General features: G+C 41.8%; 4 protein-coding genes across 9 annotated transcripts in view; all 4 read left to right on the top strand.

The window, feature by feature from the left end:
• The first annotated feature begins 49,977 nt into the window (after nt 1-49,977).
• On the top strand, nt 49,978-295,067 carry KCNIP1 (potassium voltage-gated channel interacting protein 1). 6 transcript variants are annotated; one of them, XM_054389416.1, is made up of 11 exons: nt 49,978-50,038; nt 67,610-67,617; nt 213,478-213,483; nt 270,406-270,424; nt 278,685-278,809; nt 287,191-287,260; nt 290,390-290,460; nt 292,675-292,782; nt 293,784-293,888; nt 294,462-294,524; nt 295,020-295,067. In XM_054389416.1, the coding sequence occupies exons 1-11, from the start codon at nt 49,978-49,980 to the stop codon at nt 295,065-295,067; spliced, it is 684 nt and encodes a 227-aa protein (XP_054245391.1). The 6 variants fall into 6 exon arrangements, with proteins under 6 accessions (XP_054245391.1, XP_054245387.1, XP_054245388.1 ...); XM_054389412.1 differs by lacking the exons at nt 67,610-67,617; nt 213,478-213,483; nt 270,406-270,424 and adding exons at nt 289,472-289,481; nt 289,661-289,675 and having other exon boundaries at nt 287,191-287,264; nt 290,344-290,460; XM_054389413.1 differs by lacking the exons at nt 67,610-67,617; nt 213,478-213,483; nt 270,406-270,424 and adding exons at nt 128,253-128,262; nt 216,558-216,592.
• Nucleotides 295,068-315,901: 20,834 nt separating this feature from the next.
• GABRP (gamma-aminobutyric acid type A receptor subunit pi) lies at nt 315,902-329,503 on the top strand. Its single transcript, XM_054389114.1, has 9 exons — nt 315,902-315,957; nt 316,966-317,078; nt 319,175-319,242; nt 320,706-320,923; nt 322,993-323,075; nt 326,229-326,366; nt 327,546-327,698; nt 328,173-328,366; nt 329,189-329,503. Exons 1-9 carry the CDS (start codon nt 315,902-315,904, stop codon nt 329,501-329,503), a joined length of 1,338 nt encoding a protein of 445 aa, XP_054245089.1.
• A 13,473-nt stretch (nt 329,504-342,976) lies between these two features.
• On the top strand, nt 342,977-351,355 carry LOC128973097 (kazal-type serine protease inhibitor domain-containing protein 1-like). Its single transcript, XM_054389293.1, has 4 exons — nt 342,977-343,433; nt 347,797-347,957; nt 349,605-349,749; nt 351,225-351,355. The coding sequence occupies exons 1-4, from the start codon at nt 342,977-342,979 to the stop codon at nt 351,353-351,355; spliced, it is 894 nt and encodes a 297-aa protein (XP_054245268.1).
• Nucleotides 351,356-359,381: 8,026 nt separating this feature from the next.
• The window catches only part of RANBP17 (RAN binding protein 17), a 149,492-nt gene continuing 56,534 nt past the window's right edge, over nt 359,382-452,339 (top strand). Inside the window, exons 1-18 of the mRNA XM_054389044.1 lie at nt 359,382-359,534; nt 360,220-360,310; nt 361,540-361,706; nt 365,853-365,918; nt 366,881-366,985; nt 369,189-369,354; nt 370,854-370,927; nt 371,388-371,507; nt 372,087-372,233; nt 373,595-373,767; nt 376,332-376,525; nt 380,183-380,288; nt 382,606-382,741; nt 434,258-434,331; nt 442,727-442,807; nt 448,531-448,594; nt 448,681-448,789; nt 451,677-451,780. Coding sequence (XP_054245019.1) covers nt 359,451-359,534; nt 360,220-360,310; nt 361,540-361,706; nt 365,853-365,918; nt 366,881-366,985; nt 369,189-369,354; nt 370,854-370,927; nt 371,388-371,507; nt 372,087-372,233; nt 373,595-373,767; nt 376,332-376,525; nt 380,183-380,288; nt 382,606-382,741; nt 434,258-434,331; nt 442,727-442,807; nt 448,531-448,594; nt 448,681-448,789; nt 451,677-451,780 — 2,061 coding nt within the window. The 5' untranslated portion in view covers nt 359,382-359,450. The remainder of the gene's footprint in view (nt 359,535-360,219; nt 360,311-361,539; nt 361,707-365,852; nt 365,919-366,880; nt 366,986-369,188; nt 369,355-370,853; nt 370,928-371,387; nt 371,508-372,086; nt 372,234-373,594; nt 373,768-376,331; nt 376,526-380,182; nt 380,289-382,605; nt 382,742-434,257; nt 434,332-442,726; nt 442,808-448,530; nt 448,595-448,680; nt 448,790-451,676; nt 451,781-452,339) is intronic.

The raw sequence follows: 452,339 nt of genomic DNA, 5'->3' as shown, positions 1-452,339 counted from the left end.
AAAGCAGCAACGTGCCTAACTGGATTCAGATTTCTGTTGATTTGTGTGTGTACTTTGTTTCTGGGATGATTTCCTCATGACTTTCCACATTTATTTTATTTTTCACTCTCTTCTGCACATGAGTACACGTTTTCTTCTATTTAGCCCCAGTAATTATCCTCCACTGTTAGGCTGCAATGAAGAAGGATGCCAAGTACTACACTTGGTACTCCTTTAATTGAGAAGTCATAAACAAGTGAAATCAAGGATTGTATGGAAGGTAGTCAGAGTCCTCCTTCATGTAATGAGGAGGCACAGTTATGCCATCATTTACACATCATTTCCACAGCCTCCTCCAGTCTTGTACTCCCTAAATTTCAGGATACTTCACTGTGAAAAATTCTGCTTGTGCTTCTGTTTGACCATGATACTCATAACCTGTTATAATAATTGGGGTCACTGAAATTCATTAACTTTTCAACTGAACTTCAGAGTAATTTCCAACGATTTTTGCTGACCTTTTATATCAGCTGAGCAGTGGTGTGTTTTTTTTGTTTTGGTTTGTTTTATTTTTTTACATGCAGAACTCATTAATTTCAGTGAAATTTTGTTTTGAAGTTTGGGGTTCATTTACTCTCATAATGGAAAACAAAGTACAAAGCCAACACCAATTAAACCCACAAAAAGCTTCTTTTTGAATGACTGTGTATGGTCACATCCTTCTGCAGCCCATGTTCTCATAGCTATAGAGATGTCATTTTGTGCTGTAACAACACAGCCATGTTTGAAAGGATTGCATCAGATGTCCTGTTTGTGTAAATTCAATTTCTCCCATAAAATCAATGGTTTATGTTCATTTGAACCTACAGATCTCTGGCCTGAGTTTTCCAAAGCTTATATGTATCAGCACAATTGTCAAATTGCAAACAGGATGACCTGATGTGCTGCTCCTTGGGCCTTGGAGAACTGTACAGAGCATGAGTTGCTCTGTGGTTGGTAAATTTGAAACGTGTGTACTTAGGGTGACGAAATCATGTCCTGCATGTTCAGAACTGCTTGCAGGACTTTGAGGCCATATTCCTTTTTAAACAAATAACATAAACTCTCTTAGCATAGACAGTAATTCCAGCACCAGCAGCAGCACTCTGTGACCATGTGTGTAGCTCCAGATGGAATTAGAGTGGGCTGGCTTTGTCTTGCTTTGCCAACCTTCATGGAGTTCTGTGGTGTTATTTATTTTCCTGTGACTTTGTAAATGTATTCCATGTTGTTTGGAGGACTGGATAATTGTTTTGTCTCATAGTGTCTATTCACTGAATCAAACCCAAAACTATTCCCAGTAATTATAACAAACCTCTCTATACATCTACGTTCCATTGTAGCTCATATTCAATCCAGTCTTTCAGTAGTAACTGTCTTTTTGTTCAATTTTTAGTTTATAAGGTTTTTCATTCAGATTTCCACAGCATTTTTAAGATGAACCATGAGCACTGATATGTAATTTAAAGAGTTATATTCTTGAATGTATCAGTATGTTCTGAGAGTTCTGAGGCATTGTTTTGCATCTGGTTTTCAGCTCCTGTTGAAGGCAGTCTTTCTGGCTGCTTTTTTACATCTTCTACTAAGTGGGCTCCATGCTTTTTCTTATTTCCGTAGCTTTGGCACAACGCTGGAATTTATTTCCAGCTGTACTTTTGGTATATCCTTTGCAAAGCTTTCTTTTGCACTTCTCTTGAGTTTTGCCCTGTGAAAACTCTTCTAAATTCTTACCTTTATGATCTTTTGATGTTTAGTTTTCTCCCTAAATGGTGAGTCTCTAGTCTAGTTTCACCATGTTTTCACTGCAACATTTTCATTCAACACAATACAGGTTTCTGAAGGCAGAATCAGCCTTGCCATTAGATCTGTATTTGTCAGCAGTCTTCTCTGTGAGTACAATCTCTGTCTTAAAAATTACCAAAGTATCACAGTATTGTTTTGGCTCATTCAGAGCAGTAAAAAAGCTTCAGCAGGCTCTTCTTCCTTTCACAGGCATCTTTAATATTCATATCTCCCAACAGGTTTATTTTGTATTGTGATATTCTTCAGACTCACAAACTTGAGGTTAATAGCTTGCTCTCTCATCCTGCTTTATTTGACTGATACTGAGGAGATCAATATTTTCAGGGCTTCAGGGCACATTTCAGAAAAATTGCTGTTTTCTGTGTCTCCTTCCTTGGGGATGCCAGAGCTCTGTTTAAATGTTCCAGGATTTTTAAATTTCAGCAGTGGTTGTTACCTATTTAGAAGCTTTAATTCTTCCATGTCTTGTGTTTTTCCTTTCAGGCTCAAGTGTTTGTCTTTTTGTTTTTTCCTCTCTCTGCTTTTTACTTTTCCAAATTCTGCTTTGAGGCTTCAATTTCTCAAAAGCAACAAGTCTATTCCAGTTTCAGGCAGTAACAGAGGAGCAAGGTGATGCTGTGGAGATTTTTGTGCTCCCAGCATCTCATATTCTTTTAAGTGAATCCAGTAATCAAACATCATAATTATGCATGATTTAGTTATTCATGTGTCAAGAGATATGTGTATGATGTGCATGTTCTAAGAAGTGAACCAAAGGACCCGTTTCAGTGCATTCTGTACCCGCTACAGAAGGGTATGTGACTCCTTTTAAAAGAAGGGAGTTTTTGTCTGCCACAAAGCTCATCTATTATTTTTGAGGGGAAGCTGGAAGAATAAAAATTGTAATGTAGGGCTATAGTCTTCACAGATTTCATCAGGGGAGAGTTCCTTGAGACTGGAGTTGCTGACTGACACTGTCTGCCAGGGACATGGTATTTCCTTCAGAGTTCAGCTTAGGGAATAAAATCACGTTTCCATTTTCTGTGAAGGTGAAATGGTTTGCTGGCTGTGTATGGTATGTATGCTTTAGGGAAATCGATTTCTGCTAGTGCAAACCTGCTTTTGTCCTAGAGAACCAGTTAGTTCTGCTTCTCCAACATCTGATACTCTGTTGGATGTCTGTCCTTATCCTTCTCTGTCCTTCATTAGGACCACTGGTCTGGGACATCCTTGTCTCACCACAGATAGGTCTGGTGGGGCTCACTGATGATTTTACAGATTAAAGAAAATCAGAGCCTTCACCTTTCCCACAAGGAGGAGTGTGGTCCAGATGATCCTCATGGAGGGACTGCCTTCTTAACAGTCCAGCAGGGTTTCAGCATTGCAGCAGGAGCTGCCTTTTCTAGGCTGAATATTGCAGCATCCAGCTAGCCAAGGTTGTCATTCTTCTTCCTAGTGGATGGTTAGCTGGGAGCACAGCATGGTTATGGTTGAAGTCTTTTTCATTTGGAGATAATAGACATCCTGAAAACAGTTAATGTGGAATACTGGCAGCAGGAAGGCTTAAACTATTCTGTAATTGGTTGTTCCTGCTTTATCTCCTGCTGCTTCTTGAATATGTTGTAAGATATCAAAAAACTGCTTTAGGAAAAGGCAATCTCTTAATGCTTAAGAGATGAGGTTATGGCCACAAGAACATGGTTGTGACTGATGTTGATTCTGCAGTAGCATCCATGCATTCTCTGTATGGGATAGTTTGGGAGCTGTGCTCAGTCCATCTCACAGACAGTGACAAAATCAGAGGTACCTCTTGGGAGTCCCTACAATTAACCTGTATAAAACTGGTCTAAACACAGACAGTGACTCTGAATGTGGGGTTTTTCAGCTTGTTGAAATGCCACATGCATACATACATGAAGACAATAAGCTATAAATGTATTTGTGATAATTATGCTCTTTTAGTGGGTAGAGTTAAAATTGCCAGGCAATAAATATTTAGCCAACTCTGGCTGTAAGAATGCAGAGTTTTCCACTGCACTGCTCTGAGGTTCTTCTTAACAAGGTCAGCCTGTTAGGTCTGCTGCAGGGGGCTGTTGTTCAAGGTGCTTTTATTTGAAGGTACAGTTTCAGCATGGAAACCCCTTTCACATGTGTTTGGAAACCACCTGGGGCAGACTTTTGCTTGTGTTCAAAAGAGGCTGGATCTATCTTTACTTAAACTTAATGGAGAAGGTCACTCTAACTTCAAAGGAAGTTCCATGAAGCTCTAGGTTCCGAATACTGAAAAAATATTTTTTTGGTGAGTATTCTTCTTTCTACTCACAAAATGTAACAAAATCCAGGAATATAATTTACCATCTCCCCTGTGGCCTCTGAATGTAAAGCAGTGTATAGAATTGTGTGGCAGAGGACTGGAAATAAGTAGATGTTTTCAGTTTAAAGATAAAAAGAAAAACATCTGAGAAGAGACTGCAAGTAGAGGAATGCAAGAAACCTGCAGAATGCATGGCTTCATTGAACTGAATTTCTTTTTAATAATTGCCCTTCTTTTTAAAAATTCCTGAGTATTTTCAATGGTTATTTGCATAAATGGTCCTTTCCCCCCCTTGACTTAGATTGGACTTCTCTGCAGAAAAATTGCAGAACACTGACTTTTTGACAGTAGAATCTTCTGACCCATTTTACCTTTACGTGCTCTCTAAGTTTAGCTGTTAGTCACCTTTGCCAAGAGCATTTTATAAAGGTTTAGTATAAATCTGGTGTCTGCCATTTCGTCTGCAAAATGGATGCCTCATTTTCCTGTGGAATCTACAGAAGTCACACACACCAAAGTGATTTCTCACTTTGAATTGTAGTTAGGTCTAAACCCAAAGCATTCATTTGTAATGGTGTCTTGCTGGAATTTCCATGGCAATGGCTTCTTTTGGATTAGGTCTGCATGTTCTGAGGTGTGGGTAAATGTCCAGTCTAACCCTATTTGGAGCTGCATTTTTATTGTGCTCACTAAGCTGGTTTATCAAGGCAGAAGCACATTTCCTGGAGCAGAGGAACAGCTGAGCCTTTCAGCGTTATTTATTCATTGTTCACAGCGGTACAAAGACGTTGCCAAACTGCCAGTGGTGTCCAGTCTCCATAAGGAACTTGCCAAAAAATGCCCTATTTGGGAGTGTTTGAGTAGCTCCCCAAGCCATCTGGTGTGGAAGAACACATAAACACAGACATTAATTAGATGTAACTAGTCTCTACTGAGCATGTACAAGATGACATTTTTGAACATTTATAACTTGGATGGAAACTACCTGGTTGCAGATTTGTAATTCCCTTTAACAAAGTACAGAGCTGCAATGATGCCTCATCTGAACAGATGTCAAGAATTGCTCAGTGGTGGTGGTGATGCAGTTTTCCTGCCCTGTACTGCAGTGCAGCCTGAATGGCCTTTCTTAGTGGTTGCCAAGAAAATGTTCTGTATGAGGGCAGGTGTCTCTCATCCTGCTCATTTACACCTCAAATGTCAGCATTTTCAGAGGTTTTAAAGTAAGCATTAAAAATCCTTCTTTATTTGCCTGTTACTGTGTATTAGGAATGCTGGAAACAGCAAAGCCTTGATTATTGAGATTCATCATATGCATGATGTTCTCTGATACACAGACATTGACTGACATAAAAGGCAAATGCCTCAATGTGTGGCAGTGTCTGAATCTTTCCTTCCAATACTGAAGCTTATCTACATCTTACAGGAGTTTAACAGCACAGCAGCTACCTACAGGAACATTACAGCATATAACATGATGCCTCAGTGTAGCATAGCTATGTTCTGGTAAAACCAGGAAGGGTTTCTTCAGAGGAGGACATAACAGTGCTAAAATACAACTACTGTAAATTATTATCTCCTTATGAACTCTCTCTTTTCTTTTAGATGTGTCAGGAAGGAAGCTAGATATTTTAAATCTCAGCAAATTTCTGGGCAAAATATGAAGAAAAAATTATTTTTTGTCTCTGAAACCTTCGGTAATTATGAGCAAAAGAAATGTAACAATCTTCCTCCTCCTGTAAATTGCTTGTTTAGCCTTGCTTTTCTTCCGGCTTTGACTTTGGAAATAAACTCTCACCTTTTGGTTAGAGAACAAATAGGGTGTTGCAAGCACTCACAGGAAAATATTTTCTGAAGGTGATTTCAGCTTTCACAAAACTGTCATCAAGAAAGTACTTTGGGTATTCACATAGCTTGTCTCTAATGACAATCCAAGGTTTGTTCTCTTTCATGCCTAAAGTTGTGTTAGAGTTTGTGTTCATACCTGTGTAGCTATGGAGTAGCTCTTCCACCTCAGGGAGATGGTGTTATGCATACTGCTGCTGCTGTCCACTCTCATGTGCTGGGCTCTTTCTGGGCTATAGTGAATGTGAACACTCATTGTGTAGTGGAGTGGAAAAAGTTGACAAGCTCAACCATGAGCAGGTTGGGGGTGAGTTCTTCCCTCCAGAGCATAGGTTGTGAGTTTAGTTAGTGATCAGCTCATATCCGCTAGTGTATTTGTTTCACCTTTTCTAGAAAGTAACAGAATTATTTGTTTGAACTTAAGAGTGGGACAGATGGGAAGGGCAATATACTGCTGGTGTCTTTTCAGACCTTAAGAGACTTGCATTTGGAGAGAGATTGTAGATACACAACAACCCAACCTGGCTGAATGTGTGTCTGGTTACAGCTTAACTCATCCCAAATGAAAGCAGTGATGAGCCAGATTATTTTTCAGTTACTAAACTATTAGTTGTGAATTTTTATTGTATTGTGGAAGTTTGTTGGTGACTAATGGCAAATTGCATTCTGTCCTCTTGAAAGAAAGGTGAAACTTTTCTCTCTGGGATGATTTCTGGTTGGAACAATCAGTCACTAGTGTAGTTCTGTAATTTGTAATTATCTTCCACCTTCCATGGAATGCAGTGTAAGCTTCCATCATGGCAAGAGAGATGTCTGTGTTTGAGACAATATAGTGCAAGCCATTCTTGGCACATGGCAAATAGTAAGAAGATTTACTGAGGTAAATAGTAGGAGTTTTGTGTGTTGTAAAGAATATCAACCTTTGTTGGGTAGTTTCTGCAACTTTTATTCTTCCTAATGTCATGACATTCCTTTCATATTCAGATAATTGCTTTCGAAACTCCTGTGTTTCCTCATGCTAACGCAGAGTTCATCACTGCAGAGAAGAAAGAAAAAAGGCTCCACTCAACAGTGCAGACAATTCTGTAACTATTTCTAGCTCATGTCTTTTTTCCTTTTGTAGCCCAGGATGTGCTATTGATAGCCCATGACACTAAATTGTAAAGCAAATGTATTTTTTTCTACTGGCATATTATATATGAGCAAACCTCAAATCCAAGGCTTCCAAAATTCATAGGTTGAGATTAGTTCTGAACCATTTTTGCCTTCAGGTTTTATTTCATGCATCTTTTTTTTTTAAAGTAGTCTCTCTAAAGCTTCAAATTAAAATGTGAATTCATATGTAAGATGGTAAAAACTGATTTTTTTTTTTTTTTTTTTTTTTTTTAATGGCTCAGAAACACTTCCTTAGAACTGTTTGGGTCAGATTGTCAGAATGTTCCTGCCTCAGGTGACGGGTAATGCTTTAAAGTCTTTCTTGTAAATGATATTCAAATATTTATCTGGATCTCTACTCGTCCTGGCTGAAGTGCTATACCAGTGTACACTGGAGCAGATGAATTTTACTTTGAAGTACAGGATGTCTGAGAATTGCCACCTAATGTGCAAAGTGTAGGGCTCCCGGAGAGGAGTTAAGCCTTCTCCATCAGCAGAAGCTGTCAGAGCTGCCCTGAGTGGCAATGCCTGTGCCATAGAAGTGACGCTGGAGTTTGGACAATGAATTGACAGATTGGTAGGGCTTTAGAGCAAGAAGCAGGGCGGGGGGGGAGGGTGGGACGACGACAGTGGTGAAGGCAAGGATAGCAAAGAACTCATGAGTGAGGAAAAAAATATTCCCTGTATAAACAGTAGAAGAACAACATTTCTGAAAAGTGTCATTTTTACTGCTGAGGAGTCTGCATGCAGCAAGTAAAATGAGATTTGAGAATTAGAGAATGTCCTAGCAGGGTTTGCAGTGTGCATTTGTATTAGCACCATGCCAGGCAGGTGCCCACAGAGCGAGTGCAATGATATTTAGGCTGCAATAATTTATTTTAGCCTCCTGAGTCAAACACACCAAACCTGGGGACTCTTTGGGATTTCTGAAAGAATAGAGTGTGCTGTGAAGGGAAGGAGCTTACATAAACCTGGGGGATAAGCCGCCTTGGAGGGGTTGAACTGAATCAGGCCATGTATTATTGAGAATTGCCTGCATGGAAACAGTCCAGTGAGCACTCAGGGGAGGCATGGTAACACAGGATGATTACGCTTTGCAAATGTTTTTAGTAAACAGTTGCTGTTCCTCTCTTACCTATGGGGAAATGGATATGCCAAAATGTTTTATTTCAGTTTTTCTCTTGTCTAGTTATTATCTAGTAATTACTTCAATATAACCTTAAGTTATGGCAGTTGTGGTGGATGAAATGAAGGGATGTAGTGTCTCAGGTGCCAGCATAGATAACTGTAGGTTTCAGGAGCAGATATTCATTTTCCCATATTGTACAGCATACAGGAAATATTGATAATTTTGCTGCTATTTTCATGGTATTTTTAGAAATGGTATTTTCCTGAGGTTAAAAAAAAAAAATGATAGAAATAACTCTCGAGGGGTGATTTCATGTGGACAAGAACAACTTAAGTAAACTTGTCAAAGGTCACTTTTGGAAAAATATATTTCTATGCTAAGTTTTTATGAAGAGTCATACAAAAGTATAGTCCTCATTTGGTAAAAAAGCATAGAGGAAAGGGAATCAAAGCAGAAAGCAGTAAGAGACAGAGGTGACTGGGGAAATGTATGTGCCTATTTACATGTATGGAAGGCATGGTAGCAAAAAGAGGGGAAGTAAACAGTGTTAATGATTTGACTTTGATGTAAAAGCAACATTGAAGATTAAAACCTTCAGAAATGGCCCAGAAGCAGCACAATAGAGAAGTCCCAGGACAGTTTGGATGGGCTAGCTGTCAGCTTGTTTGGGCTTTTTTTTTTTTGTGTGTGCCGCTTATCCTGCTGCCCTGAATTTCCATGGTGCCAGAGAATAGTCAGCTAAGAAGAAAACAGTCTGCTCACGACAAAGTAGAAATTGAAGTGCACAGGTTATTCCCCTACCTCTTTCCAGTAGACTACTCCTTAAGTAGACTTTTTGTTTGTGCAAAAGCTGGGTTGTTCTCTTTCTTTGTGTAGTTTCACAATCTAAACTCTACTACCTGAGAACCAAATCCCCCCAGGGCTCCTGTTCTGTGTTGCAATGTTCATTGTGTGTGAGTCAGACCTGCTAGAGCAATTTTAAGTCTAATCTGCTATTAAGCAGTATTTGGGGCTTAAGTGACAAATGGGCAACTTTAAATAATAACACTTTGAAATCTAAGTGGAATGATGGAAATAACAACAAAATGGCTTGACTGCTGTTATATTGTGTTTAAGTCTTTAAAAGCAGATGTACTGGACCAGGGATTCAGGGGTTTTAAACCTCTTTGGTGGTTTACAGGCTTTCTGCTTGTCTGTACATGTGCTTTTTGTGCACAAGAAAGAACAAAATCTTGCACATGAGAAGCTGCTGCTGCAAATATTCACACTATTTCAGATCATTAGTGTGAATGTGTAGTCTTCCAGTCAAACACCTTAAACTGACACAGCTGAGCCAAAAGAGGCACAAAAAGTAATCCTACACAGAAGAGGTCTTCTCTTTTGCAGGTTTTTGCAAAAATCACACATTTGTGTGTATTAAATATTTTTGCTGATGTTTCAGACCCAGAAGCCTGTGAATTTTTATAGTTTTATACTTTTATCTTGTTACAAGATACAAAGACCTAACTTTTCTTATTTAAGTGCACTTTAGGATAAATCTACCTGACTGGATACTCCTGCATGTAAAAAGAGCTACTTCTGTGTTTGATTCCCTTTTTTGCATCTTAGTGTCAGAATTGGTATTGTGTTTGAAATCAGTTTCATCTAATAAGACTCTCAAAATGGGTTTTTCTGTATCTGGAAGTCTGCTGGTCACCTAAGTGAGCAGGTTACATGCAAATTGTTGCTGACATCTGAGCTATTCTGAATCCTTGTCTGACATCTGGGAATTGAATACACTCTGAAGATGAAGGTGCTCAGTATATTCTGCAGTAGATGAAGGCAGAAGGATAAAGTTCCCTGAGAAGTAAGGAAAAGATGGGCAGTTACCATCTGCTTCCAGGACCCTTTTTTTTTTTTTTTTTTTTTTTTTTTTTTTAACTTGACAGAAAATTTCTTAGTCAAGCTGGTCTGAGCACCAGAATGGAGCCAGGATATCGCCAGCATTGTGACAGGGGAAAGGAAAGGGAAAGGGTTGATGAAATCTGATTTCCGTCATGCAAGTTAATCTTGGACAAAACACTGTTTTGTAACCCCTGTATATATGACAAGGTGTCACGGTGTTTCTCACCCACTCATCCACATCTATTGCCTTCTGGTTTTGGGGTACCCTTCTCCATCTCCACCCTGTTATCCTCTCAGTAAATTGTGGGTATAGAATCAGAGTTCCTTATTTCTTGACCTTTGTGAACCTGCTCACAGCAGGAGCTGGTGGTCCTCAGGAGTAGGACAGAGGTAGACATGGGCTACTACCACTGACATTAAGGACCATGGAGATCCAGCCCATTGAGAAACAGCTACATTCTTAGAAAGCTGAAAATAAGAGCAAAGTTACTTGCATGTGTTTGAATGAGCCATTGAGGTTTTCTCCAAGATGCAATGTCAAATCATTTTGCTTTATCCACAATGGTTTAAATAAGTAGAATTGAAGAATTTGTTATCCTACTGGGCTGGCAGTCCTTGTGCATGTTTTGAAGCGAGGTAATCATCACTGAGCCTGAGGTAACTGCTGCTACGCAGGCCTGGGACTGGCTTCTACTTTTGCCATCAGTTTGAAGCTTCTTGGGCAGGAAGTCTGGCTCTTCCAGATCCTTCCTTGACTAAATTCTGCCAGCTTGTCATTTTCTTGATAGCTTGTATATCATCATACCTTTTCTTGTCATGAATTCGAATATTAAAAAGGCTTAGTTATAAATCTGGGAATTTTGTGCACCAGTCTTCCAGGATTTAATTTGTGCCTTTGAATTTTGGTTCTATATGAAGCTGCTGGAGATGGATGTATTGATGGTTTGTAGAATGAGAAACTGGACAGTGTTCAGAGTCAGAGCATAGCTTCTGTGGCTTTGCCTCTGGCCTCAGGACTGCAGTCAGTCCCCATGGGATTAAAAGCCAAAGCCACAGGAAAGATGAGAGCAAACTGCAGATTATTATTCATTAGTTACCGTTATTCTAGTGCACATACAACATCTAAATGCCTATGCATATATTTAAAGGAGCGTTACTGTCTCTTAGGAGAAGAATTAAATTCTCTTGCTCTCCAGTTTAAAACTAATTCCCTCTGCAAAAAATAAATCTGGGCTGGTTGCTTTGTTAGCACAACATTTTCTCACCTTCCATAAATAAAAGCTTTGGATTTGCATAGAAGTTATGGGAAATCATTATGTCAATATGTATCAATTCTTCTCCTCTCCTAAGAGGAAGAGAATATCTTGCAATTCAGACTGGTAGGATTTGACACTATTTCCTCTTCCTCCCCCTCCACCCCCCCCCAAAAAAAAAAAGCATCAAGTCGTCATGTCTTCCAAGAAAACTCACACAATTATGGGTCAAAACTACTACTGATTGGATGAAAATCTAGAGTAACTTCTCTGGTGTCAGTGGATTTAAGAAAATATCAATAAGATTACATTTGGCACCTTGGCCAAATTTTCATGTGGCCTCAGTGTAAGAGTTGAATACTAGCATCCAATTTAAGTGCAGTGGTCCTAATTCAGCTAAAGATTCTTTTTGAAGTGATAAACTTTGTAAAATCCCCTTGTTTTTAGTTTCATGATTAAATATTTATTCTTTGTCTCTCAACTTGCCCTGAGATAAATAATTTTCCTTTTAGCATGCCAATTTTCTGGGGATAGAAAAATGTAATTTATATGCACAAACAGCATTTGTATGCTCTGATCACATGTAATGACAGCTGTTTGCCCAGTTTTTATGTGCAAATTACTTTTGGGAATGTGGACTGGAAACTCAAAATATGAAAATGGACTGGTTGAAATTGAAGATGATTGTTTCAAATGAAGAACAGGTATGTAGCAGTTTATCTCATTTTACCTTTTGAGCTGATTGAGGTAGTTTGCTATATGGCATTTGCTTGTGCTCTAGAACCAAGGTCTTACCTCTCAAACCTTTGAGAGGCTTTCTGGGTTATGCTGAGCCTGTTCAGCTTCTCTCTTGAGTGATTTGCTTTGGGATGGGCCAGAGGGCTGGATCTCTGCTCACACCTGAAAGTCCGTGGGATAGTAGATCCATTAAAAATGCTAAGAAACTGTCTTGTGAAGCTTGCAGAAAGTCTTTTGCAGGGTATGACAGAAGTTGGCCTTTTATCTAGGGATCTCATGAGAATATTGAGGTAAACAAAGCATGGGACATGTTCTAAAGCAAAAACATTCACAAGGAAGATCAAAGGTATAAGGCATAAGTGTGTCCTTCAAGAGAAAAAGCAGTTTCTGAGGTACAGCACAGGGGAATTTCATTAGTGTTCTCATCACCGCAACAAGAGAAAATAAGAAAGCAAGCAGACAAACAAGTCACCTGTACAAGTGTTTCCCTTCATGCAAATACTAAGAAATTGCTTTCAAGATGATTCTTCAGCCAGTAACGAGGCCCTGCAGCCACATAAGTCTGGCTGCTTGTGCAGCAATTCTACAGCCTGGGTGTTGATTCCTTTGGCTACAGATGATGCTGTTAGCTCCTGTGATGTCTTAACTGGGAATAAAAAAAGCCTGCTGTAATTCCAGTCTCATCTCATGATTCTTTTCTAATGGCGCCTTTGGTCTTCCTCCAGTGGGGGAGGTTGGTTTTGTGCACCATATACATTGTGTGGCAGATAAAAAAAGTTGTCATGCTTCAGTGCCATTTCTTCTCCTTCTGATGATACAGAAAACTTTGATGTCGGAAAACTTACTCTCTGTTTTTGCAGTAACTGAAGATTATATTTATTTTGCTTTATTTTTCAGAAGTGTAGGGACCATTATCTTTTCAATCCTTTTATCTGCGTAATTTTTGTGTAGAAATTGCAAATACAATTTTATTTTTTTTTTTTTTTTACAAATCCATGAATTCAAATGAAACAACAATAAAGGGAACAGGATGATTAAGGAATTGTGATTCATTTGTTGTACATCATTACAGCAATAGCTTTGTAGCTGGATTCCTTGCAGACAAAGTTACTGAACTATGATTATATTTCAGAAAGTGAAAAGGGACAAAAATAAAAAGGCAATAAAACAAATTAGTAGATGTCTTGAGGGACTCGATTATTACTGACTGACTATGTTTTGTATTATAAATGTTCCAGAAGTCTGGCAATTTAAATTATAAATCCGTGAAGGCAAAACTCTTACTGGTATCAAAATCTTTTTTTCTCTGCTGCTGTTATATTCTCTTTGAAGTTCCAAGTAGGCAAGAAAGGAGTGAAATTGTCTTTCAGGATGGTTCTGAAAGATTGTATAAAACCATTGAAAGACCATCTCGGTGGAGAAGGAGGAAGGCGGGGGAAGTCACGTGGGCATTTAAATCTTTTCTTTACCTTAATGTTACTGTTATTTATACAGTGACTGACATACTCTATACCCATCATGATATTGCATTCCATTTGGTACTCAGAATTGAAGCAGAATGGATGAATAGATTAAATTAGTACAGAGTACTCAACAAAGAAGTTAGTAAAATAGATTCCTAACTAGTGTATTCCATGTGGATAAGGGACAGCACTGCTGCACTTCGGTTGTACACGGTGAACTACCCAGTAAGTGTGAGGGATCCTCCCACAGTGACAGGGACTAGAGGTATTTGGTCTGCAGTAGTTGGGATGGGGCTGTGAAGCCAGCTGATGTCTAATGTGACTTACCTGTTGTCAGGGCTGGAACTGTGTGTTCTTTTTCCTTCTGCTCAGTAAGTGTTTAAAAACTCATGTTTCTGTTACTGAAATAGATTACCATCAAATATCCCTGCCTGCCAGAAGGATGTGAAGTGCTTGCCTTGCTTGAGATGAGATACGGAAAGCCCACAATCCACATGCCAACACCCAGCCATGTTCTCTGAAGCAGAGTAATGAGTGCTGCTGCTACATATGCCCAACAAAGGCAGCATAGCCTGGAGTATAAATGCCTGCAGGTGCCCAAGAGGGCTGACCAAACTGAAAACGATAGCTTTGTAATGGTGGGGCTAGAGAGTCTGCTAGGAGAATACAAATAAGATCAGCTGGGATGAGGTTAATCTCTCTCATAGCTGAGTGACACGAAGCAGAGTTTATTGCAGTGGTGGGCAGTGCTGGCCCCTTATGCTGCCTGACACAGGGAAGCAGCATGACCGCTGGGTGGTGTGTGCCAGGGGAGCATGGATGCAAGTTTCCATTCAAGACCAAGGTTAAGCCTTGTACCTGTACTGCATAGCTGTACACAAGGGTTTACTCCTACACACGAAGGTTGTGCTGAGGAAGGGCTCTAGTTTAGCAAATCGTGCCATAGGGGGGGTCTTGTCCAGAGGAGAAGCAGCACTGAGCTGAAGGGGCTTTTCTCTGTGCAGAGTAGTTTCTTTTTTATTGAGCAGATCAGAAAATGCTGCTGCTTCTTCTCTCTTCTTTCTCTCTCCTCTAAAATATATTTTTCAAAGCTAGGAGAATCTTTCACTAGGAAGGTCTGTGGCCAAACATATGCATCTGAATTTTGACCTTTTTTATTTGGTGTGTACTACTTGTTTTCCCCTTGTTTTGCATCCTTGCATTTTGCTCAGTGGAAGAAAGAGACAAATAATTTTGTTCTACAAAAGATGCAAAGTTGTTAGTCAATTTTGCTTTTGAAGATAAAGGCTGCTTTAATAGCCTTCTATGGAAAGCCTTTATCATTTGTAAATCTGTTCTAGCACAGCAGGACAGAGCAGCTGCAGAGCTGCTGTGATTATTCCAGAAAGTTTAGGTAGCACTTGAAAGAACCGGAGCTGACTTACTACCCCCAAGTAGACTAGCAGAGCGAGTGAATCTGCAGATAAACACATGGCTTGGCTCACTGTCATTTATTGTCTGTGTTTAAATAAATCCTTATGTAGCCGTTTGCTCTAAGAAAGACATCTTTGACAAGTTATGAAGTCTGTTTGAAGCCTTATAAATATTTCTTAGAAAATCACATTGTGACCAAAACATTCTCAGTTAAGGATTGTGTAAGGTCAGTTACAGCTGAGGACAAAGAAAAGGTAAATTACATGGAAGCCTGTGTATATTACACAGGTATATGTATTATATGAAGGTATATGTATACATAAAAAAATCTTGCTGTCCCTGGATGTGGAGCAGGTGTCCCCCACATAAGAAGCAGCACAGTGGGACACTTCTCCAGTGCTGTACCCAGCCCTGTGGTAGCTGTGTGGGGCAAAGGCACATGGTTTGTACTCATCATTTTAACATTCCCAAGCACAAAAATATCAGCACAATCACAGCCACTAACACAACACTACAAGGAGCAGGAAAGGTCCATGGAATGGACTTTAAGAAGTTTTCTTTAAACTTTAGATGATATCTAGCAATCCTTGGTGGGATGTCTTACAGCAGAAAAAAAAAAATAGAACTATATTGAAGTGGTCTTAAATATATTTCTGTAATTCAGCTTCTCCTTAACAAAGGACCTCACCAGCTGGAGATCTCTTCTTCTTCCTTGTGTTGCTTCCTAAACCTAATGGGATTTAGTGGTTAGTTGACTCTCAAAAGAATAATGTGTAGGAACGTCAAACTCTAGTGTTTTCTCCTACAGAAGGCAGTATCTTCTGTCTCACAGGAAAACAATGGTAGCCAGGTTTGCAAAGCCATACAGAGTGTAATTCCTTCCTGACCCCTCTAACATATGCCTTCAAGCACGAGACTTTGACCTCATTACTTCAACTTGCATAACTAGTCATACCCACAGTTACTCAGTGCTTTTGAAATTCTGCATCTACAGGATTGGTTTCAATAGGCATGATAATGAATTTTTTAATCCTTTGGAGAACAGCAAGATTAGGAGATGAATGCAGAATTTGAGGGTGATCTATTTTAAATAACTGAGTAAATTATCTTGACAAGGACATAGAACAGAAATAAAACTCCACTCAGATGTCTTGATTTTTTTTTTTTAATGTTGATTATTTCTTGAGATCTAGTTCAGTTCTATCCTTCTTACTCTAACCTTTCTGCAGCAAGATGATGATGACATGACTTCTCTCCAAATCTCCTGAAATAGAGGACCTAATGTTTGCATGGAGTTGTGGCTGAGGTTGAGATATGAAGTCCAGTACTCCTCCAACAGTCTAAGTGTCCCTCTGCAAAGTGCACACTATGCAGCTCAGGTAGTGCATAGGGCAGGCTTTGACCAAAAGGCCATGAAAAGCAGAATATTGCTCTTAAACAAAATGTCATGGGCATGTGAGAGAACAAGTTTGTGGTGTAAGATGTTGAAGTCTCAAGTAAAAATTTGTTACTATCTGATTTTAAAGGGAAAGATATTGATGGCAGTGATGAATGCATGAGCTGTGGGGATGGATCTTCTCATCAAAAATGTTGCCACCTTCCTGACTGTCTTGGTCTGGCAATTGTGACATGAGTAGTCCCTGAGCCTCGGTGCGTATTCAAGCCCCCCAAGTTCTGTTGAGAAATAGATTCTGAGGCTATTTGGGACAGTCATCAGTGCTGAACATATGAAGAAAAGAGGGAAGTGGCACTGAACAACAGTGCTAGTTAAGCACAGGTCAGTAGGTGACACAGAAGGAAGCCTGGTGTGGCAGGAACCTGTTAGTCTGGCAGTGGGAAACAGAAGTGGCTATACTTGTTTCTGAGTTCTTGACATGCTATATGGGCAAATACCTGTCCATTTTCAGTATCCTACCAAAAGGAAAATACTGCTATTGCCACTGTATTTATAGGTAGAAATATAAAGCTTTAGCAGATGGTGGGAAGTCAACATTGTCAGATCATATGGTTGTATTCTTAACTAGAGAAGATGGGCTCTAAAACCGGTGGTGTTACAACAATGCATAACAGCCAAGAGAACTGACTGATAAAGGGCACAAGCTGGAAACAATTTTGTGATTGGGTGTGTGTTTTCCTTTCCTTAAGGATAAATCCCTAACCTCATGCAGCTTTTCCTCGTGCTAAGACACAAAACATTGGGGCAGTCACTTGTAGGCAGCTTACCTTTTCAGTCAAGCCAGCTGTGGTGATGAGTTCCCAGATGCCCCTGTTGTGTGCAACTTTTGATTCTCTGAGGGTTCTTTTGAGAGCTGAGAACAAGGGGTGCACTGGATGCCTCACCCAAAGCAGCTGTCCCTGGGTCAAGGATAGGGAATAATGGATTTTCTGATGGAGTGGCCCTTGGAAAGTATGTGGGGGAAAGTTGGAAGTGATGATTGGATGATGGCCTGGGTTTGTGCTGCTCTCTTTGTTGTTTTAGTGTTTTAAATCTTTTTCTTCTCTTTTTTTTTTTTTGTTTTGTTTTATTTTTTTTTTCATCTTTTTCCTTTTTTTTTTTTTTCCTTACACATTGGTTAAAATACCAGGAAATATGGAAACACTAGTTGCAGGGAGAAAAGTGTGGATATTTCCCTAGAACGGTGAGAAGCAATCTTTCTATCTTAGAATTGTTTTTCATTCAGAATACCAAAACAACTTAGAATTCATAAAATGTCTTAGTTTTTCTAATTTTTCTTTTTTTCCTCGCCAAACGTGCTTTTTGATTGTGTTTTGTGCTGCAGCTCCTTCAGACCAGAAGTGTGCTCTTTCTGCAGATGTGTAAGCAGTGTTGTCTCATCTCTCCTCCTGCCAAGGCAGGCATTACCAGGCTGTGTGCTGCTTGCTTGTGCAGCTGTGGTGAGCTCATTTCTGAGCTTCAATCCAATACATGGTTAGATCTTGCAGAGGAAACCTGCCCTATTTCATATCTGTGGAACCACAGGGGCAATCTTATGTGTTGTATTTTAAGTTTTTTTTGGTTCCTGACTCATCTCAGAGAGATTTACTTGGCTGTGTGTTCCTAAAATAAATAAATAAAAGGAAGGTATCTGTGCAGATGTGCAAATAACAGCGGGCTGCCAGCCCAGCCTGGTTAGGGCTGGATGAACAGTGAAGCTGGCACCTGGCTGGCATGCAGCAAGGCAGCCTCACGGCAGGGCCAGATGGGTTGTGGGTCCACATGGGCTGGTGTGGCTGCCCAGCATGCTTGTGCTGACACAGAAAGCTGTCAGCAAGCTCCCAGAGTTTTGGCTGAGAATGGCATCGATAAAAGGCTGTAACAAGCCGTCATTGCTCTTCATTGCTCCTTGCATCAGCAAGTGGAGGGGTGTGAAGGTAGGTGTGAGAAAGGTGGTGATAGTAACCTGTTGCAAGGAAATAAGGGGGAAATGAAGCTTGAGGGCAAGGTGTAAGGAATGAAAAGTAGGGAATGAAATGCAGGCTTTGTCCGCAGCTGCTGCCAAAAAGTCTGAACCACTTTGTGAATTGGATGGTCTGTAAAAGGCCACAGGGTCAGAAAGTCAGCTGATAGACCATACCTGCTGGTGTAATGAATAGCAGGAGAAGGGACAGAGGGTGGCAGCTGAGCCACTTTTCATATACCATAGATCTATGGAGTAGATAAATAAATGGAAAAAAAAGATATATATATATATTGTTAGCCTTAAAGTTGTTGGATCCTGCCTGTCTTGCTGCAGTGTGCTATGGACTTGTCAAACTATCTGCTCTGGTTGGTACATGCTGGGAGGAGAGCTGTGAAACCCTAAAGCCCTGATTTATCAGTAGAAATTGCATTTTGTTTTGTAGTTGCTGCTGTGCCCAGTTCAATTCTGCATGGCTGGAAATGCCAAATTTCAGAAGCCACCTCTACAACAGATGCAGAGCTGCTGGCGTGGACACAGGAGCTGCAGCAGCGTTTAAACCTTTACATGAACATTCTGGTACCTTCGAAGTAGTTTTCCTGACTTGTTAAGGTCACTTTGGCTGTGCAGAGGATTATATAAATCTGAACATTTATTATTACAACCCTTTGTTCACAGGTCCATCAGAACTCTGGAATAGTTTCTCAGAAGTAACTTGAAAGAGGGTGTTAGTAATTGAGGTCAGAGGAGTCATAGGTTTGAACAGCATGCTAGGAGCTGTGCTAAGTGGTCAGCATCCATCTGGAGATGAGGTTTTATCACAAGCCTTTGTTGCTGAATAATTAAGTGTGCACTCGCCTCTGATGGTCACTGTTTCAGAGAAGTACTTTCTGAGTGGACTTCAGCAGTTTTTCCTTCTAAAAGAAAGATTCTGATGAGCTGCTTTTATGCTTCACAAAGAATTCTTCCCCTCCCCCCACTCTTTGGCAGCGATCTGGCTTGGGGGGAGGGATAAGTTGTGATTAAAAACTCTGTGAATGCATTGCACCGCAGAAGGAACTTTGGCTTCCCGGGACATGGTGCTGCTACAGAGCAAATTGGTGTAGCTGAGAGGATAAACTACCTGATTTTTCATAATCATCTTGTTCTTCTATAAAGGAAACAGGTTGATGGTTTATAGGTAAGGAAAGATCCATTTCTTCCTTTCCATGAAGCCAGGCCATCCTGAGGCCAAGAGGAGATCCCCACCTGCCTGTGTTGCTGGGTTGCCTGAATACAGGGGGGACCCTTCACGCAACTAAAGCTCGTTTTTACTTTTTAGCTGTCTTACCATTCTTTATGCAGTGTGGCCAGGTCTCTCGAGCAAAATCCATTGCTCATTTTCTTCTGGAAATGCTGGCAATGGTGAGGGTATGGAAATACGTGCAGGCATGCAGAGTCAATGTGTCAGTTTTTGCTGCTTCATTGTTGCTGGGGGAAGTGCAACAAGAGAAAATATGATGCACCTGCAGACTGTCATGCTAGAAATCTTTTGTTTGCCAGTAATTGTGGGGTTATTTAATGAGCCTGGTAAGAGGATAGTTGTATGTTGTACGGTTTTGTATCCTGTTAGTTGGTGTTCATTTCTTGTTTTCTTCTCAGTGTTGTTTCTAGATTTGCTTAGATTTTGGCAGTAGTAAGATGCCAAGCTTTCAGGTTATGTGATGTTCTTCATGTTTCAACATTCATTTTTGCTGAGTTGGTTTACAGTGGGTGAACAAACAATGTGACAGTTTTACCCATGAAGAATTCTTGATATTAGAAATTACCTTGTGAATGAATGAGCTGGTCAACTGTTAATGTGCAATTAAGGCAAGTAAAAGAGCCAGTTAAGGATAAACAGTAGTAAGTGGGATAAGTTATATCATGAGATGACATGCCACTGAACAGTGTTTCCTCCTAGCAGTCATGGAATATCAGTAAAGAGAGAGCTTCAGAAAAGATCTGTGTAGTTTCTTAGAGCGACAGACTAAATTGTGCTAGAAAATCCCTAAAGGTAATTGTTATATCTGTTATTTATTCATGTAGTAATGGTGGCAGGTGAATTTCAAAGAGGAAAAGCAAATTCTTTCCTTTCCCAGTCTAGCCTACCTTCCCTTGTGCTTGTTCATGCATTTCTAGTAACTGAACGTCTGTGAAGGGCTATGAACAATAGGCTCTGGGAGTATCTGGGGATGCCATCTTTGCAAATAATTTTGGAGACAAATCATACTTTAAGTGATAGAGAAAAATCAATACTGTCATAATTTGTGTTGATGGTTGTGGCTGGGGCACACAGTGGCAGCCAAACCACAGCCATACCTGTGAGAAGGGCTGTTTACTGCTGTCATGCCATGATCGTATTGGCATGGCAGCAGGGAAGGTACTTTTCAGAGTTACAGATCTAGTCTGGTGTAAGGCTCCTTGTCAGCTTCCCTTGTCAAAAACTGCTAGAAGCTGGAACCTGCAGCAAGCAGTTGGGTGAAGGTTGTGTTTGATTATTTAATAGCACAGCTAAGTTAAACAACCTTCCAGCTGTTTGTTCAGTAGTAATGAATCAATTCATCTACACAGGCATAGCACTGCTTCAGAGTGATTTCATGGTTTTCATTTAAAGAATGCTTTCTCTTTTCTTAAAAATCCAGGGTATGTTTGGTTTGTTCTACTAGTCTCATCTTAGGCAGCCAACATATGCCTCTCTGTGTGGGGAAATCTTAGCTGAGTGATAAAGCATTGCCCACCAGAAATTCTGTAGCTCTCTGTGCTAGACAGACATCTGCTGACAGAAACGTGGCGGTTTCCTGTGGCATCTGTGAAAGCAGAGCATCAACTTAAACTCATGAACCCCCAAACCTCAGGCAGTCATGTCCAGTGCTGGCCTTTAAAAGACAGACTGTGGACCCTCTCATGGAGCTTAGTTTTTCCTTTGCTATAGCTGCTGCTGCTGAGCCAGGAGGAAAGAAACTGTTACTTTTTCTTCTTTGAAACTCCATTGCACGTTGGTTTTGCTGCATAATAAAACATGTTGCCTTTCCTATGAGCAATGCAGGACTAGAATATTTGTGTTTGAAATACATATTCTGCTGTCTGTAGTGTGGTACCTCTGAATTTTTAGAAGTTGAGAGAGGAGCATAGGATTTTTGATAGTTTCCACTGTTTACAGCAAAAATATTTTGATTTCTCAGACTTGTTTGGGGCTATACAAATGAGTTATTGCCTGTGAACTCTCATTAACTTTCCTAACAGAACTGCATTTTATACCTTTCACTGCCAAATGAAATGTTTTGGCTCTTATGAAGGGAGCAGCTTAAACCAGCTGAGCATCTTTTGGAACCAAGCTCTGTTTCCTCATGTGAGAGTATCAAATAGTTACAGTAAGACTGCAGTTTCTTTTGTCTTTTTTTAACCTGAGTCTAGTAGTGATGTAACTATTGTTTTCCTGACTAAGCTGGAGGGCTGAGGGGTAGAAGTACAACAAAGGTGGAGGGTGGGTGGAACCAACCTGCTGGTCAAATTTAAATGAAGATTGTAACAAACCCATGAATACGAATCTTATGAGGTGAATGGCACATTAGACTGCCCTGAATCACTGAGTAGACCCAGCCTCGAGCAAACAGTGTCCATGCACATTGGCTTGTGTTCTTTTTCATTACTCACTGTAGGGCACTGGACCAGAGAGGGGATTCTATCCCTTGCATGGTCTTTAAGGCAGAAATAACTAAAATCTCCGTTTCTGATCTCTGGAGGCCTTTAAACTAAGAATGTAGCAAGCTCAAAACTAGAGGCTGATATGAGCATTGTCATGTCTAGGAAGACAGTTTTCATTGTCCAAAGTGGGTAGAGAGAACCAGAAATACTTTGGTCAACAAGAGACTGGCCTACTTAATGTGCCACATGCTGGAACCAGGTAAGACCAGGAGCTGCCTGTGTTTGGGGATCCTGACATAGCAAAGAACAGATGAGATATGACTGTTTCCACTAGTTGAGGAAAGCAATAAATCCATGCTCCCTGCCAGCATCATACAATGAAAACAATCGCTGCTGGCAACAGATTTGGTGCTGGGTATGACTGCTGCTTAGATACAGAAAGGTATTTCAGCCTAGTGGGGCTCAGCTCTCCAGGGGCCTTTGTAAAGGGCCTAAGGCACAAACATTTCCACTGGGGAGGGACTGAAAGCCAGTTTAGCTAGTGTGAATCACCCTCCAACCGTTCACTATGGAGATGAGTCTGGATAGAGCCTCCTTGTTAGGCTAAAGATAATCTCTGTCAATACCATCTTTCTCTTAGAAAAAAAAAAATCCCCTGTGCCTGAATCCATATCTGTTGTGTATGGAAGATGGAACTATTCAAACACATTTAACCTGCTATTATATCATCTTCAGACCAGCCAGTCCACAGAGGCATAACTGCCTGCCTCTCAAGCCTGCTTCTGTAGTCTGACCTTCAGCCCAAGTGATAGAGATGTGTGCTGTGGTGTGCCAATCCTCCCCTCCTCAGGGCACAGAGAATGGCATTTTTTCTCTTTTGGGGAAAGAGGAAATTTTATGCAATACACTGTGAGCAGTCACTTGTGTTTTTTTTTTTTTTCTAACTGTCAAGCACTCTGAAGTAAAAGGACAGAATTAATGGTGTTTGTGCAATGCTGCTTCCCTCCCTTGTGAGCCTGCATTATGACACAGCCTTCAGTTACATGATTACACAGGATTTTTTCCACAGGCCACTGCTGAGTGAATGGCAGCTCGAGCTTGTTGAATATTTCTCTTTGTGTTTGGCTCTTACCATGTGTTCCCTTCATCTGATTCCTGCATATCCTCTGCTCTGAGCTGTGAGCTGCTGTCACCTCCTCCTCCTCAGCTTCCCAGAAAGTGTATACAGGAGGCTCCCACTGCAGGCAACACAGACAGGGAGCTGTGTGAGAAAAGTAATAAGGGGTGTCTCATAAATCTTTCAACATGTTTGGTATGTGATATCATCAATATCACCACATAATTTTTTTGTGAGTAGAGGTCTGGTGACAGTTACATATGTTTTTTTTTGCAACAACTTCATTGTAAAATCCACTCTATATTTAGATGTTAAATGAAAATGTTATTTAAAGTCTTATATTAAGTATGTCATTAGAATTTGGGATATGATTAATTCAGCTATTACTCTGGCCTTTTGTTGCCCACCCATGAAGAACACCATACCTGTTAGTCCTGTGCAAAGTCAACGATTGACTCTGCCACATGCCTTTGTTTAGGACAAACCACTTTCTGTGGTTCCTAATGAGAAGGAGGTGCAGACAGCCATCTGACATCACCCTCTGTTAGCTCACCCCACCACGTGTAATGTCAGTACAGTCCTAGATCTATTTTAATTCCCGAAGTCCAGCCAAGAATGCATCTCAGCTGTTTCAGATTCTAGCATCAATTATAGGTTTGACAGCATGAAATTATGACCCTTTTAGAGTATCAAATGGAATGTTTGTGGATTGATTTTCTTTCATTGTTGTTGGGTTATTGTTTGTTTTAATTAAAATTGTGCTCCTTTCACCCAACACAACAGCCAAAAAGAAAGTTGAAGTAAGAGTCCCATCACTTGTAACCCCCAGAGAGGATGCCTGTTGCTCCTATCTATCCAGGCTCCTGTCTCTCACAGAGGTGTTAACAAAGACTCCTACCTCTGTACTTCAGTGTAGTCCTGTCAGCCCTGCTTCTTTCTTCAAAGCCTTTCAAAATAGGAAAGAGTTTTGCAAACATGCACTGTGTTGGTTTGCAGGTACTGTGTGTGTTTGTATGTGTCACTTGGCAAGCCAGTTGCCTAGCCTTGCTGACTTGGACCATTTTTTCCCCCCAAATGCTCTCAAACCTGCACTCTCACAATTTGCTTATCAGTAAGGCAGGAGTTTTCTCTCTTTCAGTTTTAGAAAAGTTTTAACTGAGTATTGTCAAGCAATTCAGAAAGGAATGGAGGGCAGTTAAGTTCATTTGTCTGTAGCCTGGTGGGTCATCAGTAAAATAACAGAGGTTTTTTCCTTTAAATATTAAATGTCTTATTTAAATGCAACTAATAATTTAGGGTCATCTCAACCCTATAACAGGGTTAATCAAGAAACCTGTTTTCATGAGTAACCTTACCAAAAAAATGTTACTTATAAAATAATCTTATACAGTTGGATCATGGAGATTTAAGAAAAAGGTTTCTTCTACCTCCAGAAGAAAAACATTTCCAGGCTGAAACAGAGCAAAAAAAGTACTTCGGAGGAAAGTATTTCTTCCTGAGATTGTTAGAAAGGCAGAATGGGGACCCTGTGTCCTTTCTTTCAAATGCTCAGTCTAGTGCAGTGTTTATTTATATGTCATGATTGTGACAAATGCTGTGATGTTAATCAGAATTAAGAAATACTCCTTTGTTTGGTGGAGATTTTTTTTTTTAATTGCCTGTAAAATTAATATATTAAAACAAACCCAAGCCATAGTCCTCTGCTACAGTTGGGGGGAAAAAAAAAGTCAGTGTGGCTCCCAAGGGTGCCGTCTTTCCCTCTATTTTACTTCTGCTGTGCTTGAGCTGCTGTGGTTTAGACTCAGAAGTGGCCAAGTATTTTTCAGAGCTGCTGTTTGCAGCTTGGAGATCCCACAGAATATGATCAAGCTGTTTCTGCAAACCCCTCAGGTAGTGAACATATGGCAGGTTGAGATGTGAATTTTCACATGGAGTTACCTGAGAAGTGTGTGGATTCAGAATGGCTGCCTGGCCTCTGTCCCAGAGTGCCTCAATTCTGGGGACGTGCTGTCAAGACACCCATGTTAGGAGGAAGATGGAAGGGCTTTGGGTTATTTTTCCCTCCCTAATTAAATGTGTTCATTTTAGAAACAAAACCTAAAATTGCAGATAAAAGAAGCAGTTTAGCTGCAACAAGTTTGAATTTGTGCTGCCAGCTGGGCTCTTGCTCAAAAAGAGAGGATGAAGTCGGGACTGTGAGAGCAGCTGCATGTCCTTGCACAAACAGGGTCTTCTAGATTGAGGTTGAAGCCATTCTGTTGCTCTTTTCTCATCTTTCCCTCATGCTCCCTGTCTGCTCTCTTGCTTGCTCTTCTTACCCTTTTTAAGATCTGCTGGACCTGAACAGCAGCAGAAAAGAGTAGGGTTGCACTGGTGATGAGTGCTTTTTCATTCTGACTCAGGCTGCAGCCAGCCAGGATAAAATGCAGGCAGAGGGAGATTTGCCTGGTCACAGCACACACCTGTGATTGCACAGCTTTAGAGTAAAAGGAGAGGAGCAAATTTGCCCAAGGAAACAGGCCCAGTAAAACTCAACTACGATCTTAAAAACAACGTTGAGAAAATGGTTATAAGAGGTGTCTGAGCTTTTTGGTGTAGTACTGGTTGTTTTAAACAAAATGTCTATGGAAGGCTGAAATATAAGCTGACCCAATTGTGTAATTAGTCCAAATCCATTAGAAGCTTAAATGATAGCAAGGAGAAAAGAGCCCTTAATGACCAAGCCAATGATTCTGTTCTGCAGAGCAGGACTACAGCAGCCAAGTGTCTTATATATCAGCACGGAAGCCAAGTCACGTGCATCTCAGGGGGGTGTGTTTCCATGGAAATTTTTCATTTCTGGGGACACTGAAAAATCTTTATAAGAAACAGAAAAAGTCACTTGAAAACTAGGATTTGAGGATAATATCAATACCCCAGAGCCAGACAGAGCCTGCTTTAGCGTGGGAGCCAAGCGACATCTCTCTGCACATCTGAAGGGTTTAATTAAAGAAAAGTAAAACCAGACAGAAGAGAAACATGCTGAGCTACCCCTCCACTGCCTGCGTAACTCATGAAGCTCTTTGTAGTTGGTTCACGTGCCTTGAGCTTCGCTTAGGGAAAAGAAATTTCCCATGTTAATATTTTGATTTTCAACTATGTAATGGCTTGGAAAGAAACATTGGTAATTTTCCAAGCCTCTGCCTCATAGATCTGATTTCAGCAGTGAGGTGTGTGTGCTGTTGAAAAGCATCTGTGCTGCACACTTCTCACTACTTTCTGAAGCTTTTCTGGTATACTTTTTCAATGACTGTTGGATTTTATGTGTGCTTTGGGTTCAATGCTCTTATCCTTGGAGCAGTGTAAAAAGCATGATGTCTTGTAAACAACTTCAGTGCCAGCCTCTTTCTGCTGTAGGTTGAAAACTGTTACAAGACACAGAGGATGTGTCCACCTGTGCAACTGCAGATCAGCATTTTAATTAACATTTTAGAAACCCTTGACTGGGGTAGCAGAGCAGGGAAGGTATGGGAAAGGTGTGCTGAATTGTTTTAGAAGCTGGTCTCCAGTAACCAATAAACATCTTGGCACTTTGAGGCGGATGAAATCCCTGTGTTTTGGATGTGTTGAGGCTATGAGAACTGCATCAGAGTTAAGCTCACCTGCTGTGCTCGGGGAGCACATGTAATGCTCTGTAGGCACACTGAGCAATAGGAATAGTTTTTATGCTAAGCAATCTTTAATGTTATTAATAAATACAATCCATCCTTGGGTTAATAAACAGCAAGAGGCTGAATTATTAAACAACTTAATTGGGTTTGATACTGATTAGTTCCATTAAGGGACTGCAGCAGCTCTACTGCAGAAAGAAGTGTGATAAATAAGAAAGTGCATCTCCTGAACTGCACAGAGTTCCAGTAGGGTCGGTAGTGTGCCTGCGGAGGTCCCTGGTGCCAGTTAGAGGAAGGTGCACCCGCTGAGGTGGGAGACTAGTGGGGTGGGGTATGTGCAGGACCACCCTACCAAACGTGTTAAGAAATCTGTGTGTGCTGATGGCTGGAGGAGACACCCAGCAGCAGATGATGCTGTAAAGACTGCAGTTTCCAGTGCCTGTTCTGCCTTCTCCCAGACACCCCTGTGGATCCCTGGGTGTGGGAGGGACTGTGTGATGAAGATGTGTATATTCAAACCAGTGAGATTTGCTGCAGGGGGCAGAAAATATTGGTCAAAGAGAATAGGAATGTGATGTTTAGAACCTAGGAACAGAGGTCAATGTTCAAAGTGCAGTAATAGATCTTCAATATATCTTACTGGGCAAAATGTTTAACATTAAGCAGGTTTAGAAAAAGACCCGTGAACCATTTGTATTTTGTATCCAGTCTAAACAAGACGTGGAACCTCAGTGGATCTTCACTGCTGAAGATGGTTTCAGAAAAAATTGCCAGCTGGCCCAGAGGGCATTTTTCATTCTTGATTTAAAATGTCATAAAGTTTTCAACAGGATTTAAAATCATCCTAATGGAAATAATTTACTTCTGTTCTTGCATTTGTATAGATGCGAAGTCTCTGAGCTTCTTCATGGGCAGTGATGAATCTACTGCCAGTACTTGAGCCAGTGGAAATGAAGAGCTTCCACCTCTTCTATCCAGCACAGTGTTGCTGGACTGGTAGCACAATGGCAATGCTGTCATTTTTCAGACACTTGAACTCATGGTACATTAGACACTTGAGCCTTTGTGTCTTTAACATGCCCCCCTGAGCCAGTGGGATGTGAAGCTTGCCTAACAGGCATGACTCGAGCTGTCTCTATCCCAATACTGTACTTCAAAGAGAAGCCTTTTTACACACAGTCATTTCCCATAATCTTCTCAGTGCTGCAAGGCAATGTATGTCAAGAGATTTCCTTGTATTAATCCAGATAGAATTCTTAATAATTAAGACAACCTAGTCAAGTCAAAATAAATTTAATGGCTCATATTTAATATTCTTGATGGACTCCTTATGAATCAGGAAGAAATGTTAGAAGAAATTCAGCTAAGTATATGTCAGTAGTAAATAATAAAAGCCTGGACTGCACCCACTTCAGGTCTGAAAGTGATTAATACAAGCAACTGGCTGTAAGTCTTCCCTGAAGCTTGATGATTTCACAACTCTGCTAATACCAGTGTAGTATGCATAGTGACACAATTCAAAAGCTAAGTCCAACTTCTGAGGAAGCTGATGCAAAATCAGTACTTGTTTGCATATCTTGACAGCCTGGGTACTATTTATTGTTAGGTATTGTTTGATGATCAGTATTCAGTGCTTGCTCTGAGTGAAAGCACACTCCAGTAAAGCAGAACATGCTTTAAGTGCTGGAAACAAGCAGGGAGTTGCTAAAACAGTGTAATTTATCAAGTACTTGTTGCAGAGGGGACAATGCAGAACTCGAGGAATTTCAAAGTTAGTGCCCCAAGTAAGGGACTCTATGTGGCACAATCATGTTTCCATTTGCAGTCTTTCATTTGTGAGCCTGACTGCTGGTTTGGTGTTCTGACTTCATGTTCTGGGAATTCCCATGTTCTGGAAAAGTTTTGTTAACTATTTTAGGATGTTTATTAAATGTGGCTACTCAAGGGCCTTATCATGGCTCTTTGTGATTAAGAGTTGTGGTCACACAGCACTTCCCAGAAATCAGTTGCAGCATCCTGAGGTCCTGAGGCTAGGTAAAGGCTGTCAAACCAGAGCTCTGGAGCCAACAGGCTGTCCAGAGCCACACTACCTCTGCTCTCACCTCTTTGCTGTGCTCTCCCAGAAGGGCAGCCTAGGTAAGCAGAACTAGCAGAAATGATGCCTTTGTGCTTGGTATGTGAATGCTGATGAATTTTCAGGCTTCAGTTTGATGCATTTGTGTTGGACTGTGTCAAAGTTGGTTCTTCTCGTGGCTTGTGACCCTGCCTAGTGAGCTCATAGCCTGCATGAACATGCAAATACAAAGGGTAAACATCCAACTGGGATGTAAACAAGCCCTAAAGAATTTAAATGAGGAGCTAAGGGTCATACTAAAATTTTCTAGACAATGAGAAATGGCTCTAGATCTTGGTGTTATGTACAAGCCATGTCTGAGGAGGCTACATAATCTGGGTTTTCCACCAACAAAGACCATCCTGTAATCACCTCTACCTGGTCTGCCACAGTCACTGCTTGAAGCAGAGGATCAGCCTTCCCAGATCCACCTTGAGTCTTTACATAGTTGTCTAGTTAATAATATTTGTGTCTCTCTTAGTTCTTTATTTTAAAAGATAATTAGTCTAGCACAGCTGAGTGATTGCTGCTGAAGCAGTTTAACTGGTTTGTACTGCATTTGAAAAATATTTCCTCCCCTCAGATACTCACTTTAAGGGTCCCCAGTGCTTTGTCTCAAAGTTTTAACTGTAAATTTACTTTCACTTAATTATTGTCATAACTGCTTCAGTGGATTAGGAGAATGCACCTAATGTGATACATTTGGATTTTAATAACTCAGTTGATACAACTTCATACAAATTTCTGTTTAAACCCCAAAAGTCCCTTCTGGTTTAAATAGGGCCATGGCCATGTGGATTGGCAGCTGACTGAAACATTTTGCATAAAGCCAGTACATTGACATGGGGAAGGCTTCTGGTGGAGAGCTGCCAGAATCAATTGCAGGACTTTATACAAGTTCATTGCTGATTGGGAAGATAAACAGAACGTTAATGAAATTTGCAGCTGATACTAAATTGGAAGGCATCGGAACACCAATGAAGAGAGAGAAATGTAGAAGGCATCAATGGCCATTAGAAAAAATGAGTGGAATATCTGCTAAGAATTGATTTGTTTTAGGAAAGACAAGAGCAAGTTAGTATTTCTAAAGGAAAATTAGCCCATGAAACACTGAAAAGGGAAAAGAAATCTTGGAAATACTGCCACTGGATGTCTCACTGCACATCAAATACTCTATTTCTGTGGATTTCAGCCATCAAAAAGCTGTAATTCTTGGGGCTGTGTCTGAAAACTCTTGTCTGAGCAGGGGATTAACTCCTTTTAAACAGTAGCTAGGACAGTCCCAGTGCCAGGAGCACACCAAGAGCAGGTGCTTGATTTGTTCCTCTCTGTTTGGCATCTTTGCCAAGATTCCCATCTATTGAAAGGCAATGACATGCAAATTGGTTACAAATTGTACAGGCTTTAAGGCAAGGCTGTATATGAAGTTTGTGACAATCAGACTGTCAAAAAGTGACACTAATTAAATAGTTGATTGCAAAGAATGCTATCAGTTATTGATGTCTCTGATTAGGAAGTTACGTTTTAATCAATAGTTCTCTTTCCTGCTGCTCTGCAGAAAAGATCAAGCCTTGCTCTGTGCCTAGGGAAAATTCAGGTTTAGTTCTGTTAGTTCTCTGCTTGTATAGAATGGAGCAACATGGAACTAAGTCTGCAGACTTGCAGCACACATTCTCCCATAAGTAATGCTTTCTGTCACCCATAAGTGACAAGTGTTACATATAGGGTGGGCCTGGCTTTTTTTTCACTGAAAACCATAAAGTGTATTGGTCTTATTTCATATATTTTCTTCTCTCTGTCTTCAAGACAAACTTTCTTCTGCTTCATCTGGAACCAATGTCAGAGCAAGGAACGTTTCTTGCTGTCAGGAACCAGTGTGTGGCAGTTGTGCTTATTGAAACACTGATAGACATGGAGCTAACTCTGCTTTAGAATTCTTTTTTGTTTTGTCAGTCTTTCTTGGTCATTCAGAGCATAACTCAACCAAGAACCTGTGTTATCTTTAGTGACTTCCAAATATTTTAAGGCAGTGCTCACATTCTGCAAGCTTACACAAAAATCAGGAGGGGGAGAATTCGTAGAATCATAGAATGGTTTTGATTGGAAAGGACTTCCAAAAGTCGTCTAGTCCAACCCCGCTGCAGTGGGCAGGGACATCACTAGATCAGATTGCGTGGAGCCTGACCTTGAAACGAAACATGTATTTGTGAAGTGGTTGGATTATACACTCTGACATGATTTTGATCTCCCTCTGCTTCCTTCATGTACTGCATGTGGAACTTGAGTTTTTGTTTACTGAAGCTTGAGTAGTTCAGTGACTGTATTATTTATTTTTTAAGAATGGGAAAACCACAACAATTTTTTTATTTCTGGCTTCTTCAAGCTACTTAGTGGCTAGAAATGTTCCTACATAACTTGAAAACAGTACTGCTCCTGAGGTCCTCAATCACCTCTCAATCTTTCTAATGCAAGAGTGACTAGAGATGTACATAATGCTAAGGTAATACAAATGTCTGTCTCTGGCTGGTTGTAAACTCTTATCTTGATCAGCATCAGCTATGGTGTAAGTTTCTATATGAGTTGAAAACTTCGGAGCACCAACACCTCATGAGGAATTCAGTGGAAACACAAAAAAATATTTGAAGTTAGGCATGTCCTGTTTCTTGTGCTTTATGATGTACTTATGGGCAGGTGGTGGAATCTCTGTGCTTGTAGCAATATTAAATAACCAGTACAAATGCAACCATTATCAAATCAGGAGCTGGATGGCTGTGCCCTGGGAGCAGCCAAGGTGTTTTTCTGATGGCAGTGGAGGTGGTATTTTCAGTTTCCTTCACTGGCTGCTGGTAATTAAACTTCTAATCAACCACAATGTTCCTGGAAGATTTTAATTACATTTGCTTTTCCTAGGCTGTTTTGATATCAAGTGAACTTTTTAAAAGCCACAATCATCTTCCACAGAACTAAAAAAGAATTGAAATTCTGCCATGTGGTTTTGAGCTGACATTTTGATAATTACAGAGAAGCAGCTACATAAAAATAATGCTCATGCTGAGTGCCAGAGCCCGAGGCTGTCCCTGTGCAGTGCCCTCACATTAGACCTCCGGAGATGGACACTGCTCTGTAGAGCCTTGCTGCAGAGATGCCCACAGCCAGAAAGGAGAGGAGGGTTTGGGGAAAAAGGGCTGAGGGGCAGAAATGTCTTCAGCAGAGCTGCAACTGCTGCCTGCAGCCAGGCTGTGTGTATGCCATGGCAATGCTGCCCCTCTCACAGCTGTGCTTCTGAATTCAGCACAATAAAATATTTGGTCATCTCTCATGGAAATAACTGCATAAGGGCAGGGAAAGTTAAGTGGAGAAATGGGGTGAATAGTGAGATGTTTTGGTGGAGTTTTCACACTCAGCTACCATATCAAATACTGATGGTGTAGTTGAAGGCATTGTGGTTCTGATATGCTTTTCTCTCTTTTCTCATTGTCCTCTGAAGATGCAGAACACAGGTTAAAAGTAAATGATGTTCTGAGTCTCAAGTGCTCCACGTTAATAGTTTTTAAGAAACACTACCACAGGACTGATTTTGAAGCAGAACCTACAGTTCTGATACAGGTGGCTCCCCAAGATGTTGTCTTGAACAGCTGAGCTTTTCTACATCCATTCCTATGTAATAAGCCAAAAAATTTTTAACTGCCTAAAAGCTGATGCCATAAAGACAAAAGGATAGCAAAGTGACCACCTGAGGTTTTGGGTGGTAAGACACAGTGGCTTTTACTTTGTGACAAATTATCACAGAGGTAAAGGTGGGGTTAGTTTCGGTAAACATGACAGGCTTTGTTGTTGTCATTTGTGAACAGAAAAAAGCAAAGCCATGTCTGTTATTTTACTTGTTCGTGCTTTCAGTTTGGTCTGGTAAGTGATCTAAGTAACAAACCAATATAAAACTACTACACTGAAAGTCAAGGTGGAGAAAAAGCAAGGAGCAACATGAAAAACATATAAACAAAGTTAACAACCCTGTGCAGCAGCAGTCGTGCTATATCACATGTACTGATCCCAGCATTCCTGGGTCTGTAATGCTTTCTACCTCATAATCAACAAGTCCAGATATTTTGCAATTAAATCATCAATAAGCTCTAATAGTACAGAAAAGATAAGTGATGTTGGTCTGGTTTTTGTTCATGAGCTCATCAGCAATGTGATAAATTCAGGCTTACAGCACTTAACTAAGCTGTAGGAAAATTATATTAATGACAAAAAATTAAAGGGAAGTATTAATTGCAATGAATATTTGTGGTACATCTGAAGTTGCATATTTTTGACCTCAAAATAGCAATGAAGCTGTGATACAACATCTAACTAAAGTCTTTTGACCTCCCAAGGGGAACAATTAGAAAATTATAACAACCAAAACAGCTCTCTGAGTTCTTTGGAGTCACCATCATTAAACTGAAAGTGAAAGTGAATGAAATTGGAGGGAAAATAGCATTACTGTTGCTCAGGATTCTGTTCACAGGCAAGTGAAATGCTTCTGCCTGGTAATGCTTCAAAATCAACCTCCCAAAACAGCTTCAAAAAGGTTTGAACGAGTGGAGGCATCAGATATAATTACGAAGGAAGGACAACACTGAGCACAATGCAGGAGAAGACTGCAAAGCAAAGCTGAAAGGAAAAAAAGACAACTGCAGAAAAAGTTAAACTCAAAATTTTTGAGTTACAAAAGGAACAAGAGGTCACTGAAAAACTCTGCAGGACTTCAAGCAATTTATTGAGAAAAGCAACAGGCATTTCTCAGAGGGGTTTGATGAATTTTCAGCCTAGTATTCCCCTGGCAAGGTGGAGGTCAGGCACCAGGAAGATGGAAACCTGCCATAAGGGGAGTAAATGCTGGAGGAAATCGTGCCCACCTAGGGTTAGCCAAAATGTGATGGCCCTGTGAAGCCTCCTGACGCTCCAGGAAGGCAGCTTTCATGAAGTCATTGCCTAATGAATTTCAAATGGGCCAAGAGTTACATAATTTCAGAAAAAGAAAGATTTTATTACTCTCCTCTCCTGTTTTTTTTTTTTTTTTTTTTTTTTGGGGGGGGGTGGTTTGTTTGTTTTCTCTCTTTCTCTGAGTGCACTCACTCTTCCTGCCCCAATTCAATATTTAATGTGCTGTTACCCTTTGTGGGCAAGTCTGATTGGAAGAGGCTGCCATGTTGGCTTTGGCCAACATGTTGGATGTTTTGTGACACTAGTCCTTCCACCTGATGCCCTACAGGCCAGGCCCATGCTTCTCCTTCCATCTGCCTTCGGTGTTGAATTCCACTTTTCTTCCAGTGTGACCCTGGACACAAAGTGTAACCAAGGCATAATAAACACCAGGAATACAGAGAGTAGGTAACTCAGACCTTGTCCTCTAGACTGAGCCCAAGACAAAAAGTGAGTGTCAGATATCTGGATGCTGATTAGAAAAGGAAGAAAGATTTGCTATTGGTGCATGTGAAATGTGGAGGCATTTATTCATGAGTAGAATTTATCAAAAATGGTTTCAAGTTTGTTGACTGTAGTGGTTCATTCACTTACGAGGTTTGCTTTCTAGAGCCAGACCTCTTCCTTTCCCTGCTCCTGAGCTCAAGTCAGCATCTTGTAGGGACAGGGCACATGAGCTCTTTGTGAAAAACAGCTTTTCTCAGCAATAGTTAGAATTCATTCTCACTGCCTATGAACTCCTGTCACTTTACCCAAAGGAGAGACTCCTTGCTCATGAGCTCTTTTTCAAGTCTGAGACAAGGCAGAGGATATTTTTGTATATGACATCCCTTTTTAAATTTTATTCTTGTTGGACTGGGTGTAATGATGGAACCATTTGAAATGTATGTGTTGCTGCTGCTCTTGCTACTCCTGTCTGGATCAGCCATTTTCATGTGTGAATGCTTACACGATGCTAATCCATGCCTTGCTAATATAGTTAGTATCAATTAGCATAAGCAAGTTTGCTGAATACTGTAATGTAAATGCTAGGCACAGCTATTTTGCCCATGACAGGAAGGTATGAAAAATAATGTTAACAAATATTTGCAATCAAGAAACAAGGGAGAAATTGCTCTCGAATGGCTGTGAAACAAACAGAATACGATTCCAAATGCTTCAGTTCTCTGACCTGCATGGATTTGCAACTTGAAAGGTTTTCCTATTTGCCAAAATGAAAAGAAATTAAATGATGAGGAATGCTTTTCATAACTCGTTTTTATTGTTGCTTTTTTTCCTGTCCTGAAAAAGTATCGTGGTGCAGCTTTACAACATCTTTCCCTTTAAGCCAATATGCAAAACAGAGACGAGTGGAAAAGCCCTTGGCACTTGGCTCTTCTTTCAAACACAGTTCAGCTGTAAGATCAAGCTTAGCCCTGACACAAGCACTTTTCCAGCACTCAGTGCTGAAAGAACCATTCTTGGGATCTATACAGCATTCAGATCCCAGGCTAGTTAAACTTTAAATTCAATACAAAATTGCAGACAGCTGTTTCAGATACTTTGGATTAGGAACTAACTCCATGTATGCACCTCATGCAGTGTTGTGGATATGTAAGCACTAAGCAGAGCTGTATGTCCACTGTCTGGTCCTATGAGCATCTGGGCTGTACTGGGTTTGGCTCTTCTGTGTCCTGTTTCTAAAACAATGACTATGCATGTGTTTAGGTATAGCTTAAGCTTTTGGCAAAGCATAATCTAAATTTGGATTAAATTTAATTTTAAGTCTTTATCTTCACAGAAAAGGCAGCAAGGAGAAAGCTAGCTGAGAGATATAGGACATCCTTTTGTTAAGTGCAAATGTGTATCTAGAGTGAATGTTGAAGACTCGTGCTCAACTTCTGTGTGACACTTGCCCAAATTTCAGCTTTTTTTGGAAATTAGCACTTTTAGTATCCCCAGAATGTGTATGGTAGAGTTGGGCCAATGCTGGTGCAATAGTGATCTCTTTTCTCCTTCATTTGTTCTTTTTCTTCTCTTGTCATTGGAAATTATTCATAGTTATTACAGAACATGTTTTGGTTATGTTTCCAGGCCCTTATTAGAAGGCTAGGAAAGGTCAGAGCTTCCCAGTAGGTGTTTTATTGTAAATTGTTAGGTAAACCTTGGATTTATGTTCTTGGAGTGTTTGGATATTGGGAACAAATAATTACTTTATTTGTGTATTTTTAACTGGTATATCTTAAAGCAATGAAGCCAGTGACATTCACTAAGATCAGAAGCAGTGAACCTTTATTCCCTTTTTCTGGTGCTGCTTGGTGAATCTGGAATCTTTTTTAATCTTTTCCTGTTGAGGGACCAGAAAATACTAGACTTTCTCATTTAGATGCATTAAGGAGAGAAGATGATGTGCGTTTACATTTTTAAAGGGTTCTGTAGCCTGAGTGTCACAGGGATAAGGATAACCACATGCATAACATTTTCTGTATTTGCCCATTTAGGGTTTGTAGCTTTAACTTGGGGCTGATTCCTCCCTGTGTCTTTCTGCCCCCATGCACATACATATGACCTGCAGTTTGTATTAAGTGGCTGTGCAGGGGGGGCAGTTGATCACCAGAGGCTTTTGTAAGCCTGGAGAGTTGGAGGCACAGACAGAAGTAAGGGCCTGGACCTCCTGCCCCTGGGGTCCTGCAGAACCTGTTTCCCAGGGATGGGCATGCAGCAGACACAATTGTGGACCGACCTGCACCTTTCAGCTTCCCAACAGCTGGTTTATGCCAGGGCTCTTCTCACTAGATTAATGAAATCTTGATGACAGTCTTCAGAGCTCACAGAATAGGATTGCTGAAGATTTGTTTTGTATAAGTTTGCTATTAATCTTGTTGCTGTCATTCCTTTGGCAAGAATTAAATCTAAATCAAGGAACGAGTTTTCTGCAGAAGCCAAATGGTGGGGACCTGGAAAAAAAACAAAGTGCTGACTGGAATTTACAGATTTGTGCCTTATGAGAAGTTATTCATCAACTTTATGAGGAAATTGCCAATGCTGTAGTTGTCCAGCTATTTAATGTATGCTCCATGCTATGACAGAGGTCTGGGTTTATTCCACTGAGAGGCATTCCCAGTTACATCCTGACCACCTGCAGAGATGTAACAGTTATGGATTTGCAGCAGAACTTTGCTGAGGAGGGGAAGAATAATTGCTCACCCACTGTCCAGCTATGAGTAAAAGGCTGTCCACCTTGCAGGAGCACCACACAGCCAGTCAGCAGCTAGCTAACTGTATATGCTGTGGTAGCTATTTGGTTTCCCTGTTCCTGCTGTATGTGCAGTCTCTGAAATGAGTCTCCCTTAACAAACACTGGAGGTTTACATACTACTTGCACTAATGTAGTATGGGTCAGCTTCTTAGGCTACAGGAAGGTATGCTATTGGTGCTGCTCTGGAGGTTGGGGGGAAGGCAAAAACAACAGTACCATTTTAATTGTGCAAAAAGCACCTCATGGACAAGAGACAATTTCTATTTAAAATGAGCATTTTATTCAGAAAAATAAAAATAAAAAATTCTTTAGGCAATATATATCTGTTTGGGAGGATATGCATGACCTGTGAAAGAATTTGATGACTCCTCTCCCTCTGCATGTGTGAAATCAGCCTGGCTTCCTGAAGCAGCAGTGTCCTTCTTCCAGCTGAGAGTTCAGCCTTGGTAGCACAGCAGGGACATTGCTGTCTTCTCAGCCTTTCTGTGCAAAGAGAAATTGTAGTGCACCAGCATGCCTTCTGATCATGTCTTCTTCAGATCATGTCTTAATGGCAATGTGTTCCAAAATGTCTTCTGAAAACACCTTTGACTGGGTAAATTAAAAATAACATAACTATTCTGACCTGAATATCTGCATTGGTGTTTTGAGTCTATTTGTTTTACTTTGGATTATTGCACACATCAGTGAGCTGCCAGCACTGGAAGTAGTGTCACAGTTTGTCTCAGAGCTGTCTACACCCTGTCATTGGTACATTTTGAAATGGAATATTTTTAATTAGTTAATAACTCCAGAGATTATCTGGATTGGTGTATTGGACAGAATTTGGAAATAACTGTCAGGGATGGTGTGATTTGGGGAGCACTTCAGCATCAGATGAAAGTTATTATATAATTGTAATAATAATAATTCAGCCCAACAGCTAGCACTACAGGAATGGCATCTATCCCGTTTATTGGAAACATCCCTCATCTGCTGAGACCTTAATGGGAATTGTCTCACATAAATGAAGTTAAGATGGAGTTACAGATGAAAATACTCACTGGTTCTGTTGAGAGAAACACACTACAGGGACACACTGCAAAGCGTAGGGACTTCCAAATCTGTCAAGATTTTTGATTGTCTTAGTGAATTTTTTTATATCCTATCTTGGTAGTTCTGCTGTTTAATAATGCAACTGAATCTAGATAGATGCTATCTGTTTAAGATGCAGATGTTCCAACCCTTGTTTTCCTGGCAGAAAAATCCTTATCCAACCCTTTTTTCTTGGCCAAAGAAAGGTAGGATTTGGTCCTCATTATGATTTCAGGTTTTCAGCAATCTTGAAAACATTTCTTGAAAATGTTACTGATTTTAACTACTTCTGAATTACCTGAACTGATTTTTTATTACCTTTTTAAAATTATTTTTTCCCTTTTTTAGGTTTGTTTTTTCCCTGTTAAAACAATCATAGAACAAGCTTTATTTTGTCCCACGGATTCCCATGGTAAGGGGGCTTCAGTTTAAAGCTCACACTGTTACACTGCTTTTCCAGCCATCCCAAATCCCACTTACTTTGTGTTTACTTGTCTATATAAGGTGGAGTATGCTCATACTGCTGCAGTTTAGTCTTTGTTTTTATTTGGTGAATGACTTCAGAACACTAACTGCTGGCAGCAATCATTGAACAGGGTCATACCTTGAAATTTCCATAGGGAGAATGGGATTCCCACGACTGTTTCATAGGTGCTGCCAAACACCTCTCCTGAGCCCATTGAACACTTGTTGTTCCTAAGCTTGCTTTTGTCTGGGGTTGCTGTAGTTATAATGAGGTTTAGCTGGATATTTAGGACAGGTGACACATCTTAACTTCAAAGCCTCTTCCTCTCCAGTCCACAGCAGGAAGCCTGCTCCACCTTGAACACCAGTAGCACAGGTCAGTGAACATTAACAGCCAGTTGAAGTTTTCCCAGGCAGTATGCTGGGCTGATGCTAATATACCTCTGTGTGAAACTCAAGACTCTTAATTCACTGTAGGCAGGTTGTGCAGGCACCAGATGATGTGCATTTGTAGCACAGAAAATGCAGAAAGACCTGGCTGTTTGGTGAGCAGGATGTTATGAGCTTGGGAGGTGATGATGCTTATATTATCTGAATTAAACCTGCCAAGCTAATCTCTGGTTTAGTTGCTTCATCCAGTTTCAAACAGCAAACATTTTAGTGGAATAATTCTTTTTTGTTTGTTTGTTTTTCCTCACAGGAAATATTACATAGAATATAAACATGTAATTATGAATCTTCCTTGAGAAAGTCATGCTTGTTTTGGAAGTTATGAAATGATGCAATGAATGTTGCATGTTGTTTCAGTTAAGGCATGGTGCCATTAATGACAAGGAAACTGAAAACTCTGACTTTTCTGGAACAGTTTTTAGCAGAAGCTAACCAGGAGAGCATCATCCCTGCCTGGCACATGTTCCTAGCACATTCAGAACAAACCAGTACCAAAGTACTTGCCCAGATGGCCAAGGCGGCCAGCAGCATCCTGGCTTGTATCAGCAATAGTGGGGAGGTGATTGTCTTTCTGTGATTAGAACTGATGAGGTGCACCTCGAATACCGGCTTCAGTTTTGGGCCCATTGTTATGAGAGGGACATTGAGGTGCTGGAACAGATCCAGAGAGGGGTAAAGAAGCTGGTGAAGAGTCTAGAGCATGAGTCTTCTGTGGACCAGCTGAGGGAACTTCTGAGCCTGCAGAAAAGGAGGCTGAGGGGAGACCTCTTCGCTCTTTACAACTACCTGAAGGGAGATTGTAGATTGTAGAGAGGTGGAGATTGGTCTGTTCTTCCAAGGAACAAGTACAGAACAAGAGAAAATGGTCTCAACTTGTGTCAGGGGAAGTTTGGATTGAGTAATAGGAAAAAATTCTTTCGTGAAAGGATGCTAAGCCCTGGAACAGGCTGCCTAGGGAAGTGGTGAAGTTACCATCCCTGGGGGAATTTAGATGTGGTGCTGAGTGACATGGTTTAGTGGTAGACTTAGCTTTGTGAAGTTGATAGTTGGACTCCATGTTCTTAGAAGTCTTTCCCAACCTTGATGATCCTATGATTCTATGTACAAATCGAATATTCTCTTATTTATCATGTTTTTCACCTGATGTGATTTAACCTGACACCAACTGAATTTACCTAGAGGTGTCTAATGGCTGCTCTTGTTCTTTTTCACAAGACCCTATAGTAAGAAGTGAAATGTGAAACAAAAATAGCTGGTTAACTCTCCACATTAGTTACCCAGTGGTGTGTGCATCTGTTCAATGACCTGAATTAAATGTGGTTAGTCTGGCACATTTCTTTGAAGTGCAGTAAAGCAAAAGGAAAGGAGAGATCCAAGATCATCTGAATGTCTTCTGCTCTTTTCTCCCTGAAACAAAGTTACTGACTGTAGAATCTTTTGGAGTCAATTTATCAGTCATCCATGGAAATATTTAATGATGAAAAAATTGCTTTTTCTTTCCTGATGAGGCCTCTTTGACCACTATCAGAAGACAGAAATGAAACTGGCTTTTTAGCCTGGATTGACATATATTGTTCACGTTCCTTATATAGTTTTGACATATTCTCTTTAGTGCTTCTGGGAACAAAACCCGATTGAATTCCTGTCTGTCGCTCAGCGTGCTAGGTTTGCAAGTTCAGACAGTGCTGCGCTGCTGTTGGGGGTGTGAGCCAGGGAGCAAGTACATGCCATACTCTGGCACAACCTCTCTCAGCTGTTGGGAGAGATGTCCTTGTCATCATGCACAATACCAGGACACGTTTCCCTAAGATCTTTTTCTATGCTTGTTTGCAATATATGTCATGCTGAGCCTGCTAACGTAGCAGGGCTCTTTCTCTGTTCAGAGAGGCTGGGGGTGCAACAGAAATGCTTATGTATTAAGACAAAAAGGTGTCTTACTGAGATTTGGGTGAGTGGTACGTACCTAATACTTGGTGTTGGCTGCTTGATGTCCCCTGTGGTGTTTTTAGCAACTAAATGCCTGTTTTGTGCGTATTTCCATCATTCCTGACATTGCTATCATGGGGACAAGGACTAAATGCTTGCCTGGCAGCCAAGGTATCATATTCCCCTTATGCAGTCTAGTCTTAGTCGGGCTTTGTGGGACATGGTGTCATGCTGCATCTCTGCCCCAGACCTCTCTTCCTGCAAAGAGTGAAGGCTTTGGACATCTTCTGTTACCACTGGCTGCCAAACTTCCCTTAAAACCTCTCCTGATTCTGTATGTAAGAGATGCCTTAATACTGCTCTTTTTGGTATGGTTGCCACATGTAGCAATGGGGTCTGGCTTCTCAGCCTTCTGTGTGGCCTGATGGTTCTAGCTTATACTCCTTAGGGTTTCTTGCTTCAAACCACCTTGAATTTTCCCATGTAAAAATTTGATGATTTTGAAAGGTCAGATTTCACTTGACACAATCTTCAAGCATATTTCATGGGGTAATAGATGGTTTTCATTACTGTAATGTGAGTGTTTTCATCCTCAGGCATTACTGTAATGGTATCTTGAGAACATGAGGTTCCAACTCTTGATTGCTGTGCCACCTCCTCCCAGGCATCCTTGCCTCTGCCAGGCACTCTCTTCTTTGGAGCCCTCTGGCTCTGAAGCCTGGTTTTAGGGCTGACCACCCTGTCCTTTTTCCCCTCTCCAGTTGAAGTTTTTATGAAATTATTCCAGGTTTTCTGTTTCCTTGTCACTAAATCCCACTTCTAAATAAGTTTCCTTGTCCAAGTCTTGTGTTCTGGGGAGCTGTGCACCCCTTTACTATTCCTGCTTTCTGGCCCCTCTCTGCTCCTTCCCTTTACCAGACAGGTTCACATCACTGTTTTTTGCCACCTTACTTTTTGTTCTGACACACAAATACTGTCAGTCTGCTCTGATCGCTCCTGGCTCTCTTGCTTTATGCCTAGCTGAAATTTCTTGTCAACTTTACAGGGCTCAGCACTATGTCCCGCTGCCCCTCTCTCAGCCTTTGCTCTCTCCCATTGTCAGTGGTGTGCCAGAATCAAGACCTCCCAGCATCCCTTTTCTCCTGCCCTCAGGTGTTTTTCCATGCAACCCTTTGGGCAAGTGCTCTGCCTGGGCTTTGTGTCTCTCTTTTCAATTTTACATGTGGAAATAGTCTGCCCCTATTTACAGAAAAAAATACTCCAACCAAAGATATAAACCAATATCTACCTTGTGTTTTGTTGAAGTTGTCACTAGAGATGTGAAGTATTCCCTTCATGAGCTCTCAGCTACCTATTTTGGAGTGTGGCACCCTTAGGGCAAATATTAAGTCCGCTCTGCGGAGTTCTGCCTAGTTTGTTACTGTGACAAAGAAGAACCAGTAGACAATAAAGTAGTTTTGTTTTCAGCTCTCACTGTCTTAACTCACATAGGATGAACAAGGACTTATTCTTTTTCTTGTTCCCTTTAAGTACACAAATGTGTATGCCCATGTTTACCTGTGTGCAGCTGCAGCAGTGATCTGTTCTGGTATTCTCAAGAAAAAAGACCAGAGCAGGGACATTTGATCTTGGTTTCAGGACACCAGTGTTTGTCTGCTTGATCTGAGCAGTAGTATGCAAAATGCCAGATCCATTCTCTGCTTTCCTTCTCAGGGTTTTAAGTAGAGGAGCACCCCTTCTCTCTCAGACCTCAATGCCTAGATTTTTCTTCCTTGTTTGGTGACAATAAGTGACCATTGCCTTTATTTTGTTAGTATTTGCATAGCTGTATTTGCTACAGACTGGAATGCAAGTGGCTTATCATGAACATTCAGATGATCCCAAAGCTTTGAGCCTCATCTGATTTCTCAGCATTATTATTCACTGGCTTTAATATAATGATAAATATATTTCCATCAAAATGGAAGGGAGGACCTCTAGCTTTTAAGCTCTCACAAAGCCAGATAGCATGAGAATTTGCTTTGGGCCTGGAGAGGTGCAGTAATGAATCTTTTAATAGCTCCTGTTCTGTTCCCTTGTCCTCACAGAGTGCAAAAGATGTCTTTGAAAACTTCCCTGTTTATTGTAATGGCTCATGAGTGGAGAGAAAAAAAGAGGATGAAATCAGGCTCTTGTCTGTTGTTGCTTTGGTGAAAGAAAGCCTTGCAAAAAAAATTGGTGCTGGGGAAAAAAAATAGTATTGTGTGACTTCTGACCTTGCAAAAACCTAGAGTAGGAAGACCTACTATGTCCTTACATTGATAAAAAGGTAAATGGTGGCCTACAAAGGACCCCAAGCAATTTTTACAGATACTGAGCAACAAAAAGCTGCCTTATCTTGATCAAGCTGGTTTCCAGTACCAGAGTAGATTGTTCCAAGGCTGCTTCAGTCTATCCCTGTAGGTCATTGCAGTGGCTGTGCATACTGCTGTCGGCGGACTTAGCACTCTGCTTCCTGCTTGGAACTGGGATGATTTTAGTAAGTTAATGATACAGATTTGTAGTAAAGAAACATACCTTGAGTGTATTGGTTAGTGTACATGAAACCTTAGCAGTCTAATCAAAGAATTATTTTTAGTTTTAATAATAGCAGATAAGAAAAGGAAAATGTTGACTACTACTGCAAGAGAAATGGTGCTCTCACCCTTCTCATGCTTCTCAGGGTCCTGTATATTCAGTCTTTTGGGAGTTGCACTACAGAGGATACTCAGCATCCCAAGCTCTATGAATGTGGTCACAATGGTGGCAACTTCTTCCTCCTCTTCTCAGGAAGAACTAGCTCCAGACGGAGCTAGTTTTATTCATTTCCTATCATGCTTTTTCACCTTGGTCTTCCTTAGCTGGTCTGTGATTGTGGAGTGCTACTGCCTGAAGCCTCAGCACCCATCTGACCTGAAGGTCCTTTAGTGGTGCTGGGGGGGAACGTCTGATACTCCAATATAGCAGGGTAAATTTGATCCCTGTAACTTCTCATCCATGCAGGCAGTGGCTCCTGCAGTCAGGCAGATCATGGCTCAAAAAGGCTTCTGATGGGTCATTTGCAAAGCCTTGGGCTTAGGGTCATGCAAAGTGCTTGTCAGAGACTGTTCTGACACAGTGTAAGGCTACAACTGGTTAAAAATTTGCTAAGCAACAGAAACTCTCATTTCATTCTCTTAGAAAATGAACATTTTCCTTTTTCATTTTGATTTTTTTTTTTTTTTCCAGATAGCCAAGTCTCAGTGTCTCATAAACTGCTTTAAAAGTCTGAGCACTGGAAGAGAGGGCAGGATCCTGTGGACAGATTTTGTGGTGTACAGGCAGCACCTGCAAAGGGGCTGTTGTATCGTTGCTTGTGTATTTGATTTCTGTCTCCTGCTCCCCCCTGCCTGCCTTCTCTCATGGCCGAATCCATGCCCAGAGTATTGCAGGAGCAACTGTATTCCTGCTGATGAGAGGACCTAGCTTGTAGCCATGGCTGGAGGTGGTTTTGTGCCAGACCACTGGGCTGGTGTCAGTGGGTCCCAATCAAAAATTAAAAAGCTACATTTGAGTGGACGCAGCTGAAAGTGAAGTCCTGGCATTTCTATGCCACTGCTCACACGACATCATCCTAGTTCTGTTTCTGGTATGCTCTCAGTTGCTTGTCATAAGGACTGAGTTTACAGTCAGACTCAGAAAAACAGTAGCTGCTCAGGTGAGCAGAAGATCACCTCTGCCTTAAACTGAAGCATTCCTTGTTGGGTGACAGTAAAATGTTTGCCTGAAAAAAAGTTACTGTAATATGAAAAAATTAAATTCCTTTAGTTTTAAGCACATAGAACGAAGCTCTGGCAAATGCTGCCTCTATCTTATTCCTAAAATAGCCATAAGGGAAACGGAATCAGTCACTTCCAGCTCTATTTAGGCTTCTTAAAGCAGAACTTTCCTGGAGCTGCTATGTGATAGGGTGATTGACAAGGGCTTGCTATAAACAGGCAGTGTTCAGGTTTTATTTGTGTTCCTGTTATTCAGATGCTCATTGCTGTACTTGGGGAGACAAAAATAACATATCACATGGAATTTCACCAATGCCCTAAGCTTTGAAATCCGGGTATGCCTGAGGCATCCCCTTGTTAGTCCTACAGATGGACAACCAGCTTTACCTTGTAGGAGGGAATGCTGATCAACAAGAGATTACGTCCTTAGATACTGTGCTTAGGGAGGGTGGCTTCTTTGGCAGTGGTCCACATTTCTACATGATGAAAAAGCCATCCTCCCCCTCTACTTCCCTGTATAGGCTGACAAAAACACCACAAATGCGTAGTTCAGGACAGACATAATACAAGTGTGGTCTGGATCCATTTCACACCAGTTGTTGTCTCCACTGGGAAGAGGACCTGATCTGACCCCAGGGAGCAGAGCTGTGCCAGTCCTGTGACCCTGCTCCCAGGAGATTTTCATCTCAAACCAATATCTGTTAGCTGTGATATGATCCCTAATTGAAGATGTTGTATTTGCATTTATTAAAAGTAATGAACTACTTATTCTGTCCAAACCTTCTGGCGCAACCAATAAATAATTACTTCCATCGCTACCAGTGTCTGTCTGCTTTGCTCTGATGTTTCAAAGTCTCACAGATACTTATTTAAAGCAAAAGCGTAGAGTTAGGAAGTGGAAAGAAATCAGGAAGGTTTTGTTGGTAGACAGAATTTATTGCAATATGGTATGTGGTGGTGGTGAAAGGATGGAATGGGGTTTAATTGCTGGCAGGCAATAATGATGGATTTGTGGTGGCCTGTGGGGTCACATCTGCCTGCTGATCTAGCTCAGGATATCAGCCCTCAGTTGAGTGCTTGGCTGAGTTATGTGTACAGGCTTTTCTTGGGGCAGATGCATGCCCTGAGGGACACTTTTCAGCTGTTGCTGTATCCATTTGTGCCCAGCATGTGCCCGCCCACCATCTGGATGAAGCAATCATGACCCTTTCCTACAGAAGCCTCTCTCCTCCTTGGCAGTAACTGTTGGGATGTTCTGGGACTGTAACCTAAGTCATTGGCTGGGTGAAATTTCTGCAAGGAAGTGACTGCGTTTAGGCATGGTGCAGGTATCATGAAGCAGTACAGACCTTCAGTTCTGCAAGCAAAGGCTTGAGAGCTGTCTAAGTGCTGTGCTGAGACAGCCCCAAGGCATGCAGGTGAGATTTCTCACTGCACTGGAAAGTGAGCAGAGACCAGGCTCTGGAGCACTGCATATCACACCACAGCTGCAGTCAGGTTTGACACAACACAGTATCTCATTTTGCCAAGGTACTTTTGATCCTCTGATAGCAGCTTCACCCAGGATGCTGGCTTAGGTACTCGCACAGTTAAGAACTGTTCGCTGCACCGTCAGTCAGGGCTCAGTCTTCATCTTGTCTCTAAAAATATTCAGCTCCTCAGATAGAGGGTGGCCATCAGTGCTTGTTATGTCTTGAGAGTTGTCTCCTACATTGGTAAAGTTGGGTGATCGTCTTCGGAAGAAGACAATTCCTGCCTGCTATGGCAAATACTCTAATTCAATAGTGTTTATGGTGCTTCTGTTCCTTTGAGGTCTTGATTTTGGGCTGTCAGAGAAAGCAGCTGCTTTTGAGCTGGTGAGCTAGGATTCTGTGCTTGTCTGCCCAGGCACAAACATGGTCCCTTCTCTTGTCCCTGTTTCTCTATCTGAGCTACACAAGCAAATCTATGTAACCATTTATTCTCATGATTTCATAGAGATCTGTCAATACAGCTTTCCAGCCAAGATAAATCTTTTTTGCTTTCAAGTTTCAAAGAAAACTGAGTATTCACATTTGCCCTCCGCCTTCATGCACCATGCTATTTCAAGTAAACCAGAATGCAGCATTGGGTGCAATTTTATCTTCCTCAATTACTTTTTTCTAGGGTGTCTTACCATATGGGCAGCCTAATCTGCTGCTCCCAGGCTGAGCTCTTTCTGTGCAGCTGGGATGAAGCCTATGTCAGGAAGAACCCTGAATCCAGGTGATTTCTAGGTGCTTTTCGCTGAAAAAAAGGTTGTAGCAAGGTGTATATCAATCTCTTCTCACAAGTAACAGGCAACAGAAGAAAAGGAAATGGCCTCAAGCTGTTCCAGGGTAAGTTGGATATTAGGAAAAATTTCTTCCCCAAAAGGGTTTTCAAGCCCTGGAACAGGCTACCCTGAGGAAATGATGCAGTCACCATCCCTGGAGGGATTTAAAAGACCTGTAGATGTGGTGCTGAGGGTTATGGTTAAGTGGTGGACCTAAGAGTGCTGGATTAATGGTTGGACTTGATGGTGTTAAAGGTCCTTTCCTACCTAAATGCTTCTACGATAAGCCATGTAGTTCTTTGCAGCCATTTCCTTTGGAGCTCCTAGGTTCATAACATTGCTTTTCTCAGTACATGAGTCAAATGATGTGTGTTTTTACAAGTGAACAACATTCAAGAGCTGCAGCTCCTTGACTTCTGTCAGGGACAGCTTTGCCTAGATTTGAGGTTCCCAATTTTAACATCTTGGAAACATCAATCCTGGGGGCAGAGGACAGGGGAGCAGAGCGTCCCCTGGCAGCCCTTGCTTGTCATGGTAGGATATTTTTAGCTGTCTAGATGTTAACAGAGGAGTCCAGGGATGGCAGTGAGACCTCTTGTTGCAGGGAGGCAGGAACCATCAGGTGAAGATGTGATCCAGAGGTGGCCACTCAGTTGAAGAAGCACAGCTCCTGCCACAAGACCCATAGAGACTCTGTCATGGCACCTGTGTACAGTAAAGGGTAGTGACATATCACTAAGGTGGTAAGGGAGGGTAAACTCAGCCTGCCAGACAGGAGCCCCACCATCTCTCTTTGATCCCTGTTTCCATGATAAATGACACAACAAGGTATGTTCTTATCTCCCAGGTTCCCATCTTGGCAAACATGGCATGAAGCAGCCACCACTGCATGAGGTCACATCTGCCGTGGCCTTTGGTCACCTTTGTTGTGTGCCCAAATACCAAGAGCAGTGTTTTTCCACATTCATACTGCAGCCTATATCATATTTTAATGTGTAAATGTAAATAAAATATTCATAAAACATAAATATTTAAAAATAAAAGAGCTTAAGAATCTCACACTGCTTTTCAGTGCCTTGTGGAGTTCTACATTAGTCTGAAGGACCCACATCTGGATCTGGGTGGCTGGAGAAACCTGTTTAGTCCAAGGGTTGTGGGACCACAGGTATGGCTATCCTGTGGGAGAAAGTGTTGGGAGACAGAAAGTGTGGAACAAGCCAGGCCAGGCTCCCCCAAAGGTACCTCCAAGTCCCAGGCACATTGCATCCACCTACAAATGGATGTGTTTCAGTTCAGGACGTTGGTATCTGCACAGGACCTTACTTCAGACATTCTTTGAAAAAAAGTTCAATTGCTGTGCTTTTAAACAAGGCAAAAAATCCAAACACTAGTTATTTTGTGTAACTAACCTGTAACTGGAAGGCTCTTTGCTGGTGTGCTCTGGGGATGCAAGCACACCTGTGTATGAGGAGATGGCACTGCTAGCAGCATGTGAGCAGAGGCACAGGTCTTTACCTGCAGGGACAGTGCTACTGTGCAGCTTCTCATTCTGGGGACCCTGGCATCTGTGTTTGACAAAATCTTTACTGCAAAGTTACAGGGAAGCTGAGGAAACCTGTTGAGAGAAGGTGCTTTGGCCTCTGGTGGAGGAATGAACTGCTTCAGAGAAGTGCAGTATTTGCACAGATACTGCCTTCCTCTCAGTCAGTGTACAAACAGCAAAATAATTCTGGTTCTGATGACCTCTCCGTGTATTTAACTCTCTCTGTACCTGAGCATTTGCCATTTCACGTTTTGAGAAAACAAGATGTGTAGCTGATTTTTTTTTTTTTTTTTTTTTTTTTAATATGACAGAACTGAATAAGATGTTGGGAATTGTCCTAGCTCCTCCTCCGAGCACCAAAAGTTTGCAAGATTTGGTTTCAACAGTTTGTTGTTTCAATCTCTTTACAAAGCAGGTGCATATGCTTTGCAGAAAAATAAGTTATTAACAGCAGTCTTCCACAAGCTTCTGGTGTCTGAGAAAGGATGAGAAGGAAAAGGATTGAGGTGAAATTTTCTATCCCCCCTGTCGCACTTATTTTCCCTTGACTTCTCTGTTTAGGAAGACTATTAGGGATTGCTGCTTCCTACCTTTCTGTCAGACTCTTAATTAGCAGGAGCATGCAGTCTGCACAGCTGGGGCTCTGCTGCCTCCCTCACTATCCTTTCCCACACAGAAGCTTTTCATTCATTCCGAATTGGTGGCCAGTCCAAAGCCCTGGCTTCCCCCCGACACCCTCAGCATGTCTACAGGACTCCAGTTTAGCATGCACTGGGAGAGATGCGCTACTGCTCCCTCGCTAGACCTCCAGGCTGCTGGTTGGAGCCATAAGGGAGCGGGAGGAAGAATTAGCCTGTGTGTTTATGTGGCTGTGCTCCAGTAAATATTTTGATGCATCTGCTGCCAGCTCTGGTCTGAGGGAATCTACCTAGCATTTAAATTTTGATGGGGAGCTGTTTTGAATAATAACAGTGCAGCCGGCTGTGAGTCAGTGCATGTGTGTTGACTTAAAAAAAACCAACCCTCAAAGCTTAACGCTTGCTGAACGCTGAGCTGCAGTGCTTTGCTTCTTCCCTCCTCCTTCTTTTCTTTCTTCTCTTGACTTCCTCTGATTTTATTTTGTTCCTGGGGGCATTCCACAGAGATTTTGTTCACTGGCTGGGGGTGGGGTGGGTGGGGTGCAATGCGAATAATAATTTAAAAGAACACCAACCAAACAAAAAAAAAACCAACAACAACCACGAAACCACCACCAACAAAAAAACAGCTAAAAGAAATCCTCCCCAGAAACTCACAAGTAGCTTTTGCAATGGGTGCTGTAATGGGTACGTTCTCTTCTCTACAAACGAAACAAAGAAGACCATCAAAAGGTAAGACCTCCTGTTTTGCTTTTCCTGTCCCTCCTGTGTGTTTGCTAGGAGAGAAATTTGTATTAGAAAGGGAGGGGAAAATGAACATGTGCCACTTGTGAGTAACCCAGCAATGTTTATCTGAGGTGTAATTTGCAAAGGAGAGTGGGATGCGCGGTGATGGAGGAAACGTGTGGGCATGAGGAAATTGATGTGGAGGGGCTTGGGGGGGTGAAAAACATCTGAAATACTGTAACCCTTCATACAGTCGTGTACCAGGAGGAGAAACTCAGTAGCTCCATATGCAGAGCACTTGCAGAAGAGACCTGTTTATTTCCAAATCTCGTGCTTTATAAACCCTTTGAGGAGGGGATAGAATGTAGCTACATGGAAAATTCTTCCCAGTATCTTGTGGCTTCTTTCTGGGAAAGTATGGTTAGAGTCAGTGTTGCATATTCAGTATTCCAAGAGCAAGTGTGCAGTACTATGTGCTTTAAAAAGATGGTCAAGTGGAGGAAAAAAAATCAGGATGTTTCCATAAAGAAGGAGAGGAGGAGAAGCTTATGAAAAATGAGAAAGTCAGCAGTAATCCTGGGGAGTTTAATCTTTAAATCCATAAATATTGGCTGTGAAACGCTGATTTTTCAGGGAGTCTGATTCGTGTAGTGTTTGCTTAAGCTTTGCTCAATTTCCTTCAGGGTTAATTAAAAAATTCCAGGGTGCTGCTGAGCAGAAAGTTGAAATCACTGTCAGGGGCACATCCATACCACACAGAATAAGTATTGTTTAAGAAACAAAAAGAGAGACTCTGTAACTTGGACAAGTCTTTTTGCTGCTTAGAAATACTCCCTACCAGAACCTCTGCATTTAAGACTTTCTATTTCTAGAGTAGGTCTCTTTCTCCACTGGATCTTTTGCTTGGTTCATATATTTCTAAAAATTTCAATTAAAAATTGACTTGGGAGATATCAAACAACAAGTAATCGTTCTGCAGAGAAATGGGGATGGGCTGCACAAGGGATTTGATTGTGGCAAGTTGGTGAGCAAGTGCAGAAGTCTGTGTTCCTGGTACCAGAAAGGTAGAGCAGGGCAAAATTTTATACTGGAGTGTGTGTAGGGGTGTAGAGTTCAACTATTTGTGTTACAACACAGCCATAACCGTACATCCATCTGGCTGTATCTGATATTATTTATAATGCAAGCACCACTGTAATTGTCTGAGCACTGAGTCACACCTGAAGCTTCAAGAGTCGTTCTTCAGCACTGTGAAGTATATGAGAGCTGAACATGGAGTGCTGGATGTGGTGGCTGCTGTGACATGAAGGGGTGACTTATCTACCAGCCAGAAATCTGGAAGCTGTTTCTAATTGCCATTAAATGTAGATAACTTTTGGCTGAAATATATCTGTTCTCACTGTTTTGTTGGCTCAGCCCTCTTGTGGATAGAAGAAATTGTTTTTAGTTGAAGTTCATGAGCAGTAAAAATCCAGCATCTGCTTACACATTGCAACATTTACAGTGGGATTCAGTCTTGTTGATGCCTGCTGACAGTGGCCGTTGAGATATATTTGTCGAAATTAGTGTTCCCAGAGTTATGACCTCTTGGCTCTGGGGTGGTATCCATGTCGTCTTGCGAGTTAGTATGGACCCAGTTGGAAAGAGCAAGTTGGAAGAAATTCCTTGGATTTTCTTGGTTATTTTCAAAGCCAGTACAGAGTTTCAGACGTTTTAGTCACTATTTACCTGATAGGAAATGGCATTACCGAACAATGCTGCTGGTTTCAGCTGACTTCAGCCAGTTGAAGATGTTCCTCTAGACTGATGCCCAGTTCTCCAAACAAGAGTGGCAGAATGTTTGCTACATGTGCTTCTGGGCTGCTTGGTGTTCACTTCACCTTCTCATCAATAAACCACTCAAAAGTCTGAAATTGTTCTTTGTGAGCTAAACAGTAGAAATCAGTCAGTGCTACATGGTGGATTCCTTGCCCTCCTGTTCCCCCAGCATCTGCTGCAGCTCCTGACCATCCTGCTAGTCTCTGCTGGCCCATGCCCTAGTGTATCCATGTATGGCAGAGCCCAGAACTGGTGACAATGTTCTTGTGTGCTCACACAAGTGCTGAGCAGAGGAGAAGGATTGCTCGTGGTTGCATGGTGGTTGTGGCAGCCTGCTGTGGGGGTGGCTTTCTCTGCCCAAGGGCAGCTTGCTAATTATGCCCAGGTGGAATTGCTCCATTTGATATAACTGTCTGTCTTCTGTTGGGCAAAGCGTTTATTACCTATTTTATTATTAGATTATAATCTACTATTTTTTATTAGATTTATCTGTGTGTTTATCTGAGTATTTCAGGATTTATGCAGGGGTTAAATACTGCTGCTATGAGATCTGGAAGAAAGAGTTCAAAACATGGCTAGATCCACATGTCTGCAGTACACCTTGGCCAATGTACTAATCCAAGCAGTCTGAAGACAACTTTTGTAGCCCTTAGCTAGGCAACTTACACTGCTGTGTATATATGTGTATATCTGAAGCTGAGTATCCTTGTGTAATAAATTAAAAGCAAATGCCATGCAAGTATTTGTTTTAAGAGGTAAAAGCAACAGGTCATGTCTGAAGTGAGGAGTTTCCAGAGATGGGTTAAAATCAGTAACCACATAGCTGATCCTGGCAGAGTGGCTGGGTCTGGGGCACTGGCAATGGGACTGGTGACTGGCTCCATTGTTCCAGCTATGGGCACCAATGTTGACAGATGTGTTGTGGCACTGTTCAAGAGTACAAGATTTAATTCCTTGTTCTAATGAAAAAGGAGAGCCTAAATCAATAAAGACAAGAGTAACGCAGAAATTGCCTTCAAGTTGAGAGCAGTGGTCCATCAAGTGCCAAGACCTTGTCTCTGGAAAGGGACAGTGTTGTGGATTTGTAGAGGAGGAGATAATTTATTTGGCTTGAATGTGAAAAGTTAATTCAAAATAACTGGGCGTTTTGTCTGGGCATGTTACAAGCCACATCCCCTGTTCTGTGGGATAAAGGCTTCACAGATTTGCAGTCCTAGCCAAACAGCTACAGAAGCTTTCCTGGTTCACTGGGGTATCCCTGGATAGTTGATGAAATTTGTGCCATTTGCTTTGGTACTGGCTGGGGGAAGTTCCAAAGGTGATCTGTGAGCTTAGTTAGAAATTATTTCCTTTGATCCAACTGATGTCATTTTAACTCCAATCACTGTTGGGATTCTTCTTGTCTGCCTTCTCTATCATCCTGAGTTGGCCTAGTAAAAGACAATCTGTCCTTCTACCGTGTTTGATTTGCCTCTACCTCAAACCAGCAAAGATGAGCAGTATTATTGGGCTCTTGGTGGAGTGTGGCTGAGGTCCTGGGGGACAAGCTGACCATAAGCCATCAATGTCCCCTGCAGCAAAGATAGACATTATCCTCCTGGGCTGCCCTAGACAGAGCATCTCTAGCAGACTGAGGGAGGTGATGCTTCTCCTCTGCCCAGCACTGGTGAGGCATCCACAGTGCTGTAAATGGAGCTGGGCTTCCCAGTACAGATGGAGACTTACTGGGCTGAGGGCCAATGAGCAATATAGAGCAACTGGATCATCAGATGGTGAGAGGCTGAGAGTTGGGACTGTCCAGCCCACAACAGAGAAGGCTCAGGGCATCTTAGAGCATGTAAATACCTGATGGGGGGAATAGGGGCGATGGAGCCAGGCTTTTCTCAGTGATGTCCAATGACAGACAAGGACCAATGAGCATAAATTGAAATACAAGGAATTCCACTTAAAGAGAATAAAAAAATAATATTACTGTGATGGTGACTGAACATTAAGAGCAGGCTGCCCAGAAGGAATGTGAAGTCTCCATTCTTGGAGATGCTCAAAACCAAGCCAAACAGTATACAGTCCTGAGCAACCTGCTGTAGTTAACTCTGCTTTGAGGAAGGAATTGGATGAGATTGTCTTCCAAGGTACCATCCAGCCTTATCTACCCTCTGGCTCTGGGTTTACTGTCACTGTAAAAACCCTAAAGATGTAATGACTGGAGGGGGGTGCTGGCAACAGTAGGAAACATTGAAAGCTCATAGGGACCAAGTGGCAGCTAAACCAAGAGGAACACTTGGTCTTCTCTTAGTAGGTTGGCAGTTACTGCTTAGATACAAGATTAGAATGGACTTGAGAATTTCAAGTTGCTTCTTGTATATTCTCCAGGAAATGTCAGCAATAAAACAATAAATGAACTAGGGATAAAATAAAAACAATTAAACCCACAACAACATGAACAGGCAGAAGGCCAGCGCTGCAGATAATGCACACACAAATGCATCTTTGTCTTCAACCAGCTGCAGAAATAGAAATTTTTAAATGTTTTTTTTTTTCAGTCTGCAACAAATCATGACCAAATTTGTGGATAGAATCAGCCATTTCCATATTTGTCACAGAAATCTTACGATTAGCAGCTTGCAAAAACAGGGGAATTTCTAGTTTTAACTGGTTGCTGTACCTCTGTGCTGGTGTGCAGTGGCTGGCTGTGCTGCCAGCTGTGGGCAAACTCAATCACAGTAGAAAAGGCTAATTGAAGAATAAGGGATTAGCTGCATTTGCTCTGTCTTTTCTCTAACCTTCTCCCCCCACCAATGAAAGTGTCAAATATTTCTCAATACCTGAATCTTCTTGACCTTAGAGCTACAGGTCCCAACTCTTGCCCTGAATGCACCAACAGAAAGCAGAACCACTTTGTCAGCAATCTGAGTTTCCTGAACATAATTGTATTTTGGTCTGAGACCACCCAGATCTAAGCTATCCAGAGGAGCCTGGCACAGCTGTGAAGGAGTTAACATCAGGAGTTCACTCTGCCTAAAACCTTAGTTGTGCCATTTTTATGGTGACCAAGATTGTCAAGACTTTGTTCTGAAGGAAAGTTTGCTTTGAAATGGCTTATTGCACAAAGGCATCAGATTTTGTGTCTGACCAGCCTGATTTTCAAATCAATGTTGCTTGACTGGTAAGTCTTCATACAAGCTCATGTCAGTCTGATGTTCAAGACTGCTGGTCATGGCTGTGTCCTTTCAGTTCCCTGCACTAGAACAATCTGCTTCTTTGTTTAAAAGGAGAAAAACTGGTTCAGTAGTGTTTCAAGGAATTGATCCTGCTCAGCCCTAAACCTGTTGCTGCAGAGTGGAGGGGTTAGATACGAGCAGGGGAGATATCTGGGTGCTTACTTTGCCCAGTCTTCACTGTTATAAAATAGCTTTCTGTAAACTGCTTAGGGCAGATTTATTCTCAAGAGGCCTTTAAAATGCATCTAGGAAGAGCAGCAGACTTGTCTTTATCCCTCAAAAATTTGGTCAGGTTTGGTGTAAAGAAAAACTTTGAAAATTGCCCTTCTTTTTTGCTTCTGCTTCTCAGAGAGACTTGACAGTCTGCCACTGTTGAGAATGAATGTGTGTCCTCAGGACTTACACTGTACAGCCCCATGTACTGAGTGTTTTGTGAATAGAGAAAGGATCCCTGGTCTCTGCTTGTTTTCCCTCTGGAACAAAGAGATCATCCTTCCCCTCGCTCTGAGACCTGAGCCTGAAGGTATGTGAGGGAGTGGAAGAAACATCTGATCTAGTTTCTTCTGGCTGTGCCAAGAGCCAATGCACAGCACTGACATTTCGTTTTCTATCCTTAGTCTTTTCTGATTGTCACTTGGCACAGTCTGGAAGGGCAGGTACATGGTCAGCTGCCCGCACTAGAAGCGGAGGGTTTGACAGGCAGATTTTGCCAGAGAAGTGTCTTTGTAACAGGTGTGCAGAGTAGTACTCAGCAGCAAACCCTTGGATGTAAGCAGTCAGTCAGAAGAAATTTGGCAAAATTACAATGGCCAAAAAGTGTTTGTCAGAATATGCCAAACACTTGGGTTTCTCTAAAGTGCCAAGTGGCATGAGGGAGGATACTCAGTGCCACAGTAGCCAGGTATCCCAGCCCCATGGCTGGGACATGCCTGCTATGGGTAGTACACGAGTGCAGGAGCTGTTTGCATCTTGCTTTCTTGTGTCCTCAGCAACCCTGTGCCAGAGCTTGCATTGGTGTGGTGGTTGCTTAGGGGTGGGTGGGACTTAGGGGCCTGTGATTGTTTCCGTTCTCCACTCCCATCTCTCAGGCAAAAATTCCTTAGCCTCTGTGCAGTTGCTAACTCTAAATTTCATCCCGTGCCTCTTGCTTCACTTCCTGCTTGCTTCCCTGTAAATACATCTCCTGGCAGTAAGGCAGAAGGATCTCAAATACCTAGTCTTAAGAGTGGATGGCACTGATTAAATTAGAATAAGCTACGTGTGTCCCTGATTACTTCCCACAGGCACGCAGTCTGCCTCAGGTGCTGTTGTCAAGCCTGGCTTGGAGGTTTGGAATAAAGAAAAATCAATGGAGGAAAGTAAATTATATAGTGTGTTATAAGTTATGTTGTGTTAGCATATGTATGTGCTTATTTCCTGCCCCTGGGAACAAGTACTGTGTGCCATTCTGAGTGCAGCACGTTCACACGGAGCCATGAATTCCCACCACAGAGGAGGAGATTAGAGACTTCAGCTTTGTGTTACACTAGGCTGCAGCACTTTGAAGTTTCTTTTTGTTCTGCAAAAGGGTAAAACAGAAAATATTTTCCCAACTTTTAACTTCCAACCCTGGTAAACTTCCAGCCTTAATCAGCAGCAGCTCTTCCAGTGTGAGTTGCTGGTTATTTGATGTTTGGAATGGGCCCTAGGAAGCAGTTGGATTTTTGGAGCTGAAAATATTTAACACTGTAGAAGTGAAAAGCTTGGACCTTAGTACTCAGAGTGTTGGCTCTGGTCAGTTCCCAGCTATACAGTGGTTAATGTCATCCAGTACGTGAACAAGAGTCAGTTAGGGCTATATGTGTCTTTTGAAGAAAAACTTATCTACAAAAAGCAGCCAGAGATCAAATAAAGCAAGTTCTAAACTCATGTTGATTTTGGCCAAATGTGAAGGGAAAAGTAAAATTATTTAATTTTGTCACTTATAAACCCACAGCCAAATTGTTAATTTTGGTACTTATTTATGCTTTATTAAACCCCTGAGGATGTAACTTGTGCTGGCATGCTCAGGATAGGAAAGGTGTGGTGGGGTGAGTCTGAAGAGTTCAAGCAAACCATGGCTGAAACGAAGCAAATTTCTCAGGGACTCGGTGTAGCTGGCAGGAAGGCAGGGAAAGACTGAGTGCCAGGGGACAGACAGACAGAGGACAGCAGAGATGCCTGGGATGCTGACAGTATCTGTGGCGTGTGCTGAGGGAGGCAGCCCAGGCAGAGGGAGCTGGCCCAGCCCCTGGTGTGGGGAAGGTTTAAGGAAGACATGAACTGGCTAACAGAGCCATCCTTTCCTTGCAGAGCTCTGCTACATCTGTTTGTCTTTCCTCAATGCAAACATTACTGTCTTGACACATTCAACAGCTGCAGCCCTTCACACACACCAGTGTTTGCTTTTCTCTTGATCCACACAAGCCTTCCTTCTCCAGGCTCATCCTGTGGGTGGCAAGTTGGGAAGTGCCCAGAATTTCCCTAGATGGCCACAGCTATGGTCTCCAAAAGCCAATGTACAGGCTCAGGACATTTCATATTGTGGCTGAGGACAGCTAGTGGAGCACATGATTGTGAGGATACAAGTTGTGCTGCTGCAGACAGGTTTCCAGGAAACCTGAGATACTCCTGCATCCTGCTGAAGGGCTGAAGGGAGAGTGTCACCTCGAGAAGGGGGAGTGAATTACAGCGTGCCAGAGATCAGTGCTGAACATCAGGGGATTTCAGTGCTCTGACAAAACAAGTGTTTCTGCCTGTCAAATTTAAATGCAGGAAAATACAGATGAAACAAGCCGTGTTCAGAAGACTTAGCCAGTTAGAGCATGGCTTCAGATTCAGAGCTTAAATGTTTTGACAATTGTAACTTTGCCTGTCTGCAGCTCAGGGCTGAGCTCCCAGTATTCCTTCCTAGGTTGATGGTGTTTCTTCTACTGAGTGATGCTTCACATCAGCCCCATGGATTTTTTGATTATCAGCTGAAACCTCAGGCAAGACCCCTGATCTAGCACATCAAGCTGCATGAGCCAAGACTTGCCTACAGCCCTGTGAAGGATAACGCTGTTAGTTCCCTGGCTGCAGAACGTCAGAAGCCAGCCTAGCATCCTCAGGGAGGGATGATTTTCCTTAGGGAAGGATGGTTTCCATTAGGGGAAGCTGTTTCACTCCATGCAGGTGAAGACCTTGATGCAGTGGGGAAGCCTCAGCACCCCTTTATGCTCCTAAGTTGCACAGGTCAAAGGATGTTCATGTTGCTGTCTGAACTAGGATTAGTGCATGAAAAGAAGAAATGGGAAACAGGAAACTTTTGTGTCAGTGCAGAGAAGATTGCTGCTAGTCCTAATCAGCCAGTGTAATTGAATTGCACACCAGTTTATATGCTTTGCTGGGAGAGCCAGGCATGACTCCCAGTTGTGACAGCAGCACCCCAGGAATTGAAAGCATGTCCTTGTGTGGATGGGAGTCTCTGTAACCTGGTGTTTGTTTCTATCCTTTTTTTAACTTGTGAGTTGACAGAAGGTTAGTTTGCAGTCTTTTGCATACAGAATTAGCCAGGCTGCATGCAGCTGCACAAAGAGCTGCATGGGGAAAATCCTTCCTGGGTGGACATTTGTATGTATTGAATTGATGGGCAAAGGCAAGTGTGTGCAGTACTGCAAGGGAACTCTGGTCCCAGGAGGTCCTTTCTTGTTTGTGTAGGAAGCAACTGGACCTGCACACGGAGCAGGAAAGCCAAGGAGAGACTGATCTGTCAGGAATGTGCTTTTCATTTCCAGGACTTTAGGGCATCAAAAGGAGCTATTTACAGTAACAGTTTGGAATCCTCTTATTGCCAGGAGTTGAGGACTTTACAGCTGAGCCTCCTACCCTAGCATTTCTAATCACCTGTGTGGTGGAGCACTGGGCTGCACGGAGCTCCCTGCAGTCCTCCAGGAACGTATGCTGTCAAACAAAGGGAATTTTCGGATCAGACGTTTTCTGGCCATCAGCTGTAACTCTTTACATGGTTACATTTGCATTTATTTTAGCTGATGTTGCCTTTTCTCTTTCTTCCGTCTTGACTATTGGTGGAGGCAAAGTACTTGCAGTTCAGAAAATCAGAGTGCTACATGCTCTCCGTGCATTGCTGGGGAGTAGCAGCAGAGAACATGCAAGTGTCCAATTCTGAATGTCCTCCACAGCCCAGCTCAGGTCCTGGTGAGCAGTGTGTAAGGTTGGAGCAAGTGCACTGTCATTTTGTGCTTACTACTGGCTTGTAAAACCTACAAAACACATTCGTTCTTACACTAAAAGTTTGGTTCAGACCAGAACTTCCCTTTACTGTGAGGAGTTTGTGAGATGTTGTGAAACTGGAAATATGAAATGAATTTTGTCACATCTTTGCATTGTTTGTTTTTAACAAATCTATGTGTCTTTATAGCTGTGGCCTGGAAATTGAGAGTGGGAATTAGCTGGTGAAGGTTCTTAACTTTCATCCAGATCAAAACCAGACAGACAGGTGTTAGAAGCTGCTGGGGTGTGAACCCAACCCCATGATCCCCACTCTAACACTGACATCTTGGGCTCTGATCACTCAGAAAACACAGAGCCTCACTTCTACCTTGGCTGCTTTTGCCACTTCTCCCACTGGGGCTCCAGCAGTGCCTGAGCAGAGGCCAGGCTAATGGCTCTGGCAGAGCTGGGAAGCACATGTGCAGCTTTGCTTCTCTGCTGTAGTGTTGAATCTGGCATTTCTGAGGGACATGCTTCTGCTTGGACACCAGTGCTCTAAGATGCTTGTTGCAGCTTGTGGTCAAGCCCTGGGCTATACATGGAAAAAGAGATAAGCAGATACTAGAGGCTTGTGAGTACCTGATAATGTTTTCTGCCAGCAAGAATGTTTCAAATTATTGATTTCCTGAAAGAGCAAAAAGCAAGACTTTGATCATTTCCCTGTGTTTTTGTGAAGAGATGCTACCCTGCAGAAGCCCACAAAACCCATGCTTAGTTACTTCATGGGTGCATTTCTCTCTTGTTAGCCATGAGCACAAACCAATCCATTTAAAGAGTTTCACTTCACTATAAATTAAACTTCTGGGGCAGGATGACATGGGGACAATGCTGCAGGAGATCTGATCGCTCTGTGCATTCCTGGGCACGTGGTGCAAGGTGCCTGCTCTGCGTCTCCACAGCACCCACTGCTTTGAGTTTGCTGGTCTGCAGTTTGGGAATGTGATGCTGCCAAGCTGCAGAGCATTCGTGCCCTTGGTCATCCTCCCCAGCCTGTGTTCCTTTCCTGTGCCAGAACTATTTCTGCTGTGGAGTTTTGCCTAAGTTAATTGCTTGTCACTTGCCTGCTTGCTCTGATTTAGTTTTATTGTATTTTGTTAAGCATTATACCTCCCACCATGTGGGATTTAGGAGAGTGGGAGGTCAAAGCTAAGGCATCATTACTCACACTGTGAGTGCTGTTCTCCAGTCAGACAGCACACAGACCACCGTGCCAAGTACCATGAGAGGTAGACTTTGGGGATCAGGTATTTAGCTCAGGAGCTCACTGTGACCATTGCCAGCAGCAAATGGCCAGGATGACACTAAGCAGCTAATCTGACACAGCATTCACCTGCAGAAGCTTTTCTCTAGTAGTTGCTGATACTGTGTGGCCGGGACAGGATGGCTGGAATAACAAATGCCACATTTGAAGACCATGTCACTGTCTTTTGTAGTGTCACCACTGCTTCACTCTGTGCAGGCGACTACTAGATTTGATGGTGCTGGTAGTTTCAGGGCTACACCCCAGCGTAAGCAGGGAAATGTTTGTTCTTCAGGCCATGATGGGAAATATGATGCTTTCCAACAGTTCAGGGAGTATTTCCTCTGCACCCCTGCTGTTATCTTTACTGGATATGTGGACAGAAGAGAACAAACTATTTTTATCCTTTGGGGCTGAAGGAGCTCAGGACTGTGGGTCGTTCGTGTAATACTGGTGGATTAAGCACTATTGCAGTGCAGCAGATTGGTCACCTCCCATTGCTACATCTCAGGTGTGGTAAAGGTCTATGCTCTCCTGTATCATATCTGGAAGGGCAAGTGACATGTCCTCAAGGGTTGGGTAAGAGAGGCTTCCACAGCATGTTGAGTAGCTGGAGGAAGAGATTTTTTTGCAGTGATATTTTGAGATGAGGAGTAGTTTTGGACTGTGGATGCAGAGCACCGCTGAGAATATTTGTGGTCTTCAACAAGTGGGAATGATTGAGTGTGTCCTTAGTTTCCCAGACAGGGAAATTTGGGAACCCACAGAGGCAGGGTGGCCTGTGTGTGCATGAAATCAGTATCACCTTCGTGTGATCTCTGTGTTGTTTGCCATAAAACACTGTGCAGAGGGAACAGGACTCAGCAGCAACTGCTCAGGTCCCTGTGTTTTAAACTCTTCATGCATTTTGAAACATGGCCTTATTCCAATTCAGGGCAATGTACCCTTTGTCAAGTTACCTTAAGCTAAGTGACAGGGCAGACTGCATTTTCTATTTTTCTCATTTCCTAGATTTTTCTGTGTCTAATCTTTCAGTGAATAGCATTTTGGATTTTAACTTCTTTGCTGCTGGGAAAAGTGGTGTGAAGGAACCCGGAGTGTGGAGAGAGCAGCTCAAGGAGAGCTGGAGATGTGAGGGTGTGTGCTGGAAAAGACAACAGAGTACAACTTAGATTCTAACAGAGTTCATATTAAGGTGGTTTCTTGGTGCGGTTCCCAGAGAACACATTTGTTAATCGAATATTTATTGTACTAGTAAGAAAGCCTCAAATTGATTTGCATTTTCTGGTCCACATGAATGTGAAGACACTGCCAAAACCATCTCTTTCCCTCCTCTGTCTTCTTTGAGAGCATTCCAGAAAATGGAGCAAAACATTTTTCACTGCTGTTTGGCTCTTGGTTTCATACATATGTATTTCTGGGACACATGCTCCTGGAGCATGCAGCTAAGTTCACGTGCCTGGAGTCTCTGCTGGCTTGTGCATCTTTGAAGCAGAGAACCTAAAGCATAAGTAAGATATCTGCAGAATTAGAGACAATTTAGAGAAACTACAGGAGAGATTTAAAATTCCTGTAAATAAGTTCCATCTCAAAACCAGAGATGAGTTTTCAGCTGCCTTCTGCTTTCATCTTAGAGATGTTTATTGACCTGGAATAGGAAAGCAGATATTTACAGAATGAAACTGTTCAGAAATGTGAGGAAAATCACATGTTGTTGTTTTCAGTTGACGTACACTGTAATGCAATTTGCTGTTGACATCACATTTTAGAAAGGATATATTTGTGAATAGTCCTGGGTGCTAAACCTGTTGACACATGGCAGTGTAGGGGAACACTGTCAGTTGGATAGCATTCTTTTTGCAGCATTAGTCACCCTTAACACCTTCATCAAATAGACAAGGAGATTTGTAAAACCCAGCCCCCAAAATCTCCTTGTTTCCCAGCTGGAGCATATGCAGGATTCTCAGTTTGAACATCTCAAGCTGGTACATATCTAGCTTTCCCTGAGCCTGTTTTTAGATTTCAGTAAGTATAGCAAAATATTAGCCTTCCTTTTACAGCATCCTCTGAGCCTAGGAAAAAAGTTTGAAGGCATGAACTAATTGCCTTGGAACATGTGAAGTCTTGCTGAGCTTGATTCATCCTGGAAGTTTGGGGCTGGATCTGCTGCTGATGCAGCTCTATTCAGTGAGTCCCTTTGCTTTCACTCTGGAGCTGCGCTTTGGTACTGCGGGTGGGCAGGAAGGATGTGGAAGTACAGGTTTGTTTACAGGCTCTTGGTCCCTTGGTGGCAATAACCTACTTAAAGGAGTTGAAGCAAAGTCTGTGTGCAGGTTCCTCTAAGTGTTTATGGAGGGCTGGGAAGGGATGTTCTTTTGCTTCTCACTGGAAGGGGGCCTGCAGTGCAGAAGGATGGTTGCAGTTCCTGCCCATGGAAGCTGTCCTGCTGCTGCTGCTCTCCCAGACCCCACCACACAGGGGGCTCTTCTGCTGCTGCTCCCCCAGACCCCACTGCACAGCTGTGCAGCACCCACCAAGGGCTGCCCCAGGCTCTGGGTACCTGCCCTGGCAAGCAGTGCCCTGTTCTCCATTGGCTGGCCTGACTATAGAGATTTGTGTGACCCTACTGTCACTTAGGGGTATATAGGAAATGTGGAATTTTTGCTCAAGGGGGATGAGTGGGGCCCCACGCATCTATCTTTCAGGGATGTACAATAACAGTAGTTGGAAAACAAGGAAAAGGCTTGTCTAACAGTAAATGATGTGGTCCTTGCTCTCTGAGCAGAAACATATTTTAAGAGCTTCCCTTCTAGCTGCCTCCACAAGTTTCTTTTAAAGCCAAATAGGACATGTCCTTCTGTGAGGGGTGGCAGGGAGAAGTAGGACAGGGTTTTGTCCATTTGAACTGTTAATACAGATCACAGAAATGTACCAAAGGATACGAAAACTTCTAAAATTCAATGAAAATTTGAAGATAATTTATTTTTATTTGAACTAATATTGTGTTTGGTGTAGAACACAAAGCATGTTTTGATACTTTTCCTTTACCTGATAGAAAAGAAGGCAAAGAGAATCCAAACTCACTCTACATTAAAACCTCTTGAACCCTAGATCCATTTTTTTCCTGAAGAGTACTGTTCAAAAAGACATTTTTCATTTCTGAAGCCCAAAGGAAAAAGGAAAGTGTGGCCAGCCCAACGGAGCACACGCTGATACTGTCCTTTGAAGGAGTTTTAGCAAGTGTGTGGGATGATAAATCATCCAACATTAGCCTTGGGGCCTGGGCAGGGTTGAAGTGGAATACAGCTCCACTCTGTATCTGCTTTCTCATTTATGAGGCAGAAATCAACCCAACATCTATTTTAAAAGAGCTTCTGCATATACAATGTCTATGTCATTTACAGAATGATTTCAATATCTGTAGATGCCATGTCTCCAAGGAATTTTGTGTATTGTGACTCATTTCTTATATTGATAATTTGTCTGTCATTGTCATCTTTCACTGAAGGATCCACAACATTTTAAATATTTACAGTAAATAATTGTCAATATTATCTTTATTGTCAGCAGCAACAGTTTGGATTGTTTTATTGTAGCAGAGTGGGAGGGAGCCACTGTTTTGGCAAGTGACAAACAAACAACTGGATATCTTTAAAAGCCAAGTGTTGGACAGGAGTCATTAAACCCAGTAGCAGCAGATACTTGGAGTCGAGTTCAATAGTGAGTTTCTAGCTGGTGAAGGCAGCTGTGCTGCATGCATGTGTGAAATACAGATGGATGTTTCTCAGAGAAAGCTTTGAACAGAACCTTGCAGGCTCACCAAGACCCACAGGAACCAGAGGGGTGGTGCTGCCCACTGCTCCAGACCTTCTGCCAAGTTTGTAGAGGGAAGGTTTTCCAATTTCCTGCAGTAGCCTGTAGAGATTCAGCCTCTGTTCAGGCAAATTGCATTAAAGACAAAAGTCATCAAACCACTAAACAAAATCTGTCTTGAACTTGTCCAGTATCTAGCCATCTTCTTCAAGAGGGCTCCTGCCCTGCCTCTCTGTGCACACCCATGTCTCCCCTCACAGCTTGTTTGTTCACTTGCCCTCTGCAGGATCCATGCCACTTCATTATGGGCTCTGCTCTTCTGTGCTGTTATTGCAGGCTTTGTCTGCACTTTGCTGTTCTGGTAAACATGCTGAAAGCTCTCTGCTGTCCCCATTGACCTTTGGGGATGTGTGGGGATTTGGTACCTCCAGCTGCTTTGTTGTTTTCATGTACAGGTTGTACCAAATGTAATCATTGCCTACGCTTAATAAATAATTGTGGTATAAATTGTAGGCTGCCTCCCTAAACAGATTACAACTCAGCAGCAGAGCTGTGAGCAGCATGCTGTAGATAAAGCCTCCCAAATGGCAGGATGTATGGGTACAGGTTTCCCCTTGTTAGCAAAACTGAGATGCAGCCCAAGTTTCACCTTTAGCCAAGCAACTGTGTTGCCTGAGGCTGGAAATACCATCTCCTCTCTTAGCGGCCTTAGGATACAGGCACGGTGTGAGTTTCCTGCTACCACTGCCAGGTTGGTGATATCCCTGAGCATACAGCTCAGAAAGCTGTGTATGTGCTACTCAGAAACTACATCTTTGTTACAGAGAAAGATTATTGAATTAAGGTCAGAAAGTTATGAAGTCAAAAGCAGGGGTTTTGTTTGTTTTAAAATCCCACCCTATTGCCTTCATCCAAAGATCCTGTCTAGCTGCAATACAGCCTTTGTGGCGGCAGATTTCTGTAATTTTTGTCCTAGTTTGAGGCTTTTTCTTTTATTCTGATCAAGCGTGGCAGGAATAGGAGTGATTGATACAGAGAAAAATTTGCAGCCACCCAACTTCAGAATTACACATCCTATCTCTGAGTATTCTTTTTCTCTTTTCATCCTTTCAAATAAGCAGATTAGATTTTGGCTGAACTCGAGCCATTAAGCCTTCAAAAGTTGAAGGTTTGCTTTATTAAGCTCTTAAAAAGAAGTCCAAGGTCTAGTCCTAACTCCTACTTTGTATGATGGGCTGTTTTCTCTTTCAATACTTCCTGAGCTTCAGGGACAAGCTAGGAAAGGTATAGAAGGGAATGAGGCTTTTGTCCTTCAGAAAAGGCATTTTTACATTGCCTCACTGCCATGCCTGGAGCTAACCTGCCTCAGGAGCTGGGACTGAAATGATTGAGAAGAAAATCAAGAAGTAACAGCCTGAGTTCCAGCCTCTGTATCCTTGGGGTGTTGGTGTTGTCTTAAGGAATATGCTGAGAGGTTAGGGCCAGAATAAAGAAAGGTTCATGAAAACTGTGAAGGGCCTGCGTTTCTGTGAGCAGGAGTGTACAGGAGCCCACACATTTATTTTTTCAGGTAGGACCTTAACCCCTTGCTAGGACAGTCCAGATTCCCTCACCAGAGCTCATAAATGTTTGCGAACCTAAATACAGTATAACAAACAAGTGTTATACAAAGCCAGCTTAGTAGCTTTATATGAATACATGCAAAATTGTTCCAAGGATGAAGGCTTTTTTCTTTGAGAATGATGTGAATTTCTAGTGTCAACATCATTTCTGTATGTTCCATAGTCTCAGTCAAGAGACGACTTTTTTGTGTAACAGGAAAATGCATAAAGGAAAAAAGGAGGAAAGTAGGTAACATCCAAGTGGCAAAGGGAATTCAAAGGTTCATCTAGCTCAGCCAAGAAAAAGCAAGGAAACATTTTGTTTCTGTTTATCAAGGTATGCAGGCAGGTAGGACACATCCCAGAGCAGTCAGAGAGAGCCTTTGGATAGGGCCCTAACAAACCACCTGCTCTAAAGCTGCTTTGAGATCTTGGTTTCAGCTGGAGGAGGAAGTGACCTTCTGACTGGAATTTTGCTTATTGTTACTATCTACTCTGTGTTATTCTTAGAGCTGTGTCTCATGCACCAGAAATGAGGAACTCTCTGGAAAGGCAGTGACTGCTGCAGCCTGGGCTATTGTATTACACCTACATCAAGGGAGAGTTTGGATCTCGGAAACCTTGAGGTCTATTATTGTCACAAGCCACGTGAGATGGGACAGGTGAGGACAAAGACTGATGGCAGCAGAAGCTTTGCAGCATCATCAGCTGCCTGGGCACAGGAATGACCTGTGCTCCTTCTAGACGCTAATCCCTTTTCCATGGCTTGCTGATTAAGTCTGTTTATAATATATAGGAAAACTTAGCTCATGTTATACAGCCCATCCTTGGGCTAGTGGGAAAAAAAAAAAACCAACCTGTAATCTAAACCCCTCAGTTTTGGATCACTGGCAGGCTGTGGAGCATGGCTTCTGCATCTCGTTTTCAGCAGTTAAATCACATCACCGAGCTGCTGAGTTATAGCTATTGCTACAGCTGGCACCTGAGGAGGTGAGGAGATGGTCTCTAAAGTGTAGGAACGGGATCAAAAGCTGTTCACAGGCTGGGCTCTGTGCCTGAGCTGTTACTGAAGGCAGTCAGGCTGAAATAGCTCAAGAAACAGCAGGCATTGGAGTTTCCGCCACATATTCAGGCTGGAATGGGAAACTCTGAAGTCTGGTGTCCTATCTCATTCCTGTGTAAGTGTATGCTGAAGAAAAGAATCTTAGGTGCTGAGTGACTGGCAACACAAACCTGAACTTTGTTGCTCAACTCAGCCTCCGCTGTGTGTCCTTCAGATACATCTCTTTTAATCTCACTTGCTTCTTGTCCAAAGTCTCAAAGGTAGGATGAGTCAGTTAGGACTTCCTGGAGTAGTTGTGCAGAGCTCCCAGCTCTCCTCTGCTGCTGCTTTATTCCCTTCCTGTGCACCAAGTTCAGGATACAGAACAGGTACCTTAAACAGTGATGCTTCAGAGATGTACACCTTCAGTGCTCAACTTGGTGTGCAATGTGTGCAGCACCATCTCCCTCCTCTCGCTGTCTCTCACCCAAAGAGAGGAGTAGCCAAGTCCTGGGAACTGGAGGATGTCCTCAGCAGCTCAGAGTGAGAGAGATATTGCAGTCATCAGAGCTCACAGTTTTTCTCACTAAGCTAAAAATAACTGAAGGAAACTTCTGTTTGGGTGTTGTGGAGGATGACAGTGTTATGCCATTGTCCATGTGGACACAGGGAATGTTTCAGGTGATGGAATGTTTCCTTGGTGTGGCAAATGCTCAGTGTCACCTTTCAGGTGGGCCTTTGTAGTTTTTCCAAAGGATCAGAGAGCTTGAATCTACACTGATCATCTCTAGAGGCCTTTAACAAAACACTTAAGTACCTTCTACTCTTCCAGCTTCAAGATTGCTGTATTTTGAATAATAAAAGGGCCCTGGAAAAGCAGTTATTCCTGATGTAGATTCTGCCATTGTGCTGTCTTGCTGCCAGAGCTTCTGGCCTGGTCTCCAGGCATTTTGGCCCTGATTATTTTGTTTCTTAAATTGAACATCCTACTCTTTTCTAAACCTTTTTGAATTTCTGCTTTTTCCTGCCAGTGATTTTCCTCCTTCCCTTTTGTATTCTTGACCTTGTCTTCTTTCTCTGGATATTTTTCTGCCTCCTTTGCCTCTTTCCACCTCCCTGTTCCTGCAGTGGTGAGGTCATTTCTGACTCCTTCTCATAGCTCTGGTGCTGTGCAGCTGCTCAGGAGAGCAGGGATTTCCTTCAGAGGTGAGTGATTTGGAAGAAACAGGGTGGGTCACCCTGGGATCCCACTTCTCAGCTCCCAGTCCCTCTTGGCTTTGACATTTCTGTTTTCCTCAAAGCACAGCAATTGCCAAAACTGTTGCAGAGTCTTTCTGACCCTGGCTGCCCTTGCAGTTCTCTCCACGGGCCATAACTGAGCGGCTTGTGGGTTCGAGGCACTGTCAACCCCTCAACAGACATCTGCAGTAACTCCTGTGCTTCCCTTCAACACCAAGATTCTCCTCCTTGCTCACACTCTTATTCTCGCTTCCTTCCACATTTTCCCTTTGTGCACTATTCAGATGACTTCTAAGTTCACCTTTGTGCAGATTTGGTTTCTTCCTCACTGCAGGAACTCTACTTCTTAAATGGGATTTTAAGTATTTAGCAAAACTTGGCAATGAACTAGAGACTAATTCCTCCTACAAAACCTCTTTCTGTCACAACCTATTGAAAAGAATTTTCTGTGCTGCTTGAGTTTAAAGCACTGGGCCATCCTGAAGGGAGTCAGTTGGGTGCCAGTGTAAAGACTTTGGATCACCTAAACCTGGCAAAGGGACTTAAGCAGTTTGTGCTTGGTATAAAAACCTCATACTCTGGCTGTTAGGGGTGCTGGATTTTATCCCTTATGAGTGTTTTGCAAATGTGCCTTTGAGACTTGGTCTGAAACTGCAGTAGAGGAACATGCTGTTCCTGCTTTGTCCAGGATTGGACAACTTCACTCTCCATAGATACATTGACATTGCCCATACTAATGATTGATTCCTTAATTTAACAGTTTCTTACGTGCTTAATTTAGCATTCTGAGCATGAGAGAGACTTTTCCTTTTGCCTTGTCTTACCAAACTGGCTTGTGATGTCCAGAGATGATGTCTAGCCTGAAAAAATTTCAGTGCTGAGTGTCTAGTTCATGTAACGTGGGGGATACTGTGTGAGAGTAAAGGAGAGCTTCAAGGAGACTGCATGACACTTCATGTCTTCCTGCTCTCCATAAAACCCCAGCTGCTGCTTTAGGTGATCATTTTCCACAGTAGACTGAAACTCCAAGTGCACTAGCTGTTTGAATAAGCTTTCTTAAATACAAAGACAGTAATTCCTAGGTCAGGAAGTCCCTGGATCACAGGGACATATTTCTGTATTTCCTTTGTTCTTAGACTATTCCCAAAGCATTTCCCAACCCCACTGTTGTCTGATCTAGTAAATGTGTTCCTATGTAATTTATCTTCTCTTGAACTGGGTTTAAGTGTTTCCTCCAAAAGCAGTGCAAATATTGTGGTGTTCTCCAAACATCGGAGGGGCAAAAAATTCAGGTGGTATCAGGGGAAGTTTGGATAACACATCTTGCTCTGTAAATAATAGAATACCAAGCAGACTTGGAATTTGTTGGCTAGGATTTTAGGTGCAACTGGGAGAAGTCTAGGAACATGATGGTGTGTCTAGTCATCCAGAAAGTGCAGCCTTTGAAACAGGTTTGTGGTGCTTTTAGATGGGTTGGAAGTGCACAAACCTTCTGCATTTGGGACCCTGTGGCAAGTACTAAGGAAAATCTTAAGCCTGAAACATGACAGTAGGTGGGTGTAAGGAGAACGCTGCAGTGTTTGAGTTCTGCCAAGAAACGAAGTCCTTCAGAGACTTTGGTGCTGATAAATTTGCTGCCAGTAGTACCGGTGGACTTGGAATTGTTGAAAGTTTCAGAGATATGTACTAAATTTTTTTTTTTTTTTCTCTTTCTGTGCAATTTGTGTGGTACCGTGACAGTTATATCTCTTCCTGTCTCTAATAGCATATTTATTTATTTATTTCAGAAAATGTTTGTAGTTGTACATCTCTGTATGAGAATCAGAAGTTGCTTGTATCAGGGGAACCCAGGGAAATGCCAGTGGTGCAGCTGCCTGTGTAGCTGCTGGGGCTCGTCTCCTGTAACCTGCACTGTGTCTAAAAAGCTGCTTGCTTCTTAGTTCTGATGTATTTCACCAGTAGCTCTGCAATAGTCCTGAAGCTGTGCTGCTGGTACCAGCCTGCTGGGCAGGAGCCAGGCTCAGGCTGGTGAGCCTGCTGGGCTGCCTCCAGTTGCACTAGAGAGGAGCAGGTTATATCAACACGATTATTTTGCCTTACTGATACAAGTTTGTTAGCTTGCCACTGGGAAAGTGTGAAATCCACTTTCTCAAGCATGTGGACATGCTCTTCAGTACCAGGTTTCAGTCCCACAGCTTGAGAGTGTCTGAGTTTCTGCTGGGAGCTCTGGAAGAGGAGGCAGAGGATGCAGCAGGCGATGAGTACTTCTTTCTTTGGTGGAGCTTATGGCATTGGCTGGTGGGCATGGCTATGCCCTGCCTGTTGGGCTCTTCTGAAGGCTCTACTTGCCATCATGTAGTGGCTTCCTGACTTCTGTAAATCTCCATATAAAAACCATCTCATCTCAAAAGACCTGTAAAGCAGAGACAGTTGGTGGGAAACTTCTTCAGCCATAGAGCAGGAATTGAGAGTATTTCAGCATTTTCTTTTAATTCACACAAGGATGAAACTGAGACAAACCAGGTTTTTTTTAAAGGAGAAAGAGGAGTGTGTGATGCAATGAGAGAAATGGCCTGGCAATGTCTGGGCCTGAATTTTCTCTTGCCCAAGTGACAAAATCAGTTTTCACCTATTGCCTTCTCTGCCAATAGGTTAGGCTTGTTCTGCTATATTTCAGCCTGAAACTGTATGTTGCATCTCAATCTAGGCTTCATACACTATGGGGCAGAGATGCTTTAAGACATTTTCATCTGTTAAACATGAGTTCTCTTTGCTCAGCAGGAGCATCCCTGCCCTTACTGTGTCAAGTCCCTGAGGTGCCATGACAACAGGGCTCTCTCCCAGGTACTCACCGTAACTTTGATAACATTTTGTTATTTATTGTGGCTATATTTTAAATAAAGGAACAAAGCAAAGAGCTGAGAAATATGGTGGATATTTTTGGAGACTGGGAAGAACATTACTGCTGGCTGAGGTTGGAAAGAGCTGTGTTTACTGTTCCTGTCTGAAAAATGTGCCTGAAGGATAGAAGCATATTCCAAAAATCCTGAGATGCATCTATATGGCAACAAAAATAGATATGTTGGTAGTGGGTGGGGAAAGAAGTCTGCAAAATTTAGTAAAAATCTTGGTGAGATTGCTGTGCTGCTGAGCAGAAAGTGACAGAGAAGGGTGTTTCTTCCCATCTGCAGCATCTACCAGCCAAGGGTTAACCTGGAGCAGGTTCCAGACAGGGATTAATGCTGATTTCTGTAGACCATTAGAACTCCTATAAGAGGCTTGTTACCCTCACAGGATGCTGGAGATACTCTCTTTGGGGATAAAAATCTTTGATATGGTTAATGTGTATGTCTGTGTAGCACATCCTCCAAGGTGGATGATCGGTTTCAAGTCTCACAAATGCCATAGAAAACCGTTTTCCAGAAGTGTATGTGGACAATTGATGGATCCTCTGTCCTTAGCTGTCCATCAGCCATGCAGACCCAAATGCCTCCATGCTGGCAGCCCTCCAGCTCAGGAGGTTGTGTTCATGAGGACCATCAGCACATTTGGCTCAGCTATGCTGGGTAATACCTGTGGCCTCACTTTGCAAGGTATTCCCTGATTTATGGTGCTTTAGAGGATCAAAGCAAAGCTCACTTCGATTTCAGTTGAAACTCTTGAGTGCTCAGCACTTCACAAATCAAGAGCTAGCCAAGCCCCAGCCTCTTGTTCTGAGCACAAAATGATGAGTGTGTAATTAGTGATTAAAAAAAAAAAAAATCCATAGCAGAGGTGTACCCCCTTCTCCAGAAGAACGTTACCCAGTTTTGACATAGAATCATAGAACCATAGAATGGTCTGGGTTGCAAGGGATCTCCAAAGGTCATCTAGTCCAGTCCCCTCTGCAGTAAGCAGAGGCATCCTCAACTAGATCAGGTTGTGTAGAGCCATGTCAAGCCTCACCTTGAATATCTCCAGGGATTGGGCCCCAACCATTTCCCTAGGCAACCTGTTACAGTGTTCCACCACCCTCATGGTATAGAACTTGTTCCTACCATCATCCATTCCTCTTCCTGCAGGTCCCTCCTTCCCTCTCTACCTTTCACTCCTGAACAGAAGAACCCAACATTCCTGCAGATAGTAATCTCACTGGTTACAGCCCAGGGGGCTATTCCCAAAGTTCTTCCATCCTCTTGGTATGGATAGAACCAAGGCCTTGCTTAAGAATAACCCTGTTTACTCCATGAGGCATGTGCACATTCCAAATAGTATTGCCACAGACACTTTTCCCCTGGTATTTCTGGAACTGCTGATCAAATGGCTGTGTAGCAATTGTTTTCTTATCATACCTAAGTTATCCTAAACTACTAACTTCAAGCAGAAAAGACAAAGTCTGTTATGTGGCAATGCATTGTCATTCATAAGATGGAGAATCAACCTTTCTTCAATATCACAACCCTGGATTCTGTCCAAAGAGCAAACAAGATAGCTGCTAGAAAGAATGAGGTTTTCCCCTCCAGGACAGCCTCATTTTCAGGTTCTTCACTAGTGAAGCCACAAATAAAAGTAGAGACAGACTATTCAGACTATTATATAGCTTCAAGCTTATCTTTCTCACTCGTGCTCAAATATAGCAGGGTTTGCCATGGTGCATTGTGTCACCAGCCTCCTACAAAAGTTCATGACTCTCTATTAACATTCATGTCTGGTGCAGTAATTCAGATTCCTCTGAACTTTATATAAGCAAATGGAAACACTTTTGAATTTTCTTTGCTCCACAAATGACAGTTTGGCTTGCCAGAATCATAAAGATGTAATTGAGAGCAATACACCGACTGTAATCGTGCCTCTGTCCTGGGCTGGGGAACATTTTGCAGACTGATTAGACTGTAGAAACCCTTTGAAATTGAATAGGAGGTGGCTGCTAATGGAAACTCCACTGTTACACAGAGCAAACACATGAGCAAAGTAATCCTTGCACATACAAAAAAACGGGCACTCAGTCCTCCCTCCCTTCTATAAGAAGTTATCTGGTTGCTTTAACTGCTGAATTGAAATTATTTTAATTATATTCCAGGCAGTCTGCTCCCCACTCCTGGGTGGTGTTTTCGACTCCATCACAATTAACGGTGCTACTGCTTATTTATATAAAGGACTGGAACCAGCCCACTGAAGCCAAAGGGACTCTTTCTGTCAGCTGATGTGGACTGTGCCTTCCCATCCCACTGGGCTAGCCAGCTTACTAAGGCAGTCCCAGAGCCCTTCAACAGTTTTGAAAGAGTTTACATTTGTTATTTTGAAATAAAGAAACAGGACATTAGGGCCGTTTTTTATTGCTGGAATTGTGTGTTTTGCTCTCTGGAACGTTTTAGAGGCTGCAAAGGGGTCAAAACAAAATGCTGTCTGTGTCCTCAGCAGTGCTCCCCTGAGTGCCATGCTGCTCGGCAGCTGTGCAGGGCTCTACAGGAGCTACATTTCTGTGACTCTCTGTCCTCTTGCACTCCTGGCCAGGCCTGACTTTGTGTAGTGTCATGGGAAATGGCAGTGGTATTTGAGATGTACCACCTCACACAGCTCACATCTCGTTTTTCCTTCTTGTTTCACCTGATCCATAGTGTCATGTCTGAGGTCCAGGATCTGCTCAGGAGAGTGTCTGTGAATGCCTTCACTTGCATCCAACATCCTGAGTTTATCTCCACCACAGGTGTACTGAGACGAAGCTGAATTTTCATCCAAACTATTAAAAAACTTTCAAAAGTTTACAGAATATCAGAAGAGATCTGAACTATCTTCACTATGTGTTTCCTTTGATCTTAAATTCTGGATGAAAGACCAGGGAAATCCCAGGTTGTTTTCATTCTGCTGGTAGTGGGAAGGTGGTGGTGATACTGAGCAGCCCATCCCTCACAGTTATTACCCAGACCTGCATTTTCCACTGTACTCACCTGCCAGTGTACTGAGGCATGGGGGGTACCAGGCCATGGGGATACAGTGGCACCTCACTGGTGCTCTTGGCAAACCCCCACAGGAGCTGTGCAGCAGGGGCCTGCCCAAGCTGTGGTGGGAAAAGCCCAAGCTCATGTGGTCCTGGCAGGGACCCACATCTGTCACCACTAGCATCTCTGCTCCAGCTTGCTGCTTTCTGAAGGACATCTTTCCAGTCATGTTTCAGTTTGCTTGAGACCTTTCTACCTCTCCAGTTCTATTTTTTCTGTATAATGTTCCAGCAATGTGAGGAATCCAGACCTGTGGTTTGAAACCATGTCTTGTCTGATAGACTCTCAATCTGCTTCTCCCTTTTCTCTTTTGCCTTTTTTTTCTTTCTTTTTAACAGTACTCAAGTTTTCTCATGCTGCTTCTTAAATAGTATTACTTTCCACAGAGATGATACAATGAGTTCACACTAGCTGCATCTTTAGGAAGCATTCTAATTACATTTAAATACCCAAAGCTAGTAAATTGCTCAATTAGCATTGACAAAGACCACTTGTAGTTGATAGTTTGCTCCTGAGGTTATAAATATACCTGTCAGAGCGCCAACGTGTGCCAGGCAGGTATTTGATCTTGAACATTGACTGAGCTTGCGAACCTAGGAAAAGAGTGATTTATATCTAGAAAAGACTGCAGAGTTCAGAATAATGCTGTAGCCAGAAACAACAGTGGTCTTCAATGCCTCACAGTGGTTAGATCTTGTCTTGTTTCACAACAGACATGGAAGTGTGTGAGGAGTGAACAGAGGAGAGCATAGTGAGGGCAAGGAGCAGCATGAGATGGTTCCCTTTGGTGTTCTTGAACTCAGGGCACGAGGCATACATTTGCTAGGAAATCCTTATGCAGTGATTATGTACTGCCTGTTTGCTGTAGCATTTTATAGTTTACAAATAACACCTTCAGCAAGGTAGCTTTATATTTTGTCCTAAAACGGGGAAACATTACTACATCCACAATTAGTCAAACCAGAAAAATACTTTCATTCTATTCTCTTCTTACCAGTCACTCATATATCCTGAAAATATTGAAAGTATTTCTGAATGATTTCCTCCCCTGGCAGATTATGCTCTGAGTGTTTAGTGCCTGAGTTGTCTCTTCTGACTGTGGAGCTCTTCTCCCCTTTCCCAGGGGCTTACAGACCTGTAGGCAGAGCTACCTGGATGACTGAGATGTTCCAGAGCATCTATTTAAAAACAAATCTTCTACACTCCAAGAATGTTTAGAATTAAAAATCTGCTGCAGCTAGTGCAATATAATAATAATGGTATATTAGCAATTTTTCATAAAGCTGATGTTTTGAAGAGCTGCTAATTAACTGTGGGATGTCTTTGCTGGCACTACAGGGAGATACTTCATAAGGAAAAATGTAACTGGAGCCAAAAATGGCTGTCTCAGAAATTCTGTCTGCCTGTCACAGTTATGGAGAATACTAAGCTTGTTTTCTGCTGCATGCTAAAGAAGAGTGTTTGGAGATGTGTGCTGATTGTAGCATCAGTGCTGGAGAACAAGGGGAAGCCTCCATCTTAGTTAACGCTGGGGCTGTCTGGGAGCCCTCCCAGGCTGGAACTGAGTTTTAATCAACTGAAAGATCATTTTCTGTTTTGTATGTATTCATCAGAAGACTACAAGGGATTTCCTGCATGGTGTATGAGGCAGAACCTGTGTTCAGCCCCTCTGTCAGAGGATTAGGTACTCAATAGTGAGCTTTGTGTTCACCTTCTACACCATTCTGAAACCATGTGGTATATGTTTTAAATCTAGGAGAGGTTAGAATATACTGAGAATTGTTTATTTTACCTGTAGAATAAAACAGATGTTTGCAAAAGGGTGGTTTCTTGAGCATTCTTTTTTGTAGAGATTTCAGGCTGACAGGTAAATAGAGTTTAGTATCCTCAATTCTTTTGGCATCAAATTGCAATTTTATACTTGGATGATAAAATAAAAAGGAGTGATAGGACAGCCACAATAAAAGATACTCTAGAGAAAGATATTCTAAATGACGCTACAGTGCCCAGGATTTGAACAGTGTTTTTGAACAACAAAGCCAAAATTTTTAACTTCCTGATACAAAAATGTGGCTGTCATCGAAGCATCCACCATTATGTCCAAGCTACTACTCCTAATTATCTTGCAATATGGGTTATTTTTAACAAATCTTCAGTTTCTATTTCTACTGTCCCAGGAATGGCTGCCTTTTAAACTTTCTTACTTTTCATACTTCCAGCCCCTACCATTCTGTGATTCTGGGATTTATTTTCAAATTCTCTATAGCCAGCTGAAACATTTAAGAGTGGAGGGAACTGATCAGAACACTTTTTTCCCCCCTGAACTCTATTAGTTTTGACTGAAGGATTCTTGAAGTGAGAGCAGAACCAGGGCTGCAACACGTATGTAGACATGGACAGAAAGTGGTCCAGTTACAATCTGGAATGTTTTCTCAGGCTCTGTTTTTAATTTGGGGGTTGGGGATAAACAAAACTTGAAAGCTTAGATATCATGATCATACAAACTGATGCAATTTTATTGTTTGTATTCTGTAGTTGTTAGTGGTAAAAACTGGAAGAGCTTACCAAGAATAATGTGAAATCAAACAGATTTCAATCAATTAATAGTGTGGATTTTTGTAATACATCTAATGTGGCCAGTCAGCACTAATGACATCTGCATTGTCAGTTGTGTGACTCTTTATTCACATTGTTCCTTTCTTTGAGATATTCCCTGCAGAGCTTGTTTCACCTACTGGTCTGGCACCTGTGTATCTTGTTAGGCCACCTCAATGTTGCAGTGCTTGAGTGATTCCCACAACACCTTGATGCTGCCAGCCTCAGCTTTTTCCCTCCAGTCTGATTTATCCTGTTGGTTCTTCAATATGATACTCACCATCATTCTTGTTCATGTTTATCACAGTATTTTGCCTCCACAAATAGAGTTCAGGGTGCTGTGGGGAGGAGTTTGCCCTGCTAGCTTTTTTACTGTGCTGATGCTGGGTCACCCTCTAGCACATCAGTTGAGTGGCCCTGGAGGGAGAAGAAGGAAGGGTACACCTGTGGTGGGCACATGTTGTGAACTAATGTGGAAAAAACCTGTGCTTCCAATTTGATTCATTGTAGGGTTTCTCACCTGCTGTACTAAAGTGACTGGTTGGTTTGTGGTTGGTTGATAAATACAGGAGCTCTTTGCAGAGCTCTCTTCCAATGCTTCCTCTTAGGAGGTGATTGACTCCCAACAGCCTGGTCATTTGGTGTTAGAATTTGAAATTCAACTGAATACATGGCAGGCCAACTACATTTCTTGCTGTGTGCACTAATGATGGAAAAAAGTATCTGAATACATGGAGAAGAATGCCTTCAGGTTCCCAGCACAGCAGAGGGTGAGGCAGTGCTCACCCTGGAGCCTCCTGCATTCCTCCTGGAGCAAAAGAGGATGCAGGTGAGACCTTGACTCCTGGAAGCTTGGCAGCTCACAGCCACTGCTTTTAAAATGTCTGCATCGTTTTTCCCTATCCCCCCTAGTAAATTATTATCTCTCTTCTAACTTCCCAGCTTGCCTCAGCCCTTCACAGAAAAGAGCTGGGCTGCAAATCAAAGCTTTCAGCAGCTGGAATTCATTAAATTATTTGGTATACTTTTGCAGAACCTCATCTCCAGAAAAAGAGATGTTTCAAATATGATATCTTAATAAAATAAAATAGTGCAGCTAGTCTGTGGTCAGTTGCTCAATTTATAGCAAATTATTCTCTGACAGCTGTGACTGATGGCAGCTCCAGCCCAGTGCATCTCAATGTTTTGAGCCAGCAACTTTATCAGGGGTCTCCGGCAGAAGCTCCTATTTGTCTTTGGGGCTGGGGTTTGAAAGAGGTAGGTAACATCCCATGCCTGAGCTAATTAATCTTCTGTGCAAGGATTCCCACTGGTGCTACTCCTAAAGTCCTGCTGTGTCTAGGTGTTGCCATGGCAATGACAGAAGGCTCCGGCTGCCTTTCTTCTCTTTCTATTTTTCAAGAGAGAAAAAAAAAAAAAAAAGAAAAAGCTGAGACATAGTTTAGAGCAAATTTGCTGCCTGTGGAAACTCTGATCTTAGTTTAAATGTCCCCTGAAGGAAACATCCTTTTCATCTGTCCCCAGCTACCTCTGCTCCCTGATGGATCACCCCAGTTTGAGACAGCCTTCCTTGGCTGGGGCTGCCTCAGAAGAGCCATGGGGTTACAGCAGTGAGGTGTGACCCACAGCTGTGAATGGATGGTCTTGGAGAGCAGGGGTTGGGACTTTGACCTCCAAGGAGCTACTGACCTGCCTTGAGAGTATGGACAAGTCCTTTGAGGTCTTCATGATCAAAGAGATTTAGATGCAAAAAAAGGTTTTATAAGATAGACAGGCTCTGGACAAGAAGGTGGTGTTTTGGGGTTTTTTTTTCCCCTGAAAGGATTCAAGCAGTTGCCTTTTATCTCATTTGAATACCTAACAGCTCTGCCACATCTTAAAACCCAAGCAGGTGCCTATCTGCCTTTTCAGACACTTACATACCTTTAAAAGATTGGCTTACAGGACACTCTGTGTTCCTCTTGAAACGTATGGTTCAGAAAGGATGAGGTTAATTTCTGACAGCAAGGAGAGGTATAAGGGCTCTTTGGGAGCAAAGAAGGACCATGCATATGAGACTGCTCTGAAGCCTTTTACCCAGGTAAGGTGCTCAGTGACTGCTACAGGCATCTTTCTTCTGCCTGCAACTCTGTTGCTGCCATATGCTGTGACTCCTGGTTATGTAAAGGTAACTGCTGCTGAAGGATAGCTTGATAGCAGGTGAGTTCAGCAGCAGCACAAAGATGGCAACTAATCTATGGATTTAGGAAAGAAGCCAGCCCATAGTAACACTCAGAATCAAATCCTAGAGATTGGTATAATCTCACCTCTAGTATGACTTCTGTGGCAACATCAAAACTTAATGTTTGGAACAATAACCTCCCAATACTCCCCTGAAGCCATTCAGATGCTCCTTCACTCTTCATCTACTCAAGAGAACAGAGTTTTGGTCCACTGATGCAAACTATTCAGTAGGCTCCTTACTGAACATCTTTCCTGCCACTTTTGCCCTGGTGAAAATGGAAAGCTTTGATGGAATTTTTCAAGTTCTGGTGGCCACAAGCCTTTTAGACAAATATCTCAAACTGTCAGTCTACAGAGCTGGTGCCCACTAAAATCAGCAAACCAGGTCTTTCCCTGTGGCTGTGTTACCCTTGTGGCTCCCTAGGGCTTTCTCATTTCAGAATGCATCTATCAAAAGTCACCATATGCTCTTTTGCTCTTGGAACTATAAATAAAGCTGTTGATACCAGAAAACCTTTTCCAAAGACTTCACTTAACAAAAGCCCAACCAAACAACCCGCACACACACACAAACAAACAAAACAACACAACAACAAAACATCCCCAAAACAATAGGCAAATAAGCAAACAGGAAAAAAACCTACCCTAAAAGCAACAATAAAAAGTAGGAACATTTATGACTTTGATATTTGTATGTTGTAGGTTCACATAAACCTGTAGAATTTTATCATGTGTTTGGGTTAAGCCTGAAATGATGACAAAAAACTATGCCCTCTATACCTTGAGGGTATATAACCTTCCAGGTTTTTTTATTTGCAGGAAGATAGCCTTTCCACTCTCAGGTCTTCAAACACTTTCTTTGTAGCTGTCTTTAATTTCAGAGCCTACAGTGTTATTAAGAACTCTTTTGTTGCCCTATCTATGATAACATTTCTGTGGTTGTACAGGTATTTAGATAGATCTCATTTTTTAAGTTTCTTCTATCTAAACTGTTACTGTAGGGCTGTTCAAGCATCCTGGTATCACTGGCTGTGTGGGAAAGAAACCCAGCTATGGCAAGTTGCTGGCTCTACTCACGTCCCCACGTCACCTATGCTCTGTGAGCTGAGGGTCAGAAGCATTCCTGTTCAAGCACTGTCCCACATAAACAGGCAGCTCCCAAGCCCTGTAGATGACACATCATTCCACCTGCAGGCTGCAGCTTTGAAAAATCTCAGCTGGAGAGCAGCCTAAACTTTGTCTGCCTGTGTGGCTGTGCCTTAGCCCAAGGTGAGGGACAGCCTTGTGCTTGGGGACATTCAGAAAAACTCAAGTCATTCACATCAGGAGTAAAGTTGATGTGCAAGAGTTACACTTCTGTGTAACTCTTAGGGCAGGTGGTCACGAGTGAACAGCTACACTGAGCACTTCAGTGTTCATGTCCCTGGAGGAGATAGAGCTCAGGGGGCCAGGCTGCACCAAGAGATGGCACAATATTATCTTTTTTCTTCTTCTTTTTTTCCCCTCATACAAATGAAGAAACATAGGCAGATAAGGACTTCAGGTGAATTGCATTTGAACACGACCATGTAAGTGATGCACCCAGTAGACTGAAGAAAACTTAAGTATATTCAAGAAGAACGTTTTTAATCCATAAAACCCCTTGGTTACAAAACTGAACAGAGAAACAAATGTTTCAGGCATCCTTTGATGGTAATCAAAAGAGCTAATGTTTTTATGTCACATACTAAAGCACCCAAGGGCGAATGGCAATTTAAACATAAATGTGTTCAGTTCATGGAGAGTTTCTGAACACAAAATACACCACCAAAGACTTTGCAGGTTCTTACCCTGTTCATGACTGGTTAATAAGTGTTACAGACAATCACCTGGAATGCCAGAGACCACCCTATTTAGCAGTGACTGGGAAAGCTCTAAACTGGTGGGATTAGCTTCATCTCTGGCCCAATTTGTGATTGGCAGGGCTTGGGCACAGGGGTGCACAGCCTGCCTGCTTTCTCCTGGTTCAGATAAGATGTGTCATTTCCCTGCTCTGGAGTTGGTTTGTGGTTGCTGGTAAAGGTGATGTGATTTGGTTATGGCTTAAATTGTTGTTTCCTGTAAATAATTGGGGATTATATTTTAGAAGTGAGATAGAGGTGGAATCCTGCCATACTTTGCTTCTTACTTAAACTCTTCTGAACTGCATTGATCTCTCATTACTGTGTCCAAGAGAAGAAAGCAAAGGTTGGGTTGGTAACGAAGAAATGTCATAACAGGTACGTCAACAAAGACAATCAAGTCAGTCCTGAATATCCCTCATTTTGTGAGCTGCCAATCAAAATGCCCTGGGATTGATGGAGTGAGCTGGTAATCAGTGCAGAACAGACATGTGAGTCTTGTTTAATCCTATTTGACTCATCATTTTAATGACTTGCATTTGGGGGTGAGCTGTTGCATAGGGCTCCAGGAGATGCTGCTGCTTTTAAATTCCTGTAGTTTCATGTGTTGTTTAATTGCTAGACAAGCTGTAATCTGCAGAACTGACTGCTGTGAATTCTTTAGTTATTTCTCCTGTGCTTTAGTTATTGCTTATATCAATGCAGAGCTCAAAAGCCACATCAGGATCTAAATTATGAGTTGAAAATATCTTATCAGAAACAAATTTTGATCTAAAATCAAGAATTATACTCACTGAAATGTGCTTTGCATCTGCATTTCTTTAAAGCCAAATGATCTGGCAGCTAGGAAGCCTTTCTTGCTGAATTGCTTGGTACTTAGATGCTGTTTGAACCTGTATGTAATAGATCATTTGAACTCCATGGATTGACAGCAGTAAGACAGCTTTTCTTCTGTTCTTGGCACCAGTCAGCAGCTACCTCTTGCCTGTCTGCTTCAGCTGCCATTCCCATTATGAAGAAAGGTTTGATTCTGTAGTTGATTTTTTGGATGGCCAAGAACAATACTTGTTCTTCTGCTTTTGATGATCTGGGAGGGTAGCAGTTGAGGAGATGAGTAAACTAGAGACTTTATTTCTCTCAAAGCTCCTGCGGTGAAAGATCATCAGTAACAAGTAAAGACTGTGGCGTAGCTCAGCTGCAACAGCTCTTGCTCTGTACTTTGATTTGTTCCCTGGTGACAAAAAAAAATAAAAAGGTCTCACTTTCTCATCAGCCCTTTGAAGCACAGAAATCTCCTGAGATAGACCTCATATAGAAGAAAGAGAACAGAGAGAAGAGAAGGGAGAGCTACTTTCTGCTTTTGGTTATGCTTCAGTGGCCAAAACTGGGAAACTTAACAAAGAGGAACAGAGCCCATGTGGTAGAACAGGAGTTATTGACCTTTTGGGGGGGTATTTGGAGTTCTCTCGTGGTACATTAGTGCTGAGAATCCCAGTGGATCTAAAAGACCTTTTTTCTTTGTTTTGACTGCTAGTTGGGCCTAATTTGCACTGCCCAAGTAGTTTGATTCAGTATTAGTATAGATTCTACTTTCTCTTCTCTGTACTTATTGTGTTTACCTCCCTTTCATATCTTGTTTTATTAGCTTGTCATTGCACATCAGAATGGTGAAGTGTGCAGAGCCGACCCTTTCCAGGTGCCCTCTGTATAGCCCATTACCAGTGAGTGGAAGTTGGGGTACACTGCCCAGTCCCTCCTTTCTTCAGGACAGGGTTTACTCTCCATGTGTGCTGCCCAGGGCTGCTTGTTTGGTCACTTATGCACCAGCAAACCTGGGGGGCAATCCCCCTTAGAAAATGCAAAATGCAGTTGACTGCATCCATGCCATTCCTGTCTTTTAGAGTAAGTGTCATTTAAACGTGAGCCTTAGGGCCTTTTGATCTCTAGGGTTTAGATAAGAATTACCCTTCCTGTCCAAACTCATAGAGTCTGTAGCATCTGGGAAGTATTATCCATTCAGGATTATATTTGAATGTTAGGTACTAATTTCAGACAAGTGTCTATCACTTGAACATAGAGTGTGCAGCTGCAGCAGCCCCCAGTGATTATTACCTCTAAGTGGCAGCCATTCGGTCCTTTTTCCCTTTTTATCTCTGTAGTATTTGTATGAGTACCTACGGTAGGATTCATTTTTCCTACCTCCAGCTGGCTGAAAGGTAGATGTTGAGATCAGCTTTTTCTCTGGGGCCCAGTTACAGTCAATGGGGAGTGATCTACCTCTCCAAAGGACAATTTGTCCATCAAAAGGAAAACAGAATAAATTGCTTATTGCTCTTCACTGACTGTTCTTTACACTCAATGTCTAAAATTTTGATGGGCAAAATAGCAAAGATGAGTCCCAAACAAAATGGGATGTTTGTGGCCCCACTCTGTGACCAGTGGTTAGCAAGTATGGAAATGTATCTCCCTGTCTCTAAAGCTGTTCTGCGTGCTGCTAAATGCGGCCATTGCTTTTACTTCCCTTTTTTAAAGCAGTGTCTAACATTAGGCTTCAGGAGTCGTCTTTTGTGGCCAGTACAGAGTTTTAGAGTTCCTGATGAATTAGAGATTCAAATTGAAACCAATTCTCTTTGTCACTGTCCCTGTGAGGTGGAATGTCTTGCCTAGGACCTTGTTTAGTAATTGCAGCAGCTACTAATTGCACTGCAGGACCATGTGCTGGAGTGGCAGGCAGCTCCTTTACCCATGTGTAGGGAAATCAAATCAGCTCTCTGGAGGCAGCTAAGTCTCAATTATTTGTTCAACTGGTGATTGCTTGCTGACTCATTCCAAATCCAACGTAATTCAGCTGGGTTGGGTGTTCAGGTTGTAACTCACATCACAGACTTCATTTGCAAAGCAAAGTGAGCTACAGACCAGTCTGGAGGCGTTAACCTTTGAGAGGCTTTGGGGGAAAAAAAAAAAATCAGAACAACTTGACCTGGAGCATCTTTAAAAGCAAAGAAAAAAAAATCCCAAACCAAAACTAAAAAACCTGGGTCAAGCTAATGGTTTGATGTAGTTTTTGCTCAGTACTGTGCTTATTACTGAGTTCTATGTCATTCTGCATCTGTTTAAACCACTGGTTCTCTTGCATGTGATTCCTTACTTAGCAACTGCTTTACCAAAGTGGGAACTGATTCACAGTTAAGACATGGAGTATGAAGGTGCCTCTCAAGTATGGATTTCTATCCAGAAACACCTTTTACATGTGAAATGCTAGCCTCAGAGAATGGATATTTTCTTGCAGTCTGGTGTGAAGGCTCAAGCTGATCTCAGTTCTGAAAACATGAAAAAAAAAAAGAAAGAAGCATGTTTTTAAGAATTAAGAATTTTAATAATTTTAAGATTTAAGAATTTTAAGAAGCATCTGCTCTTCGTGAAAAGGATGCAGTAGTCCCAAAGACTCCGTAACTCCTGGTTTAGGGATGTTCCCTAGGAGCAGTGTGTTTTACCATTGCAATTAGTGCATTCTTGTGAACAGGAGACAAGAAAATCCCATGGAAATGCCATGACCTGTATGCCCTGGCAATGACCCTATAGTCAGCTGACCAAGCTGTAGTGTTAAATGTCTTTAAAAATGGCAGCCAAGCCAGTCCCATTTATTACTGCAGCTGGCTGTCCTCTGATCCTTGCATGCACCTCAGTCTTACGAAGGATCATGTTAAAAGCCATGGCATACATGGTGAGAAGGGAGCTCTTATATATATTTGTGTGTGTCAGTAAAGGCAATGTTCAGATCTCAGTTTCTAACTTTGTATTAAACGGAGGTTTTGGGGTTTTTTTAATGAGTTGCCTTGCCTCCAACTGCATACATTATGATCAGTCCCTCCTGTTGACTTGTGTTGTGACTTGCACTAGGATGCTGTTAGGAAATCATCATGGCACATCTGTGATCTGAGCTGGCTTTTTAGGCCACACATCACCACCAAACAAAGAAATAAATCTCCTGTGCATGAGTAGTAACTCTCCAGCACATCCTTCTGCTCCTCACTTTTGCCTTCAGCTCAGCTCTCCCACTTGTCTTCAGTATCTGCAATTGTATTATCTGGTGATGATGATCTTCAACTCCACTGTAAAATGTGCTCCAGCCATCTTAACATCCTTATCAGCTGCCTTGACTGCAGTCACTTCTTTTCTGGACTCCAGATCTCAGTTTGTAGGATTTCTGCACGTGGACAATACTGCTGTTGCTTCTCTCAGTTTAATAGCTCATGGACTAGCAAAATGGATGTGGTTACAGCCTGGCAATGGACAAAGCTCTGGACCTGATGAGCCCACTGCTTTGGAAAACATTTTTCTAACCTTACAACTTGTTTTTGGTAAATCATTTTAGATTTCTTGCAAAGGGTCCATATTGCAGTAAGCCCTACACACCACTGCAGGAGGAGTGGTTTCAGGCAGCCTTTTTTTACTGCATGCAACATGCCAAATGCTTCTGTTTGGATGAGCCTTTTCCTCCAGTAACATTGCTTTTCTAGAGAGACTGTGGGGATTATTCATCAAGGGGTAATTCTCATAAGACACAGCAAAATATGCTAATGACTAATTTGCCCTGTGAGGATTTGGAAATACCTGTCAGGGAAATATATTTAGCACTGGACTTTTTCTGATGTATGAAAGCACCAGAAAGATGAGGCTGTTGCAGGGAGATAATATGCTGTATCGTCTGCTTGCACTTACACTGAAAAAAATCAACAGAAATCTTGTTCTTCTGAGCAGTATCTTACATTGTATTCTCCTCAATCAATGATGGTTACATTATGCCTTCATACCATCTGTGAGAGCAGACCACAACATTTTTTCCTACAGGCACTGGATTGATTTTTGGTTTTGTTTCTGCTTTTAAACTACATCATAATGTAGGTTTATCAGAGAAGGAGCCCTGGGGTAAGAGACCTCCTTCTACTGGCACATACAGAGCCTGGGAGATATGAGTATTTTTATTCACTGAGTGATAATTACTAAGTATAATGAATATAAATGCAAAAATACTGTTCCTGTAGGTGTGTATCTTCAGGGACAAGGCTGTAGCATGGAGATGATCTGAGCAGCATCTCAGAGAGAAAAAGGCAAAAAGAGGTCCTAGTATTAGTGGGAGCATCTCATGTTTCTTGAGGGTTTTGGCTGGGCAAAGCCCAAGCCCAGTTTTCATGCTCCTGGCATACAGCATCTGGGTTGTCTTCTCCAGGAGACCCACAAAGCAGTGATACATCTTGCTGGCCGAATTGGCTACACTTTGCAGGAGGAAGCCTAGGTGGGGCTGCTGAGTGAGCCTGGCCACTTCAGTTGCTCTAGGCATACCTAGGGAAAACATGGGGCAGTGCAGCCCCTAGGTCAGGCTAACACATTGCTAAAATGAATTTAGACATGTAGGAGAACTCCTGGTTTCACAACGTTGTTTGCTGCTGTTAGAACGAGAGGTCAGCTCTGTGCTACAGGCATGCTCCTCATGTTGGGCAGCATTTCCTTGAGGAAAAAAAAAATAATACTGTGTCTAGGTGAAGCATTTCCAATGTAACCGCTATCAAAATATGTCTTTTCCTAATTAAGTATCATCCCCAAATTTTCTATTTCTCCTTCCCACTTAAACCCTTCATTTTCTGTGCTTGCTCTCTGAAAGCATGTGGCACTGCAGCTCTGCTCTGACAGCACACTGTGTTCAGAGATGGGGGAGATAAAATGTCAAAGATTTCAAAACATTCACAATCCACTGCTGGGATTCCCAGACTTCACAAGAATTTTTGGCATAATTTCATCAAGCCTGCTGCTTTTTCTCCTGGGGATTATCTCAGAGTGTTACAAGATCCGTGCAGTACAGATTCAGGGCTTTCAGGACAATGTCTTGAGATCCATTCCCTACACACAGTGCCAAATTTTGGCAATTGCCCCCTAAATAACTAGAATATTATTAGGAAGCATTTTCACTAAAAAGCATTTACAAATTTAGGAGAAACAACCCATGCAGGAAACTTTTGCAAAAGTCTGCCTGCCTCCAGACTGGAATCATCTCCCCCAGAGCCCTGGAGGAACTGAGACCATCCAGACTTGGGGGCAAGCTGAATGTATGACACATGCAATCAAATGCTCCCTCCCTCTCCCTTTGTCCAGGTTCTTCCAGTAGCTGCCAGCTTTACCAAGAAGTTATCTATGTGAGTTCTTTTGAAGATTTTTTGCCACTTACATATGGCCTAGAGCTTAGATGAAGGACTAGGTTGTACAAATCTCTATTACAGACTGAAACCCAATTAACCATTTTGTTTAAAAGAATTACTGTAATGTTCCAGAGTGGTGATTATTTGAATCACTGTACATCCTTCAATTCCTTCTTTACCTTCACATCTGTATTGTGAAGTCCTGTTCAGCTCACCTTCCTTTGTCCTCCCACCCCAACAGGTTTTTATTAATTCTCTGGTTGTCTTGCAGAAGCCAAGAATTCTGCCATTGCTTTTGACTAAGAATCACATTTTCCAAGTTATTTCCATACACTCCTTCTAAAGAGATTTTTTGCCGTAGTCATTAACTCTTCTTAGCCCATCATCCATGTTTTACAGAGTGATTTTGGAGAGATGAATGTGCTTCAGTTTAGTGTTAATGCAACCTCTTACTGTTTTCAGTGCTGAAATATGGGCTAATGTATCAGATAATGCTACCCAGTGCCAGCAGTTTTACTCCTGTAGGCAGAGGCTTGCTCTACAAACCCAAATTGCATATGCTTTTTTTTAAGACAAGGAAGTATGTTCTATTAATCACTTTTTGCAAATAGTTGCAAAGTTATAAAGCAGTGATCAATAAAGGGGAAAGAAAAGACTGGGGCCTTCGGGGTGCAAGTAATGCATTCATTACTTTGAACAAATTCAATACTAGGAATGAATCAATATCATAACTTGCTAGCAATGTATTATATATTGCCCCATGTAATCTAGTGCAGACCAGGCTGGTATTTCTTTCATGTGGTATCAGAAAAATGATTGTCCTCTCTCTGGTGAATTGCTGTTTCTGTGGGAGAGAATATGAAACAATAATGAGGGGGTCAAACACTGCCCTTCCCTGGCACGTGGCTGGCTTGCTCAAGCCCACAGCTTACCTGTTGGCATCTGTGTACCTAAATCCTGCAGTGCTGAGAGCCCTACAGAATGTAATGTATGAGCCAGTAACACCACCAGCAAATCAAGTGTATTGCATATCACAGAAAGGACTGAATGAAAAACATATTGAAATCTCTGGCAGTTCTGTAGAAAGGGAAAAGGCTGTACTGTGGGAGACGCCTTCCTGGATACACACAAACCACTTACTGTGCAGTGCTATAGTCTCTCAAATGTTTCTGAATGCAGCTCACAGTTAATATCAGTTATCTCCTTCCAGATTGTTTGTTCCATGCTGGTTTCCCCCCAGTTGCTTTCCTTGCCAGAAGAGCTGAGCAGCCCATGCAGGCAGCTGGCAGGAGTGTCTTTGGTCCAGCCTGACCAGGAGAAGGGAGCTGGGCAGGTGCTCAATCCACCATGTCTCTCCTTCATCTCAGCAAGTCTGCCATCAGTGAGTATGTAATATCCATTTCTCAGGTGTGAATATTTTTGAGGAGATCTTTTCTTCATATTTTCCCTTCTTACAACTAATATGTTCTGTCTTGGAAACATTGGAAAAAGAGGTACTTTGGTCTACACTGTCCTAGTGGAGAGCAAGCAGCAAAAATACCTCCAAGTAGTTAATCAGTGCCAGGTTTGACAGATTGATGATCAGCTTGCTGTATGCCCCATAAGAGGGTTCAGCCTTTCCTTTACACAATACTTTTAAGATCTTCCTGGACTAGTGATCAGACTCTGTATTGGTTCTAGCAGGGCCCAAGCCTGCCAATAAAACACAAGATCTGGGGTTGGTGGTGAAAGTTAAGTTGTCATGGGCATCAGAAGGGTTAATGGATGCCCAGGCACTGCTGGGGCTCTCTCCATATTCCAACAACTCTTCTGTCAGCAGATCCATGTTTTGCCACTCTGCCACGTAACTCTGATCTCCTACACTTGAGTGGTTTCCAGTTCTGGCTGAAGGAATAAAATATTTTATACAATTTATTAGCCTGAGTAACAGCAACAAATCAGTGACCATAGCTAATAACACAAGGTACTAATGAGGGGACAGTGAGCATCAAGTACAATTTGCAGAGGCCTTTATATGTCAATTAATTGTAGCTGGGATTCTGCTGGGGATTTTCTTGCCTCATGAAATTGGTGAGATGAAGATAGGGTTACTGCACAGTGGTGCTGTTTCACCATGAGATAAGCATGGGGTTATTTCTCTTGGTTTCTATCCAAAGGTAGCAGAGTAATGCTGAACTGGATTTCCCATCCCTTGTTCTAAACCTACATCAGCTATGTTAGCACTGAAGAGCATCATGTACCATCTGTCAGCACTATTGCCCAAGTTGGCAGGGGATGCTTCTGATTGCAACTGGTCTAGGAAAAAGTCCTCCCTCAGTCACCCCAGCAAGGGGTATCCTGTCTGAGACAGGTGACATGCAACATGTGACTCTGCTGCAGAGACAGATTTAGACACATTCTACTTATGTCATGCAAGTGTTTTCTCTGTGTTTCAGTTCTCCTTGATGTAACAAAAATATTATTTAGCTGTTTGCTGTTTTCAGCTTTCTAAGGTTCTGCTATTTTATTAGGGCAGGAAATTCAATAAGGAATAGAAATATTAAATTAGATCAAATGAAAAATTTACTTTGTAGGAAGGAAGGCCTAACTGGGAGGAGATGTCAGGACATACAGAGCAGTTTAATACATGGAAAGGTGTGGGGTAAGACAGAAGTGTCTGGTTTGAAACACTGTCAGTGTGTCAGTAGAGCAAACAGAGGTTGTTGTGGTGTGTGCAGGTGCAGCTTCGTTAGCATGACTCCAGCAACAGCAGAGAAATGGTGAAGGGGAGTCAGGGAGAGCCTCTGGAAAGCTCTTGCAGCATGTGCTGGCATCTGGGTTGCTACCATTTCTGTTATTCCCATCTGTGCTGCCAGAGTAAAGGCAGGGTAGGTGGCTTTCCTGGCACAACATACACCTTCACATGATATGCAGATATACCTGTGATGCCCTCCAGCCATCTCCTACCTGAACATGAACCTTCACTCTTCGTACAGGTGAAGGGAGATTCTGTCAGCTGAGCTGGTGTGACATCTGGATTTGGTCTCATCAGATTATAGCTAGTCAGACCTTCTCTAAGATAGCTGGTTTTGTGCCACCAAATCTTTCCTGACCTGGGTCTTCTCTCTTCCTTGCTCTTCCCCAGTTGTGTGATCTTTGTGACTCTAGTGGAGAATACACCCCCAGGGAAGCAGCAATTCACCACATTGTGTGAGTTTAGCAACCCCTCAGTCTCTTCATCTTTTAATTGTTTTTATTACTAGAAACTAAAAAGGCAATTTATGCATCAGATAAGGAACAATGGGTGGTCTTTCCCTGTCCTTTGTGTCTGTACTGAGAACCACTGACATTTCATATCCCACATTTGATAATGGGTAGCTGCTCCTGGAAGGCCTTACATGCTCATATATTCCTTGAGCTCTGTTGCGTATTGATCACCAGCCTCTGATGGCCATGCATCTTGCACAGCCTTTGGGGTGGTTATTCTTGTGTTGGTTGATGCAATACAGTTGAGGGTTCAATATTCAGACCGGAGGCTTAGAAGACAGGAGGAGCAATCACTTCTGCTGGCACACATTCCCTGAGTGACCATGGTGAGGTGATGAATTCAAGCTTTTGACATGTTCTTCACAGTAACATTAATCGTGGAGATTACTGCAGATGACAGAAAATTAGATAAGGTCCCCCAATGCTTACTGCCTGTCACTGAATTACCTTCGGCTTTAATATTTCATTTGATTGAAGAGTGGTGCTTAAAATCTTTATAGTGCCCCATATTTTTAATTTCTGCCAAGAAACAAAACACAAGGCTTGGGCTACAAATGGGACACAGTGATGTCTGTGTCATGATTGCCCTGGGAAGGACTGATGGAGTGCACCAGTTAGAAGTTACCACCTTAGCAAATTGTGTGGAAGGCAGAGGCAGGGGGAAGTCACAACTTTATTTTTGGTGGAGAGACCAAAGCCTGATTTGTATCCCAACAGTGTTCAGTGAAGGGAGGTCAGTGGAAAAGAGAGTTCATCAAATCCCTTAGCATAAAACGTCAGTTATGGTACTTTATGGTCATGGTGGTAGGATTGAATCCATCTGAAGTGGATTCAGTGCAATTTTTTGTTGGCACAAAAGCCGAAGTAGGAAGAAACTTTCATCTTCCAAAGCTAAATTGATGAAAGACTTAGAATGAGCACTTCAAAATGTTTAATGAGAATGAGCAACCAAAAAGGGAACTTGAGGAGTTCTCCTTTGTATTGGGTCAGCTGGTGGGTGACATAGGTGCCATGCTACACTGGAATGCAAGGACTGGGCTGTATGGGTCAGAATATACCCCCTCAGAACTGCTGTCTCCAGGTAAACCATTTCCCCTGAACTATAGGAAACTAGAGTACTTCACATGTGTCTGTGAGGGTATCCAAAGTGGCTTTAAGAGGACGGGGGAAGCAGGCATTAGCCCTGTAGTTGGGCAAAGGACCATTGGTTTTTTTCATGTGGTTAACTGCTCTGGCAGCAGTTTCCATGCTCATGTAACTGTTTGGATTCAGGATCCAGAGGTCTTCTAGTCACATCTGCATTTGTCTCACAGTTTGCAGATGGTGTTATTCTGCAGGTTATACCTTGATGTCCAGGTATAAGTGTAACATGAATTAAGTCATCATTTATAGGGTCCAAGGATGGAATTAATATTACCACTGCTGGAAAAATCTCAGCTGTCTTTTCTTGACTGCTGTTGATTAGACCCAGGCTGGTGTATTCCCTCACCCTAGTTGGTTTTATGCTGATGTGTTGGTTTTGGCAAAGGATTTAAACATTGTATCATTTGACTATGGAGGAGTCAGCATTATTTACCAGGAAATCCATCACACTTTCCCAGGCCAAATCTGGGAGTATCAATCTATGCATAATTTATCCATTATTTCTGGGGGCATTACCCCACACGGATGATGGCCATTCTTGAGACACACAAGGGCTCAGGTAATAGACTGGCTTTCCTTGTGTTTTCCTGTTAAAAATCTGCTCCCACTAAAGCTTGAAAAAGCACTGGAAGTACAGATGTTAGTAAGCAACTCTCCTTGAAATATTACTGGGGTTTGGAATAATTGTATCATTGCCCTCCGCCAATGTCTGGCTGTTAAAAATGGCTGCGGTTCAGCGTGAGCTCCCCTAGCATCAGAGAAACAATCTCCAAGAGTCACGGGTGCCCAGGGTTTACCACAGCATATGAAAGAACTGCTGCCTCTCATGGCAAACTCAGCAACAGGATGATTTCTGCAAGTGTTTCATAGTTCTTATTGGACTGTAATATATTAGTGAAGCTGATAGGTTTGGAAAAATAGGTATCAATCCCCTTGTTTTGCTGAGACTTAAAAGAAAGATAATAGAGATTTCAGTGGGTTGAGAGCAAGGAAGTTTATATTCATGACCTACATTTTTTTGGGGTTTGTTGTGGTTGTTGGTTGGTTTTGTTGTTGTTGTTAATTCATTTAGATGTAATTTATCTGCATGTACATTTTCCCTGCATGCTCTTTGCTATAAATACCAGAGGAATTCCAAAGGTTTTTCTGGATTTACAAAGGACTGATAGAGCATCTTTCTCTGCCATGAAGCACTCCATTTTTCAGACAACTAGCACAACTCTCTTAGCCAAATGGGTGATTTGCTTCTCTCTGAAGTCCTGGCAGGCATCTGTGAACAGTGTGGTTCTTCTTACAGAGATTAAAGCAGAGTGGTAGGGTGTGCAGTCTCAATCAACCAAGGTAACACCCAGTATAGATGCAATTATTTGTTGCACACCCCATAGGTTGGTTCCATACTGACTCAAGCACATCCATTTATTAATCAGTTTTATCTACTGTCTGAGGAGTTGAAGTGGTCTGCATTGAATGCAGTCACCAATGCCTTTCGGATTGCAAGCCAGCATCTTGGACTTACTTAGGAGAAATCGTGTAAAAGTTGAGGTCTGGATTAAAAGAAATGCACGTAAATGCCATTAGAATATATTTCCCCTTGACTTTTTTTTTTTTTTTTTGGTACTCATATTTGTTGTGTTTTAGGCTATGCTTGCTGCTTGACGTGGTTACAGAAAAACACGTGAACTTGATTGCAGACAACCTTTGGCTTCATGGTATTTTAATGCTTTTTCAGAATCTTTGCAATCCATAAACTTACACTGGGATCTATAAGTTCAAGTCTCATTGATTTCAGTGGCAGATGCATGAGTGCACCTGTGAACTGAATCAGAAATAAGGGGCTTAAGCTATTGGCAGAGGGGAGATGTTCTCATTTCCCTGACAGCTTGATTTGTTTCTGCAATTCATTCTTCCAGATGAGTGAACAAAGATCCTGCCTATTACATGAGTGTTTGCCACATTATAACTGAACATCCTATTCCAGATAAACCATCACAGCTATGGCTTAGCCCTGGAAATTTGGTATTCTGACAGAAGGAGCACCTGCCTTTGCCACACTCCATAAAGCACTCAGTGTGGAGGATGCTCTGGAATAGCTGGGAGTAAAGGGAATTCTCAGCCTCATTTGTTTCCCTGTCTCCAGGTGCATGAAAAGCTGCATTACCAAACACCAGGACAATATGGTTTCTGAAATCAGCCTGCGTGGGGAGAATTCCATCTCACGGCTGGGAGCTGGGTTTCCTAAATGGAGGACAAGTGTTAATCTCACTCCATCTATCTCAGGGCCTGAAAACTAACAGTAACACATTCAGTGCCATGAATGTGCCTCCTTTCAAGGAGCTCAGATCAGTATGCTCATGCTGTACGTCCTTTCCATTCAAAAGTAAGTTTTATTGCAATGGGGGAATCGCCTTCCAAACACAGGGAGTTCCTGTGACACTGCTATTTGTTCAAATCCTTACTGTAGTAATAACCAGATCAGCTTGCATGCTTTTAAATAATTCATGGCTTTGCACTGGGTTCTATTCTTCACCAGAAAACAGGATTTTCCTGTAACAATTCTGATTGATGATACGTCTTAATTATGGTAGCTATCCCTTATCATCAGTGGTTGTGTTATTTGATCCTTAAAATCTTTTATCTCTGTTTTCTTTCTGGGAATTTTGAATTCAATAATAATACCAGGAATGCCTGTGGAGAAAAGCTCCCTAGAACCATGTTCATATCTTGCTTTGGGAGGGTAAGCAGGTCTGGCTCCTAACATCCGTGCTCAGCTGGACATCAAGGGTGACCCCTGAACCTGTGTGCACCCCTAGGTATTGCAAAGAATGCTTGGCAGCAGCTTCCCTGGTAAAATTCCTGCTGTCAAAAGAGTTATGAAGCTCTTCTGATGTACTAGGCAGAGAGGTGCACTCCTCAGGTAAACAGATAATAACAATTCAGTCATGATGGAAGATCCCCAAGGACATTTTGGTGACACTGAGGTTGAAGGTAACAGGATGGGCTCTTTGTGAGACTGAGATGGAGGTGGGAGATGGACTGAAGAAAGGAGGTGATGGGGATGCTACAGAGCCAGAGTTTAATGAACATTAGTTTGCTTTACATGAAATTATTCACAGTCCCTGCCATATTGTGTGAAGGATGGAAGATGCATTTACAGATTAGGTGAATGTTACCATTTAGAAATATCTGTCCAGACAAGGAGGGGAAAGGAGATGCCTGGAGCTGAGCCCACCAAACTTTGCAAACAGCTGAGAAAAGAAACTCAAAGCTGGAGTAAATAATCAAGCTGAACTGGGATTTTGTGTTTTATTTGTGCTCACTCATTCCTTCTCTTAATAGAATCACTAAAACAACCTTTACCTGAAATATTAAGCCCCAAAGATTTGCTGCCACAGTAAATATTACACTTGAATTGATTAGGTGCACTTCAGAAATCAAGCCACGGTCTTAATAGCGGAGCAGTGCATATTTTCGATGTTTATCATACTGTATTAGGTGTTTAATTAAAAAGAGGTTCCCAGAGGATTAGCCAGCTTCATGTTGATGGCAGAAGCAGATCTGTTAGTGATTTTGGCAGGTAATTATAATGTAGAACTGGATGGCTTGAGCTGAATATTTTATGATATCAGGTCTAGTTGTAATGAAGAGAAATGTAATCACTCTCTTTGCTAGGGAAAAAAAATCAGACAAGTACACACACCTGTTTGCTTCTGCAGTTTTGCTAGCTTGCTAAATTAGGAAGGAATTAGTGTTGATATTATCAGTATTACTGGGCTGAGCTCCACAGCAGGGAGCAGGGGATTGGGCTGATGGCTCTCACTGCTTCCACTTCTGCAGACACCTGCTCTTTTGTGCTCCATGGGGAGCCAGGGGGATTTCATTTCTATTGTCTGCTCTTAGGTTAGATTAAATGGGATCAGCAGGACAAGATGTAGAGCTGGAAAAGAAAAGTGCCTTCTACATCTCAGGCAACACAATACTTGTTTGGACATGATATTCAAGAATTTTCTTCATATCAGAAGAGGTTTTACCCAGTGTAGCTGCTATCTACTGATCCATGAGCCATCCCCATACCTGAGAAAACTTGGCTCTTATCAATGTTTGTTGGTCTTAATACCACGTGTGTCAGAAGGAAGGTGGTATGAGAGAAGACAAACACCAATTTGGAGAGCAGAGTAGACAGAGAGCAGGCTACCAAGCTGCTCCTGCACAAGCAGATCCATAGCAGGATCTCCATCCAGGAGATCTCCCATGGCAGACCTTTTGGATGGCTTGGGACACGGCATGCATCCATTTGCTGCTGCTCATGTTGCTCAAAAAGCTGTACGTGTATAAGTCTTATTGGATCAGGTCATGAATCCTTCAAGTCCAGCTGCAATCCTCTCTTTGTCTCACAGGAGAGCAGAAGGACCTGTTCTGACTGTGCTGCTGAGAATCTTCTGTGTGTTACCACTCTGCAAAACAAAGTATTTAGTCCAATGTCTCTCCCAGGAGAGGCATTTGTGAATGCAGCATTTGCTTAGCAGAGTTCCATCTAATCACTCACTGACTCCATGGAAATGAGGGAGCTTAAGTGAAAGGTGGGAAAACTAAATGCACTGTTGACAGATTTGTTAGCATTAGGATCTCAGTTAACAGAAATATGTATATGTGTATGCGTGTGTTTAAAATAGGTGTTAGCTGGTGTTGACTGCAGTGCTGTCTGTCCCTGCTCTCAACACACCCCTGCCCGATGAAGTGTGTTTGCACAAGAGCACATATCCTGGCCATGCCCAGACTGTGTGCAGTGGTGGGAGCTGCCAAATCGAGGACACAGTTTCTGAAGCCACCCATGAGCACTGACAGGACAGTTTAGAGAAGCCCTGAAATATTGGGCTCAGCATTTTATAGGCATTAGGCTGAATCAGCTGATATAAGGAGAAGGAGAAAACAGATGGGAGAAAGCATTTATGAAGCAGCTGCCTGTTAACCAATAATTTGGTACATTTCCTTCAGTTCTTTTCATTAAGCCACAATATGTGGATGTCTCATTTTCTGTGAGATGCATTGAATGTTCAAAAGACTTGGCTATAATTACATGAATACTGAAAGAGCAGAGGCATGTGCTGTGTCAGGAATAGTTGTCTCTCTGTTTTGGAGTGCAGCAGCCCGATACTACCTTTCACAGAATCGTAGAATTGCTTATGTTTGAAAAGACCTCTGAGTTCATCAAGTCCAGCCATCAACCCAACACCACCATGCCTACTAAACTATGTCCTGAAGCGCCATGTCTAAACCTTCAGGGATGGTGACCCCACCCCACCCCCCCCCCACCTCCTTGGTGCAATTTCGGGCCATTTCTTCTTGTTTTGATAGTCGGGCAAAGAGACCAACCCCTACCTCACTCCAACCTCCTTTCAGGGAGTTGTAGAGAGCAATGAGGTCTCCCCTCAGCCTCTAGACTAAACAATCCCAGCTTCCTAATCTGCTCCTCATAAAACCTGTTCTGCAGACCCTTCACCAGCTTCATTGTCATTCTCTGGACAGGTTTCAGCAACTCCAATTTCGAGAGTAATTTACTCTCTCTCTCTTGTTTTAGATTTTAGAGTCAAGAGGAGAAATATCCAGCTGCTGTCAACAGTTAGGTCTTCATTGAGTACAGCCCCAAGGAGCTGTGACTGCTTTTACCAATCAAGAAGTATGTGGAAGGTCTCTTTAACTTCTAGCAGAGTGAGCCTGAGATTGATTTGAATTGTTTCTGAAAGCTTTAAAGATATTAATGTCAGAAAATAGTGACCTTCTTGTGAGCTTCAAATGGTGCTGTGTGGTAGTGTAGGGGTGTGCAGAAAGGTGATTTACTGGTGTCCATCTCACTCACCAGACAGGCTGCTTGACTTTCTAACGACAAGCTCCTTGCCTTTTTGATGACTCAGATTAATCATTAGCTCCTTAGATTTGGTCATTAACCTTATTAGTTTTAGGAGGGAGCTCGGGAGAAAGCCTTACTCAGTGGTGAACAATACAGGAGAGTGGCTTTCACCGCTCAGGTTGTCTTTGATCCCCAGACACACTCCATTTCAGCAGCTCTGTAAGGGCTGGCAGCCCTCCCATCTCCACTGCCTCGCTGTGCCACTCTCTCCTGAGCTGGCACCTGGGGCCTGCAGCCTCATTGCAGGCGCCTTTGCTGCACTAGGAGCAGTGGGAGGTTAGTGTGTGTGAAGGACTCTCACTTCCATTCATCAGGCTGAGGAGGAGAGGTGTACTTGGAGTTTGGCTTTTCGTGCTGACATTGTTATCTGCCAAATTCATTAACTCTGCAGTGCAGCTCAGGGTGCCTTAAAAATTTGAATGGAATTGACTGAAAACTAAACCTGAAGTACAGATGAGTGTTATTTACCTCCAGTGCTCCCTATAATTCTTAGTTTGGAGCTAAAGCCGCAGCAGTAATTTTCTCTTCTATATTAAACTTTAGCTTGGGTGTGTATCTGCATTTCCCTGAAGAAAAGCAGGATCCACCTGCAGAAGGGCTTTTGCCAGCCCAGAGGAGCAGCTGGTGACAAAGCAGGAACTGGTGCTCAGGACATGTGAGATTGCTGTTTGTTTGAGGGCCATGCCAGCCTGTGGCAGGTTAAAAAGCTGCTCAGGCTGTGACCTGCAAGCACTGGTAGGAGCAGAGCTTTGCTTTTCGACACAGCATTTTTACCATACGTTTCTCACAGTCTCTAATGGATTCTGATGATGGAGCTTTTCTTTCTGTGGAGATACTTGTAGGAAGCTTCTCCTCTGTGTACTGCTCATAAATAACCTGTTTTAGGAGTTTAACTGCCCTGGAGGCTCTGTTCCTCTTTTCCTCACGAGCAGATAAAGTTAGTTGGACCGAACTGGAATGTGCAGAAGTTAAAGAGGGGTGACAAGGAGGTACACAGAAAGGTATCTCCTGGAAGGTTTGTTTCCAGAGGAAATCAGTCCCCCCTTTTTTTTTTTTTTTTCCTGGTCATTTGCAATGTCTGAAGACTGAAAAGATGAATATTTCCAAGGTGGGAAGATGCAGTCAAAAATAAGGGTTGAGCCTTGATGGAGCAGTTCCCTCTATCCCACCTATCATGCTGTAGGGAAACCTAGCAGCTGAACAGCTCTACCTGGGAGCTGGTGTGATTGCTGATGGAGGAACTCTACACTGTACTAATACAAAAGTAGTGTTGCACATCAGTTCTTCCCCTTTTCAATAGTATAATCCATGCATCTAATGGTTTTGTCCACCACTGGCAGACTGTTTTTTTTTCCCAGTGCCTTTAGCAATGTCTCAGTAAGTGACCTGGTGCCCACACAGCAAACAACTTCTCTGTTCCCTTCTACACACTGCGCTCTGGTCTCATGCTGCTAAAAAACTACTGAACGTGCAGAAACTGGAACAACAGATAAATTACTGGATTAACAGAGACAGCACAGCCTGTGATCAGTGCTTTTTCCTCCCATTCCTGGAGAGAGAAATAAGCAGAATTAAACCAGGGACAAGTTACTGTGGGTACAAAACTGATCTTAGACTTAAAGACTCTGATTTTTTGCTCTGATTATAAGTGTGATGCAAGCACTGATTACTTCTCAGAGCTTCCATCAGGTGTCTTCACTGTATACTCTGGACAGATATTTTCAATTTGTTTCAATCACTATATCGTGTAAGATTAGAAGGAAAGGACAATATAATTCAAAGTTTTGGTCAAACTCTTAATGGCTCTAAATTCTGCTGACAGGACACAAATTTGAACATAGAAGATTTTACCTCAACATGAGAAGAAACTTCTTTACAGTGAGGGTGATGGAGCACTGGAACAGGCTGCCCAGGGGGTTGTGGAATCTCTTTCTCTGGAGACTTTCAAAACCCACCTGGATGCATTCCTGTGTGGACTACCCTAAGTGATCCTGCTCTGGCAGGGGGGTTGGACCTGATGATCTGTTGAGGTCCCTTCCAACCTCTGATATACTGTGACTCAAACAGTGTTGTCTTCAGCAGAAGCTAAGTGCTCCCTGTATGTGAAGCTTAAATGTTTACAGTGCTGGAGTTAATTTTTAACCATTAATTAAAATGCTCTGTTAAAATACTACAATCATTATAGATATTCTGTTGTTGATAGAATTAATTATCACGTTTACCTAGCTGAAATTGTGGCTTCATGAGAATACCAAAATTTTTTTGCATGCTGGATGTTGTGCCTCTTCATCACAGCCTTATTGCCTGGATACAGAAGGTTTTAATCAAATCTAGTTATATATAAACTTGTTATATGCCTGAAATATTTCTGCCTGCATTTCTATACTCAAAGGTATATAGTTCTCAGAAACCAAGAAAGATGTATGCAGTCAGCATTGGGACTGGTTCGTATCATTTCTAGGTTTCATTATATATGCTAATGTTAAGCAAACTATGTTCCTTTTCATTTTTCAGATCCTTTTTATTCTCTCAAACCATGTTAATCCTGAATAAATTAGTTCTGAGGTAGTCTTGTATAGACAAACAAAGGGAAAATGTCAGTTGTCTTTTCTTAAAAGAGCTAGGCTTCTTTTTCTTGTTTTGAACAGGACTTTCCAATGCTATTCAAAGGCTTTCCTTCTAAAATGAGGCATTTCCAAAAGCCAGTGGGTATTCAGCACCAGAGAATCATCATAAACCATATAATGGCTTAGGATGGAAGGTACCTTAGAGATCATCTACTCTTGCCATGAGCAGGGACCGCTCTCAACTACACTCAGCTACTCAAGGGATGAACACCCCCAGAGAGGAGACATCCACAACCTCCTGGGGCAACCTATTCTAGAGTCACACCACCTTTGTACTGAAGAAATTCTTCCCAAGATCCAGTTTAAAACTACTCTCCCTCAATTTCAAACCTTTTGCCCTTGTCCTGTTGCTAGACACCCTTATGAAAATTCCCTCTCCAGCTTTCCTGTAGGATCTCTTCAGGTATTGGAAGGCATCTCAAAGGTCCCCTGGGAGTCTTTTCTTCTCTAGGCTGAACAACAGTGGCTCCTTCAGCCTATCCTCATAGCAGAGACGTTCCAGCCTTTGGATCATCTTTGTGGATTTCCTCTGGACTCGGTCCAACAGCTCTGTGTCCTCCTTGTGATGTTGTATGGCCAGCACCATAGCATCTCTGTAGTATCATTTTACTGCTGTGAAATAAAATAGAGAAAGGTTGTCCATATGCCAGGCATCCACATAGCCATGGTAAAAGGTAATTTGGGAAAATTACAGTCTCAAACTGCCATTTAAGAGCAAGCCTCTTCCCGTGAAAAGAAATAAGAGTGCTAATAAGCATTAAGAAAATTAGTGTGATGAAAATTAAGCTGACCAAGAGAAAAAGAAACAGGAATATCTCTGAGTTTTACTGAATTTATTTATTAAGTCTGGCAAATGGCCGCTTCCTACCCGGTTTGGCTGGTCAGGAAGGTGGCTGGAGGAGAGATGTTGCATGCTCCTGCTCCAACCAGATCCCAACTCACTTCAGAGGGGCCATGCACAAGTCACAGGTCTTGCAGGCAGTGTCAGGAGAAGGGTTCTCTGTCATCTCCTTTCACATACTTTCACCACTAAGGTTTTAGAGAGAGGAGCATGAATTACTGCACAAAGCATAGAAAGGCATCCTGCAGGCAGGGAAGTCTTTAGCTCCCACTGTGTTAGGTGTTTCTGTGCTCCACTGGCACAGGTTTGAAATGTATTGTGGTGATTTTAATGGAAAGCCAGCTAAGAATGAGAAGGTAGCAGTCGCAGCATCAAGAGCTTAAATGCACACTGGCCCTAATCTGGACAAAAATGAATCCCCAAAAGCTTGATTGACACACAGGTCCTGCTTCTCTTACTCTAGCTGCTAGGGATGAGAGCAATATTGTTCTTCAGAGTCTATTTCTTTCTCAAAGTTTGAAATACATAAAGCAGCAAATGCATACCTGGGCAGCTATTCTGCAGTGCATGCAGAAAGCTCCTGTACTTCCTCACTTCCTATTTCTTGCAAGGGAGAAAAGCCTGTCCTCTACCAGCTCTTCACAGGAGCCACCCTGGCCCAAAGCTGGCAAGGGCTTGAAGGCTTTGTGCATTGCCCTGTCCTTTCACTTTCTGTGTATGAGGAAGCACCCCATCAACTTCCTTGGGCCTGACAATCGGCGGTAGAACGAGACAGGGCCACTTTATTTGGCTGCCCAGGATATAAGAAGGAGGGCACCAGCTAGGTCTAAAGGCAAGTCTGGAGGAGTGCTACAAGTGTTTATGCAGGGACTTTGTAGGCAGATTCATAGAGGAGACAGATATGACTACATATAGATTTCCATATTTCCATACCCTCTACCCAGTATAGGATATTTCCATAAGAAAGCCAGAACGTAGAAAGCTAGTGGTGTGCATGCATGGATTGAATAAATCTCCTGGGCATTTCTGCCTCATGAAAATTACAGCTTAATTATCCACTTGGGCACAGGTACAAAATAATAATACTGCCTCACTTGTCAAAGCGGAGATGATGGCTGATGGCAGCCATGTGATTCTCTCTGTCCCAGCCATGAATTCATCATCTCTGCCAGTGTGACAACTGCCAAGTCCTGCTATTGACAGAAACTCTGTGGGAAATTTGCTAGATTCCTTGGCTCATGCTGTTACTCAGGTGTGTTATAATGCAAGGATATTTTAAGGTTATTTTAATGACTCCCAGGAGCCTAGTGATCTCTACCATAAAGACTATTCCATAACTTTTCAATGCTATACAATATATAGAAATAAGTCATTTGGTTATCACAAGGAGCAGAGAATCCTGCAGTTCACACCCCCAGTGATGTATGGTTCTGCGCTCGTTGTGCTATGACCACCTATCAGTGACAATACTGGGGCAGGTTTTAAATCCAGCATCTCTAGGGCTGAGCATCAGGGGTTGCTGGGAGAACTGTCAACTTATTGGTACCAAGCCATTAGTTACATTCTTTCATAACTCTTAATATCAGTTCAGCCTGTTTTTAAACAAGTCCAACTAAGTTATTTAATTATTATGTAATCTTCACCCAGACCCTTACCCAATAACACATGCATAGATGGCTCCCGTTTGTTTGAAAGGAGAGACATTTGCATAGCAGTGAAGCTTAGAAGATTAGATGTCCTAATTATAGTCCATATTTTCATTATTTTTTGTACTTTAGGGGCTGGGAGGATAAAAACAGCTTATTTTCTCAGGTAACATCCAAACTTCGGTATTTTTTAATATGTTTTTAATGAACCTGCAGACATTGTTGAGGTGGGGAGCATCAGAATGGAGGGAAGAAACCAAGATATTTGTGTCACACAGCCACTGCCTTAGAGACTCAAAGGTCTGGGCTGGATGCAGATCATGGTGTGTTTTCATGTCCTCTAGCCATCAAGCTGAAGAGGCATGGGCAAAGGTTATTTCTTGGGTATAACCTCTTTCAACAGCAGGTGTCAGAAGGTAATCAGAGAAGTGCAAACTGGCTGGTGGTCGTTTCTCTGTGATGTCCCCTGACACTGGTAGCCCATCTGCGAGGCGGGAGACTGCAGAACACTGTGCTGCACAGCCTGGCCTTTCTTGAGCTCGCTCTCTATCTCCCACGCCAGTGGCTGTATTTTGAACCTCTGCTGTAGCCAAGGGAGTGCCCTTGAGTTCCAGTGGGCTCAAGAAATAGATAATATTTGGGCAGTGGTTGTGGTAATGCCATTCTGAATAAGGAAAATTCAAATGTGACACATCGCATACACTGCTGGAAGTGACTGCAGTATTAACAAATGTTAGCAAACACCACGTGTATGACTTCTAGTGATCCACTAGCCGTGGTAGGCTCTCTGGAGATGACTTTGTGAATATCAAATATGGAACTAAATCTTTCACTATTCCCTTGGTGGCTTTGGCACTTTATGCCTGTTATCTAAACTTTATTTATCCTATTTTTGCAACTTTGAAAGACCCATTGTTGGGTTTGCTATATGCAATCAATTCCTCTTCTGCCTTTTAAAGGATTGATTGGACTGCAATGTAATGCTTCAATTTAGAGTGATTATTGCTAATATCCTTTTTTTAATTGCATGTGCAAGGCTAATGGATCATTCCAGATCAATGTAGATTGTAAATGAAACAACACTGCTGACAGGCACCGAGTCAAGCGCATAGCTGTGGACAGTGAGTTACTACGCTCTCTTAGGATGAACAGAGTGCTTGGGTTTAGCCTTTAAGGCTTCCAGTAGGATACCAGTAGGACAAAGGCAGGCTCATAGTAAGTAAAGCAGAAAAAAATCAGTGTGACTCTAAGAGTAAGACTTTGTCAGAAAGAATGAATGTATTGTCCTTGAAATTATTGTTTTGTTAGAGTCCCTGTGGTCTAATGAAGAGGTCTTTGTGTTTTCATTCATGTAGCTGAATCAGGTAGATATTCATCAGCCCCAGTTAAACGTATCATCAGTAGTTGTCTTTCCAGGTGCCAAAGCCCATCACTTTTTAATGTGGTTGATTGTTAAGGAGCTTTTGATGTGTTCATGCTTTTCCTGGGCTGAGCAATGAAATGCCCATAATATTTAATATAGTAGCTTGACATTTAAATGTCAGTTAAAAGCCTTTTCTTGAGCTGGTACCACTTCCAGAGGGACATGTGTTTCATTATTGGGATGGCCTTGCAAATAGCTGGATAATGTGATTGCGATTTCAGGTCCTTGCCACAGTTTTGTTCTACAAAAAGAGTATTTAAAATTAATTATTCCCAGGACGACATAACTTCTGGAGCTGGTAATGACTGGTACAGCAGCTGCTGTGTGCACAGCCAGGCACTGGGAAGGTTTGACTGACTGTGTTGGAGAACGCTCTTACGAAATACTGTCAGGAGTAATTTTGTAAATTACATTTATTTTCCAAACACCTGAAATGCTACTGAACAAAAATCTGCTTGAAGGTAATAAAGGACCACAGCAGTTTATGCCCTGACTGCAGAATGAACCTCCTTAGTGACCACAGGCTATATTTGTCCTGTGCATTGGCAGCTGTTTTACCTTCATCCTTGTTCTGAGGCAAAAGGAGGGCAGAAAGGATGGCTGAGGAAACCCAGAAACCAACATGGCTCATAGAGAGTCTGTAGGGCTTTGCACTTGAGCACAAGAGGCTGTGTTTCAGTGGTTCTTCAGCTGGGCTTGACACCTCTTTTGCCTCTGTGGTTTCTCTGGGCTGAACCACCTGAGCAGCTCTGAGCAGTCATCTGCCATGCAGACAGGCAATGTTCCTTATTTCTACTTCTCTTGTGTAATAAAATGGTTCCAGCTTAACTGCAGGGGAATGGCAATAGAGCCAAGGGCAAAATTTGTCCTTCTTGTTTTCCATTCAGCAGCATTCTTTTTAATTTTTAATGATTACAAATTACCTTATTCATGAGGCTTTGGAATAACCAATAATGTATGCACATTTTGTAGGGAACAAGTGATGTCATCTGTCTTTTTAAACTCTGGGATTATAACATTAGGTGTGATACTGACAGTTTGAAATCCTTTCAAAATGAATTAAATTGCTTTGTAACATGTAGAAAGAATTGGCTGTACTTGATCAAGCTGTTCCTTTATGAGGTAATAAGTCAGATAATAATACAGTTGTTAATTTCATTATTTGAGGTCTGGAATCAAATTTGGGAACTAAAAAAATGAGCATAGGTGGGAACTCCTGTTTCTGACAGCTTTTTTCATCTCAGGAGGATCTTGGGTTCCCTTTCCATAGGAGGGCAGCTGGGTAGTGTTGAGAAGCCACCTGACATAAAATGAAAGCAGACAAAGCAAGGAAATTTACCAAGAACTTCCAAAACCGACTTTGATTGAAGTTCACTTCAAGTGAATTGCTATGACCACATCAGCTAGTACAATCACTAATTGTACACTTAGTGGGAGACTCTGCTTCTGTGCTTCTGCTGGGGTAACTTTGCTGCTGGGTTAAATCTGCTGTTATGCTGAGAGTTCCAGTCAGTTGATCAGGGATCACTTCCTGCTGGGGTACTGCACCAAGCCAAATTCACTGTGAATTAATTAATGTTAAAAGTACAATTCTGAAGATTGCTTTCTGCTTGCTGAAAAGGGTTCTCAAAAAATTGAATAGATGGTTTCTTAGTTTCAGTCTGTCTGTCCTTGAATGCCTGCTACCACATGACTAAGAATTCTTTTCACCCTGATTCAAATATACCTCTAAAAAGCCCAATTTACATGTGCCTTCCAGGGGCAACTTTCACCTGTTCTTGTTTAAAAATGTTTCTGTAAGGAATTCTGCACCGAGTCATTGGCACACTCTGGCAAGTTAGAGGTGTAGGTGTTCTGAGGAGACACTCCCTGCATTTTTTTTTTTTTTTTCAGCACACTGTGCTGCACTCCCTGCTCTTGGAGGATCAAGGTAATTAGGAAATAAGAATTATCTGTCTGAGACCACGGTGGTTTGACATCTCAAAGTAAATACCTTACCTTACTCATACTGTTATTCCCCTTTTTTTTTAATCTCCTCTACATGATGGCAAAGTATAAAACAGTTGGGTTCTTTCCAACCTATGCCAGTTATTACCTTTCCTCAGTTTATCAAGTAAATAAATTCTCTGGTTTATTTGAGGGCAGGGGACAGGGAGGGAATGTTTGCTTTCAATTCATTAAGCTTTTTGGATGTTACGTTCATATAGAACTTGCTTGATATTAGATCCTAAGGTATGGCTGGATCCTAAGAATGATTGCAGGAGGTAAAAGGGGTCTCTCATTTGCAAATCTTCCCCTGTAAAGGACAGTATTAATATCAAACCAAGAGCTACTGAACAAAATCACCCTAAGAGATAAGCTGTTATCACAGGGACAAGGGGAAAGGAAAGGAAGGCAGGCAATGATCAGAATATTTGAGGAAAGTAAGACAAGAGTTTTAATTTCTGTTGTTTATTTATTCATTGTTCATTCCACTTGGGCAGTCATTCTAAGCAGTGTCATAGATGTTGTATGTGATATACTCACTCTCTTCTCAGTCACAATGCAAGTGACTAGGTCTTCTGCAACTTTCTTTGTCCATATTCTGTTTTGCATAAGCACCATTAAAACACAGCTATTCACTCTGGTGCCAGCTACACTAAATAGAAATGCAAATCACTATCCTAAAGGCAATCCAGAGGAACACCGAGTGCTGTATATGTTTTAATCATCTTCTTGTTTCTTTTACTGTCAGCAGTAATAATCAGTACCATTAGCAACAACACTGTGTGGTTTTAATTTGGCAATATCCACTGCTGGGAGGGAAAGGGTTGGGGTGCAGGATTTAGAAACATAGGAGTGACTGTGTGAAAAGAGCAATGAGGTTTCAGCATTTTAATTAATTTTGTGGTGGGATGGGATTGAGATATTCTTATGAAAGGCAGAGTGAGCAGCATGGAAGATTGTTCATTGGAAGAATGTAATGGGCATGAATCTGGTTCTGCTTGATTTGCCCCAGGATTTGATTTGTGGCTGGAGTGTAGGATCCTGCACCTAAGAAAGAATAACAGTTGAGGGACTGGCCTGCTGGAAGGCAGGTATGTGGAAAAAGACCTAGGAGTGCTGGTGGACAACAGGGTGACCATGCGCCAGCAATGTGCCCTTGTGGCCAAGAAGACAAATGATGTTCTGGGGTGTGTCAAGAAGAATGTGACTAGCAGGTCATGGGAGATTCATCTGTAGTACTGGGTCCAATTCTAGGCTCCCCAGTTCAAGAGGGGAACTGCTTGAGAGGGTACAGCAAAAGGCTACAAAGATCGTTAGGGTACTACAACATCTGTCTTATGAAGAAGGGCTGAGGGACTTGGGGCTTTTTAGCCTGGAGAAGACTGAGGGGGGATCTTATCAATACTTAAAGGGTAGGTGTCAGGAAGGTGCAGCCAGTCTTTTTTCAATGGTGCCCAGTGACAGGACAAGAGGAAAGGGAAGTTGAACACTTGAACACAGGAAGTTCCATTTAAACATGAGGAAGAACTTGACTTTGAGAGTAGTAGAGCACTGGAACAGGCTGCCCAGAGATGTTGTGGAGTCTCCATCTCTGGACTCATTCAAAACCCACCTGGATGCTGTCCTATGCAACCTGCTCTAGGTGAACCTGCTCTGGTGGAAGGGTTGGACAAGATGATCTCCTGAGATCCCATTCAGCCCCCATGATTCTGTGATTCTGTCAGCCATCAAACCAGTACCTTAAATATTTAGCTCTGGAGAAGACGTGGTAATGCTAATCCAGGAGTTAATCCATCATGGAAGCAAGACAAGGACCAAGAAAGCATTTTGCTGTAACCATCCAGCAGTGTTAATGGAGTTCAGAGATATGCACAAAATTTGCACCTCTGGACTATGACTAAATTAACTTTGGTTCTGAGTCTGTCCCTCCCCATCCCATTGCTTCTCTTTCATAGCTTTCTACTGAAACTTGAGGTTTGAGCTCTTCTACCAAATTTAGCTCAAAAAGCAGCCAGAATACCAGGTGCTTCAGAAACAGATGCTATCAATAACAAGACTTCTGACACTTCTAGAGCCAGAAGGCAGTGTCAAAAGTCTTGGGAGATTTTCAGAAACAGAGGAAGGTCTGATAAACTTTCCCCCTTTCCCCTCTAAATCACAGGCAGATTTTTAATTGCTTTGTTCTTTGGTCATTTCACTCCTGGTTCCCCATGCTGTTCAATAACTTGTGAAGGCTCAAGTTAGCAGTACTAATTCATTCTGTATAAATAATCCTATATAAATTGGGCATGTAGAAGTTCTGAGCTGTGACTGGGCTGATGAGACAGGTGCTCTTGGTGCTCCCTGGAAGAGAGGCAGCTCCACGCAAATCACCATCCCACCTCCCGTGGGCACTTATTTCAGCGAGAAATTAAACACTTGCTTTGAGCAGAAAGAACCTAGATGAGTCACAGACACTAGCAATAGATTAAGTGTTACATTTCCTGGTTAAGCTCATCCCTGAAAGCTCCTTCAGAAACAATTTTCAGCTGGGGTGGAGTATTCTGGAGGAGAACCCAGGGGAAGTGTTGCCTCTGGCAGGTGTCAGTGTCAGGGCAACATTGGACCATACTCTGGCCTTTGGCTGTATGTAGCAGGAGGTTGTGGTTGTGAACCAGAGCACAAGCTGTGAGCCCTAGGCTACAGTGGCCTCATACCTGAGTCTGGTACAGCTCTAGTTAAGCACAACCTCAAGCCCTAAGGAAGGCTTGTGAGTGGCTGCTGGGTTGCACAAGATGGTGATACTGCATAATGGGATTATGGTTTTCTTTCTCTTCAGCCCCATCTTGTAAAACCCTCTTCAGGGAGGAGCATAAACTGTTTGCTTCATTTATTGCCTACCAAATGATTTTATCAATATAAAGGATGTTTGAGGCTGTGTTTTCCACATAGGTACCATGAAGTCCCACTTCAGCAATGCTTTTGAACATGTTTCAATCTCACTGATGCTATGACTCCACAGCACATTTCAGAGTGCTTTACCAAGCAGGGGCACCGGGGAATGGTGGATCCCACTGTGAGGCTGGTGCAGCATGGCAGTGGGGTAGGTTGTGTTGGCACCCCTCTGGAGGCCTTGTTGTTCTTATAGAGTTAGCTAGCAGCATAAGGATGTTTCCAATCCCAGGTTGTGTTTTCATCATAGAATTTGTTCTGTATGTCATAAATTTGCTGGAACCCCAAAATTCTCCTCTATGCATCTGTTCCTATTCTTATGGCCTCATGGGTTGTAAGTATATTCTGCTGAAACTGCCTGCTCTTTGGATGATTTCTATTCCAGTGCTTCTCATTACAATAAATTCCTTTCTCTTACAAATATAGTCAAGATAATTGCTCCTTTTACAGCCCACACTTGCTTTTAAAAAATTTAAGAGCTCAGAAGAAGTATCTGAGCATTGAAAGAAATAAGAGCATTCAATAGTGCTGCTGCTGACAGATGCCCAACCTCCCCTGGGTAAGACCTGTTGCATTCTTCTCAGCTTACTGAGGACTCCAAGCCAAGCTCTTCAGCTTCTTCCCAGGCCTGAAATATATCTTCATCAGCTGGGTGGCTGGATAAATAAATTGATATTTGCCATGGAGGGTTACATGCTTTGTGCTTGTCTACTTTATGCCCTTCATTACTTTTCCTCCATTTGCCTTTGGAATAACCATCATTCTGCATGAGTAGCTCTCAGCAGATGGAAAAGGCAGGAAACAGCTTCTAATGCAAACACAATAGTCTGTGTCTTCAAGGGAGCAATTGAAAATGAATTTAAAATATAACAAATTAATTTAGGAAATGGAAGACATTATTTACATGTCATTGTAAAGATGGTGCCCTTACAGCTTGTGAAGAGCCTCACCAAGGTGCTATTTAATAAGGATACTTTGGGAGAGCTTGCTGAGAATTCCCCCTTCGAGCAATTTTCTTCAGAGAAGATGCAGTTCCCAGAAAATAATTTCCCAGAAGTTCCTTTTTATCATGAAAAATAAAAATTACATATTTTAGAGTAATTTTGACCCGAATGTTAACACTTTTGCCAGCCTGAGGCATTTAATATTGCTTTGGTATTAGCTGGAAGTCCCAATGCCGTGCATTGGCTCGCTGAACTCAGGACTCCCCGTGTTTGGCAGCTGGAAGGTTGATACATTCCGCAGTCATACATTGCTTTCTGGCCAGCATCTGTCATTTGTTCTAGAGAAGGGCCTGGGACAAGTCCATGACCCACAGCAGGGCAGGAGCAGTGGAGTCTTCAAGGGTTTGATGCTATCTCCTATGTGCTGAGCAAGCATGTTGCACTCTCAGTAAGGTAGAAAACCATCAGGATCAGGCTCAAAGCTAGAGCGGTCAGATATTGAAACTTTTCCAATGGGTCAGGTTTCTCATACCTTCGGAGGATGTACTCACAATAGCACAAAATCTGTTGCACCAGATTAGCAGCATCATTTCCAGGCTTGGGAAGGGATATCTTCTGGTTGGGGAGAGGGGAGAGAAGGGGGTACAAAAGCTGCACAATAGTAATCCGCAGTCCCTCAGGATGACAAAGTTAATTAATTTCAGTGTGTTAAAAAAACAAATAAACAAAAAAAAAACAACCCAAAACAAAACAAAATATTGAATTTCAATTCCCAAGATGTTTTGCTTATTTTACCTTGGCCACTATACTCTGATCACCTATGCACTGCAACTCAGGATTTGCTGTCTGTAAGTTCTCTGTCAAACTGCTTGCATTGATTTACACCTCTGCTGCTCCCATCTAGTTTATCTCCCCTGTGACCAGGGAGGCAGTTCTCTTCTGATGTTGTTACTTTTTTATTATTGGAATTTATCTGGGGACTGTGACTGTGCTACCAAGAGTGCTTGTTGCCTCTCGGGAGGAAAAGAGTGGTTAGCCTGCAGCTACCCCTTGCTCCAGGAAGAGGAGTGCACTCCTCTGCCTGCCCTGGGAAGCTGGGCAGCCTGCAAAGCACAAGCACTGACTTCATGATGCCTGTGTAACTCTTTTCCCAATAATTTACTAGAGGTTAGGAAGGCAAACGTGAAGAATGCATTTTTCTTATCATGGCAGATAAGCCAAGATGTTGTTTCCAACTCTAGATGTTATTTTTGACCAAAATGTTTTAATCTATGTGGTAGGCTAAATGGCCCTTATAGACCAGACCTGCTGTTTCCAGCTCAGGCAGATAAAAGAGTGTTAGTGCTTCCATTACTAATTCCCTCTCTTCCCACTGAAAGCATTTCAGCATTACTCATGGGAATGGAGACACGGACCCAGACACGGCAGATGTTGCTGTCAGTGGGATCTGATGTTGCGTGTCACAGCCAGGCTCCCACTCTGGCTCCCTGGGGGACAGCTTTCAGTGGCAAGAGCCACTTCTGAGTTATGCTATCTGGAGGAGGTAGGTTGCACATGCTGGAGGGAGTGCTGAAGCAGGGTTTATCTTCTACCACTCCCAGATCTACAGAAATCAGTCCACACAGCTGAGCTGGCAGCAGAGATGGAGAAGGTCCAGCTCAGGGAAAATGATCCTAGTAATGCACAGAAAGGCTTTTGACACTTCAGAATCCTTCCACTTGATGCAGGCAGGACTATCCTTTTGGTTACTTTCCCATCTGAAAAGCACAGAACCATTGGTGATGTTTCTAAGTTAAAAGGATCCTGCTTCTTGCATTTCCCTATGAAGATGGGGAGATTTTGTCAAGTCTGAAAGTGTGCTTGTAAAATGATGGACAAACACAGCTGGAAGGTGAGAGCCCTACCTGCAAGGCATAAGCATGGGCCTGTGTCAGGGGCTATGAGGTTACCTGGCTGCAGCTTTAAGTAGGTAAATCCTTTCACAAAGCTGCAATCAAGTCTCTTTTCAGAGGGGTTTGAGTCCCCCTGACAAGTTTTGGGACATGGAACATTTGGAACCTAGAAAATGCCCTGTCTTTGCTTCAGCTTCTTGGTGTTGAGGAGAGCACCCAGTGCAAAGCATATGCTGGGGTTCTGGAGGGACTTGGGGTTTCCTTTACCTGGGAGGTTCAGCAATGGTGTGGTTGCCACTGTCCCCAGAGCATCAAGTGCTCCAGGGCTTCTCCACTGTCCCAGGCAGCTCCTGCAGAGCCCAGGGCAGCAGTGGGATGCACAGCATTTCTTCTTTCAGTTGCTTAGTGACAAAATCAGCATGCATAGCCCTGCAGAAGGTAGAGTTTTATTTTAAAAGAGAAATTAAGAAGGTTAAGGAGAACAAACCAGCAGGCTCAAAGCATCACAAAGACTTGGGTAAAGAAGCAATATACCCACCTCTGCAGTGGTTCCTTGTGCAAGTTGCTGTGCCAGATATGTCATGATGTAGACCATGAGTGGTAACTGAACATTGCCCTGACCATGCTCTCTCCCAGCTTTGTGTGTACCTGAAAAATGTGGGAAGTTGGAAAGTCCTTAATTTCATGGCAACTACTAAAAACATTAGTGTATTATCAGCATTCTTCTCATACCAGTTCCCAAACTGAAGCCAAAACACAGTACTGTTCTAGCTGCTAAGAAAAAGTAGCTCTATCCCAGCCAAAACCAGGACATTTATCCAGAGCACAGGTATCCTGTCCTGTGTGCTACAGCCTTACAGACAGGGCACCTGAGACACTCTTGGAGATAAAGCATGATGCTTTTTTCTTGCCTTTTGGAAAACACTTGTTCAGACTTTTCCTCCCTTTCTTTTTCTTTTAAAATTTATTTTATCTGTCAGAACACATCCCTATGTGAGTCCTTGTGCTTAAATGGAAAGAGCAGCAAATCATGCCTCAGGCTCCTCTGCTTCCTAAAGCAATTACAAAAGATAAAACAGTCCAAAAAAGGGAAGACCAAAATGAAAAACATGAAATAAGTGAGAATGGGAGAAAGTGGATAAAAAGAGAAACATATTCTAATTCTTGGAAAGCCTCTGATTTTGCAAAAGACTGTCTTTGACAGAATTAAAAAAAAAAAAAACAAACAACTATTGTTTGCTGGTACTTGATTCCCTTTGATACCAAACAGCTACTTAGCGTGCAGCCAGAGCATGGTGCTCCTGTACCATGCCAACACCTTTTTGCTTCCTCCCTCCCCTCTCAGGCTGCTCTGTCTAAATGAGTCCGCAGTTCAAGAGCTGTGTACCTCCTCATTATGTCTGCAGTACCTTATTAGACCTTCTTCCCATAATGAGCACTTCAGAACCAATAATTTCGTGTAGTTTTAGACTTGTTGCTGCCCTGATTTGAGGCAATGATCATTTTCTGTGCATAAGGAAATTTGCTATCCATTTTAGTGATGCTGGATCATTTCTTTCTACGGGTAATAAGAGATTTAGCATGGCCCATTTCTTTCCCAACAGCTTGACTTATCACAGAAACAGTGCAGAAGCCATGAACTCTGTTGTCAATAGGAAGTGAAATGGGAGCATATAGGATATCAACTTCCTCAGGAGCTCAAGCGCTGCATAGTTTTCATCTGTGGGTACACACTCCCCAGCCTTGCTGCTTGCAGCTAGGCAGGCTGGTTTCACTGAGGTGCTCCCAAGACAAGCCCTTGCTTTGGAGGGATCAACACCACACTGCTAATTGTTTCTGCAGAAGGAATAGTTCCACTATTGTGTGCTTCTAGCTCCTGTCATTGAACTGCTGCTAGTGCAGATCCCTCATGGATGGAGGCCAGTGTGAGGTGGTGTGCAGGTATCTGTGCTCCCTGAAACCCCCACAGTGTGGACGTTTTGATTGTCCAGGGGATGTTGGTTGGATGAGGAAAACCAGATTCAAATACCTGGAGAAGCCAAGGTTTTGCTGAGCATGCCTGGAGGATGATGCTGGTAGGCTCAGCAGGTGGTTATTGCAGTGTGAGGTAGTGTTCTTCTGAGGGAGAGGTCATCACAGAACAGGGTTTTCACAATGAATGAAACTAAATATGTGAAACCCTTGTGGTTATTGCTGTGATGAGAAATGTTTGCATCTTGATCCTCCAACCAGTGACAGGACTCTGCCCTGTGCAGGGCTGGGCTGCTCTCAGAGCTGGGGCCCAAGGCTGGTGTCTCAGCTCTGTGCTCTGGTCATTCTGGCAGTGAAGTTAATTCAGTGTTCACCCTGTGCCAAAATCCAGTTATCATAAAAATCCAATCTACTTTATAGATCTTTGCAATAATTTTTTTGGTACGTTGCTATTTCAGTCTACATATGTCTTCCTTCAGGAACACCATAAGTAAGTGTAATAATAATTAGAGATATCCCAAGGGGAAAGCCAAGGACAAGAGCTCTGCAGCATGTGCCAAGGACATCAGTAAGATTAAAACAGTCTGGAGAAAGCTCACCAACCAGAATTGTGGCAGTTGCCAACTATTTTAGCTGAGGATGACTTCTCCATAGCCAATATAGACAAGTATTAAAAGCAGTTCATCACTGCCATTCTTTCTTGCTTAATGATGCTCTGCCCTAATAGATTGTAGCCCACAGGAAATGCTTTGCATAACAAAACCACAAAGTCCCCTGGGCAGAGGGCAGGGCAGTAGGCACGGTAGTGGCAGCAGCCAGTGCATGGGGAGCTCATCACCCTGATGTCACAGTGCCATCACCTGGCAACGGCAGGTTGCCCAGGGACAGTATAAAAGGGAGCATCCTCTAGTGTCTGCTGCCAGACCCGACCTGGGAGCATCCCAGGGGAAGTCACTGAGGAGCCAGTAGAATTGCCTGGTGAGGGCTGAGAGAGGAAGACCAGAGGCAAGACCAGGCTGGTGGAGATTATAACAGTAATTCCTGGAGCTGCCTGAGGCTTCTTCAGTTGGATAACAATGGCAAGACCTGGGGAATGTGTTCTTGAGAAAGCCCTGCAGGAGTCACCATCTTCATTCCCTGCAGAGGCAGTGGCAGCAAGGTCAGCAGTCATAAAAAATGGGATGCAGAAATATTGCAAGGAGGTACCAGTACTTTGGAGCACCCATTGGTATGCTGCCAGGCACAGCAAGGGTTCTTGCTCCCAAGGTTGGCATTTTGCCAATCTGGGAAGCCCCTGAGATGGCTTCAGGCTGAGGATGAATAGGGCTTGGGAATCTCCTGGGAGGCATGAGCAGGCTGTGGGAGGAGGAAGCAGGTCTTGCTCACATGCTCAGGGAATAGCCAATTGCCAATGCCTTGGGGTCAGGAAGGAATTTTTCCCCTGGGACAGATTGGCACTGGTCCGCAGGGATTTTTTTGCCTTCTCTGCAGCACTGAGCATGACCATTTGCCAGGGCTCCTCTGGTTCATTTTGGCCTGACACTCATGAACCAGGAAGGTGTCGTCTCATGCCCTGCAGCTAGGGGAGGAGGCTTTTTTTTGACCATGATGGGCTAGTCAGTGTCCCCGGGGGATTTTTGCCTTCCTCTGCAGCACTGAGCATAGGCCTTTGCCCAGGCCTCCTTTGGGACATTCTGGCCAGGTGCTTGCTTCTTGTGCTGTACAAAAAGGTGGCCCTTGGGCTGCATATCTAGGGACAGTAAAGTGTTCTAGACTCCCAGGATGGGGAAGCTTTCTTGGTTTCCCCAGGAGTTGCTTCTTTTCCTCTGTAGCATTGAGCACAGCCCCTGAGACGGCTCCAGTTTCCCAGAGGAGGCAGAGATGAGGCAGTGGTGACACCTGTCATCATTTCTTAGGAACATAAATGAAATGCCTGCATGTGTCAGTGGGGGTAGGGTGTGTGCACAGAACCCTTGCTGCTCCCAGAGCCTGCCCTGGTTTCCAGAGAGCCCCTGAGCACACTGTGGGCATGCTCAGAACCCTGCTGCGCTTCAACTCCTCCCTGTGTTTCTAACTCCTCTAGGTATCAGCAATCATATGCCTGGCTCATGGCTGCCCCCTGACAGTGCCCAGTAAATAGGTGGCCCTGGCTGTGGTAGGGGACCCTGCTGCTACTGCTGCTTGCAGAGCACATTGTCAAAGTTTGCAATATGCTGCACAGGACCTGGCTAGCAAAGGTGCACCTTGAGATGAGCTCTTGTAAATACAAGCATTGCTTCTGAGACTGTTTATCTTGCTGCTTGGCTGTTTCCTCTGCTTGAACAGGGCAAAGGAATTGACCCTGGCCTTCCACCAGGCTCCAATATGGCGGTCAGCTTGGTTCTGGCTAGTAGCCTGGTGAGGGAGTGGAGTCAGGTAAAGCTCCTGAAAGCAAGGAGGGGAAGGGGTTCGCAGCTCCTGTGTAGGCTTGGTGAGAGTAGCTGATCTGAAAATAGTGACTACCCAGTAATCAGAGGGAGGCTCAGACATGGGGTGACCTCACCAGGGCCACAGAGTCCAAAAGGGCAGAAGCAGTTTTGTGTGAATGCTGGTAGGTAATGGGGAGCATGGCTTGTGGAGTGTTGCCTGTATCAGCAGATTGTGTATCCAGGCTCTGCTCTCTGGCAGCATGATGGCTCTGCCAACGGTGCTACCAGAGAGCAGAGAGACCCCGGAGTGGCAAGGCTGGAACATTTGAGCAAACACAGTGGCAGTTGTAGCAGAACAGGCCAATGTACCAGACAGCAATCCTGGCTGAAGGAAGCGAGAGGCTCTGGAGGAGGGGTGAGCCATGCTTCTCATCTTGTCTACTCCATCATCTTCCCTTGGGGAAAAGGGCAAGAGAAATTGCTCTGTCTTCTCTGGAAGCTAGTGTAGATAATAAACCATGCTTTTCAGCTTACAACTGCACTAGTTCTGGTAGTCTAAATACTAAGAGTGAAAACCACTTTTTATAAAAATGCACAGACAATTATTTTATCTTTTAGCATAATATTTATAGCACCCTTCTAGTGTTTAAAGGTGGCCTACAGGAAAGATGGGAATCCTTCTCAGGGAGTATAATGATTACAGAATGTTAGGATTTCGAAATGAGCTTGAAAGGTCATCAATTCCAACCCACCTGCTAAAGCAGGACCACCCTAGAGCAGGTCACACAGGAATGCATCCTGGTGGGGTTTGAATGTCTCCAGTGAAGGAGACTCTGCAGCCTCCTTGGGCAGCCTGTTGAAGTGCTCCATCACCTTCACAGTGAGAAAGTTTAGAAGGTAGATTAGATTAAATATAAAGAAAAAATCCTTCACTGTGATGGTGGTGAAGCACTGGGACAGGTTGCCCAGAGAACTTGTAGATGCCTCATTCCTGGGAGTGTTCAGGGCCAAGTTAGACAGGTTTCTGAGCAACCCGGTGTACTGGGAGGTGTCCCTGCTCATAGCATGAGGTTGGAACTAGATGATCTTTGAGATCCCTTCCAACCCAAACCATTCCATGAATCTATGCTAATTTTACTTTTAAATCACACAACGCTTAAAACAAAGGTAAGATAAAAGAGAAGATATTGCACTGTGACAAGCCACCTTGTTTTTGAAAGATGATCTTTCAAATTTAGCTGTGTAGTAGCCCAAGGACTCAGGGTTACACATAACAAAATTAGTTTCTCGTTTCCAGAGACAAATGAGACATTTGTGAGCAAATGCAGAAAAGCTGCTTGCTCCTGCCTCTTCCTTGAGAAGCAGAACCTGCGTGCCAGAGCTGCCTGATTGACTGTATTAGACAGCAGTGCAATTCAGATAAAAGATTATCTGACATTTTAAATATCTGTAAGTTTAATGTAACAGGTAAAGACTGTCTCGCAGGGATATTACATCTATGGAGTCACAGTTTTACGAGGTGATTATAACGCAAGCAATTGACTGCCATGTGGAGTGTGCTAAATGATGTCTTGAATGATAATGATGGTTCACTTGGCAGCCTGTCAGGTCTCTGATCCATTTATAACTGCATGGAAACTGGAGCACAGGAGCTGCTGCCAGATGGCACTGGCACTACACAAGGGATAAAGTGGCAAAACTCAGCAGCACCATGCAGCGAACCACCCAGTGCTGGGTGGCCAGCAGGTGTAGGGGCTGTGAGCTATCCAGTGAGCTGTGAGCTGTCCAGTTCTGGAGCCCCTATTACAAGAGGGATATGGACATGCTGGAATGTGTCCAGAGAAGGGCCACCAGGATGAGCAGAGGGCTGGAGCACCTCTCCTATGAGGACAGACTGAGAGAGTTAGGGCTGTTCAGTCTGGAGAAGAGAAGGCTCTGAGGTAACCTTATTGTGGCCTTTCAGTATCTGAAAGGGGCCTACAAGAAAGCTGGGGAGGGACTTTTTAGGCTATCAGGTAGTGATAGGACTAGGGGGAATGGAATGAAGCTGGAAGTGGGGAGATTCAGGCTGGAAGTGAGGAAGAAGTTGTTCAGCATGAGAGTGGTGAGAGCCTGGAATGGGTTGTCCAGGGAGGTGGTTGGGGCCCCATCCCTGGAGGTATTTAAGGCCAGGCTGGATGAGGCTCTGGCCAGCCTGATCTAGTGTGAGGTGTCCCTGCCCATGGCAGGGGGGTTGGAACTAGATGATCCTTGTGGTCCCTTCCAACCCTGACTGATTCTATGATTCTATGATCATCAGGGACCCAAATTCCCTGCTGGTGGTTTGTGGGCTGAGGCTGAAGATGGGCCACCCTGGCTTTGTGAGGCTGGCTGTGCTGTCCGCACAGAAGCCAACCAACATGGTTTGGACACTGAAAAAGAAAATACCTGCTAAGTCCTCTTTTGATTGTTGTCACCTTGTCACCACTCCCAACCAAAAATCAACTTAGATTTGAGAACGTTTGAGATAATGAACTCCGCAAAGCTTTTCTTCTTTAACAAATATCCACTTATTACAAGTTTTGTTACTTTCTTTTGTCACAAGCTATTCATTTGGCCAATTTTTTTCAATAAACAGGAAAACGAAAACTTTGCAGCAATCTTGTTATCCTGAACAAGTGTAGCTGGAGCAGATGATGTTGTGCCTGTATCTGTTTGTTGAGGCAGCAGCTGGGTTTCACAGGGTGTATTTAGCAAGCAGTGCTCAGCATTGCCTTGGAGATTATAATTAGGCCTGTTCCCTTTGTGTGATGTGAAGCCTGCTGTCATGGCTGTTCCTATCTCTAATTATTTTCATGCTTGTCTATGGATGGTAAGGCCTTGTTTTCTTAATTCCTTTCTACCAGTCAAAATGGACCTGGAGCTGTTTCAGCACAACATTGTGGTTTTGGAAGGTGTCCCCAGTAGCAGTGGGTGAACAGGGAGCAGACAGCTGTATCTGTAAGCAGTTGCAGCTCAGAGTGGCCTTGGGGATATAGGGAGGATTTGTCACACGGTATTAAGTAAGTTGATTTGGGCTCCAGTGCCATTAGGAATACTTCTTTACTGAAAGCATTCTTAAATACTGGAACAGGTTCCTCAGAGAGATGGTTCAATCCCCATCCTTAGAGGTGTTTAAAAGACACAAAGATGTAATACTGAGGGACATGGTGTAGCACCACACTTGTAAGCGTTAGAAAACGGTTGGACTTGATGCTCTTAAAGGTCTTTTCCATCCAAAATGATTCTACAATTTTATGCCATGGCATGACTTTTCCTGATGAATTAAAATTAAAATGAATCCACAAATTAAAAACCTTGAGTGCTGCCCAGATGAGATGATGAGGGGTATCACTAGCACCCAGATACACTCTACTGTCTCTTACAAACCCCTCTTCTCGCAGGAGATTCATGACCTGTGCTCTGCCACTGACAGGTCAGTCCTCCAGCCTGGCAAACTTGGCCTTGCCACCTCTCCCATAATCAGTGGTTCTGCTGAAAACAATGCCCCAATGCAGATAAAAGCGTGGTAAATTACAGCTCCTCAAGTCTTGAGTACAATGAAACGTTATGCAAAGAAAAACAGCAAGAGACCATTTCAGAGCCTTTTATGGTGATTCATCTGGGAAATTATCTGAGAGCAGATAATTTAATGCTAATGGCTTTTTTTTCCATCCAGTGTCATTGTGAGATGATACTCTAGCACCCTCTCCCCATACATAATGGGCTGGGTTTGGCTTTGAAATTCATCAACTAGGCAGCCAGGGAGAGGAGTGAGCAATAAGCAACCAAGAGCAGGAAATATTTTAGAGGAGATTCTGGTACCTCCCAGAGACTGGAGTTTTTACTAACTCCGGTAAAGGACAAAATCCTGGTCCAGAGACTAAATTCCTGGCTGGTTCCAGGTGGCTGAACTACAGTGAATTCAAGGAATTGCACTTCATGGGAACTCTAGATGTAAGAAAGTGGGCAGAGAAGGGCAGAAGTGCTTGAAAGTAGGGAGACAAAGATGGGCAGAGCACAGGAGTGGTTGTTGTCAGGCTTTTTTACTGAAAATGCTGGAATTATTCATTGCTCATGTAAACAAAGTTTAATTTTCAAGCTCTTAGAATAAACCCAGCTTAGTAGGGAGGCAGTGTTAGCATGTGGTGGCAGTAACCTCTGCCCTATGAATGTCCATTAGCCAAATGATCAGAGCACTTAGCAGGTGTGGGAAAGCCTTATTCAGATCTCTTCCCTGTAATACCATTCTCCAGAAGCATGCCCTCACTTCTGGCTCTCTGCATTTTATTTCTTCCTCTTGACACGTCCAGTTTCCAAGAACAGCTTGTGAGACCAGACAGCCCAGCTGACCCAGCCTGCTCCTGGAGATGCAGGAGAGCTTCTTGTACTTACTCACTCCAAACTGGGCTGTCAATGAACAGTTTCTCCTCTAGGTGTAGGATGTACTTGTATGTCCCCTCAAAGCTTCTAAAATGGTTCTGGAATTTGTCTCACAATCTGAGACTGCTCTTTCATAGAATGGCTTAGGTTGGAAGGGGTCATCTACTCCAACCCCTTTCAACTGGACTCAGCTGCACAAGGCCTCATCCAACCTGGCCTTCAATGCCTCCAGGGAGAAGGCATCCACAGCCTCCATGGGCAGCCTACTTCAGAGTCCCACCATCCTGAGAACCTGCTTTCCTTTGCTTAAAACCATTCCCCCTTGTCTATTGCTAGACACCCTTATGAAAATCCCTCTTCATCCTTCCTGTAGGATCCCTTCAGGCATTGGAAGGCAGCTATAAAGTCCCCTAGGAGTCTTCTCCAAGCAGAACAACCCCAGCTCCCTCAGCCTATCCTCATAGCTGAGGTACTCCAGCCCTTGGATCATCTTTGTGACCCTCCTCTGGACTCTCTCCAACATCTCTGTGTTGTCCTTTGTTTTACTATTCCCCACCATTGCTGAAGAGCTTATAGTTTCTGATATTCAGGCTTAAAAAAAGAAATGTCTTTTGATCTGGGGAGTTAAACCAAACATTTTCCATACTCTTTCATAGACCCTAAAATGCATTCCTGCCACCTCCAGCTCTTTTTTGGACAATAATTGAACCCAATGGTATTCTGTGACTTGGCAAAATGGTCTGAAACAAATTGGAAGAAAGTTACTCCCAGGCATAATGTGTGCTCTTTGCCATATCTCACAGTGAATGGTGACACAGGCTCACAGCTGAGATGTTGAAACCACACTGGTGAAGTGTTTTCTTTGTGTATAAAGGCAATACTGAACCATGGCTGTTATTTTCAATCCACAAAGCCCCTACTGCACAGACTATATCTGTAGAGCACAGGAAACTTTACATCCAGCTAAATACACATTCTGCAAGATCACAATTTCTTCCTGCATGCAGGAGATGAAGCAAAATGGTTTTTACTAATTTATTTTCAATTTTACATACCTCTTAAGATACCTACAGATCTTTTACTGCTTGCTTCGTGATTTCTCAGGTGTGAAAGCCTCTTGATGGAGAGGTTTGTAATTTTGTATTTCCATGCACAGATTTGATATAATAATATTTTGTGTTCTGAAAAAAAAACCTCTTTGAAACTCTTTTCCCTCAATACTTATTCTCTCATGGTACAAAGGAAAAGTCAACACGATCACTTCGTAGAAGAAAAGTAAATTATTTGATAATGAAATTCAGGGCAATACCTCTTATGCTGCTTTCTTGTATACTTTTTTTTTTTGGGGGGGGTATTTTGTTGGTTTTTTTTAAGAATAATGTTTAAATATTAGCTAGGTAACAAGAGGGAAATGGGAAAACACAGAAGAGCTGTTGTCTAATGAAGTCTCTACTACCTGACCAGTCTTTAAACATCAGGAATCAGTTTCATGATAAAGCTTTCCTGTTTCTTTTATGGTTCTGGCAATCTTAACTGTGAAGAAAATGTAAAATGACAGATGTGAAAGCTTGCAGAATAATTGCTCTCAGGGTAAAAAGCTGGTAATGGATTTGATGCTGATCCTGGGATTTTTCTTGGGACAGGTTTCTGTGCTTCACTTGATACCTTATATCCAGGTTTCTCGTATTTTGGACAGACTCATAGACATTGACCTGGAATGTGCTTTAAAAAGATCATCATCCTATGAATGCTTAGGCAAGGATGTAGAATTTAATGCCGCTGTAAGAGCATCTTGGGTCTCCCATACGGTGCTGATGTCCAGCAGTGGCTGCAAGAAACATCCTTGGTAGTGGGGATACTGCAGACTCACTCATCAGGGTGCTAGAAGCCACTGAGAGTAAATAGGACAAAGGTGCAGATTTCCTGGTCTTCAGTTATTATATCAGACATCCTCAGGGCAGCTCTTGATGGGCTTCTTGTTGGTTTCATGCTCTGGGGACAGATTTTCAGCCTTCTCCACATGTGAGTTATGTGGGAAAGACTCCCACCATCCATCCCACTCTCTGAGCAGATGCTCTGCCAGCAGGTTTGGTTGATTCTCTGAAATTTAAAAAGTCATAAAGCTGAACATGTAGAGACATCAGGAGTAAGAACAAAAAAACACACATGTTACAGATATGAGCATTAGGCAGAATGGCACTGCAAAGCCACATACAGCTTCTGGACAGTCTCAAAAGTAAAAAAAAAAAAGAAAAAGAGACCCATGGCTGATCCTGGTTGCTGTCAAGTGTTTCCCCATCCAGTTTCTCTGTGTCTCATCTCAGTATGAAGGGGATGAGAGCCATGATTCAGGTTCACGATGGTGTGTGCAGTGTGCCCTAAGCCACACAGAAGCTGTCTAAAGCACTATAGGCAGCCAACATATTTGCTCTGGTATTTTCTCGATGTGGGAGTTGGATAAGCAACTACTATCTGCATGACCTTACTGGTCCTTTGGGGGCTTTCTCCAGCTTGGGTTTTAAGCAGTAGCATGTTTATCTAATTTGGCAAAATTAAGAAGCTGAGCAGTATGTTCCAGCATAGTTTATGCAAAATTCTGTGACAGTTCTCCTTTTGCTTGCTTTCATTTTGCATTAGTCTCTGTTACACTCATTTGGTTCAAGCCCATAGCAAGCAATAAGGATTAGCTGTGGTTTATGTTAGCTTCTCTAAGAAGATCTGAGACAACTAAAGCAGCTGTCAGTGAGTCACTTGTGTACCAGTGGTGTGGTACATGTGAGTAGGGGCTTATCTGGGGCTGCCCTAGAGCCAGGTGTTTTCTGGAGGCAGCTGATGCCCACTAGCAACACCATGTCCCAAGGAGGCTGTGCCCTGGGCCAGCTGCACTGTTCATCTCTGCCCTATCTCCAACCACTGCCTGGTGTCCTGTTCCTCTGCTGAGGAACACCAGGAGCTGGGACAATGGCTATGGCTGGCTGTGCCCTGCAGCAGCCTTGAGAAGGGCAGCAGCTTCCCTCAGTGGGTGTGAAGCCTTCCAGTAGGAATCCTGACTGGAATGTGCTTTACCCATGTTTAGATGGGAAAATCAGTCAGGGAAAGAAACAGTGAAAGATTTATTTTTTTCTTAAATCTTATTAGTGAGGTACTGGGGTTCCCAGCCCAGCAGATTTGTGTTTGACTCTAACACACTACAAATTGCTCAGGCAGCTCATATGCAAAGCCAGATTCTGCAGCCCACTCAATCAGCATTTAAGATACTTCATGAGTTTTGCAAAGTCATAGACTGTGGATGGGTCAAGCAGAAAATCTTGTCCCTGGTTTCAGCACAGGTTTCAGATGTGCCTTGTGGGAACTTGTCAGGGATTTTGTAGAGCCCTCATTTCTCAGCACAGGACAGGAGAAGCTGGGAGCTCTGCAGAGTGTGTGGCCACATGCCTGCTCTGAGAAAAAACGGCATCTGGGATTTAAATGTTAAAAGGTAGCTCTTTTGCCCATTTTTTCTGAGAGGAGTTAAAAATGTGGAGGCTACACCCTGTGTCTTTTAAACTACATTTCTTGGCTTGAGATTCTAAGATTTAAAATCTGTTTTAACAAGCAGTTTGGCTTCCTCAAACAATAAATAATTCAGCATCCCCCCAAATGGCTTTTTGCAATGAATAAAATTGTGTTTATGCCGTTGAATTAAAATATTGAAGGCAAAGTAAGATGACTGTGAGCAACACAGCCATGAATCTCATTCACAGTTCTGCAATCTGCTGCTCAGCAATGCTTCTTCCACACCTCCTTATTGTTTGTTTGTGAACAGGGAAAAAGCATGAAACAGTTTCTCTGGGCCAGGATAGTGGGATGACTCTGCTGCAGCCCCTACCAGGGCTGGGCTATTGATGGCCTTAGCAGGGCCACTAGGCAAACTCTGTCTCCTGAGAATGAAGAACAGCACCTAGAAGAAAAGGAGATATTCGTGCCTAGCAATCCTCTATCTTCCTCAGATATTATCTCTGCCAGGAACTTGCATGCTAATGGATGGATCACATTTGGGTGGTAGTGTGGAAAAGAAGGATGTTTTGAAAGTTTATGGTGGTTTGCTTTGCCATATGAGAAGTAATTAGGTTGTGATTGCTAGTAAACACGGACCTTGAAGATGGTTATTTATGTAGCTTACCTTGTTGCTTTGGTTACACTTTGCTTCAGAGTGGTTCCTAGGGTGATGTTTACTGTGTTCAACCTGTACCTTCTCCTGGCCCTGGGCAGTGGGGAGGGGATCAGCCACAGAAGGCACGTATCTGTCTGCAGCTGTGGGCATAGAAGTTCAAAAGACCTCTTACATTGCTGTGTGTGTATCTCAGTACAGATGAACAGATATATATTTATATATTCCCCTTGCTATGAAGGTTCCTTCTGTTAAGGAAAGGGTACCCAGAGAGAGCACAGCACAGAGGTTGCCAATGTGACAGATATGAATACAAAGGGAAGCACTCACACCAGTTTTCCTAACCAGTCCTCTTTTGAGGCCAACAGTGTCTATAAAGAGATTCCTGTGGTACTTCCACTGAGCTGCTCTGCAGCTTGGTCTTGCTGGGCTGGATGCGGTTCATCTGAAGGAAAGGACAGTCTGTGTTTGTGTTGACTCAGCAGTCTCTCAGCCCTTGCCTATCCTCACTTATCCTTGGTTTTTCTGGGAAAGTGCTCTCCCTTTTTTATTGTGAGCTGCACTTTAGCTGTAATAGCTGAATAAAAAGTGTGAGTGATGTTCCCTTTTACATGGTGGTTCTACTAACAGGGACACTGGCTTCACATTGATCCTCCATTGTATGCAGGCAGGTACTTCCCATCAGCAGAACACAAACAGTGCCAAGTTTATCACCCACAATGTAGCAATGCCAGAATGAAAGTCTTTTGTACAAAATTAACCTGCAGTCCTAGCAATTAAGTCCTGGAAATACAGGTCCAGTGGGGAGAAACACATCAGGATCCAAGGGGAAGGAAAATCCCAGGCTGAGAGACCAGAGTGAATGGCCAATTCCTTTAATAAATAAAAAGCAGGTGATTTTCATTAGCTTCACCTACAAAACCAGCTGAGCTTCTATGACTGAATTTCCAAAACAACACCAAAAACACCCCAAACCAATCAAACTTATTAGGCTGATGTGTTTTTCAAATTCTGTACATTTTTAACTAAAAGCAGTGAGCAGAGGACCTTGTAGTGAGCAGTGGTAGCAGCAGCACTGACTGCTCCATGCCTTCCACAAAGATTTAAGCCATGAGTAGTGGCATGTTGGTGTGGTTTATATTTGCACAACATACGTCTTGTATCTAGTGGTTTTATAGTTGCTAATTCTGTAGTTAATCCTGTGGACATCACTTTGAGTTTAGTTTGGCAAGCAGATGAGCTATAGCCGGGTAGTGCTCAGCACAGAGACTTGTCAGAATTGCTTTGCTGGTAGCAAAACATTAACAAAATGGCAGTGCACAGACTGCTTTGAAGAAAGGTCTGCCTTGTTTCCTCTGCCATAGTAGGTTCCATTGATTGATTTCACAAAACTGATCATGTTTTAAAGGACAGGCCCATCAATCATGTACCTCAGGCTGTCTCAGAGGCAGAATGCTGTTGTGACGATCTGAATGAATACAAATGCGTTGCCAAAACATCCACCCCACTGTGTAGTGTGGCAAGAGCAGAGAGGAAGAGCATTACTCATTCTGAGCAGGAGGGGGTTCAGATCTCAGAAGGCCTGTTGTCTAGAAGAAAACAACAGAGAAATTAAGGCACATCCATCAATGTAGCCTCAAAGTGTTAATTGCTAGTTGCTAGGCATCAGATAAATCTAAGAATTTATCAGTCAACAAAAAAAAACAAAGGATTGGCAAACTGGTACCAAATGTTGTCTGAAGTTCACTAGAGGATTAGGTATGAGAGGAATGCAAGTGCAAAGCCTCCTTTCTCCTCGTTTTCTTTCCTTCTCTATGCAAAAGCTCTGTTTATTTGCCTGTTCAGAGGGAACGGGTGTTAGCTGCGTTCTCTGCAGCACTGTAACTTGTTACCTTCCATTCAGAAACATTCACAGCAGAGGGAAAAGCAGAAAAGAATGAGAATGGAAACTTGAAGAAAGCCTTGTTTTCATTTCACAGCTATGCCAAACAGAAAAGGTGGTATGTCAGGTATCTGCATTCAGAAGACTGTGAAAGGAACCTCAGAGGAGCAAATCTGATTTTTGTCTGTTGTCTCTGTTTTGTGCACATCTGTTCAACATCAGAAATAGTAAGACGAATATTCCCCTTGATCCCATAGAGCACTTACAGCACAGGTTCTCTGCGTCCTATCACCCCATTCCTTTCTGCTCACTCACACACCAGCACAGACAGCTTTATTTGCAGAGCTATTGTTTATTGCCTTGATTTCATCTTAGCTGCTGCTAAATGTTCCACTAACATTGCAGGGATCAGCCACCTGCTTGAGTCCATGCTCAATCTAGCAGAGGCTGGGGAAGCACCTGTGCTCCACAGCTCTGTCTCCTCCACAGTGTCTGAGCTCTCTAAGGCATGACCTTGGCCAACCTGAGGAAAAAGAAACAAATAGCACTTTACTACTTGTTATTCCTTTTTCCTGCCCTTTATGGTGAAAAGACATTCTGCCTCGATGTCCATCTCTCCTTGTAAGTCTTCCAGCCATTCTGCATGAAATGATTCCATTAAAGAGAAAGAAAAGGAAAAGGCCACATTTTGAGAGGTGGAGCTGTAGCAAAATCCTATCCCCACAGTACTAAAACATCCTCAGCATTGGCTTTCTCACCCTGTATCCTCTGACAGACTGACCTGCTGTTGTGCTGGTGCTCACCCAAGCTCTGATGGTTTGCGTGTGAGCTGTTTGCCAGGCCAGGGCTGGCACATTGGCAGAAGCTCCATGGCACCGGGGAGTAGGAATTGGACTTGATGGCTTCTTGTTGTGTGCTGAGCTCAGTGGTTAAAGGTGCTGAGCCCTCTGATGCAGCTTTCCCTCTGGTGGGATTCTCAATGCTTTTCCTCACCCTGCAAAGCAGAGGGATGAGCTAATGGCTGGCACACGGTGCAGTGACTTATCATCATGTAGTGATTAGCTGGCAAATCAACAGGCAACAATTAAATTACAGCTATACCTCCCTTCAGCTGCCTCCCTCCTCCCCCAAGTGCAGCTTTCTGCTTACCCTAGGTGAAGTTTGTACCATGGAGCTGTGTCCTGACAGCTTTATAAAAGCCCAGGAATAGGAATGAGGGACTGGAGGAGCTGAGCCACCAGCCACAGCAGCTACCTCTGCTGCCAGCCTCCAAATGGGGGTCAGCATGGTCAGGCAGGGACACCCCAAACCCAAAAACGCTTTTTATACAGCTGTGCAGGGATCTGTGCTAGGGCAGGTTTTCCCTCTTCTATTTTTTTCTTGATTTAGTCAGTCACTTTGAAATTAGCATAATTGGAAAATCTCTTTAGCTCAGGATTATGTTTACTAGTCAAAGGTGGAGAAAGTATTGGACCCCCCCCTCCCCCCCCCAGAGTTGTGGTACAGTGTGCTAGCAAAAACTGATTTGTTTTTCTTGAACAGGGAAAACAGAAAAGTTGTCCTATTTTAGTCACAGTTCTTAGAAAAAGGCAGCTAAATGATGCTCCATCAGATTGTCTTCACCTACTTTGTTGTGTGTCAAAAGCCACACACAGCAGTAAAGCATGTGGGGAGCAGCATGTGTGAGCAGGGCAGCTTCTGTCCCTTCTGCCCATGCAGAGGTGCCCTGTGCTGCACACCAGGACATGATGTACCTCCCTGTTTGCACTGAGGTTCTCAGTTCTTGCTGATAGCTACCACAATTAGTGTTGTGTGTAGCATTACAAACTGATGGTCGGTTAGAATGTTGTGGTGGCCATGGTACAGAATGCTACAGATGCCCTGCATTTGTTATCCAAACACAGAACCATAGAATCAGAGCATTGTCTCAGGTAGAAAAGACCTTTAAGATCATGGAATCCAACCATTACTTAATTCTACCACATCTGGTTCTAAACCATGTCCCTCATCACCACATCTCTGTATCTTTTAAATGCCTTCAGGGATGGGGATTCAACCACCTACCTGAGGAGCCTGTTCCAGTGTTTGAGAACCATTTCAGTCAAGAACCTTTTCTAATATCGAACCTAAACCTCCCGTGGTGCAATTTGAGGCTGTTTTCTTTTGTCTTACTACTAGGGAAAAGAGACTGATCCCCACCTCACTACAGCCTCCTTTCAGGAGTTGTAGAGAACAATGAGATCTCCCCTTAGCCTGCTCTTCTCCAGACTAAACAAACTCACTTCCCTCAGCTGCTCCTCACCAGACCAGTTCTCCAGACTCTTCACCAGCTTCACTGTCCTTCTCTGGATATACTCAAGCACAAAAATGTCCTTCATGCAGTGAGAGATGACAAAATTAATTTCCTTCTGATCCATTGGCACAGCCAGCACCTTTCCTCTCTTCCAGTTGTTTGCAGCCATTGCTTTTACACCTTCCATTTCCATCCTGGCAGTATAGATGCGTTGGAGCAGAATTTTATGTGAAGCACAAAGGCAAGCATTTACATAGAAATTTGCCTAACCTTCTAAATTGTCTTATTTGGGATGCAAAGATTTTATCCAAATCTGACTTTCCAATGTAAAGAAAATAAGGGCAAACATTTAGCACTAAATTAATGAGATGCACAATGAACTAAGTGACTTTTGTCTGCCAGAATTACTCAGCAGTAACATTTCATTACCATTAAATGCTCATCAATAGGTTTACAAATTAAAGTGGTCTAACAACCTTCCAATGACTTCAGGCAGCTGCCAAAAGACAAGGAGAGAGTCAGTCAGCCTCTGGAGTGTCAGAACATGGCAGTTTACAGTGGCAGGGACTGCACCAGGCTTTTTGCTGACTCAGTACACTTGTCCAGCAGCAACCCCAGGGGGTACTGGAATTGTTCTTGCTTTAAAATTAATCCGTTCATGCACATTTATTACCTACATTTTTGAAACCAAAACCTAAACAAAGCTGTAAACCAGTATTTAACTGATAAAATGCTTTTCCTCATCCCTGCAAGAATAGATGGAATCAGGAAGAAAGCTCCTTGGTGGCTGTGTGTTGCTGCTGGTAACTTGGTGCTAAAATCTGGGAGGATGCTGTTTTTCCATCTCTCCTTGGCTGTAGGGCTTTTCCAGTGTGGAGCACCAGGAAAGATCAGAGCTGCACTCATGAAAGTAATCCTAATTAGTCCTTAAGTAATCATTTCATGTGATTTCATAAAAGGAAGTCACAGTCAGGACTGGATTTGTCCAAAGCAACCTTTTTCTCACTGCCCCTGGAAGTAATGGAGAGATCCTTTCCCACCTATCTCACCACCCCACAGTCTAATTTCTGTCTGTGGTGTTTTCCCTTTTGAGCATAGAGCCAGCAAGCACACTACTTGCCTGATGTCACCTAATAAGATGGCAATAAAGACAAAAGCCAAAGTAAGCACTCATTAATGGTTAGCCCTCCTTTCTGGCAAACCAGCTTTGCAGGCTGCTGCGGTCTGGAGAACACATACATGTCTACAAGCATGTACACAACACAAATGTATTAAAAGAATCCATAGGTGTTTAGTCTGAAGAACCCTTTTGATGACCTTGAGTGGTGGTCAAGTCCTGTTCCACAAATAGCTTCCCCTAGCATTTGGCCCAGCCTCTGGGGCTCTTGTTTCCATACCAAGGATGAAATCGTACCCCCAGATACTTCAGTCCCAGCATAACTCTTAAAATGTCTTTACATCAGCAGGATATTTAGGTGGTAAAACAGGATGTGAACTACAAAGGGTTCTCCAAGTGGAATGCTATGCCCACCAACAGGCACTCAGGAAGAGCCCATTTATGCAAGATTTCATCAATGTTTGTGCCAGGAGCTCCACCAGCTCAAAAGGCTTCTGGAGCAAACTCAGTGGTTTTAAATGCCAAGCTACAAATACATTCCAAAAGACGTAAGATCTGATGCATCCTCAGGTATAGAACATTTTAAAAACTTCCCTGGAAAACATCCAGGCAGCAGATTTTTGCAATTTTAATGCTATTTATATATTAATGTTCCCTAGCACTAATATAATAGGCTAAGTATAGAAGATAGCTGGGGATTTTTAGGGTACATCGAGACGAATACAGCTTCACAAAAACAACATTTGGAGCTAATTACAAGACCAGTGGATTAGAACAACACTAAGCTGCCAAAAATCCCTGGATAGTTACTTATTCATAGTGAAATGAAACCCAGCGAGCAAGCAGGGAAACGTGGCTGTAATGGAAATCATGCCTAGAATATTCATAGAGAAGTTTATCAAGCCCAGTCCTTGGAAAATACAGTATTAACATTTACAGGCCTTGAACACATCCTTCAGGACACTCTTCTAATTTCACTTTGAGCTACAGGATGCAGCCATAAGTTTACTTCAGCACACTATATTCATGAAAAACCACCCCTGCTAAAGGGAAACATGTTTAATGATATTCCAGGCTAGGGAAGGCCAGAGACCTGCAGCACGATTAACCTTGTGTAGAAAGGATGGGTTGTGTTAGGGTTGTTCACAGTGAGCTGATGGCTTGTGTTAGGGTTGTTCACACTGAGCTGATGGCTTGTGTTAGGATTGTTCACAGTGAGCTGATGGCTTGTGTTAGGGTTGTTCACACTGAGCTGATGGCTTGTGTTAGGATTGTTCACAGTGAGCTGATGGCTTGTGTTAGGGTTGTTCACAGTGAGCTGATGGCTTGTGTTAGGGTTGTTCACAGTGAGCTGATGGATTGTGTTAGGGTTGTTCACAGTGAGCTGATGGATTGTGTTAGGATTGTTCACACTGAGCTGATGGCTTGTGTTAGGGTTGTTCACAGTGAGCTGATGGCTTGTGTTAGGGTTGTTCACAGTGAGCTGATGGCTTGTGTTAGGGTTGTTCACAGTGAGCTGATGGCTTGTGTTAGGGTTGTTCACAGTGAGCTGATGGCTTGTGTTAGGATTGTTCACACTGAGCTGATGGATTGTGTTAGGGTTGTTCACACTGAGCTGATGGATTGTGTTAGGGTTGTTCACAGTGAGCTGATGGCTTGTGTTAGGATTGTTCACAGTGAGCTGATGGCTTGTGTTAGGGTTGTTCACAGTGAGCTGATGGATTGTGTTAGGGTTGTTCACAGTGAGCTGATGGATTGTGTTAGGGTTGTTCACAGTGAGCTGATGGATTGTGTTAGGGTTGTTCACAGTGAGCTGATGGATTGTGTTAGGGTTGTTCACAGTGAGCTGATGGCTTGTGTTAGGGTTGTTCACAGTGAGCTGATGGATTGTGTTAGGGTTGTTCACAGTGAGCTGATGGATTGTGTTAGGGTTGTTCACAGTGAGCTGATGGATTGTGTTAGGGTTGTTCACAGTGAGCTGATGGATTGTGTTAGGGTTGTTCACAGTGAGCTGATGGATTGTGTTAGGGTTGTTCACACTGAGCTGATGGCTTGTGTTAGGGTTGTTCACACTGAGCTGATGGCTTGTGTTAGGGTTGTTCACAGTGAGCTGATGGCTTGTGTTAGGGTTGTTCACAGTGAGCTGATGGATTGTGTTAGGGTTGTTCACAGTGAGCTGATGGCTTGTGTTAGGGTTGTTCACAGTGAGCTGATGGCTTGTGTTAGGGTTGTTCACAGTGAGCTGATGGCTTGTGTTAGGGTTGTTCACAGTGAGCTGATGGCTTGTGTTAGGGTTGTTCACAGTGAGCTGATGGCTTGTGTTAGGGTTGTTCACAGTGAGCTGATGGCTTGTGTTAGGGTTGTTCACAGTGAGCTGATGGCTTGTGTTAGGGTTGTTCACAGTGAGCTGATGGCTTGTGTTAGGGTTGTTCACAGTGAGCTGATGGCTTGTGTTAGGGTTGTTCACAGTGAGCTGATGGCTTGTGTTAGGGTTGTTCACAGTGAGCTGATGGCTTGTGTTAGGGTTGTTCACAGTGAGCTGATGGCTTGTGTTAGGGTTGTTCACAGTGAGCTGATGGCTTGTGTTAGGGTTGTTCACAGTGAGCTGATGGCTTGTGTTAGGGTTGTTCACAGTGAGCTGATGGCTTGTGTTAGGGTTGTTCACAGTGAGCTGATGGCTTGTGTTAGGGTTGTTCACAGTGAGCTGATGGCTTGTGTTAGGGTTGTTCACAGTGAGCTGATGGCTTGTGTTAGGGTTGTTCACAGTGAGCTGATGGCTTGTGTTAGGGTTGTTCACAGTGAGCTGATGGCTTGTGTTAGGGTTGTTCACAGTGAGCTGATGGCTTGTGTTAGGGTTGTTCACACTGAGCTGATGGCTTGTGTTAGGGTTGTTCACACTGAGCTGATGGCTTGTGTTAGGGTTGTTCACAGTGAGCTGCATGCAGTCAGGGTTAATATTTGCTATTCCTGCTGTCATACCATAAAAATGATATTTTTTTTCCCCTTTAGTGACAAAAGAGAGGAGAGCTTTGCTGCTGTGCAAAGGTTTAAGCATCACCCCACCTCACATAGCAATGTGTTGGGTTACCATATGACTTGTGTAAACGTGATCTGCGAAGGTGACTTGGGAACTAGAACATCCATCTTGTGAAGAAAGGCTGAGCAACTTGGGGCTTTTTAGCCTAGAGAAGAGAAGACTGAGGGGGGATTTTAGCAATGCTTATCAATACTTAAGGGGTGAGTGGCAGGAGGATGTGGGACAGCCTTTTTTCAGTGGTTCCCAGTAACAGGACAGGGGGTAACGGGCACAAACTTGAACGTAGGAAGTTCCGTCTAAACATGAGGGGGAAATTCTTCTGGCAGGGGAGTTGGACTAGATGATCTCCAGAGGTCCCTTCCATGCCCCCATGTTAGGATTCTGTGAGTTATTTGGGACACTAGTTGTAGGAGATTTCCTTATGTTGGATTCCTGTAGGGTGTTTTCTTTTGGGGGTGTTTTTTTGAAGGTATTGGCCTTGAACCACATTGGTTAGTGCTGAGGAAACTACAAGGTTAAGTGTGATGGGATTTGTTCCCTAATTCCTTCTATATGGAGTCAATTATAGAAGAGCAGTTGCTGGAAATCATGCTGTATTCTCCATTTAGTTGTGGTGGGAAGCCTGGTTAGAAGCAAAGCAGAATACCAGGTTGCAGATGATAGCTCAGGGAGAGGGGACTGTAGGAACAGGGGAGGGAAGCAGCAGCAAGGAGCAGTGAATGCAGAGGTTGGGGAATTGCCTCTCCAAAGAAAGCCTGCATGCCTTATGGAGGTGTCCAACTGGCTACATTCTCTCTTCTTTCACTCTTCTATGAAATGCCTGTGAATAGCAAATTCCATGTGCATTTAGTAAGTTTTACCCCTAATGTTCTGCTAGAGAGGATTTGAAATAGCTGGCTCTTTTCCTGGCATAGGGTTATAGCAAGAAATATTTTGGAAATGTTTTCTCAACATTTGTTTATTTTCTTCCTAGGGAAATCTCTGTCTTCTGTAGAAAGCAAAGCAAAAAGGAATCCCCATTTTCTGATCTGAAAACTGGCAATCTTGTGTTTTACTTGTATCTCTGAGGAGCTATAGAAGATGGAGCCACTCCATGGAAGCTCCTGTTTCATTCACAAAAGTGTGTTTTCCTGATGAGTTAAAATCCATTTTCACCGCCTACACCTGCATTGTGCATGTAGGTGGTGCAGCTCCTGAATCTCATTGTGCTGTGCATTTGGGAAAGGTTTCAAACGTAAATGTTTCTTACCAGCATCCACAGAACTTTGGTCCTTCTTCACCACCCAACTTAGGCACTCAGCATCACTGAGCCTTTGCCTTGAAACCATTGGGACTTACAGTATTGCACACTTGGTAGCATGTGGTCCCCACATCCTGGAATCAGGTCTTCCAACCACTTCCCATTGACATCAGCCTGGTTGGCAGACCCACGCTCTAGTGAGAGGCTGAAATACTGCACACCATTCAGCCTGCTGAAATGTCTCCTTTCTGACAAGTGCCATTAAATTTTACCCTGTGTAATGTCTGCAGAGGCTTTCTTTGCTTTGTGAGCTTAAATGAAAGGCTCAGGATGGGGGGTGTGCAGTTCTTTGGTCTCTAGGGGATGCCTCAGCAGTCACAGGCAGTATCAAACACTTCTGTGGTGCCGGTGTGCAGGCAGAATCACCTGTCTTTGCTCTCATCCATTCCTTTGCACCTTTCCTTCATCTCCTCTTTGGTCTTCTATCATCAGTGGCACAAAGAGCATGGTCCCAGGGGTAATCTGTAGTCCCAGGGGTAATCTGTAATGCTGTGGTTTTAATGTCAAGTGTCTGTGGCTTTAAAGAAGACATGAAGAAGGGTTGTGTTGCACACAGGCTCACCAGCATGCTGTCAGCTAAACAGCAAATTCAGTTAAAGAGTAGTAAAGATTGATGGTGGTTCAAATGGATCATTATTAAAGGCCGTGACAGGATTCTGTTTTCTATAGGTGATGCTTAACCTGATCATCCAGAAGGATCCATCCTTTTCCTCTGCTCCATAAGGAGGGCACTGCTGAGCTCAGCCCTGCCAGACATAGCTGTGCTGAACTTTATTAGTGTATCTGTACACCGTCTGAGGTATGCAGACCTCTTCAAGATTTAAACCCCTTTTTTCTTCCTGCTTTGATGGAACCCACAGTGCTACCCTTCTGATTTGGCTGGAGTTCCCCACCACTGTTGCTACCCTAGTACATGTGGAAGGGGAGGACAAGTGAGTCTAACCAATAAACCACTAATTTTTTGCTACATATACAATGTGGCATCCAAACTCTAATGAAAACCTGGACTTCTGTTCTGGACAAAAATCTATAGATTAAATAAGCTGTTGTTATTACTCTCTTTAGAATAAAATGAGAACAGAAATTGAACATCCTGGACAATCAGAACAGCAAACAGTACAAAAGCACCTTCTACATCTCATTGCCTAAGATGACCCAGTATGGCAAGGTTTGAAAGAGGAGTCTCATGTTTTATTAGATCAGCCAATGTCACCAACAGGCAAGGCAAAACCTGGAGGCTCAAGCACTTCAGATCCTGTGTCTGTTTTAGATGGATTATTTCATTTAGTGTACCAAAAGATGTTACTTTTACCTATAGACCCTGTTACTTTTACTTCTGCTAACAGCTTATTTTTCACCTTCAAGAAAAGCCACTTAAAGCACAGCTTTTTTGAGTAGAACTATTTTTCAGTTTATTAAAGAACTTTTTGTAACCTGCTCACCTGCATTGGTTATCCCTGACTGACCACTGCACAGGACCTGGTGCTGCTTGCCTGGTTGCTTCTCCCTTTTTCTGTAGATAAAGACCATTCTGTAATGATCTAGTAATAGAGAAGTTTAATGTTCCACGTAGGTTCTGCTTGGGAGTGTTTAATCTTCAGTTAACCCTGGTACACCTCAATTTGTACTGCTGCTCACTGAACTATGCTAAGAGGAAGGGTTTGAAGTCTGTATTTAGATAATGTGCCTGTAATTCCTGGTATATATTGCATGGTTTGTGTCTGATCTGTACCATCTGCCCAGTTTAAAGGCTGCAGAGGGGCTAGACGTGCCTGCAGGCAACCATGCTCATTCTTCAGGGGCTGGAGGTGCACAGCCAGGGCAAGTCCCAGCTCCCATCACTGCCTAGCACGGGGCAGTTCCTGCTGGGACATGGCTTATGGAGCTGCTGTGGAGACTCCTCTGCATCCAGGTTTACACCTTCTCACTGTGTTTTACTGGCTTTTGATTAAAGGTAAATCACAAAAGGTTAGAGGTTGGAAAGGATCACTACAGATCAAGTCCAATCCCCCTGCCAAAGCAGGGTCACCTAGGGCAGGTCACACAGGAACGCATCCCGGCAGGTTGTGAAAACTTCCAGAGAAGGAGACTCCACGACCTCTCCAGGCTGCCTGTTCCAGCACTCCATCACCCTCACTGTAAATCACACTATCAGAAACACCCAGCTGAAATGTGTGGAAAGCACAGGTTTCAGAATAATTGATTTGAAATGTAAAAAGAAATGCTTTCATCTGTAATCCCCAGACCCACGTTATCTGGAAATCCAGAGTGAATGCAGTCATGGTGTCTTTTGTGCAACCAATCCCTCCTCTTTCTGCTTTATTCCCCCAGACTTACGCTGTTCCTTTACCCCGTGTGACACCAGCATTCTGGCAGCATCTCTGGGCTACAACACATGTGCTCAGTTCCTGCTGTAGTCTCATTCTGTCACTGTAGACTGCTGTCTGAGGAGCTTCTTACTGTTTGTTTGGATACATAGGCTTCTATATCAGATTTTGTTTGCAGCAAATAAAAAACATTTTTCATTTTATGGAATCAAACATGCATTCCAAAAGGTAGCATATAACACTTCGTGGTTGTTTTTCATTGTGCTTCTTTGAATATTCTTCATTATAATACCTGTTTCCCTAAAAACTGGGGAAAAAAGCCCAAATGTTCTCTCTTTGCATGTGCCCCGCAGCAGGTCTGGATGTGAATTAAACAAGCAAACTAAGTATTTGTGATGGTACAAAATGTTATTACATGTCTAATGGTTGTGGTGAAAGGGAGCTGCTCCAATTATTTGTTTCAGTTGTAGCCGCTTCTCTTTGGTTTCCATGTTAGTTTGTGAACCAGTTCTGATTTCAGTGCAGTTAGTTGATTGTTACTAAGTGTTTGTAGAAGAGAAATCCTTAGTGGGTAAATTATTTCTTTTGACTCTTGGCTGCAATGTTGGGTCATTTTGTTACCTGGTGATGTCTGGTCTTGGTGCGTGGATCTCTGAAACCTCAGGCTGCAGGAGTGGAGAAGTAACAACAAAGCAGTTTACAGTGTGAACTGAAATTCATGGGTTTTTCTACACATGCTCTTCAGACTACCCAACTGGTGACTAACACTCCTGTGAGTAAGAACACTCCTGTAGTGTTGGGTTTTAGCATCCAATTATTGTATGATTTCATCGGCGTCACAGTAATTGCAAAGGATTTTTCAAAACCGGAAATCACAGAATCGCAGAATGTTAGAGGTTGGAAGAGGCCTCTACAGATCGAGTCCAATCTCCCTGCCAAAGCAGGGTGACCTAGGATAGGTCACACAGGAAGGTATCCAGAAGGGTCTTGAACAGAGAAGGAGACTCCACAACTTCTCTGGGCAGCCTGTTCCAGGGCTCCATCACCGTCACAGTAAAGAAGTGTCTTCTCATGCTGAGGTAGAACCTCCTGGGTTCGGGCTTATACTCCTTGTTCCTTGTCCTATCACTGGGCACCACCAAAAAGAGCATGACACCTTCATCTTGGCACCCACCCTTCAGATATTTATAGACATTGATAAGATCCCCTCTCAGCCTTCTCTTCTCCAGAATAAACAGCCTCAGGTCTCTCAGTCTTTCTTCACAGGAGAGACGTTCAAGTCTCACAATCACCCCTATAGCTCTACTTTGGACTGTCTCCAGCAGATTGCTTGAAATCTGGTCAAAAGGTTTCACGTTTCAGTTTGACCTCTTATTTTCAATCACAGTGTTCTCATGGTGTTTCTCCCCATTCATTAACAGTACAGCACATTCAGATTGATGCTTGGTTGTACAGAATTTATTAGCAGGATTGGAACAAATCATTTTGTGTATGTGTAGAAGTCCTGGTACATTTGTAGGCTGTTCATGTGCATTGAGAGGGACTGCTGGTCCTGCCTGGCTGTGATCAATTTTACAGATGTACTGGCAGATATAGGAGTAAGGGGCTAGTGTCTAGCACTGAAATTTGCAGAGATATTGATCATTCCTGGGATTTCCCTCATTCCAGGGTCCTGGACAGCCAGACTCTGTTTAGCCTCCAGACCCCATACTTCCTGCCAGCCCTGGCATGGTTCAGGTGGTCTCTTCTGACAGCAGGCACAGCTGCCATGGCTGCCAGGAGAGCACAGAGAGCCCAAGGGCTCTTGTGTCCTATTTTGAATTATGTTTTAAAACTTGGAAAATAATTTTAGTGATATCACTGTGTGGTAGCACAGGCAGCTGGTCCCCACTCCACATTAACAGTGCAGGAGACAATATCTTCACCAAAGCAGATGGGGAGAAAAATATCCTGTCCACCCCATTGTGATAAATCATGCAGCTCCACTGTGAGCTGGAGGGTGGGGGTTGAAATTAAACCCCTGAATTTGTGAAGACCAAATAGAAAGCAGTCCCTGAGTGACTTCTGGGTGACACATTTCAGGTTGGAGTTCCAGAGTGACACTTAGTCCTTAATGTGCCTCTATGGGCACAAAATACTTGATCTACTCAAGGGTTATGTTTTGCTCATTGACTTTGTCAGCCATGGCATGATGCCTCTTTGGCTTTGAGAGATATGATTGTGCATGTAAGCTAAATCCACATCCATCCTCCTGCATGGAGCTTGGCATTCCAGCAGTAATACTGATAGCTGCCATCAGTGAGTGCACCATAATGGGAACCACTTCCAAATGCTTTCCTGAAGCATTTTGTCTCTCTTTTTTTTTTTTTTTTTTTTTTGGATGCTGCTTCCCAAAGGGTGGCTGCTGTGTTTTGCTGCTGTGCAGCCACTCTCCTCTGGCAAGTCTGGGTTTTCATGCAAGCCTCTTTCCTCAGGCTACCCCCTCTTTTGGGAGTTTAGCATGTTTGGCAGATCTTTAGCATGTCCCTTGAGCAGGAGCATTTTTAAAAGCAAGCTGATATGAAATGACACCAGGAGGGAATTTTTAGCTCAGATAGAGCCTTTGGAAGCAGAAAACACAACATAAAGCTACAAGTCTTGACATGCAGTCCCTGAGACCGTACAGCTCTAGGTGGTTTGTTGTATTTAGTTCATGTTTTTTAAAATATAGGCTTAACCAAACCTTACTATGCACAACAAAACAGCATCAAAGCAGTCTAAAAAGGAGTCATTTTAGTGTCTTCTTTTGTTGCTACTATTCCAAATACTATTCAAGATTATTTCATGACAATGAAATTTCTGTAAGTTGTGGGAAGTAAACCACATATTATACGGAAATTGCAGAGCTCAAGTACATAGTGGTGTAAAATAGCATATGTTTTTCACTTTCCATCAAATTATGCCTTTTTTTCCTGGCATATTGGTATTTTTTTACCAAGTTTCTACTCTTTTATTGGGCACATCTGTTCTGTACAGCTCTCACATGGGATACTTGATTGTGGTAGCTGCTGGAGTTAAGCTCTGTCAGCAGGGATGCCCAACTAAAGATGTCAGTTCAGATCTTATCACCAAATCTTTCAATTATCCTTTTTCTTCAGATTTCTCTGAGTTTTCCATGGAAGCAGTCCACAAGCTGTGGCTCTTCAGGAGCTCCCCAGGCATTTGTACTTCAGTATTTCTGATTATATTAGAGTAAGTCTGACATTCAGGGTTAATGTTGAACATCTGGCTCACTGAGCCTAAGCCAGATATGTCACCTTTTATATTCTGTGTGAGAACTGTCTTTAAGGAGGCCATTCCTTCTTCAGGGAGAACTTCCTGAGGTAACAACATTGCTGCCAGCATGGCAATAGCTGTAGGAATGAGACCCAGGGTACTGCTCCTGCTCTGGATCTCCCACATCCTTTGTGAAAAAGGTGAAATATCATATATAAAAGGGAAAAACAATAGTCAAAGTGAACAAACAGGATAGAATGCTGGCAACACACATCTGTACACAGCTGGAATGCCTGGCTTTCCCACAGCTCCAGTTAGTAGCAGTCTGATGAGGCAAATTGTTCAGAAAAACATACCCTCTGTTTTCAGGTTTTGTGTGTAAAAATCCGGTTCTCTAATTTTGTTTGCTGCTTCTTCACTGCTTTCATTTGCTTTGTACTTTGAGAGCTACTTTTTTCCTCTTGGTGTAATTTTTTGTGTTTCACACAAAGTGCTTTTATTTCTGGCTTCTTCATGCTAGTAAGAGCACTAGGACTCACCTCAATGTTAAGAATGGTTTTGTTAATCTGCTTATGGTGTTCCCTTTCTCAAGTAAAACAGTGCTCAACAGCAATCCATCGGGCTCTTCTATTAAATTCCAATTGAAAGACCATGTGCAGTACCAGAAAAATCTCTTTCAAAGGACTTCAAAGATTTCATCAAGCACTGATAGATGCTGATTGTAAGAGGACTGCAACAAGAGATGGATGTTCTCTTTCTTGTTGCACCATTGGCCACCATCCCACTGCTCTCAGTCTTGGGGTTCTCCTGGCCATGCTGGCAGGGTTTGCATTTATCTTCTCCCTTCTTAGGTGCTTTCCAAGATCAAACTCCATCACCAGAGCTGGTCCTGCCACTCATCTTTCTCCATTATTTCCATTGGATGCTGCTGTGGCTGCTGTATGGTGGGGCCATGGGGCTGCCTGGGTATCCATCCTATCACGCACCAGGTCACAGTCTTGCTCTTGCCCCATCACAGACCTGGGGGATTTCTCCTTTTCACTCATGTTCGGACTGTGTTCCTCCCTATATGCTGCTGCATGCTCACAGACTGCTAAGGAGAAAGACATCTGAAGACTCTAGAACGTTAAAAAATCTACTTTCTCTAATATGGAACCCTATGGGGGGTGAGAGAAAGTATTGAAATTCTGGTGTGGACACTGGACGCTTCAGCTCACAGCTACATGAAAAATCCCTGGTGTTAGAATAAATCTTTTGAATGAGAGATCTGAGGTTAGTATTAAACTTCAGTCTAAGCAGAAGTCTGGAGCAAAATTTTCCAAATTGGACCAAGTGTGTAACTAAATGTAGCTTTTTCTGAATCTGCAACAGGCTTGCCAGTGACTTAGCTGCTCTCCTGCAGGACTTTGACCTGTCACCACTCACATTCCTCTGGCTGGCTGCATGTTGCAGCCTCTTCCTAGACCGAAACCACCCTATTTTAGCACTGCAGTCTTCATGTAATGAACTCTGTGAGACAAACCAATCTCTTAGTGCATGCTGCAATTATCTCTACCTTTCCATTTTATTTGTCTGACCTTACAAGACATGAAAAATCCTGTTTAATCCTGCACTAGCTTTGTGTCCTGTTGGATTTTCTTCCTCATACTTTCATAGACAGCCACACAGGGGACAGGTGCCTAAAACGAGAATATTCTATTATTTGGTTTAAGATTATTCTGGGCAAATAGATCAACATATCAATTGTTGAACTCATTGACTTAAAACATATATTCTGTGGAAAGTAAAGGGAAACGTAGTTTAACCTGAAGAATAGTAGGGAGCTGTGACTCATCCCTCAGGGAAAATTTTTCTTTTGAATCATGAATTGATGCAGTGTAGGGCAGCCAGGTAGATAATTCAGAGCAAAAAGAGTTGAACAGCAAGAAAGTTCCTGTATTGACAGCTCAAATTATATAAGTAATTTGTTTGAAATTAGTACTTTCTCTAAAGTAATTCATGGCTCAGGAAATTCTCTTTGGTTAGAAGTTTTCCTGTTTTATGAACAGATCTGCTTCTGTTAGCCAGTGAGTCATTCTGCTGCCTCCAGCTAATACAGAATGATGCTTGCAATTACAGGAGCTATCAGCTCCTTAATGGTAAAGATTTTAATTTGGCTGCTACTAAGACATGCCATGAATAGAAATCACAGGACATGCAACTCCTTCTGCACAAATCTTAATTGCAAGGAAACTTCAGAAACCAGTTCACTGAAGTCTTTAAGGTACAGGATGCACTCACCAGTGAGGCTCTGGGGAGACCTGCAAGTGGATCTATGGCAGGCTGAGGCAGAAAGCCAAGGAAATCAACTCTTCTACCTAAAACTGGGGTTCAGCTGCCCTTCTGAAATGGCTAGACCTGTGGCACAGCCCAAGAGGCAAAGCAGGGTGTTGCATCCCAAACGCTCCTTCTTGCAAAATGCCTCCCAAGCAGGGAGAATGCCGAGCAAGGTGTGGGGCAGCGAGGCTAAGCGACACAGATCCTGTTATGGGTGCCAGGCTCCTGGGCACTGCTTCTGCAGCCTGGCCACTTCCAGGTGTGAATCACATCAGGGTCATCTGCCCACAAAGCTTCTGTCTCCGGCTTTTAATAAGTTGGTTATGATAAAAAGATACAAAAAGTGAAACAAAATAATCATTCACAAGCCAATGTAAACTTTATGACCTAAAACTTAAATCTGCAGATGGAGGATGGTGTATTATGATTGCTGTCATTTCTTTCATGTTTTCCATCCCACTTTGATTGCATTCTGCAGCTGTTTACCTGGAAATATGGGCATTTTTTAAAGGACTTCTGCTTTTCTTCCTTCTACAACCAGACTAAAGATGTATCATGTAACTGCTGGGCTGAAGGAAATCTCTGTGCTACCCTATAGAATAAATATTTTTAATATAGCTCCATCCCTTCCACCCTCTCTGAAATGATTAAGAGCCTTGTTTGGATTCTGAGCCATGCTTGCAAGATGGCATTAACACCCGTGTCTTAATGAAAAAGGTTTGCCCATGTCAGAGAGAAAATAAATTACTCTTAGCTTGACAGGGACTTTGTTCTGAAATGTCTCTGAAAGCATCAACCTGTATCAAGAGCTTCTTTCAGTCCACGGCTCCAGGCTTTCCTGGTCTGCCAGTGACGGTTGCTCAGTGAAGAGCAGAGGATCACTGTGGCCCAGTTGGCTGCCACGATTAACACAGGCACATGCTGCTGCAATAATTAGTGTGTGCTCACCATGGGGCTGGAGCCATGCCCCCACCTGTGGCCCATGTGCTGCAGACACAGCACAGCCTTGCTCTCACAGTCCTTCCTCCCATTCTTTTCTGGGTGTCACAGCTTAGTCAAACAGAAGCAGAGTTCTGTAAATAATTTAGATACCCACATTTCCATCTTTTTGTATTTTCCATCTGTGTTCACAGCAGGCTTCATACTGGTTGTATAATGTTTCAGTTGATGATAGCTACAGGTAGCAATGATCAATTAGCAAGTTTTCCATTTTAAAGCAAGCTCTCAGAATTTGGGGTAAAGGAGTTGATTAATTTTAGTTGTGCCACACTGAATCCAGATTTTCAGAAGCCTCAAAGCCTCTGGACACACTCTGGATGAATGTGAGTGTGAGTGAGAGTTGCAAAGACCTCCTCATGTCCCAGCTTTCAGAGCTGCTCAGCAGCAGCAGGTCTGGAGAGCATGATAAATTGGCATTTATTGTGGCAAAGATTTCCTACCAACCCTACTTCTAGTTGCAAGCTGATGATCTGGCTACAGTTCCATATGGTGTTTACTTTATGTTTAGAGAGAACAGTACCTGCAGTCACCTGCTTGAATGTTTAACATTTTGCACTGGAAGGTCCACCAGAACAAGAGGACACAGTCTCAAGCTGCACCAGGGAAAGTTTAGGCTTGAGGTGAGGAGAAAGTTCTTCACGGAGAGAGTTGTTAGACATTGGAATATGCTGCCTAGAGAGATGGTGGAGTCACCATCCCTGGAGGTGTTCAAGAGGGGATTGGACGTGGCACTTGGTGCCATGGTTTAGTAGTCATGAGGTCTTGGGTGACAGGTTGGACTTTGATGATCCTTGAGATCTTTTCCAACCTTATTGATTCTGTGATTTATGAAAAGCTAGTTAGCAATGTATATCCAACCTCTGTTGGAAACTACATGTCCACATGTCCTTGGCATCCTTCTTGGCAGAGGCAGTAGTGACAGCAGAGGGAGAATTCATCTCCTCCCTGTTATGACCTTACAGCCACCAATGGGGATGGAGCAGGAGACTGGAGCATAGGACAGTTAGAATAGAGACATGTTATGAGGCCATTAGCTGACTAGATTTCAGTAGCACAACACTGATTTCTTTTAGACAGATATAATACGTCTTTACAGTTTAAGGTATAAAACTGACATCTTAGATGCAGGACTTCACAGCCTTCTGCCAAAGGATTTTTATTTAGAGAATTGTGTCTCCTGGAGCCTGTCTCTTGGATTCTTCCTGGTCTTTCATGTGTAGTGTGGTGTGACTCTTTCTGCTAGTGTGACTGCAAGCACCATTGATCTACCCAAGACCTGAATGCAGAAGGGGATGTAACATCATGTGGTGAAAGAGAAAATCATCTGCTCTGCTTCTGTTTGAAGAATCCAAGCACTGCCCCATGAGGGAGCCATCTCAAACCACATTCTGTTGGCTTCACAGATGAGCTTTTAAAAATTTCTTTCTAAAATAGCTGTGTGCACTGGGGGGTGGTAGTTAAAGCACGGTGGCCCTGCTGTGTGCTGTTGACTAATTGCATTGCCCTCCTTTAGCTGATATAAGCTCCAATGCTGGCTCCTTCCCAGCAACTGATGCTTCTGCCTCATCTCCTTGGCCATCTCCAGGTGGTAGGAGAAGGGAAAGCAATATGCAATGGGAGTAAGAGAAGTTGAATATCACTGAGGTTTAGTGCTTGAATGCAAGGTTTATGCATGTTACAGAGGTTGGTTTTCCTGTCCAAAAGATGGGCAAAACCAGGCTCCTAAAGGAGTTGTATCCACATCCAGGCTTTGTGAGACAGAGGGATTTACAGCAAGCCGAGATGATAAAAACTGTGAGTTCTGGGGAAATGCACCTGCCATAAAACTCCAGCGACCCACCTGCTGCTGCTCTGGGCAGGACAGAGATCCCCACAGGGAGATGAGTGGATGACAGGCCAAGCACTCACTAGGGACTTCACCAACTCTTGTGTGCTGCCTCACACTTTCCTGGCAGACCTTATTTCAGCTTTTTCCCAGATCTTGCAGACTCTGATGGTGTTGTCAGGCCTGGTCCAATTCCTGCTAGTGGAGTCCAGCTTTGCTTGCATCCTTGGTATGCTTCACCTCAGGGTGACTATGCCACATGGACTTGTAACACCTCAGCAGGTACCCCAGCCACAGCAGCTTCTGACCTTTTGTGATTTAGTATTTGCTACTGCCTTAACGCAGGGAACATCACCACTTTCTGTCTCCACACGTGTGGAATGCAAAGAGGGAACCACTGGAGGTTTTGTGTAGATTTCTACTGGCACAAAGGTGAAGGAAGTACTTCAAGCCACCATCTGCTCTGCTACTCACACTTGGGAAATGCCTATGTGTGTGGCTTATTCTTTATGTATGCTAAATCACACTCTACCTGTCTCAAAATCCTCTTCAGCTATGCCCTTTCCAAAAAACCAGACATACAAAAAAATCCTCAGCCCACTTATAAACAAGCAGAATTTGTTCTGCCTCTGTTCTCAGAAGAAATAAACGTAATTATTTGTCATGACCAATTATTAGGGGCAAAGTCTCTAGTGCTAGTATCTTTGCTGTATGCATGGAAGACTGAAAAAAAATAAAGCTATTTCGAAGTAAGAAACGTGAAGAACCAAACTGAACTATGAGACCACAATGCTCCAGCTAACTCCAGCTGCAGGTTTGGAAAAGACTACTACCAGGTCCCCTGCCATATGGTGCAAACATATTCCTTGTTTACAACCCCATTAAGCTTTACAAATTATGTGCTCTCATAAATCTGATAGTTAAACAAGGCTTTATTAACTCTGAGAGTGAAGATGCTGTGTAGTACAGCCATGGGCAAACTCCAACTCCCCTGTTCCCAGGGCAGGTGTAACTACAGGTGTAACCCTGCCTGCAGCTGTGCAGCAGCCCCAGAGGCTGCCCATGGGCTGCTGGAGGGTTTAATCCTCCCTCTTCTACCAGGTTTGAACCAATAGTGCCATATGGACCCAGCACTGTGTTCCCTCATCTTCATCCACCTGTGTCGTGCCAGAGCAGAGAGCACCCACTACACCTTCCAGCCAGCTGTCAGCAGCTTCAGATCAGCCTTTACTATTAACTGCAGACACCAAAAATGCCAAAGACTTTACACAGTAACAAATAAAAGGAATTCAGTGGTTTAAAAGGTATTAAACTGCTGATTTTTAGGCATTAATTTCTTTCATTTACTCATTAGTCAAATCCCTTCTGAAAATCCATTTGTTCTGAGGCTCACAAGTACTAATCTGCATATGTCACGTGGTTACTTTTGCAGTTTACAAGGAAGAGATCTCCTGCTGTGTGGGTGTCTCCTCTGATTGTATTTATTTTTTTTTTTTTTGCTGTCTCTGTTTTGTAAAAGCAGGGAGGCAGAGCACCCCCTCCTCTCTCTCTCAGTGTCAGCCATATTGGCAGCACATATGGAGCAAATCAGAACGGTCAAACCCTTTCCTATTTTACTGCTCCAGTGATGACTGACAACTTGCACACCACATTTTCCAGTTTTCCACTGGCATTTCAATAGCCTAGTCTGCATTTTGGTGTTTAATTCTTTGGCTGATGGTTCACAAGAAAATTCTCAGGGTTGTGCCTCCCAGTGGAAGCAGCAGCCTAGCTTCCTGCACTCGCTGATAATATTGTTAATAAGTCCCAAGTCGTTTGGTCTGAACTGCATCAAACAGTATCCTTCAAAGGCAGCTAGTTGCCTTTAACAAGGTTAAATCTATGGCTTCATGCAGTGGAAAAAAATGTACTGTGAAAATAATTTTTATTATTGGCAGGGGCATAAGGAAGAGAGCAGCAGCTTCAGGGAACATTGTGGCACTTTGGCCCAATTACTAGAAATTTGTGTTTCAGAGTAAGATAAAAGGCTCAGCAGCATGGGGTGTGATGTGCAGGTCAGTAAAGGATGGAAAGACAAAACACATGTATGGAAATTAGTGTGATAGACACTATGGGGAAGTGGAGCAATTCAATTTGTTCCACTTGAACTCCTGAGACACCAACATCTGGCAGTGCCTGCCAGGCAGGAGAGATGGGAAAGTTTGTTTCTCTGAGATGATGCTGTGCAGGCAACATTTTGAAAACCATTCAAAGGTGTTAGGAGGCTAAATTCTTGTGGCTCCTTACTTAGTCTTTCCACCCACAGATTCATAGAATGGTTTGGGTTGGAAGCGACCTTAGAGATCATCAGTTCTGACCCCTCTGCCATCGGCAGGAGCACCTCCACTAAACCATGTTGCTCAAGGCCTCATACAACGTGGCCTTGAACACCTCCAGGGAGAGGGCACTCATGACCCCCCTAGGCAACTTGTTCTAGTGTCTCACTACCCTCACTGTAAAGAATTTCCTTCTAACATACAGTCTAAATCTGCTTTCATCACGTTTCAGTCCATTTCCTCATGTTCTATCACTGTAAAAAGTCCTTCTCCGGCTTTCTTGTAGGCCCTTGTTCCTCTCATGTACAGCCTATTACAAAAGCCACACCTGTAAAAGCATTTTTAAGGATATGCAGGAGTGGTCTGTGATGCCAGGGCAGCAAACAGCTCCTGTGCAGCCCAAGGTGATGGCTATGCTGGTGTGTGCAGGGACTCTGAGGGCTCCAGACAGCTGCTGGAATGCTGGCATTGGGCTGAGAAGTTGTCATATAGATATTTGATTTGGTTTGCCAGTGGGACATTAAACCTGCCTTTGGAGAGGACAGATATCAGAACTGGGTTGGAGCAGTCTCAATCTGAGATGATGTGTTCTTTCATGGCACATAAGTCACAGTCCCTGGTCTTTTCCTTAACTTGTTAACTTGGTCTGTATAGGCAGAAAATGTTCACTGTCTACTGTAAGAAATTTATAGTACTTGAAATGTTTGTGTGTGCACATTTTTTTTTTCTTTCACATAAACGTAACTGAAAGTAAAGGGCAGTGAAAAAACCTGAAAATTAACCTCACAGAACAATAGTGGTCAGAAGGAACCTCTTGAGATCACCCAGTCCAAACCCCTTCCTAGAGCAGGTTTACCTAAGGCAGGTTGCACAGGATGTCATCCAGGAGGGTTTTGAATGATTCAGAGATGGAGATTCTACCACCTCTCTGGGCAGCCTGTTCCAGTGCTCCACCATTCTCAAAGTAAAGGAATTCCTTTTCATGTTTAGATGGAGCTTCCGATGTTCAGGTGTGTGCCCATTACCTCTTGTCCTGTCACTGGGCATCACTGTAAAAACACTGGTCCTATCCTCCTGCCACCAACCCTCTAAGTATTTATGAGCACTGGTAACTTGTCAAAGCAATCACATTGCTTAGGATGAGGCAGTGCTTAATTTCAGCAGCAGCATGGGGATCTATAATTCACATTTTATAGCATAATCTATACCATTTAAAAGCCACACCAATGCTTTTCCACTCACTAGTGTGAGTGTCTTAGCCATACCTGTCAGCTACTGAAATAGTTGGTCGGAGGGAGAATGCAAACTCTTCTGGTCTGGGCACTTGCTCAGGGTGTCAGGGATACAGGGACAAAACTTCCTCTGGAAGTGGAGCTGCAAGTGTGGTTTTCATAGAATGCATCAAGTTAGAAGAGACCCTTGAAGGTCATCTTGCACAACTCTCCTGCAGTGAGCAGGGACATCTTTAACTAGATCAGGTCTTGGCTTGTCCCATTCCTCCAGCCACTCTTAGGTGCTTGAAAGTGATTTTTCCAGCCTGAGTGAATGGGACATTTTAACTTCACCTAAGCTGAGATCGAGCTGAAACCTTTGCTTTTTTTCTTCCCTGGCAGCAAGCCAAAGACAAATTACTTGCACAGCTGAACCACAGCATTACACCAGCACTAAGGGAAATGCTTTGGTTACTTCAGTGGCTGTTTCAGGATGCTCATTATGTGTGTGCCTGCGTGCACAGCAAGGGGCAGAGCTAAGGAATCAAACCATTTAGCAGGCAGAAGTGTCCTAGAGCTGTGTCACACTGTTTTGCCTGTGTCAGTGATGGTCTTGCAGGGAGCTGTCATCCCTCTGGAGGAAACTCAGCACTTCTGGTGCAATGGTAGAAGACGACAGGCTCTAGAAGAACAAAATCAGCAGGTCAAGGCAGGCCAGTTTCTCCAGGTGTGTTGTGCAGTGACATGACAGTGGTACTTGAACTTAGTTACAGTGGCCTTAAATTATTTGTTTTAGGGAAAATATCTTTAAAATAGAACTGCTGTCTTAAAATTGTGGAGAAAAGCACATTGAGTGCATTTCAGGGCAAGTGACAAAAGGTGCAATATTTGCTAACAGGAGCAACAGTACGAGGTAAATGGGAAAGGCTTTTAAAACTGTGCCTTATGGTATAAAATCATCAGATTTGAAGGCCCAGCACAAACAGCTCTTTAAATGCACTCAGCTGTTGAAATGTAAACACACATCAGAAACAATTATACAGCTCTAAAACTACTTTGCCTCCCCAACACCCCTGTGCTTCCTTTTGCCTACAGCTCTGTGCTTGTAGAGCATTAACCAACACTCCAGCAGGATCAAACTCACAGAAAGAGATTCTGGACAAAATTAAGTAGTTTTTAAGGGTGCTCAGGTAGGTGAATCTTATTGCTCTTTCACATGGTCAATGACACAAGCTAGATTGCAAAAACTGTTCTTCCTGCAGAGCTGGTATATTGATAAGTCTGGATAATATAAGGATGATCTATAACACATACAATGAACTGGCAAAAAGGAGTTTGTGTTTGTGTGGATTTGCTTGCTCTGCTACGCATGGATGCTGCTCAGAAACTCCAGCACAGCTGGGTGCTGCTGACCTCATCTGGCAAGATGCAGGCAGACACCCAGGGAAGGCAGCTGCCCTCACTGTCCTGGCATCTATACAAGCACAGGAGTTATTTCCCTATCGGTGGGAGCATTCAAGATTCCCAAAGCTGAGACTGCTGGCTGATAATTTAGATAAAAGTGTTCACCAGGCCTGAGCTCTCCCTGCTGTGGTCAGTAGAGAGCTTTGGAGCTGCACAGTGCCCTGCTCTTAGAAAGGGATCTTTTGAAAGAGCATAAGGCTTTTCCACACATCAATTGGGCCAGTCATTTTCATGCCATTTTAAACAAATTGACAGGATCTCTAGTTTCTTCTTAAGTTATTTAAATCTATGCTTTAACCTTCCTTGGGAAGTAACTACATTTCATCCACATTCATGTATGCAGCGTACAGAAAAGGGAAGGGCTAAATTATCAGAGCAGCTTCACAAAATATCATGTACATCGTGCCAAAATAGTTCTATATTCCCCTATTTTTTATAACCCTTTCTATGTGCAAAATGTATTTACACATGTATCTCTGTTCTCTCATGTATCACTTCAGCAGGCACCACTCTAAGTCTTTCCTTGTCCCACAACTCAACTTCTAGTCTTGAAAATAACCAAACTGTGATTATTCTAGGCTGTGCCCAGTTTGGGTTGACTTTATATCTGCCTATTATGTTAAAAGTCATGTCCATACAACTGCCAGGGTCTCTGAAGCACAGGGCATCTGGAATAGAGCAGTGATTGTCCCATTAGACTCAGCACTGGTGAGGCTGGCTGCACCTTGAATATTGGGTTCAGTTATGGTGCTGCAGGGTAAGAGGTGCTGCAGTGTGGCTTTATTCTCACACTCTGCTCACTAGTTTCTGTATTATGATTCTGCACAGAAGTTGTTCCCCACCAAGTTAGATATACACCTGTCAGTAACTTCCTTCAATGTTTTTCACTACAGAGAATACAGAGAGGGAAATTCAGTGATTCATTTCCTGCACTTTTCAGTCTCCTATCTCAATCTCGAAATGCAGACAATGTAAGTAATTTGTCACAAAGACACCTACTAATTTATTTGCAGGCATCTCACTGCTGCAGCTTAGGCCAAGAACCAAATGCATTTAAAAATGTAAAATATATAATTGAATACCAAGGTTGTTAACTCATATCCTTAACAAGTCAGTCTCAATGGAATTTTTTTTCTTTATTGCCAGCACATACTAGTCTGTCATCAGTAAATCTGCAATCGTTTTAATACCTCAAATTCAATCAGCCCTGCAAACCTTGTCTTCCATATGTTCCTGCTATGAGGGGGCTAGTCATTTCCTATTTAAATGATGACCCTTTGATCTCATGGGTAATGATTTTAAAATAACAGGAGAGCCCTAACAGGACCAAAGGTCATAACCCACAAGGATTGCTCTGATATGCTGTGGGTTGCACTGTATTGTGAGAGGTTGAACTTCTGGCTTTTGGAGATGCTTTCTAAATTTTTCATATGATGCTAAGTACCACCCTCTCTGCATCTACACCTGCTCAACATCCCTGCAGACAAGTCCCCAAGTCATGTGTACAGTCCTCCTTCCCTGCCACGCCTCACACCTCCCAAACTTGAGAGGTGGCCAGTGTCCAAACCATGGCCATGCTTACTCCACATTGCTGTCTCACACCCCAGCATGGACCCTGGGCACTGCCCTTAGATAAAACACGAGAGGGCTGTTCAAATATGGCTCACTCCCTGCTCCTAAGAGTTACAGCCAGGTTTTTAGGTAACACGGGAACATGGCTCACTGTGAAGTACAGCCTTAGTTAAAAATATTAAGAAAGATGAAATACATGTCTTTGGGAATTAGATTGTTAAAACATTGTTTATTACATGCTACTGGGCACACAGAGAGTGGACTTAACTAGGCAAATAAGGAGTAAGATCCTTACACTATTTACAATGCTTGCTGCAATCAATGTGATGGAAATCTCACTTAAGTGATTTGAAAATACACAAAACCCCTGTATGATTTCATTAGGTTTGTACAACTTCTGTTGAAAGAATTTCAAGAATGATTTCCAGCTACATCTTTATCATAGTCTTATCTATTTGAGATTTTCTTTTTATTATTGAGTGGAGAATTAGATTTTTTGTGGTTCTGCTGGTTGTATGCAAGCAGTTTAGAGTTCTTCTCCTAGTTCCTGCCAGACAGGTATCCTGCTGCTTGCATGAGCTTCTGTTGTCCCTGCCTGGCATCATGCCAGCTGTTGTGATAAGAACCCTGTTTCCATCAAAGCAAAGGCTGTTTTTCTTGTGTTAGTAGTGTAAAAATTCCATACACAGCTACAATCACTTGTTAGCAGCCTGTTCCTATTCATTCTAGAAAGAACTCACTATGAGAAGTTTTTTTTCTTAAAAGTCCCATTTATTAGCTCTGGTTAAGTACACACAATAATGCCTATCTCCTGTGGCAGCTGCTCATTTAGCTCTACCAGGGAATAACTCTGCTCTGCTCCAGCCTAGATTATTAATTACCATGCCTATAAAAATTCATTTCAAAAAGGTGATATTATATGGAAAACAGATCTGCTGCCAAAGGAACGGAAAGCTCTTCTGCTGTGCAAAAAAACATCTTGTTATCATATGACCGTTTTCTTTCTTTTAGTGCTTTACAGGTTGTTTTGAGGGTTTTTTTCCCCTGTCACGTGTAACAACCTCAACTCATGACTTCCCCTTTAGAAAGCTGTGGTGATCTTCTCATGTAAACCATTTACCTAGATTCTAGTGTTCATCTTAATTTCTGCTAATTCTTTTAAATGCCTTGGATCGATTATTGCATGGTCCTTCTGCCCAACAGCCTAAGATGTCCTATATAGTTTCACCTCCGTAACTAAAAATGTATTTATTGTTGTGTAGGATGTCAAGAGAATGGATGTGGGCTTACTGTAACTGTCCTGGAATCTTAAAGGTCACAATAAGAGGCTTTGTAAGATGTTATACATTGCTTAGGGAGTGTGATGTGCTGCAAGTCTGAAAAGCAGACAATGCTGCAACTGGCTCTCAGTCCACCTGTGTCCAAAGAGAAGTACTGAACTTGAGCCATGCTCCAAGTATCCCATGATTTAGGGAACATAGCTTCACACACATGTAATGGTCTCATGAACAAGAACAAGAGTCCAAGTCCTGTGAATGACCCACACCATGACCCAGTGCTGTCCTTACTGCCCAAGCTGATCACCCACCGGCATGATCTCCCACAGGGGCTGAGACATCTCCAATCTAATGGAGACATCTCCATCTAAGGGAGAAAATCCCAGTACTAGGTCCAAGAGTGCCTTCCCTGCCTCTTCCTTACCAGCAAGACCAGTGTCATGACCTGCTGTAGGAGCATGTAGGTTGCAACACAACCTAATTATATCTGCTCATGTCACAGGACTATATTGCCTTTTGGTAGGGTCAGATGCCTCTTTTCCAGAAACCTGGCATTTGCTAACACTGCCCATGTGGTAAGGTCCTGGACAACAGAGGCACATGTTTTAGAATTACTATTGGGCTTCTGAACCAACCTCTTTGCTGTCAAGAACTGCCAGCAGAACAATTTTAATTGCATAACTGTTACAGGAAAAATTCATTGCTTTTCTTTGGTATTGAGCACATTTCTCTGCCTGACCTTAACTGCTGTTGAGGCAATAATTCTTCTTGCTCGAATGCTTGTTAAGTTCCTGACATTAAAATTTTAAATTATAATTAAGATGAAATAAAGAAATCACATGCTGCCTCTCACAGCCTCATTATTTCAAGCTGATTAATGTTGCTGCAAACTCCTCATTGGAGCTTATGAGCTGAGAGGAGCTGAAGTTAGGTCTTAACCTTTAAAAGTCCTGTAGAGTTTAATCAGAGCCAGCAGCCTTTCAACAGTGTTTTTTACACCAATCTGTATTTATCAGAGCAGGATATAACTGCCTGTTTAATTGCATAGGAAGAGCTAAAAAGCCTGAAAAGAGGAAGCAACTTGCTGTCAGGTTCTTTAATTCTTCAAAACACAGTTTGAGAACATATCTGTTGGGTTATGGGGTTGCTTTCTAGCTGTATTTTCTCCTCATCAAACTACTGTGTATGCATCCACTTGGCTGAGGGTCACGCTAACAACTCTCAGTGCAGATTCATTTTTACATCAAAATAATTTAGAAAATCTTATATGTAATGTATAAACTGTGAGTCATGCTTGTGGGTGCCATACAGTTTGTCAGGCAATGCAAGAGCAGTAATGCCTTTTAATTGTATCTAAAGGCAGTGAGTTTGATGATGTCTGCTCTTCTGTGCTTGGAATGAATGTCATAATCTCATCATGCAGTTGTGCAGTGTTTAACCAAGTGGCAAGGTTTTTAAAAATCTTGTTTATGCACAAGTTTTAAACTCCTATTCTTCTGGGTGACTCTTAATCTTTGGGGATCACCAGATATCTTGCACTTCTGGGGCCTGCTGAGGCATCACTAGACTTTATGGATGGTTAACTGATTAGGTAATTTTGAAGAGTTGCCCAAAGCTTTTAAAGTCCTTTACATGTTATACCTGTCTAAAAAGGCTCAGAATAAGAAAGGGTTATGCTAGCTGAAGACAAAATCATCTCTTTCATGTAATGATCATCAAATTTTCCATGCTTCACCCCCTATACAAACCTAAAAAGGAACCTTTAGATCTTTCTTGAGGAATACAATGGTATTTTATTTTGGAAAGAGATGACTGTTCCAAATAAACCCAAAATCAACAGCAGTAACACAGGACAGCTGGCTTAATTTCCAGTTCCTCCTCCATTAGGTGCTGAGATTTTCACCTCTGATAACTCAGTTAGGCAGAAAAATAAATCTGAAAGGAAAATTAATGGCTTCCTCTCTTCCCCACTGGTTTCAGACCAGCAGTTTAAAAAGTTTTCAGAAATGAAACTCCTCTGTGAGCTGTCCTGCTCACCTCTAGAATGTTGCATGGGGAGGAGCTCATTTTGTCTGGAAACACAGTGGCTGTCTTGGTGAGAGTGGGCTCACAGAGACCACTGCTATAGCTGCATGACACAGGTGTGACTGGCCAGGGCAGAAGGACCTGGTTGCTAGAGGCTAATTTTACATGTGTCTTGTGGGGGGACCCTTATAGATCCCTGGTAACTGTTCCAAGCAGCTTCTCCCAGAGCAGGCTGCTTGATGTTCTCAGGAAGTGCCAGAGTTTCTCATTCCTGTGAGCAGAAAATCAGAGGAAACAAGATGGCTGTGGCAAGCTGTAGCAAGTGGTCCCATGTGGGACGGACAGACGGACAGGCAGCAAAGCCTCGTTCTGACATGTAGACCCAAAAAACACTGCAGTAGTGTGGGAGACTGAGGCTCTCTGTGTGTGGACTTGAGTGTCTGCACCATCACCCCCACTCTAGACTGCTGTATGAGAAGATAAAGTCTTTTTCAAGTTTCTTGTTGAAACTGCAAGTGGTTGAAACTGTGTGGTCCTGTCCAGCACCCACAGCCTTGGCTGCTTTGGCCATGCCTCTCCCAAGAGCTCAGCGGTGCCTGTGGCCCCTGAGGGGAGGGGTGGCCACCACAAGGCATGTGCTCTCACATCCCTTCTCTGCCGTCACTGAGCAGTGCAACACCTATGTGGCACATCGTTCACATGAGACATCATTTACACTTCAGGAGCAGGAAGTGAAAAATGTCAGTTTGCAGGATAATTGCCTCTCTGGGGGCTGCTGTCGGGGCCTTACATGGAGGTTAGTAGTGGGGTGGATTGATGCAGGGCTTTCCAGCTCTCCCATGAGACTTTACATGGCCACTGCATGCCAGTTCTTCACATTGCCATGAATGTTTACAACCCCATAGTGCAGCACAAATGGAAAGTACTCTTGAATTTGTATCAATTGATTAAGAGGTGAAAACAAACTATGGCTGCTGAGGTGTACTGTGTAAACCTGAGGAACATGCAGTGGGGGTTTAATGGGGTCTTGACTTTAGCTTGTAAAGCCTGCTGACAAGGGTTATAAATCAAGCACTTGTGGAAACGAACTGCTCAGCAATAAGTGGATTTAAAATCATGCATGTATTGAAAAAGAGAGGTGTGGGAATTGCTGTCTACTGTTGTGCATGTCTGAAGCTACACTGGACACTTTGATCTTGGAGGATGCTGAAGTTTAGGTTGGATTTTAATAGCACTTCATTGCTTATTGATGGAGGTGGCATATTGTGATAATACCTCTTTTTTCATTTGCTGACTTGAATTCATATTTGCTTATTGAAATGTTAAAATAAACTGAGGATAGTAAGAAAAATTTTTAAAAGTTTATAGCAGATATAGTCACAGCAGCTGGCAAGTGGAAACAGGCATTTTGAAATTTAGATTAAAACAAGATTTGGTCTTATTTTCATGAAGTTATTCCTTTCTGTTTTAAAATAAATCACTGAGAATGTTCACATATCAACATATCTGGAGAATTGCACTGTAGCCCACTTACTACTCTTTCACCAGGAACTCCGTTTGACCAGTGGATACTCAAAAAGTTCACATTACTTCCCATACATAATATGGAGATTGGAAAATAGTGGCAAATTTGCTGATTCTGCAAACATCAGCAAATTGGTAAATAATCTGTTTAGGACAGATCTTTAAAACTCATAGTTATTGCTAGTCTTTTTGTTAGCAGTTTTAGCTAGACACCTGTGGGATTCGTCTCCTCCTAGCCAAGAATATTCTGCACCCCTGGTGTTCTCTCTCTCTCAAATGAGAACCCTTGCTTTCACCTGATTAGTTGGGAATCTGTTCTCAGTTTGATTGCCTGTGATAAAGACAATTTGATTCTTCCTTGTGCCTTCTCTGCTTCCTCAGTTCGCTTTGTATAGCTAACATCACCATTTTGCAAAGGCATTTTAAAAAACGGTAATGTTATTTCTTACAAAACAACCCTCTGAACATCATCTTGGTTTAGATTGGAGATACTCATCAGAGAACCCTTAGAGCTGGTTTAATTCTTCAGGCAGATTGGCACAACTCTTGTGCTTTGTTCTGCCTTTGCATACAGCAGCAGAATCCAAACCAAGCAAGATGGCTTTGCTGAATAGGTAATGTGGGCACCACACTCCCCACAGTGCACAAGCCACATCCTGCAACCCTGAGGCACTCCTAGACATCTGCAAACACCCTTGAACACTGGCATGTTGTGCTGTCATCGACAGTCTCAGCACTTTATATAAAGGTGGCACAGCAGTATTTGGTAAGATGTCAGTTACAGGTTCATTTATCAAACACATCCACATTTCTCTTGGCTCTGGCACTGTACTGAGAGATACTGCTAGGAGGGGGCTCCTGCATTCCAGGGATGAGAAGGAGAGCACAAGGTTTGGTAGTGCCTGTTTGCACCATCAGTTAAACATAGATCCTGACTTGTATCTGAGTTGAATGAGAGTAGATAACATGTTCATCTCAGAGCAGGCTGTTATGGGTGCATCACCAGGCAGTGAAGCCAGGTTTAGATTAATGTATGAATGTGTAAGCACCATGAAAAAATTTCAGGAATGATTATTTTGTATTTATGTGACAAATAGAGAAATTTAATCTTATAGAGCAGTGTGTTGGAAATGACAAATTTTACCAGGAACTTCTGATCTTTTGACCTGCTGAAGATAGACATCTACATGAAGGAGCAGACAGTGACATAAAGCTAACATCAACCCATGAACTGCTATGATCCTCTTTACTGCAGCAGTTAAGAAAGTGACCCAGCACATTGGAGCTGGAGATGTCTATTGTGTACTGACTGTGTTTTCCTCTGCATTAAATAGAGTAGCACTGTGTTGTAGCAGAATTTAGCAGCACACACTTTGAAACTCCAACATTCCCAGATCAAAAAATTCAATTGATGGCATGTTGGGAAGCAGACCCTAGGGACTGACGACCATTTTTGTGGTTGCTAATGCAGTGATGATTTCCTGTCTGAAGCCAAAACAATCAATAACTCCAGTTAGAAACAAAACCCTTCAGGGGAAAGAGAACTTGTGTTAGAGAGATCACTGGACTGTTTAAATAACAATGTTTTATAGATCCAACAAACAAGCTATTCCCAGTCCAGTAAACAACATTCCTCAGCTACAGGTTAGGTACAGCAGAAATTAATTTAACTCAATAATGTGTGTAGCTTGTAGTACCATCCATGGCATTACAGAACTAATTTGGCAACACTTCCCATTCAAGGCTGGGTCTTTATGAGGCTGCTTACAAGGGAAGGTCACAGACCCACCCACAAATACATGGAATGCTTTGGAAAACTCCATGTACCATTCACCTCATGTGGATGGGTATGTGTTTCCCTTCTGCTTCAACAGCAGCAGCAAGGGTTTATCCATCTCAGCAGACCAAGGTTTGCTTGAAATACAGTGACAAACGAGTGGTGCCTCTGCCCGATTAAAGCAGGTCAGAGAATACTTCCAAAGACAGACCAGAATAGTTTAAACTGGGAAAATGTTTGCTAATTATGCTGCGGAGTTTACATATGTACATGTAGTGTACATATGTAAATGTAGTGAAGGGCCTGATGGGGATCATTTCAAATCAAATTCTGTCCCTCTCCTTCCCTTCCCCCCTCCCCTGAGCTGTTGATTGCCATTGTCTCATCTCAGTCAAGAGCAGGTGATGAACTGCATATGTTAAATACCAACTATAGTTTCTGTTTGCGTGTTGATCCAAAGTATAAATCCAATGTAGGAAAAGGTTGTCTGCACTTACTTATTGCTGCATGGAATAAGTAAGAATTTCCAGTCCCTTGATGCAAAAGAAAGGTACTAGCAGGTGGGACTCCTGCACTTGGTGACTGTCCACCAAAGGGATATTCTTATTTCTGAAGGGAGATAGTACTTGTGGAGGGAGGAGTGTCAAAAACAATTCCTGATGTGTTGAAGGCTCAGGAACCCTTGAGATGTTTGGATGACAAGGTAAACAGACCCTGAAAAGAGATGGAGTAGAGAAACCAGCCTCTTGGGAAGGTGTGCAGGCTGATGGCCAGGATGCATCCAGGGGTGAGGTATGTGCCTACAGTTCTGGGGCTGATGGATGAGAAGAAAAGGCAGATTTCTGAGTATGAGGCTGTTTGAAGCAGCTCAGCTATTATTTTTCTTTTGTTTTTACTACCCGTGTTTTTCAGCTTTGTCTCTAACTGGACCTACTGTGTGTGATCTAAATATAGATCTTATATTTTTTAAAGAAACTGCCTCAAGTTGTTTTAAAGGTTGAAAGGTGACTTTGAAGTAACAGGAGGGCTCTGTTGTGATGCCTGTAGTACTGTTTAGAACTGACACATTTGCTCATAAAGAGCCCAGGACAGTGGCATATTGCTTCCAGAAGATAGAAGGATTTGTGCCTACTTGGCCACACAGGCTGTTTCAGCAGCTCATAGCATGAAAGGAAGAGATACATTCTGGTGCTGGGTTAGGAAACCTCAGGGGCCTTTGGATACTCATAGGATAGCTCTGCAGCGTGGTCTGTGGCAGAAACATATCTCTGGCAGCCTTGGATTTGAGAGGATTTCTATATATGCTTCTCTGTACCAGTCTGCCTGAAGTGGGAATCACTAGCATCTAGCTTCATCTTAGGCTGCCGTTGGGAATGATTCTCCTTAATTTGCTTTAGCCAAACATATCTCTAACTTAACAAAAAAATGGTTGTCTTATTTTTTTCCTCTGTTCTCATGAGTTCTTTTCTTGCCATGAAAATATTGATCTGGGATCAGCATGGGCAAAACTCTACTCTGAGAGACTCTGAGGAATAATTTAGAAGGACTGCACTTAAAACACCAGTGGTTTTGACTACCTTATCCTTAATATGAAGTGACAATTCTTTTTAATGGGTGATATCAAGTCACCAGTTTTGCATAGACTGTCTTTCTCCTGTGGAGGGACATCATTCTATACTTAGCATCTGAAACAGTGTTTTAAGTTTAAATGCTCTGCCCAGATCTCTACATTTAGCTCTTCTTGTTTCAGAGGTATTCAGCTTGCAAATCCCAATGCTTCTAGTTTATATAAATCCCATTTCAGCTATTTGCATTTAAAACGTGGTTGGGCTTATGCAAAAGTCTCTGTGTAGCATAAGACAGCTTGGCTTTGGAGGCAGAAATACCTCCCACTGAACAGTAACAGCCAGTAGTACAATGTATGCTCCTCAAAATGCGCAGGAGATGATCACGTCTCACAGTGTTATTTTTCCACTGTGACTAATGCCCCATTCCAGTCCCCCCACCTGTCTTTGCCAGTGAAACACCCTCTAATTCATGCAGGGAGCTGTACCCACAAATATGGATGCCAAGAGCACTTAGCAGTCTATGATTCAATTCAGCAGTCTAAGGCAATGAATTCTATACATAAATAAAAATACACTTTTAGTATACTGTTAATGTTTTTAATCTCTGAAAGAAAATTAAATACCTGAGCAGAGTACTCCTCTTTTCCAAAGGCAACAGCTCTGCAGATTTAAATACCAGTGTCTGTGTACAGCCTAGCCAGCCCTTGGGCTAAATGTAGCTCAGATAAGAGCACTTGCTCCTGCATGAGCCAGAGGCCTCAGTTTAGTCCAGCAGTGCTCAACCATTCTTAATCACAAGCAGTGATCTTTACTGCACCATGGGCTGGTTTCTATCTCTGATAGAGTGGTAGCACTTCCAACGTCACTGGGAAGCATGTGATGTTTCCTCATGTCATCAGGACAACAGAGGCAACCTGCAGAGGCCCCTGCAAAAGGCAGGACTCTTAACTGTAATCTACTGAACACCCTAATAGTCTCCTTCTCTGGAGAGAAAAATGGATATACCCTGAGATGAAATCCAAGGAGAGCCTGAGGTACTTTATAATCATCATTCATGGAACTCAGCACCCAAAGAACAGCTCTCAGGCTCTAGGAATCTTTCTATCAGAAGAGCTTGTGGCACAGCTGGATGTGTGGAATGAGAGAAGCAGATCTGCTGCTGCCAGCTATCACACTAGCGCTGGAGGAGGAAGACCAGTCTCTGCTCTTCTCACCACCTGAATGAGACAGCAGCGTTGCCCTAGCTCTGCAACAGCTGTGTTGCAGTTTAAAACACTCCAAAGCTGACCTGAAGAACTAGAACAGCAGTGTCCCACCAGCTCTGTTAGGAGGCAGAAGACCTGTTCTAGTGGTAGGTTTGTTCAATTTTTCCTCTTTATTGAGGGTCTTTCAGAGGTGGACAAGAAGGCTAGTGGGCTGTGCACACTAGGTGAACAACCCTCTTTGGTCATGCAGCAGGTGGGCATCCAGTTCCTCTAGATACTAGACTGTTCCCAAGGGCTGTCAGGGGAAAAAGGTACTAAAAGTAGGCTCAGGTTCACATGAAAGGTGGACAGTGGTGAAAACCATCAGGTAACTATTTTTTCTTTCTTTCTTGTCTCTCTGACTGGAGTCTCCTCAGTTGCATAATGGCAAAAATAATATCTGACAAAGTGTACCTGTAATGTTTTTTCTCACATCTGTAGCAAGAAGTCACGTTGCTTGGGTGGTTTTTAAAAGCAGCTGTTGCCATCTACATTGTGAGAGGACTAGAATGAAAGAAAATTTGGTGTTAGAAGTTCAGTCTTGCCCTGTCTATTCTTTAGTACAGCTAAAGTCCTGATGTATTCCTTCTCCAGAGCTCCCCAGATGCATCTTCATGCTTTTACAAAGTGTTTCATACTGTGATGTTTGATGTTGACGATAGTTTGGTGTTGCAGGCACAGTTCACTTACACAGATTTCACTAGGCTTGTGGGAATTTTGTTTGGTATAGTCACTCCTCCTTCACCCCTCTCCACTGAATGGAGAAGAAGAGGTGAAAAGATAATGTTTCCAGGTTGTAGTTTCCAATCACATCTGTCCTGGTTGTAGACTGTTGACTGATAATGAAAAGACTGGGTTTGTATGTTGGGTTAGTTGAATAAAAGCAACATTAAGGACAACCTTTAGTACCATAAAGCTGGGAGCTGTATGGCTTTGCTTGAAATGTGTTAATTTACAGATGGGTAGGCTGCAAAATCTTCTGAACTAGCTGTTACAAGGGGTGTAGCTCATTCAATTTAGCCACTCAGTTTTCAGAAGATCTTACTTTCACTTAGGGTTTTCTGAGTTATCCATCATTGCAGCATCTCCAGACCTTTCTCAAATCAGTAATTAGGCATGTGCTTAGATCTCATCAGCTAGAAAGTGAACTACATCTTTGAGCACCCTGAGTAGAGATGGGAATAGCCATATGCCTGAATGCCTTTCTAAATGGAGTTAACCATGTGGAATATAACCCATCCTGTAGTATCTGCACTGTGAACATTTGTCTTTGATGCAGTGGGCTATCAGCAGTGCTAAGATGAACTGTGTGTTCATCACGCTGTCTATGCACTTTCAGCTGGTTAATTCCTGAACTCTAGGATATGTTTTCTCCATTTTTGCTCTTCAGGGTGCTTTCAAAGCTAAAGATAATTAGTTCTTTGACTGTGTTAGAGATACAACACAAACAACAAAATTTCCCTCCTTTCCTGTAACTTTCGAGTACTTAATTCCAAAGGAGTCAGACAAGGAAGTAGATACTTTGCTGTGCTTGCATAAGAGCTGGGATTTGCTGGCTGTGATCCTTGCTGCCTTGTTCTGAGCTTACAATAGACAGGCAGTGGGTATCTGGGGGCTCTGGGTAGCTAACCTTACTGTGCAGTAACTGGCATCAAAGGGGACATCATGGTGGACCTGTGAGGGATCAGCTGTAGATTCCTGTCTCTCATGTGGCACAAGGCTCTCTGAGATGGGCTATCTAGCTGACATCTGCTTCTTTCTTCATGTGTCAGAGCAGCGTCACAGCCTTTGGTCCTTGCGACAATGGCCAAGCATGGGTTACATATTCACACACAGCACTAAACCAGCACGTTGTTATCTGCACCTATAGCTAAGGTAACAATTTTCTATCCTTATGAGGGATAGGGAAAGGAAATGGTCACAGGATAACAAGTTTTGTTGGGAAATGCAATGAAACTGAAAGTGGAAATAAAAATATTGGCCAAGTATTTAATGTGTTTGCTGCAGATTAACTATTTATATAGTTTCTGTGGTCTGGAGGTCTGGTGCCTGCCCATGCCACTGGCAAGGGTTTGGTGATTTCCTCTGAAAGGTGTCTATATTGCTATTGTTTTTCTCATAAACAACCATGAGAATGCAAAGCTGCTTTAGCTTCGGGTTATGATTTCTTTTATGGGATTTTCAATGTAGTTGTAAATAGACAGAAGCTGTTAAGAAAGCACCTACAAAGTGGATTACATGGTGAAAAAAAATGAGCCCTTTCCAAATACTAACTTTGTACCTGGAAGATATTTTAGCAGTCTGTAGAGCAGGCTTTCTAATAATGAGGAGGTTTTGCTTTTCTTGCTTCCCTCCCAAAAACTGTGACATGCAGTCACAGTATATATCCAAGTGCTGCTGTCAGAAAGACCCCACTGTGCAGGAGATATGTGTGTCTGACTTGTTGCTTTGGGTTTGAGGTGCTTTCCTAAACTGGTGTAAAACAGACAGAAGGCTTCAGCCTTAAACCCTTAAGTGTGCAATTTCCCAAGAGGCAACATTAAGCAGTGCAGGGCCTACAGTTTTTGCAGTTAGCAGGGAGTCAGTGCTGACTCTCAGTATATGCTTCGTGGTATGTAAGAAGGGAAGACCAGGATATCTGCTGTCACTGGTGTTAGCTGGAAGACAATGTGACACCATCCTCTGACTTCAGGCTAAAAGGTCTGTTTCTTACTCAGTAATTGGTCTGCAGGTAACTGTTGTGCTTAAGCACCTTGTTCTTACTTCACATAATCTTCCACTTTCCCAAAAGGGAAGAAAAATAATTTCTTAGGAATGCTCCTTAGTAAGGGTTCAATGAATATTTTTAATAGTTCTGACTTGGATGTCATTCCAGTCCTGTGCTAGACAAAAAAGAACAAGGAGCAAAAGCCATACAGGTACCTTGTGAATGCTGCCAGCTGCTGGCACAAATGGGCTCTTAGTATATTTCTCTGTTTTCAGTCTGAAATTCGTATCTTTATTTTCTCCCTACATCTATGTTTTCAAGAGCTGTCCTTTCATCTCCTTGCAGCCTGATCTAGTACACATCCACATCAACAGTTCTTACATTTCATTGCATTATACCCCTCTCCTCTTTTCTCTAGTCCTTTTTTCTTTGTAACCATTACCACTCTGTTCTCACTAGAGGAGGCTAGGGATAAGCATGGGCCAGGAGATGTCCTGTGGCTGGTACAGGCACTGTGATGTTCTCATCATCTCTCAGCACCTTTTTGCAAGTAGTCACTTTTAAGGGCAGAAATTCAATAAGGCAAATGAGATGGAATGTTTAATACTATATTTGCATGGTTTAACGTGTATTGACTTCATTTGAATGAAAGTTATAAATACTTTGAGCCCAGCAAGGTTGTGGTACAAAACAAGTCTTAAAGGATGCTCTTGGCTGGAGCTGGCATCTCCTGAGCCACAGGCTAGCCAGTCTTGGCTGTGTCAGCTTGGTGGCACCCAGAGCTATGCTGGGGCTGAGCTCTCTGCCTTTTGGCTGTCTCCTGCTGTTATCTGGGATTACACTCGCTGGCAAGTGGGGACATAAATAAAAGAAAATGACAGAAAAAGAGAGGCCTTGGCTGCTTCTACCTGCTGCTGCTTTGGTTCTGGCTTCCACATTCCTCTCTCTGAGTTCAGCCTGTTGCTGACTGCTGAGCCCACTGCACAGGGGCAGAGTAGCCTTCCAGTGAGGTTCAGAAGGATGCTGATCACTGATGTGTGGCAGTTTAGGATGGGTGCCCCCCCCCCCCCCCCCCCCCACCCCCCCCCCCCCCGAGAGGATCTGTCTGGCCCCAAACCAGCACACTGGTGTCACCCCAGGCTGGGCTGGGCAAGCATGCTGCCACTGCTCCTGCTCCAGGAGGTGCAGACCACTAGAAACCTATCTCACATTTCTGTTTGCTGTCAAACACTGAGGCATAAAGTATGTGGAAGAGCTGGAGACAGTTCAGAGAAGGGCCACAAAGATGGTCCAAGGACTGAGAAGCTGACATATGAGGAAAGCTTGAGAGAACTGGGTTTATTCAGCCTGGAGAAAAGAAGGCTTGGGAGATTGTATCACCACGATCCGTATATAAACGGTGGCTGTAAAGAAGACGAAGACTCGCTTTGTGCAAGGAGCCCCCGGGAAGTCATCATTGTTTTGTTTTCTCCAGCAATACTCACTAGCCCTGCTTCTGTGCAGTGGTGGCAGGGTGCAGGTGCACTGTGCAGTGGTGGCAGGGCGCAGGTGCCTGTCGCTGCGCAGTGGTGACAGCAGAGGGCAGCAGTGTCCCACCAGCTCCCCACACTAAATCAAGAGAGCAGGGACAAGAGAGCGGCTGCAAGCTTCGGCAGCGTGTTCAAGGTGCGAGTACCCAGTGCCAGCTGCTCTCTTTAGAAGACTGCCGAGTCCTTCGCTGTCCTTGGACGCCAGGGGCCTGGAGATGTTTCAGCTATATCTGCGCTGTCAATGTGTGACAGATACTGATCGGTGCATTCCCAGTGCAGCAGGACTGAAGTGCAATTGGGAGAAAATGGTATTTGCAGGCTCGGGCTGACTGCTGCTCTTTGCTTTTGCTTCTTGACAGTCATAGTAATGCCACCAGGTGGGGACAAGACTCTTCTTAGATTTCTATTGGATTTTTCTTCCCGGTTCCTTACAGGCGTTAGGTCCTGCAGCAGTGGTGGTGTGTTGGTTCGTGTCCAGCAGTGCCGTCCCTGTTGCAGCATAGCTCTGCCAGAAGTAATTGGTCTGAGAGACAGGTGCCAGCGAGCATCTTCCAGCAGCCTCTGGAAAGTAGAGCCTGAATCAGTGTAGCAGTAACATTTCAACATAGATAAATTAAACCTAATTGATGGTTGGAGAGGGCAAAAGGATAAGAGCAATTTCTCTGTGTTTAACTTTCATCACTGGGCTGACTGGCTCAGAATACCTGTGACAGGGAAGTACCATCTTCATCATGTGTGAAGCACTGATGATGATAACCTTAGCAACTTGTACTTGCCCAAATTCACATCAGAAGCATGTGGCAAGCCCCTGCCAGCCCAGTCAACAGACAATGCTTCCTCACAGCTCAGAGTGCCATGATGCTTAGTGAAAGAGTAGTTTCCCTTCCATGGGACATGGAGCTGCTGGAGTGGGTCCAGAGGTGGGTGTGCTGGGTTACACCCATTCTGGATGGGGTTGAAAAGAACCCAGCCCCCAGGTGGACAAAAGAAACTTAATCCGGGGGGGGGACTTGGTCCCTCCCCTGCTGGGAGAAGGGAGGTCCCCTGACTCGAAAGTGTTCTATTCCACCCCCCCTTCCTGTCCAGCAAGCCTATAAAAAGGGCAGACATCTCACTGCTCTCCTCTTTCCTGCTTCATCTGCTCGAAAAGATCACTTGCTGCTGCCACTGCCTCCTGCACTTGACCACATGGCTGGGGCCTCCTTTCTCCCAGCTGAATCCGCTGATATCCAAGGGAACCAAGGCCATCCAGGCTTGGTTTTGTATATCTTTCCCACTTACCCTCATCCCTCACCTCTGTGAACCCCCCTGTTACTGATATATATATATATATATATATATATATATATATATATATATATATATATATACAAAATTATTCTTTCTTTCCCTTTTGTAAAAAAAAAAAAAAAAAAAAAGGAAAAATTTACTTCTCCTACTTCCAAACCAACTTCAGACTATTTCTTTCACAAATTTACTTCCCCTCTCCCCTACCCTTTTTTTTTTTCTTTCTTCTCTCTCTCCACCCTGCCGAGAGAAAGGGAGAGGGGTAGGGGGAGGAATCTCAATCTGTTATTATTCAAGCTCCTAAACTCCAGTCAGAGCTCAAACCACCACAGTGGGCCATGAAGATCATCAGACAGCTGAAGAACTATTCCTATTGGGACAGGCTGAGAAAGTTGAGGCTGTTCAGCCTGAACAAGAAAAGGCTCCAGGGAGACCTTAAAGCAGCCTTCCAGTACCTGAAGGATACCTGAAGCCAGGAAGGGACTTTGTACAAGGGCTTGTAGTGATAGGATGAGAGGGAATGGATTGAAGCTTGAGAATGGTAGATTTAGACTGGAGATGAGGAAGAAACTCTTTGCAGTGAGTGTGGTTAGACTCTGGAACAGGTTGCCCAGGGAGACAGCTGAGGCCCCATCCTTGGAGATATGCAAAGTCAGGTTTGACAAGGTTCTGAGCAACCTGATCTGGTGAAAGATGTCCCTGCCTGTGACAGGAGACTTGGAACTAGAGGATCTTTAAGGTCCCTTCCAACATAAACCATTCTATGAATCTTTGAATCTTATCTCCTGATAGGGCTGTGCTGTGAAAAAAGCTTGAAGAACTTAGGGTGGCTGTTTGTACTGTTATCATCCTTGTGATTTATACAGGATCACACTATGCTTTGGTGTCTGGGTCATATTGATGCATTGGGCAGCCAGTGGTGTTAGAAAACCGGGATGGGGTATGCCACATGGAGCACTTTGAGTGGGAATAGCAGTCACCAACAGTGGGAGAGGCTTTTCCCATGGTGCTTATTAACCCACCATTAATGAGTTTACCATGCTTTGGCAAAAGGAAAAAAAGTTTCTCTGCAAAGTTTTTCACTCAGATCTCCTTCCGTAAAGAAAACTGCTGGGAGACTGATGTAAGGACATTGCTATAAAGCTCAGCTGACTTCACTCAAAAATTTGGGGTCCAAGGACTTGCTGCTTCCTTTGTAGAAGAAGTTCACCGTGTGGCTGGTGGCTTATTACCTTTCTTCTATTTAAAAGCTCAATTAAAAGTGTACAAACCCTGTCTTTCCTAACTTGCCCATCCTTGCCCATGTTGTTTTAATCAATAGTGACATACTCTGTTGTGTTGTGAAGCACCCAGGGGAGAGCTGGGTGTCAGGGGTATGCCTGAATGAACAGAGAAAATAGTACTCTGTAATAAGAGAAAGTTAACAGATATTATGTTTTGCCCTTTGGCAAGTCATCCTTTTGTAATTAAATTAGCAGGATGAAAAAGATTATCGTAATTATTTAAGGGCTAGGGAAAAAAATTACAGGCAAACGAATAATTCATCATACCTCAAAACATTATTTTAAGTCTAAGTTCTGTGCAATTTTTCAGGGACCCATTATTTGTATTCTCTTCTCAGTGACAGACTTTCATTAAGCTTGAAGCTTTAACCCAAAATTTGTATTCTGTTTTCTTGCAGGTAAGTCTGGATCGGTCTGTTTGAACTGTGCAGTTTGGGAATGTAAGCGAACAAAGTAAGCCTCCTTCAAGCTGTCCCAGCCTGTTAACAAGGTCAGAGTGTTGTCTTTAGTTTTGATCTCTAACAGTTTAAAGTAAACCAAAACTGGAAAGGGTAGCAGATTTGCAGGTTGATGTGCTATGCAGACACAAAGCGATCTTCCTCTATCCGACGTGAACATCACAGAACAAATACCTGCTACTGAGAACTGTTAATGCAGTCTGCTGTTTCTCTGGCTTATCTTTAAACCAAGACTGGGTGGAGATACTCTAAAATATTCACATTACTGATATTCTAAAGGGTAATACAACTTTTAGTAACTTTTTTTTTTTTTAATCATTGAAAGGGATTCTCTAGTTGTGATTGATTCCCAGATATAAGCATTTCATTGCCTCCTCTTGAACAGGGCCGAGTTAACAGGTCACAGGCTGAAAAACTTACTTTGTGGATCACTGAGAAATTATTAGCTTTTATTAATCACCTGACAGTAGGATCTTGCTATAAACCAATAAGATACTGCTGTTGGACTGGCATGCTATGCTTCCTACCTAGCCCTTGCTCCCTGACAACTCCTGCTAGCACTAAGAAATCTCTTAACCTTGCAAGCTTCCTTGCATTGGAATGAGCAGAATCCATTGAGATGGTGTTATGTTAAATGTGTCTCAGTTGAAAATTTTTTCCTTCAATTTTTTTTCCCTCTCTTCTCTCATAATCTCTAGGAACAATTAAGTTCACCTCTTGTCAAATTCTGGGGTTGTTTCTTTTGAAGCATTGTCTGTGTAAATCAAATTGAGGCTTCTTTAGGAGCCCATGCCCTGAAGGATTCTGTTGTCCCAATGTTTGATTCCTAGTCATGTACCATTTACAAGCCTTTTTTTTTGCAATATGTCTGTGTGTCCCTGTTGTGGTACCTGTTCAGATCAGTGTTACTGGAATGCTAAATGCAGGGCAGACACTGATGATCAACATGTAGAAAATGGTACACAAGGTACATTCTCTTGTAGTCAGTTGTGAGGCTTAATTTTTTTCACTTTCCAAATACAGATTTCTTTTTCATACTTCGTCTGGACACTAAAAGGTGTCCTCAAACTCATTGGTGAGTTCTGTACCATTCTAGATTCAATGCACTGGGTTATCTCATTTCAATTTGTATTCAGAACAGCCAGCAAAATTTTATGTGAATGTTCAGAAACTTCTCATGCTTGGCTTTCTTCATTTCCTTTTCACTCCCAGTGACTGATATTAGGATGTTTTTTTTATCAGCTGAGAAAAGGGCCATATGTTCTTCATAGCCTTATCACCACTACCATTTTGAGAATTAAATAACAAGGGCATATTTTCATATGCTAGTGAGGGCCTTGATTCTGGAGTGAAGCTGAGATTCAAGGTGAGATCAAAATGTGTCACTAGGTACAATGACCCACGGTTTTGTAGTAGCTACTTTTCTTTTGAAAGATTGCAATGGTTTTAGTCATGCTCACCTGCCTCTTTGGATGTACTAAATCTAAGATCTTCCATATACATTCACATCTACTTCTGAACACCTTCTGACTACTGGTTTTATACCATAGCCAGTATCCTGCACTTGGTAATTAATTCACCACAGAAGGGTTACAGCTCAAGCTAGACAGTCTCAAAGCCTTTTGATTCCAGCTTTCCATTTTCTGGTTTTTAAAATTTTTTATTTTTCAAAACCTGGATGAAAAGACTCTTTTCCTCCTATTCCAGAGGCTGATCAGCCTGTAATGCATGTGTGTACCGTGGACTCTATCATGACTTATGATACTTCTGTGCCTTTTCATACATGATGTACTGAGCTCACACATTAGTTACACAGCTGTGCTCTTCCTCCACAATCCTGAGATGCCCTCATCAGCCTTGGATTGGGGAATTCTGCACAAGGAGCGTGTTTCCACACTCTTTACACGATTTATTCACTGCTTCCAAGAGCAATAAGCACCATTTTGAAACAGGCACACCCCACATTATCAATGGAATAAATATGCTGTAGCATAACAATGTTGTCTAGTATTTCTCATATTTTAAGGAACTCTGAAACTATTAATGGAAGAGTTGAGCTGGATGTGAAAATACCTTTCTTAATATCTCAGTGCTATAAAAAGCATGTTTGTACTTCAGCGTTTCTGTTTGAAATGTATAAACGTCTCTTTCAAGGGATTTTAGATGTAAGCAGATGAAAAGTTATTAGATGTGAATATGAACACTGACAAATCAAAACTAAAGCCTTAAAAATAAACATCTTGTGTAGTCTAATGTAAAAACAGTGTTTTGAAAGGGAGCTTCGGTTTAAAGAAATAAACAAAACCCAACATTCTGCAGATCCACAGAATTCCAAATTAATATTCAGGTCATATGTTCCTTACACTGTTGCTAAAACAACGCTGTGGGGCAGGGGGGTTAAAAGACGAGTTAAAAAATGAATGCTTTTGCAAATGCTGTCCATGGATAGCCATTTTTACCCCAACATATCTCAGAACTCAGCACTACAGGAGATTTCATCGGGCTTTTGAATTTCATTTTAAAAACTACACCTCTTCCCTAAGCCCCACATAACAAGCAGTATTCCTTTGTTGCCCTCAGGCTAATGATAATACACAAAGAAAAATATTCTGCCTTAAAACAAAATGAATCCCAAAACCCAGAAGACTAGGACTGGCAGTTCTCTTCAGCAGTAACTAGGTTGTGTGGTATCTATAGAAAGCTGAGTTGTCGATTTAGACTTTGGTAGGCTGTAAGACAAGGTGTGTTGGGACCTATGTGTCAGAGTCCTTTTATCAAAGAGAATTGTTATGGAAAGCACCTACTCCAGCTCACCTGGTGGGCTGTGGTCCGAGGATTGATTGCAGTCTTGCAGCCTGAAATCTACTGTGACAGTCTTTATTGTGATTTATACCTTTATGTTGATATTTAAATCCACCTTGTCATTGTTATAGTAGAGAAGAAGACAGAGCCTGTTGCTCATGGAAAATGTAGGAAGAACAGGCTTGTGATTAGACTTTTGATCAGGCAGGTTATTGGGATACCACCAGTGGAAAAGCCACAAGGAAATTCAGCAGAGAGAAGGGGCAGGGAGGATTCCTATTTTTGAGACGTTTTCAATTTTAGTATGAAAAATTAGTAAGTTTATTATGTTTATTATCAAATCAGTATTTATAAAGGCTAGGATATGTTTATTTTTAAAGACAAGTCTGGTAGTTCAGGGTCCTTGCTCCATTCATGGGGGAATAGAGAACAGATCTATAACACACTAAAAGATACCCTTTAAAATGTATTCATAAATGTATTTGTTTGGGGTCCTGGGATATGCAAAGGAGCCTTGCAGGGTGCAGAGGCTACCTTCAGTTTCAGTCTTGCCTATTTGATTAGGCACAGCACAGTGAAAGCTATTTCACTAAGTGCAACATGACCTCAAAGATATTTTTAATGCTTAATTGAGCTTGACTAGGCAATTTTGCAAAAGAAATTGCTAATATGGCTGGGATGGAAAGAAAATAAAGGTGGTAAGATTAAAAGTATGCTTACTTTTCTTTAAACCTTGCATTTCTGAAACCCAAATGGTACTCAGCAGGCCAGACAAAGCACCAATGGTAGTTTAACCATAATTCTGTTTAATACGCTTCTTCTCTTGCTGTAGTTCTCTAAATATCTGTGGGCTAGGGAACTGACTGTGCTTATGTTCATGTATAAAGACTTCTATGATTTTGAATTAAATAAAACATGACTTCTGTGTTTAATGGCTAGAACTGTTTGCTCAGCTTTAGCCACTGAGTCAGAATTTCATGCTTTTCCTGCTGTAGATTTATATACTTAGCAGGCATGGGCTTGAAAGCACTGATATGGTGCAAGATGCTGAAGAACAGAATGCTTTAAATCTCCTCTAAGCAGGCTCAGCCATTCTGGTCCTTGAAATGCCAGTCAACACCCTGAGGCCTTTCTAGGTGAAAAATCATATTGATACCACTCTCATGGTCAATACATGAACAGTAATGCAGCAGTGGAAATGTTTTAGCCTGTAATCTTAAGTTGAAATATAAAGTAACCAGCTTCAGTAAAACCCAGAGGAAACCTCAGGTTGCTCTTGGTTTTCTGGTGAGAAAGAAGCTTGCGTTCCCTGAAACAAAACAGCTATCTGGGAGCAAAAGTCTTACCACCTGAAGTAGAGGTGATTAGTGCTTTGGAGATAAATGGCTTCAATTTATTGTGAAACACTCTGTGGAGGAGAAAAGCAGGGTTTTTTTTTCTTTTCCTCATTTGCTAAAGATTTGCTTTTGTCTTTTATTGAGTGTTCCTTTTCCTATAACCTCTCCCTTGTGTCAGAAAAATATCCTGATGAAAGAATTTTCCAGGAGTCTTGTTTCTCTGTATTGCTGGTGCTTGTACCAATGATGGAAAGTGGTACATCAACAGGGTGCCTGGGGAACCCACATATTTCCAAAGCATGCCAAATGGATCTGGCAAATAAGGAGTGTCTGAAAGACAGGGCACGTCTTAAGCTTTGTTAAGCAGCTTAAAAATTGAAGCTTTATATGGGAACCCCATTTTACCACAGGTTCTCCAAACATTTTCTTCCCTGTGGTGGAAATTGTCTGCTCAGTAGTCATTTTTATATTAAGGAGCATACAGGCTTTTAAAATATTGTCACAGGTGTATATTAAGGGGCACATCACAAACACAGGCACAGCTCAGTTCTTGCTAAAGCCAGAGACAAACATGTTTTGTTCTGAAACACTTTTTCTGGTGTTTGTGGTAATATAAAATTGCAAATATCTGTGGCCTTCTCAAGCATCATTTAGATTTTATGGAACTTTAGTCCTGTTCCCAAGGGACCCAGGGATACACCAAAGTTTCAAAGGTTAAAAGGCTTCCTATGGTGGGATTACATACATTTAGTTCACAGAATCACTTCTAGTCTTCTGAGGAGAATGAAACTGGTACCTTGTGCTCCTGGTGCAACTTTCTCTCATGATGGTAAGACACAAGAACATAAACCTGCTACACATCTTATGACTGGGCCTTCCTTTCCGATGGAGAACATAAATTCCCCCCAGGAATGCAAAATCAAGTAGTCTCTGGTTCTGTTAGATTCACTAATCCTGCTAGCTCGGAGTGATTTTCAAGTGGGTTCCTGTATTTCAGGTGTCTTTCAGTATTTCTTCATCTTTGTTGTCTGAAGTTATCACTAGTTAATAAGGTGGAAAACAGTGTGTGTAAAAAAATGGTTTCTGTGGTGCTGCCTCCTGTATGCCAAAGCAAGGCAACATCCATGCAACCAACAGTTACATATCTGTGATGTTTGAAAACAGTCAGATTACTGCCCATCTGCTTTCTAGTTCAGGCATAATGTTACACCCTGTGCAAATGGAAAGCAGTGAGCATTGCTCCCCATTCCCTCCTGCGCTCAAGCTGTTAGGAGAGTCTTGCTCGACAGTGCTGTGCTCTCAATAAATGCAGTATTTTGCTATTTGGAAAATGTTTGGTGGTGAAAGGACAAATAGAATGCCTCAAGCAAAGCGTGTCTTGTGGCTGGGAAGTATTGCTCTATGGCAGCCTCTCTGTGAAGTCTCACACAATAGGTAAATTCCTCGGTTCCAGATAGATTCATGCATGTAAAACATCAACTTCTTTTTCCTGCTTTCAACTTCCTCCCGGTTGACTTCACCCCCAAAATTCAGTCATTTTTTTTCCTTTCCTTAAGCAGAAGAGCCTTAAGAGAGGATGCATCTGCTCTATTCCATGGCAGGAGTGCATTGTCTTTTATGTGTTCAAGCGTCTCAGCAATTGTTTCTTGGTGTAACCACCTCCCTATGGTACTCCAACGTGCAGGTCTTTGGAGGGCCACAAAAATGATCAGGGGCTGGAACACCTCTCCTGTGAGGACAGGCTGAGAGAGTTGGGATTGTTCAGCCTTGAGTAGATAAGGCTCTGGAGAGACCTAATAGTGACCTCCCAGTACCTGAAGGGGACCTACAAGAGGGCTGGGGAAGGACTGTTTACCAAAGCCTGGAGTGGTAGGACGAAGGACAATGGTTTGGAATTAGAAAAGTGTAGAGTAAGATTGGGTGTTAGAAACAAATTCCCATGAGGGAAACAGGTTGTCCAGGGAGGTAGTTGAGGCCCCATCTCTGGAGATATTTAAGGTCAGGATTGATAAGGCTCTGAGCAACCTGATGCAGTGGAGGATGTCCCTGCTGACTGCAGGGGTGGATTAGATGACCATTGGGGGTCTTTTCCAACCCAAACCATTCTACAGTTCTATATAGATATTGGTAGGGCCATAAGCAATTTAGCAGGTGAATAAATTGACACTATTATGCAATTACCATGACAAAACATTAGTTCCTAATTCTGTAGAGCTTTTCCAGATCTTCTGGATGTCTGACTGTATCTCTCAGAGGTGGTTGCCTTAAAGTGATTGGATTTTATAGTATTTGATCTGAGTTAAGAAGCATCAATGAACCTCATGGATTCACAAATGCATCAGGAAAGTGATTTGTTGTCTTAAATGTAAGCACAGTGTATGGAAGCCTCATCAAATTCCAAAGCATATTCTCACTGAGTATACAGCCATTAATAATTTAGCTATTATCATCTTTAAAGAGTTGAAACCAAATAGTGTTTTGGGAACCAAACAAAAGAGAAAGTTGAATCCTCTTTTGAATTAGTTAACGATTAATTAATTCAAAAGGAATTGAGAGAGTTTGAAGGTAAGAGTATCACCAAGAAAAACTTTGTGTCATAAAAGTGAAGCTGAAGCATCCCAGTGATTCTGTTTCCTGTGCTGAGCTGATCATTTTGGGATTACACAACAGTTGCAAGTCTGCCAGGTCTTCAAAGCCTCTTGATTTTGATTGTGTGGATGAGAAAATAAAATTTGGTTGTTGTTCATTTCCTGTCACCTGGGTCCTTATAAAGCTTTCTGATTCTATAGTCTAGTTTGAATCAAATAAATGCTGCTGTTTTCTTTTTAGAGTGACCATTCTTTGTTAAGGACAAATTTGGGGAAATTGGATAACGTCACATATAGAATCATAGAATTGTTTCAGTTCGAAAAGACTTCTGAGATCATTGAGTCCAATCATCATCTGAAGACCACTATAGCCATTAAACCATGTCTCACAGTTCCCCTTATGGGATGCAGTGAGCCTGAAAACTGGGCACGTCAGCAGTTCTGGAGGTCAACATCCCTTTTCTTTTCAGCTATCTTCTTACAGGTAGAGATCCAACTACAGTTCCATTCTAAAACATGGTTGCTGACTGTCTTTGCACACCTTTTTTTTTTCACGTTCATAGAGACCAGGTGTTACTGCCAGTAGGTTATCCACTACTCTGTGTTGAAGATGATCAAACACCACATTCAGAGTTCCCCCATACCACAGGGACATGTGTTGATATTCACTGCGTGGAATGAAGTCTGTCATTTCATTTCCCTGGGTTTCTGCTCAGACATCTGCAGAAGAGAGAGCACCTCCATTGCATGCTTCCATGTTTCAAAGCACAGCCAGCACAGATTGGGACAAGACAAGAAGAGATGAGTCAGCCCTTTAAAAAGGCTCGCAGAGCACGAATGATCTCAGTGAAATGCATTCTTGATGCTCTTTGTCAGTAAACAGAGATTTCAGTGAATATTTCAGGAGCTCATCATTAACTCAGACACCAAGTGCTCAAGCAGTCTGAGTGGGAATATTGCCTGTCCATGGAAATCCAGGTCAGACTTGCACTTTCCTTTGGCCCTGCTTCATCCCATTATTTTCAGTTATGCTCTGTATACTTCCACAACAATTCCTCTCCCTCCTTAATACTTCTGTCATTTAAATATAAATGGACAGCTGGCACCTTTTCCTGAGTCAAGTTATAAATATTTAGTTTTTTAATCTATCTCTATGTCATCTGTGGCAGACCTATGCACACAACCTTATGATTCCTGCTGAAGTACAGGCTCAGGCACTCAGCTCCAGCCTGGCTTTGAGCTGTTGGAAATTGCCCAGGGCCTTAGTGCTGCAATTACTGGCATGTGACATGTGAGCCTGAGATGTGAATTTCTGTGACCTGCCAAGTGCAGAGGGCATATCTTTAATATCTTCTGCAGATCTCAATGTATTGCTCTAATTTCTGAAAAGAGAAAGGGAGAAAGTCAAAATCCATCATTAAGTAACTGAAATGGTTTTATTATTCAGCAGCTCTCATAGAAAGAGCTGTAAGAGAAATGAGCACTTCCATGCAAGCCAGACAGGCTGAGTAACTTCCAGTGCACTCTCTGTCAAGCACCATGTTGTATCTTCATTTCTTAAGTGTCCCATTCAGAGCTATGATAAAACGAATATATCTGCTAATGTTACAGGCTGCCTTCAAATGTGAGATACACCTTTCAGAGCACTTCTTTCAAACAAATACAGTATTTTTTGCCCTGAATAGATAACTTTTGCTAAGCTCTTCATATATGATACCTAGCATGTTATTGACTAAACTTTCTATTTCAGAGAGCAGTAATTAAGTGTATGATTTGGCTCCTTCAAAAAGAACTGTTACTTTGGATTCTCTGAGAGAATTGAATCACTGAGGACTTGCCGTAAGTCTGAAAGCAATACAAACGTGGTGGTTCTCAGGGTCTTTTCTGAGTCCTGATTTTGGTACCAGTTTAAAATTACACCAAAAGCAATATATGTTTTGAGATGTGCTGAACCAAGAGATTCCCAGACACTCAGTGGTTTATCCTGTCATTATTTTCCCAACACCAGTATGTCCAGAATACCATTCTCACTGGGCAAACTGCACTTCCCAGATGTCTTTGGCTAGGGCAGCACAATCCCACAGTTTCCAGCAGTCTTTGGGCTTCTTTTGTGAACTGGACAAACTTTAATCAAATGCAGAGTGCTTTGTAAAAATAATTGTCAGCTTTGAGGAATCATACATTTAATTTCCTTTTGAATCTTCTGTGTTGTTCCTTTTGCATTAAGGTTCATTGCAGATGTTTGAAGTGTCAACTTGCATTATTTAAAAAATCTGCCAGTCATGGTTGAAGCAAAAACTCTTTCCACCCAAAATCTGTTTGCTTAAATCACTGGAAAGGGAGTGCTATGCCATTAGACACCGCTGAGAAATGCTTTATGTTATGGGCTAGTTTCTCTAATGAGAATGCTGAAGTTACATCTGTTTTCAAGCCATTGATGGAATACTAGGGCTGAATATATCATTTGAATACATATTTTAAACATTAAATTAAACAGCTAGCTGGGTGGGTGATTGATAGCAGAGTGTTTTCACAGCTCATTAGTGATGTTGGTGGGTAGCTCAATTCCATCCTCTGACATCAGCAGCTGTAGATACTAAATGAGTCAATAAAGTACAGCATAAAGGAGGCTTTTCAAGGGTTTGTCAAATGTCAAAGATTTCTGAAGGATGCAAAGTGAATTAGTTATGAATCTGAGAGTAGAGACTTCCAAGCAAAACCACATTAATCTGATGTTGTATCCTGGGGAGAGTGTCCAGGATGTGCCCAGCAGAGATAATGGTGGTGGAAGAGAGCTCCTTCCTGTCCCACCACCACAAGCATGGCTAAACTGTAGTTACCTCCCACCTAAAGCCTGGGAGAGAGGAGAAGTTTCACTGATTGCATCGAGTAGGAGAAGACCCTCAAAGATCATCTTGCCCCTCATCCTATCACTACAAGCCCTTTTAAACAGTCCTTCCCCAGCCTTCCAGACAAGGAAATGTCACTCTGAGGTCTCCCTGGAGCCTTCTCTTCTGGAAGCTAACAGCCCCAATTCTTCCAGTCTGTCTTGATAGGGAGAGATGCTCCAGCCCTCTAGATCATCCTGGTGATCTGGAGAGGCTTTTTTTTCATTATATTCAGAAAATGAGGGCAACTGGCCTACTAATGCTGCCTTGGATTTTAAAAATTAGGGAGAAAAGCTGCAGGTCAGGCATCATGGCCAGGCTGCAAAATGTACTTGAGGTGAGAAAATGGCAGTGTCCCTGCAGCTATCAGCAGATGTAGTGCTTCAGTAGTCACCCAGACTGCTGCATGTTCCAGCTGCAATCCTGTATGAGAGGGAGCTGCTGAGCTGTTCATTCTCTAAAGTAAAATCAGACAAGTGAGAACTTCATGTAATTAAGTTAGATTAAAAATACATCTTGATGTATTTTGGTAAGTCATTTTGTTGTGGTAAAAGAGGGTTTTCTTCCTCAAAGCTCCTTGGAAAGCCGCCTTCTATGATAATTGTAAGCTGGGAGTAAAAAGTAAGAAAGGGAAAACACCTCCTTTCTTGGGTGTTGTATGCAGCCTGTTGAGGCAGAGCTGGTTCAGTCTAATGGTACCTCTTTGTGTTTGAGCAGACTCCTGGTTTGCTGACCCTCTTCCCTAGGAAATCCTTGTTGTATATGTAGGAGTCGCTATTACACTTTTTTAAAAGCGTTTTAAAAAGGTGTAGAAGAAAGCCAAAGGAATTGCCTGTCTCCTGACTTGTTTTCCTAGTCCAGATTTTTCAGTGGAGGAGATCCTTCTCACAGGTTTTTGCAAACATTTGCCAATGACAACAGTAACACTTTTGAGCCTTGTCAGAGCAGGGGTTTATGCACTGCATACTCAACATGGATTTGTCACAAAACAGGTGAGTGCCTGCTCAGATGATGGAATTTACAGGTGCTTCCTGTTGGCAGGTCCTGTCATTAAGCCTTGTTCTCTATTGTGAGGAAATATTCTTCAAACTGAAATTTCACCAAAAGTCTGAAAACTTGCTTTATTTTGCCCCTGCTTTGCTATGCATCATAAGTTGTTTCATCTCTCATATCATTAGCACCCTCTACTTCCTTTTTATAGCAGACAAAAGAAGTGATAGCATTCACATTGTTGGGTGCCTGGATCATTTTCCACTGTCATTCAGCTGATGATGCTGAGGCTTCTCTAAAGCCATATCAGTACAATGTAGCCAATTTGAGTAAGGCTTCCTTCTGGAAGGAAATGAGAATCTGCAAGCAGTGCCTTTGCAAACAGCACATAGCCCTGACAGCTGTGCAAGCCTGTGGTAGCACTCTGTTTTAACCCAAATTTCATGCTCTGTCTGAAAGGACAGGATTTTACACAAGGAGGCATTTGTGTCACCTTCACACATTCATTTGTTTTAATGTGAGAGGTTCAGCTGCTTTCCATTCCTGGTGTTGTCTGTCCTCCTGGCTACATTCATGAGAGCAGAATGGCTTCATATAGTTGAGAAGATTTAGGAGCCTTGTTTTCTGCTGGTGGCTCTGCTAGGACAGTCTCAGTGACCTCAGTCAAGTCCCTTTATCATATCACACGTCCCATTCTTTACTTGTAAGCTGAGTCTACAATGTGCCCACACCCTTGGATATGGTTCATGAACAGCACCATTGAGCACTGGATGCTGCTGCTGTTGTTTCTCATCTTTTTCTCTCACAGCAGCTCTTGGTGCTGGTTTGCTCATAACCGATTTTAGACCCTCTTGCAAAGAGTGCAAGCATCCAACAAGCAAGTATATGGAACCATGAACTTTTGTTTCTAAGTAACTTTTGAATAATCTTGTTTAAAATTGGACCATGCTGTAACTAGTAGGGATGCTGTTACCTTGGAATAAAACCTGTGCCTTATGGTCACTCTGGGGATCACTGGTATGACTGAACCACAATCAAAGTGTCATTTTTTCAGTGACACAAGCTGGAATTTACCCCCAGCATTCATCTGAAAAATCAATCTATATCTTAGATATCTTAATGTAATATCTTGTCATTTATTTAATCTGAGAAAGTCCCCCATTGCTTCTGAAATCAGAACTGTAAAACTAAAGTGTGACCTGCTTACAGGCCCTAGGGGCTGGGGACATACTGCAAGTGTTTTGCACTGCCTGTTCTGGGATGGAGCAGCATGCAGAAACATGGCAATTGCTTGTGTTAGAAGCATAATTTGGTGTCCGTACCACTGATTGCTCCTGGATTAAATCACTGAGTGCTGCTTATAGTGTCTGTACTGAGAACATGGCTAGTAGCCTGAAAAAAAAGGTAAGCTGATGTTGTCCAGATTAAGGATATGAACAGGAGGCTTTAGAAAAACCCAAGAATTTGGCAAAGTTTGTCTGTGAAACACTGAAATGTGGGAGCACTGCCCTGACCACCTAACCAATCCTCACTGTATTTTTTTATTATACAGTATATAAAGTAGGAAAATAACAGCTCTCTTCCCAAGACTTAATTTCCATTTGCATTAGATTCTCACTGCACCTTTCTGTATGACCATACTAGAAAACAAATTATATTACTGGGTGTGAATTATATTCACTGAATAAATTAGCCTGGAATTTAACATTATTAGCATTCGAGAAAAATACAGAGAGCATTAAAGGACTTCTGAAAGAGCTGGAGCTGACACATTTGCCGTAAGTTTAACAGAACTCTATTTACAAAAGATGTGCATGCGGAGATACTGAGGCATAATGAAACCTCCTACACACACCACAGAATGAAATATTTATACTGTAATCATGCTATTAATAAAGTGATGGATCAGCCAGTGTCTGCTGCAACAAAACTCAGCCGAGAGGATGGGTACTGTCTAGAGGAGCGAAGCAATGTAGGGACTGAGGAGCAGAAGCACATGGAATAGCTTGGGAATCCCGGTCCTGAATTAGCCATGCAATTGTGTAATACACTGACTGCAAAATGGTCTCATGTTGCAGCTGGCATTGTCCTCTTCTTTATTTCTTGCATGAAGTGAAGGGCTGGGGAGAAGAGTCCAGGAAGCAGAGGGAAGGTCTGCGGTTCTACTTGTGCTGATGCCGTCCCTGGATGGATCCCCAAAAGGGCTGAAGGGACTTTCTGCAGTGATCTGCCTTGTTCTTAGCTACTGGTAGATGTAATTCTGAGGCCATCAGGAAGGGTTGGGCTTGATCAGAGCAGGGCACTCTCAGGGACTTTGCTATCTATTACTACCCTGATCAGAGTGCTGCTGTGATGCTGAATGGGTATTCTTTAGAGCTGGACATTTCCAAGGTTTAAAGACAAAAAGACAAGAAGAGGTTTGTGTAAGGGAGGAATGATAGGTGGAAGTGGGAGAAACAGTGGATCTGGACTGTGAACTGACACAGAGGGGTGAAACGGTGAATGTGCCCTGAAGGGTAGCTGTACAGGAAAATTTAACTAACAAATAGTGTCTTGGTGCTCTCCGGATTCTTTCCTGATTCCTGCTCTTTGATGCACATGTGAGTTAGTTTAGAAAGCTCTCCTTGTTTGCCGAGACTGGAAGGGTGATGTTTCTCCCAAACATGGTAAGAACACTAGCACAAGAGTTTTGTCTCTGTGGTCCCCAGCCTTACACCCAACACATTACCCACCAGCCCCATCTGGATGCCCGTTCTGCACCAGTTCAGACTTCATCCACCATCAGAGCACTGTATTTGAGCATCTCCCAGAGAATCTGCCTAAAGAAAAGCTCTCTGTTCTATTTTCTTTTACTCATGTCTTTCTCCTCCTTCTCTCTCCTTTTTTTTCTGTCTTTCATGCACCATAATTTTTATCTCATGCTGTGAAAATTAACTGCAAAGCAAATGCTAATTAAGCAGTTACTTAGGGATAGCATCTATAAGTAATGAACTCCCAGGAATGCAGGATTCTGTGTGCATATTGTAGTGATAAAGAGAGTGAGATTTCTTGTGGTCTGTGTCCCACCTGTGCTCTGTGATGACCTGAAAGTCCAGATGATGAGTCGTTTGCCCCCAGTCGTTGCAGGCACTCAGCCTTCCTCCCTGGACAGGAGGGCTCAAGGTGCCAATGCCTGCTGTCTCACTGTCTGGAGACAGGTGAGGGGATAAGCAATGCTGCAGCCTGTGGTAACTGGATATTTTTCTCCCAGACCACTCCTGTATTTCTCTGTTGACAGCAGTGTTTTCCCTCACAGTGAACTACTGAGGCTCGAAAAAGAACAAGAGAAAATTATATTGAGAGCTTGTTACAAATCTGATCCATTGCTATGAGGAAGTAACCAGTAGGAAATGCACAGCCTGCAGCTTTGTTCTGTTGGCTCACCCAAGCTAAATAAGTTTGGATTGGAGTAGATTTGAGTAGGCTCCTCTTCTCTCTCTCTCTCCCCAAAGACACTATTACTGGTGACTTGGGCTGGCCAGAAAACAGCTGGGAAGTAGTCTGAGCTTTAAAAATTGCTTTTTTCCTCTGGGGAGGAAAAAAAAAAAAGACCTTTTTTTCAAAGAGCTTTCATGAAGCAGAGGATAGATTAACCAATAATTCAAGAACAGAAGTGTTACAAGAGGAAGATTTGGTCTGTGGAAGTCTCATTTCTACCCTTTGTGGGTGAGAGACACCCTTCTTGGTTGGAGCTCTGGCACTGAGCAAAGGCAGATCTCTGCTCTGCACCAGCTACAACAGAACTTGGCCCTTACCCCTCAAATCCAAGTAGGGAGGGAGGATGCCTCAAATGGCAATGATCTGGGCTGCTCTGGAAGTCCAGCTTTTGTAAAAATAGTCCATTTCTGTGCAACACTTTTGCTTTCTACTTTGGTGCCTCAGCTGAGAGCAGCAGCAAACCAGAGGAGAGGTATAAGTGCAATGGACAGTGAGAAATCCCATTTACAAACAGAAATATAGTTAATTTTTAATGCTTACTGGAATCACCCACTTCATGTCACTTTTAGTAGGAACAGAGGTTGTTAACTTGACCAGAATTAAGCTTAAGTTGCTTACTTCTTTTTACCCTGTAACTCAGTCCATTTCCGTTAGGTATTGTGTTATGTTGTTTTTTTTTTCTTTCTGTACTAAACCATTGTCTATTGTTGTAAATTATAATCACTCATGTCTGGGCTGTCCCAAAGGTGGTTTCATTTCAATGGTAATTGGATTTGATACTTCCCTGAATTTTTAACCTCCCCTTGGGAGTGTTCAGCCTCAGTGAGAAATTTGGTAAGGAGCTGTGAGATCCTCCAATGAAGTTCAATAATGAAAAGTATAAGATTTATTTTTTGAAGGGGGTTAAGGAAAACTAAGAAAAGCTGCAGATGCTCTTGATGTTAATTAATATTGATAATGAACTAATACTTCAAAAATATTAATAGATTGGAGTGTGGCTTCTCAAGTCCTTGTAATATCATTTCAGTCCTTAAAGCAACTGGATAAGAATATCCTGAGAGACATTAACATGAAACATCAGCTAAAGACAGGAAGTATACAAATAGTGAAAAAACAATAACAGAAAACAGTGAGTCTGATACTAGGCTTTCAGATGAGTATTATTGATATAATATTATATCAATTGCAATATTAATGTAAGCTTTGACCTGTATATCTATCTTGCTTTTGAAATCAGATTGTCCCCAAAAGGAGTTAACGCTGAGCGGGGTGGGTGGCTCCATCCACAGAAGTGGCAGCCACTGCACCATGGCAGGAGAAATGATCAAAAATTAACACGGCAAGTGGAGGGATTTTCTGAAGTCTGAAACTGGGTGCAAATCTGGAGAGCTGAGTTAAGGTAATTAGGAAGGACAGACAAACACTTGCTAATATTTGTTATTAATGTGCTCAGGTGGAATAAGGTCCTAAGAGAATCTGTTCCAGTCAGGTCCAAGGTCTTGGAAACCCTTTCAGTTTTTTTTAAATACTTGGGAAAGTGTTTCCTGAGACAGAGCAATAAGCACACACCATTCTGGCTATGGGCATGGTGTGTCCTTGACACCATTTCTTTCCTCATCTGGAAACAGCCCTGGGAACAGCATCTGATCAGCAGCAAGGGCAGTTTTCCACCATCTGCAGAGCCCCCAGGGCTGTGCAGCAAAAAAAAAGGCTGCTGTTTCTCATATGTCCCTCCAACTTCCACACTGAGTCCCCTCTAACAAGCCTCTTATTAGCATATTTACTAGTTTACTAGATACCCATATTTAGTGTACCATGTGCGTCCAGTGTAGGAAAACAAGGTACTCTAATATGTAGCTAATGTTCTGTAGCTGTGTTTCCTTGACACAGAAATACAGCACCAGGTCATTCCATAAAGGAAATTATTTTGAGTTTTCTGAAGTTCACTTTAGTATCAAGCAAAGAATGTGTTTGGAGTTTTTCCTCCGTGTTGTTAAACTATGGAATCTCTCTAAAACTGTAATTCAGTGTGAAAAAGGAGCATCACTTTTTACTAGGTATCAGACAGATTTGGTGAATTTTGGCTGTGACAGAGAGGAAATGCTAAACAAAGTGGTTACTGTATATTCTGTTGCCTTAGAGACTGAAACATCTGTATCCATGCAGGCAAGTGATGCAGACATGGTAAGATTTGACTTCCTTACATTCCTGTGTTCATCTTGCTGTCAATGGAAATGTTTTATGGTGGGAATATGCTGGGCTTCTTTAGCATTGTATTTATCTGGTTGTGTGGCATATCTTGGACTAGGAGGGCTTTTTAATTAAAGTCTAACTCTGAAGTCAGGACGCTCCCTAAGAAAAGATGCTTTTACATGAATAATTTTTCAAGATGAACTTGGAGGGACTTGAAATGATTGTTGTACTGGTGATAATTGTCGGATTTGTGAAGGCACTTGAGCATATGGGTCTCCTAGAAGACAATTTTGAAGGTAGGATGTTAAGAAATAGAAAATATTTTATTCTGAAACCTATTTGCTGCAGAGCCTTATACTTTAATCTGTATGTGCATGTGCAGTGCTTGAGTATCAGAGGAGCTGAATAGTAGCTGAAATAACTTTAAGTGCTTTCTTTAGACAAATGAAATGTATTTAAATATCAGCATAGTATTGTAGCTCTCATTGCAGCTCAGAAAAAAAAAAGGTGACATAATCATAAACCATTCTCTGTCTATGTTTAAGATTGTTTCAAGAACTTTGTATGCTTTAGTAAACAGCAGCTTGTATCCCAGAGCTCTGCATGAAAGAAAGCTTTATATTTTATTATTATTGTAACTTCTCAGTTTGTTCTAATTACCAGTAACACCACGGCTTATTTTTAGGCATTGGCTGTTCTTATCAGAAAATTCCCAACCCTTACTGAGTTTATTTGGATGAATATTTCTGTTGTAATCAGTTTAGCCCTCTTTCAGAATGTTTATCTTTAACAAATCTGCCTGGTCTCGTTCTCTAGTCTCATGTATGTTTTAGGAAGACACTACCGATTGAAATGTAAATATGCTTTCTAGAAGACAGCATGAGGGAGCTGACTGCTAAAGATACTTTAATTTCTGTTAGCTCTCTGGTTTAGTAAACAGTGTAATTCATGTAGAAACATGGAAATATTAGAGTCAGAAAGGGTGAATTTTAGACAGTGAGCTCTATAAATCAAAACATGTCTGTGCAGATAGCTTCACAGTTTAATAGGAAGAGTAGATTTAGAGTGTTACTAAATGTTTCTGATTATGATATACATTGAACAGCTGCTTTTTATACAAGCTCAAGGGTCATTTTTCACAGTAAGCTAGAAGTATGCAGGTATTAAAATAACCCTCAGATAGTGCACAACTGTTCCTTTTTCCTTCAGGTAAGACAGCCTGAAAAAGGTGAGGTTGCTGGCCCCATATTAAACAACAACATTTAGTACATTTAGTTTAAAGAACCTTGGACACTAGCAGCAAGTACTTCACTGGAGGAAAGTTATAAAACTTTCAGTTCATTTTTAGTTTGCCTTCTTTTAGTTCTCATGCATGTACTCAGTTCTCTTACTTCCTGCTGCTTTGATTATTTTTTCCTGACCTCCTGTGTGTTTGGATTAATTAAGAGGTGCCTGGTGATAATTGTCACACAGCATTTTGAAGCTAGGGCAGTAATACAGATTGATTAGAAATTGCTTTACCTATCAGCTCCAGCTTTGCAATGTCTATTGAAATGATCAAATTGTGCAAGCAAAACAGACTGCCAACAGAAAAATTCACTTTTTCTGACTTTTGTGAGCTTTCAGGAGTCTGTGTGCTCCTATTATAGAAAACTATTACATGGTACCTGATGTCCAGTTAAATTCCTTTCTCCAGCTGTAGTGAAGTCCATTATGAATTGGTCCATGTAAGTACCTGTTTGTTTGGGGTTTTTTTAAATCTTTTTGTGTCGTGCCTTGATGCATCCAAAGGGCTGATGCTATTTAACAGCTTGGGTTAAAAAATACAAAACCAAAACAAAAACAACAACAAACAAACAACAACCAAAAGATAGCCAAACAAATGACAAAACCGAACCAAGACAAGACAAAGAGCACTGAAGCAGGAAGCAATTTCATAATAGTTTAAAATATTGAGCAGGAGACTGAAGTAACGTTCTAAATTATGCTGAAAAGAGATCAAGAAAGTTTTACTTTTAGATGTTAGAACTTCAGGTAAAGTTGATGAACTCAGACTCTGTAGTTTGAACCCATACGCAATTATGGCTTCATTGCAGCTGCTCCTGCAATGCCCACCCATACCTTGAGGAAGCTCTTGTCCTTTTGAAATCTGCTGCTTGCTTTGTTTTAATGATGAGATGTCTTCAGGGAGGTTGGCACTCATGATTTTCCAGCAGAGACTATTGAATGTTTGTTACAATAGGTTGGTTCTTAATGCCTGTATGCTGGTTGTTATTCAAAGGAATTATAGTTAATATTCTAGTGAGAAAAAGCTTCCACTATTATTCTATTAATGTTAGTAGCCCTGCTTAATCCTGTAGAACTTGCAGATGATTGTGGCCACATGGGAATCAACACTGCCCATGTAGCACATTTTTCTCAAGTGTGGGTTATCTCAGCAAGAAAACAAATGTCTGTGGCCACATCTTTTTATGCATAAAGAAAATGGGTGTTGGTTATGTGCAGCAGCACAACAGTGCATACTAGATTCCAAGCACAGCATATGGAGTGCTAGCAAATAACAGCTGAAATAGCTGGAAGGTGCCTTTGGCCCAGTAACTCATGGCTGCAGTTCCAACTTGCCTAAACACTTGTAGACCTTGTTTATACTCAACAGCTTATGGAAGTACACTACTAACATACAGCCCACACGTTGAAACCACTGTAATTATTATTTAAACTCATCACTACTACCTGTCTAGGGTCTTTTAAAGTGACTTCTACAAATATGAAATCTAAAATCTATACATTTTTAAATGATAGAAGAGGACCAGAATTGCCATGGGCAGAGACCAGCTAAGCTTCTTGAAACTCTGCAGCCTTCCAACCAGTAAGGAATAGGCTGTTCTGAAGGTCCTTGTCACTAAAAAGGAATGCTAGTCTTGGAGTCTGAGTTCTCAGCTCTGGCTGGCCTTTCACTCTTAGCCTAATATTTGTGGGCACTTCGACAGGAGAGCCAGCTCAGAAGACTTTGTGCTTCTGAGAAAGTGTCTAAACATTGTGTGGAGTACTCAAACTTAAAAATTGCTTAGCAAAAGCATTAGCCCAAACCATCTGTCCTTAACTGACTGACGGGGAGGACGTCAGAATTTTTCTGAGCTTTTGTTTAAAACAATATACAAAATTCACAAAAAATAAATCCTTCCATGCCATTTCCCATCTGCTCCATTTGTATTAAAATATCGTGGAAAACAGTTTTTGCAGCAGCTGCTCAGCACTAGAAGTTCCTGAGGAAAAATACTGTCTTTCCCCTTCAGCCTGTGGTTCATGAGGTGCTGGAATTTGTAACGGGGTAAATGGAAGCAGTGACGTTTCCCCTGGTAGACTGGGGGAATCTTCCAGCTTCTGTGAGATACGAGATTCCCTTTTTCTTAGTGATGAGGAGCCATAGTTTCTCTCGAAAGACTCTTGTAGTCACCATGACTTAGCAGGGAGGATCAAACTGATATTTGACTCCAGGTTGTCACAAGCCATATTTGCACTTTCTCTTTGATTCGTGCATCTCTTGAGCCCCTGGAAAGCACAGTGATCTGATGGTGTGACTGATTAATCTTACTTCTCAGCTACTGAATTCAGGTTCAGAAATCACCTTTGTTAAAGATGAAAGAAGCTCATTACAGGCCAGTCTGGGCCAAATGTGAGTAACCTGCACCAAGAATCAGCACAGTGGCAGGTCTGAAATATCACCCAGTATTCTCCCAGAATAATTTGTGCCTTGCGTCTCCAGCATGCTCTGTCCTCCTGACCACCACTACAGTAATTATTTGTAATAATTATTTAACTGACATGTGGACCTTGCAATCTTAGTTTGGTTTGAACATCTGTTAATTAATTCCCACCTTTTGGGGAGTCAGTAGCATGTAATCTTGAGCTTGTAACAGTCTGATCCTCAAATCTCTCATCTTCTTCTCATTTTCTTCTATTATGTTCTTTACGAAGGTGCCTTCTTAAGTCTAAGCCCTGGATACCTTCCCATCTATTGCCTTGCTCTCACCTGGCTGTTTGCAGCTCTTGGCATTGGACAAAGGTTTTTCACAAAAGCCAGCTTCAGTGGTCCTGAGGCAGTGGCACAAGTGACACTGCTGCAGTATTCATGGCTCTGTTTGTGCCTGACTGGATGGAGGGTGTGAACTCGGGCAGGAACATCCAGAGCTGCACTTAGCACTTTTGCACAGCACAAGGCAAGAGCACTGCTATAAATATATGGTCACAGAATAGATTGAAAGGCCTGATTTTGTATTTTCTGGTGCCCACTCTCAGGTTTCTCCCTTTGTTAATGCTGTTTCTGGCCCATCTGTGATGGTTCTTCCTCTTTAAAAAAAAAAAAAAAAAATCAAATCTGTCATGCCAATGCCCCTGAATGAGCTCTGAGAGCTGTCCTTGAGTGTACAGGACTGGCTGTGGGTAGACTGAGCCAGAACAGCATCTTCCAGAATAACAAACAAGACAACCTTGTGTATGCATTTGCCTTTATGAACTGCAAGATACATCCTGTACTGCAAAAGGCGACAGTGCTGGCCAGCTGTTGCAAGCTTGCTGGCTGAAAGGAAATAATTTCCAGAGCTGTAACACTTTGTTGCTAACCCAGGAGTTACAGCACAGTTGTTCGCTGTGTGGGTACTTGGTACACTCTGGCTTCACTCTGACTCCTTTGCCCACAGGATGACTCACAACCTGCCTTCAAGAGAGCATCTGGGTCTTGGTCAGCACCTCTACTTTGGGCAGCAGCATGTTATTGCAATTTCCTAAAATCGGGCAGTTTCCAGGTTGTTATCTGGTGTCATTAATGAATGTATTTGCTCAGCATGAGCTGTCTGTAGAAGTACTCAGTTTTCTGACCCACCTTTGGCTTAAGTGTTGCATGTTCTTGGCTTTCTGAGTGGCTGGTAAAACCTTTAGAAAGAATCATTACCTACAGAGGAGCTCTGGCCTGCAAAGCCCTTGTGCACACTGATGGAGGACTGTGCCACTATTCTTCAGCACAGTAGAAAGGTACTAAATCAGTATATTTTAAACTCTAAGAATCTGCTAACTGTGTGCTATTATGTACTGCTGTGTACATAATAAACTTCTGTCTTCTCTCTGCCACCACTGACAGACTCATCACAATGATCATCTAATTCACTTCTTAGAAGTTGGGTGAGAGATTGTCACAGAAGCCTTGGTGGGTGTAATGCAGAATCAGGATCCTAACTTTTTTTCCACTGATCTGACATTGTTCTTGGTTTGTAATACCAGTTGGGTATTTTACATCTCAGCTTATAACCGGCACTTGAAAAATCTTTCCACTGAAAGTGCTTGGTGCTTTCCAGGTAAATATACACTGCACCTTTCTCATATTCAGTTTACTCCTCAGGCATACACACCTCCTTCAGATGTCAAAAGTAACAAAATACTTTTGTCCTAGTGTATAATTCTTGATAAGATGTCAAGATGAAGGTAGCAAAGAACGTTAAAGCAGAAGAATGTGTCTCTCTGCTCAGGTGGGAAGGAGCACACACTGCAGACAGAGCAGGATGGGCAAGAGTAGCCTTTCTGACTCCCACTACTACACAAGATAACAGGACTTCTAAAAACATTATAAAAATTCTGTGTCCGACATACACTTTTTAGTATTGTTTCGTATCGTACCATATCGTATCACACTGGCTGTGTGGAATCAATTTCCCCCACTGGCACACTGCTGTCATTCCTGGTCCTCCTCTGTATCAAGCAAAAAGGTTATTTTTATTCTGGCAGGCAGTTTGTGTTTAGATCAGCTGCTATTTCAGTTTACCAAACATCCTAGATAGAGGACATCAACAAGGAGGATGAGAGGATTTGATTGCTCTGATAGGAGTGGGATTGACTTCTGGGGACAGATAAGTTCAGGTTTTTACACATATGCCTGATATCTTCTCATCAGGCAGCTCAGAGAGTGGAGGGAGAAAACAGGTAAGTGGGGCTAACCTGCTTCACGTGTCAGAGGAGACCAAAGGGTAAGTTGTAGCTGAAAGCTAAATGTGGTAACAAGACAAACTCGAATCTCAGCAGAACAAATAGAAGGCAGGTATTTTAAGCAGTACTGAATGTTCTTTCCTCCCAAAAGGCAATGGTAAATCTATGCTAAATTCTATCTTACCTTGGAAATCTCTTTGAGCTGTGAATCTCACACTGTGATCATGCACCTCACTTGTGCTGTCAGAAGCTGCAGCATGCAGCTGAGACCCACAGCAGACACAGGGTGCAGCCGGACTGGGTGTTCTAGGGAGGATCCAACAGCACCAGGTGTCAGCACTATCACTTCTTCCCTTGGATCCTTTAGTTGGAAAGGTTTTTTTACTTCCCTACAAGAGTCTTCTCCATTGAGGGCATTTGTAAACAGCTGACTCTCTCAGGAATGCAGTATTCACCTGCAGAGCCTCTCAGTTAAAGACCCAGGTTAATGAATGCACCGGGCTGCTGCAGCTGTCAGCACCAGTCTCTGAGACAGAGCCTGAAGGCCCTCTGGTACTGCATCCTTTCTGTCCCATTCATCAAGGCTCTTTTTAAAACAGAATTCCAAGGCCTTTTCCTTCATTTTTCACACCTCCTTATTCTCTGCTGAGGATCTCAGTCCAGTGGGAAAGTACAGAACAGCCCACATGCCAGTGGTGCTCTGGGTGATCATGTTTCCATTTGTTTCTTAGCTAGAGAAGCTGAGGCAGAAGTTAGCCCATCCAGCACGTTGTGAATAGCAAGGAAATAAACAGAATTCTCTTGCTGTTCTTCACACAGATTTTTCTCCTGAACCCACAAATGCTATGTTATGGCCCTGGGTTTTTGTGAACATATTTCCACAGTTTCAAAACACAGTGCGCACACAGCTTTGCCTTCACTTGCATTTAAGGGTGGCTGCCCTTGTGTCAAGTGTTGTTTCATCAATAATTTTGTCAGGAAAGTGATCTGTGTACATACAAAGGGGGGCTGCACAGAAAGTCCAGTTGTTCAGTTGAGCTATTTGTGGAGCACAGAGCCAGCTTTTGTACTATATAAGATTAACTTATTAGCCCTCAAAATAATATTTTGAAGAGTTTCTGTGGCCTCAAAAATCCCACTTTATACATGTATACCTACTTTATATTCTTATCTCTTGAGATAATCATAGAATGGTTTGGGTTGGAAGGGACCTCTAAAGGTCATCTAGTCCCCTGCAGTCATCAGGGAAATCCTCCACTAGATCAGGTTGCACAAAGCCTTGCCAGCCCTGCCCAGGGATGGGGCCTCAACTGTCTCCTTGGGCAACATGTTCCAGTGTTCCACCACCCTCAGGGGAAAGAACTTATTCATAACATCCAATCTAAATCTATTCTTCTCTAATTTCAAACCATTGCCCCTCACCCTATCACTACAGGCCTTTGGAAACAGTTCCTCTCCAGCGCTCCTGTAGACCCCCTTCAGGTACTGGAGACTGGGAGATTCTAGAGAGACATTTTAAAGCTCGAGAGGAGTAACATGGGTTTTATTGTCTTAATCGGTCAACAAAAAGTTAGGAGACTTCTTTTCTCAGGCAGGAACTGCTAGTATATGTATGTCCTCAGGGGAAAGGGTGGGCAATGAGTGTCAATTCCAGCTCTTGTGCTGGTGGAGCTACTGTTAATGTGTCACTAATGGTGCATGGCTACACATCAACATTGAACCTCTATTCACCACAGGACAATGCAGGTGGAAACTGGATGCAAGACAGAGTGAGCTGATAGGAAAGCTTGCCTCCATTTACAGCTTCATCATCTCAGATCTTTCTGAAGGGTGAGGGGAGCTTCTATGGCCCCATGATTTCCATAGAGTCCATTGTGGTGGGCATCATCTCTCTGTGGCCCTCTCAGAATGCCATTTACTAACTAATACCAAGTTCATAGCAACTGAATGTCAATTTTATTTTTGTATCTCAAAAGCCTCTCACTTTGGGCTTGTTATTTAATCCAAGTTTGCTGTACTGTGAAGTGGAAAAAAAGACTTTTCTTTAGTCTGTTCTCTTCTATTAAACACCTGACCCACTTTTGTCCTAACTCGATGCTTCTGTGCTTAAAATTGCTTCCTAGTTCAGTTCTCTTGGATTCAAAGGATTTTGCTAGTTGTTGAAATCATCCTCCTTTTTTTTTTTTTCACCTTTTGTCCTGACCTCTGAATTGTTACTATTCTTAAAGAATTTCTTCTTCTGTGCCATTTGATGAAGTGAAAAAATATGAATTCAATAAACATCCCAACAATGTTGAGATGACCTAATTTCTGACAGAAAGTGGTTGGGTTTTGTCTCTCCATTTTGTTCTTGTGAAAATTTTACTGCACAATATTAATCTTTTAGGAGGGGTAAAAAGAATAGGTACTCCATAAAAGTGTGATGCATCATAGTTTTCATTTATCATATAGTTCAAAATACTGTGCTTCCTGTAGCACATTTTTCAATGCTTTGAGGTCACATTGTCCCACGCTGTAGGAGAATTGGAGTTGTCTTTTGAGCATGGAGGATCATTGCCTTGTATGAACCAAAAAAGCATAGGACAAAGAGGCAGAAATGAAAGCTAGAGGAAGACCTCAAGGATCCCATTTCCAGAGGTATCTTCCCACACTGAAAAAAAAAAAAAAAGGAGAAAGGGACCTCACAGGAATGAAAGAGTCTGAAGAGTAAGACTTCTGTGGCATTTCGGGAGGTTAAATACAGATCAGGGGATGGACAGTGGATCAAAGAAAAGTTACGGACCAGAGAGCTCCTTCTGCACTCACACTTTGTCAGTGGCCAGTCCTCAAGGGACTCCCTGTATGGGACCAATGCTCATGCAAAAGGTAGGATGGTGTCTGTATGAGCAGTAGCTGGTAGACACACCTTGAGGCTTTCTTTTAGCAGGGAGGGATACCTTGCAACTCAAAGGGTATCAAGTCTAGCACAGCAAGCAAGCTGCTCTACTGTAACTTGAACACTTACTAAGATGATGAAAGAAACCATTAAACAGTACTGGTTCTTGGGAGACTTAAATCTGTTGCCCATGCTGTTACTTATTGCTTCCTTTGCCACACCCTGTGATTATCTGTTCTCCCTTTTTGCAGTTAAGCATAACCCCAGTGATTACTTTCTCTGCTTTTCTTTCCCAAGAATATGCCGCTTGCTTCCCATAGACCTGTTTTTTTTTTCCAAGTAGGATTGTGTTCTGGCTTGTTTCTTGTTATCAAGAGCATTGGCTGTCACTGGTCATCTGCTAACCATCTCCTGTCCCTTACATACTGTTGGACATTTACTTTCCTTGATTTTCATCACCACGTTTATAAAACTGGAGGATCCTACACTGAGACTCCCTGCAGGCCAAAGAGTTTGATGAATAGGGAGGAATGCTGCAAAGAGACCTTTCTTACCACCACCTTCTCCCTGCAAAGGGTTCAGGAAAAACCTGTGGTGAGTTCTGCTCAGCACAAACTGGTCAGGATGGCTGTAGAGAGCACACCACTGCTGGCAGGTTCATATCCTGCTGGAGCAAGCAGTGAATCAGCAGGCCTTTCCACCTTTTGAAGGCTTCAGTAGGGCTCCCTGAAGCTGTTGGCACTTTCACTTTTTCATTTTAAAAGCATCTTTTGGAGACCAGCTGCCTAGAACTCCCAGCTGGGCTTTTTAAATACAAAAGGAAAAGGTTGAAAGCAGTTAGCATGCGTGCAAATGACAACTCTGGAAAGAACAAGAACATGTTGTTGAGAAGAAGAATGAAAACAAATGTGATGGGCCTTGAGGAGAAACTTGAGGACCACCATCAGAGACAAATTACAGTGTGCCCTGTGAGTGATTTCCTGAAGCCCTGTCTTTTAAGCCATCATTACTCCTGGCCTCTCCTCTTGCTTGCCTTCATCCCTGCAGCTATGTCTCTCCCACAGCTATTCAACAGGAAATTAAATTGGTCCCAAGATAAAGAACTGGGTAATGTACTAATCAAGCCAGTGGAAGCAAAGAGCCTGCTTGCTTAGTTATGGGATGGCAGCCCCCCATCCCAATAATAATAGGCTTCCTTGGCTGGTCTCTCAGTGCCTGCAACAGAGATCTTGATTTTGGTTTGTCAGGCAGACATGGTGAGTAAGCTTCAAATGTCATACAGCTCTCATCTTCACAGCTTTTATTTTCTACAGTCCTAAATCAGCTTCATGGCTCTGAGTTCTTTGGGACTTTGGCTCTATCCCTGCAGAAGAGCTTGAGATCCTCCCTTATTTCTCATTTTGCTTCCAGGGCGTGTGGGGGGGTGGTATGTCAGTTCTGCCTGTGAATGGACTGTAGGCAATACAGAATCACAGAATGGTGGGGACATCTGGAGATAAGTTAGTCCAACCTCCCTGCCAGAGCAGGTTCACCTAGCGCAGGCTGCACAGGATGGCATCCAGGCTGTGAGATAAGTTTTAATTCCTGGTCTCTGCTTGGATGGGTGAGGCTGGCCCGCTGCAGATACCCTGAAATGCTGTGCAGCTAAGCATAGAGCAATTTAATGATGTTACAGTGCATGCCCACAACCACTGCTGCACAGAAGAGCTTTTGCTTAGCATAGTGATCAGGCCATATTAATTTGTATATTATGTAAAAAAGAGTCTGAACTGCCTGTAAACTAGTGTTGTAGGTTTAGACAACCTACATGGTAGGCTGCTGTAGGTTTCAGCAAACCCTTTAATAGTCTTTGGCTAAAAAAGCAGCATTTACCATAGGCTGCAAAAGTAAACATAAGAGCTGCAACTCCAATTACTGTGGAAAATCAAACATCTGAGTGCAGGATGAAAAGTTGTATGTGAATGCCTGACAAGAAATCTATTGAACATATTAAATTATACACCTCTCCCAGAATAGCTAGAGTTTTAAAAAGAATATAGTGCAGCAGTATTCAATCAAGAACAAAAATACAAACCTGATGCACATCATACTTGGGAGAGCTTACACACAAGGACTGTTTTGAAAGAGAAAACAGCTTTGAACTCCACAGAGTGCCATTGCACAAATACACATGCATGCAAATTCTAAAGAAATCTCTCAGGGAAGTGAAACAATATGACAGCCACCCTCCACCATAAACCAGGACACGGGTGATGGAATTAGAAAAGGGAGGTGGGAGGAGCAGACAAGCAGCCTGACTGCAGATTTAGCTAGGAGCACAGCTGAAGGGACCTGAGAAGGGGACGATGCTGTGTCAAGTCCAGCCCTTTCTAGTGACAGGCCATCGGGTACCCCATAGAACATTTACCCTCCAGAATACTTGCAAGACCCGCTTTAGCAAACGTAGTAAGGCACCAAAGCCAGGAAAGCAGCAAAAAGCTACAACTGCATTGAACTCTGGGTCTGTGAAGTAGCAGGGTGGTTGTTAACAAATGATGCTTTCAGAAAGCAGTCCACAGCCCATGCTGCAGGAGAAGTTACCTACAGGTGTGAACCACGAGTGTCCCAGGCTGCACCAGTAGGAACAGAGACAGACCTCAATTCATCACTGAGCTTGCTTTTATGTAGGGAAGTGGGCCCAGAGGAGTGCAGATAGGTACTCTGCATTTCTTTATTTCCTGTACTGTAAACTGAGTGCTATTTCCAGCAGAGTGTAGTCAGGGTAGACCTGTCCCACACCACGGCAACTGATACAGAGCCTATCATCCTGTAACACCTAACTCCACTGCCTGAACTCTGATAATTACCAATTTACTGTCCAGAAAATTAAACTGGTTCTAAATTTATGCATGGGAACAAGATCACAATAACTTCCTGAGCAACTCAAGAAAGTGGAGCTGAATTTTAGTTTTCTGGTCTGGTGAGAAAGGTTAATGAATGTTGTACATTCTATCAAAACAGCTGAGGGGAGAGTGAGCAGCTGGCGAGAGTAAGGGTGCCTGAGCCAGAGGAAGCTTAGTTTTTCTGTGTCTGCCTTTTGGTGTGACCTTCCATATTCTTTCTGGGAACTCTATCACATCTCCTAGTGTCTGTTCATACCTACAGCTATGTATAGAGCTTTAGCTTAAGGCATTATAGATATGCAAGGCATTAAGGCATGGAAGGGCTTCAGTAGGAAAGAATAAGATTTGAACTCCACAGCATGCCATTGCACAAGTACACATGCATGCAGATGCTAAAGAAATCTCTCAGGGAAGTGAAACAACATGACAGCTACCCTTCACCACAAACCAGGACATGAGTGATGGAATTGGAAAAGAGAGGTGGGAGGAGCAGACAAGCAGCCTAACTGCAGATTTAGCTAGGAGCACAGCTGAAGGGACCTGAGAGGGGGACGATGCTGTGAAAAGTCCATCCCTTTCTTGGGCTGGCCTTTTTTGGGTGGTTTCCACACCAAAACAGAGTATCTGGTTGCTTTTGTTTCTTTTCTCATGGTTTGTATGAAAGTGAGCTGGCAGACTGCAGAGTGGGTATAAGGCAGCAGAGGCACTGGGATGGCAGAGACTTACACAGACCAAATTTGATCCATCCATCTGCCCCAAGGCAGCTTCTGGCAGCTGTTTTCTGACTTGTTCTTGAAAACCCTCCCAGCACAGAGGTTCAACAGTCTCTCTAGGCAATTTATATCAGTGTTTTGTTATCTACTCCAGTGGACAGCTTTTTCCTCATACCAAATTGATTGTTCCTTGCTAAACTTGAAGCTTGCTACTTCTCTCATCCAGCGAGGACATAGAATAGATTAACCTCTTCCTCTGCACTAGTGTACTTATCATCTTTTACACTCTCCTTTCCTGAGCAACCTCAATTTGTTTAGATCTTGTTTATTAGACTATTGATCATTCTCACTGCTCTGGACCTTTCTTTAATTGGCTTATATCTTTCTGGGTGTGCCTCACCCAAAATTGAATCTTGCAGTCCAGCTGAGGCCTTGATAGTTTGGAGAAGAGTAGAAGGGTTACTTCATTCATCTTGTAAACTATCTGTGTGCTTGTACTTCTAGAAAAGCATTTACCTGGTTTATATAACGTGGATTTTGATCCTTTATAGCTCCTGAATTTCATTATAGAAGTAAAATTCTTTCCTGCTCTACATTTGTGCAGATGATTATCCCAAGATAGACATAGATTCCTACATTTGTTCTTATTGCATAGAGACCTGATTTGGTTTCTTTTCAGACTTCAACTTTTAAGATATTTTTTTACATCTCCATTTGATCTTCAACTTATTTCCCCCCTTTTCCAGCTTGGTGTTATTGCAAATCTGGTACACACATTACTTCATCTGCCATTCATAATGACTGATACCAGACCTAAGACAGCTGCCCATAATGCTCAGGATTTTTGTATCTTCTGAGAATGAACCTTTGGCACTACTCTGAGTAGTTTTTCAGGTAGTTCTGCATCCACTCCCTGGTATTTTCCTCCAGACTGTGTTTTCTTGGCTTGCATACAAGAAAGTGAAATCTCTCATGGAAAACTTTAGAGAAATCAAGATGTGACACAGTCTATTGTGTTACTATTGAAAAAAATGAGATTGGTTTGACACCAATTACTCTGAACAGATCCAGTTAGGCAGTCACTCCTTTCCTTGTGATCTTCTCTCTGCTTACCAATAGTTTGGTTTTATTTGTTTCTAGGAACCTCAGCTAAGTTGATAGATGTCTAATTCCCTATCTCCTCATCCTCTTGCCTTTTGTAAAGACAGGAAGTGTAATTATCTTGTTCCAGTATTCCACACCTCATCCCTGTACTTTAACCCTGGGCTGCTGGTAACTGCTAACAGCCCTGAGATTTCATCAGTTGAGGATGGATAGCAGGCCCAGCCAATTTCAGAACCTCTATCTTATCTAGGTATCCTCTAACCTCTTCCTTAGTCTCATGTCATTAATTTTATCAGTTTCCACACTTCTGGTTAGAATCCAGTCTGGTTGACCCCTTTTCTAGATGATTTTTCTTACATACTATGTGAAAAAATTACTGAATTCAACAGCCTTGTTAATAATATCAGGTTTTTTCCAAGCACGTCTCTGTTATCACCTCCTGGAGGCCTCAGTTGCTAAAGGTCATTTTTTCACCTGCTCACACAGGTGGGCAAGCTGCATGGCCCTTATCTTCCTGACAGGAATCAAGAATCTTGATTCGGCTGAATTACTAACTTCTCTACTATGATGGAAGCCACAGTTCCTTTTTTTTTTTTCCTCCCACCTAGCACCTTCTCCTTCAGCATGGATTTCAGATGTTCATCTCTGAGGTAGCCTTCCTGCTGATTTCAGAAACCAAATACTTTCAGCTACCATGACAGCAGATCAGATTACCTTCTTCAGAGCACTTGGAAAAGTTGCATGTAAAGTGCAAGCAACTCAGCCCTGGCTGCAAGCCTGGTTTGCTCCTACTGTTGTTCTGAAAGGCACAGATGCAGTCAGCCATTTCGTGTTTTGATCCTTGGTGACCTTATGACTCTTACAGTGACAGCTGCAGAGACAGGAGCAGGAAATCTCAGTGGAAGTTAGGTGGTAGGACTGAAAAAAAAATAAAATTATAAAATCCTTCCCAACAGAATGGTCAATATTTGTTTGTATTTTTATGATGGAGGAGGAAGACATGCTGCAGCATGCAGGTCATGAAGTACAAGTGCTTCTGAAGGGAACAGCCGTGTTCAGGGTGATGAGGGGAGCTCCCTGAAGGCTGCTGCTCATGCTGACGTCTCCCATAGTCCATTGAGAGGTTGAGCCAGAGCTGCAGCCTTGGGAGGAGAGTTACTGTGGCTGAGCACTGTGCCTGGCACTGTCTTCCCAAGTCTGGCCCAGACCTTTACCCCTTCCTGCCCTACAAAGGCATTATGGAGATGCGTTTTTGTTAGCTGTACACAGTAGTTTCCTTTTTAAATGACCTGCCTTTGAATTTCAGTCCATCTCCACTTGCAGCCTGCTCTTAAGCTATGGTGAAGAGGGACTGGCAAGTTGTGCTCTGGTTGCTTATGCCTCCTTTGCCATATATTCATTCTCTTTTATCTAACCCTACTCTATTTAGCATCTCCTCATGTGGAAATATTCCCGTGCCTTAGTTGTTTCCATTGCTAGTGTTTGGGCTCGAGGTGAGGAGAAAGTTCTTCACAGAAAGAGTAATTGGCCAGTGGAATGGGCTGCCTGGGGAGGTGGTGGAGTCACCGTCCCTGAGGTGTTAAAAAAAAGATTGGATGTGGCACTTGGAGCCATGGTTTAGTTGTCATGGTGTTAGGTATTAGGTAATAGGTTGGACTTGATGATCTCTGAGGTCTTTTCCAACCTGGTTGATTCCGTGATTGTGTGACCTTTGGACCTTTTCAGTCTTCTTCTAGGACTTTGACCAGGCTTTTGAGCCTTATAAAGGGTTAAGCACCAAATGCCTTTGAAAAATTGCGTATTAATTTTTTATACAAAGTTTTATCTATCATTAGAGTAGGGATGATAATGTGCACCTTTGAGAACTTCCTGAAGATTAATGAACTGTGTTCATAAAGAGCTTTAAAAGCTTTGCATGGTGTGGTACTTCTTGAAGTGCAGATTACTGAACACTGTTTAAAGAGATAACTAGCAAGCTGGATGCTACCATATGCACTACTAATTGCATATGCAAATTCAGCAGGCTTCATTACAGGATCTGCTGGCATTTACTTGTAAGCTCTGCAACACTTCACTGTAACAGCTTGCTTTTATTTGAGGTAAAAGAAAATAAGCAAATCCAAAATTATTTTGGGAATATCTTTAGCAAGTCTTTCCTTTACTTTGAAATAGTCCATTAGCCAGCATTCAAATTTTGTATCAGACCTGCCATCCTGTACCATAAAAAGTTAGAAGTCAATAGGTGCTTCTATCTGAAAAAAAGTTTTTGGCAGAACTTTCTGTTCTGAAAGAAGATGCCAAACAAAAAAGGGTAGAATACAAAACCAGGTGATTTTCTTCATTTAATAAAATGTAAAATAAAACTCTTGGTTTAATTCCCTGTATTCTGGCCTGTAACAGAAGAGCAGATAAGGTCTCTTGGATAAAGTCTGTGGTGTCCTCATGGTCTCTGGAGATTTGTCAGGGAAGATAACAGAAAAGGCACCCCCGGGCTCCGCCACAACAGTCAGTTTGTGGCAGAGGCTGGCATGGAAGCCTGCTCTCAGGGAACACAGCAAGCAATGCATTTTTGGGTGTCTCACTCTCAGGCTATGTGCAGATCTGAGGTGCAGCCTTTATGCATGGGCTTGTTCCAGGAATGGTTCTGCAATGGTAGAGAAGAGCTTGCTCAGCCATCTGCAGCATGAAATATTTTCAGCAGAAGAAAAACCTCAGTCAAGGCCAATAAGAACCAGACACCAGACAAGTTACGAGAGAATTAACTAGAAATATAAAAAGACAGAAAGGGCCATGTGAGGAAGAATAACAGGAAGTAAAACATGGCAGGAATTGTAAGTACCATGAGGTTCTGGGGATTGTGGGGGAAAGTGGCTAAATGATGCCAAAGAGTAAATGAAGTTGTCTTGAGTTAAGCAAAGATAGTTAATGCAAAGGTACAGATGTGATGCTTTGGCTGGAAATGGGATATTCTGGCACAGTAACTGTAACAAGTGTTGTGATGACAAATTTTGCTGCAGACAGAATAGGAAAGGTCACACCAATGAAGAACCAACCCCTTTCTTTACTGCAATCGGTCTGCATTATTTGCAAACTAACTTCCCAGCCAAAGGGGAAGAATAAAGAATGGCCTATTTTAAGTGTTTGAAAAGCTTGTAATGGTTTCATCTTTACAGTTGCACTAATTTATGAGAAAGGATGGGATGCAAGTTGAGTGACAGCTGGTGACAGCTCTTCCTTTTGAATGTTTCCTGTTAAGCCATGCAGCACCATTATACAGAAGCAGAAACAGTAGATATGGTTTAAATCTGTATGTTAGCACATCATTCCTGAGAGGTTTTTTGTTTGTTTATATTGAGAACTGAAAGTGTGCTTTCCACTTTGGGATTATTTGTTCTCCCAACTATTTCAAGTTTAATTGTTTCTTCCAACCCTGGACAGTGCAGTACTCCAGAGCTAGCATTCTTTGTAAATCCTGTCACTCATTTCACTCACTGCAAACTGATATACTTAGGCTCAGGAAATTAGTCATGAAGCTAGATAGCAATTCCATTTTGAAAAACCTTAAGCCACTTAAGCTTTTTAAAAGTGAAGACAAAGGTGCTGTCTTCCAAGGTGGGTTATTTCTGGGTTGTCTGAGCTGAGATTTCTTCAGGCTTGCGTTTCAGAAACAGCGAGGATATCCACCTCAAGATGGGTGCAAAAGTTGACTTTCAGTGAAGTTGTATTAGCAGCAGGGCTTGGCTCCTACAATTCAGGGAGTAGCTGTAGGGGTAGCATAGCTCTGAGTCTAAATCATTAGACGTTGCCCTTTATCTTGGGCTCAGTACTGCTGTGACCATAGCCAGTTTGGACAGAAGGCAAAGCTTCTGGCTTCGGCTGCAAAAAGTATAGATGCACAGCATGAACCGGAGAGAAGGAAAGCCTGTGCAACCCACAAGGGGAAAAGGGATTCTGGGCTGAGGTTCCCTTAAAGCTATGAGGGGAGTGGCAGAGGTAGATTGAGAATTTAAATTGGTAAGATCTAGACAGCAGATAAATTGAGGAGATAAACTGGAGGCAGTATCAAAGTAAGAATTTAGAAGGAACTCTCAGGTAAGAAGACCTGATAGAGAAGAATCTGGTCGGGGAGCCAGAAGGCTCACCTTGCAGAGATGGAGGGAAAACTCACTGTGTGAGGAAACAAGGGAAAGCAGGGGACCTGCTGGGGTGGACATGGGGAAATCTGTGTCATCCAGCAGTTAAAGACTCCATAAACACAAGACAGAAGAAAGACTACAGCACCCTCAGAAGATGTTTGATTTCTGAACTTGGCTGCTGAGAACCTTTAGCATCTTTGTGAATATGTGGTGTGTGATGCAGTGGAAAGTTACATAAACTGTAAAACCAGGATCTCTGAAAGGTAGAACATAAAACAATCAAATTCACTAGCAGAGCTTTAATTTAGTGCCCTGCACAAATGCTTCATAAGCAAACCTACTCTTTCTTCCCCATGCAGCTGTGTTTCTTTTATCACACAGCAAGATGTTGCCTCTTCAATTTCCAGGTCTTCTTACAGAGAGAACAATGTACATTAACCTTCCCCATGGTCAGAATCATATTGGCCTTTTTTTGTTTGGAGACTTTTCCTCAGCTTCTGGTTTTATTACAACACCTTGCTGCAGACTCATATCCTTAAAAATTCCAGATGCTGGCAATTAAAAGTGGTTTGATAAGGGAGAATGTCAGACAAGTTGAAGGATGCAGGGCACTCCTAAATAGGATGGCCTTCTTCTAAGCTACTATTGATTGTCAGGTTAGAAGTAAAGAAATACAATGCTGCAGCTAAAGGTTTGTTTCCAACTGAAATCACGGGAATCACAGTTTATTCCATTAAATGTGTTTGACAGTCTGTGGCTGCATTTGCATTCCATTTCCAGTTTCATGGCTAGATCATTAAGATTACTCCAACATCTCTCTATGGTGAAGAGCATAATTAAATTAAAATAGCCTCTCAAATGTAAGTTGCATGCAAATATTAAAATCAACTAAGGAATTTGGTTTGTGTTTTTAGGAAGACATTGTGCATAATACAGTTAATTGGTCCCATGAAAGTCTTGAGTTTTTTTCTTTAAATATCATTTTGAACAAATTGTTAACAAAACTCCTGTGTCTTTTGAGCTCTCACATCATTTGCAATGATTCAACTGGCATCATGCAGTCCTGTGCAGAAGTTGCTGAAGTAATTTGTCAGCTATCATATATTCTAGACATTTCAGGCATTCAGTTAATGTTCAGCTGAGTTTTAAACTGACCATAACATGTTGTAAAATGGGGACTCCTCAAACTAGTTCCCTGGAAAGCAGCTCCTCAGAGAAAGACCTTGGAGTGCTGGTGGGCAGCAAGATCTCCATGGAAAAACGATGTGTTCTTGTGGCCAAGAGAGCCAATGGGATCCTGGGATGTATCAAGAAAGCTGTGTCCAGCAGGTCTAGGGAAGTTCTTCTACCTCTCTACTCTGCCCTGGTGAGACCACACCTGGAATACTGTGTCCTGTTTTAGGCTCCCCAGTTCAAGAGAGACAGAGACCTGCTGGAGAGAATCCAACAGAGAGCCACTAGGATGATTAGGGGACTTGGGCATCTCCCCTATGAAGAGAGACTGAGATCCCTGGGGCTATTTAGTCTTCAGAAGAGAAGACTGAGAGGGGATCTGATCAATGTCTATCAATATCTGAGGGGTGGGTGTCAGGAGGAGGGGGCCAGGCTCTTTTGGGTGGTTCACAGTGATAAGCCAAGGAACAATGGGTTCAAACTAGAACATATAAGACTTCACCTCAACATGAGGAGAAACTTCTTTCCAGTGAGGGTGACAGAGCACTGGAACAGGCTGCCCAGGGGGGTTGTGGAGTTTCCTTCTCTGGAGAATTTCAGAACCCACCTGGATGCATTCCTGTGTAGACTACCCTAAGTGATCCTGCTCTGGCAGGGGGGTTGGACCTCATGATCTCTTGAGGTCCCTTCCAGCCTCTGATATACTGTGAGACTGTTGTGTCTGATGTGATGTAATCAGGCTTGGTTTCAAGTGTAGGCTGGGACAAGAAACTTTCATTTCCACAGATGCTTTTATTCTTCTAGAGTAGATTTTCCAGAAAGCCTTCCTCAAATTACTGTCTGATTGCATATTTTTTCCAGTTAATTTGCTATCTTATTGTAGGCTAACAAAGTGTTTGTCACCTTTGAAATTTTCTAAGTAACATTTTCCAGTGCATATTAAAAATACCTTCCCCACCCACACACCCCCAAAAAAACCAAACAAACCCCAACAAAAAACCAAACCACTTCCTTTTAACTCAGGCCAAGGATTTTAGATTAATCCCTAGCTAATCTGAGGTTTTGCATTTTAGCTGGTAAAATGCCAAATCTGTTCTCTGCACAGTCCTGATAGCCTCTGCCTGGTTGTTTTACCCACACATCTCATAGCTTTTCTCTCTCAGAGGCAAAGAGACTTCTGGCACTTTCAGGGTCCTATAAATTTGGTGTAACTGGACCACATTCCCTCTTAGTGAAGTAGTGAGACAGGGCTAGGTGGAAGGCACAGCTCCACTTTTGCCTTTGTAAACAGTCCCTCTGCAACCTTCTTGCAGGCCCCCTTCAGGTACCGGAAGATTGCTGTTAGTTCTCCCTGGGATTTTTCAGTTGTTCTTTATCTCTGAAGATTAGTCTTAATTTGGGGAAGTGCATGTCAGCAGCATATACCTGTAAAATCCTAGGAACCCACTCAATTAAAGAATAATTTTACTATTTTCCCGGTGAAAGTCTGGCTTTTACCCAGATACATCAGGCTTAAATTTTCTTCTATGGTGTGAGCAAAACATCTGTTGTTTCAAATTATAATTTGCTCTAAATTCTGGTTCCTGTCATCCCTTGTAAGTAAATTACTCATTAGTCCAAGAATTAATTCAAACAAAGAAGTGGTTCTTACTATAAAATTTCTAGTCACTCATCATGCCATGATCTGTAATACATGCAGTATTGGTAACAAAATCTATCCTAAGTGAAGAAAAAAGTCTGAAAACTTGGATTTTAGACTTGATGTTTGTTTAGTCATGTGTTAAATTTGTGTAGCACAAACATAAAAGCTGGGATTATGCAAGCAGGCAAGGAAATTCATCCATGTCAGTTCCATGTATTTTAATGAGTCAGTGACTAAACCCTAACTCCAGTTAGCTTGGCAGGCTTTAGGTGCCTGTTTGTAGAGTACTCAGAGGATTTGGTTGTCACTGTTAAAAGCACTATAAATTAACACTTGCTGGAAGTTTGCTCCTTAGCTGAATTTTATGCAAGACTTCAGCCATTTGGCTGCAGTCTTTAAGGTTTGTGAGGTTTGTTTCTCTTTGGGGCTAGAGTAAATATTATTTAAATTGTAGTGATGCTTCTAAGATCAGTGGAGGAATACATCAGTTGCACACTTCTGATATTGTTGCCTTTTAGTTGAGGATGAAGAAACTCATTCTGAAATGTGGAGGAGAAATGGTCAATGCTGGGCATGCTCTAACACCTGATTTGGGAGCTGTACTGTATGCTCTCCCCTCCTGTTCTGCTTTCCATACCCAGAGAGTCTGGTAATGGCTTCATTATTTTACCCAGTGGTATTCCTTGTAAGAGTTTAAAAGACGCAGAGATGTGATGCTGAAGGACATGGTTTAGCACCAGGCTTGGTAGAGTTAGATAATGGTTGGACCTGATGATCTTCAAGGTCTTTTCCAACCAAAAGCAGAAGAAATTATTACTTGTAAATTGCTGAGCTGTTTGTTCAGATACAAGCGTCTAAGAAATCATCTTCATAAATTAATATCACCCAGTACCCAAAGAAACAAGCAGTTTTAGGCAACCTAACTTACTCGTAATGCAGAGAACACAGGGATGCCTCTTTCTGGATCCAAATTTTCTAACAGCCTCATTTGTAAATGAGCTTTCTGTGTATTCACACATTCCAAGTAATTTGGCTCACAGACTTAAGAAAACGCAGTCATCAAGCTATGAATAGTTTCCCACACTTTGATGCTTCATTTCCAGGGAAAGAATCACTTCTGAGTGCCTTAAGGGGGAAGAGCTGCTGAAGCACATAAATGCATCTCTAATAAACACCGCTTCTTAGAAGTGGGCCTGTGTCTTGGAGTTTTGCTGTGAGCACTAGTGGTTTCTGAAGAAAGCAAATCTAAAGGAGACAGCTTCTGCAGAGACTCCTGTTTGGAATGAAGGTTACACGTGAGCAGAGCATGGCAAGTGTGTGTGCTTCCCTAATATGAATAAAAATAACAAATGCTAATCTGACTTTCCATCTGGGGGAACTGCACATGCCATCCCAAAATGGCTCTATCTGAGAGCATCCAATCTATGCACAGTTGGGCAGGTAAATTCAGCTACTGTTACTGATGGCAGCTTTTGGGGAGCTGTGGCTCTCTTAATATGATAATATACTGATGTGATGTGCTGTCATAATCTATTAAGACTCTAATGTCTTCTCTGTGCTCTCTGTATGTCTGACATGACTCAGTTTCAGGGCTGGACTCTTATGGAGAGGGAACCATTACACTGGGGCTGGAAGGAGTTGATTAATTCAGCTGTGGAACTGGTGTTGATTTTTTTCTGTTGAAATTTTTATTCAGCAGAATGGTTACATTCATTCATAAATTTGACACCTTTAAATAACTGGTTTTAGCCAAAAATAAACTACTGAAGTGGCATACACACAACACATTTCATCTGATCTTATTTTAGAAGTTAAAGTAGTTCACAAATAGTAAGAACTGTTTCTAAGCAGGTGCTAAGGAAACCATAAAATAGATTTGTGAGGTCTGAGGAAAAAACTCCTATCCCAAGAAACTGGAGCACTGGTCTGGTCTAGGGGTGAAATTCCCCCTTTATCAATTAAGATTTGAGCATGTGTTCCCCTTTCCCATGAGAGGTACTCTGGTCTAGATCTCTTCCAGCATCTTTGGTTGGGGCTCATGATGTAAGCCATAGAGCAACATTGATTTCTGTTGGCAAGAGCACTCCAAGGATAACTGTGTTCAGAAACCTAAGGCACAGGAAAGCATTAGAAACTCGGGTTTGTGTGTTCTTGATGAACATCGGGGTCCCTGGTTCCCCAACTTTGGCGCTGAGTTCTAGGAAAGGCTTCATGGTGGTGAATGCCTGTCATAAGGAAGTGCCCAATTCCCTGCATTACAGGATCAGTCCTCTGCCATTGCCACCACCTTCTGCTGCCTACAGAGTGTAGCCGTTGAAAAGCCCCTCGAAGGAGCTTCTGCACTGGAAGGGCTGGCCTGTGCCCAGGTTGGGAGTTCCTCTGAGTACTACTTACTAAAATGTTAAGCAGTGTTTAAGAGCTTAATCCTGCTCCTTGCATTCATTAAACTGATAGTTTAAAGTGCATTGCATTGGAATTTTGCTGCCATTTGAGCTATTTAGCTGAAAGCCTGTGATTACAGAATGATAATGTTTTGACACAGTGACAAAAGCCAGGAAATTCACCATTAGTGGTGGCGTTTCTCCCTCTCTTGCCTTTACTGCCTGACAGCTTTTAGTGTAGGCAGTAATTGAGTAGAAATGACAATAGCAATTAACTTATAACCTTCTGCTTCAGCACACATTTTAGTATTGATTCAAGGGAAAGTGCCCATTAAGAAAGTAAATATTTGTGTGTGAGTGATCTGTGATAAAAATTCATACAGTTTGGAAAATCTACTGTGAATACCAACATCACTGTAAATATGACCATGATTTTCAATTTGCTTTGCAGGTTTTACCATTAATAATATCACAAGTCTCTTCTATTTTCTTTCCTGGTTTCCATGCCTTCCTTGTTGCAGCAATTAGTAAGAAAACAAAAGCTTAGGTAATGCTCTTTAAACAATTACTATCAATTGGTTAAGTAGACTATTTTGGCATTGATTTTTCTCCCCAAGAAGACATTATGTCTTTTGTCCATGGTTCATTACCATTTGTGATTAGCTAAGTGGAAAAAGAAATGGAAAATGTTGAATTATGTTGCAGGAATGACAGCCTCCTATTTCTGGGTGCCCCATATCTGTGGTTTAAAGCCTGGTTTATTAATTAATAAAGAGAATTTCTCTGCATCTTTGATCACTGATACTATCACAGGGAATACTGAATATTTAAAAGTAGTTTCCAGTTAATCTTTAGCACACGTTGTATCACAAGTCAAAACATCACCTTACAAGAACTTTTCTCAGTGATTACAGATATCAGATGCTCACTTCCCAGCTTGGCATAAATGTACTGTTGCTCAAAAGTGATAGGTTTAGCACTAATTTGAATTGATCAAGTGTCAAGACAGAATATTAAATGTCTCCTAAAATAGCTGCTGAAGAAACTCAAACTTTTTTTGTTTTTTAAATTTAATTACCCATGTTAATAGCTAGGCCTGTCATGAATAACCTGGTTATCTCAAGTCCTGAACTTTTCAGAGTTTCTAGTAAATTCAGTACCTCTGAAAGTGATATATCTGTATGGTTCTGCCTGCGTGCAAAACAGAGTGACTGGTGGCCTCAGAGTAACAAGGACCACAACTGGAGGAAGGAGTGACCTTATTTTGGCCTGCAGTTAGAGGGGAAAAATAATCCCCTTAAAACAACAAAAAAAGGCCAACCCCAATCCAGACAGCAACAGCTCCTTTTAATTTACTGGGGATTTCTGAGGACCTGCTCAATATGAAAACCACTCATGCAGGTGTTCAAGAGGCACCCACAAAACAGCCAGCAGCAGCCACCCAAAAGCTGTGAATTTATTGCAATTAATCTGCTCTCCTTCTCACACAATAAAACTACAGATTCAGATGCCAGGTGGAAATATTGTTGCACAACTAATTGAACTGTCTAGGGAGGGTGCACACAGTCATTCAGAAAATGAAAATCTCCCCACAGATATCCAAAATATATACATTCACCAAGGCAGGGGTGAGGACTCCTGACACGAGGTCCCGTTCTAATGGGACTGCTTCTGTGTGGAGAGAGCAGGACTCCATTTATACTCTTTTCGAATTTGGCAGTAGCCAACTGCTTAATTAGTCAGAGCTCTCCAGGTAACAAAAGAACTCCTGGGCCTTGAGGTGCCAGCTAACCTCTGGGGACATCAAGCTGATCTTTATCAGCTTCTAGCAAGCCTTGGTCCTTGGTGCTTGGAGTAGGGCCAGCTTTTACCTGCCACAGTAGGCATTGGCTTCACAGGATTGTCAGCACTTCCTTCCAGTTCATGCAGAGCAGGTGAATTTGAAGAGGAATCTGTTTGTAATAAAGGAGCAGTTGTTACCTCCAAAAAGCTCTCCTTTTCAGTATTTATGTGTGTGGTGTAGAAAGGTTTGGATTCAAAGGAACCTATTTTGCCCTTAGATGTCCCAAGCCCTGCTAAAATGAAAAGGCGATGAGTGTGCACACTGCCAGGAGCTCGGGGTCATGGAGACTGGAGTTTTCTGGGTAAGAAGGGAGAGCAGAGCGTCTCTGCCTTCATGGAGAGGCAGAGGTTCTGCCTTAAAGCAAAACAGAGTGACTGTCAGCCTCTGCTTGCAAGGACCATGGCTGGAGAAAGGAGCGGGTAATCAGAGAGTGCCTCTCACCAGCTACCCCAGCTCTGCACCCCAGCCCTGCCTCTGGCTATCTTCAGTTTCAGTGGAAGCTGCTGTGCCTATGAGCAAACCTCTCAAAACTCAGCCCACCTGTCTGTAGTTTATTTGCAGCTGTTTCCATTAAGCATGTGAGAGGTGTTCCAGGTTATTAAATGACTGTGTGGCAGTGTGTCTCAGTGTGAGGTGGTGTGGGGGCATATGGATTCCTCTGCTGAATGCTAGAGTTATGTTTACTAACATGGTGTTAGTCTTATTATTGAGATCTGTTTGTTATGCAACATTCCCACTTGAAAAAAACATGTGTTGTGTGAAACATGGCCCCTTGTTAGGAGTGGCTCTTGCAGCTAGGTGAGTACCTGAGCTGAGTGCTAATGCAGGGAAAGCTGAATACCAGGCGAGAAAAGAAAAGGCTCAAAGGGGTAAGTGCAATGTCTTGCCAACCTGGCACCCTCGAATGGCTTGGAGAAATGCTCAGATGCAGCAGAGATGTTTCAGGTATGTTTGTCTTAGCCCCAAGATCTTTATTTAGTAATCTGTTTATTTCTCTGTATGTCTTTAAACTAAAGATTTTTCATGTTTGAGTTTCAAAACCTTTTTAAGTATACTGAATGCTTCTGAACTCTTTTTTTGTATAATGCTTTTTCTTTAGCAGCTTGTGTAGTAGTAAATAGACTTGCCAATTGTTTTAGTCTGGCAAAAATGTGGGGTTGTGTGCCAGAGAGCTTGTGGAACTGCACAGGTAGATCAAGCTTGCAGAAAACAGGAGCATCCAAGCTGAACTAAATGCCTTGCTTATTTTTGATTCCCTCCTAGACTTCAGTCTGGCACAAAATCCTGGTGGATTTTGGACATTATGTAAGGTAAAAATTGATCTTCTAAGACTCTGGAGTTCTTTTAAACTTACATGTTTAAAATATTGAATTCTTGATTTAAACTTTTCTCAGCTCTCAAAAGGAGCCAAGAAGGCTTTGAAAAGCCAGCTTGTACATGTGTTGATAGTAAGGAATCTTGTGTTCCCTCCCATTGCTTTGTTTTATTGGAGGCAGATGCACTGTGCCAAGGAGTCAGGTGTGGTTTATGAGTTGGAGCTTACAGGAGTGGCATGGCTGTATGGGGTTTCAGAGGCAAATTCTGGGAGAGGGTGGGATTTCCTTCTGTATCTCACCGTTTTAGAGGGTGAGGGGTGGTGATACAGGGTGAGGGAGTGTTCAAGTTGTGAGAGCCCAATGACACTATTGTCTCAAAACAATGCATGACATGCCTGTCTAAATAGATAGGGTGATGTTTTTTGTTATAGCCTTTAATATCTCTGGAGGAGAGCTGCTGGTCTGACAGAATGACATAACCATGAAAAGAGATAATTTCTATGGAGGCAGGAATCCCCTCTTTCTTTATTTTAAACCCAAGGCCAATGGTAGACATTGTGCTGGAGCTTTACCTCTGTGCACACCTCACTCTGCATGCCTCTCCTTGTGATGTGGAGAGATTGTCCACCCCATCAAGAGCCTTGTTTTTCCCTCTGCTTGTTGTGACTTCCATGTACCCACACTTGCCCATGTAACCTTTTATTTTCAGTTAATTAAAAAAAAATTCTCTTCTCCTCCCCAAGCAAAATCCAGCAGCCAAAGAAATAAAGATGTTATTTGAACCCTAACAAAAGCAAACACTTCTATAAAGAACATTCTGATGAGCATCTAGTCCAGGTGTACTCTTTCCACCTCTCTTTTCCCCCAACAAATCCTTTTAGCAGCTGAGAAGGGAAAAAAAGAAGTGAGGCTGAGGCCAAGAATGGATATGGGGAGGTGAGGAGCAGAAATGGCAGGAGCACCATGGAGCAAATTACCTCTCTCTGCTCCTCCCATTCCAGTCATGGAGCAGGAACTGGCCATTCCTCTGGGGCAAACAGGACACCTATGCCGTCACCGATATCCTGCCCAGCACTGGGCCACAAGAACAGAGCATGAAGAGAGTCAGCCCTGAGCTCTGAAGACAGCTGTTCGCATAGCAGAGAGCTGCAGGAGACATAATGTCTTCTTCCTTCCTCCCAAAATTGCCTTTTCTTCCCCTGCTAGCAGGGACTACAGCTCTGTGCACACCTGAGGTGATTGTCTTGTCTCCTAACTGCTCTCACTTTTGAATGCTCCTTCATGAGAGGTTGTTGCAGCTTCTCCATTGTGGGTCCCTCATACGTATGAAAACAGACAAGCTTTCCTTTTTGCGTGTGACTTGTCTGATGATGCACAAAGCAGATGTTTCAACATCTGCAATGCTTTCTTTTCTTGGAGCAATATTTTTGCTTACTCAGAACTGCCTTGTTCATCAGCAACATATGGCTGCTGACAAAGTGACATGTGGCAGCTCTTTCACAGGCAGGTTAGGACACAAAATAAGAAAAACTGTATCTTGCAGAAGAGTGTCATGGGAGTGTGAGCAGCCAGAAAGTAATTACTTGGAATGTCATCAGGATATCTGCTGTCTGGAAAAAGCAGCCTCTTTGAGAATGGGGAGTTTAGAGATACTCAGATCTTCTGCTAAGCTAGAAGAGAAATTCTTATTTTTCTGCTGGGTTAATGAGGCGAATTGGCTCTCCAAGGTACCAGGACTGCAACGCAGAGAGCAAGAGTGTGAGGACAGCAGGTGAGAAGGGAAGGAGTCCTTTCTGGCAGTTTCTGTTAGTGTACCTGTGAGCCTCACTCAAACACTGACTGGAATTGCATGGCTTAAAAGCAGAATTAATTGAATCCACAGCATGTCTGCACTTGCACGGAAAAACCTTTTCAGTTTTCTGTAGCACTGGTACAGGAAGAAGTGGATGTATTACCTACCTCTGAATCTACATCAGCAACTCATTTGTCATAGAGCAAGGGAGAAAGTAAGTAATGAAAGTTTATGGAGTATGTTTTCTTCTCAATGTGCTATTCACATGACTGGGAAGTGCACTGGGAGTGAAGAGAATGTACCCCCTTGTGTGCTTAACGACAGAGCTGCCAGGTCACTGCTAAATCTACATGCTTTATCTGCTCCTCTATCCAATGTTTCTACGCTGTAATTTACAAAGGGGCAAATTATATTGCTGACCTTAGTTAATTGCTTTCAGCCAAGTAATATCATAGCCAAAAGCAGACTACAACAAAATGACCTAAGACCGATCTTTCACTCTCTAAAAATAGAGCTACAGAGTATTCTTTATGTTATTAAAAGTGTAGTGACTCAGGATGTGGTCTTTAGAAAGCAGGTATTTGGTCAGAAGACCACAGAAACTAGCTTTGGGGACATTTGTTTTCTGCTTAAGATGTAATCCTTGGTCAGTGCTGAGGATAACACAGCAGGAGCAAAAACAAACTCTTGGAATTGTCTTTTCCATACCGAATAAGGCTTTTTTTATTCCTTTGGCACTTCTGTAAAGGAAAGGAGGAAAATGGAACTGAAGGGAGAGAGCATGAAAATTATATGGTTCTTTAATTTAGGAAAGCTATACTCCAAAATATGTATTAGTCCTCTCTTGATCTCCCAAATCTCTGTGTGCTGCAGTCGGCCTGTCACCTCTGAGGAGAACAGCTGTCCACGATGGAGAAAGTCTCATTGGAAAGAGCAGATGGTTATAGAGAGCCCTATGAAAGGACCTGATTCATGACACTGACCATGGCTTGGCTATGTAATGAGTTTAGAGCATGTCCTGGTGGAACTGTTAGTGAAAGGATGGGTTTGGGACACAGGGACCATATCAGTTGGTTCTAGTAGCAGTGTGCAGATAGTGGTGGGTTGCAGTACCACCAGTGCCAGCACATACTCCAAAGCAGAGCCCTAGTGCAGGACAGCCCTTGGAGCAAATCCAGCTCCTGCTTCCAAAGCATTTAAATCTGCATTCTTGTGGCTACTTTTTACAGGGAGTGTGGAATGAGTTTTTGTCATTTTGAATTTGCTTTCAAGTCACCTCCATTTTACAGATTAAAAGAAGAATTCCTGGGGAAATGTTAGCGTGCAGACAGAGGCTTCCGGCTGTGAAACGAAAGCAGGGAATGTAAAGGGTGATAAGGGAAAAACAGACTGCCATGGCAAAACAGTCCACAGGAATAAGTAGCTGCTAAACCTTCTCTCTCAAGCGGAAAGAGAGGAATCGAATTTACGGAGAGCAAGATTTATTTTTTTGAAAGACTGACATCTTGGTTAGGAAGAGTTCCTTGTGTCTTGTTAGAGGGAAGGAGAAATAAATATTCTTTAAAAAGTAAAAGAACTTCATAAACTGTTTGCAGAGCGTGTAAACAGATGTATGCAGATAACAGGAATACTGTGCAATGGTAGGTGAATAATACAATGGAGAGGGTTCTTGAGTGGATGTAAACGGAAGAGGTGCATGGTCTTAGTGTCCATGTGGTGTGTTAAAGAGAAAGGGATTTTAAATGAGAGGTTTAGTTAAATAAGAGCTCTTAAAATTGAAGTACACCCCAAATGCATTGAAGTTTCTTAGTTCTAGTAAACAGAATATTCACTTTTGCAGGCCCAGGGCATGCCTTTGTAGAGGTCCTTTGTAGAGCTCTAAAGAGAGTGGTGTTACTTTTGGAGCTGAGAGATGTTAACTTACACTGCAAAAAATAACCACCCTACCTTTGTTTCATAAGCCCTTCCCCAGGAGCATGGTAAAATGGGCCTATGGTTTTCTTCTTTGGTGCTGCTCAAGAACCAGATTAAGTCTTTGAGCTTGTGGCAGATGTAGGTCAAGCCTGGGTTTGGCTTGTGTCCCAAATGTTGTTGAGATGGGGACAACCCTATCACAGGGCTAGGGGTTTACCTATGCCAGCAGCTGATGGGACAGAAGCTGGCTGGAGACTGCCAGGACAGCATCACCTGTGGAGGAAGCATTCACTTGAAAGAAATCTGAGTCCTTCTCATCAGTGCTTATTTAAAAGCTTAACTTCTGTTGTAGTGGTCTCTTAAAACACTATAAAGAAGCTAGTGTTTTAGTAGTGTTTATTTTTATCCAGGCACCTGACAAAATCCCATTCTCAACAAAAATGACTTTTTTCTTTCTTTGTTGTTTAAGGTTCTTGTAGCATCTGACTGCTTTAAATAAACAGGCTAAGCATCTCAGCATTTACCAGGAAAAGTGCTCAGGATTTATTCCCTTCCCTTATTTTTTTCTGAAGTTTATGTCTGTTTTGGTTTTGTCCATTGTTTCATTAACATTTTGTGCTAGAGTCACATTTTACATGTTTTAATAGAGGAACTAGCAATTATATTCACTTGGTAAGGTGCTTCAGTTATTAAAGCTCCTAGCATGTGTAAACAAAGTGCTGGGATAGATGGGTATTTGCCACCTCTTGTCTTCTGACTACCTTATGATCATGAACTGATGATTCTGTGACTAACCAGATGGATCTCTGAGTTGTCTGTATTCATTTATACTCACAAGATGGTGTCAATTGAAGGAAGCCACATGGTTTCAGTCATAAGGAAATTAATGATTTCTTAATTATTTAATTAAAGAATCTAGATGGTGCAGAGAACAGCTGATTGGGAAACTCTTCTTAATGCATTGCCTCTAGCAAAAAAAAAAATATAATGGGTTGTGCCAGGGAGAGAAAGCAAAGCTGAAGAAGCTGTTCTGTAAATCATGTAAAGAATGTAGCAGGGGTATAAAGGCAGGGGAGCTACCTTGCGGGGGGAAAAAAGATATTTTGTTTAGAAAAAGCTTGTGTGGTAAAAATAGATTTAGTTTCTTAATCCCCCAAGACCCACTGCTTTTGTAAAACTAGCCAGATTTTCTGTAAGATTGAGGAATTTGAATAGGATAAGAGAAAGTTCTTGCCTTTGTATCTGCTTCAAGTCTTTCATTATCCCTCTTCTCTACAGTATCCAGATCCTGTTTTTACACTTCCTAGCAGGTAAAGCAGTAATATGCTTTATGGTCTCTGCTTTACAGTGAGTCATTTAACTTTTTTAAAGCACAGCTGAAATGCTAATACAGCTGCTAGATGCGTTTCCAGAAAGAAAAGAGTCTTAATTAACAGTGGCCAAACTGAGCTGATTAACTTAGTTTAAAATAGCAGTGAAGGTGGAATGACTTGGATTTTTACTGTATTTTCCAGCTTAAATGTCTGCTGCTGACACCAAGGAAATCCCTCTGACACTCTGCTTTCCTCCCTGTACAATGCACTGAATGGGATGAACTTTAACACAACCAAGTGCCAGGTCCTGCACTTTAAGTTGTGCAGGGGGTGGTTTAGGTTGGACATTAGGAAAAACTTCTTTATTCACAATGGTGAGGCATTGGAACAGGCTGCTTAGGGAGGCATCTGTCACAATTCCTGGTGGTGTTCAATAAGTCTGTAGATGAGGTGCTTCAGGACGTGGTTTAGTGGTCATGGTATTTGGGTTATGGTTGGACTTGATCTTAAAGGTCTTTTCCAGCCATAGTGATTCTATGATTTTATGAAAGAGTTAAAAGCAAATGGTGCACATTTTGTTCAGCACAGCAGTCTGGAGGCTTAGAAGATAAGAAGTGCTTCTCAGCATGAATGAATTGTGAAATGTATTTGAGAATGAAGCTTCTGATGAGAATTTACATCAAAAAACCTCCAAACTTCCATTTAAAAAATCTATCATGCTGTTTATTCCCACAGAGAAGTAAGTCTTATCTTTGGAATTTCAGACTCATACTGAACAAATGTGGGTTTTTTTAATTTATATTTTAGTGGCAATTGGTATTTGAACCTTCCCCCCCCCTACTGTGTAGTGGGTAAAATCCTCTTTTCTTGGATTTTCCCTGCTGCAGGTATAATAACCCTTGACTATTTTTATGCAAATGCCCTTTCAGAATGTTATATATCAGTTTTAGGGTCTTAGATGATTTGTCTCAGCAAAATAAGGAAAGTGTTCCTGGAAATGGCATTGGAATCACTGCAGCAATGTCTCCAAGCAAAAGTCTTTCTTGGTTACTCGGTGTGATAAGTCCTGCTGAACATCGAGATGAGTACAACAGTAGAACTGCTTCTCTAGCCAAGACACACACAACATGAACACTGTAATACACAGCTCGCTATGGCCTGTACGTGTTTGCATGAGTACCTGAGAGGTACTTCTTCTAGTAAGTGTGTAAAATGAGTTGTATCCAGGAATTGAGTGAAATTCTGACACAGTATAAGCACACATTACCAAAACAAGTTTCCTTGAGGCACTCAGTTCCTGTTCTTAGAGGTCAGATTTAGCATTTAAAGAAACTGAAAAAGTTCAGCTGACATCAGGGCACAAAACATAAGCTCTCGGGTGTAAGAACCTTCAGAAGCACTGGTGGCATTTAACTGTGATAGTTGAATTATTTCATTTCCTATCAGAAATATATAATAGAATTCTTCTGCATGTGCTCTGGTTCATTTTCAGGAACCTTTCAAGAAATAATAATTTTGTGGATTACAGTTTGCATGTGTGTGTGTGTAAAAGAACAATGTATACTGGACCTTCTTTTCTTACACTTCTTGTAAGTGCTCAGAGGATGGATGCCAGCATCCCCTCACAACTTCTCTCACTGGACATCTGTCTTCCTTCTTGCATTAAATACCTATCAAGCAGATTACAGAATTATTCCAGCTCTGGAGTAGCCAGAAAAATGGAGGTACCATTATGAGGAAGCACTATTCCCAACTTTTGTAGAGTCTGATCCCATGATGTCCATCACTGTGCTCTCATTTCTCAAATCTTACTGTGCCCATAACGCTCACCACCTGCCTCCCCCTATGAGGAACATCTTAAAGCCTCACTGCTTCAGTCTGGTTTTTGTTTATCATTAGATCTGGTATAGCTGGGAAAATACTAGGATAAACTTCATGTCCCTCAGTATCTCATCTGTCCCTCAGCTCATCCTTGGGGAACAGCACAGTCAGCATGAACTGGCAAGGTACAGACTGCTCTCCAGGCTCTGTGGACTGGGAACCTCTGCCCTAGGAAGTGGCCATGCAGGTTTACAGCTGCTGACTAGCAGCTTCTCCTGTCATTATTGAAACTTCTGCAGGTACAGGGCAAATGCCCAGCAGAACCGTGCTCTCCCAATGCATCCTGGTTTGCAGGCATCAGTGTGCCATCCCTGCTATCCCAGTGCTAATGCCCTACTGCACAGATCCGGCTACAAAGCAGTGACTAATGCTAGGAATGCTGTGCATATCGAACTGGTGTGTTAGATATGCAGGAAATGTTTTCAAGGTGGTGATTTCTCAGGGCTGACAGAGTTGGAAGGGATTAGGATGCCCATCAGGGAATGAAACGCTGAGCTGCTCTCAGAATTCTGCTGAACAGGTAGATGTCATTGAAAAAAGATTTATGTATTTTGAAGGGGAAGAAGGGGAAACAGCTGGGTATTCTGTATATGAGTTTGCCCTTCTTATCTGGGAAGGAACAGATAGTCTGCCTAAGCAGCCTCTAATTTCTTTGGTCCTGGAATAAGGGGCATGTGGAAGGAGAGCAAGAGGGAGAACAGCCAGCTTGGGAAGCCAGGCTTGCTGCTGCACCCACCCAGAGGGATGCTATGGGAGGCAAAAAGGGTCAGTCCTTACCCACTGTGGTGGTTCTAGCATGGTTTGTGGTTGAGCTGCATGTGTCAATGCTCTATACATGTTGTACTGGATGAGAGTAGCAAATCCTGGAGGGGTTTACATGGTGCAAACACCAGTTATCACTGTCTACCAAACGCCATTTTTAAGGGCTGTGATGAATGTCTGGGCACAGAGCCTGGTTCATCACTTGGAAAGTATTAGTTGAGGATCAAGTGAGGGGTGATCTGTGTGGATTGCTGTTTTCCTGTTGGCACAGCAATGGACATAAAACCCCTGTGTGATGTAGCCAAGTGGTACTAGAAAAGCTGAGAAGGAAACATGGAGATTTTACTGAAGAGGGAAAGGAAAGTGACCAAATCCCATATCTGTCTGTGCAGTGGAGTGGGAAGTGGATTTCAGTGACCTGACAGCTGTCTTAAATCTGTCCTATATTTTCTTAGGCAGTTTAGTGAATATGGAATTATTTTATGAAACGCCTGCATCTGAGTGAAGGTCACCAAAGCCTCTTCCCCATATCACATAACAAATTGCTCAGACAGCAGGCACATAAATGCCACAATGGGCACTGCAGAGCAGGGCTGCCACAGGTGTAGCAGCTGTGGATGGACACATTGCACAGACATGCTGTTGTGCCTGCTCTGAGGATAAATAAAAGACCTTTAATCTCTAGAGCTTTCACTTCTGTTTTCTCTTAGCAGTTCACATGCCTTCCCTTTTGCCTCAAAAGATGCAAGTTCCTTTGTTCAATGCATGTTTTGTACAAATTTAATCAGAAGGCAAATCAAAGCTTATTCTGTTTGTAGCAGTGGATGGGAACATTCCCAAATCTCAATTCAGCTGTTGTCAAAAGAGCCAAACTACCTAATAATTTAAAATCTCTCATTTCAGTGCCATTAAATAATTCAGTATTCAAATTAATCATAGACCAAAGGAAAATCAATAATATAACTCTGCATGAAATAAAGAATGGCTTCTATTCAACTGAGCCAACTCATTTCTTGTATATTCTGATTTAGTACAGCTTTAATAGTCAGCCTGCTTGATAATACATATTTATTTTCCTTCTGTGGGAGAGATAGCTCAGCAACCTGAGAGCAGGGTGTAGGATTTTCATCTCCAAATCCTGTTGTCCAAGAATGTGCTATGCTGTTTCCATCCCACAGTTTTTGGATACCAGTTCAGTTCTAAAAAGACCTCAAGTAGAGGCTAGCTGCTAATGCTACAAAGTGGGATGACTGGACCTTTCCTCAGGGTTTGGGAAAAGCACCCAGTATCCTGCATTTGAGCAGTTGCAGACTCTATGTTCTTTTTAAAACTTCTTCTAAATGTCAATCTTTCACCTTTGCAATGTGAAGCTAATTTATTGCTCAGGGAGGTTGCTGGCAGCAGTTCATTGATGGCAGATGTGTAGTACCTGTGTCCTTGTAGATGGACTCATGTCCTGTTACATCCTTGCTAGGTTTTTCCTTTACCATGTAGATAATAAAGACCTACAGAAGGACCATAGAAGTTTAGGTCTTGCAGGTTCAAGGCATGCAGCTAAGACCTGCTGAGAGAAACAAGTTCCTGTTCTTCCAACTTGGGGCCCTGCACTTTTGGATAAAGAGCCATAAAAAAATCAAGTGTAGATCAACTTTATGATGATAATGATCAGAAAAGAGTTATCAAGCAGCCTGTTTTCAGAGTTTTGCTATAGTGGCTGTGACCACAGTAGCTGGTACTCACTGTATTAAAGCAGCACCTTGCTTTTCCTTGTACTCTTCTCCTCACATTGATGGGCAATAGTTATTGCATCTGGACTCATTTTGGGTTTTGTGGTTTGCTTGTGGCAAACCAAAGTCCATTTTCATTTCTGTACAGTGCCAAAATCAGTCCAAGAGTAATCATTAAGTACTTGTCAGAATCTGTTTGAGCTGCTTGGGGACACCGGTAACTTGTCCAGTGCTGCTTGTGAGATGAGTAGGCAAACTGAGAGTAAAAACTAACCTAATACATAGGCATGGGAATCAATCTTTGTCTTCTCATTTTGTCTCATTTCTTTTTCCCTCAGCAAAAATAACACTGCAGCCTTTAAATCCAATGCAATTAAGAAATCCAATTAACACTACTACTTGCAGGGCACTATTATCATGTTGACTTTTAATCATGCTACTTGTGGGCATGTTTCTGAGTCCTGACTGTTATGGAATAATTAACTGGAAAATGCTGAGGCAGAAAACTTTTCTTTAAAAACCAAAAACTTTTCCAAAAAATCTTGTGTATTTATTAGCTGCTTATGTTATCTGCTAAGAGCAGAGGATAGACCAGCTGTCCAGACTGAAAGGATGAGATTAATGTTGACTTCGTTGTAGAGGTCCTTTGTGAGTGAAAAAGTTTGCCTTGTGTAAGAAAGTGTATGTTGATTAATAGAAAAGGCTGAAGGACTCCAAAATTGAGTCTCCCTGCTAAGAAGCTGACCACTGCTTTCAGCAGGCTCTGAAGGCTGGTGAAATTGCTTCTCATGGCTGTTATCTTAGTTGTGAAATGTCTTCCTTTTAATTAAACCATCACCCCTCTAGTAAACACCATTTTCATTTGGTTTGTAATTAGGGAAAGAACTAATGCTGTGCATTGCTTAGCCCTCACAGGATATCAAGTGAATAATAAAGAACTGCCCAAACAGACTGTCAAAGCTTGTTGGTGTGCCCCCATCATCCTCTTCCCCAAATCTTGCTCCTTTACTCATGTTGTATCCATGCTGCAGTTCTTATGGTTATAAGGTCTATTAGATAAGTTTAATTTATTAAGACAGACAAGATTTCATATTTCACCTGAAATTACCCAGTAAAAGAGGAGTGTGGACGAACATACCATACATGGGGGAATGGTCTGGACAAATCCTTTCTGCAAGTTATGGACACAATTGCCTTGCAAAACATGGACAGCCCAAGGAATGGAAGCACTTTGTTTCCTTCCAAGCTACATCTGCAGTAGGGTGTGATTTAAAGCATTGCCAGCTGTGTTGAACTTACCAATAGAAGGGCCAGCTCTCACTAGTTAATATCATAGAATGGCCATAGAATGGTTGGAAGAGACTTTAGTGATCATCCACTCCAACCTGCCTGGCATGGGCAGGGACACCTCTCTCAACTAGACTTGATTGCTCAAAGCCTTATTCAGCCTTGCCTTGAGTACCTCCAGCAAGGGGGCATCCACAAACACCATGAGAGGGTGTGGGACTGTGCAAAGTGTGAAATCAATGGAAGGCTGCTTGTTAACTCCAACATGTTTTAGGTCAAACACTGGAACAGGGTACTCTGAGAGGTGGTGGAGCTGCCATCCCTGAAAACGGTCAAAACCTATCTGTAAACTAACCTGAGCAACCTGCTGTAGTTAACACTTCTCTGAGCGGTGCCTCCCAACATTTCTAACATCAACTGCTCTGTGATTCTTATAAGGAAAGGAAAAAAAATAATGTCTCGAACTTGCACTACAATAACAAATTGCAAGGTTATGTTGCAAAGTCAAATTGCAAAGTCAAATATTTAACAGAGCAGAGAAGGAACTTGTGTCTCTTAAAGTGAATGCTATATTTTTTCTTGGTATAAATTAAGCTTTCCTGATTTATTCTGATGAAATGGGAAGTGTAGGAATGACTTCAAGATCGTTCCAGTAGGGGGGTAAAGAAACTACAAACTTCTATTATGCTGTGTGCTGCGTATAATGGGGAATGAGATTTGGCCTCTCTGCATGCAATTATTGTTTCCATTGGACACATAGTAGAGATAGGCATCCTGGTTTTGATTATCCTTGTAGGTGATAGATTAAACGTTGGCTTTATCATTACCAGATAATAACAGTTGGATTTACCATCTGTGAAATAAGGTAGTCTCACTCCAGTTGTCACTGGCCATGGGAGCTCTTCTCTGCCTGCTTCCACAGCTGGATGTAATGTGTGTTCTGGCTGATAATATCAGCAAAGAGATCAAGCAGGGAAATATCCTGCCCCAGACTTTGCTAGGTGTTTCGGAGAGGTTCTTTGAAAATGTTTAACAGTGCCACCTTCTGTTGTCGAACGCGAGGGAGACGGGCAGAAATCAATATGATTTACTGGTGAACCACGAGGGAAGACAAGCGGCAATCAATGTGATTGATAAGCAAGCTTCAACTTTATTGTTTGAATACACAGTGCATATAACATCTTCAGCTAAATATGCACAAATGTCACTATTCTATTGGTACAACTCAGGTGAATATGCACAAGTGTCATCATTCGATAGGTTTCTGGTAAGAAGCTACATTATAATATCCAGCCCGCTTGCGGTTAAGCCTACGTGCCATTTCACAGGCTTCTATCTGACTAGTTCTCTGTTACACCCTGTAAATTAACAACACAGCTGCAAGCACAGCCACAAGGGCATAGTGACCTTGCCATATCAGCATAAAAGCTATCTACAAATGGTAAGCAAAAGAAAGGAATACGGCCTACACATTTTGCTCAAATAGTTGTTCCACAGAACCATCCCTGGGATTCAAGCCATTCTCCAACAACCTTCAACAGTATGGAAGATTTATGTTTATTGCTGTAAACCTTGTAAAGTTCGGCTTAAGCTGGTGTCCCTTTGGTTTATGGTCCCCTCAGAGTTATTGCTTGTGATCTGAAAAACTGGAAAAGTATCATATCTAAGTAACAATACTGCCTAGCTTGAAGGAGAAATTGAATGTTACAGCTTCTCTCCAAACAAAAAGAATTGCTTGTGTCCCAGTGGCAGGTCACTGACAGTCTCTGAAAGGACAGGCAATTACCCCTTCAAGAGCGAGCTGTCAGATGTTTTTTTAGGACAGTGGAAGAATTGTTCCCTTCAGTGATCACTTGGAGCCCTGGAGTCTTGCAGAGGTTTCCTTCTCAGAGTCATGTTACAAGAGCCTGTGCACACCTCTGCTATTTCTGAATGTTCTAGAAAATGCAGCTCGTGATTTCCTTCCCCAGCAAACACTGCAATTACAATTTCAATTGTTAATGTAATCCACAACTTCCAATGTACATGGAAATTTCTAATCAAAATCCAGTCACATTCTGATAGTCTTTGACATAGTTCACCCTCTTGCATGGATTTGCAGAAAACAGCAGTCTTGTTTTCATCTGGGGTAAATCCATATAATCCTCATTTATGCCTTGTCTTGGGTTCAGTTTTTTCATCCTGATTTTTATTGTTGTTTTATTCCTCTGCTCTAAAGGGGTAGGAGTAGGTGTTTATCTCCCCTTTGGGGATTCAAAACAGTGTTATCTATCTTTTTATTGGTATCCAGTTGTGGTTTTGGAATTTGGATGACCTTGGTGCCACCTCTTTCACACCATTTTTTCCCCATGTTGTTTTGTACCACAGGGATGTAGCATGTTGCTTCAGCAGTGGTGTCAGCCCAGTGCTCCAACACATTTACTTTGCTTTGTCTCTGTCTCCCAAGTTTGCAGTGACTCTGCAATCAATTTTCAATCAGTTTCTGCTGCCAGCATCAGCAACAAATAGGTGCAACATCTCTGAAAACCTCAAGGCAGCTATCTAGCACATCCAGCCATGTGTGACCAGTTCTGTGCAGAGCCTGAGTAACTGGATACTGGTGTGCCATCATCACTAGCAGAGTGTGTGTGCCCTGTTAGACCAGGCTGCAGGGGGATGCCATGGGAAGGTTTTGTTTTCATCTGCAACAGCATGAACTTTTTGACTTTGAAACAGGTACCTGGCCTATTAGCATGAGTCATTAACTGGAAGCAGCCTAGGACATTTCTCCTGTCCTTGCTGGTGGGCTAAACTCACCACTTGGGATGTAGTGAGCAGCCTAGCTCAGTAGTAAATATTTCCTACCTTCATTTCCTCTCAATTCCTTGTGATGAGATTACTTATATATTTGTTAGATAAGACGTCATGCAGAAAGCAATGTCTCTTCTGCCATTTCTAACGCTGGTAGACAATATTCTAATAATCTACAAAAAACAGACTAGAAACTGAGAAATTGGGAGGTAGCTCAAGTTAAGACATTGTGTGAATCAGTGCAAGGACTGTTGCTCTTCTGAAGTGCTGTTTCAGTTAAGGTGATGGCTGCCAAATGCAAATTGACCACTAAATACAGACTTTCACAACCAGGTACTAGGAAATAGTTCTTGTCGACACAATAGCCAGTCTCCACTGACATCAGGTGTCTTCAATTACCTTAAGTCTGTGGAGACTTCCAGGTCCTACCTGTTAGCTCTACCTTGGCAGCCTCAGTGAAAGCAAGGAATAGCTCTTGGCACACAGAAGTCAAGAACAGTGATTGATTTTTGTTCTGGATTGGACTTGTGGGCAGAGACTCTTTATGGTGGTGTTTGCAGTAGGTCTCTCACCTATGGGAATTCTGACTTCAGCTGGAAACTCCCAATACTTATTCCCAATGCACGGAGAGGAAAACTGTAAGAACAGAATTGCTGCTTACAGAAGGTTATGTTTATGTTCTTCCAGAAACAGGACAAGAAGGGGTGTTGATGTGCAGGCAAAAATAACCTACACAGGAGTTAGCCCTCTGCATTGCAGGTACCTTCCCTAGCTTTGTGAAGCTCCAGTTTATCACTCATGTAGAAAAACAAATAGTTCAAATAGCTTCCCTAGTTTGCTTCCCAGGAAGCCTGGATTTATTCCCTCTCTCACATGAAGGTATGCAAAAGGGTGGTCTCTTCTCCCAGGCAACCAGCAACAGAAAAAGGGGACACAGTCTCAAGTTGCGCCAGGGGAGGTATAGGCTGGATATTAGGAGGAAGTTCTTCACAGAGAGAGTGATTTGCCATTGGAATGAGCTGCCCAGGGAAGTGGTAGAGTCACCATCCTTGGAGATCTTCAAGAGAAGACTGGATGGGGCACTTAGTGCCATAGTCTAGTTGATTGGATAGGGCTGGGTGATAGGTTGGATTGGATGGTCTTGGAGAGGTCTCTTCCAAGCTGGTTGATTCTACGATTCTATCTGCACTTGGCTTTGGACAGGTTCAGGGTAGTTAGGTGGTCAGTTAAACAGCCTGATTTGAAGACAACCAAACTATTTCCTGAAGCACTGGATTTATTTTATTTTATTTCTAAGATTCCTCTTCTCTCTCTCCAGCATGCCATGTGCAAATTAGTCCTTCAGAGAGTAATTTGAAAACAGAGGCTTACATGTGACAGGAACGTACAATGTGAAATGTGTGGTACTTTTGTTTTCAGTTAATTAGAAACTTGAGATCTCTCATTACTAATAAAGCTTCAGGTTTCTGTTCTTTGAAGCAGACAATTTTCCAATCAGGCATAATTACTGAGAAATGCTCCTTTGCTGGATCCATTTAGTTCCCCCAGCTCGCCTTTCCCCCCCTATCCTTTTCTTAGTGTCTTGGCCTGGAGACAGTAAAAAGATATGGCAAAGCTCCAATAATTACCTGAATGACAGACATTTAATAGCTTATAATGTATCCAAGTGAAGGCTATTAAATCTGCTATACTGAGCATTTCAGCTACAGCTTTTTTATTCTCTCTCTTCATAGAACTGTAAAAATTCTCCATGGAAAAAGAGAAGTATTGCTTTCCAAATGCATGTTAATTAATTGTCCACTTGTACTGATGCTGCACATCATTCATGACAAATTCTTATAAGTGCCTGCCCTTGAATGGTTTTCTGGCTAGACCACCAAATGTAAATGCTTCCTTATTGTTACAGATTGCCTCCCTCTGTGTCAGTGTAAAATTGTTGCTTTCTCCTGAGCAGTGAGAAATTATGTACTTCAAATTACTTCCTCCAAACCTCATCACTTCAGAAATGTGAGCACCCTTGTCTATTTGTAACCTGCCTTTTTATGTTCTTGATTGTAACTCAAGAGTTCAGAATAAATTTTATGGGTTTATAGGTTGCTTTAAAGCTGCTGAAGTAAAATATTGTTGCCTGAGGATTTAGCATAGGATGTACTGGTGAAAGAAACTCTTCTTGAAGCACACCAAACTTTTTTTTTTTTTTTTCCCTAGGATAGTGAAGGAAAACATGAGAGAATGACTTGTGTTATGACATGGAAGGAGAAACTCTGCAGGCATGGCAGTCATTGCATATAATGATTACACATGACCTTAGAGAAGAGATCCAGCAGCATTCTGAGAGCCAAGATGTATAAAAAATTCCTGTCTTATTACCAGGGAAACCTTATAGCAGCCTTCCAGTACCTGACGGAGACCTATAAGAAAGCCTGGAAGAGACTTTTACAGGGACTTGTAGTGATGGGACAAGGGGCAATGGCTTTGAGCTTGAGGAGGGGAGATTTAGACTGGAGATTAGGAAGAAATTCTTTACAGTTGTGGGGGGGGGAGGCACTGGAACAGGTTGCCTGGGGAGGCTGTGGATGCCCCCTTCCTGGAGGTGTTCAAGGTCAGGTCGGATAAGGCCTTGAGCAACCTGGTCTAGTGGAAGGTGTCCCTGCCCATGGCCAGGGGGGTTGGAACTAGATGATCTTCAAAGTCCCTTCCAGCCTAAGCTAATCTATGAAATTCCAATGGAGCAATATCCAAGTGTCTTATGCATGGATCTTCAAAGTCTCTACTATGGTACAGGAAAAACTGTTGGAAAGAGACACAAAATGTCTTTGTGTATCTAGCTGGTGTGAGGCAAGGGACCAGTGAAACTGGCCTAAAATTCCTCTGATTTAAGCAGTGTGGTTATAGGTATGTCTATAACTTTACAGCATGTTTCCGAAACTCTGGTTTAAATTCAGTGGTAAAAACTACTGGACTGTGGAATAGATTTCACTTAAAATCCAGATTTGTGAGGGGGGCCTAGCCTGGGAGACTAGGTCTGACTAATTTTAAGGAAAAAAATAAATCTGTTTACATGCATATTTTAAAAAAAATTCCTTGGAAGTACCCAAGAATAAATGCAGTTTTGAGAATGATGGCAAGAGAAGTCTATTCTTCTGTCCCAGTGGTGACTTACTCCTTTCAGAACACCTTATTGCACTTCTGCAGTGAATGGTTGTAATCAATGTCAGAGTAGAATTAACTCTCCCACCTCAATGTGTACAGATAGTCTGGGAGACAGGAGATTCAGAATCAATATAAACAAAGCAACCAGTTTTTAGACTTTAACTGTGCTGAAAACACCCAATTGGATTATATTTATAAGTAACTTTAAATTCTTCCTGCTGTGTGTGTTTTCTCTCCCACTCATATTCTTATTTAATATAAAGCAGAAAACAAAAACTCTGTTAATGTGCTTAACAAGTACATTTGTAGGGTTTCTGCCTAATTTCTTCCAGTTCAAATCTGCCAGTTTAAACCCCACAGGCATGACTAGTCTGGTACATTTGGTACAAAACATGACAGCTTTCCTAAACAGCACCTTCGTGGTTAGAAAACTGACTCAGGATGTGTGAGATGGGAGGTAAAATCCCCTTTGGCCTGTGCTCACACATACACTTTGTGCTGTCTCACTGGTGTCTCATGCATGCTTCCCACCTCACACACTAAGGGCTCCCTGTCTGTAGGTTTCACCTTCTGCCTGCCCTTGTTGCTGATTCCAAGGAAAGAAAAGAAACCAATGGGGATGTAATATCCAGTAGTTTGGGCAAAAGTTTGTCTTTTAAGATAACCCCTTTCTTCTGCTGAAGTTTCTGTTAGCTCTCTTGATCTTCCTCTGAGTGGTGACAGAGCCCTGGAGCAGGCTGCCCAGAGAGGTTGTAGAGTCTCCTTTAGAGACATTCAAAACTCACCTGCGTGTAACCCCTAACATTCTGTGTGATTCTGTATGTGAAGGGAGTTTGTTACTCTCTCTCTGGGTGATGTGTTGGTACAGTTCTTGGCACAAACACGTTATTTGCTTGTTGTTACTGCTGAAGGAATCGTTATTGCTAATCCACTTACATGTGCTTTTCCTCTATTATATCAGAATTTATTCCAAAAAGAGTCTTCTGAAAAAGAAAATAGAATTTGCAGATTCTATTTACTTTTTTTCACTCAAACAAGTAGCTTCCCAGTGAAGCTAAACCTTTCATTGTTCAGAGGAGAATTTGTGGGTTTTGCATTAGCTCCAAAGCCAACATGCTCAGCCATGAGCTATAACACCACATTTTTCTTTTTATTTCAAGAGCCTACAGCCATAGTGCTTCTGTGGGATTTTTATTTAGTTAGGTGATGGTCTTTTTTTTTTTTTTTTTTTTTTTTTCCCCATGATTGTCATGTTTTTCTCTCTGCAAAGTCAGAATGGTTTCATGGCTGTTTGCTTGAGTAAAAGCAAAGGTTCTCAAGAACTGCTCTCTAAGTTTTAATGAGCTGCAGTCTGCCTGAGTCTTGCTCAGGTTTGTGCCCAAGAGTGATCTTTGTTCAGCTGCATTTCAAATAGATTTATAAAATTACTCCTTGAAATTAAATCCTACTGGGAGAACCTGTCTTTGTCTATGCCCAGTATCATCTGCAGGGGTAACAACTGTTCTTTTTGGGTAACTGCAGTTTTAAACAAGGCTGTGCTTATGCTTTTGAGCTGCTTATTGAAGCCTCAAGAATGGGCTACATTTCTCCTAACAAAGGCAGGCATCTCAATTTAATATTACAAGAATAATCAACATAAGGCTGAGTAGCAGATATGGCATTCCTCCTGCTGTGTATTCTTATCTGTTTTGAAGCTTTCTAAAGGATAAAACTGTCCAGCAGTACCTAAGGAATAGTGAAGGTTTTAAATCAGTGATTTTGAGTGGATTTTAGAACAAAAGGAAAATTTAGTTTAGTAAACAAGTCTGAAAACAGCATTAAAATTACTAGTGAGCAAAGTGAAGGCCAAGTCATGTATGAACCTGAGCCTGAATAATTTGAATTAAGGGGTTCATGTAAGTGAAGAAAGCAGAGTATCAAACCAAACTGCTTCAAAGCTCTGGAAATGTGACCTCTGGTCCTAGCTTCCCTTCAGAGGTCTGAGAAGCATCCTCTTGCTTTCTCTCAATTTCCTTGTTTGGGTTTTCTTTGTAAAATATTCCAGTTCTGCAGGGGAAAGCTCTGTAACAGTAGTAGCAATTACCTACTGGGTGGAGTTTACATAAGGTGAACTTCTGCTGAAACCATTTACCCATTATTTTTCCTCCCTTTTGCAGCTATTTATTTCACAGGTTGTATGAATATTTCCTCCCATTTCTTAGTAACTTGCTACTTTTTTTTTTTCTGTGCTACGTACACTTAAAGCCTGTTTAAGCACCATTCTATACAAACTGTCATCTAGAACTAGAAAAAATAACAACAAACTTACAGGGAAAGGGAGGTTCTCAGGACTTAATTCCATTTCCTTAGACCTGGGAAATGCAGGCCCTTCTGTCAGCTTTGCTTCTCAAGGAATAATTCTGCAGTAATAGGAGACTGAACTGCAGTGCTTGCTTAGAATGCAGCCAGTGAAATGCTTTCCTGACTAACAGAGGCTGAGGCAGATTTTGTGGCTTGATTTATAAGCAGAAATGAAAGGGGGGGGGGGGGAATCCAGAATTTTGTGTTCTTTCTTCTCTTTAATGCTAAGAAAGCTGAGCTGACAACTTGAAAAAAATGAAAGGGAGTTCAGCACTCCCTTTCCATCAGTAGTTTTCAGGCTAAGTGTGGCTCTCCATGTACTCCTTGGAAACATTAGGCCTCAATACTTGTGCTTGGGTTCAGCAACAGGCAGATAGAAAGGTGTGACTTGAGGCTTCCTGGATGTGTCCCTTTGACTCTGCTTATTTCTGCTAAGTGTTGAGTATATGCTGTGCTGGCAGAGCAGGGTTGTGGAGAAGCTTTTCAAAGCACCTCTGAATAGTGCATCCTGAGCATTCTGATACACCACAGTTACTTTGCAGGGATTTGTGCTGCTGAGCGTTGCCTTGATCTGGGCCTATTCAATGTTATCTTCAAACTACTGCTTTTAACTGTCTTGATGCTGTGTACTGAGAGCTGGCTCTGGGCAAGCCTGCCAGCTGCTGAGTCCCTCCAGCTTTCTGTGGATCAGGAATGACTGCAGTATGGGTCAGCTTTGGCGTGTGCTTGGAGGCCGTGTGGCAGCTGAACTAGACATCTTTTGCTGGGTCTTACCTTTCCAACTTTATTCTGCAATTAGAATTAACTGGGAGGAGAAATGAATGAAACAAGAACAAGCAACCTCTTAATGAATTAGATTCAAGATAATTAATTGACTAATTACATGAACTTGTTAATTCCCCATTACTGGAACTACCTTCCCCCAATGGCATCTTTGGTAATGGATTTCTTTATTAAAATGGAAATGTTGGTCTGCACCTCCCCTACAGTTACAGCAAACCCGTGTGACCTGCCCAGCATGATGTCTGACTGAGCACCATTACATAAAGGAGACTCCAGTCTGGGCAGTCTCTGAAATAGAGTAAGCTAAAAGTAGCATAGAATCATAAAATGGTTTAGGTTGAAAGGGACCTCCAAAGGTCATCCAATCCAACCCCCTGCAGTGAGCAGGGACATCCACTACTAGATCAGGTTGCTCAGAGCCTTGTTGAGCCTGAGCTTGAATATCTCCAGTGATGAGGCCTCAATTCCCTCCCTGAGCAACCTGTTCCTGTGTTCCACCACCCACCCATAAAGAACTTCTTCCTAACATCCGATCTAAATCTACTCTTCTCTAGTTTCAAACCATTGCCCCTTGTCCTAACGCTCCAGCCCTTTGGAAACAGTCCCTCTGCAGCTTTCTTGTAGGCTTTCCTCAGGTACTGGAAGGCTGCTATTAGGTCTCCTTGAACACATCTCTTCTCCTGTCTGAACAACCCCAGCTCCCTCACCTGTCCCTGTAGGGGAGGTGGTCCAGCCCCCCAATCGTTTTCTTGGCCCTCTTCTGGACCTGCTCCATCAGGTCCATGTCCTTCCTGTGTTGAGGGCTCCAGAGCTGGACAAGGTATTCCAGGTCAGTTCTCACCAGAGCAGAATAAAGTTCCTTGTTGTTTTAAATCATAAGAGATGTAAGGGCATTGAAGAAGTTGCTCCTGTGAAGGCTCAAGCTCAGCTTTGACAATTCATGACAATGCAAGGTGCAGTCCTTCACCTGTGTACAGCACAGACTTCCTTTCAATAAAGTCCCTGTTTAATTTTTTTGGTTTGGCTTTTGGGACATAGTTAATTACCCTGTCTCTGTGCTTTGGAGTTGTAGCAGAAACCGAAGCAAAGCCTGAGATGACATTGTGCTGTTAAAGACAGCTGGATGTCTGTGCTGTTAAACACCTCCATAAACAAGCCATAACCAGAATCCTCAGGTGACACTTAAAGCTGAAGGCTGTTGCGTGGCATTTCCAATTCTGTGTGCTGCCTAATGCCCCCTCTGAGCACAATTACTGCATAAACTGAACTGAATGTATTGAATAAATATGCTAACTTCACCTTCTCTTTCTAGAGTTATAACAGTGAAATGTTTAGAACAGTGGAGATGATGTTATTTGTGAAGATGCTATTTCTCTCTTAAGTGACTCTCCAGACACTCTTCTTTTGTTCAGGAAGATGGATAGAGCCTATCTGGACTGTGCTTCTGCCAAGAAAAGTTGGACCAAGTGATCCTTAAGGTCCCTTCCAACCTGGCATTCTGTGATATATCTCATGCTGGAAAATAGCTGTTACCCAGGTCTGAAGAAACCTAAATATTAACACTTGGTGGTGTTTGTATCCTAACAGCTACAGATTAGATGCTCACTATTCAGGAGGAATACACAGACATTAAATTTTTGTGCTAGTTAGCAAAAAAATGTTGCTGCCTGGATTGCAAAACTCCAAACTAGACACTCGAAAATTCCTTTCTGTTTAGGTCAGTGATTTAGCAGAAACCATGCTAATTTGTCTATGTGCTTTAGCTCTGAAATGAAATGATTTTCCACTTTCAGGTTTTGATGATATCAGAGCTAGCAACTGAATTGGGATTAGTGCACTCTGCGAAGCTGGATGATTTGAGAGTCTTGAAAAGAGTTTTCAGGCTCACAAAGCTTCACACATTCACAAATATATTTATGGGTAGGGTTTTTTTCCTTCAGAAAAATAATCATGATTGTTTTTTCCATGATGTCTTAAAATACAAAGGCACTTTTTATTTTTTCTATCTAAACCCAGCCCTTCTTGTAAGTACCCACACAGCTGAAATGGAAAACTATGCCAAAAGCTGCCCATCATGCCAGTTGAGTCTCTGTTCCAGGTCTTTTGTAGATGATGGCCAGCTTGCAGACTGCCGTCCTGATAACCAAATGTTAGGTACTACACTGGGAGTGGAGGGCAGACAATAAGGTGTTTCCCCAGCATAGGTCATTCAGCTTCCCTCAAGCAGTCTGAAGCTTTCTAGAGTTGCTGAAATTGTTAAACATACATCACCAAAGTACTATCATCATCTCTAAGAAGCCTAAACTGGTAGAATGATTTCATGATCTGACAGAATTGAAAGAACTTCTGCCTTCCTTACTTTCCTAAATATTTTTCCTGCGTGCTTGCCTTCTGCAGAGAAACCTTCTTCAGTTTTGAAGGCACTGGAAACAAGGTAGTGTTCCATACTTCCTTTCTGAGTAGAGTTAAGCGCTCAGGTGTTGTCATCTCTTTTCTCTCTGGAAGTGGCAGATAAGTCTAGAGGTACATCTTTAGAATTTATATTAATACTTGTGGTCAAAATTTTTAAGTTGTAACTGGAGGACAAATCGTAATAGAAGTTTATTGTAATGCATGGTTTATAGTTAGGAGTTAATAGTAATTAGCTACTTGCTGTGAATGTAAAATGCTTAAGGACAGAGAAAGCTTCAGACAAGTATTTTTCATTGTACTTGAAGCGTGTTTTGTGATTTAGATTAACTAAACTATCATTTTTAATACCTCTGGACATAATTTGGTATCATTTGTTGGATTTTGAGTTTGCTCTGTGCTTGAAAGAACTCTGAGCAGAATAAGTACCCACAACTGAAATATCCTTTCATTTCATCTCAACACGTTACCCTCCAGGCCTGAGCTATCGTATATTTGAGCAGCAGCGAAGTGTCCGGTGATGAATCCAAACTGGTGCTTAGTTTAATAATGGCAGTTAAGCATTGCACTTTTTTTTTTAAATGAGAATAATGTACCTTGCAATTAATAAGCTGTACTTTAATTAAATTGCAAGGAGGGAGGGGAAATTAGTATCCTCCATCACACTCTTTTTCTTTAATTAGAATGTGTTCCTGTCAACAAATTGACAGGAATATTTAAGTAGAGACAAAGGTTTATTAAAATGTCCAATCAATACTATGGACCATGATGAAAATGTCTAGTCAATTGGTATGGATGTATTTAATCAACTTTTTTTCCCTAAAAACCTTTTTGGATAGTCGGTTTTGATGTTCTGCAGATCTTCCTGTGTTTGATTCAACCAAAATTTAGATTGGTGCTGGAAATGGACCAGCACAATTGACAACGCAACAGGATTTGGCCTTTCCTCTTCATACCTTGCATGCTGTGTTTGATTTTTGTTAGGGAAAAACTGTGCCATTCTTTTGTTCACGTGGAGCCTCCTATGCCCCAGCTTGCACCCACTACCCCTTTGTTCTATCATTGGACATCACTGAGAAGAGCCTGGCTCTGTCCTGACACTCACCCTTCACTTTTTTATAAACATGAATGAGGTCACCCTTCAGTCTTCTCCCCTCCAGACTAGAGAGACCCAGCTCCCTCAGCCTTTCCGCATACAGCAAATGTTTCACTCCCTTCAGCACCTTTGTGGCTCTGTGCTGGACTCTTTCTAGCAGTTCCCTGAGGCCCTTCTTGAACTGAGGGGCCCAGAACTGGACACAACATTCCAGATGCAGCCTCGCCAGAGTAGAGGAGGAGGAGAACATCTCTCAATCTACTAACCACACCTCTTCTGATACACCCCAGGATGCTATTGGTCTTCTTTGCCACAAGGGCACATTGGTGGGTCATCATCATCCTTCTGTCTACCAGGACCCCAGGTCCCTTTTCCCTACACTGCTCTCCATCAGGTCAGTCCCTGCAAAGCTCTGTGCCAGGAATCTGATTGCCATTGTGTGTCCTGTTTGACACTGGGATTAGCCCAAGAGATGTGCAGCTCTTTTGCTACAGAGGACCTCTGCAATAAGGTCCAACAAACACATGTAGATAAATGTATCTTTTTTTCAAGAGCTGGGTCTCACATCTTATCTTGCAAAAAATTTGGGCTTTGAGTTGTGTGTGTTGAGGACTTTGAGGAAATTAATTTCCTTTTCCTTCTAGCTCTGTTTCTGGTGTCTTTGACCATGGGAATGCAACTGTAATGCATAGTTATTCAAGAGGGCTGTGGGGTATTGGGGGAGCATTCTGACTGCTGAAGTGTGTTAGATACATAGTGTGTCCCAGCTATGAATAGTTACAGAGCTGGGATGTGCTGTGTACAAATCACTCTTCTACCTATGCTACCCTTTCCCAGATATGGCATTATAACCATCAATCTACTTCAGTTTGCTGTTGCCCTTGAATTTCAGCTTAAATTCTGAATGTAAATCTACTCTTAGTAAAACCCTGGCACCTTCATTTTCCTTACTGTTTGTTTTTTCCTGTGCTTCTCATATCTTTTGATGTACTTTCAGCATTTTATCTTTCTTCATTTCCTGGCCCTCTTGAAGGGGTTATCTCTGAGACTTGACTCTTTTTGCCTACTTGTCCTTGCAATTCCCCTCTGCAAACAGCAGATGCTGTTTCCATATTGTTTTTCTTCTGTTCTCTGCTGTGTGACCAGGAGCAGCAATGTGGCAGTGAGGATGGTGGCTCCATCACCAGTGTCTATCTTGCTTGCAGTGGAATATCTTTAGATACACAAAAGGAAGGAGACCCGAAGGAGATTGATTATCTCAGGTTCTGCTTAGCTTTAACATCCTGTCACATGTAGCTGCATTGCAGCTTTCCAAGAGCTTTCTTGGTCAGACCTTCATGTTTCTGTGAGTCAAACAATCTGCAGTGTGCTGAGAAGCAGGATCCCAATAGTGGTGCCACAAGAGGAGCAGTTAGTCTATGGGTCATTAATTGGAGGTGATCTGGAAAACTCTGGAGAGCTGACCCCTCTGCTGAGTGTAAATTCATCAAACTGCTCTTGTGCATTTAATAGGTGGAGCTGTTCTGGCAGAAGCAAAACCATGCCCCTACTCTCTGTGTATTCAGAACTACAGCGTAAACTGCTCCTTTAGGTTTTGTTCCCTGTATCATACTTTACAAAATTCTTTGCATGTTTTAACTTTAGACATGGGCTTTCTAACTTGGCCTTTTTGTTCCTTGTTTCTGTTTCACTGCAAAGCATTTGTTTCTCAGAGTTTTGCTACTTGGCCCAGGTTTCCAAACTATTTCAGGATGGTGTGATTTCAGACTATGATTTATCTAAAATAGTTATCATGGTACTATTTTATAATTCACTGTGATGTATCTAACATACAGTTAGTTTTGTACAGTTTCATAATTCCTTCATTAATTTATTGCTCTGATCTCCTAGAAGTAGCCTTAATTTTTGTGGCACTGTCTTTTGCAGAATAATTATGCAAATAACTAATTAAATCTTTCAAGCTCAGGGTAGAACAGGAATAGGAATTACAGATGATAAAATAAAAACTTAAGTGTAAGTAACGCATAGATAGTACAACGAAGATGAGATGCCAGTAAAGAGTCAACAAGCACGTTCAAAGCTATTTCCTTATATGATTGATCAGTAAGTTGAAGATATACAGGCTTATTTAGAAAACCCTGTTCAGTTATTTATTACTTGAGGTCACTTTCAAAGTAGGAAATCCAGAACAGCTGGAAAAGAGGGAAACATAATCCAATTCCTTTGTAAGATCCTTAAATAACTGCATAGACCTATAATGAGACAAAGAAGCAAGTTGCTGATCATCTGTCTGGCACAGGTGATATGAATAGAGACGTGCCTTCTGGCACTCAGTGTAGTTCTGTGGCTACAGAGGGATGCAAACTGCTTGTGAAGGCTTTATGGCATTCTTCCTTCTCCAAACCCACCACTGTTCCCACAAACCTCTTAAAGTTTCAAAACTTTTCATTCTTGTCTTTCCATGATTGCTAGGATTCTGTTTCCCTCAAGACTAGAGCGAAATTCCGCTGATCATGGATGTGCAAAGCTACCCTCCTGTGTGTTCCTGTGGACTGAGTCACAGATGAAGTCTTGAGTAGCCAGGCAATGTGTAAAACATTGCCAAAATGTATTTTACAGCTCCTGATATTTCTCATCCTATTCTGCAGTCAGACGTGTAGCCTTCAGAGCTTATGATCCAAACCAGTGCTATCCTTGCTTGCTGATTAGACCACATTGGAGATAGCCTTGATGTTTCCACCTCAGAAAATGCTCCCTCCTATATGCACTTTACAGTCTGAACTTTAAAATAACAGATGAGTTCATGACCAGCCTACTGATCTAGGAAACTGCTCTCTGCATCTTAGTTCTAAGTGCTTTGATGAGGTGGGGGAGAGCCTGTGGCATTGGCCTGTAGGGCTTGGGGTAGTTAAAATGTCCAGCAATGGAGCAGAACAGACTGCAGAAAAATGTTTTTTGTCTATGCTCAAGGGCTTTTCTGGAGAACATAATCAAAAGCTTTGGCTTTAAACACTGCCTTGTCATTAGCATCCTGTATTTTTTCTTCCTAATGGCAACAGTTGGACAACTTGGAGCAAGGCTTGTGGCTTATAGGTAACCCTGTACATGCACTGTTAAAAGATGTGTGGTCATAACAGAAGAGGCAGTGACAAAAAATGGCAGCTTTGCAAATTTAGCGTGAAAGAAGAAACCTCTTCTTCAGCAGAGTAATGCAGCACTGGAGTAAGCAGTTGTCTCAGAGTGGTGATGGGCTTGCTCTTCTTAGAGGTCTTAGAGTCTTGACTAGTCTAGCACATGCTGTGCAGGTAGAGGCATCTCTTACTCTGTGCAGCAGGTTGGAATTCATGCTATCTTGTATTCCTTCCAATTGAGCTGTCTTTAAAATTATGAAGTACCTGGAGACACCACTAGATTCACATAACGTTGGTGAAACCCCCCAATAACAATCTGCCTAATCTCTTGCTGTGGCTGATGTCAGGAGAAGTTCCATCAGAGAGAGTAGTATCATGAGTAGAACATATGTGATGCTGGATGGTTTCACTATTTTTATCCCTTCTTCTACTGGTAAGATTGAAATAAGCAAAAGACCTGGTCAGAAGGAGAGTCTTTATAGAACACCAGGTTGCTCTGGGCAACCTGATCTAGTTGAGGATTTCCCTGCTTATTGCAGAGGGGGCTGGACTAGATGATCTTTGGAGGTCCCTTCCAACCCAGGCCACTCTGTGATTCTGTGAAGGTACCTCAAGGATCATCTAGTCCAGTCTTAGCAGTTACCACCAAGCTCACATGTATTGGGAAGGCAAGATAATTGTATTTATTATTTACACTTTCTACAATGATAATGATGTCAAACAACTGGGTAGGATTGATGTTAAGCACATTTAATTTTGGTTTTAGCCTGTGATCCATCCTTCATCAGTTTTCTCCAATGTGAACTTATGATCTTCTATGTCTTTGGGGGGAGAATAACCTACCTGTTCATTGCTGCTCTCATATGCCTAACACAATATGAATCTGGAAAAACAAAGCCCATTAGGGGAAAAAAAGTCTGAGACCAGAGATTCTGCATTGTTAATTATCACTTTTATTAAAACTGAAAATGAAGCTGTGACAAGCTGATGCCCATGGGAAATACATAATGTGGAGGGGAAATCTACCTGTGCTGAGAAAAATCACTGCAGCCCAACTTGACAGCAGAAGCTTTTAGCTTTATGCCTTTTACTGTTCAGGTTCTGGAGGCAGTCATCACCAGTGCCATGAGGCAGGGGTCATTTCTCCTCTGGATTGTGGCAGAAATCCAGCGAGCAAGAAGCTGCCCCTGCCAAGTGCATCTGACACTGGTGACTCTGGGTTTTAACAGCTTCTTTTGGCTATTTTACTTCTCTCAGTTGTGTACTTGCTGATGAGAAGAGTGCTCACCTCTGAGTACAGGTTCCAGGGAAATTGCTCAGCTGCACATGGGGTTCCTTGCAGGTTGGCAGCATGGCCTGGTGCAGTGACATTGTCCCTATTTGGGGAAGGAACCTACTGTTTAACTGAAAGAACAGAGTTTATATTTTTGTGCAGAGATTCAGGATGTGCACAGCCCCATCTCAGTCCCTCCAGATCCATTCTTCATATTATATCCCCCAATTCTATGTTCCTTTTTTTCAGACTTGAAATACTCTCTTGTGCTGTTTCTCCTTTTAGATTTTAGTTTCCTCTCCTCTGCTTTTCTTTCCCTCACAGCATGTGTCCTCCTCAACGTTCATTGGTTGTTTAAAAAGTAGGACGTTGAGAACTCCTGAGCCTTTCCCTAGGTCCCTTCCTAGTGCAGCTGAGGCCATCAAGCAATTGTTATTGTTATTCAACAGTTATTCAACCTAAACAGCACTGAAAAGAGAGCAAGTATGCTAGTGGAGAACTTCCTTGGATCACTTCTGAGAGCAGCCATTGCACTTCTGCAAGTCTGATAGTGATCTGTGGTCTGAGAGGAGGGTGCTGGGTTTGGGCTTGCTGCTGTGGTTTGTACAACTATGTCTGTTTACAAATAAAAATCTAGATGAATAGGTGAAAGCCTGTTAAACAGAAGGCAAAAGTGCACTAAAGCCTTTCTGGATTCCTGTCAATGATACCTAACAGTTGGGAGAGGTTCTTATTATCCTTTAATTATGTATTTTCACAGTTGTTGATTATCCCTGGGCAGCCTGATCTAATTGGAGGTGTCCCTTCTCCACTGCAGTGGGGTTGGACAAGATGACCTTCGAGAGTCCTTTCCAACCCAATGCAATCTGTGAATTCCAGCTTCAGTGTGCATATAAACTGTGGCTTGAGTTAGTCCTTCAAGACTGCATGAGTTACTCATTAGTTGCTGATCTTCTCACAGTTTGTAGTTTGGCAGGAAGCCTGCTTTAGCCTTGACTTGTGTGTGCAACATTAACATATAGCCACTTTCTCCATCATGAAGTTCAGAGTAAAGCCAAGGCCTCCATTCAGCAGTTTCTGGAAACTTCAAGGTAAGATGTGCTTGTGTGAACCTCCAGCTGGTCTGGAAAAAGTCAGTGATGATGCACTGGATTTCTGGAGTCGCTGCATGCTTCTAAGTGGTGATGTGGGTTGTGCTAACAGGCTCATGGAGGGCTGGGAATCACCAGCTCAAGGCAGCCCCTCTTAAGGGGAAAAAGGTGTGGGATCCTTCTGCTTATCTGCAGGAGATTGCCCATGGCCCCTTAAATCAACATCCTACCATTGCCAACATGCTGGAAGACAGTGATAAAGCAAAGACTCCTTCACATGTATCTGAATAACTGAACTAAGAGGGGAAATTGTGACAGAATTATAGCTGGTTTTGTTATAGCAGAACAGCTTCTGTTCTGTCAGGACAAGGACTCATCCACTGGTTACTTCCCTGTGCTCACACAGTGAAGAAATGGCAGACTGAGCTCAGCTCCTTATTGCCAGCTCCCTGTGCAGCATTAATAGAAAAGCATCCAAGTTTCTGTGTTATCCAAGCCAACTAATGAGATGTTTGTGGTTCACCTATCATTATACAGAATGTATCTCTAGTGACAAGACCAATAACTGGTAATTAGCCTGGACTTTCAAAACCCCTTCTGGCTGGGAAACTCAAGTCTGATATGAAGCCAAATTAATTTGCAGGCAAAGGGTTCAGGGTGGAATTGTAGTGGTATAAATGGGAAATGACCTGAGCTCATTGTCACCGAATTGCTGTTAGTTTAACTGGAGATTGCTCAGACTTTAGATGGGGAGCCCTAAACCATCAACTGCTTAAATATCCAATTTGTGAATTTACTTGGGGCGTAATGGTTTTGAAATTAGTCAGCAGTTATCAATCAAAGGTTTTCTGTCCACGCCATGTGCAGATGGCACAAATTATTTAGGGCTAGTCAGATCCAGAGAAATCTGAAAAACACCAAAGGGACTTAATCACCTGTGATGACCAGGACAGATAATGACTCTTGATCAAGGCAAGCTAATCAAAAGCTGCAGTTTAAGAACTTCGTATCATTGCTTGGGATGAGGTAAGTTTAAATCACTCATGAGAAAGGCCTAGTTTTCCTTTTGGTTTGCTTAAAATCAAAATGGAAATAAAACCCACTGACTTTATGCGTGCACAAAAGAAATCATGTTGGGTAAATATGTATGGAACAGTAATTTCATATTCTTGCTGCTGTAGCCACGTGCAATGATATGAATGATCTCATTATAGCATTTCTAAAATACCACAGAAGTGGAAGGGCTTCAGAGATCTGCAATGAAAATGGATTTATGGACAATAGCTGTGAGACAAGACTGTGCAGGATTGCTAAGTACCAGGAGACTCATAAACAGTGTCCTAGAGATATTTGAAATAATGAACTGTACAAGAAGAATCAATCAGATGTTCCTGTTTATTCTTTATCATAACTCAGAGCAAGGGAATAGTCAATCAAAATGACAAAATTTTAATATTTAGGGGTTTACACCAGGCTAATCACAGAATACCACTGGGGCTTTCTGAAAGGTGTGGGTAATGAGAACACGTCATGCGGCATTTGTTTTAAAACAAGGTGAGGAGAAAAATCCTCCTCTTTGAAAGCAAAAATGTGTTCCAGATAGCTTGGTCCCAGGGAGAAGCTTCTGCTGTGCGGAATAGGAGTTTCTCTTTTGCTGTGATTATTGCACCTTCACAAGATGTATTTTTTCCCCCCAACCAATTTTAAGAGCTGATTAGAGATTACATAAATCACTGATATGATTCATCATAGCAATTCTTTTATTACCAGAGAATCCTTTTCATTACATGTTATTTTGATTGATCTTTCTAAAGTTCCTACTTATGTTCCCAGAGGGCACACATTGTGCATAGCTGGCATAAACCTTTTTCACAGTTAATTGAGGCATTCAACCCCTTTTGCTGCATGGGAGAGATATGTGTACTCTAGGCATTAGCAAGAACATCTATCTCCATTACCAAGGCATCTGGTATTTTAAATGTTTGGCTTTTTACATTCCTCTCTTCTAGGATTGGGCAAAAATAAAGCTTACAGCTTCACTGGTGAGCTTAACCTCATGTGTGTAACTACAAAAGTGTTCTTCCAGTTGCTGTTCTGCAAAAGCTATTGTTCAGTGGCTGTGGAAGAAAACCAGGCACTGCAGTTTGTGCTATTTATTTTATGTGTGATTCCAGTTAAAATAATTTAGTCCCTTGAGCTCCCCTCTCTGAGGATAACAGTATGTATTTTGCAGCAGATTTATGGATGTTTGGGAAGCATCGATCCAAAAGCTGCTGCAGATCTGTAGAATGTTTTTTTAGGGTGTAGAATATTTCTTGTGTAAAATAAAAAATTCTGGATCCCACTGTTTATCTGGCACTGGTTTGGGCTTTTCTTCATTATTCCAGGAGTGTCTCAGGTAAAATACCTAATAAACTCTTGATTAGTATTTCTGCCGATGAGCAGCTGATCATCTGTTTCTACACAGATTTCTAGTGGAGAGCTAAACTGAGTAGCCTTTATTTGGTTTAAATCACAGAGCTCAATCCTAAAGTAAAGAATGAGAGCTGCTGTAACTACTTGGCCAAGCTGGAGGTGAGTTTCTGAAGACAGATGCTGTCTTTTACTTAAATTAGTTCTTATAGTGTGGAAAACATAGATGAGTATTTGGGTCCATAGGATTTGCCTGCCATAAGACATCAATTGCCAACTCTTTCGTCAGTCACCTCAATGTGAATGTTAAGTAGCAGCAGAAAGCTGATTTGTTTTAATTAATTGTATAGCATAAAAGTAGGTCAGCTTGTGGCTTCCAAGTTGGATGGATGGAGGGACCTGGTGTTCTGCCTGTCAGGCAACTGCAGCAATTTCTATAGAAAATAAGTACAGCATGACATCAACATGTCCCTAGAATAAGGAACCCTAGTGCTTGAGGCAGTAATGACCAAGTGAATAGTGAACTGATTGGCTGGTTTGGGGAATGAGGGAGAAGAAGAGGTGTCCAGGAAGTACTGCTGGCTTCAAGGTGATCCCAAATCAGCCTAAAGGTTCTGAATGGGAAAATTCGCCTTCAATATTCTCTCCAAACCTGTTAAACAACTGAGTCAGCCTCACAAAAATCTGTGTCTAATGGATTCTGAGTTCCTGGCATGCATGTAATCTTCAAGCAGCAAGAAATCTAGGGACCAAAACCAAATGTTCTTTTGGAGTGTATCAGGAACATCTAAAGAACACAAAATGTTAGACTTGGCATAAATTGCAGTAACACAAACAATGAAACTATCAGCTTTTTATGCTCTGTCCCATGCCTTCAGTTAAGGTGCTGCTGCAAGGCTTTAGAAGATGCAGAGGTTGACATTATGATGGGAGAACTGCAAGGCAGACCTATAGGAAGCCAAGTTTTTTGAATTTAATGGTTTATCATATCATCCTTGTTTTTTGTTTTTTGGGTTTTTTTTTAAGCCTTGCTTTCTTGTGGCAGTCAGAAGATTCAGGAGGTTCATGCATTGCTGGGAAGAAAATGATAGGCTGTACCTGCAAGTGAATGGTGTGCCTGGGAGTGAGTGGGTGGGTAAGGAGGGCTCTTTAAATCTGTGCACTCTTTATGATCCATTAACTCAGACATCTGAGAAAACAGCGCAAATCTGCCAGGCAGCCAGAGAGTCTGTCAGACAGACAGACAGACTCTTCTCTGTCTCTTCTGTAGACAGGAGGAACCTGATTCTTTTTGTGGTCAATATACCTGGCCAAACAATGTAGTGGTGTTTGCCTTTTTTTTTTTTCTTTGGTGTTTTTTTGTTTTGTTTTGTTTTGTTTTTTTGGTGATGGTACTGTTTGTTGTTTGTTTTTAATGGAAACAGAACATGATAAACCAAGGAATATTCTAAATATTTTGAGCTCTGTTCATCACATGAATTTCCTCCAATTTCTCCTCTCCTTGTCTGGGCAAGATTTGATAGTGCTCTGTTTGGAGTTTTTTGATAGTTTTAGAGCTGAATGTGTTAAACTGGGAAATATGAACCACAATGTGGTACCATAGCCAGTCACAAAGCTGAGGCAATGAAAACCTAATGTGGCAGATGCTAGAATTAAAAAAAAAAAAAAAAAAAATTAGTTCCAAGTATTCATCAGTAGAAGCTGAGCTCTGGATATGTAGATGCTAATGACAGAGAACCATCATGAATAACAGGTTTTTCAAGTGTAATTACTTCCTTGGCCACCTGCAAGCAGAAACAAAGCTCAAATTCAGCTGAAGTGTTCATTCGTTGTTGACTTGATCAACTATGTAAAAGTATTCTGCACCTCCAACCTGCCTTTAATGTGAACATCTCTAAGCAATTCAAGTGCATTACTTAGTTAAGGTGATACAAAAAAATCCCTTTGAGGTTCTGCACCTGATGTCGTTGTTCAGCAGTGTTTAAGGCCGAGGAACATCAGAAGAGGTTCTGGAGTGATGTGGTAGGATGAAGGCAAGCCTGCACTGATGCTTTGGGACTGGGGGAAAAGAGTTCCTGCTTGTCTGGAGGGCAGTGTGGGGAAATGACAGCCTCTGAGTCCTGTAAAATAGAAGGTATTAACTATCTCAGTTCTCCTGAACGTCCCGTATGGGGCATATCAGCATCTTTAACTTGAAAAATCCTTCTTTTACTGGTGTTGCAATCTTGCATCTGCCACTCTGATAAAGCACTGAATCTGCCAAGTGTTTACTTATCTGTGGTGATAATGGAGAAATACGTAACTGATTTAACTTGAGAGCAGCCTGCAGTGCTACCCCATGCCAGCAGCCTAGTGAAAGATTGCAAAGATGAACGAGTATAAAGTACAGCTGTCCGTTTTATTTAGGATGCAAAGAATTTTTATTCCAGGCCAACACTGGTGCCTGGGTGATGTTAAATGTCAGCAAAAGCACACTTTGCTGTACAACAAACTAACTCAGAGGAAGAGAGTTTGGACGTGTTGCTAACAAACAGAATTGCTGTGTAGGTCCTGGCTCTATATGTGCACACACATGGGAAGTGTGTTTATGTATATCCTAGTATGGGGGTGGCGGGAGGATTTAAGAAAGGGAAAGCCCTTCCTTTCCTCCCTACAACATATCATGTTCTCTTAGTACAGAGGAGGCATTGACAAAAAGCATCTGCATGGGCAAAATTACTGAGGAAAATCCTAACTGCAGACATTGGCTGGTATCACAGATATTTAAAAAAAATAAAGAGCGTGAGATGTTGCTGAGGTTAGCAGCAGAGTGCTGAGCTGGTCAGGGGCAGAAGCTGCCTGCATGTTTGGGAAGGCAAAATAAAAAAAAAAAAGGCAAGTGAGAGAGTGGGGAAGAGGTGAACTAGAAACAGGGGAAGAGATTGAGAAAAGGAGGGAGTGTGAGAATGAGGGGCGGGGGGGGGAGAGGGAGATGTGCTGTACACTTAGCTGAGCAGCCAGAGGAAAAGCTTCCAGCGGAGGATTTCTCAGCTTTAGATGTCTGCCAGTTACTTGCAGGCACACCAGCCCCTGTCTGTGTGGTGCCTTAAAGGATGTGGACTAAAGGCGAGTCGGAGGGACTCCAGACTTTAGGAATTGTGGTGGTGGTGTGCTCCTCTCTGAAACTTTTGCACTACCTCGGGCTAATTGACTTGTCAGATGGTAAGAGAACTTCCAAGTTTTCCAGCTCCTGTTTACTTTTGTTTTAATCTGTTTCAGGAAAGCCACTGTAGCTAGCAGATAGGCTGTGGGAAGGAAAGCATTGTCTGTCAGGACACTGACTCTCAATGTTGTCTTCATCTTTGTTAAGAATCATACTGGCTGCAAGGAGGGAATTATGCTTTATGCTTTATTGAGGACTTTTGTTTGCCTTTGGTATGTTACCATAGCCAGAGAGAATCTAAAGGTGTGATTATTTAATTTCTTCTTCCTTTTTTTCCCTTTACTTTCCTTGTGTATTATTTTATGAAATTTTCTTTGTTTTTCTTACTCTTAATTATTTTTCTCTCTTGAAAATAGATTAATATTAATGTGACAAAAGGAGAGGTGCATGATTTCATATGGCTACCTAAAACAATCCGTTGTGACATTTGTAGATTAAAGATATGATGGAAAAAAAAAGTGAATTAAACAAAACTCTTTGTATTTGCTATTCCAGACACTTCAGCAAAGTAACCAGAAGAGAAAAAAAAACTAGGGAGAAGTATTTCTGGTTTTACCTATTGAACTGGAAGATTTGGTCTCTCTTCATCTTGCCAACATAATGAACTTTTTTTTCCTTAGAGGTTTTCACGGCTGAATAAAGCCAGATGTGTTTTAACAATTAAGTGAGCTTTGGGGATCATGTTGTCTATTCATAAAGGTGTGTAGGTATTCACTGAATTGTGAAATAAAATAACTTCTTGATGAGGCAAATGAAGCACTTTTTAAAAATAACAAAACCCCCAAGTCACTGAGTGTATCCTTGCTTCGATCACTAACTGCCAAGTTTATCTAGCAAAGAAATCAGCAACGATAAAATATTAGCATAAACACTTCCATTACTTTATTCAGATGATGTCTTTAAAATATGCCTAAGCTGAGGCTGACAAAGTATTGAGTAGATGTAGAGGACATTTATTTATAAAATGTGCTTTACTGAATAGTATGAAAAGCAAGAAAAACAGATGGAATTTTAACCTTGCTACTGTAAAATCAGTGCTGTCACATAATCCTAGAAATCCTCCTGCAGGATAAGGAACAAATATGAAAAATAGCCTAAATTAAAAGTTATTTTATTTAGACTAAGATGTAAATTGGCATGTATTTGGCACTACATGAATGTTGCTATTCCTCATTACAAAATGAATATCATGGGAGCTTTTTGTTTACTCCTAGAATGTCACTGGAGTTCAATTATATAATTACAAATAAATTAAGATCTCTGACAGTGACAATTAATCTCCAATAATGGCATCAGAAGTGTTAATGTTAAAAAATAAGTTGTCATGTCAAATGCTGGGGCAATTGTCTTGCTACCTGTTTAACTGCAAGACAATTTTTATACCTTTTTCCCAGACCTAATTACTGTAACTCCAGTGTCTGCTCTTTTCCAAGCAATTGCTTTCCCCAGAAGAGTTTCCCCAGTGTTTCCCCAGCAAAGCCAAATACATGACAAGTGAGAAACTTGTCTGTTGAAGGATTAAATGAGCAGAAGTGAACAAGTGGTCCCAACTTGTGTTCACTGGACAGGTCCAGCTGCATTTTGATTGTGGACATCAGTCACTAATCACTCAGAACATACAAATATGGAAGGTAGAGCATTTTCTTTTCACTCTTTGTAAGGGACCAGTCAGAATTACAGATACCCCTGGTTCCTGATTGCTGAGGGAATAACTGACAGTCTATAGGAGCATGATACTATAAAACTTTTTATCTTTGGATAATCATTCTAGGAATTTGTTTTTTCTGGTTGTAAAATAGTTCACTTGGAAACCAAGATATGTTTACTTGGTGCTCATTAATTCTATATTCAAGGTGAGGCTGGACAAGGCTCTGAGCAACCTGATCTAGTGGAGAATGTCTTTGCTGACTGCAGGTGGGTTGGACTACATGACCTTTGGAGGTCTCTTCCAACCCAAACCATTCTATAATTCTATATGAGCCTGTGGCTTTCCTTCTGATTCTGTAAACTGTGCTAAGAATTACTTACATATGTAAGTAGTAACATTAATGTAGTGCAGGTGGTCATTAATGCAGTGCAGCTGCCATCACTTGGAAATCTTTAAAGGCAGCATTAAACCAATTTCTTTGATGTGCTAGGAAGCAGTGATGGGTAAAGTACAGTGGGTGCTTATATTTCAACACAAGTATTTCTAACATCTTTGTAGTCACTAAGAAAGATCACTACTTTTTATTTATAAAGCTCTAGAAATTTCATGTGCTTTCTCAGAGCTTTGTGAAATAACACGAAAAAACTCACTGGAATTGGCTATATTCTTGTTATTAGAACTAGAATGAGTCTGTCTCCTGTCCATGGAACAGGCTGACTTACACACTGTTCCTTTGTCCTGTTTAAAGGGGGGATGGGGGGGAACAAAATTAAACCCACCTAAAACCTGAGTGCAGACTCTCCATTAGTCTAACAGAAGAAGCAACTATTATGAAGAGGGAAATGGTGTAGACAGTCATTCAGAAAATGTGCCAGTTTAGAATTTGCTGAATGTTTGCTCAGTTCCACTTTCTCTGTTCATTACACTCCAGAGGTGAGGTCTTGCTCTTGCTATTAGTTCATTCAAATGTTTGACTAGAAAAGTCCGATACCAGTGGCAGCTTTTATCTTTGAGCACAACCTAAAACTGTTGACCTTTCTTTAATAAAACATCCAACCAATAGGAAATAATCTTTTTTTATTATTATTATTTTCATTTGTGGAAGAAGTCTGTGTGAAATGATCCCCTAAAACTCAGCCAAACAGAAGAGCTCCAGGGAGATCAGATTTTGCCAACTGCACTGTTTGTGTTTCCAGAATTCCTCATTAAAATATTCTCCAAACAAGGGGGTGGTGGTGGTGGGAAGAGTAGTGTCTAGATATAATTAAGAGGCAAATTTTGCTTAGCTTAAGAGAAAGGTTCTGCAAAACATAGGGCAATTTTTTGATGACCCTAGTAAATATAGAAATGTTGATGACTTGTCACTTTACTCTTCTCCTGCTGATTTGTCTTCTAGAGTTTTCTGTCTGGCTGTGTCCTCGCTTCCATTCAATACTTTGACACAAAGCTTGAGAGGCTAGTGCCCAGCTCCTCAGAGCTGCACACATTGCACCCAAAAGGGCAAGCTAAGAGATGAAGATTGCTTTTCTTTAGTGCAACAAAGCATCCACTACCTATGTATTGCATATAATTTGGGAAAAAATTCCATGAAACGTCCTGCTGGAGGTTTCTCACTGGAGACCAAAAGCTGCCTCTTTACACTGAGAGTAAATTCTGGCTGTACATTTGTTTTATGAGTTTGGCTTTAGCTTAGCTTTTCTGCAGAACATCCATCCATCTTCCAGGTACCCTCGAAGCTTTCATAAATCATATTTCTTCTGATTAAAGGGATCCAGAGCAAATATGGATTGTGGTTTTGGACTAGTTCTTTATCAGTTCAGTAATACCTACAGCAGGGTACAAAACCCTGAAAATGAGTAAAATATACCATCAAGCATGTTGTCAGAGATTTAGCTTTTTAATGCAGGAAAACCTGCTTTCTTTAGTTGTAGTCACTTATTTTATGACAGAAGATTAGAAGAAGATGCTTGACTATTTTTTTTCATGATTGAAGAAATAGATTTACAAATCAGCTATCTCAGATGCTTCAGAGGTTGATCCTGTATGTCTCTACATAATTCAACAGTATGTCAAAATGCACTGCTGGCTGGTAGATCTCAGTTGCCTCTGAGAGAAATAATTTTAGTATGATTTCCAATGGAGATGAGATCTTAAAGCCACTTCCCTCTAACATCACTAAAGTGAGTGCTTCCAGGTCTTTCTCAGTGCACTCATTTTCATGTGGTGTGTGCAGTACACAATGGTATATGGAGAGAGGAGATAGACATCTGTAGCAAGTAACCCTTGGGGTGATCCAGACCTCAGTAGAGGCTTGTTCCTCATAGTGCCTTTACTTGTCAGCAGCCTAGTTTGAAACACAACCAGCCGAATCCCAAAGCAGGAACTCTGCTCAAGTTTGGATCCTAAGAAACCACAAAGAGGGAAGATTTATCATCTGGTTACCAGTCACTTCAAACTGTATTATTATTGCCTGTGACTCTGTTGCAAGTTCTGGGGTTGGGAATAGTCAAAGATAAATCATACCTGATAGTGATTTGATTCATGTGATGCTGTATGCTTTGAAGCAATAGTATGTAAACACTAAAGCCTTTGAAGAGATCAGTTCTGCATAAGGGACTCTCTGAGCTCACCTCTACAAAACAGGTTTTGCCCATCTGTTAGAGGTGCTAACCAGTCTACAGTGAAAAGTACATTCTAGTTGTCCTTATAATTTGATAAGGTATTGGTTAACCCAAATGTGGAATTCATATATGAAAGCTCTTGTGAGAGCATATTCTTTCTCTAGCATCAGATGGGAACTTCAAACCCACTTTAGAGAGAGGAAGAGGTTTGAGCAAACTGAAAGCTGGAATCACTCTTCTCCAATGTAACACCTGTGAAGGTGCCCAGCTATGAGGCAATAGAGACTGAAAAAGTTACCTTCAGCCTATTAATGCTGCATGGTGCAGAGGCTATGTCATGGCTGAATTAGAGCATTTCTTTTTATAGCTATCCCAGTGATTTCTTTTCAGTTATGCTGAGCCTTTGCCACTAGCCAGGGATAAGCAGGGCTGTGTCTTCATGGCACTGCTCATGAGAGTGCAGGGAGCTGGGTCTGTTTGGCAGATCAACACTTCAGGCTCCAGTTCTTACTGCAACTATTGAATGCCAGCATTTCCACTAGATCTCAGGGTTTTTATGGGATATTGATCTGAGAGGGTTTACACAATTAGTTATTATTCAGCTAGAGATAGCAAGATCCTGAGTCTGAGATATGGCAGTAAAGATAAGTGTTAAAATCTCCAAAAAAACATGTAGCGGATTATAAATTTCAGAACATCACAGAGTTTTTCAACCATGGTGATAAGATTGTGTTCATATATCCATGTTTGCATAGGTGTAGCACACTTCCAAATGTCCAGCTTTCAAGACAAAGTCCCACATTACAAAGCAAGCAGTCAGAATATAAATGCCTAAACTATTGGCACTGCTTATTCTTGGTATTTCTGTGCATGGTCTTGCTTCATGAGGATATCATTCGTGTTCATATGGCAGAACAACACTGCATGATCTATACCTGTGAGGAGACAGAACTTGGGCTGTGTAGCCAAAATTGACTTGAGGGTTCCTGGGTTTTGATATCTTGTCTGTGCTTTCCCTGTATAGTGTTTTCTCCATGTAAATCTGAGGAAGTGTATTATATGCAGTTATACTCTATTTCTGGTTAACTTTTTCTTTTCAACTAATTATTGCAGGTTCCCTGTAATTAGATCTCTGAATTTGTTGCAGCACTTTCGGCTTTCAAAGCTTCTCTTATCACACAATTAGATAGCCCCTAGACTTCTTTACAGGGTTTGTCACAGGAGCTCCTGAAGATTGGTAATCTTGATGCAGCCCAAGCTGTTGGCTTTCAACTGGGGATGAAGTGAATTTTGTTTGCTGCACATCATCTGATTTCCCAGGCCTCGTGGCATTTGCTAGTGCTTAAGGAGTCTCTCTAAATTAGCTTCTGACAGCTGCTTCTGATGTTCTATGGCTTTTCTCTCAGCTTCAGCTCTGCTAAGGAGTGAGAGAGGTTTTGACATTGTGGATTAATTGCAGTCATTCTGCTCCCCAAGGAACTTAATTTGAGTTGTTCTGTCTTAACAGTGAAGCCTTTAGTGTCCAGCACTCTTTCAGACAGGCAATTCTAACCTTTTAACTAGAGGGGATTCATTTTAGCAGCCTCAGCTCTCTGAATCTATGGAGTGATTCAGTTAGTAGCTGCAATTACTCATGGCTGTGTGTTTACCAGAGTACATTGCACTGCTCTGCTGTTTATACTTTGGTGTTTGTCATAGTCACTCTCCTGCTAACCTTTTTCTTGAAATAGTAATTTCTTATTCATTTGTGTTCATGTTGTAGTAAAGCTTCCTTTGTTTCACAGCTCTTTGTCCTGTGTTCCCTTGTGTGTGTAAAACTGCCTGGTATGTTTATTTTTCTTGGATGTTTATTTTTCTGGTGGCTTATCCACTCACCTCTGCTCTTCATGTCACACTTGCCTGGCTTTCAGATTTAATCTAGAGACATAGTCTGTTCCCATTGCTACTGCAGCTGCTGCTTTGCCTCCATTATGCTCTTGTAATGTTTCGTCCCTCAGCATCCTTGCAGCATGATCAGAGCTGTGGAGCTCACATCCCAGTGTTTACATGGCAGCAGGGTACAGCCCTGCAGGGGCCAAAGCTGGACAGACTGTCTCTGTTCATCTGAAATGCCACCCTTTCTTTTGGAGTTTGTTAGGTTAATGTCCTCCTGTGTTTTACCCAAAGGTTCTAAATGTCATTGCTTTAGAGAACCTGTGATCAGACCTGAAGTTCTGCTCTTCCAGTCTCTTCTCTGGGGCTATGCTGTCCTTGCAGCTTAGTCGCTAAAACCTGTGCGTTTTTCTTACTTGAATTTCTGTGTTCAAGATTAGCACAAACTTTGTGTCTGAGAATGGTTATGTAGAATCACAGAATGGTCTGGGTTGGAAGGGACCTCCAAATGTCATCCAGTCCAATCCTCTCTGCAGTAAGCAGGGGCATCCTCAACGAGATCAGATTGCCCATCCAAGCTGCTACTTTCCCGTGTGGGTTTTCCTGAACATGTACTCTGTCTTTAGCATCTAGTCTGGGTCAGCGACTTCCCTGCAGATATTTAGTATCTCCTTGCTTGCTTTAGTGTTTTCCTGTTTAAGCAATCAGGAGCTTACTTTTGTTTAATTCTTCCTCTTAGTGATAACTAATCAATACAATAACTCCATTCTACCTTGGTTAGTGTTCACGTTATCTGTCTGTCACTCTAGAGTGGACAGTTAAGCATTCAGATGATGGCAGATCATCATGTCTCCTAAACCATATTAGCAGATGTTGATCTTTATCAAAAAGATTATTAAAGCTACTGCTAAAAATTGTAAGATATCTCCAGACAGAATCTTATTTTCCCAATTCCCAAGTGACAGTATTGCATTTTCTTAATTCTGAAGGGGAAGGGAGAATGAAACAAAGTATGGAATTGATCCTGAATTACAGACTAGCAGCTTCTTCTTTCTAACCAGGTTTGTGCCCAAATTAGTACAGAAAAGTTGGCAATTCAGTCTTCAGTGCACCACTGGTGTTACACTCTTTCAGGTTCCTCTTTACCAGTCTAAATAACTCTAATTCTTTTGGTCTTTCCTTATTACGTGATTTAGCCTCAGATCATTTCCCTTGCTCTTACCTGAAGTATTTGTTGCTAATGCAGGCCTTTCTGGGAGCTGCCACTGAGCCCAGAGGAGGGATTATTTCACATGGCTGGCAGAGTGTATTCCTGTTTGTACTTCTGGAGAAGTGCTTGTTGTCTTTGCAGCCACAGGAAGGCAGCTGGTTTTTATTTGGCTTCTGACCCATCATAATGCGCAGCTCTGCAGCCTGGCCAGCTGTATTTTTGTGGTTTATTCTGCTGGGGAACTTGTAGCTGTTTCCATTTGTCTTTACTGAATTCCATCAAGTTACCTTCAGGCCTTTTCTTAGATTTGTGAAGTCTCCTGTAGCCCTTTCCAATGGGATGATACCTGTCCTGTTTGATCATCCAGCTTGGTAGTAAATACATTGACCTTGATTAGACCCAGGAAAGACCTCAGTAGAGTCACACATGATCCCTCCTGTCATTTTGCTGATGATCCCCCTTGTGAGCTGCCCTCTGAATAGCTACCCAGAGAGTGTCATCTACTGCAGGGCAGTTTTGCAGACTGTTCCCTACCTGCCAGAAGAGAACAGTATGTGAGGCAGGGCCAAAAAGCGTTACTCGGATGAAGGATTTGCTATATCATTTTAGTTTTATTCTGGTGCAGTTTTGACAATTCAGTGACCCATACTTGTAAGCATGCATCATTGGTTGTTCCAGTATCTCCTGAGAACTGGAATGGAATTTGGAAAGTTACATACTCTTGTAATCCTTCCATCTCCTTAGCTGTTTGTTCCTTCTAGGACAAAATAGAAGGTCCTGCCTTTGGCCTCTTGTTTCCTGAGAGTAGGGAAAACACAGTGATTGCCAGTCCTAGAAAGGTAAGAAGGAAAACAGGATAATATGATGGGAGATATCCCACACAGCCCTGTGTTTTGGATTATCTTTTAGAAACTCTGATCAATACAGTTGTTCCCTGTGCAGCATGACAAGCTTTCCTTCTCCAAAAATGCCTCAGCATCCCTAGACCCTTTCTAGTGAAAGCTTGCAGGGAAAAGGTAGCATTTGCATAATACTTAGCTGTGTGAGCACGGAAGCCAAGAATTACTATTTTAATTGTCATTCATATTCTGGTGAAGAGGGTTCATCAGGATGTGGTGATGAAAAACACAGGAGTGATGTAGGACTGTACAAAAACAGCAGCAACAACCTCCTTGTGAAAGCACAAACCACATGTTTTAATAAATCAAGATAAATGCCATCAACAGAAAGCCCAAGCATAGGAGTCTCCATGTAAGTGTTTTGGAGGGGTGAGCATGGATTAAAATATAGAAGTGTCCTTCACAAACTTCTGCAGCAGATGACCAGAAGAGAGGGGTGTTTCCAGTGAGATGGACCGAGTGCTGGAGAGGAAGCTGAAAAGTAAACTACTGTGTGAAGTTGAAGTGCTTATTGTGCTTTGTGCCTAAGTGTTTGAAAAACTTGGACGTTGAGCTGACTTAGAAGTTTGTTAATGGTTTGAAAAGTGCAGACCTTTGTGATAGTGATGAATCAGCGCACTAACTATCTTAATTAGTTATTTTACTAAGCATAACTTCAAAGGGGACTATGTGGGCAGTTTTTAAAATACTTTTTTTTTTCCCAAGATAAGCTGTTCTAGCATATTTTTAAAGAGGAGAAACTTATGTTTTGCCTGTATTCTAGAGCTGCAAGAGAAGAAGCTGGCCTCAAATCCACCTTGCAATAGCAAGCTCCAGGATGCAGTGCACAAAAGACAAGATTTAATGCTATGCAATGCACTTGCAGATATGGATCCACATCATAACAGATTGGAATGAAAGGAAATGCAGTCAGGGCAGAGAAAGTTTTGGGTCTTTAGGGCATGTAGTACCTTCAAGCAGATGCTTGTTTGAAGGAAAAGTTAGTGTGTGTGTGCGTGTGTGTTACAGAAAATATATGCACAGCATTTTCTGAAGTGAATGGCAGCAACATTGGAGATGTCCTAGTGCAAAGCTTATTTCTGAGAGCTATCTTAATTTATAACCTATGGAAGTTAGCCATGGTAGTTAACAATGTCAGGCTGCTTGGCTGATGTTCAGTGTCTGTAACTGATGGGTACAGATCAAATTGGGTACACTTGGCGAGCCCATTTTTCTATTCTCTCACTGCTTATTGTCTCTTCCCTTCAAGCCCATTCTCCCATGTATTTGGGAATGGAAGAGCAGTTCAATGATGGGGAATTCAGGCAGGATTGTGTATGGGTCCCATGCAGGTTTTACTTTGTTTAGCAGGCAAGGTGCTTCCAAAACAATGTAATAAAAAATAAAACAACAACCTCCTGAAGGTTAAAAAGCAGAGTTTTTCAATGTAATCTGGAGGGATTTCATTTTCACAGGAAGATTATTCTTCTTCTACTTCCAAATGTATCACAGCAGCAAAGTTGTGTTGTGTCAACAGATGTGAAGGATCCAGTCTAATCTCTAATTGTCCTTATCAACTAATCCTCAGAGGGACAGATACAATTTTCTGTGAAGCACATCTTTGCTGAGAAGTTTAATTAAAATGTACTGGCAATTTAGAGACACAAGTTGAAGATGGTTTGAATTAAAAGCTATGTCTATCTGGATGCTCAGAGGTTTTGTTACCTTGCAGTCAGAGCTGTCACATGGCAGAGGGTTAGAATGGATGTCTGAGTTTTGAACTACGTCTGAATGTAGCCATCTTTTGACTGGTGAAGATGAGGAAGAAGTTGTGGAATATTGCTGGAGTATATGGAGAGCACCAGGCAAGGGCAAGCTTTCCGAGGAAGCTTTCTTGTGACACTAAAATCTGTCTATATATCCTTTTGCAAAACTCTGGTCAGATGTGGCTGTGGAGAAGACTTCAGAATATTTACGAAGGGGCTGATATGCCAGGAAGTTGTGCTTTGGGTTTTGTTTTGTTTTGTTTTGTTCTGCTTTTTGGTTTTTTTTAGGAATTTGTATATGTCTGATCCTCCCAGCTCCCTGAGCTACTAAAGATGCCTACAGGTTTGCAACACATAGGCTTTGGCAGAGCAATGTCATTTTTCTCTTCCTTTCAAATGGGCTCTCACTTGTACGCCTTAGAGGCTCCTGTAACAATACACTGATCTTATTATGGTGCATTTGGAGGTAATTCAGTGCATGTACTGATGGTACAATATTGTGTTCTGTCTGCTTTAATATATCTAATGTGGTGACTTCCTTCTGCACAGCAGGCATTGGAGTAGGGAAGAACTCCATCACTGAAGGAACACTAAAATACTTTTTTTCTCAAATCTAGAAATCCAAACAAACTAGCAGAATATATCTGCTCTAGCTGTTTATGGTGTTTGCCTACCTTCTGATGGGACACAGAAGTTTAAATGCTGTCTCATAGTGTAAATTTGGGGTGAATTTGAAAATACGTGGGTGTTAATCCTGTCTGGCTACTGTCCTACTGGGTGATGTGTCATGAGGTCAGTCCCCTCAGTAAGGTCTGGGTAATGAAGACAAATTTCTAATGCAACCACTTTGTCTGATAAAAGTGTTCACAGAATTATTTGTCTGAAGCCAAAGTAGAGCTTGTTTCAATTTTCCTCTCATCCTGTTCTAGAGGTGCAATACTTTGATAATGCCTTCCAGTTGGATTATTGTACTTTTCACCAGCAACGTTTTCTCAGAGCACTGTTTACAGCCTAGTACTTTCCCTTGCACCTGCAGTTTTACAGGAGAAATAGTAAAAAGGATTGTATCTATGCAAGACTTGCAAAAGTACTTGCACAGTACTTTTCAGACAGAAGCTCTTTTCTGTTGTGTCAGATACGGTTTTTTGCATTTATATAGAACTGCATGATGAAAATCCAGGCTCTTGTCATGGAATTGAAACGAAACAGAGTTTGAGAAGCATGGCAGCTATGCAGGTTGGGTATATACAGCACAGAAGGAGCTAGTGTTTGGTTATGGTTTAATATATAAATGATTGAAAACTTAGTAAGCTCTCTAGCAGGTGTGATGGTGTTGATGTAGACTACGTGTGATCCAGCATATACATCTGCTCTTCCAGAGTTCTCCCCCACTGTTATCTGCTTGTGCTGAAAACTTAATTCATATTCCCGCAACCCTGTAACAATTTCAATAATGTATATGTACCAATTAGCTGTCTGGAAGATGCCAAAAGACATTCATTTCACCAACCCTGAAATTGTACCTCCTCCAGAATTAAATTAAAGCAGGCTACACCATCAATAACATTATAAACTTTCTCAGGTAGTTAATACTACAGCAAACAGATTCTGTTTGTAAGGCTCTGCACTTGCGGGGCACAGAATCAGAGAGTCAGAGTCACAGGATCATAAAATGGTTTGGGTTGGAAGGCACCTCCAAAGGTCACCTAGTCCAACCCTTATCAGTCATCAGGGATATCTTCCACTATATTAGGTTGCTCAGAGTCTTGTCCAGCCTGACCTTGAATATCTCCAGGGATGGGACCTCAACTACCTTTTTGGGCAGTGTTCCACCATCCACAATGTAAAGAACTTGTTCCTAACATCCAATCTAAATCTACTCTTCTCTAATTTCAATCTATTGCCCCTTGTCTTATCGCTTCAGACCTTTGGAAACAGTTCCTCGGCAGCCTTCTTGTAGGCCCCCTTCAGGAAGGCTGCTATTAAGTCTCCCCAGAGCCTTCTCTTCTTGAGGCTGAACAACTCCAGCTCACTCAGCTTGTCCTTGTAGGAGAGGTGTTCCAGCCCCCTCATCGTTTTCTTGGCCCTCCTCTGGACCCACTCCATCAAGTCCATGTCCTTCCTGTGTTGAGGACTACATTGCTGCACACAGTACTTACCAAAGCAGTCACTTCAAAATGCTGGGTAGGTGGTGGCTTCACCACTCTTGATTCCACGTGCCTCATCCATTCAGGTCCAGAAATGGTGAGAGCAGTGAAGAGTGCTGCACCCCTGAGAAGAGGGGATTGCTCTCTTGCAATACCAGCTTATCATTTTTGCTGTCCTTCAGCCAGCCGCAACAGGAATCACAGTGCTGCTGGATGACTGTAAAATGATGTGGTCTTAATTTAAAACCTGCTTCACATGTCATTGGCTCTAGCTGAAGTTGTCTGACTTCTGCTTGTTTCTGATCTATGTTAATGAGAAGAGTACCAATCCCCAGGAGCTCTCTCTACCTCCTAAACACACAGTTTTTGTTGAGAGAGGTGTTGGAGAGTGTCAGCTGGGTTAGTGCTGCTCATAGCTAGGCACTGTGTAGTAGTTTGGACAAAGCTCTCCTGCTACTTCATTCTCAAATTCTGCAGCTTTCTCAACCATAAACCTGCCTGTTGACTTCTGAGGCAGTGTCTCCTGATGGAGAACAGCAACCAAAGACACATAATTAGCCTTATAGAAAGTGTAAACGAAGGTCACAGTGCACAGCATGTTAAATGGTGCCCACCTTTTGTCCATATATCTTTCCAATGCTGATAACAAGTAGTTTAGTATGAAACCTTTTTGATTAATATGAAATCCTGGAGGAAGGATTTGGCTTAGTAGGATTTGGCTTAGTTTTGTGTCTCATGGCGTTTCATTGTACGGTTTGCAGGTGTTCTCTGTACTTCTAATGAAATCTCTAGAGTCTGTATTTTGTGTTTCAGCTTCTTAGATTCTGGGGGGGGAAATTCTAACCAAAACAGCTATGGATGAGGTTTGCCTCTTTCCTAGAGTCTTTCCTACTGTGTAACAGTTTGTACTGTTTGAGACAGGTTCCGACTATTGCTGCCAGTAGTCACATCTGGGATGCATGATGGACTAAATGCAAAAGTCTAATATTAATTATAATAAAGAATTAGGAAATAAAATGCAGCTTACCTTGAAGAATATTAGGATCCAGGCTAGCCATGGTTAATGGATGTCATTTGCAACAACAATCTAAATACTCTCTTGCTTGACACATAATCATAGTGCTGTGCAGTAGTATCATGCACCAACATTCATCACAATGTACTGATCTTTAAATTTATTTTTTTTCCAAGCTCACCTTTCTTTTGAACACTTTGCTTCCAGCTTTGTCAGCTGGGATATTGCTGAAGTTCATGTACAGAATCCATACTTGTTTTTTTTTGACTTATCTGCTGTGAACCTCAGAAGTTTTCCACAGGGAAAGAGTGGAGGAGAAAGATTGCTGAGGAATAAAAATACAGAAACATGGAAGATTCTGACTGGTGAGTTTGGGTAGTAATTTATAATTCAGCTGTGCAGATATATTTCAAGTTTGTCAGCTTGTCTTTCAGTCTTAAAAGGTGATCCTATAATGCAAAGCTCTGGCTAGCTGCTGAATAACCAAGCAAGAAACCAGCAATTTGAGTCAAAGGTGTAATGAATAGTGTATTTTGGCTGTGACCTGAATTGTACAGATTAAAAAGGTCAAGCTGAATAACTTGTGCCAGGGTTTCCTTGTTCCTTGAGGCCACATAGCAGACTGGGCACAGTAGAGCTGCACAGCAGAATCTGCTTGCAGAGGTTGTCAGACCAGGCAAGACAAACGTCTGAGCTTACAGACACCGACTGTTCACCATTAGTTCAGCAGGTGAAACAAGTATTTTTTTTCTGAATCAAGTGCAGAAGTTTTTCATATGTAACTGAGTAAATCTTCCTAAAATCTTGCATAATTACATAGTTATTACACTGCCTTCCAATGCACGTGTGTTGGTTACACCGAAGCTGTTCACCAAATGCTGAGTTCAGATGGCCAGAGCACCCACAATAACTAAATACAGCCAGATATCATCCACAGAAACTAGCATATGTAGAGAAGAAAATGTTCTTTCCAGGTATATATCTTAAATGTAAAGATAAGCAAGCTCGTATTTTCTTCCTGTATAAGAGTTTAGCTTAAAGAACAGACAATATTTTGTGATTTACAAAAAAAAAAAATTCGTTTCTTTTTTCCTCTTGCTTTTACTCTCCTCTTTTTGGTATTTTTAAAGTGATATTACAAGGCTCTTTAAACCAGTTTCATTACAGTTAATTCCCCCTCTCCTCCAGCAGCTGCAGCTTTATGCACCAAATTTTTCTTATACCCAGAAGCTTTCTGCCTGCTAATAAATAATGGCGATATTTTTTTTCTATGAAATAAATGTAGTTTCTCCTTGCAGCAGGAAGAAAAATAAGTCTTCCCTCCCACCATGCATCTTCAAATTACAGTCATTAACTAGTGTGAAAGCAGCATTCGTTTTAAAGAGACATGGCCAGTTTAACAACTCAAGTTCTTTGACTTATGCCATTAATGGATAACTTAGATCATCATTATACAAAAAGTGTTTGGAATTTTGTAAACAGTTTTTTAAAATCGTTTTTAATACCATCAGTAAAGAGCTGCCAGTTGTGCTCTCTGCTCCCATCCCTGAAGTGAGCACCTGTGAGCAGTATCAGCCTCTGCTGCTCTCCCGAGAGCGGGTGAGGAGTCCCAAATCCATTTCTGCAGCCCTGGCAGAGATTTACCTTATCTGCAGTGGGAGGGAAGGGGAGGCATTAAGGAGCCAGAAACAAGAAAAGTGTGACCTGAAGCTGATAATCTGAACTCTGTCAGAGTCTAGCTGGATTTTGAGGATACATCCCTGCACTGGCCCCAAGGGCAGTCTTGAAGATGGCTTTGCTCTGGTGTGCTGTTAAAGCTTGCTCACATTTTTCACTGATTTGTCCACTTACCACAGACACACTGTATTAGCAAGTCTCAAAACGGGAGTTGTGCCCCAGCTTCTCTCTTGGCTGCTGAACCTCTTCTCACTGAAGCACCATTTGTCCAAACAGTAACCTTTATGCCTGGTTGTCTCTGTGTTTTCAAATTCTTGCAAGGACCATGTGAGAGCAACTCTAATATTACATGTTTTGAAACCCAAAATCATTTCAGTTAACTTGAATAAATTTACAGTTGTAGAGGGAGGCATTTCTTTTGGCTGAAGAACATCCTTGAGAATATCAGTGTAAGGCTGCTTTCCTTGAAGAAATTGAGTTAGAGGTGTTCATAATTGGAAAGGGATAGCTATTTAAATAGTCAGTATAAATGGAACATAATTAACATTACCTTAATCCCTCTCCCATGATTCTTAAATCCACTCATGGGAACCTTGAATTGAAGATGCATGTCCAAATGTATCTTAATTAAGTCCTAATTAATTTAACTACTTAAACAGTTAATCCTTTCTCTCTTAAAAGGAGATTTCACACTGTAGAAAGAGTAAAACGTTTAATTTGCCCATTTTATGTCCACAACAGTGCTGTACCAGTCCATGATCCCACTCAGCAGGAAGATGGGGGAGTGAAGAAGCTACTTGTGGTGTCTGCCAATGCTGAGGGACTGTGGCTGTACCCACAGCCCTGAGCTTAGCTCCAAACAAGGCTGTCGCAGTGCCATGCATTTGCAGCTGGTTCTCTGGCAGTGCGTGGAAGTGGGGGGAGTTAGGCACAAACAGTAGAAAACAAAGGTGAAGCTGCAGATTCCTCACTAAGGCTGGGAGGGGCAGTTGTGCAGGGGCTCCCTTTACATGTCTTTGTATGTGAAAAGCTTCCTTTTTTCTATTATTCTGGGATTATACCAAAGCATTATTAAATTTCAAATTTCTTGTAGATGATTAAAAGGGGAATTAATACTACAAGTTGAAATCTGAAGCATTCAGAAAGGGGAATTCTTCTTCTCTATTCTTCACATGATCCAGTTAAAATATTTCAAGCCATATCACAGAATCATCGGGGTTGGAAGGGACCTCAGAGACCATCTGGTTCCACCCCGCTGCCTTGGGCAGGGATACCTCACACTAGATCAGGTTGCTTCCTCTCTAAAATAAAGCAGTGAGCACTTGCACAGACAGTTCAGACTTTCTGAGGTAGATACTAGATCACAGGTTTCCATTAGCACACAGGTTGTGGATCTTGGTTACCTCTTTCCTTTCTCGGTGGTCGTGCAGCTTCTTGATGTCAGAGCCCACAGCAGAAGGAAAAGAGCCAAAGAGCTCACCTGCCCAAGCAGCTTTTCACTTAATACTGGGCTGAGCTTGCCCATTCTGGCATGTCCAGCTAAATGTCCTTCTTGCAGCTTTTGATTTGTTGCAGTTTTGCTCATACAGCCTAGGTTGAACCTGCTGCTCAGCTAATGTTGATGACATATCAGACAAAACCCTCTAATTTAATCCTAGTGATGTATGGAGTGGTTTTATTATTCCTTATTTTTTTTATATATCTAACTGTTCCTAGCAATGCTTTCCTATCTTTGTTTCATTCTCTTGTGTGGACTACTACGTGACTTCCTTGAAAGAGAATGGAACAATCAGGATTATGAAATGTAATATATTCAAATATTTTGCTGGCTTCTTTAAAAGCAAGTCACTGGTAAGAGCTGATAAGCACATGTGAGTGGCATTTGCACCAAGTGGCTGGTTTCCAAATCTCACTCGTATTGCCAGCCATTTCCCAGTACTCGTGGGCACTGTATCTCCTCATCCTGGTTGCACATCTGTGTTGGTAAATGAAAGTAATCAGAATTAGCATGAAAATTTAATAAGCTGGCTCTGGCATTGGTCATGTTCTCAGCTGTGTATTTGTTTTCTGTCTGCAAAAGTCCTCAGCCATTGTGAACCAGAACAGCCCCAGTGTTTACAGGCACTGATGTTTATTAAACTCAAATCAGTCTCTGGTGGTGGTATTCTGAAAACAGAGCAGATCTCTGGACTCGCCAGAGAAAGCCTGGAAAGCTAGAAACCTTACTGCCTTCCTGTTCCAGCCTGAAAGGTAGTGTTTCAGAAGCAGAAAGATTCTTAGACAAATTAGTGATCTGTCAGGATATGCCTGGCAAGCTTGGGTTTTAGCTCCTCTGTTATAGGGTTGCTTACTGTTAGGTACCAATGTACTTGGTCTTTTGTCCCTGTCTCCTGATTTTTATGCTTCTAAGTAGAACATAGAAACCCATGTGAGAAATCTTTACAACTTGACACTGTCTGTATTTCTGTTTGATGGTTCTAACAAAGGCACAAGTGGCTAATGGTGGTGCCAGAAGGAATCTCTTCTCTGTGTTGAACCACTTGATGTGTACTCAGCAGGCCTTTATGGACTGCCAAGCAAAGGGAAGGAGACCTGAACTCCTGACTGAAGGAAAGGTTTAGCTGGAAGGGGTTTGCATCCCTGAGTGCTACCTCTTAATGAAGTGTTGGCTTTTCATGAAAAGAAATCACTTCTTAGTAATTCTTAGTAGAGCTTCACTCTTCTTCCTGGGGAAGATGCTTTAACTGATCTGCTTATTCTTTGACACTTATAACTGGATCAAAATGCTCCAGTGAGAACTGGTCTTCCTCCATACTCAACTGGAGACTGCTTGCTGTACCCACGGTTGTGGATTAAGGAGGCTTTGCAGAGCAGCCCAGCCTGTGTTCACCATCCTTGGGAGGAGTTGGCATGTGATGCTGGTCTGAATCCCTTCCTCTCTTGTAGAGCAACTCAGAGCTGGTTACAACAAGCAGCAGCCTGTCCTTAGCCTGGAGATTGTCCATGCCACTCTTAGGAGTAAGGCACACAGAGGAAGGGGAGGGCAGTAAAGCAACTGGGAGGATAGGAAGGGAGTTGCTTTTGGGAGTGTCACCATGGGCCAGGTACAGTCCTGGTGAAAGGGCAAAAAGATTCCTTGTAAGGAAATAAAATCTCTGTTAAGTGTCTTGAAACAAATGATTGCTTTCACAGCGCCATCTTACTAACTCCAACGAATCTGCTGTGCTGGATGGGTTTTTCTCTCTTTTTTTTTTTTTTTCAGTTAACATCAGCAGCCAACATTTATTTGGATGAAGAGTCTCAGTCAGCTGTCCTCAGTCCTGGGCAGTGGGACGTCCATAAAAAAGCAGTACCTGGTTTATAGCTGTATGCATTCAAAATGCTTAAGCACAGCTACAGATGTGGCTGAAGAATTTGAATGAGCACAGCAGTACTAAAGCAGCTCTGCTTTAGAGTCAGGAAGAAGTGCTGGCTGTATTTAAAGAGACACTAATGGCAAAAGGTTGTTTGAGGCAGTGCCCATTTGCTCAGCTTGAAAAATGAGAAATCAGGACAGTGGGGGTTTCTTTTCTGTGAACAAGAAATGCAGGCATTGTTCGTTGTTTCCATGTGTTGCCTGAGATTGTTGTCCCAGATCTGGGTGATCAGATCCACTGAAACGCTTGAGGTGTAGGTGTTGCCCTCCACCTCTCTACAGAAATACAACCTGTGCCCACTGCCAGCTCCTTTCTGGAGCTGGATCCCAGGTTTGGTGCCGTCAGCTAGGTACTGTGTACTTCAGCAGAAAGCCTCATACATGGGCAAACACATTTCAGCACATTTGCTCATGTCCTGTTCGAAAATCTGGATCTGTATTGGAACAATAGTTTTGGAGAGATTTCTTCTGCACAAATAGAGCTTAATTGGTACTTACATTCTGCTGAATTACACTTCACATTTTCCTCAACTTAAACACCAGGTCTGTGACATGGGAAGAAGAAACCTTTTGGATAATTCTGTCTAAGTGGAATCTGTAGTGTGCTTATTTAATAGCAGTGTTTAATTCATCAGTTCTCCCTGGACCAAACAAATTGTACTTCTTCTAGTCTTTTGGTGAATTGTCACATCATGGTGGTGAGCTGACCAGTCTGCTATTATAGGAGGAAAGTTGCTCCCAAATTCACTCCCCCTGCAGATGCTAGCATTGCCTGATAGTTACACAGCGAATTCTGGTTTACACAGCACATTCTGGTTCACACACTGCTGTTTCCAAGCAGGGTTAACTGTGTTTAATAAACAAAACATAATTTCTTTTTCCTTTCTTTTTAACATGTGTGAGCAAACCCACACATTTTCAGCCTGACAAAAATAAATCCTTCTCTTTCTGTTAAAACAAACACCAGCCTACCCAAACAAAACAAAATGAAAACCACCCAAACAAAACAAAACCTAAGAAAGCGTATTTAAAAAAAAAAAAAAGAGAGAGAGAAAAAAGGCAAAAGCTGATTTTAAGAAACTGAAACTTAAGTATAAAGCAGAAGCAGTGAATAATGTGGAGTTTGCGTTGTGCAGAATTCCAGTGTAGTTGCTTAGCTGTGAGCATCTGTATTTCACTTGTTCTGTAGTTCCCCAGTAATGAAGTAACACTTCATGGAGCTGGGTAACTTAACAGAGAAGAGAGCTACCCAGAGCCTTTGCACTGTGAAGGAACTGAGACAAACTGACTACAAACATTCTGCAAGTAGAGATGACTTCTGCCTATATTGCAATGAAATCTGAACATTTGTGAGAAGGGAAATTTGAAAGATTTTTCAAAAGGAAGTTTTCTAGATCACAGTCAAAACTGCCATTTTGTGGAATATAAGTTGGGGGGTTTTGTTGGATTGGTTTTTTGTTTGGTGTTGGGGGGGGTTTATTTGTTTGTTTGGTGGGGGGGGTTTGTGGGGTTTTTTTGTGGGTGGTTTTTTGTTGTTTTTTTTTTTTTTTTTTTAATTTACCTTTCCATTCTGGATCCATCACCTTTGGAAGCATGACATCTCCCACAAAACAATCTGAACTCTGAGCTTCAGTGCCCTGTTTGGGAGCTCAGCCCAAGCTGTTCCTGTTCCTGCACCCAAGGATGGCTCAGACACAGGGACCTTCAGCCCCTACTGACATGTTTATGGCTGTGGGGCACCTATCAGGTGGCAGCAGCAGCCTGCAGCAGCATCTGGCCCATGATGGCCCCAGTGTGTCTGGGCTGTCCTCTGGGCTGTGGCTGCAGTTAGGTACTCCCAGCAGCAGCCTGCGGCACTGGAGCAGAGGCACAGCTTTGGAAGGCTCAGTGAAGCTGTTGATGAGAAGATGATGCACACACACATGCACACATTCTCCATCTCCAGGTGACAAGTCCTAGCCCAGAATAAAGAAATCTCAAGTGAGGCTGCAGCTTTGTGATCCCCTGCAGTCATGGCCTTAAACACTATATATGTGATTGAGAGTGTCCATTATAAGGGTTTTGTGTTGTTCAAGTTGTGTTTGTCCTTTCATCATTGTTTATTTACCTTCATCTTCCAAATGTCTGCTTCATCCTCATGTCAGTTCTGCAGCCAGAGCCAAGGGTATGGAGTCCCACCTGTTCAAAATCCCACCTTTGAGGGCAAAAATAACTATAGGTTTTAACTACAGTGCACAAACTATCTTAATGCCCAAATATCAAGTTATGTTTTCCCTTCTAATAAGCCAAGGATAGCCCATCCTTGAATTAGGCACTGAACTAATTATTCTTTCTGATAGTTTGATTCTCCCACACTATGTATTCATTGATTATTGTTCTTCCACAAGCCTTTTTCTAACTCAGAGCTAGAGTACGCCAATGTTGATGGAAACCAGCACAGTAATAAATCTGGGACTTGGAGTGCCTGCTTTGCTTTTCAGTAAGAAAAAAAACAAACCACTGGCAGCAATAATTCTCAGAGAGAATAAGTCCATTTGTAATGTGTTGTCTTGGCTCATCAGAGGTTTTGTGATGAATAACCTAGTCCAAAAAATAGAAAAATTTCCATTGCTTCATTTATAATTCAGATGTCTCCTATGACTATTTAATTTATTAACTGCCCTCGGAAGACTTTCTGATATTTCTTCTGATAAAGCATCACAGCTTGATGGCTTGACATATTATCCTGGTTTTCCTTTCTGTTGCTGCTTTGGAATCAGAATCTTGCCTTGATCCTGGCTCATCCTGCAGTTCCCAGGCTGGGGGAACCACTTCTAAGGCCAGAGGCTTGGTACCACGTTTTTGAGGAGCTCTCTGCGTCTATTATTCGTTGTTTGCACTCTCTGTACCTTACCAAAGCATGTGTGGGAGACTTCCACAACTTAACTTATTGTTTTCCAAGCAGTAATTACTGCTCTAAACTATAGTAAAAGTCTAGTGGTATGTTTAAGCTGTTAGGTTAATGCTGTGAGTAGCTGTGATAGGATCTTTTTGCAAGGGTGGTTATCCATTAATAAGAAACAGGTCTTCTGCAAAACTGATCTTTGTCAGGGTTTGCCCCTCTCTGGAGGCCAGAGATGCTCTCTGCTGCTGCCTGTCATGTCTTCAGCCATTAGATTGTCAGGGGAAAGGAATGTTTCATTGTAGTTAGCCAGGCAGTAAGCTTTCAGGAAATAGGATTTGCATGAACATTTTTCTATTTTCTGCTCTTTATCTCCACACAGAACCAATTTGAAAAAGAATAAATTACAAGCAATGACCTTTACCAGCAGATTTCTTCCTCTGCCTAGGTGTGCCTGTGAGTATCTCGGAGTGACCTGAGCTCTGTCCCATGCTCACTGTGTGACTGAGCAAATCTTCTGACAGAGGGGCAGCTCTAAAACCAAATACTCAGAAGCTAGGGCAGCCCAGGCATGCCACAGCCTTGGCATAAGGAAGAGAAAACCTCTTCTCCTTCTTCTCTAAGAACCAGGGACATCCAGTGATACCTTAGGCAGACACAAAGGTAGTTCTGCTCAGGCCTGTAGAGAGAGAAATTCCTCTCTGTGAGATGTGTAGAGCTGGAGCAGCTCTGCCTGGGAGCAAGCAGTGAGATGAACCTTCATTCCTTCTCGTGCAGCAGCAAGTATGCAGCTTCATCTATTGCTGCTGAGGAAGTACTGAGATCTTTAGTAGTTAATTTTTCTCCCCATAACTACACTGAGAAGCAGCAGGTCACGTAGTGTGAAGAGATTTTTCAACAGTCCTAATTAGAGACTTCCAAGGGTAAAGAAGATCCTGTTGAATGCTTTGATTTGCCACTTCCTAACAGCTGTGACAACTGCAGGACAGTGTTTTTTCCACTGGCTCTAGGATGTTTATGAAATAAATTTACTTCTGCCTGAGGGCAGTGAGGTTGTGTTGGTAATCTTGTAACTGAGAAAACAACAGAACTGGCTGAAAACAATCCTGGGGCTAAGGACCCATCCCCTTTGCGTGTTTGGCAGTGAGGGATTCGTGTATAAAGCCATTTTTATATCTCTTCTGTTGAGTTTCTTGAAATTCATTCAATAAAACAGTCTGGACTGGGGTCTGAAAACCTGCCTTCTGATTTTTTTATTTTTTTTTTTTAAGTCTTCTTGATACTCAAGAGCCTGAGGCAGATATGCCTCTGGCCAGTTCAATGTCCCATCACACTCTACAGCACTCTAGTACTCTGGTTGCTTAAAAGTGGGGCAGAAAGGAAAATCTCTCCACTGTGTAACAAACTCTGCTCTATGACAGGAGTGGGGTTTGCATTGAGATCAGTGCTCTCTGCCATGTCTATTTTCTCAGAAAATAGGAACAGGGTCAATCATCAGAAACAATGAACTGAATTTATGCTTTTTGGTCTTCTTTTTCATTGATCCATAGTTGCTCAGAAACTGCTTCATTACCTTGCCTAGAGAATAATCCATAACCTAAGGGGTTTAGAGGGGAAAAAAAATCCTAAGACTCCTTTTGGAAGAGATGACAACTAATAAAGTCTTCAGTAAGTGCTTCTGATTTTTTAGGAAGAAGTTTTGCAAGTGGTGGCACCACCACTGTAGTATCTCTTATTTGTACTATTCATTGTGTTAAGCAGGCATAAGCCTATGCATTTGAGGTGCTTATTAAGAAATTTTCTGTGGTGCTCATTGAAAAGTGCTATTTTCAAAAGAGAGCAATTCAGTGTTGAATAAAAAAATACAGACTGTGAACCTAAAACTCTTCATAAGAATTTGAATAATCTAGAAGGGAATTAATTTCCAGCTGAACCCTTGAAAGGTGGCTCTGAGACAGTTTTTGTACAGTGAAGTAAACCTTATTGTTACAAGAAGCTTTTTTTCTATTTCTCTTTAATGGCTTTTTTTTCCTATCTCTGTAAAGAAGCAAAGAATATTATTTATATCCAGAAAGTATTATCTACACTGTAAACTTCTGATAACCCACAAGGTTACCCAATACAGAAAAAGAGCTCAACTTTCTCTTTTTTTGCAGCACATTTATTGTCTTCCTGCTATCTGTTAATCATCTCTGATGCACCTTCATCTTTTCAAGCCCAATAGTTACAGTGGGACCTCTCCGTATGCTTAGCTCTTCCTATTAATTGATTTCACCCTCACTAACTTGGGACATTATTATCATGCTTTCTCTAATGACTATATTTACATTTCTTTGTTCTCACAGAGAGAAGTTAGTTTGCAGCTAGTGTTAGAATGCAAATTGAGATCCTTCCTTACTAGACTTGAAGTGGGATGGGAGTTTTATGCTGTCCTTAGGTTACCCAGTAAAGCAGAATTTTACTGGCAGTGAGTGATTTTATGGCTAACGGCTCAACACCCTTTGCTTCTGCAGAGATTCAGGACCTCTTTAAGCAACAGCTCATTATTGCAAACCTGTCTTGGTGGATCAAGAAGGTTCAAAGTCATGTGCTTAAACTGCATGTGGCAGAGTGGAGTTCATTTGCTTTCAGTAAAGCTCCCGGTATGCACTGCTGTCTAGCGTGTGTTGGGGGCTAGGCAGGCCCTTTAAATCCATGGTTGGTTGTAAGCATTTTACTCCTGAGACCAGATTCCCTTGGAAGTATTCTTGAAGTTTCAGTTCTGTAGGGGGAAGTGTGGAGGTACCTGTAGTCATTAATCGGTGAATGCTATCTCTGCCTTGAGTTGTTCAGGATTCACTTCTGTTATTCATCTCCTTAGTATCTCCATTGCTCTTGCACAGCAGCAACCAACTGGAGCTGCTACTGTGGTTTTCTTGTGCTGGTTTCTTGTTCTTGGGTTTTATGTGTTTTTCTTTTAGTTGTTCATTTCTCAGAGAACAGCTGATCCAGTTAGCAAGGCTAAGCACCAGGCATTTTCTCATGTCATTGATGCTGGTGGGAAGCCATCTTCTAATCTTCGCTTCTGCTAGTTTTGTCTGCAGCCAAATACTGTATTAAACACTCTAATGGAGAGTAAATTCTTTCAGTTCCTGCACCAGGTTAAGATCCATCCCAAAGACATTTTCGTTTCATGTAGCTATGCCTCTGTCAAGGGCAAGCTGAAAGTAAAAAGCTCAGAAAGAGAATAATGAAAGGAAGTTCAATCTCTCAAACAGTTTAATGCTGTTGCAATGTGTGCAATGTGTTTAAACCTTCTTCTCATGTGCACCAGGTGGAAATTCATTCTCACTTATATACATGTGTGGGGTTTGATGTATTTTAGTTAATGGGAAAGTATTGAGCATGAAACTAGGTGGGCTCACTAATGCTTCTTAGGCAGCAGCAACAGGAAGTGAGATACTGTGGAGTCAAAGGCATGGTGAGAAGGTGTTCTGGATGTTTGGGCAGCTGGAGGCACACACTACATGGAAATGAAGGAAATAGATGGCAGGCAGATGGCCTGAGGGCAGGAGCTGCTCAGGTTGAAGGCAAGGCAAGGGAGCCACAAACAGTAACATTCTGAACAAAATTCTTGTTCCTTTTACAGGTTCTTGCAGGTCATACTGTGTACCCAATTCCCCAGCAAAGAGAAAGTGATGTCATGAGAAGCTATATAAAAATCTTCAAAATAATTATATAATTTTGTAACTTTTAGTCTAATTTGCTAATGAAATTTTCTCCCAGGGAATGTGAGGATAGCACAAAATGACCATGTTGCAAGTGAAGTGTTTTCAAAGAACAGCAGCTAAGAGTCTTTCAGACCACTTGGGACTTCTTCACCCTTACTAATCACTTCTTTATTTCTACAGCTGTCAAAATGCTAAGTTGTGGAGAGGAAGGCTGTGGCCATGGACCCCTCTTGTTGCATGCAAAGTCCTTATGCCTTCTCAGAGCTGCTAGGATGATTGCTGCATTGCTGTCTTGTTGCATGCATGGATGTTTGCATGGGTGCATGACTGCATGTGTGCTTCCTTTCACTCACTGCCTAGAGTTTGATGGTCATGCAGGGGACAGCAAGGTCTGCCTTGTTTTCATGCTCCTTGGGTTAAGGGAAAGAGGGATTTCAGGGAGAAAAAAATTGGTAAAATACACCTAGAAAAAATCCTGCAGTCTCTGTGAAAGGGGACCCTATGGCACTTACAGGACAATCCAGTGTCACCCTAAAATTAAGAAAAGACAAAGCTGTGTATGGTTGTCACTTTCTTTTTGTTAAATTCTTTTCTTACTTTTTCCTAGACCCTGCCCGATAGTTTTACCTGTATCAGAGAGGTAAAATTTAAACCAGTTTGACTCTATTGGTCATATCATTTTTGTAGCAAAGGTTTTCTTAAGCTAGAAACAAGTTCCCCCTGGCTGAGTTTATTCTCAGTTTCAGTGCTGGCAGCAAACAAAATCAAAGGTGCTTGAAAATTATAGGGTTGGATAAGGCTGCAGCGGCAGAGCAGCCAAGTCCTCTCTGATGAAGGCAGTCCCATCTTGTACTCAACCTCCAAGCTCTTCTGTGTGAAGTGCTTTATCATGACATGCTAAGTCAAGTATTTAGCAGGTCAGGTACTCTCCATGTAAAGTTTTGAGATGGTGTTAGTGGGAATTTTCAAAAAAATCATCAGAGGGAATTGACTTCGTAACGTTTCCAGTGAGTGCTTTTTGCAAATTCACCTTTGAACAGCTGCTTGGAGAAAAGTACTTGTCCCAAAAGCACCTTTTCTGCAGTAAAACACCCAGCAGGCTTTTCCACCTGTTTTGACAAGTTGCTTCCCATATGAATGTTGCTACAGACAGGTGGGAATGTGCAAGGAAAATTGAAAAGCTAGTGCTGTCCCAGGTAAGGTCCAGTGCAGTGGTAGCACACTCTGTTGCCTCCTACCCTGGGAATGGCCACAGCCACAAAGATGTTTCTAATGATGAGCAGACTTCACACAGTGTCTGCAGAAACACAGAGTCAAGCCTGACATTGTGTAGTTCGTGTTCAAATCACTGTACCTGGTCTTGCTTGTGTGCCAGAAAGATATTTTGGAAGGGACCTGTGGCCTCTGATTATTCCTGCACCTCCTCTTTCAGAGTATAACCTTGTTCTAGCTTCCTGTGTACCACTGTGAGTAGAAAGGTAAAGTGTTTATCGATGATATTTTGCATAGAACATTGCAAGAATTAGTAATGGTTGGTCTGTTGTGCAGTTTTTCTCTGCAACTGGTGGTTTTGCAGCTTCATCCAGGTAGAACAACCTGTAATGAATTTGATATTGATGATTTAGTGGTGAAATGGAGTCAAAAAATTACTTCAGGAAAAGGGAGTGGGCAAGTAAGGACACACCACAAGCTCCTTCTTGTTTCATTGGATGGAGAGATCCCTTTGGTTTGAAAATAGTTTTCTTCAGCCAGGCAAAATAATATTAATAATAATAATTTATTAATAAAGGGCTGTTCCACTTTAATTACATGTGTTTAATATTTGATAGATCAGTACATATCTTAGTGCCATTCTATTGATGTTTTCCATTAGCTGATTTTACTTTAGGGTTTTTTAAGACTCACAGATGAGCATAGCCATGCTCTTAAGTGGTAGCTCAGCTGTCAGTGTGCCATCCTAGACTTCTTGGTCTGCAGGTATTTGCCATATGGGGTGGCTTAAAGGCTAAAACTTGAATTTTTCTCCTGGTGGAAGCACCCAAAACTGCACAAGAACATTTTGACTGTCCCCATTAGTGGAGCTGTATTTGGGAGCTGCCTCTGCCCCAACCACAGACCTCAAAGGACTTCACAAAAGTAGGATTTCCTACAGACGCCACTTACACCAGCATGCAGGGTCTGCATCAGTAATGCAACTGTTGTCTGACTCCCTTCCCCTTAGCTTTCTGCCTTAATGAGTGTTTATGGACTCAGGCCCTGAGTTATTTTTCTTCATGAAATTTTCAAGTATTTGCAACTGGTTTCCCACAGGCAGGATCTATTTCCTGTGAGATCTGCCCAAGCAAGTATTCTGTCTGGAGATTAATTTCAAAGATGTCATGGATAAACTAGAGTTAATTTTTTCTTCAGGTCCTTGCTCCTAAAATATAGCTAATGTTTTTTTTAATAAAAATAAGATGCAGTCTAATAATTCTTGCGCATAATTTAATCCCCTTATGCTGTATTGGTAAGATTACCCATTTCATCTACTGCTTGTCAGTTTTACAATTAACACAGGGCACATTAGCTGCATTTCACATCTTGACTTCTTTCTTTAACAAAAAGTGAATTTATTATAAGCAACACGTTTTCAGAATTCTCCCATTAGCCGTGGAGCCTGGCATTACAGTTTCACCTTGCAGCTGTTGGAAGGAAGGGACAGGGCCATTTGCATTTTTATTAAACCATCATTTACACACCCCCCCTTAAGCTGTGGTTGAGGCCTTGGGTCGCCCTTGGCCAGCCCTAACAATGTCATGAGACACTGCTATTGCTTGCTTGCCAGGCACATAGGATGGAGGGCTGGAAACACTCCAACATTTTAGGTGGTTGCTGTGGGAAAGGTTTCACAAGAGAGTTTGGCCCAGCAAAACAAACCCTGTGCTTTTGTGCAAGGTACTTCTTTGTGCAGAGGCAGCTGTCAGCAAGAGGAAGAAGGAGCAGGTTAATCAAGACCTGTGCAACCTGTGAGAGATTACATGGTCCTGCTCTGGCAGCGGGGTTGGACCCAAAGATCTCCAGAGGTGCCTTCCAACCCCTAACATCCTGTGATCCTGTGAATACATGTGAGCCCAACGACTGTCCAGCAGCAGAGCCCAGAAAGCAGCTGAAAATAACACACTATTGTTTCACAGAATCACAGAATGCTGGGGGTTGGAAGGCACCTCCAGAGGTCATTGAGTCAAACTCCCCCTTCAAAGCAGGATCACCTAGGACAGGTCACACAGGAATGAGTGCAGGTGGGTTTTGAAGATCTTTAGAGAAGGAAACCCCACATCATCTCCAGCATGGTCTGTGGTCAGTGTAAGCTGTTCCGCTTGTGAGGAAATGATTGCTGGATGTGAGGAATGTATGGATTGCTCACCAAAGAGAACAGTAGAAAATGTGCTGTTTAGGACAACAGTTTAGGACTTGACTCCTGTGCTGACATCACTTGTTCTGTGCTACTGGTGACTGACTGGGTCTCTGTACATTTAGAAATTGAGTTTGGGCTGTGCCTCAGTTCATGTAGGTGTCTTGGATGTGCATTACCTTACCTGTGCATGTTTAAGATAAATTGACAATGAAAGAGTGTTTTCCATAGCCTGGCAGACAGATGTGCCTGTGTCAAATGGAACAGAAAGATCTGGAAAACTGAAATATTGGAGCAGGTTGTTTTCCCTCCAAATCAAGAGATTTCTTGCCTTTACAATGGGAAAGGGGAGGGCTGAGTCCATCTGCCTGGTTCTGTGATGGAAAGCAGTAGTCAGCTGTGGTGGAAAATCTCTCTTCCTTGATGATGAAACAATTTTGTCCATAGGTATGTAGATGTACAAGACAGCTCTTAACGTAAATATCCTTAAATTACACCAGTTTAACACTGGGGGAAATGCAAATTCCATTTAGCAAAGCTTACAGCAGTGAAACAGTCATTTGCAGGCAGTCCAAGTCTGGAAAACTTCAAATTCTACAGATAAGAAAAGGTGAAATTAGAACAGACACACAAGGGTGTATAAACCAAGCCACGTTAAGTAATTTCCAAAGTATGTTCAGTTAAAATATTGATCTGCTCTAATGAAAATTTATTCTTTGCTCTTGAGCAAGCAGCAGAGAAATTAAATACAATATCTTTCATTAGCAACAATCCATAAAATATGCATGTACTGGCAAGTCTGTCAGGATTACTTGTCTTTGTAAAGTGAAGCCACTACTTATTTTGTCTGATGGACAGAACGTGCCTATCCCACATGCTAAGCAAATAGAGATGGTGTTTTGCACAAAAAGTGCAAAATGAAGTCATTGTCATAACCTGGATTTACTTCGGTGTAAGATTATGACAGGTGCTTCCATCAACCCTAGGCTTCATATTAAATCAGCCATAAAAGCATGGCCAGAGAAAAATTCTGAATCAGCAACCACTACTTCCACTTCCTCCAGTTTTAAAGTTTTAAACACTTTGCCAGAAAAGCATGTCCTGCACCAGCTGAACAGTCCAGACCACCTTCAGCCTAGGACACAATTTACTGCAACCATCTGCTGCAAACAGGATTAATCCAGGGATGATTTCAGCAAGTGCTGGAGTTGGAGAAAGCTCCTGGTTTAATTACTGGGTCCATCTCATTGGTAAGCACAGATAACCCAAGAACAACCAAAAAAAAAAAAAAAAGGTATGCTCTGAGATCCAGGATCATAGATTTGGATCCATTTGCTAAGGTTCAAGCTCTCACAAGTGGTATGCTACCCAGACATCAAGGTGAGTGTCTCCACTGAGCAGGACAGGAGCTCATGGATGCTGTAAGGTCAACATGTCACCTGAGCTGAGCAGGTGACCACAAAGACCCTTTGCAGTGTCTCTAGTCAGGCCCTAAGTCTATTCACAGTCTATTGCGAATTAAAAGAGAAGAAAATTAACTTTAAACCAGTGGCATTGTTGTTTCTCACAGCCAAATCTCTTGGGATGTTCAGCAAGCTGTAAGCAAGGCAAACTGAGGAGTAACATGATATTAGATAAAATACCTTAACGTCCTGCTTCCCTAATACAGCTGTACATTCGCCTGTGGAGCTGTCTGTGTGTGCCTCCGCCTGCACTCACCGCTGCAAAGTGAGCTTTGGTTTAATAAAACTGCAGTTGTTACAAATGCAGGAGCTCATGTTTCATACAGTGACATCCCTGAAGAGCTGGGAGGGACTGAGCCAGTGAGATAATGAAAATGTAAATAAGAGGAAATACAATCTCCATGACAAAAGGCAAGGGCAGATGAGGAAGAGAGCCGTCTCCCTTTTCACCGCTAGAGTTACTGTGGTTAATTTATGGAGAATCAGCGAATGGAAGAAAAAGGTTCAAAGGAGCTGACTTGAGAGAAATCACTGAAAGGAAACAAATAATGACCAAAAAACAAGTGGGTGGGGTGGACAACTGAGTTGGAACCAATCAATGTGCACAAAAGAGCAATTTGTGTCCTTCTGCTCCAGGTGCCTCCTCCTCTGAGGTCTGAGCTGTGCCCCCCTGGACGTTAGCAGAGAAGAGAGAAAGGATGAGCAGAGGTTAAAGGGAATCTGTGCATATGGGCTGACAACTGAGGAAAGTTTAAATGTAAATGTCTGATGAACATAAGGGAGGGGATATTTGATCTGTAAGGCCTATTAATATGAAGTAGCTACTTCTAGAGTAAGTTTTATGTTTTAAAACAGGTATCATGAAACACCTCTTGGTGTTTCATGGAAAATAGCTTTTTGTTGGTGAGTGATAGGTAAAATAACCTAATATGTCTCTCCTGTATTTATTTTAACAGCAAGGCTCCAAGAAACGCCCAGAACTGCTTTGTTGCATGTTTCACTGAAGCAGCAATTGTCACCATTTTTAGTGTGTTTACTGAAAAGGTGGTCTGGTGTCATTTTGAATGCACTCTTGACCAGACCTAAAGCTTCACAAGTTTTTGTTTGTTTGTTTGGGGTTTTTTGCTGTTTCAACACATTTCCCTTGGGAAAGGAAAAGGAAGCAGGTGAAAGGATTAACCCACAGGGAGGCATCAGGTCCTCTTTAGAGACAGAGACTGATGCTGGTTCCAGAATAGAGAATGGAAGGAAAAAATAGAGCATTGCTTTGGAAGGGATGGATTTTTCATGATTTCCTTTCTGCAGTTTGTTCTAAAGAAAAGAGCCACGTTTCTCAGCATGAGAAATAGAATCAAATCCACAACAGTAATCTGGTTTATTTTTAACATAGAAATATCTGCCCCGTGGGACCAAAGCTCACACACTGATTGTTGGAAAAACCTGTTCTTGCAGGACAAACTGAAGATGAATTGCATTCTCTTGAAATAACAATTCCCTGAATGAGGCCAGTATTGCCAAAAGACAATATATCATTATTAAATTCACTAAGTAATATTTTATTCCAGAATATTCTGAAAAACAATTGCAAGATCCTAGTTTTGAATATGCCCATGTAAAATGACATCTACATCAGACACAGAAGAACAGGATTTGAGCTGTAATTCTATAGATTTTTTTTTTAAGCTCCCTTGGAGCTCTAGAGGAAGTTTTCCATGGGTGAGACCTTTTCTTTAATGTTTTGATTTTTAGAATGCTACAACAAATTCCAACAAATTTTGGGGGAAGTGGTCCCTTTAGAAGAAGATGGGAATATATATGGCAAAGAAAATACCTACCCAAAAATATTAGTCATGTCAAAATCCTTCTACAAACAGTGACTTTTCTTACCTAGACCTTTCCTGCCTCTGTAGAAACCCCATGAGCCTCCACACCATAGGAGCATGAATAAAACCAAGTAGGAGATTAATCCAACAGGCTGGCTTCCCTCATTAGCCTCACCACTTACACGAGGTTACACAGATTTCTTTTCCTCCCTTTACTGAATTATGCTAGAAGATGCAACAACTAGATTCCCAGTATGGAGCACTGATATTTTATACTGACTGAAGTCCTAAGGAAGTTTAGAGTGACTCTATCCATGGGAAATGTCAGTGAAAAACTGGGCATGCTTAACTGCTTCCAGAGCAGAGACAGGCTCAGAGCCTAACTTGCCTATGTAGTGCACAGCACAGAATGCCTGTGAAGGGCAGTGGAAACTGCCTACTGCATTGGGGGACAGCAGGGAAATACCTGAGGTTGTGTGCATTTGGTAAAGGGTTTTAGATGACTTACAGTTAGCCAAAGGCAAACAAAAAGGTATTTCCTATACTAAATATGGATTAGTGACAAGTCTCCCTAACCTGGCTCCCTTCTAAATGGATTTCCTTTCCATTTTTCAATCATTCATTTCCCTTCCCTCATTTTAAGGAATTTCTTTCCCACTTTTTTTCCTATCGTAGTATACAGCTCCATCTGCATTTCTCTTTCAAAGAAATTGTTTTCCCCTCCTTATTTCACATTATATTTTCTTTTTCCTGTAGCAGGTATGTTTTTCCATCTTTTCTTCAAACAGGAACCATCAATTCTAGACTTCATGTCCCTTTGTGTGGAGAAGGCGTCTCCTTTGGGCTTCTGGCCACTTGCCAATGTTCAACATTTTTTTTCTGCATCATGAACAGCTGTGATACTCTTCTCCTGTTCCATGCTATGACAACTCTCTTACTTTTATTCCTTTGCTGTGTCAGGGACCTTGAGCACAGCATTTAGGTGTGGATTGTCTCTGTCAGGATTAGGAGGATGGCTGAATTCACCACCATTTCAAAATGATTTCTTAACAGTGAACCAATGTTAATTAACCATTGTCACTCACTGATGTGTGTCCTCCCTTAGCAGTTTCATGTATACATATAGAATTAATTAATTTACCTTAATTAACTAGATATCTTTAGTCTGTTCTGTTCTTTCACTGAGCCTGTCTGCTTTGAATTCATGCCTTCTCCTTATTTGAAGTGTTCCCATTTCCTTGCACATTTCTCATGAAATCTTTCTTTTTCAGGAGGAATTTAGCTATATTATGCTTGAACCCAACAACCTAAAACATTTTAATGGGTCATAAATTGTGTGGGTTTGATAACAAGGAGGGAGTTATCTTTTATGCCTAGCAATTTTGGGATGTAGATGAGATCTTCTTGTCTGCTGAAACCTGTGTCTAGTCCTTGGAGTTGAGAGAATCCCAGACTGACATATAGTGTACAGCATGTGTATATAGTCAGGCATTACCTGCACTGCTGGGGAAAAGGGCTTGACAGGTAAAAGCATGCAGCAGTAAGGAGGTGAGATCACAGTAATACAGGGTGTGATATGTCTCAAGAGCTTTTCTTCTCTGTGGGTGAACATTCTCTTGAATAATAAGCACATAAGTATTTTTCCTTTCTTACTTGTTTCCCAAAAAAATGTTCATCCAAATGCAGGCTGGAATCATTCCAGACTCACAGCTGCAGACACCACTTGAATTTCTTCTAGGGTTGCAGTGACTTTCAGCAGGTTTTTGGTTAGCACACAGAAGAGTTTCCTTCACTGTCTACCCTTGGCATAATGGTACTGTCTAATGTGCTTAATGTGTGTCTGCTTTTACTTGAACTTGCACAGCTTTCTGTAAAGCTGGGCCTTTGAAAGGCCTCTTCCTCCACGTTGTTTTTCAATATTTAGATAAGAAAGATCTGGTGTTGCTTTTTGGAGCAACATGTCTGCTGCCTGCCCTTCTGTTCTCACCACCACTTTCAGCTTTGTGAATGGGGACCTAACTGGCAGCCCAGGAAGAAACTTGAGCTATTGCTTTTACTCATACAGCTTTTCTTTTGCTTTCAAGAGGTTGAAAACACTTATACAACTCAGTTCTGTTGATGACTTTTTTCTTTGTTGCTCTTGAAGTCCAGTCTGTCTTATCCATCATGTTAATAGAGGAAAGGTAGCAAGCAAAATAAATATTTCCCTGTCTTCTCTTTCAGACAAAATTGAAGATGAATTAGAAATGACTACAGTGTGCCATAGACCCGAAGGGCTGGAACAACTTGAAGCACAAACCAATTTCACTAAAAGAGAACTTCAAGTGCTTTACAGAGGATTTAAAAATGTAAGAACAATACTGCATTGAACAGAGCCTAGTGTGTATGTCTCCCCCAGCCTCCACTACTTGGCTTCATTTTGTATCATTCCCCTGTTAAACATTAGTAGTGTTGTGCTAGATCTCCCCTACCACAGCAAAATGAGCACAATCTGCCTCTCCATCTAATATTTATGACACCATAATCTGCCCAAAACTAGGTTTGGATGAATATTCAGCACATAATATTCTCATTAAATTTGGTCCCCAAATGTCAGTAAGCACACTGCAATTTCCTCCACTCTGACAGTACTTCAGGATAAGCTGGAAATGTTTTTATGGTTACTTATTTAACTCTTGCTGTCAGTTCCTCATGCTCAAATATGAGCAGTACAAATATGAGCTGCCCAGGATGTTGGGGGTTTTATCCTTTCTCTAGCTGGAGAAATCTTGCTCTTGTAGGATGTTATTAGAGCATGCTACGACTATAAGGTCCTGCATAAGTAAGGAATAAGGCTGGAATGGCAGGAGTCAAAAAGAAATAAAAAATAAACAAGTATCAAGACTGAGGAAACAAGAGAGGCTGCAGATGAAAGCAGGAAATGTGTCCAGGGACATGGCTCTGTGCACAAAACAGTGCCATGCTCCTCCTTGTGAACCACCTTCCCAGCCATGTGCTCCCTTCTATCAGGGAGTCTGTGACTCCATGAGCCTCAGCCTCTAGGTCACCTGCTACCTCGGAGGGACTCATCATAATAAATAGACATAGATAGGGAATTTTGAGGCTACATGGAGCAGATGTTTTATGAACCTTGAAAAATGAATACTCATTACATGGTTGCCTGAGGGTCTGGATTTAGTCACCCAGGTGGTTCACACCAGCTGATGTTTTCATGGTGATTAATAGATCAGTATTAAGCTGGCTGAATAAACACAGTGTGGTTTTTAAGCTGTCTTGAAGGACAGCTCCAGCATTTCATATCCTGTCACAGTGAAATGCTGGAATTTCTTGGAAGAGAATGTCAAGGCTATTGGGTAAAAACTTGCCAAAGAAAAGCTGAGCTACCTTAAATACAGGTAGTGTTGAAGGAAAACCTGCTGGAGATTGAGAAGGGCCTTTCTTTTTGATAGGTTCTTGAAGTTTGATTGACTCACTTCTCTGATGTATACTTGACCTGTTTAAGGAGCCTAGGGTTTCGTCCTTTGTTTCACCACACTCTTAAGCAGGCCAAGGCACAGCTCAGGTTTCTGTATTTTTCTGTTTGCTGCATATGTTGTATTTGTACAGCTTCTCCGGGCAGATCTGACATCTGCCCCTGGCCCCTCCCAGTATTGTTGTTGCTTTGCAGTACAGAGGCATTACCTCCCAGGGCAAGAACGATAGACAAGATTGTTTAATTTGTGACCTAAACCCTTTCCTAAGATCTCAGCAATGGTCTTGATATTAATTGGCAGTGCTGCAAGATCTTATTTGGCATCAGGTTGTTAGGATAAAGCTGTCTGTTGTTCTCCAGCTGCTGTGCACACAGTGTACATGAAGCTTTAATATTTAAGGTTTCAACTGCAACGACAGAGCTGCCTTAGCATTTGTGGTCTGTAAATCATGATTTCAATGGGATGAGTAATTATGCACAGCAGGCAAACTGACTCAGCTGTGACCATATATGCTGTTGTACCAAATGTCTGTTTTGGGGAATGATGCTACAGTGCCATCTGGAGACTCAAAATCCCTGTGGAAATACACTCATTTTCCTCTCTCTGGCTTCTACTTAACTGCTTGTGCCTAGTGAATGCCCAGGTCCTGTTTAGTCTGGAGGCAACATCTGGACCATCACAGAGCCATTTGCAGGCACTTCTAATAGACATGGAGAGAAGGAGGCCCTGCTTAGCACAGCTGCAGTCACCAGGGCTGGGGGTTCCGTGCTCATCAACATGGATGACTTTTGACCAAAGCCAATTCAGTGCAGCCTGGAGTAGCCTCTGGACTGGAACCCTGGCTGACTAGGGTTCTAATTCTCAGTTCTTTTAGTCCCATGCTTTCTTCATCTCCAAAATCTGTTTCTCCACTCCCTGCAAACATTCCCATTATTTTCCCAGCATGTCACTACTCAGGCCTGGTGTTTCTGCATCAGACTGATGGAAGCTTCCACTAAACTCAGATCCTTTTTCACTCCAGATCAGCAGACCAAACTAACCAGGCAGTGTCCTTGCTGTGGGGCCAAATGTCCACTCACTTTTTGCCTTCAGTTTCTTTTCCACTTTTGAAAGGGTGCTGTGCACTATTTCTTGATGCCAGGACCAAAACTCCACTTTCACCTTAGCAGTTACCTCTCCCTTAAAGATGTATTCTGTGCTATGTGGAATAGTCAGGTTTGCACCTTGGAGTTAGCTGCTGTCATACTAAAGTCTTTGGTTTGATTTCTTTGGCTCAGGTTCTGCAAAAGCAAGGTAGCAGACACAGAACCTCTGGTGGGTCGTGCCTTGGTTTAGTTCTAGAAAACAGGATGTGATACCTACACAAGAAGAGAATGATTCGAGCTAAAAGGTCATACTTGCATGGCAACAAAATAGCCATGAATAAGCTGGAATAAGAAGAAAGTTTCCACTCCTCAGAGGAGTGAAGTTTAAGGAACAGCTATGGAATGGGAAGGCGAAGAATGAAAAACTCTTTTTAAGATTAAAATTGATGAATTAATGACTAATGAAGTGGCTAAGCATGACAGAGGCTCGAACTCAGTAATTCAATACCTCCTATTTAGGCCATATTTCTAACAAGTTACCTTCTTTGGAATTGAGTCCATGCATTTAAAAGGATTGGGATTGTATGGGATTTTTTGCTTGGTTTGGGGGTTGTGTGCTGTTAGGGAAAATGGTTGTTGGCTGCAAGGGAGAATTTTCTAATACTAAATCAGAAAACAGACAACCCAAATAACTGAGGGGCTGCTGGAGACATTCCTGCCTTGCTTTACTGTGAACATTTTAGCAAGCCTTTAATGAAGCGTAGTGTAAAATACAATCATCTGTAACAAACCCAGGATTTGGGACTAAAGTAAGCAGTATAGAATCATAGAATGAGCAAGATAGAAATGTTCCCATACTGTAATAATCCCCAAAATACCTCCAAACTAGGAGAACACAGAGCAACAAAATACATGGGATGTCTGAATGCTCAGAGATGTAAACCTGGATTATGGTTCCTAAGGGAGAATATTTTAGTGTTTCTGTAGCTACCTAATTTGTTACCTCTAGTTTGGCAAAATGTAAGCCTTCCCCAACCCTAAATACTCTTTTTCATGGTCTGGCCAAGTTAGAACATTCTTGGTCAGGCTATCTTTAGCCCTGCTTCAGGTCTGCTGCTGATCCCTGCTAGTCTGCATTGTGCATCTCTGAAAGCAATCAATGGAGATAGTTTCCGAGTCCAGCAGAAGAAGAGCAAGAGCAGCTTCTGTTTGCTTTTCTTTTTGTTTTTTTTTTTAAGTGTGGATTGAGCCCCTTTGTGAATTAGTGGTTTAAAAGAAGGCTGAGAGAGTAGATTCAAATGCCTAACTCATGCTGTCAATGCCAGTGCTTGATAGTTTGCTTTTTGAAGATGAGGAGTAGTTTATGTGAGTTGAAGCCCCATCCCTGGGCATTTTCAAGGTCAGGCTGGAGAAGCCTGATCTAGTGGAGGATGTCCCTGCTAACTGCTGGGGTGCTGGACTAAAAGACCTTTGGAGAGGTGCCTTCTAACCCAAACCATTCTATGTTTCTATGATACACATGTTATGGTGAAGGACCATGTGCCTTTTCATATTGACAAGAAATTTTTCTTAAATGAGTAAACCTTTGTTATCTTCAGCAGAATTTAAACTTAGAGGAAGCTTACCTGCTCCTTTTCACAGGAGAGATTTCTTTCAAGTCAGCTGAATTAAGTAGTACTGGAGCACTAATGAGGCCTCTTGAGCATTATTTGACTCTTATGAAAACAAAATTGTGATCAATTAAGTGCAAATGAATTGGTAGTAGCATATGTGTCTGAAAGCAATCCAGTTATAGAGAGCTAAACAGGCTGATCAATGCCAGCACTGCCTTTGCCTGGCACTCCTGCAGGTTTGAGGCAAACTTTCATTTGGCTTCCAGATGAAGCATCAAAAGCAATAAGGATCATGTGGAAATTCAGAAAACTTAATCAGGCACAATGGCTAAAACTGCCAGTGGAAACCTTGCCACTGCAGGGAGAGTGCATGCAGGAGTAGCCTTCTCTTTGCACCCTTAAACTTCATTCTTGGGGTCATTCACAGTGGTGAGCTGGGGCTTTTAGTAAACACAGGCTACTACTACAGCATGGAAGAGATACAAGGAACTCTGTAGTTGTGGAAAGTATACAGAAAATAATGCTCAGCACCTACATTTATAAATCAAGATAGTTTAGCATGTGAGGTGATGGTTCTTGGTGAATATAATGGTTGAATTTCCCTTGAAATACATTTTCACTTAGTGTTTCTCACCAGTATGCTGGAAAGGATGTGGAAGATCTGCTACAGCTGGAAAGTGCTGTGCTAGGCTTAGTTTTTAAAATAATTTGGTCAATTTGGTCTGAAGTTGTGCAAAGGCCCAATGTGGGTCTTGGAGTATCAGCACTCCAGTGACCAATGGGAAAATGTATACCTAAGAATGGCTGTTGATAGGCTACTGTGTCTGAGCTATGACTAAAAGATATCATAAATAAATATCAGATTATTATTGAATGTCCATTAAATTACAAGCTTTGGGAAACACGAACTTGAGGAGAATACATTTATGGTAGCTGTTACCTCCTATTAATTATTCTTCTTTTAATGATTTCTAGCTTATTAGAAGAGGCACAAAGAGAGGAAAAAGTAACCCTTTTTCTCATGACAAAGAAACCAGGCTATGGCTATTTTATTAGGGGCTTCACAACATTTTGAGGATACTCATCAAACCAGGAACTTTGCCATACAGATCTAGAAAGTTTTGTTAATAAGTGAATAAACAAGATCTGGTCCTGTAGCCACAGCTTTAGATAGACCACTTGGTCCTTTTATCCCCTTATTGTGGAATAGGCCTTGAACACTGATGCTGGAGAAGGAATGGTCCTGGCAAAGTCAACACAGTGCCAGGTTTGGGTTTTAATTGGAACACTGAAACATAACCAGTGGAAGGATGTTGCCAGGTGTCGTAGAGAGGGGGAATAGGGATGGAGGATGGTGAATATTAGTTATGAATTATGAAAATATGAGTTATGAAAATTATTTTTATTATTATTATGAATATTCTATTAATAACTTTCTATATATTGATTTGGATGCACGGTTGTAATAATATAGACCATAACTGATTTAGTATTTAAAATTATACCCAATTATAATATTTACAGTAAATTTCTAATTAATGGAACGAAAGGGTGCAGTTCCACCGCTTGTCCACTAGATGGAGACTTGACAAGACGCTTGCAGCTGCTAGCTAGGTATAGAGATATTTATAATGCTATCACGCGGCAGGTTAAGCTGGAAATATCACGCGGCTATGCGCGGGCGCTTTGGATAGAAGGTTGCTGAATGTTATACACATGAAAGATACATTCTTTCTATGCAGCGAGACAAGTTGCCGGATCATGCAGGTTCACTGGGTATCTGCTTTCTGCCCGAGGCTGGCCCCCTTCGGGCGGCAACTTTCTTTCTCCCTCCCGGCTCTGGGGGGGGTGGGGGTGGGGCAAGGGTTTGCTTTCTTCTCCCATGGTCTGCGGGAAGGGGCAGTTGGCTTCTTTGTCCTCCCGTGGTCTGCAGGGAGGAGCTGGCTCCCTGACCAGAGGATCGGCTCAGCAGGGCCAGGTCCTTTCGGTGGTCAGCCCTCGTGGTCGAGGGCGGTTTCTGTAGGTGGGTTTCGGTGGGGGTGCGGTGATGCGATGCTTCCCCCCCTCAGCTCGGTTTGAGGTGAGCTGACTGCCGCTTCTCTCAGCAACTGCTTTCCATTTAAATTGTAATGGTACAGTCATTGCCTTAACTTCAATGGAGAGGCTAATCTTTTGCTCTCTCTTTCCCTTGGGGAAATCCCGGGTGCTTCACCCTGATACGGGCTGTGGAGCGGCTACAGTGGGCAGCTCCCTTTCTCTCCCATGGACGGCAGGGGCCACACAAGATGCATTTCTGCTTACAGCTTCTTATGGCTACTTAATTAGCTTGCAGCAAAGCTGGACTAGCTGGCTAGGCTTAGTCCTTCCCCTTCCGGGTTACAGCTTACCCTCTCTTGGGGCTTCCCTCAGTCCCTTTTGACTGGGTCTACGACGCCGATCGGTGAAGGGGTCATCCTTTGCGGGTTCCAGGTGGGCTGGCTTCTGTATTCGCAGAAGCTTCCAGTACGCGTGTGTGTGAAGACTTACAGCTGACACATCGTGAGTCACATAACGAGTGAAAGCAAAAGGAGAGAGCAACGTGGTAACAAACGGAGCAATACTTATAGATACTCGAGGCTGGAACTAGCCAATGGGGACACTTGCCAGCAACCTGCTTCCACCTATAGAAAAGGTGAAGCTAGAATCATGCCCTTAGATGGACAGAGCATAGGCATGCCATTGAGATGGGTACCTACAGTTGTTTATTCCCTTAGGAGACAGGCTGGTGCCTGAACCTTTTGTTCCTCCTGGTGGAAGGGGGGACTTTCCAGAACATGTTGGGACAAGTTAGCTAGTATCTGGGGGCATAATTCTGGGCATGTGATGCCTTCACTACACCAGGACATGAAGACACAGAGTAAAAAATACTTTCAGGGTTTTCCAAGCAACAAATTATCCTTTATTTAGTTCCAATTTCTCCCCAATCACTTATGGAGGTGAATAGCAGGTAGAAGACGTCAGAATTTCTTCTGCGTTGGAGGAAGGAACCCAGATCTATTCATCCTAATTTCAGTAGCAAGCAGGTATGTGATTGAAGACCTGCCTCATTGTCATCTGAAGTACCACTCCTTGCTCTCCTTCCCTGGCTTGTGCAGGATAAAGTGATTTCTCTTGTTCATTCTGTCCTTCCTCATGGTTAGTGAATGCACATCAGCAGCAGATGATGGTGGCAGATCAAAGACTTGGAAAAAATGCCTTTTTTTCTTTATAGGCTTTTCATAGTGGAAGAATTTCTTGTCAAAGTCCTTTTTGTTCTTAGAAGATATCTAAAGAACTCATCAATAAATAAGTCATAGACTTGAATCTTCCTCTAGCTTTTTGTGTCACCAATTCAAAGGGGGTTTCTTAGACTTCCTAAGTTTATTCATCTCCAATTCAACAACCTGTGATGGTACCAAAATAAACATTTTTCTGTCTTGGCCCTGCAGAGTGGTTGCAACACAGTGAGCGTGTGCACCTATGGAGCATCCAGGCTGCCAGTAGTGAGACTAAGAAAACAGAATTCACAAAACTAAGTTCCTGTACTGTTGTTTTTCACCCTCCATAGTCTGTGGTCCTGCATCCTGCTGGGTAAGATCTGAAGACCTCAGTTCAGATATCACTTAGAGGGTAAAGCACCTGGGGGCCGAGTTCCTCGTACCTACCATGTCCCCCTTTCCATGGGTATCACCCAGATCCTGCAGATGTGTCTAGGTAGCAGCTCTAACCCAAAGTAGCAAAGCAAGTGTGAGCTCTCCAGGCACTGATCCACTTTTCCCTCCCTGAATGCCACCCTATGGGGCTAGTTAGTTAGGTCAGGAAGTTCAGGGCAGAAAATCTGCCACCCTTTACCTGAGTGCTTGCCCATATTTGAAGCAGTCAAAAGTCAAATGCTTTAAAATCCAATACTAGAGCTTAGAAATAAGTAACCCCACAGGTTGCCAGGATAGAAAATGTGCATGACCATAGTCTGGCTTCTCAGAAGCTTACAGAATACTGAGCAGATAAATGGCTTTAAAATGATCTAACCTTTCTCAGTCTAATGTTAATGCTTGTTTGTAAGGACTTGCTAGTATATTATGTACTGTTAGCATCCATGGAGCTCGTGTCAGGTATCTGGCTACAGTCTTCTGCTGAGGATTAATGAATTCATATATGTGGAGGCATTGGACAGGGAAGTGTTAGCTGGCACTAGCATTTGTAATTACGAAATGAAAGCTTCATATGACAGAAGGCATGAGCTGCTTTTCTAGGTCATCCTGCAAAGCATCGATTAAACACTGCTGAAAACACTGTTAGAAATATTATTAGTGTGAACCAAGTCTATGAGATGCTTAAGATGAAATTTCAGTCTGAATTACTTTAATTCTTCAGCTGCACAGCCTATGAATCCAGAGCACTGTGAGGACAGGGATGTGATTTATTTAATCACTCTTATCAGGTTTGTAGAGTTTTGCCAATGGATCTTTACAGAGCTGGGGTTTTTCCTTAATTCTTTTTTTTTTTTTAATTCTTTTTTTCTTTTTTTGGTTTTCCACAGGAATGTCCTAGTGGGGTTGTTAATGAAGAAACGTTCAAACAGATCTATGCACAGTTTTTCCCTCATGGAGGTAAGTGGAGTACTTTGTGTCTGTCAGCTTCATTGAAGCATGCCTTGACATTCATTACTGCCAGCTGGCTGCAAAACTGCTCCACATCATCTAGGCAAGAAGCGTGAGCTGGTCTTCAGCTTTGCAGGATCTTAAAGAGAAACACAAGCATCAAGATAACAGAATAAAGTTAGGCTCTTTGAAACAGTTATTTCACAAGAATATAGACAAACCCTGCTCTTGTCGTCAGCTCTTTGTTCCCTGAGTCCAAAATAGAAACTGGGGAGCCATGCTTTTTTGGTACTGACTTTCTGGATGGCAGAAAGCTAAATCACTTCCCCTCAGTGAGTCTTTGCTTTCCTGCTGCTGGTCTGCTCTCCATGTAGTATCTAGTACAGAGGAGTCCCAGACCTCATTTTGGCCTGTAATTTAATCAAAACCTCCCCACAATTCTTAGAGCAGTTTTCAGTTGATGTGTGAACGATAACTACCTGAAATGATCATTTTTGGTGCTCGTGTGACTAAGACAAGGTCGTGTCATGCATTGGAATATTAAAGGATTGTATTAAACTTTTTCTAACTGGCTACATGCTGTGAGGATACCACTCTCAATTTGAAGGAAATTAATTATAGGCTTAAGGTTTTAGAAAAGGATTCAGTATTTGAGGTTTTCCAAATACATTCCACCCTCTACCAGCTGCAGAGAACACTCACTGTGGACTGAGGTCTGAAATTTCTGCAGCATATACATGTGCATTGTGCATTTACTTTAAGTGGGGGTTAACAAGTGGCTTTTCAAGTAAATGTCAAGCTAAAATACACTGTGTTTTACACTGCAGGCAACCTCAGAGAGGTGCACCTAGACAAAGTTGACATTGTATTTCAGCATGGACTTGATTTCCTATGGTGGTTGCTTTTGGTTTTGTTATAAAAAGCCACAGATTGATTTTTTTTAAAAACTAATTTAAAAAAAAAAATAGGCATTTATAACCTTAAGGTATTTCTAGATATGTTTTGGCTTTTCAACCTAAGTTGCATTAAGTCCTGGGAACTCCAGTTATCCTAAGTAACTGCACTAACTCCTTTTAAATAAAACACCTCAGGTGACTGCTTCCTTTCCATGTGTGAAAAACAGCCAGGCAAAGAAACCTCATCTTTCCATGGACAGATAACTTTTCTTTTTCTCTGCTGAAGCTGACAAACTCTTGCCTTTGTTGTGTATGTCCCCCATTTCCTTGAAATGTGATTCTTCCTTGGATAATGATGCGGGTAGTACAACCATGCTTAATAATAAATCACTTTAACAACAGATGTGACTTCATATTTTACACTGTTTTCTTTCACTTGCTTTCCAAACTATATAGCCTTAGCATCATAAATTGTGAGATTTCAGATTCCTCAGAGAATTTTTTCACTTTTATGGCTCTCTGCTCGGATAAACTTGTACACCCCAGAGATAGTAAAGTAACTCTAAATTATAAAAACTGTGCAGTGTCATCCCAGACTTGTGATATTTTTGTTACACAGGGATCCTGTCCATGACAGGTTTTCATTTTTGCTAATCTGCCATCAGATGATACTGATAATCTAGTATTTCTTGATGTGCATCATACTTGACTGAAATAAAACCTCCATTTCAGCATTTTTAGTTCATTGTTTAATTTAGCTGAATAGGAGCTTTTATTAGACCTGCCCCATAAAGTAATTATGTGGTTTCTTTCTGGAACTATTTCATTCAGAATCTTTATCTTAAAAGAATAATAGACTTTTTTTTCCTACAGTCCAGTGTATTTTATCCTTATGGATGACAGTAGCTTAAGTATTTGAATTTTTTGCATACTTTTACACTTTCCTGGATTAGAATAATGTGAAAATATTTAATCATTCCATAGAGATCAGAGTAAAAAGATGCTGGGTCGTTCCACCTCACTGCCTGCATGACACGGGGCACCTGGCCTCACCTGAATACCCAGACAATGAGTATGAAGACTTAGGTTTGACTAATTCTGTGTTCTAGAGGCAAAGACTAGAAGAGACAAAAAGTGTGTGGCTGTTAGAACAGCAATTAATTAATTACTGTAATTTAATGTCACTTGCTTCCGTCTTGCAAAGCTGGCCTCTGGCAATACAGAGAGCAGTGTGAATTGCCTCTGGAGCAGCAAACAGGCCTGTGAAGGTCTAAGGTCGTACACTACTTGATTATTTTCTGTATAACATCACTGATTTTTCCAGTGGCTGTATTGTTCTTCTCTATAGAAGAGATTTTATAGAACCAGCAGTTTAAGATTCAAAAATATGCTTGGGATGAGATTTCTCCTTAACAGCAATGGGCCAAACTGGAGGTACTGGAATTATCCCCTTCTAATGCTGGACAGTCCCTGGGGATCTCTGCTGCATCTCTCACAACACAAAACAGCAGAGGAAGGAGGCCCATGTGCTGCCAGCACTCTTTGGTGCTCATGTTGCATTTCCCACCAGAGCTAATATTCCATTTGCCCCAGATCAGTTCTGGATGGTTTGGGTTTTTTGCTCATTCTTTCAAGTACAGCTCCATAATCAATTGTTTCTGATATAATAAAAGCTTTTATGTTACAAGGCTGTTTTAAGGGAGGACATGAGGATTGTGCAGGTCCATGGTAACATTTACTGGTTCATAGAATATCTGATGTGTTACACAGTCTCACAGTATATCAGAGGTTGGAAGGGAACTCAAGAGATCATCAGGTCCAACCACCCTGCCAAAGCAGGATCACTTAGGGTAGTCTACACAGGAACGCATCCAGGTGGGTTTTGAAAGTCTCTACAGAAGGAGACTACACAACCCCCCTGGGGAGCCTGTTCCAGTGCTCTGTCATCCTCACTGGAAAGAAGTTTCTCCTCATGTTGAGGTGAAATCTTCTGTGTTCTAGTTTGAACTCATTGTTCCTTGTCCTATCACTGTGTACCACTGAAAAGAGCCTGGCCCCCTCCTCCTGACACCCACCCCTCAGATGTTTATAAACATTGATCAGATCCCCTCTCAGTCTTCTCAAGACTAAACGGTTACAAGGTTGGGTTTTATACCAAAGGAAAATAAGGTCAAGAACGCTGTTAGGAACCATCAGTGTATAATGAACTGTTGTTCCTCTTGTTGCCCTTTGTGTTTTTCAGATGCTAGCATGTATGCACATTATCTCTTCAATGCATTTGACACTGCACAAAATGGCTCAGTGAAATTTGAGGTAACTGTTCTACAACCTCCTTTTGATGCCCCTTTCTCAATTCCATGCTTTTAAGCTTTTCCTTTAATTCCTCATTGTAAGCTAGTAGGACTTACTGGATCATGGGTTAAAGGTTTCAGTCTGCAACCAGTTGGTATTTTAAAACATGGTTCACTTTGTGCTGATGGAGTTGCATGTTTCCTTTCACTAAAGACACATATTCTGACATTCTGTGATTCTGTAAAAGAAACCTATGGATTGTGTTAGTGTCACAGGGAGAAAGTGCAGAGATTTTCAGAGTAGACAGGAGTGATCAAGGGCAGTCCCGTCTGATAAGAGATGAGTAGCACAGGTAATCTGGATGTAAAGAAAAGTCAGGGCCTCATGTACCTTCTGCACTCATCATGCCTTGCATGAGTGAATTGTTATATTTCTATGTTTCTGAAATATGGGGGTTTAAGCTTATTTGATACATTGAACAAGCATCTCAAGTGCTTGGTACTCAGTGGAAACTAAATCCACCCTTTAAGTACAGGGCCTGTTCTTACAGCTACAAATATCCATACTCTAAGCTCACACATACTGTTGTAGGAGAGCAGCAAAGGGATACGTTAAGTCATAGACTTGTGAAGGTTGAATTTCATTGTTTTGAAGACAGTTTACTGTGAGTAGACAACTAGAAATCACAGGTAGTTTTGCCTTTGCTGTCAATTTGGTAGTTCCCAGGTAAGACTGAGAAATCTGTTTATCAGATGTAGAATGGGAATGTTACTGTATGTGGCTGTGTGTCTCTGTAGCACTGGCTGCAATGGAAGTTTTGCATGTGCCATCTACTCAGTAGTTAGAGGCTTTCAGAAACTAAAGCAGAGTGGGACACAGGAAAATGCTTAGATAAGTATTAAAAAAAACACCACACCCCCAAAAGTGCTGAGCTTTCCTTCCTGGCAAACCTGTCTCTCTAGTGATTGTCAAACATAAGCATTTTATCCCCTTTTTTGTATTGTTCAGCAAATTCAAATTCCTCTGAGCCTTAGGAAAAAGCAGCAAAGGTTTTTAAGAAGCGATGCACTGCCCCATACAGAGCTAATGGAGATAATATAGGAAGGACTAAGTACATTAAATGAGGTATCAGGAACTGTAGAGCTCTGTAGCTTGAAGCTCTGCCTGTACTAATAAATCCCTGTAGTGATGCTACATACAGTGCCTGAGCCACTGGGCACTATAAACAATAAAGGTATTGCAAGCAATAGCTTTTCTCTAAGCAAAAAAATGCTGTCCCAGACTGAGTAATTAGTGGTGGGAATTGCATCTGGTCAAGTCTGGCAGATTTTGTCAGAAAACGAAACTTGAGGTTCCCTCTGTTAGAGGAGTTTAGGATCTTTCCATTTCTGTCAAGGTGAGCACCAAAAAAAAGTTGGATTTTCTTCCTTCTTCACCAGAGGTACAAAAGCACTAGCACAGTCAAAGGCCAGCTCTGTTTAACCAGGTGGTAGCAATCTGAGTGAGTCCTCCTTGCAACAGACTATTTCTAGGAGGTGAGTAACGACTGGAGCATATGACAGTGCTCTAAAAACCAGATATGTATTTTGCCCCAGCACTACTTCAGCAGCATGCTGTGCTGCTCCTGTCAAGTCCAAGGAGCCAGAGCAACCACTGTCCTATAAACTTTAAGATCTAAGTCTGCCTGTCTTGGACTGGTGGTGCTCTTAGTCCCATGCCCTCACCTCTGGACTAGGAGAGTTAAAGGCTACAGCATCATAGAATCATGGAATTGCTTAGGTCGGAAGGGACCTTAGAGATCATCTACTCTAACCTCCCTGCCATGGGCAGGGACACCTCTCAACTAGACTTGGCTGCTCAAGGCCTCATCCAACCTGGTCTTGAACACCCCCCCCAGGGAGGAGGCATCCGTCAGGTCTTCCTGCCCTTTCAACCTTGCTGAGCTGCCTAGCCCATATTAAAAGCTTGGCTTTTGCAATGCCTGCAGTTGAGTCTGTCAGAACTTTTCTGATTCTCCTGGTTACCTCATGCACATTTACTAGTGTGACAGCATTCAGATCATCATAGTGGATGCTGTGTCCACTAAGTTCAGTCAGAAGAGGAAGAGCAAGTCAGAAGAGATTGATATCATTTGCTCTATCCTAAAAAGATAAGTATTTTGATTGGCCGTATGTAAAGAAGGTAACTCGGAAAAGGATGCAATGAAAATTCATACTTCTGTCTGCCTTGTCCCAGGATTTTGTGATGGCATTGTCCATTCTGCTGCGGGGAACAGTTCATGAAAAGCTAAGATGGACGTTTAACTTGTATGATATCAATAAGGATGGCTACATAAACAAGGAGGTAAGCCTGGTTCTGGTGTTTGATTTCTGGAGAGAGCCAGCTGGTTACTGTTGCAGAGCACAATTAATTCTACATGTAGCTAATTAAATGCAAATCAGACTGGAGTTGAGTATTTTTCTTTGTCTAAGCACATGGTGACCTTGTATTGCATGATTCCATAGACATTTTCTATACTGCCTTCAATGGATTGCTTTAGACAGGAGCAAAATCCTAGTTACAGCTATGAGCAGCACAGCCTTTGCAAAGGGGAGGGTGATGGTGACAGTAGCTACTCAACAGTGTACTGAAGTACAAGGACTTTCTGGGTGCACTGTGAGCTATGGTGTGGGCTCACCCAAACCACTAGAAGCTCCCAGCACCACTCCAAAACCTGCAGTATCATCTGGTTTTGTCTTTTTATCTAGTATTGCTTGTTCCCTTTGTGGGAATCCTTGGTTTTGAGCATGGTGACCTTGAACATTTTGCAAATACATTTTGGGTTCTCAAAACTACTGTGCATACCTGGAGGACTACTGTGCATACCTGGAGGCTTTGTGTTTACTGCTCTGGTCATGGGGTTGTGTGGCAGTTTGTGTATTGTGTTGGGAAGGACTGGGTTCCCAGTGACTGCCAAGCAGATCCCTGGCTCCAGAGGAGACTCCAGGACAAGGTTGCTGCTGCAGTGCTTAGGATCAAGCACACCACTTGGAGCCCAGCACCATTCCCAGTACCTGTGTGTCAGAGGACATGTCCCACAATGCTGCCTGGCCAGCGGAGGGAGGTGACCACTGCAGAGCCTCCAGCACAGCTGTGACACAGTCATGGCAGAGTCAGGAGCACTTGAGTTTGTAGATGAACTTCTACCTGATGGCAGATCTGTCTTCATGAATGTATATAGGAATTCTCTGTGCTCTTCAGTAATGGGAGAAGGAGGGTGAGGAAAAGGGCAGTAAAAGGAAGAAAGGTGCTAGCATTTCTCTGAATTTCCCTTCTATGTCTGTGCTGGCATGCCACCACTGAAGGAAATGATGGACATTGTAAAGGCAATCTATGACATGATGGGAAAGTACACGTATCCAGTGCTCAAGGAAGATGCACCACGGCAGCATGTAGAAGTATTCTTCCAGGTACTTGACTGTGATGTGTATTTCTCAACACTTGAGCTATGCACTGTTATACTTTACTGTACAGTTAGCCCTGTGTTCAGCCCCATGCCACAGAATATACTCCAAAACAACCTCTAGCAACCATTCACCCTGACACTACAGTGTCTGCTGATTTCCTGGATCCAAAGGCATTTCATTTACGTCTTAGCCAAACCCTTTGCACTGGGATGTGTCACATTCAGCAAGTCTGAAGCCTTTGTATATGTTGCAGCCCTTCTGTGCTTCTTCTCTCAGCTGCTCATAGAGGTAGGAATGTGGGCACTGGTTGTCGAGGCAGTGAATAAATAAATGATGTAATGAGGTTAGAGGTTGCTGTGTGTGCAAAGGAGGGAGTAGATGCAGATGACCTCAAAATTGCTTAAAATATCAGACTAAACAAGTCCCTAGCAGTCGACAAATTTAACCAATGACACCAAGACTATAGCCTAGGCTTGAAACATGCCCTAAGTTTATTCAGGTTCCATCAACTAAGATATTATACTATAACTGCAGTGCTTCCTCTGGAAACAGTTCTTTTTTTATTTTATTTTGCAGAAAATGGATAAGAACAAGGATGGAGTTGTAACTTTAGATGAGTTTATTGAATCGTGTCAGGAGGTAAGGACAAAATCATAACTACAATGAAAGGTCTAGCTCATGCCACAGCATTTGCCTTCTCTTTGAACAAATTCACTTTGAAATATGATGCTGCTCAGGATCCCAGGTTTCCTTTGCTCTCTGTGAAAAAACAGCTTCAAGACTGAGTTTCTGGTAATTCTCTGTGAAGCCTGTCACTTAATAGCAAAGTAGGGTCAGGCCAACCACAGGAGAGGACCTCTTCATTCCAGTGCTAGTGACCAGTGCTTTTATTTTGCTGTGCAAACTGCACTACCTGGTTCTGTAGACAAGCAGAAAACTCTAGAGAAAGCTCATAACTGCTTTGCTGAACCAAGACTTGATACCTGAATCAATTCCAGCTCGTCAAGGATGAAAAGCATGATGAAAGCAAGGCTGCTGCCTGCTGTAGCAGCTGCTGTACCCCTCCTGTGCTGTGCAGTTTCGAGTTGTGCTTGTCAGTACTGGTTTATGAAAGTATCTTCTCGTTGCTTTCAGGACGACAACATCATGCGATCCTTACAGCTCTTTGAGAATGTGATGTAGCCATGCCTGGTGAGCACTGGAGGAGTCAGAGACTTTGTGTGTAACAAAGATCTCCTTTCTGGGTGAAAGCTTTTTACAATACAGCCATGTGTGAGGATTTTGTATGACATCTCCAACCAAATGGCAACCGAATGCAACCGATCCCACCTCTTCTCGCCGAGAGACGCCGGTGGACCTTTGTTTCATTTTGGAAGCATGTGAATATTTTAATAAATCCTGACGAGACAGAACTGCTGCTCAAAGTTCAATGAGTAATATAGAGCATTGTTTGCTAGGCACAAGTTCTGCTTTTAATCCAGCAAGCTTGATTACATATGATAGCACATGTCGATAGCTTACTCAGCCATCTATTGCAAGTGAAAAGCTCAGCCTGTGCTCTCACACGGCAAAACACTTTATGAATGCCTTGCCATTCAATCTGCTTCGACAAAAGTCAAACCTGCCAGGGCAGTCTGTAAGAAATTAACAGAGAATGTACCTGGGACATGAAGCAGGCAGCCTGTGCAGCCAATATCCCCATTTCTGCAGAGATCCCGCTTCTCCTCTCACATGCACTGGTGTCACCACACTGCGTTTGGTGGAGTTATTCCTGAACACATTAACCAGAGGATCTTCATGCCAGAGTGAACCAGAAAGGAGCAAAATCTCTGTTGCACATATAAATATCAAACTACAAAACAAATCCTGTTCAGTGGTGGTAAGCTCTCGCAAGACCAGGCAGGTTTACAAGGGCTGGTTCAGGAAGATGAATGCCTGCTGTGGTCTCAGCCACCTTCTGCAGTCCCAGCATGTGTTAGGACACCAAATGATTCTCCAGTGTGCATCTCAGCAGCACCATGGTCATGTGCTATGGTCCTTTTGATGTAGTTTGGCACACGCTTCCCAGATTCATCATTTGAACATTAGTATTTTTCCACCGGATGCTACAGTGAAGTGTTGCCCACTTTGTGGATTTATTTAATCTTTTCAATTTTACTTAGTGCAGGAAAGGGCCCAGATGATGCAGCTGTATTTCTGCACACAGATCCTGGTTACCTATAAAGTGCCCTGTAAGTTTAATTGGGAGCTACTTAGTTGTTATTAGTCTCAGAATCAGTTGCTGAGTGCACACCTCCCTTTGGGGAGTTTAACATTTTCTGCAGTGAAATATTTCTTCTTACAAGGCAGTTGCATGGCTTGTACAAGCCCCGTTTCCTTACTAATGCCAAAAAGAGCATTGGTTTAAGGGTTTGGAGTTTTTAATTAGTAAAGGAGAAAGAATCATGTAGAGAATTTACACCAATGTTGGATTTTGCCAAGTAGATTATTTGGCAGCTGAGGAACATGTCAGAGCCTGCTTTGCAGAAGACCTTTAAGAAAAGCAATGCACCAGAGTGCCATTGCAGTCTCCAGGCAGCTGAGAGCTGAGAAACCAAGGGAAGGAGGGAACAGTCAACTTTTCCAGCTGCTCAAACCACACTGAGAGTCCCTGCCATACTGCTACATCGCTCACAGCCAGCATATATTTTTATTATATCAGATACTATATTGCAAATATACTGTTAGCAGTCAAGATATATTTTAAAAATTATCTAAGCGGAAGCTTTTTATAATACAAAGTATCTAGAATGCCTCATTTCTGTAGCCCTGTATTTTATTAAAATCTATTGAAGTATTGCTGAGTGTAGAAATAAGTCTGATCAGTACTAGTGTAATGAATGATAATTCCCCATGATGGGACATTTTCCTTGTTACTCATCCATGCACTTCTGTGTAGTCTGAACTTGACTTCTTCTGGTTGCCCACTTGTTATCAAAAGCAATATTCAAGTGAGGGAAGTCACAAGTATGAGGGAATGACACCTATTCTATCTTCTTCATTGCTTTTCATACACATACCATTAATTAATCCCTTCCTAGCAATGATCCAAAGTGTGGCAGCTCCAATAATGTGCTGTGATTTCCAGAATTGATGCAGTGCTGTGTCAGCATAGCCTTGTCCTCCAGTTGTCCAGTATTGTCTGTTTAGTTCTTATTTAATAGGCACTTGATAAAGATGTCAGTTGTAGGTGAAATCATGAACCGTGTTTACACTGTCCCTTGTTGATTCTTGCAAACACTTTAGCAAATGACAGAATTTCATGCGATGAACAACCTGCTTTTTGGGTTTTTTTTCCTACAACGGAAGACCATCTGTCTATTATCAGTCTAAGCAGTTAAGTTCAGCTGAGTGAAAAGTGGTCAGGGTGATGACAAACAAGCATTTGCACTGGGCTGGCACAGTGCCTTCCTCCTCTAGCAGTGCTGCTCCAAATGTGCCCATGAACTGGCACACACAGCCTGAGCAGTTTGGAACAGGCCCTTACAGAAGGAAACCTTATGAGCTGCATGATACCATAGTCCCTGAAACTGAAGGAATTTCTGGAGTCATTGCGCTGAGTTTGGGCTCAGCTATGGTCTGTGTCTCCACTGGCAGAAATGCCATCGGGGTGCCCATGTCCTAGGGGTTGTAAGCTGCTTTCTGTTGAGCATAGCCCTAGTTTGGCAACATACTTCAAGCATACATTTGGATGTTAGTATGTGCTTAAGTATATTGCTGAAACCAGGCTGCCATTAGTGGCCCTGTACATTTTGGCATCTCATTTTCTGCTCCTCTGTGTCAGTTTTCAGCACCCACTATCAATGGAGATGCTTTAGGCAGCGAGGGAGATGCTGAGAGCCTCACTGGTCTGATTCCACCCTTGAGGCTTTGATTTTGGCCTCATAGGAGTCCATTCCCCTCCTGCACGTACCTGATGTTCAGCCCTGGGTTGCTGTCTCTCTCTTCTACTTGAAGCCGGTTGAGGCTGACAGGGAGGTTTGCAAAGTGACACACAACAGTTGCATTCTCCTATAGCCCTGACTGTACATTCTCTCTGTGGCAGAGTCATTGCTATCACAGAGCCATTTATTATCCCGTTTGTCTCTGACCCCCCTGATATCAGTAGAGAAAAAGCCTCTGGGTTTTCAGTGAGCAGCACATGTAACAGCATGTGTGCTCCAGCCAACAGATGAGAGATCCAGTGACTGTGAGAGAGTTGTGCTCTGCATGGAAATGTCTTTGGGGTTGTTTTTTATGTTTTCTGTGAATGTTCCTTTGTAAACTTGCAAAGCCTCCCGTTACTCATAAATGGGGCTTGCAATATTTATGGTGAATACTACTAAAGCTTTCTAAATAAAACATAGTCTGCTGTTCTAATCTCATGCCATCATAAATCCTGCTGCCAGGATGTGGAAGGTAGTTGCTGTGTTGGCTTCCAAGTTACAGTTAGACTATTTGTCAGTGCTATCAGCTGTGCAAATTTTCCCAGAGATGTGAATGTTTAAATAATATCTGAATCATTAGTCCGACTGTTTCATTAGTTACAAACATTTGTCTGCATCTCCATGCCAGCATTTTCTTAAAAAAAAGCCTTTCTAACATGCATTTTAAGCAACAATCTGATGAAAAATAGGAATGTGATTAATGATAATGCAAAAAAGAGGTACGGTGCCTGTTACTGTTAGTGTTTGCTTCCCTGTTGCAGTGCTGTGAATAACCACCAGTCAGGCTGTAGCCCTGAGGGGCAAGCGTTGTGGGCAGAAATTTAGCCTAGCCTGACTGCCACAGGTGTTGAGAACAAACATCTTTGTGCCTGTGTATGACCTCTGAGAACATGGTAGCAGTAATGTAACAACCTTTTTTATCCTTCTTCATGGAAGTGCCGGGAAAGACCTAAGAAAATGTCCAAACACTATGAAATGTGATGACCAAAGCCATGTTAATGGAGCAGCAAAGCATAGCTTCACTCTTACAAATGCTATTCTTCAGCAGCCCTTTGTATTATATTTCATTGAATGGTTTCAAAATGTTGGTTTTAACAATAAAAAGCAAATATCTGTAGGGGGGTGTAATTTCTTAAACCCAGTATGTACTACTTTTTTTTTTTTTTCTTCAGGGACACTGTCAGGTTAAAAACATACTGTGGAAGTTTCAAAAGCAAGACTCATACACACATCTGCCTGTCCAGAGGCTGTTCAACTGCAGAACTGTGCTGGTAGTGTAACATTTACATGCTAACAATTAATTTGCAGCACTGACTAAAGGGTGCTCTTATACTTGGTGCACTGACACCTAACTGATAATCTGGGTAAATCTGAGTTCAAAAATGTTCTCCCTGCATCACTGATAGTATCTCAGAGTAGCAAACATTGAGAGCTTGTAGTCATGTCTCTTCAGCATTTTTGCTTAAGAAAAACCAGGAGAACAAGCAATTGAGTTGGTGAAAAGTGCAAACACTGTTTTATTTTAAAGATAAGAAAAACAACCCAAAACCTTGCAGTGTCCCTTTAGCTCTGATCTGTTGTAAACATCCCTTCTGACACAGGGAGAAATGCAGAAGGCATTTCGCAAGACTATATATATGTGTGTACATATATATATATATGAAACCAAACTGCTAAGCTCCATTCTGTAGGGTATGATACATCTGCCAGCACATCCCAGGTAAAAGAACCTTCTCTTGCATACATGCAGAAATGTGCAAATAAAGATGTCTGTGTGAAACCTGGTATCAGTGTCACTCCAGTGCCTGAACAGGTCATGTTGCCCAGCTGCCCACTGCCCCCGGTCTGCTCTCAGCTTCACAGACATGGAGTGAGAAGCCTGGGGGACAGGTACTTCTGCCACCCAGACATCAGCCCACTCAGAAAAGAGAGCAGTTCTCTGTGGAAAAGGCCAGACCCAGCTTGTTGCTGTCCTTCCAAGGAAAAGGTTGTGAAGCTGCCTGTTTAGCACCTGTCACTTGCTCAAAGGGCACCCAGCTGCTGCTGGGCAAAGGATGCTGCCCCACCAGCACGTACGTATGCTTTCTGCTCACTTCTCAGCACCAGCTTTGCTCAAATGCTTGTCTGAAGTCTTAGTTACTGCTGCGGGATACAGGACACTTCTGATTTTAGTCTCTGTCCACCACTATTGCAGGCTGAGTATTTCATCCCACTGCCTGTGTGGTCCCTGGTTTGAAGGAACAGTGGAGAAAGACAGTAGGTGTGCATTGGAAGTGAGGGCCGTCCCCACACCATCTCTGGGAACATTTTCCAGGAGACCATAAGCTGCAACTCAGCATGTGATAAAGGTTGCTTTGGAATGCAATAATAGCTTTTCCTTACTGTGAGATCAGTTCTGTAATCCCTGTTTAACCATGCAGGTCTAGAAAAGCTGGAAAAGGGAAGAGGCTTGGACATATTGGCACACGAAGACATACTTCTCTGCACGAGCAGACGTTATCCAGATCGCTTCTGATCTGAAGTCTAGCTGCAGAAGAAATTCAGCCTGAATGGTTACTGCCCTCACACAGGGCCAGGAAACTGGATAAAAATGTGTAAGTATGAGACAACTCTGGTCGGCCTGACCACTCACACAACCCTCTGACCATTCTTCTCTATGCCACAGGCTTTTTCGTGACCTTGTCCCACTGCCTCTGAAATGTAAGCCACAGCCGAGGTTCCTCTGCTTGCAACTGAAGGAGTGTAAGAATGATAAAGGTATATTTGTCATTTTCCTGTTTTTTTAGAGTATGTAGTCCTTATATTTGCAGGGAAAGCTAAAGAGCCTGTAAACTGATGTTGCAAAGGAGGGAGGTGAAAGGACTGCTGTTACAATGTCTCTGTAAAGCTAGTGCTGATCCAGAACCTTCCAGAAGCATAGGGAGTTACTGGAAAGCATTGATTTGACAAAATCAAAGGTTGATTGTACAGTCCCAGGGTTAGGTCTGATTTTGTTGACATTTTCACAGAAACTTATCCAATCCACCTTTGCATTCTAATTAATTTATTGATCTATGTAGAAATCAATATAAATTGAAACTGTATAATCATGTAAGTATACAAGGAGGTAGAAGTCAACACAATGTTTTCTGTCTGGACAGACATTGTGAATTTGAGAAAACATGAGGAAGTATAGATTTTCCTTCACATGGCATGAGCTGCTGTGGGAAACCATTCACCATTATGTTACCAACCAGTTGTATTTAAGAAAAAGAATACAATTTTCAGCAGGTGAGCATGGGACTGGTGGGAGAGAAGAACTATCTGTGCTGTAATTGGTAATTAGTAAAGCTCTTTCTGATTTGCAAACCTCTGTGTTTCTATGACAAACTAAGCTGCAAAAATACTTCTAAGTTGTTCTCAATTTTTCTTTCAAGGTTGTTGTTTGGTTGGCTTTTTTTTAAATTTACCTTCAAATTGTTAATTTGCTTTATGCTTGTTTTATTTTGCACTGTGCTTTGATATCATAACAGTAAAAAAAGGATATCTGTTACAACTTACTGAACTGGTTTCTAGATCATTCTCCTTTTGTATTCAAATGAAACAGCTGGATACAAGCAAACAACAAACTTTGAAATGAACAGAGGTAAGAGATTTCAGTCAGAGTCTTGCAGTGATTTGACTGTGAAATAAAATGAACAGAATGTTTAAGCTTTTAGTTTATGGCTTAGTGTGGCAGTGAATATTTAGTGCATGCTATAAAGTCATGTAAGAACGCAAAACCAGGAAAATAGATTTTGGCAGCTTCAGAGTCCAAAAGCAGAATTTCAGAACATGAGAATTCGCATTTCTGAGAGTACCTTTAATCCCCATCTGCAGAGAAATCTCATTACAGCCTGTGAGGAGGATATTCCAGGGCTTGAGCAGCCCCAGTCAGCAGGGCAGAAAGAGACTATTGCAGGAATGGGGGTGACATTGCAGAGACAGGTAGGTCACCTTGCAAAATTTAATAGAGAAGTTCCTTTACTGTAGTTTTACTATGGGTTTGGTACAGTGTTTATGTATGACCTCTCTGTTGATAGGCATCTCCACAGCTTGCCATCATCTCCTGTGCATGCTTCTAGAGCCCCTGGTGAGGCTGGGAGGTGCAGCCTTGTACCTGTGTTTGTGTAGGAGATGAGAAAAGCCAGATGATTGTGGAGGTCATTTTGACAGGGCTGGGAGCTAAGCCAAGCTTTCACATGCTAGATGAGTCCTTGTGCGTTAGCTATTCCTTTTCTCTAGGAAAAAGTCCACAAAGTAAGGAGATGTCCAGTTGTAGGGTTTGGAGAAAGTGAAGGGCAGTGGCCTAGAGCTCCCTTAGGGAAGGGGCCTGAGGTGCCTCATGGGACTGACAAAGTCTGGAAGGGATAAACAAAGCCCTGCCCAGGTCTGTGTTAGAGAGCAGAGAGAAGACAGAAATGTGACAAAGCTGGTCAAACCTGTTCCCCACACTGGGATTTTTTTTCTCCTTTGGCTTTTTTTTAGCCCTTGGCAAAGAGGGGAGAAATAGATGTTGTTTGGCTGGTCTTCTGTGGTGTTGCTCTCGAGGTATTTGTAGTGCACTGGCATGTGGGCACCTGGGTTTTGGCTGTGTGGGTTCAGCAAGAGGCAGCACTGCAGGTCTCCCAAGCCCCAGCTTTCACCCACAGCACTTGCAGCATTAGGAGTTAACCCAGAAGGCAGTTGGCATTCAGATATTGGGGAACTAGCACAGAAACAAGTAAATGGTCTGAGACCTTCCTGGAAATAAGCTGTACCCTTCCCATGACTCAAGACACCTTTGACTGCTCCCCCACTCCCTGCATGGAGCTGGGCAAAATACCCAGCACTGTCAATATTGTGATGCTGTGATAGATTTAGAGTCACAAACATTGTCCAGAAAATAGTACCTCATGTGTCAGCAGGGTCTGGATTTCCCAGTACAGTGTTTTTTCCTTAACACCAAAATGTGAATCATTGCAATAAAACATTAAAAACCTTCATAAAGGCTCCTTTACTTGCACTGCTCATGTTGAGTTTAGAGGAACAGCCATCTGGCACCTGCAGCTGAGTTGCCCAAGGTTCAGGGATATTTTGGGATATTGTTGGTGTTCAATAGCCAGCCAAAGGACCTGAGGCATCCTAGAGCAGTGGCATCTCTGACCATGAAGAGGGGCTCTTAGGCAGTTAGGAAAATGAATTTTGGCTTTTAGTGCAGTAGATTAGAGAAAATCTGAAGAGCAAGAGCAAACCAGTGTAAGAAGAAATTATAAGGCTTTTGCTGAAAGTTGTAGGGGAATGATTTAACAATCTGGGAATCAGACCCTAAGTCCATCTGGCCTTTCATAGGTTCTTTCCTTTCTACATACTATTATTTAATCGTCACAAATGTACTACACACTCTGCTTGTTCCCTGAGGAGGAGACACATCCCAAAAAATATCTTCAAGGGATCTCAGTGAAACTGCGGAGAGCTGAGCTGGCCAGGGAGTACCCTGGTGAGGTGCTGTGCTTGCAAAGCACAAAACTGACCCTGGTGCCAGGTCCCAGGCAGTAGAATGCTGTGAGGATGGCTCCAGTGCTAGAGGGTTTTCACAGAGGAGAAAGGATAATTGTTCTTCTCGTTTCACCCACAAGTATTTTACACTGCATTGCTCCAGCTTTCTGAAGCAGATTTTCTCTAGGCAGAGACGGCTAGAGGGCATTTGGGGATCAAGGATTTGGAAGTTAACCTCCATACAGGGGTCTGCAGTGGAATTGTTTTGTGCTGGCTGTGCCTCACACAGCACCTGCCTGGCAAACAGGAAACAAAAGGCTGTGGTGTTTGTTCAAGGTTGCTGAGAATGTTAATGAAAGGCAATTAGAAGAAATGTGCTGGTGAGTCCCCACATATTAATCTTTATTAGAGTTACATTTTCGCTTGCAAATGTGGCATGCCATCAGGTTTGTGTCTCCAGAGTGTGCTTTGTGGGACATTACAGGAGCAGTGTGCAGTGTTCCCAAAGCAGCTATTAATTTCCCTAAAGCACTTTTAGCAGACGCGGCTGCAGAGCACCAGTTCCCCCCAGCCAGGGTGGCACCTGAGCCAGCAGCGGGTGGGGACACTGCTGTCACTGTTCTTCATGCCAGCAGCAATGAACCATGGCTACCAGCAATTCACCAGGGCTGCCAGGCTGAAACAAAAACCACACGGTGTGGTTTGTACGGAGAGGTAGCTTCTCCTGTTAGCTATTTCTGTTTGAGCAATAACCACTCCAACTTGGCCAGAGCAGTAAGCTATTAACAACTGCAGGAGGGGCAGTGCCAGCTCTACTCCTGCTCTCAGCAATCTCCCTTTTCATACAGTGCAAGCTATGGCCCCCAGACAGGCGAGTTCCTTTTACTGATTGTGCTGAAGCTCTGCCAGGGCACCTGGGTACCAACAGTCCCATGGGGTTACACTGGTCAGTACTTTTCCAGATGCTGCGTAACTTCTTCAGGGGTGTGTGATGATCTGACATGACCACAGATGCAGCAGGAAAGAGGCTATAGGGCCTTTAAGGACACCAGACATTTTCTCTCTGTCAGATTGTTATCAGTGTCACACCAAAGATCACGTTCTCCAGCACCTCACAAATGGTTTTGGTAAGAGGAACTTGTTACTGCGTTTGTGCCAGGCTGCAGGTACTTTACATTGTAACAAATGTGAATAGTGCAATGCAAAGATGTCAGGGGTCTCCCTCTATTTGTGATTTTCCTTTTGGTTTAGTGTGTGCATCCCTGGCGGGCAGGTATAGAGCCCTGGCACATTTTAACAATGAAGAATGACCCTGAGGAGCACTTTATCCCAGATGCACAGGAACGTCCGTCTGGCTCTGGCCCAGAGCCTGTCAGAAGCCAGCCCCAGCTCCATCACACACAGAAGGGGCAGAGAACTCTGCAGGTAGCACAGACTGAACTGAGTAAGTGCTTTTAAGACCATTCCTTTATATTTTGAATTGCAAAACTAAAAGCAAATCTGCAATAATTTCTTCTTATCCCTTTAAAATGTTTTCATAGTCCTTTGGGGAAACCTCTACCATGTAAAATTTTCTTCTTTATCATTCTTTCCACAGTGCTCAAAATTATCTACTCCAAAGGTAAACACCTCAGTGAATACTTCCATAAAATGAAATGTGTGTGTTGTGATACCATTCAAACTCATTTTGATGACCTCAGGAGTTCATGCCCTCAAAAGAAAGCTCAGAAATGTTTTTGTTCAGGCTATTTTACATCACATCATAACTCAAAGCCAGGTTAATGTTTCACCTTGGGCTGCAGTAAATGAGAATAAACAGTATTTCCTCATTCACAGAGTAACAACAGTTAGCCTTTTACTTTGTCCATACTGCACTGTTGTGCTGATAAAGGAAAAACCCATTGCATAATCCCTCTAACAACAGCTGAGACTATTTTTAAGCACAAAATGTGTCTCTGTACTGAATTGCCTATTGCTGAGGCAGTGTAAGACTACTAAGGCTCAGCCTATTCTAGGTGATGAGATATGGTTTTCTGGTGGCAAACCCCTCACTACTATTTTGCAAGCTAAGTGTAAAGCTAAACCCGTGCAAACCTCAAGGTGGCATTTCCACCTCATTTTGTTTCACCCAAAAGCAGAAAATATTTTTTCCTTGGAAATGAATCTTGAGAATTACTGAAGTTCTCTAGGAGTAAACTTTTCACAGATGTCCTTTCCAGTAGAGATACCAAACACATGCACATCTGGGCCCAGTGCAGCTGACAAATGTGCTCAGTGTGTACCTGAGCGATTTGTCCCCAAGGAGCAGTCCTGTGCCTGCCATGCTGGAGCTTCTCTTGGGTGAGCAGCTGTGGGATTGGGACCTGGTGTGGAATGGACAGCAAGGACTTCAAGTAAGACCTTGGTCTGCTCCCTTTTACTCATCTGCTGGTAGTGCAGATGGATGACAGGTCTCTAACATTTTCCACTACCCAGAACTCCTCAGCTCAAAAATAACATCAAGTATTCTTGGACAGTGACAAGAACAACATGAAGTGTCACTTATAACCAACATCCAGCCACGCAGAAGCAAAGCCCTGGAGTGTGTCCCTATCAGCTCTCTGTGACTGTCTGGGACATGGGAAAAACAGAAGATCTGGTACTGGGAACATTGCTGCAGTGCTTCGTGGGCTGCACAGAGCTGCTGGGGGGTCCTTGCTGCACTGTCACCTCCCCGAGGCATTATGGCTGCTCCAATAGAGACACTGCCATGCTGCAGAGGGGCTGAATCCCACCAGGAAGAGCCATCACATGTATTCATGTACTAATTTGAAGTGTTCACCCAAGTATTTTTCTTAAACATATCACATGCACCCCAAACAAAGCCAATGTAGCAGGATAAGCCTAGATCCTTTGGGGGAAAGTTCTTAATTAATTTTAAAATTAATTAAATTTAAAATTAATTTTACACTTCTTTTATGTTGATAGTGTTCGGAACACTTCCAAAACCACATGAAATACCAGCAGAGAGAACTTCCCTTCTCATCAACATGCAAACCAGGACTTACTGCAGCTTATTAGATAAGTGCATCTGGATCTGACCTGCTGTCTCAGGGTGCATTTCAGACTGTTAGCGTAAAAACAAGCAATCATTCCCAAGAAATCCTAACCTAGCACCAGCTATAGAATACCTGTCAGGCTTTTGACATCTGAAGTCACTTACATGGATGAAATGTACATTTAAGAAGTTAGGGAGCAGAAAGGAATGATGTCATGTCAGGTGAAAGTTCCGGATAAAGATCAAACCACAGCTATGCATTTATCTGAGATAACAACAAAATGGTGTGCACCTAAAAATGAGTATCCGATTAATGGTCTGCTCCCAGACTCATTCCTGTGCCTGACATGAGGTTACACTGACCTCTTTTTACTTTTAGAGTCTATCCTTTTTCATTAAAGCAAAGTCAGAAAGCTGTGCAAGAGTCCAGGCATGAACAGTGGGTGCTAACATGCACACAGATAAAATTTGCCATGTTAATTAATTACATCTTCCAGGCCCCTGGGTTTCTGAGCTGCAAGCAGGTACCTGCTACACTAAAGCCCCTTTCCTAGTGCAGGATGAAACTCCAGAGCAGAGGTGATGCAGAGACTGGAGCCTGTGGAGCCTGGTTTGAGAATTGTGGGTGCTTTATCATTCCACCCAAAAGGAGCATACTGGTAAGGACCAAGTGGTTTATTTGTTTTGCTGCCATAGACATCGTTGTCAGGTTGTAAGTAATTCCACAGTATAAGATGGCACTTCGGTTCTCAGCCTCTTCTTTCCATCCTGTCTTTCAGGCATTTATTTCATAAAGGTGAATTATGCAATGACTCTGGACTGACAGTCATCTTAAATGCTGAAAGGGGGCAGAAATATGGCTGGTATGATGGTGTTTGCCTCCAGGCCACTGCTCTGGCAGTGCCATCATCTTGCCCTGCTGCACCCTGGGCAGCCATTGCTTTCTGCAGGTAGTGCCCAGCAAGAGCCCAACCTTTATATCCTTTTGTGGCAGGGATGCCACTGCTCTTTTGCAGCCACTGCTGTTTTAAACTGCCAGAAGCCCAACACATAGCCACAGAAATTAAATGTGGTATGAGCTGATTGATTTAACTTTATTTTCTAGCCCAGCAGTGAATTCGGCTTTTGGGAGGCAGAACTGAAGCAGCAGGCAGGCTGTAGTGCCAGCTGAGAGCTGACAACATGTTCCTCCCTTCTGCAGCCCTCTGCTAGCACAGAGATCACCCTGTTAAGATGATTACCCAAAGCACCAGCTGGCCCCAGCCAGGATCATTGCAGAGCCCAGTCACAAAGGGAAGAAACAGGAGAGAAGGCTACTGCCAAGGTTATCTCCCTGAGTCTCTTGTCAAATTCCCTGTGTATAAGTGTTTCCTTGGGTGGCTTTTGTTGGAATGTCTGTCTCAGGCACCAAGGGCCTCTGCTGTGAACTGCAGCTCTTCTTACAGGTGAGTGTGGCTTCCACAATTCACAGTTCATTCATTGATATGAAGGGGGCAAACTCTTTGACAGGGGCTTGTGCAGGCTTGATGTTTGGCTGAAACTACAAATACTGGCTGAGGCTTTATTAACAGACACCCTATGAACTGTTGGGGTATTTTAGGCATATGTGAGTAAAAACTGGGGGGTTGCAGGCTGAAAGACTCTCACTGAATGACCCAGTGCCACATCAGGCCTCATGGCCCTTATGTGGTATGGCCTTGGCTGAAGCTTCAGTGCAGAGTAGCACAGTGGTCTGGCCTGGTATCTCTTCTCAGCATTTAGGGTGTAATACAGGAAAGTTACAGAAAACATTGCTCATGTTATCTGAGCCTGCATGAGTAATGACCAACTGTGCTAGCTGCAGCAGAAAAGCAGGTTTTCAGGTTTGGAAGGCTGCTGCACTCTGTGCCCCCAGTGCAGCTCACAGCTCCTCTTCAGCACAGCCAGCACTCTGCTGTGTGTCTTTGCAAAGTGAGTTCTGAACTCCAGGTTCACCTCTCTGGCTCGGTTTCCTCTGATTGGCAATTCGGACGCCCTCCCAGTGCAGGCAGCACACGGTCATGGTTGCAGAAAGCAATTAAAAAACTCCAGTTTGCCAAAATTCAGTCTGGGGGCAATGTCAGAATATCTCCCTCCAGCCTCCTGGATCCAGAGGAATTTTCTTAGAACATGGCACTCGTGTCCAGCTGCCAGCACCCACACAAGCAGGCAGTAATGCAGTGCTGCTGGCTAGGGACACCAGCCTGCTCCTCTTTGTGCCCCTTGCCATGCCCCTTGCAATCCACAGGGGTGTGGAGCTGATAGTGCTGGGTAGCCCAGCCTGAGGCTGGAGTGCTCTCAGCCCCAGAGCTGCCTCTGGAGTCAAGCAGAGGTCTCTGTACTTGCAGAACCGAAACTGCAGCCCCGCATAAGGAAACCTAACGAGTTAATTTTCCAAAGATCTCCCTCTGCCTTCCGAAAGGGATGCCTTCAGTCCAAGACAGAAGTCCATTTAAAACAAAAGACCAATGAATATGGGAGCCCTTCCTCTTTTGCAAGTTTAAACACCTCATCTTTCCTTGGAGAACAGCTCTAAATCATTTCATTTGCAAGCCCTAAGCAGGAATTTGTATTCATGGTAAGACATTTATTGAGTTAATTTATTTAAGGCTGGGGCATAATTTCTAATAATGGAGAGTCCCTAGGCCCAGTGAAATTGTCTCCCTGATAGGGCATTAATATTTTAAGGGGTTATACTACTCTGTCAATTGATCTGTGTCTTTCAGGAGTTAGGTTAGCAGTTGTTGAGGAGCACTCATAGGAAGGGTTGTCTCAGACGAGGTGGTGCTGAGCAGAGCAGTGCCTCTCCCAGGCCGGCTGGGAGGGGGCTCAGGCTCTGGGTAAATGAGTGCAAATGAACTGAGGAGAAAAAACAATGCAGTGCAAATCTGCAGGGTTGGTGCTGCTCCCTGAGCTCAGAGAACAGTGTGGGGGAGCCTGTGGCTGTGTGTGGGAGGCTGGCTGTGATCAGCAGGTACTGAGGAGATGAAATTAGTACTGGTCTGAGCAAGGAGGTGTTGGCAGGTGTGCTGCAGGAGGCTGGCTCATCTTGGCATATAGTCTGTTACTGATAACGCTTAAGAAACAAATAACTTGACCTCTGAGTACTCAAATGTCTCTATTCTCAGAAATGGGGAATATTTATGCTCTTTCCACAGTGATTTTTAAAAAAACAGAGATGTCTAAATAAAGCACAAACATTCTGGCTTGTTTTCCTGCTCTGAAATGCCACATTGCTCTATACAAGGTGGTCCTGAATGGGAACATCAAACTAGATCCAGATTAAATACCTTTAGGTAAAGCCTGCCTCAGAGAAGAGGTGACAGGACTGCTGGAGCCCAGGCAGAGTCTGATGGGGCACATTCGAAGTCTGCCAATCCAGGCTAAGGGTACCCAGCCATGGCAATGCAGTGGCCTAAGAAAGGGGACAACGTGAGCACACAGTGCAAAGCTGCCACCACACTGTTGGTGAGACCTGAAAAACCTGAAAGGATATGGAGGTGCCTTCAAAGGCTGTCACCTCCTGTCTGGTGTTTTGGGTAGACTAGCCTTTAAGTTTTCTTGGAACCCACAGAGGCACCTAGTTGGTGGGAAGCATTAAATGCAGGAACTTGAGTAAACTTAAGAGCATCTGGATGGGGCTCAGTGCTGGGCCACAGCTCTGCTCCCAGGACCCCCTGAACACTGGCACACATCTCCTTTGCTACATGGCACAAGGCACAGACTTTATGGTGGGGTTGAGGACTTATAGAGGAGAAACGAATGTTCGTGCGGAAGGACGCACAGCTGCTGTGCCTGCAAAAGCAAAAAAATGTGTTGAAGAAACAAGGGCTGTGGAGGCATTCCAGACATTACGTGGCTGGGTTTTCCCTAAAACTTGCTGTGGTGAGGAGACTTTCCCTGCCCTACAGAAATTCAGACTAATAGATGTGTAAGATGAATGATGATGTCTGAACTGTGCTCCTTGGGGCCCCACCTGATATTCCTTTCTTACACACTCATTTGTCAGTGTGTTGTCAAGCCTCCAATTAATGAGTTGCTGGCAGCTCTCTTCATCCTTACCCTTCCCTTCAGCCAGGCTGGGTCCTTTCCCCTCCTCGGCAAGGCACTGCTGAGGCTGCCACACCATGACACCCATCTGCTCAAAGGAGGCAGATGCTCAGTGAGAACAATAACAAAATAAAGTGATTCTGTCCATCACTGCCTTCCTCCTCTGAGAGGTCAACAAGTTCCTCCCGGAGGGGTGGGCCAGGGTACATAATAATTGCTCGACTAAATCACAGGGTTGCTTAACAGCCCTAGGGGTCTGCCTGCACAGCACACTTCAGAGACAGAACAGAACTGCTGTGATGACCCAGCACCAGGCTACAGGGGAAACTGCTTCCCCTTGTCATAGCCAGCAAAGATGAACAAGGAAATCAATCCCAAATTACCCAGTGCATTTCTACCATACATTATCCTGTCACTTGGAAGCTTGGAAACAATTTCCACATGTTCGCTGACGACTTTGTGGCCATGTGTCTGCTGGAGTCTTTTGGTATATTGACCATAATGTGAGAACAATCAGAACCAAAATATCTGATAAGTATTGGATCTATGTATTCCTTTATTTTTGTGCCCTTTAATTCCACTCAGTTTAAATGACACACACTCATTCATTCTCTCCAAATTCTGCTTACATAAGACTTTCTATAATAATTAACTTCTGTTCTCCATTTTCTTCTCTAGCACTCCCAGAACTGAGCAGAGTACTCAGAAGAGATCCTCAGTTAACCACCCTTGCTTTATTTAATGTTAATGTAACAAGTACCTGCAGTCATTATCCTCCTGATTACACCCACAGGTCAGAAGGTCCTCGGGGGACACCACTTTGTGTCCCGTGAGGGAGTTAATCTTGTGTGTGCTTATCTCATCTGATAGGAACATGAATAATTAGGTAAAATACCTGCACACACAATGGAGGAAACTCAGGGAGCAGAACTGCTGAGGTGGGAGGGACCATATATATAGGGTTACAATTACAGGGCTTGCAAGTAGAGAGCAAAATCATAGAAAGCAGTGTTGCTGTGCTTGTGACCTGCCTGCCTGTTGGAGGAGGGAAGCTAAACCTTCTGCACCCAGCCCTGGATCGCTGCTTGCTGTGAGGGGCAGGGCTGCTGGGTGAATGAAACCTGAAATCATTGCCCAACATGACCAAGCAGACAGCTGTAAGCTCACAGATCTGCAGTCACTGGAGACTGGCAATTGCAGGCAAGTGAAGATCAGAGATAGGCAGAAGGTATCTAGTGCAGGAGAGAGCGAGCTGCCTGCAGTACACCACACTTCTGCATAAAATTGTAATCGGTTCTAAATGTTTTGTACATTGTGTTTGCTTAAACAGACTCTATGAATTGACCAAACAGAAGTCCAAGCTGACATTTTGGAGGAGGAATTCACTTCACGTAAGTAAATCTCAGAAACTTTCTTTTTGATATAACTCCAGACTTTCAGTATACTTTGAAAGAACTCAGGAGTGCAAGCTGGAGGCAAACCTGGGTACTGTGGGTGGGCAGATGTGAGCTCAAGCTATAACTTCCCACCAGCAGATAGAAGGACAAGAGTCTGCATCTTGAAAACATAAATGCATGCTCAGGCATGGTTTGAGCATCCTTATGTGAGGATGTGATCTAGTTTTATGTAAACCCTTTTTGTGTCCTAAAGCTGCTTCTGACTGTCATTGGAATAACAGAGATGGGAACCGGGCCTGCAGTTTGTGGGGTGTCAAATAACAGGCCTGGTTCCCTTCCTCTTGCTAAGAGTAGTCCCAGGTATAAACTCTGTCTCTATAAATGTACGTGGCATACGCAGTACTGGTGCACATGAAATCAGCAATATGCTCAGTGACTATATGTACCTGATGTCGATTTGTCCCACACAGCCAGGCACTCCTCATGAGTGCAGGTGCTGCTCTGTCACCTACTGTGGGGGCTGAGGGTCAGCCCTGCACCAAAACAGTCAGGGCTGCCTCCAGCAAGCAGGTGCCATAGCCTCAGCAAGTCACCTCAGCCATGCCTGCTGCTGCCAGAACTGAGAGGTCAGAACTCCTGATTCTTTGACTGCAGCTCTTCTGGCTATGAATGAAACCCTCAGAGGAGTCTCTTTCATATCCAGACAACTGCTCAGGCTGGGCAGGGGGAAAAGAAGAAACATTCCAAAAGGGCAGACAAATTATATCTGCCTTAAATCAATCAAAACCTCTTCTAGATAAACAAATATGTTGCCCTTGAAGTGACGTTTTGGCAAAGGCAGCAAAGTCTGATGCCAGGCTGTATGATGTTTTTTGCATCCATCATTTTTAATTGTGTTTGGCAACTGTTGCCTTCAGATCGGTAGCCAAAGAAAGCTTAGCACAGAATGGCGTAGCCAAGAAGCAGTCATGAAGCTGGAAACTCCTGGTGATGGTGTAGCTATGTTCTCTTGAAAAGTTATTCCACAGGATTGAATACAAGGAGCAAAAGGGGAATCTCTGGCTCTGTCCACCCTTCTCTGTGCAGCACCATTCCTGCAGAATGCAAAGCCAAGACACAGCAGATCCAAACAATCCACTGTCACCATATCTGAGGTTAAGATGAGTGCCTTCATGTGACATCACAGATTCACAGATTGCATTGGCTTGGAAGGGACCTTCAAAGGTCATCTTGTCCAAGCCCTCTGCACTCAGCAGGGACACCTCCAACTGAATCAGGCTGCACAAGGCCATATTGAGCCTGATCTTGAATGTCTCCAAGGACGGGGCCTCAACCACATCCCTGGGTAACCTGTTCCAGGATTTTACCACTCTCATTGCAAAGAACTTCTTTCTAATGACCAACCTAAATCTACCCTGCTCCAGTTTTAAACCATTGCCCCTTGTTCTAACATCCATCAAACCTTGTCCTGCGAATCAAAACACTTGTGAAAACAGCTTGCTGAAAATGGCTGCCTAAAATTTTCACAGGTGTTCTTACTGGTGTTTGATTCAGGTGGGCTAAGGTTCCAGGTGTGAGGGTATCCTAGGTGTCATGAGGTTTGCATGAGGACTGGGCCTGTGGGACACAGGATATCTCCTGGACTGCTTACGAACCATTGCTGCCTGCAGCACAAGCAGTCTGTGGTGCCTCCTGCAGAGCTTCACTGCCAGTGTGAGGGAAATAGATAAATTATGCCTGAGTTCATTATGAAAATCCTAACTTTGTGTAATAAATAGAGACAGCACCTAAATCAGCAAATTCAACTCATTCTGGTTTTATTTCAGCAGTTATTTTGTCTTCTCTATCCCTAGGCAGGTTTTACTCTGAGGTGCACACGTGCCTGTGTTGCTTGTTCTGCACTCAGAGCAATTTGGGTCTAGTAAAATCACCTGGTGAATTATTACCTTAAGCTTAGTCAACTAGTCTAGGAGCCAGGTTTAAAGACTTTTTAGACTCTGCTAAATGCTCCTGGCATTGCCTAGCACTGGGATGTCATCAGCCAGCAGAAAAATCAGAGAATATGCTACCCACTGCTCTGTGCAATGAGACACAGACAGTAATTGGGAGGTAAGGAAGGACCGCAGTGGTGCTTGCCAGCTTCCCTCCCAGCTCAGCACTGGTGGAGATGAAGGAGCATGTCACTGTGGGTTACACCAGTTGTACTAGAACTGCCTTCATGAATACTGCTGTTCTGGTACGTCCTGTACTGTACTTTCACAGAATCTCAGAAAAATGGCCAGATTAAACAGTGTTTAAAGTGGTTTTGTCTTTGTCTGGTTTGGGGTTTTTTGTTTCTTGTTTTGGGATTTTGCATTTAGTTTTGTTTTTCCTGTTAGAATAAAGTTAAGTCCTTTATTAGGCAGAGAAGCATACATACAAAATCTTGTAACAATTTCTTTGCAGTGTAGTGTGCTAATGAAACTGGTAACCTCTGATGAAAGCTCCTGCACTACAGAAGCAGAATTGCAATTGCATTGATACACTGAATGATAAATAAATGCTTCGGTTATATTCAGCTCTGGGCATTGGTATCACCTTTTTCTTGCCCATAAGTTCTTTGTTATGTCTCATTTCCAGCTCTTGAAGATCCCCTTTTCACTGTCCTGCAGTCTTTGATGTATTTATTATCTTCATGGCCATCCTCTGAAAAATGAAAACAAGATTTTCCTTGCTTTGCAAAGAATTAGCAGAGTCAGAGAAATGGAAACTCTGAAGTTCACTCAGGTCTGTGGCAGCAGCAGCTATGAATGGATCCAAGCTGATTTGTTTCAGCTGTCCTCACTAGGCAGCAGTAGCACACACTGCAGTGTTCATTTCACTTTAACTGAAGACACAGTGGAATGTCCAGGTTTGAAGTTGAGTCCCTAACTGCCATGCGTGGTGAGAAAGGCACCAAATCTGAGGCCAAGGCACAGGGACTAAAGATTTGCACAGTTATTCCCAATTTGTAACAGTATAATTGAGAGGAAGACTCCATACTAGAAGGAGGTTGCCTTGCTGGTAGCTGCAGGAAATCTGTGACACACTTCAAAGAGTGCCGTGGAGCAGGTAGAGCAGTACTGTGTCCATCTCAGACTAATGGTGGCTGAGTAACAACTTCCTCTTAGCAGTGCCATACTTACCACCCATCCTGCAGCAGCTCCTGTGCCAGCACACACGGGCTGTGTGGCAGAGTGCCAGTGGCATGCTCAGGGAAAGCTGTGCAGCTGGTGCAGCCTTTCAGGCAGGGAGCAAAAATGCAGAGCAGGCACAGGTAAGAGCTGCCCATCATGGCACCTGCTCCAAAGCCAGCAGAAGCCTTGGGCCAGATGCCAAGATTTGGTTCCACTCCCAGAAAAGTCAACGAAACCCATTTAAAGTAGAATGATTTCATCCTGTACTGCATGCTGACTGACTTGGCACCATCACTGTTAATAGCATGGGTTTATCCCAGGTACAAGATAATGGAGCACAGAACTGAAGCACTTCTGTGGAGTTGGTTAGTGGAGTCCTGGACTAAAAGATGCTGAAGATGCAGGCAGGATCTCCTTTGGCTTCAGTCTGACTGCCTCTACAATCTGCCTAAATATTTTCTGTTTAATAAATCCCTTCTCATGGTGGCATTCTCTACAGCAGCTAATCATCAGGTTGGACTTGATCATCTCTGAGGTCTTTTCCAACCTGGTCGATTCTGCGATTATCCCATGCTGAAAGAAGAAAAGCCCTATCTAAAACAAAGTGGCAGCTACAATTTGGTGACCTTGTCAAGGACTTCAGGACTGAGTTGTCACTAGTGTTTTTTATGTGGAAGTGTTAAGATAGCACAGTGCTGAAAAATGACACAAGCCAGAAAAAAGGGCAGGAGCCACTATGAGCTGGAAGTGTTAAACATCACAGAGTGGAGTTCTGACTGCACAGGATTTTTTTTCCCCTGTTGCCTTCCCTTCAAATAGTTTTTCTTAAACCACTGAACTTTGCCTTTCTTTTGTGCTTCACAGGCAAGCAGAGCAAATACAGAAATAATCTCCAGAGATGTTTTGCAGATATTTTTACTTCTTCAGTCTGTGTCTTTTCCTTCCAACACAAAGGTAAGCAGGGTGTTTGCTTTGTTTTACAGGGAATGTCTGAATTGTGTTTCATACAGATAATGTGGGTCAAAAGGAAATTACCCTTCTAATGGTCCAGCCCATCCAAAGAAAGCCAGGTGTGGGAAGGGATGAGGGACAGAAGACAGCAACCTGCATAGGTCCCCAAAGTACAGTATGTACATTACCAGTGCAACCCTTATTTCCTGTTGAGTGCCACAACAGTGCAGTTTTCACTGGAAATGCTTCCCATGGGGGTCCCAGCTGGGTTATCACCAGTCCTGCAACCACAAGTCCTACATTCCTTGAATGGTTTATGTTTATGCTGTGCACAAACTGGTTCTGTTCTGCTACAAAGTACCTTTTAGGTCTAAAACCCACAAGACATTGATTCTGACACTGTATTTCAGAGCTGACCCCTCTGTAGCGCAGCAGCTCGGGCTGGTCCAGCCCACAAGGCTTTGTTGGTGTCTCTGAAGTTCTCACTGTTCCACCTTTCCCTTCCCAGTCTACTCAGAGGTTTTACTCCTTGCAGTAGCTGTAGGGACACTGCCTGACCCTAACACAGGAGGGTGAAAGCCGCTGACAGAGACTAGTGATGAGAGAGGAGGAGCTGTTGGTCAGTAAGATTTGTCAGAAGCAGGAGGAAAATAAAATGTCTGTTCCTTATATAGACTGTACAAGAAGGAGTGGGAAGGGAGAGATTATGGGATGTCTAGAACTTGCTTCATTTGTCTGCAACATTCTAAGAATGTCCTTAAGTTACCGTGTGTGCACACCTGTAGCTTCCAAGTGAAGTGCTTTGCTATTTTCCCACCTTTTCAAAAGGTGGGAAAAAGCTATTCAGCCAAGACAAGAAAACTGAGCTCCTGACCTCAGTGATCTATTTCTTAAGAATTTTATGCAGTTTGTTTGCTTGTTTGAGCACAAGCTGGAAACACAGCTGGGGCTGCACACCAGGTGTGCCCAGCATGGCTGTCCACACATAACAGAACCTATTTGTGTTCCCAGAAGGTGCTCCCTGGGCCATGTATCCAGCTCACACAGCAGTGACACAACATCCCTCCCTGGATTTGAGAACCTCACCATGGGATACAACAAATACCTCAGGCCCTACTTTGGTGGTATGTTGGCTTTGTGCATTTGACCGTTTGAAGAAAAGTCTGTAAGCTTGTGTGGAGGGGAGAGCATGCTTTCAGCTTTCTTTAGGATGCCCCAGTTTATAAGGTTGTGGGTTTTTTAAGGGAGATAGTAGCCAAGGCTGCTGTCCTTCCTGTGCAACCCCTCTTGTCTTGAATAGATTGTGTGTGCACCTGTGAGGCAGGAGAACATGTCCATCTATGGGGTTAAGAACAGGTAATTTATAAACCTCAGGATCTTTCTGAAAGACCTGAGAGAGTAACTAAATTCTGCGTTGTTCAGAGTCTGACCCTTGTGATTTAGTGCTTTGGTTTTGTTCATGTATATCTATTTAGTAGATGATGGTTATAGAGGAAAAAAGCTACTCTCCTTGCCAGAAATACTGACCTTTGACAGCTGCTTTCACTTCACACTTAGACACAAAGTAACCCTGCTTAAACCCTCATGAAACACCTGAAGGACAGTCAGGTAGAAACCCCCCTGAAGCTTTTGACCAATTTGGGAGTCAGGTCCCCCTCCTTCCAGGTGAGTGCTGTAGGAACTCATGAGGAAAGAGTTCCTCAGAGTACCATTCAACACCTGAAAATAATCAATGGAAGCTTAAAAAACAGCCATGAAAATTTTTCTTATTATTAATTTTGGGGGTTTGCCAGACCCCATTAGTGAAACGATGCTCAACATAAAAATTCCCCATCAGCTTTCACCAGGATGTCAATGTTTCCCACTGTAGCTCCTGCAGACTGACCACCTGCTACTGGAATTTTTGAGCTTCCTTTTTCTGACCATAGTGATAAATTTCTGGAACAATTCAGAATTTACCAGCTTGTTCTGCCTAGAATGTCTGATCTCATGCAGCAACAGTAAAGATCCTCTCACATCAGTGAACAGATGCTTCTGAATTACCTAACAAAGGTGCATCTACACCTGCCTATGCCTATTAGAACCATAAATGTCAAACAGAAATGATCAGGACTCTAGTTTGGCTTCCTCCAGAAGCCCTCAGTCCTCACAGATCTAGCCTTTGGTCATTACTTTGAGTGAGCTCAAGTATCTGAACATCTAAACCATGACAGAGGATGTGAATGACAGCTACTTTAAAAAAAGAAAATATATATATATGTGTATATAGACACACACACACACTTCTTGCAAATTAAATCAATTTTGGAACAGTTAAAAAACCCAAACAAGAACCACCTGGGAGGAAATACAGAAATTGTGTCCCCTGGACTTTCCTCAAGGTTTAGATGATGAAAAGTTGTTTCAGCATGTCCCAGGAGGGAAGGCATTGCTGTGTTGTCACCTAGGCAGAGAGGGCTGTGCCCTACTCAGAGCCCCGGATTCATACTGGAGATCAGATAAACCATCACAGGCCAAGGGAAGGTTTGCAGAATTTCTTTGGAGCCAGCTTGCCCGTGCAGGACCCGCTGAGCTCTGACATTTCCTGAGCAGGAGCTGCCCTCTCGTGGTAGATTTTAAGAGTTAGCATTTGAAAATGAGAGACGAAGAATTGAGTGCTGAAAATTTGCTTATAAATAGAGCAGTAATGTAAGGACTAAAAGCAGGCAAAGGTTGTTGAACTTCTGGTTGTTAAGCCAGTGCATGGAGTCAGGAATCTCTGATTTTTCTGCCTTAGTTTTTGCTCTCTCAGAAGCAGAGATGCTGATCGCTGCCTGCTTGTGGAGGGTCCTGGGAGAGCTGTGGGGGGAACATTGTACAGATTTACACCCTCCTGCCACTGTGCAGGTGTCGAGGGGCACACTGACCCTGACTGCCAGCCCTTTGGCAAATACCATGGAAATTCTGCTTACTGGAACTGCTCATCCTTGCAGCTAATGCTGGGGGATCTCTGGTACCATCACCAAATACCTAACTCCAGGTCCCTAATAGTGACAACTTTATTTTGGATCACAGTGTCATTTGTGAGTCCAATGCTCTGAGTCTGTGTCTAACCCCTTGGGCTTCTGCAGTGTTAGAAGAAGTGTGGGATTCTGTGAGCAGTGCCCAGACTACACAGCACCCTGAGCAATTTGATTGCAGTGCCTTTCACTCTTTCCTTCTCTCTTCTCTCCCTGCACAGGAGAGCCTGTTCAAATCGCAATGAGCCTGGACATCGCCAGCATCTCCAGTATATCTGAGAGTGACATGGTGAGTGAAAGGCTTCATTTGATAAGAGAGAAGAGCAGCATCTGCCTGAGACCTGCACATTCCCATGGATTCAGCACAGACGCAAACTGGCATGCTCAAGCTGCTTTGCTTTTCTGTGCCTGCTGACCACTTTCAAAGGTGTGAGGAGAACAGGGCTTGCTTATTACTGCAGACTATATAGATGCCATAGTAATGTGGGCTTGTAGGTACATAGATGGCTCCAAAGGCCTTACTGCTCAAAAACTCAGAACCTCCTGGAAACCAGGCCCCTTGGAAATGGAAGCAATCAATCCTTTGTGGCACTTCCTCTCCCCTGGCTTTCCTCAGTGCAGCGTAGGGGTGCCACAGACAGGGTTTCTTGTTTTTTCTCAAGGAGGTTTTGAGCTGTGACAGTCTGAGGCTTAAAGGACTGGTCACCCCAAGATAACAAAAAAGTAAAACCAAACCAACACACAAATAAAACAAAACCATTCTCAAAACCCCAAAGACCATCTTTCCACCACTGATGAGTCTGGTTCCTTCCACTTCTGACAACAACTGGATTTCAGACACTGATTACTGAAAATTCCTGTTTCAGGTTGACCAAAGCTGCAGGCAACTTCAATAAATTCAGCAAATAGCTTCAGTCCAAACAGCAGGCAAACAGGCAGCAGAAAGCATAAGAAGTTCAGTCAGGAACAATCTCAACACTTGATTTCATTTTCAAGAAGCCACTGACTTTCTTTTTCCTCTCCTCTCCAAAAACTAAGCAAGTTCAATTATTCACATACACAGTACTAACTGCTCATTTAAGAAAGAAAAAAGTACTGAGGCTGGAGCACCTCCTCTATAGGGACAAACTGTGAGAATTGGGACTGTTCATCTTGGAGAGAAGAAGCCTCCAGAGAGAACTTAGAGCAGCCTTCCAGTACCTGAAGGGGACTACAAGAAAGCTGGGGAGGGACATTTTACAAGGGCTTGTAGTGATAGGAGGAGAGAGAATGGATTAAAGCTTGAGGAGGGCAGATTTAGACTGGAGACTGGGAAGAAATTCTTTACAGCAAGGATAGTGAGACACTGGAACAGGTTGCCCAGGGAGGTTGTGGATGCCCTCTCCCTGGAGGTGTTCCAGGCCAAGCTGGATGAGGCCTTGAGCAACCTGGTCTAGAGGAAGGTGTCCCTGCCCATGGCAGGGGGGGGCTGGAACTAGATGATCTTTAAGGTCCCTTCCAACCTAAACTATTCTGTGAATGAATGAATAATCTTTAGTCCTCAAACACCACCCCTCAGAGTGCAAGTGTGCGAGGAATGTAATACAGTAAATAGATTTTTCACTGTCGTTTTCTCAGATTTACTGCATGCATCTGAAGCTTTGGCAGGTTGAACAAACGCATGTCCTGCCTCTTGCTGCAGGTGGTACAGCCTCAGTGATGCTGTGCAGATGCTCTGGGCCTGCGTGCTCAGAGGTGTCCTCTCCTCTCCAGGATTACACAGCCACTATATACTTGCGGCAGCGCTGGACAGACCCCCGGCTGGTCTTTCATGGCAACAAGAGCTTCACAGTTGATGCTCGCCTGGTGGAACTGCTCTGGGTACCAGACACCTACATCGTGGAGTCGAAAAGGTCCTTCCTGCACGACGTCACTGTGGGCAACCGCCTCATAAGGTTGTTCTCTAATGGCACTATCCTGTATGCCCTAAGGTAAATCAGCTTCTGGCTTTGCAGATGATGAAGTTCAGAATAGAGATCCAGAACTGGGCTGGACGGGAGCAGATGACAACTGTCACAGGGAACAAGACTGGGGTCAACAAGCCAATGGTGACCATGCTTTTATGATCCATTATGCCCTGTGCTGGCCACCTGGAAATACTAGTCAACAATCAGGATTCCCCATCATAGCATATGCTACATCCTGACCATAGTGCCTGCTTAGAAAGCTCAGGACTTTAGGTGTCACCCAAGGCAAGCTGAGTCAGGTGGAGTCAGGGGAGGAATGGAGAGAGGACATCACAACAGTAAGAGTTTAACAAAAAGTGGGGAACTCTTTGCTTATCTGGTGCCATGTGACCACAATTTCTGCTTTTTAGCAAAGAGGCTGCTTGTAGCTGTGCTGCAGAAATGGGTGCTGTAATCATGTTAGCAATTCACACCACCTGTGTTGCCTCTTCTTGGCTTGCAGAAACTGTCCCAGTAGCCTGCACTGCACAGCAGAACTCATTTACCCTCCACAGCACAGGAACCCAGATTGTGTGTGCAGTTAGTGTGCCTTGGGTGACAAGTGGCGACTTCTTAGGATGTGCAAACAGTAGCACTGGAAAACAGGGAAATCTACACCAAATCTCCTACCACAGCAAAGCCAAATTCCTGCTTCAGTTACACTTTCGTCAGGGTGGCTACAGAGAACTTGCCTTGTTAAGGAGGGCTCTCTGTAGTTTATCAGTCCATTTATGTCATAAGTCAGAGCAGAGCCTTTGTGTTCTACTTTGCTTTGGAAAACAGATATTTCATTGCAAACATTTACTGCAGCTTAAGAAGGCTTTGGGGTGCTGTGCTGGTTTGGGGCCAGACAGATCGTCTCTTGCCCCAAAAGGGACAAAAGAATGAGACTCACACAAACGGATTGGGGAGTGATGGAAAGTTTAAACGGAAAAGCAATTGGTGAAGCTACAGAGAACTACAAACCACAAAGCATAGTGACAAAGAGTATCCCAAAGCGTACAGAACCCCTCACAGAATTCCCAGAGGCTTCCCAATCCTTCTCTTCTTCCCACCTGAGGGTAAACCCAAACCCCCCAGGGCTCTTTCTTCTCCCTCCCGCTGCTAGGCAAGTCTCAGGCTGGCCAGGTCTGAGACTGCCCTCCCCCTCCATTCTTCTCCTGGCATTAGGCCTAGACAGGCCTAAGAAGCCTTGAGGATACTCCCCTGGCATTACCCGATAAGAGAGGACATCTCCCATGGGAGCAGAGAGGGAAGAAAGAGGAAGAGAATGACTTTGCAGATGGCCTTATAGGGCGCAGGATTTATGGGTAGAAATACGCCGTTTCCTGTGTCCACCCCTGTGGGTGGGCACCCAGGACACCAGAGGTGTATCTCATGCGGCAGTGGCAGGGGGCACCCAGCCTAAACTGCCACAGGTGCTGATAGAGGAGATGCTCCCCAGGAGTGGGCAGTGCACCCATGCAGCCCAGAAGGGAAGCATGTCCTAGGCTGCATCAAGAAGAGTGTGGCCAGCAGGGTAAGAGAAGAGATTCTGCCCCTTACTCTGGTGAGACTCTACCTCAAACACTGTGTCCAGTTCTGATGTCCCCATCATAAGAAGGACACAGAGCTGTTGCAGTGAGATGATCCAAGGTCTGGAACACCTCTGCTATGAGGATAGGCTGAAGGTTCAGACTAGAGAAGAGATGTCTCTGGAGGAACCTTAGAGCTGCCTTCCAATAGCTGAAGGGATCCTACAGGAAGGATGGAGAGGGACTTTTCATAAAGGTATCTAATGATAGGACAACAGGAATGGTTTTAAGGTGAGGGATAGTAGGTTTAGAGTGGATCTTAGGAAGAAGTTCTTCAGTGCGAGGTTGGTGAAACTCTGTTATGGTTGCCCAGGAACATTGTGGATGCCCTCTCCTTGGAGGTGGTCAAAGCCAGGTTGGATGAGGCCTTGAACAACTAATTCTAGTGAAGAGGTGTCCCTGCCCATGACATGAGGATTGGAGTAGATGATCTCTGAGATGCCTTCCAACCTCAGCCATTCTATGGTTCTTTTCCTTCAGAATCACGACCACTGTTGCTTGTAACATGGACCTGTCAAAATACCCCATGGACACACAAACGTGCAGGCTGCAGCTCGAAAGTTGTAAGTAGAACATTCTAGGAAAAAATCATAACTTTCCTTTAAATTTGTTTCTTTAGATGTAAATATGCATCTTGAATATTTGGATTTATCACAGTGGCCTTATGGAGTAGACTTTTATTCTGCTACTAATGTTAATGTTCAAAAGAAAATAAAAGCTGGTTGTGGTGTCCACAGTTTAGAGGATTCCTGCCACCATGCAATGTATATAACAAGGGTGACAATAAATACTTTTATTAAAATATAGATAGTTCAATTTTGTGCGGAAAAGATGAAGTAAAAGCAGCTCATTTTCAAAATTCAGTCCTTTTTGCATAGCTGCTTCAAAGCTAACTTCTGAGTTAAGTGCATGTGATGGAGAAACAACTTTTCACATTTTGAGATATCTACAACAAATTGCACCTCACAAACCTCCACTGTAACATGACAATGTCAAGGGTAGTTCTTGAGTTGAGCATGCCTCTTCAACTCATGGACTGAAAATAAGAGCAAACGCAGCTTTGTGGTATATGCCTCTCCATGAGGGCTGTCTGTTTCAGTGATGCAGATGGTGAGACCCTTGACAAAAAGAGGAGTCTCAGCTTTGGGAGTCTCAAGAAAAGGATTAGTCAGGAAGTTCTGCTCTCAATTATATTAAAAGCTCATCCATAGCAAAGCTGGCTGGGAAAGACTCCAGGAAAATTTGGGATGCTACAGGGCTCTTAGCCAGGAGCTCAGCAAGAGCAGCAGTGCTGTTCTGTAGCTCTCAAGCTCCACAAGAATCAAGTAACCATCTCCCACTTCATGTCACAGAAAGTAATGTCTGAAATCTCAGTACTGGAAAGACCAAGTTTTAACTTCTGGGGTTTTGCAGCAGGAAGCACCTTGGGAAGCACATATTATTTTCACATTAAAATCGTATTAGCTCACCATGGTTAACTTTATTACAAAGAATAGCTCCTGAAATAATAATGATTGGCCTCTTCTGCTAAAGCGCAGCTTGTTTGGGCCAGTTGTAGAAGTGATTGGGTCCTACATCATGCTCAGTTGCTGTATAATTCCAATGAAATTACAGGCACATTGCCCGCTGGAGATTTCATTAGGATAAGTGCCCAGAAAAAATGCTACTTCAATATATGCCAGATAAATTAACAGTAATCTATCATTCATTATAAAATCTTCTTCTGTAACCACCATTTATAAAACTGCTTAGAAACTTTGCAAAGCCACATGCTTAGGCCTCTACACAGGGATTCATACCCTGGACACCTAATTTAGGAGTTCATCACACTCAAGCCCTGGTAATTTGTGTCTAATAAGAAAACACAATTAGATAAACACAGAGTTGCAACTGCATCTTATTCCTCCTACCAGGAGAGACAGGCTATTACCCGAATCAAAGCGTCCCTACTCATTTTCACAAAGAAGGGCACTTAATAAAAGAATCAAATTAGTGAGATTGATGGGCCTGTTTCCTAAATTAAGCGACGTGGTTGAAGTGAATGGCAGGCTGGTGACTCAGTACAAGCTTTATCCTGCAGACTGAGGTCTCCCTCGGTCCAACTTGAGGTCATTTTCTGCCATCATTTACATTCCTGGAGGCAGCTACTCAGCTGGCATATGTGGAGTTTACTGATAACTACTTGAATCGTTGATCTCATCTGTCCCACCAGTTTGAGGCAGTAATTCAGTATTCAGTATATGTTGGATGTGCTTATTTGACCTCAGCCTTTGGGAACAGGAGGAATGATTTGTAGAAAAAGCTGCTTTTATGGGTGAGTTTTCTGGACAATGCATACTCAACATTCAACAAATCCAAGTGCCGGGTGCTCCACTTTGGCCACAACAACCCCATGCAGAGCTACAGGCTGGGGTCAGAGTGGCTGGAGAGCAGCCAGGCAGAAAGGGACCTGGGGGTGCTGGTTGACAGCAGCTGAACATGAGCCAGCAGTGTGCCCAGGTGGCCAAGAGAGCCAAGAGAGCAATGGCATCCTGGCCTGCATCAGGAATAGTGTGGCCAGCAGGAGCAGGGAGGTCATTGTACCCCTGTACACAGCACTGGTTAGGCCACACCTTGAGTACTGTGTCCAGTTCTGGGCCCCTCAGTTTAGGAAAGATGTTGAATTGCTGGAGCATGTCCAGAGAAGGGCAACGAGGCTGGGGAGAGGCCTTGAGCACAAGCCCTACAAGGAGAGGCTGAGGAAGCTGGGACTGTTTAGCCTGGAGAAGAGGAGGCTCAGGGGTGACCTCATTGCTGTCTACAACTACCTGAAGGGAGGTTGTAGCCAGGAGGGGTTTGGTCTCTTCTCCCAGGCAACCAGCACCAGAACAAGAGGTCTCAAGCTGCGCCAGGGGAGGTTTAGGCTGGAGGTGAGGAGAAAGTTCTTCACAGAGAGAGTGGTTGGCCATTGGAATGTGCTGCCCAGGGAGGTGGTGGAGTCACCATCCCTGGAGGTGTTCAAGAGGGGATTGGACGTGGCACTTGGTGCCATGGTTTAGATAGTCATGAGGTTTAGGGTGACAGGTTGGACTCGATGATCTTTGAGGTCTCTTCCAGCCTTCTTGATTCTATGATTCTATGATTCTATACTCAGTCAGAAGAGCCTGGTTGGTAATCACACAGCGCTCTCAGCTCCAGGCACTCGACTAACTGAAAACACCTTTTCTGATACTTTCAAGCACTTGAATAGACAATTCAGTGAAATCTGCTTCTGCTACCTGGTCTGGGCTCAATGGGTTCTGTATTCTCTTTTTTAACTGCTGTGTTTCTCCTGCTCCCTTCCCATGACTGAAGAGACTATGTTTGAGGGTTTGTTGCTGCCGTACTTGCACCTTGCTGCACTTAATCAAACCCTGGATGGCAGGACTATATTATCTTTTCAAATGTTTTGATATTTAATAATAAAAATACCGCATGTAAATGCTTGAAGCAGGTTCTCAGCAGCCTTGCATCTCGTGCATCACTCACAGTGGCATGTGCCCCCACTGAACCAGTAGAGTCAAAGTCCAGGAGGTAAAGGGCACCCAATGTCCACCTGTAGTCTGACACAGTCCAGAGGGGCTTCGGCCAGCCCGCAATGCCTGGATCACATTCGTGTTCCCCGCTCAGGAGACAAGGCAGGGCAATAGCTTTTGCTGGTTACACCACAGTAATACAGGTCTGTATGTTCTTCTCAGGGGGGTATGATGAAAACGATGTCACCTTCACGTGGCTGAGAGGAAATGACTCCGTCCACGGCATAGAAAAGCTGCGGCTCTCACAGTACGCAGTGGAGCGTTACTATACCCTGGTCTCGAAGTCACAGCAGGAAACAGGTAAATAGTGAAAGAGAGTAGCAAGAAAAGATCTTGAGTATTTCTTCTCCCACGCCCCTTCCCTTCTATGGGCCCAGAGCTCTTGACTCAAGCCTGAAGCAGCAAGTCTTTAGCAAATCTTAGAGATGGACAGAAAGCTGGTGAAATCTGGTTAGTGGCAACTTGTGTAAGACAGAAATCCACTGACAGATGAGGCTTTTGATACACTATTTTCACTTAATGCAAACTATAAATACTGTGGAGAGCCACATTTACAGTAACTGGGAGTAAAATTAACTTTTAAAACATACTTTTGTTTGTAAATTACAATTCCATCACGATAAGATCATTCAAATTCAGTGTCTTTGTACATCAGAATTCAATGTCTTTTTCATTATCCATGTACAGACTCTTCTCTGCAGTCACCAACACTATGAAAGGGGCAACACTTCCTTAGAATGACCAGGTTTTTAAAAATAACAATGTTTTGTTGTTTGCTGCAGTGTACACAGCCCTGGGACAACATAGGGTTTGTTTCTACATTTCAAAGGGAACTATTGTTTGCCCAGCAGAAATCTTTCCTGCAAACACTTGCAGTCCAGCCCCACAACCCTTACGGCAGTGCTACAACAAATTGATTTTTAAAAACTCACTGCATTTTTTTGAGCACAAAAAGAAACAGCTATCAAAGATCACCAATAACTAATTACTACAGAGGGGCTAACTCCATGCAATACTAAAATATTGGGATGCTTTGGGATGTGAGCCAGAGCCTGCTGAAATAGGGAGAAAAATCATCTGTTTATTTCTCAGCCATCAGATAAGGGTGAACTTGGCAGTGCCCCTTCAGAGCGGCGAGTTAAGTGCTGTGCTGAGTATGAGAGAGCAGATGGAACCATCAGCCCTCCTCTGCTCTAAGATACTGCTATAAAATACTTCTGCTGTGGATTAAGTTCAGGAGCCTCTTTGCAAACCACACGCTCTTTTAGATGTCTTTTGCCGAGCAATGCTGTATGCGTATGTGTCTCTCGTCTAGGACATCTTAGGTAAGCATGACCTTCAAGGCAAGATGTCAAGGTTGTGTAAGTAACACCTCTCCAGGACAGATATCAGCTGAAGGGCTAGTGTTGGGCTGTTCCAGTTTAAGTTCAAATGTCATTGGTATCTCATGTTCACTGTGTTTCTTCCTTCCATGAACAGGCAGTTACCCACGACTGATACTGCAGTTTGAGCTGAGAAGAAATGTCCTTTACTTCATTTTGGAGACCTATGTACCCTCCACTCTGCTTGTCATGTTGTCCTGGGTTTCTTTTTGGATCACATTGGATTCAGTGCCTGCAAGAACTTGCATTGGTCAGTTATTGCCCAGAGAAGAGAGAAGAGGGATGGTAGACAGTGGTTTTCTTGAGCTCTCTGCTCAGTGACAAAAGGTCTGCTCAGGTTCTGCTTTATCTTGTGGCAGAGCTCAGCTAGCTGTTACTCTTGTTCACCCACAGAGCTTCGTATAGCCAAGGCTGCCATCAGATTCACAGCAGAGAAGAGGACAGAGCACATATTCTTTGTGCTGTGCTTGGGGGGGGGGGGGGGGGGGGGTTTTGTTTTTTTTTTACCAAAAGTAAGAAAAATAAAAGCCAAGTGCCTATTGGAGCAAAGTTGTCAAAGGCAGGGAGAGCTTGTATGAAGCTAATAGCTAGGGCTACAATAACATTGCAGCTGGTGTTCTGGATTTGGTAAGAAGTGCTCTGTCTGGCTAGCAACAGAGTGATAAAATGTGCAGCCTCCTTCAGAATGTCCACAAGAGGTGGTCTTTCCTTTTCTGCTTTCCAGGAGTAACAACAGTGCTTTCCATGACAACTCTGATGATTGGCTCACGAAGTTCACTTTCAAAAACCAACTGTTTCATCAAGGCCATTGATGTTTACCTTGGCATCTGCTTCAGCTTCATCTTTGGTGCCCTTGTGGAATATGCAGTGGCTCACTACAGCTCATCACAAAATTGTGCAGCTAAGACACTTCAGGAGGTAAAGCCTTTTTTATCTTCATAAGCCTGGTTCTCGTGGTTCAACAATAATGAGTCCTCCATTTGTGTACCACAAATAGATGAATTGCATTTGACTGCTGTGTCCCTGACACAGACTTCTACAGAGCAGCTTTAGCTGACAGTCACATTAGAGTCAGAGGACCACATCCAGGAAAGTCCTTTGGCCTACAACTAGAATTGGGTCTGTAGCCCTGAGCTGGGCTCCTGTGGGAGCATGAAGCACCTCTGTTTCTTCCAAAATGCAGCCAAAGAGCAGCATAACACTCCTCCTTGCTCTTCGATGGAATAACTCTGCCTGAGACACCCATCTGGAAGGTCATTTCCTCTGCCAGAGGAAAGCTGGCCCCTACAGTACCAGCCATCAGTCTTGCAGTGTTTTGTAGATGTTGGGAAAAAGTGTTCCATTTCAGTGTGAGAAATTAAGTATGACTGTAGTCCAGTGGTCATCCAATACCCTTCTCTAGAGGGGAAAAAAGGTTTCTCACATCAGTGCTGAGTTACGCAGCCACTAAGTTACAGTGTAGAGATGAAGAGATGGATGTCTTGGAGAAGGATGTTGGGTTGCTCAGTGACATAGAATGAGGCTTGCTCAGAGATCTCAGAACACCTGTAGAAATACAGTGGTGGAAGCAGGCAGCTTTGTGACTCTTAAAACCAGGCAGCAGCTGAAGGGCATGTCTGAATACTGGCAGGGATACATGTGAAGCCCTGTTCTTTGATCTTTATCCTTACAGTCTCCTTAAAGCACTCTTCCTCTGCAGAAGACAAACCCTACAACTAACTGTACATTCTTGTTTCCTAGGGGCCTGCAAATGACCTCACTAAGGAAATGGAAGAAGTCAACATAGCCAACATTCTCAACAGCTCCCTCTCCAGCTATAAACAGAAAATAAGCTTCTCAAGCATTGAGATCTCCAGCGATAACATTAACTGCAGTGACCTGACCATGAAAACTCGTGAGAAAATCAAATGTGTCTTGAGAAACAAAATCCACAGGATTATTGGTTATTTCACAATTCAGAACCCCAGCAATGTAGACCACTACTCCAAACTTCTTTTCCCTTTGCTTTTCATGCTGGTCAATGTATTTTATTGGGCTTATTATCTATATTTCTAGTAGAAATGAGTTGCTTCCTTCTCCCACGTCAGCAGAAGAGGAATCTTGCAGTGGGCATGGTATCTAACCTCAGTGAATCCAATGTGGGTAAACTGCTTTGTTCTGTGTCCTGAGGTACGAAGCAGAAGTGTGCGTGAGGTATGCACGATGCAAAGCCTTGGTGCCTCAGTGTTAGCAACGCTGACTCTGGACAACTGCTTGTTCAGCTGAGTGGCTGTGCTGGGCTCTTGTGCATGTTCCTGCTTTTCATTCCAGCACCCGCCCTCTTGCCTGACTGGAGATGAGTGTGGTAGGCCACAGAGCATGTGTGCATGAGTGCATGTGGTAGGCCACAGAGCACTACCGGCAGCAAAACAATCTGGGTAGTCTGAAGCAGGCTGGAACCTTCTAGTTTACAGCTGCAAGAGGATGCAGGATTGTAGCTGTCATTCCTTATTTGCCAGAGATAACAGGAAGAGAGGAACTGTGATTGCTGTCTCAATAGTTCTATGTTGAAGCAGGGGATCCTGAAGGCAGCAGCATGCCTGCACAGAGGAATGGCTCCCACAGGACACCTTGTCTCAGGTCTGATGTGGTGCCAGACTGGGAATTGCAGTACTACTGGCCCTGGCACATCAGCTGGGGGGTCACTGCTAACATTTGTCAGACCCACAGGGAGATGGAGGACTCTTTATTTATAGAGTTGCATTTTTTCTGAGATTTGAGAACATGAAATACAGGCAGCAAAACTGTTCTGTGACCCATCCCTACACTTTCCCTGTCAAGCTGCAGTTGAACAGATTGTACCACCTTCCATTAGTTCCTCAAAAACAGATTATTCTGCACCCTGGAGAGTACCTCCTTCACCTTTTACTGCTCTGGTTTCTTGCCAGCCATATGCAAGTGTGGCAAATTTGCCATCCCCTCTTTTGTATGGCTGTGCAGCTGTGGCCAGTCAGCAGTGCTGCTGGGTGAGAAGCCCATGTGTGGGCTGAGGTACAATGATCCAGATCAGCCTTCACTCTCTGTTTTAGGCTGAAATTCAGATTTCAGGTGGGCTCTGGAGGCTGCCAGTCAGCTTTGTTTCTCTTGCAATCAGCAGGAGTGAGAGCTTTGTTTTAAAAATACATGAAATGTGACATGCATAAACTTAGGTTTGAGGATAAAATGCCATTTAGTACTGTGTACTTAAGGCTACTCGAAGTCTTTCTTTCCTGATTTTAGAATCAACATTTTATGGCATGTTGCCCACCCCCCACACTTTTGGTCTATGCAGCTCTGAGATTTTGAAGGTGTAATCTTGCAGTTATGTAGGCAAAACTAATGGCCTGCAGTGGCTGCCATTCAGCAGGAGCTCTGGCTGAGGGAGGCCTCTCAGCATCTAGCTTATATTACAGCCTCATGCACACGGTGTCTGCTTGGTGTGTGGCTCTTCCTGGGGGCTCTTCCAGAAGGTGGGTAAAGCATGTGAAGCTATAGATTTCTTTTTTTTTTTTACTTTAATAACTTTTTATCGAACCACTTCACTATGCTGTATTGGGAAGGATCTAAAGCACGTATTCATAAATCATAGATTTTACAGAGAGTAGCACGAGAAGACAAAGGGGAACAGACTGGCAATGGCAAGTGAATAAACACCAACTCCAATAATGAAATGTTGCCGTGTATATGCTGGCATTTAAAGTCCACTCCATAAAATGTAATAAAGTGAATGTTAGTGATATGAACACAACCCCCTGGAGAGATCCTCTATTAAAAAAAATCATTACCTTCTTTCTGTGTCAATTTCTTTCTTTAAAACACAACTAAACCACCCTAATATGTTGGCCAAACATGAGTGTTAACAAAAGGAGTTTCTCTGTGTACTGTAGCAGCCTACCACTCAGAGGGCTTGCTTTCATTAGATGCACCTCTCCTTACAATTTTGCTGCTCTGAAGTTGCTCAGGACTTGTTCTAAGTTAAGCCTCTCTGCAGCAAAATGGTTTTTATTGGCCCAGCCTAGTGAACTTTGTGTTGTCTTGAAAAGCCTCCACTCTGTCTAGTCTCATTTATTGCTGATTTTGTTACCTTTAAGAAGGAAGTGAGGGGCAGAAGGTAGTAGGGCAAGGAGGGGTTTTCTCATCTCTCTCAGGGTAATATTAGACAGTTATTGGCTTGGCCGGGGGAAACTTTGGAAACTCTTAAAATCTAGAAAGTATAGACTCTAGTTTTATTTGCTGCTACATATCATTTTCTCTGTCATTGATGGATCTCACCACTTCACTACACCTCACACATGACTGGCTCCCTGTACAGCTCTTCTGTAACATGGGATATTAACTCTGACCTCAGTGGGGTGCACACAGAATGGTCCTAAAGCCATTTCGGTGGTCAAACTGACGCTCAGCAAGGACCAGATATGGAAACTAAGAGACAAACCAAGCAAGCCACCTAGCCTTGATCCTCTTGCAGGTACATTAGGCAAGTCAGAAGGACCAAAATTAATGTTGCTACTACATCCTACAGTGAAGCAAGTCAGCTTAGCTGCCCTCATGTCCTGGGGCAGCCTGGTATCGTTTTACTGGTGCTGCTGTCATCCCACACATCATGCTGGGCAGAGGGCAATGACTGATAAGCACTGTGAGCCCAGAGCAGCCAGGATGATGCATTGCATGACCCTTCCTGTCTCTTTCAGGTGTCTTGTGTCCACCACAAACTAGAAGCACCACTGAATTCAAGATGAGACTTTCATAGCGTGAGAGGTGTGGAGCAGCACAGCTTCTGTGTTTACTGGTTTGTAAAGATAATACCCAATACCAGCTGAAAAGTAGGCTTTCCCACAAAGGACTAGTGTATAACACATAAACTGCAGGTAAGAACTAAGCCACAGGTAAGCACTGCACACAGCTCTGCTTTGCCAAGGGTTCAGTCTTGCACAGGCTCTACTGGGAGAGGGAGGTGTTTTGAGCAGCAGCTCACCCTCTGAGAGAGCCTCTAGGCTGATGGTTCCTGAGCTGGGAGCTGTTTCACCTCCCACTGACCACATCTGCTGCATAGCTGAGGGAACTTGGCACCATGAATCTGGCCACAGCACAGGACAGTTACCCCTAACATTTACTGTTCCATCACAGTGGCAGGTCGTTTGTGCTCTTGGCAGGATGTAAATGCATGGAGGAAGAGACCGGCTTGCCTTTTGAGGTAGTTCTGCTTTGCAGTGATGTTCTGGTCTGCTGCAACCTGTCCTTACTGCATGTACTTCCTAATGCTGCAGCTTCTGGAATGTCTCTCTTTTTAGAACATCTGCACTTACTTAAGCTTTTGTGGATGAATGCTTGTGGATGTATGTTAGCATGGAAAAGCACAAAGGACGGTAAGCAGCAGTCAGGGAACACGGGTAACTTGAGGAGCTCTCAGGAGAGGCAAATGCTTGGATCTGATGCAAACCGGAGAATAGAAAGCCTCATAATGTGCTATGGAGAATCACCCTAGCTAGCACAGGAACAAAACGCAGTCCAGCCACAGCAGCATCAAGCAGTTTGAAGATTAATTTATCCAGTTTAAAATATGAAGGAGCTGCACTATAGAGGAGAGGTAAAGCAGGCTAACTCAGCCCATTTGCAGCCCTTCTCTAGAGCTAATTCACGTATGTCTAAGAGTGTAGCAGTGAGTGATAGAGAAATGTCACATTTTAGTAGATCCCAACATCCCTCTGCTTCCTTCTATGCCCCTCCCCAGGCTTCTTCCCTAACTCATGCCCACTTCACCCCAGCATAAGGAGGAGCTGGTCCTACTGCAGCAGCAGCCAGTCTGAGCTTTAGAGCATGTTATTTTTCATTTTCAGGAGGATGAAGGGTTCAGCTCAGGAATCCTATTGTCTCAGAGCATATGGTTTACATTATGATTTCCAAAAGGTATTTGTACATGCAAACACTACCATCTGCTCTAAGGAATACTTTGCATCTTTAAAAGGCATTTTAAAAGGCTAATTCCATTTCAAACCAACCGATTGAATTGGTAGCAGAAACCACTCTCGTTTGCTTGCTGTATTTAGTGTCACAACATGCAGCCAGCCAGCAAGCCAGGTCTTTACAGGGAAAGGCTGTTTAGTGCTGGTAATTGGCACAGGTTATCTCCAAATTCTCACTGACATAACTTTTTCTTCATTAATGAACAAAAGCTGCTTTAAATTACAACTTGTGTTACACTTGGGATCAGACAATTAGCTGCTTAATAATCTGAGGTGGTAAACTTGTAATGAATAATGTGATGCCTTTCTTTCTCTTTTCCCTTTTGAGATGTGTCTTAGCCCTTTTCCTCAAAGTTCCTGTGGTTTGAAACTTGCTTCCTTAGCAATTCTCTGTCAGGATTCAGTATTGAACTGCAAGCTGCTTTGTTGGACACAACAATCTGCATTATGTCTTCTCTTCTTCATTGGATTATTGCAGGTACTTATGACTGCAAGCAAGGAATCCATATTTTGGGAGACATCATTTGGGTGACCATCCCTGCTAGTTAGGCTAAATGAACAGCAGAGTTCAGAAAGAAAGAGGGTTGTCTAATGTCAGTGTACCCTACAGGGAGATCCTAGATCTTAAGCAGAGTGTGGTGGGTTGGGGTGGGTACATGTATATTAGCAGCTTTGAAACACTTTCAGGTTCAGGGTGTACCAGCACCCTGGTGTGCGGTTCTGACTCCTGTATTTACAGAGAAATGGCTTCAGCTGGGTCTGCTGAGCAGCTGCATCTGCTTAGCACTGAATTGTCTGGAGGCATGACCTGGGAACTTGGCCCTCCAAAAGGCCATGAATTCAGTAGTCATCTGGTATTGGTTTTTCCAGTATGTTGTAGGGGTTTTATTTTCAGTCATGCTGAAGAGTCCCTCCATTTATCCAAACCTCCACCAGAAGAGGGATTTGGGTGGAAATGGCATGTATGTGTATGAGTGTTTTTTCAGTCCCACTAAATTACAAAACATGTAGAGTTTTCTTAATCTGGTAGTTTTTTTATTGGATTGAGACCTCCTGAAAACAAATTCTTAAACTTCAGAGAACACAGACTTAAAGCTCCACAGGCGGGGTCAGACCATGCAGGTGGCTCTTATCACTGCTGTAGGAGGACCAAGTACTCCCACCAGTCCAGAATTTTCAGTTTATCCAGTTTGAGACATATGCCCACGTGCAGTACCTTGTTTTAGATACAGAAATTACCTCTGCCCCTGACCCCCCCCCCCATGGCAACAGAAACTTGGGGGTTTATATGATCAGTTCAGATTTTCCCAGCAATGTCCTGCCATTGTCTTTCCCTGCAGCTCACAACCCCCAGCTCAAAAGCACAAACACAAGTGGGTCACCCTTTGCAAGCTGCTGCAGTACAGGAGAGCAGCAAGACAGCAGCAGCCTTGCACTCTGATGATGTAATGTAGGCAATCCACTCCTACAGCACCAACGGATACCGTTTAACTGCTATTTTCTACAAGCTGAGGTATAAAAGTCTCGGTCTCTTTAGTGAAAATTTAGGTTTGTGTCAGCTGTCATGAAATGTAATGACAAATCTAAGATCAGAACAGCTCCTCAAGACAGCCTGCACTTCCAGACATGGGCTGCAGCACAAGTAGGTCAACATTCAATGCAAAACCATTATGACTTTCAGTGCATGCAAGATGTTTATGTTTGGAATCTCTAGCTACACTCTGCCTGGAATTGACTGAGACTTTTAAGAGTGTTTCATCAGCCTGGACAGCACAATAATCTCAGGTATTCCTTGCTGGACAGGGACAAACACATTTGCCCTGCCAACTCAAACAGGAAGCCAGCCAAGCTAAAAGCACATAGTGAAATCCTGAGCCCACTTAAGGTAGTGGGAGTCAGGCTACTGATTTAAATGGACTCAGGCCTTTAATTCAAACATACTCACGCACCTTTTTCATTCATATTCCTTCACTTTATGTTCTTTCTAGTTTCCACGCCTTTTATTAGGAATAAACTTGCAAAGCTAAGAGCCACCACATGACTGTGATCCTCAGAAACAACAGGATAGTAAAGGGGCCAGGACTAGCACTGGGCTACTGGAAACTGACAAACCCAACCCAGATCCCTGCTCCATCCTAACCCCAAGACAGGAGTTGCAAATATCCCTAGATAAGCCACAGCTCCCCAGAGCCACAATGTGGTCTTCTGCATTTGTGACAGAGATCAATCATTAATTTGTTTGGGTTTTTAATCTCCCAGTATTTATATGAATGATCTTCTCTGGAAATTACTTCTTTGGACCAGAGGCACCAGCTTGAAAGCCCAGAGGTGTCAATCCGCAAGATTCTTTGATGGAGTCCTCTTTGTCCATAGGCAACACAAAGCCTCCACTCTCCCACACTCCCCTCCACTGGGCAGCACAGTGCATCTCTTTTAAGCCCTCTGGTCACAGATAAATGTTTGTCAGAAGTGTGTTAATTCTGGAACAATTCCAACCAAAGCATAGTGACAGGAGGGCTCTTCTCCAAGCTTCTTTGCTGGGTCACTTTGATCTGGCCACAGTGTCCAGACAATAGCCTTTTACCAGATCTCATGACCTGAACCTATGGCTGGTGCAGAGTTGTTCCCTTTGTTACAACAGTCAGAGCTATTTCTTTCTTTGAAGGAGACATAGGAAGAAGGGGTAGAGTCTGATTTAAAGTTTGACCTGAGGAAAGGGAGGCTTCAACCCAGATGGCAGCTCCAGGAGTTCCCACTTCACCTTTCCAAACTGTTGCAGGACTACAGTGGCCCTACCAGCGCCATGTGGTCTGTGGGCCTCACTGACTGCAGCCCTTGGCTCTGCAGGCTCCAAAGGGGAAAGTGAATCATTTAAGAAGATCCCACTCACACCACTGCTTGCTCTGGCATTAAACAGGAAAGATTAACTCTACGTTCTAATTGGGGGGGCTAGTACAGATCTCAGAGCAGTGCTGGCCTTCAGGAGAGTCTGGAACTGGAAGTGAGTCCTATTTCCCTCAAGAGATATGCATATCCTCAAGAGATAAGAGTATTTTATGGAAAATCCCTGTGCAACAGAAACAAGCTGAGCAAATTTTGCTTTCTATCAGAAACTGGTTTCTAGCTGCTTTTCTAGATGAGGGTTGTTACAATCTTCCTGTGCATCCACTGTATTGGCAACACTACTTCCTTCAGTGTTGCTGTGTGACAGAAAGCAAGTGAAGCCAAAGGAAAATCCCCCCAAGTTCCCTCTCACTGCCTGGTTTCCTGGCTGCTTTCTGGGATAGGTAGTTTTTGCTAATGAGACTTTCCATTATAAAGTTTCCATTGGTTTGGAAAATATTAACTCTGCTGGGTAGATCAAACGGGCCCTGCAGTTACAGTTAGAATAACCTAAAGATTTAGTTCCCAGTAATAACAGGGCTAAACCACAGCACACTGCCAGAGGCAAAAACTGTATTATTTGAAATGAAACTTCTCATAAATATCCAGCTATAAAGTCATTTTATATCAGTTGCTCTTCTATAAACTGGACAAGGCAAACTGTCCTATCCATCAACATCAAGGTTGCCAGGAAAAATGACTCTATATTCAATCTGCAAGTTTCAGAGGTCTTTCTCTCTCTGTTTGGCTTTCCTAGGAATCACTGTGGTTTGCTCTTTCCAAGACCTTTGCTGATATAGGCAATTAGTAGCACCACCAGTGTCATGTTCAGGTGCAAACCTACCCTCTGCCTCTTGTCCACCTCCTGTCCCTCTCTTTGACAGGAAATGGGCGGATACACATAAGAACACTTGGCTCTCTGTAGTCACTAATCAGAGCTAGCATCACTTTTCAGTCTGTTAGGTGGAAGCACCTCAAAAACACTGGCAGACCCAGAGCCATGTTGGTTTGGAGGTTTTGGTTTGGGTTATTATGGTCTGGGTTTTGTGGCTGCTTCTTTTTTTTTTTTCCTTCCAGCCCCTCTCTAAATGCTTAGAGCATGTTTGTTGTGAGAGTGCAGTAAGACCCAGGCCAGCCATGAGGAGCTGAGAATAGCAAGGGGTACACAGACATTGTTAGCTACTCTCACACTCACACCATCCATCCCTTGCTGATACAGTAAGTGGATGCCACCCACAGCCCTGGGAACAGGCTGGGGACCCCAGGGCCTTACCCATATTTCCCACCCCTTTGTGCCCATTGCTCTGTTTCTGTTCTGTTGCTAGAAGCTGGAAGCATATGCAAGACACACTTTCTTGTGCTCTTGATTTTTTGTCTGGTTTTATGTGGCAAGGTTTGATGTGTTTTCCCCAAGCTCCATTGTCTTTGAAGCCCTGCTGTACCTGACAACAGTACTGTTGATGTAGACAGAAACTGCCATTGACACACAAATTGTTTCACTCTGCAGCATCTGCTGCGGTAAAACAGAACACCTGAAAATACTGTTGTCTGTGCAAAATGTGAGCATGCGTTTCCATCACCTTTCTAAAATCAAGGCAGAAAGCAGACAAACACGCTCCCTCCCTCAAGAAGCAGCAAAATGATGCTTTGATTAACATGTATAAAGAAAGGTTAAAATGAGTGACTTAAGCTTCAGGAGGGCAGATTTAGATTGGATATTACAAAGAAATTCTTTACAATGAGGGTAGTGAGACACTGGAACAGGTTGCCCAGGGAGGTTGTGGATGCCCCCTCCCTGGAGGTGTTCAAGGCCAGGTTGGATGAGGCCTTGAGCAACCTGGGCTAGTGGAAGGTGTCCCTGCCCATGGCAAGGGGGTTGGATTTAGATGATCCTTCGGGTCCCTTCCAACCCAAAACATTCTATGAATCTATGATTCTGTGATTCTATGAACTAAGATGTGCCAGGCTAAAAATGCAGGCAGGATACATGGGGGAAATGTTCCTGTGATACTTTCTGTGGAAGTCTCCTCACTATAACTCTCACCTGTCAAAAGAATCATTTTATAGAAACATTTTATTACCTACTGCTGACTCCCAAACTGTTTCCAGAATCTCCTCCCTGTTATGGGACAGGAGGCTCAGGTGTTTCTGAGTAAAACTACAAAGCTTTCAGAAATCTGGGCTACTTAAAAATAGCAGAGATGTGAAGCATGCTTGAAAAGAACTTTTGAAATACCTGGTCCCTTGGAAGGAAATACTAGCTTGTGAAAAGATTTTTAGACTGATTTGTGTGAAAAGGAACCAGTAAGCCTATGTGGATCCTAACCCAAGTACTCAGGGCTAGCACAGTGCTAGCAGGCCCTTCTCTTTTGTCTTTGCAAGTTAAAATCAGAATGCCTACAGCCACCAACAAAGATGATGATGAAAGGTGAAACAGGAGAAATCTATAGTCGCCAATGCTGGAGGCAGGTCCAAGCTGAGTCACCAAAAGCCCAACCAGATCCTCACATAAAAACAGCCAACTTACAGGCAGGAGACAGACAATTATGTGTAACACCTTAAAAAAAAAAAAAAAAAAAGCCCAAATTAATGAGCCTCCATTTTAACTTTACAAACAAAATAATTAAAATATATGTTATTAAAATATGCAAAATTTATAATTTAATTACACAGTTACAGAGCCTTACAGTCTAATAGCCCCACTGTATTTTGCATATTAGTGAACAATTGCTTTCTTAAAGCTCACAGCAGAATCATTTACTTGATGCTCGAGAATAAGTTAATTACGGATCTCCTGCCGTTGATTAATGGTTTTAATAATCACGTTACAGTAGAATTAACTTATACCTCGTGCTAACAGCACTAATGATGAGATTCATGAAAGCAATGTGTCAGCAGATAGGACTGGCACCAGAAAAGGCAATGTTTGGAGGTCCCAGGACTGCCAGTACCTTATCACTGCCAGCCAGCAGTTCCTTCAGGAACCCACAAATGGCACCCAACCATTTTTGCCTCATCTGTCATTAGTCTCCACTGCTTGCCTCTTGTTTCTTCAAAATCAAATACTGTTTTCAGGTCAGCTGAGCACCTCAACTGAAGCTCAGTTCTAGATACTGTGAGGGGAAAATTCATCCTAGGAGACTGGTACAGTATCGGGTAAAGCATATACCAAACAGGCACAGCCACCTGCAGTCTGCTATCACCCAGTACAACAGGCTATCCAGTAACTGTCTTTAATGCCTCTTTTGTGCACATAATGCAAATATCATGTTTCTTGGATGGAAACACCTTGAATCAGCCCAGATTTACTCCCCTTAAAGGACTCTTAGGACCAGGTACTTAATAGAACCTAAGAGACAGAAGCTATAGCTTCTAAACTTGACTTCACCTATTCAAGCAGAGGAACCAATGCAGGAAATAGAAGGCAGAAGGGATACTTTGAATTTTTTTGTGTTTTGCCTTACAGGGCTTCTGTGCCTGTCTGTTTAAGAACCAGATCTGTATGTCCATGAAGAGCCAGGTTCAGAAACTTTTACTCATGTAAAATGCATATCCACAGAGACAAAAACAAAACAAAGAGTTGAACCATGTCTTGTCTGAAGGAGCAGCACCTCAGGAATCGCTAGCAATAGAATTTCAAATTGCATCAGCCATGTACCTTATCCATTACCATGCAAAGCAGAACCATGAAGTACAAGTCAGCATCTTAGCATAACAGTGGGCCCCAAGAAGAAGGCAGGAAATGAATACAATTTCCTTAACAATTCACTTACAGGAATTACTGCACAAGACATCCATGTCCTGGTGGAAGATGCAGTCTGAGGCTACAGGAAGTGCCAGGCCATTTTTATAGACTCATATAATCATTAAGGTTGTAAAAGACTTTTAAGATCATCAAGTCTAACTGTAACCCAACTACCATGATCACTAAACTATATACACTGAAGCACCACGCCTACAGGCTTCTTGAATGCCTCCAGGGATGGTGACTCCACCACCTCCCTGGGTAGCCTGTTCCAATGCCTCACCACTCTCTCAGTAAAGAAGATATTCCTAATATCCAATCTAAACCTCCTCTGGCACAACTTAAACCCATTTTTTCTTGTCCTATAGTTACTTGGGAGAAGAGATCACATCCCCTTGCTGCCCATCATCCAACTTGGGTACTCCCCCTTCCAGGAAATGGTGATAGAACTCCTTGTGCTGATCACACCATATGGAAATAGCAAAAAATAGCCTTAGAAATTGCTGCATAGCCAGCATCAGCCTGCCTGCTGAGACTGAGGTGCACTAATGCTGTTCAACCTGCCTGCTAAAGAAATGATTCACCAAAATATTCTTTCATAGATGATGGTAGAAAGCTCCCCTCAAGTTTCCTCAGTACAAGGACAGAGGAGGTACTTTCTCATGTACTTCTGTTTTACAACCCTTAAGTTGCATATTTCCTGGAAGACAACAAGCAAAGCTCAGCCTTAGAAGGGGCAGAGCAACCCTTCCCTGCTTTGGCTCCACTTTGTACATATGGTTTCCTCATGTAAGCCTTTTTTTTTTTTTTTTTTTTTTTAAAATTTATATGAGCCCAGAAAATCCTTGTCCTTTACAGCTGCAGGTACAAATAATAAAGACACTGATGAGTACACCCTGTAATGCAAAACTAAATGTCCAATTAGAATTTGATGAGGAAGTGTGAAATAAAACACATTAAACAGAATAAAAAGGTGGGACAAGAAATCAATTTCCCATTAAATTCAGTGGTTACTTGTGATCCAGCTCTCAACGTTAAAAGCATCAAATACACACGTAATTTACTCCTTTACAGTCTGATTCTATGTTGAAAGCAAAACCAGGCTTTACAGAGTATGAATTAACCCAGCCAGCATGTGGAACTAAGCCCTGTAGGTCTCTCCTGGCTGGCTAAAAGAGGTGCTCTGACAACATAATGCAAACCAATTGCATGATATGCAACTTGGGAGAGGAAGTGCTTTCCAAGCAGCCTGCCACCTCATTTAAAGCAAGAGGTAATCTCAGTTGATGCAGAAGGTATGAGGCTGAACTTGGGAAAAGCTGGGATGTAAAGTAAAGATGGCTGGGATGGAAAGTAAACATACATCTCCAGAAGATTTGTCTATATGGATGTGATCCCAGGATGTAAGGTTGGTACAACAAAAATGCATCCTTCACTGAGCTTAGGTAAGCAGCTAAGCACCATGAATGGTTTCAGGACAAGTAGGCACAAGCATGATTTGTCTTTTATTTAATCTTGCTAACAGTGTCTCAAATGTATGCCTTGAAAATATGATGCCAGCAGTTATTTTAAGCTGGCACACAAAGATGTTTCATTTGTAGGGAGTGGTGATCCTTGACCCATGCTATTGAGCTGTAATTGCAGGGTCTCTAAGTCCATCATGCTTCAGTTCTACCTCCAGCAGACAGTCAGATGCATTCCTGCTGAGCTGCACATGGTTTGAATAGAGGTCACAGCTGCCTGTGGTCTATAGACAAGAAATCTTAGTACTGCAAGGCACAGGAGTTTTCTGGTATGACATAGGATGAGGGAGCATGTTTAAATCCTGAGATGTACAAGGAAAAGCAAAACACCTGGTGAGAAATGACCCTGCAAACCCATCTCCCAGAAATGGCAGGGATTTATGCACAAAAAAAGCAGAAAAAGAAATCATAGCTACCTCTTTCCTCCATCTTCATAACTCACAGTGTAACTTAAGAAGCGAGGGCAGAAATTAAAAGATGAGTGATGATGGATACTTCAGCAAAACCTCCTTTTGGGGTGGCCAAGGATGCTGTGGTGGCTTGCTCATGTTTATGTTCTAAACCTCTTGCACTTTGTTCTTACAGCCAAATGTGCATCATGTTATTTTGGATTGCAAACCACAGACATCCATAAACACTGAAAAGAAGCTGAACCTAGAGACAACAATGAATTCTTTAATGGGTCTAGGCACATCTCATCTTAAATCCAGGAGTTTAAAAGTCAGTTCCAGTCGTCTTGGATTGTCCCTTGCTTGTACAGAACCTGTAAGTAAATTGTTCATTTGGAAGCCCCTAACTGTGATCATTAATGGAAGGAATGTGGTGTTAAACCTTACTCAGTCTCTAGAGCACTGGCTCAGCTCTAGGGTGCTGCTATCTCTGGTCCTACTTTGTACCGATGTTTATCTTTCTGTGCCTGTCTCTTTCAGCTGATGAGGATGGGGGTGGGGTGGCAGTTCATAGCAATTAATTTCTTCATTTTGTACTAATTTACTCTTTTCCTGTTTCCACAATAGATGCGATATAATGTTGCGGTAGAACACTGCTTTGCAAATTTGGCTGAAGGAGACACTGAGCAAAGAGCTTTTCAGAGAGCTTCAACTGAGCTGTCAGAAGGGGCAGTTTGGTTTCTGTGCAGGCAATACTCACATTCCAAACTGCAGCAGAGAAAAGCCAGTGGGTATGTGTGTGTTTTTATTATCAGTTCCAGATTAGGAATTTGATGCTAATTTCTTCTTAAAGACTGTGTTTGCAGCAGAATTTCTGTTCTAAAACAAAAAAGGATTGTGATGTTTTCCTCTCACTAGCTCACTCTTTTTTTTTTTTTTCATTTTCTTTTTTCCCCCTCCTGGCTTTACTCCAAGGACCTTTTCTGCTTGTTCATTACATTCTCAAGATGAAGCACCCGATGGTCACAGCAGTGCTGGTAGCACTGGTGCAGGTTTCTCAGAGTTTCCCTGCCTTGTACCACCGAGGGTGGTGGAGGCTGTTAAAAGAAGGAGAGAGTTGTGGAAAATGTGATTTGGCACTTTGCTCTGAGCCTAAAGACTGCCTGGCTGGGACTGTACTGGACCGCTGCGGCTGCTGTTCTGAGTGTGGAAACGTGGAAGGTCAGATCTGTGACTTGGACCAGGGCAATCATTTTTATGGACAGTGTGGAGACAACCTTGAGTGCAAGCTGGACGCCGATGAAGCAAAGTTTGGAGAAGTCCCTGAACCCCAGTGTGTGTGCAAGTATCAAGACAGCATCTGTGGATCTGATGGGAAAACCTATGAGAACATCTGTCAATTCAGCAAGGCTTATGCTGAGAAGAGGAATGTCAGCATGAAGCATAAAGGACCATGTGAATCAGGTAACCTCCAAACTGGAGAAAGATCTGAGTCTTATTTTCAGATGTGTCACCAGATGCTTTAGTCTAACTTCATTGAACTAATGCTGCATTTTTGTTATGATTACCATTTTTCTGTTCTAATATACTTTGCGTTAAACATCGTTCAGCAGCCGGTACTTGATCTTGTATGTTCTAAGCCTCTATATTAGACTGGTGGATTACATCACATGGTGACTAATAAGCCATAGATCTACAGACTGGCTCTACTCTGAATCAGCAGAGAACAAGGTATTTTCTACAATTGTATGTGTACTGGGGAAAGGTAAGGGTAGTCTGGGCAAATAACTATTATTGTATGAGGGCTGAGCTGATATTAAAGTGGTGACAGCAAGGCAGATCTCAGTCATATATCTGTGGATGTACACACGTATATAGATGTGTGTGCATGTGCCTGTCCATCTGTCTGCATATATGGTAAGCAGTGAAGCAGAGGCAAGAGAAGAGGACAAGGCTTAATTAACAGGTCTGCTCTGTTCACAAAGAAGTCTATCATAAAATTTAGCTAACCCATGAAAGAGATATCTAAATATTAAACCAAAATCCAACAAGAACAATTTCCCTAAGGACACTCAGGTTGCATGAACAGTTTTCTGGGGAATGGTTCTCAGCTGGTTTGTACAGGGGAATCCTGCTTGTGTGCTCTTCTCATTCATGTTCACAGCATTACAAAGCTTTACTCCTGAGCACCTTGCATTTCAGTCACATGAACACAAAGTGAAAATGGAAAAGTGAACAGGCTTTTGTTTTCTGAATGAGAAGCTTTGTGGGGTTTTTTAAGTTAATGAAATCTTTTCTCAAATGAAGTAAGTGTTCTCTGGGCCACAAATGGGTCACAGTTGTGAGAATCTGAAATTGCATCTCTAGCAAAGGCCCACGTATGAGAGTAACTCAGGTACTTTTCACTCACTCCTCACCTCTGCTGCCTCCATTTCAGACTGCACGCTCTACTTTCCTGCTGAATGAACACAAGGTATTGAATACTTAAAAGGAAACGTGATGAACAGCTAATACCAGCCTTCTTTCTTCTTTCTGTAGTTCATAGATTCATAGAATGGTTTAGGTCAGAAGGGACCTTAAAGGTCATCTAGTTCCAACCTCCATGCCATGAACTGGGACATCTTCCACTAGAACAAGTAGCTCAAGGCCTCATCCAGCCTGGCCTTGAACACTTCCAGTGAGAGGTCATTCACAGCCTCCCTGGGCAAACTGTTCTAGTGTCTCTTCATTCTCACTATAAATAATTTCTTCCTAATCTCCAGTCTTGATCTCCCCTCTTCCAGTTTAATCCATTCCTTCTTATCCTATCACTACAAGACCTTGTAAAAAGTCCCTCCCCAGCTCTCCTGTAGCCCCTTCAGGCTGCTATAAAGTCTCCCCAGAGCCTTCTTTTTTCTAGGCTGAACAGCTGCAAGAGAAAGATCCATTAAAGAATCCCTTATTTGCCATTAGGGTATTAACCTGGGAAATGAGGCTTGTCAGTAAAGAGAGACTCAGGAAACTCAATGTGTAGCAGCCCACAGCACGACTGAAAGCCTGTCAGCCCTCAGGTAGCTGTTTAATCTGACATTAAACAGCACTAGGTCTTGCAGCCCAAGCCCTTTGGGAAGACTGCAGTTACAAGTGCTGCTCTAGTAGCACCTGCTGGTAACTTTGCAGCAGAGATATTCAGGAACACAGGCTTAAAGCAATGGTCTGAGCTAATTAATTAAACACAACAGGCCACGTACAAAGAGCTCTGATTTGGAAGTACTACCACTTTTAATTGCTGATGTTGACATCCACAAGGCCTTGCAGCATCCCTGAGGTGTGCAGAAGGAATGAGCTCAGCTGCTCAGCATGAAATCTTCACCCCCAGTGCATCCACACAGCTTCCTTGCGTCCCCAGCAAGGCTGGACCCTCTCTCCAGAAATGCAGAGACACTTCCTAGGATGGCTCAGCGCACTGGATTGCACAGAAGCCTGGGGGGAAAGTTCACAGCCATGTCAGTGCTGTACAAAGTTTAGTTAAGAAAAATGGGGGCCTGTCTCCTTGGCTCTTGCTGAGGAAAGTACCCAGCTGGTATATGCACCCAGCTGCAGCAGAGCACTAGAACCTGAGGTGGGTGCTGGGCTCACAGGGAAGGGGAGCAAAATTGCCCCTTTTCTCAGCCTCTCTGAGCAGCAGCTGACCATGCTGGTTTTGCAGATAGTGATTTAGACCCTGGAAGGAGCCCATACATTTCACCAAGCAGCAGGGCATAGAGATTCTGCCATGCCTCAGTCCCCGTAAGAGTTTGCAAGTAAGCCCCCTCTGTGCCACAGCAGCTATCTGAAGCAGCCCAGTGTGCATGTGAATGTGCACCATGATTTAGACTGGTTTTCATGGCTGCAACTGCTGATAAAAGCAACAGGGAGTCTGGCTCTAAGAGCAGCAACCTCACTGCGGCACTCGCTTTCTGCTGACTCCAATTTGCATGAGAAACAAACAGTGAACACTGTGGGGTTTTGGTCCCAAGCTATAAATATAACCTTCACTCAGCTCAAAGTACTTTGTTTTGTTATTTCTCCTTCAAAGCATCTGCTGTTTCCTATTGATGCCAAATGGATTAATTGTATACAGCACCCAATGAATAAATAAGTAACAATAAACTCCTTTCATCAGAAGAGCATAGCCTTTTATCTTTCATCTAGCACCAGAAAAAAAACCGAAGATAAAGGCCTGTCTCCCTAAAGGAGCATTGAAAAAGCTTTTATTTTCTGAAAGCTAGTTTTGATCAGTTTATCTAATAATTTACCAAGGTTACTAAGTACATCGATTATATACAGATTCTCCACACTTAATCCACCCCTGTTCCCATTCAGACCTCTCTTGTTGATGATTTAAGGAAGTAACAGAACAATCTAGTAGTGATTCTCTTTATATTTAAGCTATGTCACATTGTTTTAAATGTACATTTTGGAGTAAAATAGAAAAATAAATACAGAAGCTATGAATTTTTCTACTGTTTTCCTCAAATCACATATAGATTAGCAAAAATTATTTAAAGGGAAAAAATATTATCTAATTCATTAGTCTGAAGTGATATTGAGTTACTTTTGATTGTGAAAGGTGAAGCAGTATTTTGATTCTTCTTGGCTCCTGGCTTCTGTCTTCTGTGAAACATGAGGAGAATTCATAACTGGGACTGTAAAAGGAAAGGAGCAACTACTGCACACTTATCTGTGGACAGTGAGACATCAGAAAGCTTTCCAAAGCTTTCAAGAAAAATGTACCCACTTGAGGAATCAAAATCACAGCTTATCCTAACAGTAAAGGTCTGTTTCTAAGGACACAGTTAATGCAAAACAAGTTCACACAGATAGGCACAGGATAATTTGGCTGAAGACTTGAAAATTAAGTTTGTAAATGTCTTTTAATATCACACATCATTGCTTCAGTTTTCTGTTAAAATAGAGGAAAATATATTTACATCACGTCTGAACGCATCAGGTGCTAGTTTATTTTTGTCAGTGTTTCCAAAGCCCTGAACTAGCTCCCTCTCGTGGTTAGCATCAGCTTTTTCTTTGAGAGAAAGTGGGAAAAGGATAATTCAAAGGCAATAAATAAACAGTAGAGGGGAATGAGGGTAAGAGAACAATAGGAAACAAGTAACTGGAAATCATAACATAAACCATTATAAAAATAAGTGGATTTCCATCACTTTCATTACTCACCTCATACCAAAAACATCAGATGAAACTGATATTGCTGTTATTGAGGATAAATACAAAATGTGTTAATGCTGCTATTCTGGAATCTGCTGCCAAGAGTTCCATGGGTAAGAGAGGAGGACAAGATTCCAGGCAATGATGTCCTCAGAAAACACAATTCTGACAAGCAAGCAATCTCAGCTTTCAAGCTGACCAAAATGTAACAGAAATTAAGAATGACCATACACAACCAAGCCACTCTGTGACTGTCTGCTGCAGAATTTTGAGTGCTTTCCTCTAAAGGTCCAGACAAGTACTGGCTGCTCAACTGGGGGCCTTGAGTCTAGTCCACGGCTAATCGGCCACAAATTAAACTTTCCATTTCAGCTGAAGCCTCACTATACTGCACAGGGAGAGGGACAGGTAGATCCTTCAAAAGTAGAATTTATAAAGAGCCTGTTCAGCCTTTAATGGGATGCAAGGTGTTCTGAACTTTAAAAGCTGCCTGGAGTCATGCGGCTCTTCAGAATCTGTGAGATGGCAAAAGGCAAACTAGTTTTCCCATGCAAAGCAGGAATTAGTATGACATGCTGTTGTGCTTGTGTTGGTCTTTGGTCGTTCTCTTCTAAAGCAGTGCTCTGTTGGTTCTTTGCAGCTCCTGTTATTTCAGTGCCACCTCAGGATGCCCAGAATTTCACAGGCAATGATGTCATTTTCAGCTGTGAGGTCTCAGCCTATCCTATGCCACAGCTGGAATGGAAAAAAAAGGGGAATAAAATTTTCCTGCCAGGAGACGATGCCCACATCTCTGTACAGGTAAAATTTGAGTTTTCCATGCCATTTGGTTTGGGAGGAGGCAGGGGGATTAATCAATTCCTCCTACAGAACAGTGTTGCAATAAATAGATAATCAAAGGGGTTTCACTGGCTACCTAAAGAATGATGATTTCAGTTAGCACAAGGATCATTGCTTTGGCAGTCCAAGTAGCCATGGTACCCATCTGGCCCTCTTCAGGGAAATAAAAGATGGAAGATTCTCTTTATGCAGTAAGAATCTTGAAAAACTCAATGAGCATGTAAATGGAACTGGTTTGGCTGCTACCTAAAAGAAGGCACATTCTGGGAAAAGATGGCTGTTGGCAATGCTTTTTCTGCTCTTGATGCAGAAGCACAATTCTGGCAGGTATCTAAACTTCTCCTTTGCAAGCTGCTGTTTCTGGAGTCCTGCCATTTGGGTTCGGTCCCTGAGGTGTTCAAAAGTAAAGCACAGAAACTTGTTTTATGGAGGACACTGTGTTTTAATCTGAGGGGGAGAGTAGAGCAGCATTAGTATAGGCTTCAGGCAAATCTAGAAATAGCCTGAACGTTTTAGCTAAAATTAAATCACTCAGAATGCTAACTGTTTGAAACAGAAATAACGTTCTGGGGGAACGATCTAACAGAGCCAGATGTGGGGGCTGACTGCAGCAAGGCTGAAGCCTGCATCTGCAGACCTTCTCCCACAGACAGAGGCTGTGGAAAGAACTGCATGGCAGATCCAGCTTTCTGGATACACAACTCAGAAGCCATAAGATCCAATGGACATGACACACAACATGAACACGAAGGCAGACAGGAAAAGCACTGAAAAAGCTACTTAAAGTTCCAAAAAGTACTAAGAGTCTAAGTTATTTATAAATGTTTCCAGAGGGAGCATGAACACAAGTGGGATTAGTGGACTTAAAAGTTGCTCAGAAACAATGGTGCAAAGAGCCATGTCAAGGCTGGTCACCCATGGTTGCTAACCCATCTCATCAACAGATTCAGTATCTCTGTTAACATCTGTTAATGGATTTGTGTTATTTGTTTGGAAAAGAAAGCTCAGCCCTTCAAGAGGCTTTAGGTCAAGTCAGTTGAGACTGATTATCATGAGGTGTCATGCCAATCTATTAAAACAGACTCACAGATTGCATTGGGTTGTGAGGGACCCTCAAAGGTCATCTTGTCCAACCCTTCTTCAGTCAGCAGGGACACCAACTAGATCAGGCTGCCGAGGGCCACATCAAGTCTGATCTTGAATGTCTCCAAGGGTGGGTGCTGAGCTTGGTCAGGCTCTTCAGCCCCCAACAACTCACCCAGACACACCTGCCACTCTCATCCTGAAGAAATGTCTGATCTTGAGAACAGCTGGCAATGCTTTGAAGCAGCAGCAAAAAGTGATGCTAGGACAAGAGGTGGGAGAAGGAACAGAGTTCTATGAAGGGCAATGAAGTTTAAAGAGCAGAGATGGGAAAGCATGAACTAACAGGCACTGCACAGTAAGAAGTCAGAACACAGGACAGCAGAAACAAACAGATTTGAAGTATGACACCAGTAAACAAAAAGGAAAGGCTGGAACAATGTTTAATCCATCCACAGTTATTTTGACAAATAGCATGGTGTCTCCTAGTTACTTAATTTCAACTATTTTTTTCTCTTCTCAAAGTCAAGAGGTGGGCCTCAGAAGTACGGTGTGACAGGATGGCTGCAGATTCAAGGCCTCAAAAAATCAGATGAAGGTGTTTATATCTGCCACACCAAAAACAAGCATGGTGCAACATATGCCTCTGCAAGACTGAAAGTCATTGACGGTATTTGATTTTTTTAATTGGGATGTAAATAATATAAAAATGCATATAAACAGGCTGGAAAGGATAGGTTTGTCAGAATGCAAATAAAAGGTATCACTGAATCACAGAATGTTAAAGGTTGGAAGGGACTTCGAAAGATCCAGTCCAACAACCCTGCCAGAGCAGGATCACCTAGGGTACATCACACAGGAATACATCCAGGCAGGTTTTGAATGTCTCCAGACAAGGAGACTCCATAACCTCTCTGGGCAGCCTATCCCAGGGTTCTGTCACCCTCACAATGAAGTTTTTCCTTGTGTTCATGTGGAACCTCCTCTGCTCCAGCTTGCACCCCTGGCCCCTTGTCCTATTATTGGACATCATTGAGCAGGGCCTGGCTCCATTCTCCTGACACTGCCCTTCACATCTTTATAAACATGAATGTGGTCACCCCACAGTCTCCTCTTCTCCAAGCTACAAGGACCCAACTCCCTCAGCCCTTCCTCATAAGAAAGATGTTCCACTCCCTTCATCATCTTTACGGCTCTGCACTGGACTCTTTCAAGCAGTTCCCTGAGGTCTTTCTTGAACTCAGAGGCCCAGAACTGGACACAATATTCCAGAGGGAGTCTCACCAGGGCAGAGAACAGAGGGAGGAGAACCTCTCTTGACCTACTAGCTACACTTAAAGATGTCCATATTTTAACTCATTTGTGTGCTTTTCTTTTACTTTTTCCCTTACTGGGTTAGTATTGTCATATTTTGCTGCAAATTAAATCACCTTCCAGAAAGCAGAATGGCGTGGATTACAGCCACACAGCTGATCCATGTTATTCCACTCTCCCTCATCCTTCAGAAGTCCTTTGATGTTAGTAGGAACACTGCACCCAGAACAACAGCTGCTGTAGCTGACAATCTTTGAACCATGGCAGCTCTACTTAGTTGTTTACTTTTCCAAAAATTAGGAAGGAAACAGTTGTTGCTCCTTAATGAGTGTTTGGAAGTATGTAAGAAAGAGCTTTACTATTGTTTTGCATTGGGCCAAGTCCTGCAGAATAACATCCTTCTTCCTCCAGGGAGAACGGGCTTTCCGGGCAAATGCTGGATAACAATGCATTGTCTTCTATGTGCCTCCTGGTCTAGAGGGGTTTGTCACTGGTCTAGCTTGTCACTCACCTTCCTTCTGCCAAGGGGTTTTCAATGCTTTACTGGCTCTGGTCATACTTTCAGGTGCAGACGAACTGCGAAGGACTGAACTCACAAATTGACAGTATTGGGAACTAAATGTATTTTCTAAAATGTGAATGATATAGAAATCCGCTCATATATCGTGAGCTTCAGTCGTATGAGTCAAGACATGGGATAAAACCCCTCCCCTTCGAACAGGGTTTAACAAGATTCAGAAACACTGAGCTTACTGTACAGATCCATACCCCTACCTTCCTCTTTGTTTCTATCCACAACTAATTTAATCTGGATCCAATTATGTCTTGCAGGCTCATCTCCTGCATTTGCATTTACTGAAGGCAGTAGAAGTGCAAGCTACAGCGTTGAATATGGGGAATATTACGACCATTCTGACGATGAAGATGAGGAAGAAAATGAATCTGGGGACTATGAAAACTGAGACAACTCTGAATAATAATTTTTATGCATCTGTTGTCCAATACCTTTCACACTGCTATATTTACTAGAAGTCTCTATGCTGTAAATGGCTCCTCTGATAACACACACTGACTTGTACATCTATCTTCCTGCAGTTCAGCTTTGGCTGAAGTTTATCATGCTACTCACTAGAAACAGTTGTAAATCCATACATCCAGACTCTTTAATATAATGTTAAACATGCATGTGTCTGCCCCGTATACCAAAGGGATCAAATCTTAGAGCAATTTTTGAAATGTAAATTATGTTGTAATTTCTTTCAACCGTTCTAATTTGTCTAGCAAAAATGTCCATAGCTAGAGAACATTTTTACTTTGTAACCATTTCCTTTCTTCTATAATGTGCTAAGAAATATCAAGAGATTGTTCACATGGCAACAAACCTAAGTATGAAGGTTGCAAACCAGTTTTTAATCTCCTTAGTTCATGTTTTCTCCTAAGTTTCAGCAAGATTTTCCTTCTTATTTGAAATCTTCCACAGTTAGTCTCATCAAGGGTAAATTATCTGTCTTTGAGGTGTTATTTTGTTTACTTTGAATAGATACCTGAATCAATTACAGTCTAAAGCAAGTAAGTGCTGTTTTCCCAGCAACACCCTGCACAACAGAGCCAGTATTTGTCCTTATCTTGGACTGTTCAAGACGTTTTACTATCTCTGGTCCATCTGCATGATGTCCACACTTCTGGCAACGCCAGGGAGAAAAATAGGCATCGGTTTTGTTCTGAAAACCACTAGAACATAGAGTTTTTAAATGGTCTCACCCACCAGATAGCAAATGAAAGGCAATGCAAAACCACAAAGCTTCAAAGTGTGACGTGATTAACCTGAAAAATTTCTTCAGTTGCTTTTGTTAACAAATTACACAAAGGGCTCCAAGTTACTGCCTGATGGAAGACACTAAACTATGGCCAGCACTTTTGGGAGGCAGTTACACCTATTGGCTCCCGCTGCCTGAGGACAGATGAATAGCAGTAAATTACTGAACAGCATTAATGACGAAGGAAGCAAAAGTTTAGGCATCTGCCTGAGTAAAGCCTCAGGATTTGCAGTCTTCTTTACCCAGTGCGCAAGCCCATGTAGTGATTACTGCACACACTGAGGAAATTTGAAGGTGAGTGGTGATACGGAAACTTTAAGGCCAATCTTACTGTATGCACACATATACTGCATAGATTTTTTTAATGTACATACACTGCATCCCAAATCCTTCCTTTAAGGAGCTGCTTTGTGCTTTTTTTGCCATTAGGCAGATTTTCCCTTTCAATTTGAATTACACAAAGAGATTGGCTGTAGACTGTGTTTGCCCTGAGGTATTATTGATCTTTGTCCAGCTAGCAAACAAGCAAAGAATAATTCATTTTAGTTCAGATTTCCTGGAGTATTGTTAACTTATGAGCAGAAAGCATGCCATTGTGTCATTGAAAAGATTAACTAGTTTTAATTAGCTATATGAAACAGCTTCATATTCAACTACTGATTTTGTTGTTATGGGCTCTTCCCTTCCTGGTCTTCTTAGTGATATGTCTAATAATTATTTGAGCTTATCCACTATATATTAACCTGAACATAAAATTGTCTGGTAGAAATTACTGACTTTTTTTTATTAAGTGGGTGTTTTTTTATGGAACTATTTAATCCGCAGACATATATTCCAGATCAATTGTGATCTGCATTGCAAATGAATTAATTAGATTACTAAGGCAATCACTAAATTGTGGCAATATATACTGGCATAGACTAGTACATGGCAGAGGAAATAATCTGGAAATCATTAGCCAGAGAAATAAATTAGAATTCTTCAGGGTCTTTTGCTGTTGTTAATGTAAAACGAAAAACAGGAAAAAAATGTTTGGATGAGAAAAAGTGCAGCCTAAATACAAGTCTGTGAGTGTTCAGCCTGATGGACTATGTCTATTTTTAAAAAACTAACCTTGGCAGAACAAAGGGTTCTAAAATAAATATACTGCATTTGTCTCTGTATGTATTTAATAACATCTTGTAAATTACCAGCCATTCCCTTCAGTACGAAAACTGCATTTTAGCAAAAATTCTGGTGTGATGCAAAACCAGAAGGAACACTGATACCTTGAATGCCTGTTAGATTTGTTTTTTTGGGACGGGGATAGGACAGAAATGGCTGGTTTTGTTTATATACTTTAATCAAATTACTTAGAACTAAATAAAAAAAGCATGGAGAAGACTCAGCCCTTTCTAAGCAGTGTGGAAAATGAATGGATCTAATTGTGTATGCATTGCCTGTAGCAACAGATCTGTTCACCTAATCCAAAGTAACAGCAAAGTCAGGAAGTTGGTTTTATTCCACTTAGCAGAAAATGAGACAGACTTGAGCTGGAATGTATATATGAACACTACAGGGAAGCCCCAGACTGAAACCTCTTCTTTAATTCAGCTTCCACTGACCACTGCAAGAATTTTGTTGTTATTCTCCCTGGAATCTAGTCTAAATTTCATGGCACAACTTCTTCCTGTTGATGCTTGCTTGTTTCACTGTCACTTTGCTCTCTCATGTAAAGGTAAAGAGATTGTATAAAAATTCCTAAGTAAATTGCATTCGTTAATGGAGCTTTGTCCTTTGGGTTGGGAGTCAGATGCAGTCTGGGGTAATTTTACAATCTAACATTCTTCCTTGCTGTGTTAAATCTCAGAAGTTTTGTCAAGTATAGTCTAGGAATCCCTTAATTCTTTAGCTAGACCGATTTTTTCCCCCCTTAAAATAACCAGGCTGTAGCTGACAGAAATCGGACATAGAAATGCAACTGCCTGTGTCTCACAGGTTAAAATGATTCAAGTGATGATTAAATGAGGCACAATCACATGGCTGCACTGTGCAGCTGAGCACACAGCTGAGGAAGTGCTCCCTGCCTGCCTGACTCCCAGTACGAGCTTTGTGCTCTCAACTTCTGTCCCTGCTCATCTGTCAACACAGAATAGAGACTCAGACTAGAGGGGAAGGAGCGTTCCTGGGTACCAAGAAACATACCCACTACAGACAAGCTGGAAATTGGCTGCAGAACCACCAGCTCTCGTTCACGTTTCACTACGTGCATTGTCCACAGATTATGCTCAGCTCTTGAACTGTTTAACTTGCTAACCTCATTTCTGCATGTCTTTGCATAGCTTAGTAGCACAGCTATGGCCCGTCACCTGGAGCAGGATTCAGAGTCATAGCTAGACCTGAGGCTTTGCTCCCAGTGTCAAGGTCTTTGAAGGATATGCAAGTGCTTCGTCTTACCTTTTTGACCTGTACTGGCAAGCTGCTTCCGGTTCTCCAGACAGTTTCTAACTCTGTTGCATCAGAAAGCCTCCCAAAAAATCTGCAATGTAATTTATGCCTGACTTTTTCCATCCCTGAGTCATCATTTCATTCCCTATTCCTCAATCCTGGGAACTCCTGTTTTGATCTGTCCCTCTGCTCTCCTTTGGGTTCCCATTCTTCTCTGTGTATCATCAGCCCCTACATTCTGCTCCTGGTTTTGCTGATCCCTGCAGCAAAAGATGGCTTGGCCCATGTTTACTGACTAATGATTTATAAAGGTAGGGAACAGCATGACAGGCAGGACTAAGGAAATAGTTGCCCTTCTGTACTCAGCACTGGTGAGGCCACACCTGTAGTAGGGAGTTAACTTTTCTAAGGAAATTGCTGCAGTGTGTCCAGAAGAGGGCAACAAAACTGGTGAAAGGGCTGGAGTTAACAAATCTTGTGAGGAGCAGCTGAGGCAACTGGGGTTGTTCTGCTTGGAGGAGGCCAAGGGGAGACCACCTCACCTCTGGAACTTCCTGAAAGGAGGTTAGAGTGATGTGTTGGTCTGTTCTCCTTAGTAACAAGTGATAGGATGACAGGAAAAGGCCTCAGGTTGCACCAAGGGAGATTTAAGAGTCTTCACTGAAAGGGTTCTCAAACACTGTACACGTATTTCAGGCAGGTGGTTGAATCCCCAGACCTGAAGGTGTTTCAAAGATGCAGAGATAGGGTGCTGAAGGACACGGTTTAACACCAGACTTAGTAGAGTTAGAGAATGGTTGGACTTGATGCATCATCTTAAAGATCTTTTCAAACTGAAACGATGCTATGATTCTATGAAGTAAATGCTACATTGAATTGCATCCATGCAACTTTAGAATTGCTGTCTTTAAATAGGAATATTATTAGAATCTCTTGTGGGCTGTGTGACCTGAAGCTCCCACGTTCGCGGAGGAAAGCTTTCCTGTCGCTGGGGATGTCACAATCCAAGACCACTTTTGTTTGAAATTGTAAATTAATCATTGTGCAAAGCCAAATATAGATTTAGAGCTGCACTGAGACGCGGTAGCTCCTGAAACCCGTGGTGCTTTCAGTCAGGCGAAACTCCTCCGCTTGGCAGCTGGCACCAGGAGGGTAAGCAAAAGAAGCTGCAGGGACAAAATGGCGCCCTATCTCAGGCGGCCCGGGTCCCTGCCCCCGGCCTTGGTCTTAGCCCTGACCCAGGTGGGGCTGGGGCCGCACCACGCTGCCCCGCGGCCCTGCACGCCGCGCTCGGCCGCGCCCCGCTCGGCCCCACCCCGCTCCTCCCGCCGCCGTTGCGGTCCCGCCCCGCTGGCCGCCCCCTGCACGGGCCCGACGCCGGGGCGGCTCGGCTCGGCACTGCCCCCTAGCCCCGACAGGGCCTGCGGCCCCTCCCCACGATCTGCTCCCGGCGCCGCACGGGAAGATGGCGCTGCGCGTCCAGGTCAGTGCACCGGTCACGACACGGCACGGCAGGGCGTGCGGAGCGGCTGGGGCCACTGAGACCTGGCCGAAGGGCCGTGCAGGGCTGCGGTTGGGACGCCGTGAGGAGGCAGCGGGCTGTGGGAGCATGGGGTAGGAGGTGCTGAGGTACGCGGGTGAGGAGTGTAAAACGCGGGGGAGCCCTCGAAGTGGTGCGGGGCGACTGCGACCGCGTTGCCGAGCGGTGCAGAGGACCGCAGGGTGCGGAGGTTCGCCTCGGCGAAGGGGAGAAGGGTGCCCGTAAGCTGCCAGGAAAGCTGTGGGTGGTGCGAAGGCGAGCGGGAGCTTGCAGGCTCCGTTAGGGCTGCGCACCCATGGTCGCGATCTCGGGTGGGCTGCGGTCGGGCGGGGGCGGCGGGCAGGACCAGGGGCAGTGGGAGGTTGGTGTGCGGCTGCAGATCTGGCACTCGGACGGTACTGGCCTCCTTCGGGAGGCTGAGGCGGTCCTGTCACTTGTGTCCGTGGCGTGCGGGGCGGGATGGCGGTGGCGGACGCTGTCCTGCAGTGGGTGGTTTTCGTGCTTCCATGTCACGACCGTGTGCTCGCTCGGGACTCCCTCCTTGCACGGCTGCTCCGTGCCCGCCGCACCTGCTGTCCTCCTGCCGCTCCTTCTTGAGGACATTGGTGGGCTCCCGGCTCCAGTCTCTCCCCGAAAACCAGGGGCCGTGCCGCTCCAGGAGTTGGCCAAGATGAACGACAGCTCAAACTGACTCAAACAACGGAGGAGGAAAAGGGGGCGAGAAGAGGGCCTGAAGCCACTTGCCGAGGTGTTCAGGATTCATCCCAAATCCCTTGTTCTTGTTGCTGGGCTGGTGGCAGAAGGCTTTGGCAGTGTTAGAGAGGCCATTTTAGGTGTTTGTTTAACTAGTTGGGTACCAGGTATGCCACATAAAAGGATTGCTCAAGTATCTTTTGTTAACATACTCAAATGACTTTTTCTTGTTTGTTTGTGGTTGTTTTGGTTTTGTTTTTTGTTTTGTTTTAATGGTAGCATTTCAGCAGTTACATCTCTCCTGCTGTACTTGCATAGAGCTGGTAGAACTTTCTTAATAGAATGTTTTCAGTCAGAAAATGCTGATTGAAATCAAAATGTCTGTGGGAATTTGTCAATCTCAGCAAAACTTTAATCGGGAACCTACCTGGTTTCTTGCCAGTTTGCTTGGCTCCTTGGCTGCCAGCCTGGTGGGCTGCTGCGGAGCCAGACCCCCATCATATCTGGCCCTTGGTTCTTTCACAGGCTCGTAGGAGAGCTGCCAGGGACTTCTGAGAGCTGGAGTGGTGGGACCAGAATTATCTGGAGAACTTTATTTAGCTGTTTCTTGAATATTATGGAAGTCTGACAAGCAGAAAAATAAATAAATTACACTAACTTTCGCATTAGGATGTGAATCTGTTTCTTGGAAAAGGTTGTGCTTCTTTGCGATGGAAAATGCCACTTCTTATGCAGGTCTGTTACTACTGCACCTGGGTCACAACAACCCCATGCAATGCTACAGACTTGGGGAAGAGTGGTTGCAAAGCTGGCAGAAAAGTGGTAGAAAAGGCCTTGGGGGTGCTGGTGGACAGCAGCTGAACATGAGCCAACAGCATGCCCGGGTGGCCAAGAAGGCCAACAGCATCCTGTGCTGGATCAGGAATAATGTGGCCAGCAGGAGCAGGGCAGTGATTGTCCCCCTGTACTGGGCAGTGGTGAATAATTTGGTGTGAACATCTTGAATACCAGGTTCGGTTTTGGGCCCCTTACTGCAAGAAGGACAGTGATTTGCTGGAGCATGTCCAGAGAATTGCAACAAAGCTGCTGAGGGTTTGGAGAACAGGGCTGGTGAGGAGTAGCTGAAGGAACTGGGATTGTTTAGTGTGGAGAAGAAGAGGCTGAGGGGAGACCTCATTGCTCCCCACAACTCCCAGAAGGGAGGTTGGAGCCAGGTGGGTGTTGGTTTCTGCTCCCTAGTATCAGGTGAGAAATGGCCACAAGTTGTACCAGGAGAGGTTTAGACTAAATAGTATGAAAAAGGAACTGTGGCAATCTTTTTTTTTATTTTCTGTTTTATTGACCAAAATAGTTACCTGATATAAAGAGCTTGGGGAGCTCCAGGGAGACCATATAGCGGCCATCCAGTACCTGAACGGGGTTACGAGAAACCTGGGAAGGGACTTTTTACAAGGGCTTGTAGTGATAGGACTAGAGGGAATGGATTGAAGCTTGAGGAGGGGAGATTTAGATTGGAGATTAGAAAGAAATTCTTTACAGTGAGGGTTGTGAGACACTGGAACAGGTTGCCCAGGGAGGTTATAGCTGCTCCCTCCCTGGAGGTGTTCCAGGCCAGGCAGTATGAGGCGTTGAGTGACATGGGCTAGTGGAAGGTATCCCTGCCCATGGTGGTGGGTTGGAACTAGACGATCTTTCAGGTCCCTTCCAAACTAAACTGTTCTATGAATCTATGACTTCTCATTGGTGTCTCTGAGGTTTTTTCTTAACAAAGTCAGCATTTCTCATTGCTTATTCTTACTGCTCATCCTCATTGATCATCTGAGTTACCATTGTACACCAGGTGGTTGTACTTGCTGATTGTAAGTTGTGGCTTTTGGTTTCAGTATATGAATCAAGGAAAATCAACACAGTTCCTCAGTACTACATACATAAAACTCAGAGACCATCCAACAAGTTGCTTGGCAGTCTGAAAATCCTGAGCATTTTCTTGCCATGCTTCCAAAGAGAATTTTTCAGTGTCTAATTGGAGAGGAAATTTAGCTCTACTGTTGGTGCTATAGCTTCTAAATTATCCTATCTTTCACTGATATTTACAATAACACATATAGACAATGCCGATTTTATCCAGGTGTAGTAACTGGTTGAGTAATTACAGCTTTTAAAATTAAATTGCCCAGAACTTGTTCAAGTAGCATAGCTCATACTGTTCACTCTTCTTTATAATTTCATCTGTCTTTGAAAAAGCTATGGATTTCCAATCTGAAGACTCTGAAAAAATAGATGGAAGTAACTGTATTAAAAATACTTACTTAGCTGGGAATAAGAAATAACAATTTTCAGAGTTATTTTTGGCTTCTTGTGACAGAAAGTCTCTTATTTTGGGGATAATTTAGATGTGAATCACTGGAGGTGGAGCATAGGTTCATGTTACTAGTACAGTGTCTGGGTTTATAAACAAGAAATCTTACCTGGTTGAAAAGTCTTCATTCCAGCTTCAGTTGTGTTCTCTCTGAACAGAGTCTGGCAGAACTAGAAGTGCTATGTAACCACCTCTATGAAGGAACGGATCTAGCACAGCGCATGCAAGCTGAGAAGGTACTCTTGGAGCTTATCGATAGCCCAGAATGTCTTAGCCAATGCCAGCTTCTATTAGAACAAGGAACAGTAAGTATCTGAAAGCTGTGTAATCCATAAATGTAATCATGCTTCTGGAAGCTCACATAGGTTCCTTAGGCATAGGCCATTACCATGTTAGTACAACAAAGGCAAAACACCTTTCTCTTTCGTACATACTGTTTCAGATATGAGTTAGAATAAATTTTTTCATGTGGAGGTGGTCTTTGTAGAAGTGACAGTACCTTGCATTGGAGATGTCAGGGACAAAAAGGAAAAGCATCTTGGCTTTCAGTACTTTCAGAAGGGGTGTATTCAGGAGCTGTGTCATGTGTAGAGCAGTGTTGGGACACTCTGGTGTAACCCAGTGTTTGAATATCACCTTGTTCTTGTTTCTGTTAGCCTCTGAGAAAAAAAATCTTTACTCCCTTAACTGCTTATCTGTTGTCTGTTAGTAATGATAAGAAAATGGTTCGAACTCAATTTAATTTTTGGTGGTTTATTTCATCGTTAACTCTAGATAAAGTGATATGGGAATTGATTCTTATTTGGTAATCCAAGTTGAGTCTAGTATAATCTTTCTGAATTTTTCAAATAATATTCAGAAAGAAAAGAAATTTGTTGGTACACTTAACCAAAACCTGATAACCAGTCTGGTTTTTATCAGATTTTGACTCATTGGCCCTGCCTTTAATCAGCCTATTTTTGAATAACATCATCTGCTGTGTTTTTGTAGACATCCTATGCTCAGCTTCTAGCAGCAACATGCCTGTCTAAGCTGGTAAGCAGGGCATCTCCACTACCTATTGAACAAAGGATTGACATTCGTAAGTAACATTTGTAGTTAAAGTTTCATTATACCCATTCTGTCTAAAACTTAAAGTCAGCACAGTGACCTGTCTGTTTTTCCTCTAGTTCTCTTCATTTCCCAGACTTGTTATGTGAACATAAAGGTGATCTTGAGCTTTTTCATTGTTTCTCTGCAATTAACTCACAAATAACATTTTCTAATTTCAACATTAAATAAATTTTTAGCTTAGATTATTTCATCTTTTAAAATCATACTCATTTTTTCAAGATAGATTTTGTACCTCTCCCACAAGAGATTTAGTTGATGTTTGTAAAGGATGAAAATTGCAGACACTGTTAGCCTGCCCACCTGTCATATGCATAGAACATTACTCTTGAGCAGCATTTCATGGTTGCAGAAGTCCTGCCAAGGTAGGTTCTACTTGGAAAATTAAGATCCTACAAAATTTCCCTTACTTTTGGGATCAACTTTTAAGTCCTTGCTATATCCTAAAAGAGTAAGCAGAGATGTGTTAGGTCTTTTATAGTGGAAGGCTTTGCACAGGAGGCCTGTAATTCAATTTGGATTTCTAGAGCTGCAGTGTTGTGTGGTTTCTCTGGATAGCAGTACTCTGACATGCATGGCTGAGAATCCCTTGCTTATGATAAAAGATTTCAGTGTTCTTTTAGGTAAAAAATAGCTTTAATCACCTTTCATTTTCTACATTTCAACAGATTTTGCAAAAGAATGTTCAGGAACAGATTGTATAAGGCTGTGAGCAGCCAAGGCTAGTGGAGAGGTGTTCCTGTCCATGGCAGGGAGGTTGGAGGAGATGATCTCTAAGGTCCCTTCCAACCTAAGCCATTCTGTGATTCTATGATTACCCAAAGAGACAGTTTAGATTGGACTGAGGACATTCAGCAGGGACTCTTGTCGGAAAAATCTCTTGTCTATTTTAAATTGGCTGTGAGAGCTGCTGTTAAATAGGGAAGTAATCAGTGCCCCATATAGGGGGCTGTAATGAGAAATTACTCTGCTTTACCTGACACTCTTCTCTGAACTGTTGTCATATTTGTCTTAGAACAGTGATCATGTATGTAATGTGCTTTGTGGCTGAATCTAATGATTTAACATACCTTAGTTATTGTACTTACTGTAAGAATACAGGCCTTTTTGAAAAAAATCCATGCCTTACATTTCTATTAGAATCATGACTTTTTTTTTACAGAGGATTTGTATTGTTGATTTTAAAATGCTTCTTTCCAGGAAATTACATTCTGAACTACGTTGCATCTCAACCTAAACTGGCTCCATTTGTCATCCAGGCTCTCGTTCAAGTCATTGCTAAAATTACGAAATTAGGATGGTTTGAGGTACTAAAAGATCAGCTTGTCTTCAGAGACATTATTGCTGATGTTCAAAAATTTTTGCAGGTAGGAAACAATTACACTTTTGTCATTTTTTCTGTTTGAACCTCTTCATTTTTAGTGATTGGCATGTTATGTCACTTAGTTGTTACACATTTGGGTGCAAAAAAATGTGAAGAGCGTTGCTTAAAACAGAAGATCACCCTACAGTAAAAAACCAGGGTGGGATTGATGCTTGTGTGAGTTGTGGGGTTTGATGCCTCACAGTATTCATAGTGCTGTCATGGTTTGTTGTTTGGTTTCTTTTTAAAAAGTGCTTTTTCATAGTGGTGGTGTGATAACCCCTGTCAGCAAACCCTTTATTTAGTGCCTTATTTTTTTTCAGCTGATGTGGAAATACATTGCTGGTAAGTTGTGTGGTTAGAAACACTCGTCCTGCCCCATCTGATGAGTAAGACTGTTGAGTAAATTGTTGAGTGTTTTAAAACACAAGTTTGGTTGTGATTCTTTTAATGACTGTTAAAATTGTGCTGAACCATTCAGTTCTAGAACTAGTTCAAATGTTATTTTCAAGTACCTGTCATGGAAGGTTGATCAAAAAGACACCTTTATAGACTGTTTGTTGGACTGCTTGCTTTTACAGTCTTATATTGCTTTACTGTATAAGCAGTAGGACTTCACCTGCACTTTAATTTTTAGCAGAAATCACTAGATACCTCTACCTCTGAAGTTGCTGAAGAAATTGTATAAAGATAGAACTGTGGTACACAAAATTACAAGACACTTGTATATATTTGTTATGTGGTTGTGGTTTTTTTCTTGCCCTATTCCTTTTTCACTTTATGAGAAATTGGTGGTGGAACACTGGAATAGTTTTCCCAGGGAGGTAGTTGAGGCTCCATCTCTGGAGATATTCAAGGTCAGGTTTGACAAGGCTCTGAGGAACCTGATCTAGTGGAGGATGTCCCTGCTGACGGCAGGGGGGTTGGACTATATGACCTTTGGAGGTCCCTTCCAACCCAAACCATTCTATGTTTCCATATATTTGTGTGAATGGGTACACCTGCATACCTGTATGTTCTCTCTCCAGACATTTAAAGAGGAGTGAAAGAAAAAAAATAAATAAAAAGAATCTGTCTGTCCTAGGGTTATGGTGTACAATACAGGAACATAAATCCTGAATTTAGTGTGTTTTTATCTTTACCTGTTTGAACATATTAAAACTTAACATATCACCAAAATTACGAATTCTAAGTAGGGATGTGGGGAAGTTGGGAGGGAAGATCAGTTGGCTTTATTCTCCAGCATTGGATGAGGAAGAAATGTTTTTGGTTTATATTTCCTTCCACACTATTTCCTGTTCCCCACTTCACTGGTCACTATTACAAAGAAAGATGTGGTATAGGATAGAGAGATGATCATGGTAGGTAGTGTTTGAAAACTGGAAGTAATTTCTCCCAATCTCAAAGTGGAGTCATTTGCAATGGAGTGTGCACTATGTCAAATCTAGAATGAGTACTGTCAGACAGTGGCTGAGGATACAGGATATACAAGTCCTTGGATGTTTTGCTTTCCTAGCCATTTTTGTATATTTCATACATTTAACATGTGTAAAAGGGTTCTTAAAAAGTTTTCTAGGAAGTAGCTCATCTGCTTTAAAAGTTAATACAGATTAATCTTTTTGAACATCTGAATCTAAAGCCTAGTACTTATTTTAAGAAAAAATAATCTGGGAATTTAAGCTATTTGAAGATTTACTTCCAAAATAATTCATTGTGTGTGGTGGATCCTGGTAATTCAGCTAGGAAACACAAAGCTAGCAGTTTGTTTCTTACAGATGAGTTTCTTATTTGTTTTCCAGTCTTACTTTGTTCATCATAGCATTCAAGTTAATGTACTTTCTGAGTTACATTAGGAATATCTAATAAAAGATAAGTTGCCATCTTCTGTTTATTAAAAACCAACTCAAGTCTACTTCTCCACCATTTTGGAGTTATTTTTATGAATGTACTGTAATTGGATTTTGCATTTATTATTAAAATGATTGCAGTGTGGCTCTTCAGTGTGTGGCTCATTAAAAATAGAGATTTAAATACAAAATTTAGCTTCTTAAGAGGTTTCTTTATTTAAATTAAAAATTCCTGTAGAAAAGAAAATTAAGCCATAGATCTACTAGCAAATTAAATTTTAGATAAAAATTGAAAAAAAAAATCCCCAAACAATAGTAATATATGTTAATAATTAGCATATGGTAGTTTCAAATACTTATGCATTAGCATTCCAGATTGAGTTCATCCATTGTGAATTAGTGTGTGATTTAAGACAGGAAAAGGGACTGGCAGCTAGGTCTACAGTTCTCTTCCTACCTCCTCCATAACCACTCAGCTTTTCACACCCTTGAAAAAGGGGAGGTTGCATTTTCCATTTTTGCAGGTTTGTGTGATCTAAGCAACACTTACATAAACTGTTTTAAGAAGTTGAAAGATACAAGTTGTGTTCAGATTACAGTAGAAGATTCATCATAGAAGGTAAATTGTATCCTGGGCTGAATCAAGAGGAGTGTGGCCAGCAGGTCTCAAGATAGGGGATTCTGCCCCTTTACTCTGATCTCGTGAGACCTCATGTCAAATACTGCATCTAGTTCTGGTGTCCCCATCATAAGAAGGACACACAGCTGGTGCAGAGAGTCCAGAGGAGGGCGACAAATACGGTCCAAGGGCTGGAACACCTCTGCTATGAGGATAGGCTGAGGAAGGTGGGGTTGTTCAGCCTAGAGAAGACAAGACTTCTGGGGGACCTTAGAGCTGCCTTCCAGTACCTGAAAAGGATCCTACAGGAAGGCTGGGGAGGAAGGATGTCTTGTGAGAGGACAAGGGGGAATGGTTTTAAGCTGGGAGAGAGTAGATTTAGCCTGGATCTTAGGAAGAAGTTCTTCAGTACAGGAGTGGTATAGGCTGCCTAGGGAGGTGGTGGATGCCCCCTCCCTGGAGGTGGCCAAGGCCAGGTTGGATGAGGCCTTGAGCAGCTGAGTCTAGTTGAGAGGTGTCCTCGCCTGTGGTAGGGAAGTTGGAGTAGATGAGCTCTGAAGTCCCTTCCAACCTAAGTTCTGTGTTTACTCTTCCTTAATGCAGATAGGGTGGCAATATCCATTTTTCCTGAGAGTTGTCTGAAATTTTCTCTTTCTGATTTACTTTGGTAGTGCAGTGGATAACACAAAATAAATGGCAGTGACAAATGAGTCCCCTTGATAAGTACCCAGAGTCTTCATTAGTTCAACTTTAAGTGACCTTCAGAGTTGCAAAAATGAGTGTGGTTATGAGAGATAATGAGAAAAAAAATTACAGGGATGACATTACTCTTTGGATACCAGGGGAGCTGAGGCTGCAAACTGCAGCTGTGAAAGCACACATAAAGATCTTCACCCTGACTCAATGGCAGGGCCTAATTGCAGTTGATTTTAATTGTTTATAACAAAGCAGATTTAATTTTTCTATAAATGCTTTGTAGTAGTAGCTCAGTGAAGACAGCTAAATTTTAGTAAATGCAAAATTCTGCATTGTGTCTGAATTTCAAACCATTCCAAGGAACCTGAATGCTGATGAGCAGATCACACCCTCGGATGCAAATATTTGACACCTGCTGCCTCACTTTTTAGACACGTTCTCAGGATGAAATGTCATTCACTTCAAACAGATGCATTGTATACTACTGTGGAGAAAAGAGAATTTGGGGGGGGGGGGGGTGTAGTATTAGGTAGTATTTCAAAACTTTTTTCTTTTTTTTCCCTGAGACTCTTGTGCTCTTTATTATCCATGCCTGCCTTCATGTTTTTTTAATGGTGTGAATTTCATGCAGCTTGCCTTACCAATTTGTGAATAGAAAACAGACCTTTGAGAAGTGTGTAATTGTGAATGTCTAGATTGTAGTTACTTAGAGTCTATTTCCAGATGTGTATTTGTTCTCACACAAATCTCAAAAAATGATGAGGAGTTGTTTTAATGCTATTTGGTGTGTTTGAAGCTTTGGTTCTGTCAATGGTGATAGAATTTGGCATGAAAGCTTTCTGAACAATTTAGGATATCTCAGCCCAAAAATTCCTATTGATTCTAGAAATATTGGGAAATTACATGCAATCAGATTCTAGAAATGTGGGAAAATACTAACTACAAGCTGTGATGTTTGAGCAATCCTGTCTGTTTTCTTTTTCTGTAGGGCACTGTGGATCATTATATAATAGGAGTAATGATTCTCTCAGAGCTGACTCAAGAAATGAATCTAGTAAGCATGTTTTTCTTCCTTCTGCAAGGGATGGATGTATTGCTGGTGAAACAGTGTGTTGAATGTTGCTCCCCTTTATAAAATTGGTTGGAGAAACATTTCTCCAGCTCTGGAGCCCTCAACACAGGAAGGACACACACTTGATGTGGGTCCAGAGGAGGACCATGGGCATGGTCAGGGGGCTGGAGCACCTCTCCTACGAGGACAGGCTGAGGGAGTTGAGGTTGTCCAACCTGGAGAAGAGAAGGCTCTGGGGAAGCCTAATAGTACCCGAAGGGTGCCTACAAGAAGGCTGCAGAGGGACTGTTTACAAAGGCCTGTAGTGATAGGACAAGGGGCAATGGCTTGAAATTAGAGAAGAGCAGATTTAGATTGGATATTAGGAATAAGTTCTTTACCATGAAGGTGGTGGAACACTGCAACGGGTCATAGTTGGGGCACCTTCCCTGGAGATATTCAACATCAGGCTCGACCAGGCTCTTGAGCAACCTCATCTAGTGGAGGATGTCCCTGCTTACTACAGGAGGGTTGGACTAGATGACGTTTAGAGGTCCCTTCCAACCCAAATCATCCTGTGATTCTTAGATGTGAAGGGATAAACACACATTGCTCTCCTCACTTCTTACTGCAGGGTGTCCACCTCTACCAGACACATACCATATGTGATACAGGGTAAGGTTTCTATCTTCACAGTCACTAGAACTGGTAAAGCAAAATGGGGGTGAACTTTCTCAGTTGTATTTCTGCTAATGATTTTCCTTTGCCTGCATCTTAAGGTGGGGAGGTGCCTCAGACCTTTCCATTCCTTGAAGGGGAAAAAGAATGTGCTTCAGGAAGCTGTCAAGATCTGTGTTTTGTGCTGGACCATAATTTTAATTTCTCATGTCAGATAATGTGCCAGATTATCCTGCAGTTTTAGCAAAGAAGGGAGTCTTGTTTATTCTGTCCTAACTGTTTTTTAGGTTGATTATTCAAGACCTTCAGCAAAACATCGTAAAATAGCCACCTCATTCCGTGACACCTCTCTGAAGGACATACTGATGCTTGCGTGCTCCCTTTTGAAGGAGGTGAGCCTCTTTATAATGGAAACTAAACTCTTCACATCATAATTGTCCCAGTTCGAGTTGAATATTTTGTGAGCTGATCAATTCTGTAATTAAATGGTTACATAACACCCAATTAAGCGAAAGTGACCAAAAACATTCAAAGACAAAATTCCCAATCTCCTCACTCCATGTCACTCTTGCTGTCTGTGTTTCTCTGTGCCATCTCTCTTTGTGCCTTGCCATAAAGGATGAACTATCTAAATTCTCAGCTTATCTTTTTTTTTTGAGGTTTTTCTTAATTTAATTATATCTCAGTTTTGTTGGACTTATCATCTCAATATTTACTAAAATAATTATTTATTAAACTAGCAGTGAGAAGAAGAAAGATCAGTTCTCTGTCTTGTGGTGTGATAGCTCAGTCAAATCTGGCCAAGGTGCTTTTCTCCTTCAATAGTTCCCTTACCCTCTCTGTAACATTTTGGGGGAATTAAGGCTGCAGTCTCTCAAGAGGCTGGATAGGAGGTGGCGAAGAAACATTTGCTGTTAGCAAGGTGTCTCAGGACCAGGCAGGATGAACTGAGGTCAGAGCTGAAATTTGCACTTTCTGTTTTGTGCTGGTTAAGGCATTCCATAGCATTGGAAGTGGTGCCATGAGGTGGACTCAACTAACTGCTTTTTGAGAGCAGCTTATTTTTATGTGCTTTAAAATGTTGCCATTGTATTGTCTCTCTTGTTTCTGCTTTCTTCTGCTTACTTGGCAATACTTGTATATTCAGTTTTTTTGAAAACCAAATGAACTGCACCTTAGGCGGCCAACCATGTCCTGGTTGCATCAAAAGCAGTGTGACCAGCAGGACGAGGGAGGTTATTCTGCCCCTCTTGTGAGACCCCACCTGAAGCACTGCACCCAGTCCTGGTGCCCACAGCATAAGAGGGACATGAAACTGCTGAAGTTGGTCCAGAGGAGGCCACAAAGATGATCACAGGGCTGGAGAATCTCCCCTGTGGGGACAGACTGAAAGAGCTAGGGCTGTTCAAACTGGAGAAGAGAAGGCTCTGGAGAGACCTTAGAGCAGCCCTCCAGTACCTGAAGGGGGCTACAGGAGAGCTGTGGAGGGACCTTTTACAAGGGCTTGTAGTGATAGGATGAGATAATGGATTGAAGCTTGAGGAGGGCAGATTGAGACTGGAGATTAGGAAGAAATTCTTCAGAGTGAGGGTGGTGAGACACTGGAACAGGTTGCCCAGGAAGGTTGTGGATGCCATCTCCCTAGAGGTGTCCAAGGCCAGGTTGGATGAGGCCTTGAGTGACCTGGTCTAAGTGGAATGTGTCACTGCCCATTGCAGGAAGGTTGGAACTAGGTGATCTTTTAAGATCTCTTCCAACCTAAACCGTTCTATGAATCTATGTATTTGAGCTTTGTTTTCAGCCGTTTCGTATTGCATGTGTAATCTTGAAGTACTACCTTCTTTAAGATGAAATGTTATTTAATTTTATCCTGACTCTGCCTGGGTTACAAAGCAGCAGAGACACTGACAGCTGTATTTATACAGGTGTTTTAAATAGCTACATTCAGATCACAAACTGCTCATTTATTTATTTATTTATTTATACAGGTGTTTTAAATAGCTACATTCAGATCACAAACTGCTCATTTCATTGTTCCTTAATTCCAGTTTTTTTTAGACTTACCAGAGGAGCAGCGTATGTGCATGCTGTGAAACTTGTACTGTTTATCAGCATGAACATCAAACTGAAATATAGCCAATTCGTGAGGGGTGTTTTACCTGTATGATGTATGTGATGTGTAATCCACATTGGTCTGCAGTAAGCAAAAGAGGAAAACCTGCAACCTTACAGTTGTATTATTTCTGTGAACATTAGTACTGTTTAAACAAACAGTATCCATGACATGCTGACTTTTACCTATGAGTGTTTTATGCAAAAGGATTATTTATTTCACCAGGCTTTTAGAAACTGTTTGTAAGTCTGGGAGCTTTAGCTTGGCATGGTCTCTGTCAACTCAGATGACTCTGAGGTGATTGTAATGATTTTCCACTTGCCTTTAAGGAGTGCTTGCACCTTTTACTGTTAAGAGATTTTTTCCCTCTTAGTATCTGTTCCCTTGATCTCAACTTTGCAGTTTTATATGCAAACATTTCCCTTTTCAAAATTATTTTCTGTTCTGTGCAGGTGCCCTAACAAAATTTCTTTTCTCCTTAGCTCTTGGCGAAACCTTTAACCCTTCAGGACCAACAACAGCAAAGTCTAGCAATGCAGCTTTTGAAGCTTGTACTAAATTGTCTTAATTTTGATTTCATTGGAAATTCAGCTGATGAATCTGCAGATGACCTGTGCACTGTGCAGATTCCAACAAACTGGAGAACAAGTAAGAAAGGATCATAACTCTTGGCAGTCTGAAGTCTATAACCAGTGGATCGTTCAACTTCTTTTGTCATGATACTTGCACTGTCTAGCTTAAAGCAGCTAAACAGTTTCCCATGTCCAGGTTGGGGATTTTAAATCTGCCTTACCTGTAGCCCATGGCATCAAGTGGTGTTTGATATTCCTTCTTCTTTCAAGAATAAAATTCTCCATTAGTTTCCATGCAGAACTCCATTGCTTCTCCATTAATGTCCGGTAGCCTCACATTGCAGTGCGGGGGATGAAGAGCGATGATATATGGCAAGCAGGAGAATACTGACAAAGGCTGAATTTGGCTAAGTGACAGGAATTTCCCAAGATCCCCTAGCAAAGAGAAGGGGTTAGATTTTTCCCAGGATTTTAGGATCGATACTTTGAATTGTCCTTAGAGAGATCTCTCTTTAGTCATTAAACACATAAGGAAAGATGAGCAGAGTGCTGGAGAACCTCCCCTGTGGGGACAGGCAGAGAGAGCTGGGGTTGCTCAGCCTGGAGAAGAGAGGGCTCCAAGGAAACCTTAAAGCAGCATTCCAGTACCTGAAGGGGGCTACAAGAATGCGGGAAAGGGACTTTTTACGAGGGCTTGTAGGTGCTTGAATGAGAGGGAATGGATTAAACTGGAAGAAGGGAGATTGAGACTGGAGATTAGGAAGAAATTCTTTAGAGGGAGGGTGGTGAGACACTGGAACAGGTTGCCCAGGGAGGTCGTGGATGCCTCCTCCCTGGAGGTGTTCAAGGCCAGGTTGGATGAGGCATTGAGAGACCTGGTCTAGTGGAAGGTGTCCCTGCCCATGGCAGCAGGGTTGGAACTGGGTGATCCTTAAGGTCCTTCCAACCCATAGCATTCTGTGAATCTGTAAATAATGCTTACAGGTTGAAAAACTTTGAAATGTTACTTAATTGGTGGGATTAGTTAATTATGAATTATTGGTGAACTTTTTCTACCCTGTTGTTCCCCCTTCATAAAATAAGGTAGGATTATAGTTCATTTTATGTAGTTCCACAGTGAGTTGGTTACTTGGTGTTTGAAAGTTGATTTGGTTTTTTTTTTTCCTATTTATCAGTCTGCAGACTTAGGGATTTTTTGTTAGAAATTTGCTTTGTTTGAGTACTGACTAAGCTAATCTGGAACCCGTGTCTTAGTTTACTACTGTACTAATCCCCGTTTACCCACATCTATGACAAAACAGTGTTCTCTAAGCAACTAACAGAGTATTGCAGCATCTGCAGTTTAAGGGAGGTGTTCTTTATGAGCTATAGGGTATCTTAACTGTGGTAAAAAAGAGAATAATACTTGGTTTGATATTGTGCAATGAACAAATTCATGCATCTATTCACATTTTATTCTCAACTTCAGTGATATCACACTCTTAATGTGTTTGTTAAAAAAAGATGGTTCTATTAAAATAAAGGTACTTAATTATTGCTTGTGAAGAGTGGTAAAACCAACTTATCTTTTTCCAGTCTTCCTGGAGCCAGAGACCTTGGACCTGTTCTTTGATTTGTATCATTCCCTTCCTCCAATGCTGTCTCAGTTAGTAAGTGACATGCAGTTATTTATGCTCAAGTAATTACAGAAAATAGTCTTTTTACATCTATGCTTTGTCCCAAAGACCTTGTTTTATTTTCTGCATTAGCATGTTATGAGTCCCCTGGCTCAGGGCCCAGTCACAATGTCTTTTCTTTGAACTTCATCTCCAATTTAGTTTCTGAACCTGAAAGCATGCAAATCCTTCCTCTTCCCACTAAGCACTACTCAGCCACACAGATAACATTCACCTAATTATTTCAATGAAGTCAAAAACTGTTATAAAAGGGAGTTTTAAAACTGAGCCATATTTGTGTTCAATGATCATATAAAGATTGACGCAAAAGTAGTCTTGAGCCACAGAATGTGTTACATGAGATGGGAGTAGCTTGAATTTCTCCAGACATTAAGAGATGATTATTCAGAAGATTTAAATTTCTTTTAATCTTACAGTATTTTTTTATTCTTAGGCACTTTCTTGTTTAGTTCAGTTCGCTTCTGCAAGGAGATCTTTATTCAACAATCCAGAACGTGCCAAATATCTTGGTAATCTAATCAAAGGAGTGAAACAAATACTTGAAAATCCACAGGTATCTCTTTATTTTTTTATTTACTTGAAATGCTAAACCACCTGTGGATTTATTTTTCCACTTAAAGTCTTCATTTATCTACTGAATCTATCAAAACCACTTTCAGCCAGACATCTGTGTGCATTTCAGTGTCTGAAAGGGACCTACAGGAAGGCTGGGGAGGGACTTTTTAGAAGGGCTTGTGGTGATAGGATGAGGGGCAGTGGTTTGAAACTGGAGCATGGTAGATTTAGGTTGGACGTTCAGAGGAAGTTCTTCACAGTGAGGGTGGTGAGACACTGGAACAGGTTCCCCAGAGATATGGTTGAAGCCCCATCCCTGAAGACATTTAGGGTCAGAGTTGATGTGGCCCTGGGCACAGGGAAGTGTCACTGCTGACTGCAGGCAGGTTGGACAAGGTAACCTTTGAGGGTCCCTTCCAACCCAATGGAACCTGTGAATCTGTTTGCTTTGTTTTTTAATTCAAAACTAAGCAAAAGCCTTATGCAAATAAAATTGCCACCCAATTTTCAGTAGTGCTCATAAAATTTCTTTTTGATTAAGCTGTTAACTTCGAAACATTTGCTTCTTCAAATTTAGGGTTTATCTGATCCGGGTAATTACCATGAATTCTGTCGGTTTTTGGCTCGACTAAAGACAAACTATCAACTAGGAGAACTAGTAATGGTGAAAGATTACCCAGAAGTCATGCAACTTATAGCAAATTTTACTATTACTAGCCTACAGGTAAGAATATATACAGAAGTGTTGTCTTTTCGTCAACTCCTGAGTGACAGAGAACTGATCCTGGTTCTCAGCGTTGGTGTTTTTAAGGAGGTGGTGAGGCTTATCTTTATGTAAAAATACTTTTTGTCTGTGATGTAACTCAGGTTTCTAAATTATCTAGAACTGGTTCCCACTCTTCTTAGGAAGTTTTACAATGGGAGCAGATGTAAAGAAGAAAAATGCCAACTGAAGTAGGAGATAGATGTTAATCTTCCAGCCTTAGTCCTCAATCTCAAAAAAAAAAAAGAATAAAAAATCCATCAAACCAAACCCTCTTATCTAACCCTAAAATACTGACATCTGTGCTCCCATCTAAACTTTGAATGGCCAATATTGAATAGGCTGTTGGGTTCTGCTTTTGTGCCTGTATATATATACACACACACACAGAGTTGCCTAGCTGCTGAATGCAAAGCTCCCATTGAAACAGGATCCAGTAGTTAGGTGGAATAATGTCTACATTTTTGAGTGGCCTACATCTGTATGAGAAGGACACATGTCACAGGATCAAGAATTGCACAGTGTTAAAAATTTTACAGATGTAGTTTTGAAACACACTAAGTAAAGGTGTGCATATTTCTTAAGTGGTACTATACCTATTACTGTAGCATTTCTTCCTGAGTCTTTCTCTGGTCTTCAGAATCACAGCTGAAAATAGTGATCTTTAGAAGATTTTGACCTTTACATTCTGGAGTTGCCAGTGGCCACATCATAAACTTGGAAGCAAAACCAAAGATGAGATAGGACAAGGAACAACAGGTACAAGCTAGAGCACAGGATGTTCTACCTCAACACAAGGAGACATTTATGGTGAGGGTGACAGAGCACTGGAACAGGCTGCCCAGAGAAGTTGTGGAGTCTCCTTCTTTGGAGACCTTCAAAACCCACCTGGATGTGTTCCTGTGTGACCTGCCTTCGGTGATCCTGCTTTGACAGGGGGATTGGCCTTGATCTCTGGAGGTCTCTTCCAAACTCTAACATTCTGTGATTCTGTGATGTCCTGTTGAGTGGCTCTAGGCAACTTCCTACTCAACATTTAGGATTTTTGAATGGCGCTTTTACAGCCCTTCAATCATGCACTGCATAGGATTGTAGGCCTAGCTCTGAGTTTTGAATCATGGATATCACTGGAAGGAGGCAAGAATGCCTACAAATGTTTCTGGGTTTATTCTGTAATGTGTGCCATAGGATGTCTCAGTTCTGACTGGCTCCTTCAGTAGTTACGTGAATGAGTAAGACTACTTAAGATAAAAGCATCATGTTTCACAACTGAAGTTTCACTTTGGGATGCTTTAACAGAAGTGTGTTTTGTTTTCTTATAGCACTGGGAGTTTGCTCCAAATAGTGTTCATTATTTGCTAACTCTCTGGCAAAGAATGGTAGCGTCTGTGCCTTTTGTGAAATCGGCAGAACCCCACCTCTTAGATACATATGCACCTGAGATAACAAAAGCTTATATTACTTCTAGACTGGAATGTGTTCCTGTAGTTATAAGGTAAACCTGTAATTGCAACTTTAAAACTGTAATACGGAAATGTTTAATTTTCTGATTTGTTGGCATATTATCTTTTGGTTTAAGATCTGAGTATACTGTTTCTGATTACCATGGTGATTTCTTAAAATTATCTCAATTGACTAATATCATTTTACTCCTTTTGCTTATTAAGTCCAGGACTAAATCAAATTCTAATTGGTTTTTCTCTCCTGAGGTTTTGTGTTTTGAAGAAACCCTATTTCCCCTCTCCTTGGTTTTTTTAAGACAATCTAAATTAACTGTATTGTTTAGCTGTGACATGTTTTCTTAGTGAATCACTTTGTAGGGCCATGGAGGGTAGGAATGGTGGAAAGCAGAACAAACTCCATGTGCAAGAAAGGGTGAGACCAAGCAGAGCAAGCTAGAGAATGTCAAGATTGAAACTGGCCAATTTAAGATGTTTTAGTTCACATCTTCTTTTTAATAGTTTAAGTGAAATGACCATATACCCTACACTATAATATAACTAATAAGAAGGAAGTGTTTAGATTGCTGAAAGGATTTAATTTTCGCCAAGGGCTTTTATGAATCCCTGATGGTAGGGCCTATGGGACTGTACAGCAAGCCACATCTGCTCTTCCTTTTCAATTTTACATTACTGAGATGATGTCATTTGTTCAGTTTGTGTGAGAAAGTGCATTGAACTTCACCATTGTTGTCTTTTTGTCACATCTTAGCCAAAAACTTGTGTTTGTCACTTTACTGTTTAGTGACCAAGCTACAATTGGTATTATTTGCTTTATATTATCACAATAAGTGTGTTAAGGACTGATTTCCTTATGGTTCAGAATTGTGAGTTTGTATATCATTCTCGTGAACAAGAATTAATAGCACCTAGGGGAGCTTCCAGTGTTCCAGTGCTAGGACAGGGAAGGAGAAGCAGCTGATTGCAGATAGAGTAAGTTTTCATGGGCCTTCTCTTAACCAGCATACACTTCTTGTGGCATATTTATCTTCTGTGTTCAGCTTTTCTGTAATGGAACCTCAGGGTGGAACCTTCATGTCTCAGCTTTCTTCTCTGAGTGGTACATTCCAATCAGCTTCCAGAGTTAAGGCACTTAATAGGGATGATTTTCTGGGTTAAGCCATCTGTTGTGACCTGCTCCGTTGAAATACGCTGCTATCTTCATCAACATAACCATCAGCACTGAAAATTCTATTTCTTTGCTTGGTAGCAATGAGAGATTCTTCTGCATGTCCTCATTATGTTGTGGAGGAGTAAGTTTTATAATCTGTGAAAAAAGCCAGTGAGGATAGGTGAGGAGAGTATTGACCTTCTCTTCTACCATTCTTAAGACAGTCTCAGTAATGATGTTGATGTGTATCCATTCCTACCTCAAAGTGGTTTGTGTACCACTGTTACACTGTCTGATTCTCTTACATGATTAAGGTTCTCAGTTGTGGCTTTTCTGTGGACAGCAGTATCAAATGTAAACTTTAATATCAAATGTCCAGACCATTCTGGAGAAATATGGCTATCTGGGAGCTGATGTCACAAGTCTTCATCCATTTGCTCCAAGGAGATAAATTGATTTCTTTTAAATAAATGTTGTTCTCTGGAATGCCCATTTGTCTTACAAACTAGTATAGCTGAAACACCATAACATCACTCTCTGTTCAGGAGCCATCCAAATGGTCCTTCAGACAGTGAAAGAAGTAACTTGGAACAATGGAAGGAAAGTCACTTCTGCCCATTCTGGGAGAAGTTTGAGGGGGAGCGAGAAGTTAATTAATCTTCTACAAAGGGTCTAGAGGGGGATGCTTTTTCTGCAGACCAGAAGGAAAACTTTTATTACAAGTACTTGTAGATACGCAAGATCTGTGTCAGCCCATCTTGTTAGCATTTTCAGCTGCTGTGTATTGTCCAAAGTTTGGATGTTAGCTTTGCTAGCTTTTGGGATGTTGTCTTGAGCTGTAAATTGTTGGTTGCCTGTGCAACAAAAATGTAGCCTGATGGATAGCCCTTTCCTGTTGTGTTTTGTGTGATGAGTGTAGTTTAACTGTATCGTAAGAGTTGCTGGTCTCTACTAGAGGCGTTCCATGTAGGTCACAGCTCGTTTATAGGAGATTTATATAGTACTTGGCATGGAATTTTACTTGCTTGTCGGCTTTGGTATCATGGTGGTGTGCTGAATTTGATGATTGTGCAAAATCCATTCCAACTAGGTGTTCCATTCTTTCATTATCCTCTGAGAAAGGCAGTGCTTTTGAATATTCTGTTCAGGCACAGTGGACCTTAGTTCTTCAGGATTTACCTTTTTGTGGTCATACTGCCAACCTCATCTCCTCTCCTCTTTGCTCTTTAAAATATCTGTGAAGAGGAAGACCCATGTAGAATTCTGTTCTGTTTGTGCAGATATGTCTGGGGGGGTGTGTACGTACAATGAGATCTGTCTTGGTGTATTCACCAGCTGCTAAGGCTTTGGTAGTTCAACAGTTCAGTGACAGTGGCGCAAGAGCTGCATGGGGAAAAAAGCTTTCAAGCAATAGCGTGGCTAAGTGGGTACTTTTTATCTCTGTTCCAGAGATGGCTTAGAAGATCCCCTGGATGATACAGCTACAGTTTTCCAACAGCTGGAGCAACTGTGCACAGTTAGCAGGTGTGAATACGAAAAGACCTGTACACTTCTTGTACAGTTGTTTGACCAAAATGCACAAAACTACCAAAAACTATTACACGCATCTAGTAGGAATCCATTAGAAATCACAGTTCAGGAAGGTTAGTATTTAATTTAATTTTTAGACTGTTTTATGTGCCAGTAAATATATACTTGTATACGAAAAAGAGCGGTGATCTTACCTCAGATGTAATTAAACCTTTTCTCAAACTAGGAATTAATGATCCCAGTCACCTTGCACTACATTTTCACTAGTTGTCTTTGTACCAAATAGAATACGTTAACAGTTCATGTGTTTGTTTTAACATCTTGGTACATCTTTAGAATATAGACAGGAGAGCTGTAAAAACTTTTAATTTCTGAAAATTAACATTTTAGTGCCTCAGGTGCCCTCATGGGAACCAGCTGCAACTTGATGAATATTTTTTGAAAATGAAGATGTTAACTTTCATTCTTTTTTGCATTTATCTGTCTGTAAAAATTAACATAACATTAGAAACTTTAATTTACTTTATACAGCTCTGTTAAAATGAATCCCCTAATTTTCAAGCAACTCAAGTTAGTTATTGTATTGTAAGTTGTAAAAATCAGAGTTACTTTGAATGTATCTTTTCATATGCCTGTTTCGGTCCTCTCTGTCTCACAATTTATCTTTATAACTACTGGCTCTTTCCTAATATAGTTATCTAATGGCTGTTGCATCTTTACATGGATAAATGGTGTTGTTGTGAAAAGGTGAGACAGGTTACTGCATAATACAGCTGTTTCTTTGCATGCTATTAAACGTCTGTGATTTATTTTGCTGTTCTTTTTTTGAGTTTGAATATGCTGATTTTCCTCTATGGAGGAGCCATTTTTTCCAGTGATTTATATGAGACCTCCTACTTTTATCTTTTTTATTAATTCCACTTTCTTCCATGCACCTATCAACTTTTATTTGGGAGAATGGTCGTTAATGACCTGATTTCATTGACCAGCTGCAGTCTGAATTTATATTCCATTCCCCAGTCATGGGGGCAAGAAGGGAACAATCAGCCAGAGTCTGTCAGTGGCAGTGCTCTGGGGAATGCTGTTACACCTTAGAAAACATTTGATTCAGCTTAAATACTGTGTTTCTTTTCTGCAAACTAAACATTTGTGCTCATATTGAACAATAACTGTTATATCCCCTAGATATATACAGTTAAATTTAGATGTTTAATGGCTTTTAATGTTGCAAAGTAAATTAATGTAATATTAAGATCTCATTTTATTATGCTGCCTTGCTCTCTGTATCAATAGTGATGTGGTCATGGTTTACTAAAACAATAATCCCTAAGAAATGGGTCATTAACAGCAGTTAATGATTACTTGTGATCTATGGTAATGACTGATTTCTTTGGGATTATTGCTGGTATAAACCATAATTACAGATTATTACAGCCATAATTATTTTCTAAAAGAAAAGATGTGGTCTGTCTCAGTAATTGCAAATGCAAATGATCTGAAAATTTTAAGTAGTGAAGGTATGAAAAAGGGAAAGAAAAAGTCACACCTATTAACTGGGATTGTGATAAGAGTAGAGGACTCTCGTCAGAAAAATAACTATGTGCTCAGAAATGAGCTACTGAAGTTTGGAAAAATGAAGAGTGGTTTTTATTTTTAAAAAGGCGTTTGGCCAAAGTGGTGACTCTGCTCTTTGAACCAGCTGGCACAGCTTTACAATTGCTTTTGGGTACCATCTTCAAACAGCCATTCTTTGGTAGCTGTTAATGCTAAATTCGATTGAGCAGTGTCTGTTCTCTTAGACACTTCATCTCTCTGGTGTTGTGGTAGTGATGGTGCAGTCTTTTAGTGTCCTGGTTTAGCACTCTTCTCTGCTCTGGTGAGACCTCACATGCAGTACTGTGTCCAGTTCTAGGACCCCCAACGCAAGAGAGACATAGACATGCTGGAGCTAGTCCAGAGGAGGGCCACAAAGATGATCAGAGGGCTGGGGCACCTCTGCTGTGAAGACAGGCTGAAAGAACTGGAATTGAGGCCATTCATCCTGGAGAAGAGAGGGCTCCAGGGAAACTTTAGAGCTGCATTTCAGTATCTGAAGGGGACCTACAGGAAGACAGGGAAGGGTTTGCAGTGATAGAATGAGGGGCAGTGGCTGGAAACTGGAGCAGCGTAGTTTTATGTTGGACATTAGGAAAAAGTTCTTCACAATGAGAGTGGTGAAATACTAGAACAGGTTGTCCCATCCTTGAAGACATTCAAGATCAGACTTGGTGTGGCCCTGGATAGCCTGATCTAGTTGGAGATCTCCCTGCTGAATGCCTGGGGGTTAGACAAGATGGCCTTTGAGGGTCCCTTTCAACCCAATGCAATCCGTGAATCTGTAAGTTATGCTATCATCACTTGGTGAAATCTTAGTAATGAGGGCAAGACACCTTGTTTATGTGATTTGTCTCACTTACTAAGAAGTCTTGTTTGTAACTTGATTTAATTTAAATGGAAATTCTTCCAAGTTGTCTTTGCTGTGCTGTTATTTTCAGCCAGTTAATTTTAATGTATTATAAAGTCTATTTTGCCAACAAAGATGGGAGCCTGAAAGTAGCTTTATTGTCCTACAGTCTCAGGGCATTTCAGATGAGGAAGAAACCTTGAAGTATCCTGAAGTTCAAACAGGACTGTGTGTTACTTTGTTGTTCAAGTCTTAGTTTTGAGCTTACCTGAGGGAAAAGGACTGCATCTTTCCTGAGAGAGGATACAATTAGTTACTGGACTCACAGCTTAAGCTGAAGCAGGAGCGTACATGCCTTCAGTACATATCAGTAGGTCATATTGAAAGCTAGTCCGCCATTATGTGCCAGAGAGACCAAAACAATCTAGGTTTTGCGACATAGAAATGATTTTCTAGCAGGCCAAAAGAATTTTGCTGAGTTCTGTGTGTGTGTGTTTGTAAACTCCTGAGTTGCATATTTAAGGCAGGATTTTAATACTTGTACAAAATACACTGCATACACAACCTTAAGGAGTGTTTTATGGAACCTTTAGCTTTACAGCAATTCTGATCCTTACATTGTCCTTTACTTGATAAGGACTTTGCCTGTGGATCCTGGTAGAGACTGGCAGCTAAATAATCTGGAGGATGGAAAGCATGGCAGCATGGCTTGAAATGGATGAGCTCTGCCTTACAAACCGTTTTAGAAAACAAAACTCTGATAGTTCACAAGCTCTTTTCTTGAAGAATATATCTGACTTGTGACAGAAATATTCTCTTATGTGAAAATCACTTCAGGTAGTAGTGGAATATTGCAAAGCATTCTTTATTTGAATTAGAACCAAGAAACTAAATAGGTTGTAGGGAGCTCAAATTAATTCCTAATGCTACAGTAAGTTGATGTAACAGCCCCACGGTAGATAAAATTGTTCTATGCCTTGAAGTAACTTGAGGCAGGCAATTAAGGAAACTAGATTAATTGTATATCTAATCTTACCAGGCTGAGCTTGCTTAATTTGTACTTTAGGTTAATTCTTTTGTGTTTTATTTATAAGCATGTCCAGGTTAATAGGCTGCTCTAGTTTATCTGTCAGTTCTGCTCAGAATTTTGTGGTAGTTGGTTTGTCTGTGTAGGTTTTCAGTCTGGTAAAGGGAGAAGCTAACTGTTCTCTTGACAGCATTCCGTAGTCCGATCCCTTACGGAACTGCTGAAACCTTATGGCAGTGTATTGTGCTGGCACAGTGGCTTACAGTCATTAACTGATGGTCTTCCTTTTTTTACTGTTAGGACGGCTGGCATGGCTTGTCTATTTTGTGGGTACTTTTGTGGGAGGACGATTAACATACACCAGTACTGATGAACATGATGCCATGGATGGAGAGTTATCCTGTCGGTAAGTATTGCTGCTTTGGAGTTCTTGATTTTGATGCTTTTTTTTAACACTTACTGACATTTAGTATCAGCAGGTATTTTGAATTTTAACATCTCAGGTTTTGGCCAGTTCTTGGATGGTGGGTGCTCAAGGACTGTACTGACTTTCTGTGGATTGAGACCATCCCACTGGCTCTAGTCTTTCCTCAGTCTTCATCCTTAACAGTACAGGAAGCATTAAGGCTCTCATTGCAGAACTAGATTTCAGAGGAAGGGAAGAAGATTAATGGCCAACACGTCTCTGACTATAAGCAGTGTTTAGATATGCCCCTGGAGCCACCCTCTTTTCATCTGTGCGTTACACTTGCATGCAAGTGTTAATTTTCTTATTCGTGAGCTGTGGCTATTACTTGCTGCACAACTTCCTATGCATTAGTTCTTGCAGGTGTCTTCACAGTGGAACTGCTGGCCACAGCTGAAGGTTAGAACTTGTACAGTTGAGCTTGGAATCAAAAGGAGGCTCTAGATGTTAGTCCATGTTAGAAGGATAGGGAAATGCTTGCAAGAGTCCAGCACAGAGCCACAAATGCTGAAGGGAGTGGAACATCTCCCTTATGAGGAAAGACTGAGGGACCTGGGTCTCTTTATCTTGGAGGAGACTGAGGGTTGACCTCATTCATGTTTATAAAGATATGAAGGGCAGTGTCAGGAGTATGGAGCCAGGCTCTGCTCAGTGATGTCCAATGATAGGACAATGGGCAACAGGTGCAAGCTGGACCATAGGGGGTTCCATGTGAACATAACGGAAAACTTTTTCACTGTGTGGGTGACAGAGCCCTGGAACAGGCTGCTGGGAGAGGTTGTGGAGTCTCCTTGTCGAGAGACATTCAAAACCTGCCTGGATGTGTTCCAGTGTTACCTACTTCAGGTGATCTTGCTCTGGCAGGAGTGTTGGACTCATCCTTTGAGGTCCCTTCCAATCCCTAACAATTCTGTGATCTTTCTGCAAGCTTTAGGGCAAGGGGCAAGCTAAAGATTATTGTGAATGACAATATTCCTTGTGGCAAACACTGCCTTAATCCTTGTTTTGCACTCACTACTGTGTGCAAGGCATGCATATTTGATCTTGTTCTGCACATCCACTAGCTAACACATGAAAAAAGGACATTCAACTTAGAATTAGATAAAGAGCTTTACATTTTCTCTTTTGTTTCTTGCCTTTCTAATCTACCCTGGGGCTTTGTGGTGTTAGCAATCTTCCACTGTGTTTTTATTAGAAGTGAGAGGTTTTAATATACAGGCTTACAGATGAAGTAGCTACTGACTTCTAATCCAGTGACTGCATATCTCAGAATTGGCAAAAGGTGACATTTTTTTTAATTGCTGAGTAATTAGGCTTTCAAAGAATAAATGGCAGAAGAATATGGAAAATTAATTTTAAAAAAAGTACATTTTTTTAGCTGGCTTAAGCTGAAATTGATTCATTGAATCAGTCCTGATAATATGGAGACACACACCAAATAAGAATTTAGGTCAGAAGATAAATGTTCACTCAGGTGTTTTAGGAGAGAGTGAAGTGGGAAGAAGTGAGGCAAACAGTGCATTATATACTGCGTATAGAAAATTATTTTGAAGGCCAGTTGTTGCAGTTCCCAGAGAACTTGAATGCCTCTTGCACTTTCAGTCTGAGACCTGTAATTCTCAAGTTTCATAGAATCATTAAATGGCTTAGGTTTGAAGGGACCTCAGAGATCATCTACTCCAACCTACCTGCCATGGGCTGGGATGCCTCTCAATAGGTTGTTTGAGGCCTCTTCCAACTTGGTCTTGAACACCTCCAGGGAGGAGGCATCCACAGCCTCTCTGAGCACCCTATTCCAGACTCCCACCAGCCTCGTCCTGAAGAACTTCTTCCTAAGATCCAGTCTAAACCTGCTCTTCCTCAGTATAAAACCATCACCCCTTTCACTATACACCCTTATGAGAAGTCCCTCTCCAGCCTTACTTGTAGACTCCATTCAGGTATTGGAAAGCAGCTCTGAGGGTCTTTCATCATGGAATTGATACTCTAAGAAATGAAAAAACATTTTTCAGTTTCACCACAGTATAACATATGTATCTGGGAAAATTTCAAGTGACAAAGTAATTAGAAAAGCGTTATGTTGATGTTTATTAGTGGTCAATTAGCATAATTAGCATCTAAACAAAACAAAATCCTAGAAGAAACCTAGGTAAGCCAAAAATGGCTGATGGATTCCTAAAGAAATTAGCTGTGACAGTAGCATTTAATTTGAGAATTCTTCCTGAAAATGTTTGGGTTTCTTTTTTCTGTCATGAAGCGTTTTTCAGCTGATAACTTTGATGGATGCCCAGTTACCAGAGTCTAGTAATGAAAAAGTAGAACTGGCGATCCTGTGGTTCTTGGATCAGTTCCGAAAAACCTATGTGGGAGACCAGCTTCAGCATACCTCAAAGGTAAACATTTGCTTTAAACCACAAAGTCTGAAATAAAAAAGCCTCTGCAGAAATTGACCTGCCAATACGTCTTGAACATAAAAGCTGTTGAGCTTAGCTGGTGGCTGACTGCCTAGCTGGAGAGATTAATGGATGGTGGATGGCTAACTTCTGAATGAGGTGTTGATCTGAGTGGGCTTCCTACCATGTGTGCATTTGAGTTTTGGCATGCAAACAGTTAATCCTTTAACAACAGCTCTGTTCATTAAACAATTTTCAGTTACTTTGCATTTCAATTTTTTATTTCAAACATTTAGCTGGGTTCTGCTATATTGTGTTATATTTCACAGCTGGGTACACAAGATTTATTCTTTTAATAGTTCTGTTCTTTTGACAGTTACTCATTTATGTGGTTTCCACTGTATTTCTCGCATTACTTGGCTTTTCTGCATTTTAAATAGGGAAGAGGGAAAAGTAAGATGCATTTTTTAAGAAGCAGCAGTTAATTTACCTTAACTGTAGGGGACAGTCATAGTATAGATGTTATAAAGAGAATGTCAGTAAGATGAGATCAATTGATCTCAAGAAAGACTGAAAGAATTCTGTTTGAGCCCCAAGCAAATCTTTAGCAAGAATTGTGACAGTGACTGAGATTTGGTTTTACTTGTGTAGCACTCAGTCCTTGCTTTTTGCTGAATGGTCCCCATCTCAAGGATTCTTTTATCCCTTCAGGTTTGAACTGGACTTCAACATTATTGAATGGTTCCTCACTTAATATTAAAAATAAAGTTTTACACTATACCGAATGACTTTTTCATGAAAGCAATGTGTTCTTTTCAATTGTCAGAGCAGATTTGTTATTTTTAAATGTGGTGCACTGCTCTAACGCTAAGCAACAGAAGGTACAGTGTAAAAATGTGCTGCAGCTCCTGGTATTTTCATTAGCAAAACTCCTGCTGGTGGCAATTCAAAGGCAACATGGCTGTACAGTGGTTGTCCTGATCTGTAATTCGCAGATTGTGTTTCCTTTCTGGTTTTGAGGGGTTTGATTTCACCTTATATTGTGACTGATGGTGGTGTGACTGTGTGGAGAAGCCCTATCAATGTATGGAATGTTGTAACAGATTGTTAGAGTAGATTGTATACCTGAGCTTTTTATGTCTCTGCTTACAGAAAACTGGTAGAAGCTTTTGTGTGTGGCTGAAGGAGCAGGCAAAAGCTGGAGTGCATTATTTAGATTTAATCACCTGAAGCTCCTTGTCAGTGGAAAAAAAATGTGAAATTTGACCATTTGCCAGCTACCTCAGAATTCAGTAAATATCATTTTAGCCAGCCTAGCAACATATTCTGAATAACTATAAGGCTGCTCCTGCCATTGCATTGTGTGAGGAAGATTAAATGGTTAATTAGGGAGTGAAATGCTGGTTAGTGTTTCCATCTGATTTATTGGAGAGCATTTTGAACAGAAGGAGTTAAATTTTACCAAAAGGACATGGGGGAAAACCGTAGGATGAATGTAAGAAAATGGCTTTCTGTTAGTTTATTGGTCTGGGGGTTTTCCCCAATAAATGGACACAAATCAAACTGGTAACACATTATATTCTGTGTATTGCCTTGGCTTATGACGTGGGTGTTGTAAGTAACCATGCTGGAATAGTGGGGATGCTGCAAGACTTCCATGGTGCAGAAAGTTCAAGGGGTGTTTGGAAATTCTAGCCCCAGTCTAGCAACTCCACAGTGCCTTGCAAATGCTTTTTTTTTTTTTTTTTAATTATTTCATTACATTATCTACCAGTATAATTTAGTTTGCAGGCAAATTGCCCTTTCCTTTTTGTTGTGTTCTGGTAAGTCTGATACAACAGCCTCTCTATTGCACTGATAGAATCCCATGGTCCATATCACATTAGTTTACCAGGTCTTATAACAAAAGCTGTGTGTAAAGGCATCTGAGCTCTCTCAGTTTTGGTGGATTTTTAAATTTTTAATAAAACCAAATGAGATGTTTGTGTACATATTATAGTTAAGTGCAAGGCAGAAGGCAGCACTTGTATGATTCTTTTAGTTTATCCTGCTGTAGCAGCAAGTATAGCAGCAGATGGCATTCTACCCTCACAGTTGTAAATCCTCTGATGCTATGTCTTGCTGGCAGCTATCTACAATAAAAAGGCTCACACTTGGAAGCAGAAAAATCAGACCTATATCAAATGACTAAGTTAATACACATTTATATAAATACTGAGGATTGCTTGGATTGTTTTATTTACAGAATGGCTAATGGAAATTCTGCATGCTTCAGCCACACTGAAATAATTGAGGGTATTTCTCTATATGATCATGTGCTTGCATACAGAACAAGAGACTGCTTAGAGAGGGCTTAGTAGTCTAGTGGAATTCTAGAACAAGTCTTCTATATAAATATAAAAATTTTGTTCATTAACCCATAATTGGCTATGTAAATTGATGTGTACTTATTAACCAGTCCACTGGGGCTTGCTATCTCTACAGAAGAATAGCAAAGTCTTAGAGATCTTTTCCATGCTACGCTTACAGTGCCTTAGATTGCCAAAACAAAAACAAGACATCAAGATTCATAGAATGGTTTAGGTTGGAAGGGACGTTAAAGATTATCTAGTTCCAATCCCCCCATGCCTTGTGCTGGGACACCTTCCACTAGACCAGGTTGCTCAAGGCCTCATCCAGCTGCAAGCCCAGAAGTATCCAGATACTGTCTTTTGGGTGGGATAGACCCTGGAATATAAATATGGATTCTCTGGTACTGTACAGCACTCCTAATATCTATTTGTAGAACAACACATTGTTTGTTTTAATGCTGACATGATTTAGCCTTCATGGAGTTATTTTTGTGGCTTGTAGCTGATTTGGATGCTGACAGTGCAGTACAAAGTAGGTGGCTGGAAATGCAGTGCACTGTGCTTTACTCAAAGTAGAGTAGTCTCAGCTTCTTATCTGTGGTGACTCTGATGTCATTTTGTCCCACTGATAGCCACTGTTCTGAGTAGGGTAATAGTGCATGGAAATCTGATTGCTGACATCAAAGGTATGTTATTTATTAGACAAAACATTGCTGTTTTGAATGAAATTTTCCTTTGCATAGTTTCAACAATGCAATTATTTATGTATTTTTGCAAGTGACACTGGCCTGGGAGGAAATGATCACCAAGGACAGGATTTTAAAATCAAGATGATCTTCACAAGATGGTGAAATAACTTAAGGTTTTAAATTCCCAGTGTGTCTGAAAGCAGGAAGAGGCCCTGGCTAGCAAGTCTTGCCTTCTTTATCCTTGTTTAGCCTAATTTAGTGTTGTGAGTTCAAAAATGTTGAACCATATTTATTTGTTTTAAAAAATACACTGCAGCTCAAGAAGCATTTAAGCACAAGGAGCATCTCTCGACAACTTTTAGTTGTTAAATAATTTGTGATTGCAAATAGATTTAGTAGACACTTACCGTGGTTCTGTGTGTAAGAAACTGCATTAAAAATATGAATGTGATTAATTAGTATTAAGAAGGGTTTAGAATTAGGGTATCTCTCATGCCACTTCTTTGCACACTGGGTTTTCAGTAGCATTGCAGCTGAGATGAAGGGTTTTTCTCTTGTCATCTGTGCTCTCTACAGCACGCGGCGCTATTGAACTAGAGTTCCTCACTTAGTTCACTGTCACTGTGCCAGACACAGAGGTCAAGACTGGGACCTCTGCACATGTGAGGTGAGGGTAATGTGGTGAAAAATATTAGTGACAGCAAGTGTGTGAGACTGAGCTGTGCTCTCCAGCAGAGCCTGACTGCATATCATGTCTGGAGTTGTCTTTTCAGCTTCTATAATCAGAGTAATTGTTAAGAAATCCCACCAATAATCTGTGCCTGCCAAGGGGGTGTTTGGTTTGAGTATTAAAGAGAATTTCATGTTTACCTGAATGCACTGTAACCTCTTTTGCCTCACTGAAGCAATTAATAGTTCCTCGTTCTGCTCTTTCTAATCAAACACTAGCCCTAAATGTGTTTTAAGGGAATTTTGAGGGAATTTTAAGCTCTACCAGATGGCTCTAGTTTGAGGGATACTTCCAGAAGTGAAGATCTCCAGCAATAAGGTGTTCCAGCCAGCCAGGCCTGTCTTCTGCCCCAACCCTTGCTAAAAGTGATGGGAACTCAAGGTAGAAGAATAGGAGTTAAATTTTGACTCTTCAGTTTCTGGGAAAGGGGACCATGTACAGATGAATGCAGAAACTGTCAACTGTCAGGGGTGCATCAGTGGAATAATCTGGGGGTTCTGGTCTGGTGCTGTCTAGGGTAGGTGAGCATGAAGAAGGATGTAGGATTGTGGATTCACGTTTTGTGCAGAGCCTTTGCTAACACGAGGTTGAAGCATGGCTGTGAAGTGTTCGTGGGGACATGCAAATGGGATTTCTTACTGTATGCTGCATCTGTTGTGTTTGCTTATGTGGTTAGTAGAAAGAAATTACTATAAGTAACATTTAGGATTGCATCTCTGTGTGTTTTTAAAGATTTAAATTATATGACATATGAGTTAGATCTGCATCACAATAAAAAAAACAGCTTTATGAGTTCAGTATGCAATGTGTTTAGAGGGGAGGGGGAAATACCATTTCTTGCTCTGTGCTGCTTGCAGTAGCTGAAACTGAAACATATGTAATCAGGTATCATCTAACCACTGAACACAGCCTTGGCTCCTAACATATAGTGTGTATTCTGGTGACTTAAGTTGTTTTGATAGTTCTTCAGTACCTGCATATTTCTCTGACTGCTGGGCCTGCAAACACAGAAGCAGGACATACCAGAAAAGAAGCAAGTTAGAAATAGCATAGTTGTGCAGAAGGTGACTATTTTCCCCCTGTTCAGTATAAGACAGAGAGATCTGCAGCAGTCCCACTGACTTTAATGGGGATCTTCTCATAAAAGATTCTGGGTCCTAGCGTCACCATGATTAATGATATCTTAACATTTATGACTGATTATTCTTTTCTGAGCTGTAAAATACATATACTGTTTTATTTCATTACAGTGAGGTGAAGATCACAGCACTGACAGGTGCTGGAAATTAGCAGCCAGTTTTGAAATTGTTCTGTGCACTAGAAATTAGATCTCATTTTAATTCAGCTTTTCCAAACTAGTAAATGAGGTTAATGCCATACATATTCAGCTGATATGGAGGAAGAAATTGATATAAAGTGGATCAGCATAGCTGCAGGGCTACTTTAATTTATAGGTAAAGAGGCAGTGATAAATGAAAGTAATGTAGTAGTGGTCACTAAACTCCTCAGCCATCAGGGATTCAATAGTGTTAGTTGCTCATTAAAGGCATTGTTGGGGTACATCAAATAGAAATTTGAAAAGAAATAGCCAACTAACCCTTAATTATCAAAACATAGAAAATACTAATTATGCCTTAATTAGCTTTTCTTTTAATGTACTGAAATTGTTACTTTTTGTGTAGCACAAATGGATAGTTATATCAACAATAAATAGGTTGTTTTAATAACTTTCTTTTACCTCTGGGAAAACCACACTCCAATTTTTAATATGCAATAATGCTTCTCTCTAGCCTGTAGGAGATGAAAATTATTAAGTAGCTTTATTTTTTGAAGATTTTACAGCAGCTTTGGGAAGAATTATTTCACCATGCATCAATTATTTTTAATTGAACTGAATATTTTTTCAGATTGCATGAAATGCCTCTCATTTAAGTTTAACATTTAGAGTTTGTTAAGGAAGCATCATAGTGAGAATTGGGTACAACTTTTTTCTGTGGCATGTTTGAAGATGAATAAAAGCAGTTGTTTCGGAAGAAAAAAATCTGTCACTGGTATTTTTCACTTGACTGGGCCAAATAATTTTCACTCAGTTTCATAGCTACCACACTGTTCTCATCCAATCTCCTTGCAATTCCTGTAGGCAAAAATGGTAGGGATTGACTTAAGTAAGGTTTGGCTCCATCTGGTACTAATGAAAAGCTCCAGCAGCTGTTGCAAAACACTTTTCCTTTTGAGGCAGTGTGTAGCCTTCTCTCTCTGGTCATGTGTGTAGGACAGGAACAAGCAGAACTTGGACTGTTTCATCAAAAACAACAGGTATGTGTTTTTTCCAGATAAATGATGGGAGGAGAATGCTGCATAGTGGTAGTCATAAAAGCCTCCAAATTGTGGACTTGCAGTTCAGAAGGCCGGTGGCATCCTGAGCTGCATCAAAAGCAGTGTACCCAGTAGGTCAAGAGAGGTGATTCTGCCACTTTGCTCTCTTGAGACCTCACCTGGAGTACAGCATCCAGCTTTGGAGCTCTCTAATACAAGAAGGACATGGACCTGATGGAGTGGGTCTAGAGGAGGGCCACAAAGATGATCGGGGGCCTAGAGCACCTCTTTCATGAGGACATTTTGAGGGAGCTGGGGTTGTTCAGCCTGGGGAAGAGAAGGCCCTAGCAAGTTTAGGAGCTAGAGAAGATTTACTCAAGTAAATGCTACTGAGACAGATCTTTCATGTTTTCTCTCATAGTTCCTATCCTGCCATGAGCAAAAAGAACTTTCAGCCAATATTGCTGAAGTAATATTTAAAATTAGTTAATTGCCTAAAGATTGGACAAGTTAATTGTGACATTGCTTATAAAGATGTAGACTTACTCTTAATTAATTCTGGGTTGATTAGTGCTGACAAGTATTTTGCTCCACATGAAAACATTTTCTTTTTCTTTGAAAAAGTCTAATACCTTGAAGGATTCTTTAAGTACTTAGTGCAGAATTTTGGGGTTTTCTGATTTTAAATTATAAAAGCACTACCACCAAAACACTAACAAGTGAGCTACAATCTGACATCTTAATTCCGAGGAATGGGTAGTAGTTTCTTATTTTAGAGTGCCTTGGCAAACTCTAATCACAATGCACCCTGCCTGTTCTTTAGCTACCTTCAGAAATTCCTGTATCGAATTTCTTCATTGTTTGGATATTCCATACAGCAAAGAACCTATTAAGACATAAAGACAAACACTAAGAATTTGCAGATTTATAAACAGCAGTTTCCTCATCAGGTTGAGTTGTAACGTATTCTTCAATTTACATATCCTCAATTCTGTCATCTTTTACTTGTGCAGGAATCAATATCTTTTTCCTCTGTAAAGCACTTTCTGTGTTTGCTTGGAGAATTTTTCTTCTGCTTTCTTTTCCCAAATTTTTCATTATATCCTTCTAGCTTCCATCTTTTTCTTGCAGTGCTTTTTAGATTCTTTAAAGCCTATACCATTGTCTTATCTTGTTATATTTTGCCTCATTGCTCACAACTTAAACCTGCATGAATCTTTATATAGATATTATTTAATCACGTTTACAATTAAAGCACTGCTTTAAGTGCTGTGATATTTTATTTTAGAATTTTGTAACACAAATCAGGCATTCTTAAAAATAAATAATTAGCATAGTTCAGTTCTGCACTTGGCTGTAACTGAGCTTTATTTTGTAGCTGCTAATAAAGGCACATTATCGTGCTCAGGCATTGCAATTATCATTGAAATGTGTATGTCCATTAGCTGCAACATTAGGCTGAGGATATAATTACTGTCTAGAGCCAATATCTTTGTGAAGTTAGGTCTATGATGCTATTAAGCTATAAGCAGTATTTGTAAACTAATATTTAAACATTTCAGAATTGATGCTATCACTTGTGGACTTAAAAACTAATCCTACTTCCACTCCAAATTATTGACTTCTTAAGTGTTTGGCAAATATATTATTGGATTGTTTGGATGCAAGTATAATTTGTGATTGGAGAGAGACTACTGTAGCTTTTCTAATAGCAAGTGATTCTGTGATTCTCTGAAGTGCTCAGAACATATTGAACGGGTGGCAGAAGAGAGAAGCTGTGATAACAGCAGAATGCTGGTAAAACAGTGTCACAACATGCTGCAAACAGGATTAATTTTACTTGTAGTAGAGCTGTGTTTCAGACAATTCAGTATAGCAATGAAATGCAAAAAAAAAGCCCCAAACTCTGTTGCACGCTGAGACTAAAGAAAAGACTTTCCTAATAATGCAGCAAGGATGTTTTAAAGAGGAATGAGATTGAGTCTGTTCATTGATGTGCTTTCTGAAGATTGCTGACAGAATAACATGAAATTTCTTGTAAAGTTAGGTGGATAGTCACCTCTAAGTAATTCCACGTGTGTGCAGATGTTTGGATCTGTAATGAAATGGTGCTTTTTTCCCCAGACGTTGCTTTAATGTTGAAAAAGGTATGGTAGTAATTGACTTTTAAGTATTTGCATCAATTAATTTTCTTTTCTGTTCCCTTGGTGTTTGACTGATGTCCATTAGTTTGTTTAGTTCACTTATTTGTCTCAGAAACTGAAATTTTGGGAATGCTGATGGGAGCAGAATTTCCAAAGAGAATCAGTCTTCTAGCATTTTTCATCTTATTTTGAATGCAAGTGTATGTAATTTTTTTCCGAGCACAGAGGAGCTACTACATTGCTTGTGATTTGTATCTGGTACAGCCTAATACAACTACTTTTGTAAAATACAAAAAGGAATTTCAAATTTTGCTTTCATGTGTGCCTGCTTTTTGGCTTACCTGCTGCTGCTTTGGTGACTGGCCTTGGCTGAAATGACACTATTAGCTCTTCTGTCCAAGTCATTAAATACTATTTCCTATTTATTATGTTGTTTGTATTTATTATATTGATTATGTTCTTTATTTATAAATAATTCAGCTATCATTTCAACTCAAGCAGATTCTCTTCTCTGAGTAAATTCTAACTGCTGGACCTTTCCACTTGTTCCATATATCCCACACCAACTAAGCAAAAATGAATAAACAGATAAGGCGTCTTGAGGGGGAGAGGGAGAGGAAGACTATATTTTGACTTAGTCATCTAAAATATATTGGGGTTGTTGCAGTATGTTGGCCTCAGATCCTCATTATTTGAGTAGCTTAATGAATTAATTTCCTAGACCTTGCAGTAAGTAAATTAACCATCAGAGTTCAGAGCAGAGTGAATAATTCTTTAATATTAGACTGTGGCAATTTTTACGACTGAAGTTAAATTTAATTATGAAATTGCTTATTGCATATTTGTATAACTCAAAAGGAAAAATATGCAAAAGAACATGATAAGTGCATCTGTCAAAAAAAGAACAAAACAGTAAAATCTTAGGAGGTTAAATTACTCTTGTTGATGCTGGTTGAATTATACATCACTTAGTTTAGATACTGTGCTCATAGTCTGCACTGGTCAGCAAAGCTAAAAGGGAGTTTTGTTTGGGTTATTTTAGGTTATCAGCTGTTCAGCATCTCCTTCAAAATTACTGAAGAATTTAATTTATTTACCAGCAACTAGTATATTGCTAAAATAGTGGTCTAGATGATCCTGTAGCTTTTTCATTTATGGGGAATATGTATTTGTGTAGCAGTGTACTTAAACAGGAATTGTTCTGGAACAGTATCTTAAGTTCATTTTAAAGACTTATGGGGTCTTTTTTTTTCCCCTTGGAAAATAATTAATTAACCCAAGTAATTATCTTTCCAGGTAGCTTTATGCACTGATATTTTCTACTCTTACCTGTGAAATAAGTATGATAATTGAGTAGCTAAAGTACAAAATTCCACTCTTTATCCACTCTTTATGACCTCTAGGTCAGTTGATTTGGTTTACAAAACTGCAGTTTCAGACCTGTGTTAGATGCTGCATGTAAACAGTCAGTCTCTTGGAGTGTTTGTGGTTGTTGTTAGAGGCGCAAAGTTTGGTATAATCCAGAACTGCAAAAAACGTTCTGTTTCTCCTTTCACCTTTTTCTCTCATATCACTACTCCTGGATATTTAACTGGACAGGATTGGATAGTTTACATTCCTGTTAGGATGCTTTATTCAGATTAGTTTGCACACTTTAAATTTAGACTTACTTACAAGTATTTGTATGGAAAGGCCAATGTTTACCCAGTCCCCTGAAAACGAAGAGTGCAAACATTTGGAGAGCTGTGTGTACAGAAAACTTTGTCTCTTTTCATCGAGTTGTTGTCACCTAACCATCCAGTCTAACCAGCAGTACATCACTTCCACTCTAGAAGAGAGAAAGTCGATGGAGCCAAATCACTAAGGACTATTTCCTGCAGAACAGCAGCAGTTATATCCAGGATGTCGTGTAAGAAACCTTTTGGGGTTTGAGTTATAAATGAGGCTTCAGCTACTTCCTCTGTTTTGCAGTTCTTTTGATCTGGAAACTTTCCAGGTTGAGGAAGTCACTGGATTTCTGAATCAAGTTGTTTTGTTGTTTGGGTTTTTTTTTTCATTTGAACTGCCCTTGGCTTCACGTGCCTTATGTAAATGGCTTGCTAAGCTGAGATGACCATAGTAAGGAAAACATCCATCTACTAAATGCTTCCTGGTGAATTAAGTGAAAGGTTTCCTCTGAGACAGATGAAATGTACCTATACCCTTCTTTTTGGGCATCTGTACAAAAGTAACTTTACCAAGAAAGGGTTCTCTGCAGAAGGTGTACTTCGTTCAGTCAAGAAAGGGTTTCCAGCATGCATTTCTCTTACATTTTGTGGCTCAATTCATTGCTCATCCAAACATTTTACTCAAGAATTCATCTGTTCCTCTTGTTTATCCCTCCTTCCTCTATGTATGGTATTTTTATTTTCTTTTGAGATGCCCAGTACAAAACATGCAGTTCTTGAATATGGGCAAAAGGAGAGCACTTGTAGCCAGTGCTCTTTGAGAACTATATTTTTTCTTAGGTTGGATGAGGCCTTGAGCAACCTGGTCTAGTGGAACGTGTCCCTACAGGGACCTCTGCAGGGAGGTTGGAACTAGATGATCTTTAAGGTCCCTTACAACCCAAACCATTCTATGATTCTATTCTGCATTATCTTTTCCCAGTGCTGTCAGCAAATTATAGACATACTCCAGTGAATTAAGATGTTCCAGACACAGTTGCAGTGAAAGGTGCTTGCAAATACAGGAAAAAGAGGTGAATCCTGAGGTGTTTCTTGATGTCTGCTGTTGAGAGGAATTTAGCTTGCTCCTGCCATATACTATTAATGTAAATATGGACAGTCCAGGTTTTTTTCTTCATCACTTATTATCTACCTACCTTGTGCATACTAACATCAAATAAATACCCAGAATCAGAGAGACCATTTACAATTCATATTTATTAGTACTTGTGGTAATCTTATTAAAAGTAGAGAGTTTTAATTGTACATGTTGTGTAATCCACCATTTTCTTTACAAGTATCTGTTGGAAAAGAGATACTGTTGGAGCTAGAAGGTCGTCAGAGGGAGCACAGGTTAACAAACCGAGTTGTATTCAGTGCTATGGGCTGGTGCTGGTGAACAAGTAGTGAATTATCCAATACTTGTTTGGGTTGTATTCGGTAAAGATTTAGTCACAGTAACACTTTCATACTGCCAGCTTGAATAGACTTTGATGGGAAACTATCAACTGTTATTTCTACAGGCATATAGAACTGTCAAGAAGAACTGAGCCATGATGTGCAGGGGTGTTTCTACTGTTGTTTAAAAGGCAGTTTCACTTTGTTCTAGTTTGCTTTTTACTTTCTTTGTCTGCCAATAAGCGAGTGCCTTGTGCAAAGATATCAAAGAATCATCATAGAATGGTTTATGCTGAAAGGGACCTTAGAGATTATCTACTCCAACCTCCCCACCATGGGCTGGGACACCTCTTAAGTAAACTCAGCTGCTCAAGGCCTCATCCAGCCTAGCCTTGGACACACCCAGGGAGGAGCCATCCACAACCTCCCTATGCAATCCATTCCAAATCCTTTCTGCTCATTTGTGGAGGGGCAGGGGCAAGGGCAAGGGAAGCAGGTGAGCAGAAGCTGCTTGATCTTGAGTGTCTTCACCAACAGGTTGGTGGCATTAAGTTTCCTACTTGCCTTGGTGCTGCTTTGGCCCAAAACAAGTGAGAAAATGCTTTTGAGAAAACATGTTTCATTTGTAAGCATGCTTAACCTTAATAGTTATGACAAGTTTTTAAAAATCTGTGCATAAATAATTCATGTGTGTTTCATTACAGAAAGAACAAACTGCTTGTAGGGTCATTAAACTCTTAGTTGGCTAAGATCATCGAAGTTTAGCTGACCTAAAATGGTACATTGTTTGGGTTGTAATACGCTGCTTGAAAAAAAAAAAAAAACCAAACCCTATGATTTAGTTTTGATTCTGACAATACTCAAAAGGATTTGTTATGTCTTACAGACCTTTCTGCAAACTACTAATGGGATGAACACAATATATCACTTTTATAATAGTGAGCTATTAAAGGAAAACATAAAGCAGTCTGAAGCCCATAAGTGCTGCCAACAGCTCCTGCTTTAATGAATTCCCTTTTAGATGTCCATTAAATGCTCATGGCAAATGTACTCATAATGGAAATGGCAAATCTAAATGGGTAGATATGAATAATCCATGGAGTTTAAATTCTGTTTATGATCATCTTCACATTTAGTTTTCAAGACAACGCAGTTTAGTTTTCATTACAGTTTGGAATAAAGAGGACAGGGAGTAATTGATTGCTTCAAGCAGATTAAAATCAATGGGTTGCTTTTCAAAGAACCCGTTCAATGCAGTAATTTCAACTTTAAACATTGATTTAGGAAACTCAACACAAAATGTTTTGTGCCGTGTGAACTTTTATGTGGAAAGACTAATACTAATTTTATTTCATATATATCTGTATATACAAATATATAGAGGTTGTTATCAGTATGTGCATGAGTAAATAGTGATCTATATTAAACCATTTGGATATTATTGCACTCCTATAATGAATCAATGAGATTCCCGTCATCATCGGGATACTGTTTGTAAACCATTAGCACACAGAAATTACAGCCCATCATACATCATTACTGTGATTGAGGCTTTATTACCATATTCTCAAATTGCTTGCTTGCTATAAAACTAAATAGACACCAGACAACTATAGGTAGACAATAGACTGTGCATTATTGTGCTGGAATAATGAAGGATTATTGTAGCATAATGGGGCACAACTTAGGAGGAAAATAAACTTGGCAGCAAAAGAGAACTTGAGTGTTTTTAATGTTTGTTGTTACTACTTTAAAGGTCAAATATATTTGTTATGATCGAGTTACTGTTTCCTTATTTCATGAATCATATACTTTTCATATTTCAAATAGGCTTTCTTTTATATTAGAGCATTTAAAACCCAGGACCTTAGAGCTGCCTTCCAATACCTGAGTAGAGCCTAGAAGAAGGCTGGAGAGGGACTTTTCATAAGGGTGTCTAGCTACAGGAAAAAAGGGGATGGTTTTCAGCTGAGGGTGAGTAGGTTTAGACTGGATTTTAGGAAGAAATTCTTTCGTATGAGGGTGGTTAGACTCTGGAATAGGCTGCCCAGGGAGGTTGTGGATGCTTCTTCCCAGGGGGTGTTCAAGGCCAAGTTGGATAATGCCCTGAGCAATCAAGTCTAGTTAAGGGGCATCCCTGCCCATGGTCAGAATGTTGGAGTAGATGATCTCTGAGGTCCCTTCCAACCTAGGCTATTCTATGATGATTGTATTCTATGATGATGATTCAACTCCAGAGACAGACTGGCAGCTTTTGAAGTACTGGTAGGGTTGTGGAGATGGTGGGGTCAGTGATAGGACATCCATAGCAATTATACGCTTAGATTGTGTTGTGCTGAAACAAAGCAGAAGAAAACTGCAACAGCAGACATCAGCTCTTAAGGAGCAATTCAGTTCTCCAAGTAAAGGCAATGTAAACACTAGGAATTTTAAGAGCTGTAGTGAAAGATTTTAATGCTTGATCTTAAAAGAGGAAAAAACACTGGTCTTGAACTTTGAGAATTTAAGAGTCTTTTGTGACAGAACTGGGGGTTTATGGTACAACACTTGGGACTCTCAGGCTATGTTCAAGGTGTGATTTTCTCCAGCTACAAGAAAAGCTTGCATTTTAGGAAAATAAATTGCTTTCAATTGAGAGGTGAATTTGGACCCGTAAGTTTCCTGGTGTTAATGCCAAAGACTTTGTGAAGGTAGAACTGCAGCAACAAAGCAGCTTTGTATCATCCTCTGGAGATACCTCAGCCCCACTCATGTACTTACTCCCAGTTCTGGTCCCATGTTCTTGCTCACACCTTTCTCTCCCTGCTTGCTTGTGCCCACTTTGCCTGCTTTTTTCCCACAATGAATTCTTTCTGTGAAGCATTTCCTTTCAGTGAATTTGAGGTGGTATTTGAGATAACTCATTCATAATCCTAGAGATTTTCTTTTTTTTTTTTTCTTTAAAGTATTTAAGATACTCCATAACAGGATTTTTTTCTGACTGTGCCAGGTAGGCACTGTTTGGCTGAGGACTGGTGGGGCCAAGAAGGCTGATAGCATCCTGGGGTGTATCAGAAGGACTGTGGTTAGTAGCTTGAGAGAGGTTCTTCTTCCCCTCTCTTCTGTATTGGTTAGACTACATCTGGAATACTGTGTTCAAGAAGGACCTGAGGGAACTGCTTGGAAAAGTCCAGAGCAGAGCCACAAAGATGATGAAGGCAGTGGAACATCTCCCTTCTGAGGAAAGGCTGAGGGAGCTGGGTCTCTGTAGCTTGGAGAAGAGGAGACTGAGGGGTGACCACATTCATGTCTGTAAAGATGTGAAGGGCAGTGTCAGGAGAATGGAGCCAGGCTCTGCTCAGTGATGTCCAATGATAGGACGAGGGGCAACAGGTGCAACCTGGAGCAGAGGAGGTTCCATGTGAACATAAGGGAAACCTTTTTCACTGTGAGGTTGACACAGCCCTGGAACAGGCTGCCCAGAGAGGTTGTAGAGTCTCCTTGTCTGGAGACATTCAAAACCTGCCTGGATGTATTTCTGTGTGACCTAATCTAGATGATCCTGCTCTGGCAGGGGTGTCAGACTGGATGATCTTTTGAGGTCCCTTCCAGCCCCTAACATTCTCTAATTCTATGATTGTGTTTCAGTAGGACCTACAAGCCTTAGTTATGTTCAGGTGCTATCAGTGTACCTGTGTCAGCCCTGTTTTGAAAAGGTGCTTAGAAGCACACATTGCTTTACCAGTTGGTATTATTTGCCACAGTGAAAATGTAATTACTGTTTTTTAGAGCTTGTGGTCAAGCATATAATAAGTAGAGACCAATGTGATCCCTTACCCACAGATAGAGAGAAACTAATACGAAAGTGATTTATACCCCAAACACCCTATACAATCACTAGTATTCAATACAAAACAAAACTTGAATGATTGGCTGCTAGAGTGATGATAAATGTTCAAGTTTACCCTACTGTAGCTCGGCTGGAATCTCAGGGACTCTCTTGTGAGCTCCCCACTCTTGTTTTTATTGTCAAGTAGCTGTAGGTGAGTTGACTCTAGTAACTGTTATTAAAAACAGACGTCTAACATATTTCTTTTGGAGGAATCATCTAAATATAGGTGTAAAATTCACTGCACTGAGCAGTGCTAGTATTTACTCTCATCCAAGAGTTTTATTAGATATGTCCCATTAGACAGAACTGAATGACTTGGAAGGCAGAATCAGGGAGAGTTAATTTTTAAATCTGCATTGCTGACATAATATCAGCATATAAAATGTGCATGAGAATAGATATGTGTAATTACTTTCAATTTTCTAGGGCTGGCCATGAGACATTCCGAGAAGGAAGCTTCTCTTTGTACCCCTATTTGATACTGTAAGCTTTCAAAGATAGGTTGAGGAAGGTGTCAACATCATTTAGCAATGTTGTGACATGCTTTTTATTCACCTCATCAGGATCCAAATCTTCACACCCTAAATGTGTGATAGAGTCTAGGCTGTCTCTCATCAATATTTAATTCTTCCTTTCTAGACTTTTTTAGAGTATTACAGCAAGCTGTGGTAGCTGTTTCTCATCTTAGGCAGGTAGAAACATGTTCATAGATTCACAGGATGGTTTATGTTGGAAAGGACCTTAAAGATCATCTAGTTCCAACCTTCCTGCCATGGGCAGGCACACCTTCCCCTAGACCAGGTTGCTCAAGGCCATGTCCAGCCTGGCCTTGAACACTTTCAGGGAGGGAGCATCCACAGCCTCCCTGGACAACCTGTTCCAGTGTCTCACCACCCTCACTGTAAAGAATTTCTTCCTAATCTTCAGTCTAAATCTTCTCTCCTCAAGCTTCTATCCACTCCCTCTTGTCCCATTGCTACAAGCTTCTGGAAGTCAAGAGTAGCTGAACTTTGGCATGAGCAGGGGTTGTAAGCATATGAATACTGAGGTGTTGGTAGAGCAGACTCCTCAGGACTTGATTATCTCCATGCAGCTATTGCTGGAAGGGTAACAGGCAGGGTTAAACTTCTTAGTGGCTATCAGAATGAAGCCCTGTCCATTTATCCCAATGCTTTTTCCAGATATAAATCTACATTTGTGTACACATAGAGAAGTTTTTTCATTCTTCTCATCTGCTGAGCAGCTATCTGGAGCTTTCTATAACATAAATATGAATATCTGTGTTACTGCTTGTGTTTTCTCACTGTAGGAATATCCATCTGAATTACTAGTTAAAAAAAGAAGAATGAATTACCAGTAAAAGGAGTCTTTGAGATGCATAGTCCAAATGCACATTTACTTCCTGTCTGTCTTCCCTTTTTGATCTCACTTATCTCTAGCAGTCAGTGAAATGCTGCTGCCCATACTTTGCATTATGTAGTCTTGTCGTGCATGCATCGGTTGGGTTGAAGTTTAATCTGGTAGCCACAATGTGTTTACTAAAAGAAAAAAAAACCCTATCCTTAAGTAACAGGCTGTATTTACAATTGTAGTGAGACACTTATGTGGACCTTGCCCTGTGGGGAGTTCTGGGTCCTGGTAAGTGGTTTCATTTGCCTAAAAAGCTAATTTTGTGCTGGAAGTGCACCTACAGTAGACATAGGATCTATTGTAGAGGAATCAATGCAGATGTCACAGCTCCAGGAACCACATTTAATAAAGTCTGATAGAACAGTTTCATGGTCCACTTAAGCTGATATAAGACCACTGTGCTCCTGCAATGGTAATTTTGCCCTTTTCCTGTCTTCCTTGCACTGTTGTTGCTGTTGGTATGGGTTCATAGTTTCTTCTTTTTAGAACTGACTTTTGGGACAGGTTGCATAATTGCTTATGTCCAGGCAACAAGGCAAGTGGATGTGCAGTCTTTCAAGCAAGCAGTGTTGTGAAGAACTCCTTGATTATTCATTCTTCTTTACTATCTATTCCTGTTGTGCTACTATTCTCAGTCACATGTTCAGCTATCAGAAAGGATTTTTTTTAAACTATAATCACCCATTGTAGAGCTTTGTAATTTTAATTGCCAGGTTTCAATTAAAGTAACAGAGTTACGGAGTATATGGGAGTTATATAGCAGGGAGTTTGGGCAATTCTTTCTCCCCCTCTACTCTGATCTGGTGAGGCCGCATCTGGAATATTTTGTCCAGTTCTGGGCCCCTCAAGTTCAAGAAAAACCTCAGGGAACTGCTTGAAAGAGTCCAGCAAAGGCTGAGGGAGCTGGGTCTCTGTAGACTGGAAAAGAGGAGACTGAGGGGTGACTTCATTCATGTTAAAAAAGATGTGAAGGGCGGTGTCAGGAGGACAGAGCCAGTCTCTGCTCAGTGATGCCCACGGATAGGACAAGGAGCAGGGAGTGCAAGCTGGAGCAGAGGAGGTTCCATGTGCACATAAGGGAAAACTTTTTCACTGTGAGGTTAACAGGCTGCCCAGAGAGGTTGTAGAGTCTCCTTGTCTGGAGACATTCAAAACCTGCCTGGATGCATTTCTGTGTGACCTTCTCTAGGTGATCCTTCTCTGGCAGGTGGAGTTGGACTTGATCCCTAGAGATCTCTAGAGGTTCTTTCCAACTCCTAACATTCTGTGATTTTTCTGTAAAATCTGATGCATTAATACTTTGTATTATATGGAAGTAAAGGACAACCAGAATCCTGTTGAGTTCTGTGAAACAGTATGTTTGGGGTAAGTTAACGTCCTGACAATTCAGGTTTCTGAACGTAAGAGCAGTGTTTCATATTTCTGCATTATAGCTTTTGAACTTCTTAATAGGTACCAGTGAAACCCCCAGATTTGAGTGCGCAATTACTGAAAGGCAGCAAGTGACATGCTGTGAGATCATATTTGCCAGGGGTTTTGGAAATATGTGCTTTTTAATAAAGTACATTTGACCTTTCTTTTGCTTCCAGTTGGCATAAATTCACAATGTCATTTCAGTTTTTAAAGAGGTAGAGGTAATGTCTGTAAACCACAATAATTTATTATATACCAGTCCAAATAGATGGAGGTAAGGGGAGGGGAGGAAATGATGGCTTTGTGGTATTTTATAGATGCTTGACCATAAAGACGTATTTAGGATATTTTTAACTAGGATATACACAGTAAGAGCTTTCCAGGTTAAGAAATGGCCAGAGCATATTGCTAATACGGAGTCTGTATACAAAAACGTTTTGTTGCTTATGAATTGAGTGTGCTGGACCTGTCTGACCTGCAGAAGAGCTTTTGTGTGAGGTTCGTGTGAACACCTCTTCCCTTTTCTTTACTGTTGAGCAGTTGATACAGTTCTGATGCTGACAGAAAGCATGTACTCTGTTTTCATTATGTAGATACTCTGATACTCAACTGCAGTACCTTTCCTTTGCAGTTGTAAACCTGCTTACAGACCCTTCAACATAAAAGCAACTTCCTTGTCTCATGGAAAAAAATACTTTGAAGTAATAATGATGTTCTAATATATTGATAGAATAATTCCATTATCTCTTTAATGGACATGAGTTTAGATCGAGCTTTTCCGTTGTCCTCTGGTCCTTTCATCATGAATTGGTTTGCTCAGCTGAAGATGAGTCACTATCTTATTTCTTCAGAGACATGTCTGTCAGGAGGCTTGGATATTCTGGGAGTAATCTCTGTTAGGCAATATTCTTCTCTTGATTTTAAGACATCTGTCATTAGAAAAACATCTCACAGTTTTTTGTTTCTTTTTTTTTGTTTGTTTTTAATAGACATGATTCCTAACATCAAGTATCTTTGTAGTAGGCTTGGTGAGTCTGTTTCTATTAAGTTTTAGGCAATGCCTTCTTGTCATTGCACAAGGAGTTTCTAACTTTATGCTGTGGTGATGTCAGTTTTGCATAGGTAATGCCTTTTGTCTTACTGAACACTTTGTCAAGCCGTTTGTTTTTAAACTAGATGATCTTGAAGATCCCTTCCAAGCCAAACCATTCTATCATTCTATGATTTTTTTTATTCCAATCCCTTCATACATATTTGGTAGTTTTCTTATATATGAGTTTTCATTTAGTCAGCTAGTGAAAAATCAAATAACTTGTTTGCTTGTTTCCCAGAAACTGAGAGATACATTTAGGTGGGGATTTTTTCAGTAATGTGAAATATTTTGATTTAAAATCTCTTTAAAAACATTTCATTTGGAAGTATCACTCAGGTTCTGACTATTAGATTTAACACAGGATTGCATTTGGTTCGCTCATCAAAAGTGGAGAACATTTAATATTTATTCATAACAAAAGTATTAGAGAAGCTGTCAATAAATTTTCTGTCATAATTGAATCATAGGATATCTAAATTGTTGATAATATGATCTGCTCGTTAAACAAAAGTGTCTGGAGAAAATGATGGATTAATTGACTGATGGCTAAGGTTTCTCTCAAATATAATGGTTTACCCAGTTTGATTTGATTTGTGTAAAATAACTTTCTCTAATAAACAATTTGCTCAGAGGCAATAGAAGAAATGAATGGTTATCAAACCAAACTTAATTAGTCTATCCTAGATTGATATTACTTGGGGAGTCTTCGTTTTAATTGTGGAGGGCTGGATACAAAGAGTTCGGTTCATTATATTTTTCCTGTATAAACACTATTGTGTAACTACCTATGGAATATAACATGTGAATTCATTTTAATAAATGCTTGTAAAGTGAATTAGCTAATTACACCCGGCTAAAAATGGTTCCTTTAATTATTTTAGATATTTAACTAGTACTTCAATTTTATTATTGTTAGTCTGTAAACATAATTTGTATTAGCTCTGCCAGACTAATTAGAATATATAACTTAAACAGTTTCCACAGTTTTGTAATGCTCGTAGTGAACTCTTCTGTGAAAAACAATATTTCTATTTTCTAAATATTCATATAATGAAGACATTCTTGGCATAAAATGATTGTGGAAATGTGAGGAAGAATAACTTCTTTCTGAAAATTATAGAATTGTTAGAGTTGGAAAAGACCTTTAAGATCGAGTCCAACCATAAACCAACTATGCCTAGTGAGGCACCTTCCCTGGCAAGCTCGTTTACCAGCTGTGTCAGGAAGTTCTCTTCCACACACTCCAGAAACCTCCTTAGACTGTTTCTCCTGTGCTGTGTTGTATTACCCACAGGGATCTGGTAAATTAAGTTCCCCGACGAGAGCAAGGGCTGGCCATTTGGATACTTCTGCCAATTGCCTGTAGAATGCTTCATCAGCCTCCTCAGCCTGGTTGGGTGGTCTGTAACAGACTCCCAACAGGATATCTGCTGGTTGGCCTTTCCCCTAACCCTTACCCATAAGCACACACCACCTGAGCAGCCTGCCCACAAGCTGCCAGTGCTTAGCACAGGCATGCTTCCAAAAGCACCCAAAAGAGCTCCTTCTTGGCCCTTTTCACTGCCATTCCCTCTCCCAGTGTGGACTTACCTACACTGGAGCTGGTCCCCTTTGCGAGGAAAAGTCGATGCAGTTCAAAACTCTTGATTGAGTGTTTGGCAAGTAAAGGAAAAATCACCTTCTCCTTCTCAGAGATGGGGTCAAGCTGGACATAACTCACCAAGTAACATAATTCCCTGAGGTTCCAGATCAGCAGATTACCCATGCATAATATAAACCACAAATACAGTTGAATTCCACAGTTTTCCAAGGTTAGGGACATGTTTAATTTAATTAGTCAATGAAAATCTGGATATTGAAACTAAGAATACTTGGTCTAAAAGGCTTCAAGGTAATTTAGTCTAAATTATTTCCTCTTTCCTTAAAAGAAAAAAAAAAAAGGAATAAAATTTTGAAACATCCGTAGACGGTTTACAAGATTTTAATATAAAATGTACATGAGAGGGCTGTTGTTTGAAGCTGAATAAGTGTGGAAAGCAAAATATTATTAGTGAAGAGTAATTTAGGTGTTCTTAATTATATTCGTTTGTGATTAATCTCAGGCTTATAAAAGCAGAAATCAATCTGGTTTATTGCTTCTTCTCACCCATGAAGTTTTCATTTAGACAGTCCATTACCTTAGTTTTCTTTAGCTAGTGTAGGAAATTACAGGTAACTGCAAATCCAGTCAGGAAAGAATCACAGAATGGTTTGGATTGGAAGGGACCTCCAAAGGTCATCTAGTCCAACCCCCCCCCCGCACTAAGCAGGGATGTCAGGTTGCTCAAAGCCTTTTTGTTTTGGCTGTGTATAGTAGTTGAATGTAGCTTTGTGTTCTGGCTTTGCAAAGTAAAGATTTATGTGCATAAATTTCTGCTGTGAAGATGACTGTCCTGTCTCATCTATTTGAGTGACAGAAAATTACTCCAAAATGGCAAGTTGGGCATATATTTGGAACAGAAATGGCATCAAACAAAAACTTTGGTATTAGCAGTTAACATATTCTCATGAATTCTTTCTGATCTACAGCTGCTTTACTTGTCTTTATCTTCTGGGTATCCAGCCACCTAAAGGTACTTCTTTAGCAGCCTATGTATGCTCATCACTAGTATGACTCACTGTGAGTCTCAAAGAGGATTCTGAGACCAGGATATTGAAAGCATATACTAAGTTTTGGCTTATTGTAGATCAGTGAAAATAAACTTAAAAAGTGAAATCTAGCAAATCCCTAAATGCAAGTTACGAATCAAATTTTATCAGTTAAATCTCATTAAAGTGAGTGTGAATCTCAAAACTACGTTGAAGCTGGACTGGCATTTCCACTTCTGGAGTTTAGGAGAGCAAGGTTTACTTGTAGGCCTCCAAAATCAGCAGAGAATTCCTGGGGCACGAGAAACTCTCCTGCCATCATGAACAAGGAGATGTTCTATATCTCCGATGAGATAAATGTCTATTTATGTCCTAAGAGGATAGGCTGAGGGAGCTGGGGTGGTTCAGCCTGGGTAAGAGAAGGCTCCACGGAGACCTAATAGCAGTTTTCTAGTATCTGAAGGGGGCCTACAAGAAGGCTGGGTAGGAACTATTTACAAAGACCTGACCTGGGTGAGGGGCAATGGTTAGAAATTAGAGAAGAGTAGATTTCAATTGGATGTCTTCCTGTGAGGGTTGTGGAACACTGGTACAGGCTGCTCAAAGATGTAGTTGAGGCCCCATACCTGGAGATATTCAGGGTCAAGCTCAACAAGGCTCTGAACAACCTCATCTAGTGGAGAATGTCTCTGCTGTCTGCAGGGAGACTAGACTAGATGACCTTCTATGTTTCTAATTACTACCAGCTGGTTAGCTTTCAAAACCAAAACAACATGCCAACTCTTTTTGGAGTTCTGCCTTGCTCCCACAAGACACTGCTGTGAGAAGAGATGTCAGCGAAGGGCCACAATAACTGACTGTACAATGCAACATTAACACCAGTTGTTGACTTCATACACTGTGTTTGGCAGTCAGGAAAACAATGACAGACCATTAAACATGCTTATGGACTGGCAGGGATGGCACTGACAAAACAGCCTGTAAAATCTCCATTAGTTCTGCAGTATATTTAATGAGCTCTTTCCCTCTACAGGCTGGGAATACAACTCAAAGATGACAAGACTGAACAGCCCCTTACCACTTATAAACAACATTACAATAGAAAAAGTGGCTTAAGTTTTGTCATTTAGAACCCACTGAGTATAAAGAGATTCTTTCCTCATTCTAACGTTTCTGAATAGCTGATTTATGTTGTTACTATATTCTAAAGTAGGACAATCTTTTGTAGGTAGGCAGGCCAGACCAAAACTTTAAGGTTATCTGCTTTAAGTAAACTCACTGTTGGTTGTACAAAACTATTCTTTCACCCTTGACTGTCTTTGCACCATATTTAAGATTTACCTTCACAGCTGATTATTTAGTTACTTGCAGGCTTCCAGTCAGCCTGGAATTTTGGCTCTATTTATGTTGTTTTCATGCTTTTCCTCAGGATATGAGTAACTCTTTAAAAGGTTGAAGAAATAATTAGTTTTAGGATTGAAGTTGGTATGTTTATGAATGAGGTAATACGGTCTGGTTGCCTGAAGTAGCAGCAGCAGGGATAAAAAGCTGTGGGAAGCCTCATCGAAGCCTGTGTTTTCTATTCCTATGTTCATGTATTCATAGAATGGTTTGGATTGGAAGGGACTTCAAAGATAATCTAGTTCCACCCTCTCTGCCATGGACAACAACCCAGGACAGCAAAGATACATACCATTAGTCCAGATTGCTCAAGGCTTCATCCAGCCTGGCCTGGAACACCTCTGGGCAGGGGTCATTCACGACCTCCCTGGGCAACCTGTTCCAGTGTGTCACCACTCTCACTGTAAAGAATTTCTTCCCAGTCTCCAGTCTAAATCTCCCCTCCTCAAGCTTCAATCCATTCCCTCTTGTCATATCACTACAAGTCCTTGTAGAAAGTCCCTTCCCAGCTTTCCTGTAGCCCCCTTCTGGTACTGGAAGGTTGCTCTAAGGTCTCTGCAGAGCCTTCTCTTCTCCAGGCTGAACCACCCCGACTATCTCAGTCTGTCCCCATAGCAGAGGTTCTCCAGCCCTCTGATCTTCATGACCGTCCTCTGGACCTGCTCTGTATGTATGTATGCAATACTTTCTAGTTTGAAGTATCAATAATCAGCAGTTAATTTGGTTTGGGTTTAGAGGGTCCTTTGGATGTCTTTTGGTTACTGGTACACTGCCTTTGGATTCAGCAGTCTTTAAAAATGCTACTTGCTTCCTGGATGAATTTCTGAATAAAATAAAAACAATCCTTCTAATACTTCAGTCATATAGTAAATGGCATTTGGGGGTAAATAGAGGAGATGACTGCAAGCTTTAATGGAAAAAGGATTTTTAAAAGGATTGTGTCAAACACAGGACAATAACTCTAAAATAAGTAAGGGGGTCAAAGATGCAAAAGTGAAAGAATGTGCTCTTACCTGTTGCCAAATGTTTTTTCGTGTATGCATTACAGCTCTTTTTGGTAATGGTCAGTATTACCCTCGTTGTGAACTGTTTACATGTCTGACTTCTTGTTTGGATTTTACTTGGTGATTTGGTATTAATTTTTAATGTGAAAGCACTTAGCATTAGGAGTTTGACATTTTGTCTGACCTTAATCACCAAGAGGATCATGAGAGGTTTATTCAGTGGGAAGAGAACTGTTACAGCTCTGACAGAAATGATGGGAAATAAGTAAACAGCCTTTTAAATCTTCACCAGAAATCAATAGAGTTTAAAGATGATGGACGTTGGTGTTTTTTGCTGCTTAAGGACTTCAACCTTTTACGGGAAAATATCTTCTCAAAGTGTCAGCATTTTTTTACCCCTAGCACAATGAATCACTGCTGCAAATAGAACACTCTGCATGGAACACTTCATCATTATTATCAAGATGATGTTATATCTGTCTCTCTATGATCATGCAGATGTTTTGTATTTTTACACGTAGAAGCATGGTGCTGCTTTGTAACGTGCTAATTAACGGATGGTGCAGGTCAGCAAAAGAGCCTTCCATGGGTGTGATAATATTTACACTGATAAACTTGTCTCTTTCTTCTGTCATTCTAATGTCTGCTGTTTGTACCTTTTTCAGTTTTAGCTGTTTTCTCCATGTCAATAAGAAATAGCTTTCTTTAAAAAAAGTTGAGAACTCTCACTTAATAACTGAGAATAAAAGCTCCTCTGAAGTCATTGCATCTGCAGTCATTTGGAAGCGGTGCAGTTTTGGAGCAGTTGCACAACAATTTGTATAGTTTTGCTTTTCATGAATGATTTATGAGATTCTAGGATGGTTCAGTATTTAGCAATATATCCACAAACAGCACTATCCAGACCCAAGTATTTTGACATTTGCATCATCATCAATCATTTGTTGTGCTATTATGGGGTTTTATTATATAGTATTGGATTCCATTTGAAAACAGCTAAGTATACAGTAAATTATATTCAAATATAGTAAAGTTGCTGTTAAATAGTAATTGAGAACTTGACTTTCAAGCTTTCAGTTAATTTGTTTGCATCCTTATGCAGCCATTTACTCTGAATAAAGTGAAGGGGATTTAATTTTGATTTGTAGACAACCTTTTATATTGGAAATAACTGTAGCAACTGTAGTTTTATGCTAATATCTAAGCATGCCACATATACTCTTAAACAAAACCGTCCCTCAAGACCTCCTGATATGAAGTGATCTTTGATTTAAGGTTGCAGTACTTTGGCTACAACTGTGTTCAATAATTATTAAACTGGAGTTATTACATATGAGCTGATGGGATATTTTCAGTAGTTTGTCTCAATTGATTACCCTATTGAGCAGAGAGTGGCAAAAAACATTTAAAGCAGTTTCTCCTCGTTTCTTGGGAAGCAGCCTGTCCCTGCCTGCATTGCGTTTGACTCTTGCTTTTCCCTGTGTGGCATAGTGGTGGAGCTGTGATCTAGGCAGACTGCAGCTCTACCCCTGCGGTTTCTGCAGAGTGCTGAGAAATCTGCCCACGGTCGGCAAACTGCTTAGGCAGGTGATTATTTTTAAGCATTAGCTGTAGTAATGCTGAAATATCTGGCATCGTTTGCCTGCTTGAAGAGCAGCATGTGTTTGTACAGTGAGTGTTTATATTGTCTCATTAGCCAGCAAATGTGCTGCAGAGTACCCAAATTTGACAACAGTGCAGGGATGAGAAAGAAAATCTTCCTTATAAGACAGCTCTGTAGACATTTCCCTACATGGATTGCAGTATGTGGAGCTTGATGGCAGTAGGTAGCTTTGCTTTCATTTAACATAAAATTAAACTTATAGAAATTACACTGGTATTTCAAGACCAGAACCTTATTTTCTAATTATTTTCATGTCTTTTAGTACAAATACTCATTTTTTATTAACTAGTAATAAACAGCAAAGAAGCATAGAACAGGTTAATGTGCATATAATCTGCCATCTCTTCAGCTCACCTGAAGTAGGTTCACTGACTGTGTCCTTCTGTGTCCCATTGTCATGTAGATAATTTTGCCTACTTTGTAGGGGGTTTTTACCTGTCCAGGGAATTCTTGCTCTGTGATGTCAGGCTGGAGTTCTGTCTTTAGCTCTCTTTCATTATTTTAAGAGGAAAGACACAGATATTTAACTTTGGGCCAGAGAGATCTTGACTCTTTCAGAGCCAGAATTTTGGACTTCTTTGGAGGTTTTCTTTGGATTGCAAGCACTTCTCTTAATGTTTTTCAACCTTTCAGCATCATACACTTTTGAGCATTTTAGTATCTGCAATGTATTAATGTTTAGTATGGATTTTTTTCTTTACTAGCCTTTTTTTGGATGATTTCATGTAGTTCTAAAGTTCCACAGCTTTCTGTGAATTGGTTAGCCACTGAATGTCTCACCAGCAAGGTACAAACTTTTGATTTTTTTAATTCATTTTTTCATTTTTGCATCCATTTATGAAGAGTATCTTATCTTAAAAATTTTTGCTTCCTGGAGGTTCAGAATTTTTATTTGGCTTATCTTTATAATAGTGGCATGGTGAGATGATGAGAAAAGATTGGGTTCTAGTGTCTTAATTGCTCAGCACCTGAGGTATATCAATCTGTTATCTGAAACTTTCTGTCCCATTTGCAAACATGAAGTACAAAATGTGTGAAAATTAACTACCTTTGATTGGATTATCAGAGATGCTGTTGTAACTGTAGTTATATCTATTTGAGAGTGGTTTGTTGAAGCAGAAGGGGTGTGCAGAAAGGTTGTAAACATGAAATGGAGACCTTGTCTTGCTGCTTAGGTTAGCCCTGGAAATGAGTACTGAGATGGGAGTGATCACCATGAATAGGTGTGGGGGGAGGGAAGGGACAGGGCTGAAAGTGCTGGGGAGGTAAAAAAGCTTTTTAAACTAAAGATGCTGTTGTCACAGGAAAAAATGGATATGGCTATCGATATCCTTTGGCTAGAAATTAAAAAATGTATTCTACTCATCTAAAGATCAAGGTTCCAGAACCACCTCCCAGAGGGGGAATTATGGAGGGAAAATTATTAACAGATTTTAAAATGAAGTTTGAGCGATTTATAAAAGGATTAAGTGATGTGCTTGCCGGTATTGGTAAGAAACTGTACTCACCATCCACAAGGTCCCCTCTATATATTGTAGGTCTCTTTCTATACTTTAACTGTTCTTTAACACAACTGAATCATATAGAAGTTAATTTTAGATTGCCCCTTTAAATCATTGTGTTACTATTTGTGAGGCTATAAATATAGAGTATAACTAATGAAATTTCTGTCTCCTTTTTCTATCTGAAAATCAAACTTCAGATCAAAGATTTTTGGGTTGGAGAGAAAAATGAAACAGGGCTTTTTCAGAAGGTGACTGTATTTCTATGGATGGAAGGTTCTCAAGTTAGCTGGAAAAATGCAGCTGGATGGCATACTTTCACTGCCTGTTTTACTTTCTGATCTACCGTCAAGGATTGGGTTTTGCATAAGGAGTACAATACAGCGGATCAAAAGAGGATTTTATTAATTTGTGCTCTGTAATATAAGTCAAGTTAACTTTGGAAAATACTATAACTGTCCTCCAGTGTACCCCAGCAGGTAATTGTGGTGGAAAGGATCTCATTGAGATTACTGCATTGCCTCATTGTCAGTTTATGAGGAAAGGAGGACTAAAACAATCATGCTCTGCATCTGCAGTGCGCTTCTGCTTGCTTCCTTTTTTGAGGAACGGAGTTGGATGTGCTGCTGGAAGTATGAGATCTGGTACAGTGCTCTGTGGTTTTTATGCTCCATCATCCTAAATCTTTAAGTTGCAAGCCCCTTTCTCCTGTCTTTTGCTGTTCTTCTGGATTGAATAATTTCATTATTGTATTAATTTATAGTGTAATGCTTGTTAGGTCATCACTTGCCTTGTAAGGTTCGTTAGGGTAATTTTCAAATGTCTTTAAAATGTATATATTTTGTGTATATATGTCATTAAAAGACATTGAGACTACTTCGATGCATGGTTAAATTCACTGTTGTACAGGAAGGTGCTTGATAAAGTAACAAAGTGTTGACCCTTCCTCATGTTAGTTTTGATAGATATTAATCGGTAACACATTTTGGATTGACACACTGTTATTGATCCTTGGATTTAATAGAATCAAAAAGTGTAGCAAAAGGCACCTGAAAGGCCAACCGGAGCAATATATTTCCTGAATGTAAGAGTGAGGGGGCTGTAAAGTCTGCGGTTGGCAGTTAAAGTGACGGAGGGGCTGCTGGGCGGGCTGCTGGGCGTGCTGCTGGAGGCCCCCGCACTACATCTTCATTTCAGAGGCACGCCGCCAGCAGCCGCCGCCTCCGCCTTCCGCAGCCCTGTGGCCAGGCCATCATTAACCTCTTGAACCTGGATTTGTAACAGAATGTAAAATCAGCTCAGGTTATCAATTACAGTCATACTCAATTGATAGTTGCCCAAAGAGGGCTTCTTATGAGGAGAAGGACATTATAATTTGCTCGTTTCCTCAGAAAGTAACAAAAGCACTCAGCCATTCATTAAATAGATATAAATAATGTCTTAATTCATAGCTTTAATATCCCTGTATTTTGGTGCGTTGTACACAGAAGGTCACGGGCAGTACTGTGTCTATCGATATCAGGGCTCACCAATAAACTTGTTTCAAACCTGAATTAGGCAATGCTTTATAAGAAGAAATCCACTTATTTTTAAATGAGAGATTTTATCAGTGTTTTGAGATTATAATATGAACATTTTGATCCATATTGTAGAGTGCTTCACTCTTTGGTCTCTGGAAAACTAGTTATTCATGCTTTAAGGGCTTCAGAATCCACATATTTATTGTAACTTTTCAGCATAATTATGAATTAAAAATAATATTTGAGATTATTGTCATTTTGACTCTAAGCGTCCTCAGATAAACTGAATTTATATATTTATTTCTACTAGTACTCGACAGTGCTTTACAACTACTTATTTTGTATATCTAAAACAAATCATATTCTACTGATATTTAATTTTTTGTTGTAACACAGTGCTGTATGAATATGCAGAGGATTTTTAAACAAACATTAGATTTGTTTTCTCTGGAATATACTTCATCATAAAAATGAATGAGGCTATCAGTCAAGGACTGACTGCTTTTTCTTAGGTTGATTGCTGCTGTCACCAGTGTTTCACAGATCTGGAAGGATTTCCCTTTAAGAGTAGTTTTTCATTATTATTCTATGAATATAGACAGTAATTTATCTGTCCACCCCTGCAATATCTTACAATAGAGGAAAAAATCCTATTACATGCCCATAATATATAGAAGAGTTTTAGCATGTGCTTCAATAATTCTTATTCACCCTTTTCTCTTGTTAGTACTGAAAATTTGATTTTAAAACCCACTTAAACAAATAAACACAGAATTACTAGAATATGTCATCTTTGAAAGGCAATAAATGTTATTTTCCTGAGAAGCCTTGTAACGTATTTTTGGTCTTTCGCATATTATTGTCTTTACTAACAATACCCATATTCCATGCATGAGCAATCTTTTTTTTTTCCAACTTCCCTTAATCTTTACTGAATTTTCTACAAGTATGGATTTGTTTACTGATTTAAAGATATTTGGGGTATATTTTTAATTAAGGCTGTTCATCAACAAACAAGTGAGGAACCTTTAGGAGACCATTTGTCCTCACAAGAAAGAAGCTGTATAAAGTTGTTTGGGTTTTTTTCACCAGCCTACAGTTTAAAACCAGTCTTAATTAAAAGACACTATGAACCTTAGATAAGAGTAGTCTATCCATGGTGCATCAATTCAAATAGTTACATTTCTTTCTGTATCTTTCCTTGTTATATTTGGAGGGGGAAAATGTATTTTGTTCTCTAAAAAAATACTGATACCTGTGTTGAACATGGGGGGGGAGAAAAATCCAAAATTCAAGTAGCAGAAGTTTTTCCTTAAAAAAAAAAATCAAACCCAGAAAATTATTTCATTTTCTTTTCAGTCAGGATTTAGTGATGTGAATATTCATACTCTGCTGTCTCTGCAGAAGTTCACTGCCCACTCTGAGTGTTATTTTCTCCGCTTCAGCTTAGTCCTTTGCTGTGTGGAAGAGCACTACAGCTTGAATAAGGGGCATAAGGGACTGCAGGATTTCTTGAGCAAGTGAAAAGTGTGTGTTGGGAGAGAGGTGACAGTGGTAAAATTGGGGTTATGGTTCTCTTTTTAAAGCAAGCATATTAAGTCTGTGACTATGTTACATATCTTGTTGTTTTGGAAGTCTGTTGTAGGAAATCGGTATTTGTTAGTTTAGATTTTCTGGTTTTGAAGGGCATTCACAGCTGATTGCCCTGCAATTACCAGCACACTAAATGTCACCCAAATCCAATTCTGAATCTTCAAAAACAAGTTAGAAATATTTTATTACCTATTGAATTTCTTTATCTGTCTTTGTCTTCTCCTTCTTTGTAGTGAATGAATGACTCCTTCTCAAAGACACTTGCACATAATGATATCTGCATTATGCAAACAAAAACCTTCAAGTTTCTTCTCTAGCTTGTACAAACACAAGCTGAAAATCTTGAATAAACAGCATTCTTTCATGTGCTGCACTTTTTTCTGCATTTCCCCCATCTGAATTAGAAAAGGGGAAGATTTTTCCCCACAAGTATAAATACATAATACAAACTGGACTCCTATATCTGAAAGATATTTTCTGTCTAATGTTTCTGCTTCTGTGTTGGAGATACATAAACAGAAAAGCCCATTGCCCTAATTTTTGGAAGCAAGGAGCCTTATTAATGCCATGTAAATCAGAAGGAATTTAAGATACACGCAAATCAGATTGCTTAGTAATAGGAGCACATCTCTTGCATTTAGAAACCTAAAAATTGTTTCATTCTCAGATCTATCATTTCAGGCTCTTAAAGTTGATTTCTTCCCTCAATCTGAAGGTGATTTATGGTTCCTCTGTTGCAGATCAAATAGTTTCATCTTTAAAACGTTTTTGCATTTTCTCTAGCATTTCTACCACTTAAGACTTTGATTCTCAAAATGCAAGCGAGATAAGATGAATGTGTGTTTATAGTGGAACTCTAAATTGGACCCACCAACAGGTATCTGAAACTTTCCACTTCTCAAAGTTTAATGAATGCTTACAGTGCTCATAGGAAATCTGAAAGGTCAGATGAAGAACAGAAGTATTATTTCACTCTTTTTTCACTGATTTTCATCACTCTAATGGTAAAAAGCCAACCAAACAAATAAATTCTTGTGCCCAAAATTTATGATTGTTTTATAAAACACAAAGATTTATCAATCTGAATCAAACTTGTCACAAGTGGCATTATCTGATTAAAGGGAAAGAAAAAAAAAGCCCCAAACATTAAACTCAACCATTGATGCTAGGACTTAGAATTTACTGTCCACCAGTAATTCAGGATGGCCAAGGGGCTTTATCCACCATTCCTGTGCTGGGAGCTGTACAAACCTCTGCAGAACGCTGCTCACTACCACCCAACTGTTCACACTTTCCACAGTGTGACCAGGGAGTGTTCCAGGCAGGGGGTTGTGCATGCTCACTAGTGGCAACTCTGCACTGGGTTCTTTCTTTATTTGTTCCTTCACAATGGACTTTTAAATCCTAAATCATAATTTGGAAATTATTTGAAGTATATTTACTAGTGTGGCTAGTTGTAGGAGACAGCTGTGGAAAAACTGTGAGAGAGTTCTGTGTCAGTGTCCCCTCCTGGTACTGTGTCTGAGTTCAGGGTGCATTTAGAGGAACACCGGCTTAGTATAACCTAAACAAAACAAAGTATAATCATAGGTAATATTTTGAGGGTTCAATTACTTCCAAAGATCAGATAAAGCCCCATCAGGAAGAAGATTCTGACTGAATATGCAGGTTCCCCTGTTTGCAAGGTCTGTGTTGTAGTGATTTAATATTACATTCACATCTTCCAAAGCTGTATAGAAGGACTTAACAAATTCTTTCACTCTGGTCCTGCTACCATCAAAGGTACAAGATAATAGGTGCAGGATGACCATAAGTTGTTTCATAGCCTCATATTCTCATTTCCTGTAACTAGTGTCTGAGGTTAAAGGTGTGATTCAGTGTCATGCCCAGCGTGCTTCCCACAGCAAGCAGTCAGCATCCCAGCTAGTGAAGTCATCTCTCATCATCTGCAGTTTGAGCTGTGAGCATGTTACATCTGCCCATCTCTGAGTAAAAAAAGGGAAAGATCCTGCAGCCAATTTTAACCTACTTATGCCCAAGGTACTGTATTTGTTCTTTTTTTCCCCCTGCTTTAAGATATTCTGTAGCTGTTCCCTAGCCTGGATGATGGTTTCAGTGGATGTGTGTATTGCCCAGCACTAAATGTAGGATCATATGTGGATAACATAAACAAAATACCTTTATGTTTTCCAATTTCATTTTATTCTGTCTAGTGTTGTACTGGAGGAAAAACGTGTTCTGTAAGAAAATGAGCGTGCTGGCTCCTGTCTTCACATAGCTGGCACAGACGGGGAGTGCATGTGGGTAGAAATAACATAGCTATGTGCTGTGTGTGCCACTCCAGCATGGCTGTTTCCCGATTCCTGTAGTCCTTTAAAGATTCCGACAAAGACGTGTGCAAATAGTGATCTTAATGTTAAAGAAGTGGCTGTGTAAGTAGGAGAAAATACCTTTTTCTTCCTTGTGGTTTGATGGTTTTAGTTTGTTGTAAGCAAGAGGCAAGATTCTGCAATAAGATGTTTTAGTCTCTTACTGTGAACTGAGTCCAAGGGCACAGGTAGGCATGGCATGCTTGAATGTGCAGAGCCATGTGTTGGAAGTGTTCCCTGTCTGGTCTGAAGAGTGCTGAAAGCAGCTAGGTGTTAAGTGTTGAATGAGGGCAACTGTTTCTTCCCTGCCTATACCAGATTGTGCCGAGAACCATGTCTAAGAAAGCTGTGATAATGAGCAGTACAGTAGAGAGAGGTGATTTATGATACCTGTTTCTGACAGCTATAGTGCTGAGATTCCCAGGGTATCTGATCACTGCATTAGCATGCTGACAGCTCAGCATTTAGGACATTATGGTAATTTATCCTGCATATGCTGTCACCTGCACTGTCAGAGTTTCTTTTTAATGATGGTATAACTATTTTGTTTGTTTGTACTGCATTCTTTTCATTTGGCTAATGTCTTCTCATTAGATTGCACCTAGTAAATGAGAGTAATTAAGTGTTTCCTATAGCTCAGATGCAATGATTAAGTTGCAGAGTTGGTGCTGATTATGTTTTGTCATTTATCTCTATTAATCTGAGAATAATCCAGATGATAAACACATGTAATTTTTTAGCTAATGTTCAATAGATGAAATTTATAGCTTCTCAATGGGGCCAAACAGTAAGTGTGTTTATATAGGAACAGTAAGTTATTGTACTTGTATTTCTGTTAAATAAACATAGAATTATCTGTGCAACTGAAGAATACAGAACATCTACGTAATATAGGTGTTTTCACCTTTTTTAAAACACATTTTTATTTGGGAAACTACTATTCATAATTCACACTTCAATGACTGTTTCTTTTGGTTTTGCTTTCTCAAATATCTAGAGAATCCTGTGGTGATATTTTTGAGGGGGTTTCCTACAGTTGTCTGTATTTGCAGCTATTAATTATAGAATATCAATCTCATCTCAGGTAGCAAAATGTAGTTTTCATATAAACACTTCCAAATAGTTTAAAAATGAAAAAAAGATACAGTAATGCATCAAATTAAGCACCCCACAACAATGTGTAAATATTTATTTAACTTTCAGGTTACAGATAGATAGGGAAAAAGCTCAAGAGTTTTTTCTTTTGCTTGTGAAGTAGCAATAATAAAATGTTGATATAAATCATAGTGGCAGCACTACATTTCAGGAGCACCCCAAGTTGTTTGATCATGTTCTTTTGTTTTTCTGAGTCTGTAGACTTCTTGGCAGATTACTTTTTTGGAATATGTAATGTAAGGAAGGTGGGCAGCATAGCCCCAGAATTCTTTGATACATCAAAATAGTGATTTTTTTTTTTTTCACAAGTAGCATGTTTTGCATGTCACCGGTTAATAAATTTCTTTAAAATGTAGAACTTGCAGTTGTAAGAGATCATAGGATCATGGAATTGTTTTGGTTGGAAGAGGCCTTTAAGATCATCAAGTTCAAGTGTTAACCCAGCACTACCAGGTCACACTAAACCATGTTCCTCAGCACCACATCTACATGACTTAAATTCCTCCAAGGGACCGTGTCTTTCCTGGGCAGGCTGTTAAATGCTGAAGGGAAGACACTGTGTGGTTTGAGTTTTGCATTAAATACAGTGACCTATAAATAAATTACTTGAACAATTTTTAACATGTAGGTACTGCACAGTATTATTGTCTAATACAGGAATGTTGTCTTTCTAATATTTTTGCCATATGGTATCTGAATTTGCTATGGTTTGACAAATATCGTTTCATAATCTGGAGTTGCACCAACAGCCCTTTGCTGCATACTTCATTCAGTTGTGTGCTTTAAAGTAGGATTATCCTTTTGATTTGGGACAGTTTCTCTGATCTGCAGGAGACTGTCTTCCTTGATTCCTCCCCGTCCTCCCTCCAAAATGATTACTGACCTCCTCAGATAGTGTTGTATTGTTTTATTTTGGTTGCTTTAACTGAGGAACCAACCCCCTCCAGTGGCACAGGAACTGTTTCAATCTCCCAGGCACACCCCATTGGCGACCAAACTGCTTCTGCTGGTGGAGAACTAAATCTGAAGGCTGTTTTCTATCTGGAATGATTCATAATACTGTGAAGACTGGTCAATAAAATCACTCTGGTTTGTCATTTTTTCCTGTTTGTTGCTGTTCCCTCCTTCTCACCAGTTGAAGAGAGGGAGATGGTGGCTCTGGAGCTATAGGAGAGAACTAGGCAGAAAGGTATTTGGACATAAAAGTCAGGATGAGGTTGAGCATGGTTAAAAACGTGCTGGGGCAGGAGAGCTGAGGTATTTGTTAATGAGATCAAATTGTTGTTCATTAACAGTTGGTTTCTTCCTGTGAACATAAATATTAGGGCATCAGCATTTCTGGAAAAACAAATTCTCTATTCTGGTTATATAGGTCAGTTCTAGAGTAGCTGCTTAAAATCCCACATACTGAATTCTATTATCTTTTCTCTTGGGTGGGTCAGGAAAACAGTTGAAGGCAGCCAGTGATGGCTGCTGGGCTTTCATTTCTTTGTGACTGGTAAATGAAACACATGCAGCCTCACCAAACTACATGACTAATGACAACCTCCAGTGGCTCCTGCAATCAAAGATTAATTTGCTTTATCAAGTTTAAAGAATAGTAGGCGATAAATCATGTCAAAAAGAAATAATCAGTGGCAGGCTGATGTTCTTTTGCACAGTGGAGGACAGGTGCAATAGAGGATTCATCTGCCATAGACTGTTAATTTTGTTCTCATGCTGTTGTGTTAATTTTTATTTTGTTGATTTTTTTTTTAAGTCAAGCTAGATTGTCAACTAATATTTTGGTTTAAAATGTATAGCAGTGGTGTTTAGCTCTAAAATTAAATACTTCTTTAGAGTCTATCGCTTGGCCTCAAAATATTTTCAACTTAATTCCTTTAATAATTGATAAGTTCTATTTCATTCCCATTGGTTTTGCTGTCTTGGAGCACAGTTTAATGTGAACAGGAATAAAATTGTGTTGTATGTATCCAGCATATACATAATCCTTCCTGTTGATTCCTCTTTAGCTAGATCTCCTCTCTTGTTGTGTCTGTGGGGAAACCTAACGCAGTCCTAGGAGTTACTCAGCCACTGATGTTGGTTTGAGTGGAGACCTCTTCAGTGGAAAACTGATGATGCTGGGGACTGATCACCATGTTGCAGAATGGAGTTCTATATAGTCCTCACTTAATGAAGTGATTCAGAGACAGCATCTCTAGCACGTTTGTAATTTCTAAATAGAATCATTCCAATAAAACCTGCGCTTGAAAAAACCCCACAAAGATTAAGTCACCGTGAAGTGTGTCAGGCTGGCTACAAAGCACGTCCTTGCAGTATGACATTACACAGTGTGACACTGCCTGTGGCCTGCAGTTACTGGTGACTGGTGCTGTACACAAGGTGAGGGCTGCAGCTCTTTGTTTTGCATGGAAAATGCAGATATCCTATGCTGACTAAACACTCCAGCTACAAATTGATCCTTGCCCATTTTCAGTCTGTTCTTTCAATTAAACCATAGCCCAATAACATATTTGGCAATGATGGTTTTCCTGTGTTTAGCAGAATTTTAGGAATGAATCGAACTGAGTAAAGCTGGGTAATGCACAGTAGTGATGTGGTATCTATATGACAATGCATGAGCCCTCTAGTGGCATCTCCCATGTGAAGGGTTGATTTAGACTGGAGATTAAGAAGAAATCTTTACAGTGAGTGTGGTGAGACACAGGAACAGGTTGCTCAAGGAGGTCATGGATGCCTGCTTCCTGGAGGTGTTCAAGGCCAGACTGGATGAGGCCTTGAGAGACCTGGTCTAGTGGAAGATGTCTGTGTCTGTGACAGAGGGCTTGGAACTAGATTACCTTTAAGGTTCCTTCCAACCTAAATAATTCTACGAATCTATGAATGAATTCAATGAATCTTTTAATACTGATGATTTTGCAAGGGGAAGAATTGTAAAGCTTCTAACCAGCTCCAGTAATTTAGTCTTTTGTTCTCAGTAAGTGGCTTTTTAAGACCCATGTCCCAGTTTGATCACAGTTGGATTAAAAGATGGCCACACTGGCTGTGCAGATACTGTTATAAAGGGTTTTAAAAAAACACAAAGTAATTTTTTTTAAAAAATGATTGCACAGAGGCTGACAAAAGTAGGTTTGAAGTAAGCCATAGCAATTTAATGTAGCTACTGGGCATGCACAGGCTCCAGGCAGTGCTGTTAAATGTGGCTTCACTAGCATGTCAGAGTTAACTACCTGTCTTCCTTCCTTCACACTTGCATTTGGATGCCACTAGTCTGCCAGTTGTGAAGACTGAATAGTAAGAGGGAGAGATATATGAAGGGTTGTGTGTCACCTTGTATTAACAGGACTATCTTTGCACTGTGCCATTTGAGGACTGATACCTGTGTTCTGGCTTGGGCTCTGGCACTCTGGCCTGATGCTAATTCCTGTGTCCTGCTACCAGTGCTGGGAGGATTAAAGCAAGGGCATACGAAGGAGTCCTGGAAGTACAGAGATGTGAAAACTGACCTCTCTCAATTTTTACTTGATTTTGTTTTATTCTTAGTAATGCAGCCTTTGAAATGATACAGAAATAGTGTGCCCTGCTGGTGATGCTAGAAAGCTGAAAATGCAGCTTAACCCTACAGTAAAATCTTTCTACTTGTGAATCTGCATTGAAAAGTAGGGAGAAAAACCTCACCTTTTACTTATTTGTGTGGATCTTCAATTACTAAAAAATCCATATTGACATTTTTTTCTTGGTCTCTCAATTTTTAATGTAAAGTTTCAACACATAAATTACTCATTAAAATAATTCTCAGAGCAAAAATTTAAAATCCAATTAAATTTGAGTTAACAGTGAGTTAAATTTTAAATGAATAACAGTTAATACAGAACTACCATGTGGTTAGTAGATCAGGAGAGGCTCTCATCCCCCTCTACCCTACCCTACCCTGGTGAGGCCACACTTGGAATCTTGTGTCCAGTTCTGGGCCCCTCAGTTCAAGGAGGACCTCAGGGAACTGTTTGAAAGAGTCCAGAGCAGAGCCACAAAGATGATGAAGGCAGTGGAACGTCTCCCTTCTGAGGAAAGGCTGAGGGAGCTGGGGCCCTTAGCTTGGAGAAGAGGAGACTGAGGGGTGACCACATTCATGTCTGCAAAGATGTGTGTCAGGAGGATGGATCCAGGCTCTGTTCAGTGATGTCCAATGATAGGACACAAGGGGCCAGGGGGTGTAAGCTGGAGCACAAGAGGTTTCATGTGAACATAAGGGAAAACTTTTTCACTCTGCAGGTGGCAGAGCCCTGGAACAGGCTGCCCAGAGGGGTTGTGGAGTCTCCTTGTCTGAAGACATTCAAAACCTGCCTGGATGTATTCCTGTGTGACCTACTGTAGGTGATCCTGTTTGGGCAGGGGGATCAGACTGGATGTCTTTTGAGGTCCGTTCCAACCCCTAACATTCTGTGATTCTATGTTAATGAACAGGGCTCTGTCTAACCAGTGCTGAACAGAGGCTGAGGCTCACCTCCCAGAACTGCTGCAAGGGCACAGTGTGGGTATGGCATGGTGCATTTAAAAGGCATTCAGATATTAATGTAAGAAGTGTCTTTACAATCATCTTAAATTACACTGTTATGTTGATGGGAAGGAGAAGAGAGTACTTAGAGATGTTTCTCTGGCTGAAATCACAATTAGGCATCGGCTATAACAGTATGGAGTATGGCATGATACCACTGTTCATTGCCACCACTTCAGATCCCATAACTCAGCATCTTTTCTTACTTCTAGAATGCAGTGCAAATTGAAATTGGAGTTATCAGGCTGGAATTGAGATAATTATTGTGCTACCTGTTTTACTGGGATGTTACTCATGAACAAGTCTTGGCTCATTTTTGATGTAACAGTAGCTCTGGACAGAGATTTGGGGAGTGAGAAAAGTCTGTGTGTTTTTGTGGGGTTTTTTGGGTTGGGTTTTGTTTTGTTTGGGTTTTTTTTGGCCAAAAAAGAAGGAAACTCTCCTTCTCAATTAAAGAGAAAGGAGAAGCATTTTCTGTGTACTTCTGACATTTATGGTGACTTAGTGGAACACCTTACGACCAACTGTCTCCTTTAGTCACAGATGTTCTAAAGTTGTCACAGCTTTGTTTCTTGCATCAACAAAGTCAAGAGCTAGTTCATTATTAATTGCTTACTGTTCCTTTCTACAGTATCTGGAGTCACCGTGGGAGGCACTTGGCTTCCTTAGCTTGCGCGTAATGCCTTCAGGAAAGGGGAGAGTCTGACAACCTTGGTATGGATGACCTGGGTTTGTATGTGGAGTGTTTGAACTAGGAAGGGTTTGGGATTTTTTTCTTATGAAAAGGTTTGTTTCAGTTAAAAAAAAGTGAGTATTTTCTCCAGAGTATTCAGTTCAGGTTGGTGTTAAACTTTGTCAGTACTGGCATATTGCTTTCATATCTAATTGGATTACTAGAAGGCAGAGCTAGCTCATCAGCTCAAGAAGAGAAGGCTGCAGGGAGACCTAATAGCAGCCTTCTGGTACCTGAAGGGGGCCTGCAAGAGGCTGCAGAGGGACTGTGTGCAAAGGCCTGCAGTGATACGATGAGGGGCAATAGTTTGAAATTAGAGAAGAGTAGATTTAGATTTGATATTAGGAATAAGTTCTTTGCCATGAGGGTGGTGGAACACTGGAACAGGTTGCCAAGGGAGGTAGTTGAGTCCCCATCCCTGGAGGTATTCAGGGTCTGGCTGGACAAAGCTCTGAGCAACCTATCTAGTAGAGGATGTCGCTGCTGACTGCAGGGAGGTTGGACTAGATGACCTTTGGAGGTCCCTTCCAACACAAACCATTCTATGATTCTCTGATCAGACCAGTGAAGGAGCAATGACAGAGCTGTCTCACCCAGCCAATGCAATAGCTTGCTCAGTGATGACCGTTATCTTGTGTATAACCATCCTCCATATCCTGAAATCCTGTTTGCAGAACATCCAGTGTTTGGGATCCATGTCATATTTCATTATATACCCACATCCTACAATTATTTTTTGTCAGAGTATTCAGAGCTCTTGCTGACATTTGCTTTTGTGTGCTTACAGAGTCATTGTTTGTTAGTAATGCTGTCCTGATACAGATCTGTTTCACATACAGGAATAGATTTTTAAGGGACTCTTCTCAGACTTAAGTGCACTTTTTTAGTCATCATAGAAAGGCAAACAGTTGTCTGTCTTCTGCCACTTGCCATTCTTGAAGCAAAGAACAAAATAAAAAGAAAAGCAGTGATCTGTTCCATATATCTTTCAGTTGTATATTCTTTGTTGGTAGTTGGCATCAATTTGGATCAAAAGAACTGCAGTTAGGAAGGCCATGAGGAAGGTTCCATATTATTTCTCCAGAGCATTCTCACTACTGAAGAGTTGTTTCTTGAGGCATGTAGCTCTATTGAGAAAGAAGTCTTCTGGGAACAAAAGTTTTATTTCTGAAGCAGGGGGTTGATACCAATTTAAGTATTAAATGATTTGTACAGATATCGTCTACACAATAATGCAGCTTACGCAAGATATGGAGAAACTTCTGTGTGTAAGTTGATATAAAATCATATTACTTCAGATTTTGTAAGAATACTCACAGGAACTGATGATATAAGTAGCAGTAATGTATCAGACCATCTTCAAATGAGCTCTTAACAGCACAAGTACTTCTAGTTTGTGCATTTTTTTCAATGACCAATTTCAATCTAGCCTGCTGATATAGCAATAACATTATGAATATTATTTGTGTTATGTATTATGATTTTTTGTGTGCTGTTGGAGCTAAAAAATGAGTTTTGTAATATTTCCCCAAGATAAGCATGAGTCAGCATCTGATAATATACCTTACAGATTGCTTTGCTTCTGAAGGGCTTCAGATCCTTTGGAGAGAGTCCTCATGTCTGAGTGCATTGTGTTAAGTGTTATCTCTGCATAGATTTTATTATCTTGGTTGCTTAAGAGGTCAGCAAAATGAACCAATGAACCAAAACATTACTCTGTATATTATTAAAGACCATTAGTATCAGTCACACTTTAAAAAGCTGGCATTACGTGCAAAATGAAAATGATGTGGCCACGCTTCTGAGAGTGACCCGTAGGTGTGTGCATGGGACACCAGACTGTTATGGGTGCTGCCTGTTGCTTCTTGAGTTTGTAGCTGTATTCACTCCTGTGTAACCAATTCAAATGTTGGATGAGATGGCCTTTGTTTATTTTGTTCTATATTTTTCCCTCTTAGCCTGCACAGTAGTCAGGGTTTCTCCAGCCAAAGCCATGACAGTTCAGGCTGTTTGGGTTTTTTGTGCACAACTTGAGGGTGTTACCCTTTTTGTCCAGATGACTAACCTCAGAGGCTGAAGTCTGAAACTTCCCAGATGTTACTGAGTATAATTATTGATCAAGATTCTTGACCGGTTTTGACCAGTTTTATTAACTTACTGAATTTGTAAGCTTTACAGTAAATACTGGTGTAACTGTAACTGTAATTCCATTCCCTTCTGGTGATCCAGAGTTGGATCTATTTCTGTGTTAGCTGTAGAATGTATTTGTGTTTGGAATTCCTTACCTTACAATACATTCTGTCAATTTTGGCTACATTTAGAGTTGCTTCATTTCAACAAAAGCTTGCTATTAACAACTTTGTTTTCAAAGTACACCTCTCAAATACTCTGTTCATAGGTTAGACCACTTCACTCATTTCTCCTCAGCTCTTACTTGATTTTGGTGGCCTATGTTTTAGTTTAAATTCCTGGGTGAAATTAGGAGTAGTTGAATTTTCAGTGTCTGAGTATCACTATTTTTTAATTTAAATATGTCATTCCTCTTGAAAGGAACTCTTGTTTCCAAGAGTCCTGTTAAATTCTCTCTGCTCTTAGCACTGCTTTCCAGTCATCTTCCTATATAAGGGACAGGCTTCATTCACTTTTTATTCTTTGCCTTCTTAAAATTGTGCCTATATTTCATCTCCACAAGTAGACAGACTACCCTGCATTAGGAAACCATGGGCTTGGCTTTGTTTGTTGTCCTGGCTGCTCGGTTTGCTAAGCCTCCTTTTTATCTGCTTTGCATAATAAATGTTTTGCCTTGATATTTTAAGCACAGGTGACACGTACAAAATAAAAGAAAATTTATATATTACTAAAGTAAACCTTTGATTACCATGGGGAAAGGTGGCCCTAGGATTGAGGGAGTACAAAAGTGTCTGAAAACTATTTCGCATCTCATTTTGCATCAAGCAATGTTCAGACTGAAAGATCTGCCCCACAGCATCTCTGCTCAAAGTGATTGATAGTGGTGGTGGCGTGCTTGGTGAGGAATTCAGAATCGTGCAGCATCTTCACTGGCATGGCACGGTTGTTATCTCAAAATTCAATAGCAATATTTTAAATGGGTTTATTTATTAGTGGGGAGTCAAGGTTCAGTTTCATGCTCAATTAAGGAACTGCCATTTTGGAACTAAGCAATGAGAAAAAGTTATGTAAGCAAAGCAAAACCAAAGCCACAGATACTCTAAAAATAACTGCGAGTGGAGGAAGTGAATATCAGAACTAGAGAGCTTAGATTTTTGGTTTATGATGACATAGAGACAGTTAAAATAATGCTTAGTTCAATGATTTATGAAACAATCACATTGTAGGGAACAAATGCATGAAAATAGTTCAGCAAATCAGCCTTAAAATAATGTAGCACAGAGGTAGGAGACTCTGCATCTCAGCAGGTTAGCAAGGATTGCTAGACCAGCAATGAAGAAAAAGCATTTAAGAGTTGTTCAATGAGTGCAAGAGATATGTACAGATTTAAAGGATTTCTTGGGGAGGTACATGATGAAATAAGACTGCAGGGTTTTTCTGCTTTAAATCTATTTTAACCAAAAATTGCTTTCCCAAAGCTCTGATATTTAGTTTAATTAAAAATACAAATTTTGATTTTCATGGTATGTGACAGAGAATTATCGGTTTATATTGCAGTAATATGTTGCAATTATTATTGAAAACCTGCTGTAATTTTTAGATTCAAGAGTAAATCAGGGTTGGCATGTAATAATTGAAAAATCAGTGATCCCTTTTTTTCCTGAGGGTAGCTTGAATAGCACACTTAAAAATGCATTTTATTTTAAAAATACTTTGCACCTGATCTGCTTAGACCAGGTGAGGGGTTTTGTTACATTTTACATTTAATTATGTAAATCTGCAGAAAAGCCTTAAAAAGTTTCCTTTTGTTTGATCTTGTGCATAGCCCCTGTATCCTACTCAGTTGTTTAATAAAGGGTCAGATTTTATTTATGTGTTTAAGTAGAACATAAATATAGACATTTCACACGATGTACCATGTAAATGTAAGCCTTTGTAGTTACAAGTTTTTGTAGCTGGAGAATTGTTTTAAAAGGCATGTAATTTATTAGCTATCAGTAGCTGCTTTATTGCCTTGCCGCGCTGCAGTAATAAATAAAAGAAAGTGAGCTGATTTTACAAATGGCACACAAGGTGCACATTTTGTGAAAAAAAAAGTCTTTTTTTAAAGAATTGGCTTTAAATCCTTTTTTTGTGATGACAAAGAGGCTAAGAGTGCAAACTGTATTTTCTGTTTATCGAAAACAGAGTCTCTTTTTCTCGAGGGCATTTTTTCCTATGATCATCAAGGGATTTCAAAAGCAATAAAGTGTGGAATCATTGTTCGACTTGAACAGTATTAAAACTTAGGTTTTAATTTTGGTGAAGTAATAAGATTTGAACCTGTCTCACATTACAGCACTGTAAGGCATTTAGCAATTGTATTTTAAAGGAGGTTTTTAAAATGCAGCTCGCTTGTAAGCTGACTGTCTGTCTAGTAATTAATAGTTTCTCTTCAGCAGAGGCTGTTGTGAATCATCGTAAGAAATCTCCGTTTTGTTAATAACAAATTATGATAATTGTAAGGATGTTAATTCCTAATTAGTTTAAAGCTACAATCTTTTTTGCCCTTTTCTGAGATTGATTTTTTCCAATGAAGACAAAAAAGCAGAGACTGAGGGTTTCAGCATGATTGTCATCTTAGAATTAGAAGGAAATTATCCACATTTAGCTTTAAATTTCAAGAAAGGGTGTACATCAGCTTCCTGCTAAAAGCTGCTCAAGTATTTAATCTGTAACCATACTTTGTGCCATTAGAGTAATTTATGTCATTAATGCAATTCCTTTTCACATTTGTATGTTGAAGATAACTTTGCAGAGCACCCCTTGTTTCTGTACTGACTGTACCAGGAGACTGGTACTTAGTGTGCAGATTCTCGACCCTCAAAAGGTAAATATTTCATTGGGTTGGTTGATAAAACGTTGGCTGATGAGAAAATAGCAATCATTGTACCTCATAGCTGGAAATGTGTATATTTTGGAGGAGGGCAAGCTTATATACAGGTGGATGTTCAAGGCAGCGATCAGCATTTAACATTGGAGTGGTGAGCTATGACCTTCCTTGATGGTTTTGAACGGTAACTGCCTCCATTAGCCATAAGGTTTGTTTCTTTATTTTAGTAGATGGCCTAGACTGTAAATATTAGAGGATCTAAAATAAATCAACATATTATCCTAAGGATACAAAACGTAAGAGCTATTTGCGGTTAGGAACCTTTGACAGATAGTTTGGATGAGGCAGATGATTGCCCGCCTCTCGTAGCTGGCTTTCCATCGCTGTGCCTGCAGGCAGTTTAGTGTTATAGTTGTATATTGATGTCAGGGTTACTACTGAGTGGCTAGCAATGACAGATGTCTATAATTACAGGCAATGCTTCCAGTATTTCAGAAGGGCCAGCCTATGTTGAACAATTATCTTATTTCTGGCTTGCCAAAGAGGGTTGTTCAAATTGCTGGTATTAGCTGTGGTGGCTCAAACGCCTCTCCTTATGCCGTGGGATAAATGTGCAAAAGCACTCTCATGTACAACCCCCAGTGCAAAACCTGTTTAAAATGGGTGCATGGCTACATTTCCTAGGCTCGAGGCTCGATCCTGAGAGATCCTGAGCACCTGCAGCTGTCTTAGTGCAATGAAATAGTTTGGGATATAGAAATTTTAGAACTATAATAAGTAGCTATGATTTGTATTACTTGAAGTGCCAGACTAATGGCGATGCTTTAGCATTGAGGCTTGTTGCACATAAGCCTGCTGAGTGGGCCACTCATTTAGATACAGTTAAGCAACTGAATAAAATGAAGGTGGACATAGTTTGAGGGGCAAGTGAGAGTGTCCATTACTGCTGCTGAAACACCTACCATGCTTCATCTTTTGGAGTTTTCTAACTGGCACAAATCTGCTCATGTAATCCATATAGTGTTGGTTCATTTCCATCATCAGAAGATTTTAAAGCTGCGTTTTGGCTTCTTGTTAGGCAAATACCTGACTGTGTAGCTTCACTACTCTGCAGTGCAGTGAGTAGCTCTGATGGAGAGTGCAGCCCAGAACTGCACTTCTAAGGCTAAAAACCTTCCAGATGATGCTCAAAAAGTAATAGCTGCTAATAGTATTTCTCAGTTTTCACTATAATATTTGTACTTGAAGCCCTGGAGGGGAACAAAAGCGACAGTGGAATTGAAGATCTCTAACAGTGCTTTACGAAAAAGAGAAAGTCTAAGCAAGACTTTTAAAGCTAAGCACCTCTTTAGCAATGAGCTAACCCCTCTTCCCTCCCTCCCCTCTCCTCCCCCCCTCAAGAATGCTTCTCATGCTGCATCAGTAATAACTTCAGTTCAATGTAGGTCTCCTGTAGTAAGTTCACCAGAATTGTAAATCTTAGTCAAGATTATCACAACACAGGAATTAAGGAAGGAAGAAATGAAAAAGTAAATAAAAGCTGAGAGAAAGCCATTGAAGGAGAGATCAATTTCCATTTAAGAAAAGGTTTATTTCTGGCACTGTGTGGGCATTTGGTGGAGCAGAAGGTGGGGAAGTTGCTCACTCCCACACCCCCAACTCCTGCAAGTTCACTCGTTCTTTTGTTGGCTAAGGGGAAAGGGAGTGAGGGAAAGAGCCTGGAAAGCAGCCTTTGAGGGAACTGCTAATGCCTCTTGGTGTATGAGCTTGGGCTGACAGAATGTTTCAACAGACTGGGAGGGAAGTAACCTTCATATCAATGACTCTGAGCCACACAGCGGATTTACCCTTTCCCCTAGAAGATAACTAACTCTTGGTTGTAATAACAATACCCTAATTTTTACAGGTTATTTTATTATAGATCTCTGTCAACTAAGGAGAACTTTATGCAATATTCAATTAGATTTCTAGGTAAGACAGTCCATAGTATATGATTTATAGAATTGGGGTAGTTCCTCTTGTTGCTTTAATAACACATGCAGCAGTAAATGGGAATGTAGCCTACTTTTTGGTAACACTAAGCCCAACTTAATCTTCAGGGCTCTTGTTTGAAGCTAACTGAGGCAATTTCTGATGGCCTGTTTGGGAGGGTTTTTTTTCTTTAAGGAGCTAACTATTAAAAAAATGGATTAACCCATGCTTTTAGTTCAGACTCTGAGTTAATGATTTTTTTGAGATACTAGCTTTTTAAAACAGCTGGTCAGGAGTAGAGATAGCCAAGGTTTTTTTCCTCTGTAATGGAGAGGATAGAAAAGCAAAGGCTTTTTAAGCCCTTAGTTTGGTCAGGAGGTAAAGATTAATGATCTGTCATCCTAGCATTCACATTAGGGCATTCAGTTTAGCTTGTCAGATGTTGTCTGTGGGATTTGGAAGCTAGATTGTGCTGTATTGCAATGGAGCTCAAAATGCCTGAGTGTGATGTTAAAAAGCAGTGGAAATTCCTAACTGTGGGTGATGCACAGGGATGGTAGAAAGGTGGGCTGGCAGCTCCAGTGATCTGCTGTAGTCGCATGAATTCCCAGCAGAGCATGAGGATGGAGCAGCTCTCCTCAACCTGCCTTATGTGCTCCAGCCCAGCTGCTCCCAGCTCTCCCCACTCAGCTCCCGTCCAGTTGGGAGAAATACAGTTAAGGTCTGCTTTTGCTCTCAGTGTTGATGACAAAATACTTTAATGTTGTGGTGGTAGTTCTCTGCAGCAAGGCCTGGAGAGCTTCAAGGAAGTTCTAATATCTTCAGCATTTATGCTGTGCCTACGGGTAATAACTTTGCTGTAATTTTCTGAAGATTCATTATCCAAAATCTTAATTCATTATAATAGCCCTTATGAAACATATAGAAACCCACATTTTCTTGTGTTTTCTTATTTGCACAGTGTGAGAGATTCATTGCTCTGTTTTAATTTGTTTCATGGGGTGCGTTTGAGTACATTCCATACAGTGCTGTTATTGAATTTCTGTGACTGTCATTATATAGCCATACAACCTTTAGGAACTCATATTCTGAGCTTCCCAGTTCTGTAATCTGCCTCACATTTAAGAATTGACATAATTAGCTTCTTCAAAGTTATAATGATGGTATCAAAAAGAGAAGACCTCAAAAGACAAAACAAAGTGAAGCATATCCAGGGCCAAAGAGTAGAGAAGGCACAGAAATAAAGTTTTAGCATGATTACTGAAGTATTTCTCCATTTCTTTGGACTGTTTTACACACAAGTGTTTTGCTTTATGAAACACGGCTTCCACAATTTCCTTTCCTCATCTTTTTGAAGCACAGCAGGTACTGTTCAAGTAGATGGGAAGTATATGATTACGTAATATGAATCACTGATAACTGATTTCCAGCTGAAACCATTCTATCATTCTAAATACTTCCACTATAGAGGTAAAGAAAAGGAGCAAGTGACTGTAACACTTTGTTCTTCTAAATATTGAAAATCTATAATAATGGCAAAACACCAGACTTACAGGTTAGCTTACTTGCACTGATGCATCATTTTTCCTTCTCCTTCAGGAATTACATTGCTCCTGCTTGGGTGCCTTATTCTGTCTCCTGGGAAAACAAAACAAAACAAAACAAAAACCCACAACAACCAAAACCGCAAAAACAAAACCTCAACAACAAAAAACAAACCATCAACATTGAAACAAGTGACAATCTTTTGTCTTTGAGCATTTGTAAAGAGAAAATCTGAAATGCTGTCAAATGATGGAACGCTCAAGGTTAAAGGCAGACTTTGTTGTATCTAAATCTTCTTACTTCAAAAGTCCTCCTGTACTGGACATTGATGATGAGGCCACACTTGAGTACTGTGCCCCATCCCTGGAAATGTTGAAGGTCAGGTTGATGGGACTTGGAGCAACCTGGTCTACCTGAAGATGTCCCTGCTCATTGCAGGGGAGTTGGACTAGATAACCTTTAAAGGTCTTTTCCTTGATTTCATGATTATTAATCTGCTACATGATAAGAAAAAATCCCTGGCACCAGAACTTGTGAATCTGCTGTTCTCCTTAAAGATCCTGATGCCACAAAGTGGTTGTAATGGAATAATCAGGGAAATAAAGGAGGAACCCTGGATTCTTTACCTTCACACTTGCTTTATTCATTTTTGAAATTGTTATTGATTGTTATTGAGGCTCTTTTGCTGGTCTCTCTCTTCTCTGTCATGATCATTGCTGTCATTTTGGAATACAGCCCTTAGGGTGTTGGTTGCATGGTGGTATCAGCCGAGCTTCCCCCAAGGACCTGTATGTACTGGCACCTCTGAAGCCCATAGAACATTGTGGCTTAATGGTACCACTTGTGTAGATTTTTTCACTTAAATTGATAACTGTTGTGAGAACAAGGTGGTGATGGTGATGATTGGAGAATTGGGAGGGTATCTGACTGTTGAGCTCACATTTTTGAAGGTCTCATGGTATGGCCACATAGTTCTGTGTGTTGATGCGTGATTTGGAATTTATAAATCCTGTAGTTGGAAGGATTTTGGAGTGCTTGTGTGACAGCTTTGCAGAAGTCTTAAACTGGTTGTTTCCTGCTGACAGTATCCTGTTCCTTACTCCAAGTGTCTGGAGGGAAGTAAAAACATAAGCCATGATTTTTTTTTTTCTTGCTGGAAGAATGAAGACAGGTCTCAAAGGGAGGGGACCTGGTGGTGTGATGGTGATAAGGTCCCACAGGCCCCCCCCAAACCCCTGTGCTGCCTTCACCAGCATGGCATGAGAATTGGAACCCAGATCAAGATGAGAGCACTGCCACATCCTCTAATGACCTGTCTCAACTGTGGTTTTCTCTGCCTTTTGAATATGTAGCCCGCTCTTTGTTGAAGAGTGTTTTACTATTATACGTCCAAAATGCTTTATCATTAATTTTTTATAGTGCTTAAAAGTCTAAGGGCCTTTCATTGTTGTAGTTGGGGGTTGTTTGCTTTTCTATTTTTACATGCTAAGAGGGCGTGTTGGTTTTGGAAATGATTTTGAGGAAGGTGTTTAAAATATCACATTTATTTTAGCTAACAGTTTGTCACATTAGGGAGCGGGTGGTCGTTTTTATTACAAACACTGTATTCCTGCTGACTTGGAATGACCCTGTCACATGTGAAAACAAATCAGATTGTTGCTGTTAATGAGCTTTTCAATTTACTATTCAGTGGATCAGATAAGTGGATTTAAGAGGTAATGATCCTGCTTAGCACTCAAGCTTGGCTGTCAGATCCGAGTAGTTGTGGGAAATCCCCAGGGACAAAAGCGTTGACACAGTTCTTGATGGGATAATGGGAGTCAAAGCTAATGGATGATAAAAGGAGTAGTAAGAGTTACAAGGATAATTGTGGATTAAAGCACTGCTCTTTGTCAACACTGACTGCTGGTTTAGTATTTTATTTGTTAAACTCTGATGTGGGGAGAACCCAGTTTGACAACAGAGCACAATGCTGCTACCATGCCTCATGCTGGCTTTCTCCCACTGTTTTCCAGTAGCAGAAAGGAAAGCTCCCAATATAAATCTGTTTGCTGATGCATTTACATTCTGCACTCTCTCTTCTTTTCTTTTCCTTGTATCAAATACAGAAATTGTTATAGTTTGCTAAAACTGCAGCTGCTGTAGCATTTCAGCAGTGCACTATTTAGAAATACATTTTTTAAATTAAAATATTTTTCTATTTGAAGAAATTATTATTGCTGTATTTAATTACTGTAATAACTTTACATTTACAGTGTGAACATGATTTACAACATTTGAAGGATCATATTGGATGTTACAATTTTGTTCATGTTTAGATTGTCCTTTCAACACCGATTTTTCTCACAACAAATTCCATTCATACAATTATAGAAGAAGTTAGGTTGTCCTCAACCTTGGTGTAACTACTGGTTAGAGCTGCAAGGCTCTGTACTCATATTATGCTGAGATTTAAAACAAAAGTTTGGGGTGTGAAAATGCAATTTTTATTGTCTTATTTTTTATGTTGTCAATGTTATTATTTCCGGTGGTGGTACTTATTATTATTTCTCAGAGGTAGAATGCTGCTGGTTTGGGGTTTAAGCAAAGTCATGGGATTGCATCCCTAGCAGAAAGAAGTTGCTGCAAGCAAACTTTGATACAGTAACAGAAGTACTGAGTTAGCTGAACTTCGGTGGTATTTGTGTGGAATAAGTAATGTCAGGGAACAAACTTGGCAGCTAGATGGCACCAGGCTTTCACTGCTGGGTACCTGCCTGCTACTGGGTGCTCTCCTTGCAGACGTTAGTGATGCTTCACTCGATAACATCATGTGGAAGAATTGCAGAGCACCCACAATATTTGGTTTAGTGTCGCTAAGGGTTGCAGTGGCAGAATGGAAATGCACTGTGCGGTAATCTGCTGTTAGCCCAGTGGTACGCAGACAGGGGAGTTACTTGAGCTTGGAGTGGAGTGAGTAGGCAGGGGATTGTAAAGAAATTTTGCAGCATGTCTCCCTTCTGTTTCTGAAGTTAGTTTAACCCAACTAAGTGTTTTTAGCCGAACTAAACGTTAGACCACTAAAACTACCAGAAAATGTTATGAAGATTGCATGGTAGGGAAAAAAGTGTACTTGATGTGTGCTGTGCATTTGCTACTGCATCCTGACAGCAGTTTGATTGGCTAGGTAGGGTGCTGGGAAAACCTGGCTGGTAATACAGGTCTTGGAGCTGAAATGAAGGGGAAAAGTAAACAGCTACAAATTACTTGGCTTCCAAAGCCTTTGTTCTCCCTCCACAAACACAAAGCTGAGTGTCTGAAGAACACATTTTACTGCATTTTATGACTGGTAGTGAAAGAACTTGCAAACACAAGCAAAAGGGCAGTGTTGAATCACTCCACTGAGGACAGAGAGACCAGAAGAACAGAAATGTTTTCTCCATCCCTTTTTATAGAAAAACAGAGGGTTTTTTTTGAATAGAGACTGTGTATTTCTCAGCAGAGTGAGTTGAATGTGGTAAATTTACATCTCCTTTGTGGGAGGAAATGTATGCAAGGACAAGTGAAAGCCTGTCATTCCCAAATTCACAAAACACCAGCAGCAAGTGTATAGGCTTTCTCTTACAAGTTCTTTAGCTAGGCTGGAGGGACAGGCATTTTTGTGCTTGTTCTTCTCACATTCAAAATAAAATAGGGGAGGTTTTACAATGACTGAAAATGTTGGTACTCGTACATGTCTCTAATGTGTTAATGTTGAAATGCTGATTTCCAGGTGTACACTCGAATGTCAGAAGTCTTGGGAATAACCGATGACAACCACGTTCTGGAAACATTTATGACCAAAATGTGAGTTTGTCAGTTCTGTTCTGTTTGTATTTTGTTTTGTCTTTAATGTTTACATAAAAGCCAAGTTTTATTTTGTCATTAAGTGTGTTCTTTGCTAGAAAATGTTTTCCATAAATAGTAAATATATAATGTAAGGGATAAGCATTTTCAGAAGCACCCATATCTTATTTTCTTAAGGTACTGCCAGCACCTGAATAAACAGCTGCAGCTAGATAAATCCTCCACAGTGTCTGCATCCCTTCTCAAAATGGCTTATGGGGGAATAGAGCTGAGGTTTCATAGACTCTTGCTCAGTGATAGCATGGCATCAGCAGTTTCCGTCCCTCCCCACTTCTCATTCCTGCACCCGCAGACATCAGTGGAATTGCCTACAAAGCTTCATGGCAGTTTACAGTGGGGAACTGACCAAGTGAAACTAAATTTTTTTGGGGGGAGGCACTTTTGGGTTGCTTCTTGGCAGGATCTGGCAAAAGTTGTTCTCTTAAAAATATGGATTCACCGGGAGGATTTTAAGGCCCCATCCTGAAGAGACAAGGGGCATTGTTATCAGCTGTCTTCTCATCTCTGGCATTTGGCAGAATAAGATGGTGTGATATTCTGGCAGATACTGCAATAATTTCTCTTAAGAATAATCCTAGAAATTTACTTTGGAAAAGCTGCCTTTTCCTCATGCCTCTGCTGCAGCTGCTTTCCTTGAGTTCCAGCAAAATGACCAGGATTTTGTCTTTTATTACTTATGTCCTTCATGAGATTTGATAGTTTCTCCTGACTCAAAAAGAGTTTCATCTAAAATCACTTTTGTTCAAAATGGTCCCTCTGAAAAATTGTGAATATCCACTAAAAAAATCTAGGAGTCCCCAGGAGGCAAGTTCTGTGTGGAGAAAGAGAAACTAGTACTTTTCTTCCTTCCTCTACAGTGAGGAAGATGCTGCATCATGTCATTTACTTCATGTCCTCTAAATCTGACTTACAAGACCTTTAAATATTTTCAGTAGACTTTGATCTAGTACATAAACTTCTGTACTAGTGCTGCCAGGTTAGCTGTGACCTGTTCAAACACTATTAACCATGACCTGTCTTTTACTACCCTGACTCCCAGCCTTGAGAAATAGTAGCAATTAAGACAAGGTCATTTTCTAATACAACTTAACTTTGCTGTGGAAAACAAGGCATAAAGGCTTCACTTCCTCCAGATGAGAAGCTGAGTGTTATTTCTTGCCTTAGGATAACAATAGTATGCATCAAACCTCAGTATTTATCTGGAGCATACTTTGGAGGCAGGTAAATGGAGGGCGATGAATGGAAAAAGTATTGATGGATACTCACTTTCTGGAAGTAGTCCATGTCACGGCACTAGGCAGCTTCATTTTGTTGTTTCCAACTACACTGAAACTTGAACTGAGAAGCAAGAGGAGAAAGAGGACTGTTGTTTACAGACCAGCTGCATCAGTTTGGTTCTCTCTTTCCGCTGTTGCTGCCATTTGAAAGGAAATCTCTGTTAGCTTTGCCAGCTGAGGAAACAACAGCATTTAGCAAGTATTATGATAGGTGCTACATGTGTTTAGATTGGACAGGGCTGTATTTGTGTAGGGACTGTAAATTAATAAAAAACATAGTTATGATTTTAATGCTGCATGGAAGCCTTTAAAAAAAAAACACCTTGGTACATAAAAAGATTCTACATTATATATTCTTATTTTCTCTTTCCTCGTGGGTTACTGTGTTCTCCTAAAGACATGAATTGTTCATTGATTAGATTGAAGATCAATTTCATTTTACAGAATGGATGTTACAGTGTGAAATGGACAGTTCAGTAGTTTCAAAAGTTAGCTGTGAAACTGTTGTATAAACACATTCGTGTTTGCATCAGTTGAAATAAATGAGCTTTTCCCAAGTGACTGTGTGCCAGTTGGAAAATCTGGGTGTGAAACCATGACTTACACAATCTAAACCCTGCAGTCAACAGAAACAATCCAGTCTGGCAGCAGTTCTGATGCTCTTATTGAGAATAATCTTAGCACAGCAGTAACAGGAGTGGACAGGATACACAACTGTGAGACCACTCACCTTTTCTCTTCTTGCTATGGTCAGTATTTTTAACCACACTGTTATTTTAGAAAGCCATTAATCTGCTGTTCTGTCTTACCCTACAGATACTTTTTTTTTTCTTTAAGTAGATGAAATTTTTCATATAGAGTCATAGAATGGTTTGAGTTGGAAGGGACTTTCAAAGGTCATCAAATCCAACCCCCTTTCACTCAGCAGGGACATTCTCCAGTAAATCAGGTTGCTCAGAGACTTCTCCAGCCTGACCTGGAGTATCTCCAGGAATGGGGCCTCAGCTTTCTCTCTCGGCAACCTGCTCCAGTGTTCCACCACCCTTGTGGGAAAGAACTTGTTGCTGACATCCTTGGAAGTGTTTAAAGTAAGACTGGATGAGGCACTTGGTGCCATGGTTTAGTTGATTAGATGGTGTTGTGTGATAGGTTGGACTTGGTGATATCGAAGGTCTTTTCCAAGCTGGTTAATTCTGTGATTCTGTTAAGTCTGCTCTTACCCAGTTTCAAACCATTGCCCATCATCCTATCACTCCAGGCCTTTGTAAACAGTCCCACTGCAGCCTTCTTGTAGGTGTCCTTCAGGTACTGGAAGGCTGTTATTAGGTTTCCTCTTATTCCTTAGCATTTGATTAAAAGGAAACACTGGGGAATTTTAGTGTGCACTTTCTTGTTTGAGTGGTGGTGTTCTCCTATACTAGCTGCATAAGGACGTTTGAGACAGCATAGTTTCAGTTTGGCTTATGCCAAGCATTGTAAAATAAGGAGTTCTGCTTGAAGGAAAGCTGCCTGGCTACTGACAACCAGTCTCTCCAATCACAAAGTGGTAGAGAAATTACCTTATCATAATCTGCCATTAGCAGTGTGGAAGAATCAAAACGCAATGGCAGGTTATTTTTTTCTACTTTGTCACCAGAGAATCCACTGAAGGATGCATGCAGTAAGCATTTCATGCGTGGTGTGAGGAATAAACACAGAAATTGCATTTATGGTAGCCAAACAAGCTGTAGTCTGCCAGGACATAATAATTTTTATTTTGTTCTGCTCTGAGAAATTTAACCTCTTTTTAATGATATCTTAGAGGTTGACACGTGGAGTTTCTAGTTCCCTGGTGTCTGAAGCAGGCTCAGTAATTTTTAAATGGATAAATTACATTTTGCCTTTTTTTGCCTTTTTTTTTTTTAATTTTCAACTCTTTCTGTTGAGCTGTCTTTCCCCAGATCTCTCTGTTTTAAGCAAGTGATGTTTGTAGCTTTAATCTGTTCTACTGAATTTGTTAAGTGCAGCTTGGCATTGGTGATCTTTCATTAACAGCAAACAGTTTGAAATACTTGTGTCATAGCTGCTAGTAGCTGCAGTAGCCACTGTTCAGTGTATGGATTAAAGGTTGTGGGGGAAAAGATATTCTTCAATCAATGTACAGAACTATTTTGAGATTTGTCACTGTAATAGGTGTCCTTTAGACCTTGTGACTGTAGTTCAAAGTACTCCTGCCACATTAGATCCTAGACCTTTTATCACCTTTCCATTGGAAGTTAATGAATATGCCTTTTACTGAATTCCTGTTAAACCATTTCTGAAGGGACAGTTTTATGTACTCACAATATCCATTAATGGCTGTATTTCATCACATAGAGGATGGTTCTTTTAGCATCCATTGCCTTTGCTTGCTTTGACCATCACCATACAGGATGTATGTGTGGGAGGGGAAAGGCCAAATGCAAAAATACTACATCTCAAACCATTTTTTTCTAATACGCATGACATGGTAACTCCTCTCAGCTGTGTTTAGCGTCATAGCAACAGTAGAGTAGGTTGAAGGATGGATAATCTGGCAGGAGTTATGTGAGAGTGAAGACAGGCAAGAGGGAGCAATGGGATATTGTAGGAGCTAGTAGGGTTTCAGTGAATGACAAGATTCTGGAAAAGGACTGTGACTTCAGGTCTCAGGCTGTCTTTTTAAGACTTTATTCTACTATAGCCTATTGCCCTGAGATTTTTACAGGCAGAGGTTATTCCTCTGTCTCTGTGGAGTTCTCTGTCCTTGTTGCTCCTACTTCCTCCCAAAACAGCCACACCACGTGTTCTTACACATCTTAAAGCAAGGGGTGAGGCACTAAGCCCAAAACCAGCAGTAGCCCCCTTCTTTCACTGGTCATCCCTTTGAGCAGTAGCTGTTTACCTGCCTTAGTCCTTCCATGTATAGGCAAGAAGAAAGGAACTATTTAGACTGAAATAGTTTCAGTTCTGTCTGCTCCTTGAGCCTGAGCATTTGGCCAAAAGTGTGTGGTAATTATTTTGTCTTTTTCTTCATATACTCAGGTGAACCTCTTCTGGTTCCTTCCAATTACTATCATCAAATTCATGTGGTAGTGATTTATCATGAAATGAATTTATTTTATTCATGTCATGACTGACATGAATAAAAGATGAAAATCCAAACATTGCTGCTGGGTGGGTTTTGTTGTTTGGGGTTTTGTTACTGCTGTAATGATTTGGCTACGGTAGATGCACATAGATGAACATTGCCACATGGAAGGTCTCTTTATTTTTAAGTAATACAAAAGAAGCATAAAAAGTCTGAATTTCTCCAATATTTTTCTCAACCCTCATACTGATACGACTCATTAATCAATGAAAACCTAAAATTTTTTGCTTTTATTTACAGCAGAATGTGCTGTAAATTTTTAACTGTTCACCTTTGTCCAGCTCTAATGAAAAGGATTTATCCAATCAGTGTCACTGAGCCACAGAGAGCTTTCATTGTGCTAATCTACACGAAATAATTAAAATGTGGCTGTACAGAGCTTTCTGCCAACAAATGGTTATCCCTATTATTACTGAAATTAGGTACCACAGAATAAAGATATTTTCAAAGTCTTTTTAAGGGATTTGGATGTCCATTTTCCTTGCACTGTGATGGTAATTGGATAGCACAGTTTGAAAGGTATTATTTTATGTTTCATGTTTTTTTTAATGCAGGGGTATTTGTAAGCTTGAGACCAAGACCACCTCTGCATTCTGGTTCAGACTATCTACTTCATGTCATCCATACAGAAAAAAAAGTTATTACTCCTTGGTTTAATTATTTAAAACCAAAACACAAATCAAACAAACAAACAACAACAAAGAAACCCCACCAGACCCAAACTTCCTGATTTACACCAGACACCATCTTGTCTGACTGGTAGCAGCCTGACTTTTACTAAAAAACTGCTGCTTTGCCACATCCCCAGATCTCCTGTGTACCTGAGGTACACTACCCTAAACCTGTACAGGTAGTGCAGGGTTCTGGGATTGCTCAGCTTGCTTATGATAACAAAACTGCCCATTATGTTTCGGAGAAGGGATTTAAGGCCTCCTAGAAAGTGGACAGGTGAATTGCCCCCTGCCTGGAGGTCTTAGAGGCCAGGTTGGATGAGGCTTTGAGCAACCTGGTCTAGTAGAAGGGGTCCCTGCCCACGGAAGGGGGGTTGGAACTAGATGATCTTTAAGATCCTTTCCAACCTAAACCATTCTATGAATCTATGAAATTCTTTGAGCACTTGCAAATAATTTGGATTTTTTTGTAAATTGTAAATTGGTGTCCATAATCAGTATTTATCTTTCCTTCTAGATTTTAGACTGAATTAAACAGATTCTTTAAATAATACTTTTAAGTCACAGTATTAAGGGAAGAGATGTTTGTTGTGCTGGTGAAACTGCATTAGTAACAGTCATGGTGACTGAAAAAAGTCTTACAGTGAGCTGGAGGGCTTAGAGAAGGGAAAGCTGAGAAGCTTCTTTGGTGCAGCTCTTAGAGCTAAGGTTTTATTCTTATCTTCTTACTAATGTCAAACTAAAACAAAATATTTGAAAGTGTACTAAGTTCTTAATGCTATTCATTGGAATCTTTCAAATTCTCACAGCTTTTCAGTATTGCTGTTGCTCTTTTGGGTTTGTATCTCTATGTGCAGTTCAGTATTATGATACTGGTATTGTTATCAAAATTGAAAATACTCTGCCATTTTTTATTAATACTTTGTATTTGCTTTTAAAATTTGTTCAGTATTCGTCTCCTATAGATGTTCTGGTGAATTTGGCATTGGCATAGCTTTTAATGAAGCTCTTATTTTTCGTGACTCATCTGAATCTTTATGATGGGTTCCTTTGACTTCATTTCATGTAGTTCATATTTTAAATCAATAAGCCACTTGAGAGAGAGTCAAGAACACTTATGCTTGGATTTAAGGGTTGTCTTGCAAAGATTTCTCCAAGAGCCGTGGATTTTTCTCCTCTTTCATTCCTTGGCTTCTCTTCCTTGCATAGTTCAAAACTTCTTCTTCTATTGCAATATAACTTCCGTAGATCTTTACGGATTTTCTCAGATGCATCTAATGTTTTGTATGTGTTAAAATACTACATTTTATGTCTTTCGTGTTGTCTGATACTGATAAGGCAGAAACAAAAATGGGAATTACTGCCATTATAATTGAAGTTTTTCAACATCTGTTCTCACAAGGACTTCATAGCTTTTCCATCATTACTCCATCTTTCAGCATCCAAATACAGCTAGGAACTGCAAGAACAGATGTAGGCAAAAGTACCTTGCATGCTATATGAAGAGTCTTCCTTATACAGTTCTCATTTTCTCTTCAAGCTGTCACTGAGACTTCTTGTTTTTTCTTTAAATGTCTTATGTGGCTGCTGAATGACAAATATTTTGCTCTTTTGCAAATAGCCCTTTTATGATTTTGATGTTGATGTCAAATCTGGGTACTCCAAATTCATTTTTATTGCTTTGTATGGTATATACTTGTTAAGGATTTAGTGCAACTATAAACATCTCCAGAACTCCCCATAGTAGGGATAAACTGTGAATTATGGACTTGCTAGTGTGGGCTATTTCTTTAAGGCAATCTGAACCTCTGCAGCTCTTCATAGAGATTTTATGAAGTAAATCAATGTTTGTTGGTAAATCTAAATTGAGGAATACTGCTTTGCTAATTGCATTGTTATTTGCCTTTTCCTGAGCAAATAATACTAAACAGTTAGATGCTTTAAAATGCTTGCTTGAGTTTATAACTTCCTGAAAAAGAGATTTAGTCGATGTGGTGTAGCATGTTCTTTAGCCTGTGAATGTTTAAAAGCAATCATCAATGCTGATTTAAAAGCATTTAACATTTCTTCTTTGGATTTTGTATTCCCCAAACTGAAATCCTACTGCATTGGAGAATAAATAGCTGGTACTGAATATATCTCTTACGTCATGGTCTTTCATCAGTAGCTCTGACAGCTTAAACTTAGAGTCATTATGCATTTTCTACAGATAAGGAAATGAAGGCATACAAATCTGAAACGCCCTCCACTGAAAGGTTAACTCTACAAGTTTGCTGTCAAAGAGGGAAGTTGTTTACATGGTGTTCCCTAAGGATTGATCATAGATCTGGTGTTATCATTTATACATTGGTTCATTAATCAGATCAGGCTTCCATTAGGGAAATGCAGTATCATAGAATGGTTTGGGTTGGAAGGGGTCTTAAAGATATGTAGTTCCAACCTCCCTGCCATGGGCAGGGGCACCTTTCACTAGACCAGGTTGCTCAAAGTCTCATCCAATTTGGCATTGAACACGTCTTGGGGGGCATCCATGACCTCCCCTGGCAACCTGTTCTAGTGTCTCCCCACCCTCCCTGTAAAGAATTTCTTCCTAATCTCCAGTCTAAATCTGCCCTTCTCAAACTTCAATCCATTCCCTCTCATCCTATCACTACATGCCCTTGTAAAAATTCCTTTCCCAGCTTTCTTGTAGCACCCTTCAGGTACTGGAAGGCTGTGATAAGGTCTCCCCTATGTGTTGTGTCTGTAATTAAGTGTTTGGTGTAGGGAAGAGATAATATAGGGATTAGTACAAGATGTGCAAGGTAGAGTTTCTTTGGGAACTGGCTGGATTAGTCAGTGTCTGAATTAGCCTTTAGTTTTCCTGTGCCTCCTATGGAAATTCCTGGGGAATTTATAGCAATTTGTTTTTCTCTTGTGAAGATCTGGGCAGATAACTGCTATGGAAGTTAAGAGAACAGATACTGTGGTGAAGAGTAAAATATGTACAAATAGGGATTAACTTCATTTCATTGTGACAGGTGATGGATTTTTTTTAATGAATGTATTTGTAACAATATTGCAAAAATGTTTGAATCCCTCACTCAGGAAGAAGACATGGCACATTTGGATAGCATTTTCTATCTCCTGAATGGAAAATCCTGAGCCACAGCACAGAAAACCATTTGTACTATAATGCGTTACTACTCAAGAGCAAAATCTATAATAAAATCTCATCTGTTTTGTTTTGTTTATTCTAGTGTTACAAATCTTAAATACCGGGGAAGATGTGAGCCTGTGATTTCAAGAACTCTTCAGTTTCTAAATGACCTTTCTGTTGGATATCCTTTTTATTATATATGGTGTAACATGGTGTTTGAAATTAGTAAGGTAACAATTAGTGAGATCTCCATTGTTTCATAAAGCTAATTACGATGTTAATATTTATTTATTTTGATTTATATACTTCATGCATAGTTTTTTAAGGTGTGCTTATTTCCCCCTACTCCTTACCACAAAAGAAAAATCATATAACCACTGCCTTACAGGCATCTATCCTATTCCTAATCTTTAAATCAATATCATTGATGAGTTCAGCAATATTGAGAAGAGATTGATTCTCTTAGCAGTTGAGAGCCAGTTTGGTTGTACTTTGAAGATAAGGCAACCAAGATAGGAAGCATGAATTAGATTTTAAACTCAAGCCTCTTCACGTTTTATTGTTGCCTGAATCTGAGTTCCTCACGGTGTCAGTGTCACCATTACTACTGAACAAACACCTGTGACTTTGCATGTGGATTCTTGTCTGTATTCAGGTATGTTTGTGAAATTCTTACACCAAATTATGGGTGGTACCTTGCTATCTGTTGCAGACCTTTTGTATCTTGTTCTAATATTCATTTACTTTTCATGAGTTGGAGAAGAATCACAGAATGTTAGGGGTTGGAATGGAGCTCTGGTGATCAAGTCCAACATCTCTGCGAGAGCAGGATCACCTAGAGCAGATCACACAGGAAGGCATACAGTCAGGTTTTGAATGTCTCTGGAGAAGGAGACTCCATGACCTCTCTGGGCAGCCTGCTCCAGTGCTATGTCACCCCCACAGTGAAAAAGTTTTTCTTTATGTTCACATGGAACCCCGCTGTGCTCCAGCTTGCACCTGTTGCCCCTTGTCTTATCACTGGACATCACTGAGCAGAGCCTGGCTCTGTTCTCCTGGCACTGCCCTTCACATCTTTATAAACATGAATGGGGTCACCCCTCAGTCTTTCTTCTCCAAGCTAAAGGGCCCCAGCTCCCTCAGCCTTTCCCCAGAAGGGAGATGTTCTACTGTCTTCAACATCTTTGTGGCTCTGCTCTGGACTCTTTCAAGCAGTTCCCTGAGGTCCTTCTTGAACTGAGAGGCCCAGAACTGGACATAATAGTCCAGATGCTGCCTCACCAGGACAGAGTAGAGGAGAAGGAGAACCTCTCTCAACCTACTAACCACAACTCATCATGTTTGCTCATTGAATTTTCAGTCCATTGAGCAAGACGTTTTTAAAGAAGTAGTCAGTAATTTTGGTGTGACACAGTACTTAAAGGTGTATGACAGATAATAAACCACCAGGACTCCTGAAAGCATTCAGTATTGAAATCTTTCACTATTTTGAAATCAAAACTTTTCAGCAGTTTTCTAGAGGAGACTGTTAGACAAGCAGAGGGGTAGGCACCTGGAATATGACAATTGGTATAATTTTATTTCTCTGTAGAACTCTAATCATATAAGAATCTGAATCTATTTCCTTTGGTTGAAACATGAGTGTGGGTTTTCCCATTCTATAAGTGAATTATGGTTAATTAAAATTATAGTGTATACTTCTATATGTTTACTTGAAATACCATTAAGCATGGTATTTCCATTAACTTCATCTTTTCAATATGCATGTGTTTATGGTCTCATGGCATCACAGCAATAGGATGGGAAAGGGCTTGAAGATAAAACATTACTAAGGAGTTCTGAGAGTGATTTCTGGTCGTGAAATAGATATAAAAATATCAGGACCTAGAAAACATGAAAAGTTGATATTTAATCATAGAATGGTTTGGCTTGGAAGGGAACCTCCAAATGTCATCACCTAGTCCAAACCTCCTGCAGTCAATGGGGGCATCCTCCTCTAGATCAGGTTGCTCAAAGTATTTTTCAGCCTGACATTGAATATCTCCAGGGATGAGGCCTCATTTACCTCCCTGGGCAACCTATTCCAGTGTTCCACCATTCTCAGGGTAAAGAACTTGTTCTTAACATCCAGTCTAAATCTTCTCTGTTTCCAAATCATTGTCCATCATCTTATTACTACAGCCCTTTGGAAACAACCCCACTCCATCCTTCTTGTAGGCCACCTTCAGGGACTGGAGGCCAACTATTAGGTTTCCCCAGAGCCTTCTCTTCTCCAGGCTGAACACTTTTAAGTTCTGAAGAGTAGAATTCTGATGAAACTGTGTTGTGTTTTTTTTCTTTACAGCAACTTGATAACTGCTACAAGAGCAGTTTGAGCACCCTGTACATAGTCAGGATGTATATTTATGAATGCAATGGTTCTTTACATCTTAGACATCAATGTGAAATGCTTAAAGAGTAGCAGAAAGAGAGATCAACTGAAAAAAAAAATACATGCAATTATTTTTCAGTGGAAATACTTCAAACAAAAATGATGAGAACAGTAGCTTTGCTGCTTAGAAGGGTGGGGTTGTACAAAGACAGCTTTAATGCTGGTTCTTTTCTCTTCACCGTGATGTTGTATTAGTTAAGTTTAAAATTGTGTTCCCTGGCAAACCATAAAAGATTTCAAAAGTATTAGACACCCACTTTTGTGCTGGAATTTAATATGCAACTTTTTATTGGAAAATAATCGTCCTTGTCTGGCAAAATCCACCATGCAATATTTCTGTTAGTAGGCATAATGCAATAAAGACAGGGAGTGCTATTTATCACTACAAATTTTGAGGATTTCAGGATTCTTTTTATTATTTTAATATATTTCTTTGGTATTAAATCAGAAAAATGATAAATTACACCTGTCGAGGCTGTTTTTCCTTTTTCCTAGAAAATGATGTACAACCCAATTTCACTGGTCATTTTGGCTTTTAAAGATATGTATTTTTTCCTATTAAAAACTCTACCAATAGTGGGTTTTTTTTAATAACAATACCAAAATACTTTTTATTTCAAAAATATGAAGTAGTTTATAACTACTTCCTGGCATTGCAAACTTTGGCCTTTTCATGTTATATTAGTGTTTTTTTAAAAGGCATTAAGTCTATATTGATTTGAAAGAAATAGTGTATTATTAAGATGCTGGATCCAGTGGATCAATTTTCAGTATTTGATATAGATTAAATTGTGGCTAGCCTGAAAGGTTAAAATAATAATTTATTTAATTTCACTGCTTCCCTGTATGTCAATCAACTTCTACACCGTCTTAAAAATTGGTATTTTCTTCCTTTCTGTATGTAATAGCCTTTTTCTAAAGGATAATCTAGAATTAAAAGCAAACCATAATTTCAGCAACAGTACTAGATTACAGGAAAAGAAGAAAAAGCAGAAGACAATACTAACAACAAAGGCAACAAATGATTGGAGCTGGTGTCATGGTTTATATTACTTTCACAATTACTCCAGGTTTGCATATTTCGAAATATATTAGCCCAATTTGATTTCAAAGCTCAGTTATTTGAATTATAAATCATTATGTCCCTCCTAGCTGATCAGTTGTGAAATATCTTTGAATTCATTTACATAATGGAATATGTTAGTCATTCCTTTACGTCTTTGAAGCCATAGTGCTCCCTCATGCATGTTTAGTTCTTCCTAATAATTAACTTTTTCTCTGTCTACTTTTGTAGCAAAATAACTACGGTTTCATTGTGGTTTTGTACAATAACTTTGGGATAAAATATTTCTAGTCTCTCAGATTCTTTATCCGTATCTTTGTTAGCCTTGTGTTATGAAAGGCTTTCCTCTCTTAACAGAGGGGGGAGGAAAAAAAAATGCCAACTCTGTAGCTTTGCAGTATAAAACCAAGTAATGCTATGTCAAGTGTTATAGATTGACAGAGGAACGTCATATTAAAACTGGATTAGGAGTTTTACCAATAGCAGCCATAAAACCTATTCTTACACTTTTAGCTGTTTAAAAAGAATTTAATCCATTTAAAACGAAAAGGAAATTGTTTATTCCCATAAAAGTAATCGAACTCTTCAATCAATTATGTACAGGAATGGCAGAGTGAAGCAAGCACTCAAAAAAAAAATAATACCAGTAGTAAATGTTCTGGGTCTAAAATATTCTGTGTTTGGACAGGACTGGAGGCATTCCTGCACTGTCTGAAGTTACAAAATCATATATTTCTTAAAGGCATTCATCAATGCCAAGGGTATTAGAATCATAGGATGGATTTGGTTGGAAGGCATCGTAAAGGTCATCTAGTTCCAATCCCCCTGCAATGGGCTGGGACACATCCTACCAGACCTGGTTGCTCAAGGCCCTATCCGACCTGGATTTGAAGACTTCCAAGGTTGGAGCCTCCCCAGCTTCTCTGGGCAATCTGTTCCAGTGCCTCACCACTCTCATGGGGAAGAATTTCTTCCTAAGGTCTAATATAAATCGATATTCTTCCAGTTTGAAACCATTACCCCTTGTCCAGTCATTCCAGCCTTTGTGAAAAGTCCCTCTCCAGCTCTCCTGTGAGATCAACAGTGCTGGGTAAACTAAGGAGTGCTGGGTTTGTAATGTTCATCGTGGAATATACAAGCCCAGAAGTCATTTCAGTCATTTTATGCCTTCAATACTTAGGAATGTTTCTGGGGTTTGTTCCTGAGCAGAGAGCAGAGCATGGTGGCTGAGGCCAGCATAGTATTGCTATAGTTACCTACCATCTGAACTGTCACTGGCTTGAATTTAGCCAGTTGTTGGACTGGGAGATTGCAGTTCCTGCTTAGCAGTAGTCCATTCATTTTGCTTTGTATTTATAGAGTTGGAGAAACTAGGATTCCTCTGGGTATAGCCATAGATACATCCAAAATTCCCATTATGGACTCAGTTCTGGCTCAGAGACCTTGTATGTTCTTCGGTAATAGCCTTTCAGTTCTTCTGTATTTTAACATAGCTCAGTGTGTATGAGCTGCATTTTCATCTGTTGTAACTGAAACAAATTAAATGGTTTTTTTTTTGATGGGCCTGGAAGATCACTTTTGTGATTTGGAGGCCATTACTTCAGCACTGCTTTAGGGCTGCTGCCAGTCCCATTGCCAAGTGCCAGTTGTCTTCAGTTCAAGCAGCTGCAAAACCACTGGGCTTTTTTCACATGCTGATGACCCCAGTCTATCTGAGGGAAAACCAGCCCCATTTGTTATCAGAAACTCTCCGTTTAATTATAAACGTCATTTAGTTCATTTGTCTCTTTTGTGACTAGAATATATGCCATGAAAAGTAATTGCTTTAATTAATAATAGATTATGGTCTTCAGTGTCCTAAAGAGTATCTGTAGGATGTATATTTCTAGATGAAATTCAGATTACAGCCTCATACATACAATGGTTTGCGTTGGAAGAGACCTTAAAGATCACCTAATCCACCCCCGCTGCCATGGTCAGGAGCACCTAGCACTAGATCAGGTTACTCATGGCCCCAAGATGGCTTTGAACACTTCCAGGTTTGGAACCACCACAGTTTCTCTGGACAGCCTGTTCCAGTGCCTCACCACTCTGATGAGAAGTGTTTCTTCCTAATGTCTAATCTAAATCCAGCTTTTTCCAGTTTGAAGCCATCACTCCTCACCCTGTCACCCCTGGCCTTTGTAAAAAGTCCCTCTCCAGCTCTCAGGTAGCCCACTTCAAATACTGGGAGACCACTCTAGGGTCTCCATGGAGCCTTCTCTCTCTCTAGGGAGACCCTAGAGGAGCCTTCCAGTATTTATGTACTTTTGTTTCAGGTAGGATTTTTTTTTCTCACTAAAAATTCCTGGAAGTTTGTACAACCTGCTGATGTCATCGCCACGCTGCAAGGCTCCTTAACCTCTGCTACTTATAGTCTCCTGAAAAAGCTTGTGAAAATAGAGGCTGTGAAATTCATGCTTCAGAATCACACAGTAAGTTTTCCTACCACGACAACAAATGTTGTGTGTAGTAAATTTTCATAGAACGCTTCACTTTTCATAGCCTTGTGTTTCACCAGAGTAAGCACTTCCCCTTCTTGGGTGTCAGTGATAACTACAGCCTCGGTGACCTTCGGTGCCGGACAACATTCTACACTGCTCTCACTCGTCTGCTCATGGTGGATTTAGGTAAGGTCCCTAAGACACCCCATGTCCCTGAGGTGCCTTGCTGTCTTGTGTAAGGCTATGAATTTTTAAGGATATTAAACCAGTCATACAGCAGCTTAATTGTACAGTAAACATGTTATGGTTAGTATTTAAGTCACTACTTACTGACTTTGGAGATCATAGAATGCTTTGGGTTGGAAGGGACCTCCAAAGATCATCATATAGTCCACTCCCCCTGCAGTCAGCAGCAACATTTTCCACTAGATCAGGTTGCTCAGAGACATGTCCAGCCTGGCCTTGAATATCTTCAGGGATGGGGCCTCAACTACCTCCTTGGGCAACCTCTCTCGGACTTCCACCACCCTCATTACAGAATCACAGAACATTAGGGGTTGGAAGGGAACTCGAAAGATCATGTAGTCCAACCCTCCTGCCAGAGCAGGATCACCTAGAGTAGGTCACACAAGAACGCATTCAGGTGGGTTTTATACGTCTCCTGTGAAGAAGCTTTCAAAATCAGTGCTTCTTCAGGAGCATCTCAAAAAGCTGCAGGAAATTGGGTGGAAATCATGAAAGTGGTTGTCAATGCCAGAGGTACAGAGATTTTACATTGGACGAACGAATGTCATAGCTCCAAGCACACCAAAACCCAATTTACCTGTCCTTGCTATGGATAGCGCTTGACTCTTCTTCCATTTCAAGTCTGCACTACTTCAATCTGTGCTCTAGAACTCTGATGATGCCATCTTCAGGTTGCAAACAGAGCAGACAGGTCCAAAAAGACCCCAAGAAATTAGAGGGAATAAATTCATAAAGCCATTCTATGTTCCTAACATCCAATCTAAATCTCTTCTCTAATTTCAAACCATTGCCCCTCATCTTATCACCACAGGCTATTGTAAGCAGTCCCTCTCTCTTGTAGGTGTGTTTCAGGTACTGGAAGGCCACTATTAGGTCTCCCAGGCTGAATAACCCCAGCTCCATCAGCCTGTCCTCGTAGGAGAGAAGGAATAATTCTGTATTTGGGATTTTGTGCACAGAAGCACTGTTTTTTATTAGCTGTAAGGATTTACAACATTAAGTTCCTGAGTAAGTGTTTTGTGTTTCCAGGTGGCATTTTGATTATGACAGAACCTTCTAGCTTCTAGTAGAAAGGTTTTTTTTATTTCACTACTTCATGAAAGTTCCCAATACACAAAGACCCTCTGAGTTTTAGTAAACATTGACAAGAGTTCTGGAATTGGACCAGCAATCCTCAAACAAGTGCCTGGGGTTTCTTCTTGAATTGTACTTTGGAAATAGGGTGATTAGACACATGTAAAACCCAGTCAATGCTGTTAGCTGGATGTTATGAAGGACTCAGTCCCTCAGAATCCAGACCCCACCCTTGGCCACCACAGTAAAATACAGCAAGAGGTCTGTCTGTGGCATAAAGGTCTCTCTTGTCTAAACAGAAGAGGCTAAGAGCTGGCCTTGGCAGAATGCAGTGAGCTTTCTTCTGATATGTGGCTTTTTTCTGCTGAGGATCTGCCTTTATAGCTGCTTTTTGTGAGGATGGAGTGTAGTGATGGAACTAGGGGAGAACCGCTTTAAAAGAAGAGAGATGTAGGTTAGATATTGGAAGAAATTCTGTATTGTGAGGGTGATGACCCATCCCTGCAGTGGTTCAAGACCAGGGAGATGATGCTTTGAGCAACTTGGTCTAGTGGAAGTTGTCCCTGCCTATGGTCAGGGAGTTGGAACTAGGTGATCTTTAAGGTCCCTTCCAACCCAAACCATTCTGCGATGATGCTATGGATGCTTGTAGGCATTCAAGGAAGGATGCTAATACACAATACAAAACCACCAGGAAAAGTTATGTTTTAATAAAAAGTTTTACTGGGATTAATACTTTTTCATCATTTTTTTCTTTCTGCACCATCAAAAGGAGTACATCTAAGCTGTAGAAAATACCTTGCAGAAGCTATTCAGCATGATCAGCACAACCAGTTTGACACACAGAAGACTCCTTCTAATTTCAGCTGCACCTTAGTTTTCCAGACTTTGTGAAGAAAGAGAGAAGGGAGAGGAGTCTTATAGCAAAGAGCTCTTTAAAGAGCATAAATTAAATTTCTACTCTGAATTACTCTTGTGGGGAATCTGCATCTGAGAGGCAAGCTACCCTCATTAAGGCTCTAAAGATAAGTAGCAGGAGTATCAACCCTCATCCAAAGTGCCACTTCTAAAACATTGTTGGCTATAGTTACTTATTCAGCACCACAACAAAACAAAAACAATGCAGACTTTCAGAGTATCTTTCAGCTGTCTTACCAAGACAATGTCTTCTTTCCCTACCCACAGCATCTTGTTTATTTTACTCTAAATTCACACCTTCTGAAACAACAGTGTCACACGAATAACTCCAACACAGTCCAGATTTATTTCCGTGGCAGCTTCATTCTGTGCACTAAATAGGTCAGAGGTAGGAAAAAAAAAAAGCACACAATCAAAAAAGGTTGTGATTTAAACATTGTGCTATGAAATACATGTGCTAGAGGGTCTCCTCTCTTGCTGCAGTTTTAAATTTAATGTTTTCTGACCATTAAGCTTTGACTTTCTTACAAGACTGTTCTTCTAGAGTTCTGAACAAATGCTGTCAAATTAACAGAAAACAGAAATATGAAAAAGAGAAAGATGAGAAATGCAGAAATGTGCTAGTCTCAGATACAAGTTGTTTGTGATCAACAATTTGTCTTCTTTATGGCTCAGTAAAAATATGTCAAACCTTAGGTTTTGGTTCCTGTGTGTCATGTCCAAGTTCCCATGCTCGCAGTGAGATTTTCCTCTAAAAGCCTATGAGACTGGCCCTTCTGAACAGCAGTGTGAATATGATGTGATGCTTTTGCTGCTTTGGTTTCTTTTCCTGTAGGTGAAGACGAGGATGAGTTTGAGAATTTCATGCTCCCCCTCACAATTACCTTTGAAAGTGTGACTCAGATACTCAACAGTGGTTTTGAACAAGAAGCAGCAAAGGTAGGTTTGTTTCAATTAGATGGAAGGAAATTATTGACGGGGAAAAAATATAGCTAGGGCAAGCATTTAACAACAAGCTTGTCATCTCTTCTGTCTCTCTCTTGGCATGCACATACCTTTGTACTTCTGTGTGTGTTTATACCTGAATCTATCACTGTCGTTAGGAATGTAGACAGAGAGACAAAGTCTACAAGTGACTAACAAAATAAAGTTTGTACAAAGATTTTATAAAGGCTTAAGGATCTTTCAGTGCTTTACAGATGGAGTGACCCTATTTGAGCCCCATTTATAATCAAAGGGACAAATTTGTCTCCAGTGATAGCTGATCTGTTTCATATGCAATATTCCCTCTTGCTATGCAAGTACCCTGTTTGTGTCTATTAACATATTTATTTGGGGGGATGAGGAGCCATGTTGTAACACACTTGATAAAACACTGCTGCTTTAAAGTATTTTTTTTCCAACAAGAATTTATTATATAAATCAGGACTTTATTAAATGGCTGGGCATATATGTATAAATAGGAACTGGTCTTGAAGCATTGCACCCTTAAACTGAA

Source organism: Indicator indicator, chromosome 18, assembly GCF_027791375.1.
Source record: "Indicator indicator isolate 239-I01 chromosome 18, UM_Iind_1.1, whole genome shotgun sequence".
Classification (NCBI taxonomy): Eukaryota; Metazoa; Chordata; class Aves; order Piciformes; family Indicatoridae; genus Indicator; species Indicator indicator.
This window is presented reverse-complemented; position numbering and strand designations above follow the sequence as displayed.

Excerpts from the sequence above, each read along its gene's own strand:
- GABRP (XM_054389114.1), top strand. The coding sequence starts at position 315,902 with ATGTTTTGCAGATATTTTTACTTCTTCAGTCTGTGTCTTTTCCTTCCA. Across the intron at positions 323,076-326,228 it reads CAGGCTGCAGCTCGAAAGTT|GGGGGTATGATGAAAACGAT; the intron begins GTAAGTAGAACA and ends TGTTCTTCTCAG. Across the intron at positions 327,699-328,172 it reads GCCTGCAAGAACTTGCATTG|GAGTAACAACAGTGCTTTCC; the intron begins GTCAGTTATTGC and ends TCTGCTTTCCAG.
- LOC128973097 (XM_054389293.1), top strand. The coding sequence starts at position 342,977 with ATGAAGCACCCGATGGTCACAGCAGTGCTGGTAGCACTGGTGCAGGTT. Across the intron at positions 343,434-347,796 it reads TAAAGGACCATGTGAATCAG|CTCCTGTTATTTCAGTGCCA; the intron begins GTAACCTCCAAA and ends GGTTCTTTGCAG. Across the intron at positions 347,958-349,604 it reads ATGCCCACATCTCTGTACAG|TCAAGAGGTGGGCCTCAGAA; the intron begins GTAAAATTTGAG and ends CTCTTCTCAAAG.
- KCNIP1 (XM_054389412.1), top strand. The coding sequence starts at position 49,978 with ATGGGTGCTGTAATGGGTACGTTCTCTTCTCTACAAACGAAACAAAGA. Across the intron at positions 290,461-292,674 it reads ATGGCTCAGTGAAATTTGAG|GATTTTGTGATGGCATTGTC; the intron begins GTAACTGTTCTA and ends GCCTTGTCCCAG. Across the intron at positions 293,889-294,461 it reads ATGTAGAAGTATTCTTCCAG|AAAATGGATAAGAACAAGGA; the intron begins GTACTTGACTGT and ends TTTATTTTGCAG.